Raw genomic sequence first — 494,784 nt, 5'->3', positions numbered from 1 at the left:
TGATAATTAATACGAGTAGTCCTCTAGTCTCAACAGCGCTGCAGCGACTGCATTGAGATTGAAGAAACAAATATATATTTAAAGTAGGTACATATGAATGATATGGATAACATGCAATAGGTGTGGTTTTTCACGTAAAGAAAATGTAGCCATAAGCTTTATATCGTGAGAAAAATAGAACGAAAGTGTTGTAAGAACAAAAATGTCCTCCGGACCGATTTCGGCCACGACGGCCAATCTCAAAAGAAATTAGCCAACTGTGCAGGACTTGTGAACTAGTGCACAAGTGTCTGCACAAACATAGGTCCACTCTCTATTGCCTAACTCTCATGGGTTATGAGAGATGGGATGGCATATCGGCACGACCGACAAGAGTTCAAGCGCAGGACCAACTTTTTTTGGCTTTCCGAGGCACGGGGGTGTACTCACTTCAAACTTCTAGTTTCCGGGCTCCGGACAGAAAAACTCAATAACTTTTTACTGGCCTGACCTGATTGGGAATTGAACCCAGGACCTCCGGGTCTGTGGCCTTACATTTAGCCCCTAGACCAACGAGGTGATGCAGACGTAGATTATTTCCCTTTCGCCAACTCTGTGCTACTTGTTACATATTCTGATCATTCATTGCGATTTGGTTAATGCATAAAATTTGTCACCTGTGCTTCAACAGGATGCTAAAACGCGTTCTCTTCATTACAATTTACAATCCAAACTTTTCTTGCAACATGGAAATCGTTGCCACAGTATTTATTATTGTATTGAGTTGGTAAGGTACTCTTAACTAGAGATGGGCGTGTATAAAAAGCACTTAATAATGTATTCGTTTTTAAAGTTATTTATTCAAGTAGGTATATATTATGATATGCATGTGATATGGGTATTTTTATTGCCTTATCCTAAAATTAAAATACTGACTTATTTTAGTCAAATATTTCAAACATAGTAATAGTACATAATGCAATTTAATAACCTTATCATAAACGTGTTATGAGCTAATGTGAATTACTTATCTTGTCCTAAATGTGCATTACTTACAGCCAAGATTGTGGGTTCAAGCTCGGGCAAATACCACTGAATTTTCGTGTGCTTATTTTGTGTTTACAATTCTTCTCGTGCTTGGCGGCGAAGGACAACATCGTCAGGTGTTTTTATTGTGCTGCATGTGTCTAATGGAAATCTGCCACATGTGTATCCACCAACACGCAATGAAGCAGCGTGGTGGAATGAGGCCTTAGCCCAGCCGTGGGACCTTAACAGGCTGTTACTTTACTTTAAATATCGTTTATAATTGTTCTTAGATTTACATAAACACCGAGTTAAATAAATCAACTATAAAATGCTACATCTGGCGACTGGCATACTTGTAAATCGATTATAGGTATATGGGTCAAATTAGTGTTTCTAGCATTGTTCTATAAAGGCGCTCGAAATAAGTTATTTAATTTTATATAAGTCATTCCGTTTTATTTACGTATATATTATATTATATATAGAAACTTTTAAATTAAAATAGATCATTATGCTAAGGCCTACCTGAATGGGAGATACTTTTGCATTGGGGGTATGCGATATTAAAAATTCACCCATATGTAGTCGGCTGACGGGGTCTATATGCTAGTGTCTTGTAAGCCTAGGCATAAATTCGGCACTGTATTTAGTAAAATAATAATTTATATAAAGTGTCTGTTCATTACACTTTATGCTTAGCGCAGCCAAAACTTAGCTATTAATAGATTGAATACAATAAAATTATTACTTAAAAATCCCACGAATTAAAACAAAGTGGATTTTAAAAATCTATTTTGTCTACACCCATATTTAGGAATTTTAATATTCATTTATGAAGCTTTAATTATTTAATTTTTTACGGCATTATTTTCTAGACTTAATTTTATACCAATTAAGAATATTAAGAATAATAATTAGCGTAAAAAAATGTGTTATGCGTGCTATAATGATATAAGTGGGAAATGGTTAATTTATTTAATAATAATCTAAAAATATTATTATAAAACATTAAATATTAAAAAATCATTTAGGTTGAGTAATTCGCGTTTTTTATTTTATGCCGATAATATAACACTATCCCTCTTTGCCTTGGGTATATATAATTTAAGTGATTTATAGAATGCGTAAAGTATTTTTGTTTAATTATTAGTCTTTTTAAAACCAAGTACATTAATATTTTACCGTAGATTCTAGTCAGATATATTCTTTACCAAACTTTTTTTTAATACCGCGGCTGTTTTTTTTATAGGTAAATATAGACTATAAACAAACTCAAAAGTCTAAAACCTTTATTCAATATATCTTTACCCGAAGTGTTACACTTATTTATTGAATGATAATAGTGATAAATTTACCACGGATTCGGAAATAAACGCCTCAGACCTCAAAAGAACTCAAAAGAACGTTTAATACAACGAAGAATCTGAACATTTTTCTCATAGCGTAATAATTTAATTTAATCGTATTAATCTAGCTTTACTTAAAGCGATAGTCATGGCTTATTTTCTTTTATTGTATATTAGCAGATACTTTAATTTATTTGTTTAAAAGTATTCCTTTCTCAATTATATAGTTTTGGTACTATGTTTCACGATCATGAAATTTTGCTGACTTTTACCTTTGCCTAAAGGCAAGGTCGCTGGGAATGTTTTTGCTGATGAAATAGTTTCGCGCTGCCATTGATAGTTGAGATATTAGTAGTGCTGATGGATGATAATGCGCCTAACACGAACATTTCCCAAATTTCCCTTGCAGGTTCTCATAACACCTACGGGTTGATCCCGTATTTACTATGATAGTCTACTATGCCCAATTACTAAAAAGATTCAAAATGTTTTGAAATTCTAGAAAAAATAATTTATTTTATTTTTACTATGCTTCAACTTTATCGTTTGTCTGGTTATTAGTGTCGAGCGATCGATTGCCCCCTACGGCGTACACTTAGGTCTCGCAGACTATCGCAGGGAAATTGTTCGATATCTTGTGAGGCTACAACGACAGATCCAAATCCAAAAAGATTGTGAAATCCAACGAGACATGTCCTTGCTAGTAGTATCGAATAGTTTCAGGGAATTACCGAAATACCGTAAAACACTTCTATAAGAATGGAATGACCAGGAATAAGCGAAGCGAAAAAGCGCTATATCGAGAAAGAGTCCATCCCGTTAGGTATAGACAACTAAGGCGTTTTCTAATCGGTTTGTTATCCCATCAGATTACATTAAGAGGTGTTAGAGAAGTTATTGGTGTTAGCGCACATGATTTCATTATACCTCATGAATAATTGGCTAGTCCCTAAAATTAGTTACAATAGCCAAAATTAGTGTGCCTAATATAGTGCCTGAATAACTTGAGTGACAGATAGGCTTATATGTTATTTCTGTTAAAAGTAAAAACAAAAAGTAAAAATGAGTGAAATATTTGTCGTAAACGGATTAACTTGACCGAATACTGTAAAAACTGAAATCTCTTTGTTACAATTTGGACAAAACCGCCATACAATTTAATTCTTAAATCATTGTTATCTTAATTTACTTTAATTTGAAATGGAGTATTTTATTTAGTTTTAAGTTTATATTTAATTGATAAGGTATTTTTTATTAGGTATGTTTTATTCATTGAGATTATAGTTTCAAGTACCTTTATATAATTATTATAAAAGCATAACTGACTGATTACATAAAGACAAAGCCATGGTTAAATAGAAATGCTTTTATTGAGATATCAGTTAGGCGCTGTTGAAAAAGTATGATAAATTAATAAAAATGCTTATATATTTGTCTTGACTTCTTAAGTGATGATTCCGTAAAGAAATAATATATGCGGGCGATCCGCGGGCAAGGTATGTGTATCTTAATATTGCTGCAGTTGATTGTCCAAACAATTTATCAAGAAATTACACGTTAGCGTGACAAAAAAGCATTTCAATATATTTTTTATTTAATTCACTCAAATTTTAATTATATTATTTTTCTTTGTTTTCCAATGAAACTGTGTCTAATTTACTTTAAGAATATTAATACAGCCTTGTTGTTGTTGAATCATTGCATGAAAATAAATGTTGATTGTAGGTAGAAACGATAAAATCGTTAAAAGGGTTTTTCCACTTGATAAAAAAAGACAAGTTATGATGACGATGAATTCTGGAATACCAACATATTTGTACTTGTTTCTTTTTTGATTATTACAATCGATTTAGTAATACGCATCTTAATAAAACCGATCAATTATAAATAAAAAAAAAAGGAATTTGCACAACTGTCTTCTAACATATATAATAATGCGTACTGTATGTTGTTAGTGTTTCAGTCACATCAGATTTATTGCAATAGCATTAACATAGCGTTGTATAAAAAGATGAAAAATTCCATTAAAATACAACCTAGTAAAAGGCATATTTTAATGGACTTACCTGAGAACGTATATTAAATATTGTGTTGATAAATGCAATTTCTCGTTTATCACTTCGCCGGAGTTGAATGTACTTTGAATTCGAAGCATAAGGAAAAACCAGGCAAAGACTGTTACTTACCTTACTTTATTGCACAGCCGTAGCTGTTCACGATGATTATGATAAGGTCCCCGGAGATTAACCAACTGCGCAGGACATTTTTTTTTATTTTAGTACATAAGTGTGTGTGCCAACATAAGTGCACATACTATTCCTTCACCATTATAATCCGAAAACTGGATAATTCGACTTGGCCGGAATGAGTTCAGGCGCAGGACTGATGGCTTTAAGGGCTCGCCCAAGGATCCACCCTTGGGCGAGCCCTTACCGGGTGTATAAACATTGCCAACTTGTTTGGTGTGGTGTTGAGCTTCGTTTTCCAACGCAATAACTATATAACAATTCTATTTCACCCATTTACACCACCATTTCTGAAGGAACGTAAAGGAATAAATTTTTGTATTATAAATTGATATATGTATTTATGTGTATATGTATATTTGTGTATGTATTGTATACATTTGTATATATATATGTATATGTATGTATAATGCACTCGCCCGTTAGGTGCTGCAAGTATCTTAATGCAGGATTGTCTGGAAGAGATCACTACTTGAGTGATAAGACCGCCCTTTGAGTGCATCATGTTTAGGTCCGCAATTATGTTTATATAGCATGGTTTTTATTGAGCTTTTCTTTTTCTTTTTTTTACTTGTTGTTGTCTTTTTTTCCTTGTGAGTGTGCAATAAAATTGTTTAATAATAATAAGAAAGTTTTGTGTGAAAACAATTTTAATTCACTGACTCGATTATCCTGTTGCTTATATATAATGCATTATATATGTTAATTAGCTATACAAGTTGGAGTTTGAGAAAGAATAAACGTGTGTTTAACCCGGTAGGGCTATATTTATGTCCGTCAAGGCGGGTACCACCCACCCATCAATTATTTTATCGTTAAACATCAATACTCCATGTTGTTGAGTTCATGTTTAAAGTGTGAGTAAGCGAGTATCTATCAAATTGCAATTACACAGAATGTAACATTTTAGATCTTTTAGGTTGTCCACGCAGTTGTATTTCTGTAAGCACTCACTTCATTACTCACCCGAAATGGTGATATACTATTTTGATGCGTGTATTCTTGGAATGTTATAATTATTATGAGAAATGTCAGATCGTCATCATCATCACATGCGACCAGGGCTTAAAAGTAATTATTTTTTATCTGTATATTATATTTAACTAAGTATTTTGTCACGTGTTCAAATTCGGAACGAACAAAAACAGTTAACTTCCTAAATATTTAAATGTATTGGAATTTATGAGGAGTTTTGTAAAACAACCTAAGAATAGATATTGTAATTTTAATTCTAATGTACAATACAAAAGATGTAAAGATAAATAAATACTGGTAAAGTAATGTTTGCTTTTGTTACGGGTATAAAGCGTTCGTAAACAGTGACAGCCGTATCGAGATAACATAGAGGGAACTGATAAGCGTATAGTCGAGTGTCGACCAACTTACTACGCGATCTGCAATTCGTACTATATAAAGTCCTGATATGAAATAATGTCACCATTACAGCGGATTAGCTGATTTATGCATATAGCACTTTATTCCTTTTGTCTGTATTGTATTCTGTTGGGCCTACTGGCCTTTACAGTGTCTTCCGTTGGTCCCCCAACTGAAGACTTAGTACTCGTATTAAACCTTCTTGTATTATTGTTTTTTTAAGATAATACGAAATATTTGTAAATAATACAGGCTGGTTTGCAATGTTTTTAGTATGTTACTTCTATTCTTGTGTGAACTGATTCTTCACTCAAGATTAGCTCCATACGATGACACTCTTCAACGGTCATAGACACATTATTACATAAGTGACTCGTTCAAATGTAATATTATTTGATCATAGGCGATAGTTCTAATTCGCAGCTACTGGAAATTGAAGTTTATTATTGTCTTTTCGGTGAATGTTTGAGTGGTTTCTTTTAGAAATATTTTTTAATGAATAAATATGTGTTCGGCATGTATGAGAAGGAGTGAAAACGGTTTGGACCCAATATGCTGTTTCAACACGGATTGATGGTCATGTCACAAGAAACAGTATTTCATCAGAAAAAGAAAATGAAAACAAAACTCGATGGTGATTGCCGGGTTCTTGAACCCGCAATCTTCGGTTAAGATTTACCTGCTTAGCCTCTGGACCATCTCAGCTTTTCTGTCATCTCGTCTCTTTGTGTTGTATACGTAAATAATTGAATAATATTGAGTAGTAGTTTTGTTTTCTTGTTTATGGATGTTAATATTTATAACGAATCAATGCTGTAATTAAGTAATTTTAGGCACTTTTTTAAAGTAATCAGTTTAGAAGGCAATATACGTTTTTATATTTTAACCAATTCGATATAGCCGAAAGAGTAAGTACACAATTTAAATCTGAAGCCATACAGCAGTGTACTGGTGTGTTATATTTTGGCTCAGAGATAATTTCTAAGCCTAATTATGTATCCTATCGATTTTTTTTGTCACAGATGGAGGCACCGAAACCTGTCTATACCTACCTGGGTCATTTTTAATTACCTGATTTATGCATATATAGTTACTTTAAAGATATCTTTTATGCTTTGTGCTTTCGACTATTATATATTTAAAGCATTTTGTGGCTTTAGTAGTGGGATAAACACTTTAAGATTTTAATTAGTACAGAGAAACCAAATTGTCAAATAAACAACTCCGATCTTGGATTAACAGCATCATTGGTCGATATCTAAAATAAACTATGGTATTAATTATGGATTCGCTTTAAAATGGCGCTCGAATGTCGGCAAAGTTGTCTGGTATTTTGGAAGTTAAGTCAAAGTTATATAAGTAGTTGAGTGGACTGTTGTTGTATTATAAATAAAGACTGTATAGTCTACGATCAGCCGATTAAAGGCTGGCCAAAAAATACAAGTACAAAAATACACTTTATTACCTTTTGGATGTTACATAAATAAAAAACCATTGATCTGGCATCCTTATTCACGACACAACTGTTTGCCAGACCACACTCAAAATATTTATTGCAATGATAATTTTTCTATATAAGGTATAAGAAAAAATCAAACCTCATTTTTTTTTGTTATTTATCCCTCTTAAATAAAATTGGTCTAGCAAGTTAATACTTGACCAAAACTTTAAAAAAAATACTAGAGTATCATAAATACTCTTTGTTGTAAATATATATTTATCAAGTTATGTTTGTTGTGAATATTTATTACTTCTTTACGCTTTATTACAACTAAAATATGACATAATTAACATATTTTGGCCTATTTATCCCCTTCAACTGGATTTTCGATTATAACGCGTGCGAAGCTGCGGGTGAATCGCTAATCACTAATAAATTTGTTGCGTTTAATAACGAAAAGACGAAATTGATAATTGCTTAATAGGTTTAAATTATATTATTAAATAGATTTAAATAAATTAGATATTATTTTGTTGTAAGTTAAACACTAATTGAGTCAGTTTAAGTAACGTATTAAATGTCTAAGCCCATTTTGTTTTTTCTGTTGTGAATATTTTGATATTATATTAGTATTTTAAATGTGGGTAAAAAATACCGGAATTTTATAATAAAATGGGTAAACGCATTTGTAATTTAGTAATTATAAAACTGTAAGAGTTTTTTTTTTTTTTGGCCTAGTGGTTAGAACGCGTGAATCTTAACTGACGATCGTGGGTTCAAACCCGGGCAAGCACCACTGAATTTTCATGTGCTTAATTTGTGATTATAATTCATCTCGTGCTTGACGGTGAAGGAAAACATCGTGAGGAAACCTGCATGTGTCTAATTTCATTGAAATTATGCCACATGTGTATTCTACCAACCCGCATTGGAGTAGCGTGGTGGAATAAGATCCAAACCTTCTCCTCAAAAGGGAGAGGAGGCCTTAGCCCAGCAGTGGGACATTCCGTAATCCGTAACAGCCTATGAATGTCCCACTGCTGGGCTAAAGGCCTCCTCTCCTCTTTTTGAGGAGAAGGTTTGGAGCTTATTGGGACATTAACAGGCTGTTACTGTAAGAGTTTTACATATGAAGTTAAGATTCCCTATAGTATTTTGACCTTGAATACCACTTTCATTACATGAAACTTGGCTGAAAATATGCATTGGATAATCTTTGAGTTTGAATTATATATTGCGCTAAAACTATGTTAAGCTTACGCCAAAAGTATCAATTCATTATTCGTTTCATGTTATTTGTTCTTTTTTATGGCAACATTTTTATTTATACGTTATATATTCTGTATCTCTTATTATGAAAATAATAAATAAATATTGAATGACCTTTATGTAACGAATATAATTTGAACTTGGATACCGATCCTGTATTGTACTCTTTAACCTACGCTTCATAGAGGACTCAGTGACCTGTGTGTCATTTATGATTTGACTTTGTATATATATGGGTTTGGCTTAGAACATCACAGCCATATAAGGAGAATGGATTCACAAAAATACGCAAATTCTCTAAGCTCAGTCTTATCATTTATAAAAGATTACCATTAATCAGTATATTATGAAACAAATCACCTGCCGCGACTGTGTGGCTGTTTGAATGCGATAAACTTAAAACTACCGAAAGAATTTTTATAAGGTTTTGGCGTTGGACGGAATGATAGTTAAGGAAGGTTTAGGTGTCAATAAGGTTTTGTGTAAATTGGCTGAATCACGCCGACTGCACCACGTAAAGCAATAGTTATATGTACTCGTATTACGACATAAACGTTATATGTATACCTTTATTCCACCCGCGCAAAGCTGGGCGAGTAGGTACCTAGCTTGTAATTACCCATACGAGTACAGTTTACTAACATTGTTATTACTTATTACGTTAAGTTTTCTGTGGTTGAACTTTTCCAGGTAACATTAGATCATATTGTGTTCATAACAAAGTATTTTTCCTATATCAACTTAGCAATAATCGTAGCTGATACATCGTAACTACTGAGTTTGTTACTGATTCTACTCGGTAGAAACTATATTACTGCTGGTGGTTGCTATTTATTTAATCCTGTAACATGACCATTCAAAATTACTTATACAGGCAACTAGAATGAAGAATAGTTTGATCTTGATTTTTTTTTTATTATGTGAAGCAAATTCTTATTTCACAATTAAGTTTTCGTAATGTCTAAGCGAGGCCAAAGTACACTTTACTGACAGATTCATGTTACCCTAAGATTTCTTAGACCTCAGACTACTACGATCGTCTGTTTGTAACAAGCAAAATTATTATTTACGTTATTATCGAGTAAAGACTTGTAGTTTTTTTATATTATTGTAAGGAAGTCCTCCTGACGGATCTTGGTCCCGGCCAATATTTTCAAGAGAGGCTAGTCAACCGCGCGGAACATACAGTGTACACAAACATAGGCGCACTCTCTTCTTCTCCCTCTCATAAGTCGATATTAGGTGCAGAAAGATTTACGTGCTTTCTAAGACCCTAGATTGTAAGCAATTAGCACTTTGGACTCCAGGCTGGTACTGAGGATTTCTCGACAAAGAAATGCATACATATTTTTATAGAACAGAACTCTGTATGTGAACCCTGGATCTCTGGATCTGCGGCCTTATAAGCCAACCATAGACCTACGAATTTATTTATTACTTTACGTCAAACTATTAAAGTATATTATTATAAATTAATCCGCCACACTAATAAGATATATTTTGTACGTTTTCCGAATTCCTACAAAAACTTCTAATTCGTTTAACCTTCACGTCATATTAGCTAACGTTAATTGATTTTTCAACCTAACTAATTTTATAAATGTCAAAGTGATTTGTTTGTTACACTATTACTTCTTAACTCAAATGATAATCATGAAATTTTGCATACACGTTGTAATGGGTACAGAAACAGGAAATAGGGTATCTATCATCTGCTACCAAGGACTACCAGCCAACCTCCTGTTTGTTAATTGTTACGTAGAATTATTATTATTATTATTCAACGCAAATAGAGTTTTAATAAGAAGGAATTGAAATGTAAAATAAAATGTTACCTACATTGTCACTTTAAATAGAATTTGTATTTGTATATTATTATTTTTACTAAATTATAAATTAATTGTTCATACTTCGTTAAATTTTAAATAATCTTTAATTTTTATTTTTATTTGTTAGAATTATGTTATGTATTTTGATTTAATTATTTGTGAAGACTTAATTGGTATATGATGTTTTCTTTATGTGATAAATATTTTTGTACGTTATAACTGTTTGTCTTCCTAGATTAAATAAATAAATTAAAACATAGACGCATGGGTTGTTTTAAATTCATATTGTTAATAATTCAATAAACTTGAATTTCTGGTAATATATTAAACCATATTCTTGCTTCCGTCTCCGCGTCCATTTGCATTTGATAAATGTTCAGCAGCAACTGTCACTCCGAACAGTTTATTGCGTATTTCAATGTAAACACTAAATGCCTTTCTTTTACACGTTCCTTTGCGAGTGATTAGTTAAACTATGCTGCGTCGTCTTTTTTTAAATGTCAAATCAATAATGTCAGAAAGAAAGAAATCAGTGTTGAAGTGAACAGCCGCTAAGCAACGTGTATAATTAAGACCGTATAAGTATACTCGTATGTATATCCGCGTGCGCTACTCGTAAGAGTACGTGAGCACGTGGGTGTTTGTTTACGAATTGAGCTGCATTCTGCAGGGCACGCGAGGTCAGTAATTCGTCATGGGAGTCGATTAAGGAAATCGACCTAGGATTTACAATCCGGTGACAACGTCGGGGGTGATTAATGCATACGCTGGCGAAGGAGCGAGGTCGGCCGGTCCCGTGACTCGTACGATCGTAACACTTACTTAACTTTTAAATCGTTTATATTGCAAAAGTTTTCCGTAAACGGAATCACTCTTAAAATAACTTCAAGATTACGGATTGACCAAAAAATTTATGCGAGACTTTTAATTAGGTGTATCTTTTGTAGAAAAAAATCTTAGCAAATCTGTATCTCTGAACGAAGATTAATAGTTTATAGTTAAATAAAACCTTTTTTGAACCGGATCTTTAAAACGGAAAGTTATGTCATAAGTGTATCAACGCGTTTGTTAGTAGGTAATGACTAATAACATATATTCATATTTTTTTATTGCCGACGTGCATATGTGGTTACGTTGTCGATGTTAAAATCTATACAAATAAACAAAATTTAAGTGCCTGTCTGTGATTCCAAAATAATTCCCCTTTTTTAAATTACTATTTGCTAGTTACCAAAACCAAATCATCAGAGATTCAAGTCCGGGCACGTAAAAATAAATTTTCATGTGTTTATTTTACGGTAATAATTCTGATTCTGAACAGTGACGGTTCGTAACCTGCATTTGTCGGAACACATTCTATCAAATGTGTATTCAACCCAAACTGAAGCAACGTAGTGTAACTCTACTGTAATTTATGGATGATTTTTAGTATTTCTAAAATCTATTAAGAATATATACCTATGTTATCAATATGTGTATCTTTTGCTTTATCGTTCGTATCTGCCAGTACAAGTTGTATACGCGCTGCATTGCAATGCGGGTTGCGATGACCTTTGCGAAAGTTTCAATATCACTTCCGAAATATCCAATGCTACGTAATATATTTATAAAAAGGAAGTCGTAATCGTCGTGTCATTAGTTTATTTGTTATATGTGTCGACTGCGATAGATAAGGACCGGAAGGCAAACAAACTGACCCAGCGAGTTACATTATACCAACCGTGAACTTGAGCATTTTGAATTTGGACAAATAAATTATATGTTAATTATATTAGTTTCGAAGTTTAGACTGTTTCCGTAGAAATCTTATATATATATACATTTTTTTTATTTACATGTGTTTGTCGTATGTGTAAATACAAAACATATGGTTTTTATTTTAATGATAAATGTGTCGACAATTTCCAGTTAATTTGTTTTGTACAAATACTTTATGACGCAAAAGCCCGATATGAAATATTTATATGTAGTTCACACAAAAGAAAACAATACTATATACGATTTCGATAATAAGACGTTACAAGCATAAGTTAAATAATAATCGAGAGAAAGATAGGCTTAGTAGATAAATAGATCTTAGTTGAAGATCGTGGATTCAATTCCGAACCAGCTCAAAATGTTTTCAAGATAATATTAATTTTTATATTTCTCCTTGTACTCGATGGTTAAGGAAAACATGAACTAATCTGATTTGATGAAATTATGGCATACGTGTATTCTTAAATATTATTGTTCCCTTAAAAAAATTGTTAAATGGTCTTTAGGATTGGCTGGCGAATGTCATTCTAGATGACTTAATATATAAATCTACTCGTAAAATAAGTACTTATGCTTTCATCTTCTTACTACTACTACCTACTAATCGTGTAGCGGGTGAATACACCGACTTGTCTCTTTTTGTCATCTGTAATTTGACATTCGAAAGAAGGAGACAAATCGTTTTGTAACTTTAAAACCGATGTACAACATTTTTAGTATATCGCTCATTATATAAGTCATAAAAATCTTAAGATCGGGGTACAGAGAAATATATTACATATCATTCAATCGATAATGAGGTGTTTCTCAATTTAAATTTAAATTCTTAAAGAATCTACTGAAGTATTTTACGACTTGCCTTTCGTTATTTATTGTTACTGTATTTTCCGTAAGCCGTTGGGCCGGCGCTTGAACTCTTTCCGGTCGTGTCGGATTGCCGTTCCATCGGATTATGAGAGTTCGGGAATAGAGAGCGTACCTGAGTTTGCGCACACACTTGTGCACTATAATATCTCCTTCGTAGTTGGCTAATCTCGTTTGAGATTGGCCGCCGTGGCCGAAATCGGTCTGGAGGACATTACGTTATTATTATTATTTTCCGTAATGCGAACTGCAGTGCCATTCAGTAAGAAGTCACTTCGTAGCACTCGTGAAACGTTGAAAGCCGACTTACGGTGATATGCTATTTTGATGCGTATATCCTTTGAAATAAATTTTATTATATGTTATATACGTTGGTGTCGCATATTACTTGCTGACATTTCACGATTACAGAATAGCTCTACTGGATTATGAGTTATTAGCATAATTTTATAATTACCAATCGTATGTCAGTTTAATCTAATCAAAAAGTATGTCTGTCTTATATCTATCTACATACTTATTTGGTTTGTAATTGATGTCTAGTAATTACAACTCTAATTGAATAAATATAAACAAATAATGTAAAAAACAGTAATATAATAAATTATCGTTAATATTCAACAAACGAGGATAATATTATTTTAGTACGAATGCATATTAATATTATCATATGATGGCGGTCCCTTAAATAACTATATATTAGATTTTTGAGTTTTATTTTTATAAGTAGAGAAGGTAAAGTATACAAAGGCTTGAAAAAAGAGAGGATTTGGAGCTAATTCCAACACGCTACGTCAATGCGGAATACAAAAGTGGCAAAATTTCATCTGACACAAGTTTTCCTCACGATGTGTTCCTTCACCGCGAAGCATGAGATGAATTTCAAACACCAATTACGTACATGGAAACCTTACGTGGTGCTCTGGTTTGAACCTGCGATCTAAATTCCAAGATTCACGTGTTCTAGCCACTCAGCCATTACGGCACAGTAAAAACTAAATAGCCTCTAAATATCTCAGTACTGAATCATTTGTTGCATTCCAATAAGTGTAGGTACTTTGGCGATAAGCTTATAATAATGAGATCATTATCGACCGTTTTGGGCACAACAAGTAGAAGAGATAAAACTTTAAATTATAAGTCTAATTATGTTATTATTTTACAGAATTTCTAAATTTATATTTTTTTAATGTCTATTATAGTTATATATATTTATATGACTATAACTATATATATATTTATTAAAAATTAGTAGGTAATATCTAGTATTGCATTTAACAAGTAATAAATTTTTAAATGATAATTTTGTCTTCTGATAAGTATATAATTCATTATAATTAATTATATTCTATCTCTGTCGTATTTATTTAAAAAAAATGGTATTTAGATTTTTATTGAAATTACATTATAGAGATGTGTAGAATATATTTTAATTCGCGAAGTTGGTATGTTTAGTCGAGTTTAATGTCTGAGTGTGTATCGTTATTATATATCTTTTCTCTAGAAAAATATTTATTCTCACGGCCGGGCAAAGACCTCCAGCCTACTCTTCTTAGATTAACGGTGAGGGTTGAATTTAATATATACGTGTCAGAATTTCATCCGACTCATGCGGGTTTCTTCACGATGTTATTTTCCTTGAGCACGCGATGTATTGCAATAACAAATAAAGCACACGATAACTCAATAGTGCTTGAACCCGCAATCATCGGTTGAGATTCGACCATTCTATTCACCGAGCTATGTTGTCTTCTTGTATGGAACATGTAAATGTACTATATACACTGAAAATATAGAATGGGTTAAATAAAAACAGGAAAATTTGTCATGTTCTATATTTTAAGGAATGTTTTTCTACACTTTCTTCACTAATCCTAATAATATTATAAATTCGAATATGAGTTTGTTTGTTTGTTTGTTACGCTTTCACGCCTTAACCTATAAACTGATTTTAAAAATTCTTTCACCAATGGAAAGCTACATAATCAGTGAGTACAATAGGTTACATTTTGTCCCCATATTCCCACGGGGACGGGAACTACGCGGGTGAAACGCTAGTATTATAACTATAAGTGAATTTGTTTGTTACGCTTTCTCATCTTAACATACTACATACATAACTACTCAACAAATCATAAAAATTTGCATACAAGTTGTCATGGGCATAGAAAAAGAAATAGGGAAAAAGAATAGGAACCTAAAACCTACCCCCACCCACGCACGAAGCCGCGGGCGGAAATAAGTAGGAGTGCCTTATAAACGCAATAACCACGAATAATAAATAAATGAATTAATTTTAATTTTAAAAGCAAAACAATGTTTTCATCGTAAAATAATGCTTATATTTAATATAAAAATATACGTGTCCTATAATATGATGTTCTCGTGTTTTGAAATTTGATAAAACTTAATTTGCAAAATATTTAACCTATCTAGAAACGTGTCATAGTAATGTCATTCGTAGCACATCGTATCTCACTCGTGTAATATTGTAAACCGTGCGGTGATACGATATTTTGATGCGTGCGACTTATAAAATTATGTTATAATTATTATCTACTTAATGATATTTTAAAATTAATAACTGACATACTACGCCTAAGCGAAATTTCTTAGTGAAAGGAATTTTTTAAATTAATCTCCTAAGGGCCTTAAATGGGGGATAACATTTTGTATGGCAATTCAAAATTTGTTATTAGGCTTATATCCAATTCTGGTCACAAAATTAGATATTCCGTAGAATGTTATAGTCGATTCATTTATTACAATTTTTATTTGTTAGCAGGTTTAAATGTAACCGAGGTAAAAGGAGAGTATGTACAAATGCAATTTACCAAAAAAATTCTAATCCTTAAGAAGCTTCGGTTGGTTTCTGGATAAGTTTCCGATTAGATATTCCATCGAATACACGGCTAATATTATACATATATTAAAGTCAATGTCGCTTATCACATTTTAACATTCGACATCACATTCTAACATTCGAATTTCTTACAGAATACCTCTGTGTGTGTGAAGTGATTAAGGAAAACTGAAAGGTTTTTCATTACATTCTATATATTACAATGCATATAGCCTTGATATGGTATGTTTTCGAAATATAATTTATGTTCACATCTCAGAGGAAAACTAACCATTACCTGGTCTGCGGTCGACAGTTTACATATGCTATTTTATTTATAGCAAAGCGTTTGGAGTTAATATTTATTGTGGTCTCTCTATGACATTTTGTATATAAAAAAATGTTGTTTTCGTTTTTTTTATATGTTCATTCATCGTTAATCCGATTGCGTTGAAACTGTGTACCTATATTTGTTGTTTTCATTTGGGCGAAGGTTTCTGATAAAGTATATTTGTAACAGTCTGTGAATGTCTCACGGCTGGGCTAAAGCCTTCTCCTTTTATTTTTTGAGGAGAAGCTTGTTTCACCAAGCTGCTTCAATGCGGGTTGGTAAAATACACATGTGATAGAATTTCAAAGAAATTAGAAATTAAAAAAAAAAGCCGAGATGGCCCAGTGGTAAGAACGCGTGAATCTTAACCGATGATCGTAGGTTCAAACCCGGGCAAGCACCACTGAATATTCATGTGATTAATTTGTGTTTATAATTCATCTCTTGCTTGACGGTGAAGGAAAACATCGTGAGGAAACCTGCATGTGTCTAATTTCATTGAAATTCTGCCACATGTGTATTCTACCAACCCGCATTGGAACAGCATGGTGGAATAAGCTCCAAACCTTATCCTCAAAATGGATAGGAGGCCTTAGCCCAGCAGTGGGACATTAACAGGCTGTTACTGTACTGTTACTGTAGACACATGCAGGTTTCCTCTCGATGTTTTCCTGCACCGTCAAACACGAGATGAAATATGAAGTCGAGCTTTTTTTATGATCTCAAAAAATCATATTTAAAATATAAAAAATACTGGCGAATTTTTTTTACGATATCTGCAAAAGTAATTTTTTAACAATTTTTTAAAGTTACGAGTTCTTAAATTCTTTTCCGGGGCGACCGATCGACGCATGACGTCACATCGCCCAACGTCGCTCGCACGCCCATAAAATTTCGCCTGTATTTTCGCGTTAATGTTTCTTGATTTTGTTTATATTTCGGTTATTATAAAAAAAAACTTTCATATATTTATTATACAGTACCGTAGCATACTAATTCTACAAATAGAATTCAATAAAATACTTTTTTCATATATATATTATCAACAAAAACAAGTAGATATTTTCATCATGAGCATTTTTAATGTAAGTAACTTAGTAGTAAAATGTGAGAGGATCAAACATTTCATTTTTACAGTCTAGTTATAGGTATGTGTTTAATATAATTAGTAAAGTTGAAAAATCCTTAATGACTGTGACCCATTGAAATTGATTTTTCCATATTATGTTTCTTTGAATGTCCAATACGTAGTCTAACGTAATGACTGCCTCGTTGGTCTAGTGGCTTGATGTATGGCCACAGACCCGGAGGTCTTGGGTTCAATTTCCAGGTCGGGCCAATAAAAAGTTATTGGGTTTTTCTGTCAGAAAATTCTCAGTAGCATCCAGGAGTCTGGAAGTTGAAAGCGTGTGCACTCCCGTGCCTCAGAAAGACGTAAAGCCGTTGGTCCTGTGCCTGAACTCTTTCCGGTCGTGCCGTCCCATCGAATTATGAGTCATTATCATCCGTGCAGTGACGGAGAAAGAATACATTTCACTGCCCCTCTCTTTCCCATGGGTGTCGTAAGAGGCGACTAAGGGATATCTGAGCGACCATCTGCTCATCTGGTGGTAGGATGCTAACATCCGCCTGGCTTGTTACCACCGTACGCATGGTGAAAAACTCGTGAAGTGGCTTGCAGCCGCGTTTCGAGGTCAGCCAGCGTACAGCCAGAGCCCGAGCGAGTATTGCCGCGATGGGTGTTGGTCCAATTGGAGACGGCTGTTGAACCAATGCCGGGGGAAACTGTATTGACCTGCCGGACAGGGAGACCCGAAGAAACGGCTGTTCCGCTGGCCGCCCGTGGCATAGTACAGGGGCCCGAGCGTGCCTAACCAGCTCGTGAGGCTGCCCCACCAGGCCACGCATAATCTCGGAGTGGACCGTCGTGCCGGTTGGTGACCGGTAGGTGGGGTCCCGGCGGCCACTTCCGGGGGGGTTCGGGGGCCCTTCCGTCCGGCGGGTCAGTGTATTTTCCCTTTTGGCAACCACTTGGGGAAACACGCCTCCACGCTTTGCCCATCCCTATCGTGGCAATACATCGCTCGCTTCACGTCTCTTTTCCATTCTATTTTTCCCAAATGGCGCAACAAAACAGAAATAACGGTCGTACAGCGGTGCACACCCCCACCATACCCTCGCTGTTTGAGGTCGAGTTCTCTAACATCCGAGGACTCCACACTAACCTCAACGCTGTCCACCACCATCTCGAAACAGCACGGCCAGAAATGTTGTTTCTCACGGAGACACAAATACTCCGTCCTGCCGATACCAGCTACCTTAATTATCCCGGCTACACGCTTGAAGAATCCTTCAAAGCGAAAGCCGGAGTATGCTTGTTCGTCAGGACGGATATTTGCTGTCACCGACTGCGTTGTTTGGAGGACCCCTCCTTCTCCATGTTGGTGGTACGTGTGGACCTGGTTCGTCAGAGCCGAGTCTACGTGTGCCTCTACAGATCCCACAATGGTGACTTGGAGACAAGCCGATTATTCGACCATCTTAGTCGGGTGGCAGATGCTGCGCAAGAGCAATTTCCTAACGCGGAATTGGTGTTTTTGGGGGATTTTAATGCTCACCACGAATCCTGGTTGAAATCCCTCAAAACTGACCATGCTGGAAGGACTGCTCATGCTTTTGCTCTCACACATGACTTGACCCAACTGGTTGATCAGCCCAACAGGATCCCAGACATTGATGGGCAAGCACCTTCTCTACTGGACCTTCTGCTGACTTCTCACCCGGTGGAATATCAGGTTGTGGTTCAGGCTCCTCTTGGCTCTTCGGATCACAGCCTTATTTCTACCAGAGTGCCACAGGCCAAGCTGCCGCCACTAGCGGTATGCAAACGTCGCGTTTGGCACTATAAGTCGGCGGATTGGGACGGTATGCGCGATTACTATGCGTCGGTCCCTTGGAAGGAACGTTGCTTCAGTGGGAATGACCCGACAGCTAGTGCCGCTGCTGTTGCTGGCGAGATCATGCTGGGAATGGAATACTACATTCCTAGCTCAGATCTCGTCAGTAGGAGTACGCGTAACCGTTGGTTCACTCGTGAATGTGCCGATGCTGTATCAGCTAAGCAGGCGGCATATCGCAAGTGGATCAACGGCTGCATTAGCGGGGCATCTAACATTGACTCACTGAAAGCAAACTATAATAAAAATTCCAAGTCCTGTAGAAAGGCATACACGAGAGCGGATGCACAGCGCATTGTACAGATTGGTCATGACCTTGTTTCGCATCCTAGGGGCTCCCGTAGCTTCTGGCGTCTGACCAAGTCTGTGCAAAACAATTTCTGCCAACCTTCGCTGCCACCGCTCAGAAATCCGGACGGATCGCTAGCTCACAGTCCGCAAGAGCAAGCTGATCTCCTGGCTAAACTCTTTGCCGACAATTCCGTCATCGATGATTGTAGTGCACTGCCACCTACAATACCTGCATGTGGCCATACGATGCCTGATATTAAAATCAGGCAACGTGATGTGCGTGCGGAGCTGCAATCACTTGATGTACGAAAAGCTAGCGGTCCCGATGGAATACCAGCCATAGTGCTGAAGAAGGGCGCAGCGGAGCTGTCTCCTGTGTTAACGCGCCTGTTCCAACTTTCTCTCTCTTCGGGAAGTGTGCCGGAGGCTTGGAGAAGAGCTAATGTGCAAGCGGTTCCCAAAAAAGGGGATCGGTCTGACCCGGCAAATTATCGGCCAATAGCTATCACCTCAGTACTTTGTAAGGTGATGGAACGGATTTTAAACAACCAACTGATCCATTACCTAGAAGATCACTCTTTAATTAATGATCGTCAATACGGGTTTCAACCAAAACGGTCCACAGGTGATCTTCTAGCGTACGTAACGCACCTCTGGGGTGAAGCTATCGACAAGCATGGAGAATCGTTGGTTGTCAGCCTCGATATCTCCAAGGCTTTCGACAGGGTCTGGCACAGAAGTCTTCTCTCCAAGCTGCCGGCATATGGTCTGCCTGCTCAGCTATGCACCTGGATTGCCAGCTTCCTACACAAGCGTAGCCTTCGTGTTTTAGTTGATGGTTGCGCTTCACAATTCTATGTAGTGAATGCTGGGGTCCCCCAGGGATCTGTGCTATCTCCCACACTCTTTCTTTTGCATATCAATGATATGCTCTCTCTTGGGAACATACATTGCTATGCAGACGATAGTACAGTGCATGGTGGATACCACGGACGCGCAGTGGCTGGGCGAGCGGAAACTGAGGAGAGGCGGAAGAATCTTGTCATTGAACTCGATAGGACGTTAGAGCTCATCGCCAAATGGGGCTCTGATAATCTTGTTGAGTTTAATGCCAATAAAACACAGGTATGCGCTCTCACGGCGAAAAAGTCAACATTTTCCCCTCTTCCCTCCCTCTGTGGTACTCCGCTGGTGATGCAAAGCAAAATCGCCATGCTGGGGATTGACGTTCGCTGCGACCTTAGTCCAAGGGATTACATCGAGGCTGTTATAAAAACAGCTTCACGGAAACTCGGAGTTCTGAACAAGGTGCGGCGCTTTTTCACGCCACAACAACTGTGCCTGCTGTACAAAACACAGGTACGGTCTTGCGTGGAATATTGCTCGCACCTTTGGGATGGCTCCGCTAAGTACCTACTTGAGGCCTTGGACCGGTTGCAGCGACGTGCCGTACGCATTATTGGCGGCGTAAAGGTCACAAACACCCTTGAACCTTTACAATTGCGTCGTGAGATAGCAGCACTGAGCGCTTTCTATCGACTGTATCACGGCGAGTGCTCTGAGGAATTATTCTCTCTAATTCCTGCTTCCCCCTTCCTTCTTAAGTCCACGCGAGCTGGTTCTCGATGTCACCGCCTAACTGTGACATCAATTCCATCGTGAACAAAGAAATTTGGCAACTCCTTTCTTTGTCGCACTTCCAAAAAATGGAATTCCTTACCAGCTCACGTGTTCCCCTCCTCTTACAACCCGGGTTCCTTCAAACGAGGCGTGAAGAGGCATCTTGCGGGCCGGCAAGGCGAAGGCGGCTAGTGCAGAACGTTTTTCCCGTCTGTACTGGCCGTCGTCGCGTTTGGACTCTACTACCACTTACCAACAGGTGGAGTAGAGTCATTTGCCCTCCCGGCGAATATAAAAAAAAAAAAAAAAATTATGAGAGTGAGGGAAGAGAGAGTCCATTTGTGTTTGCGCACACACTTGTGCACTTTAATATCTCCTGCGTAGTTGTCTAATCTTTCTTGAGATTGGCCGCCGTGGCCGAAATCGGTTTGGAGGACATTATTATTATTATGTTTGCATCCTTCACATTCGAGATTAATTTGTTAATTTCATTTGCACTTTCATCAGAGGCAAATTAACAATAATATACATATATATCGTGTAAGTATCGCGCCCCGAACTTTGTATGTAAAATTAAAATGTAGGAAATGTATATTATATTCTATATCGATATTATCTTCAATCGAAAAGGGAAAGCACTAGTATCTACATGAAGAATACTGACTTATTGCCGATCGCAGTTGCAGTTGATCACTGCATTAACAAAAGATTAAAATAAACAATAATAATAAGCTCACTAATATATTTAGTGATTTGTGAAAGAATCGGCAATCATAAGATCGACTTTCGGTAGATTATTTGTTAGTCTACGTGAAAATACTGCTCTTATTTTAGCATAAAATAATATATTAATAATCGTTATAATATTATTATAAGTGAATGAACGTATTCGGGGCGTTAAACCACAAAGAGGGATAAAACAAATACGAAATTATCAACGCGCGTATTGCAAAAAAGTCGCCCGCAATAACGATTGGGTGAAGTGACGTCACAGTCAAAACTCGGACGGAGCAAGAATTATACGAGACCGCCTACATTGATTTATTTATAAAAAAAATTACATGATATAATCATAAATATTTCACACATGTTATTCTAATCATTTAAAGATTATTTTAGTACAAAAAAAAAAAAAAAATTTAATTAACGCATTCCTAATTATTAACACAAATTAAGCACTTGAGTATTCAGTGGTGCTTGCCTGGGCTTGAATCCGCAATCTTCGGTTAAGCTTCACATGCTCTACCCACTGGACCATTGTTGCTTTGATGATTTATACTTAACAAATGTTAGACAAATTCCAATGGATAATATCTGTGATTCGTAAGACATCACACATTGATGGGTATGTTGCATATAAATGATGGGTTCGATACATATTTATATTCAAGATTGTAAATAAAACGTGCGAAGATAAAAAAAACTGCGCGTATTTTTTTTACTAGAATGAACGGAAGTGATGTCATAAAGTGTCAGATTCTGTGAGAGGCCGGATTAAGAATTCAAAAACGGATAATTTTTATCATCGACAAGACTGACGTCTCGGAACTAAGCTTAGTGGATATACTAAATGAGATATAGAAAATCCAATTATTATACAGAGCAAATTCGATATATCGTTTTTATTAAGTTGTCAATAACAAAATTACATTTTTAGATATTACGTCACAGATTCTAAATCGGTTGTAAGTAATACGGAGAAAAAGCATTTACTACCTGTTACTTTTTGTATAGTACATATGTATCTTTTTGTATATGGTAGGCAAACTGGTAAGTGGGCTACCTGATGTTAAGTGGTCGCCACCGTCCGTAGACATTAGTATTGTAAGAAATATTACTCATCCCTTACGTCGCCATCGTCAAATAAAAAAATATGCAAAAAATTGCTCAGGAACATTTGTCAGAAAGATTATTATAAAAGTGGCGACTCGAAATGATAACACACTTTCGAAATCAAACGATCGTTATAATATAAAACATACTTTCCTAAATATTTTAATTACAAAGAACAATTGTTTAAATAGCTATAAGCCTACTGAATATCTTTTGCTGGTTCTTTTCAAAATATTTATAGCGAAAGTTTTTTTTTAATTTTTTAACGTCACAACAATAGAAATAACAATACTAATATTACTGGTTTTATAAAAAAAAATTTTTTTTCGGTGACTTAAATTGTAATTATTTAAAATATTTTCAAAAATTCACGAACACGCTTTTCGGTCGTGATGTTTATCATCATGACGTCACAGAATGAATAAGAATGGAATGTTATATGTTAAATTCACAAATTATAAAAAAACATATACCACTTAGATAACTATATTATAATAATTATTTTTTATTTATTAAATATTACATTCTGCTTTAACAAACCCGTCATTCGTGATTAGCTTTTCGTGAACAATTTTGCAAAAAGGTTAGTTATTTACATTAAGTTATTACTGGACATGCAATCATTTTGATTCAATCATAATTATAATAATAAGAAATAAAATTATTAATTAATTACGCAAGTTAAACACTGATTTATCTCTTTTTGTCATTATTCAATTGACATTTGAAAGAGGAAGACACAGCATTGTTTCACTAATAACTCGTTGAACAGCATTTATAAGTAAGACCGTTAATGTTTGTCACGAATTTAAAATATAAAATATGTTTAAATAGAAGCGGGTTTGACGAGTGGATAAAACGCGTGAATTTTAATCGAAGGTCGTCGGTTTAAATTCAGTGCAGTTTAATGTGCCTAAAACGTGTTTATAATTTCACGTTCGGCTTTAGACAATACATTGTGGTGATACTTGAGTCGAAGTAAATTTTTCCACATGTAAAATACAGTCCGATTTTTTTAAGACCTGATGATTATTATATGGCACTTATCGTTCGGCAATTTAATATTTATATTATTCTTTTATTGCATTCGTCTATTATATTGGAGGGCCTGGAGTATAATTTGTTACATTTCTCTATTACTTTTAAGGACCTACTGGATTATAAACTATTTCAGTTTTAAAACTAGCACAACAAATAATATTTGTTTTTATACCGAAAGGTTATAAAAAACAACACACAACACACACACACACATACAACAAGCCTTTATAAAATACGTACTGACTTTGAAATAATGAGCAGTAACAATTGGGTTAATAAACTTATATGTAAAAAAGTAATGTTGTTAAAAGAACTTTATTTCAAAGGTAATGAGTTGTTTAACACATGATTAGTGAAACAGTGTGTGACTTCTTGTCAAATCAATAATGACAGAAAGAGCCAAATCAGTGTTTAATTAAACGGCCGCTAAGCAATTTTTATAAGTAAGGCCGTATATATATTTTTTTATTTTACCTTTTCATAATAACGTCACAGCAAATTATTTTCCACCATTTTATATTTTATATATGAATCATTTTTTTTCCTGTGGAAAATTCCGAAAAGGGACTTCCCGTAGGTACTTTTATGATACTGTAGCGTGTGGGTTGATAGACATAGACTATAGGCAAATTTCTAGCAACATTGGATTTTGCTGGCATCAAAATTTGAATTTAATTGAAAAAAGAAAACAGAAATAATTTAAAAAATTGAAATACGTAATTAAATACTGTATGCACGATGCACGCCATCCCTTGATTTAAAAAAATAATAATATGTTTGATTAAACTAAATGTGTCCTGCGGTTTTACCCGCTTCACATTTGCTTTAAAAATTTATTTATATAAAATGTAATTATATTAATTTATGCAACAAAAAAACGTTGTTCATCCTATTGTAGAGATATTTCGAAAAACCTTAAACTAGTTTTTTATTTTATATTTACTCACTTATATACATAAATAGCGGTAAACATATATGCTCTTAAACCTTAAGTTATTATAACTTTTGATATACTTTACTGGTTTTGATGGAATACAGACTAAATGCTACATTGAAATACGTTTTGTTTTGCTTTTGGTAACATGAAAATAGCCACATTAACTAAAAAAGCAGGTATTGTGAATTACAGACAGACCCATTTCATTTATTTGTCTTAGCCTGTATGATTAATGAAATAATGAAAAATTAATTAATGAAATTAGGTGAACGAGTATATCATTTACATTTCCCTGAACGAGGGTTCTGCAGAACATACTATAGAATTTATCGTTACTTAGTTTCGAACGAGGCACCTTCATGTAAATAAATATAACCTGGAAGTACGAAGCGAATTTCATCACAACACTTGAAGATACAGCCGACACATGTCTCGATAAGATGTCGATATCGCGACATCTGTCTTACCGTAGACTTTAGTCAAAACAATGCGTAAGATAAAATAATCCCTATGATAGACACCTGCCCCTGACGGTGTGTGACGATTGTTTTTGGAAAGTTATACGCACTTTTTAACAATATTTATAAATTTTACACAAATATGTGTACGAAATGAGCTACTTTTCAATACTTGTTCTGTTTTAGATAGCAGATCTCGAGATCTTTGGTTCAAACATCGGATTGGGCCAATTAAAATGAATTGAGTTTTTCATTTTTCAAAATTATTTAATTAAAAAAAATTAAAAGTCGAGATGGCCTAGTGGTTAGAACACGTGAATCTTAACCGATGATCGTGGGTTCAAACTCTGGCAAGCACCACTGAATTTTCATGTGCTTAATTTGTGTTTATAATTCATCTCGTGCTTGACGGTGAAGGAAAACATCGTGAGGAAACCTGCATGTGTCTTATTTCATTGAAATTATGCCACATGTGTACTCTACCAACCCGCATTGGAGCAGCGTGGTGGAATAAGCTCCAAACCTTCTCCTCAAAAATGGAGAGGAGGCCTTAGCTCAGCATTGAGACATTAACAGGCTGTTACTGTTTACCGAGTTTTTCTGTCGAGAAATTCAGCTGGCTGTTCTCGTTTCAAAATCACTGCTGTGTCCAAAATCGTTCAGGACATCATTGACGTTCTAAATGAAATTAGTGAGAATGTGTTGATAGATTTAATATAACTTCTCTCATCTAAGCCGATCGATCGTCGAAACGATCTAAGAAATCATACTATGTGATTACGAGGGTCGTGTGTCCCATTGTTAGCGCTTATTGTCTTATGTTTGAACATCGGATGCCTCAACGTCGAGTAGCCAACGAACATGAGTGAAAATTCATTTAAACTGCTTGTTTTTTTATGAAACGTGATTATAAATACTTCATATATCGATATTCACTGGTGGTCGAGCTTAGTGCAAGCTCGTCTGGGTAGGTACCTACTCATCAGATATTCTACCGCAAAACAGGAGTACTTGGTATTTTTGTGTTCCGGTTTGAAGGGTGAGTGAGACAGTGTAATTGCAGGCACAAGGGATATGACATCTTAGTTCCCAAGGCTGTCGGCAGATTGACGATGTAAGCGATGGTTTACATTTCTTGCAATGCCAATGTCTATGGGCGTTGGGACCACTTACCAGGTTGCTCATATGTTCGTCCGCCTACTTATTTTATAAAATAAAAAGTAACAAAATTTTGTTGTAAGTACGGCGTCAAATGTGATTTAACATGATCATGTTCGGAGCCATACAGTAATTACTTAAATACGTTTATGGTATTGTAGTTGCGTTTGAAATCTTTTAGAGCACACCTCCCCTAGTCAATTATTTTGCTTTTGAATTGCTTTTTAAAAATGGTTGGCAGTGTAATTAAAGTCACAAGATATGTCATACGGTATGATGACGATATTAAATTAATTTATAACAATACAAAAATATGTATATAGATAATGTTACATCTACAAACGATCTTTTACAGATGATTGTTTAAAGTATTTTACTACTAGCGAAAGAGTTTAAATTAATAAGTTCGTTTTTCTCGGACATTGTTATGCGAAAATTGCATTGAAATAGTGTATAAGTAATTTAATACATATATAATGCCAACATCGGTCACGCAAAAAACGTGATAAGAAGAAAAGTGGCAATATTGTCAAAGGTACATATGTACGCGCTACATATTGTAATATTAACTTGCATGGCTAAAAAGTAGACTGTAAATATGTTTAAACATTTAAAAGATTTTTGTTCAAAAACATATCATATCCAATATCTAATCTTAAATAGATTATTATATTTATGATACTCGAGATCTTAACTACACGCCCGATTGACTCGAAAATTGCTATAGTCATTCCTTCCCTGACGTAGACGCTCACTAAAAACGGATTTTACGCAAACTAATCCAAAATACATCTTTCTTCTTATCCGTATTACCCGTGCGAAACCGGGACGATAAGTTACTATAATATATACGTGGACATACGTGGCCCAGCTCAAAATTCACCATATCTAATATTGATGTACTTGACCCTGTAAGGGACCCTCCTTTACAGGGTCACTCAACTATTTAGTTAGCTAGTAATGTTGCATGAAACACGTTTGTGCGCTACAAAATATGCTGAAACTGATCGAACCTTAACACAATTGCACTCTCTATTCCCTTACTCTCGTCCTATGTGATTGGATAGAGTTCAGAAACAGGACAAATGACTGTACATGCTTTCTGGAGAGTAATTGTCACCCTGGCTACTTCCTGAGTCCAGACTGTTAATAAGAATTTCGTGAGAAATTCAAGGTAATAATATATATTAATAGCTCTTAGCCAGATTTACTCGGGATTCGAACCTGTACCTCTGTAGCCGAATAATAATCAAGCAAATGAAATATCTTTTTTTGTATTGTAAGTCAAAATTAACAAAAACTGGATCTACCATTATTTTTTGGTATCGTTGATGCCCGTTAATTTTATTTAACAATATAAATATGCAAAAATAATGGCGGATATCATTAGCACGAGGGATCGCTCACATGCTATAATAGCAGTTAATTGCGTCTTGACAGTAATTATGTTATCGCGGTGTTTACTTGAGCGTGCAACGAATTAGCACGTTTTAAGTTAATTATTATGTTTGAGTAATAATGACCCTTGTACGTGGCCGCGCCTCTTAAGCACGACCGTGATGATAACTTATCAAACCTTCACCACCTGTAACTTGGATTTACCAAACATGACTTCCCATATTTTTTTTCCGTATTCTATTGTTATTAATACAAATGTATATGAATTGTCTATTAAATATTATTTACCTTAACGGTTTCTTTTTAATGACTTTTGTGGTGTCAATATGATTACCCACTGGGGTATTCATCGGGAAAAAACGTTAAGAGATAAAAAACAAGTTCTTATTTCGATTAATATAACTTATAGGGAAATCCCGCAGATTACCCCGAGTAATATAAGAATTAAAAATCTCAAAATATAATAAATAAAGCTGTATAGTTAGTTCTATAAACAATCGTATTTATATTCGAAGCTCGTGAGCTTCGAATATAGATACGATACGACGTGTGGTAAGGCCGTAAAATATGGATTTGAGGGTTTTCATTCGTCTTGAACCGGTCACAACTCCTGACCCGATCTACGGCCATCAGGCTCTAGTCAGGTGACAGTTCACTTTCATTCTTGTGCTCATATATTATTTAGCAAGATATATAGCAAGTTTGTCAACTGCTTCGTGGCTTTTCTATCGTAATGTTAATTCGACTACTTGTGGCATCGCCCCGGGTGCATACCACTTCGAAACGTCTCTTTCAAGGGCAGCAGGCGGACGAAGTAGGCCGATGTGGTTCCATTTTGTACGTAACGTACTGCGTTTTATAAAATGTCATTGTTATGTTCATCGAAACACAATACACATATATATCGAAATAAAGTTTAATGTGTAAAAAAATATTCTTTGTTGACCTAAATCTACTTGCAAGGATTTTCGGCGAAGAAGATATTTCAAGTAAAAATGTTGCGGATAATTTGCAACAGCAACGGATGCTTTTATGTGATATGAAAAATGTTTTGTGTTCGCTTGCTCGATATTTACATGTTGTTACTTTAGTTTTACTTATTATTTAGCGTATTATTATCCCACTCATATGCAGTCTTCTTGCCTACAGTCAATACTAACTAAATATATAAATACTAATCAAAGATACTAAGATGAACTCACAGATAATTTACTACTTTTTACTGGTTTAACATTTCTCACATTAGGTTAAATTTAACATTGTTATATCATTATTATTTTAATATTTATTCGATTCGATGAATTTTGTAAACTCTTAAATAATAACACTATTAAACCTACAAAGTCCATAATAATTTGTCTAATTTGGATCCGATATCCATACCTAAAGCTATAAATAATAACAAAGGAATAACTAAATCAGATATTCAGTTCAGAAACAATACGGCACCATCCGTAAGCTTTATCCTTGGACACAATATATTAGTTCAGTAGAAATATTATGTTTCCTTTTGATGAGCCATTTCTTAACGATACAAGGGTCATTAAAATCAATCCGAGACATCGATATATAATACTATAAAACTTTACTATTATACTTATCATTATTTTATCGATCTCGCTAAAGTTGATTGATACTTAATCAATCAATCTAGAATTTCCAATAGTAGCAATTGCTTTGTTATTCATGTCAATGTAATCGAACATCTTATCTATACATCGTTCATTTTTATATTCTTCATCAAATAATAAAATTTATATATTTTTTAAAGTCTTAAAACGCCATACATTTGCGCCGAGGATCATTTGCAAATAATATTGCATTCAATTTACTCTATGGCATTCCGGTTATGTGCACGATGTAAAAAAAAAAAAATATTACAAACGAAACAAAAGATTCAAATAGGAACAAATAATCTGCGGCTACTGGCATGAACATGGATGTCACGTGCTTTAATGCGCTACTCAAGTTTGATTTGATATGCAATTTACTTACCTGCCAGCTACAGGCATGCCACTTACACATGCTCATAGCTCATGCAAGCTGGTATGCCATTGTGCAAACAACGTCGATTTATCCCAAAAATAGAACACATGAGTGGTGCGTTCTTAGTACAAGCTTTTATTTAACATAATTACATTACCTTTTAGTATGGGTTGGCCGAGATGGCCCAGTGGTAAGAACGCGTGAATCTTAACCGATGATCGTGGGTTCAAGCCCGGGCAAGCACCACTGACTTTTCATGTGCTTAATTTGTAATTATAATTCATCTCGTGCTTTACGGTGAAGGAAAACATCGTGAGGAAACCTGCATATGCCTAATTTCATTGAAATTCTGCCACATGTGTATTCCACCAACCCGCACTGGAGCAGCGTGGTGGAATAAGCTCCAAACCTTCTCCTCAAAAAAAAAAAAAAAAGGGAGAGGAGGCCTTAGCCCAGCAGTGGGACATTTACAGGCTGTTACTGTACTGTATGGGTTGGTCAATTTTATAAACCACTTCCTCCCAACTGATTGAGCTGAAACTTGACTATAATTTAGTGCTAGCCAGAATAAAAAAACTACTAAAAACTATAAGATAAACTAAATTGTATTAATTTTAAAACAGATTATTAATTAATCTGTTTTAAAATTATTACGATTTAGTTCTGGCTAGCACTAAAATTATAGGCAAGTTTCGGCTCAATCGGTTAAAAGCCTGTTTCTATAAAAATATTCCAACAAATAAAAATTCACATATATTTTACGGAGATATTTTATTTGATAAAAAGAAGGAAAATACTTTACAATGACGTCTGATATACGCATCACACCAATAAAGACATTCGTTTACAGTCCGGTTTAGGAAATAAATAAACAATTTAGATATGTCAGGGACTAGAATAAAGTTATTAGTAATGAAAGAAAAATATTCCAAGAAGTTGATATATTCGTAAAATATTGCCTTTTAAACGTTGGCAAAGTTGTCATCGGAACTTTGTAAGTAAAAGTGGATAGTATCATAAATAAATGTATATTAATCAAGATGTTTGTAGTGCATAATATAGTAACATAGCTATGAGAAAATCACGCGTAATATGTAAGTCTATGGTTTGTTTATTTTTACTACATTTGTCTATGGAAGATAGTATGTCCGTGTGCGTGAGTTAAATAAATAACTAAATATTTTTAATAATTAGCCATATAATTCTTTAAAAATAGTTCATATTATTACTAGCTTTTATTTAAAAATCAATTGTTTGCACAGTATTAAAATTCAGCGCAATTATATGAAAATTAGTTTTTATATTCATAATAATTTTTGCTATTATAATAAATACATATTTAATCTGTCACGTCATATATAAAACCAATTATTATAATTTACACGTCTGTATAATTCCTTAGTTAATTTCATTGTTAATTACAGCCACGGTGCGTGATTTAAAGCCATTGGTTTTTTTGAAGACTACAAAAACTGTCATGTTTTTAATTCAATGACTGGACTATAATGATTATCATAAATGTTTCTTGAAATTCGATTAGATTAAACTTATATTGTACACGTAAAACCCGGCAAACGTTAACGTATATATATAACTGCCTTCGGCTCGCTGCTTCCGCGTGTGGATTTAGGGGGTCCGTGTTCGGTAGCATATGTGTTTAGTCAAGGTGTATTGCTATATCTTATAAAAAAAATTGTGTTTATAATATCAGTATAGAAGTTGATTTTAGTTACGACAGTGGATTGTATGAAAGCCTTTTATTAAAAAAAAAAAAAAACATCCAAAACACGTTACTCCCCACGGTTATCGGTTCTGCGACATATATGTCCAGCCCACTTTGGCTTACTAATCCTTTGGGGCTATGTCGATAACTTTGGTAGCGTAGGACGCCCTCCAGCTAGGTGGAGTAACGATATACGCAAAGTGGCTAGCAGCGGATGGAGATTAAGAGCTTCAGCTTCTGGATCTTCAAATCGAGTCATTAGCGTGCCATTGGAGAGGCTTATGTCCAGCTGTGGACGACGAAGGATTGGTGATGATAATAATCTCAAACAGCGTGAAATGACAAGACGTATAAAAGTTGAGAAATGTAACAATTTAAAGATTAACTATAGTATTAGTGATCAAAGTAAAATAGATTTAGTATCATGTTTGTCAGCTTGTTAAGCTTTTAAGATGTGTTTACATATTCTTTATACGTATAATATTGGTAGCTTGCAATTAATTGTTCCATAATTGACGTATCAATAGCAATAAGTATCAACAATCCATCGAGTGTGGTGTAGCGCCAACTGTCTACTGCCTCGTGCCCACACGTTCAAGGACACGACCGGCTTGCTCAAGAAATGAATTAATCGCAGGCTGATGTAACAACTAAATTAAGTCGCAAATCAGTTTCGCATTTTATCAATAAATTTATTTATTAAGATCACTGTAAGATGATGTGGAGCGAGGTCGGTCGTGGCACGCGACTCTGAACAGTAACAAGCAGCTTTCCTCTTAAGCAATAATAAAATTCAAATTAATGAAGTTCTAAAAGTTTATACTTAGTCCGAGAGCCGAAAAGAGTTCAAGCGGGCTAGCACCGCTCAGTATACATGCATGCGCTTAATTTGTGCTTAAATTTCATCTCGTGCTCGGTGATGAAGCAAAACATTGTGAGGAAAGCTCCTTGTTTCCTAAGAAATCCTGCCACATGTATAACCACGAACCCGCTTTGATGCAGCGTCGTGGAAATAATGTTTTTTCTATAAAAGAAATAAGCTTTCGCCGAATAATTGTGGGACGTTTACAAACTCTTAGTATTATAGCTAGTCCAAATCACTATTTACATATATTTTGGAAATATACACATAGGCTAGGCTATAAGATTATATAATAAACTTGTATAACAAAAATTACAAAAGTAACAGTAATAAAGTTATTTAAAAAGTATTGATAAATAAGGCGCATTACTAGATAAAATATTATATAGATTATAAAAAAACGTGTAGTTAGCATTCGTTGATTTTCATGCAGAATAAATAATAAATTAATTGTATTTAATCTACATATCGATGTAATTAATTGTTGGAAAAGAGTACCTACTGAGTTGCAGGTTGAAGGTAGAATCTATATTCCGAACCGATGGTAGATTTAAATAATGAAAAATGTCACGAATTGAATAAATTATATTTTGACAACGACAACCAAGTCTCGCACAGAAGGCGTCGCATGTCTGACGTCACACGAGACTACGTCAGGAACACGTGCACCGGGTGCGCTGCGGGTCGCATTGTCCCGACCGCAGTCTACAGTGCGTTACCTTATCCTTTATTTTTTTATTCCTGCGTCAATCCTTTGTTCGGTGGGACTCATCGTTCCCTACGAAAAATTTCTTAGAATTGGTACTCGTTGAAAGGGGTCCGATGTTCACCTGATGTCATTTGTTATCTATTATACCTGAGGGAATTATCCACATGTTGGGATACACAACAAAATATATGATAGAGCAATGTATAAATTCGTTAAATAGTTATGTAAATGTGATAAAATGATCTAGTCCTTGAATGCTTTGTATCCACTTCGAATAAAATCGATATTCCATAAGAAATGGGCCAAATGAAGACATGACTATGTACATTGGAAAGCACTTTATCTTTATATAGTATTTTATCGCATCGAAATGTTTGATTAGAGTTTATAACGTTATTGTTCTGATGACATAATTGAATTATGTAACTAAGTAATGCAAAATACGTTGAGGTAAGCTTTGCTGGTTGGTGCGTGGTACACCACACGCCAGCTGACGCGGTGACTTGCACGATGTGCGCAGTTTGACACGTGATATATGAAACATGATATCGTGAGTAATGATTAACAAAGGTATATGCATACAACCCCTCAGCTATTTTCAGAGCTTAAAAATCTCGACACGCATTTTATATACAGCGTCATACATTTATAATAAAAACACAAATTATATATTAATATCTATGTCAAAATAATAGGTTCCTTTTGATGATGTTATTGGGATTTAAAAGGTTTAAATTAGGAGCACAAAGATATAACTAATGCTACGTACAGTCATTTTTATAATATATAAAATTAAAATTAAATTCATTACTTTTAGATAATTCGAAAATAAGTAAAAAATGATACTTCATTGTGTTTAATTTGAGCAAATCAATCGATCAGCAATGTAAGTCTCAATTACGAAGATGTTTCATTCGTGCGATAGAGTATTATGTAATCGTAATCAATAAACTGTGGAGTCGGACAGCAGGCGAGTCTTTATGTATATCTATCACAATACATTTCAAGGAAAATTTTACTGATATTTTCTGAAATGGTAAAGGAAGTCAGATTACCTAAACTGACTAAATACTGAATGCCCATTGGTCGCGTATTACGTCATTAGCTGTCACCGACCAATGACAATTCAGATTAGGGTCAAATTAGTTAATCTGACTAATCAGCGCTTCAGAAATGTATTCAAATTTATCAGCTAATTTTAGAAATTACCTATGTATTATTATTCCAAGATATCATTTGGAGATATACATAAAAAGTTTTATTGGAATTCGTTGAACAGATTTAATGTAATTGAGTAACAGACAAACATAAACATGCGCGTTTATAATATTGATAAAGTAAAATTTATTTTTGTATTTCAGTATTGTGTACAACAAACCAAGATACGTTACGTGACTGGAGTTTTTATAATGAGACATAAGCACAATTTGCTACCGGAAAATAAAGCACAAATACAATTTATTTTTTATTACAATCGAATAATACTTTTTTAAAATTAAATCCGAATGACTCACTAATGACTATGTACATTTTGCGATTGTGTTATCTTGATTGTTATAAATTTATTGATTAAATGTTAATTGCTAAAATTGGGGAAAAATATCTTTGATCGACAATACGTATTATACAGTAGTATTGTTGATCAAAGGAAAATATACAAGTAAATAAACATACATTTGATTTCTATTTACATTATTGTACGAAAATATATTGCAGGTTTATTTTATATATAATTTGACAAGTGAATTTAATTTTGTTTTAATCCATGATATCGGCCTAATTGTTTATTTAAACTCGCTTCTCTAAGTCTGATTGAACTGAATCTTTTTACTTTCGATAGCTCATATATAGAGAAAAGCAATTATACACCAACAGAGACGCAGCCAGTTTGATAATTGTTATTAAAATTGTATAATTTTTATAGTAAATCGAATGCACATTTTATTTTAAACTCAAACGGCATTTCAAGAAATAATGAAATTTTTTTCATATTCAAAAATAAGTTATTTTAAATTCAAATCAATTACACGGTGACACTTTCCAAATATTTTCAAACAATATTCCATTCCATATTCCCTATATATTCCCGTACTCATCGTCCGCGGACAGTCTTCAACTACTTTTTGATATAGATCTTCCCTTGTACCGTTTACACATTTCGAATATTTATATATAATCATCGACACGACCGAAAAGAGTTCAGGCGCAGGACCAACGGCTTTACGTGCTTTCCGAGGCACGGGAGTGTACACACTTCCAACTTCCAGACTCCGGGCTGCTACTGAGAATTTTCTGACAGAAAAACCCAATAACTTTTTATCGGCCCGACCTAGGAATTGAACCCAGGACCTCCGGGTCTGCGGCCTTATATCAAGCCAATAGATCAACGAGGCAGTCAAAAAAAATTCTATTATTTCGTTCATTAAATGAACAGGGAAAAACGCGATTAAAATAATTTAAGCCGTTCATTAGCTTCGTCAGACCAACCTCGCCAGTAAAAAAGTAATTACTTTAATTTGATAATATCAATTAAATTAGTAACAAGTTATACAAGTATTATTATTTTCAGATTTCCTTATGATTTAGCAATCGTTCTATGAAAAGGAAAATTAGAATTAAAAATACGTCTAGCTCAGCATTCGCGGTGAACAGTAAATCGTGATCATGATAATGCGATCAACATAAATATCAAAACAAAAAAAAATAAAATATAGTTTAGACGTCAAGGAGCTAGCGAGCACGTCATTTTACAATGAAATCTACCATCGATACGGAATATCGACTCTGTCGAAAAAACCAGTCAAATAACTCAATAGATACCCTTTATTAACAATTCCCCGCGACTATGTCTGCTTAATTGTTTATTGTGTATATTCCGTTATTTTCGATTGTCGTGATCCAGGACACGGGTTACGTCAATGTCAAATTTCATTACTAACGGTTCAGTGGCTTATTCAATAGGTTAATAAGCAGATAGAGTTACTTTCTCATTTACAATATTTATATTTAGTTGATAAATATTATAATTTACAGCTCAATTTATTAATCCTCGATGAAAATCAGGGAATAGTTATTCTATATATATTGTATCGATTAATAAGCCTATTAATTATTATTACGTAGGCATATAAAGATTTCGTTTGACAATAATATATTAACGATTTTTTGACGAATCTTTGCGGGTTTTTAGCATAATAATTCGTATGTTGTTCTGATTTGAAGCATGAGTCAATGTCACTATAAGCATAAGGGACATAACATCTTAGTGTCCAAGGTTGGTGGCGCATTGTTGATGTAAGGAATCGTTCGTGAAAAATAACGAATGGTTAATATTTCTTATGGCGCCAATGTCTATAGGTGGTGATGACCATTTATCATAAACCCTATTGGCCCATTTGTCAGTCTACAAAAAAAGTTGAAACAACTACCTTGTAGGCCCAGGTAGAATGTATTTAACTTGCGGAGTCGGAGTTATTATAATAAGTTCAAGTTTAAATTTAATCTAACTTACGTGTTTGACAAATATCAAACTAACCTTTAAAACTAAAGGAATAGATCTCATTATTGCGGGTGAGCGTCATATTATTATTTTATTGATCTCAACTCTATTATGATCTTCTCCGTAATCTAAACGCACTCCTCTGAAATGGTAAGTAATTATAACAGTAAAATGATATGATAGACGGTAATAATTATCTGAAATTCGCTGTGTTATTCTGGAGCAATAGGTTTGAGTGCTTCAGATACATTTAGCTTTGCTGGGACGCATATAACGAACAATGCAATCATTTTCAGCTCGAAGTAATTAATTGCGTATTGCAGACCGTACATAACAAAATAAACGTTAATCGTAATAACGATATAATAAATAATTTGATCTCGCATCTTGACACTTATTGTATTAGTATGATCATAATATAGTTTCATTATCTGTGGGAAGTGTCAGTCTTGGTGTATAATTTTATTACGTAATTAAGAAATATATTATTAAGAGGTGGACATATGCCATTAAACTTGCTCCATTGCGCGTTACTGATGAAAATACCCCTGTATCTACAGTGGGTGCGCGGCTTACGAGGGGTATGTTTAATAAATTCCGTTCAAATAATGTTACTGGTCTATTCAATAACGTCTCGTCCAATTCTAATTTATTAGGAAACGGAGGGAGTATAACGCGATTTGCGCGTATCTGTTACGTACAAAAATCATTAAAGATTATTATGAAAGATATTTTGAAAAACTAAGCTGATGGTTCCGTTAGCGTTATATTATTTCATTTACCGAATAAAAAAAATGTTTTAAATTATGCATAATACTACTTAATTCAGACCATTAAAATTACGTTATTATGTTTAATTAAAAATAAAACTGTTGGATTATTTGATAGTGAATGTGTATTTATGTGTGAATAAACTCAAGCCTTTCTTATAACCCTTCCCGGGAGGCTGTCGCCTCGTACACGTTCCTATGGTGACGCACGTAAAACTCTGCGCTGTTGCCTAAGCGGATCCCTTTATGTTCATGACGCCTGTAATCATTAATTATTAATTATTGCGCAGCCGGTGATGATCATTCTTTTGTGATCGGCTTACTCAATAACAGTAGATTTTCTTCAGCTCCGATACAATGACGCAATTTTATGGCATTACTATATGTATAGTTAAATAGCATATTGTTTACTGCGTGTGTCGCATCCTCTATGTCGAATTAGATATTTTTATTTGAAAAAAAAAAAGTGTATTCCCGATTTTCCCGATTAGTTTTTCCGTTTCATGATTTGTGACATGTTATAATTGATTTATTTAAGATGACAAAGCAATGTTCCGCAGTTAATCTCGTGACTACATGAGATCATTTGCTGAACCAAGATATTATCTTTCCTGCTTCCTATTGGGCGTTAATCTCACGTAGATGCTGCTGATAAGACTGCAAATATTTTATAATTTGTTCTTAATTAAATAACCGTTTGCGATATTTTTTATTTACCTTACATCAATTTTTTTTAATTACAATAAAAATATAATTAAAGTAATTGTAGTAATCATTTGTAACCACCTTTTTATTAAGGTTTAAGGTTTTTTTGAGGAAGCATAAATTTCAAAGTCGAAATAATTTCTACTCAGGTAAATAATATGCTATAAAATATAAAATAGTAATACTTTTATAAAAAAAATCGTTCTTAAAATTGATATAATATCTCCAACGCACGCCTTCATTGCATTCATTTCGTTGACATAGATATATCGCGTGGCTCACAAGTCGGAGGACTTGTTTTATAAACTCTACGAGTGCACTTAGCTTGCTAATTGACTGGGACTTGCGTACAAAACGAGTACCTTTACTGTTCTATCTATATATCTCTCACAAGTATTCCGAAACAATCCAACGTATCGTATGGTGTGAGAGTAGCGAGACTTGTAAACGTCGTATTTTACTTCCCAGCTACGCTATGATCATTGGAAGGGCCCATTCCTTTAGTCATTAGTGTCTACCCCGCACCAGCTATTTTGTGTATAACATGACATACCCGTACACGCTGATCTCTTCTTATTCATACAGATATGAACGTGAAATCACGCACTTTTACTTTTATTTGTGAGGTAAACCATGATAAGCTTTGAGTAATTTATATGAGATGATGTGACAGGGTTACCAGATTTAATTGAATAAAAAAACGGACAACGGCCAACAACTAACTAATTTGGTTTCAATTAAATAATCAGTTTATTTCTTTACCTTTGAGCTTCTTTAGACCTTACACAAGACTTTTTTTTTATATTTGCCGGGATGGCAAATGACTCTACTCCGCCTGATGGTAAGTGGTAGTAGAGTCCAAACGCGACGACGGCCAGTACAGACGGGAAAAACGTTCTGCACTAGCGGCCTTCGCCTTGCCGGCCCGCAAGATGCCTCTTCACGCCTCGTTTGAAGGAACCCGGGTTGTAAGAGGAGGGGAACACGTGAGCTGGTAAGGAATTCCATTTTTTGGAAGTGCGACAAAGAAAGGAGTTGCCAAATTTCTTTGTTCGCGATAGAATTGTTGTCACAGTTAGGCGTCGACATCGAGAACCAGCTCGCGTGGACTTAAGAAGGAAGGGGGAAGCAGGAATTAGAGAGAATAATTCCTCAGAGCACTCGCCGTGATACAGTCGATAGACAGCGCTCAGTGCTGCTATCTCACGACGCAATTGTAAAGGTTCAAAGGTGTTTGTGACCTTTACGTCGCCAATAATGCGTACGGAACGTCGCTGCAACCGGTCCAAGGCCTCCAGTAGGTACTTAGCGGAGCCATCCCAAAGGTGCGAGCAATATTCCACGCAAGACTGTACCTGTATTTTATACAGCAGGCACAGTTGTTGTGGCGTGAAAAAACGCCGCACCTTGTTCAGAACTCCGAGTTTCCGTGAAGCTGTTTTTATAATAGCCTCGATGTAATCCTTTGGACTAAGGTTGCAGCGAACGTCAATCCCTAGCATGGCGATTTTGCTTTGTATCACCAGCGGAGTACCACAGAGGGAGGGAAGAGGGGAAAATGCTGACTTTTTCGCTGTGAGAGCGCATACCTGTGTTTTCTTGGCATTAAACTCAACAAGATTATCAGAGCCCCATTTGGCGATGAGATCTAACGTCCTATCGAGTTCAATGACAAGATTCTCCCGCCTCTCCTCAGTTTCCGCCCGCCCAGCCACTGCGCGTCCGTGGTATCCACCATGCACTGTACTATCATCTGCATAGCAATGTATGTTCCCAAGGGAGAGCATATCATTGATATGCAAAAGAAAGAGTGTGGGAGATAGCACAGATCCCTGGGGGACCCCAGCATTCACTACATAGAATTGTGAAGCGCAACCATCTACTAAAACACGAAGGCTACGCTTGTGTAGGAAGCTGGCAATCCAGGTGCATAGCTGAGCAGGCAGACCATATGCCGGTAGCTTGGAGAGAAGACTTCTGTGCCAGACCCTGTCGAAAGCCTTGGAGATATCGAGGCTGACAGCCAACGATTCTCCATGCTTGTCGATAGCTTCACCCCAGAGGTGTGTTACGTACGCTAGAAGATCACCTGTGGACCGTTTTGGTCGAAACCCGTACTGACGATCATTAATTAGATAGTGATCTTCTAGGTAATGGTTGTTTAAAATCCGTTCCATCACCTTACAAAGTACTGAGGTGATAGCTATTGGCCGATAATTTGCCGGGTCAGACCGATCCCCTTTTTTGGGATCCGCTTGCACATTAGCTCTTCTCCAAGCCTCCGGCACACATCCCGAAGAGAGAGAAAGTTGGAACAGGCGCGTTAATACAGAAGACAGCTCCGCTGCGCACTTCTTCAGCACTATGGCTGGTATTCCATCGGGACCGCTAGCTTTCCGTGATTCACAAGTGATTGCAGCTCCGCACGCACATCACGTTGCCTGATTTTGATGTCAGGCATCGTATGGCCACATGAAGGTATTGTAGGTGGCAGCGCACTACAATCATCGATAACGGAATTATCGGCAAAGAGTTTAGCCAGGAGATCAGCTTGCTCTTGCGGACTGTGAGCTAGCGATCCGTCCGGATTTCTGAGCGGTGGCAGCGAAGGTTGGCAGAAATTGTTTTGCACAGACTTGGTCAGACGCCAGAAGCTACGGGAGCCCCTAGGATGCGAAACAAGGTCATGACCAATCTGTACAATGCGCTGTGCATCCGCTCTCGTGTATGCCTTTCTACAGGACTTGGAATTTTTATTATAGTTTGCTTTCAGTGAGTCAATGTTAGATGCCCCGCTAATGCAGCCGTTGATCCACTTGCGATATGCCGCCTGCTTAGCTGATACAGCATCGGCACATTCACGAGTGAACCAACGGTTACGCGTACTCCTACTGACGAGATCTGAGCTAGGAATGTAGTATTCCATTCCCAACATGATCTCGTCAGCAACAGCAGCGGCACTAGCTAACTTGTAGGTAACGTGCCATCAACTCATCAAGGAAATAGCGTGAAGTGATGGCACTGGGTCAGGGATAATTTATGAAGAGAGTAGGGCAACAACACAAGTAGCCAAAGAAGCGGAATGGTAGTCATGGAAAACAACTGATCAACCCATGCGGAGATAACTGGACAATCATCACAATTTGCCGTATTTTTGAATGTAGCAAATTCGTTAATATTTTAGAAAATACCACAATACAATCATCTACCTTTTTTTTCATCCGAACAAACGTCAAAAAACCGAACTGGCTAAGTTGTTCCGTATATATGGTTACCCTCTAAAATGTAACTTTCCTAAGCGTTGTACAAACGCTTGATCTATGTTAAATATGTGTGTTTTAATAAATGTGTTAATTACAACACTTCAATCCTTGAGATAATTGAATGAAGCGTTTTATACTAAAATTTCGTATTATTTTTTCCTGTTTATATGATATGTTTACCAACGAGTAACAACTGCTGTAATAAAAAGATACTTAATAGATAAAAATATTTTTTTTTAACAAACAAAAAATTTAAATACAGAACAGTGCTGCTGATTTTTTTAATTAATACATAATTACATATAGCATGACAAATTATATATTTTACAGTAGTGGTTATAAATGAATATTTATAGGAACAATTATTATTACGGATAAAATCATAGAAGTTGTACTAATTATTATTGTAGTATTTTGTAGTAGAATTTAACGAAACAAATTAATAAAAGCATAAATTAAATATTTTCTAATTTTGTTGTATTCTAAAAGTTTAGCTTTAATAAAGCATATTTCTTTAGGTTTTGAATTGGGACCGTCACGTAAATACGAAAATATGGAGAAACTATTTTAATAAGCCTTGTGTACTTTAGGTAAATATGCTAATAGGGATAATAACCAAATATTTTACATATAATTTTTATGTGTTTATCAAATACCTGCTCAGCCGCTGCGGCGCTCGGCTCACGCATATAACACTCACACTTCGACATGAAGCCAGTCGTAAATTGTAAAGCGTTTGCGCTGCGAATTTAATCTACTAATCCTATGAAGCTAACAATACTAACTATAACAAACGTATTGGATTAACTAACTAAATAGTAATGTATCACGTTAACTTAATTGTACTTATACATCATACGACTGCCTCGTTGGCTAGATGTAAGGCCGCAGACCCGGTGGTCCTGGGTTCAATTCCCAAGTCGGGCCAATAAAAAGTCATTGAGTTTTTCATTCGAAATTTCTCTTGGCAGCCCGGAGTCTGGAAGTTGGAAGTGTGTATACTCCCGTGCCTCGGAGAGCACGTAAAGCCGTTGGTCCTGCACCTAAACTCTTTCCGGTTGTGTCGGATTGCAGTCCCATCGGATTATGAGTTAGGGAATAGAGAGTACACCTGTTTTTGCGCACACACTTGTGCACTATAATATGTCCTGCACAGTTTGCTAATCTCTCTCGAGATCGACTGATTGAGTATTATTATAATTACATCATATGGACGATATTACTGTCTCGTTGATCTAGTCCTGAGTTCGAATCTCGAATCAGGCCTATAAAACTTATGAGTCATAAAAAAACACAAAACAACTTAAGAAACTGAGTGACTTTGGCAATGTTGACGAAATTAAAGCAAAGGCAAGAATCATGCGACTGTAATATTTGAGGTCATGTAGGATTGTCAACCCATCGATCTATGAGTGTAACTCATAAGGGAATAGTGAACCTGTGCTTGCGCATAAACTGATGCACTTTAGCATATCTTCCGCAGCTGAATACAGTAAATTAAAATTAGTAGTAAATATTTTTTGACAACTGGAGAACACCAATCACACATATTCAATTTTTTACTAAAAAAAACTACACAAAACTAACTAAGTAAGTAACTGATTAAGTATTGTCTGTAAGGGCACACGAGTTTGTAGCGTGATCATAATTTTTAACAATAACATAATATGAATATTTTATTAGAACAACACATTTTTATATCTACATAAAAAAAGATTATAAGTTTTATATTTATTATATATCAAAAATCATATATTATAATATTTCGGCTACAGTACCCTCAAGGGATACTAGTAAAATGCTTACGTGATTTTATAGTGCTGTGCACTATGGGCATGCGCAAACATAAGTGCATTCCCTATTCCCTCATTCTCATAATCCGATGAGATGGCAATCCGTCACGACTGGAAATAATTTATGTGCAGGATCATCTGTTTCAAGAGGAAGTCTAAATAAAGTCAATACTAGACTCCGGACTGCGCTTAAAATATCCAATAACATTTTAATATCCCGTCCGGGAATTTGAACCCAATACCTCAGGATCTGCTGCCTTATAATCTAGCTACTATATCAGCTAGGCAATTTTTTGACAATAAATATAAAGTTACGTGGTTTGGTTTTATGAGAGTCAATATAATATACGATCTTATTGTTTCCTCAGTGTGCTGTTGGGATTTAAACGATTAGCAGTTGTTATTCAGCGGTCACATGATACGAGAACAATGTCTGCGTTATTGTAGAATCGCTCAAGTCTCTAAGTTTTACTTTACATCCATTTACATATTATACGTATATTTACATACATAAATAACTTCAAAGGTTTTCAATATGTTAAGGTCATATTTATAATCCTAAAACAATAATATCATACTTAGTTTGAGTTTGCGATTTTTTAGCTGGTTTTTAAATTGAAGGAACGTGTCTAGTCGGCAATGTTTCACTCGAAAGCTTCGTCGATAATAAACCGATTTTGATTATTATTATTTTATTCGTTCGCTTATTTCTCTGATAATAATTTCTACCAGAAATAAGAGTAGAAAATTAGGGGTTCGTAAGTTGATTAGACATTGATTGTTCCAAAAAAATATAATATAATGAGTGTACTTAATCAATAAATGACTTCAACAGAAGCTGATTACTTATGTTTTTATTTCAAAATTACCTTTTAAATTTTTCGTTAAATATCACGCAAAAAAATATTTTTTTTTTAATTAACATTATTTATATGTCATACTGCTGTTAATAGTTTCTCAAAGATAAAGGGCGTTTGTTTACATAACATTTAATTAGAATTACGTGGCGTCTCGTTTAATATTACATATCTATATAATTTTCCTTTTAACTCCTACATAAACATTAGTGGTGATTAATAATTAATTAATTCCTGTGGCTGACATATATTAGGTACCCATAGCTACTTAGTTAGTGCTAGAGTTGATGTTGGCAAACCGCGAGGCATAAATTTTAATCTATAACATGTGCATCCATATTATGTATATAGTAAGTAAGGTCCACGGTGGCTATGCGTCAGTCACATGACTGGGGCGAGTCAGCAACCGGTTTTCGTCCTAGCTGTTCTATGCCTTACCTACATGCCCAGCTGCGGAGTACCTCGCGCCTCTCTCTCGCTCTTCGAATGCTTTATCTAGGGAAATCCTACGAGAGAAACGACCGAGTTACTTTCTAAAAGAGAACTGGTCCGCTCGACGAGTTTGCGCCGGAGACGTAGCGGGGAGCCGATGCACGTGCTCTGACGTCACGCAGCTGGTTTCTGACCATCAATGAACACGTCCCTCCTCCCTCGTGTAGTCACATGACGTCCCGCCTCCGGCAGCACTCGCCCCACTCGCCCGGCCGGTCCCGCCACTATCGCGGAACCGCTGACCGATGTCTGCATGACTGCAGCTGGTGTACCGACGAAATTATATATTATTGGTATTATTTCTCTTGATGCGATATTTATTGACGATTTCAAAAATAGGGTCAAGTATGATTTGTAAACTTTGTACACACAAGGAAATTTAATTTAATTTTTAAGTTTAAAGATTTGTAATCGTAACAGTTCATTTACCTTGACTAAGATATTTATCCTTGGTCTTTAATTTTTTTTTAACGGCTTTCATCGTTTTCCTCTAACGAAATGCACAAAATTATTATTACAATATAATATAATTATATGTAGATAGATTTTACGGTCTTTCGTAAACGGATAAAGTTTAACTGCGTGTTCAATAAATGTATTGCGTTTTAAGTTCTAGCTATAAATTACCGGGTTCAGTGAACGTAATTAAAAATAAATAACCATTACGAAATATAACAAATAATGGACTGTAGAGTCTGTAGATACTGGCCTTGTACTTGGGTCTCGCGTCGCGGCGCCCGCGCGCTTGTCCCGCAGATATTATTACTGCTACGAGTTGCGCCACTCCATATGCTATGTTAATTAAAATGTATCAGTTTATCGACGGTCCCAACATGTGTCCTGAAATAGAATGAATCAATCAATCAGTGATTGTTTCGCATCATGTGACGAGCGCTGATAGCTGATACCTCCCCGCGCCTCACTTCGACCTCTGACTGTTCGTTGTCGCCCACTGTTCCTATTACCTTACCCGATTACTCACACATTCCACTCTTTACGTACTTTCATAACACGATAGTATGAAAAACGATCCGTTAAATGATCTCATAAACTGCTACTTAATAAAAATTCTTGTTTTTTAACATGTATATGTATGTAGTGGCTTGGTTTCTATGAATTATAGAAAGGAAGAAAATAATGATTGGTCATTTTGTTTAGTAACGTCTACAATAATTTTGTTTTAAAAATAGTATTATCAACAATAACTAATTCTGTATCACATATTGATTTAATTGACAAGCAATCACTATAATTGTTCGTTGATTATCTGGTGCACTAAAACTGATGCGTGAATCGAATTGAAGTTTTCTATATACCCTATATTCTGAACTGGATTTATTGTTTTGAGATAACGATTAAAACTAATGACGAAGTAATTTTTGTAACGTTATTGTAGTTTTAACTTTCGATTTTTAAAGTAATTCACCACGTAACTTATAAATGTGAACTTTTTTATATACCTTTTTTGAAAAAAAGTGTAAATCAAATCTAGGCGAGTTAACTTTAGTCACCCGACTGAATTTCACTTTAATCACACTTGGCTCTGGTGACGTTACAATAGATTATAGAAAATTTTATTCGTTTCAATAAATTGCGTGAATAAGATGTTCTCAAAAAGTTTTTTTTATATTTAATTTATTTCTCATCAACCGGTATTTATGAATAGAAGTTAAAGACTCATTTAAAGACCATTATTCTAAATGATTTTTCAAAAGTATGTTATTTTGCTTGAATGCGATAATATTACGATCTACCAGTTTTGAAAACATCTTCCTTAAAGAGCTCGTTTATTGAGAAGGGTTAACTTCGCTTTACGTACAACCCATGGGAGCAGTTACGTTTAAAGCGGGTTGTATCGCTTGGAGCAGCTTATAATAATAACAATTAATAGATATCTTTATTACATACATAATAAAAATATACACAGAACAAGACGAGAAAATTATATAACAAGTTTATAAAGGACCGATTTATTACTCAGCACTAATCTCTTCCAGAAAATTACATAAGAATGGCTTAAAAACGTTTTCTTAAAGATAAATGTTTTTAAATAAATAAATTACTAATTAACTTTTATAAGCGTGGACATAATATAAACAGCATTACTTCCATTTGTTGTTAGTTTTCAAATGAGTATATAACGGTTTAGTTGAAAGGGGCTTTTGTAAATACCGCCCGTCGGTTCGACCGCATATAGCTTAAGTAGGATTTCATTTGAGAAGTTATTTGTTATAATTATTTGGTGCTCATTTTATGATGAAAACTTAAATTCTTTAATAAAATTACATATATTTTGTAGTTAAGTATGCATAATATACAAATATTAATAATATAAGTATACATTTTTTTTTTTATAGAATAGGAAGGTGGACGAGCATATGGGCCACCTGATGGTAAGTGGTCACCAAACGCCCTTAGACATTGGCATTGTAAGAAATGTCAACCATCGCTTATAGCCAATGCGCCACCAACCTTGGGAACTAAGATTTTATGTCCCTTGTGCCTGTAATTACACTGGCTCACTCACCCTTCAAACCGGAACACAACAATATCAAGTATTGCTGTTTTGCGGTAGAATATCTGATGAGTGGGTGGTACCTACCCAGACGGGCTTGCACAAAGCCCTACCACCAGTAAATTAACCACATATAAAAGTATGAATAAATTAATTTTCCGATATTCCATTGATATAACGAATGCCGTGCTACCGCCCGCGGCTTCGACTGTGTATAAGGGGGATTCAGGTGTTAGGTATTCTATATATGTACACACTTCCAACTTAAAAATTGGAAGTGTGTAGACTCCCGTGCCTCAGAAAGCACGTAAAGCCGTTAGTCCTGCGCCTGAACTCTTTCCGGTCGTGTCGGATTGCCGTCCCATCGGATAATGAGAGTTAGGGAATAGAGAGTGCACCTGTGTTTGCGCACACACTTGTGCACTATAATATCTCTTGCGTAGTTAGCTAATCTCTCTTGAGATTGGCCGCCGTGGCCGAAATCGGTCTGGAAGACATTATATATCCTTTCCTGAATCCCTGACATCGTGTCTGAAAAACTTCATTGTGAATGGTTGAGTAGTTAAGACGTGTAAGCGTAACAAACAAACACACACGTTCCCACTTTTAATATTAGTTAGAATTAATATGCAATATCGTTATAAAAACATTACAATGAGTAAAAGTAAAAGACAAATTTACTTTTACGAGACTGTTATGTTATTATTTATTAAAAATTGCTTTATGACGTACTCAATAATAATAAATGTTTCGATTATTTATAGACAAAGAATTGATGTAATCTATTGTAGAGAGAGGGATGATGAGGTCGGAATTTCAACAAATTATCACTATTATCAATTCCTAACATAGACCTAACGTCAAGCTTCTTAGGGATAATTCTTTGAAATTCAAACTGTTTCGTTCAAAGCTTGTACCTTTATTTATATAATAATAATCTTACAATTATTAATCATTTTTTTACAAAATTATGAACTAGTTTAAATGTATAGTCGAAGGAAAGAGTTCAACGCATTGTCCGGCGCGTACGCATGTACATATTGTATCATTCAACATAATGCGGCTGTTTTGGTGACTCATAAGATAAATCTTATCCTTTTTGCAACTGACATACTAAATTTTAACTGTAAACGGCTTTGCAATATAAATACGATATTTTATGACATAATGTCACTTTACTGTAAAAGTCGTTAGTCAAAATTCAGTTACTATTTAACTTCAAACTTAACTTCAAATTCCTGTTACTTTTTTATGATTAGTACGTTTATATTTTGAAAATATGGTTTTTGTATTAATGAGACATTAGAAAATAATAAATTCTAATTAAATTAAACGGCTGAGCATAGCTGTAAAATACCTACAAGTAATTTTACATACGTCCATATGCACTAACGGTGTCAATATATATATATATATATATATATATTACAAGTTAATTATGTATAAGGTCGATTTGCGATCAGACGTAACAAAACCAAACAGAGGCTACTTATGCAAAGGAATGAGTGACGAGTTGACGAGGACAGTGCTAGGAGGCAAAGTAAATAGTGAACGATAAGTTTTTGCGGCGACGCGGTCAGCGACCCGTCAGCCGCGTGCAGCGCGCGCGCTCAAAGTCATCGCTAAAACAATAATGGGCTTACCATCGTGCTATCTTTTCATGCGTTATTATCCTATTAAAGGATATAATTTCGTTACTATGTAAATTAGTGTATGTAGATTTAGCAGGTTTTCCTTATACAACTCATTAATACATTTAATAAAAGAAGCTAAAACCATCTTTACAAATTAACCTTAATGTACCTTTTCAGTAATATCCTAAAAAGATCCAATACAATTGAGGTTCGTCCTTGGAGCTGTACCCAACGCAAAAAGATTTATCAAAATCTATTCATAATCAAAAAAGTTCGCGATCATAAATAAAAACAGAATACAGACGACTTGAGAATCTCCTCTTTTCTTGAAGTTTGCTAAAAATATTCTGGGCCGTCTCTATAATTCATAATTGACGTCCTTAGATATACATCTGTCTATTTATTATTCAGAAGCAATCGATAGTGAGGTTTCCACTAAGCGCTAATACTCCGAGGTCACTACATCCAGATATCGTAAACAGCATCGTCATTCATTTGTTTTTTTTTTAAAAGCGATTCAAATTAATTTATATGCTTGAATTTCTAATCATTTATGCCATTATTTAAATTTTAAACGTGTTGTTAGAAGAAAAGGATGCAAAGCGTGATAACGGTAAACAATACAAAAAAAAAATATTCCCACAAAATTATAGAATGTAGTTATTTATAATAATTGTTAGTTAAAGATTAAATATTTATATTCTCGGTGAAAGTAAGACAAAATTTTCCTCTAACATCTATTTACTATGTTAGTTATGCAATAAGGTCGCCTCTCGGCGTAAGTTTAAAGAAGACATCAACAGAATCACCATTCGTGTGCTCATTAACGGTGGTACCAATTGAATTTAAAGTAAATATATTTCCAACGCAGGTTTTGTCTATCTCATCTTATTTAAATAAAAGAAAGTCATCAATGGTATGTGTGGAGGTGGAGTATTACTAAGTCCAGGTAGAATGGTGCTTTGATTAGTTCCGTTGATGACGATGTAATGTGATTTTTGTTAAACCAAAAATACAATACGTGTTATGTAATTCTAAATGATGTCCTGCTGACCGATATCGGTCACGGCGCACATTCTGCCATCTGCGCTGGACATATATAGTAAACAAGTTTGAGCTCAAACATGAGTACACTCTCTATTCCCTCACTCTCATAATACGATGGGACGGAACATCCGACTAGACCGGAAAGAGTTCAGGGGCATGCATATCAATTGATATTAATTCCTACGCGCTCTACAATTTATTATCGACTGCGAAACAGCGGAGGCCAAAGACAGTCAACATTGTACCGTAACGAAAAATCTTCAAAAATCACAAAACGATTGATCGCTGCGGCGGCTGCGCTTGCTAACTATTCCGCGTTGCGCGGTTCGTATCGCTTCGGTATTGTATATTTTATATACTATAAGTACATTTTAACATCTACTATTTTATATCGCAAATGATTATTTTCGCAATGTTACACCTCTAGTGTATTGGTTATTATACACAGATTGGCGGTTATTATTCGCAACGATTAAAATTCATAGCGCGCACTCAGCCTAAGTATCACAATATTTGCCAGATAATATAATAGTAAATCAAAAAAGTGTGCTACCGAAATTCTTTACATTAATAATTTCGCTAAACCTAACCCACTGAGATGTCGCCATCACAATCACCCAGGCCGCGTTGCTTTCAATCTGGGACAGTCATTTAGTCTCGACATTATAACTAGGTATATAAATCGTAAACATACTTTAATTTATATTATCATAAAACGATTGTCGGTTTGGTGATTGGTTTCTAAATTAAATAATATATGTTAATCTTACACGTGTAATAAGTATATGATTTTGCAATTATTATTTTAAAATATTTAACTTATATTATGTTTTTTTTAATCATAAGCAATGCAATGCAATTGTGCGTATAATTGGTAAAGGGAAAATTGAATTATTTTATACCCAGACAATCGGACTATTCAAGTGGGAAATGCTGCTAGCATTCTTGAAACCATTCCATGTTATAATGTGTACGTAGTATTTATTTTAAATTTTCCCTCTGTATAAATTCTATATTTATACACACAATGTAAGCAATTCTTGTGTAAATAAAATATTAAACATGCGTGACACATTGAAATATATTGTTCGATAATCATTAAATATTTGCATTATGCATTATTATATTTTTAACGCTAATCTAAAAACTATAAAACTGAGGTTATTGTTAAACTTCAATAAAAAATTAAAATATACTTTAGAGTGCACTGCTGCTGTTATTTTAAATCATTATTTTCATCATCATCCGTCAGCCAGAATGCTGGGTATGTCTCCTTATTTGTCTACGCTACTATTAGTAAACTTCTACCGGTTCTATCGATGTTGTATTCCACCGTGAAGAACCGGTAAGAACTAGTTATTTCTTTTCATAAACATATACATGTAATAATCGGATACAAAAAAATTAATGTAAGTTTATCTCCAAGGTCTTAATTTTCATTGTGTTACTTTTGATATTCAAAAACGAAAAAAAGGAAACGAAGACAAGTGTGCGTGCGTACCCAACGATAAGTTTCAAACAAAGTCGCGAGTAATATTCGTATAATTTGTATTTGTCGACTACCAGTTAGATATATTCTATGTAATATAATATTATCGTAAAATGAATGTTAATATTTCGGTGTTCCTGCTTTCTGCGAAATTGTTGCTGTAATTAAACTAGAAAGACTCAAATATTTTATTAGTTTTTTTATTTTATTTATGATGATTTTAACATAAATAAACACTAAAAGAACACATAATATAAAATTAAAACTTGTACAGAGTAATGCAAAATCATTTAAAAGCAAGCACAACTTTCTGGAAATAAATTACTGTGAACACCTTATTACACTTCAGTTATAAACAGTATTAGTATAATCATTATATAGTATTGCAGTGATGTGATTATTTTAGTAATAAGAATGAAAAAAAGCTTAAATAAATAAAGAAGTGAAATGGGAGACGATAATCACTTTTGATACCGGTTTTCAAAAAAGATTATTATTAGATTGCATATTTGGTTACGTATAAACACAAGCAACATTCCAACCCGCTTGGCTCGATTCTGATTGTATTATTATTATTATAACAGCTTTGGTTATAAATTATTGCTTGAAAAAAATGTACACCGGGCAAAACCTCTATCTTACCTGCGCGAAGACGACACGGCTAGCTTAGTAGTACAATATTAAACTCCCTTTCTCGTGAACAAAAGAAGTTGCTTTCTTAAGAATTCAGTCATAAATTATTATTTTTATACAATAGATACCCAGTGCGGGATCTAACAACATTATCTCGACTTGAGATTCCCATGATTGTAGTATAATTATTATTAAGGAGCTCGTAAAGAGGAACAATTTGAAACACTTATGATTTAATCTTATAATACATAGCACTGTAATTGAGAACGGTTGTCAATTACAAAAAGGTAATAACCATATTTACATATATTGAAATTATAAATAATTATGTTGATTTGATGTTTACATTAAAGCTAATGTATAATATTGAAGGTAATAAAATATCTAATAATTTGTCAGAATTGGTGACACTTATAATCGGCGTTTAAAGTGATCGTAAAACAATTTTTTTTTTATTTAATTTTATATAACTGTCTTTGCTTGACCAAATAATTATTGTTAAAGTGATTATGGGATTAAATGAGATTAAAAGAGATATGTACATAATATATCGGAATTTTTAATATATGATACGCCGTCGTAAGTCGACATTGAGACATTCTTCACTTGTGTAAGTTTGTTCTGTCACTCATTTTTGTTTTGTAAATATTTCGTATAAATTACGAAATGTCTAAAGTCTTTTCGTATACGCTGTCAATTATAATCTACATTAATTTATACCAGTTGCTGCAGTCGCAAATTGAAAGTTGCTTTAATTATTATCACGGAAAATATTTAAATTATGACAGACTTCTGTCTGTAAATTCGAGATAAATGACGAGCAAAATTATATTATAATACGCATAACATTATACTTACAGCATTTTTTTTTGTATTATTTACGTCTACGTAACTCGTAACACGAATGACGATTGTCATTAAGCTTTTGATTCAAGTGATTTCCAATTGCAATAATAGCGAAAAATAATCAAATCATACTTTGATTAATTATCAGCTTTAGGCAAAATATAATAATAATAATATCCTGGGACTTTATTCACACACGGCCATCTGATCCCAAATTAAGCAGAGCTGCCATGGAAACCAGACAACTGATATATTAAATATAGTACTTTTCTTTTGTAAATACATACTTATATAGATAATTACACCCAGACTCAGGACAAACAGACATGTTCATGCACACAAATTTCTGTCCTGGGTGGGAGTCGAACCCACAACCTTCAGCGTGAAAGGCAGGTATCTACCAAACACGCCAAACGGCTCGTCAAAAAATGAATGAATGCATTAGCTCTGCGGTTCTAACCGCATTAAATATTACTGCTCAGCCCCCGTGAGTCGTAGCATAATGTTATATATGAATCGTTTCTCAATAAATAAGATATCTAAATATATGTATAATTCTTCTGTACGTGTGTTGTTCACCTAACTCCTCATAAACGACTGGACTGATTTGAACGAAATTTTGGGGGTATATTTCAATAACTTTCTGGGTGTTTTAAAAACAAGGACCCGGTAGATGGCGCTGCTGTCAGTATGCCACCAAATGACAAAATGTCTGTATGGGCAGGACGTGTGCCGGGTTCACTAGTTTATTTATATATTTTTTTCAAAGATACTGGTAAATCCTGAGACTAGTGCGATCAAACAAACAAACTGGATTCTATATAATTGTAGATATAGATGTTATCGACTGCTTCGTACGAGTAAGTCTAGCGGCTAGCTTCTACGGCTGCTTGTTACTGTTGACCTTTCGATCAATATGCGTTTAGGTCTATCATTAAATTTTTAGTAGCAGATCGCGGTTACGATATTAATAGTGTTATACCTACTCTATAATATATGTAAAACTTTAAATATTTTCTGCTGAATATTATCGTGCTCTCCTGGAGCATTATGTACGGGCACATACTTGTCACCTATCATATATCATATATCCTGCGTAGATTTTGAGATCAACCCATATATTCAGTCAGAGATAGTAGTAGTAAAAATATATTATTAAATATTATATATTTAAATATATTTTATGTATTGTACTCAAATAACAAATAAAGTGTACATACACTTTTTTAAAATATAAGTACTCATTTGCATTGGTTGCAACAGGCAGCGTTATCGTTGAAGCTGCGATCTCATCCAGGCAACCTTTGAACGGGGAATTGAAGCGTTACTAATAGTAAACGACTCGAACAGTTTATTTTATATATAAAAATGTATACATTATATTGTTTTTTTTTAATATCAAGCCACTAATAAATAATATACCATTGAACTTAAGAAAATGGGTAAATATAAAAACAACGATAAAAATAAATGATGGAAGAATATTTTTTCCATAGCTGGTCAAGGTCTTCTCAAGTTTTCAGCTTATTTCATCACGCAGCTACACGTGGATACACATGTAGCAGAATTTAATTCGACACATGCAGATTACCTGTCTATTCATTCCTTCACCATCGACAACTAGCTTATAAACACAAACTAAGCAAATGAAAACACAACAGTGCCTTTCCAAGTTTATACCCGCAATTCGGTTAAGGTTCACGTGTATCATTTGACATGTTTGTGAATTCATACAATAGAGATATACAGAAATATATGAAGTACTTATGTCAATAATTATGATAAAGATAATTATGTGCTCGTTACTGATTTTTATCTACGACAGTCAACAGCACGAGTTGCTTTAACGACATGGTTTTATAACGGAAACCAAAGCTATTGCAAGCTATTAGTAAATATATGGTTCAAAGATATGGTTTGGACCTATATCATATATGAATAAGATGATTTATGAAGAAATTTTAAGTTCTATTTACTCCAAAACTATATTTTTTCGATATTTTATTCAATTAGTTTTCTAGAATAGATGATAATTTTTCAAATTTCTGTATTTATGAACACATTTTCTATCTGCCTGTCTGTTACGACTGATTGTCAGTAACTACGCCTAGCTACGTTATCTCCGGTAAGTAAGTAGCTATTTACTTACTTACCTTTATCGCCTTCACACGAGTAATATTAGGGTTACCCTATGATATTTGTTATATAATAAAATAATACTGTAGTACAAGTAAAATATCCAACTATAGCAATTATAAATTAAAAATATATATCGTGAAGGAAAACATCGGGAGGAAACTTGCAGGTGTCTTATTTCACTGAAATTCTGTCACATATGTATTCTATTAACCCGCATTGGAACAGCGTGTTGAAATAACCTTCTCCTCAAAAGAGGAGAGGAAGCCTTAGCTCAGCAGTGGGACATTCACAGACTCTTACTTTAATTTACTTTTATCAGGTGTAAGGTATACAAACCTATGTCCTTCCTGAAGCTTGCTTCATATCAAATTTCATCAAAATCGGTTCAATCATTTAGCCTTGAAATCGTAACAGGCAGACAAAGTTATTTTCGCATTTATATATCAAATAGGATGATGTTGAGGGCTATTCTGTAGACATTAAAAATACTACAAATCTTACAAAGGTACCTATTAAGTTTTCATATTGTGTTGGCACCGTTCGCTTGGAAACGGCCAAGGCCAACAATTTTCTCTCCTACTGCATTTAAATGTTTAGCTATACTTTAAAAAAATATCATTTATTATTTTTAAAAGTATAATACTATATAACCCAAGCCCATCCTAAAATCTGCAATTATGTGATTAAGTACCATATCATTTTTCATGACAAGAAAACAAAGTAATCTTTATAATGTTAGTATGATTTAATATAGATAAAATAGCTAACTTGCAAGTATTATGTTTTACCTATTTACCAGCGGCCATAATTAATTTTTTTATTTTTTAAACAATATATTACGTCCACGACGTTTAACAAAACATTAATTTTAGTACTACTAGCTTGGAATTAGGTTCGTGGCGTGGAAATAATAATACTAACCTTATATAGACTAAACATGTTTATCTTAAAAAATTAACAATATTTAAATAATAGCTCCTGTACCAAACAAAAGATGAAATCATAGTTTGTTATTTGTTTGAAACCCTTAGATATACACATTTTAATCTTGTCAAACTACGGCACCACCGTATGAGGTCTTACTATTTTTGTCCCATTTTACTACAACTATTACGAATGGAATTTCCAAATACATTATATGATTAAGTTTTGTAACGTTTTTCCTAAAAAATTCATATCTCCATTTGCACAATTTCAACTTCAAAATTTTGTTGAAGTTGAAGAGCTTTTACACAAGCCTACATCATCTTGTTTTTTGATGAAATAAAAATAAGCTAACTCCGTACTTAATTTCATCAAAATCTGTTCAGTGGTTTAGCTGTGAAAGCGTAACCGACAGGCGGAGTTACTTTAACATTTATACTATTCGTATGGATGATCCCGTGAAGGAAAAGTCTAAGCTCTCAACTTAACACTCATGTCACAACCGGTGTGACCTTTACCGCGACAGATAATGCCATTCTAAGAAAAATTATATATTAAAATAGCAATAAATAAATATTTAATCTTGGCTGTTTTGCAAAACTTCCACTGTTTTCGTCTATGTTAAAGATATCTACTGTAAAGCATGTTAATGTGTGTAACGGATAAGTACACATTGTTACAGTATATGTGATATGTGAATGTGAGATAATACAATAATTGGGATGTTTTTTTTGTATACCTTTATCTTGGGTAAATAGATTTAATTTTATTAAATAACTACGTAATATAATAATTTTGACTAATATAATAGAAAAAAAAGAAATCAAATTATAAATAATTCCTGCTTCAATATCATTTTGCATACTAAATTGTTACAATAAAGGTCTAGCGTCAGATGTGGATTCGAGAAGTATGCTGCAACTGTAAGTATGAAACAGTGACGAGCACAGTGCGGTGGCCGGTGCGATGTGGCCTGTGGGAGCTGGACGAGGAGGGAAGGGGGCGGCGCGCAGCCTCCGCGGCGTGCGGCGCGCGGCGCATCTCCCAGCGCGGCCGAACGCCTCGTCCCTCCATCAGTCGCGCTCGGCTCGCGGTTGTGTTAGCACGTTTCCAACGTGCCCTCTCGACACCCAGTTCGCACACGCAGCCCCAACACGCCGCCACCGACGCAGTGTCCACAGTCACCCCACGGCATGTGCACCTGACACCGGTCTCAATATCGTCTACATCACGATCCTCGCATCAAGCACAAGTGAGTGCCTTCCTGGCCGCTGTAAACTCTTCAGGAGTCAAAAATTGGTTCCCCGATTTTTTGTGTGGTCAATATATGTGGTTACTTCTGATGTGAGGATACAAGCTGCCAATAGTGTTTTTTACTATTTGTTCATTTATTAATCTACGATTTCTCTTTGCAATAACTAAATTGAATGTATAATTAAATGTATAATATGTTATTAATGTAAACAAGAAATTAAGCCAATGAAACTGACTCTTCTAAACTTCTAGTTTTCAAGTGAGTCATGATTTCCTAATATCTTTCCTTCAGTATTATTTAACTGACTGCGAAATAGAATTTGTCAAGAAGTGTCGGACATTGTGTACAGTGTATAGTTGAAAGGCCCGAAATATTTTATTAAATCAATATCAGTAAATCGATAAACTGTGACACATATAAACTTAAAAAATACCAATGCACTCGATCAAATTGATTATCGCAAAGAAATGCAGACACCCTTCATAATATGCGACGCAGGCAAAGTATAATAGTAATCCAGTAACTTTTTAATTTATTTTTTACATCACTTTTATCTATTCGCTTTCTCTTAATTATTTTGAAACCCTTAAAGATCGTGCACATCTTATAGGATTATGCTGTTCATACATTTTTTACGCAGATAATGATGTTAAGATGGTCAAATAAACAAAACATCATTTTACTTACATAAGTCACTAATTAAATAAAAAAATCTTATGAATTTATTTACAAGGTAACACATGTATGTACAAATGTATATAATATAATACATACTCGTGACTCACACCAAGTTGAAAAGACCTGTGTCTTCAACATTATCGAAAGTTATCTATTTTACTTTTAAATTTAATCACTTAATTATTCTTTCTATGACTAAAATAACTTAATTGGTTTTTTATTCTCTTAACAGAAACTTTTCGAATCGTTCGCACTTCAAATTTAATTTTATCCCCTTCTTCATGATTATAATCCTTTAAATACCTATCATTCGTGTCTTGTTTATATTGACCTTTTAAATGTTTTACAATCTAAGAACATACAGGATATATTTTTTAAGTGTAGACTGAATTAAATATACACAAATAAAAACAATTACCGTAAATATCGTTACCGCGTAGATTGCTGGTAAGAATACTAGGATTGTATCGTGGAATTGAATGGAAAAATGAAGCGGCATCCTGTTACCAACGGTAGTTACCCGTATAAGAAGGGGTGACAAATATTTTTTTACAATATTACAAGGTCACTGTTTAACTGTCAGCGACAAATAGATATTATTATTATGGAATAAGGGTCGTAAATTATACTTCTCCCTTGACATTAAATGGGACCATGAATGTCGCGTCCCACAATAGAACCCGTCCCCATTCATGGAGAACTAGCGTCATCCTATCAGCTCTCGTTGTCTTTAAAACATAATAGTATAATTACCATTCGTAATTATACCATCATACTTATATCGTATGGGTCGCCTCATTTCACGTCTCAACTGAAGTGATAACAACACCCGCATCGCAAGCTATGGACTGTACTAATAATAAATGTAATAATTATGTTTTGTTCGATGTTTAAAAATTAAACTTAGAAGGTACATTTACATCTATCGACTATTGAGCCGAACATCGATTTCGAATTGACTTTTTATTGTTATAGGAGAAAAACTGGCCTCGCTTACATTGTTAGTAAAACTTGTTACAACAGTTTAAGGGTTCTAATGTATAGGAGAAAGTGGTTTTGCGTTTTTTCTGCGAATGTTAGGTGACTGTGATGCAGATGTTTTCGCAACTGGTTGATGTTTTCCAATTTTTTTTCAACTCATTATATGTATATTTACGATAGTGGTTTACGTTCACGTAATAAATAGTCTCACATTAATAGTTACGCTAGTCTTATTTGTAATGTATTGGAATATATATTTTTTTTATTTTATTTTTGATATTATCTTTTTAGAATGATTCCACGGCGAAAGCACAATGCATCCTCCGGTTCCTTGCCGCCTCCTGACGACAAGCACGCCAGTAACGATTACATCCGTGAGTATACTGATATTTACTATTACATCGCTTTAAGTTCAATCCACACCGACGGATGACTATTACGGCTACCGACACGCAAGTTGATATTCATGCATAACCCGTGTTCGCGACTGTAAGCTGTACCTATGCAGGCTATATACATATGTGCTTCAATACAAAATAAACCTACACTACAGCTACGTAGTTTTGTAAAAACCCAATTCTCATTAAAATTCCTATAGATAATGAAAGCAATATATTAACATTTGGGCTATCGACATATGCAATGAAGCTGACACGAAAACGACTGCGCAATCGTATTTTAATAAAGCTACAAACAATGTCAATGATTGGACAATTACGTGAAATGAAGTATGAAATTGATTTAAGATCGTTAAACAAACTTGAGTTGCGGAATAAATAGCTTGAGAGATACGATAGAAGAGACGGCGGCACTGCACGGCCCTGATCTTGACCGCCGCCACTTCAGCTCGTGACTAGAATCTACACGGACACATTGCAGTACATATACGATCTGAGCATCGTTTTTTTTTACCTTTGTAACAATTTATATATCTTGTCCAAACAAACATTTAATTTTATGGATTTTGTATTAGTTGTTCTTTAGTTATTTTTTTTAGTGTTTGATATTCAATACAACCAAAAATAACTCGAATTATTCGGCTTAACGAATATTATACCAAACGACTTTCCTTTACTTCTTTCAAACATATTTAATCTTTACACTTTAATTTTAGTTACGGACAGCGGCGCACGAGACGGATGGCGCGCGGCGCTAAGGCGGCGTTTTAACCGTAAAACTCTTCATAAACGCATCCCCATCACTGCTTGGCTGCCACAGTGAGTTATTTTAACTACACTTTAAAAATGTAACTAAACGGCGACTCCAAGCTCGTCTGGCATTATCACATTCGATATCGTAAGATAAATAAAACTTATCAGAAGAAAAAAATTAAAAAGTGTTTTTATTTACAGGTACAACGTGGAGAAAGCAATCGGTGATGTGATCGCTGGCATCACAGTGGGGTTGACGGTGATACCACAATCGCTTGCTTATTCCAACATCGCAGGCCTACCGCCACAGTATGGGCTGTACGGCTCATTCTTCGGTTGCTTCGTCTACATCCTATTGGGCGGCTGCCGCGCCGTGCCCGCCGGTCCGACCGCCATTGCGTCTTTGCTCACGTGGCAGGTGGCCGGTGGCGTGGTCGAGAAGGCGATCTTACTCAACTTCCTGACCGGTCTCGTTGAGCTACTGATGGGCGTTCTGGGGCTTGGATTTCTTATCAACTTCGTGTCGGGACCCGTCTCGTCTGGCTTCACGTCAGCCGTAGCTCTTATGATTGCCACATCTCAAGTGAAGGACATGTTCGCCATATCAGTGTCTGGCACGACTTTCTTGCAGCAATGGATTTCTATATTCCGAAACATTCACAATGCATCTCTATGGGATCCTGTGCTCGGTTTTGTGTGCATCGCACTCTTGCTTTCTATGAGGGTAAGAATAATATTATAATTACACACATTTAAAGTATCATAAAAAAATGTTAATCATATGTTTTTAATCAAAAATATGTTTGTAACTTAACACCAATTTTATATTGGTCTGTATATGTTCATGACCAAATCAGCCAGATGTCTCATTTTATTATTCAATACGTCACAAAATCCATATGGTTACTAATATGATTTAAGATTGCAAAGTAAAATGGTTAGAGTCACGATGCTAAATTCTATCAATTCGTTTTATTTTAGAAAATTGGAATGATTAAACTTGGTGAAAAATCGGCGGAAGGTCCAAGCACACGACAGAAAGTTTTGACGAAATGTATGTGGCTTCTGGGAACATGTCGCAACGCTATTGTCGTGGTCGTCACCGGCGTACTCGGCTTCTGGTTCGTCACCACACACGGGTCCTCGCCCGTGCGGCTCATGGGTCAGTACTAATTACAATTTTTATAAATTTAACATAAAACGGTAGTCGACCAAATCTAGTAAACGTATTTCTTTTTGTTTTGTGCTCTCTCTAGCCGATAATGCACCTGACGGTTAGTATACATACTAGAATCGTTCTACGTAGAACTAGCCACAGAAAACACATTCCTCAGTAGTCGCCATGTCACACGCGTATCGTCCATTACTAGATACATTAATTAAAATATAATTCATCTCAGGGTTCGAATGTACACGCAGTTTAGAGGTTAATCATTCGATATGATTACAGGAGCTATTCCTTCGGGAGTGCCGACACCGCAGTTGCCGCCGTTCGGCTACGTCCGTGCCGACAACACCACTGCAGATTTCCTGGACATGGTGTCGGAGCTCGGCTCGGGTCTCCTCGTGATTCCACTCATCGTGTTACTTGAGGACATTGCCATCTGCAAAGCGTTCTCTGACGGCCGCACCATTGACGCCACGCAGGAGATGATAGCGCTCGGCGTCGCCAACGTCGCCAACTCCTTCATGCAGGCATACCCCGGCGGCGGCTCGCTGGCGCGGTCCGTGGTATCCAATGGCTCGGGTGTTAAAACCACTTTTAGTGGACTCTATACAGGTTTGTTTCTGATCGTTAGTTTTGTTCATTGTTGCCATTTTTTTTTTTTATTAAGTATTCAAACAAGTTATTATTTTTAGGAGTCATGGTCATCTTGGCGCTCCAGTTTTTCACACAGTATTTCGAGTTTATCCCAAAAGCGGCGCTGGCAGCTGTTATTATTTCAGCTATATTATTTATGGTTGAATATGACGTAATTAAACCGATGTGGCGGGCGAAGAGTGAGTATTATTATAATTTTTAAATAAAATTATATATAATAATTGAATAAAATTACTTTATAAAACGTGATGCCACTTATTTATGTTATTCATTGATTTTTCGTAGAACTGGACTTGATCCCGGGAGTAGGAACCTTCGTGCTGTGTCTCACTCTACCAATTGAATTGGGCATTCTCACTGGTGTAGTCGTCAATATAATATTCATTCTATACCACGCAGCGCGACCGAAGTTTTCCGTGGAAATGCTTAAAGTAAGTATTACTTTCTTTGAGTTACTTGTGTCCTCACTCATCGTACAGGTTAGACTAATAGATTGGTGTAATTTCTCAGACGGAGCAGGGAGTGGAATACCTGATGATCACGCCGGACCGCTGTCTGATGTTTCCATCTGTTGACTATGTGCGGCGACTTGTGACCAAGTGCGCGAGCAGTAGTTCCGTGCCCGTAGTCATCGAGTGCACGCACATCTACAGCGCCGACTACACGGCAGCCAAGAGCATCGAGCAGCTGACTGCCGACTTCCACGCGCGCCAGCAGCCACTGTACTTCTACAATGTGAAGCCGTCCGTATGCTCCATCTTTGAGGCGGTGGCTAAGCCCGAGCACTTTGTGGTGTTTTACGAGGACGACGAGCTGGACCGGCTGCTGGCGGCTGACGAGCGCCTGGCGCCTCGCAAGCCGCCGCCACTACATGCATGACCGCCACCATAGACAATTTGACGGAAAGTGTGATATTTTCGTATGGAGATAGTTCGTTAACCCTCACCGGCGCCCCCTGCGGTGGCGATTCAGTCTCGATTCGATCGCTCTTCTGGGTGTCGACGTAGAATCCTTTTTTCGCAGTAAAGATATCCTTGCGTATATATTTTAGTAAAGATTTAGCGTTTCGGGGAGGCCTTTGCCTGTGCTGTGATCGAGGGCGTGTGCCCGCACTCTTCAGTATTAGGGCGTGATCGAGAGAAGCTTTAGTCGACTATTGTCTACTTATGTTTCACATAGAGTTATTTTTGTATAAACTATATTAGTTTCAGAGCGGACCCTATGAGTCCCTATGTATCGTTGTGATTTAGAAATAAACGTTAGATTTTATGGTGAATATGCACGCAGACAGATTATAAAATATTTTATCATTAAAATTTGTTGTTGATGTTAAAAATATCTAATATGACTACTGTAAAAGTTGCAAAAGTGATAGTAGTAGATTCTTAAAGGTCATTTTATTTATTTTTAGGTAAATGAGTACAAGTTAGATTGTAAAACCATACTATAAGCTTATAAGTGTGTAAATACGCGTTGCGTGTCGCGCGCCGCCTTGTGTGCGTGCTTGTGCGCTGTCGTGCGTGAGCGTGCGCACTCGTGCGTGCGGACGAGTGAGAGCGGGCGGTGTTCGGCTCTAAATCCCTTTTCTTGTGATCTACGACTACAGTACCTATTCAATATATTTTTATGTATTAATAAATCTATAGAAACTATTTTAAATAAAAATACTAAAGTGATTAACTGTAAAATATAAAAATAAGAATACGGTGCGTTTAAATGAATTACAAATGTGTCCCAGTTCCAAGAACGAAATAATTACACTCTTAAAGAGTTTAAAAGAAATACTTTTGTTTTATTTATCCTGCACTCCAATTATAAATAAGTCAGTAAATACCTAATCATATGACACCTGTTTAACTGCTATGTAATTTTAATTAGTGAATTGCTCGACAATAGGTTATCTATATATATATATTTATATAATGACTTGTTCAGACTAACTCATCAAAGAAGAGCCTAAACCACTGTGGTTAGAAACTTGAAATTTTGACAGTTGACATTGACAATGCATTTTATGATGAAAACGCATTAAGAAAGGATTTTGGAAATTCCACCTCTAAAGGGGTGAAATACGGGATGAACCGTTGTATGGAAATCCTTCATTTTCAAAGTTAGAAGCATGATCTTTTAAATACAAAATTCTGGTTAGAAATAATAAACTACGTGTTTGAGGGTTTTGAAAAATCTACCCCCATAAGGGTATAATAATGGTTAAAAGTTTGTATGGGGAGTCCTTTATTTTTGAAGTAAGAAGAATGGAATTTAATTTTTTTAAAACGTCTGAGCAAAAATGTATGCATACGTATTTTGTCCTTTTTGAAAATTCAACCCCAAACGGAAGACATTAGTACAAAAAAATGCCAATTCCTCCCAAACGGGTAGGGTATAAGTGGTGTGGTCAGAATATTTTTTCGAATTTCAAGTTGACATTCGCTCCAGGTCTTACTTGGCGCAAAGGTCATCCATTGCCGTACAGCGTAAAAACGTGGCCTGTCTTATGGGCAGCCCTGCGTCAGGGACCGGGGGGGGGGACTTCTTTAAATTTGATTTAAAAGAAATCAAATTATTAATTTCAAGTTCCCTCTTAATGTGTGCTTCGCCATGACAATCAATAAGTCTCAAGGGCAGTCATTGAATATAACCGACGTTTACAAAGAGGTGCTACGATTATTAATTATAAAAAACATTTTCAGTAAGTCAAATAGTTTTGTTTAATCTGAGTATTTTAGAATCTAGAGTACGTTTCAAAACAACTGCCTATTTTAAAGTTAATATAGTTATTTGCGAGATACCTATTATATTATGCTTAGTTTTAACTTTATTTATAGTTTCATTAGATTAGAAGGCTTGTAAATTTTTTCTATTACTTGCTGTTGGGAATCTATATTCAGCATGTACACATATTGTTCAACATATCACATATCGCTCAAAAGAATGGCACAAATGTTGCTAGATTTTATGACCGAAAACGGCTTGCGTCATTATAATGCTCAATAACAAAGATAACATTCTTGGTAGATTTGCTTGTCTTTACTGCAAACTGATTATACCTCTGTTACACAATTATTTAACAGCGTATTTAGGAGTTAAGGCAAAAAAAAAAACATTTTTCACTAAAAAAAAATGTTTATTTTACAGTGAGTAGTCGAAAGCTGCGTATGGTATGATGTATATTTGTATATTCCTGATTGTTTAATAGTAATTCGTCGTACTTTTCTTCAAAACCATTGACCTCTTAGTTTTGATTTGTAGGTTTATATTTATAAGTCTAATAGGGTATCCTCATATTTTAGAACACGAAGGTTTAGCATCCATTTTATTAATGGACCCTTAGAGCTTCATCAAGGCTCGCATCTTGATCCGTTCTTATTTAAAGGGCTATTGCCATTTCTCCTAACACAAGCATTACGCTTAATTTTCGGGGGTAAACAGGAATATTAGTAATTCATTGCTATACCTATTTTTTAAGATGAAAAACACACTATTCTATTAGCTTAAAGTCTATGGACTATACGGGACCTAAGGTATTAAATATTTATAACACTTTATTAATGAGATATTTTTGAGTTCAGTGTTAATATCTAAATAGATTGCAATTATATAATTATAATAACTATTTCAACCGAAGGAATGAAGATAAACAAACCATAGACTTACATATTCCATGTGATATATTTATTTATAATGCAACACCATTACTTTATTTATATCCACTTTAATTTTGCTTTCGAAGTTCCTGTTAGGAATATATCAAATCATTAAAAAGTACTAAATTGTCTATGGTTTCATCCCAATATTAGATGATTGACAATACGCCACAAGATCACGTATATGTCGGATAGCTCTGTGACAATGAACACATAGTTACATACACAAGACAATAGACAATATAGTGACAATAATTCACTTCCGGTAATAACTTCACTGACATTTAATACGCCATTGTTTCGCGAATCGATATTGAGTATCATAGATTATTTAAGAATTTGTCAAATAATATTACGTCAATTCAATAACAGTTGTTTTTAGTCCCGTTTTTTAAATAAGCTACGATTCTAATTCATTTTTTTATGAACAATACCTTTAGATTTATCTGGTATGTGAAGAAAAATCACTTCACGAAGTTTTCCTTTCTTAAACCACACATTTCACTATAAGTTTAATTCGACTTTCACGGAATATTATCTAAAAAAAAGGAAATCAATACAAAATAAATATGTTTTCATTTCTGTCATGTTTTATTTTTGTGTATAATATTATTTTGCAATAATTAATTACCTTCATCTATCGTTCTATGAAAAATATATATGACATTATTTAAAAGCATACAATTTAATAGGTGAATCCCCTGCACCAGATTGGAACTTCGACAACTACATTTACATGGAAATATTTCTCTAGTTTTGACATTCAACAATCAACAATCAATACTACTGAAAAATTGGTGTGAGTGCCAAAATACTCGTGAGAATTGATGTGTAAGCATGTGAGCTCGTGTGCCGATCTCACGCACACATTAGCGCACTTCCAATTACAAATCTCTCAACGCTGACGTCATCTGACGCTCGAACTCTTTACCCCTACCGTGTATCGAGCACTAAAATATTTACACATCAAAAATATCACACTATTACTCCGCTAATCGTTTGCTTAACTCGCTGCATCGTAGAACTAAATGTAGTAACAATAAACTTGACTATAAATTTTAAATAAAAAAATTATTACATCACTGAATAATTTTAGACAATTGTTCACTAATAACGTAATAATTAAACAAAGTACTATGTTCATATAATATAAAAAACATAGTACTTACTACGTAATACACTTGTACCTTCTGTCTATTTATTTCATTAGTCTGTGCTAAAAGTGCACTGATTGGTTGATTTACGTAAAATTTGCGTATACTACGCATAAGTGACAACATCTAGCTATCTTCTTTTTTTATATTACTTAGTTTATATGCGCACTAGTTACATCTCTTTCACACGACATGGCAATGTAGTGAAATGTTAGTAATATAAAACAATGCGTATGTGTGCTCACGAAATATTTTTTGTTTGTTTTGTTGTTAATAATAATAACACTTTATTAACATTGGTTGTGATGCATATCTTGATAATTATTAGAACGGAATATCCGTATTCGGTAAAACCCATATTTAATCGATCAGTCTTAAAAGCAATTAATTTTTTATCTGTGCATTAAAATTTACGAATATTAATCGAATATGAAACTACACGTTGTTTCAGTCTAGACTAATTAAAAATGTTGCTATATTTTAATAAAAGCAAATAAATAATACTATATGTTACTACTTGGGTTTTTATATAATTTATTAATAATAATAATTCCTACCTTTAGGCGGGAAAAACCCTTCATAATTATGCTATAAATGTTCTAATTACAAATCAGATAATTCCTTGGAGATTTATAATTAACAACACATGTTAAATGATAGAACATACAAAGATTTTTTTTTACAAAATTCTCGCATTTAACAACTGCTTACATTAAAGGAACTATGTTGTACATTTATGCGAACACCGAAATTTCTTTTATCATATATAATGTTTGAAAGTTATAATTTGTAAGTCTTATTTCGATGAGGTTTGTTTAATAAAAACGTTCATTTCAATTGATTAAATTAATCGTAAAACAATCACGCACAGCGAGGAAGTTTGTCAAAATTACTTACTATAAATTTTATTATGTTATTTACAAAGTTATTTTACCTTGCTTATAATAGTTGCTTAATGTCTGTTTAGTTTAACATCGATTTCGCTCTTTCTGTTATAATTGATTTGACATTCTAAAGAAGACTCGGCATTCTTTAACGACGTAAATATTTGTTGTCGTTTTTCTTTTTATTACTTTTTTTTTACAAACATACAATATTTATAATATTTGTGTCTACAATACCTGTTTTAAATCGAAAATAATAATAATAATATCCTGGTACATTATACAGACACGGCCATCTGATCCCAAACCAAGCAGAGCTTGTACTATGGAAACCAGACAACTGATATATTACATATGCTACTTTTCTTTTGTAAATACATACTTATATAATTACACCCAGACTCAGGACAAACAGACATGTTCATGCACACAAATGTCTGTCCTGGGTGGGAATCGAACCCACAATCTTCAGCGTGAAAGGCAAGTATCTACCAACTACGCCAACCGGCCCCTATAAATAAAGATTTTACTTTCATTCTCTCTCTTTTTTTTAACATGCTATACATAAAAAAGTAAAAAATAATAGTATTGTACTTAATGTACTACACATTTATTGAAATGCCAAGATTTCCATGAAAAGTTAAACCACTATTTCAGTATGCACAACAAATATTCAGTTCGTATGGCAGCAAAAGCAATCGGAAGATACAAGATTTTACAGATAATTTGATAACCTAACTAAAAAGATCACTCACGTTGCGTCGTGACCACTACTGGAGCTGATATTTCTAGTCCGTTTACCACTTCCGGTGGCCGATTTGTTTTTATGTCGTTTCCTATCACTGTCTTCTTCACTAACACTATTATTACGAGGCTTAGGACTCATCATCGTGTCCGAACTCACTGAGTCCCTCTGAGACTTCTTCCTCTGACGTTTAGGTACATTTTCACCGATCAGCATCTCGTTGAACTGACGTTGACGAGCTTCCCAGTATAAGTTCTGCCTCTGAACGACTTCCGGATATTTCGTTTCGAAAGCTGTGTCCGGAGGCAGGAGGAGTTCCCAACCGGTCCTCGGGTTGAACTTCGCGACGGAATTTAATATTTCTAACACTTCCTGTGGAGGCAAACGAACCGCTGCCGTTATTTTACGCCGATCCACATATGCGTGCTGGGTGAAGAGATAAAGCTGAAAGAAGAAATATTATCTATACAGATGTCTAAATTTCTTATTATAAATGCTCATTTTATTTATCTGCTGTTATTGGCGCAATAAATAGGCAATATATTCATATAAAACTGCTTTGCTTTTCTGTTATATTGATGCAAAATTATGCAATTGACAACATTTCAAAATTTAAGTGCTGGTATAAAATACACCGTTTCTTTATTTTTCTATTCTGAGCGTGGACAAATATTTGTAAAAAAATATTAATGGGTAAAATGGGAGAAAATATATAAAACCTAAAAAATGTGTGATGACGGCACATAACAGTTGACTGAGGTAGGAGTCTTTGCCCAACTTAAATAATAAGTAAAAAAATTTACAATGTTACTAATGTATTTTTATTGTAAACAGTATCAACTCGGCATTTTTAAAAATTACAAATCAAGATGGATCATGTGATGAGTACACGCTAATGAATGATTTCAAATATTGTTTCATACCAGCCAATAAAGTTAACGTATTGAAAATTTGAAACGTAGACAACTCAAAGTATAAATGGCGCCAAATTGATAAGGCAAAAATAAATGACAATTGTCTCTGTCGGTTTTTTTTTGCATATCAAAGGTATAACGTCATGAAGCCGTATGAGTGACGTCGTTTAGCGTTTACGTCTGTTTAAAATGAAACAAATTAATGTACTATTAAAAAAATATTATGAATGAAAACTAAAGAATTTTATATCTAGTTTTAATCTATGTAATAATATGTATATATGTTGAATAAATGAAATGTCGTCAATTAAAAGTAAGAAAATCCTCACGACGTGGTCGCGCGCGGCGCACAGCAGGCGCGGCGGCGCGGGCGCGGCGCGCACGTAGAGCGCCTGCGAGCGCGGCGCCCACAGGCCGCGCACGCAGCACGCCGCGCCGCCCAGCGCCGTCAGCAGCGCCGCCTCGCTCACTTGCCCGTCCTCCGTTTGGACGAGTTTCAGCAGCTCGTTGAACGTCATCAATTTTGCTGAAACACGTAGTATTATTCAAATTTATTTTTGTTTTTGGTGTGTAATAGGGTGCGGCCACTCTACCGCGGTGTGACGTCGCATCGTAAAAACTGCGACGCCGAGATGTGCCGTTCAAACGGTCTCCACTCTTCTCTGGGTACGAACGTGTGCACAAGATAACTACAGGATATTGAATATCTACGATACTGATTATTATGTCAGAGCGTCACGGTAGCGTGCGCAAGCGATCCCGTAGTACTACTCGTTAAGACGGAAACGGTTCCGCTGGTTTTTTGTGGGTATTCCGATTTTCGGGGCGCACTCGGTGCCTTGGACTCCGGCGAGCCCCACATACTCCCCTCCCCCCACTGTTCCCGTGCGGGAACAGTGGTTTTCCCAGCGTTAAAAAAACAAAAAGGAACATCTGTTCTTTGAAATGAAGCCTTACCAGAAGCACAGAGTATGAGAGTGTTATGATGACCTCAAACTTGACCTATGCCATCATCCAACCCTCTCCATCGCTCTCTAATCTCTTATGCATGCGTGGCACATAAACTATATACTTCTTTGCTAGTTTACATTACATTACATTTTTATAATGATAAGAAAAATATATATTTTTTTTTACTCAATATTATTGACGTTGACATTGATGTTCCATGCCTGCCGAGCAAGCAGTAAGGATAACTTATTTTTTTTTAAGATATACTTATTGAAAATTATCAATATCTATATTATAACTTACCATTAATTAGTATTTCTTTTATCTGATCCTGTAAGGATAACTTCTTCGGTGGAGCAATTTCTGCTTCGTCATTGAGCTGAGGAACTAATGTTCTTATGTACTCCGCTGGTCCAAGAGTGAGAGAGGATCCATCTTGAACTGTAGAACTGAATAACTTCATACGCTCTAGCTGAAAACAAGTTTTTAACAATGTATAATTTACAAATCATATTTTATCTTCTTAATATTCAACCACATAGGAATTTGAATTGAGTAATATATGATTTTATGTACAAAAGCAAATAATACATACATCGGCATGGTCTGTATCTGAATGTTTCCATAGGGCGTCATACCAGGGCTCATCTGCGATACGCTGTGAAATTGACTCGAAAGACTTTTCTCGTGCTTTTTTTGCCACATCTGTTTCCACTCTCGCAAATTTCACTGTTACCTGTAAAAAGAATATGAGTTTTGTTAAAAAATAATTCAAAACTATAGCAGCAACACATTTTATATATTATATTTATATATTTTCTTTTTTTAATATTCTGCCAGATTTGTCCTTAGTGTCATAAGCTCTGACCTCGACGATCAGTTTGTCAACTGCCATTAGACTTTTATTGTTATTTTATTTTAAAAAAACTGTCAGATATTACTGCTTATCTGTGGATGAATGATTTTTTTTAATCGGTCATACTTATAAACTTTGCTTAGCAGTTTTATTACACTGATTTCGCTCTTTCTATCATTATTGATTTGACAATCAAAAGAAGAAGACACAGCATTGTTTAACTGAAACTGTATAAACACCCACTAAAATATTAATTTTTAATAAGTAAGACCATTTAAGTTTAAGCAAAACCTAACAAGCAAACCTTAAAAAAGTTAATTTGTATTTATTATTTAAAGCTGTTTTATTGAGTTAATAGAAATAAAGCATGGTTTTGTTATGTTCTTTCTTATCCCTATCACATCAATTTATATTTTTTTTATTTATTTATAGAATAGGAAGGCATATGGGCCACCTGATGGTAAGTGGTCACCAACACTCATAGACATTGGCATTGTAAGAAATGTCAACCATCGCCAATGCGCCATCAACCTTGGGAACTAAGATGTTATGTCCCTTGTGCCTGTAATTAAACTGACTCACTCACCCTTCAAACCGGAACACAACAATATCAAGTACTGCTGTTTTGCGGTAGAATATCTGATGAGTGGGTGGTACCTACCCAGACGAGCTTGCACAAAGCTCTACCACCAGTAAAGAGTCACAAGTGTAAGGATTTATATGGGATTTGCATCCTTACACTTGTGAATATAAAACACTCTGTTCATTACTTATTCATACATAGGAATACAGACATTTCTCTCAGTCATTTATAAAGTTTTGTGTTAAATAATAAGGATTAATTTGATGGTCTGTCAATTGTTTTAAAACGTATTTCACACAATTTTCTAATTATATATCTGTATATAAGAAAAATCGACTATATATGTATTTTTAGTTAATGTCATAAGTACCTGCTGTGCCTCAGGTTCTTTCTCCTCATCATCAGCGTTTTCATCCTTGTTCTTATCAACTTTTCTCTTATCTTGTTTGTCGAAATAGGAATAGGATGGCCTTAGTTGCAAAATACCTGGAAATTTTCACAAAATATTTTATTCATTCAGACAGAAAGTTAGATAGTATATAATATTATTTTACAAGTTTTTTTTTTTATAATACATAGGCTAGCGCCTGACTATTATCACACCTGATGGAAAGTGAAGATACAGTTTAAGGTGGAGCGCGCTTGCCTAGAAGATGCCTATTCACTCTTGACTTGAAGGTACCCAGGTAGGTACTAGAAGGTATTGTAGGTGGTGGGAAAAATGGAGGTCGGGAGGGTATTCCAGATCTTAGCGGTGCGTATCAGAAACGAGGAAGCAAATCGTTTCGTACGTGTCTTAGATACGTCAACTACGTACGGGTGCAGATCTTTACGATGCCTCGCAGCTCAGTGGTAAAAAGGTGACGGGGGAACCAAATTAAATAGTTCCTGAGCACACTCTCTGAAATATATTCTGTAGAATACCGACAGACTGGCAACCAGTGTCTGGTCGCCAATGAGCCTTCCAGCACGACGATCCATTGAATCCAAAGAATCAAGCTGGTACTTAGCAGAGCCGTCTCATAAATGGCTGCAGTACTCCATGCACAATCCAACTTGGGCTTGATCTTGAAGGTCAGAAGTTGTTCCCGTATGAAATACTGTTTGACCTTATCGAGGATGCCAAGTTTTTTTACAGCAGTTTTAGCTTTGGATTCAATCCAAAGTTAAGTTTGAAACTCCAAGAAGCTCAATACTGTCGGTACAGATACATTCCGGAAAGTTAGTCAGGGGGACTCCTCTTGGCAGTGAACAAACACGCTTGAGTCTTGGTAAGATTAAATTTGACTCGGTTATCGTCGCCCCAATAAGAGGTATCTTCCAGGTATATAGGAGGAGGTATCCTCCAATGTCAAATTGATGCGTTTTACCAAGGCCTCCCTGTGCACTAACATCTCTCCGTTACAGTGCTGCCGTGTGCATACCCAAAGATACCGAGTTTCAGTGGATCGTTTATATGTAGCAGAAAGAGTGTTCCACTCAGGAAATCTGATATCCAGTTGTAAAGGTATCCCGTAGCTAGGAAGCTTGCTTAGAAGGCCCTCATGCCAGACTTGATCGAAAGCCTTGGACACGTCAAGTGAAACGGCTAACGCATACTTGTCCATGGCTTCACCCCAGATGTGAGTAGCGTACACTAAAAGATCTCCTGTTGATCGATTCCGACGAAGGCCGTACTGCTGGTCTGATAGGACATCGTTTTCTTTGAGGTACGCCAGGAGTTAGTTATACAATACACGCTCCAAACCTTTGCAAAGTATGGAGGTGATTGCTATGAGTCTGTAATTGGCCGGATCAGGACAGCTATTCTTCTTAGGTACAGGTTGTATGTTGGCAATCTTCCAAGCCTTAGGGACTTGAGGGGATTTAAGTGAGAGGCGTTACAAGCGTGTTAGAACAGGATACAGCTCAGGTGCACAATTTCTCAGGACTATTGCTGGAATCCCATCAGTCATTGGCCTTATTCACGTTCAAGGTGCGGAGAATTTTTAGAACCTCTCTTTGGCGAATTTGTATCTCTGGCATGATAGAGTAGCAAGGTGGTATGTTTGGCAGTGAGGCATTTCCCGCATCGAGATGCGAATATTCAGCAAACAAGGCCACTAATAAGTTAGCTTTTTCTGTTGCCGTGAAGGCCAGGGATCCATCGGGCTTCAGCACCGGAGGCAGCGCTGGATGACAGAAGTTCGTCTCAACCGACTTGGACAGGGACGCACCTTTGTTCGCAGGGTGGTTATGCTAGCTACAGCCAGAGCCTACCACCCAAGGGAGTCGTGGAGGGTAATGAGGAATGAGACTTGACTTTGGTGAGACCTACAGACACGAGTAACATTGACCCCCAAAGTTGCTGTGCTTAGCAGTTTCACCACTTTAAACTTAGACTGTTAATGTGACAAGTGTAATTTTATAGTCTTTTAATTTATTATCTATACAATAGTAAAGAGTTTATTACTGAAATTACAAATTTAGAATAATAAAAATACCTTTAATAGGTGTACAGTGTAATTCCTTATCTTGTAGTAAAGCAACAGCATAGTGCTGTGTTTCAGTACAAGGTTTGCTGCTTTCATACACTATTTTATCCATAATGCCATTCCTAAAGTATTGACTCCTTTCTCGCTCTTTGTCTTTAATATATCTTGATTCCTAAAATTGTATATATGATATAAATTGCAGCAAAAATGAAATTCATTCACTGGTAAATATTTAAAAAAATGAAGCAATAAGTACATACCTGAGCCCCATCTGTATTGAGAGCAATTTGTTCACCTTTAGAAGCACAATATTTATCGCTATATGTATTTAGTCCGATCTCCATTCTAACAAGTTGGTTTTTTGGTTTAATAGAAGCATTAGTAACTTTAACATCTTTCCAATCCCTATTAGCTGGTCTCACGGGGTACTGGTATATATACAGGTGCTCCGATAATGCTTGTGATAGATAGACTGGTATCTATTCGAAAGTAACATATAATTAACTTGAAATTAGATGATTTTCCATGGTAAACATAACCTTATTTTAAAACACGTTGTCAAGTGAAATTACCGACATAATTACCTCTTGTACAACAGGATCGTCTTCTTCCATCTTGTGTTTATTTAAATTTTACTAACTAGCTTAATCATAACAATATTAAACTTACAATAATAAGTTAATAGACTTCACACCATACAACTTACACCTTTGAAGTTTGACTGTCATTATTTAATTGACAATTTGATTGAAGACATTTGTTTGACGGCTAGGTGAGTATTGTAAGTATAAAATCAAACGAGAATCATAACTTCACACTCACACTAGTTCGATTAACTTATAAAAAATGTTTTTCATAAAAAAGATGATTAAAATATAAAATACATTTTAGCTTCAAAATTATTTAACAAATACTTTCGCTCCATCAAATTATATTAAACTTTACTTAACAAGACCTCATTGTGCTATACAAAGAAGAATAAAATATGACATTCGGAAAGCCAAACTTCTTTCTTACCTTCGTTTCGCGTTCGTTCGCGTATATTATTACATTTACTATTGGAGCATAACCTTTATTGTGTTTACTATTACATTATAAATAAGAAGAATAATTATTACCAAATGATAACAGTTCTCCATTATGAATATTTAAATAAAATAATATTTTAGAGACTGTAAAGACTTAAAAATCAGACAAAATGTCTGATATGATGATAAACGGTAAGGTTTATTTATAACATACCAAAATACAAATTTTGTTACTAACTTTCAACATTTACAATATTTTTTATAACAAAGGTCGTATACTAACCTTCACAAAAAATATAAATAATTAGTGTTTGTCTAGAATTAGAATTATAATAATCAAATATTATTTACTTATTCTTACAGATTCTGTCCCTGTCGACAAAAAATGGAGTGAGTTAATCAGATATAACATATTTTTGATGAAACTAGTTGAGTTTGTAAGTATTTCTATCTCTAGATATTAAATGTTTATAATTAAAATTCGTTTAAAATATTTAGTTCTGCAATTATTTTTATAGGTTATTTCGCTAGCGATTACCTTGTTACCGATGATAATTCCTAGGCCTCAAGGTCATATGTACTGCATATCAACAGGCCCCACTTTAGTGGTTTCATTTTTATTCATAATATTGTACTTGCGCAGGAAGGTGCCATTATTCATGGAGAAAATGTATTTATTTTTCCAAATTTTGTTTACTTTTGGAGCGTTTGTTCAATGTTTTCTTTTAAACCTTGTAAGAGTTTGGTTATGGTTAATATATGGAGTTTTTTATTTTGCCTTATTAACAGCTCTGTCTCTTGATCTATTTTTAATTGCAAATGAAAGAGGTTGCACATTTAGTTGCGCTTAATGGTTTGTGTAAGATAATATTTATAAATAGTTACTTAAATAATACGACAGTTAAATAGATAATATTTTTTATTTACTATTGTTTTATTTGCTTTTACTATGTGTGATAACAAGAAAAACGTATATCGTATATAGGGTAAAAAAAACTTTTTTCTGATTTGCGACGTAATCATATCAAAATTATGAAATAAATATCTCCTATAGCATACATTCTAGAAGTCATAATCAAATTATTTTTGTTTTAACTTTTCATAATAGAAACAATTAGCGAACGAACATTATGAAAAAACTTTATTATCTATGTGATTTTTAGGTATTATTATGTAGTTACCTACAAATATTTCCAAAGTTTTTGACATTGACATTTACAACTTACAAGTAAAGTATATAACTTAAAAGTATATAACAAAATTAATTTAATGATTTTAAATTCAATAAAAGATAATAAGAACGCCATTTAGATATTATATAAATAAGAATATACATATATATTGTTAAATTTATATAGGTACTCAGTCATTTTTGCTTAAGATGTGCTGAGTATCGCTGTTTCTTAGAACATGCAATTTAAAAAAAAATGTTAATAAATTCGATATCATATCCCATTGTATACAGTTTTTTCGATTACGAAATTATAGAATCTCGTTTACTTTTAGGTAATGTCATTGCTTCTCATGATAATTCCGTTTGCATTGAACGATGCTGGAATCATGCACTGTCTGGCTGTTGCCCCAACACTCATCATGTCTGTTATGTTTATAGTACTCTATTTAGTGGACCAAGTGCATAACTTGGCTGAACAACTTTACTTATTCATACAAATATTTTTGAATATTGCCGCTTTTCTCCTAGTACTTTTGCAAACGGAACCCTCAGGAGGATTGTATGGACTATTTTATTGCCACCTCCTAATAGCTCTTTGTATAGACCAATACTATGTTATTAAAGAAAGAGGATTCATATTATTTGGTGACAATGATGATGACTGATTTTATTTAATAAATTAATTTACGTACATGCTATTATTTTATTGTTCTAATATAGTTGTCCAAGTAATGGATAGGTATTTAGGTAATACACTTACTAAAAATAGTCAAAACTTATAAAGTAAAATCTAATACTACCATCTAACTACAAGGGCATCTTACTTTTAGGTAGTTGCACTCCTTCTGAATATAATTCCTCATATTGTGGAGCCGGTGGATATTTGGCAATGTTTGGTCGCTGGTCCGACCCTTATGCTGTCCACATATTTAATGGTGCTATATGTCGTTGATCAGGTTCAATATGAAGCTGAATTTTATTTCATCATTATAGAACTTATTTTGACAATAATAGCATTTATAAATCTTTTCATTAGTGGTAAAATTGTTGGAGCAATTTATGGACTGTTTTATTTAGATTTGATAATAGCATTTTGTATGGATGGTTATTATATGTACAAAGAGAGAGGACTGACTCTATGATGGCTATTAAAATAATAATGTTGAGCGGCTTATCTTTTATTTTTAATAATTATTTGTAATATGTTATTTCTAACAGAAACAAAACTCTATCATAACTTCCTGTGATAAATAGTGATGTGATATGTTTAATAATGTGGACAATATAATATAAATTTATATGTGGATAAATATAAAGTGTAAATTAAAAAAAGTTGTAATGACAAAAATGTGCTGTGTTTTCAAAATTTGGATTAAAATATTGAAAAGGATATCTAGACTGACATTGAATGAAGTTGCATGGATCAGCTTGACATCATTGTCAATATTACTCATCTGGACTTGGATTAATGGAGAAACTAAGGTAATTAAATATGGTGATAATCCAGTGATAATGTGGTGGACTTCAGGATTTCCAGGAACCTCGGAAACCATACATTGTCCAAACAACTTAAAGTGTGATTTTATAAAAGATAAAAATTATAATGATGTTTTAAATGTCAATGCGTATTTGTTTTACGCAAGTAACATAAAATTTGATGATTTACCATTACCAAGGAATCCAAATAAAATTTTATGGGGCCTGTATCATGAGGAATCACCTAGAAATGTTGAAGAGTTGTTGCATGAAAAAACCCTAAGTCTATTCAATTATTCTGCAACATTTAGCCGATACAGCGACATTCCATTTCCTTTGCAGTATTTAGAATCTTTACACGATATAACGAGTACAAAATATTTTAAACCAACAAAAGTTAAAACAAAGTTGTTAAACGAAATATCGCCTATATTATATCTTCAATCCGACTGCGAAACGGCAACAGAAAGAGACACCTACGTAAAGGAACTAATGAAGTTTATTGAGATTGACTCATATGGAATCTGCCTGAATAATAAAGAAATGCCGATGAAATTCCAAGAAGATTACTTAAATAATTTGAATGATGACGATTTCCTTAATTACATTTCAAGGTACAAATTTGTACTGGCCATAGAAAACGGTGTATGCGAGGATTACGTAACGGAGAAGTTTTGGCGGGCTATTAAAATTGGTACCGTGCCTATTTATTTCGGTTCAACGACAATAAAAGACTGGTTACCAAACAACAAATCTGCTATTTTATTAGAGGATTTTCCAACACCGAAAAGGATGAGTGATCATCTAAAGAAACTTTTAAATAATGATAGTTTATACGAAGAATATTTAACACATAAGACGAAAGAAGAAATAACAAATAAAAGACTGATAGATGAATTTAAAACGAGACAATACCAAAAAGATGCTTTAGAAGTAGCTTTAAAGTTTGAATGTTTTATCTGTGGAAAACTTCATAACAATAATTTAGGGACGCAAGTAAAGCGGGTTGTGAGTAAAAAACATTATAACTGTCCTAAACCAATCTCCGCATTGACATTGCAAGTGAATCCTTCTAATGATTGGGTTTATTCTTGGGAAATGGCGAAGAAAAAAGCAGATGATATTTACGAAAAAGTTATTAATTTTAAATGAAATTCGACATCATTTTGTTATTCCATAGAAATATATATTTTATATTTGAATATATTTTTTATACCATTTATTTTTTATTGACATACGGAGCTTAATGGCGAAACCGGGTGTACTTGATAATGCAAGCCTCGTTTGATAACGTGGGGTATTTGCTTGGGCACCATCCTAAAAAGGTAAAGATAACGCTATGAACAAATATATTTAACGAAAACGTATTTAAAAACTAATTATTTATACTATTATACTTACGAAATGCAATCAATGATAGGACAAACGGATAGACACAAGGTACACCCCGTGCAATCGTCCGTTACGTGAGGTATATGCGTGTCTGGATTGAATCTAGAAAAAATAAATTTGCTTATATAAAACTAAGAAAAATAATAAAATTTTATTCTATATGCAAAGCGTTTAGATTACGTATATATAATTAAAATATATTTAAGAAAATATAGTTTTTTTTTTCATAAGATATTATATTTTCATAAATGATACGTATGTTGCAACACTAATACAGTACTTAACATATATAAAAAGAGTTATATATAAGAGTATACTTACTCGATAGCTTGGTACCCTGAGTCTGCACAAGCCATGTAGCATTTACCGCAATTTATACACATATCCTGAATATTAAAAGAAAATAAATAAATCACATATATTAATAGAAATTAAAAATTACGTAATAAAAACAAAAATAGAAAATATTTGAGCGAAATTGAGGTATATCGTCAATAGTTACTACTTTCTATTAAAATAAACTCGGGTACATATCGACATTATAATTTGTGTAATCTGTGCCAATGGAGAAAATATTTAAGTGCCTTTGTGCACTCGCACACTATTGCATTTAACTATTGCACTATTTCGGTTACTTAATATAAAACACTTTTAGGTGTGTCTTCCTAATTTGGAATAATATCAGCCGTATCAATATATTATGCACCTTAAATTAATTTTATTATATAATTAATTACAAGTAATTTTTTTTGCTGTCCATACTAACATAAGTACTGTCCTTTTTTACTCACGTCATCAATAAGGGCCACAACTTGCTTGGTGTTGTCCAATTGTTTATATGTGCCGATCCTTGGCAATGCTTCACCCAGTACGTCCTGAATTCGAGGGACGTTGACATTTCCATTGACAATAATATCTTTCTTAGCTAATGGACAATCGATTTTATTTTCACCTAATATATCAGAACTGAGCCTAATATTATGAAGTAATTCTTCACGTCTCTTATTATAAGGACCAAAATGTGCCAGCACCTAAAATTAACATAACATTCTTTAATATAGCCTTTCAGGCTATTATAAATATTCTAAAAAGTTTTCACGATTCTACCTTGCCATTATCATCTTTCAGGCTCTGAACTGGTTTGCCTTTCTGGTGTTTAGGGGTTGGAGGAGACTGACCGCTCCAACCGTTGAGGCCTTGAGAATGTAGATATAGAAGAGCTTTGAGACCTGTTATATAATCCTCTACTAATGTAAAGTCTTGGTTTTGCACCGCGCTGCAGATCTATAAAAATGTATAACAATACAATTAATTGTTGACTAGCAATGTAAAAGTCGCATAGGAATATGTTAAAAACTATAAAAAGTACTAAAAATTGTCTACGATCTCATCCCGATATCTTTCATCAGATAAGTCGATTATCAATCTATGTCAGTTACCTCAGTGATAATTAATACGTGAATAGTATATTTGTGTATATACAAAGACTGAATATAACAATAATACACTTATATTTTTTTAAATAAATATTTTCATTACCTTACGATAAAGCCTTTAAACTAAAATATTGAATATAAGAATATAAAGATGCCTAAAATATTAGTAAGGTTAGTAAAGGGGAATTAAATTATTTTAACTTTGAAACAAAATATCCTTAGTTTCAGTAATTTTTAAGAATTTTACAGATTACTAATCGATATATGATTTTAATATTTAACGATATTATTGCGATTCTATTTCACAATCTATCTCGGTACTCACTCATTTTTAATTTAAATTGTCGATAAACGACGCGAACCTGAACAACGGGCGCGCCGCACATAATAAACTGCAAAGCGGAGTCTGCGGAGTCGATGCCGCCAATGCCCAGTATGGGGAAGGCTGGCAGCTTGTTGGCGATGGCGGACACAGCGCGCAGGCCCATGGGACGAGTGGCGTTACCTGACACGCCACCGTAAGTTGTGTTCTTTTCGCGACCTATCAATAAAAAAAATTGGTAACGTACACATATTTGCATATACCCTTATTATTCATTCGACTTATTATAGCTGGTGATATATGTAACTATGTGTGGCAAAAATGTTGAGTCTTAATAATTTAATTTTTAGCACTATAATTAATTTAGTTTTTAATATAAATATGCCCTCCAGACCGTTTTCGGCCATGGCAATAGATTAGCCAACTGCGCAGGACATATTATAGTGCAAAAGTGTGTGCACAAATACAGGGACAGGTGGTCTCTATTTCTTTACTCTCATAATCCGATGTGACGGCAACCGGACACGACCGGAAAAAGTCAGACGCAGGACCAACGGCGTTATATGCTTTCCGAAGCACGGGAGTAGTAGTAAAAAATAGATAAAAAAATTGCCGTGAATTAAAAGATTTGCTATCCTTGAGTAATATCTTAATTTTCGAGCTAATACAATTTTTTATAAATATTTTAATGAACTCACCCACATTCGGCCATGGTGTCGCATCCGGTCTTACAGACATTAAACCCGAAACAGTGTTAATAGCCGACACGCCGCTCGCTCCACCTGGTCATTTAAATATTACTTACAATAATTATCTTATATATTCGGACAAATTTAGCAAATTAATATTCATAACTCTCTTTATAATTTGTCAGTTCGCCTCAATCTGGCATGACACCACTCACACATGGCTATGTGTATCAATGGATACCCTTACAATAATGAATACGTATATATATTGTTAAGAGATATGCAAGACTCTTAAAGAGTAATTGCGATAATAATATAGTATATTATACACAAACGTTGCAGTCAAATTCAAACATAAATAAACACCATAGAAGTTTCACATCAAAATAGTGTCAATAGTTTTTAAAATTGACAGTTTTGAAATATACAATAAGCGGGTTCATACCTTCATAAGCTGCCTTCGCAATGCCTACAATGTCGGTGATGTTGGGCGTCAGCTTTACGAAGAAAGGAATCTTTATCGCCTTACGCACCCATTGAGCTATTCCTTTGACTAATACTGGATCCTATTAAATTAAAAAAAAAACGATCTTTCACACGATACTTGCGAAACGTATTCCAATCGGTTTTCAATAAGATATTCAACATTGTATAGTCTATAATTTATATCATTGCAACATTGTTTCAACATCAACTTTTTTTAAACTTTTTATTTATTGTATTTATGACGCTAAATAAAAATCTACCTTATAACTGAGCTATTTATTTATCTATTGATAAAAATGCATACATAATATATACTATTTTATAGATCATTATTTAGAATTTCGTTATAAATTCCCAACACACGTTTGTATTGGGTACTATTTAATGGTAATCAAGTTATTCTCAATGTCTCGAAGGTTAATTCTATATACTTCATCACACTCTTCAAGCACTGACAATGATGGGATATTTACACGCTATTACTATTAAACATATTCTTAATAGCAATACCAGTATATAAAATAAATCTTCAATGTAATATTATTTGGAAAATACCTGTCCACAAGCGAGCCCCATCCCCGACTCTCCCATTCCGTGGGGACACGACAGATTGAGCTCCAACGCGTCTGCACCCGACGCTTCCGCTTTCTGAGACAGCTCTATCCAGTCAGCTTCGTTATACGAGCACATTATTGATGCTATAACCACCTACCAACATAATAATCATAATTACTTTTTGTTTGACGCATAAATATACGCTGACAGGCCAAGACGTAGTGTGTTTAATCATCAAAAACCTTTTTTTCCAATATCGCGTATATTAATTCCCCATCTCAAAATGAATAGTTAATGAAAGTAATGTAATTAGACATACAAAATCCATTACCAAATCCCGCAATCAATTAAGAGGGTACTCGTAACCTATTTTTCAATAAAGATAATAATCAAATATGAACAAGTTCTTTTACAAATTTATATATTACTAAAATACTATTAAGCAATTAATTATGCTGCGGATAAAAACTGGAATACAATATTTGTAGCAGTGTTTTGTCGACAATGTCGGTCACCTTCGTGGGGAAATCTCGTTTCAACTCCGTTATACTCTGACACCAGTAGGCGGCGCACTTCTCCGAGATGAGCTCGATGTTGAGGAAGGCGCCCTGCCCCGGCCCGTAGTTCTCGCCCGCCGTCACGCCGCGCACGATGCGCGGGGACACGTTGGTGACCAGGTCCTGGAGTTAGGTTGAAAAAATTACGTCTTTCTCGTTGAATTTACTAATTAATTGCCTCGTTGGTCTAGTGGCTTAATGTAAGGCCGCAGACCCGGAGGTCCTGGGTTGGCTGGCAGGTCGGGCTAATAAAAAGTTATTGGGGTTTTCTGTCTGAAAATTCTTAGTAGCAGCCCGGAGTCTGGAAGTTGGAAGTGTGTGCACTCCCGTACCTCGGTAAGCACGTAAAAGCCGTTGGTCCTGCGCCTGAACTCTTTCCGGTCGTGTCGGATTGCCGTCCCGTCGGATTATGAGAGTTAGGGAAGAGAGAGTGCACCTGTTGGTTTTTTGCACACACATGTGCACTATAATATCTCCTGCGTAGTTGGCTAATCTCTCTTGAGATTGGCCGCCGTGGCCGAAATCGGTCTGGAGGACATTATTATTACTAATTAATTTAAGCCCACTCATTCTTTAGTGTGTTTAAGTGTATTTATATTATAGTTTTTGTGATAATAGCTTTAGAAATATAAAATGGCAATGTATGGATGGACATTCAAACTAGTTATACCTTATCGAGTCCAAAAGTCTTGGTTACAACGAAACCCCAGCCCTGTTCAAAAGCTCGTCGGATCATGGCAGAGCTGGTGGTGGGAGGGGCGCTCGCCAAACCGAACGGGTTCTCGAATCGAATGCCGCACACCTCTACTGAGAGATCCACCTCGTCTATGGGGCAATGGAACTTGGGCAGTTCAACTGGAGAATTATATGGAATACCCTGAAATTTTTAAATATCATAGAGCGAGTCTATAGTAACATCATGTAAATGTCCAACTAATTGGTTATTGCTTTCTATCCAGTTCGTTTATTGACCTGCAGACCAACGATTTTCTTTACAATGTTTTTGTTATTAAATACTACATTAATTCCATAGACAAATAAAGTAAATTCATTTGAAATGAAATCCGTGATACATCGCACTGATCCCTTTCATGGATAGAACTTTATTCATGCCCGTTTAAATGGGTCTCACTAACTCACCAGTTACTTAACCGCAAAACATCAATACTTTATATTGTTGTGTTCTGATTTGCGGTCCTGTGAGCCAGTGTAACTACAGACACATGGAATATTACAATCACCCATCTAGACACAACATATTTTGAGCATGATACTCGAAACGGCTTACATAAAATAGGTACAAATTAGTAGTGTCCTTTATTGTAGTCATAAGAAATAATGTAAGTACTGACTTGTAAATAACAATGCATAAACCAAGCGGCAGTTTTTCCATCGTTCACAGACTCGACGGTGGTCTCCGCGACCCCAGCGAGGTCTCCACCGACGAACACTTGAGGGTTGCTGACACTCTGCATAGTCGTCTCATGCACTTCTGGCAACCCCCAACGGTTTAGCTTCACACCCGCCATAGCTTCTTTTACTGAAATATATAAAAAATCTTTTTTTTAAAAAAAGTTCGAAGGAACAATAAAATTTTTACAAGCTTTAATTTAAATTGCAATCTTTTGCAATTTCTAAACTTTTTCTTATCCTACGACTTGAAATATTCATGTTGGTTTCTGATAACAATGCACTTTTATGATAGCTCCAAACGACGGAAGGAGCATATTTACTGTCATTATCATAAAGTCCAGATCCGAACGCTGATATTATAAAATTGGCTTTTAACTGCAAAACTTGATCCGGGTCCTCGATCCATTCGCCATCTTCTAACTGTTCCGTGCGACACATTTTAAGAGCAACAATCTGTAATATAATAATATAATATTACATAAAATAATGTTATTACACCAAGATATATAATTTAACATCTATGAGTTTGTTTTTAAAAAGGAGTTGGGGTTTAAAATGGGTTTTCTATCATGAAAATCTCAATGCCAATCTAGGGTTTGGAAGTTGAAAGTTGCCGTGCCCGAAAAAGTAAGCAAAGCCGTTGCGAGAATTCTAACCACATATGCTTATTACAGGGAATTGTGAAGAAAAATATCAATACGCTCATTTTACATTTTTACCAAAACTTGTTATAAGCTTGATAAGTAAAAAAACATACACAATATTTAACTCCCAACTAATAGAATAATTGCATAAGTGTATGCTGTTTCGCCTCGATACAGAATGTAAATGTTCTGTCTGTACCTTTCCATCTCGAACAATAACTTCTTGTGGAGACATGAACGACATGAATTCACATTTTTCTTCTTTAGCGAGATCAACCTGTAATACATTTAATACTATTTATATATGTATACATTTATAATAATTATAATAATTTAGATAAGCGTAAAGTTATTTTTTGTGCATGTCGGTAATTTGAAAATAAGTAAATTTATTACGTTTTTGAATATGAAGTTTACAAAAACAAAAATGTAAGTATATTACCTCTTCCGGGACAGCTCTGATGTTAGTGAAGCCCTTCCGGAACACAACAAACACTCGCCTCGCGCCGCAGCGCAGGGCGGAGGTCGCGCAGTCAAACGCGGTGTCTCCCGCTCCCAGGACTATCACGTTGCCGTACAGCTCTGGCAAAGCGGACTTGCAGGCACACATGCCTGGATACACATTGTGATTTTAATAAAAATAACATACGGCTAAACGTTTACAATTAATAATGATCTATTGGTAATACAAAAGCAGAAAAAATGGCCGTCGATCGTAATTTATGAGATTTATTTATTAATTTACTTTGTAGAACAAAATGAATTTGCACAAAAGGTGGGTTTAACGGCTAACGCTATTGCTTTTTCTACTAGCCAACCTCAGAAACAACAATAATAACACATATTCAAATTATATATTTATAAATATATATAATATGAAGAAATACATATGTATATCTAAATTTTATAAATTGAAATATGACGTACATATATTGTAAAAATAGATTCCAACTAAGATTAGTTCGTTTCAACAAACCTCTTTTGCTTCCTTTAGAAACGAGCGGTAAGAAGTCTTTACTGGTATAAAATCCCATATCCTTTGTGAGATCTTTGAAGATAGGAATGTTTTTAGGTTCTGGTAGACCGATGCCTAGAAAAACAGCGGAGTGACCATCTTTTAGTAAACCCTAGAAAATAAACGTATTATTTAAATTTTACGAATATAATAGTTTTTCTAAAATATTAAGTTTATTACAAATATTAATCTATCCTTTCTTAAATTTCCCACTACATTTAACAATTACGCGTTCATCTTGTTCTAGAACTTGGAATACTTATATAGATACAAATATCAATAGTTTTAAGCACGTGTTCGTAATTGAACAATAAGTCACCAACAATTACAGAAAAAACAAATTTTGGTTAACAATTTATTATAATTACAAAATTCACTCTCTTAAAACTTCGTAAAAATTAAATTATTCTAGAACGAAAGTCTATTTTTAACTTTTGTACTATATGGTCGGCAGAAGCGGAAATGGGCTACCATAAGATAGTAAATGATCACCGCTTACTGTAATGAACGGACCGCCAACAATCGGATCCAAAATGTTATGTCTGGTGCCATTAATGATATTTATTTACCCATTACTCAAAACTGAACACAACAATTTAAGTATTGTTGATTAAGTACAAAATAAAATTAAAGAATTTCTATACAAATTATGGTTGTTAACAGTTATTTTTTATTAAAAAGAGAAATCATCGACATACATCAACCGTAATATCATTTGAAGAAAGACTTCTACCAGTTACGAAATTAACTCCCAAGTTTTTTATAAGTTCGATTTCAAATTGCACCACATCGTATGGAAGACGATATTGAGGTATCTCAGACGAACTAAAACAAAAAAATATAAATTAGTTATATTATAATCCGAGACTAATTTAAAATATAAAAACCATTTAGTAGTTATCTAGTAATTTTATTAACCACATAGGTGCTATTCACCAAAATACGTTGCGATGCCTCTTCCAAATTATTTTATCCAATTATCATTTATCAAGTGTCAGTAAATACGATTTTAATACGACAAAAACTAACAAACATTATTGTTTAATATTTGAGTACTTAAAGTTTATTTGTGAAACGTTTAACATTATACTTTAATAATATCTTTAAGAATTCTTTTCCGGGCGGAATTTTAATTAAAAAGTATCAATTTACCTAAGTCCACCTAAAAATCTCTCCTTTTCGTAAACTGTTACGTTCTTATAACCAAGACGTGCCAAGAAGCACGCACAACTCAGACTGGCAGGTCCTCCGCCAATCAACGCGATCTTCTGATCCCCACCATTAGGTAAAGGCTTTGTTTTAGGGTCCACAGTTTGACGAATACCCATCCTCATAAATATCTAAAAGTAAAACATTAAATAAATAATCAATAAAATTCGATCGTATCCATATATTATTGAAATATAGGTAATACTTTAATAATTCTTAGTGTATATTTATCTTTCAGTATTACATTTCCAACGTATCTAGATAGGTCGCGAATAATCTCTGATAAGACTGCTAATTTATTATATTTTACACAATTATAATCTCAATAGCAAAATACATATTTCATCATTTTGGAGCACAATGTTATGAATTTATAATTTTTTTTTATGAAAAAGATAATTTTAACTTAATATTATAGGGACTTATCGTTAGCATACTTCAATGATGGGTGGTGGCTGTATGGTGCATACTTATGTCTTTTTTGTCAAATCAAGGAACAAAATAAACTTACGTCAACCGCGAAATGTTGCAAACCGCCAATATTAATAGCTCCTTCCTCGCTGGCATGTAGGTTGCAGCCACCTACGCAAAGATCGCTGGTCGGACATACCATACCACAGGTGAGGCCTAAGGGGTTGTCGGACAGGATTGCTTTGGCAGCTCCATAATAATTCTGTAAAAAACAAAATGGGTTTTGTAATAAAAAAAGTTTAATATAGTTTAGGTGTTTATAGAAGTATTGTTGTTGCTTTGTAGCTATTAACGTAAGCACATGTATATATTACAACATAATATTTATTGTATTGTCATTATCACTATATTTTAATACTATTGTTATAATTTATAAAAAGGTCATCTACATAGGATATGTCCAATTATTTCTTTAAATTTTGTAAACCTTTAACGTTAAATATATCTCACAATAATAAATTAAATATGTTTAATTTGTGACTTACTTTATTTGCAATGCTAGTAATGAAGCTTTTGACATCGATTTGTGTTGGACAGGACTTCTGACACGGTGCGTCTGCGCACTTGAGGCATCTCGCGGCTTCCTTCAGTGCCCCGCGCTCAGACAGCGTTGTGTGCTTGATGTCATCAAAGTTCTTTTCCAATGTTGGACAGCTCTAGAAAAATAAATTACGTAAAACATTAATGTATGACGTAAATGACTTGCATTTTTTTGTATTTATTATAAAACGAAAGGATGAAACATAACATTCCCCTTGTTTTTAAAGAAATGGGCTAAATTCCACGCGATATTTGTTGTTTAATTAACGGAATATAATTATTTATATTTGAAATATTTTCTTTTATGAGATCATCAGGATTTTTTCTATAGAAAAATTCTCAGTGGCCCGAAGTTTGGAACTTAGAAGTGCTTACACTTCTGTGCCTCGAAAAGCATGTGAATTAATTTGCCCTAAGTGTATTTCTCGCTGGTCTGGTGTCGGATCATCTGGTGTCGGATCGGTTTCATCGGTTTATATATATGGTATAGTAAGTAAATAGAGAAAGTACTTTTCATATAGCACATGCTTGTGCACTATTATATCTCCTACGCATTTGTCTAACCTCAATCAATAAAAACAAGTACTGACTACAAGTAATTATACCAGTTACAATTTTTTTTTTTCAAAAAAGTTATAATGATGATGATGATGGAAATAATATTTAGTATTTTTACGGTAGGTACAATTATATCATGTACTTACGGTACACTTTCGGTCTTCATTCCTTTTCCAATGTTGTTTATTTTTCTTGGTTTGAGCTGACGGCACCAAGTTGCTGTAGGGTTTGACCGTTGGATTTAATTTTAAAAGATTCTGAAATTCGAAAACAAAATTCGGTTATTTATGAAATTAAAACTTTGTTGCGGTTGTCAACGTGCAATTCCAAGGCATTGTTAATTAGGGTTTTAAAAAAATAATGAAGAAATGTGTTGCGTTCTTGTATGTGTGTGCATGTACATTTGATATAAGTAATTTTCAATTTATCTTAAATTCTCTGTATTTAAAGTTTTATGTCATACACATCATAAATAAACTGCATATGGAACTGCCACTGAGGAAATGTATGAGTAGTAGAATCATAAATATAAAGAAAAAACCCGAAGCTTCCTTTTCCGATTTACAAGGGACATTGTTATCCTTTCTTTCCGTGATGCAAAACTTCACTTGTTCGCAGAAATAGGCTTTGATCCTGAATTACTCTTCGAAGCTCACAAAATGCTTCTTATACAATTACTGTGCGGTTTTATGGGAGATCTATTGAGATTTATTAGTATTTGTTACGTAGTATTTTAGCAAATGCCTGATCGATTAACGAGTTACAATTCAACAACTAAGAGAATCAAACAGAAGTATAACATAACATAGTGAATAGTCTTCATATAACCGACAAGTATTACACATAGAAAGTACGACAAGGTTATTTGGGCTAACACAATAACCAAAATTCAGACAATTGAACTGGCTTAGATCTTTAAATTTATGTTGATATACTTCCTCAAAAATGAGTGTTGAATGATTTTTGCAACAGGTTATTTTTTGAATCGTAATTCCGATCCTCTTGACGAAAAATACTATATTTATGATAATTTGAAAACCTACATTATATCAATTCACGTAGTAATTCTTATAATCCATACCATATAATGCGAAAATCGTATAACATTAGTTACCTACTCCTTGATATGCTGTCGTTATTTTATTTATCAATTTATTCGATAGCAAAGTTTCATATGGCTATAATATGTAACTAAAGCTAAAAATATTACACCAGCCGTTCTCTTTATCGTAATATTTCTAAACAAACTATCGGGTACCTTATATCACTAAATATGTTTTGTGTTGTTTATAATTCTGTCATTGTAACTTTAATATTACTTTTGTATTAGAATATATATATAGAATATAGGCAGGCACAAGAGACATAACATCGTAGTTGGTGGCGCATTGGCGATGTAAGCGATGCTTAGCATTTCTTACAATGCCAATGTCACAGGCGTTGGTGACCACTTTCTATGGTCCATATTCTCGTCCGCCAATCTATACTATAAAATATAAATAAATAAATATATATATACATTGCTCTGTGCGTGAGATTAAGATGTGTTTTTTTAGATTTACCTCATATTTTGTTACCGTTTGAATAATATTAATATTTAACTAAAAAAATTGTTTATATTATATAAGAAATTGACTAAAATGTTTTTATAATATTTCAAACAATCTAAAATGAATCTCTGTTAAATGTCAAAGGTCTTAGATAAGAGATATGAAATGTAATATTGTGTTACGAATATACGTAATTGTTATATTATTACGTCGCATATATGTACATATACATTCTATTTTGTTGTACATACTCCACATTTAAATATCCATAAACCTTATCTAATATATAAAAATCTCGTGTCACGGTGGTTATACTCGAACTCCTCCGAAACGGCTCGACCAATTTTTATGAAATTTGTTATATATATTTGGGAGGTATGAGAATAGGTTGTAAAGTATTTTTCATACCGCTGGCTAATAAGAGTGTCCCTATCCAGATTTTTTTTCTATTTTTTTTAGACATTTTTTTAAATTTGTATTTTATTTTGATTAAGCATCAAAAATACATATAACGCCAAATTTTTACCCTCCTTACCCATCATCCCATTTTGTAATCACGATTTTAGTATTTTTGTATGAACAATATCAAAATAATTATTTAAAGTCAACCTTATCGTACTTTCGTCTACGTCATTCACGAGAAGCGTCGCGTCATTTTAACATTTAAAAATTTACAAAATATTTAACGATTTTTTTAATTGATAAGAAATATAAACGTGTGTTATGATATTAAAAAGGTTGTTAAAATAGTATAAGATCAAATTCATTATCGATATACCATAATTGGTATACTGTTCCTGAAGTTCATTCGCACAAGAAAAAATATCGCAAAGGACTTCGTTCCTCCCCGGGTCTCTTCTTCCCCAACCGTACATGTTTTGTTATTGTTTTAATATACACGGAACTTATATCGTGTCTTCAACGCAATTTTATGGAGGAAAGTCAAGAAACCGAAATTGTAGCAAGTGTAAATAATAAAATCTTTATTTAAAAAAAACAAAGTCCATATTTAAAAAAAAAAAACAAAATCAATGACCATTATTTATTAAGCAATTATAACAATATTTAATTTATAGTAAACTCTGCTTTGATCGTTTGAAACTATTAAAGACATTTTTGATGTTTAATTTATTGTTAAAAGGTTTATTACTTTTACTATTACTTTACTACTGGTGGTAGAGCTTTATGCAAGCTCGTCTGGGTAGGTACCATCCACTCATCAGATATTCTACCGCAAAACAACAGTACTTGATATTGTTGTGTTCCGGTTTTAAGGGTGAGTGAGCCAGTGTAATTACAGGCACAAGGGACATAACATCTTAGTTCCCAAGGTTGGTGGCGCATTGGTGATGTAAGCGATGCTTAACATTTCTTACATGTCAATGTCTATGGGTGTTGGTGACCACTTACCATCAGGTGGCCCATATGCTCGTCCGCCTTTCTATTCTATAAAAAAAAATCACTATACTTATATACTTTACTTTGACAATATTCGAAATAAAATCCTTTAGAAATACTCTATTCTGAATATTTATTATATTCTGAATCAAATTTAATAATTTAATACAATAAGTAAAACTTAACACCATTTGAATTCTGTTAGCAGTACCACCTTTGAACGGATTATGTTTGTTTATATAGTTTGTGTGAAATAAATCATCTCGAGTTGTGTAAAAACTATATTTCAAAAAATATTTAGCAGTAATTCAATTTGTCTATTTTAATAGAAACTGTTAGTTGCTAATAATTGAATCGATTGAAAGGCGAAGACGCGGTTGCCTCACTGGAATTATAAAAGGATTAATTTAAATTAATATCTTAGGAGTCACGGTAAAATTAAAATTCTCGCGCAAGAAGAAAAATTATGTTGATGGTCAACGATGCGACAACGAAATAGCCAACGAAAATATTATGTTCCATTCGTATGTACTATGTTTATTACATATTCTACCGCCAAACTGCAATATTTTTTATGTATTGTTGTGTTCCGGCTTAAGGGCGATGCACTACAGGCACAAGAGACAATTTAGTTTCCAAGGTTGGTGGCGCATTCGCGATGTAAGGAACGCTTAATATTTTTATAATGACAATGTATATGAGTGGGGGCTATTTATATATATTCATACTGTCAGCCAATATCCATTTTTATACATGATTACTTTTAAATTAGTTATTTATTCCCTTTCGTTCTCTAATTTAAGGTCCAAAAGATCAACAATTCAAGAAACGACAACTTGTCAGTGTCGGTAAAAAGTCGTTAATTTGAATAAGTTTTGTTTTACATAAAGATTTAAAAAAATGCATTATAATCAAATTATTTGTTTCGAAATATCGTTTTATTGACATCGTTTTTAATTGCTATACGAAATCCATTACTAATTGTAGAATTAATTAATGGAAAAATCAAACGTATTTATTTTGGAGAATATAATGTATCTATCTTAACATAGTTAAATGTTCAGCCGTTTTTTGTTTTTCTTTTCTCTGGTATATCAACGCTGGTTTTGCACAAAATATTCTGCCAATATCACGTATACATAACATAGAAGACAAGTAAGAATTTAGTTAATTTGAATAACAAATTTCGAAGTTTTCATTGATGATATTAATAGAAATAATGCAACGCAACAGTAAATATCCAGTAATATAAATTAATTATTTGGACGCAGTCATAATAATTACCTACTACAGTTTTAATTTATTTTGTACAGTCTTATAAGTAAGCAGGTCATTCGTGTAGGTATTTTTTTTATTTCATCGTATTATACATTATTTCGTGGAATTTTATATATTCCATATTGTTTTCAATTACTTATACAAATAAAATTTCTTAGTTTAAATATTTAATCCTAATATGTAATAATGGTTAAACTTTAATACCGAAATGTTTTTATTTAAAGGCTTATTCCAAGGTCTATTGCGACACACGTAGCTAATGAATAATGTTTGAGATTCTATTTAATTTGTGTTGTAAACATTCGCATTAGTTGTATAAAATTCGTATACTGACCTCGATGTCCGGTAGCTCTCGACTTAAAAGTTTCGCCATATCGAAAATAAACTTTATATATATTAAAAAAAGGTTGAATAACGTTTGTTAATTTTTGCACGAAATACGTAGGCGCAGTGGACTGCTCACTGGCAGCGCTACACTCACGACTGACTCGAATTTCATCGTTTCAAGTTCATATCTTTGTTCTAGTTCGACCAGTTTAAACTGAGCTATATATTTTACGCATTTATAACAAACTTACTATTGTTTTATGTCTTATCATAATATCGAAAATGCAATCTCTTAAACGCAAGATAAGTGGGTATCTATTTAACTCTTACGTAGAATATTTATTAAGTGTTCTTTAATTAATAAATAAAATTATATTTAATATATTCATATTACAAGTTGCATTCTAATTGAATCTTTATGTTCAATGCATTCATCGTATAACAATGAGTAATTCCGTCTGCTTTGTTAAATTAACCTCGAGAACTAAATAATAGAAGTCGACGACGGATTTTATTTATTTAATGACAAATTTTATACTAATATTATTATAATCTATAATTGGTTATATCATTATAGCCGAGATGGCCCTGTGATAAGAACGCGTGAATCTTAACCGATGATCGTGGGTTCAATTCAGTGGTGCTTGCATGGCAAACTTTCATGTGCTTTATTTGTGTTTATAATTAATCTCGTGCTTAACGGTGAAGAAAAACCTCGCGAGGAAACCTGCATGTGAATAATTGCATTGAAATTCTGCCACATGTGTATTCCACAAACCCGTATTGGTGCAGCGAGGAAAAATAAGATCCAAACATTCTCCTCAAAAAAGGAGAGGAGGCCTTAGCCCAGTAGTAGGATATTCAAAGGGTGTTAATTTTTTACTATTATAGATTATAATATATGCAGTAAATAAATATTTAAATAACACGGAATATTTTACACAGGTAATACGGAAGAATTTTAAGTGAATATTTAATTATCCAGTGCCAAAAACATTGTCTTGAAAATTAGTTTTATAATTATAGTATTGCTAGATTCTGATATTATCGTAATCAAACAAATTCTTCAGCTTTAGAATATTAGTAGGTATAGATTTATACAATATAGAAAATATCATTACGATTGGGCAACCCTATTTTATCCAGTGCGAAGGTAGAACGGTTACCTAGTTATTTAAAATTACAAGAATTTAGCATTGTAGGATTTTTATTAAACAATAGAATAACTTTCCCTCTCTCATTATAAAATAGTTAATGCCTGTAAACTAATTAAATTATTATTGTCACAGACAAAAAAGACCTTGCCATTTATTTTATTCTGAATGAATTACTTTCAATTCAAAGGCACTGCTGTTTAAGTAAGGTCGTAGCATTGATAATAAATAATCAGATAACAATAAAAACGTTCTTTTTTACGAATAAATAAAAAAATAAGATGTCATCATATCATACTTGATTTGTGAATAAAGAGTGAGTTACTGAATTTAGAAACATGTAATTTTTTTTAAATTGTTTCCAATATCTTAATTTTCTATCTATAATATATCTATTTTATTCTGTTGAAATCGAAAACTCGAGTCTCATTCTCATAATTCAATTGACGCAACACGACGCATGGGAGTATAAATTCAGCGAACTTCCAAATGTTGGTCTACTGCTAAGAATTTATGCAGCAAAACAACATAACTTTTTCCGATACGCAGTATGAACTTAGGAACCAAAAGGATTTTCAACTTTATAATCTTGCCACTAAACTATCGCGGTTACATCTTAATTACTATATGGCAATAATAGCTCATATCAATTTAAATCGTAAGATTAATTTAATTAGGAGATAAATAATTTTTTATCATTTATTATCACAATCCTATTTATTATCTTTGTAATCGAATATATATGAGTGTTTTCGATTTCTCATAATTAATAACTATTTTAATATATTTTTTATATCACTAACTATTATGTAAAAACTATCTAAAGACACTCCAGACACGTAGGTTTCAGCTTTTCTAAAATAATTGATATGCATTATTAAAATAAACATGACTTTACGTGCTTATAATAAATGCTCCCTAGTCAATTAATATCATAATATATAAAAGAGATGGCCCTGTGGTAAGAACGCGTGAATCTTAACTGATGATCGTGGGTTCAAACCCGGGCAAGCACCACAGAATTTTCATGTGCTTAATTTGTGATTATAATTCATCTCGTGCTTTACGGTGAAGGAAAACATCGTGAGGAAACCTGCATGTGTCTAATTTCACTGAAATTCTGCCACATGTGAATTCTACCAACCCGCATTGGAGCAGCGTGGTGGAATAAGCTCCAAACCTTCTCCTCAAAAAGAGGAGAGGAGGCCTTTAGCCCAGCAGTGGGACATTCACAGGCTGTTACGGATTACGGATATAAAAGAGACCACCTGCTACCTCCTGATATCGCGTTCACACTTAACAAAAAAACAAACAACGGTAACTACAGGCCCAAGGAAAGTAGCGTCTTAGTTCCCAAGGTAATGGTTACATTTTTTTACAGTGCCAAGCAGTAGCGAGAACTCACCCTCAGATGGCCATATATCCGCCTATCTAAACTATAAAAAAAGTAATATAAAATAGCCAAATTGATATTTTAAAGTTGGTAAACACACGCAACCTTAAATAACCAAGGAGTTCGGCCAAAACCAATTTGTTCTACCTGAGTCATAATTAATAATAAGTATTTTGTCAAAACAAGACATGAAGAGCTATTATATAAAAAAAAACTCGAAACTGGCTCCAGAACACGATCACGAAATTTCAAAAACGAATACCCAAAATTAACTATAATTTTCGGCCTTACTTATAAACATCGCTGTGTATATAGCGGGGGTTTGGTCAAACACTGATTACTCTCTTTCTTTCATTATTGGTTTGATATTCGAAACAAGAAAACAGCAATGTTTAACTTCTTAAATTTTACTGGTGGTAGAGCTTTGTGCAAGCTCGTCTGGGTAGGTACCACCCACTCATCAGATATTCTACCGCAAAACAGCAGTACTTGTTATTGTTGTGTTCCGGTTTGAAGGGTGAGTGAGCCAGTGTAATTACAGGCACAAGGGGCATAAAATCTTAGTTCCCGAGGTTGGTGGCGCATTGGCTATGTAAGCGATGGTTGTCATTTCTTACAATGCCAATGTCTAAGGGCGTTTGGTAAGTGGTCACACTTACCATCAGGTGGCCCATATGAATAGGAAGGCGGACCTTCCTATTCTATAAAAAAAAAAGAACTTTGATCTATTTTTCTATCTCACATATCAACTAGCTTACTAGAGGTGTAGAATTAAATGAAACCAGCATTTGAACAGTTAATATAAATATATTTCGAATTATTCAGAGGCTTCACAATATTTGGAAGAATTACTCGACAGCGTTCTCGTTTGGATGTATGACGGTCATCGCATTCATTTTTATTTTGTATAAAATAAGTCATACAAGCTGTTACGAAAGAAAGCACACTTAATAAATTTGTGATTACAAATTTTATTAGTAACAATGACATAACAATAAAAGCTAACACCAATAATTATGTCCCATACAATAGACACTAGAGCAAAATTTCGACTAAAATCTTTATGCGCTAACATACCAAGCGTGTTCAATACTAAAAGTGACATTCATAGATAACAAAAAAAAAAAAATCGATCCATTAAAAATTTACAAAATATTTTGTATATTTTTTTTAAATAATTGAAACTATATTGGTCAATATTTAATATATGATGGTCTATGTAACAGTTTTATTATTCGTATATATATAATTCCATTATGAATTACATAAGAAACTGTCGATTGCATTCGGACACTAGACTATATGAAGACAAAAAAAACAATATATTTAAAAAAAAATGCATAATATTTTACGTTTGAAGTATTGAATCATTGAAAACTGTTCACATATATCTTTATTTTTAAAGTCATAGAAAAATATGTTATCATTAATTTCATATTGACAAACACTTAATCGAATATAGGTTATGTTGTACAAGTTAGCGCACAGGTAATGAAGAAAGTATTAACCAATTAAAAAGTAATAATTCCTTTATTTATGATAGCAAATACATTTTGTCTGTTATAAAATGCGATCGAAGCGCCCTATTTAAATGTTTTCTAGTTATATAAAAATGCAACACCATAGTAAATGGCGCGTTAACTTACATTTTTAATTAATACTAATATTACCGTTATTTACATGCTGTTTCTTCTAAATATCTGCATCTGAACAATACATTAAAACCTTATAGCTATGTACCTATTTTGTGCAATTGTTGATGCTTTAAAAATAAAAAAAAGAGTACAACCTAAAATTCTATTTTCAAATTGTTAAGTAAAAATTGTCTATGGCATCCATATAATTAATATTGAATTTCAAGCAATAACAATTGCACACACCTTAGATGCAACTTTTCGTGTACTAACTTTACCATCTTACAATTTTAGGTGTGGATTTAGACGGTAATTAACTTAATATCTATTATTTAAAAGCAATAAAAAATCTTCAGTATATTTTGAGTGTCTACAGAAAATAAAACATTAGGCATAAAAAAGTTACAAGGCCGTGTCGTCAGTCAATTAAAGCCTAAACCCAATATCACATTTCTAGCGAAAAATGTCGAAGGTGTTTAAGCAACCAAATAGAAAAAGGCAAAATTTCCAAAATAAATCTCGAAATGATTGCCCACTTCAACTTGATCGGTTAACAATTGCTTAATGTTATAATTGTGCGGCGTTATAAAGTATACTCGAAAATTATCAAGATGCGAGTTTATGACGACAATTTGTTATATATATAGGAAATGGAGAAAATTAATAAAATATTTGATAAATTCATGTTTTTGAACATATAAAGATGACATTTACATACATTTTACAGACAAATTTAATATATTTTTTTAATACAATAATTAATAATAAAAAAGGATGTAGCTTTCGTCAAAATGATGGCATTTTATTTCAAATTTTATCATTCTAACTAGCTTCGATATGTATTTAATAATAAACTTGCGCCCATATTCAAAATGACACAAAAACATTTTATAATAACACTAAAAGTACTGTCGACAACAATTACTCGATGGCTAATTTGTGCCTCGTGAAGTGTAATCAAAACAAATTGAAACAAACTAAACTTTGGGATAACTGTTACATTCATTTATATCGAAAACAACAAAGAAATTAATCTTAACCTTTATGAATACACATTATCATTATGAATACAAATTATTTATATATACGTAAAGTTTTTTAGGAATCTATACGAAAGTTAAATATTAATAACATTTTAGCGAATACTGCATATGTACTTATAGACACCTATAATGAAATACAACAATTGGGAACAAAAATAAGTAATAATAAATCGAAAAATATAATCTCTGTCTAAACAAAAATTTCAACAATTCCACGTTTAAAAATCACCGTTGCGCGATATAGAAAACATTTTTTAATTAAATCGATTACGAAATCAATGTGGCGTACGGTTTTCAAGCAAAAATGTAGGAATGTAATCATTTAACATTAAGATCGCGTTTAAGAAAAGCACCCAAATATGAATTACCCAATAAATTTAAAAAACTGACATGTTCCCTTATCGTACAAATGATGTCACTTAGCCATAGACAACTGTCAACTGTCAGTGTCATCCCACATATAATACAAAAGCGTTAACATATACGGAAGTCACTCACACGAACCCACGTTACATTTAATGATGCGTATTATCAGTAAAATTTAACATCTATTGTATGCATTTGTTTGCAGTCCATGTATAGTTTTATACAGCACTCTGGTAGTACGATTTGGAGACGGATCGTTTGGTGTGCTCATGTTAGATAGCTATGCTGTTTACACTGGCTACGACACGCTTCTGCACTATCTGAAATATTAAAATTGTTTTATATTAAACGACATTGCTTATCTTTATCTGATTCCTCGTGTATCGCACTTTGAATGCAATGTCAATTATTACGCTTAAATGTTTCCACGTTATCTGTGTTTATTACTAGTCTAAAATATTTTTAAACAAATATAAGACAAAATTAAACGATTCTTGTTAATTTACACAGATTGGCAATGAACCATGATTCATGCATTTTTTAAAATGATGTTTTCTATTAATCACGGAATAAGCTATGAAAACCTTGGGAAACATTCACTTGTTGCTAAGTTTAGGCTGTAAAAGCCAGCTCGTCTGGGTAGTTGCTGCCCACTCATCACATACTTCACTGATAAACAGCAATATTTGTTATCGTTCCGTTCTGGCTTGAAGGGAGAGTGAGCCCGAGTAACTACAGGCACATAACATTCGTTCCCAAGTTTGGTGGTGTATTGACCATGAAGATGGTTAATATTTCTTACAATATTTATGGCGGCGGTGGCTACTTAATATCAGGTGGCCTGGCCTACGTAACTTATATATATAAAAAAAACATTGTATGTTAGTCAGAGTTTGAATCTGCGGTCTTTGCTAAAGATCACGATAATCTATTTATTGCATATTTTATAAATCCTAAACCCACCGCTATTATCCCCACCGTGTTGACTGTGTTTTTATTATAAATACCATTGTCTTAAAATTTATATAAATTTCACTTTTCAATATCATATAAATTGTCAGAAAATAGTTTATTAAATTACATTTTACTTTTAGATTCACAGCAAACAACATCTTACACTAAGTGAGACAAGTCTCGAAATAAAAGCATTACTTTATTCCATCACACAACATCAATTGACGGGCCGGTTGGCGTGGTTGGTAGATACTTGCCTTTCAAGCCGAAGATTGTGGGTTCGATTCCCACCCAAGACTAAATTATATATATAAATATTAATATTTGTGTGCATTGACATGTCTGTTTGTCCTGAGTCTGGGTGTAATTATCTATATGAGTATGTATTTACAAAAGAAAAGTAGTGTATGTAGTAAATCAGTTGTCTGGTTTCCATAGTACAAGCTCTGCTTAGTTTGGGATCAGATGGCCGTGTTTGAATTAAAAAAAAATAAACATATAATTTAGAACGAAACACTCAATTAGATATAAAATATTCTGTCAATATAATATATAATTTTAAGAGACCAATTAAAAAAAAAACTGTTTAAACATTTTTTTTCCTTGTCAAAATATATCTCATGTTAAAAGAAAGATACTTTTCGTATTAACAGCTATTTTATAATATTTTGTCCGACTATTCAATTTAAAATAAAATATTTTAACTTGGAGGTCCATTAAAGGTATTGATCGTGTTTAAAAATATTCTTCATACTAACCTCAGCGTCGCAATCCTTACAGTAGCACGCACTTCCGCTTCACCTTGATCGGCTGGACGGGGCAGAGGACAGCGCGGATCGCTTCGTCAAACACCGTCTTGAGTCCTTTCTGCGTCAGCGCGGAGCATTCCAGGTACTTCACGGCACCGATCTCCTTCGCCATGCTCAGACCCTGGTACATTAAAACGTGATTCTTTATAATTTTTCTTTTGACATTCCGGTCATTAGTAAGTCTATTCATTCATCGTAATTAGAAAAATATTTTTTTGTTTCTGAATCACGCAAGCTAGACTTTTGCTATTGGATGGTACGTGGTTAAAATATATCACTGAACGGTCGAGATCGTCATTTATGATTTATTCATCATTTGATTCCCCACTTACTTTAGGCTTTGGGTGTAAATATTGAGTACAACAAAATATACAAAAGATACGTCAAAGATTAATAAATAAATTACAGTACAGTACAGTTACAGCCTGTGAATGTCACACTCTTGGGCTAAAGCCTCTTCTCCTTTTTTTTGAGAAGGTTTAAAGCTTATTCCACCACGCTTCTCCAATGCGGGTTGGTGGAATACACATGTAGCAGAATTTCAGCGAAATTAGAACCATTCAAACATGATTCACACAGATGTTTTCTTTCACCGTCAATCACGAGATGCATTATAAATACAAATTAAGCGCAGGAAAATTCAGTGGTGCTTGCCCGGGTTTGAACCCACGATCATCGGTTAAGATTCACGCGTTCTTTCGAGTGGGCCATCTCGGTTTTTCATAATAAATTAATAATATACTTTATAATAACCGATTTGAACCGTGAGCGATACATTTGTGATTTTTATATCACTCTACATTACAAAAAATCTCTTAATATAAGTGAAACATTTGCGATGAATATGAGTACGTTATTGGGATAAATAATAGTATGAATATGAAAAAGTAACTTTAACGCATATACTAGTGTTAATTGCGTCACAGGTCGACGACAATTACAGGCACAAGGGTTAGAACTAAGAAAGTTTGGTTGAAGGAATATTGGCTGAACCCTGAGATGTTCAAACATCTTCCATTATATATCTTTTATGTCTGCCTTCAAAGTATAAAAGTTACCTGTGGATAAGTGATGGGTGCGAGTTTTTTGTCCTTGAGCTTTTCAATGGTGTCCTTGTCTTCGCGGAGATCGAGCTTCGTTCCAACGAGGATGATGGGCGTCGATGGGCAGTGATGCCGAACTTCTGGGTACCACTGGAACAGAATACATTATAATCATATTATATATAGTAATAATTCACTATTATAATATATCTAATCTAATACATTCCATTCCATTAGTTCAAGTACATACATACGTATTTTGTTGAGCTCCAATGAGTAGAAGAATCTATTCAAAAAATCGGCAAAACTTTAATATTTTATAATAAATATTATACATTGAAATATAAATTACATTCCACGACTGATGTTCAAAATAAAATAAAAGCAAGTAAGTGTTCCAGAACTGGGGGAAGACCTCTCTTGAACAGAATCAGGTCAGCATAATTAGCAATATATACGCAATATATGATATGAAACTGAGGGCGACATGGTCGCAAAGGCTGTGCGGCGTATTGGAAGCTTTGAGAAATTATCGCTTAAACGATCTAAAACATATCTTTGGTTTGACACACACTCGATATATTAGGCCCTTACATATGAAATTAGCGTTTTGTACGGGAGAAATATCAAGTCGATTTTTTTTTTGTAAAATATATTTAATTAATCACTATGAGATGACGTATACATATGAGTGTTGACGGTTCTATTTAAAATTACGATGAACGATATTAATTTACACTCCGGGTTATGTATATTAATAAATGAGAAGACGTTTTTTTTGTAATGCCTAACTGAAAAATCTAGTAAACCAATATACATAAAACTTATACCAGATGATGCAGCGTGTTTTGGAGAAGGTAAAACCTTAGGTAATAGGTATAGGTACTTCGTAGTTACACCCATTTTACATCAAGACGATTGACGGGACAAGTATTAAAAGTATTAAGAATTTCATGTTCTTGTATATTAAATAAAATATATCATAGAGAAAAACTGGCTAAACATACGAATGTAATATTTGATGTAGGTTTTCTTCGTTATTTAAAACAATATACATATAATAATCATGAAATTACTGTAAAATTAAGACCTTCGTTGAAATTTAAAAAGTAATAATTCTCGGCAATAATTCTCGATATAATCAACGGGTAATACTGGTTCGAGGTCTAGATACACATGCAAATTGATGTTTCGCAATAGTAATGTACACGTTAAACCAGTCAACCTTAGCTTAGCTTTGCTGTATTCAAAGGTCTCTTATTAAACGGCCACCATTATCTATTATGATGTAATAACTGTTCGTGTGACTTGACCGATTTTTTAATGTATAAAATTAATTCTTGAATATTCGAAAACACACAATTAACTGAACATTCTGAGAGTTCATTATCAAGTAACAATAATTAGCCCAATCAAAGCCGACATGAATTTAACTTCTAGCTAAATAACTCCAACAATTTTATTAATACATATATGTATGGCAAAAATTATCAACAACACACAACTTTCTCTACCGCAATTCTGCTTTATAGCAAGTTGGATAATTTATATGTCACAGAAAACGACACGTTGTTTAGGAAACAGTCAGTAGGATCACCTTCTCTACATGAAATAACCAAACATTTTTTTACCAATAGTATATGAAGAAAAAGAAGTTTTTACCTTTGCGCGAACGTTCTCGAAGGATGCCGGGTTAACGAGGGAGAAGCATATGAGGAACACGTCAGTCTGTGGGTAAGAGAGAGGTCGCAGCCTGTCGTAGTCCTCCTGACCCGCCGTATCCCATAGACCCAGGTTAATCGGCTTGCCATCAACCATTACATTCGCCGAGTAATTGTCGAATCTGAAATAAACGTTAATAAAAATTATTTACAGCTTTACTATTTACGTTTATTTTACGTTTAATTTTATATATAAATGATATCATAATATATCTCATTGATTTGATATCAGTTTTTTTTAGTCAGAACCCTAAACAAATTAATTTTTATTTTTGATTTTGTATAATCATTGTACTACGTTACTCCTATAATGTTGTACAAATAACTACAGAAATCAAACAAATTCCAACAATCTATATCGGCAAAGACAAAACATTTCAGGGCATTCCTCCTCTATTTGTCAATCGGTTTTTTATTTGGTAACTATTGACAAACTTTAGTGTTATCAATAAAAAACACTTTGGAATAGAAAAAAAAATGGAATCTTTAAATTTATATTCATTTATTTATTCCAAAAAATATTAACATTATTTTTATTATGGCACCCATAAGACCTGTCAGCTTATTTGGGCGCTGCTTAAACATAGACAAACTAACATATATAATTTTAAAAAAATACACAAGCAAGCTCACAATAATAATAATAACACATCGCATTTAATATTGTATGTGTGTACGTTATGACAAAAAAACAATATTCCGACTGCCCTGAGACAAGCCGAAGACAGAGAGTAGGGTGGTGGGATCTAGTCGATACATCGGTGAAAGCATTTCATGACAAGCACGACCTTCAGTAATAAAGCACACGAAGTAGAAGAAGTATACTACAGAAACCAAGATATGTCATCAGACACAATGCCGTTAATAGATGATTGAACACGAACGTCTCGATCAATTCAATACTTCCGTCATGATAAAGGTTTCTCAGAGCAACAGGTGTTGCAGTTCTCAGAAAAAAACCGTCATACATGATCGTAATTTTAAGGCAATTATGACTAAGCTATTATATAAATAATATGCGTGAATCTTAAACGATGATCGTGGGTTCAAACCTGGGCAAGCAACCACTGAATTTTCATGTGCTTAATTTTTTTATATAATGACTGTAATTCATCTCATGCTATACGGTGAAGGAAAACATCGTGAGGAAACCTGCATGTGTCTAATTTCACTGAAATTCTGCCACATGTGTATTCCACCAACCCGCATTGGAGCAGCGTGGTGGAATAAGCTCTAAACCTTCACCTCACAAAAAAGGGAGAGAAGGCCTTAGGCCAGCAGTGGAACATTTACTGAACTGGTGTTGCTGAGAATGTGAAGTGTATATTTTTTATACATATATAACGTGCTTTCTAATAAAAACGGGTTGCTTATTCCGCAATCTGTTTGCACCATTCATTGGATTCAATCAAGTATAGTATATAAGTATTCAATAAATATAGGACCAACTAGTCCCTTTCAAGTTCACCGTAATGGAGAAAATCAACGATATTTACTATGAAAACTATGCCAATATACAATATATTGGCATAGTTTTAATATTACTTGGTGGTAGATCTTTGTGGCCAGACGGGTACGTACCAACCACTCATCAGATACTCCAATATGTTGTGTTCCAGTTTGAAGGGTGAGTGAGCATGTCTAGATACATGCTTGAATATAATATATGGTTAGTGGCGCATTAAAGATGTAAGGAATGATTGACATTTCTTACAGCGCCAATGTCTAGGGGCAATCACCAGGTAACCTATTGCCTTGTCCGTCTATCTATATTAATAAAAAAAAACTTAATTTCTTAGTATATGTGGGTCAAATCTTGCAAAATAATTTGAAACCAGTTCCGAACAACCGATTAATATAAAATTTTGGACACACTTAGAGACAATAAGTATACATCTAGCAGGTTTTCTAAACTTCATTAATTTTAGTACAACATAACATTTGCATTACATTAAAAGCTTGTGAATGTCCTACTGCTAGGCTAAGGCCTCCTCTCCCTTTTTTTTGAGGAGATGGTATAGGAAGGTATAGGTATGGAACTTATTCCAACACGCTGCTCCAATGCGGGTTGGTGAATACACATGTGGCAGAATTTCAGTGAAATTAAACACATGCAGGTTTCCTTACGATGTTTTCTTCCACCGTATAGCACGAGATGAATTATAATAACAAATTAAGCACATGAAAATTCAGTGGTGCTTGCACGGGTTTGAACTCACGACCATCGATTAAGATTCACGCGTTCTTACCACTGGGGCCATCTCGGCTATTTTAGTAAAAAGACAAAATAAAACTTTCGTTTTAAAAAAATATTAGCACTGTACTAAACATCCATATTAAAACTTATTTATACATATAAACTTTGTTACATTAGATACAGAATAAACAATAGGAACTGCTTTAGATCAAACTATTGCGCAGTTATTACGCCCACATCTCCAAAAGGGGATTTTTCAGTAAAACAATAATTTTATATGAAAATATATTAAAGAGGAGAGTTAAATTGAATGAACATTTGTTTAATAAATAATATGTAAATGATATTATTTATCACTTAAATTAATTTTAACTTAGATACAGACGTTAAGGCTATATTTAGATAATGATCGATTTCTGTTCCGATAGAAACTGTATCCACTTAAGATGATTCAACTTACGACGTAAATAGCTTCGTGTTAATTTTAAACAAAGTTTATGAGAATCACAATATCATTTCAATAAATCTTTATTATTTTCTGGAAATAATATAAAAAATATATAATATAAGCCTGATCAATAATATCTCATATTTTTCCCGTTTTTTAATAAACATCCAAATGTTATATAAAACACATTAGTTTTTTTTAAATTGTATTTCAGATAACGATGGAACAAGGAATGTTTTTTTAAAAATTAGTCACATACGTTGACCATTTTTTATAGATGGCAAAAAAGCAGACGACCAGCTGGATTTACCGTATGGTGGGCAAATGGTTATTTCATTATTAACATTCCACCAGAATTGGGACAAAATGATTTCGTTCGTCGGAATTTTTTAATGAAATGTATATCTAACATAAATTATAAAAGGAACAAAAAAAAATTATCTTATCATTCACTTTGGGTCATACTAACGACCTGGTCTTTATATGATGAATATGTAAAGTATTTAATACACTGAAACTAGTGCTTTTTATTTTAATTGAAATTTGAAACGCATTTAAACCCAACGTGACATACTTCCTATGAAAACGTGTAATGCAATTTGTTACCGTAAATATATGGATGAATGTTCTTCGTAGTCGAGAAAAAAAAACAACCTACCAGCACAACTGATTCAATTAATATCAAAAAGTAGTCAATAATATAAGGCTTGCATTATGTAAATTAATAGTCCTCCAGACCGATTTCGGTCACGGCTGCCAATCTCAAGAGAGATTAGCCAACTGCGCAGGACATATCATGGTGCACAAGTGTGTGCGCCAACACAGGTGCACTCTCTATTCCCTAACTCTCATAATCCGATGGGACGGCAATCCGACACGACCGGAAAGTCGATCTGGAAGTTGGAAGTGTGTAGTGCTTTGGAAACACAGGAGTGTACACACTTCCAACTTCCAGACTCCGGGCTACTACTGAGAATTTTAGACAGCAAAACTCAATAACTTTTTTATTGGCCCGACCTGGGATTTGAAACCAGGACCTCCAGGTCTGCGGCCTTACACCTAGCCACCAGACCAACGCGGTAGTAGTTATGTAAATTATACTTACACTGTTGGTATGTACTCCCCGGGAAAGGCATTTGTCGTGTAACTGATGAGTAGACATGTCTTACCGACGGCACTGCGGACAAAAAAAAAATTGTAGATATTTCCAACACAAAACAGATCGAACCCAATGACCCGACCCGTACAAAGCAAAGGTCACGAATCCGTTCAATTCTTTCATTAAAGAAAGAAATTTCATTCGAGGCGTGAAGAGGCATCTTGCGGGCCGGCAAGGCGGGGGCGGCTAGTGCAGAACATTCCCGACTGTACTAGCCGTCGTCGCGTTTGGACTCCACTACCATTTACCATCAGGTGGAGTGGAGTCATTTGCTTTTCCGGTATATAAAAAAAATTACATTACAATTACTTATTATTATAGTTCTTCATAATTGTTGATTATATATTTTTATCATAACCCCTTATAATGACAGTCATTACATATTCATGTAATTATATTTCACGCTACCTAAATACAACAAATTATTATCAGAGCGTGTCTTCGCAAAGTTGTGCTTAGTTAAAGCGGAGAAGCTTGCTTATACGAATAACAAACATCGATTATGCAATATCTGGTTCGGGAAATGTTAAAAGCTTGTTAAATCGATATTTGTTACTGATACATTAGAAAATTAAATGTTGATTTACTTATATGAGACACAATAATTATCGTTATGTTACATAATATTAAAGAATTTTATTATATTGAAATTTTTACACGTACGAATAAGTAAAAAGGTTTCTTGTACGTTTAAGCAAACTGGTTAGTAAAAACCGTGTACTTCTAATTTGAATATCGTTCATAAAATTATTGGTATTAAATTTTTGAGAAAATGAAATTATCAAAACATCGAATTAACAACAAACACAGTATGTACTCATCCAACTAAAACTCTAAACCTCAACAATAAATACAGTGTGTGGGATACACAGTAATTGGATAAAAACATAGTATCACGAGACACGATACAAATTCTACATAGTAACTAGGGCGACCTAAAAAAAATAAAACTTGAGCACGGTCGGGCATCCTTACGTTGAAGGATGTTATCAACATACCCATAATGAAATAAGTACGCTTAACTTTATGAGCCGCTATAAATTTTATAAATACTTTGTAGTAACTTAACTTTGGCTATTATGTTGGTAACTTAATCTTGTTAACTCCTTTATTACTTTTAAGTTATAAGTTCCAAAAGCTGTCGAGACAGATTTTAGATTTAGAAAAATAGTTTTCATTGTTCCTTTAGTTAGTAGTTTAGTTAATTTAGTAGACTATTATATTTAGAGTATAGAATTTATATTAATTTTTATTATCTTTTAGAGAGTTACGTTTTTGATAGAAAAAAATAAATAACGTTCATGTTTATTCAAAAATATTTGAACCTGGCAACACTTTATTAGTTATTCTTAACCAATTGCAACGAAACAAAAAAAATACCTCAATGTAAAAGGAACCAGATAATACAAATAAACCAGTGAAAAATGTATTATCATATGTTTTATTATTTTTTAAATGATACACGGTTGGTCTGAATCACGCTATCAATATTTTCTAGCAAAAATATATATATGTATATACAATCGATTGCTTTTGCTGAGTAAAGTTGTCCTCTAGTTAACGACACTTAATATTTAGTAGAAGAATAAGTCGAAATCGGAACAGCTAGTTGATAATTCTCTCTTGGTCTTTCGTCCGTTGAGGAAACTTAAGCCCAACCAGCACTGGCTGTTTTCATTCGAAATAGACAGGTATCCTTATGATACTTGTTAGATAAACATAAACATTAGTTTATTACTCGAAAAAATTATTATTTCAACAACATTCATTACCAATTAGTAAATGTCCTATTTTAAAAGTCAAATAAATATGAAATTTCGATTCAATTAATTTGAAAAGATTGTAATTAATTTAAAATAATAATATCCGCTTCGTTTGTTGAAGTACGCAGTCGAAATTTATTTTGTATAAAAAAAAACAGGTTAATTGCATAAGTTACGTGCGCTGAACGTTTTAAAAATATGTTAAGCCTCTAATAATAATTATTATTTATTCATTTATTTAAGTAACAACGACCTAATTATAACAAAAATAATAAAAGAAACATATATTAGATTAACATACTACCTAAAGGTCGTATATGTACACTCACTTCTACCGTCAAACAGCAATATTTAATATTGTTGTGTTCCGCTTCGAAGGAGGCCAGTGTGACCGCAGGCACTAGGAACATAACATCTTAGTTCCCAAGGGTGGTCGCTCATTGGCGATGTAGCTGTATATACTACAACTACAGTTAGTATACTGTAGTAGTAGCTCCAGCCGAAACTTAACAGCAGCGATTTATAATCGTGCAATCTAGTCTGCAAGCAATCATGTTTAGGATTTTGTTGAACAAAATCGATTAATTGCACAAGTAAAAAACCGCGACATTCAAAAACGCGAATTCCATTTCCGTTAGGTGAGTCTGATGTTGCCCATATTTTTATCGGACCTGATCTTTCTCATCTAGTAAATAATTAGAATACAAAAGGTTACAATAGCAAAGATATTTATTATACCTACCAATCATCATTCGCGTTACCACATCCCGTTTATATGGCAACACACAAACTTTAACAGAATAAAGAATATATTTATTTGTTTTAGCGTAAATACAACGCTATTAAAAATAATTAAGCAATTATCAAATGAGTCGGGTTTTTCGAGTTATTTTCGACGTGAGGGGTATTTTGTATGATTCGAATTTCAACAATAATTAACAACCATACATATAAGGGTATATTTAGTCAGTAATGCATATTCATTCATTATTATTTACTACGAATATAAGTCATAATTAATGAATACATAGAATGTGATTGTTTTCTTCTAATAATATCATATTTGAACTTTGTTGGTTGTGTTGCCTCATAATATTTTTTTATCAAATCACATTTTGCAAATTTATCATGATATATCTATCTGTTATAAAATATATGTTATATATTTACGTTATGCTATTCTGCTAGTGAAGTTAATGTTACTTTTATATTTCTGCATCTTGTGTTTGTATCTAGCACGATACAATTAACTCTTTTATTCTTATTTATTGTGTTCATCCAGTTTTACGAACAAAATAAATGAATAAATGTATGTATTAAATTAACATCTATTGTAACGCTCTATCAATAGGAAGATAATGTAAAGTAAGCAATAAAACTCCTTTGTATTTATTTGGTTTAATTCAAAATAATATAATATAATAAAAACCTAAAAACGTATCAAAGCTGTGGTAATCCTACCCTTTTAAGTAGGTGCTTGGACCTTTTAACATGCTGCCCTAATGCCGATTTACATATGGCAGATTTTCATGCGACACAATATTAAGCAACATCGTTAGGAAACCTGCTTTGGTTTCCTCGCAGTGAAATAATTATTTAAAAAGATTCAAACCTTTACTTCGAGAGGAAAGGACTTTTGTCTATGACTTTTGTAAATGGGGCATTCGTTATATTATATAAAAAAAAACGAATATTATTTTCTTACAATACTGAAAATTCCAAACGGGTAAAAGCTTAAATTATATACTTTGTATCTTCATACACTTTATATATACACAAGTATAAGGTACGGGGTATTATAACTGAGTATATATTATATATTTCCACGTATAATAATAATATTATGGAATTTCTTTATTTAAATCTCTTCATAATAAACATCATATTATATTCAATTAGAAAACTTTGGCTCAATATCAAAAACAATAAAACAATCGCCAGGGGAACAATGAAAAGAAAATCGTTTAAGCGAGTACTTGTGACGAAAAAATATTTCATTATTACTTATAATGCATTTGAATCGTTGATTAATTACTACACTTTTATAATCTTAATAAAAAATATACTTTATTCAAATAGGTAAGCAATATTAAATTTATTTTAGAGGATTAAATTGCATGTAAAACTACAATTGGTTCGGAATAAAAATTCTAACGAAAGTAACGGGCAAGACAATATGAATCAATTATCACTAAAGTCTTTTTTTATATAGAATAGGTAGGCGGATACCGACAAATAAAATCTCAAATATTCCAATAATCTTTTCAATGGCCATAATCAGAACAAACGAATAAACGTACCCGTCATCGCATATCCAAACGTCTGGAGGTCATAGTGCAGTTTCAATCAGCCGCTTGATATTACAACGTACGGTGGGCAAAACGGTATACGCATTGCAATGCGTTATGACTCTTACACATTTCATAATAAAGGAGATGCGATTATTGGGTCTAGTGTACAATATTCAACCCTCGTATCGCGGCGAGTACGACATCCTGTCAGATATTCCAATTAGAGCTGGCTGGAGAGTGTTAAGCGCTTTCATATATAGCGTTTAATAGACACGACTGTTGTTAGAGTTAATGAGTTCCTTCTACTATTAATAACAATAATATAACTTTTAAAAATAAAGCTTTAAAATTTTTCAAGAAAAGTAGTTGATGATGTAAAATTTTATTTGTAAAATATAGCTTATATAAATAAAAAAAGAAACATATTATATCAGAGTAATATATGGTACTATTTTTATAAAACAAATGAGTCTAATCTCGAGTCTTTTTACTCACCTTAGGACATAATTATTAAATCAGCTCCTCAATGGGACCAACTTATTTTATTTTGTAATTGAAATTACATATCCTTGCAAAGTAAATATTTCAGTTCACAAGGGACATAACATCTTAATGACGCTGCAAAGAATAGTTAATATTTCTTCCGACGGCAATGTCTATGGGCGGTGATGACCACTTATCATCAGGTGGCCCATTTTGCAATTCCGTATTTCTGTATTAGTATAGAAAAATCCAAGCACAATACTAACACAACCAAAATGAGTTATTGCGTTCTTATGACTTGAAATCTGTAGAAGACCTGGGTTAGAAAGGTGGAAGCACATTTTCGTACTTTATTTGGTTCTGTTTTATAATGCCTTTGATCTCTCTCTGATCCTGTTCAAAATGCCGTCCCATCGTACCCAGTGAGTAAGGCAATAGAGTGCACCTACGTTAGCGCACATATTTATACGTTGTGTATATTTCCAAGGCAGTTGGCTAAGCCTTAGAAAAGTCGGTGCGAAGCAAATTCGGTTCGGAAGAATTCATAAAATGAAAAACTTCGCCACGACGCGGTTTTTTAAGAATAAACTGGCGTATAAATTCAAAGTTCTGACAGGCGAAGTTAAATTCAATGCCATTATTCATGCAACATTTGTGAAATATGATGTTTTAATTTAAGCTATATTTATTCTGTCTTAAAAAATATTAATACCTTCAAATTTTTGCAAAGTTCTGAATTCAATAACATTAAACTCCTAATACAAATCATATAAAAGTTATTTTCTATCACCGGTACTCACGGACGGAATGGACTTTTATATTTTATCGATAATACCATTTAATGATTATTTTCCCTCGTATATTTTTATTGGCAACCCTAATAAATGTCTTGTAATAAAAGATAACCATTTGCTCTTACTGTACAATATCACAAATACACTATGTTAATATTCTATGGCTTTTCGCTGAATTTACTAAAAATCCTGGTGGTAGAGCTTTGTGCAAACTCGTCTGGGTAGGTACCACCCACTCATCAGGTATTCTACCGCAAAACAGCAATACTTGATATTGTTGTGTTCCGGTTTGAAGGATGAGTGAGCCAGTGTAATTACAGACGCAAGGGACATAAAATCTTAGTTCCCAAGGTTGGTGGCGCATTGGCTATGTAAGCGATGCTTGACATTTCTTACAATGCCAATGTCTATGGGCGTTTGGTGACCACTCACCATCAGGTGGCCCATATGCTCGTCCGCCTTCCTATTCTATAAAAAAAAAAAAAAAACTTATATTATATTGTTTGAAAAAGTTAAAAAAAATAACATTCAATTAACCGTAACTTGTCAAATGTTGCCAAAACGGCACTGAGGATTTTAAGGATACCGAGAGCTTACTTCAAGTACTGTTAAAACAATTCAATTTTACTTTCTCATTATCTGAAACGGTTCGAACGAAAAACATATTTATGTTAACACCCGTGTGGACAGATAAGGTAAAGTAACATTGTTATCAGTGACTCATAACACGCCTGTCGACGCTTGAAATGAGTAATAATAAATAATCGATCAGTAAAACTAATAATACTTTGTATCCGGACTTAACAAGTATCGAATGTCAATGCCTAGAGTTTAGAGTTTGACGAGTACCATGATTGTTACGTATGTAAATGTGCTTAAATTTTGTTTATAATTCATCTCAATTTAAAAACTTTATTAAGTCAAAAATCATCAACAAATTTTATTACGCATTAAAATAATACTCTTTGAACAAAGATGCTTGTATTCTAGCTCGGGTTGAAACGTATGACTGACCAGGAACCATTAAAAGAGTAACTACTCGAGTTTCTTACAGTTGGAGGCTGCGTTCTGAAACGGTGGTTGAGTCAAAATAGTGACGACTCAAAACGCTTTATTGTTTGAACAAAGTTCATTTGATTTCTCATGCCTTGGGAAAACATCGCAAGGAAACCGCATGCCGGTGTTGGATAAAAATCCACCAACACGCATTGAAATAAGCTCTAAACCTTGGAACATTTACAGATTGTTACTTTACTTTTAGAATTTAGAAGCCTGGAGCCTTTACACTCCATTAGAAGTACACTTAAACGAAATTTTCAATATGTTCAAATATTGTAATTCGATAAACGGTTATTTTGTTATTTAGGATTATATAAGTTGATAGGACACAAATTATTCATAAATAATAGGCATAGTAAAGTCAGTACAAGAGTCCTTTGTCTACGTTTTTATTTTTCGAACATATGGTTTTATGGGATGAGTAATCAGATAAGGTTTTTGCAACTCTGTACCAAATAGTCATAGATCATATTTTCCCTTGACACTATCCTTCATTTCGTTCCGGAAATATTCAATGTGTCTAAAATTTCAATACGACCGGGGATTCTAAATTCGCAGTATTCGGAAATTGTAAAACAAATCAACTATTAATTTGGTAGTCTATTTGGTTTGGTATGTTATAACTTCCGATGTTCAAGTCGTTTTTTTAAAGTAACTAACTTGGCGATCGGTAAATCATTTTTATTTCAATTAAGTCTAGTCGGTAGCTTCCGTACACTCTCTTAATTATAAAACTTCATGCATTCTATCTGTTAAAAGTGTTATTTTTTTAGCTAAACGTGTACATACATATCTAAAAATATATTTTTTTCCTTTAAAAATCTGCAGGCACAGTGAAAGGAACCAACCAGGTAAAGCGAAGTGCAGTGAAGTAAGAAGAAGTTAATATTATGGGTTATTTTACACACTTTTTTTCTAAAGCAAGAAATATAGCAATGACCATTGCATAACTATTATTAATATTTCGTTTAGCTAAACGATTATTCCGTGCTATGAGTGGTACCGCTGGTAAAGAAAATATCTAAGGCGCATCGATACTTTAACACCGTATAGACTTTACCAATTAAGGTTTATGTTTATTGTTACCTCTATAGCTTATTATTAAATTGATTCAATCTACCTTTACAACTAATAATTGAGGTAATAAGCATTTTGATTATATATAATTAAAAAACAATCATCGACAAAGAGTACATAACGTTAATTTCTAATTCATTAAAAAAAAAAAAAAACGGTTATTATCTTTTTGTATGTAAAAATAGTGTACTTTACAAGAGATTATAAGCTGTTTAATTTTTATTTATTTTCTCTGCTGTTACCATAGTAAATGATAAATAAGCGGGTTCACACAGTTCGATTTTAATTGACTAACAATTTTTTTTTAACAACAGCAACTGTTCAGAAATCGCTTTCGATTTAGCAGCCGATCAACTAAAATCGACACACGTGAACTTATACATGTATAAAAAAACTTTTAAAATATCAAATTCACCCACATTCACATACGACCATATGCTTTTGTAACAGCAGTAGCGTACAGGCAGTATAACTGTTAATGTTTATGAACGTTGTTGATTAGAGAGTTGTAGAGTTTATTTATAACGTAATGTGGATCCTGAACGAATGTAAAGTGATCCTTAATGGATTCAAGGTGGTTCCGTGTCATAGTTCATGATCACACGAACTTCACACACATCATAACCACTCGGTACTCCCCACGTCTACTTCCGCCGTTGAATTATTTCGTTTTTTATATTAAAAAAAATAATTTGTTTGTTTTCTATCTTGTCATCCTTATAATAATATCATAAATGCGAAAGTGAGATTGTTTGTTTGTTACGCTTTCACTACTAAACCAATAATCATGATTTTTCATAAGCAGTTGTCAGGGATTACAGAAAAGAACATATAGGTTCCCTAACACCTCCCCCTTATGACGGGGGCGAAGCCGCGGTCGGAACTAGTAACAAATATGTGTGATCAATTTATGACATTATTATTTTAGTTTGTTTATAATGTATTTATAAAGTTGCTTATTATTTATTGTCGTTACATGATTTTAACTTTCACGTTTTTTACTTTGATTTTAACAAAATCCGAATAGTAATTTTCAATATATTTTTATTTCCAGATATTTTACTATTGTAAATGTTTAGTTTTATACTTTCTTCAAAATATTGACCCATAAAAACATAAGAATTATACCAAAAAAACATAATCTTGTCACGAAATCGGATTCCGAGAAATGAAACACTTTACCATTGTACGAAACATTGAGATATTGTGATAAGTAATTATTACAAGCTTACAAGAATAGGATCGTGCGAGTGAGATAAGCAATATTGTTTAGAGCGAGGCAAAGGGGGTATTACAAAAGCCGTCGCGAAATCACCGCGGGAGAGTTACACGTTCGTTAAAAATAACCGAGGAGCGTAAAACTATTTGTGGCGAATGTGGTCATTCATCGTAACGTAACGGTGACACAAATACATCGAGCTTTGTTCGGGATTATTTTTTATTATATAGGTAGGCGGACGGGCAAATGGACCACTTGATAGTAAACGGTCACCGTCGCGTATAAATATTGGCGCCGTAAGAAATATTACCTATCCATTACATCACCAGTGCGTCACCAACCTTGGGAACTAAGATGTTATATCCCTTAAGTTGTAGGTTCTTGTTTATAAAAAAACATACTTTATATGTATATTAACGAATATTCTAAATTTTCATATTAACTTAAAAGATTATATAGTTAAGCAAAGTAGTAATAGCTTGTAAATGTCCCACTGACAGTTCGCCTCCTCTTCGCTCGAGGAGAATATTTTTCGATACGGATTAGTAAAAAATGTTATGGGGGGGGGGGTAACTAAAACCCAGCATTGGAAAGATTAACAACCTCGATTGTGTGCTGCTAATTCGAATTTCAAAACGCACCAATATGTTATTCCAATGCATAAAAGTTCATAGCTTCATTAGGGGTAATTAACGACTTGCCATCGATTCTGTGACCGATGACTCAAAACGTTAGTTACATATAAAACTCGAAACTCGGACTAGCGAATATAAGCGCCCAAAGTTATGATATTATTAACAAAAATCCAAATACGACTCAAGGAAAACACAATGAGTTCCTTCCTGGATTTTTCCAAATGTAGTTTATTCCATGCGACAGGACATTTTGACAATTATTTATTAAGTATATAGCTACACATTTGATATCAATTTATAAAATATTTTAGCGTATTTATTTATATGGTATTTAATTTATCAATAAATATGATTATCCTGGAAAATGTTTAAGTTATTTTCAAAATTTCAAACGGAGCAAAACAAAACATTGTTAAACAGTAAAATAAACGAATAGCAGAATATACATATTAAGAGTCAAGTCAATAAGACCTATGAAGTCTTCAAAAATATTTCCTGTGTCAGAAAAAAAAGTTGGATAAAAAAATGGGCCTCATAAGAAGGCTCAAGGTCACTCAAAGGGCAATGGAGAGGGCTATGCTCGGAGTTTCTCTGCGAGATCGAATCAGAAATGATGAAATCCGCAGGCGAACCAAAGTAACCGACATAGCCCGAAGAATTGCTAAATTGAAGTGGCAGTGGGCGGGGCACATTGCTCGCAGAACCGACGGCCGCTGGGGCAGAAAGGTTCTCGAGTGGCGACCACGAACCGGAAGACGCAGCGTGGGCAGGCCCCCTACAAGGTGGACCGACGACTTAGAACGAGTCGCGGGAAGCCGTTGGATGCGGGCAGCGCAAGATCGGCCAACGTGGAAATCCTTGGGGGAGGCCTTTGTCCAGCAGTGGACGTCTTTCGGCTGGTGATGATGATGATGATGAAAGTTAAACTAATGCTATATATTAGTAATTTTAAGTTTTTTTTTGTAGTGTTTCATTTTTTACTCACGGCTAAACGTAATCTTAGCTAGGAATCAGTATATTTCTACTCTATAACAATGTTTGTTTGATAACATCTCGTAACGGTTGGCTGACAATTTACGTCTTCAGCTGGATATACAGTTAAAAGTTTCGTTAAATTTTAGATTATTTACGTATGAAATATTGAGAGGAGTTTAAACTAGAACGCTTTGTGAATAACAAGAAAATAGTTGTCTTTTCTTGTTATTTCTTGTTATACATAGTATTGTATATACGAATACGATTAATCTAAATGTTAAATAATGTACATATACAGGTATACCACATATTATTTTTAATTATAGTAATGACCATGTCATGTATGAACAATATCAAAGTTATAACTGGGTTTAGAGTTTATTTCACTACTCTCCTCTAATGTGAGCGTTGTGTGAGTGAGCCCATACACAAGACAGATTTTCATATACACGATTTTATGAGCGATCATGAACGAGCATGAGAGGTGCTTGCCTGGGTTTGAGTTCCAACCACTTTATCAACACGTCTTTCAAGAACACGAAATTCACGTTTGCGAAAATGCGAAAAACTGTGAAACACTGCTACTTATGTATAATAATATTATACACCTCCGAAATACACTGCGTCTTCTGGTATATGTTTTGTGTATAAATTGCTCAATTGTTTTGCCAGTTTGACAAATTTCTTTTTCAAAAATAGATTATATCTAAATTAATTCCATAAACATCAAACCAACAAAATTAATTTATTTTCACAAATTGTTTAAAACCCGTTCAGAAATTTTATGTCGATGAGAAACCATATATATATAAATATTTTTATTATGAACAGGAAAAAGAGACGAGAAACAAACGTGACGTAGCAACATACATATGTGATATAACAGTTTGTTTTTTGTTTGTTTCAAACAGTAAACTCCAAAAGGAAACATTAATATTATAAATATAAAAAACAACAACACTTGTTGAATTATAATAGCCGATGAATAAAAATTTTGTGACATTAAGTGTCATATCATTTTAATGTTCAATAAACTCTATTTCCGCTATTACATATTTACGTCACTACAAGATGCTTTCGTTTGATTTTATAAGACTAGACCTTGGTCTTCTTGTAAAGGTATATATATATATATATATATATATATATATATATATATATATATAGACATCCTTTTCCCTAGTGCGTTCTCGTTCTAAATCTAAACACAAGCAACTTAATAATATACTAGTAATTCGTATTGGCTTTTAAAATTACTTCACAAATCGATATTGTTAGTTTTACGTTATATCTGGTCGAGGTGTTATCTGGTAGACGAATCATAACAATTAAAAGTTAGTTTAGTATATTTTTTTCTATGAAAACTAAACAATTAGTATCCACCTGGTAATTGGCTGTGAATTGCGCCGATCTGTTTCCGATTCTATTTTTAAAGACTGCTAATTCAAGGTTACATTTTTTAATACCTCGAACCCTTTGAAACAATCCAATTATAGAATCGCAATTAAAAGTGTAGTTTAATATTAATATAAATTATGGATATTTTTGTATCACAAATGCTACTGGTCACTAAAGCATTAATTAAAACGATAAAAATCGTTTAAGCACTTATTGTCGGTATTTCGTTGCTTCTGTTATAGCTTTTAAACGTTTATTTGAATAAAAATTTAATAAGAATGAGCAAATTATGCCAAAAAACCTTTTTATTAAAATTATAATTAAATATCATTTTAAAATGAATATCACAAACATATATTCAACATTATAATATAAAAATACTAAGTGATTCGGAATTTTTGATTTAAAATAGAAATCAACGTGGGGCATGTGGGGCTCGCCGGTGTCCCCCGAACATCGGAATACCCACTAAAAAACCAGCGGTACCCTTTCCGTCTTAACGAGGAGCGCCACGGCATCGCTTTCGCATGCTACCGTGACGCTCTTGTATGCAATTGCCAATTCCAATGGCAAGAGGAGTACAATTATACAGCTTTGTCATTGAACTGACGTCATATCAGTGGTCGTTTTAATCATCTATCAATTTGAGAATCGACGATACTTTAGAATTATATAAAAACGGCTTTTTAATTTTCGCCAAAGTTGCAATTGTCCTTTGGAAGTAAAATATAGATTTATTTGGTTCGTGTAATAGTTCTCGTATGTTTTTTTTTACATATTCTAATTATACATTCATTTCGCATCGGCTTTTTGTCAGACATCTATACTACTCACATATATAGTACGGTATGTAAACCACTACCGTATTTGTATAAAATGCCTTCTAATTTTACATAATAAACTTAATTTTGTTTTGAATTATTGATAACAGGGTCGATTGATAATTTTTTTTGTTCTTATTGTGCTTTCAATGTTTCGTACATTTTGGTAAAGGAACAAAACGATTCGGTCCCGTAGTGCTTCTTCATTGTCACGTTGATTTCTATTTTAAATCAAAAATTCCGAATCATTTAGTATTTTTATATTATAAAGTTAATGTTGAATATATGTTTGTGATATTCATTTTAAAATGATATTTAATTATAATTTTAATAAAAAGGTTTTTTGGCATAATTTGCTCATTCTTATTAAATTTTTATTCAAATAAACGTTTAGCCGGGGGGGCTAAACGTTCCCGTGGGGGAAACGCGTAATGCGTTTTTCCAGCGTTAAAAAATAAATAAAAAAAAAAGACAAGTGCATACAAACTGAATTTATTTTCGCCTGTTTAACCGCAACTATTACGTACACTGGTACAAAATTCAAATTTACGCATAAATAGGATATACGCAAACAAGGAAAACTCCAGAAGCGTGTACCATATTTATTTAAAAAACGTCATTAACGACAAATATTGCTCTTGCAAACATTTTAATTACCTCCTTTTATTTAGTACATATTTTACTTAATAGAATAACACGTAATTTTAAGTGAGATCACTTATATAAATGACAATTAAAATGTTTTGCATGTGTGTAAAAACACACATACAGACACAAATGCGTTTTTGAGCAAATAGTGTTTTATGTAAAAAAAAAAAAATTCTATACATACAAACGTGCTTTCCTGCACGTGCCATTGTGTATCGGATAGACAATGCCTTTAGCATTAAGCTGTATTAGTTGTGAACAAGTGGATGCAGAAGCAGGCCAGTCAATGAATGGGACAACAGTTCAGAGAAGCAAGGATTAGAAGTAGGCCAATGTCCAAGAAACACCCCATTGTTGATGAAAACAGAATTTGACTACCACTACTAAAAATGTTTTACAAATAAAGATGCTATATAAAATGCTAAAAACTCTTTTGATTCAAACCATATTCCACATAGCGACACCCGTGTCTTTAGTCTTTTATTTCCATGAAGTCTTTGTCGTACCACACGGTCCTATCGAGACGGATCGATTCACAAGAATCGAACTCGTGTCGTTTATTTTGTTGGAAGTTCGTTATTTTTCTGTCAGCAAAAACATGAACATTATATTTTCAAGTTATAAAAACTTACATTATTTATTTTCAACTATTTATTTTACTGCTTCAATAACAAACTGACCTTCCGTGAGGTGTTTTGATATGAAAAATGTTTGTGCGCGATGAGAGTAAATCGTCGTGATCGAGAATGACTGCAACATAAGTGTAACGTTTCTAACAAAAAAAAGGATCTCTTTAGTAAAGAAGGCTAAAGTGAACGTTGTTTAATAATAAATCTCGGTACTTGTAATGTGATATCCTCTTATTTTGTTAAACAAATCCCCGAACATTTCTTCTTGTAAAACAATAAACCAGAAACGAATTAATTCATTTATTTTATCCCTTCGTTTAAAAGGAACGTAATCCGACCCAGCTGGAATGTCTTCCTATAGCAACCGCGTGTAATTGTAATGCCACTCAACTGTACTCGCATGAGTAATGAACGCATGCGTCATATATGTTCCCATGAACACTGCCTAGTGATGGGATGACTCGATTGGCAACCATCGAAACAACAACGAACGAATAATCGATTTTTCTTTCTTTTCCAATATATCGTATAAAACTAGCTAAAATATTTATAAGAAACACATTATTATATATTATTTACTATATAGCAATAGATAATTGCTCTTTAGACGTTTAAATAAATACTAGAATTAGAAAAAATAATATAACTATAATTAAATATCCATATAATAATATATGTGAAATACCAACCAACGCGAGATTTTCTAAAATATCCGCACGATTGTAAATAATAGTAAATTTGTATCAGTTATTCCTTCTCACTAAGAACGGATTTTACGCAAATTCTATCCAAAATACATATTTCCCCTTATCAACCCGTGCGAAGCTGGACGTATCTAAAGTAGGCAAGTATCTCTAAAGTAGGCTACAGTTATATATACATATATAAACTGCAAGTGTTTCAATATTTCCAAGTTTTTATTTAACTTCGCCTGTTAGCATAGATTAATTTTTGCAACTGGATTGAAACCAACTCCAACCGTAGAGTTAAATTTTTGCAAACTTTGCTCCTACAATTTGTTTTACAATTTGTTAAAATTTGGATAATACATTTGAGTATACTAGATATAATTTATTCTAGTACCTACACATAATGATTTCCATCATTAAGTCGAGATAGCCTACTGGTTACAAAAGCGTGAATCTTAACCGATGATTATGGGTTCAAATCCGGGCATGCACCATTAAATTTTCATGTGCTTAATTTCTGTTTTTAATTCATCGTGCTTGACGATGAAGAAAAACATCGTGAGGAAACCTGCATGTGTCTAATTTTATTAAAATTATGCCACATGTGTATTCTACCAAGCCGCATTGGAGCAGCGTGGTTGAATAAGCTCCAAACCTTCACCTCAAACGTGAGAGGAGGCCTTAGCCCTACAGTGGGACATTAACAGGATGTTACTGTATTGTACATAATGATTACATAAAAGCTACAATAGTTATTAAATTATTATTTTTTTAAACTATATATTTTAACATGTACATTTTGTGTCACTATGATAATTAAAAATAAGTTTTTCTTTTCGTAAACGTTAATTAACACTAGTCCCATCTCTATACACTGTCCGCTCCAGGCTTAATATATGTATCACAAACCTTTCTTTTAACATGACTCAATAGGCCGGTTTGATTTCATGTTTAAACTTTCGATAAGAATTATTGAATATTATTTATTTCTATTTGCAATATCAATATAGTGTATGGCAGATTTTTCTTAAATTTGAACTATCGAATATTCTAAAGTTAAATTAGACGATCCTTACATTTTAACATATAAAATTTTTGTTTTTAATTATGAAGCAATTATTAATAAAAAAGTATGCGGGTATAAGTTTCTAATGTTTTGAAAGGAGAAATGTTAGACGTATGTTATATAACAAACAAAGTTATACAATAACGAGTACAATAAACTTTTGGGTCCGATTGCCGCTTCACCAGAACCATCTGTCTGTAGTTATTTCACGCCTTTGTTTCTTATCGATTAAAGAAAGAACAATAGAATCAATAACAGCTATCGATTGTACTGAATTTTTAGGTGATAGTATTATGTGAAGTTTGGCGACATTACAATGAGACTATTATAATATATTTGAAGCTTAAACAGAATATCAATTGCAAAAATTTGGATATAGTAAGTCCGTTAATATCTCAGGGCCGGACACAAATATTCTTCTAGTGAAAATATTTCGAATTTATTGCATTACGCTGCTTCATTGGTTGTTGTTAGAAATTATATTCGACACATGCTAATTTTCTCACATTAAATCATCACCGATGAGCACGAGATAAACTAAATTCGTTAAATTAAGCACGTGATGAGTTAGTGAGTAACACTAGTCCTTCTTTTTTATATAGAATATCAAGGCGGACGAGCATATGGGGCACCTGATGGTAAGTGGTCACCAACGCCCATAGACATTGGCATTGTAAGAAATGTTAACCATCGCTTACATCACCAATGCGCCAACAACCTTGGGAACTAAGATGTTATGTCCCTTGTGCCTGTAATTACACTGGCTCACTCATCCTTCAAACCGGGACACAACAATACCAAGTACTGCTTTTTTGCGGTAGAATATCTGATGAGTGGGTAGTACTTACCCAGACGAGCTGGCACAAAGTTCTACCAACAGACCGGAGTTGAACTAGTTATCTTTGATTTAGATTGTTTTGCCCACTGAGTCATTTTATCTCTTATTATAATAGTTTCCGCCCGGGACTTCGCCCGCACGTAATGTTATTTATTAAGTACCCTTTTTTTTTGTACCCCTGAGAATGTTGTGTATTATCAGTTGAGCAGTGAAAGCGTACCAAATAAACAAAGAAACGTTTATAATATTAAGGATTTAGTAAGGATTTCGTAAAAAACATAACGAATTTAAAAATAATTGTCTTTAAAAATTCAAAAATAATAAATAGTAGGCAATAGGCACTTTTTATGATTTGATTAAATTTATTTATATTAGCTTAAACGTAGAAAAAAATTAAAGAGAAGAAAAAAAAACTATAACATTTCTCATTAGCCAAACGGCACATAAAAGTTGCAAAGCAATAAAATTAAAGTTTGTTGAGAGCCTTTTCAGGGTTGTAATAAAATACATCTCTCAAGCGCAGCTGAGTGGACGCAAAAAGGGATAGTACGACCATTGCCGTTCCTTACAATCTGACTATGTAGTCTATTTTTTAGAAACAGGATGTTTGACTGTCTCTTTTATAAGACTGCAGATCTTGAAGTCTCGTGTTCAAATCCCGATACGGGCCAATACAATTATAATAAAAAAATAAAGTTTTTGTGAATATATTCCCAGTAGGTATTATTATTTCTATTACTGGGTGGTAGGGCTTTGTGTCAGCCCGTCTGAATAGATACCACCCACTTATCATTGCGTTCCGGTTTGAAGGATGAGAGAACCAGTGTAACAACAAGCACAAGGGCCATAACATCATCGTTCCCAAAGTGACGCATTGGCGATAAAGGATGTCTATGGGCGGTAGTGATCAATTAACAACAGGTGGCCCATTTGCCCGATCTCCTACCTATTACATAAAAAAAAATTACCACTAAATTTAAAAGTTGATATTGGTAATATTCCATTCAAAAACCAGGTAAAGCCGTTAATATTGTGCCTGTACTCTCTCCATTTGTGTGTTTGCCATCGAATTGTGAGTGAGAGAACAATGTGTACTTCTGTGATTGCAGTTGAGCACTATACAATAACTCCTGCGAGTTGGTTATCCTTCGCCGAGTATGCCGTGACGTCATCATCTAATTTTTAGTATTACGTTACATGTTAAACAAATACCACAAGTTTAATTATTAATGTTTATTTGATTGTGATTCATAGCTGTGGCGATTTATACGATTATGGCATATAACAGGTAAAATTGGTCTTTATTTTATGTATAAATTTTGTGCTACCCTTTTATATCACAATATTGTTAATCAGCCGTGATTGCTCAGTGGTTCTAACACGTGAATCGTAACCGAAGAATGCGGGTTCGAATCCGGACAAGCACCACTACATTCTCATATGCTTTAATTGTGTTCATAATTCACCTCATAATCAAGGACAACATGAAAACAAATCGTTAGGAAATCTGCTACATGGGTACAACCAACCCGATTCAAAGCAGTGGTGGAGTGAGCGTCAAACCTTCTCATCAAAAGGAATGGAGGCCTTAGCTCAAAAGCGGGATATTAGCGGGCTCTTACTTTACATTAAATATAAGTCAACTTTATTTTAGCAGGAGTTCTTTATCCACTACTAAATCATTTTTTACTGTAGTAAGTTACATAGATTAGGAAAAAAGGCAACTTTGAAATGGTCACCTCGGCCCTAACATAAGAACTTTACATACCTTGTACCTGTTTTACAGGATTACACTGGCTCACTCACCCTTCAAATTTGTGTTTGTTCATTGTGGTTTAATGTTTCAGCAATAGAATAACTGATACGAGAGTATATGATAATCAACCATGCAGATATCCAACTTCAATTCGGCTAGCAACTATAAAAACCAAATTTCTATTTTTGTTTAGAAAATTTTGTTTTACTTCAATAGTACAAAGTACTGCTATATGCCTATATAAAACTCTTATTATAAATGGTTATTATAAAGATGATTTGTAATATATGTACATAGGTATATGATAAACGATACATATGTAGGTATAGGGTATAAGTAAAGATTTCGTCAAATTTAACAACTTGAGAACTTGAGAGATGTGGACTTTGCACCCGCTTAAAAAGCATATGACTAGCACACATTACTCATTCGCGAGTTCATGACATTGACAGTGCTCTACCAAGCATGAAGTTTGTATATGTGTGTTAGAAGTTATAGTACATTAATTAATTCAAAGTAATTTGATCCATAATCACAGTAGCTTGTCGATAATTGTTTCGATGAAAAGGGTTTGAAAATATTGCTTGTTTATTTGTACGTGAAAATTCGCGTGATAAATGCGGACAGTTGAAATTTATGTTTAGAAAACGAATTGTAATTAATTTATAAATTTTGCATCATATTAATGCTAAAAATAAATCAAATTGCTGAGAAATTCCAAAACTATACAGCGGTAAATTTGAACTTTAAGAAATCATAATTAATAATAATAATCAAATAATATATTTTAAGTGCTAATTCGTAAAAAGTTGAATTGTACAATAAATGTGCATTACAATTTTCTAACCATGTAACTGTATTATAAACCAATATTCCTTTATGAAATACTGTCAAACAAAACCCCTCATTAACCAGTCGATTAAACGGCCTCTCGCAACATTTAACTTACAGGATATACAACTGGAGGAACTTCGTTTGGTCGAACGCAAGGATTATTGACAAACCATGCATAAGAATAAAAAAAACTCTCTCAAAAGGTAATTTCACCAAAAATAACGTTTATCGTAATGTAGAAACAAAATCAAAACATAAGATATTTGTTGTTCTTTTTTCAAATTTTTATATATTCGTTTAAAATAAAAAATTAAAAATTAGTTATAACCTACATTTCTAATAAAAAATACTTGCACAGTCGACAGGTTCTATGACCCTCGTGGTAAACATTTTCTAGCTCACTTATAATTCGCTGCAACGTGATAGCTGAGTCATTATTTACCCTCATTATGAGACCCTCGTAAGATAACGCGGGAGGAAACACTTTATAGCATAATTATGGGGTAACTTTACCCTTTCATAGTCTACTATGAATCCCTAGAGTCAGCATAGTTTTATACAGAAGTTATATATATATTAACTATCTGCTGAGATGGCCCAGTGGTAAGAACGCGTGAATCTGAACGGTTTCGTGTTTGACAGTGAAGGAAAACATCGTGAGGAAACCTGCATGTGTCGAATTTCACTGAAATTCTGCCACATATGTATTCCACCAACCATTGGAACCATTCCGCATTGGAGCAGCGTGGTGGAATAAGCTCCAAACCTTCTCCTCAAAAAGGGGGAGGAGGCCTTAGCCCAGCAGTGGGACACTCACAGGCTGTTACTCCAAAGGGTCTATTATAATTGATTTTACTATTTTCTGCATACAAAACTCGTGTTCGAATACAGTAACGGATCGTAAATGTCCTGCTTTTTAATTGATTTAAAATAGAAAGATAAAAGAGTAAATGTGGTCATCATGATTGTAAGTTATCATCAGCGCCTAAAGATATTGGCACCGCAAGAAATACTAACCATTCCTTGCATCATCAATAGGCTATTAGCCATGGGAACTAAGATGTTACACCGTGCCTTCTAACTGGAACTCAGCAATATCAGTTATTGTTTGACAGTAGAAAAAGTGATGAGTGATTGTTGCCTATTCAGACGGGATTGTAAAAATCCCTCCCAAAAAGTCAATACCTCCTACCTCGGATAAGGATATTAAATTGAGTCCAACATGCTGCTACACCGCGGTTTCGATTATGGCGAAATATTAGTTGACAAATGCAAGATTCTTCACGACTAACGAAAATTGACTAAGCAGTTTCTAATAATCACAACTCACCATGTTAAAAAAGTAAGTAAATTATGAATGTTCATAATGTATAATATGTCTTAACGACACAAATGTTTTAAATATATGTATAATGTTACGTACATTATTTACAATGTAAAGGAATATGTTACGGAGGAAACGGATGCACTCAATTATCACTGTTTCCAAATGGAATGCAATACCAACCTTGCAAGGATTAACAGTTTCTTTAACTAGATATTTGCAAAACGTTACGTACGTTATGTACAATTGAACGGAAATTTGTTTTTTATATTATAAAATAAACTACAAAAAAGTTTAAATCAACAATTGACTTGATGCTATTTAAGAATTAGCTCGAGACGATTGGTCACCAGAGTTGTTGATGACTTATGATTGTATTTGAAGCGTATCATTTCTACAAATATTACAAGACATGGACGATAAATAGATAAGAAAAATTCAGACTATCTTTAAAAACGGTCAATACAATACTTATTATTATTAAAATATAATTAGTGACTGCCTCGTGAGCCCCTATTGACTAGCAAAATATTTTTTAAAAATGAACATCAAAATTTTATGACGAATAAAAATTACATTACAAAACTAAATTTCAAACGGCAGACTTGGCATAAAGGATTTTTAGCGAGTAAATTATCCAATTACCCAATAAGGCGATTCCGGCCTAACTCAATTACCTTGCCAAAGAATTTTTCATACCAGCATTTTCGGTAGCGTGATTAATTTTCGTGTAAATTTTTCCCTGTTTCAACAAAAGCATTAATAAGAATAGAATCAATGTTAAGAACGTATTTATAATTAACGCGAAATCCGCTGGAAAGCTATTTTCTCAGCAAAAAAAACATACTCTGATCAATACAAATTGACTTTTCTACGAAATCGTTAAATCCTCTTTTATTTCCCAATATCCTTATTCAATACTAACGACTAAATACAATATATTTTTATAACAAACCAACATAATCATCGACCTAGAAAATTGCTCGTTGATCGAGCAATTTTATGCAATCGTAAAGCGAGAATAAAATTGTGCTGACGTAATTGAAATTCTAATTTTACTGAACTCGAACTAACTGATTGTTTGCTTATACACATTTTATCAATTAAGCGGAATTATAATCGATTTTAGATAACTGTACTGATAAGATAAATTTTGATATTACTTGTCTTGATAAAGAAAAAAAGTGTCTCAATTTGATCAATACTTTTGATATCTAAATCGCCAAATATAGTGTTACATAAAAGTGCACAGACGATACTAGATCTGCTTAATGGAAAAGTGGAAATTCATGAAAGATTCCTTAAACGTATTCAAACCACAATTGCGATTATTTTATGTATTGCAGAGACTTCGCACGACACTGTGAGTCGACAACGCAACCAGGTCAGTCGACTGACTAGACAGGATCACAGCACGGGAATTAGGCTAGTGGGGATGGTAGTGATTACTGGAGCTAGGGGTGCTCGTGTTAAAAGGGCTTTGTGCGGATAATGTACACGGTACGTTAAACAATGTTCTAGTTTCTTTTGTCGTCATACCTTTCCATGTACCGAGCGAAAAGCTGTGAATTATGAAGTAAAGTTTATTTGTGTGACAGAGAAGTTTGGGCTATAATTTGCTTAACATATACTTGAATTTTTAATTAAAACAACGTAATAGACATTTAAACGAGTTCGCGGCGTAAATTGAATATAATTAAGATATTTTCTCCAAATTAAAGAAAGTCACAAGTTTCTATAGAAAGTTTCTATTGGAATGTGGTTCTTCGCTTCTAATTATCATATCTTATGAACATATGTGTGTTTCGTCCACAGTGATAGATGCATTTGAGCACAAACGGAAATACATGTCCATTCATTTCATTTACCACATTCTGGTTACGGCAGATACATATCCTGCAAAACAATGGTTTATTTTATATCCTTTAAAAAATACAAATTCACCACATCCATTATTTATGTATTACATTTTGAAAGACTATATAAGAGTTGCTGCATTATTAAAAAAAATAGATTTGCAAGACTTGGTGACGACGATATCAGATTTGGTTTACTTTCAGGCTGAACAGATGAAGCAGACGTAAACTGTCGAAGTATTTACTGCAGTGATATCAAGTGTGTTCGACATTTGGCCTGCCAGTTTAATATTCGGTCGGGTCGCAATTTCAGTGTCAATATGTAAGGTCAATCTCAATGACCGCAGGAACGGAAATGAAATCTCCAAAATTGGATCAAATGTATTTACTTCATTTCAAAGTCATACAACGTTATTCTAGTAAAAGGGACAGAAAAATTGCAGTATTTTATTTTACGTCGCTTTTAAATCTTTTTGATATGAAGTAAGATGATTCTAGTGATATATATTATAGAAAATTTGTAGCGAATTTTTTAACGAGTGCCGAATGACGGGAACTGTTTGAAATATGTATGAGATCTGCAAGATTGATGTTATGCTTTCTTGTCCTACAACAAACATATACATATTATATATACTATATTACTATATACAATACTATGATGGAATATTGTCTTACTTATGTACTTACTTTACTTATGTAAAAAAGCCGAGATGGCCCTGTGGTAAGAACGCGTGAATCTTAACCGATGATCGTGGGTTCAAACACGGGCAAGCACCACTGAATTTTCATGTGCTTTATTTTGTAATTATAATTCATCTCGTGCTTTACGGTGAAGGAAAACATCGTGAGGAAACCTGCATGTGTCTAATTTCACTGAAATTCTGCCACATGTGAATTCTACCAACGCGCATTGGAGCAGCGTGGTGGAATAAGCTCCAAACCTTCTCCTCAAAAAGAGGAGAGGAGGCCTTTAGCCCAGCAGTGGGACATTCACAGGCTGTTACGGTTACGGTTTACGGTTATGTACTTACTATCGGGTAATAAGAGAAAATTTTCTACGTTTGACGTTTAAATTGTTTATTAAATATGTTATATTTAATAGACAAGTTACAGTTATAAGTGACAGTTATATAGAAAAATTATAATCTATCCAAAAAAACATGCTATTTATTTATTATGATAATAGGTTTTAATATATTTTGATTATGGCTTCCATTTTGTTTAGGTAATTGTCACTTTTTAATCTGTACTAACACATTAATCTCTTTTAATTTTCAATGTTGGTAGCATAAATTCGATTAAATTTCAAAAAATAAGATGGACGTTATAAATTCAATAACACAAATGGAATATTCAATGTATGTATAAAACAACGATATACGAATGAACTCACACAATGGTATAATGTGTATTGCTATATTAAATAATTTTAAATTTAAACATGTAACTGTTGATTCTCCTGTTAAATTCTGTCGATCCGTACTAAACGAAGTTTCCGTAGGAGGGGAGAGCAAGGTTATGAAATCAGCACATGTGACAGGATTACAGGAATGTTCGTCTGATTTTATGATAGTTTTATACTCATTACATTTATGAAGATTTATTTAAATCGGTCCTTAATCAAGTTTTAAAATATAGCACATCAGAAAAGGACGTTCATCTTATATGACTTATTTTGTATTAACCTTTACGAACTAAAAAAAGATGCAGGAATATAATTTAAAAATATATTTAATAAAGTCATAGATAATAAACAAACTTTATTATTATATTTCACCCGCGATGGACAATTTTTAGAATAAATTGCGATTGAAAAAATCACCAACAATAATAATTAACTTATACATAATTCTGAGTAACGCCATAAATTGATATAATGAAAGTTAAATAATCATCAATTCATAAATAATCATTGCAATACGAGTATATGAAACTTTAAACATAATAAAGACCCTGTTTATTAAATATCATTTTTTATCAGTCCTGAATAAAGTAAGCCTAATTGTTTCAATTGATATAAAATGGAAATTTTACATAGGGGTGGTTGACGACATAAGTTCGACTAATATATTTAAACAACGTATGTAATCAATTTCCAAACGAATCATGTAAAATTAACAGTATGGCGGCTATTAGATTGCTTTGAATAAGTAATGAATTTATGAATGCTAGAATCCATAAAAAAACGCTTAACATCGACTTAAAGCACAGTGAGACAGATAATTTATTTAACTAAATTCGCCTTTCCGTAAGCGTAACTAAACAAAAATAATTGTTAAATAATCATCAATTAACTACCAATTACTGGCATACGAGTACATCAAACTTTAAACATAATAAAGACCCCATCTATACCGTTCGTTACCCTCCTGCAATGAGGACGACAAGTGCAATTGTTGCTCACTTAACTTACATAAGTACCGTCCAGTCTGCCTATTGAAAATATTATACAAACGCATTCATATCCATTTAAATGGAATTTGTATAAAGATTCATAAGTATAACCGCACACCGTACGTACTGAACATAACTGTTAAAATCATCTAAAAAACAAGTTTTCTGTTAAAAATTCCTATATTATATTTAACTTTGATGTCCGACGTCAGAAGCTATGTGTAGTGATTCAATCAATCCCCTAAAAAATCCCAAATGCTTGCTGAATAACCAATTATGCTGAATAACTCGCCATATTTTTGTGTTTTAACAACTCCTTACAAACAAATGGAATACTCGGGAATGATGTAAATGACATTGCAAAAAAATTGGGATTTACTAGGAATATTAAACTACACCCAAAAACATTAAACACATATATAAGTACCATATAGTTGATTTGATTAACCCCCGTAAAAGGTGTAAATTGCCAGATTTAAAAAAAAAAAAAACTACACGTGACCCAATTAACGACTGCGAGAGTGTTGGTAATTAAGAAGGGAGCGTAAGAGGCAAGTGCCTAGGCCTATGCGATGGATAAATTGTTTAATCAGATCAAAGCATGAACGGATATTGTAAGGAGTTACGTAACTTTGAACAAAATGTGTGGAATGCAATAGAAACAAAATGTATGTACAATTTAAGCCTACATTATATTATATAATTCAATATACAGATTTCTGTACGCAACTTGCTCGCGTGGAAAATGTATGATAGCATTTTAACCTATTACATATATTATTTATTATTTTAATTTTTTAAATTAAATTATTACTTAAAAAAAAAAAAACTTTTTAATATGCCTATTTCGAGGCTATTATTTTGTTAAACTTTTAAAAAAAAAGAGAAAATGAATATTAATCATATCCGTATGTCGCAAAAGCTTTAAGGTTTCTAGAATTAATCGAATACTTACTAATAATTATTAGATGATAACTTTTAACTAGGCAATAGTTATATAGTAATAAATATCACCTACTATCCGATTTTGAAACTTCTCACTACCCTAATTGGAATACGAACTACCACTTAAAACAGTCGGAAATAGAAATATACCATAAGCACTTAAAATGTCTGCGTTTCTATCTAAGGGCCTTGATGTGAATCGAGCTCGTTTAATAGGACCCTGTCGTTCCAGCGGTGAAAGGGTTCCCATTCGTTGAGACCGCTAAAATGAACCTTTCCCCCGTTAGGTGCAATATTTACTAACTAGTACCGCGTAATGGAAATCATATATCGATCTTTCAACTTTGAACACTATAGAGCTGATGAAATATCTACCAACTATATCTACAAAAAAGTCGATTGTTCTTATTTACTGAAAATAAATTATATTGAGACGAATTCATCGGTCATTAACATAAAACCTTGGTGATATACCGAAAAATGTTAGATAGCAGACATAAGGCGGCATATTGTAATAACCTCCAGACCGATTTCGGTCACGGCGGCCAAAGATTATCCAGTTGGCAGAATATATTATAGTGCACAAGTGTGTGCGCAAACACAGGTGCACTCTATATTCCCTAGTTCTCATAATCCGATGGGACGGCAGTCCGACACGACTGGAAAGAGTTCAGGCGTTTTTAACATAAAACAATTAACAACCGTGAACAAACAACTATCTTTCATGGAGATACTGAATTAAATAGACTAATTTTAAAATCGAACGTCAGAATCATATTCAATATCTGATTGCCATCGCAAGGCTAAAACCTTAATAGAATTATCCTCCTTGCGTAAATCTAACCGTTTCTTCCAAAACGGAAACCAGAAGTTTAATAACCATTTCAAAATCCACATGAATTGAATTAATAACCGAGAAACCTTCCCCGATTCTATAACACGTATCGAAAAACATCAAATGATAGACACAAATGATATACTAATAATGTACTGAATATCAGCATCACTCTCTTAAATAACCAAATATATTATTTCAACACTTGTTGCAGTTTAATCAATCACCCGGGACGTGGGAAACCGGCTACGTCATGATACATGACATGCGAGATTATGCGGGTACGTGATTAAATATCAATGAATATGGCCGCAAGATTTAATCAGTTGTATTCAATTTTTTTTCACAAGCATTTTTGAATTGGCGTATTATATTGTCAAGACAGTTTTTCGTCAACACGTTTAATAAAGGAAATGAAAATTGAGGCTTATATCGAGAAAAGAGGGAGAGAAAATCGATAAGTATCTAGAAATTACTCTTTTAACGTATTTTTATAATCCAAAGGGCTGGCACGACTGGAGAGAGATCAGGGGCGTCACGAACAGCTACGTGTTTACTGAGGCACGCGAACACTGTCAACTTACTAACCCCTAACAGAAAAAAAATATGTAGTCACTCAGTTACTATAATAACAATTTCCAATCTAACTCGAAAGTGAAGTAAAAAGTTTCCCTTCAGTAAAATATGGATTTTCACTAAAACGATTGCAGATAAATCCAACTAATTTCGCGTAAGTTTGTGAGGATGAATGCAGTCAATCCACTTCTTCTTACATCACAACTTTGTTACTCTTTCATGCAAAACTACTGACCCGATGATTTAAATTTGGAATAGAAATGGATTTTATGCTGGCTAAAAACAAGGTACTTAACAGAATAGGCATAGGCAGAAACTATTAAAAGTTATGTCAAAGTAAATAGTATTAGTGCTATTTTGTGAGAACTCACTTCGTCTCTCACTCGTCAATTGTTTAAAACTTACATTTCGATGCGTGTTTCGTTTCGATGGTATTAATTACTATAGATCAATATCATTTACTGACATCTAACGATCGTGCTCTGTAGTGAGTTTCGAGTTTGTTCTTGCAGTTTAGTTATACTGTTGAGGCTGCGTGGTGTAATCCAATTTAAATTTAAAATAAAACGCACAAAGACAGGGAAAGTGTATTTTACAATTCAAAAACTAACCGAGATCGAAATTTCCATAAATTGAATAAACAACGTTTCATTTTTTTATAACGTAACAAAATAAATTTAATTGCTTTGTGTAATAATTTATATAATATTGAAATGATAAATAATTATTTCGAATATTCGTATTTTAAGGAAAGTAAGTACTTAGTAACTAATGAGTTTCCTTGTTTATTTTTAACTTAACAGTATGACAAATCGAAATTTAAGATTCGTCATCAATTTGAATTTTCTTTTTAGAGAAAATTGTATTATTTTATTTTGTTTAATTAAAGCGCATTTTCACGCGCGAATTCAACGCCATGTTTAAAGTTATTATTGACGTCACAAATAAAGTCCATTCATGACGAAGACGCTGTATTTAATAATATAAGAAATTTATTTTATTAAATGTGTCACCGAATATTTTCAATAGGAGACTTATAATACAGTTAATGGGTGTGGATTTATTAAGATTAACAATAATATCTTAGAGTCTAACACCTTATGGATTATTGTATCTAAGACCTGGGCAAACCGAACAAAACAACAGTACTTCGTTGAACGATGACGTCATGTCTTAAAACAATCATGGCGGCTTGATATGTTTATGACTTTCAATAAAAAAAAAAACAATATGATGAAAACTAATTTATAAACTGTTGTATATTTAAAATATGGTGTAACTAAATACTATTAGGAAAATAGTTAATTATCAAGTTTTCCTTGATCATTTCTTTAACCTATAATGGAATGAAACAAAATAACACTACCCAACCTAACGTAGCCGAATTAATCATTTAATTACAAATAAAATAAATAAAATTCAAAAATTATCAGGTAAATATTTGGGAAAATGTTATATATCTTGTTTGCTCCAATTTGTTAATCAGATTATTTAAATACTATCATTACAAATCAAATCTTGAATAAGCTTACAAAGCTTTCCAAGTATTTTATACATGAACATATGTTTCTTTTCTTTGCTTTTACTGGCGCAGACCACCACAAATCGGTTTAAAAATAATTGTTTTGCGGTTAGTCATTCTTTTTAAATATATAGTATAGCGCTTGACTGTTATCACACCTAATGGAAAGTGAGGATACAGTCTAAGGTGGAGCGCGCTTGCCTAGAAGAAGTCTATTCACTCTTGACTTGAAGGTACCCATATTGTAGGTAGTGGAAAAATAGAGGTCGGGAGAATATTCCAGACCTTAGCGGTGCGTATCAGAAACGAGGAAGCAAATCGTGTCTTAGATACATAAAACTACGTACGGGTGCAGATCTTTACGATGCGCAGTTCTGTGGTATAAAGGTGACGGGGGAACCAAATTAAATAGTTAAGGTCACGGTTGAATTACGTTTATATCCTCTGAGTATACATTTTTGTAGACGTCTTACATTATGAAAGATAAGTCTACAATAGGCTTACAATTAGCGGATGATCATTTTGAGCTTCGTATTCAATCTAACCTGCGGAAAAGTTCTGATAATTGTGACGTGTAAAAAGTTAACGTCGAATTTCAATTAATATAAAAAAATAAGTGCTTAATCCATTCAAATTGGCTCAAATAATAATTCCATACTCAATAGTTAAATGTTTCAAATATTTTTATTGATATGTCAATTGTCCGATTGCCAAACGCACAACCTTATTAGTGAGTGTACGAAATTTCGCAAGATGCATTGTTGGGCGTGATTAAAATTATCCATGTGTTAATATTTAATTTTACACATGGCAACTCAGCCGCTAATAAACTCACAGTACCAGCTACCAGGACACTTTCTTTCACGTGCATACCATCGACTTTCCAAGCACATGTCGTAAGTTTCTATATTTGGCCAACATTAACTTGAATGTTAGAAAGGTTGGATTTCTAACGACGCTTGTAAATGCGGAATACAACCATAATTTGTATAACAGACTAAAAAACTATAAAATTACAAAAAAACAATTTATACGTAAATAGCAAACAAGCTTACTTACTATTCACACAATATATATAAAAGAATAAATATATATGTTTTATTTTTTTTCAGCCTTTTGCCGTCCATTGCTGGACGAAAGCCTCCCCCATAGAACGCCAACCATCCCGATCTTGGGCAGTCCGCATCCATCCCGAACCTGCCACCTTTTTTAAATCATCGGCCCATCTTGTCACAGGGCGTCCTACACTACGTTTGCCTAAGCGTGGTCTCCACTCTAACACGTGTCGGCTCCATCGGCCATCAATGCGCCTGGAGACATGACCAGCCCACTTCCACTTCAGCGAGCTAATTCTACGCGCGATGTCGGTGACTTTAGTTCTCTGGCGAATGTCCTCATTTCGGATTCTATCTGCCAGAGAAACCCCAAGCATCGCGCGTTCCATTGCTCGCTAAGCGACCCTAAATTTGTAGACCAGTCCTACGGTAAGTGTCCACGTTTCGGCACCGTAAGTCATTATAGGTAGGACGCACTGATTGAAGACCCTGGTCTTAAGCGACTGTGGGATCGACGATTCAAAAATATGACGATATTTCTGTTCATCATTATCATTATTAAAATGTAATGCTAATTGACGCTATACTTTGGTCTGTTATCGTGCAAACGCTCGCGAAGGTTTCTGGCACGGTACCATTAAACGTACAAGGTGGCGCGCAAGTCGGGTTTGATAAATTTATTCAGAAAAATAAGAAGCATTGGTTTGTTTTGCATGTTAGTCATTGCTAGTTGTTTACATATTGCAGAAGTCTATAATTTGACATACGAGACATCCATTGCGTAATCGCGTTTTTGTTTTCAATTCAGTCGAAGAATTTGAATTCTAGTAACGTTAGCGAAATTATATCGGATCGAGAGTATGTTACGAATTGCAAACACAAGTCGGGCCTTCTCTTACGCTGTAATCATTGAAGATGCGTAACACGATTTTAACTTCAGCCGACATTTAAACTGTTATCAAAAATAAAGAAGATAAAGCGCTTGGTTGAAATAATTCATCTGTTAAAAATATTTTTGTTAAACTAAACTAATATGTTAACATCCAACACTTTAGATGCAACTAGCTATTCCCCATGACTCCATGTGTTTCCCATTTATTCATTATTAATATATCAATTCAATCAAGCTTATCAGGATAGCTACCAGGCTACCTCACATTCAACAAATCAAAACTCATTAATCAATTCCATTATGATAGGTCAAATGTTTACATTGTAATATGGTAACAATGGAGAGTTCCTTTCGCATTTATAAGGTTGCTCTGATATACATAATAGCTAATATATGTGTGTCATGCAAAATGTAATATGGTCTATTAAAAAAAAAAATATATATATATATATATATATATATATATATATGTTATTTGAAATTAGTATAATTTAGTAAAACATACATAATATGTTGTATTAGAAATACATTTGAATAATAAAAAACGTACAATCAATTTATTGATTAGACTCATTAAGCAGATTGACTCCCAAATTTTTTTTTTGGACTAAGTTCCAGATCTAATAAACATGTCACTATACTAAATTCCAAATGTCATAGAACGACCTTGCAGAACCAAGGAGAATACATGATACAAAAATAACGTTTATTTGTGTATTCACTGCCAGTAACCTATTCATAAAGTTGAGGCCATGATTTAATCAATTATATAAATTTACCGTTCTATGTTAGCCGTTTATTTTAAAACTCAGCAACTGCGAAATATTTGCAAAAGAATAGTTTCCACATATTTCTTGCAAATTATTACACTAAGACCTTGGTCTATTTGTTTATATCTGTTGAAGCATGAAGTAATTTTTGTATCTTAGTTTCTGAATAAAAAAAACATTTAATGAAAACATTTTCATAAAAAAAATTAATGAGAGCTTGATTTTCTAAAAACATAGCCATTTTAATTAATTATAGACACTTGTATGAATAGTAATTAAATAACAAATACAATATTGATGGCTAACTGGGTATTGCCAGTTCTTATTGATGTTACCATAAAAGTAATTATTTAATATTCTTTATAATCATATTTAGCCCACAACCAATTAAATAGATTATGTTGATATCAGCCATAATTTATTACACATTTATTGTTCCATAGAATTGTGGTTTGGTGATGTTAGAATTTCAATCTAAATTTTATTCCAATATATTATTCCATTGCCAAAATCAATTATGTTAATTTGTTTAACATTACATATAGTGGTTTTTATATGCTGTGTAATATTTGTATGTTTAAATGAATTTGCCACTAGAAATAGGAACAAGTTTTATGTAATATTTAAAAAAAATAGTCCCAAGTAATTTCAAAGAAAAACAACACTTCTCATTTATTAAAATAAAATGTATTAATATCCTTGGTTTAAGCTTTTGTTAATCCCATGATATTTACATATACAAATCTGAAAATTATTCTTCATTATCCATCATGTTATTTGTATTCATAGACTTCATACAAATATTTTATTTTTCTAAAGATGACTCAAGGTGAGCTTAAAAGGCCAGTGACATGAAGACACCGGGGTGAATGCAAATTATTCTATTTCCTCTCTTACACTATGGCAAAACATATGTAGATTTCAACTCCCAGTATAAAATGACTTGTTTTTTTTTATATGAAGCAAAGATTTAAGTTAAATTTTATTTATAGTTTTTCTTTAGTAAATTTAAATATAACTTTGTAAATTATTTTAGTATTTTTATGATTGTGAGAATAGTAAAAAAAAATGTCTGTGTATGTATGTTTGCTAAGTACTAGTTATAAATATTAAAATAATTATATCATATGTATGTCATGACAATTAAAAAAAAACACATAATTATGTGTTTCATTTTGATTTAAATGTCATTTTAAGGAGAAAAGACTGAATATGTATCAACAAAGCTATAATATTTTTTTACTACAGTTATAATAACTTCATCAAAAAATGATAACATTAATTTGCAGTTTTAATAAATATAAAAGAGCTTATGTAAGATTCTAGATTACTGATAAGACAAGTTGTTTATTACAAAACTATACATTACATTGAAATATATTCTAGATTTATGTCATTTAACTTAGACATAATAAAAATATTTTATATTTCCATTTTTAACGATAATGGTCAAGAGTTTGATAAACACATGTGTTATCGCGACCGTTCGGTTACAGCACTGGATGCGGCACAAATGACTGTTTCATAAAATGACGTCAGATAGTTTACGATAATAAGTGTATTACAAAGGTACTTGAACTATATCAATTGCAATTAAAATAAAATCAGACTCACCCGTCACCTACAACGACACACTTGATCGCTTGCATTTCTGTGGTTCAGTATTCCGTTCTCACTAAAACAACGGACGATTATCACAGCGAAGGCCTCCGATCCAATCTCGAATGGTTACCACTGCACTTAAACCACCTCTAATTGCAATCAATACACTTCGGCATTACAATCAACACTCGCATAAATGAACAGCACAGTTTTTAGATAACGAAATTAATTTCATATCTCACTTTCAGCGATTGAGAAACGATTTACAAATCAGAACACGGAACAGACGTTCTGCCGATAGCGATTACGTTACGTTCAGCGCTCAGCAGGCAGCAACTTACGTCTCATTTGGTAGTGGTAGCAATCAGTGTTGCCATATTAAAATATGAAGGTTCCTTTCTAAAATATATTACCTAACGTACAAAATGAAATCTGTTTTAGATGTAGATATGAATCGGCTAAAGATTTTTATAGGAATTATACAGAGAGAACATGATTGCCATATATTAGTTATAAGCACAATAATTATGCAGTGTTAAATTTACATATTAATTTTGTATAATGAAGATGTAATGTACCTTGTAGCAGCCACATAACTTGTCGTTTCCCAGATAATAAAAATGATGCTCTTTTTATTTATCGCAATTGAAAACAAATGTATCATGAGACTAAATTAGAATTGAGTTCTCTACATTATTTATATCTTTTGATATATGTAGGATTAAACTGATTTTTTGAATCAAATTTGGAATTTTTCATTTAATGACAATTTTAGGCTTGTTTTAATGTTTTTTGTATTTTATTTAAAATATCTTTTTAATTTAAAATAGATAATAATAAAAACCGTTATTTAACGATTTTGTACTTCACTAAGGCACGTTTTTGCGCGTTATATTTTCTTTTATCTATGGATTAAATGGCATGGCTACTGCGATAGATTGTGTTGCGCGGTATTGCGTGATCCAATTAATGGTTTTTTGTTTAATATGGCTAAAGGTGATAAAGAGTTAGAAAAACCAATCGTGAACAATGAGTTACCGAATCCTGAATGTCGTAGTACAGACAATGAAGACTCGGAGTCTACACAGGATCAACCTTTGGATATCGGAGAGCATTATTTAGTGCGGCGTTCCGATGAGTCATGGCACCCGGCTGAGATTATACAGACGCGGTATAATGCTTCGGAATCTTGTTATGAATATTATGTTCATTATGTGGGATACGATCGTCGACTCGATGAGTGGGTATCCCGGCATCGGGTTATGTCTGATAGATTTGACGTTTGTGAAAATTCTAATAACAACATAAACTCCGATCATTTACTTACCGACAAGTCCGGTCGAAAAATAACACGCAATCAGAAACGTAAACATGATGAGATTAATCATGTACAAAAGTCCTACGCGGAAATGGATCCAACGACAGCGGCATTGGAAAAGGAACACGAAGCGATCACTAAAGTCAAATACATCGATAGGATACAGATCGGTAAATACGAAATAGACACTTGGTACTTCAGTCCTTACCCCGACGAGTATGGTAAACAGTCTAAATTATGGATTTGTGAGTATTGTCTTAAATATATGCGAATGGAAAAAACATACAGATATCACTTGAGCGAATGTACCGCAAGGCAACCGCAAGGGGGCGAAATATATCGAAAGGGAACAATCGCTATTTTCGAGGCTGACGGCAAAGTACATAAAACCTACTGTCAGAATCTATGTTTATTGGCGAAATTATTCCTTGACCATAAAACCCTTTATTTCGATATAGAACAGTTCCTCTTCTATATTCTATGTGAAGTTGACAAACATGGAGCACATCTTGTGGGCTATTTTTCTAAAGAAAAAGATTCACCTGAGGGTAACAATGTTGCATGTATTTTGACACTTCCTCCATACCAGAGGCAAGGGTATGGAAAGCTGCTGATTGCATTTAGTTATGAACTTTCAAGGTTGGAGCAAGTGGTTGGTAGTCCAGAAAAACCTCTGTCGGATTTGGGTAAGCTCAGTTACAGATCATACTGGTCTTATGTACTTCTAGAAGTCCTTAGTGCAAGTCGTGGCACGTTAAGCATCAAAGATCTAAGCCAGATGACCGGCATATCTCAGACGGATATTATATCCACCTTACAATCAATGAATATGGTGAAATATTGGAAGGGACAGCATGTTATTTGTGTAACGCCCAAGATTGTTGCTGAACAATTAGCTAGTTCACATTTTAAGAAGCCTCGACTATCAGTAGACCCTTCAGCATTAAGATGGACACCACCTAATAAGCAAGGGCACTCTGCAAAAGCTAAGAAATAGTATAGGCTTACAGGCAGGGCTTAGAGAATGTTTAATACACCATTCACCAAAGGATTTTCTCTAAGTGAAAGCCTGCTGCTAACTTTTGTCTTCATGTGATCAGACCTATGTTTTTTATGAGTATATATATTAAGTGTAACAGTAGATTAAACAGTGGCATTTGTTGTTAATGTTATAATTGATCTTATCATATTGTTAGATTCCACAGTAAACAAAATGGTTTTCCAGTTGAATAGTATTACTTATAAATTAAATTTTATGTAAAATTGATGTTAAATAATTAATTAAATCACAGACATAGTCACTATCCATTATAATAAAACTAAAAAAATAATAATACTGAAATAAAAATTAATTTATATTAAATCACACAAATATTTCAATGTAGTTTTATGATTATCAAAAAAAAAAATTTCTTTACGACTTTTATCATAGAATATTTTTTAATAATTAACTACACAAAATTGTATACTTCATTATGAGTTGACTTGCTAGTAAAGAATAATTGTCGTAAAAAAATTCTAAAAAAATACAAGTTTATATTTAATGTTTGCTACCTTTCTAATTATTTCTTTTTGAATATAGTTTAGATTTTTTTGAAGTAATGAACATGTTATCATTGTCATTATTATATTAATCATCTTTAAGAAAATCTGTGTACATTTTGAGATCTGGTATATAGTCATTCAGTTCCTTTGTCTAATTTTGAAAGTGATATTATTTTTAAGTTTGAATTAGGTTTCTTATTTAGTGTTCTTAGTTTCGTATGTTTTATGTAAAATAAATGTAATCTTAAGTTTCAATTGTATATACTTATTTTGTAAGTTTAATTGATAAAAAAAAATGTGTATGATCTTTTTGTTTTAAGCGCAAGACTAAAGTATTAATATACTGACATTTGTATCGTTTGTGAACAAATTTATATTTGATTTCACAAGTAAGAGATATTTTTAATATAACATTAAAAAAAAAGATGATCATAGAAATGTAATTTATAATTGTAGTTCAAGTTGTTTTTGTACATTATTTTGGTAAATTCTTTTTCAGTATTGCTAATAGCTATTTAGATTATTTACTGAATTGGTTTCTAAATGATAAGAACAAAAATCTGTCCTGTCTATAATTATCAACTAATTTAGCAGTTAAATCATTATAGGATAGCTTAATTACATTTATGTGATTATTTTGTAAATGATCATCTTATTAACAATTTGACCTTTGTCAGATTGAGAAACGAAAGATCTTCCCATTGTAATATAAGATTCTGTGAATCATCCCGTTTTCACTATTTATTTGTGATAATCCATTAGTTTTAAGAGAAAAATGTCATTCAAAAATAAATCTGGAACAGAACTTGATTGTTTTATTTTTAATTATTTCCCTAATATTTTATACGCGTTGTTTAAGGCTTTTTATTAATATACTGGTTTGAAAGAGACAGGTAAACAAGGCAAGCTCCCATTTGGGCCTTGAATGGGTTAATCATTATAGCTAAAGGAAAACCAACTTAATTCACTGCACTTTCGAAAATGTTAGATGTGAGATTTTCAAACATTAGTTAAGTCAAAAACTTTATTGCCATTCGATTTTGTTTCCAAGGTTTTCTTAAGGTTAGTGTAGGTACTGAAATGTCAGTAAACAATTCTCATACATTTTCAATATATACAGGGTTACAGGGTAATATGTCACGATCCTTTTAAAGGGTTATAGTTCAGGACAATAGCTATCAAATGACCCCCAAAATGCTTATGCAAAAGTGTATCGTTTTCGAGTTATTAATTTTTTAATATTTTTTTTATTTAAAGGATGTTTAAGATTCTAAAATTCAATAAAAAAAAAATCAACGTATTTTCCCTATTTTTTTTTTGTATTTCTTGCTAGGGTACATCCTAGTTAATAATAACAAGTTATAAAACAAAAACAATCTTCAAGCATTTTTAAATTACAGATCCAAAACTGTACAACTTTTCGATTTTTAATTTTGATTCTTTAAGTTACTCGCAATTTTTTTGTAAAAATCACTATGGCTCTTATCGTGCGGATCATTTTAAAAACATCTGCGTTTCCTTAGCTATCCATCGGTACATAAAAAGTACAGTAACAATCATAAACTCAGGAGAAAATTAGATAACAAAGAGACCAGGTAGGAAATTCTAAGAAATGCTATTGTTAAGAAATTAAATCTGGATCAAAGACAAAAGGACCTCAATGCAAAGTAGTTAAAGATTATTTTTAATAGGGGTAATAGGTAAAAAAGGAGAGATAAACCAGAGCTGTCATTGCAATTTTGAATTTAAATCAAAAACAAAATACTTAGGGTCCGTTCACACAGACCGGCTCGGAGAGCATCGGCCTGCTTTTTTCTTTTCACACAGACCGGGTCGTATACGCTTGGAATTGGCCGGAGCGGAGCCGCCAACTATTTCACATCGACCGGCTGGAAGAGATCTGAAAGCGGGTGCGAGCGAGAAAGAGCACGCAAGCGGAGCCGGTCGGCTCCTTTTATTACTTCACACGAAGCGCGTTCAGGCATTTTTAATGACAAAAAAGGTGCAAATGCAAAAATAAACTTTACTACAATCACTCAAAACACTGTTTCCAACGTGATAAAAATCTGCTCTCCTCTCCGAGCCGGTCTGTGTGAACGGACCCTTAATCTTTTTAGTTACTCCATACTTTCGAAATTACACTGTTTATTATTCATAATTCGTGTTCAAAATGAGATCCCCTATTTCGTATACTAATACGCATTCTTTTTCTTAATTCACTTTTTACTACAACACTACTCAAGCTATGTCGAATAGAATTTGCAGCATTCATTATTCTTGTTTTGAGTTCTTCAATTGTTTGTACTGGTGAAACATCATAAACCAGGCTTTTCATATGCCCCCAGACATAATAGTCCATCGGAGTCAAATCTGGACTTCTCGCTGGCCATGGGATTGGTCCTCCTCTGCCAATCCATCTATTACGATAATTGCTGTCTAGCCACTGGCTTACGGACATTCGAAAGTGTGCGGGGCAACCATCATGCTGGAATATCATTCTCTGCCTAAGTTTCAGCGAAACATTTTCGAGTAACTCATGCAGGATTTCTCTAAGCAAGCTTTCATAACTTTCACCATTTAAGTTATCAGGTAGGAAATGTGGCCCAATAAGATTATCATTGATAATCCCCATCCAGACGTTTACCGAGAAACGTCTTTGGGAACCGCTTAATCGCTTTTTGTGAGGGTTTCCCTGTTCTTTTTGAGACCAATATCGAGTCAACAGATTGTCTCCTTTGCACGCGACCAGTTTCTCTAATTCGACGATACACACCAATAAAGACACTATTGTCAGGTGTCCGGCGATCCGGAAATCGACGATTATACTCACGACGAGCAGCTGCGGCGTCACCGTTACAATATCCATAGCAAAATAAGATGTCAGCGTATTCCTCATTAGAGTACGGACGACGAGAAGAATTTTGTTCTGCAGCCATAATAGTCCTTTTTACGCGCCAAGTTATCATAAACACAAATCACAAATTCCTTTTAGCTAGCCGAGTCACGAAGTTGTAAGAAACAGAGTCCAGTAAACGAAGCGGTTTTTTTCAAAAATTTAAGAGACCAATATTCACTAAAGCGCGTCCACACTATACGAGCAGTGCAAGTACAGTGAGTATTATGTACCCCGACAAGGTTTTATTACTCTTATTCCTAAAAGAAATGAGATAAAAGGAAATTAGAAAAAATGACGGTAAATTCAAAGGAATTGATAATAGTATTCCACAAACAGCTCTGGTTTATCTCTCCTTTTTTACCTATTACCCCTATTAAAAATAATCTTTAACTACTTTGCATTGAGGTCCTTTTGTCTTTGATCCAGATTTAATTTCTTAACAATAGCATTTCTTAGAATTTCCTACCTGGTCTCTTTGTTATCTAATTTTCTCCTGAGTTTATGAATGTTACTGTACTTTTTATGTACCGATGGATAGCTAAGGAAACGCAGATGTTTTTAAAATGATCCGCACGATAAGAGCCATAGTGATTTTTACAAAAAAATTGCGAGTAACTTAAAGAATCAAAATTAAAAATCGAAAAGTTGTACAGTTTTGGATCTGTAATTTAAAAATGCTTGAAGATTGTTTTTGTTTTATAACTGGTTATTATTAACTAGGATGTACCCTAGCAAGAAATACAAAAAAAAATAGGGAAAATACGTTGATTTTTTTTTATTGAATTTTAGAATCTTAAACATACTTTAAATAAAAAAAATATTAAAAAATTAATAACTCGAAAACGATACACTTTTGCATAAGCATTTTGGGGGTCATTTGATAGCTATTGTCCTGAACTATAACCCTTTAAAAGGATCGTGACATATTACCCTGTAACCCTGTATAATACAAATACCAGCCGAGGCGAGGACACGATGACACTAGATGCCGGTCACTTACTCTACTTTCGAGAAGGACACCGACCATCCCAAGGTGGCGTCGGTTTTTTGATCCACAAGTCACTCAGAAGCAAGGTCGTGGAGGTTGGCAATGTGTCGGCGAGGGTGGCATACCTTGTCTTAAAGATAACCGTGAGGTATGCCTTGAAGGTTATACAAGTGTATGCCCCAACGTCTACATACACTGACGAAGAGGTCGAAGCCATGTACGAAGACATAGTGAAAGCTATGTCTCGTACCAGTACCTCCTACACAATTGTTATGGTGACTACAATGCCAAAGTGGGAGTACAAGAAGATGGTGAATCGAGGGTAAGAAAATTCGGCTATGGGCGCAGAAATTATCGGGGGCAAATGCTGGTAAACTTCCTCGAGGCTCAGGGATTATTTCTGATGAATTCATTTTTCCAGAAAAAGCCAAAGGAAGTTAACCTGGCGAAGCTCCGATAACATAGCGATGAATGAGATCGACTTCATTTTATCCAATAAGAGCTAAATATTCAAGGATGTCTCCGTGATCAACAGGGTAAACACTGGAAGTGACCACCGCCTGGTAAGAGGCACCCTGAATGTTAACACTAAAATTGAACGATCCCGGTTAATGAAGTCGACTCTTAGACTCTGCCTCAGGTCGAAGCTGGTTGCGAAAGCTTTTAGCTGGAACTACAAAACCGATTTGCCATATTGGAAACCAGGCAGGGCATTGACGACGCCACCAATAGTCTGGTGCGTGTCATCCGCGAGGTAGGCCAAAATTACTTTCGACAAGAGCAATGGACGTAAGTCGAAGCTCTCAGGCGAGACTCTGAACGAGATGACGAGGAGATGAGAACAGCAGAACATGACGCCATCTGAGTGTCAGGCACTTAACAGGAAGGTTAAAAAACTAATAAGACGTGACACAAGACAAGCGAATACCCGGAATATTGAAGATGTTATTGCACTCAATAGGAGCTCAAAGGTTCTTGCAAAGTCACAGTCTTGTCACCTGACACAACTCAGAACCATACAAGGCACAACCGTCACCTCAAAACCAGAGATTCTAGCTGAAGTCGAAAAGTACTATGGCGATTTATACTCATCACGAGTACCTCCACCTGACTCCCACAGTGCGGATGACCCACGAGCCAGACTAACACGCCACCTGTCAGACGATCTTCCCGACATCGATTTGGGCGAGATTAGGATTGCTCTCGGGCAACTTGGTAACAACAAGGCTCCAGAAGATGACGGAATTACCTCAGAGCTTCTCAAAGCAGGAGGCACACCAGTTCTGAGAGAGCTGGCGAACATCTTTAATTCCGTCCTCCACAATGGTATAACACCGAAGACATGGAGCAGAAGTGTGGTGGTGCTGTTTTTCAAGAAGGGCGATAAAGCTCTCCTGAAAAACTACCGCCCTATTTCACTTTTAAGCCATGTTTACAAATTGTTTTCAAGGGTAATCACGAATCGTCTTGCCCGATAATTCGATGACTTGCAACCCGTGGAACAGGCTGGGTTTCAAAAAGGCTTCAGTACCCTAGACCACATACACACACTCAGGCGAATAATACAGAAGACCGAGGAATATAATCAGCCTCTATGCCTAGCGTTTGTGGACTACGAAATAATCTTCGATACCATCTAGACCTGGGCTGTTCTGGAATCCATGCAGAGATGCCTAATTGACTGTCGGTATGTCCAGGTGGTGAAGTGTTTGTACGAAGCCGCAACCATGACCGTCCAAGTACAAGTTCAGAGCACAAGACCAATCCAATTGCATCGCGGGGTAAGACAGGGAGATGTAATCTCATCGAAACTCTTTAACAATGCATTGGAGGACGTCTTCAAGACGCTCGATTGGAACGGACGCGGCATTAATATAAATGGCCAACATATTACACATCTGCGATTTGCCGACGACATTGTCATCATGGCGGAGACTCTGCAGGATTTGGAAGAGATGCTAAACAGCCTGAGCGATTCTTCAAGACAAGTAGGTCTCGGGATGAACATTGAAAAGACCAAAATTATGGCAAACCGACATGTATCCCCGAGACCAGTGGTCGTAAATGGCTCTCCACTTGAAGTTGTACAGGAATATATCTACCTGGGCCAAACTATACAACTTGGCCGGCACAACCTTGAGAAGGAGGCTAAAAGAAGAATACGTTTAAGCTGGGCGGCATTCGGGAGGTTACGTCATATTTTTGAACCGTCGATCCCACAGTCGCTTAAGACCAGGGTCTTTAGGATTAGGATCAGTGCGTCCTACCTGTAATGACATACGGTGCCGAAACGTGGACACTTACCGTAGGACTAGTCCAAAAATTTAAGGTCGCTCAGGGAGCAATGGAAAGCGCGATGCTTGGGGTTTCTCTGGCAGATAGAATCCGAAATGAGGACATTCGCCAGAGAACTAAAGTCACCGACATCACGCGTAGAATTAGTTCGCTGAAGTGGATGTGGGCTGGTCATGTCTCCAGGCGCATTGATGGCCGATGGAGCCGACACGTGTTAGAGTGGAGACCACGCTTAGGCATACGTAGTGTAGGACGCCCTGTGACAAGATGGTCCGACGATTTAAAAAAGGTGGCAGGTTCGGGATGGATGCGGACTGCCCAAGATCGGGATGATTGGCGTTCTATGGGGGAGGCTTTCGTCCAGCAGTGGACGGCAAAAGGCTGAAAAAAAAAATTACCAGCCATTCCACGCTGGGAAGTAATAAGTTAGCAATGTCCAATGGTATCAAAATAATAATAATTATATATAAATGAATAATAATTTAATATTTTTCTGCATTTAAAAAAACATCCGGTTGAACCAAAAAAGGGTCGAACTAAAACGAATCTAGGTTCCGCAAAACATTTGTCGAATATTCATTTTCGAGTCCATCGACGCGAAAATCGTGTAACATCGCCAGATACCACTGTACCAGAAACCCTGTTCCTTAAGCACCAGTGCGGAGGTGGAATTTTATTTTGTTATGTAGAAATTTATTGATAACATAGTAAGTACATAGTTGTTGTATAATTTGTATTTATTTTTTGTCACCATTGCCCATAGAGATTATTGCTTCCTATATTATTATATATAACAAGATATTATACTAGTCGCTGCTACCAGCTGACACTTTCCGCTAACAATCAATAATTATAAGATAACAATATAGTAAAATAACTTTAGATAGGTACAAAGATAAATAAAAGCTAAAAGTTTTAATCCTGAAACCAATTGGTTCTTAAACTTTTAAGTGTGCTCGTAGATAAGTTTTATAATATTTAATACGTGACAGTTTTAAAAACAAGCATTTAATTTTTCGGAAATATCGAACTAGTTACAAGACTAAGTAGAAGTAATTATATTGTATTGTCACCAGCATCAAAAGGATTGGAAGAAGGAAATGTTTATCTCTGTAATTGGTTTAAAATTCACTTAGAAGATTAGGCCTAGTTATACTAACAAGTGAAGTTGTATAGAAACTTGTTACAATTATTGAAGAAATGTTCGTTCAATAATAAAATATATTCTTTTGAATAAAAATATTTAAATACTTATGCAATAATAAATTCAGCTCTCCAAATGCGTTAAACCAACCACAACGTACACGTAGTGCTTCCTTATGTTGAGTGAACTTCATACGATGAACTAATATGACACCGACAAATGATTTCAAAATTATTTGTCCAAAACTTAGGTATTTTTTAAATAAAACAAGCTATACACATATCTATCATTTAATTTATTTCATTATTTCCTCATTTACATGATAATACAATGCAATAAACAAATATTTGTCATCTTATTGAATATAATTATAATATACTCTCCACTTTTTAGTTGTGCGTGTGAAATTTTTGGTAACATTTTTAGAAATAAAAATACTATAAGTTAATAAATCATACTTGCCAACAGACACTTTTTAATTCCTTTATAGAACCAGAGACCACATTCCAATAACATTGCTTCAACTTAAATGAGAGAGTATAAATTATATTCAATTGATGTATCATTTAAAAATCTTTGGTAACTTTAAAAAATTGTCTATGTCAGTTATTACCACAAAGTAAGCAAAAGTGATGATATTTTAATTAGTTAAATAATGAAATTCATCCGGTTCGAAAGATAAAATCATTTCAAAATATAATTTAGATGTTCGATTTATGATATAAAAAAAGTTTTCATAAAATGCGCTATTACGTAAAATGTGAGTTTATTATAACAATATATAAACTATACAATATATTGATATGGTATAGTCTGTTATCAATTCCAACTGACATATGACAATTTAACATACTTACCTAATATTTGGCGGTTAAAGTTAAATGAAAGGTTTTAGAAATATTGCTGTTTTAAATTGTGTTCTTAAAACTTTGCTGAAACAATACGAATCATATAAAATTAATTATTTTATATGACAGTGTTTTAAAACAGTTATCAATCGGCAAATGTCTTTAAAATTCACGATTAAACAAGAAATGCGAATTGCATCCATCAAATACGACTACGCTGAGTGCTATCATGAATATTTGTTCTCTTTACTTGAACAAATAAAAAAGAATAGTAGCCTGCCATTATATCTTGTAAATAGCTTATCCATAAGGAATGGAAGATAACTAGCCTAACAACTTACCGACCCAGTTTAAAAACACTCATATACGGCTTCAGTATTAGTCTTGAAGAACACGATTCCAATCAGCCGTACAATGTTAACAAGATGAAACTGGTTTTATATATAACTATGCACAATAACATTTGATCACCAAACACTGACTTTAGCATAATATTTAACACTTATTACAATTTTCTTTTCGTGTAATGATTAGTAAATATTCGTTATTATCAGAACAGATTTCTAATATAGGTGTTGTATCTACATCTAGATAGTACACATCTACAATTAAGTGTCAAGAAATAACGATGACTCAGCGAGTTACAATCGATACAGTGACTACCAAACATTATTTTTAAACTGGCATAATTATAATTATAAAAAATAGAAGCTATATCATCCATATGATTCTACTGATAATGAAGACATTCTAATTTAAAAAATTTTAGGCAATAAAATATCTTTCATTTGTCATCCCTTTTTGAAGATTTAATCATAAAATTAAAACCATACTATATACTTACTAATATGATATTGTTTACGATAAATTTTTCTATCATATTTAAATTAGGTGATTCTAAAGAATTTCATAAGCTATATGATCCACGCGACTAATAATAATATTATACAAAGTTTCATTTATAATAAAAATAAATGAATTTATAAAATGCACACGGATTACATAACATTATAATATATTCTTTGGATGAAACAGTATAATAAATTGAATATTATTGCTAATACTTTATACAAATAACAGTGCATGCTATGAATTAATATTTTATAGCCATAATTGTTATCAATACTGATAAAGTTATATATTTTAAATAAAACGTTATCGACCCATATCTTAATGTTACATTATTACAATGTGATTAAATTACAAATAACTATAAAAAAACGTTTCGAAATGTTCATTTAATTGATAATGGATTCCACTCACATTTTTAAGGGTTTGTTTGAGATTTATAATATATAATCTCTAGGCATTTCAAGTTATTGTTATACCTAACAATAGCTCTCAATATGACTGGAAGAGCCGATTGAAAGATGACTGTATAAATAAGATACTGTTACACCAAAGATGTCCTGCATTCAAGTATTATGTAAGAAGTGTTGGAGAAAATGATTAGGTGTTCGTTTATTTTTAATTTTTGTTAGGAGTGTTCCTAAAATTGGAGCAATTTCAAGTAAAATAATATGATCACTAAATAATCAAAATATTTTTCAATCAATGTGTCTCGTTTATTTACTATTATATTGGAAACATGTGCAATACTGAGATTGGATCATCGTACATAACGCTTAGTATCATCCACTGGCATTATAGTTGTATACATACATCAGTCCCTGACATATCATTAACAGTATTGATAACACTACTGTTCAGATACCTATTCCAAAAAGGTCTTATTATTTTAAAAACAATATTTATTATTGAAATATTTAAAGAAGTCGCTCAATTATTAGGTTCAATAAAAATAAGTAATTATTGTATTAAATAACACATTCTTTGCAGTGCACAACAAATTGTCAACAAAAGAAAATGACTTTCCTAATGGAATGAGGTACAGATAAAAAATACTATACACCATTATTTGATTTGTACTAAATTTTAGACCTTGGATTGTTTAAAATTTTAAATTAATTCGAAATACTGTTAGCAACAAAAAGTATGGTTTTAATATCTGATACATTTTTCTAAGAAAAATATTACGCTAAGAATATATAAAGTTAATATTATAACTTTTACAATTTATAAAAAAATACTATGTCTGAAAACAGCATTACAGTGTCTATTAATTTTATAATGTCAAGATATAATAATACTGAAATGTCTTAATTTTTACGTGAACGTTTGACTATTCATGATTTGTATTATATTGATTTTACTACAAATAATTTATGTTAAAATTTTGCTTTTTGCCGTTCGTTTGCAATATTCAGAATGGGCAAAGGTTTACTACCATACAGCCTCATTTACTTATGCTCTTGACCTATTAAAAATTGCTATTACATTCGTTATTTAAAAAAAGTAAAGTATATTTAACGAATTAAACGACTTCTGTCGTTAACAAATTAAACGACAGGGGTCACGTAGTAGCAATTTATTTGTATACTTAGTGTCTTTATTTCAGGTATAGTCAAACGACACAGATTATTAACACCAATAACAGTTTACAATACACGATAACAGCGAAGCTATTTTAACAGTCGACATTAATCAAATAAAAAAAAACAATTGCACATTGACCTTATCTAATTTATAGTGTAATATTTAATTTTCGAACGATACCACTTGCGTCTTATACATTAAGGAGAAATTACATCGATATGCAAGTTAAAGATTACCTACATTCTATGTTTATAAATTGCAAGCAACATAATACTTTTTTTGTTTACACTCAGTTGATTTAAGTCAATTTATTTTACTCAATATGTAAATAAAAAAAGCATTTCGTCATTAAATACTGAAAATCTTCATCAACTTCTTGTTAACTTACAAGTTAATTAAAATATATACAGCACAATCACTACTACTCACTTAATAAGACATCATGAAATGGAGAAATTTAAGGTTAAATGTCTGTATATATTTTTTTCTTTAAAATTGAGACACAAGGTTGATTAATTTTTATATAGATTATATTTATTTTACTAACTTTTATTATCTGCAACAATTTGGGGCCTTTGCTATATGTATCTTGTTCGAAACAGATATAATTTTGATTTAAAAAGTGAACTATGGTGTTTGTTCTTTTATAACCAACCTCTGTGCTAATTTTACAGGACTAAAAGACATGCTATCCTTTAACTTTTCAAGCAGCGCTTGTCCTAGACATTTTATCAGGGTGTTAAAATATACAGTTCGTCGTCACCCTTTTATCCTCACCATATTGGCTGTAATCTTGGCCTTGACTTCTACAATCATACAAGTTTTTCTATTTATGTCATAGGATGCATACGTTATATTATTTTTCGCTTGAAATTTCAACTGCGAGTGAATACTTTCTTCCTTCTATCCTAGAGCTCGTTCTGTCCATACAATTGAAAGCAAAAGCACTCTATTAAATCCTGTCACTGCATAGCTTCTCGAATAAATGGTGATGAATTTCTCTGCCTATTTGAGTGATCATACTGTGATATATTACTATAATGATGCATTAAAATATTGCATTCTTAAATACAATTTGATATTATTTCTAATCAATGTTATGACATCTATGCACATGGCACAAAATGTATGTCAATGGTTAATCTTTAAAAATAATAATAAATAATAAAAATATCACAATAACAACGAATCACATAAAGAATATATGTATAAGTAATATATATTTACTTTCTTGTTATTTACATATATAGGTTATTATTTTACAAAAATGGGGGTATATTGTCGAATATATACCTACATGCAGGTACTGTGAAGCAATATATATATATCTACATAAATTGTATAACAATAAAATAAAATATTAAAATTAATATTCGAAACAGATTAATAAAAATCAAACACATCTCTGACAGATACAAATGTTTACATGAGTTTATATAATCTGTACTGTCATATCAAATGAAAATATATAAATACCAAAGTCGATATTAAGCTAAAACATGATTTAAAATTAATTAAAAATAACATATTTAACTTAACATGATTATATCACGAGACAAAGTAATAAGTCTTAACACTTAAGATAAAATTATAAGTAACAAAATGGATCACAAAGTTTAAAGCTATAATTAACACATGTTTATTTTTCTAATTTATATTTATAGTTAAGAGTTGAGAGGTAAAAGTATTTCATTTTGGTAAAATCATTTAATTATTCGAGACTAAATAAGGGAGCTGTCGAGCAAAATTTCTATATGATTTGCTAATATGGCAGACACTATTAATAGATACATTGTGGACCGCGTCGGCTACCAAGGTACCGCTGAATTTGTAAAATACAACACCCTCAAATTTGAAATTCTAGCAACATAGGGCATTTATTAACCGGATCAAATCGATTTGTATTGATCTGGACTTCAACCTTTATCAATAAGAAACTTAAGCAAATCATATACTGAAATGCTTGCCACCACCCGAGTCATTATCTTATAATCCAAAGCTTAAGAAATATATTGACTAGATATAAAAATAAATTTAATAGTTTTACTTCATGTTTCTTCTGAATACTATTTGATAATAATTAAAGGTCAAATTATTGTATTGATTGAATTCTATGTATACCATCATTTGTGGTAAAAAAAACACTTTTGAATGATCCTTGTTGTATGTCACAAGTATGTTTTGTTGACATAAAAATGTATTAATTATAACTTACTTGCTTCAATAACATAATCATGAAAGATGACACCAAAGAGCCAGTTTAGTAAGTCGGAGCAGTGTAGTCCACATTGCCTGGAATAAAGAAAAATAACACTGTTATCCTATACTTTATTAAAAAGAAGTTTTTCTATTTCAAAGCGATTTTTAAAAACTATTTTTCTTGTAGCAATAGGTTTAATTACTAAATAAAACAAATGATAAAAATCAATGAAGCATAGCATAATTAAGCACCATAGATATAATGAAAGAGTGGTTATCCTATATAGTTATTATGTATATGTTTGTGTGTGTGTATATGATGCTGCACCAGTGTGGGGCTGCGAGAAGGGCGGGTCGCTGTAAGCGGGCTGCGGGTCGGGCGCGCCGGGGTAGGCAGGGAAGGCTCCAGGGCTGCCCGCACCCTCCACCTCGTAGGCCGGTGCGAAAGCCGCGTCCGCGCCCATGCGGAACCGTTGGAACGCGAAGAACGCGCATGCCACCTGCAAAGTACGAAAAGTACAGTTATTTATTCACCATTAGTTTGACTTTAACTTATTTATTTATAGATGATTTAACACCGTAGTAACGGTTACTAAATGGTATGTGGCTTTATACACAAACGTGATCTAACTAGAACTTTATTGTAGTAGTCGACGTACAAAGCCGAACACCTACAGCCTATACAAATCGAAGAAGTAGTAAGGATAAGCAAACTTTAGCTTAACACACTTCATGAGATTTTTTTAATAGATTTGATTGTTAAACAGTTCTTGTTTAACATACGTGCATCTTCATTTATAATATTTTTTTATTCACTTTAATTTTACGCCCGAAAGATAAAAACTAACTAGCAAAAAAAAAAAAAGAAAATTGTAAAAACCACAAACAACTTCGTCGACTGTCAAAATGGTATATCTTCACGAATTCATAATGAATACCATAGATATTATTTAAGATGTCGACCAATGACATCACGTCAATTCAATGTCAATGTGGTTTATTTGTCTTAACACCTACATTGATTGAAATAGTGCCTATATCACTATCTTTATGTATCCATGTCTGCAAGTATGTTAAGCATTGGAGCCAAGAAGGTCCAGTGGAAAACATGCAATCTAACAAAAGACAGTTGAAATTAGTTCAATCTACATTGATATCTATTTTTATATATTCGCTTGCGACTATTCTCTCACAGCTGGGTAGAACAATGGTCGTCTGTTGTTAGAAGCCGTTTAAAATTATCGTTTTATCTTAAATACTTACCCAAGCAAATATAGAGAAGAAGCAAAAAGCGATGGCGCCTTGCATATTGTTAGCAGTGCCCATCGGAGGGGTCTCGGTCTTGCCCCAGGCGTTAGACAGGTAACAGAAGCCGACGAAGTACAGGAATGCCCAGAACGCTGTAATTGATAAGTAGGACATATAATAATATTATCCGCAACATCGATTTTGGCCACGGCGGCCAATCTCAAGAGAGGCCAACTATGCAGGAGATATTATAGAGCACAAGTGTGCGCAAACACAGGTGCACTCTCTATTCCCTAACTCTCATAATCCGATGGGACGGCAATCCGACACGATCGACCACTTCCAGACGCCGGGTTGCTACTGAGAATTTTCTGACAGAAAAACCCAATAACTTTTTACTGGCCCGACCTGGGAATTGAACCCTGGACCTCCGCGTCTGTGGCCTTACATCAAGCCACTAGACCAATGAGGCAGAGAGCAGAAGGACATATATATAGATATATAAATATTGTTTCTTTGCGTGTGTCCATAACACACATCCGTAAACCATTTTTTTTTATTAATAATAGCGGAATTTCTATTTACAAAAATATATAAAAGGACATTGCAACACCTTACTGCTATTATGTAGTTACCAATCTAAATAAAACCTTGTGTAATTTTTTTCAATTAATAAACTACATTGATCATTTATTTACGACGCGTTTAGAATTTCAACGTAATTAAGCGTAATCCTTACTAATATTTACTGGTAGTAGGGCTTTGTGCAAGCTCGTCTGGGTAGGTACCACCCACTCATCAGATATACTACCGAACAACAGCAGTACTTGATATTGTTGTATTTCGGTTTGAAGGGTGAGTGAGCCAGTGTAATTACAAGCACAAGGGACAGAACATCTTAGTTCCCAAGGTTGGTGGCACATTGGTGACGTAAGCGATGGTTAACATTTCTTACAATGCCAATGTTTATGGGCGTTGGTGACTACTTATCATCAGATGGCCCATATGCTCGTCCACCTTCCTATTCTATAAAAAATCTATGTTTCACGTAACGTTTTCGAAAATAATAATTGGGCTCGGGTTAGAAATTGCACGAATAGCACGTACGGCAGAATAAAAATCGTATTTGATGAAATCGAATAGATTGCATTTGTGGTTTCATACACACTTGTGACAGAACGAGGGAATAGAAGGCGATGTGTTTGCGCTTGTGTGGAAAATGGCCGCCGTGGCCGAAGTGGGTCAGGAGCACATCCTATTATTTGTATATATTATTCGGATCGATTTATTAATTCAGAATCCCACGCAGATAACTAACACCTCTTCAAGGAAGTCAACTAGGAAACATTCCGAGTCAATGAACAAGCCATTTGGACTCTACGACGTCAAATGCAAACCAACATTTATATTGAAAATGAATACCATATCTCGATCAATATTTTAGTCCTGAAAAGTAGATTCCGATACTGGCTGGTAATAAATAATTTGAACTGAGACGAATTTGTAGCACAAAATTATATATTGTGATATTATTTAAAATCAGAACAGCCTTAAAATATTAATGTCATAATGGACGGACATATACACTTGTCTACATGTGTATAAAGCTTTGTATTTAATCGTAAAACAAACGCCGTAGGCAACCCAGATTTTCTAGTGGATAAAACGCTTTAAGTGGGTCATGGTCGTGACACGGTATTAGTTCTCAATGATTTTAAAGGACTTACACGTATATTAATGCCGTTGTTTGATATAAACGTAAAATTAAATGTAGGTAATTAGTTTAGTTCGAAATTGACAACGCATAATATAGTTAATTTTAAAAAGGCCAGTAGGATTAGGCTGTTCTGTAAGAACAAACCCGAAAATCACTGCAGAAACGGTTCGTTAAATAACAGAAATAATATATAAGTGATATGCGACATTGAACATAATAATTATAACATTTTAAGAATACACGTTTTTTTTTTTTTTGATAGAATAGGAAGGTGGACGAGCATTTGGGCCACCTGATGGTAAGTGGTCACCAAACGTTCTTAGACATTGGCATTGTAAGAAATGTCAACCATCGCTTATAGCCAATGCGCCACCAACCTTGGGAACTAAGATTTTATGTCCCTTGTGCCTGTAATTACACTATATAAAAGTAATGATAAATAGTATATGATCATAAGTCGGTTGTCAATATTTTACGAATGAGTAATGAAGTAAGTTCTTACAGAATAGCACTGCAGCTCTTTTATGGTTGGTTACGTTGACCATATACTAGACTATTCTATGATTCATCTCTTATACAAGTGTCTACCATTAGAACCCACTAAGACACTTGTATAAGCTGGTTTGAGATATGACTAACTAATTAGTTAAAACTTTCAGCCAACAACAATACATTGTATCATTATTGCTACGCCTGTCCTTGTGTGATTAGTAAATGATTTGTAAAAATGTCTAAGAACAATGTTAATTTATTTATCAATTTTTGCTTTTTTATTTTTTTATTAAATTACGACTGTAGTTATTACAGGCGCAGAATCGACAGATTCACTTGGTTTTCGAGGCACGAGAGACATGGTCAAATTCCAAAGTACGGATATATACATATTTTTTTCATTGGGTTTAAATATCATTATTTTTGTTAAACGGAAATTTGGTTCGTCATGTTTTGAATATATGTTTAGAAAGATTACAAAAAATAACGAAACAAATGGTGATGCCGTGACCACCGTGACAAAAACGTTGAAAATATAATTTAAAAAGTTACGTAATTTTTTTTTATCGAGTCGATTTATTTTATCGTTTATTTTCAGCCAGGCAATGTACGCGTTCGTAATTATTGAAACAAAAGCCGCTTTCAACGATCGCGTAATTTAAATAAACGATAGGAATTAACATTCTTTGTTTTATTTTTAAAAGAATATTAGCAATTTCTGAGAGTAGCGTAAAGTGGCAGTCTTTTTTTTTTATATTCGCCGGGAGGGCAAATGACTCTACTCCACCTGATGGTAAGTGGTAGTAGAGTCCAAACGCGACAAATATATATATATATATATATATATATATATCCCACTGCTGGGTTATAGCCTCCTTTCTCTTGTAGGAGGAGGTTTGGAATTTACTACACATCGCTGTTCCAATGCGGGCTGGTGGATACATATGGGCAGAATTTTAGTAGACTCAAAGAGTTCTTATCACTATGTTTTTTTTTCACCTATGAGCACGAGATGAAATATGAACACAAATATAAAGCACATGAAAATTCGATCATGAGTTATAGAAATACTAAAATTCGGAATTAGTACTGCAATAGCCACAGGGCAGGATTGAACCTGCGAATTTTGAATAGCTCGGCGGCCATTATACCATAGAATTATGGAGGCTTGATATTTTTTATCAATTTTTATAATAATAATTGATTTTAAATTAGGTGGAAAGAAATTTAAATAGCTTCCAGTGGTCGAGATGTCGTTAGAAAAAAAAAACTTTAATCATATAAAAAAAATCGTCAATTCATGGTTGATGGTACATTGTAAATAGCATGATCACTGATTATAATGAACTAAAAACCTGTCCCGATTTTGTAAGGAGAATATGGAAGTAAAAACTTTAAGATTCGAGAGTTCAAGATTTTTTTAAATCAAGTACCGCACTAAAAGTTAGGGAGCTGGCGGATTATCTCAACAATTCTGGTCCAAATTGTAAACGACAATTTTTAGTAACGATATATGCTTAAATTACTGTCATGTATTTTAATGAAGATTAAAATATCGAGATAAATATACACATAAACATATCAATTACAAATTAATATCGATTATATATTTTCTAATACGAAGTTAGGACTTGTTTAATACTAAATTAATTCAAATTGCTGAACAAAACATACAAAGTCATTGTCGAATTTATATTATTCAGCGGAGAGATCGTTAACAATAGTGTAACATTATTGTAACAAAAATAATGAAATACTTAAAAGTCGGTAATTAGAGCCATGGAAAGCGTACGTATGAAGGACGTTAAAGATTCGTGACCCCCATAAAATCAATTGCTGTAGAACGAACGATCCAAGCTAATGTCAAATAATATGACTCGATACTTAATGGTTTTATTACATCGTTGCATTTTATACCGGCGTTTATTAATTCCTCGAACTCGAGAGAATGGAACCGAGTTTGTATATAAAATTAAAAATCTTTCAGAGATAAATTGCGGTGGATCTTTTTAGAACGGGTACGAGGACTTCGTTGGTTGGATGCTAATGAGATTCGGAGCGTTTATTTCTCCCATTACTCTATGCGCACGTTCGGCACAAGGCCCCAAGGCCTAATAGGACTCGAAATTGCGAAACCCAGTGTCGTTTGTATTTTTTTTTGGGATTCCTAAAAGGTTCGAAAAAGGCCCTGAATAGGTTAATAGATTTAAAAGGCCCGAACGTGGTAATAATGTTCTCTTTTGTATAGTACAATTTTTAAACATTACACTAATATTATAAAGATGTAAATTTTGTTTCCGTTTTCACGCAATAAATTAAAATCCTATTGATATGCAACTCCCATATTATTTTAGTTTACAGTTAGGAAACGGACATAGGCTATAACTATAGTATATTAATATGTGGCTTTTTTAGTATATAATATGCTAACGTAGTCTAAAATAAATTTATCAGCGCAGGCATTTTTGAAGAGAACGCTACCATAACTATAGCAGTTGCAGAAAAACTGTATTAGAGTTTTGTTGTCTCCAAAATGTCTACGAAAACCTCAAAGACAGCAAATATATATACTTTTTACATAACTCAGTGTGACCCCTATTATGTTTAAAAAAAGAGGAAATACTTACCACAACCGTAATTTAGTTTAAGGAAACAAAAAAATAATCCGAAATTAATAAAATATTAATTTTAATGTTTATGTAGATAGATATTTATTTTTTAACAATTTGCAATTTAAAACGGTAGTTTTAGAAATATTACAAGATACTTAAATAAACGCATAAGATGCGGGGCGTATTGTATGTACGATGGCTAGGGTGGGGCCGCGGATACGTTATATCGATACGATCCCGCCGTCTTTTCGATCCGCGCCGAAGACGGTCCATTTTAGTGGTTTTAGTGGGTATGAATCCAACATAACCCGTCAACAGGTACGTTTCAGAAGGTTTCCATTGCGTAAAAAAGATAGATATGACAATAGATCAGTCGGCGAATGTCTTATATAGGACGGGATAAAATCCTTATTTTACACTTACGAATATGGAATGCTAGTATAAAATTAAAAATTCCATCAAATCCCTTATATTTTTTCTCCAAAAAGTGAGCCGTGACTCGTAATAGCAACCCTGAATATAAGTCTTATAGTGTAATTTCACTTTTATTTTAAAATTGCGTTGGGTTAAGAATTACGTAGTTGAATATTCATTGAATTTTCTTTTCAACGCCTTTTCAATTACCTGCGTTTCATTTTTGAGTCAAACGATGTCTAATTTTGATTGGCAACTAAAAGCGAGCAAAAAAAATGTTTGTTAAGGAAATTAGTGCTTACCAGTAACAGCCTGTAAATATCCCACTGCTGGGCTAAGGCTTCTTCTCCTTTTTTGAGGAGAAGGTTTTGGAGCTTATTCCACTACGCTGCTCCAATGCGGGTTGGTGGAATACACATGTAGCTAAATTTCAGTGAAATTAGACACATGCAGGTTTCCTCACGATGTTTTCCTTCATCGTCAAGCACGAGATTAATTATAATCAGGAATTAAGCACAAGAAAATTCAGTGGTGCTTGCCCGGGTTTGAACCCACGATCATCGGTTAAGAATCACGCTTTAATTTAAATTAGTGCTTGAATTGTCATTATTATTCTTGGTTACTGTTATAGTAATTTATTTTATTTGGTTTACAATTTTAAACTTTATTCGGTAAAAATAAATTTAATTCAATTCAAAAATAAATTCATGTTCTTGTTTAACTAGGTTATCCTTGAAGACGTAAAAATTGGATGCCATTGTTGGCGGCACATTCACTGTGTAAAGGACTCTACATGTCCCTCAATCCGAGTGGCCGGAGGTGACCACCAGGTGACCCATTTAACGATGATTAAATAAATAAAAATTATATATGTATATATAACTACTGCTAAATGTACCTGCCTAAGATTTAAATTCGGTATATCAAAAAAAAAAACACTGTAAATTTGATACCATTGTAATAACAATATTACGACAAAGGTGAATGTACATATATATTGTGGAATAATAATACTTCTTTGCAGTCGGTTAAAAGTGCCATAATGACACAGCAATTTAGTCTGTTATCAAACATGAATATTTTCGAACTATTGATTATTGTGATCGGAGCCGGATATAGCACTAGTGCTACAGTCACAAGAACTAGTTCCGAGTTTAAATGTAAGAAGAAATAAAAACTAAACACTATGATTTTTCATTCAAATTGTTTTTGACGAGTTTTAAAAATAACAGATCGTTACAATGACGCCCATTCTAGTATAAACAAAACAATTTAACTATCTTCAAGTTTTTCTTCAAGTTTTAGGTAATAGTTAGCCTATTAAGCTATAGTAACTGTCAATAAATTTTCATTTGCAGCCCCAAGATTGTGAAGTGGCAGTGTCACACTCTCCGACCTCAAAAAGCACGTAAATGCGTTGTTCCTGTTTCAGAATTTTCTCAATCATATGGGATGATGAGAATTGAATGCATCTGTAATTGCGTACACATTTGTAATCTATAATATTATATCCTGCACGGTTTGTCAGTCTACTTTTGAGAACTTCCGGAGAGTATGTACCGGAATCAATACAATCGCTGGACTAAAATAGCTTGACAAGGCTCAGTATATATATTGCTATCTCGTTTTTATGTATGCGTTTAAAAAGGATAGTAGTCTTTAATCCTTTCAATTCTTACCGTTTTATATTGTATATAACAGCTTGTAGCTAATTGATATGATTTAGTTTTTATTTCATTTGGTTTGAACGTAAAATTTATGTTTTTCTGACAATTAAACCATCTTAAATGTTAAAAAATTTTAGAATACTATAATAAATATTACATTTTAACAAATAAAAGTTACGACTTTTCGCATCAGATAACACTTATTTTTTACATAGACTTTACTTCACATTATGTCTTCAAATACCTATTATTGTTTAGGAATTAGCATTCACTGGAAATAAACGTATTTACGTAATATCATTCTGTATAATGTTACAACAAGTTGCATGTAAAGGAAACGATATGAAAACTTACTTTCATACATAAATAAATTAAAAATACAACGATGTATCATTATTTAATTTTTCATAAAAAAATACTGGCTTTTGTATTTAGTTAAATCAAATTGTCTAAGTACGATTGTAGCTAAAGTAACTAGATTTTTATTAAAATTATAGTGTATCTTGGATCACAGCAAATAGTTTCCGGGTACTAAGGAGGTCGCAATACTTTATAAATCACAAAATTTCAATTAATTGTGTTTAGGGCTGTGCAGTCCGCCTGGGTACCCAACATAACCCACCCACTCATCACACGATCTACCGCCATACAGCAATACCTAGTTTTTTGGTGTTCATGTTTGACGGGCGAGTTAGCCAGTGTTATGTATGGACTGTCAATTACATCTTAGTTCCAAGGTTGGTGGCCCATTGACGATGTATGGGATGATTAATATTTCATGAAGTGATAATGTGTATGTTACACATATGTAGCAACAATTGGTCTCCTTCAGCGACATGACATTTTCGCAGGAGGCCGCGGAGCGGGAGCGCGAGGAGAGTGCCTCCGCTGACCCGCTTCGCCGAAGAAGACCGGGGAGAAGACGTCGGCGCTATGCGCATCTTCTCCTCCCGCCGTGAGTGTCGCCGGGGCTAGGGGGTCTCTGTACCCCGAGAACTCCCTAGGATTTTTTTTTTTTTATAGAATAGGAAGGTGGACGAGCATATGGGCCATCTGATGGTAAGTGGTCACCAAACGCCCTTAGACATTGGCATTGTAAGAAATGTCAACCATCGCGTATAGCCAATGCGCCACCAACCTTGGGAACTAAGATTTTATGTCCCTTGTGCCTGTAATTACACTGGCTCACTCACCCTTCAAACCGGAACACAACAATATCAAGTATTGCTGTTTTGCGGTAGAATATTTGATGAGTGGGTGGTACCTACCCAGACGAGCTTGCACAAAGCCCTACCAACAGTAAGTGGTACACGCAGAAGCGGGCCAACCGTCGGGACGGCACGGTAGTATACGCAAGCGATCCCGTGACGTCCCCCGACAAGACGGAGTGGGTACCGCTGGTTTTTAGTGGGTATTCCAGCCCCTTCAGCGCCGGCGAGTCCCACATACCCCCCACCTCATGTGGGGGAAACACATAAATGTGTTTTTCCAGCGAGAAAAAAAATGTAGCAACAAAGAATGCGCCGCTAAGGCCGCAGATCTCGCGGTCCTATTACATTCAAAGATCCTATTAGATTCAAACTCCGGGTCGGACCAAAAAAGTTTTTCGGTTTTTCTGTCAAGAAACATTCAGTAGCACCCGGAAGTTACCACTGTTTAGTCTCCCGCGCCTCGGAAAGCACGTAATGCCGTTTTCCTTAACTCATTCCGCTCGTGGATTGGTTGTCCCGTCGAATTAGGAGAGTAAGGGAAGGAGAGTACACTTCGTCAGAACATCGTTCGTTAAGACGGAAAGGTTACCGCTGGTTTTTTAGTGGGTATTCCGATGTTCGGGGCGCACTCGGCGCCTATACACCAGTGAGCCCCACACATCCCCTCACTGTCCCCGTGGGGGAAATGCGTAATGCATTTTTCCAGCGTTAAAAAAAAAGGAGAGTACACTTGTGTTTGCAATATGTTCTGCGCTGTTGATTTGTCTACCTTGAGAATAACCGCTGTGACCGAAATCGGACAGTAGAAAATATACAGACAAAAAGTTACTTGAATTCAGTCTTAAAATTATAATCTAATCATGTCCAAAAAAATTTTTTTTTAAACCTTACCTGAGAATCCCATATCGGCTAACACGTAATGCTTCCTAGTCTTCACAGACGACATCTGCTCGAAGAGATACTCTCCGGCGATGAAGGCGATTGACGCTACGAAAGCTATAACCGATATACCGACACCGTAGTTACAAGCGTTCGTATCGTTGTTGTACACGCAGTACTCGTTGCCATCAGCCTTGCTTACATACCAGCCCTTGGCTGATATGCAACCCATTACAATTACGCTGAAGAGCTGCGAAAGAATATTTAATATATACACAATGTATAAAAAAGCTTTATTATAATCTACACATGACAAACACTTTTAAATTGTCATGTTACCAAGATAATTAAAGGAGAACTTTAAGAACAACCAGGAAATTTTACGGCAAATGTTCATTGTTCATTGAAACGGGTTATTTTTCAAAAGTAAATTTACCATACATTTTGATTTTGATCAGAATATTGCTTGTGTAATGCTATATATGAATTTGTTTTTATTTTGTTTCTAGATCGTTACACAAATATTCTAGACTCAAATAAAGATATAAATTATTGATAATTTATTTAAAGCTGAATCAGAAACCAATCAATCAATCATTGCAAACATTTATCTCTTATTCCAAATTGAACAAAATCGTTTTATGTGATTTCAAAGAACTCCTAAAAAATTTTTTTAATTAAATACATAGGCAGTGCAGATAAAAATACACAAAGCTATGTAAACTGAACATATTTATATTCAGATTACTATTATAAATTCAACTATACAATATAATTTCAAAAAATATGTTAAATGATTTACAATTATTTGTACTATAATTAGTAATTATTCCTCCAATCAAAATGGAATTACAAAAATGTTAAAATAAATAAATAAAAATATCATCAGAATTAATACACTGAATGAATCCATTTAATACCAAATGTTTCTCTTTCTTTCTTAATATACATAAATTACATTTGATATAATTATATGTATATGTTCAATTATATATTTAACAAAAATTGAGAAATTATGAATCTTAAGAGTATAGTTGCAATTTAAAATTGACATATTTTCCATTTAAGTATTTGTGATAATATCTCTGTTTTAATTATGAAAATATATTAGGCAAATATAAAATATATTTATGTGAAAGGAAAATAAATAAAATAAAGGGTTGTAAATCAATACAATATAAGGGAGTGGTATGAAGCTGAATATGCTATTATAACTATATGTTAAGTGTTCCCTGTTGACCTATTGATGGCATTGTATTGATTCTGTAATATATTGTGGTACGTATATTGAAACTTGTTAAGAAAATGTATAACATTTGAATTCACAAGGTCAGTCACATGATTTTTGTCACATTAATGGATAATGTTAACTTTTCATATTCATATCCGTATATATATATATATATATGACCAATATAAAAATATAAAAAATATTTTTGTTTTAAATTAGTAGGTTTTTTTCGAATAAAAGATAGAAGAATCCAGTTATCAAATTCGAACTATGAAATAGTTAGTATATATTTAAAAAAACTCTTCCACTGTCTTGTTATATGACATAATATCAAATGTTACATATATAACTTACCCAACAAACTGATCGGACTATCACAGGAGGCCGCTGGATAAAAGCTTGAGGATCAAAGGCTCCTCCGGCCTTTCCGCCACCGTAAGCTCCAGCCGTATCCATTTTATGCACTTTTCAAAGATACTGTAAGTATTTTAGTGTTGAACCTTACAGCCCATCAATGTCTCTGCTCTGACCTCACAAACTCCGAATATCTTCCAATATAAGTTATCGATCGCGGCTCGCGCAGCTTACTCAGCTCAAATTTGCAAACAGTGACAAATACAACAGATAAAATATTTTTTAAATTTAATAAAGAAAGAGCCTACGTAACAGATTAAATGTACAAAATGAATTATTTCATTTTGCTAATTTTGAATAAAATTTAATGCTAAACAAAGAGTTGCTCACTATTTTGTATTTATTATATTAATGTTCATTCTATATATTTTTAAATATAACCAAGGTAATTGTCATGATATTGTCATAAATTTATTATTTACGCTCGTAGCGTTACATGTTAGGATTAATTTATGAGAATATTATGAATAATAGTGTCGTATTTGCGATAAAAATATATTTATGTTTATAGATATACAACGAGATCTAATGAATTTATGAAAATAACAGCGTTATTAAAACAACAGTGACAGATATTTGTTTGTTCGTTAATGATTAATATGATTACATTTTGTCCAAGTCTGATCCCAACAATTAAATAGCTATTTATGAAATACTTCCGTCTTTGAGTAAAATAAAGAAATATATATGTATTAAATCAATATCTTGTCTACATCGATATAAGTAAAGTATCTCATGATGAGCAACACGGCTATATTATAGGACACTGGAATCAATTCTTAAAATAGGATCTACGGGGGAAATTACAAAATTCTTATGGCGTAACTATTCTGTGATTTGAAGACCGGTTGCAGCGACATGCTGTACGCATTATTGGCGACCTAAAGGTCACAAACCCTTGAACCTTTACAATTGCGTCGCGAGATAGCAGCACTGAGCGCTTTCTATCGACTGCATCACGGCGAGTGCTCTGAGGAATTATTCTCTCTAATTCCTGCTTCCCCCTTCCTTCTTAAGTCCACGCGAGCTGGTTCTCGATGTCACCGCCTAACTGTGACATCAATTACATTGCACACAAAGAAATTTGGCAACTCCTTTCTTAGTCGTACTACCAAAAAATGGAATTCCTTACCAGCTCACGTGTTCCCCTCCTCTTACAACCCGGGTTCCTTCAAACGAGGCGTGAAGATCCATCTTGCGGGCCGGTAAGGCGGGGACGGCTAGTACAGAACATTCTTCCCGACTGTACTGGCCGTCGTCGTGTTTGGACTCTACTACCACTTACCATCAGGTGGAGTAGAGTCATTTGCCATACCAGCGCATATAAAAAAAAAGAAACTTTTGATTGTGACGAAACGCCTATACATGTTAGAATATTAATAATCTCTCGATCACTTAAGTCAAATAGTTCAGAAAGTTTAGGTTCGAAGTTTATCTATTTCGTATATCGTATTATGTCTAACGGCATATTAATGTAGGGTAATGATAGAGATACCTATTGTTTAATTTCTACAAAAAGTGAATCAAACCAGAACGAAGACTGAAGGCTCAGCAAGGCAAGAGTATGTTTATGTGTTGTCCTGACCCTCTAGTTTACTCCACAATTTTTTAGTTAAATACTGACGTTGTAAAATATATATTTATTTATTATCAAAAAGAACTATTACATCCATCACAGTTGACATTACATTCTACATTTGATAGATTTATGTGTTTTTGCTGTTGCTTTGTTGTAGGTATTTTACAGATATCAAATATGTTAAAAATGTTACTTTGTTTGTCATTATTTCAAAGTTCATATGTTTTGCTTTATTTTCTTAAGCAAAGAATCGCAATTTTATATTGAAAATATTATGTTAATTGAATAATATGTATAACTTGTCGTGTTAAAAATGTTAGCTTAGTTTGTAGGTTTTTAATGTATAATAAAATAATTATTAATGATTAAAATTAACAAAAAAGTGAACTTGAACGTGTCTCCAACAAACCAAGCTCAAGGTAAAGAATTTTATAAATTTTTAGATTAATGTATGTAGTGACCTCATGAGGAACAATTGAAACATTGAATGATTTCCAGAGTATTAGATGTTTTTTTTAAATTAATTACCTGTATATCAAAATTAATCAAGAACTGTTTGTAGTAATACGGCTATTAGCAAATCGCATAGAATAGATAAATGTACGGTCTGTTTATCTTTGCTCCTTCTGCGATTGAGATAGATTATAACCTAAGTGCTATGGAATAAGCACCAAAAACCTTGTCCTCAAAAGGAGAGGCGGGCTTAGCCCACCAGTGGGACTTTCACAGGCTGTTACTGTTGTAAGTGCTATCCGAGGTACAGTATATTTCATAAGACAAAAAAAAACACAGATCATTGGATATTACAAATATTTATTCAAATAAGAAATGAATTATAAAATAAGAGATTTATAAGCTGCTTCCAGTAATAGTTGATTACCATTAAACATTAATCATAAATAACCGTCACTCAACAAAATAATTTTGACTAGTTCATAGACCAAGGATAATGTTAATTTTAAATTAACGATAATAATGACGCAAAATATATGGCTTGATTCAGATATCATATCTAGCACCGATCTATTCTAGCGACCCTAGCTCATTAAAAATAAAATAAAAAACATACGAGTGACGGCTTCGTTAACAGGTAGGTATACAAAAGTTCTAAATATGACGTGTTAGGTATCAAAGGAGACGGTATAGAAACACTGATATCTATATATATTTACAATACAAAGCTAAAAATATTTTATAACTTGCTACCTTTAGTTACTAAAATTATTTATTGTTTACTTCATGTTAGCTTGAAAAATCTAGTCATGTGTATAAAAAGGAGTGTTGCTATATGTTACACGGCTCTAACAACCACTTTATTCTTTATTTAAACGAAATTGTTCACCAGTATTATAATATGGCCACTTCATATCACATTGTTAGTGGACAGTATTAAAATTACGTGTTAGAGATACAGTTATGATTTTTATTAAAATACAAAAGTATGAGAATTGGTACATCAGTTTTCATATATATATAACTATTGTGGTACAAGCCACATTTAAACTTTTGTAACAGGCATCAGTGTAAGCAGTTATAACTTTAATGATTCGCATTAAGCGCCAGCGTGGGCACAAGGGTCGTTTAACCAATCGAGTGTGCCTTATAGAGGTGTCAGGAAAGGTTTGTATATCGCTCGTGACGTCACTATTTTGGCAAATTGTTGGTCCAATGCCATGCCAAATGCCCTTGGCAATTGCAATTAATGTGGGTGAAAAGGAATCAAAGGGTACAAACATGTATGAAATCTATAACTACTTTATAAGAAGGGCTATTATACATTCATTGTAATCCCTAAATTTTCACACTATCGCTAGAGCTATCATTTTGTATAAATTCTAACTATTCTATTCTACACAATATTGTTAAAGTACTCTACAATTTTATTGTACATGGAAAACTAACTACAGGATATATTTATTCTATGACATAATTTAAGTAAAAATGTTATTTACAAAAATAGCCATTCTCATCTGTTGGATCCGACTAAATCTAATTTTAAGCTATCCCGAGGGAAACGAAAACACAACTATTGTAAATTTAAATAAGGAACTATTTATAAAGAACAACAAAAATGGAATTTATCGAAAAACAAATATTAAAAAAAAGTACTAGATAGTACAGATTTTTGGAGGTATTTAAGAAACTATGCATATTTTTTATTATTGCAATAAAACAGCATTCTGGCTTGATATAAGTTAAAATACGAGGTCGGTTAAAAGTTGATTTGATGTAACTATTTTGATACTTGGTAGGAATATAGCAAGGCGACGGATCAAGGCAGTGTAAGCGCGCTAGTCGAAGACAAACCGCAAAATGTCCGTTGAATGACATTAGTTTTTAAATACCTTATAATTCGTATTTGATATTAACATAATCCTTATGTTAAACACAGTACAATAAAGAGAGATAAAAGTAGCAAATTTTAAAAGATTTAACACTTAAATCTTAATTATCTTCAACTAAACAGCGTTTCGGATATGTCACACGATGTCTTGCAGACTTTGTAAAAGCATGCTTTGGCGATTTAAGCTAATCATTAATTTCTTTTATGACTGTCAAACCAGAATTATTGCTATTAAGAATTGTCTTACACATGAACAACGATAAAACAACTGTTACAATCGTTTAGTTTTCATAAATAACTTCCATTATTACCCAAAATACACTAAAAAAATTAACATTCACTTCCAATAGTTCGCATCAATGTTGCAGATATCAAGACATTAATCTTTGGAATTTATTCATTCTATTTAAATCAATTTTGTATTCGAGTACAATGCTTTTGTAGGGGGGATTTTAGGAATCGGCCAGGCCTTGACGTTTCTCTTCTTCTAACATAGCGTCCAACTCGTCCGTGAGATTAGCGAGCATGTTGCCGATGTCGTTGAGGACGTCTACGGGTTCTGAACTTTTGTTCTCTTCCTTGTGCTCCGGTAGGGGGTTGGACTTGTCGGGGTTCCTCGGCAGGTTGGCGAGGGGGATCCCCGCCCGGCCATAGTCGACGGTGTGGGGACGCCCCGCTATCTGACCCCGATTCTGTTTTATAGTTCCTGCGTTTTCATTTGCAAATGGAATGCTATCCGATTCGGTGCTCGAACTTGACTGCGGAGCAAAATATTCTGTGAGATTTCTCTGTCAAAATTCATAAACATTTTAAAAAAATATTCATAAAACGGAAATACCATGATTTAAAAAAATAGTATATATTTACAAAATAATACATTAGAAGGATTGAGAAGATGTATCGGTAGGGGCAAGATAGGGGTTTTTGTTACCAATATTTCGATTTACACGTGAGCTACTACTAGCTACGCCCTACCTTGAAGCTGGCGTCGGAGCCGGTCCGCAGCTTGTCGTCGTCGTAGCGGCGCGGCGGGGAGGAGGGCGCGGGCGGCGGCGGCAGCAGCCCCGTGCTGTCCAGCGACACGCTCAGCGAGTCCGAGCTCGGGTACGCCGGTAGGCTGAGTGGGAGGCTCTTTTCCGGATGTATTTCTACTGTGGTCTGCCCGAATCTGGTAAACGGAGCGTATTGTGAGCTCTGCCTTTTCGGGGGCTCCGGCGGAGGCTTCCTGGCAACGTGGGGGCTCGCTCCATACGCGACGCGTTGAAGTCTCGCCGAGTACGCGATTTCGTCGTACGTGTAATCAGGAGATTTATCTCTGTATGCCGGTGTCGCTTGGATTTTTGCTACCGGTCGTGGTCTAACTAATCCTCTCGGGCGAGGTAGGGTACCTCCGCCTTCGTAGGAGCTGTCATTTGTTGGAGTTATATCTCCGTCGTCGTAGGAACGTCGCCATTGACCTCCATAGTAAAGCCCGGCTTCGGGCGAAAATGTCGTATGCGATGCTCTCTCCGAAGGGTCTTCCAGACTCTCAAGTGATTTACCGCGTGGATGACGTATCTGAGAAGTTGAGATCTATTAGTCTTTCTTTTGTATTTGTAGCAAATAGACGGTTTTTATTTACAGCTTTCAACTTTTCACAATACAAATCACAATCATTGAAACATTACCGTTAGAATATTAAACATGCATTAGCATGTACAAATACTATATATAAATACTTATATTTTAATAAAAAATATTATTTTATTAATTTTATTATAATATCTGTGATTTTTATTAATCATTATTAAAGTATCATGCTTTATAATAATCTTGTTATAATATAAATATACTAATATCTACCGTGCAATCTACGTTATTCAGCTCCTATAAGATCAACCTAGGCATAGTAAACACGAAACAAGGGTAACACACGCATAGAACACGTTCAAAAGTCAGGTGCACATAAAAGCCGGGTGCCGAGGTGCAATGTCAAACTGACATCTGTCAGTGTCATACCTGGATGGGGACCAAGTCTGTGCCACATAGGGGCGTTGGTAGGGCGTCAAACTTTAGATCGGGGGGTTTATGGTAACTTCTCGCGTGTCTCTCCCAGGGCTGGTAATGCTCCCTCGGATATAAATCCTTCTAGGTCCAAGTGCGGTTTGTGTTTGGAAAAAGAAAAGAAAACAAAACATTCACATGCTGCTTCGGGCTAGTGGTATGAGGTGGATGCAGCGTTGACGGGTGATGTGGACAGCTCTGCGACTCATATTTATAAAAGTCTTTGATACTTTTCTTAAACAAATATTATTGACAGTTGTTTTTTTTATTCAAAGTCGCAAAGATGTTTGACAGCGACAGTGATGGCGATGGAAAAGAAACTTCTAAACGTCTAAGCGTAAATGAAAATCAGAACGTGTCGGGAAAATTTGAATTTCGATAATTGTCTGATAACCTGAAGCCAATTCGGTCCTTATGGACTTTATTTTCCCATAAATTGTCCACGTCTGGCTTTGCAAAGAAAAAACTTTAGTGCTGGGCTGTTTACACATGGAGCTAACATTTAAAGCCCTATATGGCCTGCAGAACGACTGGTTATTAAGTTTTACTAAACGCCATATGTTATTTTAAGCGTCGTTAGTAAAATATAAAATGGTTAGATATTATTATTCATTAATAATTGGTTCTATTTGTTAAAATAATAACAAAAGACAATAAAAAAAATATTAGTGGAAACTTAATCATTAAAAAAGAAAACAGTTTAAAAGATATAAATTATGAATGAAATGAAATTATGAATGATAAAAAAATAAATATACATAAAAAATAGTTAAATCATAATTTAAGACATTATTGTTTTGAGGTGATGATTCATAGATAACATATAATTTGATTTAACAGAAAAACTAAAAGTTGCTCTATGGTCAAGTATTTGTAAATTTATAATAGTTATGAAAGTGGATATGGTTAAAAGCCATTGGTATGAAAATATTATAAAATCCACTTTCATGTTAAGAATCATCTATAGGATTATAAATCTAAAACATCACTACAAACAATTAGAAAAAATTGCTACTTGTCTATGTCGTACCTGTCCTGATATTCGCGTGAAGTCGATCGATCCCTGGCTACTAATACTCCGTTTTCCAGCTCTTATATCCTTCACTCTTTTTATAGCTAACAGGATCTTCTTCTGGTGACCGAGGCGAACTATACCCATATCCTCTAAATCCTACGGATAGAGTAAATGGAGAGTTAATAAGGCTTGAAACAAAAGTAATGTGTATTTTTTATTGTGTTCATGCATAGCTTATCAAAAGCGGATTTATTGAAGACAGAATATGAATCTGTAATAAAATGACAAATTCGTTATGGTTGATAAAATATAAAGAAACTGTATGTTCATGTATATAGTCTTTTTATTTTCAAACCAATTACCTCCCAAGCCAGTTGTGTCACGTCGTGGACGGTTCGGTAACCTTGAGCCACGAGGGCGGGACCGTATTCTTCCAACCTCAGTAGACGGAGCCATTCTTCTAGTGAACCCTGAAAAAATAATAATTATTAATCACTCTTTTAACAACATTTACTTCACCCAGAAGCCTGTGAATGTCTCATTGCTAGGTTAATGCCTCATATCCTTTCTTGATGAGAAGGTTTGGAGCTTATTCCAACACGCTGCTCGAATGCGGGTTGGTGGAATACACATATGGCAGAATTTCAGTGAAATGAGATACATGCAGATTTCCTCACGAATTATAAACACAAATTAAGCACATGAAAATTCAGTGGTGCTTGCTCGGCTTTGAACCCAAGATCATCGGTTAAGATTCACCCGTTCTAACCACTGGTCCATCTCGGGACTTTATCTGATATATATATACGATATGCATAGTATAGTTATTAATGTAAATCAATCTTCCTGAGAGAACGGAAGTATTTTACAAAAAGGGTATAATGGAATGTACAATAATTGTTTCTATCCTAATATTATAAATGTGAAAGTAACTCAGTCTGTTACGCTTTCACACTAAACTACTGAACCCATTTTGATGAAAGTGGGTATGAAGCAAGCTTTAATCCCGAAGATGGCCATGGGCTACTTTTTTGACTTCAGATCTGCCCCCCTTCCTCCTAGCAAGCGGGTGAAGCCACGGGAGAAAACTAGTTTCAAAAGAACCGCATAGTGTTTTTTTTTTTAAATAAAAATACAAAATTTAATCAAGAGACTTTATTTTTGTACACCATAAAAATATGTATCAATACGTCAAACGCACAAATCAAAATGAGTTCTTCATGTTGCTCATAAAATATAAATAACTACATATCATGTATAATAGCTCATTCCGATTTCGGATAAGAACTTATTTCTTTAAGTAGAAACAATTTCTTAGAAACCATAATGTTTATACAATCCGTTCTGCTTAAGGATTGATTTTTAAGCCATGGTTATCTATTTTGTATATAATCGAATTAGTATATTCATTCATATGTATTTACATCTCATGTATCTATATATTCAAGAATAATTTATTTATTGAATCAATACTGAGTGAGTCAGTGTGCCTTTCCAAGAACTATATCGAGACCTATGCCAAAGGTTGTTTGAATAAGATTTATTTATTAGCTACAGGACCGTCTTGGTATATCTTGGTCTATCTCTTGTTTTGGTGTTTATAATGTGTTTTAAGATGTGATTTACAATAGCTAAAGAGTATTTCATTGAAATCTAACCTTACACAATTGTGTAATGATAAGATTTTTTTTAAATATTTATGTTGTTCAACATTTGACATTGCATTTATATAGTGCAGTAACAGACTGTCAATGTCCACTGCTGGGCTAAGGCCTCCATTTTGAGGAGAAGGTTTGAAGGTTATTCCACCACGCTGCTCCAATGTGTATTCTACCAACCCGGGTAGAATACACATGTGGCAGAATTTCGATGAAGTTAGACACATGCAGGTTTCCTCACGATGTTTTCCTTCACCGTCAAACACGAGATGAATTATAAACACAAATTAAGCACATGAATATTCAGTGGTGCTTGCTCGGGTTTGAACCCACGATCATCAGTTAAGATTCACGCGTTCTAACCACTAGGCCACTCGGCTTACATTGCATTACATGCTTAGAATTACTTACCGGAATGTAGTCTGGTAAATTGTCCGGTACGTTTAAATTTGCGAGTTCAGCCTTTAATCTCTTGCGATGATTTGGTTTCTTGATGCCAACTGCCGTCAGATCTTCGGGTGTCATTCTTGTAACAGTTGGTAGATCGTAACCTGCTTCTATGAAGAGTCTAGCGTATTCCTCCATTTGTAAGTCGGCTAACCAAGCGTGAATTATATCTGGATCCTGAAAAAGACAAAATAATACATTAAAATATTATGAATGTAAGTATAGTAAAAGCCTAAATGTCCCTGTGCTGGCGCTATCGTTTGCTCTCTGTTCGAAGAGACGGGTTAAGGCTTATTCCGCTGCTGCAATGCGGTTTGGTTGAATATACTTAAACAATACCTGATGATACGATGAATTATAAACACAAATGAAGCACATGAAAAATCAGTTTAAGATTAACCTGTTCTTAGTAATTTTCTGGGCACTGGGCATGGTTATATTGATAATAAATAAAAAGAAACGAAAATTTGGAAGTTCATCACAAAATTTTAAAATCCTGAATTTATATACACTTACAGGTAGTCCTTGTGCGATCATAGCACGAACTCTGTCTACGGTGTCGCCACAGTGACATGCAGCATGGTGATGATGAGGCATACGACCCGATGCTCTCCCGCTGTCTAATGACGCTGAAGAGTGCCTAGATCCCGAACCCGCTGATCCTGACGATGAGCCTGGACTGTCACGGCCGGGACTCTGAAAATTGAAAAAATGATTTATTGACATTTGTGAATTATTTATAAAACATTTATTTATTATGCATTATTATGCTTTATTATGAACATTCTTAATTTAAAACAATCAATCAATCTTGCGTAATTTACACTGCTTTAAATAAAAACAAAGCAAACAAACAAGTAAGCAACTGATTGACGGATGATTTATTTCTTGTTAATAATAATTTATGGTACCCAGTGAGTAATTTAGAAGATAGTATTTTGAAGGTGCTAATGAAGATTTATTTTATAGACTTTCTCTCATAAATATTAAAGACGTTTTTTCAATTCCCTCACCTGTGTCATATCTATTCCCTGATCATCACTCAGCGCTAGCTGGTGGTGATAGTAAACAGCTGCTTTATGTGTGAGAGGTTGTGTGGGTGGCGGGAAGGTGAAGGTTCCTCCACCTGCTGGACTCTTGCCCAAGCTTCCACTTGCTCCCGACACTCCTGACACGCCTGATACTGTGCTGCCATAGTCTGAATGGTCATCTGGAAAAGGGTGCAAAGAGTATAAGAGTCTAATAATATTAGTTTCAATATTATTAATAATTTACTAAATAAACGTATAATTATAAGGTATGTGTTAGACAAATTGAACGAGAAGACCAATATTCATGAACAAAATAGAATTAGTGGTGTTGATAAATAACGATTATTAAATAATGAAATTTTGGGTAAAATGCACGTATTAATAGAATAATATTGAAAAGTTGGAGAAATTATATTAAATTTTACTAAAATTTTGAGTACACAACAAGATGTTGAGACAGTATCATATGAAATGTTTATTATATGAAATGTTTGTGTTCTTTTTTTACTCTATTTTACTACATTATCTTAAACAAAAAATGTGCACTTTAGTTACCGTATATCATTACTCACCTCTGGTATGTGAAGGTGTGTCAGGTGGCTGAGGATAGGCCTGTTCCTCGCAGGACGCGTAACCTTGAGATCCAAAACTAGATCCAGAGTGTCTGTGCTGTGGTGTGCCGAACGCGTCTCCGGGTACAGCCGGCGGCGGCACGCGCTTCGCAGTCGCCGTCTTACCGGTGCCGCTACCACCGCGGGACATGCCGCCCACTGAAAACGTAGACGACTTATTAAATTGTGAAATTAAGACAACAAAACAAGCAGTGTGGTGTTGGACTAAATCATGATTTCACGACATTAATCAAAGTATATCTTCAATCTTTATTTTACTTGTTCTTGAGTGAGTCTCCAATAAGTATCATAAAAATTAAGTCTTTGAAATTGATAAAACATTCAAGGAGTTTGCACAGATATCGTTAAATTCCTTTTAACTTATCTTCATCATAGCATCCCTTCAATAAACCATTTAAACTTCATATCTATTTTCGTTCCCTTAATGCCGATGGAAAAATCATTCACGTCTACTTATTCTTATAATTCCATTATTATCCTTAATGGAACCCTTAGGTGAAGCCAAGAAAATCTCATTTACGTCAAAGTAGCTTCAAACACCGTTATCTGCTTTGTGCGAGACGTCAACCGCATTAACAAAATGAGTAACATTCATCCCCGTTCCACCCATAGCGATAAGCGAAAGGGGAGGTGCGGGAGTTTCGTAATAACCCAAAAACATCATCAATCATGATCGGCCACTTGCTGCGATCGGACGACCGGATCGGATCGGACACCTAATTGCTCGTGCCGAATCGATAAAGCTAACTAATGGCCGAAAAAAAAACGTCATTAAAATAATCGCGATGCAAACATAAATCGACAAAAAAATTCCCAGCCGACATTGTAGAGGGCCGTCTGGGAGTGTGAAACTTCATGGTAACCGACGGAATTGCAAATGTTTTTGCAAGAGCCGAGGCAGTTTGTGACATAAAAACTTTTTCCGTGAGATTGTTTTGCACAGTAACAGGCTTGGAACAAGCGAAAAAATGTAATTTTTATGGAGATTATCATTTTTATACAACATGACAGAATGAAATATCTTTAATAAAGTACTGATTAAGATTATTTACGTCTTCGTGGTATTCGTATTTAATTGAATTTACTCTTTTTAATATTACAATGTTACTTTAGTACATACGCGGAACGTTTAATTATTACTTACTGTGAATTTAAAATTCAATATCGCAAACATTTCGCCACATCCGAGGAACATGGCACGGCACTCTTTTAAGAAAGAGAAATTATTTCTTCAATTACCCGCACGCAAGCTGTCCGATTATTAAGACGGTCATTACAATATAATTTTTGGTAATTATGAAGGCACGCGATACGCGAATTTATTGCTTATATTAATTTAAGATTAATTGTTAATAAAATCTAATTACAAATAAGGAAATAACATTAAATAAAGTATTTAATCAAACATTCATTTTAAGTGTTTGCAATCATGAATTTTTAATTTAATATATCTTTTTTATCAATCGCGCTTAATAATTAAAAATATTTAATTTTCATTGATAATATTTGAGTTTGATCGCTTGTTTTATTTGTAAATACGACGAGATAATTTATACAAATTTTACATTATTTTCGTTTGCACAAATAGAAGTACGAAATAATAATAAAAAAAAACAACGACGTGTTATCAGTGAGGTCGTTAAGTCTGTAATCAGTACAGGTGTCACAGGCATTGGGTTTGCGCTTAGAGCTCATAATCTGGCAAACATTACCACCTACTTTCTTTTATCGCTGTAAAGCTGACTGCACACGAAGCATAATATTGATATTGAACAAGGAACAATCTTTATTTATGATGCGATGTGACATAATCATTAAACAATGTCAGTATAATACGTTCTATAGCAAGTTACATTCTATAGCAGTTCATTAACTTCGTAATGCGTTATATACATATGTTCAATATTATTTTCATCTAGTCTAGAGTTCTGAGTTTTAACAGTGTGAATCTAGCTTAAAATCTCCATTTATTTAGCGGATCATTGGACCTTTGGTTTGATGTATTTCTTCTGACGTTAGCGCCGCACGCTTTACGAGGGTGAAAGGTGTAATAAAGGCGGTATTTCACGGGGATTACGCTCAAATAACATCATTAATTTTTTACGTCCGAAAAATTTCGAGTAGGCGTCAGAATCGTATTTATTTTGTTCTGGATTAATGAAGCCAGTGTCCTATATTAACAGCTGATGTTGATGTCAACACTCTAGTACTTAAAACGCGCGTTAAATTTACCTTTCTTCTATTAATTGAATAAAATCTATTACTAGGAAACACGTTGGAATTCAGTGATGAGATAAATTCAATTAACTTCTCGGTTTTCCTTAAATAAAATAGGTGATGTAGACTTTAGTGCTGCAACGAAACGTAATTGAGAAGTTAATGTATGATTGTTAAATAATATTTGGCTTTTTTTTTTAAATACTACAAGAATATGAAGCTGCTCAAATTTTCTTTAATAACTCATATATCAATGGTTAAAACATTCAGTTATCGTAGTATGTATTCTCAGAGGTAAAAAAAAGTTTGCGACTATTATAAATGGGGTTTATCTATATTATTTAAATTGCAAATCTGTCGCCTCATTGATTTAAGCGCCATCTAGACGCGACGTATTGAATCAATTAGGTACAAATCGGTGTGATACGGAGCTGATTTGATTCTAACAACATTCTTAACGTCGGCGGACTTTATTAAAATACAATTATGCGGCGCCAACGTTATTACGTGTTTATTTTTAGAAACGTTCTGTAAATTGCAGCTGCGGTTAAATATTACGTATATGATTATAACCGTTATAAGCTTGTAATAATCGTTAAATCCACCGATGACAAATTAATCATAAATTTTCGCAGAGCGAAGGTAATTTATGTTTAATAATAAGAGACAAAATTACATATGATGTTTTGGGAATGCATGTTCCACTGGGACGATGTCACCTACTAACTAGATGTCTACGGAATAATAATTAATTGTATTGTTGTATTCTATTCTTGAAAGCGCAATCGAAACATTAAATTGCTCAATATTTTTAATAAAGAAAAACGTAACATCAAATGAGATTGTCATCGGTACTCAATACGTGTTGATGTTTAAAAGTGAAAATTAAATTGCATAAAAAAAGTGTGTTCGAATAAAATTTTAAACTACGTTTTACCTAATTCAAACTAACGTCGAGTCTACAGCAATATCTTTTGAGTACAATGCTATAGAAAATATAATGTTCTGAGCATTGATATATAGCTAGTGAAAGTAGACCGGCTAACGAGAGAGAATCAAATATGATTGATCAGAACAATCAAGTAATAGATACGCTTATCACGACGTGACATGACAGACATTACTGTATAACCGTATTAGACGCACGCATTTTAACTTCAACTGTTAATTTAATATTTAAAAAAAATATATATATTTTAATAAGGGTCTGTGTACTCGTTACAAATTATACTGTTGAGTACCATACCTATGTTTAATTTAACAGTTTAATGTAAATCGTTTGGCGTTATTCCAAATTAATAGTAACATTTTAAAATATTATATTATTATTTTTCGGAGTAATGTAGCACAGTCGGAGTAACTAAAATCGAAGACAATGACCGTTTGAACTTGTCAATCATTGTCATTCTTTGTGAAATATAATATAGTTGTCAAACCAACCACGTTGGTGAACATTGGATTAGTAAGTTCGCGCTAATCGTATTGGATGAACCTCAGGATTAGCGTGAAGCCGCAAAGTGCTTCAAACTGATTGATTGATCTGACCGGATTTCACTAATTGAGAACGACTTGTAGAACTCCAATGTTAGCGCTGATAAATGAAATTCCATCTCAACTGCGTAGTATTTTTAAAATAAAAGTTGCAATCTCGTTCTATGAAAGCGTTTCCTTTTTGTATTAAATTGTTATTGTTTTTATTATTGTTGTTGTAATTTAAAAATTCTGTTTTGTTTAATTTGAAAGTGTTAAAATATGTATCATAGCCTATTTTTATCGACACGGATTATATGTCCTATAAAGTCATCACCAAATATAACGGACCTATTTATTAGGTGCTGTTATTTAAGGGTTAATGTTAAGTTAACAAATTTGCCCATTTATTAAATTTAAATAAGTTCGAAACACACTCAATGGGATCCTTTATTCTGGTACGCAACATACGAGTATTTTTATAAAGATACAATATATACGTATACCTTACATATATATTCCAATAATAATTTTGCTTAACAGAAACCGTTATAGATAAGCGCAAAAATGGTACTCACATGTTAAAATTTTTGTACGTTGTCATATTGCTTTAAGGACAAATCAATGACAAACACTCAAAAACAACAAAGCTTCGTGATCAAATATTAAAGTAAAAGAACCACAATGTAATCATCGTTTTGTTTTCTTTTTGATTTCTACAAAACATTTTGCGTTTTTTCTTGCACGTGGCGTGACACGATTTTTTGCACAAACCTGAGAAGCCACAGCGCTTTTTTGTTGTATTTTTACTCGGTAAATGTGTTATGATTTCCGAATGTAACCACCGATAAGGTGCGTTTTCACTAAAGTAACCGTCAATATTTGTGCTTGAACTTTGAACTTATCTTTAATTCCTCAGAGATTCATTAACAATAACACAAAATTGTATCAACTTTTCATGACAACTTGAAGTTAATTATTAATACTATTGAGCACCACCTCAAGAACTAGCGGTGCAAAGCACCATAGACTATAATCTGGGTCACTTGCATTACACATTATTGTATATTTGTATACAGCATGCAGGCGAATAAAAATTTTTTTTTATATAATAGGAAGGCGGACTTGCATATGGGCCACCTGATGGTAAGTGATCACCAACGCCCATAGACATTGGCATTGTAAGAAATGTTAACCATCGCTTACGTCACCAATGCGACCATATGTGGTTATGTGCATATTATTAATGAATACCAATTAATTAAAAATTTGATTTGAAAAGCTTCGAACAAAGTTGAATATATTTTTCAAAGACTGTTCTTGTTGTTTTCCTTCTATATCACAATCCAGAACACAGCAACGCAAACAATTTAGCGTTAAATAATAATTGAATGTGAACACGTGGACAAACAAATATACCTACTACTCTTTATGTGTATTTAAGTGTTCCCTATAGATACGATCATCTGGTTTATTTTGATACAGGGATCCAGGAATGCGGAGGAACCTTGTGTGACTATAAACAAGAACAATGATTAAGGTAAAAGGATTCTTTATACAAATTCGTTTTCCCTTATAATTATAATGTATCTGCAATACTTGTAAGGTTTAAGGAAACATTCGAATACTTGAAAATAAAAATAATAGTAATAATCAGGAGAGCTATTCCGTAAGAACTAATCACGAAACACGCATCAAAATAACGTATACCGTAAGTTGGTTATGAATATTTTAAAAATGAGATACTCTGTTAGTTTTTTTTACAGGTTACCAATTTTAATGAAAATAAATAAATTTATTTCGTCCTTAATGGATTAAAACAATATACTAAACTTATAATATATAACATTTTTGATAGTTCGAAAAATTTAATTACATTTGTTTTAAGAACAGAATATTATATAAAGCCATTGTTATTCTATCTCATTATAATATTTACATGAAAACTCATTTAATTACGATATTTAAATCAATCTCTTATGAAAAACTACTGACAATAAAATTGATTTGGATGGAATTTAGAATATAGCTTATACTCTGATTTAACATATATATCTATCACCGGAGTGTGAGAAAGGGGGCATCCCTTCCTCACACTCCAGCATAGCCGCAGGCGGAAGTGAGTACGTAAATAGAACAACTTGTTAAAAAATCGTAATAAATAAGCGTTACCCAAGTTTTATCAATACCCACCTTTGTTCCCAATGTTCGTTAGGGGAACGGGTTAGAGACACATTTTTTTTAATATTAATAAAAAGCATTAAAGCGTAGAATAGCAATCAAAATAACAAAACTTTCCAATGTAATTAAAATATTTTATTTTAATTATAATAAAGGCTGGCTAAAGTATTTCTAGATTAAAAATCGATTGGTTGTATAATGTAATATTTATAGATATATTTGAGTTCGATAATTATTGAAACAGATAATTAAAAATAAAGACAAAAGAAAATGAATTTGACAGGTAACAGATTAAGCACGCATGTTACGAAAACCAGATCAGACATTCGCATTTCGAATTTATTTCTTCATTCTTGTGTTATTAGAATGCAAAACAAACAGCTTTTGTTCTGGCCGAAATTTCCAGAAACACGAAAACAACGATTTGTACTGCATACAAAAAATATATATTAGAAAGTTGGTTTTCTTCGCATTCATCTTATTGTACACGGTAGAATGGGTATGTTTATTTTTACTTTTACAACAATTAAATCTTAACCGAAGATTGTGGGTTACAAAATCCGCTAGCCCCACTGAATTTTAGTTAATTTGTGTTCATAATTCCTCCCGCGGCGATGGAAATTAAGACAAAACCCAAACATGGGTCGGATGAAAATCAGTCACATGCGTAAATGGAACAAATACCAAACTTTCTCCTTAAAAAAAGAGAAGGCCTTAGCCCAGCAGTGGGACATTTAAAAAGGCTGTTAATTTAAAAAAACTGTTTTCTTATCCCCATCCATTACCCATCATACATTTTAATTATTAAATAATATTTAAACTTTATAGTAATAGTAATTTTAAGTTAAATATTATTATTAGCTAAGCTAATATGTATTTGAATTTAACAATGAATTAATAGGACACTGTTACGTCATGACGTGTTGTCGCATAGTCAGTCAAAAGCTGAAGCGGTCTTACAGTGAAAGTTATCAAAATATGTTTCACAACAAATGCAAATCTGTTACAATGCTGGAGAGACGTGTATTCAAGATATGGTAAGGACTACATGTCTTTTTTAATTATGTATCAAATTGACTATCGGATTTCGTACTTATTTTAATTAATCTTTTATATATTTATTATACTTATTATAAAAAGCAAATAAATAGAATTAAGTTGTGTTTATTTACTATTATGATAACCAAAACATTTTTTTATTTAATTTCATACAGTTTTTTAGTTGAGGTTTTTATGTGCTTGTCACCAATCTCATTTCGACAGGAGTATTCACTTATAAATATATTTTTCTTTGTGAATGGTGTGAACAATATAGCAATTCATTTTAGTCCTATCAACGTCGCTTCGTTAAGAGATTCTGTACAACAATATCGAAATCACATTAAAAACAATATTGACATTGTCTATTGTATCATGCCCAATTAAGGGCTTAGTTACAATGCTAACGGATACAAATATTTCCCGATAACAAAACACAATCGCAAGCTTAAAGGTATTGGAATAGAAACTGATATGAAAGAACAAATATATATACATACCTCTGTTACTTGAGTAAAGACATATGAGGTATATATAGACTATTTATATAGTCTTTTAGAAGCATTTTTGAAATCAATTATCGTACTTTTTTTTAATCTTACAGTTCTGTACTGTTCAAAAATATCAACAAAGAATAAATTTATTAAAATTGACGTTAATGTCATAGACAATTTTTTTTAATATAGCTTGTACATAATTAGAATTACTGAGATTGTAATATGTATGTAAATATTTTGTTATTGTATAGCCTGAATATAAGGCTGTGTATTTTAAAGTGTAAGTTGGTGTTGACGACGGATAGTGTGATATCCTATCAATTTGATTTGAACTTTATAAAATATTCATCATTATCATAACATAATAGTCGTAAGAGCTTATTATAACATTTTTTGGTGACACACCAAAAGCATTACAGGTATCAGGCAGGTAGCCAGCCATGAATATCTTTTATATCGAACTTGTATAATGTTATGAGGGCAAGCTATTTATGACGATAATGATTTACATTTCTACAAGTCTCGATAAGGACAACCGTCAGTAAAATTTTGCTAGTGGTCCTTGTTTTTTATATTGAACTAAACATGAGGGCAATGGAGAAGCAAAACTTTATCCACGCATGCGTATTTGCATCTTTTTACCAATACTATATTTATTATTAACTCGTTGAATGTAAAACGAACCGACAATAATCACTCGATGTACATATATTGTCATATAATAACATAATAATGCACTACGAATATATAATTATTCAAAAGTTAATTATATAAAATATGTTCAATTATTTCATACAATTTAATTACCTTACAAACAAACATACAACGAGGCATATTATTTATTAAGCAACGTAATAGCTGTCTCGTTAAGGCAATATATACTTGTTTAAGACAAGTCAATCATCCGAAGTTAACTAACCAAAGTCGACTGTCATTAAACCGCTTAATTTTACGTGAGTATACATTGCCTCATGTCCAAGTTTTACATGAAACCGTCATAAATAATTAAAAATAAATGTATGCTTTATAAAACACATAGTTTTCGCCTGTAGCTTCACCCGCGTTTTTGGGACAAGTGTCAGGGGGCAGGTGTTAGGTGTAAAAAAGTAGCCTATTCTTAGCTTGAAAACTTGCTTCATACGAAATTTCATCAAATCGCTTCAGTTGTAGCACTTATTATTGGTAAAGATAATAGAAATTAGACTACAACCTATATGAGGACATAATGATTAAAATTACGGGATTAATTTACTTACTGTTAATTTTCTAGATCACAATAGCACATAGAATACATAAAAAAGGAAAGTAACAGCCTGTAAATGTCCCACTGCCGGGCTAAGTCCTCCTCTCCTTTTTGAGGAGAAGGTTTGGAGCTTATACCTTCACGTTGCTCAAATTACGCTCGGCAGATTTACGTCACTCATTTGTAAGTTTCAATAATAATATATATAAGAATACAAGATTGGTTAAGGGAAGCCTTGGTTTGAACTAACAATCTTTGGTTAAGTTTTACATATTCTAATCGCTGGGGCATCTCGGCTCACATAATATAGAATGCTTTATATTATAATACATAACATATTAATATTGTCATGTAATATCTCAGTAATTATACATGTGAGTAAGTGACTCGTAACTGGGGCACTAATGGAAAGCGCTTATAGTCGTTAGTTAGTTATTAAATTCTCGACGTCGGTACTTATTCAATTTAGGTGAAAAGATAGGGGACGTTGAATAAGCTTTACTGACGTTTTACGAGAATTCTGGATGAAACAAGTTGCAGTAATAATAAAACCGCTTTTATTACAACATATATGAAAAGTTATATTTGAAAGACTTTTCACGTCAACAACTGTGAGCGAAAGCTTTGTCGTCTACGTTAATGACGGAATCCTCTACTCAAAACGTGTCGAGCATTTCTCGATAAATAATAATACAAATAAAAACGGATTATGTAATATTAATAAAATTAGAAAAAATACGACTACTTTTTTATATGTTTTATTTTTTAATTTACATTTAATATTCATACAACATGCATTTAATACAATCAATATTTAAAACAATCATTTCATTTTCAAATATATATCGTTATTGTATTGTAAAAAAGGTTATATTTTTTTTCAAAAGCTTTTACGTTTGTTGTGTCTATATTGTTTGATAAGGAAATAGCATTCTCGTCGATCACTCTTCCAGAACCTTCTGTAATGTCGGTCAAAGCAATTTAGTTGCGCAACTAATTATCGCCGGTTAAATCATTAGCGAGCGTAATTGTATCATAATGACTGCTATGACAGACGGCCTGATAATAATGCCTCTTTGTTTTCACTTAACACCTCAAACTCTTAGTTTCGAAAATAGTATTGTTGGGAATTTATAATAATAGACATTTTCTGTAAATTATATATTATCTATATTTCATTGTTTGTATAAAATATCGAACTTTTTTTAACAATATATTTTTAATCTGTACCATTTTTCTTTAAAATAAGGCATTTACGCACTCTGTATTGATTGCATGTGGTATATATTTATCTTATACTAATTACAATATTTTACCGTATTTATTTTCTGTATAATTATAAACGTTACGACTTGTCAGAAGTTATTGCATTTACTTAACATGTACATGTTTCATAAAATTTGTGCTAGTAGTTGACGTTTATGGATACTTCAGCTCTGCTCTATGGGTCGTAGCATGAAGTATAATAGTCTATGAAAGTAACCTGGTCAAATGTGTCTGGCAGTTCCTGAAATTACCGCTTACCATACAAACACACTAGCTTTATAATCTAGATAGATATTGTTAAATTTATGCCGAGGTATTTTATCTTGTAGAAAAAAATTCGGACATTTTGTTTTTGATTTCGAGCTGCACATATTTAGAAGATAACTCAGAACCCGAATATTTGAATTTTAAATTTGTCATCGCTCCTATCGATTGTTTATCTAACATGAATTGTTTCCAGTGGTATTTTATATTAAATGCTTGGCACAAGAGTCGTTTTATTGGTACTTAAATGGTATTATTATTACGTATTCCTTTGGAAAATCAGAGGTCAGGGTGTCTAATCATTCTTTTTTATAGAAAATGTAAACTTTCCTTACGAGGCAACTATAAGCAAATTATAAAACACACCTTTTAATTCGACATTTTTGAAACGCTATAAATTAACAATGCGTTACCATATTACCATGCGCAGGGCTACCATGGTGGCAGACGCGATCCTTATTGTTTCTCGTAGCACTATTATCGCTATTATAATGAGCCATGAGCCACATGAGCATATAAGAGAGAAAGTTTGCTCGCCTGCTCCCTTACTGATAGGACAATTGAAGTTATGACTTTTTTTTTATATAGAATAGGAAGGCGGGCGAGCATATGGACCACCTGATGGGAAGTGGTCACCAAACGCCCTTAGACATTGGCATTGTAAGAAATGTCAACCATCGCTTATACAGCCAATGCATCACCAACCTTGGGAACTAAGATTTTATGTCCCTTGTGCCTGTATTTACACTGGCTCACTCACCCTTCAAACCGGAACACAACAATAACAAGTACTGCTGTTTTGCGGTAGAATATCTGATGAGTGGGTGGTACCTACCCAGACGAGCTTGCACAAAGCTCTACCACCAGTAAAACATTATCATACATCTAAAATAGATTGACTTTATTATCACAAGCGATTTCGTAACCCTCGATCTTAAGATAAAATTTAATTAGTTTATCGTGTACAATGTTAATATTTACATATAACTGTATGCGACTGTATATCTTAATTATTTGAAAATAAGGGCTACTGTTCTTTTTTGATACATACGTATACACTAAAAGTGAAAGCATTTTACAGATTATTTATTAATCTTATCACCTTAATATGTATTTTAATAAGCTTACAATTACCAGTTTAAAAATATTTTTAAAATTATGCCTTGGTAATTTTTTTATTTTTAATTAATTAATATTTTTAACATAGATACAGAGTAATTAGTAATTTTAATTACGAAAAGATTTATCTAAATCTGTTTTTAAATATTTTTATATTTATTATATCTTTCATTTCGCAGTGTAATTATTAGAAAATCGCTTAATAAGCATCGAATTATACGATATAAAAAAGAAATTAACTTCTTGGAGAACAGCATAAAGTGTGATATTTTTTATACATTAAAATGTTTCGTCAATATTTCATACGAAATCCTTATACGGATAATAAACATAAAATTGGTAATATAATAATTATATTTGAAGTATCAAGATCCTAGCTTTCACATTTCATAGATTCAAAGTTATAATCGGTTAAGGAGTGAAATGTATCATGCAGTAAAATTGTAGTAAACCAATTTTATATTTAATATAAAAAAAATATTATTTAATTAATATGTAAAATGTACGAGGGCTTAACAGAAGTGAACGTCGCGGTGGACTTAGCTCACTTGTTGCGGCACCGATTTTATATATCCCACGCATGCAAGGCATCGGAACAATGAAGTTTCCGGCACCTGAATATTATGGGAAGAATATTAATAATATGTCTAAATTCATATCAACATTACATACAATAATAAATATTTTTATATTTGCAAGTGAGAACAGAACTCGCAACTCGCTCGCTCTTAACGTAATATGGTACCACGAGGCCAAACTGTTGTTTGAATATGAAGCTAAAATTGGATACACATTCGGAGACTACTATGAACGCCATCTGTTGGCAGCCTATAGGATGATTTGTGAACGCAAGTTTTTGCTTATTATGTGATAAATAATGTGTTTAATACACAATATTTATGATATATTTATGATTTATAATATATATGATACTAAAAAATCATATATATTTTAACTTATGTTATTGTTTTCATACGCAGTGAGGGATTTTTGAGGATTACCGGTCTATTTTTGGTGTTTTATTTTTAAATCATTAATAACATTTAATTATTGGACATAAAACATTAACGTTATTAAAAGACACGATTTTAAAATTTTCAAAAATAAACATCGAATAATATTTTAATAATGAATATTCTGACAATTCGCTTCCATATGTATGAGTAGCGATTATACCGTCCCTATCACGCCAATCAGCTGATTACCGTGAGATCTTGGCGGTTCAACGAATCTCCATCCGCCGGATTGCCGGATTGCCGGACGCCGATGTCCGCTAAACAACACCCACTTTCCCTTGTTAAATTGACATTTAGAAAAGGCCACAATAATGCACTTAAATCTACGATCCCTGAGATAAAACTCGATAGACATCTTCATGCACAATTACTGTAACCGAATACTATTTAATACCGTTACGAAATCGATTCCGTTCCGATAAAACGTTTAAGGTCTGTCTCGTTTCATAATTTCAATGTGTTGTTACACCTCGAAGTAATGAGCTTGAAATGCATGGGAAACGGACAATTATGATTTCAATGTAGGCAGATTTCACTGGTTCTCGTACCAAGAGATAACCAACGTTATATTCAAGAAACTTTACAGTGGGAAGTTTCTCTTTAATTCACAAGGATGATCTGAGAAAGCATATTTATCTTTTTAATAATTATGTTTTCGTATTTTTGATCTCTTTTATATATAGTAAAAATCTGAATCAAAATGTGTCACAAATAAATATAAAGTAAGGTTCAAGAAAAACAATGACATATTATTTCATGTTGTAACGAAAAAAATATTTAAGTAGATTACTGAAAAGATCTATACTGATATTCTTTAATACAATTTTTTTATGAACTTTTTTTATAATATACAGATTATCAAAAATAGTCTTATTCTTAGCGGTTACAGCCAATTCTTACACACATCGCATTCACACCGCGTCCTCTTGCTGACCTCAATAGAGTAATTCGAACTGAGGTAGCTCCTATTCCACAAGACATGACATATCGGGAGCATCAGTTCCCGATATTTCGATATCAGGCTATATCTTACAATGTTTCTTGTGTATTGCTCGCAATGGATAACACTCGCGGGACGGGTTTTAAGATGACGTGATTAGTTAAACATTATCGTCTCTTTCTTTCGAATGTCAAATCAATAATAACAGAAAGAGAGCAAATAGTGTTTAATTTAAAGAGTCGCTAAGCAACATTTATAAGTAAACTTGTCATACCCAAAAAAATAGAGGTTTTGTTTTTAATAATTTGTGTTAATTATAAAATATGCTTACGATCCATTAGGAAAAACCTTTGTTTGTCGACGGAATAATCGTAGCAGAAACATCTCAATGTTTGTCTGCTTATTATTATTACTCTTTTAAACATACCCTAGTCGTTTGGTTTCGCTGCGTAACACATTCCTTTGACGATGATATGACAAAAGGAGCCAATTACATACCCGAGCCACATCAGTCTAAGCATGGCAGAGACAAAGCGAAACGCAAAGGATTCAAAGCTTCACTTCAACTTCACTGAATTGATATCTGCTATACACCGTTCTTAGTTTTTTATCAAAGATAAAATTAATACATCATTACTGTTATGTCATGTTTGATTTATTGTTATAAAGATATTAAATTATACCTTATAACCTAATTCAATCCATACTAATAAAATAAATACGTATTTTACTTAATTACTTTAACGAATCATTAAGCGAAATACTTATAATTACGACATAAACGTACATTTTTATATAGATCCTTATTTTACCCGTGCGAAGCCGGGACGGGTAGCTCGTTTTTTAACATTATTGAATTTCCACTAATAAGTTTTATTATAAAGGTTTAAGCATGGTTTAAGTGTCACAACAGTGGCTAGTTTGCGTCAATCTCTAACGTGTAATGGAGTGTAATTAATTAGTCTGTGTAACGGTACAATGCTTTGTCACAGCAATTGATGTTTTACGCAATTATAAGCATGTTATATTTATAACAACGAATGTGGCAACATTAAAACACTTTAAAAAAAAGAACTTTTTAAATACCTACTTAATACGACTATTTGACTTTGACGACCTAAATAAATTTAAAGAATAAGCCGTTTATTTAATGATGTTAATTATGTTAGTTTTTGTTTAATTATATTTGTACAATAGGGCTTTATAACTAGGCGCTTGTAGAACCTACTTGAATAAATATTAATTTCAATTATAATTTTAGATCTCGTTATGGTTTCAAAGTCAAAAGGTTAGTAATAATTAAATACCAAATTAAACCAATATTTCAATTTCCTCTCAAAACAGTACTCAGATAACCTGGATAGTTTAAACGGGAGCGTCTCATTGTATCGTTGGAATGTCTTTTCATGCATTAGCCGAATACGAATTACATTTACGATAACATAATGTGTCTTATATTGCCCACACATAAGACCTATATTGTATTGACTATGACTTCGTAAATGGTATTTCGTATCATTGCGTAAGTAACAAGTTAATTTCGAAGCGGCAATGGAAGCCCCGCGTTTCATCTCTAATTGCTTCGGGTATACGAACAATCGTACATAAAAATTTAATACAAAATATTTCCTTTATATCGTTCGAAGAGACGATATAGATGAGAATTTATTGAAGTTTCTTGTGAATAAATTAAGAGATTAATTTTAATAAATACACGTTGGAGTTTTATTGGACAGGATGCGAAAACGGAATGTTCTCGCCACAGGCATCTCCTCCAATAAGGTTTATGGTTTGTTATATTTTAAGCAATCGTATTGTTTTAACATAATGCATTTTCAACTACTATTAATATTAACGTGTTCGATGTCTTAATTGAAGTGAATTTTTAATGTGTCCTCTGAGGAAACATATTGTCAAAGAATTACAGTATAATCATATATTATATACAGAATATATAACTTTTTATCAATAATAATAAAATGTAGTAATTATAAATATTATTTATATATATGATATAATTGTCACGAGCCTAAAAGTTAATTTTTTTAAATATATTCTAAGTACACCAATGTAATTTTTGTTAATTTACTAATGTAAGCTGATTATATGCATTGATTTTATGCATATAAAATAAACGAGAAATAATATGACATCAAAGTTTCTTTTCCTCTTTAAGAATCGTGTGTAGTAAGTTGTTTCGCGGGAAATTATTTAAAAACCATCCCAGAAATTAAATGTTTCCATAGACACTAAAACTACTTTTTAATCTATATTATTGCGGATACATTTATTCGTTTAACGATGATTAATTATGTTTGATTATTAACTTGAAACTTAATCATTGAAGCATTAAAACTTAATATTTTTTTTAATCCAACATACTTAAACTTAAATTTACTTGATTTAAAGATTTTTAAGCACCTTTGAATTGTTATACATTAAACAATATTAAATTCATTTTCATTAAACAATTCGAAATTTCTTGACAAAACAATAAATAGATATCCATTAGCGAATTCATTTTTGCAAATTCGAATTTTTGCAATTGGAATAAAATCACACATAATTAAAACAAGCGTTCCATGTGACGAAATGTTGTAATTAGTCGAATAAAAACAATATTTTAAGGTTTCGTGTCAAAAATAGTCAAAATTAATTATCGTTGCTGGGCGAGTAGTGTAATGACAAAAATAATTCCCTAAAGGCATTTATCATAAATTACTCGAACGACAACATGGCGCTGTCAACTAAACATGTACATTTGTTTTTTTTTTGACATAATTTATCGAAGATCGAGATCTTAATTATAAATCATACATTAGATTAAGAGATAATAGAACTCAAAACCAGTGCCCAGTAGAACAAGAGTAGAACACTTGAGTTTAAATCTGGACATGCATCGTGTGTTGATCACGTATTAATAATTATTTATTTAAACAAAAACATCGCAAGAACCTGCCTTTATATAAAGAGATAACATAATATATATATTATGTCATACGAAATTATGATTAAAAAAGGAGGCTACCATCCAAGACCACTCATACAATTACATATTATATAGTGTTGTGTAGTGTGTACTTTATTTACTTGTCTTATGTAAGTTATATTAAATAATTGTATTTAAGAAATTACATCGTATTGAGAAAAAAAACGAACGTAAATCAATTTAATATATCTGCTTATTTGATAATTACTAGTAATACAACATTTATTAAGCAGTATAAATTTACAATAACTTTCTTAAGTAGTAAACATTCGACCACTTTCACGCAAGTTAAGTTGTGACAGCTAATAGAGAAAAAAAAAACAAAACTATCTGTAGCACTGCTTCATTCGAATGTCGGTTGAGAGTTTTTTTAATGTATTTCCTTTTTTACGTTGTAAGTGGAGCGATCTTCGCCTAAAGATACAATCTCATCATAAAAAAAACTAATCACGTCAGAGTTGACATGTTAACTCCTATGTTCATATGAATTTAAATAAAATAAATATAGTGTCTTGTTTTGACTAGTATGACAAGTTAAATCGTTCAAGCATAAATAATTTAATGGACAATTTGAAGAGTAATTAGTCTGTTGTTGTATTAATTATCCATTTCCCACCCTCCTGGCTAGACTTTAGTCTAGTGTCTATACTTTACGCACTCGGCAGTGCTTCACAAATTAGCGTTAAAAATTACTCGACTTATTATGAAACTCGCCTTATACTCGACACTGTTTAATTTGCTTCGTAAATTAATGAAAGAGGCCGTTTACAAAATTGCTAATTATCTGACCGTTTAATGAGGTCATGCCGCCCTAAAGGCACGGGGCACTTTTAATTACAATTTTAATTTAGTAATATCAGGTGAGTTATTTCCCCACGAGTATCTAATTGTAACGTTTTTTGCTGAAGACATTATGAATGCAAATTCATGATTCCATTTAAGTAATCAAAAACTGGAGCTTGGAAATCTTGTACCATATTTGCTTTATTTAAATTTATTCATACACATGATTATAATTAGGCGACACCTGTTATTATCAGTTAATATATAATTTATGACGCACTTTGCGGTGAAGGAAAACTTCGTGAGGAAAATAAAGTGTATACATTAATTGCTAATTGAAAACATGTGTTGATTAATTTGTTGTATACTTGGTAAACATTTCGATATGGTTAAAACGTTGCTGAAATTTTTGGAATTTATCTGTACCAGTTAGAGATGTTATCCAGTGAATACCACGTGAGATTATTAACGAAAAGATCGCGGGAACTGGGCGGTAGGAAGTTGGCAGTGTAACATTCCTCTATTTAGGGCACGTTATATATTTGGTATTGCTTTTGATTCCTCTTCGGATTGCCACATAGATATTGTGCCTGTCTTTGCGCACACGTTTGTGCAGTATAATATCAAATGTGCAGAATTTCAGGAGAACCTACTAATAATTTTCATCTTGTGCCCTGCAGTTGTAGAAAACATGGATAGTGTATGTCTTAGAAGAAATTTTAGTATATGTATATTCGTTAATTCTTAAAGAGAGTTCCTTGGCGAATGTAGGTTGTCTTTCTTCATTGTAAAGAAAAGTATCCGGCCTAAGATCTCCTTTCCTTTTGAGGACGTTTGTAGCTTATTCCACCATGCTAGACAAATGCGAGTTGGTGGACATGCAAGTGGCAGAATTTCAGTAAAATTTGATATGTGTTCTCACGATGTTTTCGAGATGAATTATAAAAACAAATTAAGCATATGATAATTCAGTAGTGCTTACCTGGGTTTGAACCCGCAATCATCGGTCACATTTAATTTTTCATACTAATAAACAGCTGTTTAATCGGTAAAGGAACGTGCAGAGTTTGCATCGTGAAACGCACGAGTGCGCGGTTTTAACTAGGGGCGTCAAATATAGTCTGGTGTTGTACGAATATATTCCCTTTAACTACAAATTAGGCTACACGGTAACAGCCAACATGGCCATTTGAGCAAATTATTTTGCTATTTCTATGAAGAAAGTGGTTAGAAGTTGGTCACTGACGATGACGCGTACAAACTCACGCAAGCATCAATGATTTATCTAGTGCTTAATTTGTGTTAATAATTCAACTTGTGCTCGTCGGTGAAAACATCGTGAGGAAACTGGAATTGGCTGGTGTTTAATTTATTTGAAATCTGCCACATATATATCAACCAAGCCGCATTGGAGCAGCTTGGTGGAATGAGCTCTAAAACTTCTCCTCAAAAGAAAGAATAGGTTAAGACCTCTAGGCTAAACCCCAGCAGTGGGATATTTACAGGTTTTTACTTTACTTTAAATCCAAAATAGTATACAATTATTTCCACAGAATTATTCTTCTATTTCCTCTTTAAGATTTAAAGCTTGAGGTCACTGACGTTGACACTTGACACTTAAAAGTAAAATATTACGAAGATGCATAAGCCCATACCTTTCGTATGTATTTAGCGGTCACGATAAATTACTCACTAACAACAATATATAAACACAACAGTAATTGCTGACTATAAAATGTCGTTTCGAAATTATACCGCGACCAATTTAATCGAGCAAATAATTGCTAACGACTTATTATAAAACATTTATTAAATGGTAGAGTTATCATTAAAGCAATTAGTAATTTCAATAAAACGATTTTGATTTAAATTACTTGTATTAATTTAAATAAGATAATTTATTTTCTCCTAATAAATTTCTCCTTTACCAACTATGCTAAGATAAATATTGTTGGTGTGCGTGTGTATTATTACTATATAGTATCTAGATGTGTCTCAAGCAACTTTGACTAATTATGTTTTATTAGTTAGAAGCATTTCTAGAGCAAAGGTAGCATTTCAGAGGTAGATCTATAGACTTCGACATACAATTGTGATAATATTTATAACGATTGTTATATACCTCAAAGTAATGAGACTATTATTTTTAGGATAAAGATAAATAGCAAGGGACAGCAATAGTAAATAAGGATAATGTCGGCAACGCAATGACGCAACGCTATAAGCAAATATACCAATTTACAATAGGCTTTGCTTGTCTCCTTTCCAGCTTTAAAAATAACAAAGGTTGCTCATACAATTGAAAATAATTTTCGTAAAGCTTGAAATATATTTTAAATCCTACTATTAGAAAACATAAGATACATTTTGAATTTCCAATATATGTTATACATACTCAAACCGAGGTCATTGATGATTAACATTCCAAGTGACTTACCTGAAAAAAAAAACAATAAATACGAGTGTTTAAAATCGTAAATGTTCTCTATAAATTATACATAAGTCGATCATAATATCGTAAAGATGTATTAGGTTAGGAATTTTATAACTAACAAAAATAATCTTGTAGAAAATATTTGCATAAACATGGCGCCACAACGGCGATTTAAATGGAAAGTATCACTAAATGTCAAGATTATTATAATTTTCACGTTTATTTTAATAAATTATTTCACGGTTCAAATTTTAAAATACAAAACGCGCAATAATAATAATTTATCATATAGGCTTAGTTTTATCGCGGCAATAAAAGTAAATCGATTTACAATACAGATTATTAAAGGGTATTTCAGATAGTGATGTGTAAAACCGGTACTGAATAATAGGAAAAAATCGACTAAATTTTATATCGTGTATGCTTGTGTGCCGCGCGTCGTGACTCGTCAGTGGGTCAAGATGTTAATAACTGATAATGATTTGCTCACTAAGCACGAACGTAAAATCGCCTAAGAACCAGAAGATCGAGAGATTAAGCAAGTACTCGAAGCTTTGATGAATACAAATATAAAACACTACAAGTAGGTACCATTAGTTTATTTAAAGTGTTTTAACGTTAGTATTTCACTACCATAGACATCAGCACTTAGTCGTGAAAGGAGTGCTATCTAAAAAAAGGTATGTTTTGTTATCGGAGGCAATTGTCAAATCATAGGCTAGGAATTTTGGCGCCAAACATTGTCTAATGTTTGGAGAAAGCGAGACTTGTCGCCCGAAGCATTGACAGATCTGTGTCGTAGTTTATAATGAATAAAAATACATATAATGCTCTGGTAATAGCGTTTTTGTTCCGCTAAGAAAATAAGATATTTCTTCTTTTTTATTTCATTCACCTTTATTACCTTTTTTAATTTTTATTAACATATATTTGTCACTACTAATTTTAATTTATTTTCTTACAAGAGTTTTGCTAGTAATTAAAGTACTACCATACCAACTATTGCAAACGTTAGACCCATAATAATAATATATTAGTTTTTAACAGTCGTGTACAAAGCGAGGTCATTCTTATTGTATCTGAAGTGATAAATCGTTCGCATCTGCTTATTCGTGAGTATAATTGTAAGCTAGATTTATTTCAATAAAGGACGCCATTATTCTAAGATATAACATTTCGAAGGCCTTAGTACTATAAGCGTTCAATATATATATTTTGTTATTATAATTTCCTATACAACTCGCAACTAAATTAAATATTGATGGTAGCAAGTGTCAACAGCAACTGTCAGGTTTCAATTCAATCGGTGCGACGACGCTTGAACGCATGATTATAACAACAACAAGCATTAAAATTTATATATAAGACATGCATAGTACATAGAGAATTGTTCGCAAATACTCACAACTGTCTGTCATATTATGTTATGTCTAAATCTATTTTCGCAATTAATGCTGTCAATGAATGATTGTCATGTATGACGAATAGATGAATACAGTATATGACATCCGTGTGCTTGGTGCGAGTTTTTTGAAATTATCGAATGGAATTTCGATTTTTTTCACTAGATGGCGCTGTTTCCACTCAAAACAAATCATATCCAATGAAAATATAACACTTGTTTATCCACCCAACCCCACATGAGCAGCGCGATGGAATAAGCTCCAAACGTTTTCTTTAATACAAGAGCAAGTGGAAATGTTTCATTGTAATTTAAAGTTTTACATCAATTTGGTTATTCCAAATAATTCCTTAGCTTACGAGTACTATATTTTACAGCGTGTAAATAAATGATTAACGACAATTGAATCGGATAAAAAAATTAATTGATTACATTATCGATACCCGTTACTCGATTATCTTAAATACAATATTACATTATAATAAAGAGCGTTAATCACAACGATATTTCAAAGCACTTGATAATAAATAAATCTTACACTAAATAAAGAGTAAGACGTGGCGATTTGTTTCTGGCTGATTTTAATCTGAGATAAATGTATCATTGTATGCACGACCTAACTTAGAAACTACAGGGAGCTTCCCCATTAAGTGTATATGACCCTTATTTGCATGTGTATAAGAGCCAAAATCCATAAGCTCAAAGATAAGCGAATCTCACCTAAGAATATAGACGAATTGTATACGTTACTTAAGCTACTGAATACAATTTGTATAGAACTAGAAAGTGCTAAGTTACTGAGCTTGTGTAGTTATAAATTATTACATTCACAAACGACAGAATGATTTTGGTTAAATTGTTTTAATTAATTGAATTGAGAATTAATTTTCTTTACGTAATGTAAGCAATATGTTATTTTTACTCTTTGATGAATTCATTTTGTTTTTTTTTTAATTAATACATTTAACATTGATCTTATGTTAACTAACTTAATAGTTACCTAATGGTAAAGCATAAAAATAAAAACAGAGTTTCTTGCCGGATCTTATCGGTAAAATATTCTGAGCCGGAGGTAACTCTAAATTTACTCTGTGATCTGGGTAGCCCACATACCTATTATACAACAACATTTTAGTTGCCAGATTGGTGGTGCATTATCGATATAAATGATGGTTATTATTTCTTACAGTACATACTAATGTCTTTGGGCGGTGGTGACCACTTAACATCAGGTTCATATGCCAAGTCTGCCAACATATATGAAATTAATAAAAACAAAAATATTAATGTTTTACAAATATTTAATTATTCAGGTAATTTTGCTCAACTTCAAATATATTTGTTTAATTTAAACAATGCAAGCTTGTTAAATTGTCTTAAACGTATTATTTTAATTTATGTCAATAGATTTGTGTGACAATCTTTATTGTCGAAACCTTCGTGGTCTTAACAAGATTTCTATGACGACAATCAGATATATACAACTCCTATCAATCTACACCGATGTCTGTTGATTTACAACCAATACAAAGTAATCATTTATATATTCCTTCCAATAAATGCTGCATGCTCCGCGTCAACCATTAAGTGGACTTGAATGATACTGATGAATAATCGTTCCCAGTTGATATAGCGTGTCAAGGGATTTTGGACCTTAATGGCTTTGTACAGCGAGTATTTATGTGTGCCAATGTTGCTCAAGATTAGGAAAACTGGTAGGGATTATAATTTCACCGACAGCATCGACAGTTTGCTATTTTTAGTTATTAGAATAACGATATTTTACTCTTTTATGTTTTTTTTGTAAGAACATTACAGTTATTTTTGTATTTATATCTTCTTAAAGAATAAATTATTTTATTTATTTGTTTAAAAATATGTATCACTCTAACCCAAAGTAAAATTTAAAAGTAGAAATTAATAAAAAAATATATATATATAAAATGTTAATTAAATATTAAACGTAACATTGATTTTTTTGCGTCAGAAATGTTTTATTTTAATGTTACACCCAGAATTGTTGCATTCAATTTTAACCTTCATAATTTACTCTTATCGTAGCCAAAGTACGTATATACACTTCAAAATCAATTTATCAAATTTATTAGAATTCAAGTCACGTTCTAAAATTAAACATTCGTATTTTCAAACGAAATAATAAATACATTTGCTCCGACAAACCCTAGAATATATATACTTGTATCTACATAATCGATAGTGGTAACAAAATGCTTTATTTTTCTCACAAAATGGCAAAAGCTTAAAGGCTATCGGTCTGAGCTTTGTTTTAATTGAGTATTACGTAATTAAACTCAGACTTGAGACATTTATTAGTGCTTGTTAGCACGAATGTTTTTATATGGGTTTCGTACGGTATTTAAATTATGTTCCCGATACATGTACCTAATTACAATTTTAATTAAATGAGAATGAAAAATTAACTGTCAGTTTTATTAAAAGTAATTTAAGGTTTTTTTTTTATTTAAGAAAAAAGGCTATTCTAAATAACATATTCGAAACCCAAAGAAGAACACGATTGTAAAATGTCGGATAGTGACATGCATTGACTGCCCTAATTATAATATTTAAGGAAGACACGTTTCAAAATAGCGTATAACCGTGAATGACGATAGAGAGTCGAATTTATATATAAGAGGATGGCTATGTGCTAAATAAATAAATCTAATAATTTAGACCTTCGATAGATCTTTTCTTTGAATATTAACTTAGTATTAATGTTGAATTATATATAGACTTCATCACGTCATTAAGTCGTTACTAATACATATATATATATATATATATATATGAATATGAAGTATAATGTTTACTCAAAAAACTGGCACTGAGTACGAACACACCTACAAGATACGTATTTAAAAATGGAAAACGATACGTAGTCAAAAATATTCGTGCAAAATAGCATGTTATAAAAATAATAATAATAATAATAAATAATTTAATTCACCAAAAAGAAACAAAGACAAAAAAATTAAGATACAAAACCATAAAAAAAGAGTTGACAATATCATAATTTGGTGAAAAGGTCGTAGTCTCAGCTAGGCTGCTTTTCAGTCTACGCCTATGTTAATGATTTCTTATCAAGCAATTTTTAGTTTTTTATTTAGTTAAAATGTATATTGAATGTATTTTGTTGTTGACAAATAATTATTCATAATTTCACATCAAATTACGGAATTTCATGACATATAAACAAGTTAAATTTCTACGAGCAGGTCTTGAGCATCCAGCCTTCGGACCGGGTGTCCCGGTCCGAAGGCTGGATTTATGTTATCTGTGGAACGTAATGTTATCTGTGCAAGCGTCCGGAATGGCCCATATTGAAATACAACTATGTTAAAAATAAGGAATTTTAAAGTTTCTATTATTAAATAATATAAATTACACCTTGAATAAAAACGTTTCCATAAAAAAAAAGTGAAAGATCATTTTAAATTAATATTACATTTAATTAGAGTAAAAAAGGGTGTGGTGCTTGATAGTAATAATTATGTTACGTATTAGAAATAGAAATATTGTTAATAGAGAGAATTATGAATAAATAAATGTTGAAATTTAAACATAGAACTTACGCAAATTACGAAAGTAAAATCTTATAGGATAATAATCTTGTCTACAAGTAAAATATACAGGGCGTAGCTTAATAAGCATTGCTTGACCTTTTCATAATGTTAAATATTTAAGTGTGGCGGATTAAGTCGTCGAAATGTCGATTTCGTCATAATACCATGTAAGTTCTCTTATTTCCGTGTCATTTAACCAATTACTGGCGTTAAGGTTTCTGAATTAGGATTTATGTACATTTTAAAGCGTTAATTTATTTGGCGGTAACATATTTATTAAACAAGTCTTGTTGATAAAAAAGTAGGTTATTTTTTATAGAATAGTTAGGCGGGCAAATGGGCCATCTGATACATTGACACTGCGCCATCATCCTTGTGAACTAAGAAGCACTGGCTCACTCACCTTTCAAACCGGAACAGAACAATTAGTATAACTATGTGTCCCTGCTTCTGTTTTGCGGTACAATATCAGATGATACACAGCCACCAAGTAAAAAAAAGCTATTAAATATAAGCAGAGAAAATTAATTGTTGTTTTTTTACAGGTTATTCGGATACTTGATGATTTCACTTCAATCAATTATTTATTATAATGTCAGTGCGTTGTCTTTTTATACTGCAATTAGATTGGCTTGAACCTTTAAAACTGAACACAGCTATCCAAATTGATTGCGGTGGGTTAAGGCGCTTACGTGCTTCATTGGAGGTGCTTAACAAAAAGTCCTTCATTAGGCTCTTTCGAGTGTCACACACACAGGAGTTCGGATTGGGTAGCCCTATTAACAGAAGGGTTGGTTAGAATTACGACTCAACAAATAAAAACTCCATAATCCAATCCAAATCCATAATTTCTTGCTTGCACGCCTGTTTGTTTTTACGTATTTTTGATATTATACTAAAAAAAATATATTTCATATAAATAAATAATCGTTTTAATCGCGCTGCAATTTTGAGGCTAGTTAAGCGAATTCGTGCTTATTTTTCAAACAACTTGTCCGCAAGTTACCTCTTGGCGCCGGCCCACTCAATATCCGATATAGAAGCGATTTACGATTTGCCCTCAATTATGGTACACGGACTGGGCTTAACCGAAACGCATATATTGGGATATGTGAAATATGCATCGTGAAAGCACGTACACATTATTAAAAACTATCTTAGTATTAATATTTTATATTTAAGGCCTTACTTATAACGTTGTTTAGCGGGTGATTAGTTTAACAAAGCTGTCTTCTTCTTTCGAATGTCAAATCAGTAATGATAGAAAGAGTGAAGTGATAAAAATCAGTGCTTAACTAAGCAGCCGCTAAGCATAACGTTTATAAGACCGTTAGTGATCTATATCAAGTTTACATCATCAACTTCAAGTCATTAATAGAAAAGACGTATTATAAGTAAATTCAAATATAAGATTTTTATTAATATCATAATAAAAACTCGGAATTTATAGATATATTTTAAATTGTAAAAAACAGTAACTACTCAGATTCTTGCCGGTTTTTCTCAGTAGAACGTAACTAAAGTGTTTTTATTATTTTATTCTGAAAAAGTTCAAGAGTCCAATTTGGCTATAGTATATTTTTTATATTTATCTAAATGATACTATAAAATAAAGTGTAATTAAACCTGATAGTGTAAAAGACATAAAAAAATATTTATATATTGTATAGAGTAAAAGAGAAAATAGATATTGTTTTCTTTGTATCGCATTTCGATTTCGATAATTTTGCTAAGTTTTAGGAAAATCAAATAACCCTACTTCTATATCTATCTACCCGTAGTTTAGTTACTGAAGGTGTATGTTACAGTATTCCAGTCAAAACTACCCACAAAATTAGGCAAATGTACTTTTGACTAAATATATTTGTAGGTTAGATTTGTTTTATATTTGTAAACGTGCTATAGTCTACTTGTAACCAGAACAAGGACCGGTCAGGGAATATCCATGTTTTAAAAATATCACGTTGAGTGATATAAAATGAAATTAACCTAAAAAAATATCAACGTGTGTACTTTACATCGTATACAGTAATTTTGTCGAAAAGAGTTTTGCTTATAGCATGTTTCTATGTACATATATACATGCGAAGAAAGTTTAAATTGAATTGCTAGTTTTGCAAGTCCGCGTGGGTGTATACAGATGTAGATAAGACGGGTCTTTAAAAGCACAAATTGCTTTAACGTTAGTAAAACTAAATATCCCACACCTTTATATAAGTGCATTATGTTTAATGGGATCGATTTATGAATCTACTTATCTATTTAGTATTTGACGATAAGTAAAATCGTTTAGTAAAATATCTATACTGTTTTATTTCGAAGATAGTTAAATAACAAAGTTATTTGAGTGAAAAGTTTGTGTATGTAACGTTTCAAATTAAAAACGTTTCATATCTACAATTGACAATCAATATCTGTGTTATCCTTGTATATCCTTGTGTATTTTTGTGGATGATCGTTCCAATAATTCTCTTCTATGAAATTCAATTATATTAAAAACAATACTACAGACATAGTTCAACATAGCTTGCCAAATATAAATTTTGATTTTTAATTTCGACGCATTTATCATTAAAAATTATGACCAGAAGTGGTTCTATGAATACCGAAACATCCTTTAGATGCACCTTCACTATAATAAAACAATACTTCGCTTGTTGTCGTATTTCAACATAAAGCTAGGAAAGTATAGTTGGAAGAACATGTAATAATTATATGATTAAATCAAAATTTCTATCTGTTCCCATTTATCTAAATTAGATATTTCGACATATTTCACCACTTCACGAAAAGACCTTTATTTCTCTGTCCCATTGACATTTTCTCCTATCAAGTTGACCTCTTTAATTTACAAATTGAATGGCGCTACGCCTCGCCCCGCCTCTACGATATTGCGGTCTCCTAATTAGCTTTCATTATGCCCAGTTGTGTCTGGAACTTTGACACTTTTAATTCATTTGTACTCATGTTTATAATTCAGTTCATATTGTTTAAATGCTTGTTCGTTATTATACGTATAATAAAATTGAAACGATCTCTATTGGCAATATGATATATATATATTTCAATTTTATTTAATTTTTTAATAATAAATTTTGCTGTTTTAATTAGTTTAATGGAGGTTGAAAACTTTTTTCATATAGTCTGTATATTTGGGCGTGTTTGACGGGAAAGCAACTTAATTGATTTAAATGAAACATTGATATTCTAAATACACATAATATTTCGCGATGTTTGTATATATGTTATATATATTTAGACTGCATTGTTGGTGTAGTGGCCAGTTTCGGCAGATTAGGGGCATCATGTTCAAGCCCCGGATAGGCAAATAAAGCTTCTATAATTTCTTAGTGCGGGAGCTCCGTGTAACATAAAACCGTAGGCTCAGAGTCTGAGCTCTCCGGTCGCATTGCCGTCCTATTGGACTATTATAGAGAATATAAAATGCATTTGTGTCTGCGCAGGCTAGTCTCTGAAATTTGTCGACGTGGCTGTTTCTATTTCTAATTATGTTCAAACGACATTATTATTTCATATGTTATACATATAGTATAAATAATAATCATCATAAGCGATCTTCGTGTATTATATTGTTTATTAATAAATATAGAAAAAAATGGTCCCTATTATAGACACTTTTAGCAAGTTATGGTGATAATTTACCAAAGTCAATTTGAAGTTATATTGTAAATCATCAATTAACGAAAGTGAGAGAATATGTTTTGCAGTTGATCAATCAATAGTGATTATCGCATTTTTTGCTTTATTTAAATAAATGCATAAACATGTTGGACTACTTTTAAAGTAAAGGTGCGCCTTGGACCTTCGGATTGCGCAAGCCACGTAAGGCACAGCTAATTACAATCCTTGTAAAATCTAGATTTCGTTGTTGACCAATAAACATCACCCATTATCCGAGTAACGTTCCTGAAACGTTATATTTATGAACAATATGAGTCTTTGAACATTGATTTAAAAAAACAAAATTAGTAACAACACTATTCCTTAACAAATAAGAACGCCAAAAAATATATTCCTGAAATCCACTAAATATTTTAGTAAAAATCGCATCCTTTTATGATAACAGGTAACATTGCAGATCCATGAGTCTAAAAGCTTGTTAATAATTTTTATTTAAAAGAAATTCCACTTAAATAAACAACTAAATATATTGATACTGACTCACTTCAAAATATAAGTAAATTAAATAAAGATTCCAATAATAAGAACCAGTTTACTTCGGATATATGAACGTTTTCGCATTTAAAGTGCAAACAAAAATGACGTGCACAAAAGTAAGCGCGATAATCGCTCAACGAGTGCATCGCATTTCTCAGTCGCGATGACGTGATACGACGCAATACAAGAGGGCCATTACCACAGACAGACGAAGCAATTTACAATCAACAGATGTTGAAAAAACATCGCATGACGGAGCTGAATTAACGTTTAATAAATCTATTATTGAAACAGTCGGAATGGCTCTGGGTAGAACACAAGATCGCTAGGTAAAATTCAGGCAAATGTTGCTCACTTATTTTTGCTTACTGTAGGTCTGGAATAATTCTGCCAGATATTTATTTTCTAACCGCACAAAAGTAGAGTCATGGAATCAGCTCCAAATCTTCTTATCAATAGAAGTCGTTTTCGACAGTACTATATTTTAAGGCTGAGAAAGAACTGTAAATCTATTATTTTATTAATATATCTTAATAAATAATATTAATATATAAAAAGCCAAGCCGAGCTGACCCAGAAAACATCGTGAGGAAACCTGCAAGTGTCAGATGAAATTCCGCTCCATGTTTATTCACCAACTCGCATTGGAGTAGCGTGGTAGAGTAAGCTCCAAACCATCTCCAACCAAACCAAACCAAATCTAACCTCAAGAGGAGAGGAGGTTATTGACCAGCTATGCAATTTTAAAACAAAAAAAAAAGTTATTAGTTTTTTTTTAAAGTTCAACACTATTCGTTGTTTAAAAGATATTGCAGAAAACGAACACGACCCTCTGACAGTTTATTATAACTAAAGATGAATAGGTCGATTATTTTAACAAACGCGATCATTATTGCAGGCTTTCTATCATTTCACATGTCAATAATTCATTTTTATTGCGTTTGCAGTGAAAAAAATTGGATCGGAACAGTCGACGAAAGGCAGTAAAACTGTTGCATGACAAGCTAATATTATCGTTTCAAAAATCTATTATATTATTGTTTTCATTTATATTCGGTGCTGTACTGAAATAAGTTATTTGAATTGCTTAATCTTTCAACATTCTCGTTAACAAATAAAAAAGGATTTTTGAAATGCATTCAAACGTAGGTATGTCTTCATTAAAATAAACTTCTCCTTTATTGGTATTCATTAAAACCGATGTAAATATGTTCTGTGGTATCGTAAAAGGTCAATACGTGCTCATTCACATGCCATTTATTTTACATTTTTTTAAACATTGACATCATGCGTAGAAAGAAATATATTTTTGTTGTAGTAATATTTTAACCCACATATAATTCGGTACGATATGTTCAATTATATACATATTTAAATTAATTTTTAAACTGTGGATAGTTTAAAAAATAAATTTAAATAAGACAGATTAAAAAAACTTTTACAAAGTTTATTATTTCTCGTTAGTACCTATGGATTTATATTTCTATTCAATCAGACAATTTTTTGCGGCCAGTTTTTCTTTAACATTGTGAGATCAAATGCTCTTTCTTGCTTTAGACTTTAAAATCATTGAAGTTTAAAGATGCCTCTCGAATTACACGTAATTTCGAATGACGAATGACCTCAAATAACCTCTTTTCATAGCCTGTTAAAAGTTTAAAGAAGTCGAAACCCGCAGCCCGCGGCAACGGTCGACAGCTTGATTTGCTCACTCGTGATTTGTAGTTCAAAACATGATGATTTTACTCATAAATATTTTTAACAATGGATAATACTTCAACAATTTATGTTACACGGTTTAATTTACTAAAACAATTTATATAAGTTATTATCAGTGAAGCTCGATTTAAAGAAAACAATTTACTTAATAACAACAGAGGTATAATTAAATTAAGTAACAATATTTATTCATTTTAGTACATTGGAGGTCAATATTTATAAATACATTGACAGAAATAAATAATTTTAACATTAACAGTCAAAGTAACTACTTCTGTATATTCTAGGCAATTTTAATATTTAATAAAATAAATAAAAAAAGTCGTATTCGTTTTTCGTATGCATATAAATATAGAACACACATTGAGATTATTAACAAGTACTTAGTAGAAATTGTATGTTTAATAATTTTTAATTTTAAGCAATTGTCAATTGCTAGTAAAATCGTAAGCATTTGTTACAAGCAACAGCTTTAAGACTATCCACTCGCAATTTCTGTGCAGTATTTGTATGAGTTTGTGCGAAACGTGTTTTAACTATTTTTTTAATTATAATTATTAAATAAAAGATATTACTGTAATATTTACGGTCAATAACCTTTATTTAATGTCGCTAAGTCAACGATCGTAATAAAAATAAAATAATCAAAAACAAAAGCGTCTTATTATTTATAACAAAACAACTTTAGCGAGATCTGCAAAACGGCGACAAATCGGCACATCACAAAGAGCTCACGTATCAAATGCATTGTGCAACAGGGATGCCTCGGCCCACGTTGAATTATAATGAACCAACTAACGGCCCGTGACAGCTCACGAAATTATGTCTCTGATGTCGCGTCATATTTTTACAAGTTTATGTACGAACGTGTTTAAATTAATAGAAGCTCTTCCGAGTATTTTCGTTTTATAAATATAAGGCAGAAGGGATTGTTAGTTTGAACGGCTTAATCTCGGGAAAAATAGGTAGCCTGTTTATGTATAACCTTTAGACTACATAACATCACATTATGACCAATGCGGTAACGTTTAACCAGGCAGACCAGCTAGTCTTTTGTTAAATGTGATTTATGTATTTTGTTATTTGTAGCAATTGTAATACAATAGAGGAGTATCAATACAATAGAGTAGTAATCTTGCTGATAGAATAAGTTCGGTGAAGGTCAGTTAGGTCCTCGAGATTCCTGGGCATGGTCTGTAAAAAGATAAGATACTCTTCGAATTGCTTGCTTGTTCCGTTGTAGGTTATCTTTTAGTATCTGTAAGTAATAAAAAATGATAGAACAAAGTATTGTTAAGCAACTGTCACATTTATAAAGAGAAACTTTGGACGTGATGTGAGTGAAATTCCAAGGTCAATAAGAATAATATTGCTTTTTTCCTAATCGCAGTCTAGACTGTAAATTGAAATAGGAAAGAGCAACGAGTTCCGTTTATTCGTCTTATGTTTAGAAAATATATTGCCCAGAAATAACGACAGCCCTGCTGGCGACATGGGCGTACCGAATTTATGTCCCGAATCGAAATTTCGACACGACTTCCAGGGGCATATTGCATGCATGCATACCCGGACATAATTCTCACCGCATAATGCATTAGTTATGTTCTCTTTTGTTTCAGAACTGTTTCGTAATGCTTAATGAAAAGTTTAGATTGTTTCTGAAATTACAGGTGCAGGCGTTATAGCGAGTTATATTAAATTAACACGTGTGGTGTTTGCTCTATTTTTTTTAAGAAATAATCGACGTAGATATAATAATATAGAGCCCAAAACATAAATATTATATTTCTGTTTGGCATTACGCAAAAATCATACAAAGGATTTTAATGCAAGTTGTCGTTGTTAATAGCTCCTATCTTGGTTTCATTGCTATATATTTACAAATTTAGATACTTATAACAAAGTAAATACGCATAAGCAGCATATAATTATTACTCAATAAGCATTAATAAATAATATATAATAAATAATAATGTATTTATACCGTATTGTATACGGTACATAACGATTCAAAAGTGCTTTTAAAAGCCTATTTGAATAAAGAATATTTTGATTTTATTTGTCTTAGGAAAACATACGTTATCAGGAAGAAAGATTTTTTTAAAAGTTTAAAAATACATTTTTTATTGGTCTCTAAAATTGTTATTCATTATAAATTGTATTACATAGGAATTTAAATTATACTTTTGATTGGCGCAAATAACATGGTGTCGAATTTAAAAGTAAAATGAAAGCACAAAATGTGCTAGTATAAAATTACTGTTCACATTTGAACGGCATCGTATAATCAATCAGCAATTATTGCGTTCCCCTAAATAGTCTACATTGAAATAATTGACTAAGTTTATGATGTGTAAACTTTTCGATTCGAATTTTAAAACTGTTGAACTATAATGAACGAATGAATAATCATTCATTATCAACAGACACAATAAAACGCACCAAGTAAAATTGTACCGTTTTGTAAATATAATAAAAATGATTATATTATTTTCGTTAAGGTTTGGTGCCAACAGTACGCAAAAGACCTCGCTGGTTCAGTGGCTAGATACGAGGTCCTGGCGAAAAAAAATATTGGGTTTTTATTGTTGAAGATTCTCAGTAGCAACCCGTCTAAAAGTTGGAAGTGTGTGCACTCCCGTGCCTCGTAAAGCACGTAAGGCCATTGGTACTGCACCTGAACACTTTCCGGTCGTTTCGGATTGCCGTCCTTCGGAACCTCGGATAACGAGAGCGAGGGAATAGAGAGTGCACCTGTGTTTGCCCACAAACTTGTGCACTATAATAAGTCCTGCAGTTGGCTCAATCACTCATGAGATTGGCCGCCGTGGTCGAAATCGGTGAGGTGGACATCATCATGAAAATATTATTTGCTTTTCATAACGTGGACATCAGAAAACGATGTCGATGTCTTGATAAAAAGAAAACTTGACATTTATGAGGTAACGTCTCGGTCAAAATGAACTCTGTGAAGAATTTACAGTAAAGTAATATAAAAACACGTTATGTTTATTTTGAAAGAAGGCACGGAAACATATATAAAGATATATATTTATAATTATTATTTTCTTAAGCGATAATTGTATATATGAGCTACACTTTTTTGAAGTTACCGTTATTTTCTATTTCAGTGATATGAAATATTAATATTTTGCTACCAGTTTCCATTTAGCCACTGAAAATGTTCTTAAAAGATTCCTAAGTGTAAGTCGAAACTAATAAATTGACTTTTGAATATTTTAAAAAGTTTTTAGCGTACTTTTCTATAGCAGCTCACCATGCTGCCTCATCTATAATATCGTGTTTATTTTTTTTAGTATAGTAGAATTTGTATGCCACGCCCTATTTATGACTATGACCAAGAGAGCCATGATGGTTCAATGGCTAAAACATGTGAATTTAAGCCGAAGGTCGCGGTTTCAGGCCGCGAGGAAACCTGCATGTGTCGGTAGAATATCTGCCGTGTGTGTATCAGACAAACCGCTTTGTAACAGCGTGATGAAATAAGCTCCAAACCCTATTTTCTAAAGATAATTCCAGGCTGTGTTACTTTATGTTTTCCAGAAATCTGATAACAATAAAATAAATGTTCGGCTTCCTTTAAAAAAATTTTAGATTAGATTATTAGATATTTTTACGATATAAAAGCTTCCGCAACGGTTTTAGAAGACCATAAAAAATATAATATCAATAAAAAAGCCATCACATTAACAAACAAAGGATTGAAAACTCTTCCATTTAGTCGTGAATTTTATTTTAAACCGAGACACGAGTCCTCGGGCCACGTGGAATATTAAAGAGCTGCCAAATTATCATAATGTGAATATTTATTTTTAAAATTGGGGAAAATTATTACATATAGATAACGTTTGGTGCATGTCGCGTCGTGTTCTCAGAAATCATTTTACACTTTCAACTTACCTTGTGTCGCATATAATTCGTTTTCATATGGACTGATGGCTGACAGAAGCCATTTTTAAAATGTTAAATCAAAATTAACTTAGTCGTATTCAGTAATCACTTTTGAATCGTAATTTTGCAAGATTAAATTAAACTGTAGTAGTTAATTAATAGTAAGTAGTTTAGTAGTTAATTAATAATAATTAAATTTTAGTAGTTACTTTTTTCAACTCCAATTGAATAAATCCAATTGGTTTGTAAAAACACAAATATTAGGACAAATCGATTATTTTTTTTATATATACTTAGAAATTAAATTAATGTCAAGTGAAACGTGTGGTGGAATAAGCTCCAGTACCTTCTCCTCGAAAAGAGGAGAGGAGGCCTTTAGCCCAGCAGTGGGACATTCACAGGCTGTTACGGTACGGTTACGGAAACGTGTCAAGTGAAGCCACGTCATAGATTACACTAATGACCTAAATATAATTTTAGTATTTTTGCAGTGAATATAAAATGTGTTTCTTATAACCCTTAGGAGCGGATAGTTTCTGTATAACAATTAACTCTACGTAATTGTATGTATGTATTAAATGTACGTAACTATATCGAATTAACTAAATTGGAATATGTTTGAAATTAACTTAAAAAAATAGCTTTTTTTAAGTTTATGTATAAATTACGGATATAATTAATATTAATTTCTTTTTTCGAAGACTTTTGAGTCTGCGGGGGTCAGGTGTTATGTTTAAAAAAGTAGTCTGTTTACTTCCTTGGTGTTCAATTCCATTAAAGTTTTTTTTCTGCGCTTGTATGGTAGTTGCATATATGTTTTATTGATTAAACTTTATTAACAAACACAATATTTCTATGATATATATACTATAAGTAAGATGTTCGTAACAAAATAATTTAGTGAGAGTGAATTGAGCCCATTTGTGCCCTCAAATTCATTTTTTATTATATACAATGTGTTTGTTTGTTTGTTTATTGCAAATGTATCCAGAGAGAGATAACGTTCATATAAAATTATGAAACAAAAAAAATCTCATACTTACGGTTAAAAATATATTCAAGACAAAAAATATGAAAAATGATGAATTTTAAACGTTACAGTGCAAAGGTCCCTTACAAAAAGCCACAAACGAAGAATATTGATGAGGCCTTACAATAGGACAAAATATCGTGCGGAGACACTTCCTTTTCGGCATTTGTTATGGATATTCAAATTTCCCTTTAGTCCTTTTGTACTTGAGCCCGGTTCGAATGTCACCTATATTGTCAACGTTATAAGGCTAAAAATATTGGGTTGCATATGTCTTTATTTTTTAACATGGGTCAGTTCACACGATCAAGAAACTCGCAACAACTTAGACTAACATTGCCCTGGGAAAAAAGTGGTTTGTGCTTAGGTAAAATTACTCAATAGAATCAGGGAATCAATTGAGTGATTTGTTTAAAGAAATATATATACTACATAGGAAGTTCAATCTATCAAACAAATAGTTGAAACACACATCTATCACTATTAATCTCGAAAGTTTTAATAGCAATCTTGAGAAAATTTCAAATATGTTTTCATCGCTTTGTTAATTAAAATATATTTTTTTTATAATTTTTTATCCGTGAAAAAGTTATAATTTTTGTCGTCAAAGAGGTTATATAAACATAATGAAAGCCAGAGCCACAAGCATGTTTACAGAATAATAATAATATGATCCATATTACTAAGCCCTTGTGAAGTACGCTGTTGACCTAAAAAGCTAATACAACAAACACTTTCAAGTATCAGCATTATTACATTTTAAAATATTGATTTTATTGATGTCTCATCCCGTTTAGAAACTACGTTTGTTTTTAAATATACAGAACTAGTTTTTTTTTTTTAAACACGCTTCACATAAGTTATATTAAAATTAAATCGCTTGAAGGTGTCGGAATATTTTTATACTAATATAATATCGATTAATTATTCTATTCGTTTTAAAGGCTAGTAACCCCAAGCATTCGATGAATAAAACTCCAAACGTGATATAAGAGTTGTCACGCCAATAAAACTACTTCCTTTTACCGTGAACCGTTGTGGACTTGCCATTAAATTTTTAATTGCATAACACTAGTTAGGATTACATCTAATAATTATTTCACTAATTATAAAAAAATAAAGCAACCGTTGAGATTTTTATCACGGTGTTTTATGGCGTTTCTCATAAAACACTAGTGTGGACAAGCTTGAAATTTAATGTTCAATAATTTTCTTAAAATAACAACTCACTATTCAAAACGCCCGACAGCTATAATTTATAGAAAACTTTCGCGTTGTTTGATATTTACCGGATTTAAAAAATGAGATTCAACATATTTTGGTCAGACATCGCATCTGTCAGCTGAGAAAATCGCATTATAATAATAAATAGCATTTTTTTTACGGTTACACGGTTTTGGCATCACCCACGATCAAATTAGCACTTCACGTCATGTCACGTTGTAGAGACAATGGGGTATAAATTACAATGTTACAACGGAGGTCCCATGGCAAATTAACCATAAGGTCGAGGCGTGTTTGTGCTATGTGCCATTCGATTTTATGAGAGAAAACAGGGACAAAATTAGACGACGGGAGTTATTACACATGGGTACCGAGAATACAGTGGTTTACAAAACTTAAATAATATACATAGTGTGCACATACATATATGTTTTAAATAATAGCCTTACTATATAAGTCATATTTATTCCCGATGTAATAACTCCTTATTTTTAACCAAAAAGAGTAACAAACTTCTTTTCTTTTTTTTACATAAAATTCGTCTAGATATTTTCGAGTAATTGAAAGATAAAAAGACAAACTCTAAAGCTTTCTTCTACGTTTTGACCATAACTTGCACAACGTTGATTAGATTAAAAAAAAAAAAACAACCATAAATATTTTATATTTTATAATGTACTTGAATCGTACGTCCTAAAGATATATAGAAAATCACTGTATATGTAATAAATAATATACTGACTGTTTTTTTCCTGTATGATTTTATTGTAATTTTATTATTATTACCGGATTTGTGTATATTATAAAATTTATTTGGCAAAAAATCACCAGATAGTAAACTAACTTGCTTGTTTGTAGTTTTATAGTTGCTATAAAAATAAATATACATAAATTATCACGTTGGTGGTATTTATTCTTTATAGTTATATAGAAGACAGATGTCGTTTGGTGATAAAAATGTAAAATAGCTCAAAAATATACCACGTATGCAGAAAGCTTACAAAAGTGCGAGGCGTTGATTTATCTCCGTTGTCCTTTTAAGCTTATACGGTCGCCATTTTTGCGTATTTTTTATACCACAAGTAAGTTTTACTCTACAGATACCCCATAGATATATAGTTATGAAATATGACGAAATTTTGAATTTATTCGAATAGTCTACTTAATATGATTTGAAAAAGATTGACTGATATACACAGCTCAGTATCTACCGATTGGTCTGAAACATGCCTATGGGCCTAAAAATTTAGATATTTTTTTATATTGCGTAGATAGTATGAAGCAAGGATTTTTAAAATGTATCTCCAAAAATGTAGTTTAAAAATGTTTAATGACAAATAATTTGTACTTTAGAATTTACGCGTCAATCTTAACGAATTATTATAAATGAGTTCACGTTTTAGCTTCCGTTGTTCTCTCCCTTGTCATTCTTCTCGAATTATTCTAATCAGTCATAAAAAGGTCACTACGATTACATCAAAGAATGTAAATGTTTATTAAATTTCATATTCAATGGTTCAGTTGCTAAAAATTTTACGAATCTTAAATGGATATTTTTAAAAGTACATCTAGTGCAAGACGACTCCTCCACCCTTTATGCTACGCCATTTCTTAAGATGTTACGGCTCTTGGGACTGTAATTACTGAGTCACAGACGCACTCACACTGAAACACAACAATACAACGTATTGTGAAAGGTTGTAGAATGTCTAGTGTACGGGGTGTTTGTACGCAGACGCACTTTTCGGGGGGACTATAACGCCATAAAATCCCACAACCGAAACGGATTTCAGGAATTAAAACCGTAAAGAATATTATAATTATTTTAATATTTTTTTTATTATCTAATCGGTTTTATATGTTTGACATTTTTTTTAATTTAAACAAATTACAGAATATACGGAATTTTAAATGTACGCAACTACATAAATTAGACCTGAAGCCATAAATTATACATGTCCCGTTCAGAATATTGCCTTAATTATGTCTGAATTTCAAGACAGAGTTTGATTTCCCGGGGGAACCCGTGAGCTCTATTCGATAACATGTGCGCCTCGGGTTCGGAGCTATCAAAGTTATAGCTATTAGTAATTTAACTAGCATGTTCAATAATAAATTGATGTTTACTTTCGTTATCTGTTGTTTGTTGTAAAATCGAATTTTAGTTTGTAAATACACATATTCGTACTACAAGTATACAAACATTTCCTTTGGACGTTTGAATGGAAAACAAATGATATTTTAATTTTATTATGGATATATCACGTGTATATTAAATGACTGGTTTTTAAGATTGATATCATAAAGCTATAAATTAAAACTAATCATTCACAAAATAACGGTCGAAGAGGCAAGGACAGTGTACAAATATTATATATTTGTAAGTCATATCAATGATTGGCAGTTGATTTGTTCGTATTGGCACCAAATTGATGTGCCTTTGACACAATTACTAACGGTGTTATGCATGCTATTTAAAATAATCTTTATTCTATAAACAATAAAGACTATTAACTCAAATATGTCACATAAATATAAAAATCCAAATACATTTTTAATTATCTGTTTCATATGAAATAAATAGGTCAGAGAATGTATCAAACGGCAACCGCTAAATAAAATGGCCGCCAAAAACCGTGCCATCTGGTAATGACAATCATAAAATAGATAAACTTTGCACAACCCTGAACGATAATATGATAAATTTTGCATATGTCTAGTGATAAAATAATTACTTAACAGTTTTTTTTAAATACCTATTTTAATATAAGTAAGCTTTTTAGTATTCGTAATTATTTTTTATTTTAAACGATCTTCATAGTAAAACCTTTTTTGTATATATTTTTTTAATTTTAATTTTTAATCTACAAAGCGCTCTCGTGGTAATTATCATTCATGATTATGACAGATGCGTTGACTAATTGCTACATAACGGGAAATTATGTTAATATGTGTATGTCGTCAAAAGAACGGTCCAACTTATCATCAGTCGTTAAAATGTTAATAATTATTTCTTTAGTGGGTTAAGTTTGTCACTACCGGATATTTTTTTATTATTTTTAAAACTAACATTAAAATATAATTTTGGATATTATATAAATATGAATTATCATATTCGTGTTTTAATTTACTATTTGATGGGTAAAATGTATTAATCGGAAAATAATATAAAAAAAGTTCAAGTCGTTTTTTTTTCAATTTAGTTTTTGACCTTATAAGCTATTTCAAAGTCAAAGGTCACTGACCTGACACGTTCCTAAAAATTTATTTTTCATAAAACTTGATAATATTTAAAAAAAGAATTCTCAGCAAAAGCTCATTCCGAAGTGGATGTTACACGACTTTTGTCGTTTGTCTAAGGAATGGAAGAGAATTCTTAAAGCTATTCGTCGAATTTTTCGCCTGATGAAGAACCGAGTTCGACGTAGTCGGGCATTTTGGACTAAATTAACTTTCGGGCGCCTGAACCGGGGTATTATGGATTCCAATAAAGGCGAGGAGTGATTGCGAGAGACATTTTGAATTCTTATGGCCTTAACCCTTTCGCGCTTGCGAACTTTATGCAGAAATTTAATTAAGGGACGTGGTACCACCTGCCTAGGATCAGGTCTATTATCAAAGGGAATCTTGGTATAGTAACATTTAAATTAATTAAAGGCGGTATTAAAACATCGATTAAAGGTATCTTGGTTCTTCTCTTGGCTATTTGTAAAAATATCCAGAAATAAAATATGTATTTTTTTTTTTAAATCAGCTTTCCTTACGATAAATATTTTTCTACAGTCTGTACATTATAAACGAACGTTATGACCATAAAACCGACATTACAAAGCAATCAGTGAAACGAATTGCCTAAAACAATTCTCTCCTGAAAGGTTTCTACAATACGACTTCATTCCCCCAGAGTAATTTAAACGATATCGCTTCGAAATGGCCTGGTGAATTCTCTTTGCTCCCATAACATTTCGTATGTGACACATTTCTTTAAACTCTGGTGATGACGGGGACATTGTATGGTGACATTGTGTTACATCCTCCATATGGTATCGACATTGTAATTCAATGGTGATAGACAATTTGTAAGACATATCGTTTGTTTCTTATATTGCTGGCCATAGACAAATATACAGGCTTAAGAACTTGCCAACTGTTCAGAGCGGTGATGAGCAAAATCCGGTTAGCCTTAATGTTTGGCAAGCTTTAAGAGAAGCGCATTAGAATATGAACAGAAGTATTTAGTTATTTTGTAACAAATCATGTCGTTTATATCTTGCTTTATCGTATTTTTTTCATTTCGATTTAGATTATTTCAGTTCTGTAAAACTATTCCGTAAGGGCAAAGAATGTGTCTCGAAACTCAATGCAAACATCGGTCGTGCAATGTCAGAAAGTGACATGCGACATCGACGATAATAATAATAACAAATTAAAGAATACGCGCGTAAAAATAGTTTGTCACCATAAGTCGGAATTCTTACAGGATCGCACTAATATTAATTGAAGATTGAATACATGTTTCCATTTGCAGTTCCAAAATTAAAAGAGTCAAAAATTAAAACAGCAACAGTCAATGCAATTTGTTTTTCTTTTATATACCGTTGGTATATAGTACCTACATAATGATATATTGGATACGGTTTTATAAATATACGACAACAACATACGAAAGATCGTAATTTTAAACAAGTCATTGACAGATACGCGAATACTTCAGATTCGTAAATAAGTGAAGATAAATCAAACGTTATCGGATGAACACATATATTCAAGTAAGTTCAGATAAAATAACAGTAAGAATTCTTGTCGTGTCAGAAACCACATAGCTTGTGCGAAAAGAAACCGAAATTTTGAAGTTTTTGGCATTTATATGTCCGAGTTATTATTAATGATAAGTTTCTTTATTTATATTTTTTATATTTTGCCTTGATTTCAACATAAATGTTATTCAAACGACAGATTAAGCGATAACGATTATATAACTTACTATTTCTCTTATACCTTAAGTTATGTTCATTATGTGCAATAAAGTTCAAATAAATAAATAAACTCGAGCTTAACTCTATTTGACAGAAATACGACAGAAGTTTATTTGTATAAAAGCAAGTAACGAATTGCCTTTGAAAAGCTAATTTATTTTTAAGTGAATATGCTGCTATACCAAAACGAAATCTACGTCTAAACAAGTGGGTACGGCTCTGAATAATTTATTCTATAAAGAATTGCCTCCGTATACAACTTTGTTGATTTTCCAGAGCACCGCTTTTATTACCGTTGAAAGGATAACCTCTCTTCCAATGCATACAATTTGAACGAGACAAAAATAATATGATATCGCAGGAATTAAAATTTTAATATTCAATGAATATAAAACTGTTTAAATTTCGAATGGATTGAATATTTTCAAACGAATTTTATGTTGATTCCACATTTTTTAAAATATCGGATATAAAAAATGCACACAGACATTTTAAGTTAACATTATTTACGTCAGAAACGTTACACTCAAAGGTGGTTCTCAAATTCGTGGCTTTCTCATCGCACCTAAATAAGATTTATTCTAAAAAAGTTATCGCAATGTATTCCCAAACGAGAATAAAATAAAACTTGAATTTGTGTAAATCACAAAAAAAACATAAGTCTAAATAATATTGCGTCGAAGTTGCAGCGAATGGGTTATACGTCTATCGAAACGAAACGTGAAGTGCATGAAATTTTAAAATAGGAATATAGCTAAGCCCACGCGAGGCCGCGCTGGCGCTTCTCAGAATGCCGAGATGAAATATGGTCTTGTAAAAGGAAAAAGCAAAATAATAAAAAGGCAATATAGCGCGGTTGGAAATCTTGAACCTCTACGGGCTTATTAGTTCACACCTACACTCCAGTGGAGGGTTTAAGGATAACAGGCTGCAAATTATATATGAGTTATACTAAGCACCTGCTTTCTATTTATGTTAAATTTTTCTATTTATATTTAGAACAATCGTTTGTATATTTACGCAAGAATACATTTTAGACTCTTTCGAAATGAGTTTATATTTAAATAATTAAATTGATAATATTTTATTTGGTGTTATCCCGAAAATACTCTACGTATTTACCGAAGGTTCTCGCGAGGGTCCATTTAAAATCCGTTCATTTCCCTGCACCATTGTATCCAGGTTCCAATTTCCGCTCCGAAAATCGGAGTCTTCTCCGAATGGCTTGTAAACATTTTTTCCCCGTTCCCTACCGATTTTACGAGTCAACGGCTACTTTAAGAATTGCTTTTATGGGTTCAAGCATCGCCCTCGCATATTTGAATTATTAAACTTGATCCGAAGTCCTGACATCGCGAAAATGACACTGGCTTAATTTATTCAGACCTGTTTTATGACTTATCTTAAATCTTACTCATCTTAAGTAGCCTTGAGTGAACACTGGACTTACCTGTAAATGAGAAAAACAAACATTAATATTATAAACGTCAATGTCTGAAAGGTACACAGATAAAAAAGAAAAAAACACATTCAGTGCTAATTTCTAGCGTTGTTTTTTTTCTATAAAGTACCTATAAAGTACCTATTATAAGTATAACGACAAGGTATAAATAACTAAGTATAAAAAATACCATTTATTTTTTAATATTTCGCTTCGGAAGTTTGGCGTTAAAATTAAAATGTTAGTTGTAAATATGCTTATAATTATATATTTTTGCCTATCTTATAAATAAATAGCGAATAATTTTAACAGGTACGCAAAATTACAAACTTAATTATATGTTTTTGTCGTAAGAAAATCTAAAATACGGTGTCAAAGTAAATTAAGAACATAGAGGCATTAGGGCCTTAAGCGTAATATTAATATAAATCAGAAATTGCCTAAGGGAGAAACTACGCGGTCCGTTTTTTATAAACTCCGTTTTTAAATTTACAAAAAATATGGCTTCTGTAAAAATTATATATGTATATATCTTTTTCTATGTCCTGAGTGTGCGTATGCCATGGGACTATTTTATTTGAATAATTGTAATACATTTTTTAACAATTGAGTAAGTATTAGGTGTATTTAATTATGACAAATTGGCGTGTTACTTGATTGATTCATCAACACGCAAATCCTAAAAATGGGTACGTTAAATATGTATATATTATTTAAAAAAAGTATAATTACAAGTATAAGTAAAAGTATAGTTTTAATAACTACAAGATTCGATGCTTAAATACAAAATTGATACGTTAAATATACTACAAGGAATATTCATTTTAATGTCAATCTTAGTATGCTGTATTTAATTTAAATAAAAACAAAAATTACGCTACGCTATCCAAACACCGTACCATTCATTTGACTACATAAACCGTCATGGATTAAAGCTTGATGTATAATTATCTGCCCACGCGCATTTAAAAAGGGTACCGATTTTCACAATCGGTGGGTACACCCACTCTTCTGTCTAGGCAAGAACAAGTGAAGTATTTGCTCGAAAACAGACTTTTCTAAGATTAAAATGCCGTCGGATTTGCATTGACGCGATAAGGTGGTTTATAATGAGAGGCGAATGCCGGCGCCTATAGATCACGATAGATGGCGCCAGTGTGACGCTCTTGCGCAACCTCCGCACGCAACTGCTTTGCGTTTGATTATAGATCGGTCAAATTAAGCATTGTAGCAAAATAAAAATACAACGCGATTAGCATAATTTGATAAAATTGCATGTAAATCAATTAAAATATAATTAACCGTATTGATACTACTATTTAAAATACCTTTAAGCGAAGTCTGTAAGTCTAAGTCCTTGAGTTAAGAAATTTTAAGGAAAGAAAGTTACGTCATAGTGTGGTAGTCAGATAATTGAGTGCAGCGGTCGATTTGCCAACAGACCACTTTCTTGCACATTGATTATGCGATGTCAGAAGCACTTTAACGGTAGAACGATCGTAGTGAAATTACCACAAACCTTTCTTAACCATGTTAATGAGATATTACGTAATTATTTTATTTAAATAATTTTACATTCTGTATTATAGATAATTTTAATTTCCTATTTTGAATTTCTTGAATTCTCGATCTCGAATCCAAATAACAAGTGTATTCATGTTTGCATGTTTGTGTGTCTGTCTATTGTACAAATGTCCGTAAGCGATTCACGAGATTAATAGATATGCAAAATTCAGAACAGATTATTAACTTCAAATCATTTCACTTAGAAGAGTAATTGCATTTTATGTACGCCTCGTTAAGTTTTATTATATTTAATACAGCAGTATTATCTAAAAAAAAAAAAATATATTCGTATAGTCTTTGTGAGCGTCAAATAATAATAATAATAGTAAATTTTATTTACACCTAAAAACATGTACACAATTTTAGTTAACACAGTAACAGCCTATTAATATCTCACTGCTGGGCTGCGGCCTCCTCTCCCTTTTTGAGGAGAAGGTTTAGAGCTTATTCCTTATTTTAGTTAACATTTTTATCTAAATCAAAGGTTTTTAAATAATCAACATAGATGGTGGACCTCTGACTCCGAAACTAATATAAATTGTAATATCAGGGTCAGCGATTCCTCGCAAGTCAAATGGCTAAACTATGTAGTTTGTTGATAGAAAGCAAGGTAATTTAGTCAGTGAGTGTGGCGCGTCTAATCTTGTTGTTTCTATCCTGGAAAATTAGGCAATTAATTTTGTAATAATGTTTTTAAACTAATAATAATATTAATTTATTCGTAAAGTCATAATACGATGACTATTGTTATACCGAAAGTTGTCAAAGTACCAGCGGCACCTAGGTGAATATGTTTGATCGTGTTTTGAATACTAATAAACGAATTGCAATCACAAAATCAATAAGTTGTGTGTCTTGTTAAATCAATTTGAATTTTATTGTAACGAAATAAGGTTTAAAATTTCTTGTATATTTCACTTTTAAGATCCATTCGCCATATAAAAGGTTGTGTTGGAATATAACGAGCAAATATGAGACAGGTGTACTGATGTGAGGTAAAGTTTACGCTTAAGCTCCTCGTTACATTGCAATACGTAAGTTTAAATCTTACTACTAAAAGGCCTGTAAGTGTTTGTAACATTGTTGTTAACTATTTATATTTCATTCTTACATTATAATCTATATCGAGAGACGCTCAACGGTCTGACGGTTTCTTAAATTCCATGTAATGAAGAATTTGTATGTAGGATACACCAAAATGTATAGAAATTTCACTTTTATTTTTACATGACATCATCAATCATTACATGACCAAACCAAATATTTAGAAAAGAATGATAGGTGACTTGGTGTCAGTGTGTTGGGAAAGTCCATATTTTTCATCCTACATACTTACTTTAAATAAATGATAAAAATATTTAAATTAAATTGAAATCATTTGTCTAAGCCTGGTCTGTTTTCGTTTCGTTTGTTCCTCAAATTGCAATAAGGAAAATCATCACCCATTTAATATTAAATTTATTGACTGAACCGAGTTTCGTCAAATATTAATTAAATCTATTACAGACAGAATTATTTCTCCGTCAATATTGCTTTAGACTTGAAATACTGTTTTGATTTTACTAAATACATACGTAAGGCTAGATTTATTTTTTATATAAGTGTCACCTTTTTAGTTGAAACCGTCAGGAAAGTGTGATGTTTGAACTCGGAAAAACTAAATGATCGTACAAACCTATAGCTGAAGTTCTAAACCTTAAGTTAATTGTCAAAAGTTTTTTTAGTTTGGTTTTAAAGGTCACAAAAAAAATCAAGTGAAATTTTGTCTTCGAAAACGTGTTCCCCCCTGGATTGGGCATGTGTAAGGTGCCAAATTTCATCAAAATCTGTTTAGTCGTTAGTAACAACGCAACAAACAGACAGACGGACAAATAGGCAGATACTTTCGCATTTATAATATTAGTAGATTCATTATAAGGTACAAAAATATCTTACAATTTTAATTAACTACAAAATAGTATATATAATACTAGCTGACCCGTGCGCATTTCGTTGGGCGGTAAACATTTTTACTTGTGATGAAATTATGATTGTGATTCGGTTAGTACTGAGTGCTATGATTTATTTCCTTACTGTCAAAAGTCGCGTTGGCTACGAAATCCGACTACCACGAAAAAGTCTTTTCGTTTTCCGGTTAATAGCCTATGACACTGACAAATAATGCGGCTTTCTATTGGTAAAAAAAAACCGAAATCGGTTTAGTAGATCCAGAGATTACCCCCTACAACCCCACAAACTTTACCTTTTTATAATATTCGTATAGACTACAAAAAAGATTAACATTTTAACAAGGCAGAATATAAACCACACGATACTTAATTTAATAAGCCCTCACATCACAATTGTCTCTTGAGGACAAAAACAAGAATTAACATGAAAATTTTTCAACGTACAGTCGAGGAATTGACGGCGCACAATAGCATACACCCCGACTCCATATAAAGAAATGCAATTGAAAATAAAATAGCTGGCAACTAAAGGATCCATAAAACTCAGCCTCTCGATGCGCTGAAATAAAGTTAATTGCTCGTAAACTGCAGAATGTGTCCCAGCCGCCATCTTTAAACTTACGTTTGACGTTCTAAAACCTGAACTCGTTATTTTATCGGCCCCAGTTCAATTTCATTGTAGGCATCTGGCGCGGACATCGGAATATTTCAAATAAAACTAGTAAAATATATACTTTAAATGAACTTATTGTGTAATTAAAACGCTAAATGTTTTATTATATAATTTTAATTCTTCTAAAGCGCAGATAACACGAGGAATGAGGATCTTGACTGAACGTGTCAAACTAAAATCAGGGCGAAGAATATTTAGTTTTTCAAATGTTACATTTTTATTTCGAAATCATCTCGTTAGAATAACAAAAGAGCTTCGAATATTTTTAACGGAGAAAAAGGTCCTAAGTCGTGGGCCATGCGGGTCAACTTAACTATAATTTATATACTTCAAACTATATTCGATGCATATTTTTTATTTATATGCTACTTGGGTTTTTGAATGAGATGCGTCAACTCATCGTCATTGTTGGCGCGTCATGAATTTATTTTACTTTACTAAATAGATGGCAATTTAAGGAAATTAAACGTACATTACAAAACTGTGATTTTTGTAACAAATATACATTCCAATACATTATTATACTAATAATTATAATTAAAAATATATTCAAGTTTACGTCACAAATTTCTTGCTGTAATCACAAGACATTCACAAGGTTATTCAAATATAGCCAATGTGCTAAAACGCTTAGGTGATAATAGGCGGTGTCCTTGACTTGCTCACTTGACTGTACAAAATACAATTATGTAAATTATGCGAGCGTAACATAATAGTGTATAATATAAACGTGATTATTGAAACTTTATCGTTTTGGAGAGCCGAATGATTTCGATATATTTGTTTACCTCGACACCATTTTACCAATCCCCAAGAAATGACAAATGCGTGTATGTAAGTATTGTTTCATGGAGAAAGTTCATCGGAACTAGCATATTTTTAACTTTCCGCAGACTGTGTAAATATGCGAGTTTTAGTTTTAAAACAAGGTCAAAGTACACAGTACATAGTGTTTTTATATTTTTTTATAGTCATCGATAATTGTCTGTGAAGGCTCCTTTGATGTAATGGTTAACTTATAATGCTCTGAATTATAAAATCATAATATTTTAATGTTACTCGGGCTTTTGATAGATATGTATTACGTAATGAGCATCTTATCACTTATCTCATAGTATCATTTATTTTTATATATTTTATTGCGCACCAAAATGAAATGCACGAAGCCCTCCTTGAGGGATTGACGCAACTGCGTGATCCCGGTTAGAACTAAAACTTAAGGGCCTTGCGAGTTCACATTCCCAATATGGAGAGAGAGAAAGAGAGAGTGAGAGAGCATTTGTACTTTATGAAATCTCCTTTATTTAGCTTTGAGATTGGGTATCATGATCGCAATTAGGTAAGACTTAATCATTTCTATTTATGTTGTAGACTTGTGTCTTTCTGGATCCCGATAAAAAGACCAAATATTGTAAATATTAATACAGGATAGGTGGACGCAATAAATAATATTGGCCAACAATAATATCATTCATTTGTTACCGGGAAATAACTATTTGTTCGTTCAATCCAAAACTCGGTACCAGTTCTCAGCATGGACATTCTATTTCAATCAAGTCATTTGATGGAATAATGCATTCCGCGGCTTCGATTAATTTCGGCCATAGCGCTTAGACCGGACAGGTAGTCTATCTTCGTGACAAGCTACACTGGGTGGGTACGGAATGCAGCACCCACGGCAGCAGGCGCCGGTTCGTCGGTTCATTCCCGTGGGTGGCAGTGAAGGGTAAAAAGCATTCACCTGCTTTGAAAACTGTTTGTTTGTATTTTATTGCATGTGCTATTTATAAGCGGAGATCTGTGTAAAGCATCTTTTATATTTTTATTATGTCACATGCTTTTGTATCGGATAAGACTTGTAAACATATTCACGACGAAGTTTTAAAAACATTTATCTAGATAACGTTGAAACGAGATGGCCGAGTGGCTAGAACACAAGGATTTTAACTGAAAAACACGAGTCGAATCCCGGCCACTAGTTTTTAGTTCTATCTCATGTTGGGTGATAAATTTATTTGATAATTTTGGTGTTAAATCCAATTCAATCTAGCAACATGGTAGAATGACCTTCAAATCCTTCTTCGTGTAACATAAGAGTACCTTTCTTTTTTACATGAATTTACCAAGCTGTGAAAGAATAATTGACTAGGACAAGAGTTTAAAAGTATCATAATTTACTCATCAAAATCTGGTACAAATTATTGTTTCTTACTCAATATTAAATAAATAATCTCTTTTATAATATTACAGTTTTATGTTGACGTGTCTGATATAAACGATAAAAACGCTATTTCAGTTTAAAGATTTTATTTATAAAAGACGTATGACATAATTAAACGCATTATTGTAACTCATACTTTTTTACAATGTAACAAATAAGATTACAAGTGCATGTATATAGTGTATAGCTACAAGGCTCTTTTATTGGGCTCATCTACTTTATTGGTTCAAATAAAGAAATAATGTCGTATAACGGCATTATGACTGCTTCTATTGTTACAAGTTTATTGTCACCTTTCACGAACTTTACATAAAATGTGTTGGTCATTGTTAAGGGAGAATCTGGGTATCTGAGTAAGGGACATCATAACTCCCGTAATGTTAAGAGGATCGGACGGATAGGGATGATGAAGATAATTGTAGGGTTGCAAAAATGTTACGAAAATATCATCATATTTCTTTTTGAAGTTGTTGAATAAAAAAAATAAAAAAGGAAAGCAAAGAGGAAAACTATACTTACTTCTGATAGTAAACCAATTACAATCGTCCGTTTTAATTAATAGTGATTTTTACTCGTGATTTTTACGAAATTGTATTTTAATATTTAATGTGTTAACTCAAACGTAAATTGTCATTCATCAGATTAACTCGAGAAGAGTTGTCGAATAGTCTTAAAAAGTCATCATATGTCATACATCATTGAAGTAGGATATGTATCTTTTATATAATATTCGTTTCAAATACATTAAAGGACGTAATCCCATAAACATAAAATTGAGATATAACATTTAGATTACATGGATAACTGAAGATTTTATTTACGTAATAAACGATAAAATTTTACTTCTAATTAAACTAAAATGATTCTTATTGCTATATTATTAAGCAGCATTAGAATTATATTCCATTCGGTCTAGAACATGGCGCCTCCAATACGCTCTCACGAGATCTGCGCCCACACACTGGACGCGAAGTCTAGAATTATGACCACGCTTATTAACTTGCTATTTTGATGATCAATAATTTAGACATATTGCATAATGAACCTCGTAACCGGTGTTATATATCTTCATTCTTACATATAATATATATATTTATATATATAACGAAATTGTTTTGCGCCAGAAATTTCAATAATAAAATTATACCCTATTTGCCTCTAAAGTATCACTTGAGAAAAAGTAATAAATAGAATAGTGAGAAATCGTGAGAATACGTTTGATATATTATTTATATGTCTTATTACTCTTTCCATTTCGTTATTAATTGTTCCGGACAAACTACCGTTATTTGATAGCCAATAGCCGTATAGATTTAGTTTAATGGAGTTGCTCCTGGATGTTGTATTATTCCCATAAATCAAATTATGTAAATATGGTGTAATATGCAAACGATTCTGCTTTATTATACAAGTCCATTTTTACAATCGATATACTTTAAATTTATATATATATGTATTTACAACTCTCTACTAAAAATATATACCGGGACATGAATACGAGTAAAAATATTTTCGGCTTGTGTACGAAGTTTAATTTGCCAATATCACATTAGAACGTTTTGTAAAAATAGTAAATACAGGCTTCACATGCGTCACGTCTGACAAAACTGACGTCATACCTCCTACAACAGTTAAAAGACTTCTACAAAATACTAAAAGCAATAGAAATATACTTTAACAAATCCAATAGCACCGATATTATTATACGCAATCTCTAATCTAATTTGACAAGACTAAGAATATTAGATTAGGTTTATAAGGCCTTGGATCTCGAGGTCGTGAATTCAAATCAGAATTCGTACCATTAAAAGTTTCAGTAACAGTAACTGTTGCAATTAAAAGTTTATCAAGTAAATAAAGGGAGTATCTATGTTGGCGCACACACTTGACCACTATGTTAGACTCCACGCAAGTCCAAATTTGGCTAGGAGCACTTCATATTGTGACAAATAGAGCATAACTCTCAATACGAGATATTGTTGTTAAATACAGTCATAAATATATCAATGCAAATGAAAAAGAGAAACACTCAACTCACCTTCGGAGAGTTTTTTTTAAGTGTAACGTGATGTATAAGTAGAGGAAACACATAATTGACTTTTAAGTGTATTTTAATTGCTTGGTTTTATTTCATTCGTTATTTAAATTGCGTTGGAAAGACCGCGATTTAATGTGGTTAGTAAAAATTTGATTTTACATGTATTATTTTAATTGCCAGAGATTTATTAATGTGTTATATTAATAACTACAGACAGCACATATGTGCTTAACCTACGTCTTACTAAAGTAGGTTCACATTTACCGCAACTATAATTAGTTGCGTATAATTCTAATGAATTATATTGTTATTAACTTGCAAATATTAGGCTCTTTATAGAAGAAACTTTTAAAAGTTAAATAAAAAAAATAAAGTACCCAGTGCAAGCATTGACTACAAATATTTTATGAGCTTATTTACGAATAAATAATAAAGAAAATTCACATTTTTTGACATAACATTTTATTTGTTAGTTAATACAAAACAAACGTGTGGTATTTATAATAATATTAATTAGAATTTTTAAGCTGACAACCCTAATGTCAAAAGAAGCTCAGCTACGTGAAGATAGATTCAAAAATAAAATTAATGAAACAAGCTCAACTCTTTAGCTGTTAAAGCTAAGATGTATGCTTTAAAGTTTTACGCCATTATTACCTCGTCTGTGCCTATGAGTCGTACAAATATTATTACTTGTCAAATATAGTGTGAAATATATACGTAGTTTTTCAATTAAATAGAAGCAATAGCTCATTTAGATTTTTTTATCCTTTAAATATAAAAGAACTTCCATGGTTGTTACTTAAACTTGCTTATTAAGAACAAAACACAATATTTTTTGTAAACAACTGTTTTCAGTAGATTAAGTTATGTATGAAAAACATTTTATAATATGTATAAATTTCTTGTTAGTCCAGTGATTGCCTGAAGTCAGATATATTCTTGTATTCGAATCCCGGATATAAGGTTTATTGGGCTTATTTATTATGTTAACACCTTCTCAGTACCAGGTAAAGTGCAGTTGGCTAATCTTTTTTATAAATCGTCATAAGTGCACCATTATTATACCAAAATCAATTTTCAAAGTCAAGTTAATACATTCTTCGTGGGCATAGTTTTTTTTATATTTTTTTATATATATTTAATTATAATATATAAAAATAATTTTAATTTCCTTCAAACCGGAACACAAGAATACCAAGTACTGCTGTTTTGTGGTAGAATATCTGATGAGTGGGTGGTACCTACCCAGACGAGCTTGCACAAAGCTCTACCACCAGTAAAAATATTCAAATGCCGATATAATAAGTTCGAACGGGCGTATGTAAGTTTGTGGGTATGTATTTTACGGAAAAGTATAAAAATATATTTCGTTTTTTTTTCCTCATTTTAAAACATTAACATAAAAAATAGTTTTAATGTGTTAAATTGTTGTAAAAATAAATATCCATAAAACGATTTTTGCAATTTCATATTTGAACTTTAATTACACACACGATCCTTTACACTATAAACAGAGATCCTACACTAATACATAGAGTGAATTCCATAACAATATTAATTTAAAACAGAAAAAAATAACACGAACATTAATGTGAAATAAAGTTTTTAAAAACTAAATCTTCAACGTATTTTCATCAAAGATATAAATATTACTGTAAAATTTATTATAATTATCACAAGCTCAAAATGTCGAGTAATATATAATGGTTAATAATACTCAGGAAACATAAAAATATTTATAATATATAATAGTTTTATTATATAAATATAATTCGTATATAACAAGCTGTTGAGACACTTTACCGTTCTTTTTTTTATAATCTACATTCCGGTACCTTGATACGTGTACTTTTACGTTTAATAAAACGAAAATTTTTGATAGACTGGCAAAGCCCAACAGATGGTAAGTATTCACTACAGCACATAAGGCATTGTAAAAAAAATGACCATCCCTTACAACGTCAGTGCACCATCAACCTGGGCACTAAGATATCATGACTCTTGTGCGTGTAGTTACGTTGGCTTACTCCTACTTCAAACCGGAACACAATAATACTAAGTATTGCTGATTGGCGGTATGATAGCTGTCTAGACGAGCTTGCACAAAGCTTTATCAATAAGTAAATATCAAGATGTGTTCATATAGTATTTTTAGTGAAATTGTTAACACAGAATAAACCTACGTGCAAACGGCAATCGTACAAAACGATGTCAAAATCTCTTATCGTACTAATATATCGTTATCTTTCTGCTCTGTCCGTATAAATGATGTGAAGTGTCTAAAGCGATTGTCTCACAATTATGTGCCCTAGCATATTTATGACGAGTAATTTATAAAAGGCGAGGTTTGAAGTGCTGTAATATATTCAAAGTTGTAATTACACGGTTACGAGTTGGTCGCGTCCTTTGAATAATGTATGCGTGCGCGCCGCTCTGAGCTAGGGACTTTGATACTCGCTTTTTTATTTTCCATCACAAATGACAATTTCGTTTGATAACGGAAGTCCTTTATTATACATATTTAAATTAATTAAACATTAAAATGTTTCAAAATACCGTCATAAGAATTTAACGAACTTACAAACATTTATTGTATGTTAAAGCATATCATGTCTTTTTACACACACATAGACTAAACTTTTACTCCAATTACAGGAGGTGTATAGACCAATAAACGACTTTGACATTGAATTGACGTGTAATGATTGGTCGAAATTATGAATAATCTATGGTTTTAATTCGGCGAATTTGTTACCGGAACTTCGGAAGTAAAATTAAAGTTAACGTAAGTAATTAAGTCGAATGAATTTGTATAAATAATGTTCAAAATCAAGAAATATTTGTAGTTAATAATATAGCAAATAGGAAATCGATATATAAATATATGGTTTGTTTATATTTACCATTTCGATTGGGATAGCTATACACAGGTAAATATATTTTTAGATGGTTTGAAGGTAAATATTGTAAAAAGTAAAACGAAAAAATTTAACCATTTATAATTGTACGTATTTAATAATAACATGCAAACTGCATGAAGTCTTTACTTTTTACACCTACGTAATCGAGTTAAAATTGTACATTTATATTAAATAACAAAGTGGTCGAAGCTTTTAAGTTTTCCACGAGATAAGTTTGTTTTCAATTTTAAAGTTCATGCATAGCTTTAGAAGAAATTATGTGTGCTTACCAAACAGGTTTGATGCTGCAGTGGAACATTGTTAACATCTTCGTGTTCTTAATTATAATTATATAAAATAAAATAATAATTAATAATAATAACATTTAAGTACCTTTATATAAGACGTCATCATAAACATAACATAAAGATACATACAAAAATTAAATTTAACATAAAATAAAACTTGGCTAAGAGAGAAGTAGAAATTCAATATGATGATAATATCTATATTATCATCCATAGCATGATTACTTTTTGTATAAAATAATTATTTATAATAAATTTTTATATAAATTAAGTATATTATAAGTAATAAGTTGACGTAATTAGGATAAAAATGTTTTAATTAAAAAAATTAATTCCGTCAATGACCTCATACAAAACAGCATCATGTTCTTTGAAAAGAAACTTTATTAAGAATCATTGTATGTTTCGACCTTAATAGCTTTAAGTCGAGTTAATATTGATGTAAAGAAACAAAAATTATGTTGATTTTGAGTAATTTTTAGTGTTGTCGCGCTTAATTACGAAATTAAATTCCAATACGTTATATTATTATGATTATCCGAGCTAATTCCATAGCAAAGCAGTAAGCTGACTGAAGTATGTAAAACGATGTAAACGAATCAGTAAAGCTGTGGAATATTGCGAAACATTCAGAATATAATCTCTTTAGCACATTGGCAATTCAATATTTCATAAATTCGAACGTTATAACCGAAATTCTAATCCTTAACATCTTCCAATCTCCACAAGTTGTACACATGACAATGGTATCAGAGTCATCCTTGTAAGAGTATAATCCCTGAAGATTAGTGATCTATGAAGCTTATGGTTACGTAACGTGACTATGGGAAACAAGGCTTAGTTGAACAGTTTATACTCAATCCTTACAATATTTTAAGTACAAAATAAATTAAAATATTGCTAGCATATGGTCTTATCATTAAAAATGACAGGTCATTAAATGCTTCTATTAGCAACATACGTTTAATTTTGTTTATTATAAGAATAAATTAAGTATCATATATAATACCTTAGTTAAAAACGTTGTTGAGCTGATGTTTATTTAAATATTTTTCTTTCTTTCTGTCTTCACTGATTTAACATACGAAAAAAGAAGACAACACAAATGTTCTTGTAACAGGAATGAGTTTAACTCCATCATAAGATAATAACTAACTTATTCTTGATCGTATTTAAAACTTTGTCTTCGATTATGATCTATATATTTCACCAAATAAGCCATCTAGGCTCTGCTTAAATCTATTGGGATTTTTTTCTGATAGTCGTTTGTGACTTCTGGACAAACGTCGTCACAGCGCAAATCATTTGGGACAAAATTAATTAGCGTCGTCACATCACCGTGTAAATTAGTACTTTCTAGGATTGGCTTAATCTAATTAGGACTTGGATGGTTATAGAATAATTATATTGAAAGTTTCGTGTAATGTGTAATGAGATACCTTCTTTCCAATAGAAAGCGAGCTTAAATTCACGACCTTTGTATATAAGTTCTCATTAAAGATTTTTAGAATATTGGAAATATGTTTTTCTAAAAGCATAATAACATCTCTTAACAGAAATTTATTAAAATGATTTTCTTATATATGAAAAAGATGAAAACGAACAAATCAAGAGTTGAGAAGAAGTAAATACATATTATCAAGCGTCGTTCTTAGTAAATACTTAAGCCTGCAAGTAGATATATAAGGTTTAATTAAGGTTCTATACTTTCAATGCCAGTTAAAACGCTTATTGTCTACCTTTAATGACATTGAATGCCTTGTAACCAACGATTTGCTTGGGATGTACCATGTCAGCTCATATTTATGTTAACGTCAGAGATCTGAGTAAGGAGCTAACCTTAAAAATAATACAATTGATAAGAGAATGAAGCTTCAAGTGATGAACATTGAAGAGAACAGCTGGATTTCCATGTAGGTAAATTTTGCTACGTTTATATTACGAAAAATTATTTTTTCTTGTTAATACTTAAGATAGTAATCATGATAAAACTAAATATAATTAATACTTGACTATAAGTGTTTTGACCAGATTTAATTCCAAGATATCTGAACTGTATATTCTCAATTATAATAGATAATAAATAAAGCGAGCCGAGATGGCCCAGTGGTAAGAACGCGTGAATCTTAACCGATGATCGTGGGTTCAAACCCGGGCAAGCACCACTGAATTTTCATGTGCTTAATTTGTGGTTATAATTCATCTCGTGCTTTACGGTGAAGGAAAACATCGTGAGGAAACCTGCATGTGTCTAATTTCACTGAAATTCTGCCACATGTGTATTCCACCAACCCGCATTGGAGCAGCGTGGTGGAATAAGCTCCAAACCTTCTCCTCAAAAAGAGGAGAGGAGGCCTTTAGCCCAGCAGTGGGACATTCACAGGCTGTTACGGTATAATAGATAATATAATCTTGATTTTGTTTGAGAATCAATTTTAATAATGTCATTTTTGTAAAGTTATAAAACACCGACATAAATGGCAATAATAAGATTAAATTTGTTATTGCTTGACCACATTGGTCTATTGTAACGGAACATATATGGAAGGTAGATATGCCATTTGAAAAGCTAAACAGTTTCTAGAAGCCTTAAAACCTAGGTTTATGAGAGACAGGCCACCCACGTGGACAGAAACAACTGATCCAATTTATGTGTAGAAATAACATTGGCTTATCTTATACATGTGTGTTTAAAATGTCAAATAGACAGAGAAACGGACAGACAGACTTTGTTGCGTTGCTCTATAAATGGGGAATCTTCGCCTATTGAAATTGCTTTTATATTTAAATTAAGAATATAGAATATTTTATATAAGATTAATTTCCTTTTTTGTAAGACTTAGTATCGGTTACGTTTAATAAACTTAACATGATAATTAATTAGAAAATTTTAATGTTTTAGTAAGCATAATATTTTCCAAACTATTGAAAATCAAAGCGAGAGACTGTTTAAAGGCCAAAGTGGTAGAACAACTTGAAGCAAAGTCAACAGGACAAGCTGTGCAAGCAAACGCTTCTGACGGGGAACATTATTATCATCTATATCGGAATAGTTTCTCTAAAACTCGGCGTCAGTATCGACATCCTTGGTTTTTCATTTGCATAATCCAGCCGTGTGTATGCGTCGCAGCTACCGTGTTACGTTGTGTCGTTGATTATCCAATAATTTTAGCAAACCGCATATTGCATTGAGGTGATGGTGAACGGTCGATTTGATTATATGTGCTCGCATCATTTCTTATGGTAACGAGAACATAAAGACGTTAAAGATTTTCGTTCTCAAACAAGGAAAAATGCTGTTAAATACGAAAAGCACGTACGTACTAGTTACGTACCTGATGAAGGAATATGAAAGCGTTGCTTGCACTGTTTCTTTCAATATATCAATGTAGCTTTGACAGCAATTCTCTGGTGGCACTGAAAAATTATGTTGAGAATCTATTTTGAGCCAGATAAGTTAGATGAAACTAGATATATAAACTACTGTTTGGAATTTTAAGAATAAGTAACAAGTATGATGTAATGCTTAACACTACTATTTTTGTTAGCAAAAATGCTTTTGCTAACTTGAAAAAAACTTGTTCAATATGTCTGCTAATATACAATGTGATTATGTAAATACATTATAACAAGGGAAAACAAAACTTGTCATACTTATGAAATGGCGTCATAACACTATTTCCCTATCTAAACATATCATAAACAACACCGGTGCTTACCGCTACTAGGAGCACTTGTGGAGTACCACACACTTTAGTTTACTGCGCACGGAAATATTACATAATATCTCATATATATGAAAGAATTTGTATTGTCTTTTATTATTATATAAATATACGACTGTGTGCAATTTTATTTAAAACTCATTACAGTTAGCTTGCAAATTATAATTTTACTGTTGGTAATCTAAGCATCGTAGAATGTAGCTATTAAGGATATTCGAGCGGTATTCTCTTTGTCTGTAATTTCGTACAAACTTCATGAAAACATAAGATGAATTTACATTAATTTCCGCTTGGTGATAGTTTATATTATAGAACTACATACTTTTTACACCAGAAATTATTTTCAGTGTACAATCAAAAAACCATTTTTGGTATGGTTACATAATTTGTGAGCGCTGCCTTTGGTATACACCTAAAGTCTTCTAAAAACATATTTTCGATGGTAATTGTTATCTATTATTAGCATAAAGGATAATAGCCGCTTACATTTGACTCTCTCTTGTCTGTACGAACTTATCAGCTTATGTTAGCTAATAAAGATACGGCATAAAGACTGTTCCCTACATCTCTGTTGCGATTTGATGTGTCTAGAATTCCGTTAGCGCAGTCGATATTATCAGTGTCATTTGCATAATCGCAGAGTCGGCCAGACAGGCAAATTATACATTGAATTACGGGTTTCAGTACCGCCACTTACGCGTAGTCCGTGACTATTATTCTTTTCGCAATAAAGGTTATATTCCTTTGACGAGTGAAGGATTGTGCATGCTACGTATCTGCGTTATATGAACATCTGTTTCCAATTTTACTGACTGATTGATAAGTATGTTTATATTTTGAAACAGCAGCATTAGTCTCAATCCTATAATGTAGGTCTTCATTTAAAGGGCTTTTATTTATTTAATAAGATATACAGACCTTTAGTTAATTAATGATTTGTTAATTAAACATTTATAATGTTATACATATTCTAGACATTTCGTCCTAATGGTTAGGACACCTAAATTTTAACTGAAGATTGTGGGTGTAAGCCCCACCAAGTGGGGCAAGCGTTACTGAATTTTCATACGCTTAATTAGTGTTCATAAATAGGCAGACTTAATTTCTTACTTCTACAAAAAATAATCAACTTGGTTAGAAAAAGAATTTCAAGGTATTTTGCATAATTACGTCAGTTATTGCTACTACATTATAAGCTCTTTATTTAAATTACTATTCCATGTAGCAACTTGACCTTTGTAGTATATGCTCCTGCCCTGGGCATATCGTAAAACGTGGTGTAAAATAGGGTGTAAATAAAATAAAAACTGAGTGACATGTGACATATCATACCGAATAACGCATAAAAGTACATTTTAGACATAATTTTATTACAATGGTTTATTTCTTTCTTCATTCGTCTTTTTGGCAACATTTTCTATACCAAATGTAACTTTTCTCTTGGTATTGATTCTGTGCGATTTGCAATCTGTGGAAAATATTTCAAAATTGTCATGTTTTTCTGGATATTCTCTCTGTCCTAACTGATATTTATATTATTATTTGCAGTTGAATATTAATACAATAATATATAGTAATATAGGAACAATAGACAATTATTTTTCCGCTAGTTTCTTTAAATATATGTTAACCATTTGATTTTTTACAAATTAATATAAATCCAAATATTTGGATGTTTCGAGAATAATTATTTAAATAATATACAAATTGAAACCATAAGAAATGAAACAAGTAAATTACGTATTTAATAAGATATTTTGCAATGTATAATTGGTATTAAGTACAATTTACATGCAAGCTGACTTTTGCGAATGGGGAAGTGTTCCTATTTAATGATATTCTTACTTAACTTGACAATTTCATTTGAAAATTTAAATAAATTATTATCGAATACTTGTGAAATTGTGCTGCATCAATAAAATACAGTAATATATGTTCGATTGCATGGTTTTGCTTTTATCAACACGAAACGGTCGATGCATTCGAAGATTAACACAATATTTTTTGCGTTAATCTGTAGTCATAACAATACTTCTCTCTTCACGCAGGTGAGGTACAAAAAGCATTAAGACAATTCTAAAAACAACAAAACTAAAAAAAGTATACAGTGTCACTTTAATAAAATCCCATTCAAAACAATTTGACGGGATAAATGAATAAATTTTCATACTGCCAATTTCACTATAAAAATAACTTGCACCAAAATTAATAAATGCAAGGTATAGTATTTTTTAACGTTTAATAACAATGTTACCAGATTCATGAAATAATTTATGTTGCATCCTTTCATCACCAAAGGGCCGCAAAGTATTACATACCCAGCAGGTGACCTCTATAAGCTTTATACCGCGATTTTGCGCGACGGGACACCCGAGTTATAACAAAACAATACAATATTTAAGATATATAATAATCTCTTTCCTTACAACAATTTAAAGGAATATGAAACTACCAGTCATGGTTCGTAGGTTGAAAATATCTTTTAATATTTGACTCGATTTTAAGTAAATGATTTTATCTAAATATGTAGGACTCAATAGGGAAATTTAAGCCACATGCCTTGGTGTAATAACTGGGAACGGTATATTACTACAAGTTATTATTAAAAAACTACAAAAAATTAAAAAAAAGGTTTTTAAATAAGAATAGCTTTCTTTTTAAACTATAAAGATAAAGGTAAAAATTTATATATCGCTTAAAAATGCTTTTGAATTATATTTATTTAATTACGTGCCCTGTAAAATGTAACGTGATTCATATTTAAAATAAAAAGAACACATTATTTTGGATTTGGAATAATTTACAAAATACCCGTTTTTGAATGTTAATTTAAAACAATTTATGCTATAAAATAGTTTTATATTTTAGCCTGATTTAAATAAATTAAATAGGAATTCAAATAGGACAATACAGCCGCGGGTCGTGGGCGTGGGACGAGTTTAATATTTTTATTTGTTAAGCGTTTCGCTAATAATACGGTGCGCATGCACATCCGACGTACAGGTACTTCACTGCATCATGCATACCGTTTGTTTATTTTCAATGTTTATGTGGATAATATTCAGTATTCTTAACATACAAAGAGAACAGTACAAAGTTGTAATATGTCCCAAAATTTTATAGTTTTATATATTATCTATGTATGCAAGCGGCGCTACGAATATTGCGGTGCTAAATTATAATATGGCTATATTTTAATTAAAGTTAAGCAGCACATCGATGACGTCATTAAGAAAAATAATTATTGTAAATTATCACTGCACTGATTTCTCTGATTTAAAACGAATATATTCGCTAAGAATATATTTTTATTGATAATCATAAAAAGTGACAAATAATACAATAAGCGAATTTCATTTTAACCAATTCTAAATCACTTACATTCATACTATTATTAAGATAAGGCAAAAATCTTAATTTCAGAAATAAGAAAATAAATAGCGTGCGTCACGCGTTAGAAGCCCAGTATTAGTTTAAAATTCAAATTCGACCATGAAATTGTATCTCGAAGTTACAAAAAGATCCTATTAAAGGGACTTGTATGAAAAGTTGAATCAACTAAAAAGCGTGTTAAATCGCGCCTATTTTATATAATTGATAGTCGATACATTACTGTAAGTCATAACTGTCAATTAAAAGTTGATTTTTTAACAGCAGTTCGCCGCGGGGGTTAAATTTGAAGTGTCAGCTCAGTGCCATAGTCGTTAGCTTTAATTGAAAATATATTGCCATAACGGTTTACAATACTATAGGAATTGTATAGAATGGAATTCATTTGAGCAATTATAATTATGCGTCGGTAAAATTATTGCTTTACGTGATAATTATGAATTTAAATAATAAAAAGCAAGACCTTATTCATGTGTTTTACATTCAGTTATATATGATGATATTTACAAAGTTCTTAGAAATATAAAAAAGATATATATTTTGATAGGTCCTTCCACTCATTGGGTACATATATTCTATACTTTTTTTAATGCTAATTCTAACATTTACGGAAATTATTTTTAAAAAAAAGTAGCACAGATTTACAGATGAGCCGGTTGGCGTGGTTAGTAGATACTTGCCTTTCACGCCGAAGGTTGTGGGTTCGATTCCCACCCAGGACAGACATTTGTGTGCATGAACATGTCTGTTTGTCCTTAGTCTGGGTGTAATTGTAGTATATCAGTTGTCTGGTTTCCATAGCACAAGCTTTGTACAAGCTTAATTTGGGATCAGATGGCCGTGTGTAAAAAATGTCCCAGAATATTATTATTATTATTATTATTACAGATTTATTATTTACAGACGGAGTCTGAACTTAGGACTTCGGGATATACAACCTTATAAACTAGCCTCTTGTTTAACGAAGTATAAATAAGTAATAAAACTACACAGACACACTGCTGTATTTTCATATAAAACATATATCATTGTGATCAACGATCACATCACATAGCGAGTTGATGTCAGAGCCACTCAATAAATGAGTATATTATGTCATTGCCATATATAGGGAAGACGTAATGGACAGAAAAATCAACATTACTTTAACCTTCATTGAAATTGAAGCCTTATTATAATCGTATTAAAGTATACATTAAAATCTACCTTACATATTTTAGTATTTTAAAAAGTCTGTAAAGTAATACAAAACTGATTTACAGTTACGTAATGTAAAATTACATCAACGCTATATATGTTTGATACAAAAAAATTGTCATAACTGAAAGATAAAACGACGATGATCTTAATTTACTTTTCGTATCGAGAACTTCAATTTAAAATCGTTTTATTGTTGACACATGAAACTTTTTAAATTGCACAAATGTATACATATAAAATTATAACGGGGCTAAATCTGTACCTACAAGAAATATTTATAGGTATACAATATATAATATATATATATATATGTAGTAAAAATTACTGCTAAATTTACTGGTGGTAGGGTTTTGTGCAAGCTCGTCTGGGTAGGTACCACCCAAGTGGGTGATAGATCAGATATTCTACCGCAAAACAGCAGTATTTGGTATTGTTGTGTTCCGGTTTGAAGGGCGAGTGAGACAGTGTAATTACAGGCACAAGGGACATAACATCTTAGTTCCCAAGGATGGTGGCGATTGGTGATGTAAGCGATGGTTAACATTTCTTACAATGCCAATGTCTATGAGCTTTGGTGACCACTTAGCATCTGGTGGCCTATATGCTCGTCCGCCTTCCTATTCTATATAAAAAAACTTATTCAATTCAATTGAATAAGGTATGAAATATAATTTAATTGAATCGTCAATTGGTAAATTAAATTTAGAGTGACAACCGGTTCATAATGAAGATTCTATCGAGAAGAGGCAAGAAACTTAATAATTATCTGTTACATCAATCATCTACCATTACATCGATTCAATATAAATATAAAGAAATGTTGACTCCAAGCTTTTTTCATGTGTAAATAATCTTTTACTTAATATGATTTATTTATTAAAACAATTACACAAGCTTATTTCATTAAGCTTGTGTAATTGTTAACATATAGTAAATGTAAAACGTTAAAAAAATAATTATTAATTAAAAATAACATTGCACACTTACGAGTATGTGTCTGAAAATTGATCGCGAATCACTATAATAATGTATATGTATTGGTTTTAGATTTTAAGTTGGATCAATATAATAATGTGGGCTTATTTTTATTCTTGAAAACCAATGATTTCTATAGAAACTGCTGTTAAGAGGTGCTGTTAAGAGAGTTGTCTTGCGTCCGTCAACTAACTACTTCACATATCAGTCAGTACACGAGTGCTCTAATAAACATACCATGAATGGAAGATACTGCCTGTTAAACAAAAATAATAACCTAGAAACTAATTTATAAGAAAAAAGAATATAAATATAATAATGATGTTTCTCGTTATTGTTATCCGTAACTTAAATTGAGAACATTGCTAAATAATCTTGTAAATAAAGTCCTCACCCAATCGGCAACAGCGGACAATCACCAGAGTCAGTTGACTGAACGCGACAAAATGACACAACCAATAGACAGATAACCTCAAAAACTTTTGCTAGCTCATCCCGAGTTTCAAACCATAGACTTGGAGATATGCAGTCGTTTAAGCTAGCAGTAAACCGAATGGGCAGTGAAACTTAGACAAAATTTATATTGTAAGCGTAGTCTCCATAAAAAATATAGATGTCATTACATCTACAATAACCGACATAATTGATGATGATGAAGCAAGTAACTTTCACCGTTCCTAGATAAAAATATTACTTTATAACAGAGGCACCGCTTAATAGTTTCTTATGAAATTAACACTTCTTATCTTAACGATGCAGTTTATGAGTTTTATCTACGAGGAAATTGTGAATGTTTGCTCTTACTTTAATCGCTGCCGCCGCAGGATGGTGTTTTGGTGTATTTTTTAAACTCGCTTGAGAAAGTTGAGAAGTGTTATAAAACTCATCGAAATCGTTTTATTTAAAGTCCTATTGATTTTTATTACAAATATTATCAAGGACTTGTATTGTAAAATATTTTATTTATATAAAAATTTTCAAGTAATCTTCTGTTGACGATAGTAACTAAATGAAAATATAAATAAATGTATAAAATGTAGAAAAAAAACACAAAGCAGCTGGGTTTATAGACAACTGTTATCAGAAATATACCGCTTCCGTTATAATATAAAAATTATATCAACGTTAAAGCTTCGGACGATCAAGAGATACTTTCTTTATCATCTTTCATTTAAAATTCCGTATTACTGAGCGACGGGAGATGACCACGGGACGTCCCATTAACGTAGGTGTTAAAATTTGGTGCTTCAAATAAACTTTCATCGAAAACTTCTCCAGATATTACCGGCGCAATACAATTTATTATATTGTTGCATCCAGGTGTGTCTGGCATTTTACACACGGAGTTGGTAACTTCTTAATATTTGAATGCCATATATTCTTTATTAGTATTTTTTATTTCGGGTATAACGGTGGGACTTGACTCGTTGGTCTAGTGGCGAGATATAATGCCGCAGATCCCGAGGTTCCAGGTTTAAGCCCCGGGTCGGGCCATTAAATAGTTATTGGGTTTCTTTTGAAGATTCTCAGTCTTGAAATTGGAAGTGTGTATATTCAAGTGACTGCGCTTGAACTCTTTCCGGTCATATCAGATTTCCATTCCATCAGATTTTGAGAAGTGAGGTAATAGAGTGCACACATTTGTGCACTACAATATGTCCAACTGCGTAAGACATATAATAGACAGACCGCCGAGGTCGAAATTTGTGAGGCCGACATTAACATCATAAACGTGCGGCAGTAACATAAGTACAAAAACAAAAATAACTTAGATCCCATTCTTGGCCATATATACAATTGATTTTGGTATATCTGTTTAAGATTAATAAACTACGTGTGACTGATTACCATGAAAGTTGGTACATTTGTCTTTTCTCATAGATGTTATTTTATAGTATAAAACATTGTTGTAACAACACTAGATGGCGCTGCAGCATATTTTCCCTTTAACATATACACAGTCTGAATAACGTCTGCCGGGTTTTGATTGTCGATTTAAAAAATCTATCCGAAATTGAGTACGTTTAAAATTATAACTGAGGGACAGCTCACTAGACACAACAATTAAATTGTTTTCATGATGTCTATACGCGTTTATTTTCCCAGACAGTGTTAAACTTAACTTCATCAATATATATTATTATAATATAAAATAACTACCAGGATCATGTTTGTCAATTAAGTAAGAGCTTTTATTAAAAACAAAATATGTGATACAGTTTTAACATGAAATTGAAAACAATGAATAATATTGTGAAAACATCAGATAACGAATTTACAACAAGCGGCTATTATAAATTGACATATAACATAATAACTCAAAATTCTAAAGAATTTACTACCAAATATTATTAAATTTCATTACATGGGGCGTGTTAGCATTAAAATTTCGATAACTAAAACCGGAATGACTGTATACAGCTTACCTAACAATGGCTAATAAATGTCTTAATTGTCTAAATAAATTAGCTTGAACGAGTCGCTGAAATGCAGCCGAGCCAGCAGATAGCGATTCAAATTTATATCGTCTAATTGTTCGTTTCACATTCAAAGTTTCAGTGTTCTTTGCAACTTGTTTGGGACAATGGAACTTAGTCGATTACACGATAAACTTATTTCAAAATTTAATTTATAATGTTTACTTATATCAATGCACTAATTTCAAATTGTTTATTATTTTATAGAGTATTTTATTATTATTATTATATGTATTATTTATTTCCTGCTTTAAAATGATTCTATACGTCTTTATTTTTATTGAAATCAATACTTAATTTAAGTTTATTAAAATGCGATAACTTATCACCATTTACGGGTTTATTTGAGTCAGATTTTGGGAAGGTGTCGTCGTGTTTTTCCTTTATTCTTATACGCTAAGAACCGGACGTGTTTTTAAATGACTCACATGCATTTTTGTCTTCTTTTACCTGTTCCGAATGATCAGCGTTAAAAAATATATTTGAATATTGGATTTTATTATTACATAATACCATAAACCATCTTATTATTCTTAGTAGAAGTATGTTTCCAGTAATCGTGAGTTGAACATCACGGTAATATTAGCAAGTTGTTTAATATTAAAACCGCTTATTTTATAATAATATTTAGTATTTATTTCAACATTTATGACAGCTAATTCGTTCCAAGCAGACGGACTGAATATCACGATTATTTAAAATAGTTATCTTTGTTTACGTAATAAAGATATAATAATAACAAAAGCTAAAATAATCTATACGACGGCACTAAAATTAAACGAAATAATACATTTTTTTGTTTCGTTCTAACTCAAGAAATGTTAAGTATTAAATTAAGTATTGCCAAAATAATATTATAACATTTAATGTAAAACTAAAGTACGTTGACACTGTAATATCAATTGAGGATGAGTTAGACGCATGCGTCGAAAACAATGCCGATGAAGCAAAAACAAAGGCTCTGATTTGAGAGCTGGTTCCGAGAAATGCGAAGATCGGGTTTCGTGTCGGCAAGAAACTACGACGTGATTCGCAATCCAGTTGGGTTTTTCAATTTCTATTTGCAAAATATAACCAAGTGCACCTTTAACATTGGAAACATTTTAATATTTATCTTTTGATTAAATAGGAAATACACAACTACACTCAAAGGGAAATTAATTAAACATCAGGACTTAAAGCATTGCATTGTTGGTTTACTAACTTTATTTAAAATTTTAGTTCAGGTAATCTTTTTAGTATTAAAAATTGATATGTTTCAAACGAACCATGTTTCATATAATAAAAATTGTTATCTTCAATTGATAAATAAATTATAAGTTTGTATTTTGCATTCATTTCTAGGTACAGCTATGAATAAATATTAAAATATTCCTGCAAATAATCCTTTCAAGCATCTTCAAATATTTATGGACTTATTGCAAAGTTCTGTTAGTTATTTTTATATGTGCTTGTTGATAATACGCTCACTGAATTTATAAAAACAGAACAAGTCTCATTTTACAATCTTCCAAATTACAGCTTTGATAATATAAAAGATTTTAAAACAACAATAAAAGGAAATCAAGATAAACTGAAACAAATCGCACGTCATGTGCGCTCCATACTCGGTTCAGAGTCGGACGTTTATAAGCACCGTTATGGATCTGCATAATCTTCGACGCAGTCGCAAAACAATTTCTCATGCAAATATCAACCTAGACACTATTAACATAAAGGTATAAATTGCTCGTGAATATAGAGGAAATGTACGCGACGACAAATTAGCAATGCAACCCTATCCATATTCGTAAACCAACTGCGCCAGTTTTTTTGTTGCTGAAGTTTTAAAGTAAATTTTATAATAATAACATTATTATACATGTAATCTTATAAAGCACGACAGTTTCTTTTCATTTTACCGCTTTTACAAAACAGAATTAAAAAAACACTATTAACGATTGTAATATTATATTGCTTATTTTTTCCTTATCGTTATCATTATTCGTGCTACAGTTTATAGATTACTAGTAAGTCTAAGTTATAAATTTTAGTAACCTTAAATACTATTTTTGATCTGCTTGTTAATTTGAATGTATTTTTCCAATAATTGATAGTATCAATCTGCTTTCGGAGGTAGCGATTAAATGGATCTTATTGAAATGGTCGTTCAAACTTGTCTAGACAGGATCGACGCCTCACGAACGCTTCTTGAAATACACTGACAGCAACGCTGGGATATATTATAATATTAAGCGTAACAGACATCAACATGTTTGCTAAATGTAGCGTTATCATCAACCAATCTTACATTGCGTGATTTATTGGTATCAGAATCAACTTTACTAATTATTTATATGTGATCAGTTTTATCATACATATAAAAATAGCAATTTGTTCAAACATGTTGAAATTTTTCAATTAAAATTAGCAAAAGTAGTTATTTCTATATCCTGTCAAGCCTAACCATATATTACGAGTACCACCTTGTGCTTGTATATTCTGGTTACGTATTGATTTATGAGAAAACGGAGAGGCAGGAGAGGTCAGGTTAAATTGGTGATTGTAACAGATGGCATGGCGTCACGGGGCAGCACGGTCAGCGATAATATGTTAGAACAATCTACTGCAATTAGGTATGACGTGAGCGTAAACCGAAACGCCATAAGCGAGACGCGACACAGTAATTTTCCAATAATTATTATTTTCAATAAGAAACACTCAAATGCAAAATTTATACACAAAATCTTGTCAGTTTCTTTAGATATTATCAGGCTATTTCCTTTCTGTACCAGTTTCACTTTGATTATCAAAAAGAAATTGTAATGTTTCTATGACATCACTTTACGCATTAAATATCAAATGCGGGTTTACAACTATGGGTTTGGAAAGTATTATCCTCTCACCAGATATTCTACTTCTATATATTAATAAATGACGTCACTGAAAGATGAATTTTTTATTTGGGAATTGACTTATTCTATCTAGTAGATAGAGGTGACCACCCCCACATTAGATAAGGTGATCGTTTAAATATTGTTACCAAAAAAAAAACAACAAAAGCAGATCTTGAAATGAATCAGAAATTGTGCATAAAATATTAAAAAATCATCCCGCTTACCTCTTGTTACTTACCTCATTAGAATAACAGTAATTGCTGTTTGTTTCGAAATTGAATAAAAAAGAATACCGTTACCGAATTTATTCATTGCAAACAAAACATTTCATTATGTGTTAGTCTGCAAATCACTTACGTCAGAATTGGACCATATAAAAGCGAGAACTTACCTGAAACAAAATAATGTTGTATGATTAATTAAAATTCATTATGCATAACATTTATTAGTTATTATCGATACGCAAGATATATGAAGCAGGGAATGAGACGTGAGCCTTATAATTGAAAATGATTTTCCAAGAAGCTAAGAAGTGAACACATAGTTTCAAATTTAGAAGACATCAAATTCTAAAATTAGTAATTTATTATAAATTATTATTGAACCTGGAGCATTGGTAAACCTGGGTAGAGGCCTATATCTAGCAGTATCGATTAGCTGAACAGAAAGAAACATTTTTTTTTTAATAGGAAGGCGGATGAGGATATGGGCCACCTGATGGTAGGTGGTCACCAATGCCCATAGACATTGGCATTGTAAGAAATGTTATGTGTCATTTAAAATATATTGGTAGAGGAAATGGGCCACCTGATGTTAAGTGATCACCATCGCCCATAAACATTAACTCTCTTAGAAATATTAACCATCCCTTTCATAGCCAATGTGCCCAACTAACCTTAGATAGATGAGATGATGTTATGTCCCTTGTGCCGGTAGTGACAATGGCACACTAATCTTTCAAACAGGAACATAATACTAAGTATTGCTGTTTGACGGTAGAATATGTGATGAGTGGTGCCACCTACCTAGATAGGCTTGCACAAAGCCCTACAACCAAATGTGTGTTAATTTCTCAAGATTTAAGCTCATATTATCAAATTTTGCCACGAGTATGATGTATTTACATGTATTTCAAGAACGGATCAACGCGGAAATTTTCAACGAATACAATGTCATGAGAATCACAATTATATTAGCAGTGTGCTTGAAAATAGACAAAGCTAAATGTGATATCGTGACTGCACTCAATGGAGGGGATTGCGTGGTAAACGGTAACTAAAGACTAATCTCACAATTTGATTTCCTGACAAAATAAATTCGAGAGCGAAGATCGATCACCTCTTCTTACTTACCTTATTACAAACCTACGTTTATAAAAACCTGTTAATCGGATGATATTTACAGTAACAGCCTTTTTAATGTCCCACTGCTGGGCTAAGGCCTCCTCTCCCTTTTGAGGAGAAGGTTTACTCCACCACGCTTCTTCAATGCTCATGATGACAATCATTCCTCACGATGTTTTCCTTCGCCGCCAAGAACGAGATGATTTATAAACACAAATTAAGCACATGAAAATTCAGTGGTGCTTGCCCGGGTTTGAACCCACGATCATCGGTTAAGATTCATGCGTTCTAACCACTAAGCCTAATATCAAGTTTAAATTTGAAATATACTTTTGTAATTAAGATAAATTGTCAGAAGCGAATTAAAAATAGGTTATATTAACACTCGGATTTAAAATTGAAGTTCCTTTCGCATTGTTAGCATAAAAAACTGCACTGTGCATGCAACACCTTATCTCCTCTAACTTTAAACCGTGCAACAGCTTAGTGTGGGTAATTAGACGGAAATATTTGCGTGGTCCGGGCTTGAACCGGCTATCTGCCGACATCACGGCGTCGGCCCTATCCAAGATCATTGTGTTCCAAACAAAACGTTGAACTCACTGTTCCTTTTGTTGCTGGAATATTTTATGAAATAAATAAAAATTAAAACACAATACATTCAAAAGGTTTAATATTATTATTGATATGTAAAATAAAACATAAACAGTTTCGTATTCACTTTCATCTCCTTTTCAATTTATAAGTAGTAAATCAAGTATAAAATAATAAAAGCCAAATTTATTTACGAAGCAATCAAAATAAGTGAGTTACGTTTCACTTACAAGAAATGTTATAATCATAAAACGCTTTCGAAATCAGTTTAAGGAAGTATCGTCCAGGGCTAATAAATATCTTTCGACACGAAGAATTTACACAGATGTTATTTGGCCCACACAGAATGGAATGCACTACCTACGCCAGCCAATTCGACATAGGACATCAATCTTTGGGCTATTGTCATTGTGAGACAAGTACGACACAGCCAGTAAAACAAGTCGGTGTATTTATAACTCCAGTAACCGATATTTTATCAATCGAATCTCAATCGTGTCAAGGTGTTGATGTCAGGTAAACATTTGGAATTGAATCATTTTTAAATTTTAATTCGTTAAAAAAAAAAACAAATTATTTTAAATATTATTCTTATTGGCAACACTATTTTTAACGTCACAGGATTCGTTTACAAACTTCCTAAATTGCCTTCAGACTATAGTATGTTATTTATGCATATATAAAATGATAATATGAACGGTTATTTTTTCGTTTGTTCATGAGCAAATCATGAAGATGATCTGACAATGGCGATAAATGTTTATTATGATAAATCCCGCTATAGTGAACTATAAAAATGCCTTTCTTAATAATATTTTTTAGCATTATGATACTTTTAGTTCTTGAATGTGGAGTACATACGTTTCTGCGAGGTCAGTAATGTAGCAAGTCTTAAAGTTGTAGAAGTTTATTGACAACTTATCTTATCGTCAGGTGGAACGTTTACTCCGTTACCCATTTTATCTTATTAAAAAAAGCTTTTTTTCTTTGCATTCTGTGCGCTCATGCATGGTTCATCCGATTGACTTGAAACTTTATATATTTTTCATTGGCACTTTAGCTTCTAATGTAGTACTATCACTGTACTTTTGACGAGCCGGGTGGCGTGGTTGGTACTTGCCTTTTCACGCAAAAGGTTGTGGGTTCGATTCCCACCCAGGACAGACATTTGTGTGCATGAACATGTCTGTTTGTCCTGAGTCTGGGTGTAATTATCTATATAAGTATGTATTTACAAAAGAAAAGTAGTATATGTAGTATATCAGTTGTCTGATTTCCATAGCACAAGCTTTGTACAAGCTTAATTTGGGATCACATGGCCGTGTGTGAAAAATGTCCCAGGATATATTATTATATATTATATATTTGTTTACAATTATTACAATATGTTCTCTAATTTTAATAACAAACAAAATTGAATAGATCACCAAAATTTGTTAGATAAGACTTTATACAACCGAAATTTATTTTAACGTTAATCAATTTTGTCGGCTGTTGTTTATTTATTGTTATATTAATAATGTATTCCGCCTATTGTAATAACAGAATTACAATAAGACTTTCTTGGAATATTATGTAAATCTGAAAATGACTAATATAACCGCGAAACTTGTACTTTTGTGTATTGCCAAACAAAATATATATAATATACCATTGACGATATGATTCAAAATTGGATTACTACTGCACTTTAATGCATAGTTTTAAATTAAATTATTAACAATGCCTTATGATGGCTTACTGGCTTATACTGGTACTTATACGGATACTGGCGTATGATGGAATGTATGGAATAGATATAAATATTTCAAATCACATACTCAATTCTAATTCGCGCAATCTAAGTTGACCGTTGATGGTTCTACCAGACATTCGCAAAAATACCGTAAAAAAAAGAATAATTTAAAAAAAAAAATTAGACTAACTAACAAGTTGTAGCTGATTCATATTCGAAGTTGCATTTATAACTTAAATGCCCGCAATAACTACTTATGTTCCTGAAAACTATATCTGCGCAGCCATTCGCAACTAATTTCTTACTCTTATTCAAATACTGCAATTATTATTAAGAATAAAATTACCGTCAAGTGAACACTAATTATAAATCATTACATTCTACTTTTGTAGACTAATTGCTAAATGCTAAATAAACACAATGATATTCTTCGTTAATAATGTGTTACTTATTAATTAACTTATAAGATTTTACCCGATACTTTACTTGGTGATAGTGCGTTTTGTAAACCCATCTGTGAAGGTACTTCGCATATTTTAGCAATAATTAGTATTGCTGTAAATAGTTCATTTTTGAAGGGTAAGTGAGCCAGTGCAACTGCAGGCATAAGGGATGTTAATTCTTATTTCCTTAGGTTAGTGGTGCATAGTTCTTAAAATTTCTTACTATGTCAATGTCCATAGGCGGTGGTGACCACTTACCAACAGGATTTCTATGTGTCAATCTACCTTTCTATTTAAATAATTTAAAAAAATAATCTGGTCAAGACTAGATAGACGACGCTTAAAAACTAGTATATTTTTCTATTAAATTTCTATAATCAACAAATGTAAGGGCAGATAGCTTATCTTAAATGTTGCGCCTAAAATTATTAAGTAAATCAAATCAGATAAGATTCAACAATGGTATGAGAGAACAACTTATCATTATATTAAAACAACTTTCATAAATGCAGAACGTCAGAACAAAGTTTCAAAAGATTCGCAGATTTGGACATTTTTCGCTAAATTCAGTTTAAAAATATGCATTTTATGCTCAGGTGCCATAAAAAACGCCAGACTATTTTATTGTAGGGACAGAAACGTTTTAGTGGTTCTCGTAAAATAAAAACGCTGTAAAATTCACGCATTGTACTGTCCTTCATGTTATATTTACGACCCCCGTGTTCGCTCGCGTGATGTTATCTATTTAGACTGTCGAAGCCTATTCAATGCATACACGATGCATAGGTATTGTGTGAACTAATCCTGAAGCGCGTTTTATAAAACCGTGTTGGTACCTGTTGCCTTTCATTCAGGGTCTATAAATTTAATTGTATATAGTTTTTACCCGCGGCGTCGCCCGCGTGTTAAACATGTTTCTAATTCTGTAATGACTAGACTAGAGTGGGCCGTTATTGAATGCTTATATAAAATTTCCTATTTGTTCTGTTAACCGTTGAGCAGTTCCCTCGTCAGGAGTCAAACTTCGAGACGTGAAACTTTGTCATGGTAATAATTATAACGAATTATCACCATTGAAAAAAAAAATCAAAGTTTAATTTCTGTGCTATTAATCCTTAAAGAGTTCGCTCGTCAAGAGCCAATCCTAAATGCAGCAATCATGTCATGGGAAGAGAAAAGGTTTCAAAATCAGCTGGCAAGACTTGACTTATACAAACTGCATTGCAAGTTAAAAAAAACTTGTAAATAAAGCTTTTTTTTAAAAAAAAGTCTTACACTAGACGAGAAATGAATTATGCAAAAAGTGTGTAATTTCTTAAGGCGTCATAAACCGTAAGTCGGTATCTTTTATAAAATCCAAATATGGTCTAACTAAGAATTTACATTTTTAATTACAAGAATCGGAGAGCTCGTTAAGGTGGTAATATTTATTATCGCGAACATCTGGTGGGAATCGTTAAAGCTGCTAACGTATTACCAGACTGACCTTGATATATCAGATTGTAGATCAGCAGTAATCGCTGCAGGTCTAGTTTTTACCCGTTACTGTCACGAGAACTATGCTCGACTTGAAAATGTGCAAGGACGTCCACTATAAGTTCGAAAAAAGTCGATAAACACTTCATTAGCTCCGATTTTTAATTAAATAATGTAAGCGTTTTTGCTCTTATTAGTTAAATAATATCGACATAATTTATATTTATTAAATATTATCATTGCTTTTTGCCAACTTTTGTTTTTATTTTATCGACAGTTTTTTGCGGCGCAACAATACAAAACGTGAAAAAAACTGTTAGTTTATTTTACTTTATAAATATTTCCAACATTTTTAAAATGTATTATTTAAATATAAGTAAATATTAATATGGGTAAAATATTTTATAAAAAACCATAACCTTTAGCAATATGTATGTTTTAACTTATATTCATGGTAACAGCCTTTAAAAGACCCACGGCTGAGCAAAAGGCCTCATCTCGTGTTCCTAAATTTAACATATCTTAATTGTACATCAGTAACCGATCGTTTTTGAGTTACGAGTGACACGCCGTTAAAGTCATTCCAATAAGTTTTTACGTCTTACTCGTAGATATATAATATACGAGAAATTTACGAAACGTTATTTATAGGAACGGTCGAATTACGCCTACGACAAATCTACCAATCAAAAAATAGTAAGGAAATCTGAATGTTTCTTGAATATGGCAAATCAGCATACTTGTACAATACAGCATAGTTTCAGTGGGTAAGCCATGAAAGAATGAAAGACATTACATTACAAGCATACTTTTGCTACAATCGGATACGAATTAAAAAATAAGAATGTCATAGAATACAATTATTTTATAGTACTATATTTATGAACTGGTTATGTCTTGTATATTTCTGTAACTATTAAATATTTATCCATTATCACGATGTTATATATTAAGGTCTGGATGATATATGAGAGAGATTAGTAACACAATTGATAAATAAATCAGAGCGTTAGTGTCATTCGAATATAATTTACGATTTGCTATGATATTATGTCATTAAATATATATATAATCGTTTTATGTACATATTTTATTTACAAATTTTATTGCATAGCAATGAAATTGCGCGAATGATGGCTTAAGCGTAGCATAACGCTACATTTTACAGCCAAAGCTAAAGATGTATACGGAAAGTTTGTTAGTGTGAAATATGAGAGCAAAAAAAAGATAGATAATACATTCACACTTGTGGAAGTGTATTAAAACAATTTGGTAGATGTATTGTTAATTTTTTTATTTTTCACCTGACGCTTAAAATAAATCCCAACTGTGGGCTTTCATAATAGCATCAGACTGTTCCAAATTCGAATTTCGATCAAGACGGATCAGCATAAACGTAGAACTAAGAGGAAATGATAGTATAAAGAAATTTATTCGTATGATCTTTGAATATAAATATGTATACAGTTCAAAAGTGGCCGTCTAAGAAACTCTGGTATATACCAGAGTTTCTTAGAATATATCCTGGTATAAATATTTGGATATCTAAAAAAGCGGAAGCTTTCAAATGTAAAGTTATAATACTTTATGGTTTGATCGATTATATATGTTATAATAAAATAAAAATATAATTAATATAAGAATAATTCTTTAAAAAGTTTAAATATGATAAATAAAGTCAGCCATATTGATAATTTTACTAAGCCTACTTTATGAAAAATTCTCTAACGTTGACAGTCTAGGTCGTTCCGCGAATGCCTAGGCTATTAAATAAAAAGGAGCCAATTAAATGGCTCCGGTACTCAATTAGGGATAACGTAGGCGACGCTTTATGATCGATGTATTATTTATGCGGTGCCACTAAAGCTAGGAATGAAGCCGGTGTTGATAATTTTTTCCACGTATACATAATTATCATCATGGTACATGGCATAGATAATTACATTAATGTAACCTTTTTCTTAAGCCACAATACTAATACAATACTATGTACATTATGTATGTATCTGTGGTACGATACCAGTCAAATTACCTAATGTTTACTGGTGGTAGGGCTTTGTGCAAGCTCGTCTGGGTAGGTACCACCCACTCATCAGATATTCTACCGCAAAACAGCAATACTTGATATTGTTGTGTTCCGGTTTGAAGGGTGAGTGAGCCAGTGTAATTACAGGCACAAGGGACATAAAATCTTAGTTCCCAAGGTTGGTGGCGCATTGGATATGTGAGCGATGGTTGACATTTCTTACAATGCTAATGTCTAAGAGCGTTGGTGACCACTTACCATCAGGTGGCCCATATGCTCGTCCGCCTTCCTATTCTATAAAAAAAAAAAAAAATGTGTTATCATTTTAAGCTCATCGAGACAAATTGACGTTTTTGGAAATACAATATACAGTTGCACTAAAATGACACTAATATATTTCGTTTATTATAGCACGAAGCCGTGACATTTAAGGTAGTGCCTAGTTAAAATATAAAATGAGGTTCGACTTTTAAACAATGCTAATAATAATAATTAGAGTAAACATTTTAAGCAGGTTAGTATGACTACACTATGCCGTGAATTATCATCGATCTCGATACGTGTTAACACGGAAATTATTATATCTACAAGTGCCCTTCGACTTTTATGGAAACTTGCTCATGTTGAACATAAGGTCCTAATGTTATTTATATCAATAATATAAGATAAATATAACGAGTTAGGTATTTATATTTTTATTACTAGACTTCTCGATTTGACTTCGGCGAAATTATACATATTCCTTGTATACTTTAATTTATTCCTCTATTAAGAACACAAGAGCTGATAGTTGATTGTTAATGATTACTACTATACGTAAGAATAGCCTTAAAAATATCTGCAATTACCCTGGCTCATATAGATACTTCAAGCTGCAAGGCAGGCATACAAGGCTATTGCTGGTTGGCGTTAATAAAATAATATTTGCAGCGTCATGTCATTTCAACGTATCCAGCCCATTCCTGTCTGCCTGCGATAATAACAACTATAAACAGTTTAAAATATTGTAATGTGCTACTCGTGTAGGTTTTTTATAATTACTTACACCTGCTAATAAATCCTAACTGGCTTTTGAACATGTGCGACTCAACACAAAAAAAAAACAAAAAAGGTGTCAACAATTTCGATGGCTAGTTTAACAACCAGCCTTGACCTTGAATGACCGCCATCAGATGATTTCGTACACATTCCGACGTGATTTCGCCAATTACATTTCAATCATGAAATTAGTTCCGACAATTCGCGGATCACGTGAGACGAATTGATCGATTACAGCACGAATGTTACATCCGCTTAGGATAACTAAACTCCTTTTCTTGAGCTACAAATTGTTTTTAATACTCAATAATTACAACTAGATTTGATAAACCAAGTATTTTATTGAATTATTAAAAATTTACACCAACCCACAAACGTGGCTCCTCTCGAAAGGACGGAGAGGCTGTACCCCTGTAGTTTTTTGTGGGTATTCGAACTACGCGTTCTAGTACACCGGCTCACTTCATGTGGAGGAAATGCGTAAAAGCGTTTTTTCAGCGAGAACAAAAAAAGGGAAAGCAAGAGGACATGACTGCAGAAATATCAGACACAAAAATAACGGCTTTACGTTCTTTCCGTGCCACAAGAGAGTATGAGTCATTTTCTAACTTCTAGCAGATACTGAGAATTCCTTGACAGCAAAAACCCAGTAACTTTTTATTCCATGGACCGTAGACTTCTGGATTTGCAGCCTTACAATGAAACAATAACATTGATTTAATGACGCTTTAAGAAATATCGGATTTTAACTTCATGAAAAATAATAACCGACGATATCAATCACCTTACAAATATTAGTGAAATCGAGTAAAGAGTTAGCAACAAAATGCATGGTACTTACAATATTGTATCATAAAATACATAAAGTACAAGTGTCACACAAATCCACTACCTCATTTTGACCAAAACAAATGTTGCCCGCTAACCTGTTACGCCTGCGCCATATAATAACATTATTAACTCTAAAATCTGATTTATAGTTACCAACTAGAAAGATTTATGTAAAGGCGATAATATTATGAGTTATTAAGTTATCAATGTTCTTAAAATATTTAAGACTATATTCAAACCTAATTATCTATTGAACGAATAAGGATACCGATGTAATATTACATATTAGATACTACTTTAACTACTAACTTTAGTAATTTTAAAAGTATATAATAAGGTCAAAACCTTTTCCCACCCAAAGTATTTTTTTATTAAAGTATATTAATTTTTTCTTTGATTGAAATTAATTTGAATAATTGATATTTATATCGTATATACGTAATAACAGACGCTCCTTAATGCTCAAAAAAAGCTTTAAAATTACATAATAATGGAATTAAAAAAATAATAGAGATATCGTGCTTTACGAAAAGCTGGCTCATACTTGGTTGTCATACTTAATTAAATCTTACGATTGTAAAAAGAAGCAAAGTTAATTAGAAAATAATAATAACAGTCTAATGTATAATACATGTAGTTATATATGTAGATGTAATTATTAGAATCTTAATTTGTAATTAACGTAGCGAAACATTAGAAAAAACTAGATATTAAATAAGAAAGATACTTGGAGTCAATGACTTTTTATTTGACTACCCTCATTTTTATTTCTAGACTTCTCCATCTTACGTGACTGGAAAAATATTTTTATTTGGAACAAAAGTTACTATCTGACGAACTGAATAAAATATTATTAGTAATTTAAAATTGTATATATTTATAATTACAAAAATCATTGTATTGATGAATATAATATTAATGATTTTGATACGTATCACGATAATTTGTAAAGTACCCACTTTTTATATTGTCTATATTGAATTTCGACTATTGTAACCAGTATTAAAAGGTCCCTTTAGAAAATATTTTTACTTACATAATGAAGTAAAATATCTTGATATCACAAATCTTTTTGCAGTGGATAAAATGTTCATTACATTTCAAATTGTGTGGGAGTGAAATTCAATACACTTATGGCAGGAAATAAAGAAAAAACTTTAAGATATCTTTGTGCTGGAGTTTGTTAAGGAGTGCACGTTCTATTCATTTTAAATTTTAGTTGTAATGAATAGATTTAACCATTAAGATCTTTCTTAGTCTTCGTTTAATTTCAAAGATTTTCTAATTCTTGATTAAGATTTACAGAAAACTGATTTCATCTTAAGATCTTTCTTTTGGAAAATTTTATCTTTAGTTAGTAAATTTTAATTAAACTTTTTTTATTCTTTAGCTATAATATAGCTATAATATTTCAATTGAAAGCAGTCGCCCTCATTTACAGTTGCTTGAATGATGAAACAAAATGAAAAACCCCTGACCGCGTTTTGTTATTACCAGTCGAAATAATACAGTGATATTGAGGCGCTCAAAATTTTGGGCACGTCCCTCGTTTACACCAAGCTGTTTATTTTGAATAAGGTTTCGTTAAGTAAAAGTAAACTCGAGGGATTTGAAGACCCAAATGATCTGAATGAAAAATTAAGGTTCGTTTGATTATTTTCAGCCGAATATGTAATAGAAAACTTGTTATTGAATTCAAAAAATAAATAAAATCATTCAAAACGTTATTCACTTTCGAAAAAAATATTAAAAAGGTAATTACGATAAACGATTTCATTAGAAACCACCGAAGACTTAATTGAAATAAAATACCCCTAAACGAGGCAGAGATTTAATTTAAAGCAAGATGTTCATTTCGACCATAAAATAGATTTTCGTCAACAACTCGCTCGGAAATATTAGGAGATTACCCTAAAACCATTAATTATGAACGTCAATCCGAAAATCAGAGTCGGGTTGCCGTTGAAATATAATTATGATACAAAACAATACGCTAGCAGGAAACGTGATGATGCCAATAGACACCATCAATCTTCTAACGAATTGTATAGCCAGGGTTACGAAAATATTTACTCATGCATCATATTATTTATTGCTTTGTAAAAGTAATTATTAATTCGTGGAATCATTTCTATAGATCAATGACCTTCTAATTATTATCCTTGTTATAATTAAATTTGTGATCTTCAACCATCACAAATTATAATTAATTTAAATAGCTTACTTTTGATCTTACAAGAGTATTATCAACAAGTATTGATTGATCTCATTCTGATTCACCTTGAACGTTCTTCACATTGAACTCTGTTTTGCGGTAATCGTGCAAGAAGCGTGATGAAGAGGCGATTTCCCAGGGGCACAAAAGAATCGATAGCTTTTGTGTTTCCCCCTACATTAAATTATATAGGAGGGTGCGTTCTACGACATCTGCCAAGTTGATCGGCTTTGCCTTTTATCAATATTTACCTATTTGATTTTAGAGTAATGCGTATGTGAAAGTCAAATTGTATTTGTTGTCGCGGATGAGCCGCATACTTGTTTTTTAAATGTTTATTTATTTTCGTACGAAAACATAGCTCGACTTTATTTACTTAAATAATCATACATTTAAACATTAGCAGCTTTACTTATAAAATTTTGTTTTGCCGGTGCTTAGTTAAACAAATATTTTGTCTTCTTCTTTCGAATGTTAAATCATTAATAATAGAAAGAGAAATCAGTGTTTACCTAAATATCCGCTAAACAATGTTTATAAGTAAAGCCGTTAATGTTTTTTTAAGTCAAAATCGTTGTATGTTCAGTTTAAATCATATTGACCTTATCTTTTATGATTTTTGAATGTATATGAATATATTACATAACTTCGATATGGAAACTCAAATATTTTTTATCATTTGATATTGAAACGTTTAAAAACCCCAGAAAATAAGCGACTTACCGGTACGGTTACCTTATCGGTAAAATTTCTATTTTAAATCATTTTTATGTTCACGAGTGGTGGAATATGTACCGATATGAAAAATTTATTATATGTCCAATAAAATGAATCACTTTAAAATGATAAATAGTTCAACTGTAAGAGGACGATATCAGATAGACAATTTATGACATATCCGCAGAATGGAAAGTTGAGATCTTTGAATGAGATTTTTTATTTATTTATGAGTAAATAATATTTGTCGAAACTCTTTGGTAAGCAGTGAAATAAACATTACGATTAAAAGTTTTTTTTAATTATTAACAGGTTTTTTAACTGTTTTTCTCTAACTTTATTAAAATAATCTGGAATTCTTTCTCATATTGCTCAAGTTTTATATTTTTTTAACATAATAATCCACACCACACCAATAAAATGCACGTGAAATTTATGACGTCCGATAAAAACAATCCGAAGATAAGCACAATAAAGTTACGTACGACTACTTAAATGGTAAAAGGAATTCACTTTATAGGCTACGTTATTTATAACAGCCTCATCATATATCGTGGATATAAATGTGAACTAAATATAAAATCATGGAGCAGCTGTATTCCTGCTACTGCATCCACATCAAATTTAGTTATCCCAGTAAATCTTATAATATATAGGTCTATCTTCTTGTTTTTCATTACGACCGGTTCAGTGATGTCATGATAATGTAACAAACAGACGGAGTTAAGAGAACGCGTGAATCTTAACCGATGATCGTGGGTTCAAATCCGTGCAAGCACCCTGAATTTTCATTTGTTTAATTTGTGTTATAATTCATCTCTTGCTTGACAGTGAAGAAAAACATCGTGAGGCGTGTGTCTAATTTCACTGAAATTCTGCCACGTGTATTCCACCAACCCGCATTTGAGCACTGTGGTGGAATAAGCACCAAACCTTCTCCTTAAAAAGGGAGAGGAGGCCTTAGCTCAGCAGTGGAACATACACAAGCTGTTACTGAATGTTATTTACATTTAAGTCTGATGCGAAGTACACAAACCCGTAGTATGTACATATATACAAATGCTTTAGTGGGTCATCATTTTTTTAGGTTGAGCTGGAATTTAGAATTTTACAGTCTATGACGTATGTTTTATTTCACATCATCTGTACCAAATCAAAAAAAATAGAAATCATAAAAACGTTTAACGGATTTTTAAAAAGCATGTTCTCAACTTTAATCTGTTGTTTTATATAAATAACAACTATTAAACAAAGTATATAGGATGAAATTGCTTGAGGTTCATAACATTTTTTTTCAAATTTAAAATATCGATAGCATTGCACAAATCCGAACAGAAACATAATAAATAATGGACATACTTTGAAGGACTTGAGATACAAGAGTAGAGTTAATGTCACAGCAAACTTTATAATATATTACATCAATAAGTTATTAGTATACAGAAGTATATATAAATGTCATACTAATTGAATTTGAATGGAAGAATAATGATGAATGTTTACCGAAAAGTAAACATGACAATAATAATTTCTTACATATAATGAATAATCATTTATTTAAGACGTAACTCAACTAACAATAACACATTTAGGAAAAGCCTCTTACGACATATTTATATTTATTATTAATTGGTTACAAATGTCCCATTGACAGTGTTCTTTTAATAAAAGATTTGTCAGGATTAGTGAGCATTAGAAGTATTCGTAAGTTGATACGCGGGTTCTTACAAGATGTTTTTCGTTGTGTTATTTGAGCAAGTTCATATCAACTTTACGAACAATAAGACAAACATATTTTCACCTAAGAAGTAGTAAGATTGCTCTCAAAAAAAAGATTAATTTTTTTAAACCAATATATCTTACTTGCTCCAACTCATTGTTTTATATTTTAAGCAGTAACACTACTTAATATATATATATATAAAACCGCTGATAAGCGACAATTCCAACTTTTGTCGTACATTTCTTTGCTTAAAATTATATTTTTAATTTAAGTAATGTTGAGTAAATATGGGGTAAGTAAAATAAATAAATAATGCGTGAACATCAACGCTTAGTTGCTCGGTGTTATAAAACACACTAAATCTTTTTTATGAGACATTGTCAATAACAGTTTCCTCAGACATGTTCAAGATACACGGGTCGTTAGACTCAACGATTCAGCTATGAACCAGATATGTTAGAATGACATATCTAATCTCGTCAAAGCAAACACTTGGTGATGGTGTTGCTATCGAGAACATTATCTTGAGGCTTGTAGGGAAACGCTATAAATACTTTCCATAAATATATAGAGGAAGAAGCGAGAGTACATACTTTTTAAATAATTTAATCAATTTATCACTCTCTGAAATTATATTTTAATACTAATAGAGATTTTTGCTAACGAAATATAGTATTCAGGAAACGCTCAAGAGAAATTTATATTCTCAGCAATTTACTGGTTTATAATTATACTTTAATTTGTGAACTAAGGAGTTTTTGTTAAATATCATCCGATCTTTGAAAGTCGTTAAAGAAAAGCAGTAACAGCTTTAATAAGGGATTTAATAAAGGAACTAATTATCGTAAAGGGGTTGATGATTATTATCAGATCGATATTTGTAAAGATAAGTATACCCGAGCCTTTGCGGACCTTCCGAAGGACGCGAGGGAGGTCGAGACATTTAATAAGTTAGTAACGAAGTAGTTTTGAGATTAAGATTACGAGATATGTATCTAAGAAATATTAAAATTAATGAGCGACTGAATGTATTTATATTTACTTTTAATAATAAATAGTTTCTGTTTAAATATGGCAAACGAAATAAATCACATAGTGAACATATCGATATATAAACCCACAATTAGTTAAATAGTAATAATGTTTATTATTTTTGAACTTCTAAACAATATTGTAGAATTTAGAAGTACAGTATATACATAAATATATTTCATTAAACAGGTACATATTTAAAATCAAAAATGTGTGTACAAATAATAGCTTGGAATAATATTAAAAATTATTAAAGAATACTTAGTAACGTTATATCTGTCATCATTGGAGCTATTTCACTTACCTGAAACAAAATAATGAATACTCATTAGATAAAAACAGAAATAGTCATAATGACGAAGCGTAGAAATAATGATGCGAGCTTAGCAACTTATAATGACACTTGTTTGGGTTAGTCGTGACCGCTGGATCTACATTTGAGCAGAACCATGTTTAGTGAGGTTAAAAGCAGATAATACATTTTTGAATTGTTTCACTTTTCGTTTTGATATAAGAAACCAGTGAGGCAACTATATTTGTTTACTAAAGTATCTTAAAAACAATGTTTTTCTTACTATTCAATTAAAATTATTATTATAACTCATAACTAACTGCAGTCTACAGCAATACAATATATAAATTAAAATAAAATAACAAATTATAAGTTACTATTTTACAAAATCCAAGAATGACCATTCTACAGAAAACATTTTCTCGTATACTTCTGAAACTACTCTGAGTATTATATGAGCTCACACTCTTTCAATTGCGAGGTTTTTGTCCTCGACCTAGGTCATTTGCCAAAAATAGCACAAAAAATGTCTCCCTAAATAAGTGAGGCACATCAGGTCGAATTCTTCTGGCCATTATTTAAAGGTACCATGTGCCCTTTACAGAACTTTCAATACCCGTCATTGTTCCACCCTGCGTTCTGAGCCTTTGTGTCTACCCTCGGTCTGCAAATGTGCCCTTGGATAAACGATGACCGAATTTGCTTCGGAAATATGTTTTTTATTTCGAAGCCATAAGACCTATTTTATGTAAATTAAAGAACAGAACGACATCACCGAGATTTCACGTTATTAAATAAGTTTTCGGTATAACAGAAATGTTTTAGTAAGACAATAATTAATAATTGGTTTGAAAAGACTTGTGTGCGGAATTATTCAAATTTATAAATCAATTTGATTTGTTTTATAATATTGTAAGTTATATAAATTATTATTTTTCTGCTTTATCAAATACCATATCATATTCATATTTATTTTCGTTATACTTTCGCTACAAATCTGAGCTACGAGCTATATTCTTATAGCCTTTAAGTTTATTCCATTTATTTCATCACATTTAACAAACACAAAACTAAATCCAAACGGACTCTCCGCAGTTCATGATAAAGTTTAAATTGTCTTAACGACATTATTTAGCAGTTGCAGGGAATTAGTCGAACTTTTGCGACACACGTGTGCGATTACAATGGATTGAGGCGACTATAGAAAATTTGGTCTATTGATGTGGGATCATTACCCGCGGAATATTTTTTCAAACAAATTTTTCAACAGCTATATTGTTTACTAGGTTTATTTTATTTAAACAAATTCAGTTGCAAGCTTTGCGTTACTTTAAAAATTAAAAGCGTTTTTGAGTAGATTTTTGCGCTTCTTTTTTTTACTTTTAACAAATAATATAAATTAATTTTATAATAACATAAAATAAATTGAATAATAAATAAACAAGAACAAAATGAAGTACAATCAGTTACAGAAACATGACGGAGGTGCAGTCGTTCGTATTCATAAGAGTAAAATCAAATCAACCATTACTGATACATTTATCAGGTACATAACATCCCTAGCAATCGATGGGAGGAACTGGCAGAGGACCGTGCCAAGTGGCGACGCCTTATTCACGAAGGTCAATCAAAGCATGACAATGACTGGTTAAACCTACTAAAAGAAAAACGCACTAGGCGTCATGAGCGGGCTTCAAACCCCCGCCCATCTGGGGGCGCATACACTTGTCGGAAGTGCGGCCGGAGGATCCTCTCTCGCATTGGTCTATTCAGTCATGAACGCAAGTGCCTTCGCGATGCCGCTTAAATCATCTGTCAAAGATGCAGAGGCCTATATATATATATATCAGGTACATACAGGTATACGAATAAATTTGACTTACACAATAACTTAAATCAAATCAACGTCACAATATATACAACTTACGTTAAAACGTAATTGCGTATCCTTTCCTTATGCAGCTAAACAATTAGCTATTAAAATCTTATACGCTTTATCATTTCTGCATATTATTACACCAGCTATTTGATGCAAATCAGTGGGAACATCCCTAAATGGAAAGGCAATCTGAGAGAAAAAGCGAAATGGTTAACTTTTTATAAATGTTTATGTGGATGCTTTGTCCCGATGTCTAAATCACAAAAGGATTTTTTAGGGCGACAAAAGCTGTTTGACTTTTATTAAATTATTTTCAACGTTTTGCCGAAAATCGTGGATAGTTTTATTGTTTGGTGACGAATAAAATGCGAGTTTTTTCGACACTTTTGTGATATTTAAACTCTACAGTTAACGCGATACGTTGACGTTACGTATGGTAGTATTACACGATGTCCTAAATCGATATTTATTTTTAAAATCGCATGAAAATTTAGCAAATATATATATATATATATATATATATATATATATATATATATGCTAAATTTATATATATATATATATTTAAATATATAAAATAAGCTGTTGAGACCCACAACATTCCGCAACTACCAACTAAATCCAGGTGCATTACACTAACGAGCTCTTGATTTACAGCTATTACATACGTTAAGGCAAATTACGCGTAATTGAAGTTTTCCGAGTCTAGTAATCGCCCGTATTATGTTATCAAATTGATGTTATTAGGATAATCATGTAGGTGTCATATTTGTTACGGCTTCATCTAGAAAAGTGATCTCTTTTAAAGATTATTCTTATTTCCTATCATTGCCTTCATATTATTATGCCGTCTAAGCTATATCCAATGACATAATGATACCTCATAACATAATTGCTTGTTACCAAAGGAAACTCTAATTTCTCATTTCTTTTAGTTTATTATATGTTGGGTAAAATTGTAGCATTCATAGATGTCTTTCAAGGTCAATAATAATAACAGACAATTAAACACTAGAAACATTCATATTTTAAGTAAAATCAAAAAAATCAATTCCGAGTAACGATGCGATCCACATCTTGGAAGTCATTCAATTGATTTCCCTTATCAACTCCTTTGTTTTCAAGACTTATTTCATAGGGACGTGTAATTATATGTCTTAACAAAGCAAACAAAACATATTCCAAGATTAAAATCATCCAGGGCTTAATATGAGATTAAGGACAAAGATCTTTGTGAGGTTCACGAAGCTGGGACGAGCGCTATTGTGTCACCTTAATTGTTATTGTACTGAATTAATTTGGTAGCAGATTTGAAGGCTTTTGTCATGTACATCTCTATGAGATCTTGTAAATGTATCATTTATAAAATATCTTCATTTATTTACCAGACCAGACTTTTGGAGCTACTGATTTAGTTATTTTTAACAAACGTAAGCTTAATTACGATTTCATGAAATTCATATTGCTGATCATTCGAAAATTTTATGTTTCCAATCGTGTCTACGTTCGACAATAAGTTGAATCGTTAAGGTATTTAAACCTTAGCAGAATAAACAAATTTACTTTCACTTTTTACTCACATTTAAAATTCTACGATAAATTTATGATAAAAAGCACATAAAGGTGTGAAAGACAAGTGCATTATACATTTTAGGATAATATTTCAGAAAACACTTAATCAAACTATTTATCATGTGTATTACTAATAAGACCTCTAAATATACATACATAGAAGATATTTACAGTGAAAACGTTAATAAAGGATTAAATCTACTCCAACCATTTCCTTTACAATTTCAAACGTACGAACTGTAATAGCTAGATCAAGTTAGAAACCCTATTCTGCGAGATGGGATGGAGTGTAGTGCTTATGTCGAGCATTACGAGCCTATTTGTGGCGAGTGAAACCTAACAGCACCACTCTAGGCGTCCGGACCGACCTAATAATCTTAATGTCGCAGTTAGTATTGAATATGAAAAATCGGTGATTTTTCTTAGTAATGGTGTATAACATTTTAATAGTTATAGTTTAGAATTATGTGTGTTAGATCAAAAGATTTACAACTTATTGCTCTTAGATTTTAAGTGTTCTAAGTCTAATCTTAATGTCGCAGTTAGTATTGAATATGAAAAATCGGTGATTTTTCTTAGTAATGGTGTATAACATTTTAATAGTTATAGTTTAGAATTATGTGTGTTAGATCAAAATATTTACAACTTATTGCTTTTAGATTTTAAGTGTTCTAAGTATTAGATTAACTATTCCTAATTAAGTTTGAGAATCCTTGTAGCATATTGTTGTTCGGTGTAGTACCTACAATAAACATAACAATAAAAAGTACAAAAATAATTTTTGTATTATATTACATAGGTTTATACATAGGTATATACATAGGTTGGTATATATATATGTATACATAGGTTGGTAAAATTATCTGAAGATATTTTTTCAGGCTGAATTCGATAAACCTTCCAACATGATGTAAAAAATATCTTGTTATATATTGGTAAATTCAAAAAATGAACTCTACGAAAAAAAAAATGTGAAACGAATATTTGTGGTTAGTATAATTTAGCTTTAAACAAGGGTTTTCATTTGATTTGTAACGAACCATTCTATATTTTTATTTTCATTGTTTGTTATTTTGCACTAAGACTGATTTGTTTCGTATTTTCAAATATGTTTTATAAAATGGGAGACTGCGGAAGCTATTTAAATAATGGCTCTTACAGTTACTTTTTTCTAGATTTACTTATCAAAAACTAGTTACAAATGTCTGCCGGAATTTACGTAATTTTAGCAAGGTATCAAATTTTATCTATTTGCCTAACGACTTGTCCCGTAGCCTTGCTGGCGATACCGAGTCCGACATGGGTTGTACGTGACCCCAGCCAGATAACCCGCTCCTACGTGAGTCGGACGAAACGACCCCCGATAAAAATAGCACACGAATTTAGCGATCTTAGAAAAAGGGTTACGTAGAAAAAGGGAACGTGTTGCGAATAATTGTTTTAATAAATATTACTTTTCGTAAGTGAAATTTGGTGAAGATATTTCTATATACGTTGTTTGAATTTCAAATGTCTTAAAAACACTTTAAAAATAAAACTAAAGCATAATTGACATAACTCATTTAAATGTAAAATGTGATAGCACATGAAAAAGCAACTCAATCAATATAATAGCTAAATGTACAAAAATGAACAATACGTCTGTGGATATTATTGTTAGTTATATAAACAAATCCAATTAAGTCTTCTATTATGTACAGAAGTACAAATACCAGAAGTTACTAGTGACCAAATACTGACCAACGTTTTTTTTTTATAGAATAGAAAGGTGGGCGAGCATTTTGGCCACCTGATGGTAGGTGGTCACCAACGGCCTTAGACATTGGCATTGTAAGAAATGTTAACCATCGCTTACCAATGCGCAATTGAGAACTAAGATGTTATATCCCTTGTGCCTGTAATTACACTGGCTCAATCACCCTTCAAACTGGAACACAACAATAACAGGTACTGCTGTTTTGCAGTAGAATATCTGATGAGTGGGTGGTATCTACCCAGATGAGCTTACAAAAAGCTCTACCACCAGTAAAATAAGCCGTTTGGGTAGAATGAGCTATTGTTTGTATTAAATCTGTCAAATAAATTAAACTTACCCAAGCAAACGTTTAATCAAATAGTATGATAAATTAATGTATGTGATCACTTAGCGAAAGCAATTTCACTAAGAGAATCAACTGTCATCACGCTGTCGGCGATGAGAGCTGAATAAATGCTGACAACGTCTAGTCCCCTCTTATATTAGAGGTATCGTTTCCACTACACAAAGCGGTTTACTAGAAATTACATTGCGGGTCGGATATTCAATTAGGCTTAATTTAATATAACTTGAAAGTAAGCCAAATTGCCTTGAATTTTTTTTATATGAATATTATTAGAATTTTTTCTTTGTCTGTGGTTTTTTAGTGAAATTCAGAATTTTTCTTTAAATAAAAATGTTTTTCGTGTTTATTTAGATATTCAAATTTGTGATACCGGGATAGAAATTATCCTAAATATTATCCTAAATGTTATCCTTGACAATAAAGGTATGACGTAACAAAATGTTAAAAAAAGTTCGTACTCTGTATGAAAAAATAATTTATACACATTTTATTATATGTACATCATACAAGGAAAGAAATAAGAAGCAACAAACTTTATACAAGATTCAACAATTCTAAGTTAGGTAAGTCTGCTATCTTGGTCCTACTGTTTGTTCAATATTACAAAAATGCTCCTTTCATCCCGATACATCACTCCTACCTTACGAGTCCCTGACTGTTGCCTTTGTATACACGCTTTAACTACTATCAACGGAACTAGAACAGTCGACGACTTTCATTTGAACCCCGCTATTGTTCTGGAGGCTGTGAGCCCAGTGTGACGGAAAATTAAAAAGGCAATTTCCTAAATGAGTACTTACTTTAAACAATTTAGTTTATTTCTTGTATATTCATTTATGGCCAATAAAGAAATCTACAACAACAATAACTACGACTTATATATGTATAATAAAAATGTCATCCAGACCGATGTTGGCCACGGCGGCCAATCTCAAGAGAGATTAGCCAACTATGCAGGAGATATTATAGTGCACAAGTGTGTGCTCAAACACAGGTACACTGTCTATTCCCTAACTCTCATAGTCCGATGGGTAGGCAATCCGACACGACCGGAAAGAGTTTAGGCGCAGGATCAACGGCTTTATGTGCTTTCCGAGGCACGGGAGTGTATACACTTCCAACTTTCCAGACTTCGGGCTGCTACTGAGAATTTTCTGACAGAAAATCCCAATAACATTTTATTGGCCCGACCTGGGAATTGAGCCCAGGACCTCCAAGTCTGCGGCCATACATCAAGCCACTAGACATACATATAAGTACGATATAGTGTTTTATATTAAGAATGGTTTATTTACTAAAATGAATTATTATGTAACCTACATTTTGTGTGTAGGTAGGTTAAAATCAATTAAATTAAACCAACGTGAAAGATATTAGTTACAATAATATTAGTTTCGTTAAACAAATATACACGATAGATATTTATGCACACTTGATTTTCTTCAAGCCACGGATATTGTTAATACTATAATAATTGAATATCTTGATATAATCCTCACTTAAATACATAATTACAAAAAAATTGCATTCCAAAAATTTTCAGTGATGCTGCCTGGAAATTAAAACATGCAGGCAAATAAAATAAAATACCAAACTTTAAACCAATAGGATACAAGAAAGGCACGTCTGTGGAGACTACAAGACAACATAATAAAATAAATATGTAACAAAATACAAACAAATAATTCACTTCTATTCCCCAGATAAGAAAACCTTTTATCATAATTAAATCGAAATTCGAACGCTCTACAAATAATTAACAGAAACCTACAAAAACTCTTAATTAGCCTTTTTTGACATAAACTAAGAATCAACTGCATACTACATTAATGTTTAAATATAACATAAATATAAAATAAAAATATACTAATCGACAACAAAAATGACACGACCAAAATGAAATCAGACTTTATTAGAGCGCTAGTTTAATATAATTGCTATATTATCGCAACATTTATGAAATTATTAATATAATTTAGTAATTATATGGTCCGAGGCTTAATTCACCAATTCACGGTTACCATTACAGTTAAAACATTATATTTACATAAAATAAAACCGTTTAATTCGTTTTGGCTTTGCGTTTAATCACAGAATTAAACTATCTAAGCTACGCTGTATCACTTGGACCCGACTCACTATTAATTATCTCAACCGCGCCGCGGTCAACGGTTAACTGCCTTTTAAATAAAAGAATAACAAGACTGTAACCGGATTTAAAGGTTAAGAGTGATGTTTACATATACGTTACTTTTTTAGAAACGGTTAATTGGGTGATTAATTGAAGCCCTACAATCCTAAGTTTAGCTCAATTTTTAGTTAATGAGAAAAGCTGAAGCTACATGTCTCGAGGACTCACGTAATAGAAGGTTCTTCCAACTTCCTCCGAGGGCCCGAAGACAGCGGTGCAGCCTGGGAGTAGGATTGGCGGGCGGCGCACGTGGAAGAGGTATCCTTACGTCACCTTCTGACGAACTTCTACCAAGCAACGATGAGCCTCTATCCCTTGACAGTGACCTACGTCGACCAAAAGGGGCGCCTCTAACAGTTGCGAAATTCTCCTCGCAAGTGACACTAAACGTATCTAAAGGAATACCTTCTGGCTCCCTTCTGCTTCTTACAGAGAATGTCCTCCTAAATCCATTTGCCAAACCTTCAATTGTTTTCCTTTTCGGTTTAGGTATTTCCTCTGAACTAATAACTGTTATATCGTCTAAATCGTGTGGATTGTAGGACCTGGGAGTTCGGGTTTGTTCTATTCCTGATAAATCTTCGACACCGCCATGCCTATATCTAAGAGGTCTTCCTCTATCTATAATACCAAGTTCATCGTAGCTTCTATATGTCGAGGTCCGACGAGGCGCAGGCGGGCGACCGGCTCTGTCGATCGTCATTTTAGTTTCTTTTGTCCTTAGTGGTAACCTGATAAAGAAATGCTAATATTTAGCATTTAAATCCATAGACCAGACTTCTGAGAATCTTGGCTTGCATCGACGACTCATGGTTTTGTCTTTATATTTAAACTTCAAGTAACGTTCGTATTTAAATTGGTACGTCAGCTATAATTGTTTAAGTGGTTGATTTGAATACCCATACATAATTTATTCGTTACGAAATTAGACCACCTTGAACAGGTAGCTGACATTGAACATTATCTTTGGGGGGTCGCAACCATTACGTTTACTTAGTGTTAAATTTGCGTGTGGGTCGCTCGTTCAACATTATGATATCGTGACTTGTCCAACTTCTGTGGGAACAACACAGTAAAATTTGATTCCCATAACCTAAACGACGATGAGGTTTGAGTCTTCAACGTTGTTACGTTTTATGAGAGAATTATTGTGGATTCCGCGTAATATTCAAAAATAGTTCTACAATAGAAAGTTTTAGATAATACTAGGTTATGGGTGTATATTTTGTGCAATATCAATACACAAATTGAATTCGTTCAACGTTATAATTTTATCTAACTCGCCGAAATCTCATAAATTCGTTCGAATAATTTCCCATTCATTATATATTTCATTTTAAACATTAGATTAATTTAATAAATCGTGATTGCTGTCAATTATAAGAACTAATTGCTTTTATATCTATTATTAGTACTATTGAAAATAATATCGTGAAATTGCGTTCATTGAATGCATGTCTATCTCAGTCTTGGGATCTTAATGTCAAGAATAGTATGCTAAATTAGAAACGTTAACAAACCGCACCCATAAACCTCTTGCCGACTAAACGATGTTTTCCAAACAATTATAGAATTAGGGCTTCCTGTCGAGGTCGTTAAAAACGGATTTGACCTGTTCTAGATCGTGACGTACATCCTTGTTCAGAGAAGTACCAATTCATATTTCATTAAGTGGTCGAGTAATTATTATTTTACGTACTTTTAATCCCTTAATTGTTTTTGTAAAGAAATAATGATATGGGTAATTCTTACTTAATATTGATATTTAAACTAGATAGAATTTTCAGATTACAATTTTATCCTTTAAAGGCAACGAAAAATATCCTTTAATATTAAAAAAAACTAGCGATCATCGGTTTAGATTCGCGCGTTCTAATTACGGGGCCATCTTAGCTTAAATTAATTTAATTCAGCACAATGTATATATAAAAATAAATGTACAGTTAAATGTAGATAATTTCCTTTCAAGACTTATAATGAAGTGATCGGCGTGTCATCATTTCGATGAAATGAAAAGAACAAAGACATCAATATAATTCGTTCAATTGTTTTACCTACTTCTGTCAACCCTCTGATTATCAGATAAAGATAATGTCGAGTTTACACAAAACGATATGTCACCTACAATTCAGTGAAAAGGGTAAACGATTGAACCAAGCTGAGTGGTATGTTGAGTGGATAAAGGCTATTATTGTATTGTTTTCATAATTGAATTACAAGGAAAACATATTTTTTGTAATTAGATTTTAATAATCATTTTAATAAAAAGTAAAAGCGCGCGCTACAACACGCGAAGAAAGGTAATGTTCATTCCAAATTTGAAATTTTAATTTGAATAATTTAATTCGTAGCGCTATTAATGTAAATAGTTCGTTAGTGTTATACCTACCTACAATTATAAGAAATTGAAATGTGTAACAAATTTTTTTTATTTTTTTTAGAATAGGAAGGCGGACGAGCATATGGGCCACCTGATGGTAAGTGGTCACCAACGCTCTTAGACATTGGCATTGTAAGAAATGTCAACCATCGCTTACATATCCAATGCGCCACCAACCTTGGGAACTAAGATTTTATGTCCCTTGTGCCTGTAATTACACTAGCTCACTCACCCTTCAAACCGGAACACAACAATATCAAGTATTGCTGTTTTGCGGTAGAATATCTGATGAGTGGGTGGTACCTACCCAGACGAGCTTGCACAAAGCCCTGGTAGGGCTATAAATAGGTAGGGTAATAAATTACTACGCTGAATTTCAATTGCTAAAAAATATAATTTATCATGTAGAAGGCTATATACAAAGAAAATTATGATAAGGTCAATTAACTCTAGTTTCAATTCAACATTGCGTGGTGGTATGTAACTGGCGTGTCTCGATAGTATTATACAGATGGTTTACGAGCCAGGAATACCCTCGTGCAATACGAACCGAACTGTGTCAACTTATGACATCGTAAAATGAAAAAACTACGCAAAGTGACGCCAGTATGTCTTTTTTAGTCAATGTATTTCCCGTATTTTTTTATTATTTCTAATTCGACTACACTGTTAAACCGCTTAGTAATATGTTTAAAGTTATATACATTAAAATCATAATAATAATAACTATCATATTATATTCATAAAATATTAATTGATAAAAAATGATATAAATGATAAAAAAGCGTCTAATTGCATTATTCATTTATTTAAATGTATACAGAATTTAATTATTTATCTATATTTTTATTTTATTGGCAGTTGATAACATCTTTAAATAATAATAAAAATGTATTCGATTTTCAAAATTTAAGTTAATCATGTATTTTAGAAATACAGATCCTGTAGTAAAAAAAATATTATAAAATTGCTCAGAGTTAAACAATATAAATTATAAGACATAGCAGCTGGTTCGCATCAGTCAGTTTTAGATCCTAACCTTAATTGACTCACACCATTAAATAGAAAAATGGTATAAATATCTTATTTCTAATATTCTCCTCTATTAGGATTCGAATCAAAATCCTTAGTCATTTTTGAGAAACACAAACATTCGAATATTCCAAATTCAAAATTAAAGGATAAATAACTCAACTTCAAACACATTTAAAGAGAAGCTAATATTAGTTATGTAAGAGCACTCGATTCAAGACTAAACAAATGTCTTGAAGGACGTGTTTGGAGTCGTTTAAGTAAGAAACAGGAAGCGTTATGTTCAGAACTCGTTGAGCTAATTTGGTAACGCTTTTAACATTGATTGAAATGACGACTTAAGCCATTTTTAAATTGATAAATAGTCATTCGGTATTAAGGAAAAGTAGTTCTCATTTCCGTGTTTCTGCAAATCATATTATTACATTAAGAAAATTAAATTTTATTTACTAAATTTGTAAATACTTTTATATATATAATTAGTAAAAGGAGAAGTTTTAAAAGAAATAAATAAGATCATTACACGCATTTTAAATGACAAAACATGTTAACGTTCTCACTAAGTGAGACATGATCAAAAAAACATTTATGTAATTTGTATTTTTTATAATTCTACAGTTTCGTCCGTCCGTAACAGCCTGTGAATGTACCACTGCTGGGCTGAAAGCCTCCTCTCCCTTAGAGGAGAAGGTTTGGAGCTTATTCCACCACGCTCCAGTGCGGGTTGGTGGAATACACATGTGGCAGAATTTCAGTGAAATTAGACACATGCAGATTAACTCACGATGTATTCCTTCATCGTAAAGCACGAGATGAATTATAATCACAAATTAAGCACATGAAAATTCAGTGGTGCTTGCCCGGGTTTGAACCCACGATCATCGGTTAAGATTCACGCGTTCTTATCACTAGGCCATCTCGGCTCGGCTACAATTTCGTGCCATTGGTATAATATATAATTTCTGTCTTTCTGTATGCATTCAATTCACAAAGTCTAATATTTTATAAAAAAATACATCACAACTGATAAACAAAATATTTTCTATAGAGACTTTCATATATTCAATAAATCAAAAATAACGAGAACGGAAGCCGATCTAAATAATCAGCAAAAATATAAGATATATTCTGCAAGACGGTCACGGCAAGAGAACGGTAAGTATTGCCACACGAAGCGAGAGATCAAAGAACGAAGCTAGAAACAAATCGTTACTTGAGAAACGTCGGGGACCGCGGTACACATGAAATGTTATGAAACATGCCACATTCAAACTGAAAAAAATTATGCAAATGATCATAGGAATTATGGGATGAGATGAGATTACAACAATAACAATGATTATGCTACTTATGATATCAAATAATGAATTAGTTATTTAAATAAGGTGAGCTAATATATGGTTTAGTAGAAAAAAACATGTTTAAATTTTGCTACATGTCTATCCAGCAAATCACAATAGAACATCATAAACAAGTAACCTTCAATCCACTGGCTGTTACTTATTTTACTACAAATTGTAATTAAATTGTTGTTTCTTTAAATTAAAAATATGTCCTCGTTTTCGACAAAATAAAAATGGCCATATTTCCTTCTAAATAGCATTAAAATTCATTCAATGACTCGATGCAATGGGAACAATAAAATGTATCTTATATATATTTATTTATGTACTTTGCCCCAATACCAGCGGTGCTACTGTGCGTTTTAATAATATGTTTCAACCTTAACATCGTGATGCAGGCGAGCGTGTGTGGTCCATATATGGTAGGTTTATCGCCTCCATCGCGCTACTCCATACGAGTAAACTTTAACCATTGACAATGCGATTTCCATGAACATTTGGTTTGAACTGCGACTTGTGTTATGTTAAGTGTGCTTTATGTTAAGATAATATTATATCAATAATATTATTATATTTAAATTTCTTTATTTATGAAATAGACATACAGCATAGTGTTAGTATATAATATAAAAAAATAGCTTTTCGCAAATCGCTTAAAAATTAAAACACAAAATCGATAAATACACAATTATCAAATGTGAGAATAATAATATACTGAACTCAATATATAAGAAATGTATTATATACAAAAAAGCAAATTAAATTTTGAATAACATCAAAACGATATTAGTGTTTTAAAATTTCAACGTGCAAGGAAAAAAAAGTTATCACATAAATGATGATTCTCATATAACTAATTAGGTTTCACATTGTGTTGCATTTTTCCGGGATAAAAAGTCTATACCAGTCTCCACCACATAAACTATCTCTAATCGTAACAACACTCCGTGGTTACATTAATGAAAAACAAAGCAACAACACTTCGACATTTATATTATTATTAGTGAGAATATTCCTTAAAATATAATTGAATAACTATTAATCAAACAAATGACATACACATGAATAATAACAGTATTTCTCGTCTGTTAACACAACAGCCCGCCGTATATCTCAAGACCTAGGGTCAAACGCCGTGCTGGAATCAATGTGTCCGTTAGTACGACTAAGGAACAAAGACATTTATTTACCGACATTTATCTATAACAATACACAATTATAAACAAGAAAGATTATGTCACCTCGTCTTGTTTATACTATATTGCTAAATTATTTATTTTACGTAAAACGTTAGTTTTAGAAAATATTTTAATAGTCTTTATTACCAGGAAAAATGTAAGACAACATCAAATAAGAACATAAATCCATAATCTTAACTAATTTAATAGACAGCCTCAATAAAAAACTATCTCTTCAAACCATACTAGTCATTAATCTCGATCCGCGATCGCTGTTTTCGATTAACAGATTGCGACGCGAATAGCAAGCGCCAATAATGTTAAACGCAAGCTGTAATCAAATAACGACAAAAACCAAGAATCGATTACAAACGCTAACGAGACAGGGGGACTGGCGCAGGCTATCCATCAGTAGAGAAATCTGCACAGTGATGACGCTGAATTACGGGCACTCCATTAGCGTGACCATACGCCTAACAATGCCTGACCCCAGAGAAAGTGCCTACTCAATTCATTAATAAATCCAATACAACCTCGGGCGATGTAATAACAAAGGAGCCGTAATAACATATATCGATACGTAATTGCTAAATTGATAATTCACAAATTCATCTGTCGACAGAAATGCCGACCGGAATGAAGTATCGAATTCGCCGAGAGACGACACAGGCAGTATATTTTCAAGCATCGTGATCGCCATTACGCTGACACTTTAACGAGAGGGTTTTAAAATGAAATTTCATGTAAACAACGAGGAGAGAGCGATGAAAGAGAAAAGGTTTGTATGGGTCGATAGCAAGTCACAAGGATGGGGGCTCAAGTTATTCATCAGAGGTGAAAGTGAGGTCTGATAATCCTAAATATCCTCAGGGTTCGGATGGAGTGCGCTTGTCTCGTACTCAACAAAGGCCACATCAACTAAACCGTTTATCATTCATGATGTCATCAAGCGATTCGTTTAAACAAAAGAAGCCCAGTTTTAGTAGACCGTAAAAAAATGTGAGAAAAATGGTGGCTCGAATTAATATTTATATTATCTTATGTATATACATACTCTAGTTTATAATGGTAATTCTGATTTCACGATTCCCTAATAATACAACTATTACAGCTATTTCGCTGAAGTTTTAGCTGTAAAACTAATAGAATCTAAAATAGTGATCATATCCTTCTAGGTTTTAAATTGACTTCGACAAATATGCAAGTTTAAAGCGATTTCCAATTGGTAAAGATCTTTTTTAGCGCTTTTGAGATGTCGATACATGTCTAGATGCAACAATATTTTCAATTCCATTTAGAGAAAAGGAAAAATTATACCGTATCGTCAGTGCGGCGTCGTTTGCCAGAATTTTGCCAATTTCACTCAACTCGTTTGCATTTCGAGTGCGCAATTTGAATGGGGCCTTTATTTATCTCCATCGGACATCTGTTTTAATGAAATACCAATTCGTTCTTTTTTATTATTATTATTTTTTTTAATTTCAACGGGATTCAGTCATGTCAAAAGCACGATGCCTTTGGCAGAAAGTTAAGTATTCTCTTGTTCTTAAGGATTTTTTGATATTAAGGCAGCCAAACAATACGTGTCAGACAAGATCTTTTGAAATTCCACAAAGTTTTAGTGTTCACGAACCGTATTTTTTTCGCCAACAAAAACCGTAAATCTCCCACTGTCCATGTTGCCATCGTGCACGCCTCGTTAGCGAGCGACGGCGAAACGAGGTGGTAACAAGAATATTACACCATCGATTCTCTAAAGACCCTTCAGTATAGTATTTAAGCATATCGATTTGCATTTCCGAGAACACAGCGGGCCGATCCGAGATGATTTGCGATTATTTAAACGTCCGGCGCGTCATAGCATGACCATAATTATTGTCCCGATAATCAGATGTTGATAATGTAATGAATGTGCCATGTACGAAGAAAATCCCACGACGAATTGAATTAGAAAGTTATATTATTTCAACGTCGAAACGCGTCCGGCGATGATCAATATAGACATAGTTTAAACATTTAGAACATGTATTAGAATCGTTAGCCATAATTGCGTATCATGCAAAAACGATTCGTGCAAAAAAAAAATTCGCTCGAGGGTTCGATTGTGCAACGGCAAGGATTAATATGTTTTTTATTAGCTTCGATTGTATATGTCTACGAAGTGATTCTATTCACTCGTCTAGTTATTGAGCGGGCGTTGACATCGGGCAAAAAGTCTGATTGGATTGGAGGCAGGTTAACTGTACCCATAGTACTGAGATGTTTGATGGATTGGCCGTCAACTACTGCTGCCTCCGCTTTATTGTGCTCCTATCAAATTTCCAATAGTTAAAATTTATTATAGCTTGTAAATTATTAATCACGTTTGGCGGAACCGTCGATCGATTTTTATTTATGTGTTTTATTTGTTATATATAGCAATTATGAAGTTTCTTATTTTGAATAAATTATACGGTTCTCAAGTCCACTTTAACTCATTACGGTAATAATGCTGGCCTCTTTAAACGAGTTAAGGTAAAATTAAATTCCTTACTAGTCTAAGAACGTTACGTGATACAATTTTTAATTTTGTATCGTGTTTAGGTATATTTGTTAATACCTATAGTTATTTCGTTACATTACTATAGCTTATATTTTATTATTATTTTTGTTTAACCTCTGAACGGAGTTCTCAGATAATTTTTTCCTAAATTTTTAAATAAGCAGTTTTTTATTCTATATTTAAATTGAAAACAGCGGAAATTGTAATTCAAGACATGTAATTATTGTTATTACATTTCAACTCGTATGAAATTTACTCAGGCAATTGACTACAAACTAATTTAGATAATATAACTTTCACTAATCAAACAAATCACATGGGAAGTTTATCAATCTTACTATTAGGTGTGGCGAGAATCAGCTCCTGATGCTTTCCAATCGTTTAATATTCAAGACTTTAAAATGGCTTACTGTCGATTAATATTAAAACTAATTGATTAAGTATGTCCAAAAGTAATTCGTGGCCCCTCTTTAGAAGACAAAAAAGTTTATCTTATTTCTATGTGTTTGGACCTCCCAGATAGTATTAAAAAACCTGTATCAGCTCTTCATAGCGAACAGTTTCTAGAAGAAAGTATGTAGTTATATATGGAAATTGATGTTGGTATATCTATCGGAGACTTCAACACCGTTCCATGGAGCTAGATGGAGCTGCAGTACATTAACGTTCAAACAATCGCCATCACGATTGCTATATATAAGAAAGATAACGTCTGCCGCTTTTGGTAGTATTATAAAAGTCGAGCTGGTGGGACAACTGATAGAACAGTTACTTTTGATTATGAATATTTGCAAAATAGAACCACTAGGCGTGTTAACTAGAAAACAGAAAGACCGTATTATGTCCACGATGCCTGTTATTATGTCGGAACCCACATCGTTAACACTAACACGCAACAAAACAAAGCATGCGTGATGATCAACGATAGAGTGTAGAGTCAATGGATGGACCTAGAACCCTACCACACTTAATAATGATTTTACAAACATTGAACTTTAAAGAGTTATTTTTTTAATCTTTGTTAACCGGATTCGAATGATAAATCTTGTCACGGTATTATATTACAAGGCCCAGCACAACCGTTTAATTGTGATGTAAATAATTCTCTAGATGATACTATCTGCAGCATAAATTAGTAGACCGAACTGTTTCGAATGTGAATCGATTGGTTCGACGTCGTGTTCATGCACCGAAGCTGATAAAGCTGTTTTTGATTTGATGAGCTTTGGTTGAATAATTGCGTAATTATTTATGTTATGTAATGTTTATTATACATATTGTTATATGATATTTTATTTAAACATTATCAGCTATTTACTTATGAACTTCATAAAAATATATGTAAATGAGTAGGAACTTGGAAGACTGGAAACGGTTCAGTTTACAGATAATATAATATAATTGGATAATTACAATAATTTATAACCTACCGAGGTAGATTTAAACACTTCAAGCAAATATAGTTTACGATGCACGCACTTGTAACTCTTCAGCGCTCGTAAGTGCTTTTTGACCGCGAAATGCATTTTATATTTTATCTCTCCGAGAGATATATTACGACCCGCGCCTACCGGTGACTTTGTTTAAATGTTTTTCTCATTTAAATGAAGCAGTACTCGCTTGATTTATAGCTACTACGCTGACAAATGGTTAAAGATTTTGTATCTGTAGTTCTTTAGAATGAGGCTCACGTTTGCTTAATTGTGATATAAATATTACTATCTTGACAATAGTCGAATACGAGACAAACTCTTGGCACCAATTACATGTCACATAAAGTAGAAAACCACATGTGTCTTTAACATCTACTAATTATGAAAAATTATTTCAATTAAATAGCAAAACAATGCGTGTAAGAACTTCTAAATATTCGTCATCATTCATCCATTCACTCCGAACATTCCCAGGTCCCCAATCAGTCAAAAGCAACATAATACAAAGAACGAAACACATGTTATAGCGTCAGTTATCGAATGAAACAAAAACAAAGCCAGACGTACAATTAAACAGTCAGAACGTGCACAAAGAAAATGGGTATGACAGCTAATTGTAGACTTATATGGCGTCGAGATTACACCGACAGTCAGTTGGACCAGATACGGCCGCTAACGAAAATCGGAACCTTGACTAATGCCGCACGGAATGAAGTGGGTCAAACTTTTGCGAATTACTTCTATAACTACGTGATGTAAAACATAATATAAGTGAGAACATGTTGTGTCAAAAAATATAATCTTAAAATTAATCTGATTGAATAATTAATTTAATTACATTATTTTTTAAATACTTTGATATTTTTTTAAAACATTTATCTTGATTGTATTTAAACACTCGTTTGTATTTATTTAGTAATGTATAAAATATGATTAATTTAATCTTTTAGAGCTGGTTCCTATTAGATTGGGCCGACACATGCAGCGACAAATGTGTCGGAGCCGTATTAATGAATGTATTTCAATTTCGCTTTAATGGGATCCGATAAAACTATCGGCCACGACACATTTACTGGAGGTTCTGCCACGATTTAACTGCCATTTATCAGATATTATTAGTATCACGAACTATTTTGTGACTGCTATTGATACATGTGTAGGAACGAGACGACATATAGTGAGCAGGACGACATGACAGCCAGTCAGCGACAAAACTGTAGAACTAATGTGTAGCAAGTCTTAGATTAAAAAATTTAAGCGAATGAAATATTACATTTCGCAAAAGATTGATGTAGCGACGTGTCAATTTCGTCACATGTTTCACTGAAATACCGCTCGAGGGTGACAAGATGGAGAGCAAAATTTTTAGACAACCTCGTATTCAGTTACAAACTTGTACTTGTTTGATATCCATGTTTGCATTTTTGGTATGATATAAAGAACTGCATTCACGTCAACTTGATATGTAACTCGAAAATAAATGAACCGTGAAGATTTTAGCGATTACGAACAAACATTCTCAGAAATGAATAAATACAAATTGTTTTTATTTTTTTAATTGCGTTTAATTTATGCAAATGTGTGTGTTCCGCGATTACATTAAGTACTTTCATAAATTAAATTATGCAAATTGAATGAATAACATTTGTGTTTGTAACATTGTTTTGCGTGATCGATGATTTTAAAGTGTTTGCGAGACAAACAATGATGCGTTTTTAATTTTTTAATCTGTAATACGGATATTGTTTTTTGGAAATGTTTGAACAAAATGTTACATTACAAAATAAAATTGGTCAGTAAATATTTTTAAAACTGTAAATAATCTATGTACCTATTTCGATATATATTTCGAACGCATATAAAATAATTACTATACTGTCTCTAAACCCGTATTAGAGCAGCTTGGTTAAATAAGGCTTTAGCCCAGCAGTGGGCCACTAGCTGACTGTTAATACTTTATCTAAAAAAAAAAAAACTACAGTAAAGACCAACATCCGTTGTCATTAACACTAGCCGATTTTACTATATCTTTTACTGACTGTTAAACACTGATTTATCTCTTTCTGTCATTATTGATTTGACATTAAAAAAAAAAGACAAAACATTGCCTAACTAATTACCCGCTAAATAACGTTTATAAATAAGGCCGTTAGTATTTAGTTTTATCTTACCTGCGCTTTTTTATTAAAGCTCGTTATTCGTAACATGTGTCATTTTTTAATGTAAATTTTTTATTACGATTTTAAAAATTTTGCTTTCGTTTTTAATTTCACTTTTACCTGGCATGTAAATGTGATGAACGCATAAGGTTATAATTATTAAACCTTAAAATCTGTGGAACGATAAATCAGAAGAACGTCTATCGGTGACTTATATATAAGCACAGTTACAAAGCTATTCCAAGTTTTATTTATTTCTTATATAAGTGAAGATATATATAAGAAATACATTGGAGGCTTTGTCCCTATCATATAATGTTAAAAAACCGATTGAGGGTTATACTCTATTTTGATGCATGTGTGTTTTATACATGATGATTATTGAAAACAATGTCGCTTATCATTTTCTGATATTTTAAAATCGAGTAACATATCAAATCAAATTCAGAATCTTCGCTTAGCAGTTATTACAATTGTACGTACGATTTATACCAGAAGGAATATAACATGTTCGAAATAATTTATTTATTTTATGTATTGTATACCAATGATGTAGTCATATCTTCTTCTTCTTAAAGTTCTTTTTAAACTTCTCATCTTTTTTCGAAGGTCGACGATCATTAAGGCAACTTGTATCTTTTATGGCGCGACTCTTAATAAGAAACGAGTGCTTTTTCCAAACCATTGGCGTTGTAGTTATGGAATGTATGTATTTGTACGGGTATTTAAATTTTATTTGCATTACCTATAACAAATAAGAATAATGGTTGATCAATATTCTTTTAAAATGTATTTCTTAATAGAAAATTACGTTAGTGATATACAAAAACAAACGCTACACGAAAAAATATAATTAAATAAACGATTTACGGTGTTAATCTATTTTGATACGTGTGTCCTCTAAATATGGTATAAGTAAGTCAATATCGAATGTCATTTTCTGAAATTCTTCGTGCGAGATCACGAATTTTGGTTATATACTTAAATAGTAACAATTTATAATATTTAAATCCACAATGTACATAAATCATTTATCATACGTTTTCTGAATAAAATGATTGCACTTATATAATACGAATCCTACAAGCCCTAGGTCCTAATCTTGTAGGCATAAGTTAGTCATGTGGCAGTCACTTGAGATTGGCGAAAACGAAGATAGAAAGTGACCTGGTTAAGCAACAGAGCAAAATGTAACGAGTAATAATAAGTGTATGTCGTAAATATGTCAAGCAAATCCAAGAGATACATGAATGTTTACTTTAGACACGATAAAAGTATGCTTATCAAAATGACTGTCAGCTTATATGTATTGGAGATTTATTTTTAAAGGAAATCTTAGGTGATACAGACCAGTACTGGCTGGTCAGGTTTTTTTTTTTATACAAGAAGTATTTAGTGTATTACTGTGTGATGAAATTAAAAACGTACCAAATAATTTATAAATATAAAATTATTATTGTTAAGCTAAATCTTAAGGTTGGCTCTACGTCAATGGAAAGGATGTTTCAAAGACCTACTTATTGTAACTTTTTTAAATTCGTTAAAAAAAACAAACAAGCAAAGGGATGTAAAAAAGAGAGGAAATTAAAAAACGCTACATCTGCCATGACTTCTCGATATACTCATCAAAAATTAACCCCAGACAAATGACTTCACAAAAAAAATCCAAAGCTTTCGAGAAAGAGAGAGAGAGCAAACATTTCGGAAATTTCAAAAAAATCTTACACATCCGGAGCATCGGATATTAAAGGCATATATCACAGGTACGCCCCCGACTGCATCCATTATCGAATACGACGCGTCACGTCAAATCACGGATCACGTGCAAAGCATTAATTAACCCTTACCATTTATCAAGGGTATTGGATATAGTAATCACTGCGGCCATTCAATTTGAAAATCAAAAATTTATTTAGGAAGAATGGAGTGATTAACGATGTAATGTCACCCCTCGTCAAACCACGATAATACGAGTCATGCGACATAATAGGAATATTGTATCGCTTTGGCGTGAACTAAATTACCTTCCGCAGCGTAATTAACTGTTATTTCATCACAACTATACCTTAGAAATGGCGTCATTAGACATTAAGATAAAAACCTTGGCTCAGGTGCGATTAGCCTGATAAAAATCGAATCGCGAAATTCCAATTTTAAAAAATTTATACCACTGTCTAAAATAAGTATTTTTTCTCTTTAATTATAATCTTAGTGAATTAAATTTACATATTACTCTCAACGAGAATTTCTGCTCGAGACTTTCAATAAGAAACTATATATTATTAATGTCTCGCGTGCATTAAGTAAGTTCCGTTTAAGTATAACGGATACGTTCAATCCGACTAACATATTGTAGCGCAGGATATGGTAATGGTCCTAGAGAAATGGAAGGCGTAGCGATCGACTATTTTAGTATAGCCCCGGAGTAAGAGCGATTTATTTTCAGCCCTATTTCCTTCCAGACGGAGGGACATTACGTCTAAACAGAGAATTAATTATGTTTGGATGTGAACGTACGTATTCATGTTTTTGCTACTATGTTTTACGGTGAAATTACTTCGTAATTTACAATTGATATTTAAATAAGTTTGTACTTATAAAATAACTCTATTAGGGATACTTTTCTGTATTCTTAATATTGTTAATTGTTATTCAATTATATATTATGTAGTCAAATTAAAAATTAAAGCGCATACATTCAAATTCGACCTTGAAATTTTATTTTTATCGCAACGAAAGAGATTTCGTTAAAAAATATATTGAAAACCAGTTTTTGCTCGCAGATTCGGCCATTTATTAGTGGGGTAGCCTAGGGTGTTGGATATAAAAAAGTAGCCCTTACTTGCGTTTGAAGTTGATAACGGATCTTAACAAACAGACAGACACAATTACTTTTAAATTTACAATAGATAATGCATCATTACTGGTGGTAGAGCTTTGTGCAATCTCGTCTGGGTAGGTATCACCCACTCATCAGATATTCTACCGCAAAACAGCAGTACTTGGTATTGTTGTGTTCCGGTTTGAAGGATGAGTGAGCCAGTGTAATTACAGGCATAAGGGACATAACATCTTAGTTCTCAAGGTTGATGGCGCATTGGTGATGTAAGCCATGGTTAACATTTCTTACAATGCCAATGTCTATGGGCGTTGATGGCCACAGGTGGCCCATATGCTCGTCCGCCTTCCTATTCTATAAAAAAATGATATTTTTTGGTCATCATCAGGTATAAATGATTTTATTTATACCTGATTGTATGCGGTTATCATATTACAAAAGCATGAAATACGAAATAACGAAGAAAATGAAATAATAATCAAAATATACATTATCACAGCAACAGTTGATTATATAGAGGGAATGACATCATCGTATGCAAAAAAAAAATCCTGAATTTGCGTCAAGCACGATAAACAATCAAACCGATATGATTATTGCGGTCAATGTTAAAAATAATCGCAGTCACCAAATTAGAAAATTTAATCTTTGCATAGATATCGATATCGATATAACGATAAATTTTAGTCATACATACATGCATATGTAAAATTTTAAGTTACATTTATTTCTAAATTTGTTTTATAAGTTAAGTTATGGTTTCTCAGTACGTTTTAAAAATCGATGACAATAAAAGAATAATGAAAAATGAAAGTTTAGTTTAAGTCACACGTACATACAATTAGCGTTTAAAATGGTATTTTATTTTTAATGTAAATGTGACAATAAATAATTATAACGTCGTGTTGAGTGCGATATCACTATAATGTAAATATAAAATTTTATATTTAGGTAACTTCAATTATCTAATAAGAACATTTAATACTATTTTTCAATAAAGTTCGCTTTTTTTCTTACTCCCATCTCCTTATTGTAAACTTCTGCATTAAGCATCAGCTGGTCATTTACCGACTCGCTTCCAGGGGAATATTTTATAACTGTCAGTTATAAATCCGAGCAGCTGTGTGGCAGGTGGTAGGTACGTGCCATTGTTTGTGATTGGGTTATTTTTTAACTCAATCCAGCCTACACCATAATAATGGGGAGCTGTCTTGTAATTCTACTTTTAAAATTATAAATAACCATTTTTAAACATCCATTCGAAATTCGAATGCATGCGCTCAAAGCTTTCGTTATGTTTAATATATGCAAAAATACATATTATAATACACATAGGATCCGTATGTTATTGTTAATTCACTTAAATCCACCAATAAATTGAAATCACATTAATATTCATAAGTAAATAGCTCGACAATTATTCAAACACGATTTAACAATATGCAGTTTGTTACTACTTGGGTTTGTTTAAGTTTTGTTAAAGCTTGCAAATACAACGTGCTTACACCAAGTTGCCGCCAATCCCGTTTTGAAATAAGCGTACGCGTATTGTGTTACACGTTCTTACTCAGAACTTAGACAAAGTTGTTGAATACAATGTTAGCAACTTTAACGCAATAGTTTTGCGTACATGTATTTAAAATTAATTTGTACAACATTATTCAATCGAAATATTATGGATGTTTCATATGAGGAAAGTAAAATTGTAAAATTCTGAAAGTCGATGGCTATCAGAGAGAGCTTCATATTGATGTCGAGTATCCCACAGTTGTCAATACTTAACCGTGGCGGGCGCAGGTTGCCATAAATGGCGACAACTGCGCGATCGTAATCAGTGGAAAAACTCGGTCCTTCGAGCCGGACTTGACCTCATTTGAACTTAGAGAATATAATAAACTAATTCAGGATTGTATGTATTTCAGATTTTCTATAGCAAAAGTACAATACATCTTTACAATAAGATTATATCGAATGCAAAAAAGGTTTAACGGCATAATAATGAACTTAAATATCAGCTGCATACGAAGTTATCGAGATTCTGAGATAAAAGGAAGTGTTTAAGTCGAAGATGGTGGGTACGGATACGTGAGCGCATCTGTCGGCCCACGTGCTGCCTCAATCTGTGCAGGTTTCTCTTTAAAAAGTTTTTTTTATTATTTGCCCGACGAACACATTTATCATTTACACCAGATGCGTTAGTAATAACAGGGTTACCTTTGGATAATACATTATTTAATTAAATTTCCTCTCCCTTTTCAATTTACGTTTTTTGTAATATGTTTGTCAAAGATAAAAAAATATTATGTCGAAAGATTTATAAAAGCCCAACTCTTTCTAAACAGTTTGGTCTAAATTTGAACCACAACATATGCGAGTAAGAAGCGGTCTGTTTTTTGTCAATCAACATCTGAGGTCTGCTGGGCGACATGTGCGAAATAGATTCGGTAACAAACAGGACGAGGCCCATCGTATGGATTCCTTATGGTGCTTTGCCAACTATATCTAAATTGTAAACATTTATGATCTAACGAATATTTTATAAAATTCGACTAGTTGAAACTTTTTATATAAAGCTCATAAAAGATTAATGATTAGTGCCTACTGTTTCTATAAGCCAATATTTTCTACCTAAAAGCTTTTTGTTAGTTTCTATTCGTAAATGTTATTTTAAAAGGATTCTCTTCTACATATCGAGCTACAGACATGCTTGTAGCTTTTGTTGTGTAACCTTTATGGCGGTGATTAAATCTCACCATTATTATTAACTGGCTCCATTCAAACACCCACTGTCGTTCTCTAGGCGGTTCGGAAACTATGCCGTCCACCCACAGCGGCTGGTCCCGTAGGCGCAACAGGGTCACACACACAGCCTCTATTCATATATCTATATCGACTTATAAATGCACCATGATCAATTGTTCAAACTAACTCTTATTTAAATTGAGAGTCTGTTATGAGAATCGTACGATCTGCTATTGTCTTGGCCATTTCGGTGGTCCGGATGGAATAAAATTGCTTTTAATTATAATAAATTATACGAAAGATATATTTTTACGCACAATTTTGCGCATTTTATAGTTTAAATTACTTATTCGTGCGTCGTGCAAGCCAAGATGATCAGATCATTCAGATATAAAAATAAAGTATTAAAAAACAAACACAGAATTTCGACATGCAAATATTGAGAGGACTTTACCATTAATTTTCATGTTACTATTCAAAAGGACCATCGGCTCGTGTTTTTAGAACTGTATGGTTAAATATTGATGTAAGCACTAAAAATCCACATCCGCTGTCATTGAACGTCACATACACTGCAAATAATCCGATCCTCACTATCTGGTTTGCACTAAGTTCCGTTCGAACACAACATACAAGTGCGATAGCGATGGTTATCGAAAACGCGCGAACGCGTACTGTTCAAACGACAGACTGAACCGCCGACCGACCGCGACCGGGCTGACCGGCGTCGTTGCCGAGTGACGCGGTAGCTCCCCTCCCTCATCTGAACTGCACCCGACAGATCGGGCGACGGCTCTATGGAATTGTCGTGACTTGCCGATAGACTAAACCCACCTTTGTATAAAATTTCTTCTCGTTTTAATGCGATTTTTTGAGAAATCGAGACCGAATTGACTTTGCTTATAAAAATGGCCGTGTAGGTGTGACAACCTACGGTCGCTCGATAGTGTAATAAAGAGATTGTAAAATTATTTATGATACAATGCGGAACCGTTATCTAGTGTATGACATTATACGAAATATTGATAAATAAATATCGATGTACGAGCTCGAAATAACACAGGTATTCTTAAAAACGACGGGTCAAATACATTGTCGAAATTCTAGAAATTCTTAAGCTCTGCCATATAAAAATATATGAAATAGTCTTTTGAAATCCAAATTAGGACAAGTGATAACTAATTTGAAATACTAATAATAAATCACAATACCCGGCCATCAATCAAATGTAATGATAGGAATATAGAGAATTTGTAATTAGGCAATTTTGAAGGTGTCCAGCACTCCTGCCCACTTAATGTTAGTTTTGACTAATGATTTGATCTAAATACCGATTTTGAGTATAGGCTTGAAATATTAAATATGTTACATAAATAAAATATTTTATAACTTTATCTAAACCCTTACACACATACATAAAAAACTACAAACTAGCTCATCAAGTGCAATCATGTGCTAGCACATGAGTACGCTGATTTTAAAGCTAGCACAATTAAAAATCAAACAACTGTGAATTTTTTAAGTATACAGGAAATTAGAATGTTTGATACTAGTAATGTTTTCAAACACAAGCTGCTAAATAGCAATTGTTAAAAAAACAAGCTCTAGAGCAAAAAATTCAATTTGTGTTCAACAAATAAATTTATTTATTTCTATGGCGCGAATAAGGATTTTTTGAATTCTTAGCCAGGCCATAAAGAATTATTATTTAGCTGAATCAATCAACTTACCGTTCTGTTGTTTTATTTTTTGTGTAGGTTCTTAGAAGGCCAGCATCCCAAGGTCGTTCATTCGGTCGAGGAGATTTTGGTTTTATTATCATTCAAAACATTTCCAATATTTTTATATAGGATTAATATAACCTGTAAGCTTCGTGTAGGAGTCGAGAGTCACGGATTTGTTATTACACTCTCTCCTACTTGTCAGAAGCTAAATAAATTCTGTGTTTTTATTTTGACTTTTAAACAATAAGATAAAAATAAATAGAACAGCAAACTAAACTATCGTTTACAAATTTTAAATGTCGAACATAATAGTATTTTCGTAGTGCTGCGTAGAATTGGCAAATCAAAATAGGTAATTCGAACGTATCTATTACTAAAGAACATGGCTATGTTTGGTTTTAATTACTCATTCAAGTGTCAATTATTGAAAATTATTTAAAGTAGCCAAACACGCTTCCCTAATTAAACGTCGTACGAATATATATATCAAGCTTAGAACATGATACAGAGCGACGAGTTTAAGTATTTTATCAGTCTCTTCATGGTCGAGTGCATTTAAGGCACCTACGCGTTCATCGCACACATGTCACGGTGACTGCACGTTTTATCTTTGAACATTTCCGAAAACATCTGTCATTTCGTAATGTGTTAGGCGTTTCGCGAGTTTATTAAATAAATAACTCTATGTAGCCAACTAAAAATAACAATTTAAATTCATAGTTATATATTTTATTTGTCATTGATAATGGTCAAAGGTTACTAATAAGTTTTACTCTGACATATTTTATGTGAAAATTTTATTGACAACCAAATTTATATTCAAAATCAAGATAGCAAAATGTAATCTCAGAAATGTTTTTAGTAACAAGCAAGTTTTACTGGTTCGAATTGCTGCATTTCTTCCAAACACTTTTCTGCTTAAACGACTCGAAATGCGGCTCCTGCCAATCTGATCTTAGCAGTTCAGTTCAAGCGGCATCAGGATTCTCATCTTTATTCAAAAAGCATATGCGCAGGTGACTGGCTGTGATCCAAAAGACAACATAGGGAAGAAATGTGATGTGCAGCTTGAACACGTTTAAAATTAATGGATTATATTTTTGTTCACTTTTAAGAAAATTAAGCATTTCACCATCATTTGTTATCAACTGTTTGAAGCATATTCTACGATACTTTTCCATTGCGGTTCAGTAGACAGTGGCAGAACTTTATTCGTCTGTGTGTGTGTTTCACGTGTTTCATATAACATGATACGCCTTTACTTATTTTTGAAAAATAACTAAATTTTATCCAAAATACTTTTTTCTTTTTTTTATTATAATTTTGCGACTTGGAATTGTTGTATTTTTTTAAATATTTTAATTAATAAAAGGAGAGAAAACATTTTTGATATTTCTGCTTTACATATTTTTGAAATTCTTGGTATTGATTAGTCGTAATTATTTTTTCTCATAATCTATTGATAATTTATTTAGAACTTCATATAATTTGTATGACCAGTTTTCGCCGCCGACATCTTTATTTTATAGCGATATAAATTAAGCGATGATTAAAATGTCAAGACATTCTTCTGTTTCGTACGGCACGGCGGCATCATTAGCAAGCCTTATACATTAATTAAAAAAAATCCTTACGAAGTAATTTTTGATTTTGGTATTTAATTAGGTAACAAACAAAAACAATTTCTTTAATATCGTTCGATTATCAAATCTGACAATATAATAAAAAACTGACATAAATATTGACAAATATATTAGTATTGTGTATATTATGGAAACAAAAACGTTGATAGCTATGTCGCCGATGTGTCTACAAATATATTTACAATGTCTGCGTACAATGAGCAACAAATGCACATTTTGTATTGAGTTAAAGTTCCAGATTAATTTAAACTGTATCAACTGCTTATAAAGTTGAAAATCGAACTTCACAATTTTTAACACATTTTTACTGGGTTTAGTGTATATTCGATTACAATGTACAAGGTATACGATATCACCTATGATTGATCGTGTCCTCTTTTATCGCTATCAATGACATTTTCAAGTGGACTTTTAACCCGTTTTATCTGAATTTCGTAAAAATAAGCCGTTATTAAAATATTTTGATATTTAAAAGTTTTCAATCCGTTAACCTATTTATAAGAATGTTGAAATACATAATAACTACATAGTCATCCTAGAAGCGTAACGACGTATGTACGTTAAAATTCAAATAAAAAAAATAGTACATTTTATTATCCAACGATTGACTTAAACTAAATAATTTTAGTGTATTATGTATTAATATCTACAATTTCCATAGTTTACATTTTCAGGCGCGTAATAGAACAACAGGAAATAGGAGTGGCACAATTGTTACATAAAAAGATGAATTCAGCGGAAAGTCATTGTTTCGGATACGTTTGTTGCATCGTTAGAGTTTCGTCGGTATGGCGATACAAAAACTCCGAAACTCGATAGCGAGTTTCCCGCGACGCTAATTGGCCATCCCTCAACGATTAAGTTACCAATGTAGGATGACAACGACATTTAAAATGATAATAATAAATTTCCAATTTATTTCCATACAAAATAAATGAATAACGTGAATAAAATTGCACCATTTAAATTTATATTTTCTTTTGATCGTTATTGTCAGAGCAATTTGTAGAATCAATTTAAAAATATGGTGTTTAGAAAGCATCTAGAACAATTTCGTCTTCGTTAGCGTGCAAAAAAAATACCGAAAGCTATTATTCCCTTTATCGTAATGGTCATACTATAACCAATTAATTATAGCTTATACCGCAATATTAGCCTTTTGAGATCATATTAAGCATCGGGTTTAATATCTGTTATTGAGAAGTTTTTTTTTATGAAGCAAAAAAAAAATCCTTTCATAAAACTACGTCTTAAGAATCCAAATATAAAAATATACGTACATATATTTACCTACGTCATTTATAAAGTATAAAAGAGTAACTAAGTTTTTAAGCCGGTTTTTCTCAGTAGAATCTAAAACTGTAATCGGTAGCGTTACATTTAATTGAGTCTTATCAACTGACAATTCTAAGGTGCTCATAAAAGCCTCCTTGAATCATGTTTTAATTGACTTCTAAAATAAACTATGACGCCATTAGATAAACGAATTTACTCGTTACTAGGCCTGTTGTCATCTTATTGATTTTTCATTTGATACAATATAAAATAAATCTTATAAAAATTTACATGTTCTAAAAATATGGCTACCCTATCTTGTGACAGATCGCGAACGCACTCAATTTAGTGAGCTTTATTAACATATTTTATCGTTTAATTAATATGGGTTCATTTAATGTAACCGCTGTGTCTAATCCGTCTTAGACACTGGAGGAAATAATATATCTATATATGTGATAAAATTAAGACATCCAGTTTGTGTTTATATTACACTATTTAGTAACATTTCCGTATGTTTTAATCAAAAATATATTTAAAGTATGTTGTACCTTAATTTTGTGTTTCTCTCGCCGTTTTATCACAGGTCAGGTTCTTTTTCGAACCGGTTTTAAGCTTTTACTTTGTCTTTCAATAGGTAAATGCTATGAGTCTGTATTGAATACAAGAATTTGTTTTTGATGCAATTGCCAAATGTTATCAAATGTTTGATTCTTTTTAAATGTACCTGCATCTATATTGTTACTTGCGGGTTTTTAAAATTGTACCTTTGATATTTCTTTATATTATCTTAATGAGACCAAAAACTAAGGGTAATTAGTCACGAGTCTGAAAGCGTTTCGCTGTCGATGGGCCATTTTTTGTACCCCACACTGGCGATGGCGGCGCGTGTTCCTTTGAAACATTTTAATTACTATTTGCCCAAATAAATGCCAAAGTTTTCGTCGCGGCACTGCGACGTGGGTGCAAAAATTCCAGAAAATAAAACAATAAAACACTCATGATAAAAAATAATTTAAGGGATAAAGCGAATACGACTATCGCAGATTATATTTTTAACATATAAAGAACTTAAAATAAGTAGCGATTTAAAAATGTGCAAAAATAAGCGACAATTATTTCAATATTAACATCAACAACTTAACATATGACTTTCATATATATTTCCGTATACATTTCTTGTATACAATAAGTAGAAATAATTCATATAACAGATCAATTCAGTTCATTCTTTCAATTATGCATAAAAAGACGCTTACCTACCTATATGGATCAACGAAAATCAGTCGTTCATTACACTGTTTCTATACGTATGAAATTCATTTCATACATAACTCTTGGCAAAGTTAAGATTTGTAAAAATTTAACTTGCATAATTTCAAAACCAATTCCGTAATATAAATATTTTTTTCTAGAACGTTCTGCAGTACATTGTTGAACAAGATATTGTACAAACGACATCTCTTCCTCGAAATGATTTTATCCTGAACGAAAAAACCATCTACAGCGTTCCGTATTTAGTTTCGTTATTAAATACTTAAAATGAATGGAATTCCAAAATGTCAAATTGTCCATTTTTTCCTTGTTTGCGCTGCACTCGACTCCGAAATCCAGTAGGACATAAAACTATTTCAAAGGAAGCAGCAGCACGTGTGGCCAGGCCAATTATAATAATGGATATTATTTTTACGGCGACGAAATATCCAGACGTTTCCTAAACAGAAATAAAACTCTCAGAAATAAATATATGAGTCGGTGTGAAGGAAAGCAAAGTTTGTAAGTGTTTTGAACTTACGATTGTTATGTTTGGAACACGTCGATATAACTTCTCTTCTTATTTATAATACAGATGCGATAATACACTTAACCTGTATGGTAATACATCATGTGAATGTATATTTCTCAAGTGTCTTTTGGAAATTGGATCAACTGTCTTGTAAACCCGTCTGGGTACATACCACCCAATCATTATATATTCTATCGCCAAGCAACAATACTTTATATGGTCGTGCTCTGGTTTAAGGGGTAAGCCAATGTAAATACAGACACAAGGGAAATAACATCATAGTTTCCGATGTTGTTGGCGCATTGAATGTGTAAGGGTTAGTTATTATATTTTATTTATATTTCTTAGAATATCAATGTCTATGGACGGTGTTGGCCACTTACCATCAGTTGGCCCATATATACACACACACATATATATATATATATAGCAGTTTGTATTTATTTTAGTAGATAAAGGTGGTGTACAGACAACCAATCAGACATCAAGGGATACTTTGATACCTTGCCAGCTCTTAAGAATTCTATAAATAATGGCCTCCTGACCGAATTTCAGCCAATACGACTTATCTCAAAGACTGCTCAGGAAATGTTCTTGTGCACAAGTATTTGCGCAAGCACAGGTGCAGTATCCAAGGATCTATTTAATGTCATAGCCCGATGCCATTCAACAGTCCGAGCAGGAAAAACACGCTTTTCATAACACGGTATGTAAATAATGTAAAATTATAAACATCCTTACTCCAGGCTACTTAGAATTCTTTGACATATAACTTAAATTATTATATCTATTCGAGTCGAGAATCAAACTTAGTCCTCACATTCTGCAGCCTTAAAGCTAACCAAGAAAAATGAAGTATTTGATTTATTTCTTAACTCTACTACTTTTACTACTCAGATTTTGTGGACACCGAAGTAAAAGGGCAAAAAGAAAATTTAATTAGGAATATCAATACAGTCTCGTACGGGAAACTTTTTAGCGATATCGCTACGGTTAGATTTTTCCTTTACATCACGCAGGTTATCACCCCCTTTGAATTAGCGAGTACGTTCATGTCCTAGACCAGACGCCGTCTCGACGAGAACCTCATTTTCATCCTCCTGGTATAAATTACAAAACTATTAAAAAATACCTTTGAAATTTTTATCTACTTTTATATACCGGTTATGAATATATATGAATTTCTTTTTTTTTTCATTTTTCACAGACGGCCATCTGATCCCAATTTAAGCTTGTACAGAGCTTGTACTATGGAAACCAGACAACTGATATACTACATATACTATTTTCTTTTGTAAATACATACTTATATAGATAATTACACTCAGACTCAGGACAAAGAGAGATGTTCATGCACACAAATATCTGTCCCGGGTGGGAATCGAACACACAACCTTCGGCGTGAAAGGCAAGCATCCATCAGCCACGCCAACCGGCTCGTCTATAAGTTTAATTAATATTTAAATGTATATTATATGTATGTTTGTGGAGTGGGTAACCCGCGATAAAGTAAATTAATGGGCTGCATTAGTTGTTAGTGACGAATATTTAATATTCATTAGCATTCAAGTAACGCAGAAGGTTATATGCAAATGTCGAGACATATGATAGTCAAATTATTATTTAAACATCGCTTATTTAATGAGTCAAGATGGCTTAGTGGTGAATACGTCAATCTTCTGTGTAGCTGAAGCTGAATTCTGGGCTAGCAACACTAAATTTTTATATGCTTAATTTGTTTATTTATTTATTTATAATTCATCTCGTTCTCGGGCATAATTTCAATGCACACCTCCTGCAACACCTCCAATTAAGTGGAGACGACAATAGCCCAAAAGGTCAGAATTGACTTTAAAATCGCTGGGCGGCCCTTGATCTATTACCCTATTGACGCTTCTAAACCGAACAGAACGATCACCGAAATGTATTGGATCAAAGTAGTGGTATAAGAGCCAAACCTTCGCCTCAAGACGAGAGGATACCTTGCTCAGCAGCCAAAGAATTACAGGGTGTTACTTTTTTAAAATTTGCATCGAAACTTCTCAACTTATTAACAAATTTCATCAATATATAATATATATTAAATATTAAATAAGATTTAATTCATTCATATTTTTGGCTAATAAAAAAACTATTTACGGGTTTTTTAATTAGGATTGATATTATTTTATAAGCTCGTGACTAAGATTTATTTTTGAATTTTTAGTATTGTTTTTTTTTTCACAAAACAGTCGCAAAACAAAAGAATTTTCCTTTATCGAATACCGGTTATGCGTTTTGTTTTTACAACTTGGTACACACATGTAGTATGGCATACTACGAGTATTGGCATATGCGATGTTGATTCTAGTATCGTAAACTAGCGCATGTGGCGAGAAGGTCAGCGAGCATCTGTTAACATGGCTACGATATTGATTACGTTCTCACGTTTAATAACTTATCCAACACGGCTTTAGCACGCGGGAAACGTTATAATAACAAAATACCTAATTTTTATTATCAATATAAAAAGTCGTCAGTCTCGAGGTATAACCAATTAGCGCAACCAAGGAGATATTTTCTCTCTCTCTTTCTCTTACTCTGCGCGCAAATATAGATGCACTTGCTATTCACTCACTTTCATAGTGTGGTGAGACAGAAATCCTACCTTACTTGTGAGAGATCGAGCGCAGGACCAATCCCTTTATGTGGAGTCCATGACTGGAGTGTAATAATACGAAATTCTTAGCTCCAGATTTCTACTGAAATTTCTATGATAAAAAACTTGACTTGAATAATCCAAATCATGGAATCTGTATTGCCAGCTTTGCACTAAACAAGTCAAGCACATATAAAAAGAACATGATCAAATTATAATAATTAATTTATTAGCAAGTCAATATTTAAAAAAAATTAAAACAATGAGCCTATATTTTAAAACGTTGGCTTAGTTCACATAGCTGATACCGTAATATGAAAATTGTTTCGTTTATTTTTAATACGTCGTATCCGCTCTCTTATACACTGAATGCCGTGCTTTATTTTTTGTTTGACTTTTCAATTTGATAGTTATGACAATTGTTGCTACAATGCTTATACACGCATAAAAGCTTGACGAGTACTTGTAGGCATTAAGTTCGTATGAATGAAATATCTATACTAATATTATAAATGCGAAAGAAAATCTGTCTGTCTGTCTGTTACGCTTTGACGGCTAAACCCAGGCTACTTATATGATACCTAACACATATCAAACCCCCTCTCAACATACGGGCGAAGCCGCGGGCATACACTTGTAACCTATATAGTAAAGAGTTATTTCAAAACACGTCCTTTCATTTTGTTTATTGTAAGAATGTATATTAAAAAGAATATTAAGAATTACTCATATTTCTATTTTCTCCTCCAATTAACTAAAATTTTTGAACCAGGAATGGGTACGACAATATATCAAGGGTCAGGATCGGTCCATAAATCGTTAAGCTATTGACGTTTCTGATTTAATAATATACAAATTAATAATTCAATAATGTATGTTTATATTTTTAGAAGAAAACCCAACAATCCTATTTTCATCAGAATTTTTATATAGAGTATAATTTTCCGTAGGAAAACGGCTAATATACTGTTTATAATGATTTTGAAGACGTTTGACATTATTTTTGACTTTATTCATAGAAAATCTGTTTCAATTTGCAAGACAAAGTGTAAGGTATGTATTTACATCTCATTAAGATTATTCTATATATAGCAACGGTGGCTCTCGGTCATGTTCATCGCACATTAATACTCGTTACTGAAACAGCCACTAATTTGGTCATCGTACATATTAAAATAGAACTACGACAAGTTCAATATCAATTTGATATGATCGATGTCCCAAAGGAGCAAGCATTTATTTTTTTTTATTTTTTTTTTTTTAATTTTTTTTTTTTTTTTTTATAGAATAGGAAGGCGGACGAGCATATGGGCCACCTGATGGTAAGTGGTCACCAACGCTCTTAGACATTAGCATTGTAAGAAATGTCAACCATCGCTTACATATCCAATGCGCCACCAACCTTGGGAACTAAGATTTTATGTCCCTTGTGCCTGTAATTACACTGGCTCACTCACCCTTCAAACCGGAACACAACAATATCAAGTATTGCTGTTTTGCGGTAGAATATCTGATGAGTGGGTGGTACCTACCCAGACGAGCTTGCACAAAGCCCTACCACCAGTAAAGTTTAGTTTAGTTTAGTTTTTCTGCGATGAGATGAATCAAACGCTCAGCTGAGGAAAACATCGTGAGGAAACCTGCATGAGTCTCGTGATATTCTGCCGCATATACACACCCCCACGGAAGTCAGTAGTAAACTTTTAATTTCTTCTTAAGAAAATTTATTCAATTCAATTCTGTCACGCTAAGTACGTACCTACTTTAAAAAGTAACAGCCTTTATATGTCCCACAACTGGGCTAAAGCCATCTCATTTTTAAGAAGAAGGATTTTGGAGCGTATTCCACCATGCTTGTCCAATGCGGATTAGTGGATACACATGTGCCAGATTTTCATTTGACTCAAGCGCGTTTCCTCTTGGTGGAAGAACCTTCACCGTCACGCAGGACATTATATTATTATAAATTATAAATGTTTTAATTTAATTTTTATCCTTATAACAAATCAACAGAGTCGAAACTATTAAATTAATTATAAAAAAATAAACAATAATAAAATGTTAACACTATCATCAAACATAAAAAGTTCCGTTCGCTCATTCACATGTTCATTACGTTCAATAATGAATACGTTTAAGCAAATGCCACAAGAACGACAACTTACTTAAATGTGCTAGGAATGGACAGCAGTGGAGTCTATTATGTTAATTTGTGCCTATTAAGGATTGGTAACACCGCGCCTCCAATATAAAAATACGTTTTACCGCTTTCGGGACATTCTGACACGATGTCGCTATGTATTATGTACACACATACATTTAAAACATATGACTTGATAAATAGGTTTAATGTAAATTGTATCGGTTTAAACATTTGCATTCGTTTTAGTAGATTACGTCATAGTATGTTTTTCCGTATTTTTTGAAGCTATACTGCTATAGAAGCGTCGAGAGTAACATTTTAAAGACGAATGGAAATAAAATTAAATAATTACATAATGATAGCTAATACATATGTTCATTTGTAAAAGTTAACTTTAAAATACATAATAAAATAAAAAAGTAAGCTGTTTTATCTTATTTATTTATTTATGACTTCTTACTGATATTAAAAAAAGGTAATTGTCATGTGTAATTAACATAGTTACATTATATTACTTAGTGATGGGATCGAATGTGTTCATTGCAAATGAAAAAAAAAGTATAGCTTCTACCGCGCATACATAAGTGCACGTTAGTTTTTTTAAGTAAAGCCATATATGACTAGCAATATATTCACAACCGGTCAGCTGATAGTACTGTAATAGCTGGAGTAATATAATAAGCACTGGATTATTTATTAAAGTTGAAACTTCACCTCCGAATATCATTCAATGGACCACCGTCATTACCTGTAAAACAAAAAAAAAAAGATTATTACGCTGAAATATGACCAAATTACATGACCAATCAAACATTACAGCTGAACAAAATATTAATTTGACAGCGGTGGGATTCGAACCCACGCCCTTTCGGACTGGTGCCTAAAACCAGCGCCTTAGACCACTCGGCCACGCTGCCTATAACTACAAGTTTGAATTCTGCACCAACATTCCAAATGCGAGCTAGTGTCCTTAAATCTCTGAGTAAATTCACTCAGATACTAATTGGATCTTTGGATTGGATTCTTAAAGCTGATCGGGTAAAACCCGGGTGAAATAAATAAAGTTCCCATAATAAGTCGGTATAAAGTATTTATTTTTTATCGTATACTTAAACGGTTATTTTTTTCTTCTTTATAAATTAAATGCATAAAATTATCCATTACACTTCCAAGTCATACTTCCAAGCTGATCCCGGATCAGAAACAAGACCTAATTTATACCGACGCACCTCATTTACACCGATCGCCTGTAATAGGCGTTTATCTACAGAGTGACGTGCTATCATTATGAATTTATGTACGATAATAACTTGGCATGGAGGATGGGATGAACATTATATTTATAAGAATATTGTTCGATTTTACCAAAATTAAAATATACTTTATCAAGTAATTTTACAAATGTTTGAATCAACAAGTTTTAACGAACGTTCTGAAGTAGACTGTACCGAGAAGAACGAGTTAGAAACTATGCAGGTAGTCACTATGTTTATTTATAAATATATTTGATGGTAAATATTCATTACAATTTAATGAAATTTATATTTCTAATTATTTAATTTTTAAATTGTTACAAAAAATGCGCCTCAGACTTGAAGAACTACATCGCACCCAAATTGCACAGACAATTTATGTAAAACTTTGCAAACAATATAATGTGGTTGTGACGTCACGTATATTAAGTTCTTAATAGAATTCCTAACTGTTCGTAAATACATTGAAAATGAATTACTTTTAGAAAGCTTATTAATTTTGTTTTATAATAATATTAGTTGTTTGAATGTACTTGAAGAACTCGGGTAGCGTACAATATCCAAAACATGAAATTTGTGGCAATGAATACAAAGCTATTGTGAATATGTAAAGATTGCGTAAACATTTTGTTCTCAACGTCTTATAACAAATAATTGGAAGCGGGGGTGCGAGACGGGACGCGATAGCCGCTTGGTCGGTTTTAATCAACCGATGTACGTTGTTGCGATTATCCACGCGTTCTGAATTTTGATTCTAAATATATAAATATGTGTTTCGATTATAAAGTTTGTTATTTTTCGTGATAGTCGTTTCCGAGCCTTCCCTGCAAAATAAACGCCTTATATATTGCTCATGATTAGAAATCACACTACACGACCTTGCGAATAATTTTGATATTATATAATATTATTGCTAATTCAGCAGTACTATTGAATAAATCGTTAAAATGAATATAATCACGTCCTACGTGAATTAGAAATTAATTGATGAAGTTGACAAAGCACCAGTGGGATGCATCAAATATTTCATGGCCAATATCTACTGTTTAAAATCGCTGGCTTATGACTAATGAGAATAATCAATTAGCATTTAATCATTGTCTTAATATGTGAGATTAAATTCATTAACATGATTATGTAATTAATGATATGAATACTTTTGTGTTGTTGAATGTTTACACAATGACATATTTTAATTACAGTTTTTTCAATAAATTAAAATAGGCGAATTAAATTGTAGATTTCCTTACCAATAAGTCAATTCAACTTCTACAGCCTTACTTATAAACGTTGCTTAGCGGTTGAATAGTTAACAAAGCTGTGTCTTCTTCTTTCGAGTGTCAAATCAATAATGACAGAAACAGCAAAACCAGTGTTTAACTAAACAATCGCTAACGTTTATAAGTAAGACCGCTAAACGCTTGTACATATGTACATAATACTAACCTAATATTAGCAATAAAACAATACGTCATAAGAGTGCGGAAGCTTTGACTTTTTTTATTATAAAATAGAAAGGCGGCAGGGCAAATGAGCCAACGATCCAACAAATGATCACCATCCCATAGACATTAGGGCTGTAAAAAAATCTGATTCTAATTTCTGAATGACTTGATCCATTAAGAATATATTCATTAAAATAATAGCATATTTGTTTCGTTCCAAAAAAAAAAAAAAGAAATTCCGTACTTGTTTATCAATGGCGCCACAGGCGCGAAATATTATTAGTTTTGATTATATAATACTATTTTGAGATTATTGCTTACTCGACACTATGTATCTATGTATGACACTACGTTTATTGATGTAATTCAAAGTGACAGCTCTAAAAACTCAGCGCTTTAAAGTGCTTTTAGTTCAAACATCAGTATTCACAAAATTGATGGTTCAGACAAAACTCAAATCCTATTGGACGTAATTCGTTGCCCAGCCCCGAGGCTATATATTTCCCGGGAAAGTAAATTTATGACTCGATAAACACGCAATAATCATCAAATTTTTAATGGTTTTTATTTAATAGCTAAAAAAAGACACATACATTAAAATAATTTTATAGTTACCGATAGAACAAGTAAAAATCACTTTTTAAAAGCAATATTTAAAACTCGGTAGTTAAAATTGAAGTGCTCTGAATTTGATTTTGTGTGTATATTTACGTATTACTATATACAATAGCGTATATTACTACTGCAAAATATATATGTAAGCTATGTTATTTTAAGTATGGTATATTGTACATTAATATAGTTTTGATTTGACTATTTTTAATGTAATAAAATCAATAAGACGGGTAGTCAAATAAATTATAATTTTAAGTACGGTTAAGGACTTAAAAGGGCCGTATGAATTGATTTGTCTGTCAGTTCGTTTGGTGCATTGGTAGCGAAATCAATTAAAGGTACGATTGTTTATTACTGTATTAATGTATAATGTTATAATGTGATTTACATGAAACAAATATACACAGTCAGAAGTGGATGCGGAAGGCGGAGGACAGGGATCTTTGGCGCACCTTGGGAGAGGCCTATGTTCAGCAGTGGACAATGATTGGCTGTTGATGTTGATGATGAAATATACTCAGTGGTGTGCATGTTTTGTTTTATTTAAAAAAAGAATAGTAGATGCTAACATATAATATTTATATACAAGTCATCGTATGAAATAAAGCGAATAACCACACACACAAAAAAGCGCGTGCGCGTTCACGCACGCATACAATTTTCTCGCATTAATATTAAGCAAGAATAGTTTTTTTTACAGAAAATATTAATACTTATACTATGTCTTAACTTTTAATTTTTTTTTCTTAAGCTTCGTATTATAAAATTGTAATCATATGTGGCCTTACTTTAGTAATAACCATTTCCGTAACGCTGTTGATTACAAGTAAAAATTAATAAATAATACAAGTATCAGCCAGGGTGTAAGGGAGATAAGTGCAAGCAGCTTAGAGGAATAAATTTCACATGATAGAGGCCTTGGCCCAGCAGTGGGAAATTTATAGGCTGTTACTATATTTTGACTTAATAATTAAGAATAGTACAGAATAATTAAATTACTTGTCAGTTGTTTCCAATGGAATCTGATGAAATGGAATGCATTTATCTATCTACGTGCAATAAAATTATATCTTGCACAAAACTAATATTAACACCTTATTATCACAAATTAATATATAATATTATAGGAAACATATTATATTAACATAAGTTATTTACACTTTGGGAACTTAGAAGTATCTGCGAGTTTGAAGCTTTTATGAGAACTATTAAATATTATCTTATGTAAGGACCGTAAATATTTTCAGGAAATTAATTCACCTAAATGTTATGCTATAAAACGTCACAAGCCATTACCCGCGTCTTCGCACAACTCCTGCAAACGATCCGAAGGGTCGGGCCCAAGACTCATCATAATATTAAAATAAAACAACGATAAACATTCGTCACAAACTTGTTTGTCAAAAAAGTCGATGCATATAAAATTTTTGATAAACTGCTCTTGACCGCTTTTAACTGCTTCGTTACAAAAATAATTTAATTTGATTTGCTTCACATCATTGACAAATTCCTTCCTTTTGTACCCAATATTCAATGAAGAAAAAATCACCAATCATTTTCACAGTACAGTGATTTCAACTTAAATTATTCTCAGAAAACCCAGTACATAATACAAACATATAAATTTAATATATATAAGTATATATAAGTTCGTAAATTATGTCAACTTTCTCCTCCTATTAAGAATAGCAATTTGAACCTTAACCCATAATGCGTTGATTTCCAAAGGTTTCTAACTAAAGAATACATATACAAGAGATGCAATTTTAAATTACAATCAATAATAAAACGAATTTAATTTAACGTAGTTGATTTGGTCTTTTATAACTTTAAAAACCCGTCTTAAAATATTTATCGTCTGAAACTACCTTAACAGTCTCAAGCAAAAACATGATATAAATACTAATACAATAAAAACCACACATATATTAATATTTTCAAATAAAATTTTATCATCAGATTCGAATGTTACATTACGCAATATAATTTATCGAACCGAAAAACTCACTCAAAAACTCCTGCACGCGGTACGCGTGAATGGTAAATAAGAGAACCGTCATTAACAGTGGCTGTAGAGGAGATCGGTAAAAAATATTTAGAGTAGCATATAAGGGTCGGAATTAGCTGTGAGCGGCGGGGGTGGATTTCTGTGGCTTGTTCGTTTGCCTCATAAAAAACACGACGGCCGCCCGCTGTGAGCATTAGACGAACCACGCTTCGAATTTGCAATGATAATGCATATTTGTGCTATGTCTGCCTTTCCTAATAGTTCATTTATTTATTACTGTTTTTTTATTTCATGAAGTGTATAGTTATAAAAAAAAATTAAAATGACGGTCGACAATATTTTATTAATGATTCAAATCTTATTAAAATATTCAAAATTGTATAAATCTTTGATTTCGTAATAAAAATACAACAAAAAATATATCATTACTTTTAAAATAAACTTATTACATAATGAACGACAAATTAATTATTTTCATAAATATTCACATCCCTAATTGCATCTAGTAATATTAAAACACAAAAGTCACTTTAAATTCATTAAAATAAGGCACAATTTACTTTAGCACTAGATATACGTGATAGAGGACAGTAGTGTGATTAAAATAATGTGCCAAATTGGGAGTGCCCTATGAGGGGAGCTCCACGCCTCGCCCGAGTATCCCTTTGAGGTAATTATACTTCTTTTTAAAAGCTACACCATAAATAAACTTTTCGGAACGTGAACTGTTTCATTTGTTTGTCGGAATTTTTAATGTCTCTTTTACACTCGAAACCTATGTCACAGAATTTGGACAATTCGCATGTTTGCAATGCTAAACTTTCACCCGTGTACAGAATTGGAATTCCTAGTTCGTATGTTTACTTTAAAAAATAAAATAAAAATAGAAATATATTTTTAAACTTAATATTCAATTGAGTTATTAACACCGTAAATTATAAATCATCTGAAATATATCCCGTTATTTTCGCGTTTAACTTTAGTTTTCTTTTAAAATTTTCGAATATGCTATGGACACACCTGTTAACACGATGTAGTTTACGAGCATACCTGTAGTTCACCGTTCATGATATCCACAAACAAAGCCATGTGGACGCTGACGTGCTAACCGTTCGAAATGTTTCACAAACAAAGCTTAACGAGCGATCAGTTATGATTTGCATCTGCCGTGAACAGTTCCCGTATCTCACAGATCGCTGCACCGCTGTAAGCTGATCTACAGTTAGCCTGTTCAATATATTACAGCGCTATGGAGCGCTTAAAGATTGGTAGCCATCTTTAATCGTGATCGATGGCCGTCGCCTGCGGTCGTGACCCTGAATAATGTCAATGGGTTATGCACTACCGTCCTAACCAAATCTTTATGGATATGCAATGTACGAGTAGCTTTAGAATATTATTTCACTGTTCTTTTTTCAAATTATGACAAGCTGTTCGGTTCAATTGTTACAATAGAAAAAGGGCGCATATAGATAAGAAAAAAGTCCAATGAAACTTTTGAACGGTAATTTTTTTGTATTTATTTACTAATCGACTGTTTCATTCATATGTTAGGTCAAGTAGTAATAACATTTATGGTGAAGAAAATAACATGTGGGTTTCATGGTTAACAGGAAACGATTTTGTCTTAAGTTAAACGGTCACGTTCTGTCAGTAAATAGTTAATACCTTAGTAAGGTATTTTTCATAGTATTTCCTTCGAGCTAAAGAATTTAATAAGAAGTTCATTAGACAGTATACGTTGATCTCGCACGTTTCAAATATAGTGCTAGTAAAAACAACTCGTTCGAGCAAGTTACGAGTTTAATACTGACGTCGCAATGGTCTTTGGTTGGATCTTACCGAGAATTCGTTCTCGTAATTATGTCGTTGACGATAGCTTATTATTATTACAACTAACTACAATCGTTATGAACGTTTTGTTTTCAATAGCGACTCTTCAGAAAATCGTATGCCTCTATAAATAATAATAATTAGTAAATAAATCAACAGACCATTTGCTACTGAAAATGTAAGATATTTTTGTATACACAGTATTAGATTCTTCAAATAACAAAATATATAATAAAAAAAAACAATTATAGATTAGATAAAACTGGTACTCCTAGATTTGGAGATATAAGACAAAGAGTTATTCTAATAGATATAAGAAAAATTATTCTTTCAGAAGGAACTAACACAAGTTTTATGTGTTAAAAAATTTATAATTCAATTTATATCAGAAAGTAATGGAGGATTATGGTTGTAAATAAAGATCCACAGTGGAAGAGAGTGGAAGATTAAGTCCTAACTTATCTCTTTTCAAGAGGCTTTTGAACATTAACGCATTGATTGGACCTATTTAGTACATACTTCATTCATAATTTTTTGTTTAACTGACACACAATTGGAGTAAAACCAGTTGTGGAATTGTTTTGCACTCAATGGTATTTAAGAAATGGGACTAGATAATAGGAATTCTAATCCACCATCGGCCCAATCTTGGGGCTATATCGACCTAGAGTTGTAGGACACCTGATGTTAAGTAGTCACCAACGCCCATAGACATTGGCATTGTCAGAAATGTTAACCATCGCTTACATCTTTGACAACTAAAATGTTATGTCCCTTGTGCCTGTAATTACACTGGCTCACTCACCTTTCAAACCGGAGTACAACAATACCAAATATTTCTGTTTGCGGTAAAATATCTGATGAGTGGGTGTACCTACCCAGACGAGCTTACACAAAGCCCTACCGCTAGTAAATATACAATATTTAAGGAGGAGGCCTATGTTTCAAGGCACACCAAACATCGGGACATAATGTACTTTTCTGTTAGTCCAAACATATATTGTTATCAAACAGGGTATTTCAGAAATAATGTATTAATTATAGTAACTAATGGTTCTTCAATCGCACGATAAAGGTTTTTTAAAGAAGTCATTTCTTTAAAATGTAGCAATATACAGTTGTTTTAATTAATCAAAGTTTTCTTAATGGCTCAAATACTCTTCGCTTCTATTGCCCGTAGAGAGTCAGCTATAACTCAACGGGTATACATCGTATCATCCAACACAATTTTTCTTGTGAGCTCTTGATGTATCTTTTTAACATTTGATCTCAATTTTATTGCTTAGGCGTTACTTTTTATTTATTTTGCAGGTACATACATACCTGTTACATACATGTAGTTACTTTCCTCTTACTATTTAAAGTGCAATCGACACATTAGATGAAAATACCGATTCTAGGTTAACAATAACACCGAAAAGTCTTCTGAATGATACTTCGTAAACCTACAAGGAATACACAATTTATTGCAGACAAGTTTGGAAACATAAAGTCGAATGCGGAGTGTGCTGTAGGCGTATCCACGGCATATGGTTCAGCAAAAAACAATATGGGCCAATGAAGATGAATCGCAGCGTAGGTAGATACGACTGCCGATACTACAGGTCAACCTCATTAATCACCAGTAGGTTCGACCGCCCTGCGCGTATAACTACACATGGTTTTCGAAAGTAGTGAACGATGTTTATTGATGACGAGAATTTTGATGATTTATACCGTTCTCCTGATTTTAGTAAGACGGTAGATAAATAGAGCAATGTCTCAACTTATTAAAAACTAATTGATTTGACGTTTTCACATGCCTTACACATTTTTTTTCTTTTGGATAATGATGAATGAATGGATAATGACCGGCGATAAATGAAGTTATGACCATGAAACCAAAGTTTCATCAGCATACGTCTTTCTTCTAGATAATAGTTAATCGTCTTTTTAAGTGTAATTATATTTAATACAAATACCAATACATCATTATCACGAAATTACTCAGTCAGGATCGTAAATATTTCCAACAGTGCTTATGTCTATGAGCGATAGTGATCACTTACTATATGATGGTTCAATTGCGTGACCGCGTTGTCTACCTTTTTTTAATAAATAAAAATATCATCAAACTAAAACGAACACCAACACTTGTACGATGCATCTAAAATAAAAATAAACAAAGATTTATAGTTTTATATAATTATAATAAATATCTGATAGCTTATCAAGAACGTGCTAAACGCTATATTACTTTTCTTTTAAAACAACTGATCATTTATGAATGAATTAGGGAATAGTTCTCAATAAAATTACGCAATAAATTTTACAGATGTCAATAATGCAAGTCTTAATGGTAATGTTTCTATAATGACCTTTACATAATTATTGTATCAGTGTAATATCTGGCAGTATGTCCCCTAAATATCTGCGTCCGACATTCATATGTGATTACTTTAACAAATCTTCCACAGATAAGGATGCTGGGGCGTGATGGCTCCTGATGTCTGTAATAGCGGTAATCAATCAAGTGGTCTTTGTCATGTTAATAGATAACGATTCCGTCGTATAAGTATTTACATTTTTATGATTGCATATTGTTATAGCTGATGATGGTGACGATGTCCTCAAGATCGGTGTCGACGGCCATTTTCATGGAAGACTAATCTACGCAGGACATATTATAATTTACACACTTTCACTTCGAGACAGGACTTTTACTTGGTTGATCTTTAAGAAGGTCTTGGTACATGTCACTCACAGATATTCTACCGCCAATCAGCGATACTAATTATTTTTGTTGCGTTCCGGTTTGAGTGAGCTAGTGTAACTACCGGCAGAAGGGTCATAGCATCTTAGTTGTCAAGGTTGGCGATGTAAGGAACGGTTATTTACTACGTATTATAGCTCCAATGTCTATCGGCGGTGGTGACCACACACCATATTTAAAAAAATACGATCGCAGATTTCAGTCACTGAACCAATAGCTTTACGTGATTGCCAAATACAAAAAACCAATATTTAATCGGCCTGACCCGGGATGGGAAATCAAAACCTCGAAATATGCTATTATATCTAGCCACTTGACCAACGATGCAGTCAAATGTTACAACTATCGCATACGTTTTATACCTGTACGATGAGGTTGCCTAAAGTAATATGCACTTCGTGTTATAGCCATAATTAAATGCCCTGTTCAAATATTGTCTGCAATATCTGTAAATAATATAGATAGATATAAAAGGAAGCTAAATAAAATATAAGTTTTATCTTCTTAGGATATTCTTTGTTTAATAATTTATTTATATCACAGTTTTAAATAAATGAACATTTGTCTTTACTAATAATATAAAGAGTAGAGATGTGTTTGATTGTAACTGATACAATCTGAAACTATTGAGCCGATTTTAATAATTATTTCACCATTAGAAAGCTACTTTATCCAGAAGTAACATAAACATAGGCTTAAATTCTGTAATAGATTTAAGTCTGAAATAATGGTATTTTTAAAGCAAGCCAGAAGAAAAAGCGCTACCAAGCTGCTTTATAGTAACAAACATTTGTATGTACCACATAATTATATAACACATAAAAGCCACAAACTGAATATTACACGGGCGAAGCCGCGGACAAGTATGTAAGTATTATAAAAGTAGTATGAAAGAGTAGTATTATATAAATATAACATGAAAAAGCTGTTGATGTTATGAGTATTATCTATTAATCAAGAATATTCTCTTTTTTTCGCTAAAATTATAAATCATAATATTGATTCAACCCTCAAAATTAGCCCTTATAACACCGAAATAAGTATCATCTTAAAAAAAATTGTTATACAGAGCTACACATTGAATGCCATCATACAATCGAATAGACAAACTAACGAAAGTAATCTAAATCCATATTTGGAACACGTCTAGAAGAGTCGAACTGAGATTGAGATGGGTCGTTGAGAGGCGAGACACGTATCTTTTGTTATTTGAGAAACCGAGCTGCAACTACTGTATATTTATCTGTTTTGCATGTGGGTAAATAGTGTTATATAAACTCAGCTAACAGATAAGATGCGTCTTGGTAACGTACGGAGTACAGCTGCGCTCGAAATTGATTATTTACTTAGATCTTTAGAATATCGTCTCGCTCTTGAAGTCAAAATGCATAATATATAAGGAACATCTTCCTGCAAGAAATTATAATAAACTTCTTTAACGATAGGTACGCTATATCTTGTATGTATTATAAGTAAGTAATATTTATTTATAATTTTTACGTTTAATGATTGGTTTCTTTATATAAATGTAGAGGCAATATGTTTGGCAATTTTTAAAATTAAATATTAATGTATATTATTTATATGGATTATAGACTTTTTATTCACTTTGCATACACACGACCGATGACCACTATAACGTCTGCAGAGCAGTGTAGAACATAAAATACACATTAGTATTTGATCGAAATTGTGAATGGTATTTACCAAAAAAAAAATTTTTACAAAACTACAAAACCAATGAATTTAATTATTGCTGTATTATATATAAATTATTAATTTGATCGTAAATTAAAATTGGAATACAATATTTTTAAGTAAAAACACGAACACACACGTATGGATACAAAAAAGATATCGAAAAACATTTGTAAGTCTGATGTTATCATTGATAAATCATCAACGAAAACGTGTCGACAGAATTATTTTCTCACAAACGGTATAAATTATTGGGACCTATGCACAAACAGAAACGTATATCAAAAGCCCGGATCGTGGTTCTCAAGTTTATCTGAACACAATCTACCTCGTCCCGAAGTTCGACAACACTCGATAAGCCATCTTGCTCGTATAAATCATTTTTACAGCGAACCGTACCTTTCTTGTCTATGCGACAACCTTTCACAGCCCATGAATGGAGGCCTTTATGCTTTACCGGCAATAGAATGATGATAAATGCGAAAAAAACAACCTTAACAATGTGCCGTAGAGCTGTTTTTACATTATCTAAATAACGGGATAAAATTTCAGATCAAGCTCTCGCTTCGAAATGCCTAAGCATAACTTATAAATATTGTATGCGGCACACACTTATTTACTTTCTTATCAATAAGTAATGTTCAGTATGTTTTAAGTCGATACTAATAATTAAATATAATAATTAGAATATTAGTTATTACATATGAGGATATCATTACGAGCAGTTCCTTAACTTGATTTGATATTCGTGAGATTGTGTGAGGCGTGATGGTTGTTACCGGCTAACGATTTTCACTTAAACCAATAATATAACATTTACTATGACCTCGTACTTTTCTCACTTTATTTAACTTAACCAGCAAGAACAAGATAAATTGTAAACATAGATTTATCACTTCAAAAACTTAGACTTGCTTCTTCTTTCATCGTTCGTCTTCGTTCGTCGTTTTCGTCGCAAACTTCGGTAAGATCCACATGTTTTCTCGGCTTACCCCTCAATCTACCGGCTCGAATAACGCCTATACCGTAAATATGTCTGGACTTCCGAAACATCCTAAAGATATGCATCAGTTTGGCTGTGAGATAACTTTGATAAATTACTTAATAATACAATTTTATTATTTGCTACCTCGTATTCTTTTTGAGGAGAAGGTTTGAAGTTTACTCTGCCTCGGTTTGGTGGATATGGACATATGTGGAAGATTTTCATCCATTCATGCAGGTTTCTTCACGATATGATTATCTTTACCACCGAGCACGAGCACGAGCACCAAAAAATTCAGTGATCCTTCTCCGGTTTTGAACTTGTAATTTGGTAAATATTTACGTATTCTACCATTGAAATATACCATACATTTCGGTTTATTGAATACCATTAAACTTTTATTAAACTAGACTTCGATTTCGAAGCGATTTTAGCCTTAATCCCTGTATACACAAAGGTGATCACCTTAAACACTGGTTTTGTTTCATCCAGGAGCTTCCGAATGACATGCTGTATATTTGCTTAGGATACATCCTTAATATTTACATAAAGTATATCACACGAAATTAAATTCTAATTGTATCGCAATTGGTTTCATATTCAATTGTTTGGTAAGTGATGTACTCGTAGGCACTATGCATATGGGTTTATTGACCTTGGCTTTAAGCCAGTTTCGGGAACAAGCGAATTAGGCGGTTTCGAAATAATCCCGCTTACGTGTAATTCCGGTAACACGACTGATAAATAGTCCTTCCCAACCGTGAATCTTCTTTGAGCCAAATTCATTCATTCATTTGATAGCGTTTCGCAAATACCTCCAGCTTTAGGATGAATATTTTTCAAAAAAATAATAAACGCAACACCCGTCTAGACTGTACAAAGGTTTAACCTATGATATTTCTTAAAATTAAATATACAATAATCATAATTAAGAGAAGGTTTGTGGCATGGACACACTTCTGATAATAACAAAAAAAAGATACATTTTGACAATCAGTTTTAAGCTCAGCGATCTATGTGGCTGATCTGTGCTAATACTTCTTGGTGCACATATAGGTTATATATTTGAAAAATAAGAACACAAAAAAAACCTTTAAATTCCACCTATCATTTATTTGACAAATATGCTAAGGTTATTGTATTTTTTTTCAATAAACGTTAAAACATGTACAATATTTGTTTAATTTAAATAAATGTATGTTCAGTGTCGAACAATGTTTTGAAAACTTCACCACCGCGCGGTTATACCTCACTCGGTCTACAAACGATAACAGAAGTATTCAACTATTTGGATATTTAATCTGTTCTTAGTGTCTTAGGACTGGCATATGACGGAGAATGCAGATCATGCTCACGTTTGTTTCACACTCGGTGTAAACTAGCCGCGTATATGATCGAGTACACGCGGACGCTCTAGAAAGCGCGCGATTGTTCGACACTGCGCATTGATTTATCCACGCCGCCGCCGCGTGAAGTACCGCCTCCGTCCGCTTTGATGCTGATGAGAGTCATACAGTTTATTTATTTCATATTGTAAGTCAATGGTATGTTGGTAAGTGATTGGCATACGAATCCAATACGCTCCGATTCGCTTTATAGTGATGATGATGATGATGAAATATATTCTTATGGCATTGATTTTGTTGTAAAATCCAATTAAAGTAACTCAACAGGTATAAGAACAGCCTGAAATATGTGTATATGGTAAAAATATACCATTGTTATATAGGAGGTTTTCAATTCATCCATGCTCTAGCGGTGATTAAGGTACGCATATGGAAGAAATTCATCCAAAACTGCTTTCAACGCCGATGAATTATAAACACAACTTTATCAAATTTGAAAATTTAAAGGTTCGGATTTAACCCTCCTTTCATTTATTAAGATCCTCTTGGATTACCCAACAACAACAAATATTTTCACAATAGAACTTTTGTAGCGTATATTGACACTATACATTTTGATAAGATTTCACGCGTAAAATATAATTTATATCAACATAAAAAACAGCGCCAAAGTAACTTTTAAATATATTCACATCAAAGAAAAAGTTTTTGATAACACCAAAAACATCGTATCGCTTTCGAGGCGCCGCGTCACGTAAATGCAATTTAAAATTGATGCCTGTAAAAACAGCTTTCATCTCCTTAATATAATCTGTCGGCCGTCTCCGAGATAACTCAGTAACCACCCTCGAGTGCATAACAAACAAGTTACAACATCACTCGTTTAATAATAAATTGACAATCTAGTCTTGCTCAATTAGTGCGAGGGAAATTAATAAATCACAGTGAAAGCTTTGGAAAATTTAATGATCTCAGAACGAGACGTGATATTCTCGTAACCGTTATAAGAACAATATTCCGCAGACTTATTAGGATTGTAAATTAACAGGACGTTTACGTTTAGAGCCGAAATGACTTAATGGACTGAACCAGGGGATCGTAATCGAAGATCGTGCGTTCAAACCTGAACAAGCACTAATTAGTTATCACGTGCTTAATTTGCGTTATAATTAATTATACCTAGATTATAAAACATAACATGCGGAAACCGGCGTGTATCGGATACATTTTTGCCATCCATCAATCCACAGTGAAACAATAAAGCTATGACCTAACAACTGTCTACTCAACAAGACATGTGTCCTATACCCAGCAGTGGAACAAAGATTAAGTGTTGCTGCTCAGTTTCTGGTCAACAGGACATTTCGTTAATGTGTGACAATTTAAACTAAGAATATTTTCAATTAAACGTTACATATTAAAACGTTTCACTAACATAAGCAATAAAATTACACAATTATACTACTCGCAACGCGTTAAAAGAAATTTCCTTTTAAAAATGTTTATTGTACTTAAATAGTGACTTTTGGGTTTTGCTATATAATTATAACCCTTATTATTTAATTTTTTATATAATGTGCCTTTTGTTTTTCGTCTATTAGATACTTTTTTATTTGAATGTTAAGTTAGCCTATAATTGATATGTATTTTGTTACAAATTTTTTTTATATAAGCAATAAGACAAAGTTTAATATATAACGTTGGCTTCCTAATTAATAAAATGAAATAAAAAATAAACCCTCTAATATTTATAAAACCGCTTCAAACCGGTAATAAAATCACTCAAGAACCCGGCCTCATTGGTTTGGCACATATTGCTTTCATCAATACGCTATCAAAGACAAGCGAGTCTATAAGAAATCGACTCTCACGACAGCAAAAGTTGTTTTGCTCTGAATGCGAATCGAGTATAGATAAGAGGCATCATTAGTGCTTGCGACATACTTGAAGGGTCGAATGCGTGTAATTTCAGTAGTCTTTGACATGCAAATACCGCCTTCACGTTTTTTTATGCAAACTAGCGCTTGGATACGAAGATAATCGATGAAAAGAGATAGCGTTATAAAAATCCACATAAGAACAGTTTTTTTTTAACTATTGAAGTACTTAGACACTTTTATATGTAAATATAGATTTATGAAGTGTATATAATAAATACACCTACAATATAACCGTGGTAATATATATGCCGTACATCAACGTAACTGTAGTCGTAATGTTTTGATTGCCTTATATAAAACTGAAATGACAATTAATACATTAAAATTAAATTGCTACAAGCGTGTACAGTACTAGTAAAATAAAAATTAATCGATAAAATTATGTACAAAATAAAGTACCTAATATTATAAATGTTATGCACTAAGTGTAACCAGATTACCGCACATTCTGTATAGACTTTGAGCAGCGGCCACCGGCGTCTGGGGCTTCCGGCGCGTCCTGTACTGTTACCACGCGTTATAGCATGGCGTTGTAGGGTTGACACACGTTCATTGCATTTTTTGTGAGTTGGCGTTTATTCTATTGGAATATGTTCGACATTTAAATTAATTTTTAAAATATTAGAATTACTTATTTCGCCTTTTTTTTGTTTTTTTTTTTACGTCACATCTGATCTTAAGCATTACCATTATCAAAGATTAACCATAAAATATAGATTTAAGAGGATCCAGTAGTGGGGTTCCGTTAGTTGAATAAAGCCACTCCATTTCAACCCGTGGGTGTCGTGCGAGGTCAGTATTTTAAGTGGTTCTGCATGTTCGAACCAACGGAGCATTTTCAATGAGGGTCGGCGGCAATAGGCGAACCACCGTAAAGGTCTAGCAATTTTTTTTTATAGATTATAAGGCTCGTGCCTAATGACAAATACTGATGAAGTATTAGATGAAACGCGCTTCTCTAGACTATGTCATTACAATTCCTTACAATGTGTATTTTCAAAATGGAATAATTTTACACCACAATATTAATTTAATAAATAAAAAAAATTCAGCTAGACGTATGAATCAAGTACTGATAACCCGAGTGTAAAGAAACACAAAAGAGCAAGTAAATTCAATACAATATCCTCAGTTCGTTACAAAATTTCTCCGTCTGCCTGTTGCAATTTCCCGCGAGGAAGCCCTATTTTTATTAAAAGCATAGAACTTCCACAGCTCGATATAGGTGGCCTGAATTATTCTTATTGTGTACAAATCGCCATTGAATCGAATGCTATTACAACTCTTTGTTAAACGAAGTTCAATCACAGCTGCATCAATCCGACCGAGCTCCACGTTTCCATAGACTATAAAATATTTTTACTGTGACTAGCAATTCCATTTATTCTAGTTACATTTTAAATTTGGAAAGGCAATAAAAATCATAATTTGATTTTAACGACATCTAAAAAGTTTAATCCTGTTAAGAAAATAGATGGATTTTATATGTAAATTGCTCAACAAAATGCTTTAAAAGTGTAACCAATACGAAAACCAATCAACCGTTAACTATTAAATTGATACTAACTAATTTTAGTTTTAATCCAATCAACACTACATTACATGGACGCTTCATTTAGGCATTTGTACCAAAGTGCTTCAATCAACGGCTGTTGCACGGAGAAATTTATCAAATGTCCGTCAATAATAATCGTAAGCGTCCGTCGTCAGCCCACATTTCAAAACGGCGGCACCGTCGGTACAATTACAATAATTGAATCAGGAAACTGTTCCCCTCGGGAGTAAATATAAATAAATCAAAAGGCCACTCATCGTTCCGGGTGAGCCTGTAGCATATTTATTTAGTCCGCCCTCGATAAAAAAAAAAACTAAATCGAATTGAACATTTCAATGTGTTGACAAGAAAATACCTAACGCACACATACACAAACGTACACCTGGGTCCACGGGAGCGACAAAATCATTATTCAATCCCGCGCGACGATGCATCACAAAACTGTGTACAAAAAAATCGGAAACTTGTACCAGCAAGGACAAATTAAAAATAAAACAAAATTACAACTAGCAAGGAAACGGCGGGAAAGTTAAACGGGTGTGGGTGTCGTGTCCAGTTCTCCCCTGCGAATAAATGGAAAGCAAATAATAACTTGATTCAAGCCCAACATAGGTGTGCAGCACTGTGAATAATTATAAAGACTTCGTTTAAGCTTTTACTACTGAACTTCACTTTGAAGTTCGTTGACGCAGACTGTTTGTGAATGTACTATTTTACGATTAAATAACCTAAAATATAATTTTATCGTTTAGTTTCGTGCTGGCCCGTTTGGATATCATTAATTCACCTATCATTCTACCGACAAAAAGCAATACTTTGTATTACCGTCTTACAGAATAAATAGTACAAGAGACATAACAGTGTAGATCTTGTGGTTGGTAGCGCATTGACATCTTGTGGTTGGTAAAAAGCGGTTATTTTCCTTACAACATCAGTATCTATGAGTAAGGGCGACTTTTACCATTAGCTGGCTTTGCTCGTCTGCCTTTGTAAAAGAAAGACTTAAACTTTCGGTTATTTATTTTGGAATTTACGCCAAACGCGTTCTTTGAAAGGCGGATTTTACCGCAAAACATTTAAGGAGTTATATTAATCGTTATTTGTATGTACGATATTTTACGCACCTGTTACTACAGGACGTTAATAAGAAAACATGAAGACATAATAATATATTTAGCGTTATTATTTGATAGGAATCTGAGATGCGAGTGAGAGGCCTTTAATATCACCGTAGTAATTACAATAACGTAAAGATCTCCATAAAACGAGTAGCGGATAATTTTTAAGGCTATCTCGTGGACAATCGTGAGTTATTCAAAATAAATACCACCGGCTCATGGACGAAGTTTAAATGTAGAGGGTTCAAATGAACAAATAAGCGCGAAATCGCGTGGAGTTATGCGAGATTTTATCTCGTTTATAATTTCTCGGAGGCTTATCATCGAATCGTTCGAGCTAACGTCCGCGTCGATGTAATGTTTATGACACACTGACTTCCAATACAAGTTTTATATTTATCACCCTTTCGAGATTGCCACTTGCAAGAGACAATTGCAAGAAGCACGAGACAAGTCAAAACCTTTGAGCCACATTCTCGATGAGAGGGCAATGTCCATTAAAAAATTCTTACAAACATCTCGTACTGAAACAAAAAACTAACGTACAGCAACCAGTTTAAGAAATGCGGTTGTTACGCATTTCGTTGAACGATCATGAATTTAAACATGGATAGTTTGTAAAAATGTCGAATACTTCTCAAGGACAAGTGCATCGAATAAGTTATGTATTTAAACTCGATCCGACGATAGCGAAAATTCGCGTTGGAAAGTCAACTTTCGCTAACGAATATGGCAGGGCGGGTTTCGACACAATCCGAACAGCTCCGGCATATCTTCCTTGCTCAAGACTTCTTAATTGAATCGGGCTAATTACGAATTATAGGGTCGATATTTAAGCGAATTGTAAATTCGATATCAATATTGGGCGGGCTGTAAATACATCTGAATTAAAATTAACGACGTACCTCCGGCGAAGATTTTTAATTTTAATATATCAATACCATCATTTTTATTTACGATTCCTTGTATTTAATCATCATCGTCCATTATTTTGATATTAAAAAATATTTTCCATTATTCAATAAAGAACACGTATCTTTTGTTCAAAACGTAACCAAACTTACGTGTGGTAGAACAATAACTTACATGATATAGTATTAACCGCAAAAAAAATGTTGCAATATCAAATAAAACATTTCCTATAAAAACGAAATTAAACTCGCATAAAGCAGAGCGAGCAATTAACATGATATTACTTAGTAATGAAAGGTATTTTTTTGGATTCCTTGAAGTAATAAAATTGTTTTCATTAAATTCAATTAAGTTGCTTTTTTGTGCCTTTGAGAATTATTGCTTTTAAATAACCCGTATTTCAGGTTTGAACTCTCGGAAAGGAGAACAATTTATCAAATTATCGGCAAAAAAATGTGGACACCAAAAGTAAAAAAAATACATTTATTTATTTTCCTAAAAACCACTTAAAAAAATCTCAATTGGGTTTTTTATAAAAGCGAATCCGCTAGCGGAAGCTGTAGTGTAGTTAGGATTTTACATTTAACCATTACAAAACTCTCTGAAGTCGGTTTTACATGACAAAAGTGAAAAAAAAAAAAACAATATATAATAAAAAATACTAATATCGAAAAAGACTATTTAATAACACATGCGAAAACATTTGATGCTATACATATTCAATTAAGTCATATACTCATATATCATGACACCTACACGTAATTTTGAATCTATAGTATATGCAACCCACGCCTTTTCATTACGTACATAAAGATCGCTTCATTCAGATGCCGAATTGAACCGCCTCTAACGACTCTATTATATATTAGGAACACAGACCAATGTGAGAACTATTTGTTTATTAATCACATTAGTAATTTATTTATAATCATTCATAGTTTAAGTTTAACGTGTGTCTGTTTGTGGCTTCGTAACTCCTAAACGAAAACGTCGAGTGATCTAAAAGGACAACATATGTATATTTTATTTGGTAATACTTTTTTTACCTTACATCATATAACAAATTAAAAAAATGTGTTTTATTTTTATTTTATATCAAATTAAATTTTAATTATTGATTTACTATTTTACCTAAATACATTAACTCAGTAGCCATAAAAAATCACACTAAATGTACAAAACTAACTTTCATAATCCATTAAACAAACAAGTGTAGGTGGTACCACCCACATATCTTAATATTATCACACTTTACATTTCATCAAATATATAATATAAATTCCGCCCGCGGCTTCGGCTATGTCTTTTTCCGTAACCTTGACAAAATGTACGCAAACTTTTATTCTGATTAGTTTAGAAGTTAAGATGTAAAAACGTAACAAACAAACTAACTTTCGCATATATAATATTAGTTAAGATACACGCGAAACATTCAGCCGTTTACAGTCTCGACAATGTATTTGTGAGACGAGTAATTTTATTACGGGAATAAAATGTTTCTTTTAATTAACTACTTTAATTAGTTTTCTAGTTTGTAAATAACAAAGTTTTACTTCGTTATCACTACGGTTTGATGCGAGGTCATGGAACGATCAATTATTGAAGAAAATTAGAAAAGTTTAACGCAATAAAATGTACGTTTTATGTTTATGTATAACCGCCTACAAAACCTTTGTAGAAATAAGGAATTTAATTCATAAGGAATACATAACAACGCCTACTTTTAAGGATTTTCTTTTCACTTTCATTTTTGTTCAAATCTTCGACATTTATATCACTAAGCATTTTAGTCTTTAACTTGCCATACATACTCTATCCTTCTATCAGTTTATCTAAATTCAAAAGTAGTCTCGAATTTCGTTTTAATCGTTATTAGGCCAACCATCATCTATACGTCCAACAACGTGGGCTGGATGGCCCAGACGAAATACACCATATTTTTTAGTAGTTACCCGTCCCGGCTTCGCACAGGTAGAATAATTTACGTGGCGCACGCTAGTAAAGCTCCCAGATATATTCCAAATATAATTTTAGCACGACAACATACTATCACTTTTAAAAGATTATGGAAAAGGCGCCTCTACACTGCAGACGCTGCACCCGAAATCACCGACAAAAGATGTTTTATTATTCATATACGTAAATAAGCACTGAATAAGCTGTAGAATGCTCTACGCTCTTCGAATATTCTACGTTCAAAGTTTCATCTACTTCCTAACTTGTGATGTTTAAAAGTTTCTTTTAACTATCCGAATCGTGACTTTAAATGGGGACAGCGTAAATACATTTACGATTCGAGATAGTTAACGATTTGTGAAAATCCGATACCGTTTTCGAAGAAGAAAATTGCCTTAACGTAATTCAAGTTCTTGATGCACGACCTTTCCTAGGCAGTAAAGCAAATCGTCTAGATTTTTCTAGCGAAACACACGCCAAATTGGCAAATAAGACGACATACATGTTACCATACCGCATTACGTTGGCGACCAAATTAAATATACACTGTTCAACTAATATTTTTCGTTATTCCACATACAACAAAAGATCTTTATGTTATTTAGCGCCATATTAGTATGTTTTAAATCTTACTTTTAGCTGTGCTAAGAGAATATATATTAATTTACCCATTTTTCATAGATTTGAGACACATATATATCATTTGTTTTTATTGATTTGACAGATAGACTTATTAAAGTTACAATATTTAAGTACAAATATTTACAATAAAATCCTTAAGTTATATAATTAACAAAACTTAGTCGTAAAATCACTTGATCGTTAAACATTAAGAGCGATAGACAATTACAAGTCATTAAAAGTATTATCACGAAAAGCTGTTACAGCGTAAATGAAATGTAATTTATTTGCAATTAATTCAGTATAATAAATTATTCTTAATTACTTAGGCTTTTTAAAACATTTCCTTAAAATAAAAAACGTGTCCGATTTCGTGGTATTCAAAATAAAAAACCAAATCACAAGTTTAAAAGTCAAATAATGAATATTAGTGTATACTTTATAGCGGCCGACGGTGTACAATTTTCCAAACCAAACAGAAGCCAGTGTTGCCATGTGAAAATGTTTTACGTAGTGGAAGAACGAAACCCATGCGAATTGCCCGGTACATAAATTTAGGTGATTCGACCTGAAAGAGTTATTACCGAATCACATTTTTCCATTTGCCTCTACTGAGTACGCTGTATCGTATATTTTAACAATTATTGTCTCTATTTCTAGACATATAACTGATATAGTCGCTTGCTCGTGTATATATAATGATTTGTTTACTCATGAAGATTAAGATGCATGGTAAAGGCAAATACGAAATTATGTTTATGTAATATTTTTTATTCATTTATTTTATAAAAAAATATTATCTTTTCAATATTAACACACACAAATGAATGTTTATAGTTAATTAAGTTTAAATATAATTAATTATCCAGTTTTTGTCTCAATAGCATTACGAGTATAATATATTAAAATAAAAGTAAACCCTTAAAATAAATGAGCCGTGATTACTAACAAACTGAAATTTTGCATTTTAATTGGAAGTCATATCTAATTATGTTTATTAAAGTATTTAATAATAATAATAATATTTCATATTGTATGTCAGTGTCGTACTCACATACATACTTACAATATTAAATATGTTTTGTTTTGCTTTGTTCATTGAGAGCTCGCCTGTGTATTATTTTGTTTTACTTTTTTTGATTATGTTTGATGTGTGTGTGTTTTTATTATATATGTATGTTACAACATGGGCAATGTTTTAGCAGCCCCCAAACAAGCTGACAAAGCTTATGGGTGCCAAGAATAAAAATAAATATTAATATTTTGTTGGTATAAATAAATAAAAGTAAGGATTTAATCCAGCTTTATAGAATTTATTTAGTTGAAAAATATAACGTGCCTGAGATATGTAATATGTTTTACTATCCCAGAGTGGTCCAGGATTATGTATTTATTGGGATTAATGAAAAAAGGTTCGGTTATAATAGTACGAATATTTGTTATGCTTCGTATTTTAGTTAAATTTATTGTACGAGATTAGTTTTATACTAAATTATATGTACAAACCTTTAACATTTTTAACGTAAATTACGTAAGTTTTTTATAATTTTTGTAAGATTTGGATGTATCATAAATAATTGTATATGCATTATTATTTTTGTTAAATAAAATATTTATCAATATGTGGTAAGTTAAGACTTAAATATGAGAAAAATACTACTATGTCTATGTCAAACTCTTCCAGGTTCTTCCCCGACACCGTTATCTGAGCTCTTTATAAACATTCGATTTTTAAAATGGCATAATTTAATCAACGTTCAGTTCACCTTAGTTTAAATTACAATACTGTTTAAACAACTTTGTTGTGCGAATGGCGTTCGACCATCTTATACATTATATATCAATAACCAGCTACTTAAAGAAATCACATTTTTAATTCTTTTTTTTATGCCATGATATTATAATTTAAAAAAAACAGACACACACAAACACACTAGTCTTCCTATTTGTGATAAAAACAGTGATAACATTGTACCAAAAAAAAATAAAAGAAAATAGGCTCACGCTCAAGAATTTCATTAAAAAATACGAGTAAAAACCTACGGTAATGTCTAGGTTCAAAGTTCTAAGAGAAACAATAAACAATATCGCGTGATAGCTAATTACACTACAACACAACCTAAATATGGCTTCCTAGACTTTAATCCAATTCAACTGTCACTTTTTGCCTTTAGTTATTTTTATAATAAATAGATATATAATAATTATTATTGTGATATAAATAATACATAAAGGCGATTTTTCTTGCGCGTTTTGATACTTTTATAGCGACAAAAAGCTGTTTTAACATTGCTAATTTTTTATGTAGTCGATGTTTTTGTAATATAGTTTTAACTGCCTCTGGTCTAGCAACTAGCTTATAAAGATGGGTTAGGTCAGTACTAGCGAAGGGTCAATAGCGCAAAGGTTCAATCCTGAGCCCTTGGGTTATGGTCGTCCCCACTCCTAACACAAGCTTCACGCTTAATTGGTAAATAGGAATATTAGGACTTCTTTAAACTATAATTACAAAAAAAAAAGAAGCTATTGGGGTTTTCTGTCAAGATACTCTTTCTCTTCTCTTTCTCTCTCTTGTATTGCGTATCAGATCAAAGTTAGCAGGGTTTTAGTCCTCGAAAGGCACGTACAGCTATTGGTCCTGCGCCTCGCTCTTCAATCTTGTCGCATTACTTTTCTACCGGACTTTGAGAGTTAAGGAAACTATTAAAATTAATATTGTATTAAGAAAATGTTATTTTAATCCTTGACAAAATATAAACATTAAATTAATAAGAATTTTTTATTAAAATTTAATCAGATGTTACTTATGTAAGTATATAGAAGATTCTATTTCAACTTTAATTTTGATATCATTGAAAACAAGACTAATTTGTTTAAATGTTTCTTACTTTATTTTTAATTTTTTATCACATCATGTGACTCAAAAAAAAATCAAGTACCAAACATTATATCTCGTCTATAGAGATAGAAATACGAATGTAATCAATTAAATCTTTCTCATTCTGTTACCTCATTAATCTGTCCGTCACAACAATATCGTAACGAGAACAGGAATAGGAACACAATTTCGTTAAAACGTAATTAGAACACTTCTAAATAATTCCGTGCGAACGTTAAACCGAAACTTTTCGATGATAAAACCTAGCCCAATACAAACGTTTCAACGGGAAAGTACCAATAAAAGTGCCATAGAATCCAAACAACGGTCCTTTGTAGCTCTTGGAAATTACGATACAGCTGTTAGAAAACTAATCGAGGTCATTTTGAAATGCAAACTTGTGCAACGCGTAATAACCGTTAAGACAACGACGCACGTTATTCCTGGATCCCTGTAATTTAAATAATTTTTTAAACTTAGTGTCTTCGTTATTTATTTATTTTTTTTAATTATGAACAAGGAGGTTCTTTATACTGTTGTATCACTGTGATAAGATAGAAGCGAATAACAGGCGAAATTATAAGTAATAGTTTAATACTTTGTACAACGTCTATGTTTGATGTCTTGTATTAAATGACTACCATTGAATATGTTTGGAGTTTACTTTGAGATTTTTTTTATGATTCTTCAACAAATAATATTAAAAATAAAATTCAAACATAAAATTAATCAATATAAGTTATGTGCTCCCATAGGAGGTCACTGCATGCCCTGAGACCACAGCATCCCATTCATGAATGGGATATAGATTGTAAAATTTAAACATTTCAAACTAAGACTTACAATACTTCTATTATATACATCCAACGTGTTCGTTTAATTATGACGTTTCCAAATTACTATTATTACGATTAATTCATCGTTGTCATGGCAACATTATGTATCTACTTATTTACTAATACATAATTCTCGTTGTATCACTCAAAACAGTAGAAAGGTTAGTATCGACAACACTTATTTCTCCTCACAAAAACAATACCTCATAGTAAAATAAAAAATCAAACTAAATTAATATAATCATCATAACATAACATAGCACTTGGGTAGTAAGGCTTTGTGCAAGTGTTTGATTAGATACCATCCACCCATCACCTATTCTACCGCCTATTACTTCTATACTATATGTAATTATAGATACTATTTATACTTAGTAATGTTATGTTCCCGTTTGAAGGTTGAGTGAGCCATTGTAATTACATAACATCTTAGTTCCCAAGGTTGATGTCGCATTGGCGATGTAATGGATGGTTTATATTTCTCAAATGCAAATGTCTATGGACAGTGGTGACCACGTACTAACAGATGGCTCATTTGCCAATATACGTATGCACACATTCGCTATGACAGTTACATATAATTCCTGGGAAGCTACAACGTTTAATGTTTTTTTTTCTTCTTTTAAATATAAATATGAAACGAAATGTTCAAGTTTTAAACGATCTCTATTTTTTTTATATTCGCCGGGAGGGCAAATGACTCTACTCCACCTGATGGTAAGTGGTAGTAGAGTCCAAACGCGACGCCGTCCAGTACAGACGGGAAAAACGTTCTGCACTAGCCGCCTTCGCCTTGCCGGCCCGCAAGATGCCTCTTCACGCCTCGTTTGAAGGAACCCGGGTTGTAAGAGGAACCCGTTTTTTTGAAGTGCGACAAAGAAAGGAGTTGCCAAATTTCTTTGTTCGCGATGGAATTGATGTCACAGGCGGTGACATCGAGAACTAGCTCGCGTGGACTTAAGAAGGAAGGGGGAAACAGGAATTAGAGAGAATAATTCCTCAGAGCACTCGCCGTGATACCGTCGATAGAAAGCGCTCAGTGCTGCTATCTCACGACACAATTGTAAAGGTTCAAGGGTGTTTGTGACCTTTACGTCGCCAATAATGCGTACGGCACGTCGCTGCAACCGGTCCAAGGCCTCTATATTTTTTATTTTCAATTTTACCACAAATTTTAACTGACCGAATAACATTAGCTGTACGAAATATTTTTTAAATCAAGTACCTATTAATTACTTACTTGAACATCTAAGTACAAATCTTAATAGAATATTGGGACATTCTTTTAGCTATATATATTTTTAATAAAATATCAATCTCATTACATTCTATATATTTCGTTTAATCAAAGTAAAAGATCAAAAAACCCTGTACAGAAATTTCGCAAACATTCTCAAACATTCTTCGACCTCATATCCCTGACGCGTTCTCCCAAACACTCTACGTAGATCAGACACATAGAATTCTTTTATTATATACGCGAATAAAATTGTAATCCAAGAAAATTTTCACGGTTCAAGAAATTCATGGACGTTATATTAAATTTCATAAATACTCATATTTATCACGTAAAATCAAATATTGAAAGTTTCTAAGAATTGTGAGGTTTGTCTGTCGTGGCGTGACATGAGTGAATTTAAACGAATGTTCAATATTAATAGTATTAATCCGTCTGAACTAACTATACAGCCCTACTTATATACGTTATTTAGCGGGTGATTAGTGAAAAAAAGCCGTGTCTTCTGCTTTCGAATGTCAAATCAATAATGACGTAAAGATCGAATCTGTTACATAACTATTTTTATTCCTATTACTAAGCCAAGATTCAATAAAATCATTTTAGTGATTTCCTCGTAACAAATACGCAGATAATTATTTTTTCAAAAATTCTGATTTTAACGTCTGTACCATAATGGTTCCATCGCGATAATTACAAACAGTAACTCATTTATATTATATGTATATAATCCACCTGATTTAAATAAACATAGGCTACGAGCATTATAGTAGTAAAGACATTTAATTTAAAATGTTGGTATAATAATTTACTTATATCAAGTTACAGCGGCCGACTCTGTGTCGGTAACTTTCTTTCGAAAATTCAATCGCATTTAAAACGTCGAATAAAAAGCAATAATCTATAATAACTTATAGGTTTTATGTTAATATATCAACTGTGTGTAAAATTATAGCAATCGGTTCAATAGGATATACAATTAATTTCCTAATAATTACAGCATTTCATCGATATAAAATAACGGTTTATTAAGGAGCAATTATTCTATTTGCAGTATACTTATCATTGGTTTATAACCTTATATATAAAATTGTTATATATAAATCTTCTTGGGTATCGATTTAATACATTTTATTTAAAAGCAATAAAATCGGGTACTACCGCTTTCTGCAGACTCATCTATTTGGGTACTACCCAATTGAGAAATATTTTACTGCCAAATAGCGTTACAAGTCTTTAATATTTATATTAAACTGTATTTATAATTAAACTTTTACTTGTTACTAAAATTAATATTGTGTTGTGCTGGTGGCTATGACGTGTTGGGTTTCCCACATTTAAATGCATGCCAGATATTAAGTTCAGTCTAAAAACATGCTCTAAAGCTAAAGAAGGCTTGTAAGACCAGAGATAATAATATATATATATATATTTATAAATGTAAAAACATCATTTGAATTACGAGATAAAATTTTAATCTAATAAGGATAGTTACTTAAAAAAACTTAAGTCGAATTTAATTTTATGGGATGATATTTGTTTGAATGTGATGTTTTCCCCTCACCCCTGAAAATACCGGCCAAGCACTAGATACGAGGGAGCTGTTTAAAATCGAGTCCCACGGTTCATTACACATTGGCAATTTGTGACTTATCATTACCCGTGACGATTGTCAGTGCACTAGATGGTCACTAGGTCGTATGGCTTTGTATTAATATTCTACCGCTAACAACAATATTTAGTATTGTTGCGTTCCGTTTGGGAGCCAGTGTTGCTATAGGCACAAAAAATATAACATCTTAGTTCCCAAGGTTGGTGGCGCATTGGATTTAAGAAATGGTTAATATTTCTTACATCCCCAATGTCTATGGTGATGACCATTTACCATTAGGAGGCATTATTTGCCTGTCCACTACCTATAACACTGAAAAAACGGGCAAGATGGTCAGTTAGTTGGGTGGTCCATTTGCGTCTATTTTACGTCAAGTATATGTAAATGAAAAGATAATATGATATTAAAAATAAGATGATATAATTAATACCACAAGTAAATATGTTTGATAACATTGCCTTGTCAAGCCTTGGTCAATATTATAATTAATCTATTTTATAAATAAACGTACATGTTATAATACAGTCGTTAAAACAATGCTTACAAAATAATACTCGGATAAGAATATTTTAACGTTAAGAAGTCATAATTCTAAATTTAATTAAAATTTAAATATTCTAAATATTATTTTACTACAAAATTATCTGTAAATGTTTTATTATTATCATTTAATTACTAGATTCATCGAAAAATGCTCGACATATTTCGGGGAGACTGCGGTTCCTATCTCCTTGGAGTGAACGCACCAAATGTTATTGTAATATTTAAAAATAATTGACAAAATAAAAAAATATTGTTTTAAATTTTGAATTATTTTGAAATAAATATGCAGTCATTTTTATAATCAACTATAAGAGCGATATATCATTTTAATCGTAACAAATAATCATTGAATATACAAACAATTAACATAGACTTACAAAAAGAAACTAACAAATTCAACATTTTCTAAACAATATGAAGTCATTAAAAAGACTGTGCGCAAGTGTTACACTCTTTAACTTAATTTACCAAGCTTCCCTTCAAGTAAACCGATCTTTAGTCTCGAGTAATTGATATAAAATCAGAGGGAAAACGGTCGTTGGAGTGCATAATGAGAAATTTTTAATAATGGCCGAAGCCTCTACTTTAGGGTTATTACGAGCTAACTGCTGCGCAAACTTGTAAATGAGCTTAAACAAGCGTAGCGTTGTCTTCTATTGAATGAAATTAGTATAGATGTGGGCTTAAATTCATTTTCTAGTCTGCTTAACGAAATTTGGAACTATTTTTCCTGTTGTGTATTTGCTGTGTCTTTGTGTTCGTATAAACATTTCAATTGAAATGGCATAACGCATATACTGTATTTCAATATTAAGTAATAATGGATTTATTTTGTTTATAATTAAGTCGTGTATATACAAAATATACATATAAAACTACAAAAAATGTTCCGAAATTAAAAAAAAATATTATATAAATTATCTTCATATAAGTTTTAAGTAATTTACTATAAAACATACTAAAGTTTCGTTCAAAACCATTGATTTCCACAATTTTACCAATACATAAACAACTGAATTTTTAACAAAAACGCAGACGGAATAGACAATAAAACGTCGAAGCGAAGTTAAAGAGCAAATAAAAATTTATTGCAAATATCAACTCCAAAATGGATTCCGACTCGGCTCCGGAAAATCTAATAACCGAAACGAAATGGTCGCAATTATTCCATTTAAGGAGATTATTGCGAGCAAACCCACTGTCATGTTAACTGCTTGTACATTACGGGAACGAGTAATATTAAAATCGATTTTACATATAAACTTATAACAAAACATTACAATCGATACAAAACATAAACATATTTGATTTTATTAATTATCTGTACCAAAAACTTATAAACATTCACAACAGGAAAGGAGTATTTTATCTATTTGATGAAGATAAATGACTAACAGAACTATACGAAAAAATAAACGAAAAATCGTACAGCGCTGGCAACATTAAAGCGAAGGAAATAAATGACAATAACAATCAACTACTTAGGACTGAAAGCGCCCTCAAGTGCACCCTAGCAATACATCACATCATGTGCAGTCACAAACCTATCCCTTTCCAGGGAAAAACATAAAAACGACTATTCACAAGTGAAACCGTGTAAACGATGAAACAGACCATTACATAGCTTTCAGTGTAAACTGAATTATCGCATTTTGCTCACGTTTCTTGTCAGCTTTTATGCGTGAGCCGAGATGGTGGCTAGAACGCGATTCTTAACCGATGATAGCAGGTTCAAACCTACTCAACTAAATTTTCATATGCCTAATTTTTGTTTATTTATTTTATTTAAACCCTGCTTGTGTCTAATTTGATTGATAATTTTCATTAATTAATTACATAATAATCAAATTAAAAATGACAAATGAAATATTTATTCAGCTCACGACAACATTTTAACGACGATCTCTCGTTGGTTTATTTAAAAATATATTTTGTTACTAATAATCATACTAATATTTAATAAAGGTCCTCGTAGGTATTTATAGACACTGCGAGATTATAGCCACAACTCTTATAACTCACAACAACTTATAAATAAACATTACCATATTAAAAATCACGTCATTTACCAAAGTGAATAAAAAAAACAGCTGTTATTTTATCGTGTTAGTTTATGTTAAGAATATGCGCAATAATATCATAACAAGGCGAAAATTTCTCACATTTTTTTTAAAAGCAATGCTAACAAATCTTTAGGTATGTACATTATATATACGCATTGAATACCTTCGCGTAGTTCGAGAGTCTTTACAAAGGGCTTCAGTTTGCAATATTTATTCTTGCATAAAAGGAACCCGCCGTGGCTGCTTTGAATACCTTTTTAATTTTACAAGATTTGCAGCCTGCAAGATTTTGTAGACACGCCTTTAATATCACTACTTGCATATAAAACCACTATTATTTGAAGAGCATTTTGTAATTTTCGGTCGAAATAATAAGTTTATGAGAATTAAAGTCTAGGTCTAGTCTAAGTGGCAGTAGCTAAAATATAAGAGATATGTCAACAAAGAACAAAACTGCCGAAACCTAGATACATGTTTCCCGAAAAATTCGCGCCCTCGACACATGTGCGTAATGATACATGTCAGCTCTCAGACGCGTATAAAATGAGCGCACTTCAAACGACCCACACCCTCATTGCATTTAGTTGCAGGTGCCTACTATTTTTCTTCGCCGACAAATTCGAATGGAGTGGCTCCATCTTATATCTTTGTACGGGGTGGAGGCGCAGCGTTCGCTCGGAACGTTTTAATGCAGGTAGTTTCGAGTCCTTTGAAGAATAAAAGTGTCATTTCCCTGAATGTCTCAATTCCTCCCCCGCAGAGACAGACGTTTCCAAATTTGAAAAGTAATTTCTTGATGTGAGAAAACTTAATACGATTAAATAATAAGGCATGGGCATATAGTTTGCTAACTAAACTTTGAAAACACAAAATGTTATCAAAATTCGGCGTGTTGGTATGTTCGTTTAAATACCGTCGTAATCGTAAAACAATGACGGATCGGCATTATGTAACTTTAGAGAACTTAAAGTTGGAACATTAGTTTGCAATTTCGTATTAATGTAATGAAATCAAATACACAAATTATAAATAAAAAAAAATCGATTATTTCAATAGAAACCGTGACAAACATTGTAGTTTAATAATAAAAAACTATGCAATATGTCAATGTCTAGTTATTTGTTTCTGAAATATTGTATTAAACAAATGAGATTTAAAGAGACATAATAGGTGATAGTGATGATGTCCCGAGAGCCACAGATTTATTTATTTATTTATTTATTTATGGTCCACAAAACAGATTATAACTAAAGACACATTTAATATATAAGTAAACATTATAAGCAAGCTAAGTTATAACCCAACAACTATGTGAACACAGATTGTAGACGAAATATTTCACTTATAAAAATCAAATAACATCAGCACTTGAGAATACATTGTACACTTTACAAAAAACGTTTACAATAAATGAAAAGAAAAAATTATACAGAAAAATATGAACAAGTTATGACAATGAAAAATAAAATGAAATTATGAAATGTTGAAATGAGGAACTAAATAATGAATAAGAAAATAGATTTAATCACTATTATTAGTTGTTAATTGAAAATATTGAAACCAATTGTTTTCTAAATAGATTTAGGTTATTGTTGAAAATGTCAATACCATCATTCGCGTCTTTTTCGAGAAAAATTTTGTTATATGCGCGACACATACGACCGATAGGATTATGATATGATATGTTGTTATTGTATGCGTCCAGGGTAAATACGGTATTCAATTTATAAGTTTAAAAATAACCTCCTGTCAATTTATGAATTCACAAAACAAAATGATTGCATAATTGAAAATCGTTTTTGTAGTTAAATTAACATTTACAATTCAATTAACAATCGACTTACTTTGAAAATTAGTTTCATAATATGTATGTCGGTTATTATTCCATACACAAAAAAATGTTCGGTATAACCAAAGCTAGTATTAAGTATATATATATATTTTCGCCATAATAATAACCATTACTATAGACCTTAACAAGTAACGGCATTGTATAACTAATACCAAAGCCAACCAAGTAAGTCTTTAGACAAAATACACGCTGAAAAAAAAATTATTTTATTTATTTAACAATGTAAACAAACAAATAAAAATTAATGATAAAACTACAAAAACCACGAAATGAAATACATATGTATTTGTTTTTAAATAAAACGCTTTCATACATGACAAAGAGATAGACTCACTCTCTCTTATTACTAAGCAGTTTATATATATTTAAGTGGATTGAAAGAATATAATTTTGTTTATTTAGCTTACATATTTACGAACGATCATTGATGATGACAGTTTAAATAACATACAACACCCAAGACACGTCCAAAAAAAGTTTTAAACAGTTTCACTTATTTACTAAAAATTAAAACAAAACAATATATATAACAATATTAAACTATCAACATTAGAGTAATATCGTTATAAGTGGTGTTGCCATCATTAAAAATTACGACCGCTGAAAATGATGAAGGATAAAATTTTACATTCGTTTAACAATTGACTAAATTCGGCAAGTAGTGAAGCTCAGACGTTCATTAACATAATAAATACTGCTGTACTTGGTACAACATCGTCTCTACTATTCAACAACTATTCACCTCAAGTTGTGTTCCAGTCTTATTCATAAAATATGCTAATTTACATTCAACGAATCTCATGCACTTAGTTGTTGGATGTGCTACTTCAAACTAAATTGAGTCTGAAGTTTCAAGTTCATGGAATTGTTTCTACAGGTTTATGTTTGAGGAAAGAGGTCTTTTGTTCGCCACAATTTGAATTATTAACGTTATATTACAGAGTTAGTTTAGAACTTTTTAACAGAAGGATAATCTAATAGAAACTTAATTGTCATTTATCTATATCAGAAAATGAAGTTTTGTCGAAGTGAATGTTACTAAGATACTAGACGTTATTGTGAAGCGACGTGTTGAGTCAAACAACAACAGGGGTAGCTTTTCTCCCTTGTGGTGAAGAGCGTCTGTCATCATTACGTTTTGTCATAAAAATGTTTCGAGGAAAACATTGAAGAAAGGCATTGTTCGTCAAATCGTTGACATCAAGTGTTTGTTATTTTGAAGAAAATTAAAAAAGTATATTTCTTTTTATGAAAGTATCTCTCTTTTTAAAATACCCTCGGGGGATTAACGTTGATCGTAACATAGCTTATAACCTTCCAAAAACACTCAGGCTAATTTCAACAAAATATTATGTTACTTTTAAAAAATGTAAATTTAATTTAAAAAAAAAAAACAAACAAAATAATGTATATCGTATATAATATAATATCTTACAATAAATTATTAAAATAACAATAAAAATATCGATAAAGAGTTTATAGAGAATGAGTAAAAATATTAACTTTCGTATTCCTCTTTAAGTTTAAAACGTAGACGTTTACAGAGATCGTTGAACTTTTATCATAATGCGCGGTACTCTAGCAAATACGGTTATTTAGGTACTCCATCTTATCGGATTTCTGACGAGTGTGCGACATTTAACGAACAGCAATATACAGATAATAGGTACCATAATACTTGTTCAATTTCATCTTTATTATTATTGCATACTAAAATTATGCTCCTTGGTTATTTTAAGCTAAATAATTTATAATTAAACATCACAAGGTTAATAAAATATAGCCGAAATTAACTACTTTTTCAATTATTAACAATATTAGGATAGGTAGTTCGCTCGAAATTCAATTTTTTTTTATTAATTTGATATGATCAAAATATTGTTAGTACAAAAACTAATGTCACGTATATTAGTCCGATTGTTAAAGAACTAAGTTATAATGAAGTAATTGGAGTTTAATGCTGGAAATAAATATTTACAATTTTATACCTTTTGAAATACAGCTTATTATAACATCGGCGGAAAAACTAACAGCGTACCTGTTCTGTTAGCCTTTAATAGAGATGTAATATAAATGTAAACGGAAATTCACATTAATACTTTATATTAAAATTATGCTGGTTGAATAGGCATCAATGAGGCCATGTTAGTGCGTTTGACAAGTGACAGCTGTCAGATTTCCCGCGCTTTGTACACGTGATTAAGTACGCCTTTTTCATATATTTCTTTTATAGGAATAAATAATATTGTTGTAATAATAATTTATCTGTGATTGTCAAAAGATTACGATCAGTTACAATTTTTTTAAATATATTCATATATATTAATGATTTGAATATATTACATAAAATAAAATCCTTTTAAATTAATTAGAACGGAATAATATAAATCTCTTAACAAAATTAATTGACCTCATAAATACACTATAACCTGCAAACCGTGTGCAACAAATGGAATTTCCTAATGGAAATATATGAGTAGGATAAATTATTATAGATATAATTACCACGAACTTAGGAAATTTGTTAACACAATATCGGAAAGGCAAACTGACAGACACATCCTATAGATCAAAATAAACAAAGCCAGGTCCAGGGAGGGTTTCCAATGCGCGAAAAGAAAAGCTGGGAAATACGTAATTATTTTATTTCAAACATTTTATCGATTTTTGAAAATAAAATTCTAATAATTTTAACGTACCAGGTGGTACATTCTACCACCAACATATATTCTACCACCAACCAACAACACTTAGCATTGTTGTGTTCCTGTTTGAAGGGTGAGTTTGCCACTGTAACTGCAGTCACAAGAGATATAACATCTTAGTTCTCTAGGTTAGTGGCGCTTTGACAATTTAAGGGATGGTTAATATTGGCTATTATATAATGAACAAATAATCTTAATTTAATTATAAATAATCCTTGGGCTTCATTCCCATTTGCTAGACTGCCCACCTATGTTTCAAGTCAAACATTTATACATTATGTATTTATTAGTAAAAAGTAGACAATTCCAATTGTTACATTACGATTTTAAACGTGTGTTTTGAACTATAAACTTAACTGAAGTGATAAATATTTCACAGTTAACAATAAACCTAGTTTAAACTCAAAAGTATGTAAATGGTGTCATTCATTGAAATAGGTGTCACGTGTTAAATGGAGCTGTATTAATGCTAATAGGATGTTAAATTGGATATGCTTTCCGTATGTAAGAATTGGCAAAAAAATAATATCATTTTTATTTGTGACTTTAATAGACAATGCTTCGGAATTAGACTTCCGTTAAATTTATATAGGTAAATAAAATGATAAAAAAAATTAACACAATCAAAAACTTCATATCCTATCCTAAAAAAAAACCATTTTACGTTATAAAGGTAAATTTATAAAGTAAAATGTTAAGTAGGTATTATACAACTTAATATTACATACTCTTTAGATAAATGAAACTGAACCGATTTTGATGAAATAAACACTAAACGGTACTCTGAAATACTCCCATATAATAATGCCATTTTTAAATATATTTTTTATTAGGTTTAAAAGAACTGACAAAGAAAAATAAGATTTGACTGGCAAAAAGTCATATCAGTTTAAAAAGTCAGTTATTTTAAAATCAAAGACATACACTTCTATTTTATTGATATATAGAGATAGATTAAAAAAATAATAAGGTCTTGACTTCTATAATCAAACTTTTGTTACGAGAAATCATATACTGCTGCGCTAATATAATTTATGACTTATGTGATTGTGCCAATTATATCATAACTTCTATGTAATATAAATCAATTTTCAATAACATTATCTAACTAATGTCATAAACGTAAATAGTTATTATATTTAATGTACAATAACCTCTTTATTAATAATAAGAATAGTATTACTACTAATTGTAAAACAAAAACAATCGTATTAACAATTACCAATGTAATAAAAAAACTGTATGGATATCAAAAAGGGTACTTGTCTATGTATACATTAGTAAACAGCAAGGCTAGTTACGAAGAGAATAGATTCTACGTATTTTCTATTATAATAAATAACATTTTTCATGAAGATTTATATAAAAACAATAACATATAAGATCCGAAGATATGAAATCCTCAAAAGAAAAAAAACATACATTTCTTTTAGATAGCAATAGAATGAGAAGTGCAATAGGAATTGTGAGCTTCAAGTTGAAAACCGGTCTTGTTTGAATTTTCTCACAGTTAACACAGCCTTGCCTTTTATTTAATGTGGATTGTGTCCTTTTCAAGATACTATATCTATGCGGACAGGTATCATAGCGACAATGGTTACCTAGGTGTGGGACTAGTCTTGGTTCAATTAAAGTCCGATTGATTTGTTCATGGGTGCAACACTTTATCGACCAACTTCTGCACTAGAATGCTATTAACTGTATACGAAATAGCTTTCTGCTTTCTATTGATGTTAAGTGTTAATTGAGTCTACATTACAATTTACAATTTCATTTTGCAATATGGTCGCACTATATTTGCATTAATTAAAAGTAAAATTATGATGTACAATTTCAATAGTACCATTGGTAGGATTTATACAGAAACTGATCTATTTTAATATTTGAAAAAATGCCTTTTATTTAATGGGGCAAACGCACCTGCCCGTTTGCTTACCTGATGGTAAGTAACAACCTCCGCCCATGGACATACCCAACGTTGAAAGGATTGCTGGTGCGTTACCGGCCTTTCTTGACATACAATCTATTTTCATATAACAATTAATACATATGTTACAGTAAAACAATTTGTTTTTCGGTCAAAAGTAATAAGGATAAAAAAAGCAGAACTCTTTTACACTTGCGGGTTAAGACTATGACGATGTCTTACTCCGTATGTTAGGGTAGAGGGGGGGGGGAGTGTTTCAGGTGTTGCATATGGCCTTCCTTGGAATTCATTCTTGCTTCATACTAAATTTCATCAAAATCAGTTATTTAACCGTAGCGTAACAAACTGACACACAGAGTTACTTTCACATTTATAATCGTAGTATATATTATATTATTCTTAGTGCGTAATTCAATTGAATATATATAACGTAAGCTTTACGTTTTATATGAAATAAAAGAGAGAAGGGAAGGTGACAGAGTTAAGTGAAATAAAAATAAATTGGGAGTTCGAAAGAGCTTTTAGATTTTTTCCACTTTCTGATAAGGTTGTGTGACGATAATAAAATAATCAGGGATGGCGAAAAAGGGTCTTCGAATAACTTGATTTGAAAATAAACCCACTTTCAGTATATTTGGTTTCATATTCATAGTACTTATCTAGATTAACTACCTCATTGGTCTTGTAGCTAGTTTGTACTGCTGCAGTACATCAGGTGCTGAGTTTGAAATCCGGGTTTTCCGAACAAAGGTTATTGGGTTTTTCTTCTTTGAAATTGCTGATTGCAGTCCAGAGTATCCAATAATTCCACGATGTTACATTATTGAATAAAAATATAGATATCCAATATGGTGTCATTGTAAATGAACCAAAAGATGAATGTAAGTCTCGTCTATCAAGAATAACAAGGATATATCCACAACGGTAATTCACTGTATATAGTCTCTCCTCTTTGATTAAAGGTTTGGAAAACAGCGTGGTGACTTAATCTGTGACCGAAAATACATGCATGATTCCTGAAGATGTCATCCTTCTTAATTAAAATTAAATTGCTCGCACGGTTGTGGACCCACGAACGTCGGTCAAGACTTATTGTGTTTTAGATAGTAGGCCATCGATGTTATACGCAGAACGTTATATAACCACATATGTTTAAAAATTATTAAGAAATAAGACAATTATATATAATGTATAGCAGAGCGAAGCCATATTCGATTTCTCGTGACGAGTTGTCACAAGTCAATTCCGCTGACCATTTATATTAATCAGCGGCGCCACAAATGTCAAAATCAATTGAAGAGAGAGTTTTGAACTTTAGGTAACATACTGTAGGTCACATGAGGGTATTTAATTATTATTTTTATACATGTATCTTACTTTATAAGAGACCCGTTCTCTCGGCAGGAAAGGAAACATCGCCAGTAAGCCTGCCTGTTTCAGCGTAATGTATAACCACAAACCCACGGTGGAGTAGCGTAGTGGAATTAACCCCATAGCCTTCCCATCTGAGTTTGTATTGATTATTACGTAGTTCTAATTAAGAATCCCACCTTCTAACGGTTACTTGAAATTTTAACTAAGGTAGACCAATTCTTCTGAATTATGCCAATTTTATAAAAAAAATTACACTTAAAAATACCTAAAAATTCTTAACATAACAAAACACATATACACCATGTGTTTATATATAAAGGTAATATTTCTAAGGCAATGTGACTTAAAATTAAAGTTTTTTATCGTCCAACACTGTGGCGCTAGCGTCGATATTCAGAAACGATTTATTCATAAATATTTAATTCTGCTTTACAAAATCAGTGATAATTATTTTCATAAAATTATCATAAAATCATGTCAGTAGAATAGTTGTCTAGACATCTTAAAACATTAATTGAAGTTAAACCCTTAGCGTTTCTTCTTTTAAAACGATTCCATTGCTTTCTCTAAAAATATAATATGAAAAGATGTCTAATTATTAACTTATTTGAATGACAATTAAAATTTCATTAATTTTAAACGAGACGGTTGAATGTGCATCTTTAATTGTTTATCCAATGTACTTCTTATATGAATTGGGTATAGCGACTTTTATCTTTAATAAAAAATAAATAACAGAAATAAATGTTTATCGGATTTTCTTAGTCAAATTAAATGCTTAATGATAATTTATTATAATTGGATTTCATATTCAATAAATTGTGCAAGTGTAAACGTTAACAATGTTAGGTATACCTGTAATGGCAATCATAGTGGAAAATATAGTAAATAATAAATCAAGCGATCAGTAAGCGTTTACTCTTACTGGTAAATGACGTCAATAAAGTCTTCATTCTCTGAAGTGTTATGATACTGACGTGTTATGATAGCTGTCGATTTCCTTCAAGTTAGGCTAATTATACATACATTTATATATTCCAAATATATTAACATTACATATACTCACGCACTAACTAGTAATATGTGTAATTACAGGCACAAGGCGCATAACACCGTAGAGTTCCATAGTTGGCAGCGCGTTAGCAATGTACGGAATGGCTAATGACTTACAATGCCAAAGTCTATGGACAGAGCATTTACTAATAGTAAGTCCATTGTTAGGAATACAGACTTCCAACTAGCAATAAAATAAAGCACTACTACGACAACATCAATATTTTTAAGTAAAACAACACAGTCTTAAGTCATGCTTTGTACCGTCTGAGCGTTTTGTAAAACCAATAATAATACTTGGTAGGTTTGGTACTTGAAGGGTCACGAATTAATTTAATGTACGGCGACAAATCAGAATTTACCTCTATATGCAAATATTTACACATCAATTACTTAACTTTCATGTTGCTTTTTTTAACTATTTATATAAACATCAAACAAACAAATAAATATTACATTACCAACTGTCTTATGTATTTTCTTTTTACAACGATTTTGTCTGTGGCTAGCCTTATGTCACCCCAATAATGCCGCCCTATTGGCATTGACATACCACAGTGTTCTTTAAGAAAAAGATATTTGTATACTTTACAAGCCACCAATTATGTTGTATTTGGTTATTTAACTGTAGGAACCGTTGTTGTTTCAACAGAATCGACATTTCATTCTCAATTATGTAAGTCATGTCATTTTTAAAGCAAACATTCTGTGTAAATAATTTCGTTACAGGAAAAACTTGTTCTCATAAATATATATTTTCTGTATTCCAGTTAGTGGTAAGAATTGTAAAAAGAACGACATTATCCTTCGATATAATGATGTACCGCATAATGCGTCTTCTTATTATCTCGGACGATTGTATAAAGCATGGAGGAGATGGTTCGTTCCTTAAACGGTAGAACGCTTCCGCATTCGTTCAGTCACATCTTCGAGAAAGGGCTGCGTACACGTATTTTAAATTTGGAACAAAAATATTACTAACGCATATCAAAAAAAAATCCCCAAATAAAAATTAGGTTTTCTTCCTGTTTAGATAAATAACATTCGGATTTTTTTGAAATTAAAGACGTTTTATTTAAAAAAAATTAATTTATATGTTCTTAGGATAGTTGAGAATGATTTGTCGCTATATTTTTTTATAGTAATCAACGTTTAAGGAGTCAAATAGAAAGTTAAAATAAAAGTTTGAGCAGATCAAACACACCACAAATTTTAGCATTTTCACCTTAAACTACTTCAAATAGATAAAGGCAACATATGTATACAACTTAAATGAGATGCTGTCAACTGCTTTTTCTTTCAAAAGTATTTTTTTTAATGTGGAACGTATTCTTTCAAATATACGATAATTGGTACACGCTCTTTGCAATTTCATAAATACACCGAACAAGTTATCGTGCTAAAAGTTTACTGCAAGTATGTACTTCTCTTTATAATTTTGTAGCCAATAGATTATCTTGACTTCGGTGTGCACGGAGACTAATAAAACTTGTGCCAAGTTCAGAAACTTGCAACTGTGACCGCAAAATGTGAATACGCCGCTTTTAGTCGAACCGCATAGTAGAAATTGCTTCCGAACATGGTCTTCGAGATCTTTTTATTACTTTATACGTTGATCAAGTTTTTAGTTTAGGTAGAGGTAGCCATTGAACGAAATCATTTGACAAAAGCATACGGTAGTGAAATATTTGATTGTTGCAAATGGTTGACGTAACACCATTTTGCGTAAACAGGTGTACATTTCAGATTCAATTTCATTTATGGAATATCTACAATTTTATTTATTTATACTTTCAATCTCATGTCTTTTTTTTCGTACGTCAAATTAATGATGATAGAAGGAGAGAAATAGATACGTAACATATAATATATTTTTGCTATACAATGCCTATGTCCAATCCATTCTCTAGTATGCCTCAACCGTTTGGAATCCTATGTATAAAAAATATAGATAACATCGAAAAAATACAAAATAAATTTCTTAAACATCTTTTACTAAAAAATGATGATTCTCACGCTAATCTTCAAAATCTCAATATCAAAACGTTAAAAGAACGTCGTATAAAAAAAGACGAACTCTTTCTATTTAAATTGTTGAATAACTATATTGAATCTCCTTTCTTACTTAGTAATATATTCATTAGATGTCTTCGCATGCAAACACGAAATAAATTTTTGTTCGATGTTCCTAAATCTAAATTTAAGTACGTACGTAACAGCTTCCTTTACAGATCATGCGTAAACCATAATAATAAATTCAATGATCTTGATTTATTTTTTATGCCAATGAAGGAAATTAAATGTAAAATAAATTGTCACCTTGAATAGAATTTGTATATTTTGTTTTTTACAAAATTGTTTATTAATGTGGCCATACCCCGTAAAATTATTAATTATCTTTAATTTTATTATAATTTGTTATTATTCTGCTATATATTTTTGATTTAATTATTTTTGAAGACTTGATTGGTATATGATTTTTTTTTAATATGATAAATATTTTTATATATGCCATAACTACTCTCCGACCTACCATGCTCCAAGCTGCTCAAGGCTCCGAAAAGTTCCAAATGGAACTTCAAAATCAATTCACCGCGTTGGAAACCATAAGCAGCATTGATGAGAGAACCGACACGCTGGTCAAAAATACTGCAAAACACATCCCGCAATGTTTTCCGCCACAGAGACAACGCACCAAAACTCTCTGCTGAGACACTCGAGCTCATGAGAAAACGACGAGAACTACCATCGTTTTTGTCAGATAAGGCCTTAAACCGAACAATAAAAACGCTGACGCGACGCGATCTCCGACGCTCCAATACCCGTGCCATCAAGGCTGCGATTGAGCAAAATCGGGGATCGAAAGTGTTCGCTCGCAAGTTTGGGAGGCCGCGTCTGACAAAACTTCAAACTGAAAATGGTGGGGTCGTTACCTCTAGGCCTGAGATTGTCGGAGAAGTAGAGAGGTTTTATGGGCAGTTGTTCTCTTCAAGATCGGATAAACCCGTGGGAATCAGTATTGATGACCAGCGCGCCCCTCTTATGCGCCATTACTCCGAGGAGCTCCCGGTCGTTGACCAAGGAGAGATTAGGGCGACTCTAGAACAGCTTAAAAACAACAAAGCTCCGGGAGATGACGGAATCACAACAGAGTTGCTTAAGGCAGGCGGGACTCCGGTCCTGAAAGAGCTAGCAAGCCTCTTTAATTCCGTCATCCAACATGGCAAGACCCCGGAAACGTGGAGCGGGAGTGAGGTGGTACTGTTTTTCAAGAAAGGTGATAAAACCCTCTTGAAAAACTACAGACCAATCTCCCTCCTGAGTCACGTGTATAAGCTGTTCTCAAGAATCGTCACGAACCGTCTCGCCAGACGACTTGACGAGTTCCAGCCCCCAGAGCAAGCCGGCTTTCAATCAGGCTACAGCACCGTGGACCACATCCATACTGTTCGGCAGATTGTGCAGAAGACCGAAGAGTACAATCAGCCGCTGTGTATGGCATTTGTGGACTACGAGAAAGCCTTCGACTCCATCGAAACCTGGGCAGTGCTCGACTCATTGCAGAGATGTCATATCGATTGGAGATATATCGAGGTACTGAGATGTCTGTACAACGCCGCTACAATGACTGTCCACATCCAGGACTGTAAGACGAAGGCGATCCAACTGCGCAGAGGGGTGAGACAGGGGGATGTAATATCCCCAAAACTGTTCACCAACGCGTTGGAAGACGTTTTCAAGACGCTGGATTGGACTGGGTATGGAGTCAATGTAAACGGCGAGTACATCTCACACCTTCGATTTGCCGACGATATCGTCATCATAGCAGAGTCGCTGGAACAACTCACCGAAATGCTGCGTAGCCTAGGCGAGTCTTCCCGGTGTGTCGGTCTCGGTATAAACTTGGACAAGACCAAGGTCATGTTCAATAGGCATGTCGTGCCGGGACCGATATACGTCGAGAGGAAACCTCTCGAAGTTGTTAGTGAATATACCTACCTAGGACAGTTAAAACAAGTCGGTAGGAACAACTTCGAGAAGGAAGCCGATCTAAGGATTCGCTTGGGATGGGCAGCATTTGGCAACCTTCGTCAAGTCCTCAAGTCGTCTATACCGCAATGTTTGAAGACGAAAGTCTTCAACCAATGCGTCTTACCTGCCATGACATACGGTGCCGAAACGTGGACACTAACTGCGGGACTAGTCCACAAATTCAAAGTCGCTCAGCGTGCAATGGAGCGAGCTATGCTCGGAGTATCTTTGAAGGATAAGATCAGAAATGAGATTATCCGGAAAAGAACCGGAGTCATCGACATAGCTTGCAAAATTAGCAGGCTGAAGTGGCAGTGGGCTGGTCACGTATGTCGTAGGACCGATGGCCGTTGGAGCAGACGAGTCCTAGAGTGGAGACCGCGAATCGGCAAGCGCAGCGTAGGGCGCCCTCCAGCCAGGTGGACCGACGACCTTAAGAAGGTGGCGGGCACCAACTGGATGCGGAAGGCGGAGGACAGGGAGCTTTGGCGCACCTTGGGAGAGGCCTATGTTCAGCAGTGGACAACGATTGGCTGTTGATTGATGCCATAACTGTTTGTCTTCCTAAGATTAAATAAATAAATAAAATGTATATCAATGCTTATTTATTTTTAATCAGCTAACATAACACCAGATTTTCATAAAATTTCCACAGATAATCAATATTCAAGCCGAGGTGGCCCAGAGGTTAGAACGCGCGAATCTTAAACGATGACCGTGGATTCAAACCCGGGCAAGCACTACTGATTTCATGTGCTTAATTTGTGTTTATAATTCAACTCGCGCTTGACGGTGAACGAGAACATCGTAAGGAAAGTTGCATGTGTCTAATTTCACTGAAATTCTGCCACATGTGTATTTTACCAATCCGCATTGGAGCAGCGTGGTGGAATAAGCTCCAAGCCTTCTCCTCAAAAAGAAGAGGAGGCATTAGCCCAGCAGTGCGACATTCACAGGCTGTTACTGTTACTGTAATCAATATTTTAAAAACGTTGTAAAAGTATCATGATTTTTACAGTAGCTGGAAATGTAAATTTGAAATACTTGTTTGGGCCTTTTGTCACATGTTTACTTGGTGGTTGGGCTTGGTGGGTGGTTTGGTTTAGAGCCCGTCTGGATAGGTGTGGTATCTATATAGGCATATATTCTACCAACAAACAGCAATATTTAGTATTGTCGTGTTCCTGTTGTAAGTGTGAGTCAGCCAGTGTAACTACAAGCACGAGGAACATAACAGCATAGTAGAACCTTAGGACGTTGGTGGCACAATTGTGATGTACGAAATGGTAAATTATCAATTATCAATGTCGGCCGCAGTCCCAGCCGCAGTCCATCTACATATTTCATAAAAAAATATATAAATTAAATAAGATAATTAAACCTCTTTTATTAGCAAACTGAAAATCGAAAAAAAGAAATGATGTATGGAACTAAACTCTAATGCTTGTTACAGTTTATCATTGATGAAATAACATCAATACAATGCTAATGTAAAAATAATTTAAACATACTCGTAGATGCTAACGATTTAATAAGTTTAGAAACTGCAGAATCTGATAAAATTAACGCTTATCTAGCTTTAACCAGTTTTCCTAGATACCGTAAATTGCAGAATACTGAACTGTTATTAAATAAAGTCATCTCGTTAGTTTTCTTGTTTGCATACAATAAAGTAATAGACTTTGTATTGACTTATAACTAAACGACTTAACAATTAATCAAGCTATTTAAGAATGCACCTTATTCTGATGCAATTACAATATAATTTGCATTGAATGCGTTCCGTTTGATATTACTAGGCGAATGATTTACAACCCGGGGTGTAATTGTGTTGGAAACATATATTACCTATGAGATGGCTTGCTAATTATTATGTTCATTTGTGAGATGCAATTCAATTCAAATATGAATGTGTAGTTCTTTTTTCAAAACATATGTATTTGTATCGTATAAATATAACGAATGCAATGTTATTTAGTTTGTTTGTATAAGAACGACTTTGTCTTATTATATGTTGGTTCAGTTTCGACGGCAATGAATTTTTATGGTAAGCGACCTGCGACATGATTGTATCAATTGGCTTCAGACGGAAGAACTCCTCAACGTTCAAGAGCACACACAAAACATTTTACACATAAAAGCTTCTTTTGAATTTAAACAATTGTATGAATGAATCCGTTGTGCCATTTTCCATTTTTTATTATGTTCAATTAATTTGTGTATTTTGCCTCCTTTTTTATTGAAGGCATAAAAAATATTTTCTGCTGCAGCGCCAGTCAACACATCTTGATATATGATACTTGCATACCGGTATCACAGAAAATTACATCTAAAATCAATCAAAAATAACTCTTAATGCTTTGATTATATAACTCATATTTCTTTAAAAGTACACAGTTTGATTCTTTATAATACTCATTGCTATCTCAACTTAAACTTATGTTATTTGTTTTTTTTATGTACAAAGCGCTGATGGTGGTCTTTGTGCAATGGAAGCGACTCAAGTCACATGATGTGATATGTGGAATTAGTTTGAGAAAGCTTCGTAGGAAAGAAATAATGTGAGGTAAACCAATAAAATAACATAATAAGCATAATATTAAACATCTTTACACACTAAGAAAATATGCAAAAAAAAATTACCAGAAGAGGCGACGCGTTTTATTATACTAATATTACAAATGCAAATGCCACTGAACCGATTTTGATATCTAACATGACTATAACCCAAAAAGCGGGTGAAACCACGGGCGAAAACTAGTAATATTATATAAGCAGCTGCGCTTTGCAGTTTCATTCGCCTCGAATTAAAAAACATCGACGTGTCAAGCGTGTCATGTTCTTGTACAATATAAATACGTAAATATCGTATAATCAGATCCAATAACTTTCTAGAAATATCGAGGAAAATAATTAAAAAAAAAACATATTCACGTACACGATAGATATAATGACTCAGGTTTTCGTATATTACCTTAAAATTCTTAAATGTTCTAAATTCAAAAACGCCGTATTTATTTATTTAAATACAATCAGAGAAATTGTGTTTTAAAAATATATATACTTAAGCTGTACTGTTGTTGTATGTGTAGAGGATAAAATAGCCAATAACGATGTCACGAATTGTTTTCAGATATACATATCCGCGTGTGATACCGTGCATGTAGTCCGTTCTTTGAAACCTCTTTACCCACTTACTGTTCTCACACTGAACTCGAAATGCGTTGTTTACCTGCGAATAAGAAGAAAAAGTTTAATTTTTATTTCTTTGCAGCGATAACCCAAATTATAATTATATTTAAACATAACTTTCACGGCAACATATTTATAATTTCCAAAAGCGTTGAATATTACAAATATTGACTTTTAGTTGATACATTTATATTAAAATAAAATTTATATTATGTAAAAGTATATTGTCTGTCCGTTCAATGGATCGAAATAATAATAACTCATAATTTATTGCAACACCCGACAATAATATAAATTGTAGTATAGGAGCTTGCGTTGGATTCAAACTCCTATACTACAATCACTTCTGTTAGCGATTAAAGTTCGAATTTAATAAAAAAATATATTAACATTTTTGATTATAATGAGAGGGAGATTGGTAGGAGAGGAAAAAATAAAAATAAGAATTGTCAAACATTACAGTAAATAACGTCTAAGTTATATGTAAAAAATATTAAAAGTGATTTAACAGAAATGTTAATATCTGTTACTATTCCAAGCAAATCGAATGTATTTTAAATGACTAATCAATTTCCTTAGCAATAAATCAAAGATACAAATCATCGTTTCGACAATCTGTTAAAGCATAAATCTATTTATTTATGCGAAACTTAAAATATAAACGATCATGAAAATCGTATAATCGGAACCGAATCCACTAAATTTTTATTCTTAATTTAAGCTACAATAATGCCTGAACACACTACACTGACAGAGACAGCGAAAAATTAAAAAAAAATAAAATTAAATGAGTAATTAACTAAGACCCAATACCTCTGACAGTGAAGGAAAAAATTACATAATTATTCTAATGAACGTAGAAAATTATATAAAAAGATCAAAGTTGATGAAGTTTATTTCAATATATTTAAGCCTATACAGTTTCGTCGCATAACGTAATCAGATATGTTAAAGAGCCGTACTTAATTCGACGTCCCAATATTTATATATCGCTCGATGGTACGGTATACAAAAGACAAATGTTAACACTTATAGCCTTTATTCTTATGATTAATAGAGGTCATATTACAGTACCAAAATGTGATAGGTTGTAAGGCTTTCAGTCTCATTAATCTCGTGGTAACACACTGTGAAATGGATGGAAAAGCGAATGCAACGGTATTGCTTGTTACCGATTTAATACTAATTACGATTTTAGTGCGAAATTACGGCTTTAAAATAATGTTATAATTGAATAAAAAGTATTTAAAACGATGGAATCGAAAGATTTCTTTACGAAATAAAACAAGTGCCATAACTTTTGCTTGATTATACTTTTGACATGATTATACTTTTGACAATTGATAAGTATATATTTTTTAAAACACACTTTCTCTCTAATTGAATTTAAATAAATAAATACGGCGTTTTGAATTTAGAACATTTAATAATTTCAAGGTAATATACGAAAACCTCAGTCATTATATCTATCATGTACGTGAATTTGTTTTTTTAATTATTTTCCTCGATTTTTCTAGAAAGTTATTAAATACAAATAAAAATTTAAGCTTCTATATATAGTTTCTATTATAAGTATAATATTTATTAGTGGTCCTGGGTTCGAGCCCCTGGTTTTTCTGTTGAAGATTCTCTGTAGCAGCCCTTAGTCTGGAAGTTGGTAAACACATCAAAGTCATTGGTCCTGCTCCTGAAGTTCTTTCCGGTCATGTCGGATTGCCGTCCCAAGAGAATGATGGAATAGAGAGTGCATCTGTGTTTACGCACACATTCGTGTACTATAATATAGAGTATATTATAGTGCAATTGGCTCTCTTGAGATTAGCCGCTATGGCTAAAATCGGTCAAGAGGACGTCATCGTAATTTATTTGTTGACGTCATATTATTACTTAACGTGGTGATGATACGTAAGGTTGTTTTCATAAAAACTTTCTAATTTATCTCTTAAGGGGTATTATTTTAGCAGTAATTTTTCATGAGACATTTCCCTAAGTTCCAGCTATATCCATATTATTTCTTTTTTTAAATGTTCAGCTATATATTATAATAATGATTAAATAAATACAAAGTATAAAACTTTTAAATTTCAATGAGAAACATAAATAGAAGTTACAAGGAATATATTTAACAAGAATATTATTCAGAGGAACTTTTAAGAAGTTATCAGACGTTTACAGTTCAATTATTCCGAATAGAAAACCGGGGCGCGTCCACCGCTAAATAATATTCAATTCAGTTAATTTACTATTCCGTATAGAAAACATTAAATAAATAAAAACTGCTGGAATAATAAAATATAATCAACCCACAATCTTAAGACTTTTTAATTCTAAGCATGTTTCAAATTATCCTCTAACGTATGATCAAACATCTATTAATGTATATAATAAAAGATATATACGTATCCACTATCTACCTATTACAAGTTATATGAAGTTTTTCTAGACGGACCTCATTCAAGATGGTATAGGAAAACTTTGCTAAACTATCGTCCCGTGGGAGCTATGACTTGACCGACCTTCTACAGTGTGCATTTCTTTTATTACTCAAACTTCTAAAGCAAAAACATTGTTACATTCTTCTATGGAAATATTTTATTACTTAAAAAAAATGTCGATATTTATATTTTTATCGAAATCCAAAAATGTCTATATTAAAAAAAAGATTATATTCGTTGATTCGCAAGCTATATCACTTTAATTAAACATAGGAATTCGTATATATATATATATATATATATATATATACTATAATTTGTGAAAAAAAACTATAGAATCTGTTCCCAGTTCTCTCGTAGGAGCATCGAATCGAGAATAGGTTCCCCTTTAACTTATTAAATTATTCCTGTGAACGTAATGATTCAAAAGTGCGTGTGATTTATATTATAACTATATAAAATCAAAGCAAAATCCGTTTAATACAATTTACATTACTGTATATATTCACCAACCCGCATTAGAGCAGCGTGGTGGAATAAGCTCTAAACCTTCTCCTCAAAAAGGGAGAGGAGACCTTAGCCCAGCAGTGGGACATTAACAGGCTGTTACTGTATATATTCATACTGTATGCTATTATTCGTTACTTGTATATAATTTAATTCAAATATTATAAAGACTTCAAATTGGTTTGGCTTTTTATGTTTGTTTCTTATGGACAAACCTAATAAAGCTTTATTGAACCGATTTTCAAAATTCTTTCATCCATAGAAAGCAACATTATCACCGAGTAACTTAGACTATATTTAACATTCAAAAAAAATTAGGGATCCCTACGAAAATTGCTTGTTGTAACCCAAAGTATGAATACTTTTTCTATAAAAGTCATTTTTGGCCTAAAAGAGATAATGGTTGTGAACAATGTTCAACCCGGACGAAGTCAGGTTGGGCCACTAGTATTTTTTTTTATAGAATAGGAAGGTGGACAAACATATGGGCCACCTGATTGTAAGTGGTCACCAACGCCCATAGACATTGGCATTGTAAGAAATGTTAACCATCGCTTACATCACCAATGCGCCACCAACCTTGATAACTCAGATGTTATGTCCCTTGTGCCTGTAATTACACTGGCTCACTCACTCTTCAAATCGGAACACAACAATACCATGTACTGCTGTTTTGCGGTAGAATATTTCATGAGTGGGTGGTACCTACCCAGACGAGCTTGCTCAAATCTCTACAACCAGTAAAATTATATAAAGCAAAAGTAATTTAAGAAGCTAACATTTATAATGCCGACTGTATAGTTCTGTAGTTATTTGCAACACTTTTGCGTAGAATAACTAAGCAAGAGCATTTGCGTGTAATGTAACAGATATTCGTAGTAATTCAATTGGAGCTTACTTAAAGGATACTTGCAATGGAACGGTACCAACCGGTGTACAAATTCAGTTTCGAGCATTGCATTGCACTGCGCACATGCTACAAGTATTTGATGTATTGGCAATGTCGGACGAAGTTACTGAGATTGTTTCGTTACATTACAACTAGTGCGCAATGTTACATTACAACTGGTGCGCATTGCACCTCTTCACTTATCCACTAATGTAATCTTTTGCTAACCGTTACATTACACGCAAATACTCTTAGTGAGTACTCTCTAATTTAAACAATAAAATCAAAAACAAAACAGTGTTATTCAAGTTAGCTTTTACTTTTGAATCGTCTACAAGATTCATTCACACCACATTAGCACAAATTCGGAGTTGATTCTACCGAGAAGGAACGGCAAGAAAATCAGTAGTTACTCTTCTTCATCAAACAGATACATGTAGTCACCATTATATATAATCAAATTTATGTATCATGCACGAAATTTAACTTCAGGCTTTTGTATCATCAATTGTTGTGCCTTTTTAGTCGTCATATTTTTAACGTTCGAAATTCGAAATATTATATAATCGAAAGTGAGTTTGTTTGTAACGATTTCACTGCTTAATTACTCAACCAGTCATCATAAAATGGTGGATATGCGTTATTAAGGATACAGAAAAGGATATCCGGCATCTGCCACTACCGCTTCACACGCGGGCGAAGCGGCAGGTAGAAACTATTGAGATAACTTTTTAAGTCAATAATTATGCTTTCATAGACATTTGAAAAAATATATATTTTTTAGTTTATTATAGTATAAATAATACAGTAATATTTTCGAAATTAATCATAGCTATCGGTTGTTACTCAGATAATATTTTTCTCGAGACGTGAATATGACGTAAATACTTATTTCCCTTGTTACAGAATAACGCTATATTTTTATTCACTAATAAATTAAACAAAGAAATATTGGAATAGAGCCAGAAGAGGAAAATCGATGGCTGTTCAACGCAGGACTTGGCATTCGTTTTCTTATACGTATAATCTTTTTTCTTATGTAAGAATAACCTCAATATTTAAGGTTCTTTGAAATATTTTTCAATTAAGAGAACAACGATAGTAGCCAGTATCAAAATAAAATATTCAGAAATTTCCGCTCATATAACATTTTCTTTTGAACTATTTGTTTCATTAATATAAATAAATTTTGCTTGTAAATTTGATTATGAATAATTTAATTCACAAGATTTACCCTCTTATTGACCTCAAGTAAAATAAAAAAATACATATATCCAAAGCGTTAGCAGCACTATTTTTACTATTAAATCCTTCAAAAAAAAAACATTAAGTTTCTATTTCTTAAACATTAATATTAAAATAAAAATAGTTTTCATTGTTCAACAGCTAACACTGACAGCTAACGAAGATAACTTACAAAATATCTATATATACTATATATATTATATATAGTATAATAAAAATAGCCATATTTTGAGTGGCTAGTTGAAAAAAGTGTTAAGAACGAGCAGGCGTAGTTGGTACTTGGCAGTTACCCGAGGAGCCACTTCGGCGTCGCCAGCCGCAATGCGATAGTAACATTTCAAACTCTTGAACGCGAGGCTCGTGTTGCCTGTTTTAAATTTAGCTACGTCTTTTTATGATGGTCATAAAAATATTGTTGCCGTTAAAAGTCAAAAATACTCATTACTCAATTAACCAATTCAAATTATTTTATGTCACGAATCACGACACTGTTTAAAATTGGACCCTATATTTGTAAAAGTTGCTTTCAATTATAATTATAATTTGTTTACCGTATAAATAATCACTCGAATTGAATTTGAAACATATATATTGACTGCTTTCTTCACCCTAATACCAGTTCATTGAACTTTAATTGCCCCATTCCTCATTCACTTACAGGACTTCATTCGACTTATAGTTTTAGCGAAGTAACTAAATATAACGGATCTGTTTTACATACTTTATTCATGATGTACCATTTAGTATAAACAATAACAAATCAACTTAAACTGGAACAAACAATTCGTGCAGTGATGTTGATGCCAAGTTTGAGGCAAATCTTATTAAGCAATAAAGACATAGAAAGATCTAGAAGATCCGTGTTCATATTTTGCACTAGTTATTAAAGACACCTCTATCTGTCGCTGTATGTCTGTCTGTATATTTGTGACAACTACAATATTATATTATATATATAATACTTTTATATTATATTATAATATTAGTAAAGACGTTAAATATTATGAAAGTAATTTAGTTTCATTGAATTTTCTTAATCATTAATTGCCAATTTAATTTTATATTTAAGTATAAATTTCCCTTCGCTCTTAATTAATCGCAATTTAATTTAAAATGATCTGATTTGTCAATAAATATTTTGCAATCATTTAAATAATGATATTGTGTGTTAATAAAATGTTAGGATGGTATTTTAATAAAGCCTTAAAGACGACCCTTTCATCTCACTCATTTTCAATATTCGAATAAATATCGAGATGGAGTTCATCGACCTCACATCACACATCGGGGATGACGAATCCCCTGTACCAAGGCGAACCCATACAATATAAGTACTTAGTTTATATATGTGGTTATGTTGATATTTTCTTGTCTTTACTTATATTATATAAGTGGTTAAAACACATATAATCATTATTTTATATATATATAATAAGCTCTATAACTGAAAACACGAAAAAATAACCAAGATAGTTTTAAGATGAAAGAAACAAACAATGAAAACGAACTGAAACATAAATTTAATATTTCTTAGGCTGAAGATGAATTAAAAATACTAAACAAAGAAGTTCAAGTATAAAAGCAAAAAGATTTATTACAATTAATAGACATGATAGCAAGTCACAGAAAGAATAATACAAGAGAACGCCAGCGGCATGCAAAGAATTGTTCGAAGAAAGACTCGGATCCGCACACGCTATGCAAAAGAAATGCAAATATTTAAAAGCCCGGGGATGTCCAAGACCCCGGCTTGCATACAAAACTTTCTCTCTGAAAGAAAAATGCTGACGCTCCTTTTAAGGCAGCCTGACGTTGGATGCGACCGACGGACCGACCTGTGAACGGCTCCACAGTTTACCGAATATACCTACAATTTAAAGAAAGTAATTTATTTCACATGCTTACGTTAAATTTAATTATGAAATGAGCCTTAAGGATTATTGCCAGATTTAAATTTTAATAATTGTTAAATTTATTATTATTTAACATGCATAATTTTATGTTTTGTCCTTTCAACAATTTCGGCTCATAATGCGACTGTAAAAGAATATTCTCGTCCAATAAATACTTTATTTTATACTTCGATTCCTCTGAATACTTTCAAAGCACTATAAAACTAGTATCAGCTTTGAAACTTAAATTGTAAATTTGTCATAGCCATACCCGTTGAAGTTTCCTTCTCAAAGGTATTCCTAGTACTCTCGTCGCAAAGCCGTCGGAACTTTAGCCAAGCGCCGTCGGAAACAAAATATTTCACGTTTCTTACCGAGCATTTGTCTCGACTTCCCCCAAGTGCAAAAGAGGTGTTCCGTATTACGTCTTCTGACAAGTGTTGAAATATTTCCCTGTCTTCGCTGAAGTATTGCATCCAATTTGTCAAAAATATCGAAAGCAACTTTCGACTCGAGACAAATGCGAAGGATTTTCAATTTTAAAATCGTATTCTGAACATGCTATCGTTCGTACGGACGTCTTTGCAAAAATAAAAATTGGAATTTATAGTTGAAAGTAACTCTTCGATAATTTGGAAGATGTCTGATCGTCCGCTAGCGAGTTCAATAACTCGCTGGCGCCGACAAATCCAATAAGGAACCTTGCCTCGAAAAAATTTATGTTACTGACCGGATTATATTTACCGACGTGTGAGAAAGTTGGAACTTATGCTAGACCAGGATAAGCAGAACTGTAACATTCAAAAGGAACCGTATATATTGGCCTTTGCAATGTTCATGAAGAGGGGAGAGAAAGGTCAAGGAAAGTAGGACGGTTATTGATTGTTCCAAACACCTATTTCGATGTGTCAGCGATCAGTGATCCTTATAGGGGTTGTGTTCTACATATTATGTGTTAAACGGTTTCAGATGTCTTTCATCGCGCTTATGATTTATGTATAAGAATTTATATGTATGTGAAATGACTTGTATTTGATATTTTTTGTTGTCAAAATAGGTAATTCGTTGGTAAATAACTAATATTTTACTTTCAATATGAGTATTATTTAATATTTTGTGTGTACTATACTACTAAACTATATTGTATTCCGTAACAGCCTGTGAATGTCCCACTGCTGGGCTAAAGGCCTCCTCTCCTCTTTTTGAGGAGAAGGTTTGGAGCTTATTCCACCACGCTGCTCCAATGCGGGTTGGTAGAATTCACATGTGGCAGAACTTCAGTGAAATTAGACACATGCAGGTTTCCTCACGATGTTTTCCTTCACCGTAAAGCACGAGATGAATTATAATCACAAATTAAGCACATGAAAATTCAGTGGTGCTTGCCCGGGTTTGAACCCACGATCATCGGTTAAGATTCACGCGTTCTTACCACAGGGCCATCATCATCAAACTATATTGTATTGTGTCATACTGAATTGTATATTTACATTGAAATATAAAACACACAGTACGACATAAAGTAAAAATTTTTAATGTAGGACTTGTACTGTATGTCTATATGGTAGCTTTATATAAATCATCGTTAATGTATATATAAAGTTACAAAAAGAAACCAGAACCTATATGGTTATTTTTTTTTATAGAATAGGAAGGCGGACGAGCATATGGGCCACCTGATGGTAAGTGGTCACCAACGCTCTTAGACATTGGCATTGTAAGAAATGTCAACCATCGCTTACATCGCCAATGCGCCACCAACCTTGAGAACTAAGATTTTATGTCCCTTGTGCCTGTAATTACACTGGCTCACACACCCTTCAAACCGGAACAACAATATCAAGTATTGCTGTTTTGCGGTAGAATATCTGATGAGTGGATGGTACCTACCCAGACGAGCTTGCACAAAGCCCTACCACCAGTAAATGGTGACCTTGACATGATTCGAACTAGGAATCTTCTATTAGCTTTAAATTCTAATAATGTGTGTTTATTGTGTATCGAAAACAGTCTTAAGAATATATAGTGATAAGAACCAGTACAATACAGATTCGTTAATATTCTGTAATTTCTTTTTGTTTTCATCGTTGCATAAAATACGAAAAAGAAACCGATAAATGTAACATACGAATGAAACAAGTGATAAATTGCAGCTGTCTGTTTGTCCGCCAATCGAGTTCTCCTGACCTTTATACTTCGGACGACAATGAAATCCATTTTTAATTAAACGTCCGTCGCTTTCGTAGTAGAAAATTTCAAATAATTTTGATATATAAGATTTTTTTTGCGGTATTGACTGATTGAATTTCTTCAATCTATATTATTTATGTATATAATAATAATAGCTATACCTATAAATATTGTTTAGAGGATGACTTGTCAAATTATGGTGTGTTTTCTTTTTTCAATTGTCAAATTAATGATGACAGAAAGAGACAATCAGTGTTTAACTAAATACCTACTAAACAACGTTTACATGCAAAGTTTAATGTTTTTGTTTTGATTCCTCTTATCATAAGGTAATACATCTAAATACAATAACTCGACCTTCTTACAAAAATACCCGGAATGTTATAGTACAGGAAAACCTTTTTTCAAAATTCCTTTCTATGATCATCAAAGATAATATCAGATCTAGTGTTTCTTATTCTGAATATTTATTCTAAACCTAATGTAAAGTATAATTTCCCTTAACGTTAACTGATAAAAAAACTCACTATATCCCCTAATGAGGACGAGTTCAACATTGATTCTTTTATAATTTTATCACCACTAAAAACAGAACTAAATGACATGAACAATTTTCGTTTCCTTTCATCAAAGCGAGCAGTTCCTGGCGCGGTTTATCCGCGAACATCGCTGTAAATCACATCGGCCCTTTGATCAGAGTTCCCTAAAGCTCAAATCCCCCGAGGACCAGCCTTTTCCACTTTCACGCATTTGAAGTTTCGGCGAGGTGTGCCCGAAACATTTTGGTGAAAATCTTCTGTGAAATATTTTTGAGTAAAAAATTCTATCGAATCGAGACGACTTTATTACAAACAAAAATCAAGAAACGAATAGGCATCTCGTTTTACTTGTCAATTACAATACATTAATTTACTTAATAAATTAATGTATTGTAATTGACAATACATTAATTTATTAAGTAATTGATAGTATGTGTGTACGTATCATTTTACAAGAAAAAAAAAGAAAGAAAAAGTTTGAGGATTAAAACAAAGCATCTTAAATAAGGATACTAAAATTCCCAGTACAAAGGCAATACACGGACGAGATAAATATCTAACATTTAATATTAAATACGAAACAACCATCAGTTACAACGTTACAACATTAACGCCATTGGTATTCCGTTCGACGGACACACTGACGATGATTATTCCAATGAGCCGATAAATTGGCCACATTATGATCCAGCTGACGCAACACTGCACTATCACGACCGACATTAGTGGGCTGCCTGAAATGGTATACATTGTTATCAATATTAAAATAATCGCCCAGCTCGTTTTCAATGTATATTTTAACAGATATATTGATCAACTGCCGTTTAAGTTGACGAAACAATTGTTATTGCATTATCATAATAGATATTCAACGTGATTCTTCGAACCGTGTTGCAAATCGAACGCGCAGCAACTGGCTTTTGCAGTTATTTTCTCAAACATTCGTTTGTCTTAAAGTGTGTAAAAAAATGTTTAGATGTTTTTTTTTGTCAAATGAATTTGTCTGTGAACGTATACAATTTAATGTTTTTTTTATTAATAAAATAAATATCAAGTATTAGTAGACAAAGGCCTCCTTTCTTTTTGCCGAGTTTTTGAAGTAGCTAATGTTTTGTTGTTCAGCATAGCTTAACATCGGCAAAAGTTTTAATAATACCTGGCATTATTGTAGATACCGAAACTTTGATAATCCCTCATCTTGGAGAATGTTAATATCATTATATGAATTATCAGGATACCGCTGTATCAATTGTCGGAAACAATAAACGATTATTATATAACATAACACGATATAATTTAAAATATGTGTAACATTTTATTATATTTCAGATATTAAAAATAAAAATATAACTCGAGGTGGCTAATTACGCAATCGATATTTATTATAGAATTACGTCTTAACAATAATAATTTGAAATGTAAATAATCGACAATTTGATAATTAATTTCAAAAATAGAATACTGAGAACAATCAAATATGATCCTGGCTAAAAAACGCATAAACATTTCTCTTTACAGAGGTTGCCTGGAAGAGATCACTATTAGTGATAAGGCCGCCTTTGCATACTAGATGTTCTACTTGCTATTATATGTTACTAAATGTTTGTAAGTGTGTGCAATAAAGGATTAATAAATAAATAAATAAAATGAACGCTACGCTGGATCAGTATCTGCAAATCATTCGCCGCGGGGTACGGAACATCGCGGACATCAAACAATCGTACAAGTAACGATACTGCGGTTCAGTTGCCAAACACCGTCGTCGACGGAACCACGCTGAGACGGAGTCTCGTTTTATCGCTTATTGTAATTTGTATAAGGGATTTCAAATACCTTTAAGATTAGAAGGTCATAATGCTACTACTTCGTTAAATATATTGTATTAACGTTGACTGTATAACTTCTTCGAAAATTTATAGCTTGTTTGATTTCAGTATTAAGGTAAAGGCGCTAATATTTGACAGTAAGTTCAAATCAGTCAAAATATTTTTCAAGAGAAGACATTTTAATAAAAGTCTACTATGACCAGGGAAGAACTTGTATAAGATAATTAGCAAATTATGACATTTTCAAAAATTACATCTGGTAATAAGCAGGGAAATATAAGTGTTCATTGATTTAAACATATTTCGAAATGTAGTCAGGAGTAAATATGTATCGCATGCGCGTTTTTTTTAAATATACAAATAAATAATAATTATCATTTATAAAAAATATATATAGATATGTTTAATATTAGCGCGTATGCTGTTTAGCGAGATTAACAAATTTTATTGTGAACAGTATTTTCGTAATTTTATTGTACTTGTAACCTTCTCCTCAAAAACAGAGAGGAGGCCTTAGCCCAGCAGTGGGACATTCACAGGCTGTTACTGTTACTGTACTTGTAACAAAAATGTAACTTTCAACCAGTTACATTTTATTAATTTAAAAGTATATTTTATATGAATCACCAACTTAGCGTATTTTTTAAAAGTGTCATAAATTGGTGTTTTTACCTTAAACGTTTTTATAGTGAAACCTATTTACACTGAAGATGGGATCTCACTAGTGTTAGCGTTAAGCCTCTTGGTCCATAATAAGATTAAACAAAGGTTACTTCAGATTAGTTAGGTGTTAAAGAGGATTTTAGCACACTTTTCTTATAATCCTTTAGTACAGCTTGTTCTTTATTCTGATACTTTATATAAAACATAAGATAAGAGTTACAATCTTGTTCCACGGATGAAATTAAAATTGTGTTTTTAGACTTAAATTTCGAAGCGGCTGAAATGAAATGAAATCCATCGCTTAAAACACATGTTCTGCTCGTAAAATTGTTCTGGAAATAAAGAAAACTTGTAATACCCAAGTTTCCGTCTCTGCAAATAATATGACTCGTATAAATAATACAATATACACTTACGTGAAAAATAGTAACTTCTGTGGTTGGAAAATTAAATTGAATATTTTAAAATTACAGTTAACAAGTCTGCAAAAACCTACTCGAATATTATTAACACACGGCATGGGACATTATTGACACACGGCCATCTGATCCCAAATTAAGCAGAGCTTGTACTATGGAAACCAGACAACTGATATACTAAATATACTACTTTTCTTTTGTAAATACATACTTATATAGATAATTACACCCAGATCCAGGACAAACAGACATGTTCATGCACACAAATGTCTGTCACAACCATCGGCGTGTAAGTATCTACTAACCACGCCAACCGGCTCGTCAAAAATGTATAAAAGTCTTGTGAATTTCAATATTAAATTGTGTACGTGAGCTGCGACATGTAAACATGAAATCTCCGCATTTTATTGTGATGACGGATCAGATCAGCATTTCATAAGCCACTCCCTTTATGTCACACCGATAAGAGTATTGTTTAGTATCGATTTTGATAATATTCGTTTTATCTGATTAACTATGTTTTCGACACGTGGCGTTTGAGCGTAAAGCTACGCCAGTTTCGAATCGGTTATTAAATTTTTCTTCATTATCGATTATCTCCTAATATTTCACGATAAAACAGAATAATAAATTGTTTTGATTAACAATCCGTCATTCATATTGCACGACTAGTGATGAATCTCTTTCGAAAGTGTTTTCACTTCGTATCGAAATACTCATTAGTATATTGTTATGTTTTTTATGTAAACTTGCGTTTTTAAATCTAGAAATTTATAAGTTTATTTAAATAGTTTTTATATAAAAACTATTTAGTAAATTAACATTACTTAATATCAGATAACAACCAATAGAATTCATTCCAGGGGTGAATTATTCTATGTAATCAAAATCATAAACGAAAAAGGTATAACGTCTTAGTTTCCAGAATTGATGACGGATTAATGGTATAAGGGATTGTTATTATGGTAATCACTTATCATATAGACACGCCAGTTGGTGTGGTTGGTAGATACTTGCCTTTCACGCCGAAGGTTGTAAGTTCGATTCCCACGTTTGTCCTGAGTCTGGGTGTAATTATCTATATAAGTATATTTTTACAAAAGAAAAGTAGTATACTACATATACTACTTTTCTTTTATATCAGTTGTCTGGTTTCCATAGTACAAGCTCTGCTTAGTTTAGGATCAGATGTCTGTGTACGAATAATGAAATCCTGGGAGGATATTATTATTATTATTATCATCTGGTAGCCGAAGTCTACCTTCCAATACAAATAAAAAAAAGTAACACATAGTGTGATTTGCGGCGTTACTTATAATTTAACGGCTGTTTAGTTTAACACTGATTTTAAACGCTCTTTTTCACCATATCACTCGCAAAACAACATTTATAAGTAAATATATTTTAAGAGTTTTTTTTTTTTCAAATAACAAATGTCGTTTTAAACGGGTGGCTAGTTAACCGTTTACAGAATACATTAACACCGTTTAAGATTTACACTGTGTCGGTGGGCGAGATTTTAATTATCGCAATAAATCCAACCTGACCCGGGGTCACAGATAAATATTTGTGCACATTGATTGTAGATACCATTACTTATTTAACATTGGTATTTAGATCGCACGTTTCATTTATCTTTATGAAATATGACAAATACAATCGAATATTTGTTATTACTTGCTGTTATTTTTTCGGATAAGTCTCACATTGTACGTTGATAATACTTACTGTGCTAAAAAACTTTATTCAAGTGCATAAATATATACGGCACACGACACAAAATCATTTTTAAATATATAAAATTCCACTTTTTACTTGACACATCCCAATTACAATTACAAAGGAAGACATTGCCTTTTAGAAGATTAAAATTGCCTAAAAATCGACTTAACGTAATCAATGCGGACTTAAAAAACATTATAATCTACCGTTTATTGTTAATTGTCCAAAAACAAGTTTCAATACAAAAACACATGCCGAACAAACATTATAAATTTTGAATAAAGAACATTCGCCATATCTCCATAATACATCTAACGCTACCAGAGGTAATCCGATACTTACAGGACAAGATAAATTCTACCGACAGAGGGGCGAAAGTTAACAGTAGCCGCTCCGCATAGCAAATAACGCCCGATTTAGTTTCTGACCGGTTATTAATTTAAACTTACGAGTTTTCTCTTACACTGTAGGCCTTTAGCGGTCATAGTTCTTCGACTTAACGCTTGTTTAAATATTTATTGCTTTGGAACAGCTCGCAGCTTTAAAACGTTGGTATTTTTCGGTTACTATTTTAGTTATGCTTTAGAAAATACAATACGTTTACGTGTTTATTTATTTTTTATGTTTCGTTTATTTTCAGAAGGCATATGAGAAATTTGAGTAATCATATTCACTTGCACTGCTAGAAGTATTGAAATATTAACCGCTTTTTACACCGACAATACACCGATAACCATGGAATCCACGATATTACGTTATTTGTGTCTGTAATTATAATACCTCACTCATCATTTATATTTGATCGCAGCAATATGCAGATAAAGCAGATATCAGTCACACAGGCATCCTTGCATAAAGCCTTAACATCAGTTTTAAATCATCAATTTCTATTGACAAATGTTATGCTATCTGAAGAAAAAATACGTTTAAAATGGGTAAACCGCTTTACTACGCTATTTCATTTTAAATCAGAGTAGTAAATAAAAGATGGAACACATCTTCTTAAACTGGAAGAAACATTTGAATAAAAAAAAAATCCGTATTACTTTTTGACGCCTTTGAAAAATAAATTGATTTTTTTGGTAATCTGTTTAAAGCGAGCTCCAGACACTCGCGTAAATCGCAATGTGAATTCACGCCGCGATTCTTTGATCGTGAAAAACAAGTCCCTTAACATTCGCAATCATTCATCACTTTAGTTTAGTTCAAACGCCCAACGAAAATAGTTACGTTTGTTCACGCTAGATTCGTGGCCTATGAACACCAACTGTCAATAAATACCAAATTGGAACGGAGAACAAGGTGCGAACATGCGACAACTGCGTGAACAGGCGAGGAAATTGAATACATTGGCGTTCGCGTTGTTTCACAGTTGTCCACGGCGGGAGTATTGGGCCCGCATAACAGTTAAATAATAATCATAAGTGAATATTACCGAGAGGGGTCCACAATAAAATTAACAGTAGCGTATTAAGTGAGTGGAACCTCTTTCGGCGCGATAAGCGTCAAATTACAAGTTTTCGTTTAACATTTAAAACGTAACGTTCAAAAATGCAGCGTTTCTAACGCAACAAGGTTTAATTCTAGAAATGAAATAGTGAAAAAATGATGATGAAAAAATGATAAAGTGCGTGCAGTTGCAATTTATCACTTCAAAATATTTACATTTCGTCATGTTACTGATATTAAGCAAGAAAAGCGAATAATTTGATGCGTTAAACGTGTAAATATTTGACTTTGTCACCTATAAAAAATGATACAATGTTATTAAACGCATACGAAAACAAATAAAAATTTAAATTACAATTTTTGCGTATACGCATTAAGGACGTAATTTTTATTAACCTTACTTAATTTACCACAAAGTTTACATTATAATAATAGATAAAAAATTACGACGATAACGAACATTAATACAATACAAGTCGTATCTTGTAACTGACTTTAATGCCATAAGAATTACCTTTTTACTTATTAATCGTAAAATAAATGAATAGATAGACATTGTTTTTTTTTCTATACCGTTAAAAAGTATCGCTTAAGGTTAAAATAACTTTGTTTTTATGAGTTTTATTAACCATCAAACACCTGTATAAACACCTATAACAAGACAACATTGTATCTAACCAACATTTATCTGATAATTAATCTATAATTTTATTGAATAGGAAGGCGGACGAGCAAATGGGCCACCTGATGGTAAGTGGTCACCAATGCCCATAGACATTGCCATTGTAAAAAAAAATTACCCATCGCTTACATCGCGAATGCGACACCAACCTCGGGAACTAAGATGTTATGTCCCTTTTGCCTGTAATTACACTGGCTCACTCACCCTTCAAACCGGAACACAACAATACCAAGTACTGCTGTTTTGCGGTAGAATATTTGTGGGTGGTACCTCCCCAAACGAGCTTGCGCAAAGCCCTACCACCAGTAAATAAATCACCATAAAAATAATTGAATAGTAAAAAAAAGATCTCACAGTCTCCACTACAAATGTCTCTCGCGTCTGAACGTTTACCTGTTACTTTAATCGCGTTTAAATAATATTTACTTAATATTTTATTTATTTTAAATCGAAAAAAACAATACTGATTATTGTTTTTTTCTCTTCTAACTGTTATAATTACTTTTATGAATGATTATATTTACCTAACACACAACACACCAAATACGTTAAAAATACCTTTATCGCATTTGGAGTTGTTATCATGAAACTTTGTTTAAATCGATATAAATTCGTAACTCAATAAAATTACAAAAACATTACATCTTCGAGATATCTTTTTATGTGGATGTTTAAGGAAATTTCTATGTGCATTATGAAAGTTGCATCGAACGATGTATGCCATCCCGGTGAAAGCGTGGCGCGGCGCAAATCGCAAATTATCCTTGCTTCCCCCGGTACTACGTGTGGCGCAAGGTTTAAGTTAAAGAAATTTTAAATATATATATAAAATAAATGTTGCACAACATAAATATTTTTTACGACTCACTGCATATTTCTTATATAAAAAATAAATCAAAAGCTACATGCAATTATTAATTTACACTAAACCATTTAATACAACCAATCATAAATAATTCAATACTTATTTTTAATAATTAACCATTAATTACGCTTTACGTGAAAAAAGAATGTTTTTTTGCAATTAAACCATTTTGCTCAAATGTTACATAATATAGAAACGTTACATCCGAATTCTACTTAAAAATGTTACTCTCATCTAAATGTCATTTTGACGTTTTGTTTTTATTTTTCGAATTTAAATTCAAACGGCCTTTTAAACGCTGCCTAAACACTGATTTCTTTCTGTCATCATTGATTTCACATTTGAAGGTCTTGCTTAAAGTATTTTTTTTGTTTCACTGTTTTACTAATCATCGCCTAAACAATATTTATTGGTAAAACCGGAATGCATTATATAAATATAAATATATAATTACAAGAAACATTTTTATTTAAGGGCTTTGTATGTATATGGTATCGGGTCTTCGACCGCAACATAAGAGTTTACACAACACTTATAACTTAAACCAAATTAAAGAGCGAAATAAAAAATGTATCGCCATATTTAACACTTGGAATTGTCGAGATGTGTAAGTGACAGCTCGTGACTCCGCGTGTGATCGACTAACTACTCGTAGTGTCATAATGTGTTACAATTACTCGCCGTTCTATGCAAATATATGGTATTGAGATAAGAAAGCGGGTTTTGATTGACATATTTAGAATTGTACCATGAGAGAATTTATATTTTACTAATGTTGTAAGACTGAATATTACTATCAGATCTTAATACGTAAATAATGAGCACATATACTTTTAAGGTATTTAAAGCTGGGTGCTGGAAGCAATGGAACGGTATTGTTTTGCTGAATCACCAATTTATAATCACTTAATTCGTTAATATCAATTATTGTTTTTTTTTATAAAAGTTTTATATACACCCTCCTTCTACCCGGGGTGTTTAGCTAGTGAAAATATAAACCGCATAAGTGGAATTCTGGTATATATAGATGTTCTACCGCTAAACAGTAATACTTAGTATTGTTGCGTTCCGGTTTGAAGGATGAGTGAGCCAGTGTAATTACAGGCACAAGGGACATAACATCTTCGTTCCCAAGTTTGGTGGCACACATGTCGATGTATGCGATGGTTAACATTTCTTTCAATGCCAAAGTCTATGGGCGGTGATGCCCACTTAACATCAGGTGGCCCATTTACCCAACCTCTTGCCTAGAACATAAAAAAACCGAAACGACCTTTTCATAGAACATACCAATGAACAATCAAGAGTTGAAATAGTAAATTTTCTTAGTAAATAGTCTTAATGGAACAATACAGTAATGTGTTAAAATTAACGATTTATTATTTCTATTAGCGTCAATTTACATGTTTTTGCATGCAGAGTGAGCAAATTACTTTAGTTATAAGAATTTAGCAGTGGTAGATCTTTATGCAATCCCGAATGATAAATACAATTATTCTACCGATTAACATCAATACTTTGTAACGCTGTTTATGTTTGAAGTATGAATACAGTACAGTAAAAGCCTATGAATGTCCCACTGCTGGGCTAAGGCCTCCTCTTCTTTCTTTTTAAGGAGAACGTTGGAGCTTATTCTACCACGCTGCTGCAATGTGGGTTGGTGGAATACTGTTGTTGGCAATAATTCAGTGAAATTTGACCCATGCCGGTTTCCTCGCGATGTTTTTCTTCACCGTCAAGCACGAGATGAATTATGTGTTTATAATTCAATTAAGCACATGAAAATTCGGTGGTGCTTGCCCGGGTTTGAACTTACGATCATCGGTTAAGTTTCACGCGTTCTAACCATCTCGGCTTTTGATGAGTGAGCCAGTATAATTACAGAGGACTCAACATATCCTGCCTGGTAGCGCAGTGACGATGCTAGAAATTATTTTTACTTTTGCCCTTCTATTAGTGTCTATGTGTGAAAATGGTCATTTACTATGAGGTCACACATATCCTAATCTGCTTCCGCCCTTAGATAAATTTAAAAACCGAATGTCTAGATTATTTTATTAACGATAATATAACTGTTAAAACTAGTCTATATACATATATACTTGCTTTTAAAAAATAGAACAATATACAAAGTTTGTAAGGTACATGTTAAGTCGTGAAATTTCAATCAGACTCCCAATTCGCGTCGTCTAATTTACTAGACACACATACATATTGAATACATGCAGAAATATCTAAGTAAACCCATTAACACACGTAAGCACGAAATAATTAACCATGTCAATTTTTATTATTTACTTTTAAGACCTTTAATTTTTTTTTCTTGCCATGTCTGCCATTTTCTTTTATCTGCACGTTATAGACATCCGTTGTTTAAACTACATTTTATAAGTTAATACATAGTTTAAGATTATAAATAAGTGGCACAGGTAAGTAAGACTTAACTACGTATAACTATGTTGTCGTTTACGAGTGTAACATTGTAACTTTTATATGTAATTATTAAACAGTTCGAAAAAACTGGTAAAACTTAATTGCAATATAGAGGGAAATATAATCTTGAATGGAGTAAACGTAGCGAAGTAAAAGTTGATAATTTATCGGTTCATTAACAATCTAGACTGATCTATTAATATTTAACGGCCTCGTTGATCTTGTGGCTGGGTTATACAGCTTTATATTCTGTGGTCCCAGTTAAAAGGAAAAAAAAGATGTTGAAATATTAATAAGTGTTAAATTCCCGAGCAGTATAACACTACCATCTTTCTATTTCCTGAAAAGCAAGTTAAGCCGTGTTACGCTCTGCGCTCGTGTCGGTTTGTCGTTCCATAAGACTAAGAGAGTGAGGGAATAGAGATTGCATTTTTGTTTGCGCGGACACTCCTGCGCAGTTTGCTGGTCTAAGACAAGTCAATCGTCGTCGCAGTTGTCATCAATAAAATTTCACTGAGGAACGGAAACGGAAGATTGTTTTTACATAGCGAAATGAAACGAGGTAAAATCGACGATATATACAATTAAACCTCTAGAGATAATCTTAATCATAAATAATCACTTATTTATGATTAAGATGATCTCCACAGGTTGCTATGCTGCTATGTTCCAATGCTACTAGAGAATTCCCGAAAACCAGTAATCTAAATATGTTCATATTTAGATTACTTATGGATTTACCAAGACACTTATTAGATTGCATAGCTGTAAAATTTATTTTAATATAGTAGTAGTTTTGTTTGTATAACGTTAATTATTAGGACACAGATAGACACAGGCAATTATGTAAACAATAAGTCATTCATAAAACTTGGAAACTTTAAACAGACCAAGTCTGTCTCTTCTTGTTTAATTTAAAACGAACTAGAAACCAGGTAATATTTTAGTTGATACTAAATTATAATAACATGTCGTGTTGTAACAGCCCTCATAAATAGTTTGCGAACGGCTAGAATACGTAATGGAGTCGGAAGTCTGACGACTTCCATTTCTGGATGTAACCCTGCACATTGTTATAATAATCACGTCGGAACAGCGTGCAGCAAAATAATGCATATTATGATTTAAGTAAAAGTAGTTTTCTTATTGATTATTAAAAAAATATAAAAAGTCGATAAAACGGTACAGATTTTGTGCACCTACCGTCATTTTTTCTGTTGACGTCATAGTAAAGATGATAAATCACTGAATAAACACCATATAAAACGAATAAAACTTAATAAAAAAATATAAGTTTTTATTGAAATTGATATGGAATGAATATTATAAAAAAAAATGTTGACCTTAATGTACTTTAGATAAAAATCTCTGCGATCTCGTTAAATGAAAAAAAAATCTTATGATATACAAAAGATGAGATTCGAGACTATTCTGTGTATCACTCGTAATATTTCTTATTGGTTTTATATATAATATTGAAAAAAAAAAGGTTACTTAGAAACGCGTAATCTTAATATTTTCATTTCGACATTTTGTGTATGAAGACTCGAAAAATAGCAACGAAATATTCTCTACTTGGGTTTTGTTGTACATTTTTATGTAATAATAGACATAAAAAAACAACAATTTGATCCATTTCGATCATTTTTAACATATTAAATATTAGAAAAGATTCAAGTAAAGAAATCGTACTTTCACTATACTTTCTGAAACTATATTAAACGAAATCACTAACACAGTTTCGAAATACGAAATTTTATGTATTTTGTTATTCGAAACAATTTACCATATACATAAAACATAGAAGCCATTTGCGAGCGGCAACGGTATATCGAAATAATAGCTGCATTAACACATAATTGTGAATAAGATAAGCTTACATGATAGATTTATTTCTTCACACCCTCTCTATTCAAATAAGAATATTTCGAATGAAACCATATAACGATTCATAGTTTATAACTGTACACTATTTGACAGCTTACTATGTAACATTGCACTCATGTCGAGTGTGATATGTAAAAGTACTCATCTATAAATCGACATGAAATGTATAAAAATACAAAAGTTATCTATGGTTTAACATGAAAACCTAAATTAAACGCTTAGCCAATTACGAATCGCTAATTGTGATCGTGATAATCGGTATAAATTGAATGTCAAGCTACCACCGGTTGGAAATGTAAACGAAAGAACGAACAAGAAACTCAGTAGGTACTCTTTTTCTTCAATGAAGTAAATAATCAACTATATCAATAATCAACTATAACAAATCAATGACTACAAACTGTAAGCTTTCTTATTATCTGGCCTCATTAATTACTGAAGTGATTTTTTTTTCTTCTAATTTACAAGGTAAAATCTATTCATTAAAATACAATGGGCGAAGATATCGACTACATAAAACAATTGATTAATATCCTAATTATAACAGAATTACTTTCGCATTTACGATAGTGGGTTGAAGTCTGATCCAAGCGAAAACGATCTTGATATATTTTTTAAGATTTACCATCATCAGTTCATTTGAATTTGTGATGAATGAAATGTATCAAGTTTTATTACTTTCAATATATTTCCAAGCAAGTACGTCGCCATTATTTTTCGGATAAAAATCTTCTAAAACCTTTAACTTAATCGATTTTTTCCAATAATAATAATTCTAGGATACTGTCTTTAATATTGAATTACAGGTTAAGAGGAATCCTAAGATCGATCAGAAAAGCTCACGGATATTGCGGCTTTGACAGTTATTTAAAAATCAACTCTATTTTCTAGTAAAATTGGCATAAATTTCATTAATAACTCGCGTGTCGTGTACGTCTATTTGTTTTCGAGTAAATTTAGAGTGGAATAAAGGGATCAATTACGCACTAGTCGCCTGTTGAGTGATACGGTTTATTTATGTGGACTCAATAGAGCGAAATGCATTACGTGGCGAGTACAACGTTGGAACACTTTAGGCAAGCGCAGACTTACAATAGAACAGGCCTCATAACAAAAAAGTATAAATACAATACTTTGTAACTGGCAATTTATCTTACAAATAAATATTTATCTTGAACTTTAGCCGTATGACTAATTTTTTAGCGCGGCATCCTTCACCTTTCCTTTGCAAAAAATCTTTTTAATTTTTCAAATTATAAATGAATTAATTTTTTGGCATGTTTTTCTATTTGGCAAAAATAAGTCATTAAGTTGGCTATATTAATTAAAATCTTAATAATTGTTAAATACACAAGGAACTTGTATGACTGATACTTTTTAAAATAGTGCTTTTTTATAAGTTTAAAATTTTTCAAATGAATAACTGTAATTAATATTAATTCAACTTGGCGTTTGCACTACCGTGCCCTCATGATTATCGAGTCTGTTTCTACTATTTACATTGACATAATTTTAAATAAAGAAAATATATCACATTGCAACTCAATCGGACATTGTAATTTCGTTTAATATTCTGTCAGACATGTCACAGCCAATGCTGACCCAATAGCCAGGCTCGCCATCACTCGTAATTGTGTGAACGTCGCCCCCTCATCCGCCACATCCTGGACAAGATGTGAATTACTCGTCAACCCCATACAGGCGATAATGAAAAAATGACGTTTCTATACATACGACAAGCTATGGAAAAGAAATTATCTCCAAAAATATATTCAATAAACTGTATCTCTACAGACGAACTTGCGCAATATTTCGGAGATCAAATATTTTCATTTCTACAAAAACATGTACATAATAATATATCCAAAATTAAGATTATTTCAAAATATTATTAACCATAGTGAATTGATAATTAATTCGTACAATTTACATTGTACACAAATCTATATATCAAGGAATAAAAAAATTACAAACATTATTAATCTTAAGAGGTTTTAGTGAAAAGAAATTAATCGTAAGCTCGTACATACATCATGTTCGTATGAGTCAAACTGTAAGCTACAGCACGGTTAAAATAAAGATATTTGTACCGATAAGAGGGACACTCCGAGTGTCGCATTAAGGGGGAGAGTGTTATGCGTGAGAACACAAAGAAACCAGCTTAATGTAACTTCACGACCCTTATTGAGGTTAACAAGTGCTTCGACACACAAACGTGTAAGGCGTTTCGCACTTCCTACAACCTACTTAAAATTATTATTAACATACATATTGTTTGTAATGTATCTTTATGTTACACAACTATGGTAGAACCATGAAGATGAGTGATGATTTAATTGCCACTTTAATAACCACTTTGTATTGGATTCCAATCAGATTTAAAGCAGAATACAAACATAAAATAAATATACATATAATGAATATACATACTTTATAAATAATATATATATATTGATAATCCAGTCTTTTAAAAAAATGTGTCTGTAATTAATTTCACAAAATAATTAGAAATGCCATCATATTAGACTTTTGTTACTTACAAAGAGTAACATATGATATAATAGTTTGTAAGATAAACATATATATATATATATATATTGAAGGCATACTTAGAAACACAACTAATGGCGAGTTTTGAACAAGATTTCTGTCTTTGATAACACGGTAATCGTAGATCCGAGTGAACATCAGGCTAGTTACCCGCGTCCACGATTTGTCTAACACGCTTGACCCGACATCCGGCAGACAATTGAAGCATTTGTCATCGTGACATTCGCTACTTGGTCACTTTTAACTTGTCTTACTTGATTTTAATTTATTCGTATGATTATGGGATGATAGGACACGACAGTTTAGTATGAAGCTACGAGGTTAATTATTTTTATCTCAATTTGATTTATAGATATAGATTTGTTTTTCAATGTTGGTAAGGTTTTATGCATAGCAATTGAGGGAGGCGTTACCCACTAGCCATTTATACAAGCACCAAATATTAATAATAAATCGACTTAAAGAATTACTGAGCCAGTTTAATTACATTCACAAGGGCTAAATATTAGGCCCTTGTGAATTATTGGTAGCGCATTAACGATACCAAACGTGTTTTATTTTTATTGTGCCAGATTTCTGTTAGCGTGGATAACTTACCACGTGAATTACTTGCTCATTTGCCTTGTTTATATAAATTTCAACGAAAATTGAGTCTGTCGGCAACCGCTTTTGAATATTGAACATCACTCATATAAAGAAATCTATATATTATCTTAATATCTTATCTTCATTAGTTTAAAAAGTTGGCGTATTATTACATTTACTCCATAATAAGATGCCGCACGTAGTCATTATTTACCTACCTAAAGTACCTAAAGTAACAATAAATATGTAGGAAAGATTTGATCCAAATACATTATACACAGCTCCAATATTTTAGATATTTGTCCCCGATTTCACTCATAGATTCGGGGCCTGATCCTCAATTTGTCTCACAATTCTCCGGCGCGCGTCCGGACGACACACATTTATCGACTTGACGACTACCGACCCTTCGTCACGTAACAAGTAAATTTTTTTCGACGAAAAATTGATACAAGAAAGATGATCTGATGCTTGGCAAAATTGATTGCTTACAAACATTACAATAAGAAACAAACCACCGTAATACAAAAAAAAATTGTATATATATTTGATGTATAAGCATAATTTATAATAATTGAAACTTGGCTCATGTACAATCGTCCACTCTATTTTATATTAACACGAATAATCATTTATATCAACTAATTTAATGTTCTAAACTAGTTGATACGCTCTTCGATGTACAGAAATTGAAATGTTACCATTTCGTATGAATTACAAAATGAATAAAAATGTATTCTATATTCGATTACAGGCCAATGAAACGGTAGACATAGAAAGTACTCCCTACGTGTTAGGTTTCATTGGAATGCGTCTCGGAATTTTAGCGATTGAGTAAAAGCATCGATCCATACAAACATTCGCATTTATATAATTTAAAACTATTTTCACTTATAATTTAACAAAATTCAACGTAAATTATTATAATGATAATACGACTATTCTCTCACTCTTAAGCTCCGATGGCACACCAATCACGTTCACACACGATCTTAGAGTTCGGGCACGGGACCAGCTTTATGTGCTTCAAGAAAGAAACTGAAATTTGAAACTGCCAACCTTCAAATTTCTGCCAACTTAGAATTTCACAAATTTTTTTTATTGACCCGACCTGTGGTTAGAACCTGGGACTTGGGGATCTGCAATCTTATATGCTAGCCACTAGATCTTTTCTTTTTTTTTTGTAAGAAATGTCAACCATCGCTTATAGCAAATGCGCCACCAACCTTGGGAACTAAGATTTTATGTCCCTTGTGCCTGTAATTACACTGGCTCACTCACCCTTCAAACCGGAACACAACAATATCAAGTATTGCTGTTTTGCGGTAGAATATCTGATGAGTGGGTGGTACCTACCCAGACGAGCTTGCACAAAACAAAGCTCTACCACCAGTAATCGATCGAAGAAGAAAAACCACTAAATTATTGCATTTATATTTGATGTATAAATGAAGCATATTATGTGAAAGAATATATTATTTTATCCTAGAACAGTTCTAAAGTACCATATAATATATATTCATACAGTGCTATTTCTAAATAAAGACCATTATTATCATTACAAGCAGTGGCATTCGTGACGCCTAATCTAATGACGCCCTTTGTCAAAATCGCTTAAGGCGTGTCGATCTCATGATTATAATGTATAAAGATACGTATTTGTATATTAATTAGGAAGTGTTATTGTACTCAAGTGACATTGTACTTTCATCGATGTTAAGTAATTTACTTAATTGAAACATTACTACTATACTTATGTAATATTTCCAAATGAACAATTTCTGTCACATGTACCAAGTTATACGCGCTCTTTCGTATTACTTTTGTATTTTAGTTCAGGAAGACAGGCAAGACTGATCGGCCAACCTGATGGAAATCTTCAGCCGTATACACTGGCATTGCAAGATTTAGCTTTGCAATTAATACTAAAAAGTAAGTTTAAAGGATTTTGTTTCCAATGTTTTTTAAATAAATATAATGACATCATCAAACGGGCCTGCGCAAGGCCTTATCCGCGATTGTATTAGAAATGTAAGTAACAATAAGGAGAAAAAACTAAAGATATTCAATCGCGTTGAAAACGAAATAAAAACTACTAAGTAAAGGTCACTGAAATGAAAGTCTTCAGAGCGAAACGTAGATAAAAGGAAACAAGTCGTTTATCCTAAGCAATGTGGAAACAGATTTCATTCGACCCCGTTTTTACTGGTCTGGACCAATCAATTGTCTGCGCAAGTATATTTTGTACAATGACTATAGTATGTTTTTATTGTAGTTTATTTCTTTAGCTAAACGATTTTACGCCCCAGTTGACTATTGAAATAGCTTTGATGAAAACTATAAGAATAAAGTATGGATATCAGTATAAAACTTAAATTTAAAACGGTGGTATAAGAAATATAAATTCTATTTTTATAATACACTTGGTGTATCTTCTTTGCCAACGAATTTACCTGTAACAATAAAAAAGAAAAGTTATTTAATACGATATGTTATCACAGAATAAAATTAAAATTATAATCCTAAAATTACGATTGTGATTCTGCCTGGAAATAAAAACACTAAGATATCAAAAGTAAACACAATCTAAATAATTGAAAGGTACACTAAAGGCACGGACAACATGTGTGGAGATTTGAAGAGGTAACAAAAAAAATGAAATGCACATACAGCCACAATGTTATTAATCAATGGGTAGAGGAAGCATTAATTTTGTTTTAAATACATTTTAGCTTCACAGTTCCGGATTAAATCCAAATGACATATCGAAAGGATTAAGTTGGAACCGCAAATAAATTGAAATTTCAATTTAAAATGTAATATGTATATAAATTAAAAGCGACTACTCCAAGCTGTTCTGTCTACTAAAGTTTAGTAGTACATAGTAAGGATATTTATGTTTACGTAAAAACGGATAAGTAATGTTATTTATTTATTAAAAATTAATTTAAATATATTTCATATACATATGTAATTTAAGACGTTTTGAATTGAATTTATATACAATAAAATCATAATAACTTAAACAATTTAATGTGAGAAAAACAAGATTATATTTTTTAAAGCCCTAAACAGATTATATTAAAAGATAAACTGCAAATAGACAAACAAAAAAGAACACGATATCAATTTTCCTACGTCTTTTAATTACCTGATCAAAGGTGACTATCATGATTAAAAAACCACACTTTAAGTAATTTGAGGAACCCATTTCATATTTCCATAGATAATAAAGTTTGACAGTTTATTAATTTCATGTATAATGATTGCATACGTAATGTGAAGTTTATTATATTTTTTTGGTTGTATCATTGGAAGCTGTATGTCAACTCACTTTGAATAATAAAAAAGGAACATTCAAATGATTACCATTTTTATTGACGAAAACTAATCGATATTTTTTTTTATTTAAAAGATGAATTAAACTTACATGCTAATGGGCGTTTTAGTAAAATAAGAGAAATAAATACCAATAAAATTTATGTTTTGACTGTTTTTCTCTGATGTCATTCATTCACTGTTTATTTATTTTAAACAGAATAATCATCGGCTTAAATTAATACTACACTGATTTTAATTTTAGCTGTTTTATATTTTAATTGTTTTATATATTAAGTATCTACCACATTTTAAATGTGTATGTTTGTTTGATATTAATAGACTTTTCCAGAATTTGATAGAGTACCATGTTTTGTTGTATCTTGTAGTTAATATTAATTTTAGTCTGTCACGAGCTTTAAGACTAAGGTTAGAGTGCATTTTTTTATATTGCGTCAATCTTTGTGTTGCTAAGCGATTGGTTTAGTTTATTTAGTATATTTTAAACATTGTACAACTTATGTATGTACATTCAATTGTTGTAGTTTTAGGCATTCTGTCGATTTTTCCTAACCCAAAAATAATAAATTAAAAAAAAAAACATTACGGTTAATTACTCCTTTGCATTACGTAAATAAAGATTATTTTCCAATACACTGCTTACTTAAGTACGTAAATAGCTGCTTGTTCAAGTCTATTACTCGGAAAAATGTTTTGTCCTTTTATGTATAAATAGCCCGTAATAAATTGTAATCCCTTAAATTGGTTTCCTCTGTTGGACCTCACACTGGTATAAGATAAAATGTTCCGGCCCTTGCAAATGTCAATGTTACGCTTGTCAGTCGGTCATGTAAAACTAAAGAGTGGAAACCAGAACATCTGGAATTTACAAAGGTCGAGCTATCCGTTTTTTTAGTCTCGTGATATCGAGAAAGAGAAAATCGTGTTCAGAGCGTGTTTGTGTTTTGACCTTTTTCTTCTGAAACAATCATATTACTTTATGTTATAAAACTACTTTATGTTATAAAGTTATATTGAAGTTTAATTACTTAAAGACGCATAGACTATTCCAATCGCAAGATAAGTAAAGAAAAAAAAATCTTTGACAATGAATTTACGATATAATTAGTCGAAATATTGAATAATCTATGAAAATTATTATGGATTAGCGATCCAGCGAAGTGTTTATCTGAATAAAGTGTTATTTAAATTGTAGAGTGCAATATACTTTTATATTATAAATAAAAAAAATACCGATATAAAAAGAACAATAATTTAAGTGAAAAACAAAAGCGATAAGCAATATAAGACAACATGTTATACCATAGCGGTCGGTCAGCGTGTACGTGGACCAAGTTGGAGTAACTCTCCGAGTTCGGCTAAAACTAACTGTTAGTGAATTCAATTGAACAGAACCTGACGGAATGTAAAATATTTTTTTTTGTGTTGGAATTGTAAAATTGAATGCGGTAGTTAAATCGCGTCCGTTTACTGTCGCCTCTGTAAATGCAACGGGTCGTGTTGATTGTACTTTTTAGACGCGCTTTCGGTGTTCGCTATTGTAATATTTTCAGATGAAAAAAAGGATTACAGTTCCGAATAGGAACTGCGTGTTTAAGTTTCCTTTTGTTGGAAAAATTGTAATTTCATACTTTTTCAATTTACTGTGCATAAAAAGAGTTTTGTTTTAATATTAAGAGTTTTAAGGTACAAAGCAGTAAGAAAATAATTCAACGAATTTTATATATATACATATATATCTTCGATCAATATTATGTTCGTAAGAAAGGTAATCTTTTTGAGAGCGCGCTTCAAGGTTCAATCAAAACAACGTTTGTTTTAAATAATATGAATAACTGCGATTGAATCAATGTTGCGATTTAAAAAAACTGATCGAATATGGCGCTTTTAGCCTTTATCATTTCATGAATAATTCATAACATAACCCTACGAATACGAAGAGTAAAAGCCAACTAACGACCAAAACTAAAGTTAATAACGGTGGTACACTCGGACCGCAAGAAACTTCGGGCCGTCTGACCGTACCCACGACTCGGTAAATAGTTTTAGCGACTACCCTCATTTAACTAAATAAAGGGAACATTTGAATAAATCGAATTGCGTTAAATTGGCGTCAACAAACATAAATACGAATTGCAACTAGATTTTCAAGCAATTTTCCTAACTTTTACATTAAGATTTATGTACATGATTTATTTTTTGTAATATTGAATAATCAATTACAAATGTGATTTAGTTCATGCTGTTAAAATTTTTGGTGACAAAATATTAATATAACTCAATTTCAGAAATTGGAGCTGGATAATTGGAATATCGTTAAGATAAGCATATATATGTATAGACTAGACTTGGTGATAGAGCTTTGTGTAGTGTGTGTAGCCCGTAGGTGTAGATATAACCCAATCATCACTTATTCTACCAAAACGCAGCAATACTTTTTGTTGTGTTCCGGCTCAAAGGGTGAACGAGCCACTGTTACAGGAGGTACATAACATCTCAGTTCCCAATGTCTATGTCAATGGGCGGTGGTGACCACTTACCATCAGAAGCAGATGGGCTATCTGCCAGTCTACCTGTCGTTTATAAATAAATAAAATAAAACACTAGTCTCATTATTTGTGTTATAACTTCACCTATTAATCTCAACGTTGCGGTGTGTTAGCGGCTTATAAAATTACCATACCATTTCATTTTATGACAATCAAATCTTAACAAGTTAGAAAGCAGTGAAACCTAACTTGTGAAAAGCTCACGTGCTATGAATGTGCACAATGATTCTTACAATATATTGTATACGAATAGTTAATTGTATAATTGCGTAGGCGCATCTTCTAACCGTAAACAAAAGTAGGTTATCTGTTTCATTCCTACTGTTACCAATAATGTGAGAGATACGTAACAGTTATCGATGTTTTATTGAGCGTTAATTGACGAATGCGGGCATCGATATGTGTCATGGCTGCTCACAGACGTCTTTGGAAGATTATGTAACAAATCAATTTAGGATACTTTATCGTCCATGTATGTATTTTCGGTAAGATTTCAAATTACTCTATTAAATATGTTCGATCGTTCAATTACGTAATTATTAAATGCGATTCCTCTTCCACAAATCCTTTTTAGTATTTAATCATTGACGGAGAATACATACTACCTCGTAAGATTATATTTGATCCGCCTAAAAAAAGGTGTTACGTTTTTCTTTCAAGCAACTCAAACTAACAATCTAGCATTTGGATATTGCTAATTATTGCATTCCTGTCTGGATTACCGTCCTATTGGATTATGGTATTGATCAAATAGAGAGTACAACAGTATTTTCGCACACAGTTGAGCACTATAATACCTCATGTTGGATACGTTGATAACAGCCGCGATTTTTTTTAGAAGAACCGGCGAAAAATTCGAACAGTATCAGGTCTGAGGTGTTTATTTCCGAACCGGTGGTAGATTTATGACAATCAATAAGTAAGTGTAACGCTTCTATATTGTATAGATTTTTGACTTTGATTTGACTTTGAAATGACCGAAATTTATCTCACATTTCTATACAGTACTATTCAATATGACTACTTTTTTATTCTTTTTTTAAGGGACCTTTATAGGGCCTTTATAGGCCCCATCGTTACACGCTAAATTAAAACAAAAAAGGCTCAAAATGACTACTTTTAACACATGTTTAGTCAGTGAATTACTCCAATGTAATTGCAAGTCTAATATAAATTGTTCTATTGGTAATTTCAGTAGTGATTTTTAAAGACGGGATGTGATTTAACATAAGAAAATATCATTTAAAATCGTAGCAGGTTTACAACTAAATGTAATAATAATCCGATAAATAATCTAGTAGTTGACTTTAACTTATCGGTATATAACGCAAATCAAATGATCAAGCATCGTTAATGAAGATCAGGCGCAACTATTTCCTTGGACATGCAATGAATTGAGCCATTCATCGCGTTTGAATTGATCATGATTGGAAGCAGAACTGCGATTATTAGTGACGATTGATTTGTGTGATACGTATGTTATTGATGTCTTTTTATGTTTTATTTTCAGGTTACCTTCAATTAGTTTTATATTAACGTCATAATATAAATTAACTCATATGTCATGTTTGACAGCTGTTTTTGACGTTTGTTGAATGTTTACATCTAAAAATGCAAATTAAAATAGGATCAATATCATATGGTCCCGTTCAGCTTCTAAGTCGTCTCTTTTGTTTTTACTAATAAATAATATATTTTTAGAAATATACGTTATGCCAATGATTTTGTAGCAATATGTTACTGCACTTAAATTACATTAGAATAAAGAATATTTTTCAAATACCATTTTAACTAATAAATCGTAATTAAATCGATTTAGAATTTTGATAACAGATAGCAAAATAAAAATCGATCGTTGAGTAAAAACATCGACTTTCACTTAAACATCGTTTAAGGGAACGTACTATTTAAATTTAAAAGAGTTTCAAATTTTAGTAAGTTTGTTTATGATTTTTATTGTAATTTATTAATAGATGGCGTATTTTATATCTATGAGATGTAAGTACGTTTTTTATACAATAGGTAGGCGTGCGAGCAAGTGGGCCACATGATGGTAAGTGGTCACCACCGCCCGTAGACATTGGCATTGGACGAAATGTTAACCATCGCTTACATCGCCAATGCGCCACCAACCTAAGGAACTAACATGTTATGTCCCTTGTGCCTGTAATTACACTGGCCCACTCACCCTTCAAACCGGAACACAACAATACCAAGTACTGCTGTTTTGCGGTAGAATATCTAATAAGTAGGTGGTACCTATCCATACGAGCTTGCACATAGCCCTACCACCAGTTAAAGTGTATCATTCAACTACTTATATTTAAAAAAAATTAAGCGTAACTTCCATCTTGTATCTAAGCCCAAGCATACCTAATTAGGAATACCTACTAATTATTTGACTGTACAACTAATATTATTTAAAATTATATCATTAATATTCCGGTTAGGAACAATATAGCTATAACCTAAGTAGAACCGGAGAAAGAAAGTAGTTTATTAAATTATTTTTTTACAATTATATTTTGTTAAATGAAACTTTTAAGGCGATTGCTTCATTGTCAATGTAAAGTATGTTAGTAATGTATAACTATTTGACAGGTGTCTTTCCAGCGAGCAATTCCCAAAGCCATGGAAAGAGGGCAAGCTGGTCCTGTTGCCGAAGGTGGAGCGTCCTCTAGAATCTACTTCGGCATACAGGCCAATTGTACTGCTGAATGAGACGGGCAAACTCTTCGAGAAAATTCTCGCTGCCCGTCTTGTTCAGCATCTCGAGGAAGTGGGACCGGGTCTCTCGAAGGCTCAATACGGGTTCAGGGCGGGTCGATCAACCATCGACGCCCTGAACGCCCTAAAGACCCGGACCATGGAGGCGGTGGCCCGAGGAGACGTGGTCCTGGCAGTATCGCTGGACGTGGCGAACGCCTTCAACAGTCTTCCTTTCGAGACAATAAGAGAGGCGCTTCAATATCATGGGGTGCCTTCCTATCTTAGGAGGCTTCTTGGGGCTTACCTCCAGGATCGGATGGTCCTCTGGGAGGGGAGCGATGGACGAATTGTTCGACGTCAGGTAGGCTGTGGCGTTCCACAGGGGTCCGTTCTCGGCCCAATCCTGTGGAACGTCGGCTTTAACTGGCTCCTGCGGGCACCTGTCCTTCCCGGGATGGGGCTGTTGTGCTACGCGGACGACACTCTTCTCACGGCGACGGGGCGAAATTTCCAAGAGGCGGCCATCCTGGCCGAAGTTGGAACGTCGCTCACGATGGACCGGATAGAAATGTTGGGCTTGAAGGTCTCCATCTCTAAAACGGAGGCCCTCTTATTCCACGGTCCTCGTCGGGGTCCCCCTCGTGGAGCGTGTATCACAGTCCAAGGGACAGTGATAAAGGTGAAGGCCCAGATGAGGTATCTGGGTCTGATCCTGGACGGAAGATGGAGCTTCAGGCAGCACTTTGTCCAATTGAGCCCGAAACTCATTAATGCCGCAGCCGCCTTAGGCCGCCTCCTACCTAATGTGGGAGGGCCGGAATCACCATGCCGGCGATTATACGCCGGTGTACTGCGCTCTATGGCGCTATATGGTGTACCCATATGGGTAGACGCTCTCACCGCTCGTAATAGAGCTCTTCTGAGGAGACCGCAGAGAGTTATAGCGGTGAGAGCGGTACGAGGTTACCGTACGGTGTCGTGGACGGCGGCGACACTTCTTGCGAGTGATCCGCCCTGGGAACTCCAAGCCGAGGTACTCGCAGAAGTGCATCGATTTCGGGTGGAAGCCAGGGCGAATGGCGACCGTCTAGGATCAGCGGAGGTGGGGCGAATCAGGTCTGTAGCCCAACAAGCTCTCATTCGCAGATGGGAGGAGGATGTAGGATCGCTGGGTAACAAGAAGGAGCGGCACACTTACGTTTAGACTGACGCAGGTGCTTACTGGGCACGGCTGCTTCGGTAAGTACCTGCACGGGATAGCGAGGCGGGAGATATCACCCTCCTGCCATGAGTGTGGTGCGCAACTGGACACGGCACATCACACTTTGACGGAGTGTGCTGCGTGGGGGCCCCAGAGGCATACCCTAGCGGCGATAGTTGGCGGAGACATCTTGCTGCCGAGCGTGATTAATGCTATGCTTGGCAGCGAGAGGTGTTGGATGGAGATGGTCTCTTTTTGCGAGTGTGTTATGTTGCAGAAGGAGGTCGCGGAGCGAGAGCAAGAGGCGAGGTCAGCCGCCGTTGATTCGCTCCGCCGAAGAAGACCCGGAAGGAGGCGCCGACGCTATGCTCACCTTCTTCCCCCACCGTAAGCGCCGCTAGGGTTAGGGGGGTACTCAGTACCCCGAGAACCCCCTAAGAATGGAGGCCGCTTGAGCGGGCCAACCGTCGGTGCGTCACGGTAGGATGCGCAAGCGATCCCGTGACGCCCCTTCGACAAGACGGAGTGGGTACCGCTGGTTTTTTAGTGGGTATTCCGGCGCCATCAGTGCCGGCGAGCCCCACATACCCCCCCCCCACCTCATGTGGGGGAAACGCGTAAATGCGTTTTTCCAGCGAAAAAAAAAAAAAAAATGTTAGTAATGTATAGTTATGCAATACCTTTGGTACATAAAAATCAACTTAACTTTTTAAAAAAGATATCACGATGAGTAGTCTGTAAATAAGTAGTAAAATACTATAAAAACATAGAAACAAGGTGAATACATTAGCTCTCAAATAAATTAAGAAAAGTTATATTATTATTATACAGCATCATTCGTATTCTCTTCGCCGATCGTCCCTTCACATTATCAAGAGAGCTTTACCAAAACGGTGTTAGCATTCCGGTCAGACGTGGCGCTCTCTTGCGGCTAGATGTGTGACCTGAATTAAACATATCACCAAGGAAATACGTGTGAACTGGACTTTATAAAAATTGCATCATAGGTTAAGGCTCTGAGACGTAACCGACAAAGAGATTTGTTGTTTTTTTTAAATGAAGTTTTGTTATATATGACTACACTGTACAATGTAACTGTGGATATAGACATTTTTTGTTTAAAAAAACTACTAGTAATCCAGACAGTTTTCAAAGAAATTTTCAAGGAATTACAATTTTTTTCTAGCGCGTATAAGATCTTTAAGGTAAATGCTGTTTTTGCCCGAAATAACTTTGTTTCATTCAACATTGATATCGTAACTTCAGTCCAAGGCATTTCGAAGTTTGTCAATAAAATATCTGGTAACTGGTTAGCCACAACAAAGCTAACAATAACGGAACAAAAAAAACTTATGATAATCCTAGATGACTAGACTATGGAAATTTATTTATGTAAAATGTTCTTTTACTATAGAAAAAAGGTTTCGTACAAATAATAATCAAGTATAAGACAACTAAATGGTGTGTGCATAATGTGGATCTTGTAGCCTCATTTCATTCGTTCCCACAATTTAGTTGTGTTACAATGAGTCTATTAGCGCCGTACCACACGTTAACTGGAATAATAAAAAGCGTACGAATGTTAAGGAAACATGCCTAATTTTACAATTAACTCAATTACTTTTAAGTTGAAGAATTACTTTCTTTTTTATTTAGAAAATGTTAGCAGAGTTAACTCGCCAAGGGATCTTAACTTGACACCTCTGCCGACTGCCACTAGATATTTGCACTGTAAACACTGACTCACTCATCCGTCAAAGTTTAAAATCCGTCAAAGGTATTGATTGATTTTATTTTTATGTTGATGGACGGGCAAATGGGCTGACCTGATGTTAAGTGGTCACCACCGCCTATAGACATTGGCGATGTAAGAAATATTAACCATTCCTTAGATCGCTAAATCGCCGTCAACTGGGAACGAAGATATTATGTCCCTTGTGAAGATCTGATGAGTGGGTGGTACCTACCCAAGGGCTTGTACAAAGCCCTACCACCTAATACAGTGTTTAGTAGATTGATTCGAATTTTATTAAGAAAAATGAATCGTACATTAGGCATGTACGATTTTCTATATTATTATTAAAATAGTATAATATTTAAGATTTTTTTTATATGTTATTCTTATTTATATTATATTTTTCCACAGACAAAGCCCTCGTCTTACTAATATAAAAAAAAACTTTTTTTGAATGCTCATTATTTTACGTGTTAGGTAAGTTGGCTGCTTTATACTAATAATCTCAAAAAGTATTGAAGTGAATCTTATGAACATTTTGTTTTGTTTTTCTCGAACTTGCCAAGGTTATAATAAATACTGCAAAAAACAAATCGTAAAAGAAATATAGGAAACATGGCTTGTGTTCAAATGTGATTAAAAATATAATATCGCTACCTGATAAAAAATTACACAAATACAGTTAAGGTTTAGTTCCTATGTTTATATTTAAGTAAAATTTAGGAACACGCAAACCAATAAAAACTTATTTAAAAACAATATACAAAGAATTTTATTAACTACACAACATAGTAGAATAGAAGAGACTGGTCAACAACTCGCAAACGTTTTTAATCTGTAACCTTTTACCGAATAATTTTTTTTATTTCCACGTGTATTCGAAATATTAAACTAGAAAAAAAAAAACAAACAATTCAAACTAATTGTCGTGTCAAGTGGACAGCTTTGTGCAAGGTTTCGGAACCATGTCAAGACCCAACTTTTGTTTATGTTACCTATATCACAAAAGCGTTTCTTTGAGAAAGGGTAATTTTAGTTTTACAAGGGTTTTTTTCTAAAACCACCGCATATATCTCGAGGTAGAACTACAACACCATAAAAAACTTAACGCCCCTATTTGAAATAATAAACTTGATTAGAAAAATTACATAACTTTTATTAAATTTTAGACATGATACCGCATTGAAAAACATCTAAAACAATCTGATATGAGTGTGAGTACATTTTGTTTCATTTAAAATGATTTTTCATGGATAATAGATAACATATAAAAACAGTACTGTATAACCTTTTCTAAAGATATAATGTAAATGCTTATCTTCACTTAAAGGGTGAACTCTGAATCTAAATAACCATAAACTACGATCTTTTTAAATATAAATACCATAATGAACAGAGGAATTAAAAAAATGAAGTTTAAATAAACAATAAAATTATTATTTATTTATAATACTATTTATCAACACACCCCATTAAAAGCGTAGTAATTATAAGAGACGGTAATTCTTGCTAATTTTACAAATGGAACGAAGACTTGTATAACAAGACTGGAAACGAGAAATTAAAACTAAAGTTAATGTTCTCAGAACAGCCGGCAAGTTCATCAACACTATCCGTTTTATAAACAAATAGGTTTCTTTTTATATACGGAACCACACCTTGTTTAATTACGAATCCACTCATATCTCGTTCTATGTAAAACGTACATTGTACAGATATTTATGTATTTTTCGAAAATATTTTCCTATAAACACTGCAGAAGAAGAAAGAAATTTCTTTTTAAAACAATTTTATTTATTCATTATTTTTGAAATCTAGTGCTTATGTGTATTTTATAGACGGCGTTATTTTATGTATACACATGACACACTGCCTTAGATAAATCGATCGTAAATATCTCGAAGAGACAATTCCAGTGTCGAATTTAAAGAAAATATTCTTCTGGTGACAGAACTTTGCGTGACAACACTTCCAATGACATCACGGGCATATTATAGCGTTCGCAAAACGTCACGCACGATTTGAATTATTTGTTTCGCATACGATACGATAGCTGAGTATAGATATGACAGATTTTTTTGTCATGGAAAGATAATTAGTGAGAATTTGTTACGTGTATGCGTAAGCTAAATTGCAGTTCTATTTACAAATAGTTCATACAATGTTATAATCGGGATTTATTCGATTGGACCATTTTTATTATTTTTCCCAAAGATTCGAGTTGCACCTGCCTTGGTCACGAGCTGATGGAAACCTGATAACCCGAATTTACGAGTTATAGAGATACGTTGCATACATGTAGTACACTCCAGCGATAAATATTTTTTTCATCGTATTTACGAAACTGATTGAATTCATTCAAATAAACTTACTTATAGACTCTTGAGAAAAACTTTGTAAGTTTATTCTTTTACGTTATCCAATATTATTGTAGTTATTAAAAAACATTATTAAAATTCCCAAACATAAAACTGTACATCTAATTCAATATTGTAACGACGATTGCAAAGAACCTTTATGAGCCTACTTGAATATTTTTTTTTTATTTGATTTGATTTAATGGTGGGTTTGTACCATGTAAACAAAAACTATGTGTATTATCAATCACATTTAGTCTCGCCATCTGAGGCGCCTGCGGTTATATCTTTATGTATTTAAGTAAGTTTATTATATTTATTTTTGACTGTAATCTCACGCCCGTGAGTGAGCCAGTGTTACTAGAGGATATAACATTTTAGTTCCCAAGGTTGGTGGCGTATTGCCGATATACGGAATGCTTAATATTTCTTACATATCCGATGTCTATGGGTGATGATAACCAGAAACCATCAGGTGGCCAATTTGTCAGTCCGCTTACCAATTTTATAAAAAAATTACCTGCATACAAAGTAAGTAAATATTTCGTAAGTAAGTAAATATTCGTATTTCGTAAAAAAACATTAAGAATAACTGTCTCGATCTTTTATTTATTATCTGTGCTAAAAATATATAACCTCAAAATAGATATTCAAGTTTTTCTGCGAAACGCAATCCAGTTCGCCATATTATGTTCGTCGTTTGCATATAACTGTTAATCGGAACCTGCAACTCGTTATGAATGAACTATTGCCTATATTTGATCGAAGACTTGTATTAATACTTCATTTTCACAATTGTATTTTTGCTTAATTTTTACTTTTAAACGCAAAACATTTCAATCGATTGGTAGTAGTTTCATATTATCACAGTTAATGCTTGCAATATACATGTCATTCTTATAATCAAATAGTTGTAAACAATCAAAACAACATATATGTATATATTTAGCAAACAAGTTAAAAAAGTAGTTTATATGTTTACTTATATATGTCGTCGGTTTAGGTATGCTGACGATATAAAGAATACAACGAGAAACCGCTGGATTCTGAGGATACAGGACCGGTCGGCGATCGAGTGGCGCCATATACCCCTAATTAAGGACTGTGTCCAGCGGTGGATTAAAGGCCGAGCGGATTGATGAATAAATAATATTTTTATACGTGCCGATAACTTAAATATACTAGAATATTATATCATGAAAACCTAGAAAACAGCGTTATCTTGCATAACAATTCAAATAATAGTAATTGGGCGACCTCGTCCCTCTTCACTGACACAGTTTATATTCTAAAACAAAACAGAAAAATCGAACAATATTGACAAGTCACTTTGTTTTTTTTTTTTCGCTGTTAATTACGGGGCGTCTGTGACACGCTTTGATTTTCTCTTATTATATTATATGGTTACATCAATACATTTTTTATTGGTAAAACTGAAAGCTGTCTTAAAAAATGCCTGATATACATATTACATTTATAATAGAAATATTTTTGTTATTTAGTAAATTGTTGTAGTTGATTTTTTCCGTCTATAATAGAAAAAGCAAAGCAAGTCAATTTAGATATTCATACATATACAGTATACTTATTATATTATCATGTTTTCCTTATCTCTATTTTTCTGGATGTCGGTTAAACTTCAGCTTATTTTTTTTTTCAGCTTATTAATTTCAGTTAGTCGAATTTCGTGCACCAAAATGTCTTCGAGCTAGTTAGTTTCATATTTATAAAAATAAAGGACTTTCTTGACTAGCGGGAGAAGTTTGAAATTTGAATATCGATTCGATTAATATTATATGAATTATTATTATCATTATAATATAGATATTTAATAATCGATTGTAAACATCATTATACAGTGAGAGCACTGTTGAACGTTCGACGTCCAGACAAAACAATGAAACCGCCATTACCGTCCATTCCCTCATATTGTAATGTCAGCTGATGACATTGTCCGCGATCATTGACAATCGTACTGAATCTTTAACAAGCTATCAGAGGCAATATTCAACAGAAATCTGCATTAAAGCATTTAGTACAAAAGTGAAATCGATAATCAGAATCGCTCACTTCGTATTTGCATTGACGTTTTTCAGGAAATAAGTCAAGACGCAAGGGCAGATTAAAAACGAAGCATGCATACAATTCGGCTTCTCAACAAAGTTTGTCCATTGCATTGCCAAAAATATCTGTTAATTAAGAACTTAAAAGTCGACTTTAAAGCCTAATTGTTTTTACGTTAAACTTGAAATTCAAATATAAATTTTATCAGAAAAAGTAATTTAACATCGGAGCTAAGGAGCACCTGAATCCGGACCAGTAAAACTAAGGCGAAACCGGCGACTTTGTGCCCAACATGGAACGGGTCTCGGACCGTGACCACTAACATATTAGATGTGGTGTACTCCATTTTTGGATACAACCGACCCTCTTCGCAGAATAGCAACGCGACGTTGCGGAAAACGGGAACGCATACTTGGTTTTTATGAGTTCTGTCATTTATGGCTAGGAATTTGAAGGGTTTGTCTATCGCTTAGAATTTTAATCTGTTTCTTAGGGCACTTTGATTGACATGATTAAACGATTTCTCGCCCACTGATGATGTTGTTTTTATTTCATTACACTTCTTAATCAAAATATATTTTTAGAAGATGCTTTATTTGATTTTTAATGAATGTATTCAAAGCTTGTTGCTCGTTCCGACTTCGTACTTATATTCCATTTTGTTGAAACTTCCAAAAATAATTTCTTAACGTAATCTATGTGCCAATTTCATATTTGTATACTCAGTAGTTTTGGTTTTGCGTTGATCGTCAGTCAGAACAAACGACTTTATAATCCTGCCATAATTGACGGTGAAGGTTTCCCAATCAATCAATTCTAGCAGTATCTAAGAATTGTAACCACGTACTAAGGCGCAAGACACTCATCTCGCCTCATCTTATCAAGTGTCGGCATCGTATCGCCATCTGCAACTGACGGCTGCTTGGAAGGACTTCAAAGATAGTGCTGCGAACCATTAATTACTTAAGCAAGTACGAACAGACTGTATGCTCGCAGCTGCGGTAAAACCGTTATGGACAAAATAAAATATATCACACTTATTCTAAGGAGAAGAGTAATAATGCACATTATATTAGATTATACAGATTACTGCCGCCCGTCCCAACTTCGTGCGAGTAAAATAAAGATTTTATCCCGAGATAATAAAAAATCAATGAGTCATGAATATGATAATAAAAACTTTAAAATATTTAAATTTAATTTTAGATTAAGGCTTTTTTATGTGAGAAATTAAAAAATATACAATTTGGTAGTCAAATAAAAAAAAATGGATATAAGCAACTTCACCTCCCAACTATAGCTAAAACTCCTCTTAAACAGTATAAGTACAGATAAAAATATAATAAAGATAATCGAATTTTAAATGAATTTGTAAAAGAAAGGTAAAATTTTAAAGTATACTTAACAAATGATCATACAATCGATTGTGATTACAGCGATGTTTCATTTACCAATTTACCGACCGATACGTAACATAAACAAAAATAACCGTCTATTTTCCTAAGCTTTTCGCCAACGCAAATAGTACGCTGAATCGCATGAGAAACACAAATATGCTAATTCTTAAACAAACATTGGGCGGCGGGCGGTCATTGTTTAAAAGAGAACGTGCAATTTTTTTTACAGTTCGTGTTATAACGAGGTTTTTTAATTAACTGTATGAAGTATTTTGCGCGTGGCGAATGTTTTTGTAACATTTTTAATAACTATGTAACGTTTGTTTAAGTTATGATTGAAGTACAATATGACAATTTTATTGTTCGTTCGAGTGTTATTAAAATATACTCTTTAAGCTACACTTTGTATAGCCATTTTTTTCGAACTGACTTGTTGCTGGTGGCCCAAACGGCCTTAACAACATCCTCTGTATAGTTAGTGTATTCAAATTAATAATATTGATTGATATGTGATGAGATGATATCTGTAGTGAATGCATTTTATAAGAATTAAACTAGAAGAACAAATAACAAATGCCTAAGTAATGTAATTGTATGTAACTGCTGTATAGTAGCCTGAATATGTTCCAGGATTGGGCTGCGGCCACCTCTCCCTTTTATGCCGCTGAAGATTCAGAGAATCTTGTTCCGGTTTAACAGCTTCGGTTTAGACTCGCGTGAACTGCTAACACTTGGCCATACATATATAAATATCCGAGAATATATAAAAATCGATTTTGATTTGATTTAAATTGCGTGCACTACACTAATAATTAAAACAAGATTTTATAGTTAGTCAGTCAGTTTACGCGTCAGTCAGGACTACTAACTGACATTAATATTTATGCACTTATAAGGATGCTGTCATATATGAGAGGAAATGCAATATATATTTTACACATCATGTGATCATAACCTAATAAAAAACGGAAATTTACGGTATGGTAACATAATTTGTACCCTAATCCAGAGCATGATCACGTTTGAACCCCTTATATATAATTCAAAAGATAACTCGGCTTCTGTGAGGGCCTGTATTTCACAAAAAAACACCTGTCATACTGAGCGTTTACTGCTCCCGTTATATAAATTGAAGAATACGACACACCTGGGGTGCTTAGTGGTTCTTGCTGAAAGAATATTCTGGAATTAATTAACTTGTACTTGGAATAAAATCGAAATTTTAAAGACTCCTCTTTTGGTCAGTTGTGTAATCATAAAATTTCAGGTTATCATAAAATTGTATTGATTTCAGGTGTGTGTATGTGAGTTTATTTATTCCGCCATGCCTTTTAAATGCCTGAACTTTGAAGATTTGAGGTATCATTAGAATCCTTACCTTATCGTCATAATTAGTTATTTCAATATACATATTGTCATAATTAAATTTTTAATATGGAGTTTTTTTTCTATTTTTTATAATTATTGTAAAACAGTAATAATTTGACAATTAAAGATGAAAAGAAATAAACTTTGGATAATCTTAAAATCGAAATACAATTTACAGTAGTACATACATACAACAATATAAATCTAGGACCTCACACACACAAACACATACACACGGCATTCTTCGAAAAAATCGGATTCCAAAAATCCAAAATCGAACACATTGAAATCAATAACAGTAAAAAACTGGAATTTAAAAAAAATCACAAAATCCGTAAAAGATAATTCGTTTGTATAAAAACTAACCCAAAATAAACTATGTCGCCACAACCGCAGGTAGGAGGGTGAGCCGAAATACATCATAAACAAAAGGAAAAGCTTTGTAGAGTGGATTGCGAGAGGAAATGGTCTGCGACAGGCCCGCCATCGCCCGGAGCTATATAACTCAGACCGGGAGGACGCTGGATTAGTGATGTAAAAATTTATCGATATAATATACGTCATTGATATGTGTTTAGATTCATGAATCAAAAATAAATTTCATTAAAATGATTAGAGACCATTGTTCTGTTGATTTATAAGAATATAGTTTTTATTTTATTTATTTTATATATATTATTATAATATAGTTTCGTTTTTCAAATCTGTAAAATATTTTAGTATAAGAACCAAAAAATAATTATATTTTGTAAATCATAAACCGCGATCGCCATACAACATAATTTAGATAATAAGTGACTAAGATAAGTTACGACACCCGAAAATCGATAGGCGGGTGCGGTCTGCCCTAGACGGCATGGCGGCAGTAATTTAATCCGGTCAAGAAGGGAGGCACTTATTGCCTCGCCCTTACACACATTACACCTCTCACTCGCCTCGGTCGTGTTATACCGTGACTTCTGTCTTACACCCCTGGCATAAACTTCATAAAAAGCACCAGATCTAATTAAGTAGGGATACCCACTTTAGAATATTTTAATAAATAATAAATAAATAAATATCCTGGGATTAGTAAATTAGTAATTCAGTTGCAGACTACGCAGCATACCTAATAATATCCTGGGTCATTATTCACATACGGCCATCTGATCCCAAACTAAGCAGAGCTTGTACTATGGAAACCATACAACTGATATACTGCATATACTACTGTTCTTTTGTAATTCATACTTATATAGATAATTATATCCTGGATCTAGACTATCAAAACGAAAGTATAATATGCGTAATTTGAACAACTATCAGATAAAACATCTTCCAAAGAAATTAGCACAGCGTGTTAAGTACGAAATATTTACTATTCTTAACACTGTCAATGCGCCCTTAACATGGGATCTGCGATGGTCCCTCGTGCCTTCAATGATACACAACATTACAGACCATTGTTGTTTGTCGGTAGAATAATTAATGAGTGGACAGTGCCCACTCAGACGAGTTTGCACAAAGCTCTATCTCCAAGTAAATATTTATACTTCATTGCGTGTTCTGAGTAGAAAGCAAACGTTGCTAGGAACTTGCATGTCTTAGAAGTAATTTGGAGACAATTTACATATATCCAGCGGAACACTGTACCAAAATAAGTTCGAAATCGTGAGAGCCCAGCAGTGGGACATAGAACACATTTTTTATTTTAAAATTACTTATACTTTATTGAACATCAGTAAAGTACAGTAACAGCCTGTGAATGTCCCACTGCTGGGCTACGGCCTCCTCTCCCTTTTTAGGGAGAAGGTATGGAGCTTATTTCACCACGCTGCTCCAATGTTGATTGGTGGAATACACATGTGGCACCGATGTTTTCCTTCACCGTATAGCACGAGATGAATTATAATTACAAATTAAGCACATGAAAATTCAGACGTGCTTGCCCGGATTTGAACCCACGATCATCGGTTAAGATTCACGCGTTCTTATCACTGGGTCATCTCGGCTATATTGAACATCAATAGTAATAAACGTTTTTTTTTTATAATACTCAATCGGAAAAACTACTAAACCAATATACATAAAACTTTTTTTAATAAAACTCCGAGATATAGATAAGAAGATACCCGATATAATCTTTGAACATAGGGGACACATTTGATCTGAAATTTTTCTAGGGGATAAACAACACTTTCCATATTCAAAGTTTACACGAGTTAAAAATCAAAGTATACCGTAAGTTACTAAATTAAAAGTAAGATGAAGATCAAAAGCTATTTTGTCTAGTGATAACCGCTCTGACTTGCCCTTTGTAATAGTTTCGCGATAAAAAATAGTTGATGTAACTTTGACAGTTTAAAACTTGCTACTTACGTTGAGTTTTTTAGTATTCAAAGTTTTGCAATTTAAAACAGCCGTGTAAATTACATCAAACTGGCGACTAGCTGTGGCTTCCCACGGTTAAGAGTTGATGCCAGAATACAAATCTTCAGGGAAAATAATTGTAACATCCATTTAGACTTTGTCTTGTGTCATGAGATTAATTCGAGTACATGGACAGACGCGCAGGTACTAAATAAATTGAATGTTGAGTAGACCTTCTATATAAGGTTATATATTTAAGTTATAAGCAACTTATTATTGCAACGAGCCGAGATGGCCCACTAGATCGAATAGGTAAATCTTAACCGAAGCTTGCGTTTCAAACACGAGCAAGCTGCGCCCAATTTTAATGTGCTTAATTTGTTTTTAAGGTTCATCTCGCGCTCGGCGATTAAGGAATTTGTCGGATGAAAATCTACTTTATGTGCATCCAAGAATCTGCATCGGAGCAGCGTAGAGGAAGAAGCTCCAATACCTCTCTTTAAAAGAAGAAACATCTACAGAGTGCATAGCTCAGTAATGTTACAACTACAGGCATTTACTTTTAAATTTGTAATTCCTTTAACAATAATAAAAATAACATGTATGTATTACCTAACACCTGCACGGTATATATATAAAACATACACACACACACACGAGCGCGGAAACTAGTCTAGAAATGGTTTGTCAAGGCTAATAGTCATTACCACTTATCGCCAGCTGAAAAAGAAGCTGCAGCATGTGATAAGTCAAGCTAAGGAGAGAGCAAGGGAGGAGCTTCTGGTGGGCCTGAACAGGGGCCCGTGGGGACGCCCGTACCGTTGTGTGCGAGGAAAGTTCCGCACACACGGCGCCCCTGCGACGGAAACGTTGTCGCCGGATCTCCTCCTGCGACTGGTTGGTGAATTATTTCCCCAACCAGGCGAACACGTCCCACCAAGTATGCCCCCTCGCTCTGTAACAGATGACAGTGCGGCTCCACCACACGTTACGGAGCGAGAGATGGAGATGGCCCTCGATCGATTGAGGGCCAGAACCACAGCGCCGGGTCCGGACGAGGTTCCAGGGCGTGTTCTGCGTGACGCCCTGGAACATCTAGGTGGGAGGCTCCGGGACATGTTTGATGAATGTCTTTCCAGTGGGCAGTTTACGAAGCTGTGGAAGGAGGGAAAGTTGGTTCTGTTGCCGAAGGACGTCCACTCGATTCTCCTTCGGCATATAGGCCAATTGTGCTGCTGAATGAGACGGGCAAGATCTTTGAGAAGATCCTCGCTGCCCGTCTTATTCAGCACCTCAACGAGGTGGGGCCGGGTCTTTCAGAGGCTCAGTACGTCTTCAGGGAGGGTCGATCAACCATTGACGCCCTGGACGCCCTAAAGACCTGGACCACCGAGGCGGTGGCCCGAGGAGACGTAGTCCTGGCGGTATCGCTAAACGTAGCGAACGCCTTTAACAGTCTTCCCTTCCAGACTATAAAGGAGTCACTCCGATACCACGGGGTGCCTTCCTACCTCAGAAGGCTGTTGGAGGCATACCTCCGGGACCGAGTGGTCCTCTGGGAGGGGGGCGATGGGCGACTAGTCCGGCGTTGGGTAGGCTGCGGCGTTCCACAGGGGTTGGTACTCGGTCCAATCCTGTGGAACGTCGGATTCGGTTGGCTCCTTAGGGCCCCCATCCTTCCCGGAATGAGGGTGTAGTGCTACGCGGATGACACCCTCATCACGGCGACGAGGCGGACCTTTCAGGAGGCGACTCACCTGGCCGAGGTCGGAGTATCGCTCACGATGGACCGGATTGGAATGCTGGGCTTGAGGGTCTCTGTCACAAAAACAGAGGCCCTCCTACGGAAGATGGAGCTTCAGGCAGCATTTTGTCCAACTCGGCCCGAAGCTCATAAGCGCTGCTGCTGCCCTGGGCCGCCTCCTGCCCAATGTAGGAGGGCCGGAAACACCATGTCGGCGTTTATACGCTGGCGTGGTACGCTCCATGGCGTTGTATGGTGCACCCATTTGGGTGGATACTTAGTCGGTGAAGACCTCTCGCTGCCGAGTGTGATAAATGCCATGCTTGGTAGAGAGAGGTGCTGGTTGGAGACGGTCTCCTTCTGCGAAAATGTCATGTCGCAGAAGGAGACAGCGGAGCGGGAGCGTGAGAAGAGAGCCTCCGCTGACTCGCTTCGCCGAAGAAGACCGGGGAGAAGGCGTCGGCGCTATGCGCATCTTCTCCTCCCGCCCTAAGTGTTGCCGGGGTTAGGGGGTCTTTGTACCCTGAGAACCCCCTAGGATTTGGAGGCCTGCAGAGGCGGGCCAACCGTCGGGGCGTCACGGTAGTATGCGCAAGCGATCCCGTGACGCCCCTCGAAAAGGCGGTGAAAGTACCGCTGGTTTTTTAGTGGGTATTCCGGTGTATACTCGGCGCCGGCGAGTCCCACATACCCCCCCACTTCAAGTGGGGGTAACGCGTAAACGCGTTTTTCCAGTGAGAAAAAAAAAGGCTAATAGTCATTAACGTACAGCCAAAACTACATATAGTTTATTATTATAAACATTGTCTAGAAAACTGAAATTTGGAAGATACTTTTTTCTTGTAACATAAGCATCCGCTGATAAACGATTAAACTTTGAAATAGGAGATGTAACTTTGTATTAAATGTGATTTATACGTTTTAAAGGGAAACCAGAGAGATAAGTAGATTGCAGCTATGTCGATTAAATGTCGGAGTAATGCAAAGTGCTTTATCTGATCCCACTTCTACTGGCTAAAGCAAATTTGTTGTATGATGTCTGTTTATCAATAACCTATTATAAAACCTATAAAATAATTTGATACGTAAGATAGCTTAAGTTACGATGGGTTTGACATGACATTAGGATAAAAAAATGTATTATTTTTACCCATAGAAAGTCAGGCTGAGCAACTATTTTGTTGTATAATACGTTATAGTTATACTGTAAAATACATTTAAGTACAAAATAGAATGTTCTGTATTAAAATTTAATGAGTTGAAAGATACGCAGAAACACAAAAGACTCATTACTGTGGAGGCAGTTTACATAAACGTGCGATTTAAATTCCAATATCGACGCAAACTCATTGCTTTACAAGTCTATTAAAATACCTATAGATAATAAACTTGAAGACTTAAAATGATTTCAACAAGGATTTAAAATTAAAACGCATGAGCTTATTGTACACACTTGGTAAGACAGTGCTTATTTCACCTATTTAGCAGTAATTCGATCAACAACCAACACACATATACATAACATTCGCAAATGTAAGTCACATACATTACACGCACAAGAGCCATTACATCTGAAATCGTAAGATTGATAGAACGTTTGTAAAACATATTTATTGTACACTCTAGTTGTATTTCTACAATTAATTATTTTTAAAAACTTTTCACGAACGATACCTTAAATAGAGTATAATATAACAGTTATATATAACTTTACATTAAACCTCTTTTCGTAAATCTCATTACTAAAAATAATCAAAAACGAACTAATATAATAGGCACTTACAATATATTATTAAGTACATGTAATATACGTTTCAACAACGCAAAAGCTCGATGAAAACGAGAGAGTGATCAGGAAATAAATCTAACGCAACGGCTGTCATGTCAGCGATTATGTCTAGTACATTTTAGTTGAACCCTCCTGCACATTACACCCCGTGACGTGTGAGCGACTCCGAATAAGTGAAAGATGGTAAAAGGATCCTAACATCTGCTCCCTCGCTCAATATTAAAAAATATACGAAGAGTTTATAAAAAATGGTGGAGTACTACCGCTTAGCGCGCCGTATTGAAAGGAATATTTCACACATCCTGCGATTTCGATCATCGTTCAAGTTTGATATAGAAACATATTGCGTTCTCTTCAATAAGAACTCGATAAGCGTCATTTAACTCGTATTGTACGACGCATTTTAAATAGTATGTATATATTGTTGTAAAATTAACACATTTTGTTATACACAAATACAATTTTATATTGGGATTACTCTGTTGATATAAGGTACCTTTTCATAATTTTATGAATTATTTGTACAAGAATTTTTAAAGTAAGCCGTGTAGTAGTTTGTAAATAATTTGCGAACAATATATACAAACATGAATATACACTTTAAAGTCGATTAATATTTTTAATCAAAATATTTAAATGACCAAAATTGTGTAGTTGAAACAAAAAGCAGGTTTAATGCCTAAAGGCATTCTTTACCAGTCAATTTGTAGTCACTGTCAGTCTTTAGTCAAATCAGAAATAATCAAAGGTAACCAAAATTAAATAACTAACAAATAACTTTAAAAAAGAGCTACAATATAATCATTAAGAATGAGTTTAAATTATTCAATAAATAATAATTATTGGAGACGATTTACTCCTTAAACATTACACAAAGATTCTTCACTTTAATTCACTGAATATCTCATGAAGCTATTGAAAATGTTACAGGAATTGCTACTTTAATACTTCAATAGCTCGATCATTTTTTAATCAACCGGCTAACCGCGAAAAGTAAACAGAAGGGGTTCAAGTGGTATTGATTAAAAGTGATACGATTCGCAAAGCCTCGTGGTAAGTCCGCGAAAAACTCACCCCGCATTGGACAACTTTCTACAATCCAATTACTGGCGCGGAACGCTGGAAATTCTAAACCGATTACAGAGAATTGAAAACATTAAGTACTTTACGGATTTTCGCGACCATCCATACAAAATTTAGTCTTAATGATATAGATATTAAACCTACTTTCCCGGTGGACGTAATTATGATTACGCTGTCAAATATAAAATTTCGAATGGAATTTATTTTCGTAAGTCTTGTTTAGGACGCCTCGCAAATAACGCGATAAGCAAAGTTTGATATTTCTATGGTAAACATTACTTGGACAAGGTTAGGAAATTATAAGTCAAATTGGTTTATCAACTCCGCGAAATGTGTTTCGATGTTTGATTTGCAAATTTTAAACGAAAATAGACTTACTTTACATTATATTAAAATAAATATTACAATGGCACAATTACCATTTCTAAAAATGCTTAGTATAAGTAACTGCAAATAGACGATATATATTTACGTATTATGAAACAAATATGCCTAGATCATTGATTCAGCTATTTTTTTAGAACATAAACTTCGAAATGCTTGCTAACCAGTATATATAATATTGCCAGAGTTATATTTCGAAATGTTTATTAATGTCCAGTCACAACATTCATACATACAAAAACAATTTTCTTACGGATAGTAAGAATTGTCAACGTAGAAGTAAATCAGTAGCTACGATTGGCTTGCTACTTACGTATCAGAGGATTATGAATAAGGAATAGAAGGCTATCTTAATAATAATAAAAACATATTTAGTTGTTTAAAAAGAAAAAAGGTATAATTTTTATTCAATTTAATAACTCGTGACTTGCGGAACAAATGTATGAAGATAACAGACCTTGTATTTAAATAAAATTAAACGTCAAATAGTTATATCAGTTAAATAAAATAATCAGACTCCAAACAGATGACAACAGAGTAGAACGTTGGTGTCTGCAAATCCAGATTAAACAGGTTTATTCTAGACAAACGTATTACATCCTAGACCGTGTCGATGCTTTACATCGGGCAACGGTCAAACGCTGGATATATGGATATATGTAATGTATGATAAAAAAAAATTAAGAAACAACATACAACATTACACAGCATTAAAATTCAGTTTTAATTTGATAGTCACTTAAAAAATTAATCTTCCATCGTTTAGATATTTTTAATTTTATGTTATTTGATATCCATGTGGAGGGTCTTAGGGTAAGGATTTCACAATGGATTTCTCAGAATCATACCACCATAATTACTGTTGAATAATTTTTGCATTATAAAATAAACAAAGTTTAACTTTTTATGCAACATCATTTAAGATTGTTAAATAAAACATACCTTATAAAACATGTATAATATAAGCACATATTTTTAACTTTGCATTTTACTAAATTTAATTCTTATAATAAGCAGACATTTGTAGGTACGGCTTATTACACAGTGCAATAATATATGGAAGAGAAAAAATCGTTATCTATATATTTAATTAACGCAACAGAATAGTTACTAAGAATATTGCCTGGTCTTGTCGCTAGTCTCAATTATATTTAGTAGCTTTACTTCAATTAAAACATGTAACAAGATGTTTTAAAAAAGTATACATGAGCATTTTTGAATAAACTATAATTTCACGTTAATTACATAAATAAAGCGATAAGGAATGAACAAAAACAGTGTTTTATTAAACAGCCACAAACCAACGATTATAAGTAAGGCCGAATATAATATTTATATAAGAATGATTTTAACATAAATATATGTACTTCATTATTTTTAAACAGATACGTTTTTCTTAATATTAACTTTGTAACAAAAGCTACGTTAAACTATCAAAATAAACCTCGAATTTGTTTTAGACTGTAGGTGCCAATTTAGCACGAAAATAACAAAAATCAAAAAAACTATTCTGATGATAATTGAACGTATTCTTTGAATATCAATATATCACAGAACTATATAACGAGGGGACTAACTAGAAGCGTCAAAATTGACACCAATTACTCTTGTTGGATACGAGGCTGTATTGAAATGGACATTCGAGTACAAAAGGCATTAATGGGTCAAAGTTTTTTTTTTAAATTACCAAATCTTCACAGTCATGTTGCCCGCGCATTTGGTGTATCTTTCTATTATTTTAATTTTATTTTTAATTATATAACGCCCGCCTGTGAGGAGGGGGAGGAGTTATGTACCCCATGTCTTTTTCTACATTCCTGTATGCAAAACACACACGTGTATGCAAAATTTCATGATGATCGGTTCAGTAGTTAAGACGTGAAAGCGTAACAAACAAACAAATAGATAAACAAAACCTCTTTTGAATTTATGATATTATTTAGTATATGCTTGAATGCTTTTATTTCCTGACAGCAACACAATGGACATTTCTTAGATCAAGGTTTAAACTTATTCTTCTCTCTTCTCATCTTACCAAATTAGGCTTTATTTGAATTATAATAAAAATATGACGTAGGTAATTCCTAACAAATAATAATTTAGGTATTGATAAGACTTCTTAGAATTATGAACTTTTTAATGAGATACCAAAATTAAGACTTTTATTGTAATTCCATTTCAACTTTAACAATGAAGACGCATTCAATACACTTTTTAAAAAGCTATAATATTGAGTCTCGATGGTATCTTTGTGCAAGCCCGTCTTGGTAGTTGCCACACACATCACCAACGACATGGATTTGGATAAGGGACATAACACCTTAGTTCCCGAGGTTGGAGAATTAATGTTGTAAGGTTAACATAACTTAGTGCTAATATGTATGGGCGATGGTGACCACTTGCCATCCAAGCCCCATTGCAACTTTCGCTATCTATTTAAACGAATAAATAAATAAGACAATTCAAAAGTATATTATTAACTTACGAAATTAAGATTGTCTGTCGATTTATGACATACATCTTGTCATAACAAGACAACAATAATTTTATAAAAAACAGGAATTAAACTGTCATTCGCAGGAACATTGGCGTATCAAGCCTCTATAGCGACCACAATGGAACTATTATATATTATTAACAATAAACAGGATACGAATAGCACTTTTATCTTCAACTATCCTTGAAAGTTGTCACTTTCGAGTCGTGAGTCACGAGAGACAATACGCGAGCCTTTGTCGATCTGCCAGGGTCATTTTGCTGTCATAAATAGCAAATCATTTGCATTTAATGTCCTTAAGATCGTGTCATTAAGTGCTATTATTCATTAAAACGATGTATAACAGCTAAATATTAATAGACACGCGCAATATTATCTCATAATTTACGATGACAATTTGATAAACGTCGTGGGAAGATATAACTTTTATACAACGATCTCTTGAATAAAGATTGTATAATCAGCAACTTTAAGTTAAGAAATCCTTTAATTAATGAACGTCTTAGAGACTTATTGCTTTGTTGGGATATTAAGAAATTAGCATTATTCACAAAAGAGTTTTAATTTTTAATTTTTTCGTTGTTTTCATTGTTAAATTTTATTCGTATTTATATTTAAATGAAGGTTGCATTCATAAATAAAGGTGTAAAGTATATTTTTATCTGATGAAGATAAAACAGAAATGGAAATAATATTCAATTAATATGCAAGTTCGTCGAAAAAAAAATGAATGAGTCGTGATACATTTTGCTACATATGTCGTTATTTCATTGCATATCTCAAAAATGTAAAACCGCTTGATAAAATATATTGTATAAATTATATCTTTATAAAGGAAATGTTGTAACGTGTTTTTTATGAATATTACAAAAGTTCGTGGTAATTTTATTTACGACATACAGAAAAGCAATATAGTCGTACGTTTTCAATGTAGTCATGATTTTATCACAAACGTAACTTGTATTTTTCTATATTTGTGGTTTTTTTTTATACTACAAGATAAAACAACATATTCTTTTTTCTGGAGATCGAGAAGGAGTGTTAGTACACAGTGTACACTTTTAACTTCCAGATCAAGATCAAATCTACGACAGAACTCAAAAACTTTTTACTGGCCCGACTCGGGGCTTGAACCCAGTCTCAGTCACAACCTCGGGATCTGCCGGCTTTTATCTAGCCACTAGACCAACGAGGAAATCAAAGACTCGCACTAAACGACGACGACGTATTGAAAAGGTGAAAACTAAAATATAAAATAATTCCGAAATATGTATCAAAGTATATAACGTTTATTCTTCTTTTATTTACCCTTAAACGAATCAGTGTCTATTTACATTCTACAAAGAGAATTTACTCATGTTGACCTTCACCCTGCATAGTGTTCGCGTATATGCATTGTTTGTTCGAAGACGTCGATGTATTGACGTTTAATTTAATTAATTTACACGAATAACGTCTATAGAAAATACGTGTATCCCGTACACGATAAAGAAGTCAAATAAGGCAAATATTCGCGTGAAACGTTCACACTAGATTCGCTTTGAAGCCTCGCACCGCTCTTACATACATTGTTTTGTCAATAAGCAAATATTTTGATGTACGAGTAACTATTTATGTTATTTGTGGATTCAGAATATATAAGGAGGACGTGTTATGTAACCTAATATAATAAGTAGCCTGTTAGTCCTTCTTTGGAGTTCAAGATGACTTTATACAAAATTTTATCAAATTCGTTCAGTGGTTTAGACGTGAAAACGTAACAGTCAGACAGAGTTACTTTCGCATTTATAATGTAAGTATAGATTTGACTTTTAAAACATATAAATCACACCTTACTAAAGATGACTAATGCGCACGTATCAAAATATATCAAAACTTTACAAAACCTCTATATTATTATCAAAAACCAAATGACACTTCTATATTATATAGGGATAAGTGGAAGTACTTGTGTTAGTCCCGAGTAAATCTTGACCCGATTTTTAAATACGAGAGCCCTTGAGGATTGTGGATGACGAAAAAATTGCGTATCCCTTCGAAGTGCTTTAGATATATTCAAATATTATTTAAATTTCATCTGTTTTATTCAACTAAGTAGGTACATAACATTTATTTATTTACATCGCTTAATATCCATAGATTTATTTGAACAATTGATAAGTCGTGGATAAATGTTCGTGTTGAACCGGGAATCTTTGATTAAGACTCATATAATCCAGTCACTGGGTCATTACGGTCAACTTTAATATTAAAAGTACACATGAAAATAAATAATTAGCGACTTTACTTATAATCTAGTAGTCAAACTATGCTGTCTTCTTCTTTCGAATTTCAAATCAATAATGACAGAAAGAGCGAAATCAATGTTTGACTAAACAGCCGCTAAGCAACGTTCACAACGCTGGGAACGCTAAGAAATAAACCTTTTTCATATCACGTTTCATTTATTAATTTAAGCAAAATTTAAACTTGTGTTATCATACTATACATTTAAAATTCTTATACACATCATACACGAAATATATTTTATAAACAAGAATTGATCTTTTAATAAAATTCTAATATAAAGTTTTTATTTATATTAGTTGGGAACTTAAAGTATGAAATATTATCAGTTTTTTTGTTTTGTTATTGTTTCGTTTTATAATAACTTTCCACCCTCGCCCTAAAATACACAACAAAGTAATTCCCGTAACATTAATATAATATATTATGCAAAAGTAACCAATATTATACTTCAATATAACAATATGTTCAACTGAGGTTAAAAAGCAATAAACAGCAGTAAAGACGCACATTCAAAACAAATTCATGATGTTTTTGTTTTGAATGTGTCTCTTTCTTATATATTTAAAACTTTTCTTAGCATGTCTCATCTGCTTGATTATATAACTTCAATACACTTTCAAAGAAAATATTAGGCAAAGTTATTAATAGGTTAATTCCGGCTATCATCAAAAACCACTTAACCCCAAATTCGAACATCCACGCTAGGTAATCGCCTAATTGCTTGCTGTATGGCGGATATACGCCAGTTCGCACCAATGAGTAGAAGAAATAAATATAATCAAACATGTATAAGCTACTAGCTATCCGATCCGGCTTCGCACAGGGGGAATAAGGCTCTAAATAAAACGTTTATATATCTATAAAATTTTTGGCCAGACATTTTTCTCAGCGCAGAACAAATCACCAAATTTTCATCTCAATTAGATCAATTATTTAGAAACGCATAGATTACAAACTAGTGTCAATAATACAACGGTTTACGTCTAGCGATGTAAAATCGCAAGTTCTATTTTTTTTATAGTATAAGTTGGCGGACGAGCATATGGGCCACCTGATGGTAAGTGATTAGCATTGTGTGAAATGTTAACCATCGCTTTCATCGCCAATGCGCCACCAACCTTGAGAACTAAGATGTTATGTAACTTGTGCCTGTTATTACACTGGCTCACTCACCCTTCAAACCGGAACACAACAATAACAAGTACTGCTGTTTTGCGGTAGAATATCTGATGAATGGGTGGTACCTACCCAGACGGGCTTGCACAAAGCCCTACCACAGGGGTCAATATGAATTACTATTTCCTTAAAATTGCTAGTATTATTGTTATATATGTAATAAAATATATGTCTCATACTTCAGTGTAGTTTATTCAGATAATAATATAAACCATTAAGTGTGATAAAGGGCTGTTACGAGACCACTCGGTGTCCTTGGTAATGTTACGGTGGAAGGATTATAATAGAGGCTAATTACAGTTTCATATAACCAACCTCTCGGCCATAAAGCTAAACGTTTTGTGCGATAATACATACACTTAATATAGATTAACGACGTTAAATTGTTTTAAAATATGAAACGATTATGAATCGTGTGTTTGATATGACGTTCGTATTTCAAACGTGAACATGATGAGAATCATATTAAAAAAAAATATAATTTATACCGGCCCAAAATTTAAATATCTTACCTTTTTTTTAAAATTAATTTTTAATCTATATTAATTAATGATTAGACGCTTGCTTAGTAATGCCTAACTGAAAAAACTACTAAAGCAATATAGATAAAATTATACCAGGAGATGCAGCGCATTTCGGAAAAGGTTTTAGTGTATAATATTATTAATATAAGCAACTAAGATTCGCAGTTTAATCACGACGTGACAAGCGTTAATTTCGTGTATATTCAAAATATCCACAATCTATCTGTACTGATAACCCGGATAAACTTTTGTTATTAATAACAATTTAGCTTTATAAAAATGTTCTTCTATGTTTTTGGTGTATTATACAATGCATACATTTGCAAGTGCAAAAGTTTAACTACAAGCATGACTTACGATATTTTTAGGAATTTTGATTTCACTAGAACCCACTACAAGTGTTCTAAGCAAAATAAAAAAAAAACCTTCAGTCTTAACAACGAACAACGGATATTGACAAAATAACAATTAATCATTAATCTTTAGATAACCATAGATGCGTAATACAGTTAACATTTTACGACCATCTCGCTAAGAGAGAGCCTATGCCCAGCAGTGGGACATGTACGGGCTGTTGCGGCGTGAACATTTTATGACCTGAGAAATATATCCAGCGACACTTCACACGTCGATAAGCGTCTTAATATAACTTATTATGTACGCCAAGAGAAGTTGATCTCGAGACCGTCATAGTTAAGTCATTTGTATAACCATAGCGGCAATTAGTTGTCGAAGCCATACATCACTAGGGCATGTAACACTAATAATAAAATTATTTCATTGAATTCACAAATAGAATACTTGATGATATACGTGTGATACTTTTACCATTAAATATTAAGTTAAGTTTTGTTTCTGTAAGCGTGTAGCCTATCTGCCCCGTGCAGTTGTATCCGCGTTAAACGTCCCTGCTTCGCCCGTTGCGTTGTATTAAATAGCCTATGACCTATTTCTTTTTCAAACTCGATTGGTAATTTCAATTCAAACACACTTTTTATATGTATAGATGAACGCATATAAAACTAACCTTATATATTACAATAATCAATTGTACTTTTAATCAGGCGACAGTCTGCCAAGCATAGATATTTCTTAGCAGTTGCCAGAAATGATAAGTTAGCATAAGTAGTAGAAGTATTTAGAAAATAAAACTCATTTATAATTAAAAAAAGGCTCATATTTCATTCCTAAAAACTGTGACACGAGAAGACGCTACGATACCACAGAAAACCCTTTTTTTTTTTTCGCGGGAAAAACGCATTTACGCGTTTCCCCCACATGAGGTGGTCGGGTATGTGGGGCTCGCCGGCACTGAAGGCGCCGGAATACCCACTAAAAAACCAGCGCTACCCACTCCGTCTTGTCGAAGGGGCGTCACGGGATCGCTTGCGCATCCTACCGTGACGCACCGACGGTTGGCCCGCTCAAGCGGCCTCCATTCTTACGGGGGTTCTCGGGGTACTGAGTACCCCCGTAACCCCAGCGGCACTTACGGTGGGGGAAGAAGGTGAGCATAGCTCGGGTCGGGTCGAGAAGACGACGGTCTTCTTCGGCGGAGCGAATCAGCGGCGGCTGACCTTGCCTCTCGCTCTCGCTCCGCGACCTCCTTCTGCAACATAACACTCTCGCAAAAAGAGACCATCTCCATCCAACACCTCTCGCTGCCAAGCATAGCATTAATCACGCTCGGCAGCGAGATGTCTCCGCCAACTATCTTCGCTAGGGTATGCCTCTGGGGCCCCCACGCAGCACACTCCGTCAAAGTGTGATGTACCGTGTCCAGTGGCACACCACACTCATGGCAGGAGGGTGATATCTCCCGCCTCGCTATCCCGTGCAGGTACTTACCGAAGCAGACGTGTCCGGTAAGCACCTGCGTCAGTCTAAACGTAAGTGTGCCGCTCCTTCTTGTTACCCAGCGATTTAAGTGGGGGCGGATCGCCTCCACTGTCGCCAGGCCTGCTGATGGGGATCCCAGATCTACAGACCTGATTCGCCCCACCTCCGCTGATCCTAGACGGTCGCCATTCGCCCTGGCTTCCACCCGAAATCGATGCACTTCCGCGAGTACCTCGGCTTGGAGTTCCCAGGGCAAATCACTCGCAAGAAGTGTCGCCGCCGTCCACGACACCGTACGGTAACCTCGTACCGCTCTCACCGCTATCACTCTCTGCGATCTCCTCAGAAGAGCTCTATTACGAGCGGTGAGAGCGTCTACCCATATGGGTGCACCATATAGCGCCATGGAGCGCAGTAAACCGGCGTATAATCGCGGGCATGGTGATTCCGGCCCTCCCACATTAGGTAGGAGGCGGCCTAAGGCGGCTGCGGCATTAATGAGTTTCGGGCTCAATTGGACAAAGTGCTGCCTGAAGCTCCATCTTCCGTCCAGGATCAGACCCAGATACCTCATCTGGGCCTTCACTTTTATCACTGTCCCTTGGACTGTGATACACGCTCCACGAGGGGGACCCCGACGACCACGGAAAACTCTGGAGTTACAATTCGTACATAAAAACATTACATAATAAAAAACTTTCGTACATGCGAAGTAGAAGTAAGTCCATTGTAAGTATTTTTATAATAAAATCCTTGGTATTAAGATAAAAGGTAAATTATTGATATTGAATAAATATTCCTTTTTATTATTTTATGCATGTAATAAATAATATCGTAAAAGGAGATACTGTATTATTTTATCGCTTACTTATCTTTAAAACATACTTATTAAGATATTATATTAAAAAAAATCACGTTATTTTATTATGAATTAAAATCAAGAGAACTCTCTGAAACTAAGGTGCTTATTAAGGTTTTGCGTAATTCACGTACATATTGTTCTTCAATATTTAATAAGTGAAACCATTTTCCATCATAAAAGTTAAGACTAAGTTGCCGCCAAACAGCGATAATTAATATTATTCTGTTACAGTTGGAAGGGTGAGCATTTTGGTGCTAGGGCAAATGTGCTAGCTGATGGTAAGTGGTCACTACTGCCCGTAAACATTAGCACTGTAAGAAATTAATATTTTCCAATGCGCCATTAACCTTGGGAACTAAGATGTTATGTCCCTTACGCTATTGCACTGGCTCACTCGAGCTTAAACCGAAAAACAACAACACTAAATATTGCTGTTTGCCCGTACAATATATATATTGCCCGTAAAATACGTACCAACAAATCCGTAGAAATATTAATCTTTTTCAATAAAAACAATTGCACTTGCATAGATATATATAATCTTTCATCCTACGTCATATGTTTCTTCTCTATCATGTAACGATATTTGCCTGTTGCCTTAAAATTTTACTCTCGATTATCGAATCACGAAGTTTCTTTTTTTAAAAAAAAATGCATATCTCTTTGAAAACATGTACTGTATACATATAGCCGTTCGTGATCTTGAACCGATCGATAGCAAGCTGTGTGGGCTCGTATGAACAATGCCTTACACAACATTATCGTACACTCACGAGTGTCCTCAGCTACAGTCAATGGCCGTTACGTCACTATTACATGTACCGTTATGTTGGATGTTACGTTACGTGCAATTACCGTAATGCGATTTAAAGAATCGGTGATTTTTGCGTTTTAAAGATTAAACTAGTTTGTGTAAACATTGAACTTTATCCGCTTATATAACACAGGTTTTCTCAACGTACATATTCGTTTTAATCTGTGAGTATTTTTCACTCTATCCACCTTTGTAATCAATCAATCAATCAACAGCCAATCGTTGTCCACTGCTGAACATAGGCCTCTCCCAAGGTGCGCCAAAGCTCCCTGTCCTCCGCCTTCCGCATCCAGTTGGTGCCCGCCACCTTCTTAAGGTCGTCGGTCCACCTGGCTGGAGGGCGCCCTACGCTGCGCTTGCCGATTCGCGGTCTCCACTCTAGGACTCGTCTGCTCCAACGGCCATCGGTCCTACGACATACGTGACCAGCCCACTGCCACTTCAGCCTGCTAATTTTGCAAGCTATGTCGGTGACTCCGGTTCTTTTCCGGATAATCTCATTTCTGATCTTATCCTTCAAAGATACTCCGAGCATAGCTCGCTCCATAGCACGCTGAGCGACTTCGAATTTGTGGACTAGTCCCGCAGTTAGTGTCCACGTTTCGGCACCGTATGTCATGCAAGTAAGACGCATTGGTTGAAGACTTTCGTCGAAGGTGAAGACGAAAGTCTTCACCTTTGTAACTCTACCCTAAAATGTTTCATTTCTTAACGATTTTTAAGTGAGTGAAGCTATCATATTTATCACAATATTGGCTATCATTTCGTGAACTTATAAATTGAAATGAATAGAAGTTTTGTGTGTTTCTTAAACCTTCACGTGTCGGATGAAATTCTGCTTCGTTTGTACCTACAAACCCACACTAGAGCGGCATGGTAATATAAGCTTCAACCCTTCTTCTTAAGAAGAGAAAATGCGTTTAACCAAAAGGAGGTCTAGCTTTTACTTTTCTTTTTAATTATTTTCGATCTCTTTAAATTTACAATACTAAAGTGTTGCTAACATTTAAAAACGTAATTAAACGATAGTTTTCCTCTCTTTCTGCAAATATAGTCGTGTTTTATAAACGGTCCCTAAGCGATGTGACTTGAAGTAGTATATATATAACGACCATTTAATGAACCATTACTTGATGTCTTGTAAACAATGTACTATTTTTGTTCGATCATTAATATGCAAGCAATTGAATAGAGCTGCAAGACTAATCATAAGCCTACGCTTCAACATTAAAGATATGAACAAGTTATTTTATGAACATATTAGAGGTACAGTCGCTTCCAAAACGGTGTCAAATACATCTTAATATTACCAGATCTAGTATCGAATTATGCTTTTAAGAATTAAAATATTGTTCTTAAATATTGTGATACAAAAGTAAAACGATTTATGTAAAACAAATAAGTCATTTAATTATATTTTTGAACTTGACAGTACATACCAAAAATATCTGTATGTAGCTGTACCTTAGCAATAACAATCGATTCCGCTAATGTCAAATGTATATTAATGAAGTAACATTCCATAATTCATTAATCCTCACTAATATTATACGTGAATTTGTTTGTTTGTTTATTACGCTTAACGTATTAACTACTGAACCGAACATCATGAAACTTTGCATACACGTTGTCAGTTACTTAACAACCCTCTGCGAGCAAAGCCAAGGACAAAAACTAGTTATTTTATACATTTTAAAAATAACATTCTTATCAAATCCCAACAATAAATCTGACAAAGTCAATATGTTCAAAAACCTACTCCATTGTACTATACGAATGCCATTCGTAGTTGCTTTATTCTACAACACGAGGAAGCTAAACAATGTATGTACTTTAAAGGTAATATCATTGTCTACGGTTCATTACAATACACGATGCATATATTTATTTTAACAACCACGTATGATGTTTACAAGTATTTTGTAAAGTATATTCGCTAGTTCGTTTAAGTAGTTCTAAAAATAGTGCGATGTTTTTTTTTTTTAGAAAATTGATGGACTTTTAATATATTACCTCTTTATTATGTACCTTATTTTCTTGTATTCATGTTATCTTACATACTCTGTTCTTATTCATTCAGTTAAATTCTTTAATTTCTTGATTTTTATTCGTTCTATTTTTAATCCAAAAAAAATAATTCAATTTTATTATTTTCTAAACTAATAGCTGATACTGTTCGTCAATACAACACTTAAGGAAAATTCCGAAATCATTATAGAAATTTGATCCATTAAAAAAATACAGAAAATCAGACATAAAGAAGAAACAAAAACTATGTTTATTTTAGTACACTAAGAGCAATCAGTATTTGATTATTTATTATTGTCATGCTGGCAAAATGACTAGCTCGTCAATTACGTTATAACTTAGACGCAAATAATAGAATGACTGATTGTATGACAACAAAACAATAATCATAATTATTTGCATAAAAATAGTTATTTGTTTCAATAATAGCCGTGGAGTACCGGCTTAGAATAGTACTCCCCCAAATCTCATCTCGTGGGTGTCGTAAGAGGCGACTGAGGGACGGGGAAAAGGGGGGATGGGCAGCAGCGTCCCCCCTCCCATAAACATCTTACCCCCCTACTGCGCTCGCCAACACGCCTGCCCAGCGCGGCGAGTATGGGCAAACCCCTCCCTTAATGGCAGATGCGCCCAAAAAAAGGCCCCCAGTTACCGGCAAGCCCGCTAGGCCCGACCAAGGTAGCGGTCGCGGTATCGGCAGGGCAGGGGGTGCTAAGAATCACCGGTTCACGGCAGACTACCGTATAAAACGACTGAACATGGCAACGTATAATGGACGCGCGATGAGGCTGCACCATCACCTCGCCGAATTAGAAGTAGAGTTAAGTCATATAAACTGGCATATACTGGGGTTATCTGAAGTCCGAAGACAGGGGGAGGACACGATAACTCTAGAGTCCGGTAACTTACTCTACTTCCGCGAAGGTGATAACCTCTCCCAGGGTGGTGTCGGTTTTCTAGTCAAAAAGGATCTCATTAGCAGCATTGTGGAAATCAGTAGTGTGTCGAACCGGGTAGCGTACCTTGTCCTAAAACTTTCCGACAGGTACTCCCTGAAGGTTGTACAGGTATATGCGCCAACTTCGACATACTCTGATGATGTGGTCGAAGCGATGTACGAGGACATCGCAAAGGCCCTCAACGACACCTCGAGGGCCCACTACAATGTTGTTATGGGAGACTTTAATGCTAAAGTGGGAGTACAAGATAGCGGTGAATCGAAAGTCGGACCTTACGGCTTGGGCTGCAGAAATCACAGGGGGCAAATGCTGGTAAACTTTCTCGAAGCGCAGGGGCTTTTTTTGATGAATTCTTTCTTTCAAAAGAAGCCTCAGAGGAGGTGGACCTGGCGAAGCCCCGTATACGATACGATAACGTGATAAGGAGCGAGATAGACTTTATCATTTCGAATAAAAGGCACATATTTAGAGATGTTTCAGTGATCAACAGGTTTAATACCGGAAGTAATCACTGCTTGGTTCGAGGCACTCTAAATATCAACTTAAAAGCCGAAAGATCGAGAATGATGAGGTCTACTCTCCGACCTACCATGCTCCAAGCTGCTCAAGGCTCCGAAAAGTTCCAAATGGAACTTCAAAATCAATTCACCGCGTTGGAAACCATAAGCAGCATTGATGAGAGAACCGACACGCTGGCCAAAATACTGCAAAACACATCCCGCAAGTGTTTTCCGCCACAGAGAAGAGACAACGCACCATAACTCTTTCAGAGGTTTCATGGGCAGTTGTTCTCTTCAAGATCGGATAAACCCGTGGGAATCAGTATTGATGACCAGCGCGCCCCTCTTATGCGCCATTACTCCGAGGAGCTCCCGGTCGTTGACCAAGGAGAGATTAGGGCGGCTCTAGAACAGCTTAAAAACAACAAAGCTCCGGGAGATGACGGAATCACAACAGAGTTGCTTAAGGCAGGCGGGACTCCGGTCCTGAAAGAGCTAGCAAGCCTCTTTAATTCCGTCATCCAACATGGCAAGACCCCGGAAACGTGGAGCGGGAGTGAGGTGGTACTGTTTTTCAAGAAAGGTGATAAAACCCTCTTGAAAAACTACAGACCAATCTCCCTCCTGAGTCACGTGTATAAGCTGTTCTCAAGAGTCGTCACGAACCGTCTCGCCAGACGACTTGACGAGTTCCAGCCCCCAGAGCAAGCCGGCTTTCGATCAGGCTACAGCACCGTGGACCACATCCATACTGTTCGGCAGATTGTGCAGAAGACCGAAGAGTACAATCAGCCGCTGTGTATGGCATTTGTGGACTACGAGAAAGCCTTCGACTCCATCGAAACCTGGGCAGTGCTCGACTCATTGCAGAGATGTCATATCGATTGGAGATATATCGAGGTACTGAGATGTCTGTACAACGCCGCTACAATGACTGTCCAAATCCAGGACTGTAAGACGAAGGCGATCCAACTGCGCAGAGGGGTGAGACAGGGGGATGTAATATCCCCGAAACTGTTCACCAACGCGTTGGAAGACGTTTTCAAAACGCTGGATTGGACTAGGTATGGAGTCAATGTAAACGGCGAGTACATCTCACACCTTCGATTTGCCGACGATATCGTCATCATAGCAGAGTCGCTGGAACAACTCACCGAAATGCTGCGTAGCCTAGGCGGGTCTTCCCGGTGTGTCGGTCTCGGTATGAACTTGGACAAGACCAAGGTCATGTTCAATAGGCATGTCGTGCCGGGACCGATATACGTCGAGGGGAAACCTCTCGAAGTTGTTAGCGAATATACCTACCTAGGACAGATAATACAAGTCGGTAGGAACAACTTCGAGAAGGAAGCCGATCGAAGAATTCGCTTGGGATGGGCAGCATTTGGCAACCTTCGTCAAGTCCTCAAGTCGTCTATACCGCAATGTTTGAAGACGAAAGTCTTCAACCAATGCGTCTTACCTGCCATGACATACGGTGCCGAAACGTGGACACTAACTGCGGGACTAGTCCACAAATTCAAAGTCGCTCAGCGTGCTATGGAGCGAGCTATGCTCGGAGTATCTTTGAGGGATAAGATCAGAAATGAGATTATCCGGAAAAGAACCGGAGTCACCGACATAGCTTGCAAAATTAGCAGGCTGAAGTGGCAGTGGGCTGGTCACGTATGTCGTAGGACCGATGGCCGTTGGAGCAGACGAGTCCTAGAGTGGAGACCGCGAATCGGCAAGCGCAGCGTAGGGCGCCCTCCAGCCAGGTGGACCGACGACCTTAAGAAGGTGGCGGGCACCAACTGGATGCGGAAGGCGGAGGACAGGGAGCTTTGGCGCACCTTGGGAGAGGCCTATGTTCAGCAGTGGACAACGATTGGCTGTTGATTGTTTCAATAATTGTATTATATACTTTTTTTTTCTTTTTATATTTGCCGGGAGGGCAAATGACTCTACTCCACCTGATGGTAAGTGGTAGTAGAGTCCAAACGCGACGACGGCCAGTACAGTCGGGAAGGATATTCTGCACTAGCCGCCTCCGCCTTGCCGGCCCGCAAGATGCCTTTTCACGTTAAATTTATAAATACATTTAATTCCGAAGCAAAAACATAATAATAAAATCGACAAATAATATATTTTTCAAAATAAATTCTTTCAGATTAAATTTTATGCGTACAAAGTGACTCATTAACGGAGCGAGGGAAGCGATTCCTTTTTTTCAGTGAATCTTTTTACGAAAGTTAATATAAAAATTACAGAATAATCATATATAGCCCAAGAATCAAATGATATTTTTCATGATTAATAATAAACATTTGTCGTATATTAATGAATGTAGTGAGGCAAAAAGTGGCGTATGCATCAGTACAAAGTTCTATTCTCCCGCAAAACAGCAGTACTTGGTATTATTATGTTCCGGTGTGAAGGGTGAGCCAGTATAATTACGGGCACAAGGGACATAACATCTTAGTTTTCAAGGTTGGTGGCGCATTGGCAATGTAAGCGATGGTTAACATTTCTTACACAGTCAATGTCTATGGGCGTTGGTGACCACTTACCATCAGGTGGCCCACATGCACATCTGCCTACCTATACTATAAAAAAAGTCAACAATAATATTATGCATTGCATTAGTATGACATTTATGTTCTTAATAAAAATAGCAAACAAACCAGTATGCATGAAGCCTTGTTGCATAGGTATCTAACAAGTACGTATAAACTATAAATTGCGAACGTTGTATACATTACTGCGAACTTTGATTCATTGAAAGGCCAACCTGATCCGGACAGGATTTCCTTCACATTGTCGATAGCGGACAAAACACAGTATTGTTACACGGTAGCAAGATGGCTTTTCACTATTTCGACAGCCTCGTGACTCACGACCCGAGTTTAATCAGGCAAGAAAGTCTCAAATACTTATTTATTTGTCGAACATGAACGCTCAAGAAAATACTGAATTGGAACGATAATTGAAACTTGTTATACGGCAATAAGCCCATGAATATGTTCATTTTTAAACGACGTTTTTAATAAACGTCGAAAAAGTTTTAATATGTTTAGAACATTTTGTTTCACCTAAGACATATAAAAAAATACAAGAAGAGTTTTCGATACAATTGATAGATTTTAAAATATATTTCATAATCACATAATATATTTTATATGGCGTCACATGCAGGCTTTAGGTGAAGGTCGAGAAGACAGGAAGTATGTGCCATGACGTCATTTCCGGGGCCGATGAACGAGTTACGTTGTTAGACATTCAACTTAATAATGTTTAATTCCTTACCTCGATTACAATATAAAATATCATAATCATTTCATCACCACATTACAGCATTAACCTAAAGTAAATTGTGGGTCCGTTTTTATTATCGCTACACATTGAAAATATTTGTGAGTTACGTATAAAAAATTTTAGTAGCATATAATCTTCTAGTGGTATATATAATTTTTTCCAAGACCTGGGTCAAAGTGTGTTAAACAAGTTCATGATCTTGAAATTCTGTAATAAAAAACTTTGAATAATAACTTTGTTATATAAAAGTATATGTATTATAGACGGCTAAATTAAAACTTTGATTTAATTCCCGAGAAATTCACGAAGGTCACATCCCAATGCCTTGATCCTTTTGTTCAATTCTAAATTTGCAACACAAAATTCACGCCCACTTGTACCTTTTATTTGTAACTTCGCAAAATTCCTTCTCAAATTCGTTTACAGTGCAGATAGCAACAATTCTCAGAATAAATGTCAAATACAATTTAGTTGACTTACTTCAGATCACGATTTTTATTGCTTTTTTTTTTAATTCAATCCACAAATTACTTCTAAGCTATTCTAGTCTTAAACGACACAATTAGATAAATTCCAAAGGTGTACGTTAAACGGATATGCAGTATAAAAAGTTATATATTTACTATTGGCGAAGTTATATATATAGTTATATAGCTAAATGTTTTAGCTATATATACAAATTAAGCTTATATAAGGCGTAATTGTTCTTCATTTAAAGATGGTCGTTATTTGTATCAATAAAAATGTAGACTTCAAAGAAAACCAAATAAAATTAACGTCAACATGAAATTCAGCATAAAAGTAAAAATTTTATGCAGAATGAAACAGAATTGCACATAAGATTCCACAAACAAAAATCTAGTTATTCCAAACATTTCTTCTCAACGTGCCCCCTTAAGATGCAACACAACGAAAAACCAATTGAAATGCATAATACAACATCTCTCGAAACATTGGTCGGCGCAAAGCAGTTCAACGTGCTTAAGCTTTATCGGCATTCATAAACACGTAAATAGATCGAATGCAGTAAAACGTGGAAATGCTGCACCCGAGCGACTCTGTTTCCAATTTCACTGCATCGCGATCGATCTAATTCCATTGATATTGCTATCAAGAATTCGAGTTTGAATATTCATTGCCAATAGGGCATCTACATTTTCTAGGTTATCTCGTATTTCACTCTTGTCTCCTAGACACCTTTATGGCTAACAGAAGTAGGTGCAATTTTCATAATAAATAAAGATTTACAAGGCCGATTTAAACAGGCAACATTAAATAATATAAACGTTATTATTTAATATTAAATGCTTTTAGATATAGCATACTAAAGCACATAAATATTGACCAAAGACTTAAACCTAGTTTGCTCTGTAATTTATCGTTATCTAATCTACCATCAAATCCCATAGTTTATTATTAATAAACAAGAAATTTACGTAATCTTTGAATCCAATCTCAGCCCCAAACGAACCTCCAATACTCTAAAGCTCAGAGACACCGTATCAAGAGTGCTCCAGATAAATGGATCACGTTACTTGATTAACCGGTTCGCATCCCTTCCCCTTATCACCCTTGGGAATATTTAAATGGGCTCTGAATATATCACACCGCCCTTGAAGCAAACGAGCGAACAACGTGCACTCTTTTACCTGTTTAAAATTAAAGATGAAAATTACTGAATCTTTAGGTAAGGTCCCGACGCTTGTTTTAAAAGGTATGGCAAACTTAAAATAAAAATATAAATGCTAATGACAACTATATTTTATGAGTTTTTATTGTCATTTCAACACATATTATTTTTTTCAATATCGTCCACCCTTCTGCATTTGCTTATGCATAAAGTAAAAATTCAATATAAGATTCCTTTTGTAGATGAATTCAACGTTAGGGATGTAATATATTTGAGCTTTGTGAATTTTCAATTGTTACTAATATCGTTGCATAGTAACGAGTAAACATATTACTGTCACGTGCGATTTAGAGCGACAATTTGTAACAGACGTGTGATCTCAATCAAAATGGCAATCACGCACGGCGCCACCATATTCAGTGCTAATGTTCTATTGAAAATCAGCATTCACGGCACCGTCACACAAAATGACACCCATTGATTTCACCGAAAAAAAAACTTAATACCGAAAATGATCACGTTGAACCATTTTTCTGGAATAATCTTACATTTTTACACTCAAAAGATATGATATCTTTTTCATTGTGATTTTCATATTAAAACGATATAACATCTCAGTATATTAAATAGATATTTGCAATTTGTATTTCTATGTTGTCTTTATTGTGAAAGCCGTAAAATGCCTACTTTACTGAATAGAATAATTGGGTGTATACTATTCGTTTTTGTGCAAAGATAAATCCTGTTTCTAAAGAACTATGACCGCGCCAAGGTCCACAGACTCATTCACGAGATCAAGTGGTAAAAAACTAGAGCAATGAACTAGGAGTCACGTAGTCCTCTCATCGAGTCCCTGGGCACGTAGAAGCTTCTAAACTACCGCTTATTGTCAATATTGGAGTGCTTCGAACCACTGGTATAATCAATAGAAGCATTATCTGTATACTGCATCGGTCCTATTAAATGTTTCAAATTATTATTAATCTCAAGCAAATAGACAATGTGGTTCAGCGAACTGGAAATAATATTGGAGCTTCGAATAGGAACATTCGAGCAACTTGCTTCGATTGATCCATTATGAAGTTATGGTAATTAATTACCAATCAATGATTTGCGTCAATTAAATTTTAATAAAAATAAATGCATGAACACTATAGATGAATAATTAATTGAATTATATGCAAATTAAGTCTATTAAATACTTTTGTTAACTGCTTTAGAAAATGTTATACACACAAGAGCTTATGCATAACAATTTTTATCGGAATGCAAGATCGATAATGAATTAAGTCGACAACCTCGACGGCCTGAGTAATGGTCGCGGGAATGAACAGTTGTGTTGAACACACGGTAAAGTGCAAGGCTACGAAGTGCATCGCCGATAAACCGGAGATGAAAGCGACTGTTTATTTGATTTTCTGCCGCTACGTGCAGGCATATTAACTAAGCTGCGGCCTGCGACCATTGAACTTCGAAGAATGCCATAAACTTTTCAACTCGTGAATCTCTTGCATATTTTAGTATTACCAATACAAAAATTTACATCTAAAATAATTGCTTAGATATATTGTTAGTTTTGTAACATATGTTAATAATTATTATTTATACTACTACATAATACTCTTATCAATCTTCTATAATACCTTTTTACGATACGATTATTTTATAAATGCTTGTAGTATCAAACATGAGACGTTGACATCAAATGACGGCGCAATGTATGGCTCTTCATTCCAGCATTTTATTAAAACAAATAGGTGTTCTGCGCTGTGCGTTCTGTCACTTGCAATCACTAAACCATAAATCTTGTTCTGTCATCTCTAATATCCGACCTCCCAATGCGTTTTACCGATACACTGGAAATCATTGGAACCTAATCTTAGGTGTTATCTGCACATACAGTTAAATACAATATATAATCATATTGCATTTCCACCACTTCTCATATTTCTGCGGCGAGCACAAGTTAACCTTGACAAGATGATAATGACGCTGAGTATAATTTACATACTAATATATATACATATACATATCTCTTATCGTTTATACTTATTCATAAGAATCTGACGCAATTTACAATGGCCTTTATTGACCTCTGGGTAAGGAATATTTTTTAAGCGGAAACTATAGTTTTTAAGTCTTTTTTTGTTCGTGACCCAACGAACAATTTCATAACACGTCGCGGCTCAGCCCATCGAACATAGTAGGATTACGTTTATAGACCATTTGTATGGGATCTGCTACGGTTAATGATTTCGGTCGCTGCTCACTTAGGCAACTCTATTTCGAGATGTGTGCGAGTAATAACTTTTTATTGAAGCTCGGCTATTGTCAGAATAATAGAAGTTTCTTCATCATAGCTTTCTTTCATTGCCACCGTTCAGTACATGTATCCCCCATTAATAGTTAAGCATCATGGCCAACAAATTATACGATCGAAATCCGTTACGTTTCGATCGTATAATTTATAACTTTAAATATGTAACAGATTCTTACACAACGATGTTTTAAATAGATAAGAATCATTTCTACATCTATAAACATAGTTATCATATCTAAGTCGGCATATAGATAACTTAGCAATAGGTTGTCATAATATTATATGTTAATTCAAATTATATCAATTTTATTCGCTACGTCTTAAGTGTGATCTTCGTTTGCAACGGTTCTGATGTCCTTATCTTGACCAGACCCGGTCGCATTTTCACACGGTAGTCTTATCTGCATGTTTTTAACAACTCAAATAATCTGAAATGAATTCAAAAGTAATAACTTAACCTACCGTTAATTTTCCTCATGCCGAACCTAGACCTTTAATGCACCGCCAAAATCCTGCCCCTGTCGGCCGCTGCAATAACAAAACACTCACACAGACCCAACACTTTCATGTAGGTATACCACTACACACTCAGTTGTAACATTCCGCAATTTGATCCAAGGTGTTGATAAACGATAGATATAGTAAAAACACTGGTAGTAAAGTTGATAAGAAAGAAAACAAGTATAGTTTATCACCAAACGATCTACACCCACGCAACCATGTTGCGACGCGCGTCAACGCCGCGTGACTGCAGGCGTGCCGCCGGCTGACACTTTGGCGCTGGAAACAGCGACAACTTCGGGAACTAATGTGTGCCTAAAGATATTGTTAATAGATGGCGCTTCGACTAAAACCGGCCTTGTTTACACTTGGGTAAACATTAATAATATTGCAATAATAACGTTGTATGTTTTTATAGTTATTTTAAACGTATATAATTACGTTACACAAAAAATGATATACTGAAAATGGATTTTAAATTATGATTTCAAAAACAAAACTTACAAAACCCTTTTTTATATGTCAGTAAAATATTAAGCTTACCTTCTATTGAACTGCACAGCACACGTAACCGATATTTTCTGAATTTTTTTAATACTTCAATTTTTTTTATTTTTAATATATTAAAAATAAACACCACTTTTACCAATTTAACTGTACATATTTGCCATATTTACACACAAACTTATTCTTCTAAATTATATTCTTCTATTATTGTTATAAAAGGTTAGCTACATTCACCAAAATAACGTCCAATGGAACGCCGGTTATGTTATGTAAAAATTATGAAAATACATAGCCCTATGCAAGTTGGTAGAGCTTTTGGGATTTCCGTAAAACACTGCAATAATATGAGCACGGTGCGAGTTCAGTTCGCGGTGAATAGCGACCGATAACACTATCCATCACCCCATTATCTAGGCAACATGAAGTTAGCAGCGAAAGCGCACGTCAAAATATACCATAAATAAAACCGTATGGCGGGGTGCGCCACCCCATCCCCCGGCATTCGATCGACGGCGGTGTTAACAGAAACAGAATGGTGAATCGAAATTTTGAAATTTCAAACATAGAACGATTGAATCGATGTCGGCTGGCTTTAGCCTGCGTTAACGGACGACTATCGTGATCTTTAAGCTAAAGTCGCCAGCAAGACGCCGTGCGAGGGGGCGGTGCCTCGTTTAAACTCGTATTACAATACGTTAAATCGCCTTCAGCACTCGACGGCTGCAGTCGTAACGCGGAACATTCTACATCTGAAGTAGGCCCTCGACGTACATACAACCAATTAACCTTAACGTTAATGATGCTCTCACTTTTAAAAGTGGAAGCTTTTCCAGTACACTCAGATGTGAAGCACGTTCAAAAGATCTCTGTATTCCTAGAAGTGCAATAAAATTTCTAACAAATGACACAGTCTTTGTAATCCTACAATAACTACTTGTAGCGTTAAGAAAATTATGTTTAAAATATTAGCCAGTGTTATTACAGTAGTATTAGTATAAAGTAATACGAAGGGAAATACTAACAGGGAAGTCCTTTTGGACGGGTATAAGTTGCGTGGAAAAAGGAGAGCGACAATTTTTCCGGTTCATATCCTTTGTACATTTCATTACTTCCGCTATGTATGGACGCGGTTCGTATAGCGACGGGCGCGTTCGGGTATGTTCGTCAAAGCTCGGTTTGGACCGTGCGACTAATCGATAGCCGTCAGAGAAGCTACCAACATGCTACGCTCAACGTAGATACTACGCGACACGAAACTACAATCGTAGCTTACGCTACCGTTATTACACGACTAAATTGAAAAGTCGCCGAACTTGACTCTAGCTGTGGGATATTTGTTCAGTCTACGACAGTACAACAGGGTTAATTGTTTCACTGCTCAGGCGAAGTCGAGACCTATAGTTACATACAAAGATAGCAAACGGAACTGGAAATTGAATTCACGTCTTGTTGGAATGAACACTGCAATTAGATTGTACTAACATTGTTTAAGTTAGAAAATGTATCTGGCAAAACAAACTTTAATAATGCTATTCCGAAATTCAGATGTTCTCTTGTGTCTCACTAATGGAATAAAAATGATATGTAAAGCTACAGATAGATACTTTCGTTAAATAATTTTAATTAATTGATATACATAGTTTCTACCTGTCTTGCTTTTTTTAAAATGCGTTATATTTTAAAGTATATACATCTAGAACTGATTTTGATGGATATAGTATTGTTAAAGTGGTAAAATTGTGTAAGTTACGTGGTATTTAATTATTTTGTTAGAAATATATAATAATTATATATTGATAATTTATTACTCTTAATATAATAATGTCCTCCAGACCGATTTCGGCCACGGCGGCCAATCTTAAGAGAGACTAGCCAACGCAGGAGATATTATAGTGCACAAGTGTGTGCGCAAACACAGGTGCACTCTCTATTCCCTAACTCTCATAATCCGATAGGATGGCAATCCGACAGGATCGGAAAGAGTTCAGGCAAACGGCTTTACGTGCTTTCCGAGGCATGGAGTGTATACACTTCCAACTTCCAGACTCCGGGCTGCTACTGAGAATTTTCTGACAGAAAAACCCAATAACTTTTTATTTGCCCGACCTGGGAATTGATCCCAGTCCTCCGGGTCTGCGGCCTTACATCAAGCCACTAGACCAACGAGGCAGTTCACTCTTTATATATATATATATACATATATATATATATATATATATATATATATATATATATATATACATATTGTACAATAATTTATTAATAGTAAATACTTAAAAGTGACTCATACATACGCTTATAAAATTGTTTACTTACATAACCATTAATTAATTGGCTGTAATTATTGTCTTCCTGTTAGGTTAAGGTCTCCTCTACTGTTAAAGTGTAGGTTAGGGTAATTGTTTCACCAGGTTACAAATTGATAGATTTTATATGTGACTGTATTTTTACTGTACACATACGAGTTACATCATTCACTTCACTTTTCATTTTAAGCACAAATAGAGGACGTCCTAAGCTCATGAAAAATGTCAGCTCACCTAAAATCTTAGATTAAAATCCATGTATGTTTTTGATATTAATCATCTATTGGCGCGCATGATGGCAAACGACATGATGCCGTCAAGCCCCCAGGTCCGGAATCAGAGATCCAAGACCCTTAGGCACTCTGACATTTGAGGCCCCCATTCCGAAGAGGTTAAAATAAAATAATATTATTTTTTACTTGGTGCAGCCCCTCGACAGACGGTCCCCGAGGTCGATGTATGAATCCGGGGCTGCATGCGCCTCTCCGCCACCACTCTTTACTCTTTTGCGCGAGCTTGTCGCGTACACGAGATAGGTAGATATTTCGATGCTATATATTATTATAAAATTTTTGTTCATTTTTCTCAATATTTATTTATTGGTACATCATTGATTCTTCTATCAATTTTGATGTTTTACATATGCCAGGCCTCCCGCAACAGATTTTACTTTTAATAACTTCACTTTCCCTTTTTGCATATATTTTCGGTATACTTGTTTTCTACAGTATTTAGGTTTGTAATACATTCTGAGAACTTCCGACCAAACCTCGAATTAGTTAGGACAGCAACCACGGATCAATCGGTATAATATATTAACTTTAATGCATATCATAAGCATATATAATAATTGTAACATAGTAAATGTCACATTGAAATAATTATGATTTTACTAAAGATGTTCTTTTTTGTCTGTATATTTGTTATCATTTATGATATTTAATTGTGTTGACATTTTTGACAGTCACATAAAATGTCTAATGTGTTTTTTTTCATGCAGTGGAAACCTTCAGAAAGGTACCCGGCTCCCATGGGGGACCGGGTAATGTGGAATTCTTACCCACTAAAACCACTGCGATGGCCGTCCTCGGCACGGATCGGAGAAGCTGAGGGATCGTACTGATATAACGCATCCGCGGCTCCTCCGAGGTGAAGGTAATCTCGCCCGCCACACTCCTCGCTAGTGCGTACGGCAACACGAGGCCATACTAGCTGTTGTTCTCCTCAGGACCGTCTGAAATAGAACACATGAGGCCCTCACCTCACGCATCCACGGCCCCAGGGTTACGCCCTATCTTTTAAACCCCGGGCGTCGGAGCTGTGGGAGGGCCGAAACGATGCCGATGTCGTCTCCGCCGAGCAGAATCGGCCCCTTTCCCGTTCCGGCTCCGCTGTCTCCTTCAGGATCATGACAGTCTCACAGAAGGAGACTACGGGCCTCCACGCCGATTCCCTGCGGAGCATCACCGACACGATTGCTCGCAAGGCACGCCTCTTATCAGGCACGCCTCCAATGTATGCTGAGCGGTGTCCCGGTCCGCGCCACAGTGGTGGCACATCGCCGTCGATTCGCGTCCGATCTTACACAGGTATTCTTAAAAATAGCCGTGACCGACCATTACCTGCGTAAGTGGGAAGGTGACTCGTCGCTTTCGTCTCATCCAAGCTTCGAATGCTGGCAGGATCGCTCCAACGACGCGTTTGCACGCGTACCGTTCTTCGCGGAGACGGTTCAACGCCTCAAGTGCACTCGGGAGGGGCGCGTTTCAACTATTCTGACGGAGGATGCGGGTCTAGTGATAGCCTCTCGCAAAGAGAGGATATACCTACTTTATACAATAACCAGGCAACAAAATTTATTATATATATGTTATTTCGAAATACAAACAAAACGCTAAAAACAATATATGACAAAGAGGGACGAGAAAGTCGCGATGACAAATGGCGGATGGGCAAATATTCCACTTAAGCATAAAAAGTTGTCAACCTCGGAATGAGAAATAATAATAAGCTCTAATCTCTTATACACCTTCATTTTGGCGTTCTAAATGTTCTCTCAAAGTCATATAAAATCTCGTATTTGCATTGTAAGTTATTCAAGGTCAAAGGTCATAAAAAATAGTTTTTCGTGATTATCTCGGTTTCTAAAGCTCCAATGATATTAAAATCTATTATGTAAAATGTAGAATAATATATAGTATATGTAACAAAAATTTGCGATAAATTTGATTTAGGCATTTTGTCATGCACTCGCTTTTGAGATCGCGCAGCGCGTAGCCCAACGTACTGCATGCTTGCCCATGCACTGAACACAAGCTATAAATTTATATCAACAGATAAGTAAAACCTTTAAGCTATATATATTTTCTGAATGGAACGTTATGTATGGTTATACATAAAGTTTTTAATTTAATTATAAAAATCTTCCAAATTGAAAAAACTCGGATAGCTTATGGCAACCACTTGCAATACTTGATATTGTCAATTTTTCATTTGTCATTGTCAAACATCGTTGCTGTGACAGTTAAATGTTAATGTAAAAAGTATATTTGATCGAATTATACGTCGATAATTTTATTTTAATGTGTTTCTTAATATTATTTAATATAAACTAATCGCTCTATTTATTTATTTAGCGAAAATGAATCAAGACAAGCTATTATCGTGAGTAACTTAAAAATCATGTATCTTGAACACACGTGAATTTTCTTAGCACATTATAATGTTGGTTTTTAAAATCTACAGAGGTCATGAACTTGTTGCTAGAACTACACCGAAAATAGATATATCATTACCAGAAATTGGCCTTAAAGAAATAATTCCAAGTGGATCTTGGTTAGAGCAAAAACAAATACAAGCTGCTGTAGAAGCCAGGAAACATTTAATTGAAGTTGAACGTATTGAGAAAAGGTATGTTTTTTAATTGTTATTTTTTTATATATAGTGTGACAGAAGATAACTAAAATAATATATTTTTATTCTATTGAAACATTGCACAGTCAACAATATGCACATTGAAGGCCCTTAAAGTCGGGCCTACCGTCGTGGCGTCATGGTAATATATGCAAGCGATCCCGTGGCGCCCCAAGAGATGGAGTGGGTAGTTTTTTAATGGGTCCTACATACCCTCCAATGTCATGCGAAAATGCATTAATGCATTTATCCAGAGAAAAAACAAATGTCAACAATATACACAATAAACAGTATTGAGATGTTTAGTCAACTCCAAAATTATATAATTTTTTTATGCGCAGTGGTACATTAAGTCATGCAGTGTGGAGGGAAGAATTGATGTTGGCTGAAGTTACCCAAAAAGTCGGTAGCTACTGGCAGTATTTAGGACACAATAAAGGGAAACTGTTATATCTTAAGCCTGAAGAAGCTTTATTTCTCATGGAAATTGTAAGTTTACACTATATTTGTATTTAAATAAGATTATTAAACCGACAATTTTAATGCTAACTTATAATCCCTTTATATCAGACCTAGAAAGCATTACATAATATTTGTTAAAAATTCATAAGGATTAAGAATTATTAAACAAATTATATTCATATTACAAACAATTTCCATCTTAAAAATGGAAGGGCCACCTCCAAGCAATTGTGAATAAATTTTTGTTTTTTAATTGTTATAAAACCTATAATTGTAATATATTTGAGTTAAAAAAAACTGTTTCATTTATTTACTGGTTCTTCTCAGATCTGAGTTATTTATTTCTGAACCACTGGTAAATTGATAATTTATATAAATGTGTAACACTTCTAATAAGTAAAAATTTTGATGTTATAATAAATTATTTCAATAAAATATAAAATCAAGATATTGGTAATCATGTTTTTTTTTTATCAATGCATTCTTTTAACTTAATTCTAAATATATTTTATTTATTTAATTCCTTAGGTCTTTTTAGTTTAATTTTATAAAGAGTGATACAAAATATATAACTACAAAATAGTTCAGTGATATTCTTAATAACAATGAGGTATAAGTTGATTGCGTATATTAATATTTTTTCAGTAGAATCTATTTTTTATGACTTAAAGTAACAGCCTGTAAATGTCCCACTGCTGGGCTAAGGCCTCCTCTCCCTATTTGAGGAGAAGGTTTGGAGCTTATTCCACCACGCTGCTCCAATGCGGGTTGGTGGAATACACATGTGGCAGAATTTCGATGAAATTAGACACATGCAGGTTTCCTCACGATGTTTTCCTTCACCGAAAAGCACGAGATGAATTATAAACAGAAATTAAGCACATGAAAATTCAGAGGTGCTTGCCCGGGTTTGAACCCACGTTCATCGGTTAAGATTCACGCGTTCTTACCACTGGGCCATCTCGATTATGACTTATTTTGTATAAACCCACTGCTTAATATAATGATTGATACAATGTGATTGCAATGCAAAGTAAGTTATGTAATGAACATGATTCCAAACACCTCTTATTTTTTGTTAACCACCTCCACAAAGGTGTGTGTACCTTGCATAGACATTTTTTGCATATGTGGCGCGTGGATCCTTCTAGTTTTGATTCTGATTCGATTTCTTATGTAAAAAAAATAAAAAATATGTGATGTGAATTATAGTTATTATCCTGTTTTTTGTTTGATTTTTGTTTTGGCAGCTTAAGTTTATTTTTCTTAAAACTAAATAGGATAGGTTGTTTAATTTCTAAGACTATGCTTTGTATGACATCCAATTAGTATATTATATCATTAATCATGTACAACTAAATCCATGAAAGAATGGTTATTTAAGAATACAAAATTAAACATATAACTACTTACAGAACTTTAATTTTACTGTTTTGTTTTAGAATTGTCTACATCTTAAATATAATGATGTGAAAGTCTCTCTCCAACAAGCTTATTCTTTATTACTAAAAGGAAAAATTACACTCCTGCAGTACAAAGTGTATGCATCACTCAGTCGCTTGGGGTACCGTATTTACAGACATGAGCGTGTAGAACCCACAATATGTGAAACAAAAGATAATTTATCTTCTAATGTAAAAAATGATAACGCAGAAGCTAAAAATGATGATTTAGAAAATTCTAAAACTGATGATCAAGAAAATCCTAAAAATGAGTCTCCAGAAAATTCTAAAACTGAAGCTGAGAACATGATTTGCGATCAAGACACTCCAGTAGCAGCACAAGAGAAACATAAAATTATTGGTAAGTTTGCAGCACAATGTTGAATATAATATTAAGGTATTTTCTTTATTTTAATAAAATTAATACTCATCTACTTATTAAAGAAACAATTTGTTTTGTAATTGTTTGTAATTATGTATATTACTTACTAATTAGTAGCCTATGAATAATAGATAGTAGAATACTCGTATTTAGATGAAATACTTGATTAATTAAAAAACTACACCAAATAGATTATATAATATATATATTATATAATCTATTTATATATATAATCTATTTGGTGTGGTATAATATATATATATTTTGAGTATGCTACTTAAATGTATTGATTGAAAGAGAATTGCGTTTTACAGATAAAGGTGACAGCAAGAGAACAATAACAGAGAAAACTAAAAACTTATGTGGGCTTAGTAGATTACAAAAATTAAAAAACAGAAAACTAAAACCCTGTAATATAAATAATATTCATAAATTCTTTGAGAATTTACCAGAACTAATAAAAAAACAAATTGTTTCTATAAAAACTCCACAGAAAGAGTTTATACCAAATACTATATGTTTAACTAAACCAGTTTTCAATATCAATCTAGAAAATATACACAGTAAAAATGATAGGTATGTTTCAATGGATACAAATATTTATACCATCAATGATGAAGTTAATGGCAGTCATATAAGGAGGATAAGAAATACATGCGGTAGATCAGAACCCACTCTAATGCCTGCATACAGTAATTTTGCATATGCTAATGGAAATTTTCAATATAGACAATTCAATATTTATAGGCCTAGACATACATATAGTTCTATAAATTTTAGTATGTTATTCCAAAGACATTTTCTACCTAATTGGTTTTTTACTTCTCGGCTACAATTACCACGAATTCAAACACAATATTGGCAAACCAATTGCAATAACGGCACCACAATTTCTAACAACAATAATAGGAAAAGAACTAGGATAACAGCACAGATGCAAAATTTAGAAGATATAAAAAAACTTGCTTCCAGGCTAAAACAACTTATATTATTGGGAAATAATCAAGAAGAATTCATCCAATCACTCCAAAGACTAATTCAAACTTATAACAGTAGATATAAAACAAGAGTAAGGCTTAATCAAGATTTTGATGTTGTAGTTGAAGAAACAATTGTAGACACTATAGAATTAGATGATGATGAAGAGCCTAGCAGAAAACGACGTCGTACCGTCAGTCCAAACTATCAAATTGAAGAAAATTTTAATATACTTAAAAAATTAGCATGTCAATTAAAAGAATTGGAAAAAAATAAAAAGTCATCTGCAAGACATCGAAGAGCTTTCTCTAAACTGCTCAGAAAATTCAACGAATCTTATAATGAAGAATATTACTTAAATGAAAGTGGCGAATTAGAAAACAGACTAAAAATTGATCTCGATTCATCAGATTCATCCAATTCAGAAAGCTTAATAGAAGAACTACAATTTCGTAAAGGAAAAAAACTAAGGAACCCTTTTAATATTCTTAAGAGGCTTTCTGAACTACAAAAGGATGTAGATACAGAAGCATCTACTAGTAAAAAAGACAGTTTGGAAGGAAGATACAAGGAGTACAGTCCGCTTTTATTAAAAACATTTAACAAAAATTGGTTACCACCGGAAAATGATTTCGGGAGAGCAGAAATCGTTTGTAAAGACATTGTTTATAATGAAATAACAGACATGAAAAGAGAGGATATATTGTTTGATTTTCTTAAAATAAAAAGATGTGAATGCGACAATTGGTTAGAATTAAAAAAAACTTTTTTTACAAGTATTAAAGAGGCAATAGCAGAATTTCAAAATGGCATGCATAATAATATGAACAATAGAATAAATTCCATAGTAAAGCCAGGCGATTGTACAGATATGGCATCGATTTTAAAAAAGCTGAGAATAATCCAAACAGAGAAGGGAACTGAGGAATGCGATCTCGCTATTGATTTTGACGTTTTTAGTAGACAAGTTCAAAATTTTAGAAAAACGCAAAGGCCAACTCCACACGTGTACATAGTCTGTGTAGAGTAAGTAAACTTTAATTTAAAAATTTCTTTACCAGTATACAGCCTATTAACAAATATTATTAAACAGTAGTATTTACATATTTTTCAAATACAGGCTCTATTATATTTGTTGAGTGTATTTTGTTTTTACAATTCAGCAATAAAAAAATATATATATTTGTGGTTGCACAAAAATATTTTATACATATTCAACGAAATTTATACATGTTAAAGTAAAAAAAAAACACCAGATGATATCTTGAAGACAACTTTCTGTCAGAAATCCGTATTAGAAACATAATTTTGTTTTTCAAAATTACTTGATTCTTTTATCTGCCACACTAAGCTCAAGCCGATATTGCCTGCTGGTAAATCCGCCACTGCTATTAAAATAATATAGTGTATTCAGTAGATAGATATAAAGTAATTGCGCGTAGTTGGCCGTGGCCGAAATCAGTCAGGACAACATCACCATATTGACATACTATTATCTTGAGGTAGTTTTTTTTCCTTTATGCCATTGTATAATGTTGTAACTGTCAATCAATCAATCATTGATAGATTTAATATAATAAATAAAACCATTCTCTATTTCAGTGAAACGAAACATATGCCATCAGGGAGTCAAATAGCAAATCTTTACTCGAAGTACGACACTGATGCGGTAATCATTTTCGCTGTTGTTGGAGTTAGTGCAATATCATATGTGCAGATCAATCCAATCGACCTACCAGTATATGTCTCAAATGATACTTGAATATGTTAGTATTCCATTGTTATTAATAGATATTTGTAAAAGGGATTCATGTTTGCTTGCCACGACTAAAATTATCTAGTATCCTAAATCATTAAGAAACAAAATTTTGCTTTATAATATACAGATATCATTAAAAAAAAAACAGTTGAGTACCATTTTCTTCGATTTTTTTTCCCAGTTAGTGTTTTAAATAGAAAAAATAATTAATATAAGTAGAAAAAAGTTCGAAACCTGCAAATTCTTATATGTTTTCCTCAAATTTTCAATACTTAATTTGGTCGAATTTGATCGAACCAGTAATAATAACTGTCACTAGTATTAATGGTTGTTTGGTGTTAGTATAAGAAAGAGCTGCTATGTTATGCCATGTGAGTTTACTAGATAAATTTATGCAAAAATATGAATTTATAAAATATATATCTTCCTTATACAAATATACATATAATATAACTTACAGATAACTATTGATATTGTTAATTACTAGTTCCTGTGAAATGTATTCTTAAATTTTGAGCCAAAATTATAATAATTTACAGCCGAATCAGTTTGGCGACGTTTTTACGTACTGTCAGCAATTTATAGTAATAAAATAATACTTTATATATATATTTTTTTTATTTTTATAGGCACATACTTAATATTATACATATTTAACGTTATTTAAGCCCTCTTCAAAAGCAAGTAGTACAAAAATTTCTCCATTCCTATACAGTTATGGCATTAAATTTTTCCTAAACTAATGTTATTATAGCATGTATATTTTTTGTGATATAACTTACGACGTAAATTTTCACTTTTTCTCATATAATTAATTATGAATTACTTGTAATTAAAATAATAAACAAAATTGCATGGCATTTCTAAAGTTATTTATTTATTTTGGACAACCAACAATAGATACAATAGATAGACAGTTAAATAGAGGTTGAAAAGGTTTTTTGACAAATGTTCTGCTAATTATAGGTTATCACATCATTCATAAAAGAATCACATTATAAATAGTCTTTAAATTCTTATGCATGACATAGCTAGCAGTTTTATTCCAAATTTAGCCAGTATGTGTATTACACTACTACAAATGCAAAAACTTCTCCAAGCTGATTTATATGTATATTTTTAATTATAACGCATAATATATATTAAAGAAATTTCGTTTGTGATGATGCCTTGAAATAAAAACACCCATCTGCATGTAAATGTAAAAGAGAAAGATACACTAAAGCACGGATGGTCTGTTGATATTTGAGAATTTTGAATGTTGCTTAAGGATGATGTCATGCAGAATTTAAATTAGGTATCATATATTTTGGCTCAGAGTACATATGTAACCAGTAAGCACAAACACAGTTGTATTGATTTATTAAATGTATAGAAATCTAACAGCCTTGCTTATAAATGTTGTTCAGCGAGTGATTAATTTAACAATGCCGTGTCTTCTTCTTTCGAATGTCAAATAAGTAATGATAGAAAGAGAAATCAGTAATCAACTTATCAGTCACTAAGTAACATTTATAAGTAAGGAAAATACTAGAGATATACAGTTTTAGAGAATTAAGCTTTACGGTCAATCAACAAACATATTTCATAAGTCAAGCCAAAACTAAAATAAAGTTAAATAATAATTGTGAAGACCAAGCATTATGACTTTACCTTATGTGGCTTAATGGGGATGATTAATTAAACAAGGTTGTCCTTTTCTCTTGAATGTCAAATCAATAATGACCGAAAGAGAAATCTTAGAATTCCTTCTGACAAATAGTCTAACATTACTGAGTAAGATGAACTGCAAAAATTGGTTTTGTTATATTTATTGTAAATAATACTTGTATAGAAAATTATGTAATCAATACTTCAATATATCAGTGTATTTATGATGAATATATTCTAAACTAGGCCTTATATGCCAAATAAAAAATTAAATGAACTATATATTTTTATTAATAGTTATACATTAACATTGTGCAATAAGCTAACTCATTACAATAAATATTTAAAGCTTTTCTTAAGTAACTAATAAGTAACATATGACGGATTATGTCGTGCATTAATTACGAATAATATAAACCTCAAAGAACTCTATTCCAATTATTGTTATGAGTTTACATCTCTAATTAAACAAATAATGATCTTATGCTGCCAAGTATACTTATTTTATCTATATACCTTGTCCTGGGTAAGATTTATATTTAGTGACATGGTTGAATACATATTCATTGAAATGTAATAGCTTTATTTACATATTTATTAATAACTGGCATCGTACAATCACAACTATCTCACTTTTTTGGCTGTTAAACTTACATTTAGTTGAGTTACACGAGTTACATGTAAGATGTCACTGAAATTTTTTTTTAATCAATATTGAATAACCCTTAGATTTATACAAAATAATGGAGGCTTGTTTTCGACATTAATCATGTAAAAATGTTATTTTTTAATTTAAACCAAAATAATATTCCAAATACATACAGATTAGTCGGTGGCAATATAGGATCAATATTGCTTTTGAATAAAATATTTATTGATACTTTATATTTATATATAGAAATGAAAAAATGTTAATGTTATGGACTTTCCTTTTCATTTTCCTGTAAAAAACCGGTAAAAATTATAACTAATAGAAGTTCCAGATATCCTCTCTCCTCTTACCAATAGTCTCTTGCATCTCACGTTTATATCCATAGACCATAATGATTAACGTAATATTATATGAATTTGACAATTTTCCTATCGATAAACATATGAAAATACCGCGAGGTTAAGTTATTAAATTATTTTTATTGTTTATATGGTAATCGTATTCGTACACAACCAATTTCGATGGAAGCTTTATAATTAATTCTTATAAAATATAAATATAAAACTTTATGTAGGTAACAACATACACAATATAACTATCACAGACCAATAAAAAAAGGTAGACGACGCGTACAAAAGTAGCGGCAAAGCTTTATTATTAAATTGCGTGCACTATCTCGTGTTTTAATTTTTTTTTAATAATAAGAAAGACGTAATATATAAGCAGATGGGTACCTGATGGTAAGTGGTCTTCAATGCGCTACCAACCTTGGGAACTAAGATGTTTGTGCCCGTAGTTATACACACACCCATCCAACCGGAACACGATAAATTTAAGTATTGCTGTTTAGCGGTATAATATATGATCAATGGTGGTAATTAGACAGACAGGCTTGCAAAAAGCCTTACCACCCAGTAAACTTAGCAATATTACAATACGTCTGTGTGCGAAGTTAAAAATGCGACAATAGAAAACTATATACCCAATATTGTATCATGTATATTTCGAATACATATATTTTAATACTCTTTTATATAACATTAATGCTTAGATAAAAATCTTACCTTAGGTATTACATACAATAATTAAGCACTTATATGTTATTTAGATTAATTATTATATATATTATATAATAATTTTCAATTAAATCGTTTATTCTTGATCGTAATAGTAATGGCCCTTAATTATGTATTGCAAATAAAATAGAGCTTGTATTTCTATGCCCTATTAAGCAAAACCAAACAATTTTTTTTTAAATTTAATTGAATGTTATGGAAGTATAATCCGCCTGTTTTTAAAAGTAGCGCGTCTGGTTTTCTGCTTCCTATTTCAAATTATACGTGTGAGAGTATGATTTCTATCCGTTTTTATCAGTCTAAAATTACATTTGTAATAAAGTAAATGTATTCGAAATATCGATATCGTTTGAATTATTCAATAGTTACTGTCTTCGTTTAAATCAAAAGTTAAACAAAACTCCTAATTTTTCAACAAAAGTATTAAACAAAACAAACTAGGTATATCATAATCGCGAAATTTGCTTTGATATGAACATTATCTTAGACCTTAGTGACTTTTTATTCATTTTAGTATGTTTACGTTTATTATATTCGATTTCGTATACTATAAGATATATCAATGTGATACATGTTCTTATATACTTATATATAGATTCGTTTTCAATAGCTATATCCTATAATTTGACGGATATAATGAAAGCAAAGTAATATATAAAATACATGTCGATTATTTTCTTGTATACCAATACCATACAATTAGGTAATAAAATGTATATATTTAAATATATTAACATTTACGAAAATATGTTTACGTTCTTACAGACCAGTAGAAAAAGTAGTTTTTTCCTTGTCTTTGTCTGTTGGCCTGGGTTTACTTAACTCGTCGTCGTTGTTTATTTAATTTAACCTGTTCTATTTATTTTTTTTGTTTTTCTTGCGCCACGGGATCGCTTTCGCGTGCTACCGTGGTATTTAATTTAACCTGAGTCAAGTCAAGACACGACACTTTATTTGATTTTCTTGTAATGGAAATAATAGAGCAATTGCTGCATGTCCAATTGGCAATAAATTATATTGTTCCAGTATAATCGTTACTATTATTATTTTTAGTAAAATTAGAAAATGAAAAATATGATGGATGTTATACACTTTTTTAAATATTGATCTGCGTATATTTCATTGTTCTTTTTTTCGTATGCAAATATGAAAAAAGTACCTAAGTTAGAAAAAAAAGATTTATTTAATATACTCAATATTTTAACATATTCATAAATGTTATCCATTATCCAACTTCAAAAACATTTTCTTTTAGTGTTATCAAATTGACGTATTTCATTTTAAAATTCAAAAAGCAATGCTACCAACATTGCGTAGTTAGTTTTTTTAAAATGTATGTATGGCAAATGAAAGGTTCATTCTATAAATGTATTACCGACTAGGAACTATATTATAATAGAAATACATAGTGATTACAGTAATATTATATGTGATAATAATAATTGTTAGTGGCATTTGGAATAGATATGTTTAGTGTTTTTTTTTTACTTAAGCACTATGGTTTCTAAGTATTTACATTTTTAAAATAAACTGCTAGAATTGAAAGCGCTAGCTTATATTAAAATCAATATATATTGTATGAAATACGAATTAAAAAATTGCGCAAAGTTTAATTGAATATTTAAAATATATATTTTTTTGTAAATGTTAGTTTAAAAATAACTGACAACAAACATCGTATATTTTCAAAATTTGCAACGTAATGTTAGATTTTTTATAATTTCTAAAAATGGCATGCTTCAGTCTAAATTTCTATTAAAATTGGCGTAAAATTATCACATACATTTCGCTCTAATGCAGCTACGAGACCTTGTGAGTACGCATGGTCTTTATTTTACGTTTTCATCTACGTCTAAAACTTTGCCAAAATTTACCAATATTATGGCCAACCAAAATTGATACCAGATAATTCGTAAAACTTCTCATTATATGGTCTATAAAATTCTCTCAGTCTCTCTATAGCCACAGGGTCAATATAAGGATGACTCCTTCCCTTATTTTTTCCAAGGCAATGGGGTGTAGAATGACTCTCCGATTTGAGGAGACACGGAAAACCTTTTGTTGAATTAAAATAGAAGTGTTTGTCGGTTATCACGAGCTTAAGACCGAGAAAGTCCTGAAAAAAAACCATTTTATATATGAGTGTATAGTTTTCTTTAAAAGAAACATTGATCGAAATACAGTAAACATTGATAAAACTTAGAAAAAAATCGCTCTTTTCATTTAAAAATTTTTCTTTTCATTTAATAAATTGTTTAACGTTTCTAAAGTTGTCTTTCATTTTTCATAAAAATAGTAAATTAATAAAATAACTGTGAGAATATTAAGAACGCGGTAAGAACCTGTGGTAAGAACGCGTGAATCTTAACCGATGATCGTGGGTTCAAACCCGGGCAAGCACCACTGAATTTTCATGTGCTTAATTTGTGATTATAATTCATCTCGTGCTTTACGGTGAAGGAAAACATCGTGAGGAAACCTTCATGTGTCTAATTTCACTGAAATTCTGCCACATGTGAATTCTACCAACCCGCATTGGAGCAGCGTGGTGGAATAAGCTCCAAACCTTCTCCTCAAAAAGAGGAGAGGAGGCCTTTAGCCCAGCAGTGGGACATTCACAGGCTGTTACGGTTACGGAGAATATTAATTTGAAAACTGAGAAAAAAATAAGTATTATATATAATGGGAATTAATATAGTACAAAATAGAATATTTAACGAAAGTTAATCTTATATAGTGGGTACGCTATATTATATGTATACGTTTTTAATGGTTTAAATAAAAATATTATAAAATAAATATAAGAACATCTACCTGAACTCTTGCCATTTCAGCCGCTGGATCTACAACCAGTCTCTCTCCGCTGATGAATAGGATCCTAGATCGTGGAAATCTCCTTAACCAGCGCCTTAAGGGTCTTGCATAAATGCCCAATCTCACTGGAGGCCACGAGGAGTCAACCACTGACCAGGGTCCACCCCAGGTTACCGTGCTGTTCACCAGAGCTAGATCTTCGAAACGTGGAAGACTTGATCTTTTGCTTTGGAAAAGCAACCAGTTTCAAATTATTGTGGTGTTCATACACGCTTATATGTATCTTTTGATTTAGATATTTACCTGGCGGATTGTGTATAATCGCTTATAGCTCTTGTAACTGGATCTCGAACAACCGCTATCAACTTAACTGAAGGGTTCATGGAATAAACGCGTCTTGGTGCGGACCTGGTTACCCAATACGAAGGTGTTTTTTCCATTGTAATCTGCCCTTCAATAGTGGGTGGCATTTTCTCTCTAAAATGAAACATTATTGTAGAATTAGTTTATATTTTTCTCAATTAATCTCTTACTAAAGGTATCAATTAATTTATTTTGTGTTTTTTTTCACCTGTACCATTCGAAGCCTTTATGATAATACTTATCAAAGAAATGAACTTCAGATCCAGCTGCCCTCACATCTGGATGTAACCTGGAAAATTAAGAAGTCATAATTTGTTCATAACTTATATTCATTTCTCATTGTATTCTATTTTCATATTATTTTAGGTGTACCTCAAAAACTCTAAAAGCGCTCGCGTCCCACATTTCTTAACCCCTATAATCAAGGCATCTGGCAGTCTCTTTATTGTTACCTGGTTCGTTTTTTCGAGCCTCGTGTATGTATTGCCATCAAAGCTGTACCCTAAGAGTGCAGCAAAACGTCTCGTCACGCTTTTGTATTTAGAAACTTGACTTTTTAGAGAGAAATACTTGAATGAGAACTGAAAAAATAAAATAATTAAAATAAGAAACATAAAACTAGGTACTTATACATTAAATATGTGAAATGTTGAATTTGTCTGGCGGCATTAATATTATTTGTTTTGAATTAATTTCATAATACACGTATCAATAAAATAAGTTTAGAATTACATTACAGTTTTCGGAAAATTACAAATATATTATATATAATTGTCTTTACTATACTTACCTTTCTTTCGTCAACTAAACAGGTATTCAAAACATAAAATAAATATAATAGAAATAATAATATGAAATACGTAAATATAGTTCGTTTCGAAAGAGCCGGAATGCATTTCATTGCTATTTTTCGAACTCATTTGGGTAGGAAAGCACTTTCTTTTTAAAAATATATTTGCAAAGTATTCATGATATTCAAACAATGAGCAAATTCATATTGATAAACAGCGAATGATGCTATTTTTCTGAATGAAAGCATATTAATTAAACTGTTTTGCACAAATAAAATAATTCAGTATTGAAATTAACAGCGTATTTACGCAGCACCACGCGGTTCTGAATAATGAAAATATACCGCACACCTGATCTGCATAAGAAAAACGCACTGCGCAATCGCACTCAGGCATGGAACAGGACGTGAGTCGAGAGGTAATACGAATAGGTACTGAAATTTTAAGCAATGGGCTACCTTTAGTTTCGCGCCAAATATAAATCAGCATTTGCGCGCGCATTCTATTGTCAATTTCTGGAAATAATAATAATCTTTTCAAGGCTGCAAAGAATACCTTCATAATGAAAGACGTTTTTGATTGGATAATTGTACTGCATATTTTTTAAATGTTAATAGACAAGGCTTAATAAACATCATATTATTTGTTAATCTTAACAGTACAAATAAATATTTGATTAGAAAATAGTATTTTATTCGAAAATGTTAACCTTTTATTAAGCTGAGGTTTGTTTTTTTTGTTTTTATTGCTGCGACCGTTATAGTGAATTGATGAGACGAGAATCCAAATGTAGTACCAACATTACGACTTTAATCAAAAGCAATCAAATGACAGCCGACAACTACATAAAAATAAATTTGGTTGTGTTGAACTTTGAAGCCAGCCGTGAAATAAATTAAAATGACAGTCCAACAGCTCAGTTCGAATATTTCTGACGACTCGGATGATATGGTTAGCTTACCATCAGAGGAAGACATTTATAGGAGGAAATATCAATTGTTATTAGAACGATGTGAAGTGTTGCAACAAGATAATGAAAGAATCGTGAATAGGTTCGTTTTATATGTTCTAACTTCGTTAACATGATGTTAATAGTGAATTGAAATATAATTAAAAACGTTTCAGAATACATGAAGTAAAAAAAATTACGAGACGATACAAAAAAGATATAAAATTGTTGATTGAACGATTGGACAAACATGGAGATCCCTTCCGAACGGCTTCTATTGAAGTAGAAACAAAACCTGAGGTACCACCTCGAGCACCGCGTTCCGGAGCCAAAACACAATCTGCGCCAAAACAAGTTGAAAAACAAAACACGACAGGGGCTAAAAAGCCTGCAACCAAACGAAAAAGCAAAGCAGATAAAGTATGATCTCAACATAATTCTTGGAGTAGTTTAATCATAAATTATTATTTGATGAGTATTTATTGATACTTTTGATTTCAGCCTGAAAGAGATCCAAACGCACCTAAGAAACCTTGCAATGCATTTTTCCAATTTTGCCAAGAGCAAAGACCAGTGGTTGTAGCCGAAACTGCAACTGAAATGGGATCTGAACCTTCAAAACAAGAAGTAACCAGACAATTAGCATCACGCTGGAGAGCATTAACAAATGAGGAAAAAAGGGTAATAGTAAAAATAAAAGGAATCATTCTGACAATTTTAACTATTTAATAAGATTTTAAAAAAGTATAAATAGTAACACTAATCATCACATTTACTTTTTTTTGTTTGCATTCTTTATCCTGTCCACTTAACTGCTCTTTTAAAGCACTGATAAAAAATATACTAAATATCCTTTTCATTCATTTTAGATTTATGTTGCCATGTTTGAAAGATCAAAGGAAAAATATGCAGAAGAAATGTCAGCATACATCAAGAAAGAACAATGACATTTACAGTCAATAGACACTAGCACTTAATTCCTTTGTGATCATCAGCTTTAATTTAAGTTATAATATAAATATAGATTTTTATATATTAAACAGTTTTTTATTAAATAGCCATACATTTTTATCTATATATTAAATACAGTCTTATGTATATTTGAACTTTAACCTTTGAAATTATCTTTCTCTAAGCGAATAGCCCTCATAGTTTCTATGGCATCATTCTTTTTTGCATGTTTCATTACAGAAACTTCTGTTACTCTCATAAATGGATTATAAAGCTTTTCTTCAGAAATTGTTGAAGGTACCTGCAATCAATTAACAAATAAATCTTAGCTCACTTTACAATAAATAATTCTATCTTGGGTCAAATTTACACACCGTAGGCTTGTTGTTTTCTCTCATGCTCAAGGACCAGGCAATTTTCTTTTTGACCTCTTCATTATCTGGTTCCACATGAGCTGCAAACTTTAAATTCTGTAGGCTGTATTCATGGCCACAGAAAACTTTAGTGTCATCTGGAAGACTTCCGAGCACTTCAATCAGAGCTTTGTGCATTTGTTCAGCTGTACCTTCAAAAAATCTTCCACACCCACCCAAAAATAATGTATCACCTGCAAGCAAAATGATTATGAGTCAAATGTACAAAACTTAATTTTTTTATTATTATTTCAATTGTTATTTAGTAAAACAGTATCAAATTCTAATAAATATAATGTAAAATTTATGACCCATATTGAGGGCAAAAAATAATAATGAAAAGATTTCAATAATAATCTTCAAAATTCCAAATGTAATAGTACACTATTAATAGAATAAAGGTTGTTTATGTACACATTTTTTAAATTCTAACTTATATTTATGCACACATGTTAAGTGAAAATTATGTAAGGCAAATGTTTAACTGATATAATTTATCTGCTTTGTATGACTTATCTCATAGTATCTCACCAGTAAACACAGCCGAGTTATTCTTGTCATCAGGTGCTGTGACGTAATAACAAATATGTCCGGAAGTATGACATGGAGTGAATAGACACTGGATGTTTAATTTACCAATGTTGAACTTAGTGTTATGTTCAGCTTTCTTAGTTAGGGCTCCAATGCGATCATCTCCACCATATACTTCTAGTCCTGGATGTTGTTTTACTAGATCTTCATTACCACCTGCATGATCCCTTTTGAATAAAAATGGTATTTATTTATACTTTTACAAGAAATAATTAATTTATCTCTTCCAAAAAACCTGCCACCATTAATAAGCCCATTCTTACCGTAGCACATCCAGTTAAATCTCACAATCAAACTAAATACTAATCTTGTAAGATGATATGATTACATATTCCTAATCCTTGATATTATCAGTCTACACGAATAATAGAAATTTTAAGTGAATAAGATTGATTAATATCTCATTGGGAATACATACAGACTAGTTTATTCAGACAGTCGATACTTAACAGGTTTTGAGCTAAAATTATAGATGTATAGTTAATTTTACCATTGCTGTAACTTATAAATTTGTAAATCAAAAAATTAATATGAAACATGTAAACATAAGGCAAGTAGCTAATAAAAACCCCTTTCAAAATGGAAAAATATTATTGACATCAACTACTCAAATACATAACAACATTAAGAAATTTTTACATTATTAATGATAAGTGTATTATCTTATATGTTATTGATGATTCATAGTTTCAATTATACAGTATAATATTTATGTTCTGTCAAAAATATACTTTAATTTACCAGTGGTGATGTGTTGTTAAAATAGTTGTTAACTTGACTCCATGTTCATCAACAGCTTTCAACACTGTCTTTGGTTCAACAGGATCAACTATAGCTGCTTCTTTAGTTGCCTTATCCACAATCAAATACATGTAGTTATCTTGCAAAGCAGGCAGTATTTTTACATCCATTGCTTTCAAATCTTCGTTACCTTGTTCACTATGTGCGCCGCGTTGATTCCAAACTAGAGCTGTAAAAAGAAAACGATAATAAATGTTAGCAAAATCGTGAAATGAATGTATCGGTCAAACGATGTAAAACTAATCGAAAATTTATAGATTTGCTTCCATATTCCATATATGTAAGTACTTACCTTGGAAATAAAGTTTTGTTACTCTTTGCGATAGCCCAAATGGCAATGCATGTACTAATCTAGGAAGCATTGAATAAAACAAAAAAGTAAATGATAAAATACGCGTGTTTGAGAATACCTTACAGGCAAACGAAGTTTGGAATAGTAACTGGTGAAATAGTTCGCGAATATTTCATATAAAAAATGTTATCATGGAAGTATAATAATTTAAAGAATGTATTTGACTTTGACAACTTTAACTTCTCAAAGTCATAATTATAGTCAAAATTGTTTTGACTTTTTACTTGAAATGATTTAATTAATTTATCTAATATAATATTACAACATATTAAGCATTTATTTAAAAAGGCATGAAAAAAACCTTTTTATTTAAAGTTAAACGAAAAAGGCTTTTCTCATTCATCTTAAAACAGAAAACAGTATTCAGTTTAAACAGGACAGAAATGAAAGAATCTTACATTAAATGCATTTTAAATAAAATAAATATATATATCACAATTAAAGGGCAAATTTTAAATAAATTTCATGCTCGTTGTTTATTACCCGTGATATAGCAGTGATCCAAACAATACTTTCAATAACTTGGGTAAGTAGTTGTATACCTAATGTTGAACGTCTTACGTCAATGTTATAAGTCAAATATGACATCAACTGTCAAACACACGTGCTGCAGTCGGTACAGCTTGTTCTGTTGCAAACTGCAAGCAGAATATTATGATTTGAATTGTTTTTAAAATAAATATAACATTATTATGATATAACTTAGAGCAGCTAAATTATTAAGCAAACATGAAAAATAAACCTGTAAAGCATAAAACCACCAATACATTCCGTGTAAGTACTTTTTAAAAATATTTAATTTAAAGGTTATTGTAATATTTCTTGCCTATATAAACATATATATTACCGTACTCAGTGATCAATTAAGGGTCTTTACTAAACAAAATATATGAAACCTACAAATGTTATTTTTTTGCAGTTTGTGCCTTTTGCTGAGCGTATAAATGCAATAGATATTCGCCATGCTGCCTTATATCACATTGAACATGCTTATACAAGTCAGCCAGGCGAAAATGAGACCCACTTCCATCTGGCCTTACAAAAATGGCATGGTCTAAATTTGACCGTAAATTTTAAGAAATTTAAAAAGGATGTCTTTGGTATAGTCACTGTGCCACAACTAATTCACAAAAAGGATGAAGTGCTAAATACTTTAGAGGAATATTTAAAATTAGAAGATCAATTGTGCTTACAACCGTTACTGGAGTGAGTTGAGTGTATATTATAATATTAAAAACTTAAAATTTTCATTTTAATTATTAATATTTATTTGTTGTTAATTGGATACAATGAATACATCAGCCATAAACTTAATTTAAAAATAAGTAATTTAACTTTTGTTATAAATATTAAATGTTTATTTCAGAGTTTTAGTATCACTAGCAAAAGACTTGCGTAGTGACTTTTATCCTTATTTTCCAAAATTCCTGGACATATTAATAAAATTATTAAACACAAAAGATGTAGAAAGGCTTGAGTGGACATTAGTATGCCTAGCCTTTTTGTTTAAAATACTGAAACCATACTTGAAGAAGGACATTGGGGTGATACTTAAGCGAATCATACCGCTGTTGAGTGAATCCCGACCACAGTATATAAACAATTTTGCAGCAGAAAGCTTTGCATTTGTGGCGAGGGATATAAAAGATAAAAATAAATTCATTGAGCTCATTCTTGAATATCTGGAGACAAATGATGATGTAAGGGCTATTTTTTTTTAAGTTATATACTTACTGTTACTCAAATATTTAGTCTTTAAGATTAACCATATTAACTCATATATATTTAACATTATATTATTCATTAATAACTAGTCACAGTATTGAGTGAAATTACATTCTTTTTTTTAAATAGTTAAGTAGCCAATTATTAATTGATCCCAATCTTTTTTTCAGGCTATTGCTGGCTGTGGACATCTCTTATTTGAAATATTGAGAGGTGTTAGTAATAAATTTCATAGTTGTATTGAAAATTTCATTCCCCTTCTATTTGGACATCTTAAAGATAAAAAGGAACACCAAGCTATCTTATTCAGAGTACTGACACAAACTATTGAAGATTGCCTACATGGCATATCACCGATGGAATTTAATATATTCTGGACGCATATGCAAAAATTTACTGAACAATTTTTGAAAGAAGATGATGATAATCCAGGATTAGAATATATTTTAAGATTGGCGGGCCAAGTGATTGAACATATGAATGGGAGATGTTTAACAAATCCACAACAATTTACCCTTCTTTTAGTAAAAGTAATTTGTGAGCAGTCATCAGAAAAAGTATTGGAAGTATGCTCTCAAATTGGGGCCTTGATGCTCCTGTCATCTCACATATCTTTATCCCAAGAACATGCCGGAATCTTGGTTAAAGTATTACTCCCTTTACCATATCCAAATATTCTGATTAATTTTGTGCAAAGTGTTGTTAATTATTCACAATTCGATATACATATTCTGCCTGCTTTTATAAAATTCTTAATTCAGTCAAATTTCGAAAGTGAAGCAATGTCGACTCTTGCTAAAATATGCCTTTCAAAGTCACCTTTATCAAAAAACGGCTTAAAGCTCTTTGAGTGGGTTAAATATCCTGTTGACTTTGGAAAAGGATTGCCGCAATTAATGGAGTACACTAAAAACGTCTTGAGTGAAGATATTGATATTATCATTGAACATCCAACTAAATTGTTAAATTTGCTGTTTTGTCTACCCCATATTGAAAAGGTTGATGTAGAATTTTGTATTAACATGTTAAGTGATCTAATATCAAAGTTATTCAAAGTATTCGATACTTGTAATCTTGAAGGTCAATCAAATGAAAATAAACTGCATTGTGAGACAACTGATTTATCAAAATCTGCTAGAAAAGTAATATTTCTAATAGCAACAACAATGGAATGTGCTATACATATATCGAATTGCCAGAAATTGAAGAAAATATGTGATATAGATACACTATTGCCTCTGTTATTACCTTGCGCAGCAGATCCAAATTACTTAGTGGCTCTTCACCTGGTTGATTTGTATTTGACTGCCTATGAACAGGAGAATGGCTTAACTTATAACTTTTTGTTATTAGTAGATTCATATTTGAAAATTAATGTATCATCTCCATTTCACATTGTAAGTACTTGTATTGTCTTATTTAATATTAGGAATTTTATAAAAGATGTTTTTTATGTTAATACCTTTCACGTTCCAGGTTCGTCTATTAACAACTCATATTTATAAATTATTCGAAAATGTAGAAGAATTGAATAAAACTGTACAAGTTGGAGGCGAAGTTGAGAGATTTTCAGTTTTCAGTAATTGTTTTACGGTGGAGTCCATTTCATCTTCTATTCAAGAATATAGAATGCAGTTAAATCTTTTGCAAAAAATGACTTTTAATACAACCCAATATGAGCTTGCGAAGCAAACTGATTTTCATCTATATGGCTTGAATTATATGTTAGGAGTTTTGTATATTAATTTTAAACTTTTATGGGAACCTGTGACGGAATTTATTGCGGGTTTTGGCAACGCACTGAATGCGGAAGAATTTTGGCCTACATTTTACAAAACATTAGAAACAGCTTTTGCTAATGCTAAAACAAACTTGAAAGAGTTTAGTTTTGAAGATGATTTTGACAGCAACGATAAAATATTAAGAGAAATTAGCGCCGATTATAGTAATATATCAGAAAGGCCAGACCTGTATAATTACAGAAATTTAATGTTAAGGATAATGACTAATTGTGTTCAAGTTTGTGAAGCTAAAAATAGAGATGTAGTCAATCTCTTCTTAAAGTTTATAGATGAAGAGTATAGGAAAAATGCGTCAGTGAATACATTACGGATTAATGTAGAAACATACAGTAAAGTAAAAATGGACACAGAAGATGATGAACATAATGTAGACGTTGAAGAAGAAAATCATGCAGTAATTCCTGAAGAAGAAATAAAAGATTCGGTATCAGGCAAAAATGTTTTTAAAACCCTTATAAATATTATGCAAGTTTTGGCACAATTTAAAAATCCAAGAGCTCTACACAAAGAACCTGTTTTTTGGGAATTATATCTAGAGTTTTTAAAACATAAAAATCCAGGTCTCCAGAAATTTGCTTTAGATTGCATCCTTAACTATAAAAACAAAAGTCTTGTGCTTTATAAATCAAATTTGCTGAACTTAGTTGATGAAAATAAGTTTAAAGATGAAATGACACTATTTAAAATAACTGAAGATTCTCAATCAATTCAACCTGAGCACAGAGAACATGTAATACCGATTGTACTAAGAATACTTTACGGTAAAATGACTTCTAAGTTAGGTGCTGACAAAAAGGGCGGAGGTCAAATAAGACGATCTTTAGTCATGAGATATTTGAGTGGTTGCAATGAAGATGAGTTAAAAATATTTATAGAAATGGCATTCACTCATTTTAAGCAATACATGGCAATGCAACCTAAAGAAATATATGCAGATATAGCAAACAATATAGACCTTAAATCTGTTATTAGTCCTGGAAAGTTGCACAGCGTTTTAAATCTTTTTGACGTTGTTCGAGAATATTTTGGAGGATATATGAAAGATAATTTGCTATCAGATTTTTTGAAAATATTTTTCGCAGTTTGTACAAATTTATCAAGTGTTCTGCGAAACGTTGAAAAAGTTCACGTAAGTTACGTCAAAGTCATTAAACACCTTCGAACTCTATCCATAAGTATACTAGGAAAATTATTTGATCAATTCGAAAAATACGTTTGGACTAAAGATGAGCTGTTCGTTATATTTCAAACGTTACTATGGCCTCTTTTGCCGCGTTTGCATATAGAAGGTATTCATAGCCCAACAGTATTGCTAAAACTTCTTAACATTTGGTGTCAAAACCCTAGATACTATGTATTGCTTATAACATGTTCAGAAGAAGATACTTCGTTAAGTCCTTTACCTGCAATATTTAAACTACTCTTGGCACCGAAAACTCACCCTGGAGTTGTCAATTTAATTTTGGATATGATTGAGAAACTCGTTACCTTAACAGAAGATGAAGAAGACAAAGAACTTCCTAATATAGAATCCTTTAGTACTTTAAAAGTAGATGCAGATATCAACCCTAACATGAATTTCGGTAGTAAAATTTTAGTTCCCCATCTACCGAGTATCTTAGAGGTTATGAAGAGGAGAATCGCTAATTCTGCAAAATCTAATACTGTCAATAAAAGAGACCTTTTAATTTTATCAAGAGTAACAGAAATGGTTACGACTCCAGAGATGTGTGATGAATTATTAAGTGTTTTATTACCTATTTTAGTAAAGAAAGTTTGCATGAATATGGCTGAAGAAAATATGGAGCATGCTGTCAATACCATTATAAATTTACTTGGTCGTAGCACAAATCCTCAACACTACATAAAAAACATCGCAATCTTGTTTAATAAAGTTGGGCCAGTAGAAGTTAGGAAACTCCTAATTAAATTACTGTCTTCAATAGCAGAAAACACAGCTATTAATAAAGATAAGTTATTGAAAATGGCCCATGTGATAACAGAAATGAATGCTTTTAATAAGAGATGGATTGAACAACCAGATTTCGACCGCCGACTTGATGCTTACAAACTTATATATCAAATGTTGGATGCAAATGAAATTGATGTTGATCTTACAATTTTAATCGTCAATAATTGTTTTTACTTTATACGAACCGAGAAAGACATTGGACTACGAGACAGTGCTGGATTATGTTTGAAGAAAATTCTTCCTAAATTATTAATTAAATATCGTTCAGCGAACGATGGACAGTTTCTAGTTCGAGATACAGTACTTGCTCTTATATCAACTAGTATAAGAGACAGCAAGAATGATTTTTTACGCAATGAGAGTATAACGTTGCTGGGAGAGTTAGTGCGGGAATGTCCAGATGCTGATGTAGTGTTATCAGATTTAGCTCCTTTGACTAATAAAGAAGATATAGAAGTTGATTTCTTTGAGAATTCTTGTCACCTGCAACTACATAGACGAGTAAGAGCGCTATTAAAATTCAGCAAAGTAGCTAAAAAAATGGTTAAATGCCCCACACCGAGGACACTTACTAATTTTATTTTGCCTTTAGCTTCAATTTATATTTGTGACGATAAGTATAGCGATAAGAATACTCTTATCGATGCCTGCATTGAAGTAATTTCAACTTGCTGCCGACTATTACCTTGGTATCACTATGAAGTTATATTGAAACTATATTTAAATAAAATGAGGCATTCGTCAGAACACCAGAAACAGCTCACACGTATATTAATCGGTATACTGGACGCATTCCATTTCGATTTCTCTAAAGTTAAAAATATTGAATTGCCGAAAGCATTGACTGTAAGCATGAGGAATGCAGCGAAATCGGGTACACGTGATCAAATAATATCAGAAGAAAGTAAAAATAAGGAAGCTAGTGATTCAGAAAGCGAGGCCGATGAAAATCAAGCTATTAGTAAAACAGGTGAACAAATAGAAGAATTGGAATCTGATTTACTTTTAGCAGAAGAAAAAGACGAAGAAAGTCTAATCAGTAAGGAAATAGACAATGAACCGGCATTTGAAAAAATCACAAACGTATCTCCCTCGGTCGGTAATAGAATAATAAAGTCCTTGTCTACTGGATTATTACCGCAATTAAATAGGTAAGATACTTTCAATCTCAATTGATGAAATATATCACATTCTAATAAATAGTTAAATAAATTTGTATTTTTAGGGCGATTGGAAAATTATCTGAACATGAAGGATCCCACAAGTTAAACAGACGTCGTACAGGAATGGCACGCTTAGAGGAAGACATGCTACGAGTCCCAATAGCATTAGCATTAGTCAAGCTACTCCAAAGATTACCGGGAGATATTTTAAGGCATCAACTTCCAGGGTAAGTCTTATTGTATTCTTAAATTGAAAATAACTATAAACTAGAATATTCTTGTATAATTTTAAGTGAGAAAGAAATGTGTAGAGGGTAAAGATGTGTATTAATTTTTCAGAATTATAATTAAACTATGCTCTTTCTTGAAATCACCATTGAAACAAGTTAGAATTACAGCACGAGATATTGTTAAGAAAATAATGTTAACAGTCGGTACATCATACTTAGGTGTACTATTAGAACATTTGACGCTTTTACTCACACGAGGATTTCAAGTACATGTTCTGGTTGCAACCATCCATAACGTCTTAGATGCCTTAAAATCGGATTTTAAGTCTGGTGATATAGACCAAAATCTCGATTACATACTAGATGTATGTACTAATGACCTTTTTGGCGCTTTGTCAGAAGAGAAGGAAGTTGATAAACTACACTACAAAACACCAGAAGCGAAACCGAGCAAAAAAAGTTACGTCACCCTCTTGATTGTAGCTCAGAACATCACAGAGAAGCGTTTAATAAATCTTCTTTTACCTTTCAAAGAAGTATTGCAAAAGCATCATTCGAAGAAAATTGTTGTTAAAGTACAAGAAGCGCTAATGCATATAACAAGTGGATTAGTGGCGAACAAGCTTATAGAAATAGAATCTCTATTTGTTTTTCTACACGGCCTTGCCTCAGAAAGTATACCGGAATTTGTATTAAGTGCGCCCAAACGTGAACTAACAGAGGCACAAAGAGAAAAAATGCTGAGAGCTAAACCGGATTGTTTTATAGTTCCTGAAATACCAAAACGTAATAAGGAATCGCAAGCGAGAAATGTTAAGACGTCCTCTAAAACAAACGCCCACGTAATCATCGAATTTAGTTTGAACATATTGTACGTAATTCTCAAACGAGAAAAGGTTCCTAGAATAGATTGTAAAGCATTTGTGGATCCTTTAATACCACTTCTAGTTGATGCTTTGAAAAGTGATCATGTCAAAGTAACTACCGTTGCCATGAAATGTATTGCGACGCTGTGGACCATAAGAGTCAGTACACCGACTCTTGAAGATATGACAAAAGATATAGTAAAGATAATCTTCTCCATATTACACAAATTCGCAACGTTTGGGATTAGTAAACAGAACGACAATTACCATTTAGTTAGAAATGCATTTAAGGTAATTCAACACATACACGCTTGTCTTTATTTATTTGCAAAATATCAAGAAACTAGTTTTACCTGGTTCTCGATTTTTCTAAATATTTACAATGTTTTTTTTTAAATATTGAGGTGATATTCAATTGAGATGCTTATATTAAAACATGTCCATAATTTTTAGGCAGTTACAGTTCTTATACGAAATGTGAAATATTTCACATTGGAAGCTGAACAATTAAAAACACTTTTACTTTACGCGGAAGAAGATTGTCAGAACGATGAACGTCAAGCGAACTCGTTTTCATTGTTAAAAGCTATATTGGAAGCGAAGTTAGTGTCAAGTGAATTACATGAGGTTATGCAGAAAGTGTCTCAAATTTGTATTCTAAGCGAATCTGCTCGTTCGAGGTAAGTTCTATTTTGATTCATAAGGAATGATTTTACTTAGGTTTTTTTCTTTTTTAATTATAGTTGTATCTGTTATTTTATTTATATATAATAGTAGGTAGTATATAATAGGGTAGTCAGTATCAAAATTCAATGTATGTCACAAGAATTTAAGAATAAATAGCCATTATAGTTCATCATAATTGTAATTTATCTTTCTTAATATGTATGTATATAATATATTAGAAATAATAATTTTATATATAAAAGTCGTAAGATTTATTATTTTATTTTTGAGTTAAGTTGTTTATTAAAAATGTTGCCATTTAGGGAAAAATTGCAATTAAACGAAGCCGAGGATAAAATGTCATGTATTTTTAAACGAAGCTGAGGATAAAATGTCATGTATAAAAAATAGCATTTAATTATTAACTTACAGGGAAGAGGCTCGCATAATATTCGTGAACTATTTAACTCACTACACGCCCGGTAAAAAATTGGAGAAATGCATACAATTTTTCATTACACAATTAAATTATGAGCTACAACATGGAAGGGAGTCTTCATTAAAGTTTCTAGATATGATTATCAATAAACTTAACGTTGTGAGTATTTATGCATACAATACTTAAAAATATTTATATAATATTATAACACTGGTGGTAGAGCTTTGTGCAAGCTCGTCTGGGTAGGTACCACCCACTCATCAGATATTCTACCGCAAAACAGCAGTACTTGGTATTGTTGTGTTCCGGTTTGAAGGGTGAGTGAGCCAGTGTAATTACAGGCACAAGAGACATAACATCTTAGTTCCCAAGGTTGGTGGCGCATTGGTGATGTAAGCGATGGTTAACATTTCATGCCAATGTCTAAGGGCGTTTGGTGACCACTTACCATCAGGTGGTCCATATGCTCGTCCGCCTTCCTATTTTATAAAAAAAAATACATATAATAATATATATATTATATAAATTTTACTTAGTATCCTTTAATTCTATTAAGATTGTCTAACTAGTTAATAAAAGTGTTAATTGTCTATGGGATTATCTTGTTTTTGATTAAGTCAGACGGCTATCTGTGAACAGAGTCTGTTAGATGCCCTTACAGTAATTTATAAATATATAGAGTATTAAGAGATATATGAGCCTATTATGATTATAATACATATTTCCTATAACACTTCATATAGCTTGGCTCTTTTATCATTACTAAGTACAATGTATGTTGTTTACAGGACCAATTGAAAAATCATGGGGACTACATGTTTTTGTCTTTAGGCACTTGTATGGTTAATGATAGCGCTCCGGAGTGCCGTGCATTGGCGGCCGCTTGTATTGAGTCCATGTTGAAGAAGTTCCCAGCTATCGAGAGGAATAAACTCTTCGAACTAGTACTTGCTTTCTTTAAGGATACTCAGGTATAATACATAACTATTTATAAAATATATTTTAAAAATGTATATATTGTTTGTTGTAAATTTTATTCATTTAATTATCCCCGTTTTACAGCCAATACATTTCGAATTAGGTGCCCAACTTTGTATACGTTTCGTAAACGCCGAAGAAGATAAGTTTCAAAGCCGCCTCGGCAGTATACTGTCTTCTGTTAATGGCAAGATACTTCTACTGAGTAACGCCGTAACAGAAGGCAGATTTGTCAAAATAAAATTAGATGAAGGAAAAGATAAGACTGACGAAGAAAAGCAAAATGAAAGGGACCATAGCTTAATACAAATGTTGAATTTGATTGACAAGATAACAATCAATTGCTCGACCAGTTTGAAAAATAAGAAATTTGTGAGTGATTACGATGATGTAGCCCAGCAGTGTCAAGCGTTGTTAGCGTATCCCCACTCGTGGGTCAGATTGAGAGCTGTTAAGATATTGGGTACAATTCTGTCAGCGATAGACGTTGAAGAATTAAATGGATTGTCCAAAGAGGATGAGTGTGAAAGAGGCTTTATATTTGACGATACTGAAAATTGTTTGCGAAGTCTAGTGTTGGATTTGTGTGCGCAGTACACACCAAATGTGTCGCAAGATATGGCCGATCAGGTATATAACACATATATATACATATATGTTACAATATAAAATTACTTACATTGCCTATGAAGCTTATCATTTTTTAACAGCCCAGCTGTGGGACATTCACAGGCTCTTACTCGAATACAACTAGTATAGGATAATATATATTTTATCACATAATTTTTAAATTTGATCACATGTTGTTAATAATGTTCTTGTTCATTTGACATATTATATTTAATTTATTTTATGAATAAAATTTATTTAAGCAATGCTTATTAATATATAAAAAAATTCATCATATTTCAGGTAACAGATGTTTTATTTCAAATATTGAAGCTTGTGAATGAAATGCCGCGTTTTAAAATTTCAAACAAGACAAGGACAGAGGAAGCGGAAGAATCAAATTCAAAATTGAATATAAGATGGATATTATTCAAGTTAAGAAAGGCTGTTAACGTCGAAGTAGTTAAAGCGCCTATCTGTATGAACATTGTAAGTATGCTTTTATCAATTTTTTATTATCTTCATATAAACCTAAATGCTATATGTAATTGTTAGGAATATGTCAAAACTATAAAAAGAGCTATAAGAAGGGCTGAATGTTATTAACCTAATAGGAGTTGAGATAAAAGAGTGTGATGTTAATTATTATTATATAGAAATCCATTATATGTATATTATTTTTTCAAAATTCCAAAAAATATATTGTTAGCAATGTTTAAAGCCAAGCATTGTTGGTAACAAATACCAAAATGTTCTAATATAATTTGGCTTTCATATACCTAAACAAACTTCTATTTCAGAGAACTGCCATATTCACAATGTGGTTACACGTGATTAGTTCACTATCAATGGAGGATATTCTCAATATAATCGACGTGTTACTACCGCCGATTGTTCGAGAACTTTCCACTGGTGAAGGTATGGCGGCGACGCCCGCTAAACAATTGGCTGGTAGGTTGGGCAAGAAATTGAGAAGAAAGATCGGTGATATCGAGTACAGCAAGATGGCGGCTGAGGCACAAACGAAGTTGAATATTAAAAGAGCAGAAAGAAAGAAGGTTAGTTTAAAAATATATTAAAAGTATAAATAAATACATGTGTTATCTTCGAAAAAAGTATCAGTCAGTAGTTAACTTAGTTTAAAGTTTTTGTAATAAAAATGATTTACAATATAACATCTATTTTATAAAATTATATTTTTTTATTCTAGTTATTGCTACAAGAAAAAGTCAACAACCCAGAGAAAGCAGCAAAAAGAAAACTTCAATTGCGTGAAAAAAAGAAAAAGGCGAAGAAAATTAAACTTGAAATGTTACACGGCAAGAGACCCAGAGCTAAGAAACGAAAGGCGGAAGATATTGACATTGAGGACGAATTATTAAAAGATACAGAAGATTAAATATCTATATAAAATATCTAATGTAGAAATAAATTGGAGCCGTTTAAATTATCTGTGAAGCCTTTTCAGTTATATCTTATTATTATATAATTTACAAAATATTTTTAAACTGTACATATAATATTAAGTAACTATATTTTGTAATATGTAAATAAATAATATTATACATAATTGTTTTTTATTGTAGTTGTATTTAATTATATTTAGTTGTGGTAATAAGGGTAAATAAAACACATTTTAAACAAAATAATATTGCTTTATGCATTAGAAAATTATTTAACATAACAAATAACACGTATTCAAATAAACTATACATTACAATATAAACAATGCATTCAGGTGCATAGAAGCTATTCGTTAATTTATCTAAATATCACTAAAATATTTCATACAGAAGATTCGTGAAACGTCTTAACAAATTTTAAAATATTATCACAAATCACTAAACAATCAATTCTTTTTTACGCAGTACATAACCGCAAAGACAACGTTAATAAAGAAGAGAAGAATTAACGTACCTATTTAAGAGACAACATTTTATTATCTGTTAAAGAAATAATAATAAAAAAATGTTTTTTTTTTCTTTTTTATGGCTTATGGTAGTGCAGTGACAGCCAAAAATAATTTAGCCTTTTTCTGTTTATAATTTTACACAACTTGTGATTTTGTTATATTATTCAAATTAATGTTTATGTATAGTCATGAGCTATATTATAATATGCAAACTGCTAGTATATTCCTCGCGATATAATTTTCGTGCATATATTTCAGAAACGTTAATTGGCAGCACTAAAGCGGGGTTTTAACAAAATGACTAGATATTTTGAGCTTTGGTATTTATATTATTAAATAACGTGTTAGTACAGTTTTAATTGTTAGCTTAAATATTATTATTATTAAATGAATATAATACTACAGGACACTCATGGCTGTTCTTATTTTCCATCTACATATATTGTATTGTATTATTTCGTTAGTTTCGTTTTCTTAAATTGACTTAAAATTATTGTATCTTATTGTTAGAAGAAATATTTACTACTCTACGTATTTTTTTAGATATTCTTAAAAGATTTATCATTTTGTATCTATATTTCTAATGAAAAAATGAAATGTTATCTAAATGTTATCTATATTCGCTCATTGTAACAATATTTCATTAAACTTTTTTACTAACAACACTCTACTTCATCTTGCTAACAAATTTACTATGAATAAAACTAATATTAACTCACAGCACCAACTTTCAAACAACGCTCAACTTTGCTATTAAATATTTATACAGTATCGCTAACCTTACACCTAACTTGTGAGATGGGCGGGCAAAACTTATGCAACGGGAAAATATATCTAATTTCAGATCCATACTATAAAAATATAAGTACATTCCACTTTTCATTGTACCTAAAGTTGATTAAGTTGAGTTTCGACAGTAGTGAATTAAAGAATGAAAATGTAATTTTTTTGGTATTTTTTATGCTTGTCTGATTCAAATATTTTTGGGGGCATCATACTATATAGTATGGCAAATACTCTCTCTCAAAAATTATTTATAAAAAAGTCAAATAATAAAAAAAATTTAATCAATTTGAAAATATTTTTTCCCTGAGTCTTAACATGTACCTAGGCCATAATCTTATATCTAGCAAATGCGTTTTGATTTATGTACATAGAAAAATGTAGGTAAATAGTAGAATTGCAAAGTATAAAAAATATGCAATGTAATAATTAAAGAGTATAAGTTTTAAGCTCAAGATCGGCGGAAAGTGATTTGGACAAAATAGTCTGCAAAAAAAATTTCTTATACACAACGAGCTATGCTCGCGTATGGCATAGAGTACTTATTTGTGTAATATTTTTACCCTGAAATGCTTACACTCTCTGGGATTAAAAAGTCTTAATTTCCCCAGCATTTAATAGAAAAAAAATATAAACTCATAAAAAGCAAAATGTCGCGGAAAAAATATTGACCTGTGTATATAAAAAAGGTCCAAATAGGTACATAGTTTTTATTTTGCATTTGATAAATAGACGCAGTTAAGTTCTTAGTTGTATATATAGAACCTTTCATTCTTCCAAGTTATACCTATATAACATTCACAATAATTAAAAAATATATATTTAAAGGAGAATGACCAAAAATGTATGGTCCTAGGTACCTAAGTCCAAATATCCACTAACGAGACCTATGTCATAAAGTAGTGTACTAAATAGTGAGTCATTATAACCAGATCGCAACAAAAAATATACCGTAACTTTTTATGCGAAAAATATCGTTAATATACACGCAAATTATGTCATGCTGTCCGCCCGGTTACGCTGTCGGCCAATTAGACCAACAGAAACAAGTCATTTCGAAAAAAAAAAAATTACATGCCGCTTGGTGGCCCGTGTTAGGTTTTCGCTGAAATAGATTTTGGTCAAAGCCTCGGAAGAAAGAAAACACAACGCTGTTTTGAGTACCTGGTACTACTATAGGTACTCAGATAAAAACCGATTGCGTTAGTGATAGCCTTATATAGCCTTCAATTTACACGAGTTATCGACGAATCATTATTAGCGCAACATTAAGAGTAGAATCTGTGCACTATTATAATGCATTTAAATAAATAGTGAAACAAAAAAGCTAAACTACTATTTTTCATATAGTCATAACTTATTACTTACAGCTTATTTTTTTTGTCTCATATTAAAAGTTACTCTCTGTTTAGTGGACTATAAGTCGACATATGTCTCGTTAGGCTGCGTTTCCACCAAAGATGTGCAAAGATGGGTAGCGAGGGATGTGTTTGTTAAGATCCAATAGAATCACTTAATTTACCTAGCCTTACTCGGCGCAGGTCTAGTGGAAACAGCTCAACGGAGTGAGGTTTTTGTGCATGCAAAACAAGGGTAAAATGTGCGCTACGGATGTGTTGTGAGGGATGTCTGCTAGGGACGGACAAAGCGAAAAAATAGCCCGCTACACATTCTCGCACCGCTCGTCCGCGCACCGTTTCACAGCATTGCTACTACACATGGAGGCACCACCCAGCTGCCTCGCACATCTTTGGTGGAAACGCAGCCTTAGTGGTGGGTATTGAAACCACTTTTGGTCATTCTCCTTTCGATTTTTTCATTAAGCAATGTTGACATTTAAACTTAAAATTTTGAAAACGTCACATATTCGCAAAGTTTTATTGCTTATGGCGTTCCAAAGACTTTCACATTAAATTGTCAATATTCTTACGTAGTTACGTAAGCCAAATACAAACAAACCAGAATTTGTGTTACACATAATGTTTAAGTAAGTAAATATATAATTTTGCAATGGACGGCAACAAGCCTGGCGATTGCCTAAGCTATTAGGTACTTTTGTACAATAATAAGCTTAATGTAGAGTGCTATAAATCGCAATTTTGACTGCAGGATTTAAATTATTTGAGTATAAGCTGCTTTTTCAGGCTTTCTTAATGACGGTTTATGTTAATTACACTTATATTTTAATGTTTAATTATGACGCAATATAAAAGCGCCTGGGTAGACATTTCCTACTTAAAATATTGGGATTAATGTAATTGACTTTATCCAGCATTTACACGAACTGGGTTAGTAACGATATATTTATATTGTGGTTAGATAACGTTATTATATAAATTTTATTTATTGCGTTTAACATTTGAAAACATATTTTTTTATAACCCATACGTCCGTGTAAACGCACAATAATTATGCGAATTCACAACAACATAGACGATATAGGGTTGTATCTCATTATCTTCGATAACAGTATCCACAGAAGCGACGTAGTAGTCGCTAAAGCCACGCCTCCCCACCCCAGCTCTAGCGACCAGGATGTCGTAAATTCTCTCGCAGATAGTAAGGGGAAAGCGGGGTAACGCGGACCTATGACGCCGTCTGCGGTGTCATCACCGTGGGAACTACCGCGGGTTGACACTCGTTGGACTCGCTTGAAATGTATTATCATTAATGTGAACATTGCGAATAGCCCTGAAAAATAAAAGATTATGTTAGAATTTACAATTTTAAAAGGGGTTTTGATAAAACACTATATACGTGTAGTATATATGTATATGTATATATGTATATAATGAGAATTGTAATATCTATGAATTTTATTATACAATACACTATGCATAATTATACATGATCGATAATAGTAATTAAAAATATTATTTTATTATTTGCCGGTTTTTCTCGGCAAAAGCTATTATCCGAATCGGTGATAGTTATGCAATTAACTTATCCTTATTTTTGAAAATGACGATGCTTTTAATAACTTACCAGCTAAAAGATACATGACGCCAGTAACGAGCACGGCGCTTATTTGATGTTTGCAGACGCCGAAAGCGCCGACCAGCGCCGCGCTGCCTAACACGATGAGACACACCAACGCACACGATATGGACAGATTCTGCATACCTATATACAGTAATCAGTAATTAGTAACCGCCTGTAAATGTTCCACTGCTGGGCTAAGGCCGCCTGTCCTTTGTTTGCGGAGAAGGTTTGGAGCTTATTCCACCAAGCTGTTCCAATGCGGTTTGGTGGAATACACATGTGATGAGAAATTTGACACATGCAGGTTTCCTCACGATGTTTTCCTTCACCATCAAGCACGAGATGAATTATAAACACAAATTAAGCACATGAAAATTCAGTGGTGCTTGCCCGGTTTCGAACCCACGATCATCGGTTAACACTGGGCCATTTCGGCTCTTTACCTGCCTATTTACTTATATACATTTATCCTTTATTATAATTGAACTGAAATTTCTTTGAGAGAAATGAGATTAAAATGAAGGTTCAATATGTAATGTTTCTCACGAACGCATTCACTTCTTTCGCGTGTTATTAGTATTCTGAGTTGCAAACGCCCTTTTATAATGATGTTTTTTGCTTTTTAGTATCCAATCTTATTGCTCTAGGAGACGTCATTTTGCGAAGAGCTCACGTATCAAAGTAACAGCAAAGTATATTATTACCAAAAAAAATTATATTTAATTTTTGTCCTAGTTTTAAACGTATTTGTGTACTTCATATACATATATATACTTATAAATACTAGCATTATCCGTCGTTAATGAAGTTCGAAATTATAGTATGGAATGTTCCGGTATTACAGAAAGTATATCTTGTACGTTTTATTTGTCTTGGTGTCCATTTTGTTAAATGAAAATAAAGATAATTTAGCATACATTTTAAAATCATAACATATTAAACATTTTTTAAACTCGTAGTCAGCTTGTTTATCATCCAAATATATATTTGTATAGTTTTTATAATAGTTTAAACATCATAACAGACGATAAGCTTATTTAAGATTTAATCTTACTAAAAAGAATCTATATAATACTTACGATGTTGCCAATCTCCTCTCTGTTCATCTTCATCATCTGCCAAATAATTTGTGCACAGCGGCTCCGTCGGAAATCCGGCTCTGGCCAATATTGACACTTCTTCCTCTATAAATTGAAACTTTTTTGAAAAATAACCAACTTTTTTTAAAATATATTTTATATTTTCAAGTATTTTAAAATTTACCTTCTAAAGACACACACATGGTCCAAATACCTCCATTCATGGGAACTAAAAATGTGCCACCGCCTTTTCGAGAATTTGAATCTCCAATCTAAAAAATATAAAAACATATATATTTTTATTGAGTCTACGAGTTAAGAATCAATCAAACTGCCATTTGAATAGCAGTTATATATATATTTCAATTAATTCTAAATTTCTCCTAAGTAAATAAAATGTAATTGACTGTCAGGGAAGTAGGTATTGTAGGAATAGATAAATCTTTTAATTGAAAAGTGATATCCGCTCTCACGCTTTTTGAACGACGCGTTGAAGCTTATAAACAACATACATTCATGTTAGATTATTCATTGTTTTCATTCTCAGCGAATAGGTCACCATTCATTCAATCCGAACTGCCGAAACCAGCTACCTTAACTATCCCGGCTACATGCTTGAAGAATCTTTTAAAGCGAAAGCCGGAGTATGCTTGTTCGTCAGGGCGGATGTTTGTTGTCACCGATTGCGCTGCTTGGAGGATCCCTCCTTCTCCATGTTGGTGGTACGTGTGGACCTGGTTCGTCAGAGTCGAGTCTACGTGTGCCTCTACAGATCCCACAATGGTGACTTGGAGACAAGCCGATTATTTGACCATCTTAGTCGGGTGGCAGATGCTGCGCAAGAGCAGTTTCCTAACGCGGAATTGGTGTTTTTGGGGGATTTTAATGCTCACCACGAATCATGGTTGAAATCCCTCAAAACTGACCAAGCTGGAAGAACTGCTCATGCTTTTGCTTTCACACACGACTTGACCCAACTGGTTGATCAGCCCACCAGGACCCCAGACATTGATAGGCAAGCGCCTTCTCTACTGGATCTTCTGCTGATTTCTCACCCGGTGGAATATCAGGTTGTGGTTCAAGCTCCACTTGGTTCTTCGGATCACGGCCTTATATCTACCAAAGTGCCACAGGCCAAGCTGCCGCCATCAGTGGTATGCAAACGTCGCGTTTGGCACTATAAGTCGGCAGATTGGGACGGTATGCGCGATTACTATGCGTCAGGCCCTTGGAAGGAACGTTGCTTCAGTGGGAATGACCCGACAGCTAGGGCCGCTGCTGTTGCTGGTGAGATCATGTTAGGAATGGAATACTACATTCCTAGCTCAGATCTCATCAATAGGACGACGACGAATAGCACGCGTAACCGTTGGTTCACTCGTGAATGTGCCGACGCTGTATCATCTAAGCAGGCGGCATATCGCGCGTGGATCAACGGCTGCATTAGCGGGGCATCTAACATTGACTCACTGAAAGCAAACTACAATAAAAATTCCAAGTCCTGTAGGAAGGCATACACGAGAGCGGATGCACAGCGCATTGTACAGATTGGTCATGACCTTATTTCGCATCCTAGGGGCTCCCGTAGCTTCTGGCGTCTGACCAAGTCTGTGCAAAACAATTTCTGCCAACCTTCGCTGCCACCGCTCAGAAATCCGGACGGATCGCTAGCTCACAGTCCGCAGGAGAAAGCCGACCTCCTGGCTAAACTCTTTGCCGACAACTCTGTGATCGATGATTGTAGTGCGCAGCCACCAACAATACCTTCATGTGGCCACACGATGCCTGACATTAAAATCAGGCAACGTGATGTGCGTGCGGAGCTGCAATCACTTGATATACGGAAAGCTAGCGGTTCCGATGAAATACCAGCCATTGTGCTGAAGAAGTGCGCGGCGGAGCTGTCTCCTGTGTTAACGCGCCTGTTCCAACTTTCTCTCTCTTCGGGATGTGTGCCGGAGGCTTGGAGAAGAGCTAATGTGCAAGCGGTTCCCAAAAAAGGGGATCGGTCTGACCCGGCAAATTATCGACCAATAGCTATCACCTCAGTACTTTGTAAGGTGATGGAACGGATTCTAAACAACCAACTGATCCATTACCTAGAAGATCACTGTCTAATTAATGATCGTCAGTATGGGTTTCGACCAAAATGGTCCACAGGTGATCTTCTAGCGTACGTAACACACCTCTGGGGTGAAGCTATCGACAAGCATGGAAAATCGTTGGCTGTCAGCCTCGATATCTCCAAGGCTTTCGACAGGGTCTGGCACAGAAGTCTTCTCTCCAAGCTACCGGCATATGGTCTGCCTGCTCAGCTATGCACCTGGATTGCCAGCTTCCTACACAAGCGTAGCCTTCGTGTTTTAGTAGATGGTTGCGCTTCACAATTCTATGTAGTGAATGCTGGGGTCCCCCAGGGATCTGTGCTATCTCCCACACTCTTTCTTTTGCATATCAATGATATGCTCTCTCTTGGGAACATACATTGCTATGCAGATGATAGTACAGTGCATGGTGGATACCACGGACGCGCAGTGGCTGGGCGGGCGGAAACTGAGGAGAGGCGGGAGAATCTTGTCATTGAACTCGATAGGACGTTAGAGCTCATCGCCAAATGGGGTTCTGATAATCTTGTTGAGTTTAATGCCAAGAAAACACAGGTATGCGCTGTCACAGCGAAAAAGTCACCATTTTACCCTCATCCCTCCCTCTGTGGCACACCGCTGATGATACAAAGCAAAATTGCCATGCTGGGGATGGACGTTCGCTGCGACCTTAGTCCAAGGGATTACATCGAGGCTATTATAAAAACAGCTTCACGGAAACTCGGAGTTCTGAACAAGGTGCGGCGTTTTTTCACGCCACAACAACTGTGCCTGTTATACAAAACACAGGTACGGTCTTGCATTGAATATTGCTCGCACCTTTGGATGGCTCCGTTAAGTACCTACTGGAGGCCTTGGACCGGTTGCAGCGACGTGCAGTACGCATTATTGGCGACGTAAAGGTCACAAACACCCTTGAACCTTTACAATTGCGTCGCGAGACAGCAGCACTGAGCACTTTTTATCGACTGTATCACGGCGAGTGCTCTGAGGAATTATTCTTAAGTCCACGCGAGCTGGTTCTCGATGTCACCGCCTAACTGTGACATTAATTCCATCGCGCACAAAGAAATTTGGCAACTCCTTTCTTTGTCGCACTACCAAAAAATGGAATTCCTTACCAGTTCACGTGTTCCCCTCCTCTTACAACCCGGGTTCCTTCAAACGAGGCGTGAAGAGGCATCTTGCGGGCCGGCAAGGCGGGGACGGCTAGTACAGAACATTCTTCCCGACTGTACTGGCCGTCGTCGCGTTTGGACTCTACTACCACTTACCATCAGGTGGAGTAGAGTCATTCGCCATCCCGGGGCATATATATAAAAAAAAATCTCTTTACTATTCGTTTTTTCATATCATAATAAAATAATTCATATACAATAAGATTTTAACTGTTTAAGTTGTTATTAATCAACAACATTCATATTGTATGAATAAATTTTTAATGTCAACGCTAAATATAACTGATAGTAAAACAATTTCCGGTCGCTTCCTGACTCAGAACTCAGGTTTCTTTGTAATCCGCGTACGAATGGGGCTTCTTACAGCTTGGAACTATTATTTTGTGAACATGATTACAAATAGTTATGTTACGAAAATCAATATATGATGGTTTTTTTCATATCAAAATGAAATCTACTCTTCTATTTTATTGCATGAGGTAGGCAGACTGGCAGGTGGGCCACATGATGATAAATAGTCATCATCGCCCATAGACGATAGATGCCAATGGCATTGTAAGAAATATTAACCATCCCTTAAATCACCAATGCATTACCGACCTTGAGAACTAAGACTAACTACATGACTTTTATGTCCCTTGTACTTGTTGTCACTGGCTCACTCATCCTTAAAACCGGAACACGGCAATACTAAGTATTGCTACTTGGCGGTAGAAATAATGTCATGATTTGGTACCTACCCAAATGGGCTTGCATAAAGCACCACCAACAAGTAAAACTATTGTTAGCTATTTAATGCAAACAATATTTTTTCAGAAATAAGGAATTATTTTAGAAATTATTGTTGCATTTTTAAAAACTTAACAGTAACTCTTTAAAAATAAATATAGTATGAATTATCCTTGAATTTAAGTTTACATATAACCCCATATTGATATTTATTGGTTGATAAAATATATGGAATGGTATCACTGAGGCTTCGAATCTTGGTTTTGTTTTATAAAGCTAATAAAATTAATAAGATTATTTTTTTCACTAAATAAAATGTAATTTTGTGACGTCAGCAAACATTTAATTGCCTTTCAGTTGCCTGCCAATATTGAAATTAGGACAGCTCAAGAATCAAGGCCGGATTTTCTATGTAGAGGCAAAAAGGTATTGAAAGTCTCTGGGCCTTGCCTAGGGAAGTAAAACTAAGTACTTTTAGGTAGGTAAACTCCAGGGTAGCATTATAGTCTTACACTAATATTACATTTTAATACATAATAATATACCTACACAAATTGTTCTTTTAAAATATAAAACCTTAGACTTTTTTTGTGTGTCGTTTTCGATTATTTTTTATATAAATAGATATCTTAACGTTTACTAAATTATATTAATATAATTAAATTTAGAACCGAGGGTTTATAGGTGCGCACTGAATGGCGACAATATCAATGTGTCATCACCACCGTTGTTAAGCCATCCACAACTCTATGCGCAATTAACTAAAACTCCGGTTACCTATTGTCAAACGTAATAATAATACTAAATTAAAAAGTACACAATTGTTACTTTAAATCATACACGAAGTTTAATAAAAAACATCAATAAAGCGACTACTTCAATGATGCTCCATAATTTTCAATCGATACAACAGCGTTGTTAAAAAAAAAGACGTACGCTAATATAAAAAAAAACTTCTCATTAGTGATCGAAGGCAAAAAAGTAAAGTAATTAATTAATTATTGGCGCGACTTTTGATTCGTTAAATGTGTTCAAATGTGTTTTTTGAATTTTTAGTAATTGGGCGAGTAATTTATATCAATTTATACGATTTTGTGTTCTATTTTAAAAAAGACAAATTCGACATTTTTTTTAAAATCTGTTTTACTTCTGGATCCTAAATATATATATTTACTAGCTGACCCGGCAAACATTTTTCTGCCATATAAATTATATCTACTGAATATTTTACACGATTAAGTCCTGTGTAAATTAAAACAATAACAAAAAAAATGTACGGTTGGAGACTCGGGAAGGAACGCAGTCCTTTGCGATATTTTTCGTGTGCGAATGGATTTCAGAAACATCCTTGATATGTACTATTGGATACGTGCCGCTGAGAAAACCATTCAATGGTGACATGCTCACACGCAAATTTTCGTTATTTTGTTGGATTTGTTCGTCTGTTCTTTCTGCTTTATTATTACGCATGATTGATGCTTTATTAGTTCGACAGCCCAAATGGGCCCCCTTGCTCTTGCTGGCATTTTTCACTGTAACATACACACACACACACAAATAGACCAAATTGTTGTATTTACTGATAAAAACGGTATACCGATAATGTATTTGATCTTTTAGTATTTTACCAACCTTTTTAATATCATAAAACACGCTTATATTTCTTATCAATTAAATAAACCGTTAAATATTTTGCAAATATTTAAATGTCGAAATGACGCGACGCTTCTAGTGAATAACGTAGACGAAAGTTCGGTAAGGTTCACTATAAATGATTATTTTGATATTGTTCATACAAAAAATACTAAAATCGTAATTACAAAATTTGGGGTTATATGTATTTTTTGACGCTAAATCTAAATAAAATACAAATAAAAAAAATGTCTAAAAAATAAAAAAAAATCTAGATAGGGACACCCTTATCAGCTAGCGATACTTTACGACCTATTCTCATGCCTCCCAAATATACATAACAAATTTCATAAAAATTGGTCGAGCTGTTTCGGAGGAATTCGACCACAAACACCGTGACACGAGATTTTTATATATTAAATTTTTTGGTTTATATAGCAGAGTAAAATAATAAATACAATAACATGTACGAATGCAATGAAAGCTCGTGAATAATTCGTCAATTATTATACGTATATGGTGTGTTTGTTCGTGTTTTAATTGTAATTACGTGCCGCCATTGGGAATTGCAAGTTGAAGTCATTAATAATAACGTAATATGTATAAACTATGTTTACTTTCCATATTAGTAAGTACTAGCAATATGGCACCTAAATGACCCAGTAGTCGATTGTATTACTTCAAGATTACAGATACTTGTTGTATATTTTTAATTAAAAACTTTTCAATGAACTAGAAAAATGTGAACTAACTTTAATAGGAATTCTAGTTCATTGTTTAAAAACAATTGAAAATAGGAATGAAACGACAGTTATATAATAAAACGGAAATCGCACTATCAGCTGCCAAGTTCAGTTTCAAGGCCAAAGCAAAAATTTCTTCGTATTGCTTCTGGAAACTATTTCATTGACCTTCATATCAATCGTTTTACGTTCTTTATTCGAAATGTCCGATAGGACTATAATTTTATTCATAATTGCGTAAAATTATGAGGCATAGAATAACATCGACTTATGTTTAATAAGATATAACATAAGAGCCTTGAGACCAATCAAATCTAGGCAAGCACCACGTTTCTATCAGTTGTCACGTATGTTATGTGATTATAATCTCGTACTCTGCGATGAAAGACGTGGTAATTTGCATGGCTGATGAAATTCTGCTACATTTACTTACCACTGACCCAAATTACAGCTATGTACTAATTACTATCACAATAGGTCTTTAGTCTTGTTAATCTATACCTAAACGTTTTATGACGTAGATCCTATTCATACATAGTCTTCTGGCGTAATATAAAATTAATCAAATATATTGAGATGACATGTCGATAGCCTATGATGATAACCGAGATGACCCAGTGGTAAGAAAGTGTGAATCTTAACCGATGATCGTGGGTTCAAACCACTGAATTTTCATGTGCTTAATTTGTGACTATATATGACTATATCTTGTGCTTTACGGTGAAGGAAAACATCGCGAGGAAACCTGCACGTGTCTTATTTCACTGAAATTCTGCTACACGTGTATTCCAATAACCCGCATTGGAGTAGCGTGATGGAAGAAGCTCCAAACCTTCTTCTCAAAAAGGGAGAAGAGGCCTTAGCCCAGCAGTGAGATATTCAAAGTCTGTTACCATATTTAGATGAAACCTTAGACAATTTACTACGTTTTACTGATTTACTGAAGTAAAATTAAAGTAAACATACGTAGTTAGGTGGAATAGTCTTGTATTATAAATAAAAATATTAAATAAATAATAAATCAAGAACTGTTTGTAGTATATGTAGCAAAGGTATTATGGAATCGCTTGGAAAATGTAAATCTATGGTGCGGTTTGTTTATAGAATAGGCTATAGTTACCAACATTTTTAAATATACATTGGTGTTGTTACTATGTAAACTTAGTATATAGGTATATAGAATAGCTTAATTTATTGTCAGTGATAATTTGTCTATATTCAGTGAGCTGATTGTATATATAGCTGCTTGTCTATAGGCAGTAAGCTGACTAGCCGTTGTTTGTCTAGTGGCCAGCATATAGGGCCAATATAAAGGGTCATTGCGTTTTGCTGTCAATAAATTATCAGAAGCAGACCAGAATTTGACAGGGTTTACTCTCCCTTGGAAAGCGTGCAGAGACGTTGGTCTAGCGAACTGAATTCTCTCTAGTCGTTTCGGATTTGAGGTATCATTGTGAGATGATTATAAGAGTTATACCACTCTTAAACTTCCTATTGATAGTGCACATTTATTTGTGCATACACTTACCCACTATAATATTTTCTGCACATTGGACTAGTTTTCCGTAAAAATGGCCACGTGAAAGATATTTTTCAAGAAGTTCACTCGCAATCCCTCTGGATCTTTAGACGCTGAGTATATATTATAAAGAACTTTGTATCTGCTATGAATTATAACAAACAATAACTAAACCATTGTACTAGATATATTTTTATTAAAATTTTATTAAGTAGTCTTAGACTTAAGCGTTTAAGGCCATATTACGTAAGATATGTAAGCGATGGTTGACATTTCTTACAATGCCAATGTCTAAGAGCGTTGATGACCACTTACCATCAGGTGGCCCATATGCTCGTCCGCCTTCCTATTCTATAAAAAAAAAATAAAAAATAAAAAAAAAAAAAGCTAAAAGGCAAAAATTTATTTAAGCTCGTGACGTAATTTGTTTAACTCAAATTTCGCGAGCCTTAAAGAATGTCTAGCAAATATTGACTTTGATTAATGACACAGTTACCTAACACGACTTCAATAAAAGCGTTCTTTTAAGAGAGAAATTTTTAAAAGTAACAAAAAGATTTTATTGCTTTTATTAAATATATTTTTTCATATTACAAATGACATACTCTTTCATTAATATAATGTATACTTATAAATTTTTAATGAGTAGTATTTATATTAAAAGTTGCTGTTTTTAAAAATAGTCCCGTTTATTTTAAAGAAGGCCATTAAAATTCTAAACGTGCAACTACAAGATGTTATATGTTTCTCTAAGTGATGCTGTCTCATTTGAATAGCGAAAACGATAAACGAAAAATTTAAAATTAATATATATAATTATACACTTTTCATTGTCCTTATATACTTTTCTTCGATGATTAATTAATTATTTATTTTTATGTTTTATTTTGGAATTTGTTGTTATTTAAATTTTATTTGTAGTCATCTTACACTACCTTAATAACTAATAAAAATTATATTTTTCATATGAAAATCGATTAAAAAAGATAACTTGATGTTTAGCTTTTTCTGAATGATTGTTAGAACTGAAGATATATGAACCTCGGTATCAAAGGTATGCTGTAAATATTTTTTTAATTCTTAAAAAGGAGGCAGATATCCAGACAAATTTGTGAGAATAAGGTTAATAAAAACATAAGTGTCACTTCTATAATGTTCCTACTATACATACCTACTTAAACTGGCTTGCTTGTCCTTCAAACTATAGCAATAGTAGAATAACTGAGCTGGTCTAGCTACACAAAGCTTTATAACCAGCAGAATTTATCAAATTACTGAGTATATATTTCTTTCTTCTATGCAAGGTTTTACTTTCTAACAAAAACAAAATTTTCTTCATTAGTAATTATATAATTATAAAGCAAAGGACTAACAATGTATTATATATTCAACTCGCTAAATATTTTACTTCTAAACAATACGTTTTTTTTAAATTACAGTCGACCTTGATGAAAAATAATACGAATAATGAAAACTATTTCGTCTATCGTAGTCACCAAAGTGTTACGTGTGGAATATTCTTTATGAACTTTCCTGTAAAGTTCATTACAGCGTAGTTCCTGCTGCTCGTGTCACGTGATCCGAATCTCGTGGGAGAAAAACTGAAATGTCAGCCATTATAGCCTTTTTTCTACTCTTATGTAAACTACGGTTATAGTATGATGTTTTTTTTAACTTTTTTGTTGATGAATCTGAATACAACATATACATAAATACACTGGCCTCCAAAAAAATCGACCCACCTACATTTTTTGTAAAAAAGCTATCGTATGGTTTTAAACTATCACATATTTATATTTTTAAGATTGATAATGAAAAGATGCAATTGTAGGATTGTACAAAAACAGAAATAGTGCGCAAAAAATAGGTCTTTAGGTAAATATGTGACAAAACACGAAAACACAAAATTTTACGCAATTTTATTTTTTTGTGTACAAAACGATTATGCCGTTTGTTTTTAAATTTGGGTGCCTAAATCTTACTTTAATAGGGAGTGTTTCCTCCTCTTGACCTAATCACTGCCTGCATACGCCTATTAAGTGACCTGATTAGCTTTTTAATGTCTTCCTGTGGGTTCCGTTGCCAGTTAGGGCAGCTTCCAGTTGATTCAGGGTTTCTGGAATTGGATTTCGTGCTCGAACCGTACGTTTTAGCTGGTCCCAGAGGTGCTCTATCGGGTTTAAGTCCGGACTATTGGCTGGCCACTGCGTAACTGGAATTTCGACTTCCCTGAGATAGTCTTTAACAATTCTAGCGACGTGAGGTCGTGCGTTGTCGTGCATAAGTTGGAAATTATCCCCAATATATAATGTCCGTTATGTAAGTTTCAGCATTAACAGCACGATTACGGAAAAAAACCAGCTCTGTGCGTCCCGTCAAAGAAATACCTCCCCAAAACATTGTAGAGCCTCCACCAAATCGGACTGTTTCTCGAATGCAACACTGAGAGTAGCGTTCTCCTGGCCTTCGCATGACGTTACGTCGTCCATCAGAGCCTACTAGAGGCATTCGGCTTTCATCACTGAACAATACTGTCTCCCATTGGTCCAGTGTCCAATCGACGTGCTGCCTAGCAAATTGTAGTCTTGCTTGTCGATGGGATGCTGTGAGTTTTGGTCCTGTTGCTGGCTTGTGAGGGGTTAAGTTTTGCTCTCGAAGTCTTCTTCTTACAGTATTTTCACTCACAGACACTCCATGACTTTCTCGGAGTCTACCTTGAACGTCAACAGCCGAAAGATGTCGGTTTCTTAAAGACGTCAAACCAATAAAACGGTCATCGGTCGGGTTCGTGACACGCCCCCTGCCAGATCCTGGTCTCCGGCGATACTCCCCAGACTCCAAGTAGTGTTTGTACACTCTTCGCACCGCTGAACGGCTTAATTTTAGTGTTCTAGCCACATTTCGCTGACTTAACCCCTCATGAATAAGAGCTACGACTTGAGCAGCTTCTGCTTCAGTAGTATCCATTTTTTATGTTTAAACTTATTAAAATTATTGTTTCAACAAAGTTTCATACACTTAATCAATAATAAACATCGAACCGAGATGAACTGGAAATAAACTAACCATGCACTTTGTGCACAAAGTAACGTTTTCTTATCAATACTTTAAAAATATTCCACATATCCTAAATAACACTTACAACTCCTCCAAATCAATATCAAGTGGGTAATAAAATGTTAAATGTATGTCCCATAAGTAAAACAATCCACCGTCGTCGCATAGTTAAGATAACAACTTTGTAAGTAAAAAAATACTGGTGGGTCGATTTTTTTGGCGACCAGTGTACAATACAAGTAAATAATATTTTACTGGTGGTAGAGCTTTGTGCAAGCTCGTCTGGGTAGGTACCACCCACTCATCAGATATTCTACCGCAAAACAGCAGTACTCGGTATTGTTGTGTTCCGGTTTGAAGGGTGAGTGAGCCAGTGTAATTACAGGCACAAGGGACATAACATCTTAGTTCCCAAGGTTGGTGGCGCATTGGTGATGTAAGCGATGGTTAACATTTCTTACAATGCCAATGTCTAAGGGCGTTTGGTGACCACTTACCATCAGGTGGCCCATATGCTCGTCCGCCTTCCTATTCTATATAATAATAAAAAAAAGTGTGTGTCTGTGATTTAAAAAATAGCGTACTCTTTTTAAGTTACATATACGTATGAAGCAACTTAAAGAGGCATTATGCACTTGATACGTAAAAATGGCAGATTTTGAAGAGTTTTCGTCACAAGCTGAACTCAACGCTGGCAAAGCAGCGGAATTTGCTAGTGAATTAATCAAATGCGAGACAGTAAATTGTTACTGAGGGTAACGTTTCTTGCTCTTACAAATTTTGGTAATAACAGTATTCAAAGCTTTGTTTTTTACGATTATTATACAAATTATCCTCATGAAATAGTTATGCTTCCTCGGATATAGACCTGCTATCTGTGGTTGTAATCTACGCATTATATCCAATGGGCTATCACGTATCTTTGAGCAGAAAAAATGTATACTTAAGCCTCATTAAAAATAATACTTTTTATTAAATGCATTTCTGTGTATAAAACTGTCCACAATTATTTCAGGTCAAGGTTACATTTTAAAAGCTGAGCGTTAATATCAGTTAAGTCGTGCTTTTCAGGTAGCACTACAGGCTTTTGAATTTAAGTTGAAAACTGTTTAATTAACCGTTCATAATCCTTTCCTACTTATTTGATAAAAGCCCCGAAGTTGAAGACTCAATAAAATATCTAGTTAGAATAAACTTTATATATTTATATTTATATGCGATAAAAATAATTAAATTTAGTAAACATATAGCACTTGGTTGTATGTGTGACTGATTAAATTAATAGTCCAAAGTTCACCTAATAAATGCAATTTATTTTATATACACAAGTAAACTGTACGAAAATAGAAAGCGGAAGAAGTAGATATTCTACCGGCAAACAGCAATATTCAGTATTATTGTGTCCGTGTCCCCCTACAAGGGGGGGTATTACCCTAAAAGGGTGAGTGAGCCAGAGTAACTACAGGCACAAGGGACATAACATTGGTGGCGTATTGACGATGTAAAGAATGGTTGATAACTCTTACATAGTCAAAGTCTATGGGCGGTAGTGACCACTTACCATCAAGAGGCCCATTTGCCAGTCTGACTTCATATTTCATAAAAAAAACAAAGTAAACACGGCAGAAAATCACAGTAAATAGATTATAGTAAATTTTTCTGTATAATTTTAAGTGCAAAGTAAGAGTAAAACAATACATAATTTTTTATTGTTAATAGAAGATATCGACATTTTTTTAAAAAGTAATACCAATAATTTACCCTCATTTTTATGCATCGAATAAAAAGCGATAGTGCTTTGTTTAGGACATTTAGATAAGTAGTATGGCGTGCTCGACGGAAATAATTTAAGTGGTTATTAAAATCAACTTTGCATAAGTTATTCTGTTTGTGTTAAAAAATTGATTTCTTTTTCAAAGATACTTATGTATTATATAATTTTACACTTCTGAAACCTTAATTATATGCTATGATTTATCATTACACGAAATCACAGCTGCGGGCATTTGATTAATAACGTTCCTTTTTTTTGTTTTTTTTTTTTATGTCATTCTAATATCGCGTGCTAAGGACACACAAGTCAAGGTTGTTCGTCAAATATGATTAGCAAGTTTCATATCGTTAATATGTAAAATTTAACTTACGTGATGTCATCTTTATAATTAAATAGTAGCATACTCAAATGTTTTAATCAAGGTTTATAATAATTATTTTTTGTTTTATTGTTTTCTTGCGTAGATATCTGTTATTTTTTACTGGTTTGCTGGCATAAGTGGCTATGAGACCAGGGTTAAAGGGCTTTGGTCAGGACTTTTGAGTCGAAACACAGTGTTTTGCGCTCGTCACACACAGTGTACTATTTTTTATATAATAAAAAAATTCTCATTATTAAACGAGAATTTTTTTATTTGTATATATCTTTTTCTATCTCGGAAATAGCTCTAACGTTTTGTCGCTGTATTCAAGTAATATTTAGCTTTTTAAGTTTATTTATATAAGGAGTCTTTCCTGAAAAAAATTATTATTAAAGTCATGCGAACTAAAACTCTTGCGCAGTTTGTCAGTTCGAATTCGCTTAAGTAGCTGAAATTGAGTAGGCACGTTATTATTTAATTTTAGTTATCTTCATATTATTATTAACATATTTAGATGAAATAGGTAAATGTACAAACTCTAATTTGTACATTTACCTATTTCAGCTAAAATAATTATTTTTTACTTCAAAGCTGAAAAGGTGTCAAAAAAAATTAATGTGAAAAGGAGACGCTTTAGTTTCGGTATAGCTCTGAAAACAATAACTTTGAACAAGAAAACGTACTTGAGGAAACATGAAAACTCGAGTCAGCAATAAGGCCGTACTACAGATGGGTACAAAGCTGTATTGATATCCAGCAAAAAAAACTTAATTTTGAAACATAATGTTTAGAAGTATTTAAGTATGATATGTTTAAAATATTTTATCTCCAATTGTAAAACAATATTTCATATCAAATTATTTTTTATTAAACGCGTTATTCTATAGTACGCGGTGGTATACGTACCTACGTCTTACGCGTTGTACCATCGGTCAAATATTGTACGGTGATTTTTAAACTAGTTCATCCCGCCAAGAAGTTGAAATTATTGCAGACACTTTGGTGACATTTAGTATGCTGAATAGATTTTTTTATTGACTTTATTTTAACTTGTTTTACGCCGAATATCGGTGCGTCAAATGATATTCCTTGACCGACTTTAATTATTTAAGTTACATTTCCGATATAAATTGATTTATAGCGTTTTACTGTTTGAAATATATCATTTGAGTTATATTAATAATATACAGTCGGTTACAATCAAATGGGATTGTTTTAAGGTTTGTTCTACTTACATGTCGCAATTTTTTTCTTTACATTTCTATTTCCTTAAAATACGCTCGTCGCTATCGCTATCGGATTACATTATTGAAATGTCAGTATAGTAGTAGTAGCCTTTATTTGTTTTTATCGAAATGTAAACGTCAAAAATCTTCAAACGCAAAATGTTACACTTATTCCGATTTAAATGTTTTCCATTTGTAAGATCATAACTTTATTAAAATATCGATAATAATTTCATAAACACTTTCCGCCTTCGAAACAAATACGTTTGTTTAAGTTTATTTTTTTATAGTTTGTACCTACGTCATTTTTATCCTAAAATTTAGATTGTAATACCATGTACCTAATATTGTTTGTATTACCAAACTTGAATTATGAAGACTGAAAGCGTAATTATCTATGGCTAACAGAATGTAAGCAATTTGTTATCTATACTTATATTGTAAATGTAGCTCTCTGTCTGTTAGTCTGTTACGCTTTTACGGCTAAACAATTTAATCGATTTTTATGAAATTTGGTATAAAGCAAGCTTGAACTGCAAGAAAGGACCCTGCCTCATTATAACACTAGAGGGAAGCCGCGGGCGGCAGCATATAAAAATATGAAAATTCTTCATTTATAAGAAATTTATTAGAATAATGGTTTTTTAATGCACATTTATACTAGTAACATCTAATCACCGTTAGAAAAGTTATAAATATATATATTTAAAAAAAAAACGTCACAAAATTTTCGTCGCAAATGAAACTGCGTAATATTTCATAAGAGGGTAGGGCTGATTAAATAATAAAAAAGAATTAAGGTTATATTTAAAAGCACGATGGTAGTTTGAAACTTGAAAAATAATAACGTACGCAATATTCATTATTCTACCCAAATAGTAAACTCAGATATTAGAAATATAAATTGATATATAATTGATTGTATATAATATAAGTACTCTATAACAGTAACAGCCTTTTAATGTCCCACTGCTGGGCTAAGGCCTCTTCTCCTTTTTGAGGAGAAGGTTTGGAGCTTATTCCACCACGCTGCTCCAATGCGGTTGGTAGAATACACATGTGGCAGAATTTCAATAAAATTAGACACATGCAGGTTTCACGATGTTTTCCTTCACCATCAAGCACGAGATGAATTATAAACAGAAATTAAGCACATGAAAATTCAGTGGTGTTTGCCCGGATTTGAACCCACGATTATTGGTTAAGATTCAAGCATTCTAACCACTAGACCATACTCTATATGTATAAGTTAATATAAGTGTATTATTGGAGTAGAATATTAAAGTTAATACATAATTTTTTTATTACAACCGCATCATTAAGAACGAAAAGTATTTTTATCAAACTCCTAGCAAACAATAAATATTTTGTCGAACATTACAAACGCGAAATTAACTCCATAGCCCATAGACATTGGCATTGTAAGAAATGTTAACCATAGCTTACATCGCCAATGTGCCGCCAACCTTGGGAACTAAGATGTTATGTCCCTTGTGCCTGTAATTACACTGGCTCACTCACCCTTCAAACCGGAACACAACGATACTAAGTACTGCTGTTTAGCCGTAGAATATCTGAAGAGTGGGTGGTACCTACCCAGACGAGCTTTTAAACTCTGTTTGTTACGCTGTCACGGCTAAACCACTGTAACGATTGTGATGGCATTAGGACAAAAGCTACTGTTTTATACCTAACACTCGACCCCCCCAATATGCAAGTGAAGCCGCGTGCGAAAACTATTATTTATTATATATTATAGCTATGTGTGTTTGTTGCAATCTCGTTAAAGGTTACTGCTCCACTCTCGCGGGTCGTAGCGTGACATTATATATTCCTTTCTTAATATAAACAGCGTTATTGTACATTGTTTTTGTTGGCACTCTCAAAACGTTTTATAAAAATAAATTTAAAGAAAACGCCTTGGAAGAAAAATGGATTGGCGCGACAAATATTAAACATTGGTTCCCAACAAAATATAGCACGCTTTTTTTATATACTTAGATAAAGCCAACTCGAATTGAAATTGATGTTTGACGTACTTGCTTACGTACGTGCTTTTCCAACACAAAATTTCTCTCAATATCAAAGTAAATGGTACAAAAATCATCTTAATGTTGTACTTATGTACAACAAAACTATATTATGGTTCCATTATATTTCATTTAATATAAGCGAGGTTAAAAAGAGAGAGAAAATAACACAAAGCATTTAGCTTAACTGTGATGTACGATCTCTTATCATACTTTACATAATGCCTGAACGTTTTAAATAACTTGAACATACAGTGCAAGATCTCGAGAGTTTTTACAAGTGATACAACAATAATGGTGGAATTTAGTAAAAATAATTATATTGTACAATCGTTTTATCGTCTCGCTGATATAGAGGTTAAAACTATCAAGTCGGGCCATTATAAGTAGCTATAAATAGCTTTTGTATATCTTTAGTGTTATATTTATAGAATACTAGGATTCAAAAGCATTTGTACGTAAGCGTTCCGGCTGTACGAGACCTTTACAAATGTCCTTTTCAGTTTAAGTAACCTCTTTCATAGAAATGAAATCTTGAAAAGGCTTTGGATATAAAATATAAAAGAAGATTTTAGTTTACCTTAACAACTTTCTCGTCTAAGAGCCACTGCAGTGCGGTGTTGGAAGCATTTGCGAGCGCTGCGAGGGCAGCCTTCTCCCAGGACACGTGTTCCCAATGCTCTGTCATGATGGCCGCGCAGAGCATAGCAGTGGAGCAACTACAACAAACGATATTATCATTAATATAATAAGAAATATTAGCAACTACGTTGATGGTTTGTTGTCTATATTTAACGGCTTATAATCTAAAATAAAATTATAAATGGGAAAATAACTGAATGTCTGTTACGTTTAAACGGCTAAGCTGAATTAGACTGAACTATTTTGTTAAATGTGGTAGAACAAAGGTTGAACCACACAGACGGACATAGGCTACTTTTCTATATTTAAAACCTGCCGCCTTGCGTCCCCCGTAACAGGCGGGCGAAAACTAGTACATAAATTTGAATATGTAAATTAAAAAACCACTGTCGAAATGATCAAAAATGCACCACTACGAAAAACTTAACTGAAACTAAAACTGAACAAATTAATGATATATTTTATTTTTATATAATTTTAATGTCATAACACGTTGCTTTACGATGTTTACCTTTATCGCTGAGCACGAAATTTTGACACATATTAAGCACTTCAAAATTCTGGTATATTGGATCAGCAGTAATACATTTATCAAAGTTGGAAAGATAGTCAAGATCCATATAACTTTAAATTTATGTAATAACGAAATACGCTGGAACTAAATTTCATACAGAAAATTGCAATTTAGTCATAAACGAGAGTGGTTTCTGCAGATGATTTGCAACATTGCAATATTGGTAAAATGTATGAAATTTATTCGAATGTATTTTACAGAGCGATGACAAAGATACGCCGAGCATAATGCAACACCTTGGAAAATGTATTGTAAGTAACCTGAATGCAATTTTAAAGTAGCGAAGCGAAAATGGAAACTAAACAAAACCTTTATACCTATGTATACACAGTGCCTGCCACTGCATTCGCGTGGTCGTTCAATAACGAGATACATTTTTATATAAGCCGAGAATGATGTTTAAAAAACTTCAATCGTTTTAAAAATGGCAGAAAATCAATCAAATCAAAGTTTTTAAACCTTATCACACAGAATTTTATTAAAATCTACGTCCGATTTGGAATGTATGTTCTACCGAGAAGAACCAGTAAGAAACGCACTAGTTTTACTCTTTTCATCAATAAAATTACATGATTATGTATTAAATACAATTTCATTTATCATTTATATACATTTGAATAATATGTTTTAAATTTATTATGTCAAAAAAATATTATAAATACCTCGCGATAATATCTTAAAAAGTAATATGTCAACATACTATACCCTGCCTCATTAGTCTATAACTTTGTAAGTTATAACGTATCTATCATCACGTGAAATTCATATCAATTGTTTGGTAGGCCCAGCGATCTCTCCGACTGGTATTCAATGCTAATACATATATATAATACAATCATGCGCCTCACCTCTTTTGTTCGTATGCACTTTTTAAACGAATTAAAAGTAAGTAATATTATAAATTATATTCAAAACTAGTGGTATTATTTAATAATATATAATCGTTGGTACCGACATCAATTACTTTGATATAGTCCCTGCATTTTTAAATAACATCACTTCTTGATAGTAAGGTAATCACTGATTCGTTTGCTCTTCGTATTATTTACTTGAAAATTTTTTAAAATGATTGACTGATACGCACAGCCTATACCGCTGGGTCTTATGGAATGAAATTTTGCACATAAGGTTCTTATGGAAGGTAGATGAGTCTAATAAGATTTTTGAAAAATCTTCTTAAATGGGTATTCATTACCCATTTAAGTTTGTATGGGTTTGTCATTTTTGAAAGTTAGAAATATAGTTGTTTATTGTTCAGTTTATGAGTATAAGACAGTTATTACAGTGATTTTAGAAAGAAACTTTCAGTAAAGCATAGAACTTACAGTAGACGAATGTACTTATAAAGTTTTAGATTTTCACGGGACACAGCTTGTCAAGTCATTTTATATATTGAGAAATGGCCAAATTTACGATAATGGTGTCAATTTTGTAAAACCTTTTAAGTCTTTCTTATTGTTATTCGATGTTAAAATAGTGATACAAGTAAGTTAGTGAAGTGTATATTATTAATATCGAATCAAAGGTTTTGTACACCTATTTAGAGTATAGCCTAGTCTTCATTCCATATCATTTCAAAGTTCGGCGACATTTAAATTGAAAATGTTTATTGAAGTATTTTTTATTTTTTAGTCTATTTATAGTTTAATATAAATGAACATAATTTTTTTTTAATTCACATTAGAGATTCCCTTTTCTTAGTTATATTTACATAAGGAGAATATCGCTTAGATATATAATATTACATTTATTTATTTATGCAAACTTATTTATATATACCTATAAATTATATAAGCGGACTTGTTATTTACATAGTTCTAAATATAACAATATCAAGTACATAATTTTACAACTAGTTTTATAATAAGTTCACAATAATATTATCATGGCTTATTAACCGTATACTTTATATACGAGTCGTGTGGTTCGTTTTTTTTAACAGAGGCAAGAAACATTGTTTTACAGACTACATTTGACCTTTTTTATATCTTGATTTGAGCCTTCTGTTTCTTAAAGCCCATAGCTCGTAAACCCAGTCGAATAGACACTCGGTAAAATTACTAGGTCCGTTTCCCAACATCGTTTTAATGCCACGTAAACACAAATCAGGCGCTTTATTGTATTTGTATACAACACTCTTTCTCTATTACATTATTTTATGTTGACATTGTGGCATAAATTAGTATATTATGTGGTTAGTATATATGCAGCTATTTTAAGAAATCTAGAAATTATCTCTCCAATATTATTTATGCCAGATTATTTAGTAGAACAAATATAGTAATAAATAGTTATTACAGATAGAAAAAGTGAAACTAAAAAACCATCGCGGATTTTAATAAAAAAAACCCTAAAATTTTCTTGCTTAATTCTTTAATTTAAATTTATATCGTGTTTAGCGGTAAGGAAAGTCCTGAAAACAACACGTATCGCATGAAATGTTTATCACACGTCTGCATTGCTATATTTATTTATTTATATATTTAGAAACTTACTCGTAAATTTTGTAATATAATTTGTATTATAGTATATTAGAAGTAAAATATACCAACGGGACACATCAAGTGTCCTTTAAAAGAAAAATTTGCAGGTTTTATTGGAACATAAGTTTATTCATAGTTAATTCCCTGTTTATAATTACATCGAATTTTTATGTCGCATTTACCTGCAATAGCAATGGCTCACTTATGCTTCCTACAAAACACACGGATAGGTTAAGATAAATTTGAATATATTTTTTCAGTAATTCTCTTTTAGTGCGATTTCCGAAATATAATTTTTCATCAGTGCTTCCTCTTGTTCATCATCGTGTTCTGAATAAAAACGTAGTTTATCACCCATGCACAAACCATCGATCGTGAAACGGCGCCGGCTCGTCTCGTCGGAAGAGGCCCAGTCTCACAATTTTATTATTCCTCTCATAATAGCGTTTTATTTCAATGAAAAATCTCATTTGCAAAGTGGATTCCGTTTCTACATATTTTCTTCGCTTGAGGCGTCTCTTGAATACGAAGTTTTGTGAAACTCGGAAGTTTTGCCGACAAGAGAACTGGGACACCTTTTTCAGTGCATTACTTTAAAGTTTTAAAATTTATATTATATTTGTAATGTTTATTTGTATGTCATGAGCATAAAACCCCGGAAATATGCCTAGGCCTACAAGGCACCGATCTCGGGGCCTCGCCAACAGATTTAATTAAACCGACTAGCCCGGCAGTTCCCTAATTCCCTAGGAGCGACTCTCGGGTAGTTCAATAAAACTATTTATAATTTTCAAGAAAGTTTGTCAAGAAGCTCTCAGTAGCAAGTCTGAGTTAGAAAGAAGTTACATAATTCCACTAAAAATAAAGCCTTTGGTCTTGTGTCTGATCTCTCTTGGATTGTCGTCCCATTGTAAAATCAGTCTGAGGGAATAGAGAGCGTCTTCGGACATACTTGTGCATTATAATATGAGTATGTCCTGCGATGTTGGCTAGCTTTTCAGATTAGTTATCGTGACCGATCTCGGCCAGCGGAAATGATTGTACTTTAAGTAAGGTTGATAAGGTTGATACAGCTATGATTAATATATATTAGATAATTATTTCGTAGTGTTATATAATAGATTTATATAAACTAGAGTTGGGTGAATATTGTCTTGTACAAATATCAAATACTTTAATTTATCCAATTTTTAAAATAAAAATACTCATCACAGATCTTTATCTTATAAAAAAGGTGATAACTAATTTAATTAAAAATCACTTTTCAGCAAAAAGAGGGATCAAAGTTTACAAAAAAAAAGTTAACAACATTATGAAGTTAACGCTTATTGTTCCCTATATAAACCAGACATTTCAGACCAGACACATAAGCAGCATCAGATGGGCTTTTGTTTAAAAAAATATATAGAAAATAAATGCGGTTAGCATGACGAAGTTAGCGGGTATCTTTCGCTATGTAAATCAGACATGATTGGGGTCAAACGTGATCTCATTTTGTATGACGAAGTGCTCGGTAGACTCGCTAGAATCCAGATATAATCAACAACTGGGATTCTAGGTCGAGTTATCTACGTATAGATAGATTAGGTTCGTATATTCTGTCATTTGATTAGGGTAATAGAAGTCGTAGGAGATTGCAGAAATAAATCAATCAGAATATTAAATTTTCTACAAGTTAATATATTTTTTATTTTATTAGTTTGGACTTAATATCATCTTCTATCTTCTTGTTTGAAGATCGGATTTTAAAATTCTGTTGTGTTTATAAACTATACTAAAACATAAATATTTTAATAAAGTGAAAGCCTTCTATCCATTGTCCCTTGTAATACTATATATGTGTAATTATACGAGTATATTTTTACTGTTTGCACACAGCATCGAATTCTCATTAATTGCAAAATTTTAACTATAAGTTCGTCTCGTAGAAATCGATATTATGCTATATATTTTATTGTACAAACGTGTATATAATATATATATACTTATATACGTATATACATGTACTTCTGTATTTCTTTCATGTATCAGGTTAAAGAGTATCTACATATCAATTTATCTATAGATGAATGATAAAACGATTTTCTATTCATGTTGCGAATGTCTCTTATATTATTATTTTGAGTTATATTCCTATTTCTTCTTGTCTAGGGGATGATCATGGGGCATTAATCTTTCGTTCAGAAATTAACAATACAGTAACTGTAGTATTAATTTATCATGTAAATAATCCTATTAAAATGTAACAATGAATTAATTCAGTAGCATCTATCGTACATAATTTATTTATGATTCTATTGTATGAAATAACAACCATTTTACTTATTAACAGAATGCGACCTTCAGTAATCCGACTAATAAAAACGTCTGTCGGCTAAAACGACTTCACCTAGTAAACTTTTCCGTGAAAGGTTAAGCGTTGATGAAATACGAATTTCTAGAATTTTTTGTTCTATATTCATTTGTATTAACGTAAATGGAATGTTTTCATTGGTTAATGTTAATATTATTTACACGTTAGCATTAACCAATGAAAACCTATTTAGCGTCGAGCAATAAAATAAAATTGTCACTTTATATCTTAGAAAGACTACATACGTAACTAGATTTAGCGTGAAAGTAAAGATTGTATACGTAGGTACATTTATCTTGAAAGTAAATTTTAAATGAAGTATTTTAACAAGTGTAACTTTTTGCAAAGTTTTCTTGGTTTGTTGCCAATTACGGTAGTAGACATTGCCAAGGATGTAAATTAAAAAAATGCCAAATTTGTGATTTTGAAGTTAGGTATCTGTGGTTACAATTACAGTTGTTTACTTTAAAACGTGGTAGGAAAATATTTTATGGGTCTTTTTGTGAAAAAATAAGTAAAGAAATGCTAGGAAAAACAAATATTAAAAGAGCTAGTCTTGTGTAGGTACTGCTATATACAACACACCTTTAAAAAGCCTTTGAATCACAAAGCGAGTCACTTGAAACAGGCATTTTTGGGAATTGATAACAAAGACGCTTTTGTTGTCCATTCTTGTTTTTATGCCGAGGTTTTTATTCCTTTGGTATTTTTTGAGAAATATTGTATACTATGTCTATCTTTGTGTATGCCTACATATACTTCAATGGCTGTACTGAAATAAATAAACATACAAAATGTGCTCTAGAAAGAGCTAACACTGTGAAAAGTGATTTCGATTCGATCTACAAAATTATATGAACGACTTTGTATTTAGCTCGTTTTAATTTTTTAGGGATAATTCGAAAATTTCCGTAAGATAAAATCGGATAGGTTATTTTGAAGGGTAATACAATTCGTATAATATTTTTTCTGAGTCAGTCGACTAAAATATAAAATGTAAAAACAAATCTATGTATTTAACAATCATTTCTTTTTTTTACACTGATCAGAAACAGAATCAGGAACACAAAATTTAATAAAACTTCTTAAAATATTGTTAGCAAAATTAAATAATATTTTTCACTGGTGGTAAAGCTTTGTGGAAGCTCGTCTGGGTAGGTACCACCCACTCATCAGATATTCTACCGCAAAACAGCAGTACTTGGTATTTTTATTTTCCGGTTTGAAGGGTGGGTGAGCTAATGTAATTACAGGCACAAAGGACATAACATCTTAGTTCCCAAGGTATTGCATGTGTATTGGCAATGTAGGCGGTGGTTAACATTTCTTACAATGCCAATGTCTATTGTTTATCTATCGTTGGTGACCACTTACCACCAGGTGGCCCATGTGCTCGTCCGCTCCTCCTATATAAAAAAAATAACTACATAACATCGTTTGAATAGCTTCGCTTACTTATCGTTTTTATAGGAATACTACCGAGTCATGTTTCGTAGACGATTCTACTATCCGCAAGCAAAGTGAATCGTTTCATAAATATTTTAAATAGCTGTGGATTATTCAAAGCAAAACATATGTTTTGTGAATTTTTTTTCTCATAATGAAAAGTTACACCGATATTGCTTATATCTACTATTAATAATAGGTAACATTATATCTTAAAACCTTTTCGGAAACGCGCGGCTTCAATCTTCTGTACTTATACACACTTCTGTACTTGTACACATATATTTAGTACTTTTTTTTACAACAAAATCGTCTTGTCATTTATTAGTATGTGGATATAGAATATGATTTTTTTCTTTATAATTGCCGGGAAGGCAAATGTAAATGTCTGGTAGTGTAAAGTACACTACCAGATGATAAGTGGTAATAGAGACCATTTTTTTTTTCGCTGGAAAAAACGCATTTACGCGTTTCCCCCACATGTGTTGGGGGGGGGAGGGTTTATTTACCTGGGACTCACCATCGTGGAAGTTGCCGGAATACCCACAAAAATACCAGCGGTACCCACTACGTCTTTTCGGGGGACGTCACGGGACCGCTTGCGCATACTACCGTGGGTTATAGGGACTAAACGCGACGACGTCCTATACATTATTGTGAGCTAATTAACATTTAGGTAGTATGTATTGTACTGGCTATCTAGTATTCATGTTTTATTCGATATAATGGTTCATTGGAAGCAATTAGGAAAGCTCGCGTGACCGTCAGGCTGATTGTTTTTCAGAAATGTCGACGTTGTTTTATCAATATTTTTTTTTACAAAACCGTTGAGTCATCAGTATAGAATCCTTTGTGAAAGAAATTTATTGACTCGGAATTACAATTTTAATGTAAGTAAATTTCATACTGTCTTTTTTTATAATACAGGCGGGTGGACGTGCAAATTGACCACCTGATTGTAAATGGTCACCACCGCCGACAGACAAGAAATGAGAAATATTAAGCATTCTTGACATCGCCAATGTTACACCAACTTTAGGAACGAATATGTTATGTCCCTTGTGGCAGCAGTTACACTGGCCCACTCACCCTTCAAACAGGAACATAGCAATACAAAGTAGGGGCGTTTAGCGGTATAATTTATGAGTGGTTATGGGTACTCAGACGGAAAAGCCCTACTACTTATTAATGAAGATATTATTTTACAATAATTTTATTAGGCCTTCGTTACCCGGCTACAGAGGTGACATTATGAAAAGTGACTTTCGGTTACGTGGTTTAGTAGTCATTATTTTAATCGACATCAAACAGCCAGAGACTCAATTTTGTCTGTGTAAAACTTTTTTGTTTTTGAACAGATTTTGTTGATTATTTTTACATAAGGCTCAGTATAATTATTCCGGATTCTATATTAATTTTATTGGTATTGAACGGTTTTAAGTTATTATTTGAAGCGTATATTGAGCAGAATTTTTGTGGTCTGTAACTGCAGGTACGAGACATATATAACATTTCCGAGGTTGATAGTGCATTGACGAGGTAAGGTTAATACTTATGTGTCTATGTGTAGTGACTCTTTACCACCAGGGATATTACTATTTCCCAACTTGCCTACGTAATTTAAAATAAAAAAAAAACTTGTATTTTACCTGAAAGATCATAATTATGTTTCCAACTCGAGCTTAGTCGGATTTCAGTACATACCACACCTTTCTTTATATAAGCAAGGGAACAGCAGACCTTTAACCTTTACTGTTTCATTAAATAAGCAATTATGGTTCATTTCATTTTACATTATAAAGTTTTGCTTCATTAGTTCTGCCGTATTGTTCTATATAATTATACCTTTCATGTCTACTTTACTTAGTATAATTAATGTACTCAGTGAATTAATTATATAAAATTTTGTTAAACACATAATGTATTACTTAAAAAGAGTATTTCGAAATTTATTGTTTTATTTTAAATAGGAAGCTAATCGGTCACCTGAATTCATAGGCTCGGAAAGATGTGTAGGAATATCAGTTTTCATTACCGGATTGATAGATGTTTGAATTAAGTTTCATATTTTGAGCTCTCCTTTCTTGAAATAATGTAAGTTTAGGTACCGGAATGCAATGTCAAGCCTTTTCTGGGATCTGGATGTAAACATTTTATCATTCAAACCAATTGAGACTAATTGCCGAGCCCTGCACACGAGTCAGTTGACATAAATATTATGAATGCTTTATTTTATGTAGAATTAATTATCTGTAGTATTACTTATCGACAAGATTTTTCTCAAATAAAATCAATTTTTATGTTAATAGTAAATTATTGTGAAACAAACAGTAGGTACATGTTTTTTTAAATATTTAAAGTAAATTAACAAAAAAAAAAAATACAACACTTAATTGGCCTACTAAGCAAATGTTAATGATTCAAAAGAGTCTTATTTTTAAAGATTATGTTAGACGTAAAAATATTATTTTAATTGTAACTCGACTGTTAGCCGGACAACACATTAATATTCTCGATAGAAAAATGTCGTCGTAACATTAGTTCGCTTATTTAATGTTCACGAATCGGTTGGGTTGTATTTGCTTAGTCATAACACTTACAGATTGTAGAATAGCTTTTGTATTTAATGTTTTGTTTAGAAACTAATATTGTAATTTACTTCTAATATTTGTACTTTGTTCAATTCTTAGATATTTTCACTATATTTTTTTTGATTTAAAATAACGTAAATTTTATTGTTTTATTAAAAAGCGGGTAAATGTGCTTTACGTATCATATAACTAAATAAAATATTGCGTTAGCCAAGTAAAGCTAGGTCTCAAATGCAATTGCAGAGAAAAATCTTGTACAACAAAATTTTAACCCAGAAATATGCTCATTACAACATTAAACATTACATAAACTAAATATTTTATTAACGGTAATATTATCTCAGTTTGGTATATAATATAATTATTTTTTGGTGTATGTGATTTATAAAATATATAATTCATTACACTATTACAACTCATTGCACCACGCTGCTTCATTGTTTTTTTTATATAGAAGAGGTAGGCGGACGAGAATATGGGCCACCTGATGGTAAGTGGTCACCAACGCATTGTAAGAAATGTTGACCATCGCTTATGTCGTCAATGCGCTTACCAACCTTGGGAACTAAGTTGTTATGTCCCTTGTGCCTGTAATTACACTGGCTCACTCACCCTTCAAACCGGATCACAACAATACCAAGTACTGCTGTTTTGAGGTAGAATATCTGATGAGTGGGTGGTACCTACCTAGACGAGCTTTGTGGCAGATGTCGTATTACACATGAATATTTCCTCACGTTGTTTTTCCTCCATCGCCGAGCACGATATAAATTATACAAACAAAAATCTAGCACAAAAAAATTCAGTGATGCCTGATGCAGTTTAACATATGTCAGTTAAGATTAACGTGTTCGAACCACATTTTTTTTTCACGTTGGGGAACCTTTCAGAAAGATAGAGATTTGTGGGATATCAGCATATAACAAAGTATAAACTAGCGCCGTATTGCATTGTATTAAAATCAATAATTATTTTATATATATATATATATATATATTGTAATAAGGTAATACAAAGAAAATATAGAAAAAAGTTGGGCATAATGACGGGAATCGCAGTCATTCCAACACAAAGATATTCCCCGATAAATAATGAATAGTAAACAGTACACTTAAAATACATCTCGCGCACATGTTTATAGATGTGTAATGTGTATGATATTGTATTTTCAATAATAAATCAAAGTCAAAATATACTTTATTAAACTAGGCTCTTTCAAGCACTTTTGAATAGTCACTTTACAATTTTAATTTTAATATAAAGATAATAGTAATAATAATGTCCTCCAGACCGATTTCGGCCACGGCGGCCAATCTTAAAGTGAAATCATCTCACTTGGTAAGAACGCGTGAATCTTAACCGATGATCGTGGGTTCAAACCCGGGCAAGCACCACTGAATTTTCATGTGCTTAATTTGTGATTATAATTCATCTCGTGCTTTACGGTGAAGGAAAACATCGTGAGGAAACCTGCATGTGTCTAATTTCACTGAAATTCTGTCACATGTGAATTCTACCAACCCGCATTGGAGCAGCGTGGTGGAATAAGCTCCAAACCTTCTCCTCAAAAAGAGGAGAGGAGGCCTTTACTCCCAGCAGTGGGACATTCACAGGCTGTTACGGTACGGTACGGCCAATCTCAAGTGAGATTAGCAAACTACGCAGGAGATATTACAGTGCACGAGTATTTGCGCAAACACAGGTGCACTCTCTATTACCTAACTCTCATAATCCGATGGGACGGCATTCCGACACGACCGGAAAGAGTTCAGGCGCAGGACCAACGGCTTTACGTGTTTTCCGAGGCACGGGAGTGCACACACTTCCAACTTCCAGACTCCGGGCTGCTACTGAGAATTTTCTGACAGAAAAACCCAATAACTTTTTATTGGCCCGACCTGGGAATTGAACCTCCGGGTCTGCGTCCTTACATCACGCCATTAGACCAACGAGGCAGTCAGATCAGAGGCAGAGAGCAATATAAAGATACTACCAGTTCGAATGTTGATTCTACCGAAAAAACCGGCAAGCATCTCAGTAATTACTCTTTTTAACAATCAAATAAATTTACACGAAAAAATCATATACAATTATTCATATATCTCCTACGTCAATATAAATGAATACTAACTACAAGCTCTTCTATTATTAATATAATCCAGTACAGTATGATAATCCTTATTTACTAAATAACAAATTAATCTACAGGATAATGAGGTAATTTAGCTTGAAGATCAGTACTATTTTGGCCTGCTTATGTATAATGTATGTATATTAATGCTGGTGCAGTATTACCTAACTAAATCGGATAGTTATACCAGCTCAATAATGTTAATTCCATCATTTAATATTTTACCAAAAAGGACATGACATTCAAAATTACAAAACGTACTTTATTCATTTCGTTTGTACTTTAAAGAATAAAGTAACTTGAAATATTATATATATTATTTTAGAACGAAAATAAATCTGAACCACCGATATTTCAGAAAGAAGAGTTTGCAATTCAGTTCATGTTTTATATTATTTAAAAAAAAAACGTAAGGTGGTGTCACTTGAAGGTGGCGACTTGAACGAATGCAAAAAGGTAGACCTTTATTTATTTGTATGTTTGTCCTCAATGAGTTCTTAAACTATTCATCCGATTAAGTTGAAAGTTTAGTGAGGTGTTCGGCGTACGGCAGCAGAACCTGGCCCAAAAGAAGCAGGTATTTTGTTTGTGTGTCTTTCAATATTAACGTTTCATGTAGACTCTTATTTTACCCGTGCGAAATGTTGACCAATATACAAAGAAAAAAAAAGCCGAGATGGCCTAGTGGTTAGAACGCGTGAATCTTAAACGATGATCGTTGGTTCGAACCCGGGCAAGCACCACTGAATTTTCATGTGCTTAATTTGTGTTTATAAAACATCTCGTGCTTAACGGTGAAGGAAAACATCGTGAGGAAACCTGCATGTGTCTTATTTCATTGAAATTATTCTACTTGTGTATTCTACCAACCCGCATTGGAGCGGAGAGAATAAGCTCCAAACCTTCTCAAAATAGCCCAGGAGTGGAACATTAACAGGCTGTTACCGTATACAAAGAACTTATGGATGAACAATTAATATTAAATATAGTATTCTTTTATATGCAAATTGAAATATCTATGCAAATAGAAGGGACACCCAAATATTTTTTAATTTATATTACAAATACATATATTAATATTATTGTACAATTGTCTTGGTTTTCAGACAACTAATTTATTAAAATATAAAAGGATATTTATATATAAGAGTTTCATTCAAACTCACATTATACCTATATTTATTTGTATGTTTGTCCTTAATGAGTTCTTAAACTATTCATCCGATTAAGATGAAAATTTAGTGAGTATAAGAGTTTCATTCAAACACATTAGTTTGTGTATAAAAATTAAATATAGTAGAAGTATATATACTCATATATGTATACATATGGGTGTACTGTACATATGTATTGGATTTTCCAGCATAACTTTATAATTATATGAAGTTCGAAATAGTTGTACAACTCGCCACTAAAGCGACCGACAGTTAAACTCATTGTGAAATTGCTATCAGTAATAATGTTGTAGTTGATTGATAATGGGATTAGTAGTAACAACGAGAAACATTAAAATATTTAAACAAACAAAACTATCCTTCATAACACTAGAACACGGATTAAGTTTTTAAACAGTCCTAGGTTTTATTTTTATGAAGCCTTGATTTCAACGGTACTTAACAAAAACTATATATTTTAACAAAAACATCGCAAGGAATTAATATAAAAGTTTATATAAACTTATTAATATAAAGACTTACTTCATGTAAACATAGAATATTTATTAATGGAAATACAAGATGTTCAAAACTAATTTTAAATTAAAAAAATCATAGATAAGATTAAAAAACCATAAATAAATAAATACGTAATAATTACTTTATCGAAGATCAAAACAGTTACGGTTTATTAATGCTACAAAGAATGCTACGAATAAAATGTCCAGCAACGTAAAAATATAAATTTGATATTGCGCATTTGGCAATTAGGTATTTGCCATTATGTCTTGTCGAAAATTGCTCCTAAATTATGGAAATTGAAATCACTTATCATTTGAATACGCTCTGATAGTTGGTCTTTGATCTTCGCTACACGATTGGTCGGAGGATATAATTTATGGGGACGGACGGTTAAAGAGATTCGCAACTAAGCCGCAAGTAATACTGGAGACTAATTCCACTAATTTCCTAACGGTTGTCATACGTTCCCGATTAAATTCCAATCCAACTCCACAAAATCCAACGATTATTGTAGATATAAAAATCTGTAGGATCGGATCTAAACCGACGTGATGTTACCATATAACGTAATATCAGGACCAATATTTAACTTTTATGTCAATAGCGGGTAACAAAATTAAAAAATAGGAAAACGGCTTAATCGCAAAAATTCCATTCCGAACCGATTTCGATAAAGTGACAATTTGTTAGTAGAATTTACCCCTATCTTTTTGTACATAAGTATCAACAGTATAACAGTCTGCCTACACGTGACTCATGTTGCGACCGACTTAATATTATGTTAGACGATATACGTAAATTGCTAAAGCCGTGGTCGGATTAATTGTAAAAATGTTGTTTTCAGGTCGAACAAAATGATCAATTCTAGCTTATCTTAGTAAGATTGTAATCATGAAAAGTTTATTTGTTTAGATAGTAGGTGAGTGTGTGTTCGTGCTAAAATTTAAGAAAGTATTTGAATGTAACTTGCTACTTAAGTTGACTATACGTCAAAATAACTCAAAAGGTTATTTTTTTTTTAATCATAATAAAACATACTACATATTCTTTATTACGATAAAGGAAGCGAAAGATTGCTACAGCTAATTTAACGCAAAACATCAACACAAAGCTCTTTAAATAGTCAATATCAAACTAGTGGATTTTTAATGAAAATATTTGATAATTGCTTTCTAATTAAGCCAAATAGACAGCATAATATAAAAGCGATGTAATATCTAAATATCTCACCCGTAAAATTTATATCACATGAAATTACTCATATTTACGCTAAGTACCACAGCTTTATTTAATGGAGTGAAATAGCTGCGTTGATACTTAAAAAAATAATAATAATCAATTACCTCGTGAGTAAAAGTGTGGCCAGAAGGTAAAACACGGAGGGGTGCACGCCACACTCGCACTCAGACTGCGGTGTCGCAGTCTGGGTCTCCATGCCTGCGCCCAGTTTGTGGTAGGCGATGTACGCTCGCGCTGGACTGCCGTGTGGAGCAATTTTCGTGGCCGTAACTTGCTTCTATACAAATTAAATCTTCTCATCTGGTCGCTGAGACCCACCCTTCACCTGAGAACGATTAACAAACTTAGTATGTACAATAAATATAACCATAATACTTGTATTTGTATATCTCTAGATGTGTTGTCCGTGCCTTTGTGTATCTTATCTTTAACGTATATTTTCTTTTTTATTAATGTGCCCGCTTGCTTATATCCAGGCAGGATCATAAAATACGATTCAGGTTTAAAAACTTTGACGTCGTAAAGTCTAGGTGACTACTTCGTTGACTCGGAAAGTATGCCAGTTGACTTCAAAGTAGACTGTACAACTTTTATATATAGTAGTAACATTACTTCCCTAAGCCAATAAAAAAAAGAAATAAAATAAAAAAGAAATTTTAATCTATCTTAGTCGAAGGAAAATCTCCAACGCGAGATAAATGAAGACTTCATTGGAAATTAAGCCACATTGATAGATCGAGAAACAAATACATCGGTTGGTACGTGATGGTTTTCTGGCCCCTTAGAGATAAATAGTGTTTAAGAAAATCCATCTAAAATATATGTAATGTAAAATTATATTCATGCAGTAATATTTGGGACAGCATAAATTAACTTATGATTGCGATATTCACTATTTGAAGTATACCAAAATATACTTGATCATATAAATGCAAATATGCTTTCAATCAATCAACAGCTTATTTTATTGCATATTGCATTATTGCACACAAAAATATTATATATAATATCATGTATATAAATAATAACATGCATATATTTTTTTTTTTATTTTTTTTTATTTTATTTATTTGGGAAACATACAGCATAATATAATACATATATGTTTATAATACATATATATATATATGTTATATAATACATATATATATATATATGTTGAAAAAGTACGTAAGTATGTACAAAAAGGAAAGGCGGTCTTATAATATTTTTTATGTAGAATAGGTAAACGGACGGACAAGCTGGCAACCAGATAGTAAGGGGTCACCATTATAGACATTGGCGCAGTAAAAATATTATTAACCATTCCTTCTATCGCCAACGTAGGTCCCAAGGTTGGTGGCTATAGAAGTTATGTCATCTGTGCCGGTATTTACACTGGCTCACTCACCCTTTCAACCGTAATAAATTAATACTACGTATTGCTGTTTGGCGGTAGAATGTGACGAATGTGTGTATGTACTTAGAGGGGCTTACACAAAGCTCTACCAACAAGTAAACGTCAGGCAACTCCTTCTTCTTGAAGTGTTATAAAACTTAATGCACCGACTTCAAATGAAGGCAAGATAATTATGATATATTTATATATGCACAAATTATTGTTATGTATACTATGTGTAAATTATAGTAATAAATAAACGATTTTATTTATTATATCATAATATATAGCATAATACCTCAATTGTTCAATTTTTTCTTTGACATGAAACAGCATTTTTTTATAAAGCGGCTACTTTCAATTGTTTCTGGCAAAATGAAGGTAAGAATGAAAATTACTACAAATAGTTGTATCTTGTAAAGATTAATTTTACGTATCACAGACGTAAAAAATTCGCTTAGAAACCTTACTAAATAATAATTACTGAAATACGTTGAACTAAATTGTTTGTTTCTTTCTATCACACCATTTAAATTACTTCAGTTTTCTATTAGCGGACAATGAACCCATAATCCTGCTAAAATAACTAGAACAATATTGCTTTGTCTCGTAAAAATAAAAATTAGAATATTATATAACATATATTAATTTTAATAAATAAAATGATGTTTATCGCTTTGCGTAATTATATAAATAATCTTCTTTATACTTTTTTACGTATTTTTTATCAAAATATTAGTACAATAATAGTATAGTTTTTATTATAACAATAAAATATGTAGTAATTATGATAAAAAACTTACAATGTCATTTGATTTTACGCCGTATCCTCTCGCATTACCAAAATTTCTACATCACATTTTTCCCTTAATGTTTTGTTATACACAAACTTAATTATATCGCGTGATTGTTATGGAGGGTTGAAGGTAATTTACTCTCGAGACGGCGAGGAAAAACGTGTTACACGACCGCTCCAGACGACGGCTTTGCATTAACTGGTCGGGAAAACGAGAAAATAAAGCAATCCCTAGTGCTGACTATTGCTAAGGATATGAAAAGAGATTCGATAAAACAGTTAAGTAATATATAATATATTAATACGTAAGAAATTACTTAACTGTTATTATTAAAGTAGAAATTATTATGAATAAATTTCAAGCTAGTATAACAAAGTATAAAATATTAATGTGATTTACATATCGAAAAAAATAATACGTAAGTTGGACATTATTTTGGAATAATAAATAGCATTTTAGTACATTAAAACCATAATATTTTCTCAGAATTACTTATTTTTTTGAGCTTTGAAGATCATTATTGTCAAATATTATACGGTACGTACTAAGGAAGATTGTCATTTTTTTTTGTTTCGACTCGGATTCGAGTCTCTGCAGAAGAAAAATCCAAGAAATATCTTGCTAAGACTAGTTAGAACAACAATAAAATTTTTTTTTTGTCCAGGACAACCCAGTGTCATCACAATCGGATGAATGGCTTGGAACACATAGAGGACAATCAAATTTTTTTGTTTTTATTTTAGAACAATCAAATTTACTTAACTATCATAGTAAATATGGGGTTGATGAATGTTAATGTTGATATATATAAAAAAAAAATTATCGTATCGATGTCGTGAACAGATCACATCACTTTAGAAATATTGGGCGGGCAATCGGCTGGCTGCTCTAGCTGGGGCGGGGGAAAAGTCGATACCCACTCGTGTCATTACACGATGCAAGCTGCAGGACAATTAATATTAATAGATATAAACTTAATCCTTCGAGGCAAATTATTCAATATTATTTAGAATACTTTTTATTAATATTATACAACATAAAAAGAGACAAAATAAATTATTTAATATTAAAAGCTCAAAGATATTGTACGTTTAGAAGACGAAACAACGAATAAAGTTGTTACATGTTTTTGAAAAAAAATGATTTGATTTGTTTTTGTGATGGTATGTAAAATTGATATAAAAGTTTATTTAATCTCTAAACTACAAAGAAGAGTAGAAATCACGAATGATAACTAGTTATCATTAATCTGTTGAATAAATCGCTATTAAATCTATTGCATTATTTTGTTGATTTTTTAATCAAATAAATTAAATGTTAATAATTTATTTAATACAGAATTTTGTTTATTGATTACTCATTTGTTGTTTCAAATGGATTTATTATGGTTAGATTTTAATTGTTTGAAAGTCTATTTTATTAAAAATATTTTAAACTTTATCCCTCGTAAGATGGCAATTCAATTTTGGAAACTATTTTCAATAATGTTACGTCACAACATTTATTTTTTTTTGTAAAAAAATGATTGTGGTTAATACGTATGCAGTATATTTCCACGGAACATAGTTTTCAATCGAATTAATACCTACCGTAATTATTAAGACCGCTGTGAATGCGACAAAAAGCAAAGTAATTATATCAACGTGGTTCGAAGATTTCACTATTACTGCAACATGCGTTGTATTTCCCTAGATATAAAGTTGAAATTTGTTTGTTTAATAATAAGGAAGGCAGCGAAATAACGAGTAAGGTGAATTTGAAGGACCCATTGCGAAATATTGAAGATAACGACAACAAAAAACTATTTTGTTTTCTTTGGCTATGAATACTAATAATTGTATCACACTTTTTGTGTATGTATGTAAAGTACCTTCTTGATTTGTTATACCTTTAATTTTTAACCCTTTGACGGTTTTATTTTGACACATGTATGTGTTTGTCGGTCTGTCACTTTGTAGTTCCCAAACAAATTGACATTTGTTAGTTATTTTACAGTGCTATGTCTAAAAGTTCGGTATTATTTAATAAAAAAATGTCCACAAATTTTAGAAATACTTAAACGGTGAAAATACTCGCGATACTGGCCATTTGTAATTCAGTAAGCCATAAATGTCTTTTTTTACGAGATCTTAATTTGTCACAATTTAAATGCTCACTACTTTTGCCCTGAGATATCTCTACTGACAGAGATTTATGACTATTCTGTAATAAAGCGTTGGGCGCGTTATTAAAACTACGAAGCTATTGAGATTAATGTCACGTGACTGATCACGTATGTGATAAAACACGATCGAATTCAATGTTTTCATGTCAATTAAAGCATGTCGTTTCTACGGAGAATAACATAAGGATAAAGGAGTTATGAAGAGAAAACTTGTCTTCTTAAGCCACATTATCTGAGACGTATTCTTGGTTTGAGAACGTCCTTTAATCTTATTCCATTCTTTATTCAAACTATTTGAACAAAAATATAATATTTTATGAACTATTGTGTAACTAATCCTATTCTTCTATTTTCGGCTTCTATATTTTTATCTCATATGCAGCAATATTTGGTACTCATTGCCGCACTCTATTC

The 494,784-nt window shown here is 33.0% G+C and overlaps 14 protein-coding genes and 1 non-coding gene across 26 annotated transcripts; 6 read left to right on the top strand and 9 right to left on the bottom strand.

Annotated features, from left to right (window-relative positions):
- Positions 1–56,862: 56,862 nt before the first annotated feature.
- LOC126770524 (sodium-independent sulfate anion transporter-like) lies at positions 56,863–63,547 on the top strand. Its single transcript, XM_050489949.1, has 9 exons — positions 56,863–57,139; positions 59,093–59,175; positions 59,916–60,018; positions 60,154–60,676; positions 60,934–61,114; positions 61,403–61,732; positions 61,813–61,953; positions 62,060–62,205; positions 62,285–63,547. The coding sequence occupies exons 2-9, from the start codon at positions 59,094–59,096 to the stop codon at positions 62,651–62,653; spliced, it is 1,875 nt and encodes a 624-aa protein (XP_050345906.1). The 5' UTR covers positions 56,863–57,139; position 59,093; the 3' UTR covers positions 62,654–63,547.
- Positions 63,548–67,101: 3,554 nt separating this feature from the next.
- On the bottom strand, positions 67,102–74,774 carry LOC126770556 (DNA-directed RNA polymerase III subunit RPC5). Its single transcript, XM_050490011.1, has 8 exons — positions 74,567–74,774; positions 74,243–74,461; positions 73,992–74,154; positions 71,879–71,994; positions 70,665–70,805; positions 70,373–70,541; positions 69,448–69,644; positions 67,102–68,648 (listed from the first exon to the last, which is right to left on the bottom strand). Exons 1-8 carry the CDS (start codon positions 74,594–74,596, stop codon positions 68,211–68,213), a joined length of 1,473 nt encoding a protein of 490 aa, XP_050345968.1. The 5' UTR covers positions 74,597–74,774; the 3' UTR covers positions 67,102–68,210.
- A 311-nt stretch (positions 74,775–75,085) lies between these two features.
- LOC126770571 (alpha-(1,3)-fucosyltransferase 10) lies at positions 75,086–78,880 on the top strand. Of its 3 annotated transcripts, none has more exons than XR_007669465.1 (3): positions 75,086–75,202; positions 75,374–75,447; positions 75,529–75,652. XR_007669465.1 is itself a non-coding variant. In XM_050490030.1 (3 exons), exon 3 carries the CDS (start codon positions 77,484–77,486, stop codon positions 78,810–78,812), a length of 1,329 nt encoding a protein of 442 aa, XP_050345987.1. In that variant the 5' UTR covers positions 75,104–75,202; positions 75,374–75,447; positions 77,015–77,483; the 3' UTR covers positions 78,813–78,880. The 3 variants fall into 3 exon arrangements, 2 of the variants coding, with proteins under 2 accessions (XP_050345987.1, XP_050345988.1); XM_050490030.1 differs by lacking the exon at positions 75,529–75,652 and adding an exon at positions 77,015–78,880 and having other exon boundaries at positions 75,104–75,202; XM_050490031.1 differs by lacking the exons at positions 75,086–75,202; positions 75,374–75,447; positions 75,529–75,652 and adding exons at positions 76,318–76,931; positions 77,015–78,880.
- Positions 78,781–93,654, bottom strand: LOC126770493 (dihydropyrimidine dehydrogenase [NADP(+)]). The gene is made up of 22 exons (XM_050489894.1): positions 93,508–93,654; positions 89,094–89,204; positions 88,335–88,505; positions 87,890–88,051; positions 87,322–87,509; positions 86,868–86,994; positions 86,131–86,281; positions 85,597–85,766; positions 85,354–85,431; positions 84,831–84,963; positions 84,450–84,637; positions 83,768–83,974; positions 83,056–83,220; positions 82,541–82,693; positions 81,945–82,065; positions 81,509–81,592; positions 80,851–81,029; positions 80,160–80,336; positions 79,844–80,083; positions 79,374–79,438; positions 79,062–79,154; positions 78,781–78,977 (listed from the first exon to the last, which is right to left on the bottom strand). The coding sequence occupies exons 1-22, from the start codon at positions 93,544–93,546 to the stop codon at positions 78,887–78,889; spliced, it is 3,093 nt and encodes a 1,030-aa protein (XP_050345851.1). The 5' UTR covers positions 93,547–93,654; the 3' UTR covers positions 78,781–78,886.
- Positions 93,655–96,834: 3,180 nt separating this feature from the next.
- LOC126770663 (ras-related protein Rac1) lies at positions 96,835–140,510 on the bottom strand. The gene is made up of 6 exons (XM_050490172.1): positions 140,183–140,510; positions 107,368–107,439; positions 103,559–103,739; positions 101,912–102,046; positions 100,803–100,974; positions 96,835–99,410 (listed from the first exon to the last, which is right to left on the bottom strand). Exons 1-5 carry the CDS (start codon positions 140,215–140,217, stop codon positions 100,819–100,821), a joined length of 579 nt encoding a protein of 192 aa, XP_050346129.1. The 5' UTR covers positions 140,218–140,510; the 3' UTR covers positions 96,835–99,410; positions 100,803–100,818.
- On the bottom strand, positions 112,498–167,908 carry LOC126770646 (synaptogyrin). 3 transcript variants are annotated; one of them, XR_007669471.1, is made up of 6 exons: positions 167,665–167,908; positions 166,092–166,329; positions 157,103–157,239; positions 156,168–156,339; positions 152,033–155,932; positions 112,498–112,515 (listed from the first exon to the last, which is right to left on the bottom strand). XR_007669471.1 is itself a non-coding variant. In XM_050490154.1 (6 exons), exons 1-5 carry the CDS (start codon positions 167,764–167,766, stop codon positions 155,901–155,903), a joined length of 681 nt encoding a protein of 226 aa, XP_050346111.1. In that variant the 5' UTR covers positions 167,767–167,908; the 3' UTR covers positions 150,633–154,560; positions 155,856–155,900. The 3 variants fall into 3 exon arrangements, 2 of the variants coding, with proteins under 2 accessions (XP_050346111.1, XP_050346110.1); XM_050490154.1 differs by lacking the exon at positions 112,498–112,515 and having other exon boundaries at positions 150,633–154,560; positions 155,856–155,932; XM_050490153.1 differs by lacking the exon at positions 112,498–112,515 and having other exon boundaries at positions 150,633–155,932.
- On the top strand, positions 141,091–143,838 carry LOC126770572 (histone acetyltransferase KAT8). The gene has a single exon (XM_050490032.1). The coding sequence runs from the start codon at positions 141,157–141,159 to the stop codon at positions 142,483–142,485; it is 1,329 nt and encodes a 442-aa protein (XP_050345989.1). The 5' UTR covers positions 141,091–141,156; the 3' UTR covers positions 142,486–143,838.
- Positions 167,909–170,099: 2,191 nt separating the features above from the next.
- On the bottom strand, positions 170,100–419,439 carry LOC126770501 (caskin-1). Of its 6 annotated transcripts, none has more exons than XM_050489914.1 (11): positions 419,146–419,439; positions 300,479–300,512; positions 178,414–178,611; positions 177,824–178,020; positions 177,327–177,506; positions 176,775–176,987; positions 175,068–175,175; positions 174,721–174,861; positions 173,646–173,774; positions 172,623–173,204; positions 170,100–172,405 (listed from the first exon to the last, which is right to left on the bottom strand). In XM_050489914.1, exons 2-11 carry the CDS (start codon positions 300,489–300,491, stop codon positions 172,100–172,102), a joined length of 2,067 nt encoding a protein of 688 aa, XP_050345871.1. In that variant the 5' UTR covers positions 300,492–300,512; positions 419,146–419,439; the 3' UTR covers positions 170,100–172,099. The 6 variants fall into 6 exon arrangements, with proteins under 6 accessions (XP_050345871.1, XP_050345866.1, XP_050345867.1 ...); XM_050489909.1 differs by lacking the exons at positions 300,479–300,512; positions 419,146–419,439 and adding exons at positions 271,076–271,638; positions 289,010–289,249; XM_050489910.1 differs by lacking the exons at positions 300,479–300,512; positions 419,146–419,439 and adding exons at positions 271,076–271,638; positions 289,010–289,249 and having other exon boundaries at positions 173,646–173,771.
- On the bottom strand, positions 300,602–300,681 carry Trnal-uag (transfer RNA leucine (anticodon UAG)). Its single transcript has one exon. It is a non-coding gene; the product is annotated as a tRNA-Leu (tRNA).
- Positions 419,440–424,508: 5,069 nt separating the features above from the next.
- On the top strand, positions 424,509–431,996 carry LOC126770502 (uncharacterized). Of its 2 annotated transcripts, none has more exons than XM_050489916.1 (7): positions 424,509–424,533; positions 424,634–424,661; positions 424,743–424,907; positions 425,252–425,399; positions 426,815–427,175; positions 427,511–429,200; positions 429,777–431,996. In XM_050489916.1, the coding sequence occupies exons 2-7, from the start codon at positions 424,639–424,641 to the stop codon at positions 429,934–429,936; spliced, it is 2,547 nt and encodes an 848-aa protein (XP_050345873.1). In that variant the 5' UTR covers positions 424,509–424,533; positions 424,634–424,638; the 3' UTR covers positions 429,937–431,996. The 2 variants fall into 2 exon arrangements, with proteins under 2 accessions (XP_050345873.1, XP_050345872.1); XM_050489915.1 differs by having other exon boundaries at positions 424,520–424,540.
- A 3,185-nt stretch (positions 431,997–435,181) lies between these two features.
- Positions 435,182–437,652, bottom strand: LOC126770603 (heparan sulfate glucosamine 3-O-sulfotransferase 3B1). The gene is made up of 6 exons (XM_050490080.1): positions 437,279–437,652; positions 436,861–437,069; positions 436,697–436,777; positions 436,429–436,602; positions 436,126–436,351; positions 435,182–435,427 (listed from the first exon to the last, which is right to left on the bottom strand). Exons 1-6 carry the CDS (start codon positions 437,387–437,389, stop codon positions 435,191–435,193), a joined length of 1,038 nt encoding a protein of 345 aa, XP_050346037.1. The 5' UTR covers positions 437,390–437,652; the 3' UTR covers positions 435,182–435,190.
- Positions 437,653–438,086: 434 nt separating this feature from the next.
- LOC126770652 (uncharacterized) lies at positions 438,087–439,312 on the top strand. The gene is made up of 4 exons (XM_050490159.1): positions 438,087–438,331; positions 438,405–438,648; positions 438,730–438,909; positions 439,098–439,312. The coding sequence occupies exons 1-4, from the start codon at positions 438,180–438,182 to the stop codon at positions 439,173–439,175; spliced, it is 654 nt and encodes a 217-aa protein (XP_050346116.1). The 5' UTR covers positions 438,087–438,179; the 3' UTR covers positions 439,176–439,312.
- Positions 438,935–441,506, bottom strand: LOC126770620 (hydroxyacylglutathione hydrolase, mitochondrial). 2 transcript variants are annotated; one of them, XM_050490110.1, is made up of 5 exons: positions 441,277–441,506; positions 440,925–441,153; positions 440,124–440,350; positions 439,554–439,786; positions 438,935–439,480 (listed from the first exon to the last, which is right to left on the bottom strand). In XM_050490110.1, exons 1-5 carry the CDS (start codon positions 441,344–441,346, stop codon positions 439,337–439,339), a joined length of 903 nt encoding a protein of 300 aa, XP_050346067.1. In that variant the 5' UTR covers positions 441,347–441,506; the 3' UTR covers positions 438,935–439,336. The 2 variants fall into 2 exon arrangements, with proteins under 2 accessions (XP_050346067.1, XP_050346068.1); XM_050490111.1 differs by having other exon boundaries at positions 441,395–441,504.
- Positions 441,507–441,948: 442 nt separating this feature from the next.
- On the top strand, positions 441,949–453,206 carry LOC126770474 (small subunit processome component 20 homolog). Its single transcript, XM_050489865.1, has 14 exons — positions 441,949–442,110; positions 442,256–442,542; positions 442,703–443,036; positions 443,232–444,458; positions 444,538–447,986; positions 448,061–448,225; positions 448,338–449,385; positions 449,548–449,774; positions 450,193–450,358; positions 450,988–451,170; positions 451,262–451,807; positions 452,090–452,275; positions 452,587–452,844; positions 452,997–453,206. The coding sequence occupies exons 1-14, from the start codon at positions 442,066–442,068 to the stop codon at positions 453,183–453,185; spliced, it is 8,310 nt and encodes a 2,769-aa protein (XP_050345822.1). The 5' UTR covers positions 441,949–442,065; the 3' UTR covers positions 453,186–453,206.
- Positions 453,207–453,716: 510 nt separating this feature from the next.
- LOC126770630 (uncharacterized) lies at positions 453,717–492,386 on the bottom strand. Its single transcript, XM_050490125.1, has 7 exons — positions 492,213–492,386; positions 490,136–490,356; positions 475,477–475,615; positions 458,727–458,814; positions 458,543–458,647; positions 457,467–457,604; positions 453,717–457,172 (listed from the first exon to the last, which is right to left on the bottom strand). The coding sequence occupies exons 2-7, from the start codon at positions 490,225–490,227 to the stop codon at positions 456,901–456,903; spliced, it is 834 nt and encodes a 277-aa protein (XP_050346082.1). The 5' UTR covers positions 490,228–490,356; positions 492,213–492,386; the 3' UTR covers positions 453,717–456,900.
- Between the last annotated feature and the right edge of the window lie 2,398 nt (positions 492,387–494,784).

Source organism: Nymphalis io, chromosome 9 (genome assembly GCF_905147045.1).
Source record: "Nymphalis io chromosome 9, ilAglIoxx1.1, whole genome shotgun sequence".
NCBI classification, from domain to species: domain Eukaryota; kingdom Metazoa; phylum Arthropoda; class Insecta; order Lepidoptera; family Nymphalidae; genus Nymphalis; species Nymphalis io.
Note: the sequence above shows the minus strand (reverse complement) of the source record. Positions and strands in the feature narration are given on the sequence as shown.

Excerpts from the sequence above, each read along its gene's own strand:
- LOC126770524 (XM_050489949.1), top strand. The coding sequence starts at position 59,094 with ATGATTCCACGGCGAAAGCACAATGCATCCTCCGGTTCCTTGCCGCCT. Across the intron at positions 60,019-60,153 it reads ATCACTGCTTGGCTGCCACA|GTACAACGTGGAGAAAGCAA; the intron begins GTGAGTTATTTT and ends TTTTATTTACAG. Across the intron at positions 61,115-61,402 it reads CTCGCCCGTGCGGCTCATGG|GAGCTATTCCTTCGGGAGTG; the intron begins GTCAGTACTAAT and ends ATATGATTACAG.
- LOC126770556 (XM_050490011.1), bottom strand. The coding sequence starts at position 74,596 with ATGGAAGAAGACGATCCTGTTGTACAAGAG. Across the intron at positions 74,462-74,566 it reads ACGATCCTGTTGTACAAGAG|ATACCAGTCTATCTATCACA; the intron begins GTAATTATGTCG and ends ACTTTCGAATAG. Across the intron at positions 74,155-74,242 it reads TCAATACAGATGGGGCTCAG|GAATCAAGATATATTAAAGA; the intron begins GTATGTACTTAT and ends ATACAATTTTAG.
- LOC126770571 (XM_050490030.1), top strand. The coding sequence starts at position 77,484 with ATGTGGATAAATATAAAGTGTAAATTAAAAAAAGTTGTAATGACAAAA.
- LOC126770493 (XM_050489894.1), bottom strand. The coding sequence starts at position 93,546 with ATGGCGAAACTTTTAAGTCGAGAGCTACCGGACATCGAG. Across the intron at positions 88,052-88,334 it reads TTACTAGCATTGCAAATAAA|AATTATTATGGAGCTGCCAA; the intron begins GTAAGTCACAAA and ends TGTTTTTTACAG. Across the intron at positions 85,767-86,130 it reads TTCTAAAGGAAGCAAAAGAG|GCATGTGTGCCTGCAAGTCC; the intron begins GTTTGTTGAAAC and ends ATGTGTATCCAG.
- LOC126770663 (XM_050490172.1), bottom strand. The coding sequence starts at position 140,217 with ATGCAAGCGATCAAGTGTGTCGTTGTAGGTGACGG. Across the intron at positions 103,740-107,367 it reads GGGGAGTACATACCAACAGT|ATTCGACAATTACTCGGCGA; the intron begins GTAAGTATAATT and ends CGTTTATTTCAG. Across the intron at positions 100,975-101,911 it reads CACCCATCACTTATCCACAG|GGTCTGAGCATGGCGAAGGA; the intron begins GTAACTTTTATA and ends TTAATGTACCAG.
- LOC126770572 (XM_050490032.1), top strand. The coding sequence starts at position 141,157 with ATGGCTAAAGGTGATAAAGAGTTAGAAAAACCAATCGTGAACAATGAG.
- LOC126770646 (XM_050490153.1), bottom strand. The coding sequence starts at position 167,766 with ATGGATACGGCTGGAGCTTACGGTGGCGGAAAGGCCGGAGGAGCCTTT. Across the intron at positions 157,240-166,091 it reads AGCCGATATGGGATTCTCAG|CGTTCTGGGCATTCCTGTAC; the intron begins GTAAGGTTTAAA and ends TATCAATTACAG. Across the intron at positions 155,933-156,167 it reads CTTCTCGCAGCCCCACACTG|GCAATGTGGACTACACTGCT; the intron begins GTGCAGCATCAT and ends TCTTTATTCCAG.
- LOC126770501 (XM_050489909.1), bottom strand. The coding sequence starts at position 271,610 with ATGACGATCGACAGAGCCGGTCGCCCGCCTGCGCCTCGTCGGACCTCG. Across the intron at positions 174,862-175,067 it reads TGACACAACTGGCTTGGGAG|GATTTAGAGGATATGGGTAT; the intron begins GTAATTGGTTTG and ends CTCTATCCGTAG. Across the intron at positions 173,205-173,645 it reads CAGACTTGGTCCCCATCCAG|ATACGTCATCCACGCGGTAA; the intron begins GTATGACACTGA and ends TCAACTTCTCAG.
- LOC126770502 (XM_050489916.1), top strand. The coding sequence starts at position 424,639 with ATGAATCAAGACAAGCTATTATC. Across the intron at positions 424,908-425,251 it reads GTTGAACGTATTGAGAAAAG|TGGTACATTAAGTCATGCAG; the intron begins GTATGTTTTTTA and ends TTTTATGCGCAG. Across the intron at positions 427,176-427,510 it reads AGAGAAACATAAAATTATTG|ATAAAGGTGACAGCAAGAGA; the intron begins GTAAGTTTGCAG and ends TGCGTTTTACAG.
- LOC126770603 (XM_050490080.1), bottom strand. The coding sequence starts at position 437,389 with ATGAAATGCATTCCGGCTCTTTCGAAACGAACTATATTTACGTATTTC. Across the intron at positions 437,070-437,278 it reads GTTTAGTTGACGAAAGAAAG|TTCTCATTCAAGTATTTCTC; the intron begins GTAAGTATAGTA and ends TTATTTTTTCAG. Across the intron at positions 436,778-436,860 it reads GCGCTTTTAGAGTTTTTGAG|GTTACATCCAGATGTGAGGG; the intron begins GTACACCTAAAA and ends TTAATTTTCCAG.
- LOC126770652 (XM_050490159.1), top strand. The coding sequence starts at position 438,180 with ATGACAGTCCAACAGCTCAGTTCGAATATTTCTGACGACTCGGATGAT. Across the intron at positions 438,332-438,404 it reads AATGAAAGAATCGTGAATAG|AATACATGAAGTAAAAAAAA; the intron begins GTTCGTTTTATA and ends AAAACGTTTCAG. Across the intron at positions 438,910-439,097 it reads TAACAAATGAGGAAAAAAGG|ATTTATGTTGCCATGTTTGA; the intron begins GTAATAGTAAAA and ends CATTCATTTTAG.
- LOC126770620 (XM_050490110.1), bottom strand. The coding sequence starts at position 441,346 with ATGCTTCCTAGATTAGTACATGCATTGCCATTTGGGCTATCGCAAAGA. Across the intron at positions 441,154-441,276 it reads AACAAAACTTTATTTCCAAG|CTCTAGTTTGGAATCAACGC; the intron begins GTAAGTACTTAC and ends TTCTTTTTACAG. Across the intron at positions 440,351-440,924 it reads TTAACAACACATCACCACTG|GGATCATGCAGGTGGTAATG; the intron begins GTAAATTAAAGT and ends TTTATTCAAAAG.
- LOC126770474 (XM_050489865.1), top strand. The coding sequence starts at position 442,066 with ATGAAAAATAAACCTGTAAAGCATAAAACCACCAATACATTCCGT. Across the intron at positions 443,037-443,231 it reads ATCTGGAGACAAATGATGAT|GCTATTGCTGGCTGTGGACA; the intron begins GTAAGGGCTATT and ends TCTTTTTTTCAG. Across the intron at positions 447,987-448,060 it reads TTATTACCGCAATTAAATAG|GGCGATTGGAAAATTATCTG; the intron begins GTAAGATACTTT and ends TTGTATTTTTAG.
- LOC126770630 (XM_050490125.1), bottom strand. The coding sequence starts at position 490,227 with ATGGAGACCCAGACTGCGACACCGCAGTCTGAGTGCGAGTGTGGCGTG. Across the intron at positions 458,648-458,726 it reads CATGTGTGTGTCTTTAGAAG|AGGAAGAAGTGTCAATATTG; the intron begins GTAAATTTTAAA and ends TTCAATTTATAG. Across the intron at positions 457,173-457,466 it reads CGTCATGTATCTTTTAGCTG|GGCTATTCGCAATGTTCACA; the intron begins GTAAGTTATTAA and ends TTTATTTTTCAG.